Source organism: Martes martes (genome assembly GCF_963455335.1).
Source record: "Martes martes genome assembly, chromosome: 4".
NCBI lineage: Eukaryota > Metazoa > Chordata > Mammalia > Carnivora > Mustelidae > Martes > Martes martes.
This window is the reverse complement of record NC_137891.1, coordinates 72,494,682-73,038,909: the sequence shown is the minus strand read 5'-3', so window position 1 is coordinate 73,038,909 and position 544,228 is coordinate 72,494,682. Positions and strand designations below refer to the sequence as shown.

The 544,228-nt window shown below is 38.6% G+C and overlaps 1 protein-coding gene and 2 pseudogenes across 4 annotated transcripts; all 3 read right to left on the bottom strand.

Annotated features, from left to right (window-relative positions):
• Window positions 1–53,240: 53,240 nt before the first annotated feature.
• LOC308341995 (large ribosomal subunit protein eL42-like) lies at window positions 53,241–53,543 on the bottom strand (annotated as a pseudogene). Its single transcript has one exon. The product of its transcript is annotated as a large ribosomal subunit protein eL42-like (transcript).
• Window positions 53,544–117,138: 63,595 nt separating this feature from the next.
• TOX (thymocyte selection associated high mobility group box) lies at window positions 117,139–417,290 on the bottom strand. 2 transcript variants are annotated; one of them, XM_080801775.1, is made up of 9 exons: window positions 416,911–417,282; window positions 264,831–264,896; window positions 246,759–247,001; window positions 163,739–164,020; window positions 150,074–150,304; window positions 138,912–138,992; window positions 126,372–126,758; window positions 118,854–119,005; window positions 117,139–118,503 (listed from the first exon to the last, which is right to left on the bottom strand). In XM_080801775.1, exons 1-9 carry the CDS (start codon window positions 417,010–417,012, stop codon window positions 118,467–118,469), a joined length of 1,581 nt encoding a protein of 526 aa, XP_080657901.1. In that variant the 5' UTR covers window positions 417,013–417,282; the 3' UTR covers window positions 117,139–118,466. The 2 variants fall into 2 exon arrangements, with proteins under 2 accessions (XP_080657901.1, XP_080657902.1); XM_080801776.1 differs by lacking the exon at window positions 264,831–264,896 and having other exon boundaries at window positions 416,911–417,290.
• On the bottom strand, window positions 176,284–176,875 carry LOC308341863 (rRNA-processing protein FCF1 homolog; annotated as a pseudogene). Its single transcript has one exon. The product of its transcript is annotated as an rRNA-processing protein FCF1 homolog (transcript).
• Window positions 417,291–544,228: the final 126,938 nt, after the last annotated feature.

The following is a 544,228-nucleotide window of genomic DNA, read 5'->3' as shown; positions in this document are numbered from 1 at the left end:
CACACAGAGCATCTTCCCTGCATGAGTGAGTACTTTATCGATCTAGCAACTTTTTTTTACCAGGCACATTGCCCATTAGAGAGTAATGTGGATTAGATTAGAAGGCAAGCAGCAAATGATAAATGAAACAGTGACTTTAAGATGTATGTTATATCCTTCAGAATACAGAAATGTCAACCTCATTAGTAAATAAATAAAAAGTAGGGGCACCTGGGTGGCTCACTTGGTTAAGCGTTGACTTGGGATTTTGGCTCAGGTCATGACCTTTGGGTCCTGAGATGGAGCCCTGCGTTCAGCTCTGTGCTCAGTGCAGAGTCTGCTTGAGATTCTCTCTCTTCTCTTCCCATTGTCCTTCCCCCTTCTTACTCACACACTCTCTCTATAAATAAATAAATAAAATCTTTTTAAAAATTTTAGAAAAAGGACACCTGGGTGGCTCAGTTTGTTAAGTGCCTGTCTTTGGCTCAGGTCATGATCTCAGGGTCCTGGGACGGATTCCCACATCAGGCTCCCTGCTCAGCCGGGAGACTGCTTCTCCCACTCCCTGTGCCCCTTCTCTGGCTTGTGCTCTTTCTTACTCACTATCTCAAATAAATGAATAAAATCTTTAAAAATTTTTTTAAATTAATGAAAAGTAAAGCAAAATGAAATTCCATTTTCATATATCAAATTAGCAAATAATCGGTGCTTTAATGGTAGCATTGGGTACCTGTGAGAAGAGCATTGGGTACATTCTTAAACACGACTGTTAGTAAAATTCGGTACCTGTTTCAAGTGTGTGCTGGTACAGGTTCAGCAACTAGCAAGCTGGGAGAAAACAGACTGATCTGTAGTGCTTGCTGTTAGGGCCGATTTAATGTTAAAACCTGTTTAACTATTAGGGCCTGCTTAGCCAGAGCGACTCTATATTGCCTAGGTAGCCATATTGTTTACATCCACGGACTTCATTCCGGGAATAAATGCCCCAGTAGTTCCTGGTATCGGTTCTGGGTATTGATTCCGGGAGTAAACACCTTAACAATAGAAGCCACGTACCTTGGGTCTGCGGTTATGCCCTATAAAACCAGCCGGTGAGATCAGGACGGGGTCGCTCTCTTCGGAGGCAGCCCTGGCCTGTCAGTCTGACTTCTAATGCTTGGCATAGAATAAAGCTTTGCATAACTTTCACTTTGTCTCAGTCTCGTTCCTTTGATAGTGGACCCCAACACTTGCCAATAACCATGGTATAAGTACTCCTGGTCACGGCCAATTTCAAGCTACCAACATGACGTCACTAAAGACAGAGTTGGGAAGAGAGGGGCACAAGTGAGCTAGCTCCTCTGGAGGGCAATTGAATTAGGTGGCAAGACCCACTGAATCATGCCTAGGAATTTTTTCCTGAGAAACTTTCAGCTGCACAAACACACTTACCTCTTGATCCAAAGGTACTTGGGGTGTAAGAACTTGGGATTAACACAGCACAAAGGATTAAGAATTTGGGGAGAAAAAAGGGATGGGAGATGGGATCAGATTCAGAGTCAATGACATAAGAAGTTTGGGTTTCTCATTATAATAGAAGTGAAGAGATGAGAAATGGGAGGTATGGGTGGAAAAAGCATAGTCTTTTGTCCAGAATACATGGCTCATTGACTTCTGGCTAGTGCTCACTTCTGCGTCTCCCCAGGCTTCAGAAACCCAGGAGGGATGCCTGTCCTGGAAGCACGAGCATACTTACTAACACACCCAAGCATTCTCAAAGTTGCTTTGGCCTCTTTAACTTCCTTGTCCTCCAATTCGCATTCATGATTCAAGTCCAATTTCACTTCCTCCTTGAGCCGTCCTCCATCACCATTTTACCCAGCCACACCCCAACTCAAACAGAGGAGATACTGAATGCCCAGCATTCTCAGTGCTTCCTCTTCCTAGTCTAATTTTAGATCATTCTATAATGTAACTATTTGTTCACATGCCTGTTTACCTTACTCCAGTCACATCTCTTCAAGGACGAGATTATGTTATTCCTTTCTGATTCCTAGGGATTAGTAGAGTTCTGTCCTGTGCATATCTCATCAATGAAAGTTGATGAAAGAAGGAGAGATTCAGCTCCTGTAGTCTATTACCTGCTTTGTCTTGTCCTGTTTTCTCTTATTTACTGTACTTATCTCGTTCAAGTTTCAAAGTGCCCCTCACAATAGTATTCTGAATTCAGCTATCAAATCTATCTTATTTTGCTCGCTTGGCTTAGATTTGTGTGCTCTGTGTCTATGCAGTCTCTATCCTGGCAAATCCCAGAGTCCACACTTTGTGGCTCGTTCTTTCAGTGGAGTCTCTCTTTTCCATTATTCCAATCCCTTCAATTCCCTTTTCTATACAATTAAGTACAGAACCCCTTTGTGCTGTTGGTAAAAATGTAGTAACTGCTCCACTCTACATTTATTTCTTAATTTCTTCACTGGGCCTTAAGACCGACTTGAAAAGCTGACCGAAAACAGGCCCAGTTGTCCGTCTGAAAGAGACTCAAAATATCATTCTACACATGGACTTGACATTCAAGAGATTTTAGTTACAAAACAGACCAGATTTTTTTTTTCTTAAATCACTAAGGATTGTGTTACTGGCCACATTTAAAGCAATTGTTTATTTACAGGGTATTGACAAAAGACGGTTGCTGGCGGAGATGAAGATAAAAGGTGTCTTATCTGTCTCTAGACACATAAAGGATGTGGACCTTAGAACTTAAACCCTAAAATAATCATAGAACAAAACAAAACATACAAGTCTACTTCAAAACAGATTTATAAATAAGATATCCAGTGAAGACTATGCACGTATGGCACATTACCTTTAAAATGATATAAATTGCTTTTGAAAATAATGAAACCTCCTCAGATGCTACCAGTAATTGGGGAAGGCAAAATAATAGCTCCCCAAAGATGTCTACATATTAATTCTTCAAATCTGTGAATATTTACTTTCCATGGAAAAAGAGATTTTGAAGATGTGATTAAATTAAAGAGCAGAGAATGGCAACATTATCTTAGATATTCTGGATGTGCCCAATCTAATCACGTGAGTCCTTTCCTAGCTGTGTTCAGGGAGAGATGTGCCCATGGGGGAAAGAATTAGACAGATAGCAGTGTGAAAAGAACTCAAGCCACCCGGTTGGCTTTGGAGACAGAGGAGGGGGGCCATGAGCCAAGGAATGTAGGAGGTCCCTATAAATCAAAAAAGGCAAAGAGACAGATTTTCCCCTGGAGTCTCCAGAAAGAAACATCAACTTCCTGACACTTCGATTTTAGTTCAGTGAGACCCTACATAACAGTAAGATAAAAAATTGTGCTGATTTAAGCAACAGGTTCATGGTAATTTGATATAGCATCTATGGGAAAATAACATACGACTTTTTTGAAAAAGTAAGGTACTGTTTTCCAGGAAGAAAAAAAAAAAAAGAAAAACTGGTTAAGCATTGTATCTGATTTATATGGAAATGTGGAAAATAGCTTTAGAACATGAATTATCTTTTTTTTAAAGATTTTTTATTTATTTATTTGACAGAGTTTACAAGTAGGCAGAGAGGCAGGCAGAAAGGGAAGGGGAAAGCAGGCTCCCTGCTGAGCAGAGCCTGATGCGGGGCTCGATCCCAGGTGATCCCAGGACCCTGAGATCATGACCTGAGCCGAAGGCAGAAGCTTTAACCCACTGAGCCACCCAGGCGCCCCGAATTAGCTTTTTTTAAAAAAGATTTTATTTATTTATTTGAGAGAGAGAGAGAGAGAAAGAGCATGCATGAGAGAGAACATGAGCAGGGGGGCGGGGAAGAAGGCAAGGGAGAAGCAAGCTTCCCACTGAGCAGGAGCCCAATGTGGGACTTGATCTCGGGACCCTGGGATCATGACCTGAGCCAAAGGCAGCCACTTAACTGACTGAGCCACCCAGGTGCCTTAGAGCATGAATTACCTTTGATTATTCTTTTACTAGGTAGATCTAATGACTGCTTAAGACAAAATAGAAACAGATATATAATACACATTAAAATGTTTAAAGCATTATCTGTTAGTGAGATTATGGATATTTATTTATTTATCTACTTTCCCATTTCTTTATTTTCTTAATTTTTAAAAATACTTATTTATTTATGAGAGAGAGAGCAGGGGGAGGAAGGCAAGCAGACTCCCCACTGAGTAGGGAGCCCAACAAGGGACTCGATCCCAGGACCCTGAGATCATGACCTGAACGAAAATTAAGAGTTGGATGCTTAAATGACTGAGCCGCTCAGGTGCCCCTGCTAATTTTTTTTTAACTAGGCTTCTTGCCTAGTGTGGAACCCAACATGGAGCTTGAACTTAACAACCCTGAGATCAAAACATGAGCTGAGATCAAGAGTCAGATGCCAAAGCAACCGAGCCACCCAGGTGCCCTTTGTTTAATTTTTAATTTTTCCATGATAAATATACATCACTTTGTATATTAACAAAGTATCTGGCAAAAAATGGAAGTGGGCAGAAAAAGAAATGATTTGCCTACAGAAAGATCTGGTTCAAAGGTCATTCATACTCAAAATCATGACTCATGAGTAAGTTTTCCAGTCAGTAAGAAATTCTCTTTTTAAGTACTTTGCAAAAAAACCAAAATAATAATAATAAAATAAAAATAAATAAAAATTAAAATTAAAAAATAAGTACTTTGCAACACACACATCTTTGAAGCAAAAATTAGAATTTCTAAAAACCTTCAAATAAAACCATGAGCTTGATAGTTTCCTAATGTTCAAAAGAATGTTCTTGGTGAAATCAGTGAGGATATTAGCAAGTGTGACTTTTTTTGATATTGTAATAATGAAATGTGTCAGCATTTGGAAGTAACACAATCACATGTGTCAAAGATCCATTCAGAGTGGGAGAGAGAGTGGTGAATTTTCATAGAACGAGGGGAAGAAAAGCTCACTTTGTCTCACTTAGGTTTGGTTTCCACATTCAACCATTCTTTTAAAAGTTGCCAGTTGTTGAGTTCTAATGTAGTACCAAAGAAGAATATTCAGTTACACAAGAAACTCTTAAGTAGTCTTCCGTTTTCCAACTACACATCCCTGTGAGATCAGATTTTCTTCATCTACTTCAACCAAACAACATATCACATGCATTAAATGCACAAGCAGATTGTGGGAATCCAACTTTGCTCTATGAAGCTGGACATTAAAGGAATAGCCAAAATATAAAAAACCCCAATTCTTCTAATTAACTTTATTTAAAAAACATGTTTTTTGTGAATATACTATTTTTAGTCACCGGTAATAGGTTTGTCATTGTCATTTTAAGATGGTTTTTAAAACTCTTCACTCTTAATTTCTAATATGGTAGATATCAACAACTATAACCCACATAAACAAATGTTCTCAATAACTTTGAAAAGCGTAATGGATTGGTAGACCAAAAAGTTTGAAAACTACTAAAAAAACAAAACCGTCAGGAAGTTCTAGAACCTAGCAACTTCTGACAGAGAGACATCAAAAACTGTTAGCTAGAGATGTCTTGTTTGATACCCTTGTCATTTCAGGAAGGGTTAAAAACATCTCAGCTCTAAGGATGGTTCCAGTTAGCCACATGACTACTAAGATTTCTGGTTGGTATGATAAACTGAATTATAAATGAGTTACATTAATACAAAAGAGATTTTCTTATCCTGTAAGTAATAAAACATGAAAAGTATGAAAGACATTTTGGTCCTTCACTATCAGAGAAAACGAAACTTTATGAAAAAGAAAGGGGGGGGTGGATGAATGGAAATTGACGTAAGAAGGTAAGACTTTGGGAATCACTTAAGAGAAAAGAGTCACTAAGAAACTTGTGATAAACAGGATTATAGATTATAGAAAGAGTGGAATCTCTAACGGGGTTGAAGTCATCTTTGAAACAAGAGTCATCTGTCCATTTAAATAAAACCTCAAGTTTAAGAAACATTCTTTATTCCTGTAGTTTCTATAAAGTATATTGTCAGTGCAAATCAGCAGAGAAAACCTATTTCTGATCCATATAATTTCTCAGCTGCATGTCAGAGAGCAGCGGGGTCATGGTCATGGCCATCGTGACAAATCGCAGCTCTCGAACCGCAGTCTGCAATGTGGAGAGTTCACGTATGGAGAACTGGGAGTTTATTGCATGTAATTTAATGTTCCCTCTCCACCCAGCAGGGAAGACGTTTCCGGTATTTTCGGGAGTCAATGATCATGTTCCCCTGATTATGATTCTAGAGGTACAGTACTTTAATGCCAGTTAATTGAGCCAATGACTCCCTCAGCGCACAGGCTGCAGGAGCTACACGCTGGAGCTAAATGGGCTGTGACATCAGACTGGCCCAGAAGGGCTGTCAAAGTATTCCACGGCGACACACGGTTCTGCCGCAGCAATGACGGTTTGATGGGGATCCAGATGGATGATGATGGCTAGAATTTACTGCGGTTGCCTTACCACCGGCCATTTATTTTACTACTCATTCATTCACTTACGCCCTATCACGGCACATGTGGTGTCTCATAGGTTAGTAGTTTAGAAGAAATACAAAGCCTGCTTTTAAATTGGGTTAAGGGTCTATTTTCTCTTAGGGAAAGACTATGGATGAAAAATAATATGGTTTAGGGATGATCATATTGTAACAATTATTATGGTGTTGAGCTTAAATTAATTTTAGGATACAAACATAGAAGACCAGTGGTGGCTTTTTGGCAACCGGCATCCCCTGCCTCTTTCTCATAGACCACTATTCATTTCCTTTTGAGGTTTCCTTTAGAGGGGGGGCCCTGGGTCACTCAATTGGTTAAGTAGATAGACATCTTTGGCTCAGGTCCTGACCCCAGGGTCCAGGGATCAAGTTCTGCATCAGGCTACCAGCTCAGGGAGGAGCCTGATTCTCCCTCTCCCTCTGCCTGCTGCTCCCCTTACTTGTGCTCTCTCTCTGTCAAATAAATAAATACAATCTATAAAAAGAATTCCTTACGAGGATTATTTTATCTCTTGTTGAGTTTAATCTGGGGGCATTTTTCATTAGTCTAACGTTCTTTCCTCACCAAGCTAATGGCTGGACACATAACCTAAACTTGATGCACCTGCCGTGAAACTTAAACCCCCGAGTCGACTACAGACTGAAGATGATGAATTGATTGATTCCAGCGGCCCTAACTAGGAAAAGCTGGACTTGCTGCCACTTCATTCCTGCTGCTCTTGTTCACCAGTCCCTGGAGGCACCTGGGTTCTTGCCCATAAAACCCCTGCTCCAGCCTGCCCATTGATTCTCAGTACTCCTAATAACTTTCCAGATAATTTTCTTTTTTTGTTTATGGTAACCAAAGCCTACACATCCAGTTTTGGGCTTGCAACCAAAGAACCCCAATGTAAACAATTGTCCATACATGTGTTATTACGTTAAACCTGCGGTTCAAACCTGCGTGTGTAATTTCATGCTGGCTGAAGAGCATTAGGATTAATCATGTGTTAGAGAGTGTTGGCTGAAATACCCCAGACCTCTGTCAATTCCAACACCTTGAGTATCCATGAGCACAAAGGACCTAATTCAAGAATCACTATAGTTTACTCACTCTGCATCACACATTATCCTAAACCCTAAAGTCAGATATTGGAAATATGGAGATAAGAATAAAATGGTGGTTCATCTTCAAAGAACTTATAACCTAGTAAAGCGAACAGACACACATAATAAAACAGAACCAGGATTATAAGTGCTACAATAGAGGTACGAACAAAGGACTGCGGAGGTCCCAGAAGCAGCAGCAATTTCCTGCTGCTGACTAGTTCCAGAAGGGGTTATACCTCAAAATAAATTGGGTTTCTGGAGCTCAAGAAGGAGAGGGAGGTATCTCAGTCAAGGGGAACACAGAGGGAGATTAAAAATTCAAACCGTGGAAGATTGTGGCCTGTTTGGGCAACAACGAGAAGTTCAGAGTGGCTAGCAGGAGTATGGGAGGTGAAAGGGTCTGGAGCAGGATGTGAGAGGAGCTTGTGGGTGTCCATGCAGGAGTGATGATGAGTTTAGATTTTGAGCAATGGGCTGTGGAGAGCCTGGATGCAGCTTTGTATAGGAAAAGAGAGTCAAGAGAATGACCAATCCTGTATTTTACAAAAGTAACTCACGGGAAATGGAGACCAGCTAGAAAGGAGACAAAATCTCTACAGAATGTGCTGGAGTGGGTGGTGATACCACTAAATAAGATAAAAAACAGCATGATGTGCAAGTTTGGGGAAAGGAGATAACGATTCTGTTGAGGACAGGAAGGTATTGCTACCGCAGCAAACTTCTGAGCTACCCACAATGCAGGAGGAGGAAAGGAGCGAGTTAAGGTGACCTGATTCTCTTGGGTGGCAGCTAGGAAACATCTCTGTGATGGCTCCAGGGACTCTGGTTCCTCTCCACTGTGGTGTGTGGTCTGTGCCAGCGGGGCCACGTTTTCATTGCCAAGTCTAGGACATTACCCAGCATATAGTGGGCTCAAAGTCAGCATTTGCTAAACAAATGAGTTGGTCATGTCTTGAATACTTCCTTCTTTCCCTCTTTCTCTAGGCTGGCTGCAGATAATTCTAAGTCATGTTACCACAGAGGCCAGACTCTCTTTTTCTTCTGTTGGTATATTCCAGTTTCTAGAGTTAACTTTGAGCAGTTGAAAATGATGGAATTACCTGCATTTTGTTTCCATTATGGGTTTTTTTAAATTTATTTATCTGACAGACAGAGATCACAAGTAGGCAGAGAGGCAGGCAGAGAGAGAGGAGGAAGCAGGCTCCTGGCTGAGCAGAGAGCCCGTTGCGGGTCTCGATCCCAGGACCCTGAGATCATGACCTGAACTGAAGGCAGAGGCTTAACCCACTGAGCCATCCAGACACCCCTCCATTATGGTTTTTAACTGATACTCATTAACAGAGCCACTGGTGCAGAATGGGATTAACTGCTTGTTTGGACCCTACTGGGTTCCCAGTCCAACTGTGTGAGCTATTTGGGTTTTAAAAAGAATGTGGAGGACATGTTCTGCCTACAGACTGGATGGTGGGCTCTGAGAACCAGATTGAAACACTGTTCCATGGCAATTGTGTTTCCAGCAGCTTGTTATTTGTTTCTTCATTCATAAATACATTTTTTTCCTAAAAAATGGACAGATAGATATATATCTTCTGATGTTCAAGTTTACCACTGTGAAAATGAAACCATCAACAGAAAACGGGACCAGGAACATGTTTTCATCAACAGATTTCATCATCCAACAGATGCTAAAAGATGACATGCTTTGAATGATACAATTTCCAGAAGGCTTCATCATTAGTGACTACCAAGTCACACCATCTGTCTTGTTGGTGATATTTTATCCCTCTCTCCAGTCATCACAACTTCCTGTTCTTACAGTAAATGATATATGTGGATAAATATATATAATGAGGGCATCTCAAACATTGGAGGTTTGCAGGGATTATCTTTGATTAAATGGGGGGGGGGATATAGCTTGACATTTGTAGTTGAGAATATCGAAAGTCTGTATACACAGCACCAAGTCCAAAACAGTTACATTCACCTTAAATTCACTTATTGATTGACTCAGGTAGAGTTATTGAGTACCTATGTAGGAAAGGCCCTTCCCTGGACTCTGGGGAACAAGACGGATGAAGTTCCAATTTGCAGGGAGCCTACATTCTAGCAGGAGAGACAGAGATTAACCAACCAATTATGGAGTGAATTATTTCATTGCCATTGTGGTCACTGCTGAAAAGATTAAGTACTGAGCTCCTGTGAGATCATGTGGCCTGACTGAGATTGTGTGGGTGGCACACTGACATACAGGCGAAATGGCTGCAGGCATGATGGAAGCCTTTCTTCAGAAACTGCTGTTGGAGTCTCTATCCAAGAGATCCGTTGTCCAGTGTGGTGAGGAAAGTGTGTGGAGCCCAGACAGGAACCTGGCAAAACGAAGTGAAAGAAGCCAGAGTTGCAGGAGCCCAGACTCTGTGAGGTGCTTAGACGTGTGACGAAAGTTCCCAACAGCTTCCAATCTAGAATTCTGATCTCATCCCCAGTTGGGGTTTTACATACAATCATACTATTTGTGAAGGTTTAAATTGGTTTATTAAATAAACATTTAAAAACACACCGTGGTTTTTGATTCCTTTTTTTATCATTTGGAAGGGGTGGTCCTTTTCTGTCAGAGACATTGAAAAATCTACATGGCTCAGGCCGTTCTTACCTCAGAAAGGCTCTCCTGACAAAAGAAGGGAGTCAGGTCTCACAGGATCTAGTCAGCTTTGCAAAGGATTTGGGGGTCATATCTCCAAGGCAGTAAATGCCTGACAATGGCTTCCGCCCATATGTGAGAGAGTCTGTGCCCATGTTTTCACATTAATCATCTCTTTCCACTTTGTCACTGCCTGGTGAGGAAGGTATTTCTTGTTTTATTTCACGAATGGGGAAACTAAGGCTAAGAGGCTAAATAATTTCTCCAGGTCACATTGCTAGGAAATGGTGAAGCTGGCATCTTAATAGAGGCCTAACTCCTACACTTAGGCCCTCTCCACTGCTTCATAGCTAGTCCACTACACTGTGTAATTTTTATGATTTTTTTTGGTCTTTTTTTAAAAGTAGGCTCCATGAGGGGCTCAAACCCATGACCCTGAGATTGCAAACTGAGCTGAAATCAAGAGTTGGACACTTAATCAACTGAGCTACCCAGGTGCCCCTGCCCTGTGGTGTTTTAAGAAGGATGGGCAATGTGGGGAAGAAGGAGAGTGTCATGTACTGGATTGTGTCCCCCCTCAAATTCATGTGTTGAGATTCTAACCCTCAGTACTTCAGAATGTGACCATAGTTGGACATAGGGCCTGTCCAGAGGTAATTTAGTTAAAATGAGGTTATCGGGGTGGGCCCTAATCCAGCAGGATGGGTGTCCTTACAAGAAGAGGACATTTTGGGGGCGCCTGTGTGGCTCAGTGGGTTAAAGCCTCTGCCTTTGGCTCAGGTCATGATCTCAGGGTCCTGGGATCGAGCCCTGCATCGGGCTCTCTGCTCAGCGGGGAGCCTGCTTCCCTTCCTCTCTCTCTGCCTGCCTCTCTGCCTACTTGTGATCTCTGTCTGTCAAATAAATAAATAAAATCTTTAAAAAAAAAAAAGAAGAGGACATTTGGGCACAGGCATGTATGTGTGCAGATACAGGGAAAAATGGCCATCTACAAGCACAGGAGAGAGGACTTAGAAGAAACCATCTCTGTTGACACTTTGACCTTGAACTTATGGTCTCCAGAACTGTGAGAGGAGAAATTTCTGTTAGTTAAGCCTTCCAATCTCTGGTGCTTTGTTATGACAGCCGGAACGAGCCAATATAGGGAGTTTGTTACTATCTTCATGTTTCTTCGCTGTTTTGTTCTTTTTTCCCAGGTGCCCATGGTTGGGCTTGGCAGATTTCCTGAGGCAATATTCCGCTGGCTACAGACCATGCTTTGCACACCTGGTCTTCTCCCCATAATTAAAAATCATCACCATGTTAACCCTCAAAGCCTTACCTTCCCACCATATGATGATGTATAGTAAAAGATTATGGTTGTTTAAGCTAAATCCTGCTATCATCGATATTAGCCATCCAAGTCCAGGTGAAGCCTTAGCACCGTTCAACATGTAAGAATGCTAAAACATAACAAAGCTTGCAGATCTTAAGGTAAGATGCGAATCTTAAGAATTTTAGGTACTAGGGATTAATCAGAAGAGAGATGTCTGACGAAGGAAAACTTCTGGCATCTTTTGAAACATCCTCCAAAGCTCATGCATCAGGCTGGCTCCACTGAAAAGAATATTCTGGCAGATGGAGGAGTTGAGAAACCCTGTGTCAATTTACTCTCATTTGCAATCTCATGGCTTGTTTGGTTTCTCTAATTGAATCAATATTTTTTGTGTATTTTTTCCCTCTCTCTAAAAAAAAGAAACCCACAAAAATACAGTACCAACCTAATGTCTTCAGGCACTTGTATTCTGTCTTCTGAAGACTTTTTAGTGTTATAATCCCCTCAGCCACTTTGTAATCCTTTATTAAGTTTTAATGTGGTTTAAGCTCTCCATCTGTAGACAATATATTATTTCCCCCTCTTTGCCAGCGGGTCTAATACTTCCCAATGGTCTGTTTTAGAGCTCCTTCTGGTGGTTGAAAGCTATTATGACACATCCATCTGTGGCAGCTGCATCCGTTCAATCTCACCGTGATTGCTAAAACCTCATCATCAAAACAAAATCACAGAAGTCATATTTGCAATAGAAAGCGAAAGAATGATGTTCAGCTTTACAAATTAAGAATAAGCATTCAACTTGTGACCATCAGAAAAAGGACAGGAGAGTTTCTGGGAGGCAGGTTGCAAGCATTCTAACAAATGGCCATTCTTGCTCCTGTAACTAACGCGTTCTAAAGGAGGCATTTTGTATCCCTATTGTTTGCTGAATTTGGCTACATTTTTAGTATGGTGTGAAGGCGGAGAAAGGGCTTTAGTTTCCTGTTATGTTCATATTAACATGAACACTCATGTTAATTGCTCATACTAATGCCTTTTTCAGAACAGGTATATTACAATAGGGTAATATGATTATTAGCGTCTTTTAAGATTTTTTATTTTTCTTCATGAAATATTAGTAGAAAGAGCTCAGTAGCTCGTGTTCACAATTACTCATTTGCCTTGTGATCTACATGCCTGTGCCTTTCTTTTTATTTGTCTTTTATTCTGGCAAAAACACATAAAACTTAGCGTCTCGACCATTTTAAAGTGTGCTCTGTGCCTCTTTGACTTTTCCCATCTGTTCTATCATGCCCTTCTTTTTGTCGTTTCATACAAGTTATAAAGTAAAACTTAAGAAGTGATATTTAAATGAAATAAAACATATAAGGATTATAATGATAAATTGGCCTGTATTATGATGTAACCAGAAAACCATGTGAAAAACTAAAGAAAAAAAAAACAAAAAACGGAAAAAATAAGCCTAGGTGTGTATCACCACAAGTGTTTTCCTTTCCAAAGTCACAATATTGGGAAGTTAAACACTTGGAAAAGTTTTACCTAAAATTGTGACTTTTGGGGTGCCTGGTTAGCTCCGTCAGTTAAGCTTTGGACTCTTGATTTCAGTTCAGGTCATGATCTTAGGGTTGTGAGATCGAGCCCGGTATCGGGCTCCGCGCTGAGCATGGAGCCTGCTTAGGATTCTCTCTCTCCTTTTCCTTTTTCCTCTACCCGCTTCTCCCTCTTAAAAATAAAGTAAAATAGAATTGTGGTTTTTACTTTGGAGAGCATGTTATAATGTTAGTCATATTCTCATTGCTGAAAAATAATGTGTCTTTGGAAGTAGGTTTGACTTTTGGAGACTGACAGAGGAGAAATGGTTAATAAAAAAGACAATCATGCTGAGTAATGTATGCTTAGATCAAAAATAAAACCCAACTACTAATTAATGAGATGTCTTTTTCCCACATAACTTGTAAATGGATTTTTCAAGCCATTTCAAAAGAGGAAATTAAAAAATATCTAGGGAAATAACAGCATTTTTGGAATAAAGAGAAAAATGTGGGGAAGCTACTTAGAGGTTACAACACATTTTAACTTATATTTTCTCATTGGACCATAACAAACCAGAAAAAGTATGTGAAAGAGATATTAGTTATTATTATAATTATTATAATTAATTACCAACACACAGATGAGAAAACGGAGACCTGAGGAAGTAAAGTGTCTTATTAAAGTTGCTACATCTATTTACTGTGGGAGAGATAAATCTGAACCCAGGACACCAAACGTTAGGATCTTCTAGCTCTCCCCCGACCCTTCGGTGACTGGCCGTTCCAGGCATATTCTTTGGGATAGGGCTTATGTTATTTTTGCTTTATTTAAAAAAATCAGATACCCCTATCATAAACCTATAAATCTCATAACATTCAAAAAGTGTTGGATGGGAAGTGAGACTTTAAGAATATTTCTAATTGTTAATAGTTAAATGGTAACATGGTTTTTTTTCTTCTTGAAACAACAAACAGGTATGTGTTGATAATCAGAAAAAGGTATCATTTGTAAAATCAATTTTATTTTTTAAAGATTTTATTTACTTATTTGAGAGAGAGTGTGCACACAAGCAGGGGAGGGGCAGAGGGAGAAACAGACTCCTGGCTGAGTAGGGGACCTGATCTGGAGCTCGATCTCAGAACCCCAGGATCATGACCTGAGCTGAAGGCAGACGCCTAACTGAGTGAGCCACCCAGGTGCCCCTGTAAAATCAATTTCAAAAGAATTAATTGTTGAGTTCACAACTGTAGTTTCTTTCCTTTTTATTGAGATTTTATTTTATTTATTTATTTATTTATTTATTTTGAGAAGTTTAACGTTCACAGTGAAATTAAGGGGAAGGTATAGAGATTCCCACATAACCCCTACACCACATGCATAGCCTTCCCACTATCAACATTCTACCCGCCTTCAGCATGTTTGTCATAGTCGATGATCCTATATTGACACATCATAATCTCCTGAGGTCCATAGTTTACATTAGGGTCACTCTTGGTGTTGTATGTTCTATGGGTTTGGGCAAATGTATAATGACATGTATCCACCATTCTGGTGTCATACAGAGTTTTTTAATGACCCCCCCCCCCCCAATCTTCGGTTACTCTAACTATTCATCTCCCAATCCCCCTGGAGACCACTGATCTTTTTACTGTCTCCACAGTTTTTCCTTTTCCAGAATGTCATATCATTGGAATCCTACCATATGTATGTAGCATTTTCAAGTTGGCTTCTTTCACTTAGTGATATGTATTTAAGTTTCCTCCCTGTCTTTCGATGGTTTGGAAAGCTCACTTCTTTTCAGTGCTGCATAATATTCTATTGTCTGGGTACACCACAGTTTATTCATCCATTCATTTATGAAAGGACAGCTTGGGTTGCTTCCAAGTTTTGGCAAATATGAATACAGCTACTATAAACTTCAGTGTGTAGGTTTTTACGTTTCAGTTCCTTTGATTAAATACCAAGAAAAGTGATAGCTGAATCATATGGTAACAGCATGTTTAGTTTTATACAAAACACCCAAACTGTCTTCCAAAGTGGCCGTACCATTTTGTATTCCCACCAGCAATGGAAGAGAGTTCCTCCCCAGTGTTTGGTTTTTCATTGTTTTGGGTTTTACTAGGTGGCTAGTATTACCTCGTCATAGTTTTAATTCGCATGTCCCTGAATTTGTGGTTTCTTTAAAGACATTTTTAGCATATTAGAATTGAGACTTTGATTGAAGAACTATAAAGGAGTTCTTTTGTTTTGTTTTGTTTTTTAGCTGTGGTTAAGTTCTTGAAAATATATACAGGAAGAAATTATTCTAAATGCCTTACTAAATATTCTTACTAAAGAACATATATGGTAAGAATGGACTTTTTTTGATGAGTTTCGATCAGTTTTTAAAAAAACCTTTTGAAATATAATGAAAATTATGAACTCTTTCACCAGGAAAATGGATATGATCTCAAAATTCTGCCTGTAGTTTCAGAGAATTTGTCAGCTACCTAAATACCATTTATAGGTCATACATTACTTATTTTTTCCCTGAGACTTTTTTCCTACTATAGAAGTTTATTTTTTCATGTATTAAATTATAACAACATCTTAATTGGTGGAGTTAAGTTAATAAGACTTTTATATGAATAGAGAAAACACATTTGTATTAGAATAAAGAGAGATTATTTTTTATCATCTCTTTTAAGTAATTTCTTGAATGTGTTAGGATTTTTTTTAATTTTTTTTATTTTAATAAACATATAATGTATTTTTATCCCCAGGGGTAGAGGTCTGTGAATCGTCAGGTTTACACATTTCACAGCACTCATCATAGCCCATACCCTCCCCAATGTCCATTTCCCCACCACCCTCTCCCGTCCCCCCTCACCCCCCCACAATCCTCAGTCTGTTTCTTGAGATTGAGTCTTTTATGGTTTGTCTCCCTCCCAATCCCATCTTTTCATTTTTTCTTTTCCTACCTCCCCCCAACACCCCCCGCCTTGCATCTCCACTTCCTCATATCAAAGAGATCATATGATAGTTGTCTTTCTCCGATTGACTTATTTCGCTAAGCATGATACCCTCTAGTTCCATCCACGTCGTTGCAAATGGCAAGATTTCATGTCTTTTGATGGCTGCATAGTATTCCATTGTGTATATATACCACTTCTTCTTTACCCATTCATCTGTTGATGGACATCTAGGCTCTTTCCACAGTTTGGCTATTGCGGACATTGCTGCTATAAACATTCGGGTGCACGTGCCTCTTCGGAGCACCACGTTTGTATCTTTAGGATATATACCCAGGAGTGCAATTGCTGGGTCGTAGGGTAGCTCTATTTTCAGTTTTTTGAGGAACGTCCACACTGTTTTCCAGAGTGGTTGCACCAGCTTGCATTCCCACCAGCAGTGTAGGAGGGTTGCCCTCTCTCCGCATCCTCGCCAGCATCTGTCATTTCTTGACTTGTTAATTTTAGCCATTCTGACTGGTGTGAGGTGGTATCTCATGGTGGTTTTGATTTGTATTTCCCTGATGCCGAGCGATGTGGAGCATTTTTTCATGTGTCTGTTGGCCATCTGGATGTCTTCTTTGCAGAAATGTCTGTTCATGTCCTCTGCCCATTTCTTGACTGGATTATTTGTTCTTTGGGTATTGAGTTTGATAAGCTCTTTATAGATTTTGGATACTAGCCCTTTATCTGATATGTCGTTTGCAAATAACTTCTCCCATTCTGTCAGTTGTCTTTTGGTTTTGTTAACTGTTTCCTTTGCTGTGCAGAAGCTTTTGATCTTGATGAAATCCCAATAGTTCATTTTTGCCCTTGCTTCTGTTGCCTTTGGCGATGTTCCTAGGAAGAAGTTGCTGAGGTTGAGGTCAAAGAGGTTGCTGCCTGCATTCTCCTCAAGGACTTTGATAGATTCCTTTCGCACATTGAGGTCCTTCATCCATTTTGAGTCTATTTTCGTGTGTGGTGTAAGGAAATGATCCAATTTCATTTTTCTGCATGTGGCTGTCCAATTTTCCCAGCACCATTTGTTGAAGAGGCTGTCTTTTTTCCATTGGATATTCTTTCCTGCTTTGTCGAAGATTAGTTGACCATAGAGTTGAGGGTCTATTTCTGGGCTCTCTATTCTGTTCCATTGGTCTATATGTCTGTTTTTGTGCCAGTACCATACTGTCTTGATGATGACAGCTTTGTAATAGAGCTTGAAGTCTGGAATTGTGATGCCACCGACTTTGGCTTTCTTTTTCAATATTCCTTTGGCTATTCGAGGTCTTTTCTGGTTCCATATAAATTTTAGGATTATTTGTTCTATTTCTTTAAAAAAAATGGATGGGATTTTGATAGGGATTGCATTAAATGTGTAGATTCCTTTAGGTAGAATAGACATTTTCACAATATTTGTTCTTCCAATCCATGAGCATGGAATATTTTTCCATTTCTTTGTGTCTTCCTCAATTTCTTTCATGAGTACTTGATAGTTTTCTGAGTATAGATTCTTTGCCTCTTTGGTTAGATTTATTCCTAGGTATCTTATGGTTTTGGGTACGATTGTAAATGGGACTGACTCCTCAATTTCTCTTTCTTCTGTCTTGTTGTTAGTGTAAAGAAATGCGACTGATTTCTGTGCATTGACTTTATATTCTGACACTTTACTGAATTCCTGTATAAGTTCTAGCACTTTTGGAGTGGAGCCTTTTGGGTTTTCCACATATAGTATCATAGCATCTGCAAAGAGTGATAGTTTGACTTCTTCTTTGCCGATTTGGATGCCTTTAATTTCTTTTTGTTGTCTGATTGCTGAGGCTAGGACTTCTAGTACTATATTGAACAGCAGTGGTGATAACGGACATCCCTGCCGTGTTCCTGACCTTAGCGGAAAAGCTTTCAGTTTTTCTCCATTGAGAATGATATTTGCGGTGGGTTTTTCATAGATGGCTTTGATAATATTGAGGTATGTGCCTTCTATCCCTACACTTTGAAGAGTTTTCATCAGGAAGGGATGCTGCACTTTGTCAAATGCTTTTTCAGCATCTATTGAGAGTATCATATGGTTCTTACTCTTTCTTTTACTAGTGTATTGTATCACATTGATGGATTTGCGGATGTTGAACCAACCTTGCAGCCCTGGAATAAATCCCACTTGTTCGTGGTGAATAATCCTTTTAATGTACTGTTGGATCCTATTGGCCAGTATTTTGGTGAGAATTTTCGCATCTGTGTTCATCAAGGATATGGGTCTGTAATTCTCTTTTTTGGTGGGATCCTTGTCTGGTTTTGGGATCAAGGTGATGCTGGCCTCATAGAATGAGTTTGGAAGTTTTCCTTCCATTTCTATTTTTTGGAACAGTTTCAGGAGAATAGGAATTAATTCTTCTTTAAATGTTTGGTAGAATTCCCCTGGGAAGCCGTCTGGTCCTGGACTTTTGTTTGTTTGGAGATTTTTGATGACTGTTTCAATCTCCTTACTGGTTATGGGTCTGTTCAGGTTATCTATTTCTTCCTGGTTCAGTTGTGGTAGTTTATACGTCTCTAGAAATGTATCCATTTCTTCCAGATTGTCAAATTTGTTGCCATAGAGTTGCTCGTAGTATGTTTTTATAATTGTTTGCATTTCTTTGGTGTTGGTTGTGATCTCTCCTCTTTCATTCATGATTTTATTTATTTGCGTCCTTTCTCTTTTCTTTTTGATAAGTCTGGCCAGGGGCTTATCTATCTTATTAATTCTTTCAAAGAACCAGCTCCTAGTTTTGTTGATTTGTTCTATTGTTTTTTTAGTTTCTATTTCATTGATTTCTGCTCTGATCTTTATGATTTCTCTTCTCCTGCTGGGTTTAGGCTTTCTTTGTTGTTCTCTCTCCAGCTCCTTTAGGTGTAGGGTTAGGTTGTGTATTTGAGACCTTTCTTGTTTCTTGAGAAAGGCTTGCACCGCTATATATTTTCCTCTCAGGACTGCCTTTGTTGTGTCCCACAGATTTTGAACCGTTGTGTTTTCATTATCATTTGTTTCCATGAATTTTTTCAATTCTTCTTTAATTTCCTGGTTGACCCATTCATTTTTTAGAAGGATGCTGTTTAGTCTCCATGTATTTGCGTTCTTTCCAAATTTCCTCTTGTGATTGAGTTCTAGCTTCAGAGCATTGTGGTCTGAAAATATGCAGGGAATGATCTCAATCTTTTGGTACCGATTGAGACCTGATTTATGACCAGGATGTGGTCTATTCTGGAGAATGTTCCATGTGCACTAGAGAAGAATGTATATTCTGTTGCTTTGGGATGGAATGTTCTGAATAGATCTGTGATGTCCATCTGGTCCAGTGTGTCATTTAAGGCCTTTATTTCCTTGTTGATCTTTTGCTTAGATGATCTGTCCATTTCAGTGAGGGGAGTGTTAAAGTCCCCTGCTATTATTGTATTACTGTTGATGTATTTCTTTGATTTTGTTATTAATTGGTTTATATAGTTGGCTGCTCCCATGTTAGGGGCATAGATATTTAAGATTGTTAGATCTTCTCGTTGGACAGACCCTTTGAGTATGATATAGTGTCCTTCCTCATCTCTTATTATAGTCTTTGGCTTAAAATCTAATTGATCTGATATAAGGATTGTCACCCCAGCTTTCTTCTGATGTCCATTAGCATGGTACATTGTTTTCCACCCCCTCACTTTAAATCTGGAGGTATCTTCGGGTCTAAAATGAGTTTCTTGTAGGCAGCATATTGATGGGTTTTGTTTTTTTATCCATTCTGATACCCTGTGTCTTTTGATTGGGGCATTTAGCCCATTAACATTCAGGGTAACTATTGAGAGATATGAATTTAGTGCCATTGTATTGCCTGTAAGGTGACTGTTCCTGTATATTGTCTCTGTTTCTTTCTGATCTACTCCTTTTAGGGTCTCTCTTTGCTTAGAGGACCCCTTTCAATATTTCCTGTAGAGCTGGTTTGGTGTTTGCAAATTCTTTCAGCTTTTGTTTGTCCTGGAAGCTCTTTATCTCTCCTTCTATTTTCAATGATAGCCTAGCCGGATATAGTATTCTTGGCTGCATGTTTTTCTCGTTTAGTGCTCTGAATATATCATGCCAGTTCTTTCTGGCCTGCCAGGTCTCTGTGGATAGGTCCGCTGCCAATCTAATGTTTTTACCCTTGTATGTTACCGACTTCTTTTCCCGGGCTGCTTTCAGGATTTTCTCTTTGTCGCTAAGACTTGTAAATTTTACTATCAGGTGACGAGGTGTGGACCTATTTTTATTGATTTTGAGGGGCGTTCTTAGCATTTCCTGGATTTTGATGTTTGTTCCCTTTACCATATTAGGAAAATTCTCTCCAATAATTGTCTCCAATATACCTTCTGCTCCCCTCTCTCTTTCTTTTTCTTCTGGAATCCCAATTATTCTAATGTTGTCGTCTTATGGTGTCACTTATCTCTCAAATTCTCTCCTCGTGGTCCAGTATTTGTTTGTCTCTCTTTTGCTCAGCTTCTTTATTCTCTGTCATTTGGTCTTCTATGTCACTAATTCTTTCTTCTGCCTCATTTATCCTGGCAGTGAGAGCTTCCGTTTTTGATTGCACCTCATGAATAGCTTTTTTGATTTCAACTTGGTTAGATTTTAGTTCTTTTATTTCTCCAGAAAGGGCTTTTATCTCTCCGGAGAGGGTTTCTCTAATATCTTCTATGCCTTTTTCGAGCCCGGCTAGAACCTTGAGAATTGTCATTCTGAACTCTAGATCTGTCATGTTACCTATGTCCGTATTGATTAGGTCTCCAGCCTTCGGTAGGGCCTCTTGTTCTTTTTTTTGAGGTGAGTTTTTCTGCCTTGTCATTTTGTCCAGATAAGATTTGCTTTCTCCTGCTGTGGAATTCCGCTGTTCTTGGTGAGCGAAGTTGGTTTTGGATGGGTTTCTTGTTGATCTTCCGGGGGCGTGGCCTGTTGTAGTGATTCTCAAGTGTCTTTGCCGCAGGCGGAATTGCACCGCCCTTGCCAGGAGCCGGGCTAAGGAATCCGCTCGGGTTTGCTTTCGGGAGCTTTTGTTCCCTGAGCACTTTCCGTAGAGTTCCGGAGGACGGGAATGAAGATGGCGGCCTCCCAATCTCTAGGCCCGGAGGAGCCGGGAGCTTGGGGTTCCGCTCCTCAGTGCGCTCTCAGAGCAAAGCGCCCAACAGCCCCGCCTCCCTGGCTAGCGGTAGCGCCTCGAGGAAAGCAGTCAATTGCTGGAGCTGGAGAAAAGCCCCGGGTCACTTTCGTCTCCATGGCCTCCGGCCGCGCTCCGAGCCCACCCAGCCTGCGACCGGCACAAGGTAACCCCGGGCTGAGAGCTCACTCCTCGGCTTTGTCGCTGTAGCCGACTTCCCCGCTCTAATACCTGCGAGCTCTGCGGCACTCAGACACCCCCAGTCCTTCTGTGACCCCGCGGGACCTGGGGTTATGCTGACCCCACCTGGGTTTCCCCCCAGTTTAGCCTCTGGAGCGATGTCTCCCAGTGGAGCCGACTTTTAAAAGTCCCGATTTTGTGCTCCGTCGCTCCGCCGCTTGCCGGGTGCCGGCCCCTCCCCCCGGGGTCTATCTTCCCGTCGCTTTGGATTCACTTCTCCGCAGGTCCTACCTTTCAGAAAGTGATCGATTTTCTGTTTCTGGAATTGTTGCTCTTCTTCTCTTCGATTTCGCATTGGATTTGTAGGTGTTCACAATGGTTAGATAAGCTATCTAGCTGATCTCCTGCTACCCGATGTCCTCTCAGCCTGCTACTTCTCCGCCATCTTGACTCCTCCTCTCTGTGTTAGGATTTTTTTAAGAACCTTTATTCAGTCTATACACTAGATATTCCCCCTTGCCCCCTCCCTTCTCTTCATGTCTTTCCAGGAAGTGTTTAAGGCAGTTTATGGACATGCACCAAGTAAAATAAGGCAAATGTAAAGATGATTAAGGAGTAGATCTGGACAAAGAGGGACTCAAAAGAGGAAAAATGAATTGAAATAATGTTTGACACTGCTTTGAGAATTTACACGTAGACCACTTATTGGACTCTGAGACAGCACACAGTAGGAAATGTGTGTATTAACTGAGTCAGTGATCATAAAATAAGAGCCAGTGAATGCTTAGGAGAGGCACATTTATTTTTGGCACCAAGTCCAAAGAAAATGTTTTTCTGGGGGTTCTCATCAGGAGAGCAGGGGTAATGGGCTGAACAAGGTCTTTAAAAATATCCATATAGGGGCGCCTGGGTGGCTCAGTGGGTTAAGCCTCTGCCTTTGACTCAGGTCATGATCTCAGGGTCCTGGGATCAAGCTCCGCATCGGGCTCTCTGCTCAGCATGGAGCCTGCTTCCTCCTCTCTCTGCCTGCCTCTCTGCCTACTTGTAATCTCTGTCTGTGAAATAAATAAATAAAATCTTAAAAAAAAATCCATATAGTAAACGCATATTACTTACTCAGGGCTGTTTCTTATGGAGAAGAAGATCTTATTAGAGATTCATACTATAATGCTTAACCAGCTCAATAAAAGCAATGTTCTGGATGGGGAGCCTAAGCAATATGGCCCATGTAGCCAGCACTAGGATGCCCATAAGAATATGGATGGAGGAAGGGTTAGATTGACAATCTTCCACAAAGACAGCTTCCTTTAATAACTCCTGATAAATATTTTTATAAGATCTGTCAGAATAATACATGCATCTACTAAAGTATCAAATACTAGATAACAGCTTTGACATAAGCACCAATCTTCTAAAAAAAAAACAACTTCTCCCAGGCCTCCCTACATTCTAAACTCATTCCTCAGAAACAATTATTACAGTGTATCAAATTCTTCGAATGGTTACTTTCATAACACTAGGTAAAAAGATCTTTCTTGATTTATAAATTGTAGACAACGTCTAAGTTTTAATTTTAGATTTAATAAACTACACTACTCTTTGTTGATTGATAACATGAAGATGAATAAACCTCCACTAAAATGAATCAGGAGGTTCCACAGGGGGAACTTTCATGCCCTACCACTCATGGTCGATTGCAAATCCAACAGGAAGTGAGGGAATCTGCAGGTGGATACCACTTTACCACCCTGCCAGGAGAAAGAAAAACTTACCTCCTTCTCTCCCATCTTCCCGCCCCTGCTAACAGCCCAGCCAATGAGAGACAGTCACAACGCAGCCAATGAGAAGCAGCTACACTTCCGAGTACGTGTTGACTCCAATGGACTTTTTGTTTATAACAGCGCCTACCAAATCTCGCTTTTCTCTGAAGAGCGTTCCTCGCCTCTGTTCAGCTGATTTGCCTATGGTTTTTGCTGTAGCTTGCCTGCACTGGATTCTAAATCTCTGCTATTTCAGAATAAACCCATTTTTACTGGTAAAATAACTGGCAGTTTTATTTTTAAGGTTACTAATAACTATTTTCAGCTCTTCTAAAAGTGTATACTATTTCATATTCTATCATTATATAGTTCCCCTCTAAGATGGAAATACTGACATCTCTAAGTCTCCTCCCTTTTTATCTACCTTCTTTTATGAATTATACTTCTATGTTCACATTGTAAATATCAATGAAGGTTGCTATCATTGTATCATGCTCTGTAACCTTGCTCTGTTTTATCATATGCTGATTTAATTAAAAATAAACAGCTAACTTTATTATGGTTATTAAATTATTATTCACTTTTAGACCAACTGGTATGCTAGTATTATATTTCCTTCCTGATGGGTCACATCCATAAGCCAGAAGAAGGAAAATGTCCTTAACATCACAGTCCGCTGGAATTCATTCTTCAAAGCACTTAAAAATCATACATTTGAACTTGCTAAAATGGGCCATGATTTTCTCTTACAGCTTTTGGTTAGAGTTTCTAAAACCCTTTTATTCCTTTGTTCACAAAGTAGTGGTAGTGAATATCCTTATATTTTCATCTTCTTGCAGTTATGCTACCTGTTGTCTGGGGTCTTTTTGCTGGGGTCCCCTTTCTCCATGGGGAGTCCTCCCCATGCCCTTTGTCTTCTCCTCCCACCTGGTCCATGTGTTCTCCAGAGCTGCTGAACTGTGACACCTCTGGGTATGTCTTCACTGCTCAATATCTCAAGGTTTAACCAAACCCAATGTTTTTGTCTTTCTGGTATTTTCTTCAATCTTCAAGCAGCTTCCTATGAAAGAGCATTAAGGAGATAATTTAAGTTCTTGCATGTCTCAATATGTCTTTATCATGCCCTCATATGTGATTGGTAATTTGGTAGGGTTCAGAATTTTAGGTTAAGTCTTATTTTATGTCAAACGTTGAAGGCCTTGCTCCATGACTTTCTCACATCTGGTGTTCCAGATGAGACGTCTGACATCAGTCTGATTCTTGAGTTTGTGTAGGGAACCATTTATTGTTTTTGGCAGCTTTTAGGGTTTTCACCTTATCCCTGATGATCCAAATTTCACAAAAATATGAGGAGATATTCTCCCCACTCATTCCATGGCCCTGTTCGGTTGGTCTTGTTCAGACCCTGTCCTTCTGAACTCATTCAAATGTTGAGCAGAAAGAAATGATCCTTTATTTTTCTTGTATTTCCTCCCGTATTTTCTCATCTTTGCTCTACTTCCTGGTTTATTTACATAACTTTATCTTCCAACCTTTTCTGTTGGATTGATCCTTTGTGCCTCTTTTCTCTCATTCCCTAGTTTTCAGAAGATTTCTTTACCCATTTATTGTGTTCTACAAACTCTGCTTTTGGTGTTAACATTCAAGATTCTCTTTCCCAGAGGCTCTTTCTTTGTTTTATGATTATTCCCCTTCATGGCATGCTGTTCTTGTTGTTGTTGTAATATCAGTTCTTCCTGAATATGCTAAAAACATTTTTTACAAATCTGTTTTCTCTTTCTTCAAATTGACTTTTATGTTACAGGGTTTTCTCCTATTTCTAGTGATCCATGATTGACAGTTGTATTTAAGAGAAGGCTTACAGATCCACCAATACAGATCCACACTTGAGATCAGGTGTTTACTCTAGACAGCCACCCCCACACTAGAAATTTTAAAATTCTCCAAAAGCATTTTCTCCTCAGAATTAAATGCTAAATTTTCTGAGTACTTTGAGTTGTTAGACAGGCTGGGGCACAGAGGGTATATCCATTGTGTACAAAAACCTCTCATAAATTCCCTTTTTTGGTCCCACTTCTTACTCCTGACCTCTCTCAGATTTGATGCAGAGTCCAAAGAAACATCTATATTCCCAAGACGGATTGGTTCTCATTTCTCTGGCATCACCCTGGGGGCATATTCTTGATGGTTGGTCCCTCTGCCATGTTTCATCTCATAATACACTCTAACTGCTTTCCATGGCTGACCAATTCATTGAAACTTCTCATATGCTCTTGCTACTTCTCATGCCTGTTGATATTATAGAACTTTCTTTCTCTATAGTTCTCTAATTTTATTTCATTGGGTTCCAAAAGGAATAAAAAGGATTTTTTTCATAAGTGTTCAAGGGCAGTCAGTTTCAGATTATGCCCTGTTAGGGACTAAATCGTGTCCCCTCCAGAATTTATAGTGTCCCCTCCAGAATTTATAGGTTAAAACGCTAGTCCTCAGTGCTACTATATTTGGAGATACAGCTTTAGGAAAACAGTAATTAAGGTTTAACAAGATCATGAGGGTGGGACCCTAATCCTATTAGATTGATGTTCTTATAAAATGAAGAAGAGATTCCAGGAATGCTTGTGCACGGAGAAAAGACCATGTGAGTATACAGTGAGAAGTTGACTGCAAGCCAAGGAAAGAGGCCTTAGAAGAAATTAAACCTGACAACACCTTGATCTTGGGCTTCTTGCCTCCAGAATAGTGAGCAATACATTTCTGGATAAGCTGTCCAGCCTGTGGTATGTTGTGATGGCAGCCCAAACTGATTCATACACGCTCCAAGAAAAGTACCCACCGTACAGGGTCTGTATCACCAGGTATATGTTGGGCTTCCTATTTCAGCTGACATATTCCCATGAAAGTGAGGAGTCTAAGAAAGATGGATGCTTTGTGGAAGAAGAGGCCATTATATTTCTACAAGGTAGCAGACTGAGGAAATTCCTAAAGCTGACTTCAGATATTTCTTAGGAATAGTTTGGGCTGTATGTGAATGTGTTTGTGTGTATGTGAGTGTGCGCACGCATGTGCATATATGAATAGATGTACTATTCGTGGGAAGGCTTTTCTTAAGTTTTTATTTAAATTCAAGTTAGTTTACGTACAGTGTAATATTAGTTTCAGGTACACAAGACAGTATAGTACTCAGTACTTCCATACAAGACCCAGTGCTCAACAAAATAGGAGCACTCCTTAAATCCCATCACCTATTTCATCCATCTTCCCACCCACCTGCCTTCTGGTAACCATCGCTTTTTTCTCTAGAGTTAAAAGTCTGTTTCTTGGTTTGCTTCTTTCTCTTTTTCCCCGCCTTTGATCATTTGTATTGTTTCTTAAATTCCACGTACGAGTGAAATCACATGGTATTTGTCTTTCTCTGACTGACTTATTTCACTTAACATTATACTCTCTAGCTCCATCCATATCATTGCAAATGGCAGGATTTCATTCTTTTTTATGGCTGAGTAACATTCTATTCTCTCTCTCTCTCTCCCCTGATATATATATAGATATATAGATATAGATACAGATATATAGATATAGATATATATAGATATATATAGATATATAGATATAGATATATATGTGAGATGTGATATATATATAGATATATAGATATATATCTATATATCTATGGATATATGGATAAATGGATATATGGATATATGTGTATATATGTATATATGTATATATATGTATATATGTATATATATACATGGATATATGTATATATATAGATATATATAGATATAGATATAGATATCTATATCTATATCTATATCTATCACATCTCCTTTATCCATTCATCAACTGAGGGACACTTGGGCTGTTTCCATAATTTGGCTATTGTAGATAATGCTTCTATAAACATTGGGGTATGTTTGAATTAGTAGTTTTGTATTCTTTGAGTAAATACTTAGTAGTACCATTGCTAGATCATAGGATAGTTCTATTTTTAACATTTTGAGGAGCCTCCACACTGTTTCCCAGAGCGGCTTCCCCAGTTTGCAGTTAATGGGAACAATTTTCTAAGGATTATCTAAAGGCAAAACCCATAATTGGAGAAAAGTGAGCAATATAACCACATAAAAAGGTAAAATTTGGGGATGCCTCCGTGGCTCAATCAGTTAAGTTTCTGACTCTTGATTTGGACTCAGGTCATGACCTCGGGTTGTGAGCCTGGAGACTGCTTACGATTCTCTCTCTCCTGCTCCCTTTGCCCCTTCCCAACCCCAAAAAGATAAAAATTCCTTACAGTAAAAAAAGATCTGTCTTAAACAAGCTTAAGAGGTGAAAAGGTAGGGAAAAATATCTGAACAATATATTTAAGACACATGAGCTCAATGTTTTTAAAAATGAAAAAGGTAAATATAATAGAAAACTGGACCAGAGATAAGAACTAGCAACTCATGAACTGAAAAAACAAATGTCCAAAAATAGCCTTAAGAAGTTTATCTGGTTTAGTATACGTGTACCCCAAATAATACCACCTGGAATAGAACTGATTACAATGCTTCTTGTCTTGGATTTTTCTTCACTAGCTATTTGTATTTTTTTTAAATTAAATTTAATTTTTTCCAGGGTTCCAGAACTCATGGTTTATGCACCACATCATGCAATATGTGCCCTCCTTAGTACCCACCACCAGGCTCACCCATCCCCTACCCGCTTCCCCTCCCAAACCCTCAGTTTGTATTTCTAGAACAGCTACTGTCTGTGGTACACTTTCAGCTAAAAAAAGCTAGAAAAAGAATGGATCATATACTCAGACATGAACTTGGGCATATTATGCTGAGCTCTAAACCAGTGAATGCTATGCCAAATTAAATATAGTCTGCTAAATGTGATATTTATTGCTTCCCGATTTATTTTGTGTTTGAAAATAATTTTTACCTATAATGTCTAAAAAAGTGTTGAATTATGCAAAGAATCAAGATGGAGCATTCCTGAGTATTAAAATGCCAACTGCTTAGCAGTTGCTTAATGTATCTTTTAGGAAATATTTGAGGATATAGAGTGTGTAATAGTCAGCTTTTAGGATGGATGTATTTGTATACTGTAGCTGTTATATATATTTTAAAAAGTACCACAAACTTGGAGGCTTAAGACAACAGAAAGATATTTGTCTACCATACTGGAGGGCAGAAGTCTGAAATATACCACTAAGCCAAAATCAAGGTATTTGCAAGGCCATACTTACTTTGGAGGTGCTAGGGGAGAATCTGTTCCTTGCCTCTCCTAGTTTCTGGTGTTTTTCAGCATTCTTTGGCTTGTGGCCACATCTCCAAATCTCTCTCTGCTCCACATTTACATTATCTTCTCTGTGAGTCTCTGAAAAATCCTTCCATCACTCTTATAAGGACACTTGTGATGGCATTTAGTAATGCTGTTCACCTGGAATGTACAGAATTATTTCCTTATTTCAGGATCCTTGACTTATTCACATCTGCAAGGACTTTGCCATACAAAGTAACAATCACAGTTTCCAGGAATTAGGACTTGATAACTTTTGGTGGGGGTGGAGGTGGAAGGGAGGGAGAGGTGTAAGATTCTAACACCAATTACTGTGTGTGTGTGTGTGTGTGTGTGTGTGTGTGTGTGTGTGTGTGCGTGCCAGCCATAGCATTAAGCAATTCTTGAGCACCAGCTTAGGTGTCCTATAATTCAACTCAATTCAGACACTACCTACCTGGATATAGAGTCAGATCCCGTAGGTTAAGAGCTTAGTCTCACAAACTGTCCGTCCACACGTCCCACTTCAGATGTTAATTGCAAGACCAGTTTGATCCCTGTGTTTCTGACCAACGGGCTATGGATTAGAGGTTCCAACACGCACCTCCTTGGGTTCTGTTAATTTGTAGAGCAGCTCACAGAATTCAGAGAATCATTTTACTTGCTAGATTATAAGGGGTTACACTGGTGTATTATAAAAGGATATATTGTATCTCACAAAAAGCCAAATGGAAGATACGCGTAGGGCAAGGTATAGAGAAAGGGGCAGAGAGCTTGCATGCTTTCTGAGTGTGCCGCTCCCCCAAATCTCCATGCATTTATCAACCTAGAAGTTCTCCAAACCCTGCCCTTTTGGGTTTTTATGGAGGTTTCATTATGTAGGCATGCCTGATGAAATCATTGGCCATTAGTGATTGACCTCAATCTCCAGACCCTGTCCTTCTCACAGATGTGTTTGTGTGTTTTGGGGGGTAGGGGTGGGATTAGAAACTCCAACCCTCTAATCACATAGTTGGTTTCTCTGGTGACCAGTCGCCATTTTAGGTTACCTAGGGCTTTAGTTTACCTAGGGCTGTCACTTAAGAAATTTTAGGGGTTTTAGGAGCTGTGTGTCAGGAATGGGGAAAGGACCAAATATATATCCTTACTATAAATCACAATATCAAAGAGGTACATGATTATGCCTGCCACAATGCCCCAATAATCCTTACCTCCTAGCATTTCTCCTAATCTTTCTTGATTCTCTCCCATATTGAACTGGGGGGAGAGTTGATCTATGTGACCAATAGCATACAGCAGAAATGATGGTATGATGCTTTTTAGATAAGGTTATGAAAGATTGAGGCTTTCATTTTATGTGATCTCCCTTTCCCTCATTACTTATCATTTTGGAAGAATCCAGCCTCCATGTCTTTTTTTTTTTTTTTTAAGATTTTTTTTATTTATTTGAGAGAGAGAGACAGGGCATGAGAAAGGGGGAGGGACAAAGGGAAAGGAAGCAGACTCACCACTGAACAGGAATATTGATGTGGAACTTGACCCCAGGACCCTGGGATCATGACCTGAGCAGTCAGAGACTTAACTGACTGAGCCACCCAGACACCCCAGGTGCCATGTCTTGAAGACAATCAGACAGCCCTTGGAGAAGCCCAAGTGGTGAAAAAATAGGACTTCCAGCCAACAACTGGGGAGGAACAGCTAATAACTCTGAGTTAGCCTCCTTGGAAAAGGAGATTTCAGCCCCAGTTAGGGCTTCAGACTCCTGAGTCCCAAGCTGACAGCTTGACTGCAAGGTCATAAGAGACCCTGAGTCAGAACCACCCAGCAAAACTGCTTTTACACTCCTCATACTCAGAAACCATAAGATAATAAATGTTTTAAACTGCTAATTTCTAAAAAGGTTTTATTTATTTATTTTTTTGAGAGAGAGAGTGTGCGGGGGTTAGGGGAGGAGCAGAGGAGGAGGAAAAAGGAAGGGGAAAGAATCCCAAGCAGACTCCACCCTGAATGTGGAGTCTGTGAAGGGGCTTGTACCCATAACCTTGAGATCATGACCTGAGCCAAAATCCAGTGTGCCACTCAACCGAGCTACCCAAGCACCCCACTAATTGTTCTTTAAAGTTGGCTCCAGGGGCGCCTGGGTGGCTCAGTGGGTTAAGCCTCCGCCTTCAGCTCAGGTCATGATCTCAGGGTCCTGGGATCGAGCCTCACATCAGGCTCTCTTCTCAGCAGGGAGCCTGCTTCCCCCTCTCTCTCTGCCTGCCTCTCTGCCTACTTGTGATCTCTTTCTGTCAAATAAATAAATAAAATCTAAAAAAAAAAAAAAAGTTGGCTTCATACTCAATGTAGGGCTTGAACTCATAACCCAAAGATCAAGAGTCACGTGGTCTACCAACTGAGGCAGGCTGGTGTCCCTAAACCACTATATTTTGAGGGTAATTTGTCAAGCACTAGTAGATAACTAATACAGAAAGTGTAGATTAGTGTGCAGCCAGGGATTGGCAGAAATTCATTAATATTGTAAGAGTCCCCATAAATTTCTGAAGTCTATTTTATTGTCTGATTGTATAAGTTAGCTATAAGAGTTGTTGTAGAAAATTCATCATGATAATGTGATTTTAAACAACAAAAGAACAATTGCCAATATATAATGTTGGGGCTGTGCTATGATGACTCTATATTGTCCTGATTTCATTTGTACTCCTATTTTTCTGGAAGGCATTTCTTGAATGAGTATACATGTAACCTAAAAAATAAAAATACAGAGAAAAATGAGTTACCTTGTTTCATCTTTTTAATTTGCACAGATGAAGAAAATTAATAATCTTGATTGAATGAAATTTCTGGTGGGAGTACAAACCAATAAATTATTTCTCCTGGGCAATTGATAAAATGTATTGAGAACCTAAAAATATCCTTAATCAACAAATATACTTTTATGTATTTTCCTTAATAATCTTAATAATTAAGATTCAACTTATTTAATATAACATTGTTTGCATGCTTGAAATAATTAGTAATAAAAATAATCTAAATATCTAAGCAAAAGGGCTTACTTAAATACACTGTGATATATTTAATGCTGTAAGTTTCCCTCTAGGCATTGCTTTCATTGCATCCCCCAAATTTAGATATTTCATATTTTCATTTTCTTTAGTTCAAAATATTTTAACATTTCCCTTGAGAAAAAACTCCCTTTGAGTCATAGGTAATTTGAAGTGTGCTGTTTATGTGCGGATTTTTCTAGCTACCTTTCTGTTATTTATACCTAGCTTAATTCTATTATGGTCTAAGAATGTATTTGGTATGATTTTTAAAAAAGATTTTATTATTTAATTGAAAGAGAGAGAGAGAGAATGCACACAAGCAGGGAGTAGGGCAGAGGGAGAGGCAGGCTCCCTACTGAGCAGGAGCCGGATGCAGGACTCAATCCCAGGACCCTGGGATCATGACCTGAGCTGAAGGCAGATGTTTAACAACTGAACCACCCAGGTGTCCCTGGTATGATTTTTATATTTTAACTTTGTTGAGGTCTGTTTTGTGGCCAGAATGTGGTCCATGTTGTTGTATATCCCCTGTGAACTTGAGAAGAGTGTGTATTTTGTAGTTGCTAGATGTCAATCAAATGTCAAAGTAATTTGATTGATGGTGCTGTTCAGATCATCTATATCATTACTGATTTCTGCTTGCTTGATTTATTAATTACTAACAGAGGGGTGTTGAAGTTTCCAACTATAGCAGTGGTTTTATCTATTCCTTCTCCATTTTTAAAATTAGTTTTTGCCTTATATATTTCAATACTCTGTTGTTAGGTGTATACATGTTTAGGGTTATTATGTATTCTTGGATAATTATGTAACCTCTGTAGCATCATGTAATGGCTCTTGATATTCATGATTTTTTTTTGTTCTTAAGTTTTGTGTTTGTTCTTTGTTTCCCTTTTCTCTCTCTTTTTCTGCCTTCTCAAGTGTTAAATATTTTATGTTTCTTTCTTTACTTGTGTCTAAGTTCGTTCGTTCATTCCTTCCTTCCTTTCTTCTTCTTAAAAGTAATCTCTACATCCAACGTGAGGCTCAAACTTTCCACTCCAGCTTCCCACTTTATATCATTTTCTTCCTGTCTGAAGAATTTCTTTTAACATTTCTTTAAAGACAGGTCTTGGGCACCTGGGTGGCTCAATTGTTAACCATCTGCCTTTGGCTCAGGTCATGATCCCACGGTCCTGGGATCAAGTCCCGCATCAGGCTCCCTGCTTGGCAGGAAGCCTGCTTCTCCCTCTCCCATTCCCCCTACTTGTGTTCCCTCTCTCGCTGTGTCTCTCTCTAACAAATAAATAAGATCTTAAAAAAAATAAAGAAAAGAAAAAAAAAGAAAAAGACAGGTCTTGCTAGCCATGAATTTTTTCAGTTTTTTTCCTCTGGGAAAATCTTTATTTCTCTTTCTCTTCTGAGGGATAATTTCTCTAAATATGGAATTCTAGGTTGGCAGATTATTTTCTTTCAATATTTTACTCCACTTTCTGTTTGCATGGTGTCTGAGAAAAAGATGATTATCTTTCCTTCTCTATAGCCAAGCTGCTCCCCTCTCCCCAACAAGCTTCTTTTAAGATTTTCTCTATTTTTTTTTTAAGATTTCATTTATTTATTTGAGAAAGAGTGCATGTGAGACAGAGCAGGAGCAGGGGGGAGTGGAGAAAGAGAGGGAGAAGCAGAGTGGAGAGCCCAATGCAGGACTGCATCCCAGAACCCTGAAATCATGACCTGAGCTGAAGGCAGATGCTAAACCAACTGAGCCATCCAGGTACCCAAGATTTTCTCTATTTTTGATGTTTTGTAGTTTGACTATGATATTTAAACTGAGGTGATTTTGTTTTTGTTTTTTGTTTTAGTATGTATCCTGCTTTGTGTTATTTGGGCTTCCTGGATTTGTGGTTTAGTGTTGGTCAGTAATTTTAGAAACTTTCAGTCATTTTTTCTTTAATTTTTTCTTCTACTCCTTATTCTCTTTCTTCTAGTGAAATTTTCTACAGTTCTTGGATGCTCTGATCTGTTTTTTTTTTCTCGCTCTTTTTTCTTCTGAATTTCAGTTTGACAAAGTCCTAGTGACCTATTTTCAAACTCACTGATTCTCTCTTCAGCCTTGTATACTAATGAATTCATCAAAACCATGTTTCATTTTTATTTCAGTGTTTTTACTTCCTAACATTTCCTTTTGCTTCTTTCTTAGAATTTCCATGTCTCTGTTTACAGTACTCATCTGTTCTTGCATATTGTTCACTTTTTCCACCAGAAATCTTAGCATATTACCCTAGTTATTTAAATTTCCAGGTCTGATAATTCCAAAGTTTCTACCATATCTGAATCTGGTTCTGATACTTACCTTCTCTCTTCAGACTGTGTTTTTTTTTTTCCTTTTGCCTTTTAGCATGGCTTGTAATTTCTTATCAAAAGCAAGACATGATATACCAGATAGGAGGAATTGAGGTATATAGCCCTTTAGTGTGGGGATTTATGTTAATCTGGCTAGGGGTTGGACTGTGTTTTATGTCTGTTGTTGGTATACATACCAGAAAGTTCAAATTTCTCTAACATCTTAAATTTTATCTTCTTTCTTGACTTTGGGTTTCCCTATGCACTCCTCTTTGGAGACTCTGTGTCTTTCATCCCTTTTAGCTATAATGTACTGTAGTGTACTCAGGCTGTACATGTGTGTGTGTGGGGATGAGTAGCATTTAGTTTTAGAATAGGCCCATTTCTTAAGGCTTCACAAATGTTTCTCTCATATCTTTTGTCCCCTGCTTACTATTTCCTCTCCTGCCGCAGCATTCCCATCTATCTCTTTGAAGCCCTGCCTCCTGTTATCTTTCCCTTTAGGTGAACAGGAAGGCTAGAGGAAACTAGAGTTAGGGTATGCTTCTAAAAAAGGGAACTTTTTTTCAAGGAGAAGCAAGGTGTTGGCATTTCTCATTCTGCTCACAACTATTTGTTGTTGGGATAAGTCCTGAGTTAGTGTGATTGAGAGGTAGGAGCTCCCTTCTATTGTCTATCTTCCATCATGGAAGGTAGGCTTTACCTTGTGTACAGCAGACTTTGAAGTCTGGGACACCGATCATCTTTACCCCAGCTCATGAGATGGGGGTTACCTGTTGGGAAAGGAAAGCCAAAAGGATCTTTGTCAGCCGCCTGCCTCCCCCTGCCCCAGTGCTCAGCTTCTGTAGTGAATGTGTCTCTCAGAGAGAAGCTTGCCCTTATTTTTACCCTCAGCTCCAGGGCCCTGACTTAGAGCTTTTGTCTGGCATGGAGAGACAAGCTATAAAACAAATAGCTTCTAATCATTTCCCAAAGGAACTATCTCCTTTTGCAATAGATTATGGAAAAAGTCAAGTCTAGGGGTGACCTCAAAAATGGTGGAGGTTGTGATGAAAGACAATTGGAGGAGATTCAAGATACAAACTAAACTGTAGGCTGGCTAGTTTGAAGAAGAGAATTAGGGATTAAGTCAGCTGGCAGAAAACCTCTCATTATGGACTGAATGTTTGTGTTCTCCTAAAATTCATATATTGAAGCTCTAACCACCAGTATGAGGAGCTTAAGCTTTTGGGAAGTAATTAGGTTTAGATGAAGTCATGAGAGTGGAAAACCCCATGATGGGCTTAGTGCCCTTGTAAGAGGAAACACCAGAGTGCTTGCCTCCTCTTTCTCTCTCCACCATGTTAGGATATAGTAAGAAGGCAGCTATCTACAAGCCAGGAAGATGGTCCTAACCAGAAGGTGAATCTACCTATGTCTTGATCGTGGACTTTCCAGTCTCCAGAATGGTGAGAAATAAATGTCGGTTGTTTTAGCCAGCCAGTTTATGGCATTCTGTCATACAGCCTGAATCAACTAAGACTCCTCCTGAGGTCAGAGCAAATATCAAAAATAGAACTCAGAAACTGTTCTGAGAACCCATAATTTGATTGGATTTGTTTTCAAAACAGGTCATGACCCAGGGCATTGTTGAAAACAATTGGACAATCAGCTGATAATTGGTGGAGATTGTCATTTGGATGTGAAGAAAAGAAAAGGAAAAAAGTCGAACCACATACAACCACTGTCATCCCAGATGACTATGGATATATTCAAGTCTGTTCCTCCCTGAGGAGAAACAACAGAAACTTATACTGTGTGAGGGTGGAAAAGACTTCTCTAAAATCATCCAGACAGTCACTAAACAAATAAGCAAATAGCAACAACAAGTCTTATGGTGGGGGTGGCTAGTACCCGAAGTTACTATTTTATGTTATCTAAAATATCCAATTTGCAACAGAAAATTACGAAGTATTAAAAAAAACAGAAAAGCATGACCTATATACTGGGGGAAAAAACAGTGACGAAAATTTTCTGTGAGAGTAACTAGATGTTGGATTTAGCAGGAAAAGATTTCAAAATACCTTTATAAACATGTTCAAAGAATCAAAGGACATCATGACTGAAGAAGTAAAGGAAGATATGATGACACTATCACATCAAATAGAGAATAGCAATAACGAAATGGAAATTAAAAAAAGAGCCACATGAGAATTATGAAGCTGAAAAAGAAAATAACTGAAATAAAAAACTCACTAGAAGCCATATGCTTCAGCAATTGTGCTCCTTAGTATTTACCCAAATGAGTTGAAAACTTATATCCACACTGCACACAAACGTTTATAGCAGTTTTATCCATAAGTATTCATAATTCTGCTCCTCGTTCTAAACTTGGAAGCAACCAAGATATCCTTGAGTGAATGTTTGGGCAAACTATGATACCCTCATGTAATGGAATATTATTCAGCAATAAAAAGAAATGAGCTCTCAAGTCATATAAAGACATAGAAGACTATAAAGGCATATCGCTAAGTGAAAGAAGCCAATATGATATTCTGTATGATAGTCTACAAAAACAAAACTCTAGAGGTGGTGAAAGATGAGTGGTTGCTAAGACTTCAGCAGGAAGGGGCAAAGAGTTGGAGCAAGGAGATTTTTAGGATATTGATATTATTCTATATGATACTGTAATGGTGGCTACAGTATACATTTGTCAGAAACACAGAAGTGTACAGCACAAAGAATGAACTTTAATGTGCACTATGAACTTCAGTTAATAGTAATGTGTGAGTATTGACTCATCAGTTGCAACAATGTGCCACACTAATTCAACATGTTGTAGTAGAGAAGACTGCTGAGGGAGAAAGCACATTCGGGAACTCTCTGTACTTCCTATTCAATTTTCTGTAGACCTAAAAATATTCTTTTTAAAAAAAATATTATTTATTTATTTATTTGACAGACAGAGATCACAAATATGCAGAGAGGCAGGCAGAGAGAAAGGGGGAAGCTGACTTCCTGCTGAGCAGAGAGCCCAATGCAGGGCTCGATCCCAGGACCCCGGGATCATGACCTGAGCCAAAGGCAGAGGCTTTAAACCACTGAGCCACCCAGGTGTCCGCCTAAAAATATTCTTAAAATAAATCTATTAATTAAAAAGTATTCGTTAGAGGGCTCACCAGTATATTTGAAGTGGCAGAAGGAAGAATACCTGAACTTGAAGATAGACTATACAGATGGCTTAAGATGAATAACGGAAAGAATAAGGAATGAGCAAAAATGAAGAGACCCCAGAGAAATATGACACAATAAACAGCACTAATTCATACAAAATTGCAGAGGAGAGGAAGGAGATAAAGAAGCAGAAAAATGTTCAAAGAAATGGCTGAAGTTCCCAAATTTAATTAAAAATCAATAACGTCCACATGGAGGAAGCTAAAGAAACTCCAAGTAGGATAAATTGAAAGTGATCTATTAAGAGACACATTATAGTAAAAATCCTGAGAATCAAAGACATGGAAAAATCTGAAAATCAGCAAGAGAAAAACAACTCGTTATTTACAAGGGACCCCGATAAGATTAATAGTTGACTTCTCAGCAGAAACAATGGGATAATATATTAAAAGTGCTGAAAGGAATAACAATATCAACCATATTCAACAAAGCTATCTTCCAAATGTGAAATAAAGGTGAAGGTGAAATAAAGACTTTATAAGTAAACAAAACCTGAGAGATTTGTTGCTGATAGATTTGACTTATAAGGAATATTAGAAGTAGTTCTTCAAGCTGAAAGCAAGTGACTCCAGATGGTAATTTGAATCCTTCCCTCTTGCCCCCCAACTCAGTAGAGAACACTGGTAAAGATAATCATGTTATTATAGAAGATAGTACAAATGCGTATTTTCCTCCTCTTCCCTGTTAACTGACTTAAAAAGCAATTGCACAGGATAGTATGTATATAACATATTGCTGGGCCTAGAACATATAGAAATGCAACATATGTGTAGTATATTTGTCAAGAACAGCTGCAAAGCAGGTATGAGGGAGCAGAGTTGTGTTGGGCCAAGGAAATGACTACAGACAAAAAAGTAATTAACAACGTATTCTTGGATTGCAACGTTAATAAGTGTAACATTAAAACAGTAATACCATAAAAGAGTAGAAAGGTAATAGAGTAACATTTCTATATACTACTGGAATTAAGCTTATATAACTTTGAAACTGACTTTGATACAGTAAACTGTAATCTCTGGGACTACCACTGAAACCAATAAACAAATAAACAGACCAAAAACCTCTAAAAAATATAGTGAAAAAAATCAGCAATGATATTAAAGTGCTACATTTGAAATTTCCATTTACTGCAAAAGAAAGCAATAAAGGGTGTAATAGAGGGGTGCCTGGGTGGCTCAGTGGGTTAAAGCCTCTGCCTTCGGCTCAGGTCATGATCTTAGGGTCCTGGGATCGAACCCCACATCGGACTCTCTGCTCAGCAGGGAGACTGCTTCCTCTGTCTCTCTCTGCCTGCCTCTCTGCCTACTTGTGATCTTTGTCTGTCAAATAAATAAATAAAATCTTAAAAAATAAATAAATAAAGGGTGTATAGAGGAACCAAAAAAAAAAGAGCAAACACAAATATAACTGTATTAATATAGATTAAATGTGAAGGGAATAGATAATACAAAAAAAACCCAAAACAACCCAGTCCTTGTCAGACTGGATAAAAACATGATCCCAGTGTAAGTGGTCTGTAGGGGACCCATTTTAGATTCAAAGATGCAAATAGATCAAAAATAAAAGGATGGAAAAGTAATAAATCTAGAAGATGTAAGAATTATAAACTTACATTTCTTTAATAACAGGGCACCAAAATAGTAAAAACCAAGAGAAATAAAGGCAGATATAGCTAGCTTAAGAACAAGAGTCAGAGACATCAATACCCCCCTTTCAACAATGGTAAGAACAATTAGACTGAAAACCAAAAAAGAGACAACACTTGAACACATTATAAACCAACAATACCTAACAGACAACTGTAGAACCCGTATACCTAGCAATCATGAAATATACAGTCTTCTTAAATGCATGATATCATTAATCTTCAAAGAAATGCAAATCAAATATGAAAGATATACCAATTCATACCAACTAGGATATCTAGAATACAGAAGTGAGAAAGCAACAAGTGTTGGCAAGGGTGTAGAGGAATCGGAACCGTCATTCATTGTTGGTGGAAATGTAAAATGGTGCAGCCATATTGGAAAACAATCTGATGGTTCCTTAAATAATTAAATATAGAGTTATCATACGACTCTGAAATTCCAGTCCTAGGTATATGCTTAACAGAATTGAAAACATGTCCACGCTGAAACTTGTACGAGATTTATAGTAACATTATTTATAATAGTCCAAAGAGGAAACAATCCAAATGTTTGTCAACTGATGAATGGAAAAACAAAATATGATAGATTCATACAATAGAATATTACTGAGCCATAAAAGGGACTGAAGTACTGATAGATGCTACAATATAAACAAACAAAAACTGAAAGACGTTTCTAACAAAAGGTCACATAGTACATGATTCCATTCCTGTGAGATGTCTAGAACAGTGAATCTATAGAGACAACAAATAAATGAGTGGTTGTCTAGGGCTGCCGAGGGGTAAGACACAGAGAGGAGTCTAGGGAGCTGGGAGTGTGCTAGCTAAAGGTTATAGGGTTTCTCTTTTGAGTCATGAAAATGTTCTAAAATTGACTGTGGTGATAGTTGCACATATCTGTGAACATATTAAAAACTATTGAATTGTACACTTTATTTTTTTTTAAAGATTTTATTTATTTTAGACAGAGAGTGCGAATGGGGGAAGGGGCAGATGGAGAGGCAGGAGCAGAGAATCTCAGGCAGACTCCATGCCGAGTGGAGATTATGACCCGAGTGGAAAGCAGGAATGGGACACTTAACTGACTGAGCCATGTAGGTGCCTCTGAATTGTACAGTTTAGATAGATTATGTGGCATATGAATGAGATCTTAATAAAGCCATCTTGAAAAGAATAGATTTTGGAAAAAAATGAATAGACTTTGTAGATAATTATCTACTGACACTGGTTGATGTTTAAAGGCAGAATATAAAACAATATGCCCTGGCTCAGTCAATTAAGCATCTACCTTTGGCTTAGGTCATGATCTTGGGGTCCTGGGATCCAGTCCCAGGTCTGGCTCCCTGCTCAGCAGGGATCCTGCTCTTCCCTCTGCCTGCTGCTCCCCCTGCTTGTGCTCTCTCTGACAAATAAATAAATAAAATCTATTAAAAAATACTTTTATATGCATAGAAAAATATATGTAAGGGTAATTGTTAAAAATGGTTATCCTTGCTTCTGCGATTATGAATATTTTAATTTTGCTCTATCTATGGGTACTATCTACAGTGAATATGTCCATATACCTCTGTCTATCTATCAAGTTTATGATAGAAAAAATCCTTCAAAATTATTGGATGTCTGCTATAACACAATCAGAATTGCAGAGAATGTGGTGGCAGCATTTTATCTTGAAAATTTCTCAAAGAAATTTTAAGCAAACATCTACCCCTCATAAAGAAACACTCTCAGTAAAAGACTCATAGAATCTTTATCTTTGAACACTATCGCCTAGAGTACCCTTCAAGGTTAACAGGCTGGGTAATGTATATCCTGGTAAGTGGGTGGTAGTTTACTCAATAGGGCAGTAGGCTTCTAGCCCATTAAATGTGAAGCAGTATCTTTGAAAAGCACAACATTGACTTTGAAATAGATTATCTGAAGCCTTTCTTTTTAATAGAAGTAGTTTTTTTAAAAAGCCACTCCTTGATGGACAATAAGACCTTGCTATCTGTGTTTGGATACATCTTTTTTCTAATTGAGAGCGTTAGGTGGAAGAGCGGAGGGAAGAAATCATCTAGTTCATTAAAAAATATCACTAAATCTTTGAAGAATGTTGAGGGACGTCTGGGTGGCTTGGTTGGTTGAGTGGCTGACTCTTGATTTCAGCTCAAGTCATGATTTCAGGGTCTTGTGATTGAGCCCCATGTTGGGCTCTGCACTGATAAATGAGAAGATGAGAAATCACAATGGTCATGAAGCATGTGAAAATATTCTTAACCACATTGTTAGTCAGGGAAATGCCAGCTAAACCCAAAATGAAATAGCATTACTACACAGCAGAGTCTTTCAAATAAATAAAAAAAAGAGATCTAACAGTGACTTTGGTCATGATCTGAACCCCCAGGAGTTCTCATATTGCTACCGTAAATTTATACAACTGCTTTAGAAAACTTCCTGGCATAACCTAGTAAAATTGAAGACATGCATTCTCCAAGACAGAATGATTCTGCTCCTATGTTTATATCTTTCAGTTGTACCTTCAGAATTGTATGTAGATGTTCCAAAACAGATGAACACATTCACAGCAGCATTATTCATAAGATCCTTGAGGAAGTGCCAAGATATTCACCTACAGCAGGATGGATTAATAATTCATGCAATGCGAGATAATATAGCAACAAAAATGAACTCATTAAACACCCATAAAGTAGATGAATCTTCCGACTCTACATATGGTTAAGTGGAAAAAGCCAGTCACTTAAACACACACATGCATACCCCCACATACTTCGTGATTGCATTTAGGCAAAAGCAAAATATTTTATTTAGAGATACTTACTTTGAAGCTAAATTATAAACAAGAGGGAAGGGGCAACCAGGACCCCTCTGGGTCCTGAGAATGCTCTATTTTATATCTTAGGTATTGGTTACTTAACTATTTTATAATTGTTAAATTATACATTTATGCAAAAAAGAAAGAATGATAGTCATTCAGGCTTTCTTGGGCAAATCACAATTTCCTAGTGTCACAAAAATATTGATAAACGATGCAGTGAGCCTAAATACTTAATTTTTTACAATCACGCATATTTAGGCTTTTCTGAACTTTGATAGAGTCATATTTTTTCTCATAAGTGTTGCAGACAGAAAAGAGTCTTAACAAAATTTGTTGACAATGACAATCTGTTTTATCAAATTTTGCAGAAAATGTGGGCCAATTTCTTTTATTGTAACCATATGTAATGTGAAACTAAAAGTCAAGATTTTCCTTAATTTACTCCATTTTCAGTAAATGCCTTCAGGCATAAGAGGGGGCTGACGTGTCTACAAGTTAGACTGTAATAAAAAGCTTCAAAAATAACACTTCTTCTATTAGTCCACTTGATGGCACTACACTAACATCAAATGAAGGCCAATCTTCCACAGATGTTTGATGCATTAATGTGTTTTCATAATCTCAGACCTTGTGAATTCTAAAGGTCTTTTCTGGCTGAGAGTTTTGGATATATTCTGTAGGGGGAAAAAAAAAGGATTAAAAATTCCCAAAGAATTAAAGCTGGTTTTAAGAATTAAAGAAAGATATATTAAAACTCTCTGGGACAAATAGAACCTTTCATGCCCCTTTGCCTCTTGCTTCTTCCAAATTATGAACCCTAGGAAAATAACTTTGGCTCTAAGATTTCAGATGATCAGTCTTGATAGATATTTATAGATACACCCTGCAAGATTTTTAACTGAATTCTTTTGGGGCGAGAATGAAATGCAGAATATTTTGCCTGTGTGTCTTAGTCAGACCTAGCTGAACTGCTTAAAAAACAAACCTTTATTTCTCACAGTTGTGGAGGCTGGAAGTCTGAGATCAAGATGGTGGCAGATCCAATGTCTGGTTAGAATGTGTTTCCTGATTTGCGGATGGACGTCTTCGTCCTGTACCTTCACATGGCAGAGGGTCGAGAGAGGAAACGGGCTCTCCTGGCTTTTCTTTAAGGGCACTAATCTCATTCATGAGGACTCCACCCTCATGACTGTCAACGTCCCAGAGGCCCTACCTCTTCCTCTGACATCGGGGATTAGGATATCAACATATGAATTTGTTTTGTGGGGGAGGACACAAACATTCAGTCCATATTGCCATGTTTCACACACTGCAGGAAGGGGAAGAACCATCTGGCAACGAGGATACAGTCATATTCACTTGTGTTCTGTAATTTAAAGGAGTGCGGGATGATGCTTTCCTTCTTGGAAGAGAATCTTCCCGTAGATCTTAAAGCAGAGTAAGGCTTTCTTTGCTTTATTCCTTATCTGTAAGCAACGGGCAGTGATTCTTGGCTACAGAAGATAACTGGTACAGAGAAGAAATGCAAGAAGCTACCATTCTTTTGGGGTATATTTACTGAAAAGGAGTAAATTAGGCAGCCTTGACTTCTACTTCACATTACATATGGCTATAAAGAAAGAAATTGTCCTATGCATGCTCTGAGTGAAATAATTTTGCTTTAATTGTATCAGGATTTGGAATCACAAAACTATAGACAAACCAGTTGGTGTTACACGGAGTACCAGTAATGGTCATAAAAGAAAGCTACGAGGGTCTCTCTTCTTAGATTAACCTTAACAGGCTCTTTTCCTGATTTGCCATCAAGTAAGATATTTCATTTAAATTCTTAAAATAAATCCTGCAAGGGTTTCCCCTTCTGTGTGAGGATTTCAGGGTGGTTTCTGCCTATCAATGACCTCAGAAGGAGGGAAACTTTGTTTCCAAGGGGAGACAGAAAGCTTTCTGAGAGCAGACACTGTGCTTTATTTTCATCTCTGTTCCTCCCAGCAGAAAACCCAATGACTTAGAGAGATGGATATTCAATGACATGAGGATGATGAGTTGTCATTCTGCTCAATCTAAGACCCGATCTTCCAAAATTTTCTCCCTGTGAGGGTTTGGTTGTCTAGTATGTCCATACATAAATTCAGATCATCATGTCTTAAAGGTCAACAACTGGCTAGGAAATGAAATGCAATTCATACAGGGTTTTAAGTCTAAATTCTGTACTTTTAAAAATAATGCACCACACTGTGCTCTCCTTACCACTTCCTTCCTCTTGCTGCAAAGGAGCACAGCTTTGTCCATAATTCAGATAATGCTCATTTCCCTCAAGAACTGAAAGAGTTTAAGTGAGCACTCCTTCAGTATTATTTGACAATATGAAACAATTGGAGTTGCCTGTTATGTTTTAAAATGTTACCCATATGAAATAAAAAATAAATGTACTACAATAGAAGAAGTGGACACATGTTTTGGACTTTGAAAAAGAGAAAACATGAAAAAAATCCACATAGTAAAATCTGATCTTAAAAAAAAGCTAAAATAAAACAAAACAAAAAACCAAACACATAAAATCTGATCCTTTTTTATAATGTAGGTCTCATTTCGTCTTTATGTTCCTTGAATCATCAGCCATTTACCAAAATGCCAAAAGCAATATTATATATAGGAGGGATATTAATTTTAACCTTAATTCAGCCAGGATAAGCTATGTGAGCCAAATCTGTATTTCATGCAGTCCCCACACATTTTCTGAAATATTAGAACAATAGGAAAGCATCACAGTGTATTTCCTAAAATCGAACAAAATACAATTTAAAAGCTCTGAATCAAAAATCTCCCATCTTTAATGACAGTCTCTTCTAATACAGAAAAAAGTCTTCACAGGCAATGTCAAATACTGCAATCATGTTTTAATGACTATCTAAAATCTAAAATGATTTTATTATATAAGAAAAGAGAGGAATTGCTAAGATTTGATGGTTCACATGGGTCTTTCCTGACTGGGTCAAAAAATGTTTTCATATTTTGAATCTAAATATTGTTTCTTTTTCTCCACATTTTTTTTGGATACACAGAGGAAGAAAGGTACTCATTGATTGAATCTGTAATGAATATTTGAATTTCTGGATGAAAACTGAAACACAGAAGAAGCTCTAAACACTGGATTTAGTCAGACCAAAGTATCCTGATTTGGATGTGTGTCCTCAGTGCCTGGAACACAGTAGGTGTTCAATAAACATTTATTGAAAGAAGGGACCACTGAACACCGTGGATTCTACTTTCTCTTGAGTCCTTCCATTTGTCTCCATTTCAATGTCACTTTCTTGGTTCTGGTCCTCATCACCTCTGGTCTATTTACTCTATGAGCCTTCTAAATTGTCTCTCTGGTTACAGTCATGTTTTCTCTTATTCATTCTTTATACTATAACCTTGATTTTTTAAAAAAACTGAAACTAGATCATAATAACAGCTAACATTTATTAATCCTTAGCATCTACTTATCACTTTACATGCATCATGTGATGAAATTCTTGTAATAACAGTAATAATAGGACATTATTGTTCCTGATTCTAGAGATGAGTAAACTAAGGCACACAGAAGTGGGCTTGGTAGGTTAAAGTCAGCTTGGCTATTGGTATCTACATTTAAGTGATATTATACCACCTGGTGTGTTAGGATGACTAATGATCTCAGTTTTCCTGTAACTGTCTTAATTCAGCACTGAAAGTCTGGTGTCATAGGAAACCTCTCAATGAAGCTGAGATAGTTGGTCACCCTACATATATTGTAAGAAATTTATGATAATCAACTTTCCTCCCCCCCCAACTTTAGTGCTATTTTCTTTTACTTCACTATTACTGTACATTTTACTTTTCTGTATGTTACAAGCCCCATACTATATTGCTGATATTTTTGCTTAAATAGTCAATTATTCTTAAAAGAGATTTAAATAATGGAAAAATCTTATATATTTTCTATGCTCATCAATCCTTTGTGTAGATCCAGAGTTTCATCTGGTATTCTTTTTGTTCTGCCTAAAGGATTTCCTTTAATATTTTTTTATAGTGTGAGTCTGCTGGTAATGATTATTTCAGCTTCTGCATATTTGAAATGTCTTTATTTTTATTTCATTTTTGAAAGAAAGTGAAATTGAAAGAAATAAAATTACAGTTTTTCCTTTTAATATTTTAAAACCTTTGTTCTATAGAATTCTTGCTTGCATCATTTCCTCTTTTATCCAGTTTTATTGAGATAAAATTGACATATAACATTGTATTAGTGCAAACTGTAAAATATAATGATTTCATATATGTATAAATTGCAAAGTGATTACCATAGGAAGTTTAGTTAACACAAATCACTTCACATACCTACATTTATTATTTCTTTTGATGAGAACTTTTAAAATTCACTCTTAGAATCTTTCAGATATGCAATACTGTATTGTTAACTGTAGTCACCATTCTGCACATTATATCTACAGAAGTCACTTATCTAATAACTAGAAATGTGCACCGTTTGATAAACTTCAGCCATCCCTTACTCCCCTACTTCTGGCAAATATGACTTCATCTTTTTTATAAATGCTGTGAGATCCATACAGTATCTGTCTTACTTTGTCTGAGTTTTTCACTGAACATAATGCCTTTGTGGTCCATCAATGTTGATGTAAATGGCAGGATTTCCTCCTTTCTCATGACCAAATAATATTTCTTTCTTTCTTTCTTTCTTTCTTTCTTTCTTTCTTTCTTTCTTTCTTTCTTTCTTTTTTATTTATTGGACAGACAGAGATCACAAGTAGGCAGAGAGGCAGGGAGAGAAACAGGAGGAAGCAGGCTCAGAACAGAGAGCCCGATGTGGGGCTTGATCCCAGGACCCCGGGATCATGACCTGAGCTGAAGGCAGAGGCTTTAACCCACTGAGCCACCCAGGTGCCCCAACCAAATAATATTTCTTTATCCATTCATCTGTTGGACACTCAGGTTGTTTCCATGTCTTGGCTTTCATAAATAATGCTGCAATGAACACAGGGGTGCAGATATCTTTTTGAGATGGTGTTTTCATTTTCTTGAGATAAATACCCAGAAGTGGAATTATGGTAGAGTGGATCATATGGTAGTTTTATTTTTAATTTTTTGCAGAAAAAATCTATATGTTTTCCAACATACTTGTTGCACCAGTTTACACTCCAATTAGCAGTGCATAAGAGTTCCCTTTTCTCCATCCTCTCCCACACTTACTATTTCTTGTCGTTTCGATGATAACCATTATAATATGTGGAGGTGGTATATCTCACTGTGGTTTTGATTTGCATTTCTCTAATGATGTCGAGCACTTCTTTGTGTATCTGTTGGCCATTTGTGTATCTTTGGAAAATGTCTATTCATGTCTTCTGCTCATTTTTCTATTGTATTCTTTTATTTTTTAGATTGAGCTGTTTGAGTTCTTTATTGATTTTGGATGTTAACATTTTATCATACATACGATTTGCAAATATTTTCTCCTTTCCCACAGGTTGTCTTTTCACTTTGTTGCTGGTTTTCTTTGCTGTCCCAAAGCTTTTTAGTTTGATGTAGTCCCATTTGTTTATTTTTGCTTTTGTCAGCTTTGCTTTTAATATCAAGTCCAAAAAAATCATTTCCCTGACCAATGTGTAGGAGTTTACCCTGTTTTTTTCTACGAGTTCTATGGTTTCAGATCTCATGTTCAAGTCTTTAATCAATTTGAGTTGGTTTTATGTGTATGAGATAAGATAGAGGTTCAATTTCATAGTTTTGCACGTAGCTGTCCAGTTTTTCCAACACTGCTTATTGAAAAGACTCTCCTTCTTCCATTGTTTATTGGTTCTTTTGTTGTAAATTAATTGACCATGTATGCACGCGTTTATTTCTGGTCTTTTTATTCTATTCCATTGATCTCAGTGTCTGTTTTATGCCAGTACCAACTGTTTTCATTACTGTAGCTTTGTAATATAGGTTGAAGTTAGAGTGTGATGCCTCTAGCTTTGCTCTTTTTCTCAAGATTGCTTTGGTTATTTGGAGTCTCTTGGCTCTGTACACATTTTAGGTTGTTCTACTTCTGTGGGAAAAAAAGTCATTGGAATTTTAATAGGGATTGCATTGAATCTGCAAGTAATTTTTGATTAGATGGATGATACTGTAAATTTTTCTTTCTTGGGTATGGTTTTCTTCACTTCTTATAAATATTCTTGAAGTGTTTTTTGGTTTTTTCTGGATCACCATTAAGTTACTTGTGAACAGTTTGATCCTTTCAGATCTTGATTTTAATGCCTGTCAGGAAGGATTAGAGCTATGTTACGTCCAGGGATAATTTTCCCCCACTACTGAGGCAAGATTCTTCTGGGTATTCTACTCAAAGTCCCATGAATTATAAAGTTTTTCTGTCTGGCTGGTGGGAACAAGCACTATTTCTGGCACACTGTAAATGCTGGACACTATTACCTCTGATCCTTTGAATGGTTCTTTTTCCAGCCCCTGAAAGTTTCCCTTTTTTGCATGTCCTCATGAACTCAGCTGACTATTTAATGGGATTCTCTATGAATCTGTCTTTGTTAGCTTTCTCTTCTCCAGTATTGTTCTGTGAATGCTAACTGCCTAGGTCTCCCTAGACCTTCAGTTTCATCTCCTCAATCCAGCAAGTCCTCTGAGGTCTACCAGACCCCCAAGCAGCACTATTGCCTGGAAACTCTCTCAAGGCCCTATGCTGGAGCCATTGTAGGGCTGACCTCATTTTTTTGTTTTTCTCAAAATGCTAGTGTCTTATGAGCCATTATTTCACCTACATTTGTTTATTGACTGTTTCAGGTGGAGACTTAGCCTGGTTCCTGGTTCCTGCTCCTATATTTTGGCTATAAGTGTGAGTCCAACATGTGTTGAATAAATGATCATAAAATGTTTGTTCTACTTTCAGGTTGCCCCACATATTAGTACAGAAATTTAGTGTGACTTTTCACATGTTTCTGAACTTAATCCAGAATTGTTTTAACTTCGGCTACGAAACTTATGTTTTTGCTCATGTAGATGCGACATAAATAAAAGAACTAAAAATGAAATGATTAACTACAAAGATTTGCTATTTAACAGGATTGAGATACACAAAGTTGTGCTCCATTTGCTTATTTATGTCCATTTTACCAGTAGCTTTACTGGCATTTTGAAATAGCTAGATTTAATTGTGCAAAAACATTTTAGACCATCTGTCTAAGTGTGATCTAGTTAGATAATAAAATAATAACTCTTCTGAATGGCTAATATCCATTTACATAGATAGAATTTTATGACCTGCATAATTCAACTTATTTGAGTTCAACCAACATTCACTGGGTGCATTCTATGTGCTAGACACTGAGCCAACTCTAGAGACACAGATGAATAATAAATAGCCTCTGCCCTAGAGGAGCTTATAGGGAGGCAGAACTGATAAGTGAGTTGACAATGTGATAAGTGCTACAATTACACTAATTGTGAGTTGCCATGAGAACCCTGAGGTGAAGCAACTCACACAGCTCAAGAAGATGTAATGGTCGGTTGTGGTTGAGAAGGCAGAACTGATGCAATGGGTTACCTGCTCCTTTCTCTCTTCCTTGCTGGAAGAGTCCTGATTTAATGATGGTATTCACTCTCCCTCTCCCTTGCTGGACACAGAAAGTGAATGTTCACAAGTCTAATCCAATCATTGTCAAACATTGTACTTCTGTGCTTATGCTTACTACCTTTTAAAAAAAGATTTTACTATTTATTTGAGAGAGAGACAGAGAGAGCACAAACAAGGAAACAGACAAAGGGAGAGGGAGAAAGAGAAGCAGACTCCAAGCTGAGCACAGAGCCCTACTTTGCACTTGATCCCAGGACCTTGAGATCATGACCTGAGCCGAAGTCAGAAGCTTAACTGACTGAGCCACCTAGGTGTCCCTATGCTTACTTTCAGTATTGGTTTAGATGAGGGCCTGTGACATGACCCTGGAGATGGAGGTTTAAGGATTATTCTACAGATGTGACTCTAAATAGACTTTTCCCCTGATAGAAGGAGACATGCTAGGAGAAATTTCTTTCCTGTCTTTGATCACAACTGTGTGACAACACAATATCTGAGAGGTGACGTCTATGTTGTGATGAAGCAAGGACAGCCTGAGAATGTGAGCTCTAATAGGCTGAGACTAGAATAGCAGAGATAGGAAATTTGGGTCTTTGTTACAAATATACATATAACATAGTGTTGCTGAATAACAAACCTGGAATCTTCTATATCTATTATTTTTTCTTCTTGTTATATGAGATTATAAGTCCTTATTATTTAAGCCTCTTTCAGCTATTTCATAACATGGAATCAAAAGCATCCTAACTGATATAAAGAAGTGAAGCTTGAGTACTGTCTTTAAGGACGCTGAGAGTTAGCCGGAGCCAGGAGAGTGAGAGAAGCCCACCTAAAGCAGAGGGAAGGGCTTATGGAAAATCTTAGAAATACGAAGGAACATGGAATGCTTGGGAAAGCATAGGCAGTTCTGTATTAGATGGTTGTGCTAATTTAGATTTTTTCCTTTGGGTAGACTGTCTTTTGCACATAGTCAGCATCCAATTGCTATTTGTTGCCTGATTGCTTTTACAATTGTTTTAAATTACATGAAATTCAGCCAAGAATGCCTATTAATGCGCCAGGGATTTTTCAGGTACTTATGGTAGAATCTGACTCTTGTTTGTGGTGATACCCATCCTAACTCCCTTCTAGAATGCTAAAAACTAAAAACAACACTTTCCAGACTCTCTTGAGAAGGTTATGATTGATTTTCCATCAGCAACATAAAATGACTCAAGACTTTGACTTAGAAAGGCATCCTGATGGGAAAAGAAGCAGAATATGAGGTCTTGGTATTGCATGTGTGAATGTGGTTCAAGCGATGTGTGCAAAGATCTGGCTGCTCCAGTGTCTCCCAGATTGTGGGAGAGACAGCAGTCATCTTGGTGACTCACAACAACGGTGATGTAGTGGGAGTTATTCCCGGAAGCTCAGCTGGAATCTGTTTCTTCAGCCCTCTCCTAAATGTTGTGTCATGTATATCCTGTATTCAATTCTCTTTGTTTAAGCTAACTAAAGTGGGTTCCATGTCTGCATTTAGAAACCCTGGCTGACAGGAAATGTGAGACACAGCTCTGCAGCTCAAAGACCTTAGGGACTGGTGGAAATCATTTTGCTCTGGAATTACAAGATTACAATTTGTATTTCAATTAATACTTTCTATAGCAACTTTATTTTATTTTATTTATTTATTTATTTATTTATTTGACACAGAGAGAGATATCACAAGTAGGCAGAGAGGCAGGCAGAGAGAGGTAGGGGAAGCAGGCTCCCTGCTGAGCAGAGAGCCTGACGTGGGGCTCGATCCCAAGACCCTGAGATCATGACCTGAGCTGAAGGCAGAGGCTTAACCCTCTGAGCCACCCAGGCGCCCCTTTCTATAGCAATTTTAAAGGGCTTCTGAGATATTTATAGGGTTTTTATTATGTGTTCTGACAGATGAGGGAATTGAGGCACCTGGGAAGGTCAGTGAGACAGAAATAAAGTTAGTGATCATTGAGACTAGAATTCAGGTCTTATAACCCCTGGTCTAGTGCTTTTTCCTCTAAGTGGTCATTTGGAAAATGGGCTTTTCTACAAGGAACGCTACTGGAACTATGCTTTTGCATTACTAAAAAATTGTCATACCATTAGACTTTCTTAACGGAAATGCTGGCCCCACTGACACATGGGTGAAGAGCTCCGTGGCCCATTACTCGTCCTTTGAACCATCTCGTTTCACTTTAATAGCGTGTTTAATGGAAACCCATCAGCTAAATGAGAAGTATGTCAAGCATTACTATCACTTCCTCTACTACCTTCTTAGAGATCATTAGGTGGCTCCATAAGTGTAATGGAAACATTTATATTGACAAAAGAAAAATGAAAAGTTGCTCTGAAAGTTCAGACAAATCCTTAATGTATGTTTGATGAGGATATACAAAAGCTGTGGTAATAAAGTTTCTAATTGCACACTATCCTAATGCAAATTTTCAAGGAAAAAATGGCTTGATTTTTCATATTGTGTTTCGCTTCTTCAACAAAGAGGTATTAACTGTTTTTCCTACAATTGCTAGAGGTGCTAAAGATAGTTATAATAAAGGTTGACAATAGGAAAAAGATGTGAGCTACGTAAAAAGAGAATACACAGGCCTGTGCAGTCTGAATTGAGCAGCCCAATCTGGTGCTCTGCCAGCTAACCACACTTACCTATTTCGACAGTAGGAATTGCGGAGAAATGTGTTTTAGCTGTAAAGTAAACACTATGTACTTGACTGAGCCTTTTCTATTAATAGGCAGATTAGGAAGACTGACAATTGATTTTACCCTTCCCCACTACGCTATCAGCGTCTCCACTTTCTACCACTTCCCATTTCTTCTTCTTTCCCCTGCCCCTTTCCACATATGAGATTCATGCATGATGAATGAAGTACGACTCTTGCTCAGGGCAGATTACGAATACTGCTGACCCTCTGGTAGTCACATATACGTGAAAATATGAGAGGGTGCCTGGGTGGCTTAGTGGGTTAAGCATCTGCCTATGGTTCAGGCCATGATCCTAGGGTCCTGGGATCAAGCCCAGCATCGGGGATCCCTGTGGGGCATCTGCTTCTCCTTCTCTCCTCTGTCCCTCTCTTCTGCTCCTCCCCACTGCTCTTGCGCTCTCTCCCTTGAGAGCTCTCTCTCTCTCTCTCTCTCAAATAAATACATAAAATCTTTAAAACAATATGAGAAGTCAAGGCAATATCATATGTGTGCATAAATTAACCGCACGTCTCTGTGTCTTCTGACCTTCAATACGTGCAACATCTTAAGTGTGGTGGGTTGTGAAAGTAATAGCTATCATATATTGAGACTCACCATAGTTCAGATGTTGTATGTACTAAGTATGCATTTTCTCAATAGCTTCTGTGATAGTTACTATCATTATCACTATTATTTTACATCTAAAAAATCTATGGATTCTTGACTTTTGGTCCTAAAATTACACTGTTGTGGAGTCTCCATATCTGTGCTCTTGGTCACAAAACTGTACTTACTATGCTAAGCTTACTAGCAAACGGGCTCCAAATGAATTCAGTCAAGTTGCAGGATACAAAATCAACATTTCAAGAATCAGTTGTGTTTCTTTATACTAAGAAAAACTATCTGAAAGTGAAATACAGAAAGCAATCCCATTTACAATAGCATCAAAACAATAAAAAACTTAGGAAAAACTTTAACAAAGGAGGTGAAAGATCTGTACACTAAAAGACATCAATGAAAGAAATGGAAGGAGACACAAATAAATGGAAAGATATTCCCTGTTCTTGATTGGAACAGTTAATATTGTGAAAATGCTCATATTCTCCAAAGTGATTTACAGATCCAATGCAATCCCTATCAAAATTCCAATGGCATTTTTCATAGAAATGGGATAAACAATCTTAAAATTTGTATGGAACCATAAAAGACCACAAGTCACCAGAGCAATCTTCAGAAAAAGAACAAAGCCAGAGGTACCACACTTTCTGATTTCAAACTATATTACAAAGCTGTAGTAATCAAACAGTGTGGTACTATACGAAAAACAGGCACATAGAGTAGTGGAACACATTAGAAATCCCAGAAATAAACCTATGTATATATGGTCAACTAATTTTTTTTATTGATGGCACTAGTTTATTTCCCTCTTAGAAGACCAGTTGTAACCAAATGAAGTGATCATAACCTCAAGATTTTATTGTCTTCATAATATAACAAAATATGAAGCTTAGAACTAGATCACTTGGCCCTTTCTCTTCTTATCTCCTCCCAGTTCAAAACGCTTGTATCTCTTAATAGCCAGCATTCTCTTAGATCTGCCATTGGGCTCAACACATTCCAGCCTCAGCACAATCTCTGTAGTTTTAGCCTTTTTTCCAGAAAACTGGCTTAGTCTGCCTACCGTAGCCACTCTGCTTCCTGTCATAACGCTGCTTTCCCTGGGCATAAAGAGAATCTTTGCCTTTCTTATACTGTGTCACTTTGTGGGGCCATACTTCTTGCATAAAGTCCGGTGGGTTTTAGGAACATTCACCATGTTTGCAGGCAACAAAAGCGAAAATGAACAAACGGAGCTGCATCAAACCACAGAGCTTCTGCACAGCAAAGGAAACAATAAATGGAAAAGACAACGTACTGAATGGGGAAAAATATTTGCAAACCAAATGCTGATAAGGGGTTAATATCCAAAATACATAAAGAACTCATACAAACCTCAATAGCAAAAAGGCAAAATAATTCATTTTTAAAAACGAGTTAAAGATCTGAATAAAACGTTTTTTTCTATAGAAGACACACAAATGACCAAAGATATATGAAAAGATGCTGAAGGGGCGCCTGGGTGGCTCAGTGGGTTAAAGCCTCTGCCTTCAACTCAGGTCGTGATCCCAAGGTCCTGGAATCAAACCCCACATCAGGCTCTCTGCTCAGCAGGGAGCCTGCTTCTCCCTCTCTCTCTGCCTGCCTCTCTGCCTACTTGTGATCTCTGTCTGTCAAATAAATAAAATAAAATCTTTAAAATAAAAAAAGAAAAGGTGCTGAACACCACTAATGATCAGAGAAATATAAATCAAATCACATCACAATAAGCTATTGCCTCACACCATTGTCAAAAAGACAAAAGATAACAAGTATTGGCATGAATGTGGAGAAATTGTTGGTGGGAATGTAAATTGGTACAGCCATTATGGAAAACAGTATGGCAGGTTCTTAAAAAATTAAAATTGTAATTACCATATGATCCAAGAATCCCACTCCTGGGTATATATCTGAAGGAAATGAAATCAGTATCTTGATATATCTGTACCCTCATGCTCACTGCCACATTATTCACAATAGCCAAGAAATAGAAACAAACTAAATGCCCTTCGATGAAAGAATAAAGAAAATGTGAACACACACACACACACACACACACAGAGGAATATTATTTAGCTTTAAAAAAAGAAGGCAATCCTCCCATTTGCAACAACATGGATGGGACTTGAAAACTTTATGCTGAACTGAATAAGTAAGACAAAGAAAGACAAATACTTTATGGTATCACTTATATGTAGATTAGCAAAAAAGCCAGTCTCATAGAGACAGAGAATAGATTGGTGATTGCTAGAAGGTTGAGATATATGGGAAAATGTAGCTGAAAGGGTATAAACTTTCAATTATAAGAAGAATGGATTCTGAGAATCGAATGCACAGGATGGTGCCTATGATTAATGATACAGCATTATATACTGGAAAGTGGCTCAGAGCAGATCTTAAATGTCCTCACCACAAAAACAAACGAACAAAACAACAAAACTATGTGAGGTGATGGATGGGTTAATCATCTTTGTCTTGGTAATCATTCCACAATGTCTATGTATATCAAGTCATCATGTCATACAACTTTAAATATTCACAATTATATTTGTCAATTATTCCTCAATAAACTTGGGAACGAAAAAAAAAAATTCCAGCAAAAACAAATTGGCTCCAATGAACTCCTTATTAATCAATAACTGCTGTCTTTCCCGGGGAGGAGTAAGGGATACCAATGTGAACAGAATATTGTAAAACAAGCATTCATTTATTGGTTTCTCAAATATTATTTCCTGAATGCCTGTGTCATAGAGTCACAGAAGGACAGACATAGCTCCTGCAGGTAAGGAATTAGCCTTAGGAGATGGGTGTGTGACTCAATGGTTACAATGAGAATATTGCTGTGGGAGATGTGGGTTAGGTGTAATGGGAGATCAGAGGTGCTTGTAGGAGACAGGAAGGACCTCATAGAGATGGCCACGTCTGAGCAAGATTTGAAAGAAAAATAAAATGTTGTCAGTGGACATGACAAGAGAAAGCATGGCTTATGCTTGGGGAACAATTACTTTAGCATTGCGAGGAGTCAGGCAGTATTTGGGTAGGGATATGGGGTGAAACGAGGTTAGATAGGTATTTAAGGGCCATATCATACAAGGAATACAAAGGAATGTGCTTTTTTTTAAACACGTTTTTATTATGGTAACATACACATAATATAAGCTTTACCATTGTAACCATTTTTAAGCACATAATTCAGTGGTATTAAGGGTATTTATAATGATGTGCAACCATCACCACCATCCATCTCCAGAACTTTCATCTTGCAAAACTGAAACTCTATACCTATTGAACACTAATTCCCCATTTTCCCTTCCTTCATCCCCTGACAACCACCATTCTACTTTTAGTTTCTAAGGAGTTAGACTACTCTCAATACTTCATGTAAGTGGAATCATATTGCATTTGTCCCTTTTGTGACTGGCTTATTTCACTTAGCATGATGTCATCAACTTTCATCCATGTTGTAGCATGTATAAGAATTTCCTTCCTTTTTAAGGCTGAGTCATATTCCATTGTTCATATATAAAACATTTTGCTTATCCATTCATCCATCAATCAACAATTGGGCTGTTTCATATTCCACTGTGAATAATGCTGCTCTGAACATGGGTGTACAAATATCTCTTCAAGATCCTTCTTTCAATCCTCTTGGACATATAACCTGATGCCGAACTGCTGTATCATATGGTAATTCTCTTTGTAATATTTTTGAGGAACCGCCAAGCTGTTTTTCCCAGTGGTTGCACAAGGGTAAGTAGTATACATTTTCATCTCACCTGTGAAAGGGTCAAATAAAATACTGTGACTAGAATAGCATTCTGGTCATGTTTACACCTTGTCAGAGTCTGATGGTGGAAAATGCTGTAGAAGGAGATTAGAGACAGAGAGAGAAATGCTGGGTATATCTGAACTAGGGAGGAGCAGTAGGGAATGGGGAGCATCGGACTTTTTTGAGTGCTATTTAGGCTGTAAGTTCCAGGACTGAGTGTTTAATTGATGAGTAAAAGAGAGTGGGAGGAATCTGGAATGACTCCAGGGGTTCTAACTCTGACAAGTGGTTCAATGGTGTGTTGATGCCATCAACAAAGAGAGGCAAACCAGGGTGGGGAGAAGGTTTGGGGGCTGGTGAGCTCAGATTTTTAAATGTGTGTGAAGATCTAGATGGATATCCAGGAAGTAATACCTGGCCCACCATTAGGTAACCCTAATATATCATTCACTCACCATTTCTAGTGACCTCTTTATTTAAGCATATTCCAAATGAGACTGCTCTTCATTGGACTGTTAAACAGACTGTCTTGTTAACTGTTGTAAATATCACATCTAACAAACAATAGATGCTCAACAAGTATTTGTTGAATAAATACATGACCTTGAACATAAGAATGTGGTCTCAGGTGAATATGAAACTTTGAAAGTCAGCAAGTTCGTTGGCAAATGAAGCTTTTTGTATCAGTGAGGTTCACAGCAAGAAGCAAATGGGCTTCACTGATGATAATTTAATTGTTTACAAAGATGTAAGCATGGTTAGGGGAAGCCGAGCTGAACACAAGAGTAGAGGGAAGAAATAGTTTTACTAGAGCTAGAAGGGCTGGACTGTTGGAAGAGGGGTGGTTTGGCAAGAGATACAGTTATAAAGGTAATGACCCAGCCAGCCGTGGAGCGCAAGAAGGGAGAGAAATATCTTAGTCTCTCTTTTCTCTTGTCCTCTGACCTCTTGCTGATGCCATCTATTGGTGGAATCCATTGGAGGGAAAGGAAGTATCAGTGATAGAATCCATAGCAGTCCCTTTCTGTGAAGCATGCAATGTAGGAAGAAGTATGTCATAGTAGAGGCTACTTGTCCATGGTGACATTTTCCTTAGTACCCAGAGAAGATAATTGTTGGTTTCATTTCTGAACACTTATTTAGGATAATTAGCCGCGGATTTCCATAAGCATCCAGCTTCTGGAATACCCTTCCAGTGGTCTTCTTGGAGTGGTCTCCTTTTGAGCATGGAAAACATCCTTTCCTGTGGCATCATTGTTTTGTTCATGTCTTCAAATGTCTGACCTTGTCAGGTAGGTGTCAGGACAAGGACATCCCCTTAGATGTTTGACCCCCTGAGAGATAAGTACCACATTCATCCTTCCTGATGAATTTCTTTTTTAGAACCGATTGTCCCTTGGGGGGTCGATTCTGATTTCAAACTCTTCTCATGCTAGATACAACTTGGGCCAAATAGCCAAGGCTTCCCCAGCACCTGATGAGGGCAAGGCATAGGATCAGACCCAGTTCTGTTCACTAAATTTCTCCACTCAGGAATGTGAGGAAACCCATTTCTGGTACTTTTTCTGTCCCTTCATCTTTTCCAATTCTTTCTCCCTCTGGATGGTTAAGTAACAAGAATTTTAAATCAGGACATCAGAGCACATTCAATTTTTGGCTAATTACTGAGTTGATGTCAGTACTCAGATTGGCTTTTCATATCTCAGGGATAATAAATGTTTGTCACCACCTTCCTCTTACAACGGCAACTGAACAATCTCAGGAGAAAGCCTTCCCTTGTCATTGTGCTCCTTTCCCTTCCTAAATTGTTCACCGTTTCAGACATTTCCCTGAGAACAATAACAGAGCCGCTCTGTAATAAGGCAATTCTTAGGAGGGTTATTATACCAGATGAGACAGCCACCTCTCACTCTGTTTAATTTTGTAGTTATTCAACACTGAAGAGAAATTTCCTGATCCTCTTTCATATTGATTAAGCACAGCATAATTAAGGGAGAATAAAAGATAGCTGACTTATCCAATTTATACATTTAATTTTATCTAAACCACACATTCGCAATGGTAAGATAAAACAGAAGATGAAAGTGTGTGTGTGTGTGTGTGTGTGTGTGTGTAAAGTAAAACAACAACAAAAAAGAGTAATATTTTGGAGCACCAGGCCTGAGCCTTAACTCATTCTTTTCTCAAGAGCCCATCTAGCAAAGTAGGATAAGCAACAGAATTCAATCACATGGAGTGAATTTAGAGTGTACCTTCATACCCTCTTTCCATACTGGGTTTAGATACTGTTTGATTGACTGCCTGTCCCGTGGAAAGAAGATGCTATTAGATTTCACTCCTCTAAAGATATGTTCCTTCTTTATCACAAACTCCAAGGTTCACTTTTTACTATGACTTCTAGAGCAATGGTAGAATGTCACTTTCAACTCTGATGGCTTTTCTGCATGAGTATAATATGACAAAGAACACCAAACAGGGACGTCTGGGTGGCTCAGTTGGTTAAGCGGCTGCCTTTGGCTCAGGTCATGATCCCAGTGTCCTGGGATCGAGTCCCACATCGGGCTTCTTGCTCGGCGGGGAGCCTGCTTCTCCGTCTGCCTCTGCCTACCACTCTGTCTGCCTGTGCTCGCTCACTCTCTCTCTCTAACAAATAAATAAATTTTAAAAAAATTAAAAAAAAAAAAGAACACCAAACAGATTCACCCCGTGCCCTAAGTTGATCATGGACAGCACAATTATAGACCAGTGGGAGAAGAATTCATTGAGCTCTTGCCCAAAATTCCTTCTGGGCCAAGGAAAGAAGAGTTGCTGGTATGCTACCTTTAATTTCTTATTTATACTGGGCCTTTTCCAGATGGCCATGACTTTGCTCTGTTGGCCCAGCTGGCCTCAAGGACATTGTGAAGAGCAATAAACATTTTTTTGGGTGAGTTCTCTCATTCCTCTGCCACACGCCCAGTGGCGGCAGTAAATACATATGGGGGCATTTGACCTACCTTTAAAACTATTCAATCTTTCCATAATGAGAAATGATGGAAAAACAGGGAACAAGGCATTTTCTAAGTCTGTTTTATCAGCAAGCAACTAGTTCCATTGAGAAAAATCTTGAATCAGAAAAATTTTCTAGGAAATATGTTTAATTGATTTTCCTACTGAAAGTTGGAAATCTAGAGCAAAAGATAACTAGTATCAGTCAGAACCTTGGAGTTGATAAGCCACAACTCAGTAATGCTTCTGATTCACTCATGCGTTTTTCAGGATGAGAATTTGTACATCTACAAAGTTTTGGAGACCAACCATTTTCAGGGTAATTATAGCACAGTTTACATCAACACATAATTCACCAATTCCAATTGTCAAAATAATTGGGCCACAATATGGTCAGCCCGGATAATTTTAGCATCCATATCAAATTGACCTTTAACTAGCGATTTGAGGACTCTGTGATCAGCTTCTCTGGCAACAAGGAAAATACTACTGAACCGTGATGTATTTGGTCGAGCTTTATAAGCAGTGTGGCAAAGTGCTGTTAAAAATGCCTATTTGCAGAGATGCCTGGGTGGCTCAGTTGGTTAAGTGACTGCCTTTGGCTCAGGTCCTGATCCTGGGGTCCTGGGATCGAGTCCCTCACTGGATTCCCTGTTCATCCGGGAGTCTGGTTCTCCCTCTGCCCCGCCGCCCCCCCCACTTGTGCTCTCTCTCTCTCTCTCTCACAAAAACAAATAAATAAAGTCTTTAAAAAATGGCTCTTTGCAGAAAGGCACAAAAATGTTGGCAATTGTCCATATTAACCCTGCTCGAGTGCAGAGCATCACATAGTTTCCTTTAAACCATTACGACTGTGATCTCTTTTTTAATTAAAATAAAACCTTACTTGAAACATAGTCTCTTTAGCAGTTTCTCTTTGTTTTTCAGCCAATTAATTCAGGTTTTTAACACCTAAATTTCCCACAAACATTCTCAATTGAGTTTCGTTTTTATTCTGCTTTCACAAATTCAGATATAAAAGGCATGCGTATTATTAGTATCCTTTTCAAAAATTGTACTTTGGTTCATTTTGAATAGCTATATATTTTCCCCCAAGTTTGGGTGGAATCTTTCTGCATCTGGATTGGAGCATAGATCAAATAAAATCTGTGTGTAAAACAGAAAAAAATAAAATGAAATCAGTATGTGAACACACTGCCACAACTTGTCAAAAAATGTTGCTACCTCCATCACCATTGTCATACTCCTTACCATGAATTACAGGAGAGTAAAAAAATTCCTAAGTAAATTGAACTTATTTTTCACACATATAAGCATGCTTGCAACCTAGATTTTTGTATGCTTTTAAAAAAACTACTCTTATCAGAATGATTTCATATTGACGTTCTTCTTTTCTGCAAAATTACCTGTAGCTGATCTTACCAATGAGGCATGCACAAAGACCACGGCAATCCTTCTCATGTATCATATTGTTTGGTTATATTTTAATTGTGTTATCTATTTTTTGGAGGAGGAGGAGGAGGAGGAGGAGGGAGGGTATATGAAATTTTATTTTTAGATTGTAACATTTGTTCAGGGTTTTATTTTTCTATTTCTATTTCTATACTTTTCATACGAAGTATAACATTGTGAGAACCACATTTCCTGATTCTATTCCAGCCCTGATAATATTTCATCTAAGATATAGGACAGCTTTTTCTGTCTCTTGGGGACTATGGGAACCATGAATAATAAACTACTTAGTAGTTCCGGGAGGGTAAGTGCTTCTTTCTAGCTCTGCTGTACAGCGTAGGTTCTATCCCTTATGGAGAGGTGAAAAGGTAGAGAATGCAAAGTTTTATTTTTTAACTTTTTTTCTCATTTAAAAAAAATTACATTCAATTACTTAACACATACTGTATTATTAGTTTCAGAGGTAAGAATGAAAAGTTTTAAACCAGTGAAATGAAAAGTTTTAAACCAGTGAAATGGAAAATCCTCAGCATTCTCTTCTTGAGTATCCCACAAGTGCAACATCTGCCAGGAATTTAGCATCTGTCAGCATTTTGACAACCAAGAGCATATTTGAATACAAAACTTTGATATTCTAATATTCCTGTCATCAGATTCTCCACTCACCTCCTCCTAAAATTAGCAAACCATCCTCTGTGAAGGCCTCAACCCTGATGCTCATCTAGATAGATTTTCTATTTTCCATCACCATTGTTTTAATAAATGCACAAACCCGGGGGTGCCTGGGTGGCACAGTTGGTTAAGCATCTGTTTTGGTTTTAGCTCGGGTTATGATCTCAAGGTCATGAGATCCAGCCCCATGTTGGGCTCTGTTCTTAGTGTGGAGTCAGCTTGAGATTCTCTCTCTCACCTTCTGACCCTCCCGCTCATGCTCTCTCTCTCTAAAATAAATAAATAAAATCTTTAAAAAAAAAAAGGCACAAACCCATAATACAAAACCCCACAAATGCAGATAAAGAATGCAAGCTGTTTCTTAATGAGGTCAAATCATAGAATTTCCTGTTCATAATCAGAGATTGCCAGAGAGCCATGTGTTCGTGTAACCTCTGATCTGGGCCAACACAGGCAAGATGGGCTCTAAAGCTCTCACCTTCAGTTCTCACCTGCAAGGTAGCCTGGCCTTGGGAGTAGGAATAGTTCTAATGAGAATCGTCTCGAAGCAGGACATTACTTCTATTTTGAGTGGGTGCATTTTCCAAAATGTATAAATTGTCTTTTAATTGTAATTATGCAATCCTCAAGGCAACAAAAGTAAGGATGACTTCACTGGAGTTGATGGGCCTCCGTGCCCACAGGAGGATTTTCCATCTGGGACGCATGCGGGAATCAGAGCACTGCTGTGTTCTGAACTCAGAGCTCACATAGCAGCCTCTGGCAGCTTCTCTTGGGGCAGCCAAGTCAAAGAGCAAATGGTGAGGGGTGGGGCTGTTCCACGCTTGGTTAAGTCACCGATTTTTTTTTTACAGGACAAGCCAGGCCAACTTAGTCAAGCTATTTGAGTATATCAGCAGTGGTTTCCAGAAAGTATTGTTACCACAGATGTTACTGCAAGATAATCAAAAGAACACATCTAATTTGGGGATGTAGAGTACTTATTTCTGTTGCTGATTCTATCATTTGAAGCTTTCAAAGCTGAAGCCTTTCATGATTAAGCACATATTATTCTCCTGGAAGATATTTCTTTTTTGGCAGATAAGATAATGGAACAGATCCACTGTTTGTCAAGAGGAGTTACTATGTCATTAAAAAGCCTTTAACACAATGTTTTTCTCTTTTCCATGCTGGTTGAAAAGATTTGAATGCAAAAGCACAGATATAACAATAACAGTACAAAACCTAAATTGTCCATGGAAAAGCTTAAACCAACTTAAAATTTTCCATTTGCCAAATGCTCTTCAGGCAATTTAAATGTAATTCAAAACAGGCACTCAGTAGCCACAGATGTGTGGTGCCTCAAAATGTTCTTTGTCTTGGTTGCATACATCCAATTTCTTTCTAAAAATTGTCTCTATTCCAGCAGGAGAAAAAAAATACCCAAATTCAATTACAAAATTTATATGATTAAAATCTTTTTTTTTCCTTATGAGTCTTGAAAAAGTATTATCATTTACCTCAAAAAATCCCAAGTTATGCTGTTCTTTAAAACTTAAGAACAATGCCAGGAGGGCCTTTTGCAGTATAATATGAGTTTATTGAATATCTAGGGTTTGGAATTCAAGGGAATGATCCAAAACACCACTACCCCTGGGCATGGATAGAGAGGAGCTTCTATTTTTGCTCATTTGTACAATGAGGTCATCACCACATTTTGTGTCCTCTAGAGGAGGAAAAAAGGCACCCCAAATTTCTGTCAGAAGATGAATGAACACTGCTAGGTACCACCTCAGGGTGCCCGTTCCTTCAAACACTGCTGTGTTTGGATGAATTTACAGTTTAGAAGATACTTGAATAGAGGAAGTTATAAACGATTTCTGGAGACCTTTTGGAGGTGAATAAAGGTTCCTGATTGTCACTGACCAAAATAAGTTACTCTAAGACCCTCACCTGCCGTTTTTGATCTGGACCTAGCCAGACACTATACTTTCTAGAACTCATTAATGCAAGTTCTCCCTAGGAATGTATGTGCAGGCACTACATCACCCAGAGAATGGCCCAGAAAGGGAACACACTCTTTGGGGAGGTTTCTCTCGGCAGCTTCTGGGTCCTCTGGAGAACAAAGAGCTCCTGGATCTCCTGAGCCATCTCGTTCTACAGTCTTCCACCCAGACGGGGTGAGAGTGCTGCCTGAGATTCCAGACTCCCGTCCAGTCTGGCAGCATGGACATGTAACTGGTGTATGTATCTTCTCTAAGCCCCAGTTCCTCAGAAGTGGTAGAAGATCAATAGTCCTTGTCTCACAGGGCTGTGAGAATGACACAAGATTTTACACATAAATGCTCAGTGCCTGCCACACACTAAGTGCTCAGCGCAGCAGTCATGGTAACATCGTTGATTCCAAACTCTGGAAGGGAATGCCTGACATTTTGGGAGTTTGACTATGGAAAATGTTTAGCCAAACACCCATGGAAGGTACCAGCATACTGTCTCTTCTGTTTCAACTTGCATGCAAACACACTAGGATTCCGTCTGATTTGGCAAGGACAAGGCTGAAAAAAAATAATCAAGTTCACCCTATAGCTCCTACCTCTCTTTTAGAGTTTGTCTCATGTTGAGTAATGGAAAGTCATTTGATCAAGCAGTAAGTTTGCCATCCGTTCTCTTCCAATGGGACCTCTTTGTCATCTTTGTGTAAACACGCCAGTGACAGACCTGGAAAACAAGCAAAATGGTTTTGAGGATATATTATCTGTATAAGATGGCTGGTGGTAAATAAACCTGGATTCCATGGCTATGTGGGGCATGGGCCCTAGACTCCCTCATGGAAGCTACGTAACCCCGAGCATTAGAGGACAAACTTCATGCCTTCACGTGTTAGTGATGTGAACACATGCAGAGCTTAGGGATCATTCATGTTAAAGGAGTCAGAACATGCCCACTAAGGCAGGGAAAACCCCATAGAGCCCCATGAGGTTGGCAGGCCTCTTCCTGCTTTGCCTGTGCCTCATGATAACCTGCATCTTTGAAATTATTAGTACAGTTTGGTACTGAGTGAGATGTAGCAAGATGAGCTTTTCAATTCTGAAATTTCAATTCTGAAATCACTCAAGACACTATGAAGGAAGGACATTGCCGGGTATACAAAAATTCTCTCCTGCCCCCCTGTATATGTTGCAAAAAATGAGTAAACCAATGAGAGTAAATGGACAAATGAATGAATGGGGACCTATTTTTTCTACAATCATATGAAACTCACTCGAAGATGTTAAAAGAAATAAAACAGCGAAGACTGATTCTTTAATAGTGGATTTCCAGGCATCACCATTGGTTGACAAGGAGGTAAGAGGATCAGGGGTCTCTGGAGCTATTTGTCCACGAGCTGGTCTTGTATGGATTTGGTGTATGGCGGGGAGGGAAAGTTGGGTCATTAGTGTTTTTGTTTTAGTTTTTGTTTTTTTAAAGAATGTACCGAAAGGAAATTGTCTGAATTTAAGTTAAGGAATGATTTGGCTAATTATACTTTAGCTTGAGCCTGTAGGACTTTTGCTGATTGGCTTGACAACAAACAACCTTTAAAGGGACACAATGTAGAACAAAACAGCTTATTACAGTGGCTCACAAAGAGACCTCTTATGAGAAATTTTAGGACTTAGAAAAGCACGAATCAGCTAACATCTACAGAATATATTTTGGAATTACAAATTCCTGGCAGTGTACATAGTAAGCCAAATCTTTATACCAAGAGTCCTTTTTTTGCTTAGAGTGGATTCTGCATTCTATGCAAATCCAAGCAGATGTTAGTGACTGGGATCTTGTCCTAGTAATTGAAATAGACTCATCCTGGAGAAGAATTTTCAAAAGCCCTGTGTACTTTCTATCTGATAGAGTCAAGCGTACATGATGCTTTCAAGCTCTTAGGCTGCAAGAGAGGGACATGTCCACCACAGACCTCAGTAAGGGTTTATGAAAGGTTTATAATGTTATATTTGGCATTACAAGGAAACCAAAGCTAAATTGACAAAGTTCTTCATAAATCAGACGTAAGCAAAGCAACCGAAAACCCCCCAAAGAAGAAAACTCCATCCCTGTAGGTTATGTTCATGTCTGTTTTATTGACCTTTGTATTGTAGCCCAATTATCTGGCACAGTACTTGATTTATAGTTAGGACTCAATAAATGTTTCCTGAATGAATGTATGTAATGATCAACCTACTGACCTTTCCTCTGATGCCTTACACTTCGAAATGTTAATGTGACCATCAGAAACTTGCTGCGTCCAGTTATTCTTTCTGTCCTTGAGCCCTAGTATTTGAGAGCAAAAATGAGAAGACACATTTGTTCACTATTAGTGCTGTTTTTGCAAAAATTTTCACAAGGGCACACAGGATTCTGGGGTCTGCTGTGAGAGCTACAAGCTAGCTAACTTCAGAGTAAGATTTTTAAGGAAAGCAATCTTGTAATTATGTTAGCAAAGATTTGTAAATAGACAAAACCTAACCTGCCAAAGTATTTTTAAGAAAAGATTGTTGGTTTGTTTCATATTTAACAACTAATGTAAACAAAAAAATTCCTGCCTTTTGTCATGTTTCAGACATTCTGTCCTCTAGAAACAGCAACTTCTTTGGAAAACACATCTGGTTTCTGAGCCCAGCCCTGTCCATCAATAAAACAGATGGTTTTGAAAGAGAGACCAGAAGGCGGGAGTGGGGATTAAGCTACAGGCATTTTTCCAAGTAGAATTTCCTTCTTGGTAACTTGAAGGTTGAGATATTCCCTGAATATTGAAAAGTATTTCACAAGTCTGTATTGTGATGGCAAATATTAAAATTTAGAAATGGGAGTGATGGTAAGAACACAGATTGGTTGCCCACATTACATCCTTAAAGGCATAATTTAGATTGCTTAATTTGTGATGCTAGTGGTATGCTAGAAGACAAGAAAAAGTGTCATAAAAAATAGGGGTTAAAAAATTACACTTTGGTTTCTGCCTTTGGGTAAAAGGCTTAGTCTTCGTATCCTCACCTTTGAAGTAAAAGGTTAAGCAGGTGATTCCCAAGATTCTAATACTAGCCTTAGAATTCTGTGACTTATACACACTCTGTTGGAATTCTGAACTGCTACAACCTTTCTGAAGGACCATATATATCAAATATACCAAAAAACCCTAAAAAGGATAAGATATTTTGACTCTGCCATTCCACTTTCATAAACATATCCTAAGGAAATAAATGGACACTTGTGTAAATTTGTATTTAAAAGGCTGCTTATTATAGATTGTAAATTTGTATTTAAAAGGCTGCTTATTGTAGTTTTGAATAACACAGTTTTGAGCAACAAAAATGATCATCCATAAATGATTAATTTATAAATATATTTTGTATATCCATAAACTTGAAAAAACAAAAGATTTCCTATGCCAGTGTTGGCAACATTTCCTTCTTAGTAAATGACATGGCCAGAAAGAAAGAAAGAAAGAAAGGGAGGAAGGCTGAACTCTTGTGGACATTAAGTACTTGGGAAATGACATTCATGGTGAGCAGTCTATGACTAAAGCTTTGGCTCTGGTCTTTCGGAAGTTCTCCTTTAGCAAAGGAGCCTTCAAGGTGGGACATTGTTCTAGGTATTATATTTTGGGATTCTGTGTTGAGGGAGCAATATAGGGGAGGGACTATGGCCTCTGTCATGTAATTCACACCCTGGGCTGCCATTAGTGCTTGGGATTAGCTTGGGTAAAAATGGAGATTCAGACAGGCATGGTGTGGTTATCTAAAAAACTACGCATGAAGTCAGTTTCTGTCAATAGGCAACAACAAAGGAAATAGCTGTGTCCTCTCAGGTGGGCAGAGTATAGACGATGATGAGCAACCCAGTCAGGTATTCAGCGAAGAGATACATCTAGAGAGGTCTGTCAGTTTGGCAGCAGGGTTCCAGAATGTGTGGGATTCGGGAACAAGGAAGAAGTTGTCAGGGCAGAGAAGGAGCTTAGAGAAAGATGGGTCACTATATTATTATCTGAGATGGGGTAGAGAGGTGTGTATGGGAAATTGACTTTGGAAATCGAGTGTTAAAGCCACCTTTTCAGAACAAGTAAGGGCTAAGCAAGTGACAGCTGAGACTCAGTTCAGAAACATCATTGGCTGGATCCAAGCTCTCATTGGTTTAACCAGGAGGACATCTCTAAGCTGTGTCCCTGATAGAAGCTATTATGGATGGGGAATACTGATAGACTGGGGAAGTTGGGGGAGGATAATGAGAGAGGGATAATACCATGATTTTGTGGTACCACCTCTGTCATCTTTGCTGCTGCCATTATGGGGACCAGCCTGATGCTCTAGCTTTGCCTAAGTTCATTCCAGTGAGCCCCCAGCAGAACAAGTCCAAGGACATAAATGGAGCCAAGCAAAAGCTGGTGAGATAATGAATTTGATGGTCCATCTTTAAACACCACCATTTTTTTCAGTCCAATGATGTTTTTCATTTTCCAATTGCCTTTGGACTGTCATGTAGCAGCAATGTATCTTCATGAGTATTTCCCTAATAGACTTCCTTTTACAGTCTAATTATTTGTTTAATTCAACAGACATTTGGTGAATACCCACCATGTGCCATGGACTATACCATGCCCCAGAAAATAAATATGAGACTCACATAGTCCTTTTCTGTGAGGTGTTCTTTCTTTACTCCATGAATGACAGGTTGACTATAAGCTCTTAGAGGGCAGAGACCATCTTTTCTGCTGTCTTTCCTCAAAGTGTATTCTGGACAATCTATCGATTCTACTCTTTGCCTCATCTACCACTTTTTGTGTTTCCTGAGATAGGGTCTTAACAGACTTAAATATCTGGCCCAGCACTATAATAAATGTTAATAATTACATAGGACTTATGATATTCTGGACCCTTTCCCAAGATTTTATGTTATTAAATCACAACCCAACAAGACAGGTACTTTGATTATTCTTGAGTCACAGGGGGCTAAGCAATTTGTTCAAGGTCACAGTTACTAAGTAGGAGCAGTACCATTTCAGAGACCAAGCACTTCACAATTTGCTGTGTTCTATCAGTGGTGGGTAGAAGAAAGGTATAGTCTCTATCACAGGGAAATTTATAATCTGCTTGACAATGATGACGCTAAATTACTGAGACCTATAGTGGATGATAAGAGGTTTGAATGTATGCTGTAGGCTATACTGATGTAGAAGTTGAAAGGGGTGATTCAGTAGTAGGGAAAGGTTTATTGGACGGTGTCTTGGAAAGTGGATAGGATCTGGGGAGACAGAAGGGCAGAGAGCATGCTTGGTGGAATGGCAGGGAGTCATATGTGTGGGAACACAGCTTAGCACCCTCTCTAGACCAGAGCTCGGTACCAGGCATTGGGTCCTGAAGGAGGGTGCAGGGAAAGCTAGAATGTAGTTTCTCTTTTTTGCCCTTGAAGACAAAAATGTTTCAGACTGACATCTTTTATTCATGCGGTACTATTTCTGAAAAGCTAAAAGTAACCTTATCAATTTTAAGGGTCTTATCAATTTTAGAAAAGAAAATCGTTTTCTGCAGAAATTTCAAAAACTGGTAGGACTATTAAAATTTTTAAATATTTGGGTTTTCAAAAATGTAATTGCTGCCCATAGTAAGCTTAATATTTTTTTAAATCTCTCTTGATCTATACAAAATTATTCAACAGTCAGAACCAAAGTAACTACTATCACTGGAAGTATACTTACTTAAAACATTCCAAACTTGATCTCTCCTTTATTTTAAACATAAATAAGAGATACTTAGTTGTGTGAAAGGAAGATAAAATCTGTGTTGTGATGATGTCAGAGCATTTAATAAATCAATTTGATTCACTGAGGGGAAAATAGGCCAAAACTAGTGTTAGAGTATTAAAAAAAAAAGAAAGAAAGAAAGAAAGAAAGAAAGAAAAGGAACATTTTTAAAGTGGATCCCACATGCTAGGATTTCTATTAATTTTTCATGCACTCTCTACTTTAATATTCACAAAAATTCCATGAGAAAGATATTTGTATTCCTATTGTATAGATGAGAAAAGTGAGGTTTGGAAAGGTTATTTTCTCCAAATCACACATATGGTAAGGAGAAAACAGAGACTTGAATCCAGGCTTTCTGCTTCATTGCCCCCATGCTCTTAAGATCCACTTTTGGCATAGTCCCCAAATGCAGTCTGCTGTGACTCACGATGACAAGATGGCTGCCCTCCAGGTCAGTACTGAGATCCCCTTGGGTTCAGCCTCCCTCCAGGTCCTCCTTCTGCAGTGCAAATATGACTGTTTCAGGGCAGTAAGGGAAGGTTGTGGTGATGTGTGGATGAAATATCCAGCAGACTGGCTATAATTTTCAATAACCCCTTGTATCTTGGTATCATACTAAAATGTTTAACTGCTTATTGAAGTTTCAGATAGGAAACCCAGGTCTTTTCCTTCAGCAAGAGCTCTGCCTCCTTATGTGTTGGACCTTCTCATTGGATCTAAGTCAAGCTCGTTTCAAGAGGGGGCCTGCAGAAACAAACAGGATAAACTGAAAGAACACCTCTAATAAGATAGTTAGTTTCTATATGTAGTGAGAAATGGTTGGCTGTGCCCTGTGTCCACGACCCACCACAAGCTGTAGCAGGTTCCCATCATCAGAGATCTGTGAATTCAGAGCTCCTGGAAATTTTGGTGTGTTTCATATGGGCCAAATGTATTTTGAAATCTTGGAGGAAGAATCTGGGACATCTTGGACAATGAGAAATTAGAGATTGGTGGCAAAAGAAAAACATAAATTGGGATTAGTCACTAGGACTTCAAAATGGAAGGATCCCCCAGATGAACTTGAGACGGTGGTTCTTTCTAAAAGGAACTTCTACTTATAACAAGACATTTCAGCCCCCCAAACAAATAATCCAATTTAAAAAATGGGCAGAAGAAATGAATAGACACCTTTCCAAAGAAGACATCTGGATGACCAACAGACACATGAATGTATGCTCGACATCACTCATCATCAGGGAAATGCAAATCAAAATTACAATAAGATATTACCTCACACCAGCCAGAATGGAAAAAAAAAAAAAAAGAAAAAAAGAAAAAAGAAACAAGTGTTGGGGAAGATGTGGAGAAAAGGGAAGCCTCGTGCACTGTTGATGGGAAAGCAAACTGGTGCAGCCACGGTGGAAAACAGTATGGAGTTTCCTCAAAAACTTAAAAATAGAACCACCCTATGATCCAGCAATTGCTCTACAAAAATACAAAAACACTAATTCAAGGGGAAATATTCACCCCTATGTTTATAGCAGCATTATGGAAGAAGCCCCCAAGTGTCCATCAGTAGAGAAATGAATAAAGAACTTGTGATATATATACATATATATATATATGAAATAAAATATATAAAAATATATAAATATATATGATATATAATATATAAAATACATATAAAAATTAAAAATATATATATAAAATTGAATACTACTCAGCCATAAAAAAGAATGAAATCTTGACATTTGAAATGACATGGATGGATCTAGAGAGTATTATGCTGAGTGAAATAAGTCAGTCAGAGAAAGACAAATAACATATGATTTCATTCATATGTGGAATTTAAGAAATAAAACAAATGAGCAAAGGGAAAAAAGAGAGAGAGACAAACCAAGAAACAGATTCTTAACTCTAGAGAACAAACGAATGGTTATGAGAGGGGAGGTGAATTGGGGGATGGGGGAATTAGGTGATGGGGATGAAGGAGGGCACTTGTCATGATGAGCGCTGAGAAATGTGTGGAAGTGTTGAATTACTACATTGTACACCTGAAACTAATATAATACCATATGTTAACTGTATTGGAATAAAAATATAAACAAATAAAAATTTAAAAAGACATTTCAGGGGGAAATTATTTTTTTATTTATTAAAAATGTGTTTTAATGTACATGCACTTCCTTTCCCTTGGGTCTCTGAAGGCAATATGCCAGAGTTTAGATCCTGGTGTCTCTTTTCTGTTACAAGATAGAAATTTAAAAAGATCAGGCCGGTGGTAAATATTACCCCCTAATTACTTGTCCTAAGTATTGGTTTCTTTACTAGCAAAATGGAAACAATAGCGATACCTACCTCATATTTTTTTAGAATTAAATTTTAAAAATCCATATATAAAAGTTGCTTAGCACACTGCCTTATTGCTTAGCACATAGTAAAAAAATTCATAATAAATGAAGTCCTCATTAACAATATTATGTTGTGACCCTTAAAAAATGGGTATGTCTTGATCCCTTTAGTAAATGAGATCCAACCTCTAAACCTTGAGTAACTATACCCTGTGTCTCCCTTGCTGTTAAGATCCAGGCTTGGGAACTTTGTGGTTCAGGATCAAGGCTCATTGTCTATTGTGATTCTGGTAGGAGCTGACTCCTTTCACTGGGGCCCAAAGCATAGGAGTTAGCTGAATTTTATATGACAAGTCTGGGGCATTCTGTTTGGTATTCATATATGATGCTCTTAGGCTAGTTTCAAAATTTTTTATTTTGACTTTACTTTTCTCTTTTTAAATTACTTTATCCATGATTATATAACAGATTGAAACAATTTGGTTATCATAAAATCATCAGTGCTAAATAGCCTATCTTCTTCTGCACGATATGATTGCCCTTGGAGGACTGAACTGAACTTAAATTGGGGCTTACCTTTGCTTTTCCCATTCTGTGTCAATTTAATCATGAAAAACACCATAAAACCTCCCTTATCTCAGATACTAATTGTAAAGGTTTATTTTCTTTTAACCATGATCTAGGAGCATGTTTTTGCTACTTTATCATAGCTCTAATATTATAAGAAATGGAAAATTCATGCATGCAGATATTGTTTATGAATATGGGGCAGCTCTAGATGCATTTTTTATGAACATGGAACATTTGGCTTTGCATCTGGTAGTGCAGAGAAAAACATATCCAGCTCTGCACCCTAGGAGACATCAAGATTACTTTATTATTACAATGGTTTCAATAACTCTAGGCACTTTTCAGGCACCTGGATCTTCATAAATGGTTCAGACCTCACTGATGGCATTTTATTCATATGATGTTCAGGAGCTAGAGATCATTTGAGCTAGCTGGGTTTCTAAAAACATACGGGAAATAAATGCAAGGAAGGTCTTAGGAACCAAATTTGTACTTTATTTCACTGTTGGTACTCTTAAGCGGCGAGTCACATCTTGGGAGCTTGTTGGCCGCCATGAAACCGAAGACTTCTCCTTGGAACACATCACTGGTGCCCTTTGTGTTGGTCTCAAGTCACCTTCTTGATTTTCGGGGGGATAAATGTAACCCTTCTGTAGAACTTAATGCATAAATTGATTAATCCAAATGAGTCCTTCATGGTTTTTTAAGTAGCTCATAATTATATCTAACATTTATGCTTTCTAAGTGTCTCTTAGAAATCGCCTATCTGCTTTCAATCTTGGAAAGGCACTCTATTGTTTGAAAGGAATTGGATGGAAAAAGATGACTTGGCTTTTAGTACAAAAGCCATCAGAGAGCCTTTGGGCAGTTCATTTGTGCACTTGTATCTTTTGACACTCACTCAGTAGGTGAACTTACATGGAAGAGAGCCGTGTCTAATAGGACTGTCTGATTCTATTTATTTTTGTTATCATCTTGTAGGGCTGTTTTTGGCATGTGCTTATTTAAGTTGCCAGTTTCCAAAAAACTGGGCAATCTTGTGCAGGTCATTTCAAGTTTGCCTCGGACACTCAAACACTGACATTTTCTCCACACAAATTTGGGTTTTTGCCTTTGAGAACAACTAGAAAGTTAAGAAGAGGTGCCTCTCTTTTAGTAAGTAATTGAAATGTCTTAAGGTTTTGTTTAGTTTTAGTACTATGTATGCAATGTTCACTCATTTACCAAAAAGTGAGTTTTGCACATTTTAAATTAGGTCTTAATGTGTGTGTGTGTGTGTGTATGTGTGTGTGTGTGTGTGTTTTATATGAGCCAAATAATGGTGATTTTATATGTGTTTTTGACTGAAAAGTAGGAGGCAGATACTGTCTAATGATTCTAGACTCTGCTTTCTAGAGCCCCCAAAGAATACTCTTAAAACAGTTGTTTGGAAGATTTTGATCTTAAAACTTTATTGATAAAATATTTAATCACCAATCCAATATTTACCGATGATCCAATAGCTTCCAAGTTGGCTGAGAGATGCTGGAATGTCCTCCCCAGAATGTATAGGGCTGCATACTTTGGCCTCTTTTACGCTCTGACTGCCTTGTTGAGTTAGTGAATTTATATATGTGCCACTGTAATATTTGAGTTTTTGTGTTATAAATCACAGATAAGGGGCACCTGGGTGGTTCAGTCAGTTGAGTGTCCAACTCTTGATTTCAGCTCAGGTCATGATCTCAGGGTGGTGAGGTCAAGTCCCAAGTCAGGCTCTGGGCTCAGCGGGGAGTCTGCTGGAGATTCTCTCTCTCTCCCCAAGTCTGCCCCTCCCCAGCTCATGTTCTCTTTCTCTCTCTCTCTAAAATAAATAAATAAATCTTAGAAAAAAATCACAGACAAAAGTTAAAAAGATGGAGTGACCATAATGAGGTACCACCTCATACCCGTTAGGATGGCTGCTATCAAAAAAACAGAAAACTAAGCGATTGGCAAGGATGTGAATAAATTGGAACCTTTGTGCACTGTCAGTGGGTAAAATCACGCAGTTGCCGTGGAGAACAGTGTAGAGGTTCCTCAAATTTTTAAAGTAACATTACCTTATAATCCAGAAATCTTACTTCCTGGCATATATTTAAAAAGACTGAAAGAAGGGATTCAGAGATTTGTATGCCCATATTCATAGCAGAATTATTCATGATAGTCAAGAACTAAAAGAAGCCCAAGGGTCCATTTGTGGATTATTGAATACACAGAATGTGGTAGATACATAGGATGGAAGATTTTTTAGCCCTTAAAAGGAAGAAAATCCTGGGATGTCTGGGTAGCTCAGTCAGTTAAATGTCTGCCTTCAGTTCTGGTCCTGATTCCAGAGTCCTAGGATCAAGTCCCATGTCGGGCTCCCTTGCTCAACGGGGAGTCTGCTTCTGTCTCCTCCGCTTCTTCCCTCTCTCTCCTTCTTTCTCTCTCTCAAATAAATAAATAAATAAAATCTTTTTTAAAAAGGAAGGAAATTCTATTACAGGCCACAACCTGGATGAACCTGAAAGATAGTATGTTAAGTGAACTGAGTGAGTCACAAACAGAAAAATACCATACGATTCCCAGCTAGGTGGGGTACCCAGAAGAGTCAAATTCATAGAAACAGAAAGTAAAAGGGTGGTTATTAGGAGATAGGGGAAGAAGAGAATCGTGGGTTGTTTGATGGATATAGAATTTCAGTTTTCTAAGATAAAAAAAGTGCTGGAGAGTGGTTGTACAACGATGTGAATGTATGTAACACTACTGAACTGTACCATTAAAAATGGTTAAGATGATAAATGTGCCTTTTATTTGTGCCTTTTATCATAACTAAAAAAAAAAAAATCAAGGTAAAAGATAAATGCGAGGGGCGCCTGGGTGGCTCAGTGGGTTAAAGCCTCTGCCTTTGGCCCAGGTCGTGATCTCAGGGTCCTGGGATGAAGCCCCGCATCGGGCTCTCTGTTCAGCAGGGAGCCTGCTTCCTCCTCTCCCTCTCTGCCTGCCTCTCTGCCTACTTGTGATCTCTGTCTGTCAAATAAATAAATAAAATCTTTAAAAAAAAAAAAAGATAAATGTGAGTTTTGACCATTGTTTTCCTGTCTTCAGAGGATTACTTTTACTCACCTCGTTCTGGAGACGGTTGGTTTTAATGTATGTTGACAACCAGCACATGAGGAACACAGATCCACACCCCCAGCTCTCCCTTCAAGGAAGGACTTGGCCCAGTCGTAATAAGTGTGGGTCAGCGAAAGAGCCAACTGTCAGCTGCTAGAGGAGGTGACATCCTTCCTAGGTCAGCCTGCATCAGTGACAGCCTGATGAGGGGGATGAAGGCCTGGCCCTCTGAGCCTGACATGGGACCATCTCATGGTCAACCCTCGTTCTGCATTCTCCCATCAGGGTGGCGGGGGCTTTGTCAGGGCTTCACTGAGGTTCTACGTTCTCTGCCCAAACCTACTTCCACTTCCTTCCCTATACAGTTGTGGACTCCTAATAAAATTTTTGTGGCCAGTCTCCATCTTAGTATCTGATTCTGGAAAACAGAAATGGTGACATAGCTCAAGAAACTGTCAAAACAAATGTAACCAGGTTCTCTAATGTCCTAGCAAGAATGAACTCATTTTTAAGTTACTTAGTGAAACGATGAATGCCATTACATTGGAAAAATAAAACAAGTTAGAGTTCTGAATAAGAAGATTAAGGCCTTTTTGGATTAAGAAACACACACACATACACAAGAACCGAACTCACATTAAAAACGATTGGTATTAAGGAGGACACTTGTGGTGACGAGCACTGGGTGTTATTCGCAACTAATGAATCATTGAACACTACATCAAAAACTAATGATGGCTAATTTATGCTGGCTAATTTAACATAATAATAAAAAATAAAATAAAATAAAATCTTAAAAAATAAAAAAATACATATATCCTTCATTTTAAAAAAAATCATGCCACAGAATGAATAGAAACTTTTGCTGTAAAATTTGTAGTGTTTGTAATGCAGGTAAACTTATTTTATATAAGGGAGGTATGATTTGTATGTTTGTATCCTTCCCCCAGGAACATCCTCTCCTACTGTGAATGTAGACAGCAATCTAAAAGATCTTACAAGAAGAAAAACCATGCATAAATATCCTAAGACAATAGTTTAATCCATCATCAGACCAATTCTATAGTTATACGGAAATTGAGATAAAATGTGCTAATAGGCCAACATGGGAGTTTCCAGGTGACTGAATAGTTATCTTTTAAAGATAGATATTCTCTTTTGAGTAATTATAGTTGTGTCTCTGATTCTTCTGCCTCTCCCTGTGAAAGCTTTTGGAATCTTCAGATTTCCCTGAAAAATTCTGCACATCTGAGGAATCTTTCCAATCATCACAGTCTCTATCAATATGTTTTGTGCTTGTGTATTTTAAGGTTGTATTTCCACGCAAAAGAGAATTAAGGAAATTATAATACAATTTAATTCCTACCTTATTTTGGCTTTTACTGTATCTGGGTATTAGAGGATCTTTCACATGTAGAACACTCTTAAACATAAATATGTTTAAAACCTTCAAAACAGGCAGAAGTTAGTTGTTGGTGATTATGGAAGGAAGAAGACAAATGGAAATGTGAAATAATTTATAACACCAAATTAATGATATTTCCATCTGGCTTTTGAATGAGATAAAAATAAATTAAGTCTCCCAGGGTTTTCTAAACTTTGATGATTATAGTTAATATTTATTGAATACTTTCAATGTGACATGTGTGCTTTACTACGATTATCTCAGTATTTCTTCAAAACAACCTGCAAAGAAGGAATTATTAGAATACCCATTTTTACAATAAGGAAATACACAGTATAGGGGATTGAGACAAGTTATGTAAACTTAAGGGTGGAAGGAAGGAAGGAAGGGAGGAAGTGAAAGAAACAGGAGGGACCCCGAGTGGCTTGCTCCGAAATGAGAGCTCATAATGTCCCTGCCCATTCCATGTGGATGTAATCAGCCAGTTCACCAATTAACTGTTTAATTGATGGTTACATTGTAGGAACTGGTGGTTTAAATTTTTAAAAATTTTTTTTACTTTTTTAAGATTTTATTTATTTATTTGACAGAGAGAGAGATCACAAGTAGGCAGAGAGTCAGGCAGAGAGAGGAGGAAGCAGGTTCCCTGCTGAGCAGAGAGCCCAATGTGGGGCTCGATCCCAGGACCCTGAGATCAGGACCTGAGCTGAAGGCAGAGGCTTAACCCACTGAGCCAACCAGGCACCCCTGGAACTGGTGGTTTAATGAAATGTTCTGAATCACGAAATTGTGTTACTTAGGACTGACAGATGTTAGTCAGAAAATGACAAGACTCTTCAATCAAGTTTTAAGATTTTTTTCTATTAAAAATATATTTTGCAGCCTTATTTAAGGAAAAAAATATCCAGACAAGTCATAATGAATGAATAGTTCGTTGGATGACTCACCTAAAGGAGAGAAGGAGGGGGGCATCAAATACTCTATCTGATAATCTAATCTCATTTACTAGGGATATAATGGTTCTAATTTCCTGAACTTTGAAGTTTACCCAACACAAGTCTCATTGCCAGAAACATCATTGTGGCACACAGAAATGGCAGATGTGTACCATATGTCTTGTTTGTCCTCCCTGCTATGCCTGTAGCAGACAGTACTAATAGATCCCAGAACCCACAGAGCCCAGATGTGGTCAGGAATCAATTTCAGCAGGGTCCACATGCAGTCATTACCAGATGACTGGACTAAAACCTTTCAGTGGGAACAAAACATTTTTTAGTCTATAGCACATCAGAGGCTAGAGGGAAGAAATTCAGGTGCAGCTCTTTGAAACAATTATAATCAGTGATTTTTTTTTTCAACTCCCTGAACAGTCCCAGTCTCCTTCCAAATTTTCTAATCAGGGTTTGTAGCATTAAAGAAGAGAGGTTTTAGGACAAGAACTATTATTCTCCCCTCTTCTTTTGAGTCCTTATTAAGTAACTGAACAGTTAAAATGATAATACAACCTCACTTAGATTGATAAGAGTTTAATGGTCTTTGGGTGAATAAATGTGCAATATTAAAGAATCTTTATTTTCTCCATTTATGTTTTATAAACATTTATGTACCAGACATGTGTTAGATGATTTTAGAGTTACTCGCTCTTGAAAACATGCTAAGTGCAATGTTGGTTACTTCGTAGTGCTCCACAGGGTAAAGGGAATATTTATTTTAGGACAAACATTTTGGCAAACCTCGGATAACAACCCATTGGATGTCCCTTTGCTTATGAGTAGGAATGAACTGTGGCTTACAACTAAATAGAAATAAATGTTCTCAGCAGGGAAGAGTCATTACCAATTTAATGAACCAGAGTTCTGTTTATAGCTCTATGAAGGATCATAATGTGTAAATTTAAATAAAACACCATGGCTTTGGTTTTAAGTGCTAATATGTGAAATATTACTTTGTTCCTAATTTTAACAGTAAAATCTGTAAAAATGTGAACGTGTCTATCAACTTCATTGACAGGCAATACACAATGAAAGACCCCAATACAAATGCAAACAGGACTCTTAACAACATTGTAGGTTCTCAGGTCCACGTTGGTCAGTTATAGTCTGTCTATTACAGGGCTGGTGGCTTTCATCAGCAAATTATATTTAAATATATATTTATATGCACTTGAATAAGACATGTCTTTTCTTTAGGTTGTAATCCAAAGCAATGAAAATGTCCTTTTTATTTCATTGGACATATTTAATGTGGGGATAATAACTGGAAATATATTGAAAAGCCTCTTCTTGAAGTTCCTTCTCTAGGATTCTTTGGCTACATTAATCCTCTTTATTTATGTCCCTGGCATTTTCCATTGACTAAACTCCTGGCATGTGGGGACATGTTGACCTTGTTCACTGCTGTCTTCTGAGGGTCTGTTTCCATGCCTGGCCCATTCTTGGTGCTCAGGGAGTATTTGTTAATGAATGAATGGCTTTGTGAAAGGTATCACAATTCAACAAAACCTTGGGTTAGGACATCTTTTCCCATAATTAATAAGTTTAAATTCTTGAACAACTGGTTGGTTTAAGTTTTTTTTTCAATCAATAAATTCAGTTGTCTGATCTCTGAGGCAGATCTACTTTAGATAAACTGATATAGTCATTTTCATACTCGAATCCAAGAACTTCTGGGGATGGAAAAGATTTTCCAAGCGGTCCATAAACAAAAACATTTTAAAGGAATCAATATTTAGATCTTCAATTTCCACATATACTTTTTTCCTAAAATCAGTTTTTCTGAGAACACACATGCAAACCACCTTCACTACTGTTAACGTGTTCCTTCCATTTTATGAAAGAAAGGCACGTTTCTCACTCAGTATAGATCTTACTATGGTGTGTTGCCTGGAATAGAGAAATTCAAGTGACCATAAATCTTATCATCCAAACAAAGACATTCCTGTGAGTGAAAGTAGGCTCTATAAACAATTAACTTGGGACAATATAATATTGACAAAGGTGGGGTTTTTTTTTTAGTTGCGTAAATTTAATTTAATTTAATTTTTTAAAGATTTTATTTATTTGTTTGAGAGAGAGAGAGAGAGAAAGCATAAGAGGGGAGGTCAGAGGGAGAAGAAGACTTCCCAAGGAGCTGGGAGCCGGATGCGAGACTTGATCCCGGGATCATGACCTGAGCTGAAGGCAGCCACGCAACCAGATATCATTGTTGTAATTCCTCTCTCCCATTCCGCATATACTGGGTTTAAACAAAAAAAGAAGAAAGCATCTTTCAGTGAATGAGTAGCAGGTGAATTAATAATTGCTTGCTAAATGTTGGTAAAATTTTTAAGGTTCTTCCCAGATATCGATAAAGTGAAAGAATCTGCGAGCTAGTGTTTTCCAAAACTTGGGTAAAATAAAAAAAGAGGTGCATACAGAATCATCAGCTGATGGATCACAAGTGATATACAAAAATGCTTATAGCAGGATTATTCATTATAGCCCAAAGAGAAATTAACCCACATCTTCATCCGCAGTAGAATGGATAAGTAAATTATGATAGATAAAAAAGAACAATTTATGTCTTCATATAACAACATGACTGAGTTTCACAGACACAATTTAAGTGAGTACATACTCTATGATTTCATTTTTATGAATTTCATATGGAGTTAAAGGTTAAAATCATGCTGACTTTGAGTGGGCTGCATGAGAGCATAAGGGAGACCTCAAGAGAGGTGAAAATTTTCTCTATCTTGATCTGAGTAGTGTTTGCATGGGTCTATTTATATTTAAAATTTGCTTGAGGTGTACACTTGAGATTTGTAATCTTAGTGAAGTTATAGATTACTGAAAGAGAAAAAATGACTGATTTAATCAATAAAGGTCTGCTTATGTGCAATGCTAGATGCTGGTGATATAATAATGAACAAGATCTCAAGAAGCTTATAGATAAGATAACCACATCCTAGCTAAGCCGTTGCTTTGCCATTATTATTAACACCTACCAGCCTTCCCCCAAATATCCTGGTTTGGGTGATAAATTACACTATTGCCCTATGTTCCAGTGATCAGTCACTATGTAACAAATTACCCCCAAACCTTGGTGGCTTGAAAGAACAGTAATTTTAACACAGTGCACAATATCGTGGGTAAGGAATTCGAGGAGGCCTCTTCTGGAGCAATTCTTCTACCTCTTGAATGCAGTCAGCTGGTGGTACTCAACTCCCAGGTTCTTCTGGGGGGCTTACTCTCCTCATAGACTCTGGGACTTGGCTAAAGATAGCTGGAACACCCAGGTCTTCTGAGAGTGTTGACAGGAGCGCCCCCACGTGGCTTCCCCAGATGGTGGTCTCAGGATAGTCAAACCTCTAGTTTGGTGGCAGGCCATGGGAGACATGTGCCCTTTTATGACCTAGCCTTGGAATCACACAGTTTCTCTTCCAACTCACTCTGCTCAGGTTCAAGACAAGGGAATATAGACTCCTCTCCAGAGGGAGGAATATTAAAGAATTTGCAGCCATTTTTTCAAAAAACCCACAAGAACAGATCCAGAGATACTTTTGCCAATTCTACATTCTCAGTATCTTCTGCACCCTGCTCTTCCCCATCCTTGTGTGACTTTGTTAGCTTGGATTCTCACAATCGCACATCTGGATCATTAGATAATACTCTTAATTGATCTCTTGTTCCTAGTTTTAGTCCCTTCGTTTTATATTGCTGGTTGCTAACTAATGCCCTGCTCTGTATCTGTCAAGCTTTTGTTTAAAAAAAAAAAAAAAAGTAACAAAGCCCTCTTTATTTACTAAAATCTAAACTCCTTTGCCTGCCATTCAAAGCCCTTTATCACCTAAAGCTAACATAACTACCCAAGCTTATCTTCCATAGCCTCTTTTGTGTGCATTAATGTTCAGCCAAGTACCCTTACTTTGTTTCCTTTCTGGGACCCACTGTTCACAGCCTCAGTGAGTGAACTCAGAAATTTTTCTGTCTGAAATATATGTCCTCATTGCTCTTCCCTACCACTCTTAACCTTCACCCTGGCCCAAATCTAACTGTTCTGCAAGGTCTTCATGAAATGCTTTCTCCAGCATGTTTGTTCAACAACCATTGATGGCAGAGCCAATTGTCAGGCTCTGTGTTAGGCCCTGGAAACACACGGAGTAGGGGACAGGCAGACAAGATCCCCATCCCCGGAGAGCTTACAAGTATTTGGAAGTAATCTGTCCCTTGATGTCTCAAGAAAATCCATTGGTCTTTTTTTTTTTTTTTTTTAAGATTTTTTATTTATTCATCTGAGAGTGAGAGAATGAGCAGAAGGGAGAAGGAGAGGGAGACACAGACTCCCCACTGAGCAGGACCTCAACATGGGGCTTGATCCCAGACCTTGAGATCATGACCTACCAAAGGCAGATGCTTAACTGTCTGAGTCACCCAGGTGTTCCTCCATTGGTCCTTTTCTTATGCTGCTTTTAGAGTGTTAGTGGAGTAGCTAAACCACTATGATCCTGAAACTGTGACCTTGAGAAAGTTTCTGATCTACTTTGGGCTTCAGTTTTCTTTTCTGTGAAGTGGGGATAATGGTAGTTCTATCACATAGCTGCTGTAAAATTCAAACATGTTATTAAATACAAAACATTTAGAATAGAGTTTGATAAATTGTAGAACTTAAATAAGCTTTAGTAATTACTATCATTGTTATCACCACCATCATTCTTAGCCGAATGTGTTTTTCCTTCCTCCTCTGCCCCTCCATTAGATTATAAACGTGTTATTTATTATTATTATTATTATTATTATTATTGGAGCTGGGTAATAGACTTTATATATTTGTGGTGTTTTGGAAACACTGTGAGCTTTTAAGTCAGGCAGGGATGTTTGAGTCCAGCTCTGTATCTCATTAATTATTAGCCTTGGGCAGTTTCCTTTCTGTACAATATTTTTCCTTTAAATTCTGAATAATAACATCTAACAGAGTTGTCATAGCAATTTAATGAGGCAATATTTATGAATTGTCTAGCTTAATGTCTGATACATAGTATGTGCCCCCCCAAATGATGATGTTGATAATGATGGTGATGATAAGCATAATGATGGTGATAAAATTATAAGCCTGACAATTCCTAGAACCTCTCTCTCTCTCTCTCTTCTTTTTTTAGAGATTTCATTTATATATTTGAGAAAGACAGAGCATGAAAGCTGGGTGAGGGACAGGGAGAGAAACTGACTCCCCGCTGAGCAGGGAGCCAGATGTGGGCATCAATCTTGGGACTCTGGAATCATGACCTGAGCCACCCAAGCACCTCTAGAACCCTCTGTTCTTACTGTGGTACCTCATTTAGTAAATATCTTTTTGGACATTCTAAGGCCTTTATAAGTACCATTTGCTCTAATTAAGCTTATACAATGTTTAATTAATCTTCTTTTATCATTTACTGTAAATAGATATCTTTAAATTTCAGCCCATATAGATTTGCCTTGTCTTTTAAAATAATTACATAGCATTTTTATATATGTGTGTCATAATTTATTTAATCAGTTCCTTATAAATGAAAATTCAAGTATTTCCAATTTTCCCCATTATACACCACACTATAATCAAATGGAAATTATATAGACACATTTACCCCCTATCTTATTATTTCTTTAAGATAAATGATTTGAAGTAATATTGCTTGGATAAAAGAAATACGCTTATAGATTTTATGCATACTGATAGATTGCCCTCCTGGCTGGTTGCGCCTACCCTTACTCTTACCAATGGGCACCATTCCTATTGACACACCTTTGCCAACACTAAACTTCCATCAAGACTTCGCATCTTTCTCAAGATTTATTTTTTCATCTATCCTTTTAACGTATCAAAATATCCCTAGTAACACAGCTTTTAAAAAAAAATGTATGTGATTTTATTTCCTGAAGACTGATGGACTTCTTGAAGGAAAAAACCTTCATTCATTTTGGTAGTGTCCATTAGTCATCGGTCCATTCTATTGGAATCTAGAACAGGCAGTTCACTTTCCTTAGCAACTCTTCCTGCTTTAAAGCAGATCCAAACCTTAAACAAAGTTATCTGTTTACTTGTTAACAAGTGGTGAGAGACAGAGATGGTTTCAAGTAGCTAGAAATGAAAATTTACACTTACAATTTCCTTTCCTTTCAACTGTAACTTTTTTTTTTAATTTCCTGTTGGCATTTTCAGAGTTGTTAGGTCCGTAATCAAAGGAGCGAGACTGATACAAAGCGAAGGTCAAGCAAAGCTTTATTTCGTGCCAAGCATCGAGAATCAAACCGACTCTTACAGAGCTTTATTTCGTGCCAAGCATCGAGAATCAAACCGACTCTTACAGAGAGGGTGAGCCCTCCCTGCTTTACCGACTAACTTTTAAAGGGCACAGGCCATGTGGTTGGGCCTGGCCACACAGGTGGGCAATGAGATTGCAACACACAGGGAAAGCGGCACAGTCATGCTAGGTCACACACGGGTGGCCAATTGAATTACAATTTACCCTATAGTAGATATTTGAATTAGCCTATCACCTTGGTCAGAATTGGCACCCAAAATGCACCCAAAAGATGGGGCCCACACTCCTTGGTAGCTAGGGGGACAATATGTGTGCCCCACTGATTGATGTCTCCACCTGGCCTGACCTGCCCTGTATTTGGGCTTTGTTACCTGGGACTGGTTTCCCGGACTTGCTTTTAAGTAAGTCCCCCCAAAGCAAGTCCCCTGGGGAGGGGGGCAGGGTCAGTTTAAGTTTTACTGCATAAACAACAAAATCACTGTTTAACTGAATGGAATCGCTCTGGCTAAATAGGCCCTTACAAGAGTATGATAGATTTAGAGCAGCAAACGCTGCACCCACAGCTAAAAAGGATAGAGGTGGGATGCAGAGGGGAGTCTGAGAGGTTGCCAGCAAGCTGTCCCACTATACCTCTCCTTACTGTGCCTCACTGTCTCCCACAACTGGAGAAACCCTCTGCCCAGTCACCATTGCACAAAAGACTTTGGCAGGGGTGAGGGGTGGTTCCAAGTGAGAGAAGCTGGCTGGCCGTTACTGCTGGAAACGGGGTGGAGGCATACACATATTTTAGTATTTTAGGACATGCTGCCCTTCAAATGACAGAGGTATAGCCCATGATGTAGAAGACAGTATAAGAACTAGAAAGTTTGGGGGTGCCTGGGTGGCTCAGTGGGTTAAGCCTCTGCCTTCAGCTCGGGTCATGATCTCAGTGTCCTGGGATCAAGCCCCGCATTGGGCTTTCTGCTCAGTGGAGATCCTGCTTCCCCCTTCTTTGCCTGCCTCTCTGCCTACTTGTGATCTCTCTCTCTGGCAAAATAAATAAATAAAATCTTAAAAAAAAAAAAAGAGCTAGAAAGTTTCCATATGAAAAGTTAAAAACAAAAAACAAAAAACCTCACTGGATTCTAAAGCAATTGTATGCCACTTTAAATGAGTTCAGATCTCATTATCCCAAAGAATGGCATCTTAACTAATAATGATGGAGCTTAACATTTATATACAGTGCAGAGTTACAATCCGGAGGCCCTGAGCTACATTCAGCCTCCAGATACGATTTGTTTGGCTCATGCAGCATTGGCCAGATAAAAGTTTGTAAAAGTTTTTAGTGCTTACCCAGATTTAAAATCACAGAAAAGCTGGTAATTCACCAAATGACTTCTGCTTCTTCCTGGGCACACAGCTGGATTCATTTCTCAGGCTTCATTGCAGTAATGTAGGTCTATGTCACTGAGGTTTGTTTTTTTTTTTAATTTTTAATTTTTTGAAAATTTTATTTATTCATCTGACAAAGAAAGAGAGTACAAGTAAGGGGAATGGCAGGCAGAGGGAAAGGAGGAAGCGGGCTCCCCGTTGAGCAGACAGCCTGACATGGGGCTCTATCCTAGGACCCTGGGATCATGAACCTGAGCCAAAGGCCGATGCTTAACCGACTGAGCCACCATAGTACCCCATGTCATTGAGTTTTAGTCAGTGAGATGTGAATGAAAGTTATGGGCACCTTCTCTATGTCTGGCCCATAAAAACCAACCATGAATGAACAACTCTCCCAGCTCTCTATTCTTCCAATAACAATCTGGTTGTCTGTGTCCCTGAATGATGGTGTGGAGCAGAGTCTCCTTTCCCACCCTTCCCCCTCCCCACAACCCTGAGCCAATGTGGAACAAGATTCTGTGAGCAAGAAACAATCTCTGTTCTGTTTGATCCAGTCAGTGGGTATGTTGAGGTCCATCTGGTACCACAGTTAGTTGACTCCAATTAATGTGTTCTGTAATAAGGATCACAACATCTCTAGTGTGGCGTGACCTACTGCATATTAACTCTTACAATCCTAAAGTGTCACCCATTTCTGCAAGGCTTTCTTAGGTACCTACAATTTGCGAGTCTCTCTATGGTGTTCTATAGTTTATTGGGTATACCTACGTTCATCATCTCTTGAATCCTCCAACAACTGTTTGAGTTGTTGGCAAACTAGATAACATCATTCCTTCTTCAGTGAGATCAGTTTCATTTGAGTAAACAGCTGTTGAGTGCCTACCACAAACCAGGCACTGTGCTGGGCCCAGGGGATGCAAAGATGACATATGAAGCATCAAAAACTTAGAAAGATTTTACTTACATAATCATACACTTGCTGAGTTGCAAGCTACTGAAAGAAATGCTGGAGGTGATTATGGAACTGCCAAGAATAATCTTGATCTGGAATATTGCCAGAAAATAAGACATGGACAAAAGTTTGGATTTTTGAAAGGAAAATGAGGTGGCTTCTTGAAACTGCAAACCAGTGTATTTAATGTTTAATGTTGATACCATGAAAAACTCTAGAAATCATTATTATTTGAAGTTTCATGAGCATTTAGATAAGAGGGGTTTGTTCCCAGAAGTCAGAGTCAGTTCACGAAAAGAAGATCTTGCTGAACCTAATTTGTTCCCTTTCTGAATAGGGTTATTATTCTGTGAGCTGTAGAGACTGCTACAAAGGTGGCTGTCTTAGTTGGCTTGGGCTGTCATAACAAAATATCAGAGACAGGGAGGCATAAGCAACAGAAATTTATTTTCTCATAGTTCTGGAAGGTAGAGGTACAAGATCAAGGTATGAGTCAATTCGGTTCCTGGTCAGAACTCCCTTCCTGCCTTGCAGATGGCTGCCTCCTCACTGTATCCTCACCTGGCCTCTCTTTGGATTATGCATGTGGAGAGTGAGCCATTACTCTCTTCCTTTTCTTATAAGGCCACCATTACCACTGGGTTAGGAAATCATCCTTAGAAACTCATTTAATCTTAATTATCCCCTAAAAAGTCTATTCCCAAATACAATCACATTGGGCATTAGTGCTTCAACATATGATTTTAGGGAGTTCATAATACAGTCCATAGTAATGGTAAAATTGATTTTAACAAAATACCTGACAAAAATATCTTTATGTTATCACTATAGGCCAACAAAAGACATACCTTAGAAAATGGTAAATTTAGGTAAATCCAGTTTTTTTTTAATCAAAATATATGGATTAATAGATAATTATCAAACTCGAGAGAGGCCACTGGTTCTGGAGGTTAATTAACATCTGTGTCAAGAGCATAGTTATAAAAAGAATATGCCTGTTGAATACACAGCTCAATATTGGATGATAAAATCGAGATTCAAAATTATCTCAAGGGGCTGGATTTATAGGCTTAACCGATGAAACATCACCCAGCAGAATAAATGTACTGGACTTTAATGACGATAAATAAATTATGTAAGAAAGGATGAGGGTTTGAAAAAATTCTGGGAAAATAAGTCACTGCAACCTAGGTTGTTTTCCTCAAAGTCTAGTGTTCAGGTCAAGGTGACAGTCGTGGACACTGGGTGCTAATCAGACCACATTGGCCCAGTTTTGGGAACCATATTTTAGGAGAACAGCCACTGATAAACTACTGGAAAGGATCCAGGAGGATGACCAGAATGGCTTGGTAACTACTTCAACTCAACTACTACCAATCTATGTCATATTGACTCAGGGCCTGGGAACAGTAAACTCAGAGATATGAAGACCTGGGGAAGAGTAAGAACTGACTTTAACCATAAGGAAAGTTGTCATAAAATGTTTGTGTTTAGGTGGGGTCATTATATCACTTTTCATTTTCTTCTTTTTTTCTTTTTATTTAAAATATCCACCTTATTTAGACTGCTTATAGGCACTGCACCAGGCACTGTGTCAAACACCTCACAAATGTCACTTGTTTTATTCCTTAGAAAAATCTGGTGAGACAATAGTCTTTTCCCCGTATTATTGATGGGAAAACTGGGGGCCGGGCAGGTAAGTGGCTTTTCCAAGTTCACACAGCTAGTAGGGGAAAGGGCTAAGGTTTGAACCCAGCTCTATGAGATGTTAGAGGCTACAGTCTTGGCCATTACACTTTATTGCCCTCCCCACCCCCATTCTTTCCAAATGTTCTCTAGTAAACAAAAACACGGTATGTATATCTAAGGAAAACATCTTTTTAAAAGGAAACCAATGAGCATCAGGGCAAGGAGGCAGAGTGAGGACTATGGATGGAGTCTGAGGCAGTTAGATTTAGGTCAATACCTGGAAGAACCAGCTAACGGGAATACATTTTCATGGGTGGAATGGACTGGGTTGGCTTCATGGTTCGGGATGATGATCTGTCAAATTGATTGAGAAGAAAGAGAACATTCAATTATCTAGTCTCTGAAGATGTTCTATACTTTGTCTTAAGAGATCCATTCATTCCTTTACCCAGAACATAATCATTGAGAACCCACTATGTGTAAGACATTGATCTAGGCTCTAGGGACACAGGGAACAAGTTTTTGCTGTTGTGGAGTTTATAGGCTAATGTGGAGAGATATGCAAATGAAAATATATATCCAATAGACTAGGTGACGATAAGTACCATGAAAAAGGAGCAAGCAGGGTAAAGTGATGGAGAATGATGTTGGATAGAGGGAAGGCAGTATTTTATATTAACAGTTAGTAAGAACTCACAGATAATTCTCTTGAAATATAAGTCATACCAAGTTGTTTCTTGGTATGGCCCTCAGTGGCTTAAAATATCAAAATACCCCCAGTGGCTGTCCATTTCACTCAGAGTAAGACCCAAGTCCTTATAATCGCTACCATTTCCTACATAATTGGCTTCCACTCCCACTACCACCATGACCTCACCTACTGCTCCATCCAGATCTCCTTGGCCCAAGTCACAGTCTCCCTAGCAGCTCCTGCCACAGGGCCTTTGCATTTGCTCTTTTCACTGTCTGGAACCCTTTTATCCCAGGTACCTGTGTGGCTCAGTCTCACTTCTTTGGACTCTGCTCCAATGTCATCTTGTCAGAGAAGCCCTCACAGACAACACTAAATAAACCATAGCTCCTTCCTTCATTGCTTTCTTTCTCCTTACCCGAGGACCAATTACATACTTTGTGGACCTTATCATAAAATGAAAATGTGGGATCCCTGGGGAAAAATGTAATGTCGAAGTTACTATAGTAGGAAGCTTTTCCCTTTCTTTCATGACCTCTCTGTCAACCTGTCATGTTGTTTGTTTGCTATTTAATGTTATGCTCCCTAAATCATGGGGATGTTTGTAGAGTGAGAGCACATCCTCAGAAGCATAGTGGAATTGCCTGTCCACAGGTTGATGGGCCTGTAGCAAGGGAATGTATCTGGCTTGTCTTCCCAACCCCCATCCAGCACAGCATGGCAGCCTGGCAGCCAGTGGGAGGGGGAATCTGGTAGTCCGTGAGCTGCATGCGGGCATTGGAGTGGGTATTACAAGTTCAGTGCCATGATGCACTACATACCTGAGTCAGGGGCGGGAGAGAGGCTCACCCCCAATGAGTCACCCACACAGTGACCATGGCACTACAAATCCAGTGAGGGGGACAACCATTGCTATGCCCTGCCTTAAGATGTCACAGGGCATGCATGCCCAACTCTGACCTTTCCCATGTCTGTGTCCAGGTCCTCACTGGGGACCTTGCGGTGGTGGTGGTCATGGTGTCGGGGCATAGATGGAAAGGCCAGGTGGGGCCTGGAATGTCAGAGGTAGGGAGAGGCAACATAGAGCTTGTCTTGGAGAGGGCAAGAGGTAGGATCTGGCTGAAGCTTCAAACCCCCTCTGCGTGCTTCATTGTCCCATCAGACTCTGCTTGTAAAACCGAAAGTCAAAAATATGATTATTAAGAATTTCAAGCCGTGATCACAGGGCATTATAATCACCAATTGTGAGGCAATTACGAGCACTTGTCTAGCTTGCACAGGTTTGTAAGCCTAAGAAGCTGGCCTTTCCCAACTGTTATTCTGCCCAGCTTTGTCCCCACCATATGATGTATTTATTTGACTCTTTGCTTATTATCTGTCTTCCTTGCCAGAAGAAAGCTTCACGTTTCAGGCACTTTGTTTCCTTCCTTTGGTGTCTTCCAGTGCCTAAGGATAAACATGGTAGTCTTCGACATCCTGAGGGGGATGTTTTTAATTAAACCCAGAATCCAATATACAAAACTTGAGAAACACTGCTTTGTATCCAATGGAAGGGTGCATGCCTTCACAAAACAAGTCTTGGGATGTGGTTAGAATATCCATATGAGGGTAGGAAAGGTTCAAAGTCCGAGGAGGGCCAGAGGCAATTGTAGGGGGGATAATGTCCATACAACTCAGAAATTTTTAAGCAAAGTATATATGTTTCAGGGTCTTAAACTCCAGACTGCTAATAGCCTTAAAAGCTTGAGGCCACTGCCAGAGGCATCATCCTGGGTGAGTGACAACAGCTTGTCAAGCATGGTTTTTTCTCTTATCATCTTTTTCTAGGGCTTTACTTCAGAGTATAGCTTTGCACCCTGGGTCAGGAGCTCTTAGAATGTACAAGAGAAAATGAAATATTAATCCACCTACGGGTAACTTTTAATCAACCTCTGAGGAGGTGAGCTAATACAGAGGTCATTTTTCACTGAAATAGCCAAAGGTAGCTTTGTAGAGGACCTGAAGCAGGGCCAGAGTTGTAGAATTAATGCTGTGCCCCAGAAGGAAGAGAACAAAATGCTCAGTGACAGACAGGACAGTGGTCCCAACGCGAACAGACAGGAGACACCTATCCAAGTGTCCCTTGGGGCAGGAGAAGGGCAAGTGTCCCCACCGTATTATGTAGCCCATGATTTGTTGAGCAAATCCGACATTGCAGCAATGAAAATATTCAGAACCCTACTAAGCAGGTATGAAATGAAATTAGTTCCTAATATTGACTTTTAGTTGGTGTCTCAGTTTCTAAAAGTCCCCAGATTCAATGGAAGAATTAAAACAATATATTAAGATGGAGCAAAGACACATGACTTTTCCCACTTTCAATAATTTGCTCAAGTGTTAGAGTAAATTTTAAAATGGAAGGGAAAAAATCCCAGGCATCTTTCTCCTATAAAATCCTAGATGTTTCAGCTGTAAGAAGATCTATATATCTATCTTAAAGGTTCTCCAGTCTTTATATATATATATATATATATATAGAGAGAGAGAGAGAGAGAGAGAACCTATAATGCACCAGACATTATACCAAGTTTAAAAATAAAGGGAGTGACAGAGATTAGGAAAAGTACTAAAACCAACTAGGGAAATTTTATAGAAAACAAAGAGAAATTGTTCTTTACAACAGAATGTGAAACAAAATGTGAGTTTGACAATGTTTCAAAAAAAATTCAGAAAGGAGAAAGGGCTTTGGTAAACCCACATATCTGAAAAATTAATTTAGACATAAAATCAAATTTCCTACTTCAGTCTCATTGTAATCTTGTGGTTACTCCAGGGATATCTTAAAATTCCTCTGGATAATCACTCACAAAGCGTTCAATGTAATTGGTGGAGCATAAAAACCAGGTGAGAGACCAATGAGCCAAAAAATATATTGGTTCTATGGATTATCTTCTTTGTTTTCAGGAGGCCATGGGTTTGTGCTTTTAAGCAGTATATTAGTAGTAGTTCTCCAAAGAAACAGAAACAATAGGATGTATGTGGTGTCTATGTGTGTATATACCTCTCATAAGAATAAATAAATATGTCTTTATATATAACATATAAATGAGTCTCTATCAATTGATCTACTGTTTATCTACCTACCTTCTATCTGTCTATAGATATCTCTATTTATCTATCTAGATATCTCTAGCTCTATGTATCTATCTATTTATCTATGTATCTATCAAGATTTATTTCTAAGGAATCAGCTCATTTATTTTAAGGAATTGGCAAGTTCAAAATCCACAAGGATGGCCAGCAGGCTGGAGACCCAGAGAAAAGTTGATATTGCAGGTTAAGTCTGAAGGTAGTCTAGGGACAGAATTTCTCCTTCCTCAGAGGACCTCAGTCTTTTTCTCTTAAAGCCTTCAACTGATTGGATGAAGACAACACACATTATGAAGGGTAATCTGCTTTACTCAATGTGTACTGATTTAAATTTAATCACATCTAATATACAACCTCACACAATGTTCAGACTGGTTTTGACCAAACAATGGGGTACCACGGCGTAGCCAAGTTGACACTTGAAATTAATTGCCACAAGAAATGTACATTCCCTTTAAGCAAATCTGTTACTGAACCAGAGGGAAAAGGAGCTGGTGCTTTTAGGGTTCATCTCTGTAGCAATATAGCAAGCACCCTGCTATGGGAGAGAGTTAGTGGCTTTGAGGAGGATTTGGGCAGAGGGAACACCTAGGCTGCTTCCTCTCCTAAGCGTGGACACAGGTCTCATCTTTCTCTCTGTGTTGGGTACTGTTTGGGGGAGCAGAGAGATTAAAACCTGCCAAGAAGCAGCAGAGCATAGAAAGAGGACAGAAGTGGAGAGGAGAGCAGAGCATGTGAGGGAACACATTTCAATAAGTGTTTGATCCCCTCAGAAAAAAAAGGAAGAGACGCCCTGGAATTGTCCCAGCAATTGAGAAGTCCCTTCCTCATGCTTTTGTACTTCTGAATGTCTTGGGCCTGGAAACTTCTCCCTTCGGTGTGGGCCACCAGTCAATACCCTTGAGTTGAAGGGTTCTGTAACTGAAAGAACTTCTGGACCAGTGAGTTCAACTCTCTACCTAAGAGGGAAAGAAATGTGCTCCATGGTCCTAGTGGCCCAACACAGTGTTGGCTTGGAGTCTTGGCCTCCTCATTTCATGCCAATGCTCTGTCTGTGCTGTGGGGTGACTTCTACCCACATGGTAGAGCTAGAGAAGTGGATCTGTTCTGAGGTTAGGAAACTGGGCCTGTTCCTCCCTACACCCAACACCATAAGTTGCTAGGATATTAAGACTAGAAGATTTTTCATGTTCCCTTATTTCTGAGAACACAATTAGACCCATTGTTAGTCTATAAATTTAAATGGAATCTTCTAATTGTATTAATTTCTAACACTCATCATGGCTAATCAAAAGATAAAAATATTAAATAAATGGGTGCATTTCACATAAACACTTGCCTCTTCAAATTTCTATTGCCAATGGGTTATATACAGCACCCATGTCTATTGATGTCTGTTGTCTTAATACTTTGCAAAATAAATGTTATGTCACATGAGCACCCAGAGAAAGAAGAGGGTATCTATGTATCTATCTTTTTGCCAGGAAAGAAACCTTTCTGAGAAACCACTGCTGCCTCCAACAGATCTTCCTTGGTCAGGATTATATCACACGTTTCTTTTCTTTCTTTTTTTTTTTTTTTAAGATTTTTATTTATTTACTTGACAGAGAGAGATCACAGTAGACAGAGAGGCAGGCAGAGAGAGAGAGAGAGGGAAGCAGGCTCCCTGCTGAGCAGAGAGCCCGATGCAGGACTCGATCCCAGGACCCTGAGATCATGACCTGAGCCGAAGGCAGCGGCTTAACCCACTGAGCCACCCAGGCACCCCTATATCACATGTTTCTAAGCCAAACACCTGTAGTGGGAGGGGAGATGCATGGACACATGGAGGAGCAGTGGATTTCTCCTACTGGAGCTCTGATGGAGAGGAGGAAGCTGGGGTGGGGGGGATGCATGTTAGATAGGTGGCCAACAATGCTGCTATACCTTTGACTGGACAGTTTAAGAGAAGCAGACTTAGGATGTGAGTAGAAGGGAGTTCTTATAGGGAATTATTATTTTTTTTTCAAGGCTCTGTAGAGCATGAATTATGATAACAGGATTCAAGTATAATGCTTTGGGGCAAAGTTGAGGACACTGAGCATCCAGGAAGAGATTGGTCACTGGAAGTGAGCAGGCAGGGACCTCATTACTACACTAAATCAGCCCTGGTGAGAGCTATGTGGCCAGGGCCAGGCACAATTCATGGTGAGTTGAAGGAAAGATCAGTGATTTTCTTTAATCTTCAAGCTGTGGAGTTAAGGGGAAGCAATTGCTTTCAAATGTACGCGTACACACGTACACATACACACACAATAAAATATTAGAACTCTTGGTAAATTGTGTTCTTTCCATCAGGGGAAATAACTAAATTGTGAGATAATCCCTACCTTTTCAGATCCTTAAGTTTTCCCTTTTAAGGCCAAGACCTGAACACAATGCCAAACTAAACAAACTGCCAAAGATAAGGTTATGAATTGAGTGATGAGTGAATGTGATTCTTGCCTGCTCTAATCCCAAGAAGACAAACACAACAGCTGGTGAAAGATCAGGTATTAAAAAAAAGAAAAAATCAATCACTGAGAGAGTCAAGACTATCCTTCCAGGAGAAGAATTCCCACTTGCTCTGCCTCCCCGGTCTGGCATCTCCAAGGGGGAGCATAATGCTGGCTTTCCCTCCACCAGACTTAAGCTGTTTTCTCAACATTTGGACTCAAAACTCTGATAAAATCTCTCACACCTTATGAGGTGAGGCCACAACAGTGGGATTTACATTGTAAAATGAGTTATCATTCTAAGAGTTGTGCGATCACAGTGAATTGCCATCAATGGCCCCTTAAATAGAAACAGGAAACAGAGGTGATCTGTATTTAGTGTGTATATGAATTCTTTTAGGTCTACACTGATATTTTTGGTTCTGATGTACACAAGCTTTATTTAGTTATCTATTCATGGTTATTATGGTCTTGAAGTCTCTTTAAGCCTTTGATTTATTGGTTCCTCATAAATGACAAAAAGATAATTCTTTTGTTCAATCTAGAATATGTCTAAAATATAGGTATTCATTGGACCATGAAAGACTAAAAACATACCTCATGGCTGAAAAAATACCCTGGAAAGGGAGGACACATCAGAAAAGTAGAATTTTAGGGATGGTTACCTCAAGCTGAAGGTAATGCTGGTTACATCTGAGACTATGTTTTCAGACCATGGTCTCAATATACTAAGCAGAGAAAGGATTCAGGGGAGAGAAGGAAAGAAAGGAAGTAGAATCACTAAAATGCCAAATATTATAGGAATAAGAGAAAGAATAGGCACGCCGAGGGGATCTGGATAAAGCATGGTCCAGAATAAGAAGAGATAGTGCTTTGCAAAACAGGTGCTTAGAAAATTCTAGAAGGACTTGCAGTCGGCTGTGCTGAATTCTGTAGAACTGTGAGGAAGTTGAAAATCAGCATTTACTTAGCCATTGCTTTATGAGAGCATACTATTTGTGGGGCACAGAGCTAGATGCTAGGAATACAAAGAACCCACACAAAATATTTCACCTTCCCATAACTTACAATATGGTGTGAGAGACATGGAAAAATAGCTCAAATGCAGTGAGGTAAATAGCATATTAAAATCATGTGCTGTAGTAGAAGAGAAGGGGATCATGTGATTTTCATCTGCAGTTTAAAAGGAACATGAATGGTTAAGAAAGACCTCTTCAGTGACACAAAACGGTGGAGCAGAATGAAGGGATAGCTGGCATGAAGATCCTTTGTTTACTGCAAGGGTCTCGATGAGAAAGAATGACAACTAGAATTAGGCAGTGACAGTGGGAATGCAGCAAAAAGTTAGATCATAAAAGTAAAAAAGCTGCCTCTGGCAGCTGTTCTTGCCCAGAACGCTACTGGATCTCCCTCTCTCCAGGCACAGTACGACGCCATCACCTTGGCAGCATCTTGCCAAGGGCTACAGCTGGTTTTAGTGACCATTTCATTATAGGAGATGAAAGAGATAAAGAGGAAATGTGGATGGCGTCCATGTTTTGGTTTGGGATCAATGAGAAGAGAGTGAGGATGATTGGCGGCAGGTCATTAATTGAGTCGTGGGCTATGGGAAAACCAGTAGGTTTAGGAAGGACGGACATAATGCGTTCATTGTTGTATATTAATAAAAATATTACCATTGGATGTATTATTGATTGGGAAATCCACCAGTGATGAGAGAGAGAGAGAGAGAGAGAGATGGAGAGATGGAAAGAGTCTGAGAACAGCAGAGAAGCACCGAGAGAGGAAAACAAGAATGCATAGGGCACCCCAGGAGGGAATGGACAATCTTTTTCTAGTTTATTGTATACTTCTGGCCCTTAGTCTCTTCCTCATTGTATATGCATCTAGTAAATCTTGAACTAAGAAAGACGAAGGGTTAAACTCAATGAGGAAGTAGACTCAGTCCTTCCAGAAATACTTGCCAAAATTTTTATGCAACTTAAAAAAAAAAAATCCATGGAGTCACTATGGTATTATCTTTCAGGAGTGAGTCTAAGGAAATAAGATCACATAAATGGAATTTGGAGATTTAAAAGAATGAGCATCTGGCCCTTATTTTAGCCCTGCACTACTATTAAGAAACACAGTGAATAATTTTGTTGTTATTTCATAAGGGAAGGGTTGATAGATTCATGGTCTGACAGCCCACAGCAGGCCACTTGTGAATGACTTTGTTTTTGAATTGATATGTGCTCAGAATTTGGCTTTCATTTTAATGCAGAAATAACTCAATTCTCCCAGACTCAGTCAAACTTGTAATTGTTCCTGGAATTTAAAAAAACAACAACACACACACAACAACAACAACAAAAAACCTCTACAGGATTCTAGGATTGAAAAAAGAGAGAGAGAGAGAGAGAGAAACTCCATGAGGAGCAGATGTTCTAATGAAAGATTTTTGCGTCCTTACAAAACTACCACTTCTCTTCCATAGCAGGGGTTTAATCTGAGGGAGAGTATGAGTGCAGAAGGACTTGAAACTCAGGCCAAAAAACTCAGAAGTACTCATATCAAGTGAATTATATTTACATAATAGAAACCCTAGAGAAGGTAGGCATATAAAACCTCATCTGCTGTAGTGGAGTTCATAGACTTTTTTTTTTTTTTTAAGATTTTATTTATTTATTTGACAGACAGATCACAAGTAGGTAGAGAGGCAGGCAGAGAGAGAAAGGAGGAAGCAGGCTCCCTGCTGAACAGAGAGCCCGATGCGGGGCTCGATCCCAGGACCCTGAGATCATGACCTGAGCCGAAGGCAGCAGGCAGCGGCTTTAACCCACTGAGCCACCTAGGCGCCCCCATAGACTTTTTTTGATGGAAATTTCTTTCGAGTTCTCTATGGTGATTTTGCCTCCATTAATCTCAGCAGATATTTTCCTATTCAGACGTGGCTACTTGATTCTTCCACAAGAAAATAAATGAATGTAGCAAATATGTTTATTATGTGGGGTTAACCAAAGAGTTTCTGAGTAAGTATCTGAAATGAGGTACACAATGTGTAGGTGGTTGGGCCGGGACTTAAGAGGGCAAGACAAAGGTCATTTGGGTTCAACTAGAAGAAGACAACAGGAAGCGGGAGTTAAGAGCCTTTCTCCCTCCTCTGTCCCTAGGGAGTCAAGGTGCATCTCTTGGGCAAAGGATTCCTACTGAGTCTTCAGGATTACAGGACAAACTAGAGAGAAGCCTGCACTGTTACTTTTGTGTGTCTCCAGTTGGAATGTAAGCCCAGTGAGGGCCAGAATTATGCCTTCCATTTGAATCCCCGCTGGTCAGTATGACAAAGAAATGAAAGCAGAATAGCAAGGGAGAAGAAGTCTCTGGAAGGGGTGTCCATGCAAAATGAACACATTAAAAAAACTTTTTAAAGAGAAAGAAAAAGAATTTTATTCCAGTCCAAGTTAGGTCAGCTGTCCAGGAAACCCAACATTCACGAAGAAGAGAGTGCTCTAGGGAAGGGACTTTGGGGGCAGGGTTGTATATGATTTTTACACAGAGTTACAAACCATCTCGACAGAGGACATTCTAGAAAGTTACAGGCTTTGTGTTTTTAGTGTGCGCAAGGCTGTATGACTTTAATCTTATGGAAACCAGGGAGGTTTTTGTTTTGTTTTGTTTTTCATATCTTCATGTTTGGAATGCATCTTTTGGATTATTATTGTTATTTGAATGAAGCAAACATATGATGTGTTTTGGGTAGAAATAGAGCTCATGCTTTGAGGATTTGCTGAATCATTTTGACCTTGGTAAGCGTTAAAGTGTAGCTTCCTTGGGAGCCCGGGAGCAGGGCCCCCAGAGTCAAAAATTGACCATTTTCATTTATCAGGGGACAAATGGTTTACAGCTTTATTTTGCCTGCATTTGGGTAGAACATTTTGCTAGAATTGGGATGACTGAGTGACTGTACCTGTCAAGTGCTCATTCTATACTGGGGACCTGTAGATTCATCTGGGAAGAAACTCCCAGTGGGCAACAGGAACAAGAAAATAGACTAAGTTTTCTGGTCTCGAACTCCTCCTGCCTGATTCAAACTGCCATTAAAAAAAAAAAGAAAAGAAAATTCCAGGCAATTCTTTCAAATTCCAAAGTCCATCCTTCTGTGTTTGTCCTCCTTATCAAAGAAGCAAATCAGATTGGTTGAAAGTGGCAGGCCAGGAGTCAAATGACTAATCAGCGCTCTGGATTGGCTTCGTATTGGTTGTGGTGTTTCTTTGATGTTGAACATAAGGCAGGGCATGTGGTGAGTAGACAAACATTTCTGGGTGATAAGGACCTCACAGTTAAGCCCATGAGTGATCGGGAACAGATGTTTCCCTCCAGCAGCTGTTCTTGCCCAAAACGCTACCGGATCTCCCTCTCTCCAGGCACAGTATGCCATCACCTTGGCAGCACCTTGCCGTAAACGGTTATATGTGACCTACCTGCCCCCAAAGAAATCCCGTCTGGCACCTTCTAATCTTTCTTTTGGTGGCTTGGCCTGCTGCTGTGGTAGCCTTCTTTTCAAAACAAACCACCTCCTTGAACACCTGCCGAAAGCCTTAGAGAAAGATGCTGGCACAACCTTCTTCCTTCTTACTGACACTCTTACAGTCCTTTGCATTCCTGAGTCAGGCACACCACAGACTATTCCTTTGGCTCTTACCACTGTTCAAATCCCCACCTTTTTCTTTGCGTGGGAAATGGTTGAAGCCAGATTCCCTGCGAGCGGTAGACTGTAGATTACCAGGTTTGCCCCCGGGGGCCTGTTGCTTGGCCAGTCAAGGGATATGTTGGCCTTAGGTTGTCCAGGCACATTTTAGGAGATACGTATTTTGTGTGCTCCAATAGACCTGAATAGTACTTGAGCTTTTATCATGAGAACACAAAACTGCCTCCTGCTGGGATTTTCCTTATCCCACCTCTAACTTCCAGCCATACATTTTCGGCAGCTATGAGACAGTGCTGGTCTGCGGAACAACCAGAATCTTGTTGCATTCAACCTATTGAGAGCTGTATAGACAGATCCCCACTAGCTTCAGAAACCTATCATTTTCCCTGGTTTATGAAGGACAAAGAAAGGAAGAGAAGCTTCAGGTTTTCCCTGTTCCTGAAATGACACGCTCAAGTTCCCTAAGGAGTATAAGCTCTCATATTTTCCTCTCTGACTCCCTCCATGATGACAGGTTATGATTTAAGATGGGGCTTCTTCCCATATCCCGTCATTACCTACCACAGCTTCTGTGATGTGAATCGGAGTCCTGAGGTGCACAGCTCCCGTCTGGTGTAGTAAATTTACTGCTTATAAGGAAACTGTCTCTCCTTGTTCTCATTTCTTCTTTCCTCTCTCTTTCTATTTGTAAAGCTAAAATTGTGAGTGTATTGGGATCAAAATATCACCTTGACTCTAAGTCATATAATAAAAGAGAAATTAGAAGCTACTTGTAAGCTGCATAACTTATGTTGATCAGAGATTGTAAAAAACAGTCCTTTTCAGAATGTGGGATGAAGTTCTTCTAATGTAATAAGTCAACATGGTTGAAAGTCTGGCGGCTGAAGGAATTGCATCATACAAAGACTACCCTCCAAAACAGAGCTTCCATGCCTTTTAAATCCCTCTCCTATCACCTTTGTTTTCCTTGATGGCACCAACTTTTTTACTTACCTTTTCAAAGAGATTAGCACTGGTTATATTATGAAGCCACAGCCCATCTTTTACGAGCTACTATCTGGACCTCATGGCACAATGGATTGAGAAACTCTGGCTTGAATGCAAAGCCAATGTGAACCAATCTTTAGGCATTTCCTTTCTGGGCTTTGTAAAATGGTGTCTACCTGTCATATGCCTGAAAAAAAAAATCAGTTCTGTTTGTGATAAGATGCTTCCCAAGTCCACAGAGGGTCAGGAGAGTGACCAGGAGAAATTCACACGATTCCTTAAAAATTTGTGTTTCCTAATTCCCTCTAGCGTCCCCATTTTTGGTTTATCTTTGACACTAGGGTTCAAATGGATGGCTAACGGCAAGATGAAAGGGTTGTCCAAAACACTCTAGAGACTTTCAACCAGAACCCTGACAGTCCTTCGAAAGTAGGAGTAAAATCTGGACTATAATGCTAAAAAGACATCAGAAAATGAGCTGCCTTTACCTAGAAGTTGCTGGGAGATGGAGTAGTTGATCTGTTAGGTGACATCATGGTCAGGCACTGTGGTCTGGCCGTTTAGTGACCATAAGCATCTCGAAGTCACCAGTGACCCTTTCTCAGCTGTATGCACATAAGAATATTTTGATTTATGTTCATTGTCATGTTGCCCTTTTGTGCTGTTTGTCTTACAGTGAAATGAAATCATACATGGGAATGCTCTAAAAAAGTTTAAATTGTTACAGAAATAGAAAACTTCACTATAAACAAAGCCATTTTCCATTGGTTGGTGTTCTAGGAATTGTCCCATCCCAGACTGGAGGGGTACACTTGATTCCTGTTGCATTGACCTCTGGGCATGGAACACTCTCTCTGTCTCTGTTGGCTTGCCAGCCAGGCAGAACCCAATGATAGCTTTCTATTCCTAATGGGCATCCCAAGAATTTGCCTGATTTCTGATGATAGAAATCAGGATGTTTGAGGTTGTGTCCCCTTTACTCAGGGTGTGGAGGAAGCAAATTCCAGCAACCCTAGCTCTGGCTGAGGCTACGCAGGAGATTCCGCACCATTTTGTTGAATTCATGTCTCAAAAAGTATGTGTCCCTTTGACTGTCTTTCTGATAGTTTGGGACTCAAGATCCCCATCTGCAGTGTGAGAAAATTCAGGAAGCAGGATAGATGGAGCAAGAAGGCCAGACACAAAGTAGAGGCTTGCTGTGAGCGGCCATTTTGATTTCTCCACTCTGAGAACTTCAGATTTCTTGGGCACCTCGCTTCTAAGAGCCGTTCTTGAAAACTTCTTTAAATTATAAATTCCATCAGGTACATAAAAGCAATGGATTTGGGGAGGTGTTACTCCACGCAGGGGAGAGGCCTCCATTTTGCTTCTCTTAGAGGTTAATTTGTATTTATGCCACTAGTTTAATAAAAGATTAAGTACCATAGGAGCAAATTGCTTCAACTCCTAACCTACTCTTGGAGGCTAGCTAGAAATCGTGCGCAAGGCTAAAGAGCTAGTGAGAGGGTAAGGCGGTGTCCCCTGGAATGCATGCGTTTTGGAGGCTCATTGCTGAGTTCCACGGTCTGTGAGAGTATGGGGGAGGGTTTGACATCTGTCCACGAAAAGATCATGGGGTGGATGCTGCCGCCTCACCTGTTTAGCTCTTGTTCATAGTCCCTTTAGGTATTCAAGGTAGACCAGAATCCTGTGTAGCAAATCGGACGTAATAATTTCTGGTCCCTTGCATTCCATTCACCTAGCTTCAATTTCACTACTAATGTATTCTGGTTCATAATTTAAAAGGAAGGATTTATGTGCATATAGCAATTTCAAAAGTGGACTCAGGATCTATTATTCCTTCGTGTCTCTCTGCCCTTGAGCTCACAGGGCTTTGCAGATGATAAAAAAAACTCCGTCTTGAAGGGCACTTTTTGACTTGTCCGGGGGCCCACCTTTCTGACTGATCAGCTTTTGAGAATTCCCATTGTCAAACTGTAAAACTTTTGTCCCATCAGGAGCCTGAGGGAAAGCCCTCCGGCCAGATTCTTTACATGGATCTGTGAGGAAAGACGAAAGGTCAAGTATGAGAGGGATTTTCCTTCCCAACAGTACTCAGCCAAAGAAATGAGCCAGCAGGAAACTCTTCAGTGGAGAGGCGCATTGGGAATTAGATTCTAGGAATACAGAATTGTTCCTCTGATCTTTGCCTTATCAAAATACAACAGCATCTTCCTATTTGCCTGTCAGACCTCCATAGAGGGACCTTTCCTTCTTGGAACTACCTGCAGGTCAGTTAGGTTTCCCCAAATGAGCAAGTAGATGATAACTGGATAGGGTGTTCCCAGACATGATTAATGCCAGGTCAGATAATTGGATTGATAGGCTTTCGTTTTTTAAGAATATGGCTACACACACACACACACACACACACACATATAAATATATATAAAGTATGTATATAAAGTATTTTATATAAATAAAATATATAAAAAGTATCTTATATAAATATATAAAATTCATATTTTATATAAATTTATATGTGTGTGTGTGTGTGTGTGTGTGTGTGTAAACCCAGGTTTTAAAGATGTCTTCATTAGAAGAACAGCTACCCAACCCAGTGCTTATTGATAGGCTAAAGCCATTCAGATATAAGCCTTTACCTTGTGGGCTGGTCGTACTTGTGTCTTCTCCGGGTCTTGCCTGGCGGAAGGTTGGCGGCAATGTTTCCCTCTCACCAGCTCACTCCTGAGAACTTTGGAGGTCTCGGGGAATACCTTCAGCAGAGCTTCTTTTTATCTACTAGTTCTTTCTCTTTCCTTCAAGAAACCAAAAAGGGAAAGAGTGCCTAGTCTTAGGTTGGGTTTCCTAGGAAACAGCCCCCAGGAACAGAGCTCTGTGGCCAGAATATGGTTGGGGAGGGCTGGGCAGGGGGCAGTCAACACCTGCAGAGGATGAGGGAAGGAGGATGGGCAGAGGGAGGACTGAGGTCACCGAGAAGGCTCCCGCTGGTCCTCAGTGTGTGGGAGCCCTGGGGCTAGGATGTCCCTTCATCCTGGCTTGAGGCAACCACGTGTGCCAGCCACTGGATGCCTGTGGCCCCTGGAGAGGGGGCCTGAATGTGGGCAAGGCAGCTTTCTTGGCCTGAAAGCAATTCCCAAAGAGGAACTCGGCTGACAGTCCAGTAGTTAATACTCTCCACAGCTAGAGAATGAGTGCCTCCCTGGTGAGGGGAGAGATCTGGGTGGTATGCAGTGGCATCTCCGTGGTACATCTTTCCCATAGGACTGTTCCCTATTGACAAATTTGCTTAGTTCTGGGATTAGAGCTCCTTTGTATAGTGTATATATATATCATATATATATAATATACTTATATAGAGTGTACTATATAGTGTATATGTAAGAGGGGAAGTGCTTTGAAAATAAGCGTTTACAAATGTGTCTAAGTTAAAGATTTTTTTCCTTAATTTATTTGAGATAGAGAGAAAGAGAAAGTGAGAGAGTGTGCGTGCAGGAGAGCACAAGAAGGGGGAGCAGCAGGCAAAGGGAGAGGGAGAAGCAAACTTCCACCTGAGCAAGGAGCCTGGTGTGGGACTCGATCCCAGGACCCTGGGATCATGACCTGAGCCGAAGGCAGATGGTTAACCGACTAAGCCACCCAGGCACCCCAAAATGTGTCTGGTTTAAACTCTGCTACCAGGTCTGGGGGTGGCCTCAGGGACCACAGAACTCTCAGCCTCTGGCTGGCCAAGTGTTTGTAGCCATACCATGACAAAAAAAGCGTTTTCTATCTAAGAGTAGTTTGTGACCACTCTGTGGAGCTTGGCCAGGGAAATGTGTCCTTAGACCAGAGAAACACACTACTCACTGAGGAGTCTTGGCTCTGAGGCATTAGCCACGGAGGATTGCCAAGTTCTAGAGGGCTCTGGTGGTGTTCTGGGAGGTAAAAACTGAAGGTCTGCAAACTGCTCCAGCGTTGGCTATATCCTGCTATTGACTGACACGTTTCCAAATATAGTCCATGCGTGCCGCGCCCTCCGTCTGAGTAGAGCTGGCTATGGAGCCCTGAGACATGGGAATTCTTTCAACCCAATCTTCTGGACAGGGACAGAGAGGCTGTATGGGGTGCACTGACTGGCCCAAGCTGTGTGTGACTTAGAGGCAGGGTGCTCCTGCGTACCAGTGTTTTCACCACGCCCCCGCTGACTCCACTGGTCCGCCATATTGTTAGCACTACCTTCCTTTTGTTCACGCAAGTTTCTTCATTCAGATGGCAGGTCATCTGGCTTTTGAGTTCGCTCACTTGACAGCAAGTTTCATGGGCTTAGAAAGTTATAGCTTGTCAAATTCACGGGGCCCCGACAATCTGGAGCAGCCCCTTCCTCACTGAGCAGTGTCCTTGGCTCTGCCTGGGGACTTCTGCCTTCCTCCATAGCACAGAGCAGGAGCAACCAGCCACTATTCCATTTTTTCAGTAAGAATTTTTTTTCTCAAACACATAGGATCACAAAAATTGGACCCCAAAGGAGCAGTGATGTCAGGTGGAGAGATGTAACTTTTTACTAGGTTGAAGATGCCCTCTTGCATTCTTTTTTCAATTCAGGACCCTTGGGCCTGTGTTGATTTTTATAACTGAGCTAGACTATCTGGTGAGTGGATTAGTACTTTAGGTTCTGAAAGTTATCTTCAACCCTGTGCCCAAAGAGATATTTGGTATTTTCCCAGGAAATGGCACCACGAATACAGCTCCCAGTGAGAAGAACCTATATTAGTCCTCTGGTACAAGGCTGTTGCCGCTCTTGTGATGGTAGCTTAGGTGTGAGGCTGGCATTTGGAGAGTGTCTAAATAGTGAGAAATGCATTAGCATCAGAGGTGGCCTGCCCTGGGCTGCTCCGGGGAAAGATAGATCAGAACACTACAAGCCCGAGATAAACATCTCAAAAATTCCCCACCCTCACATAACCCTAAGTAGTATCAAACCTCTTTGGTTTGAAAGTTATAAAGCAATAATGGAGAAGGCCTTCAGAAAAAAAAAAATTCTGTAATATTAGTTTAATATGACTCACACTTTGAAATAACTAACTGATTGGCTCAACATCCAGAAATCTATTCATAGTAGGAATTTTGACACCTTCCCTTAGACATCATCTAAAAGACATTAGGCTTGTTTTAGCAGTAAGCATCGATTTCTGTTTTTATTAAAGATGGCATTCCCCCATCTCCCATTAATGGTATAAACAAAGATGCTTTCTGGTTAGAATTTAGTTTGGAATAATTTGAGCAGTTTTAAAGTGACATTAATTTCAAAAAATATTAAAATCATGGTTTTCAATAGTTCCTTCATTACATGGTTGACAGAGAAAAAGAGATTTATTTTTCTAAGTGATTTTTACCTACTGGAGTGAGAAAGGCAGAAAGAGAGAGAAATTGGTGTCTCTTTTATATGTGTTGAAACAGCAAAGTCTCTTTCGAGCATTTACTTTTTATTAACACCGCTAAATTGGAGAATTGGAAAGCTCCCAATTGAAAAACTAACTAATACACCAGAAGTAAAAGACACAAACCAAGAAGACCCTTCCCAAATGCAGGCCAGGAGCTCTTTTGGCTGAGGTTCAGAAATGAACAGAAACATCACTCTTCCATAAAAACAACTGATATCATTTGGGTTTCCAAGTAGCATTTCCCTGTACTGCTGTAGAAGATAGAATTGTCAATTAAATGGATGATTCACTTAAGAATCAAAAGCATTGGAAAATGCAAGAAAGAGAGAGAGAGAGAAACAGAGGAAGGAAAGAAGGAAGGAAGGAAGGAAGGAAGGAAGGAAGGAATGAATAGGGGAGGATGGGAAGGAAAACAGGATTAGAAGGAAGTAGAGAAAGAAAGAAAAAAGAATCAATTAACTGTTGTTATTCATCCACTGAATTACTCACTGGGTAGAGATTGGAGTCTCTGGTTAAGGTTGATGTAGATACAGAAGAGCATCTCTGGAAGATTTCTTATTGGAAATACTCAGGCCTATGACCGTGTGAAATATTTCAGTCAACACACAATTCAGTTGTTACCATATTTTGTGTTCAGTGATTCAATCAGGACTTTCTCCCCTGCTCCCCTCCCTCTGCTTCCTCCCCCACTATCCTTCCAGGCTTCCAGAAAATAGGAGAACTCTTCATTCTGATGTGGCCTTCGGTTGCATTCATGAGGCCGTTTTGAAGAGATACATTTTGATAAGGCTTAACATCAAACTGTAAAGCCTCTAGTTTCTAACAAATTACTAGAGAATGTGTCAGGTGGACCTTGTCACCTTATGCATGCACGTCATTTCATTCTGTCCCCATCCTGCTCTCTGGCCTTATCCTTGGCTTTGGGAAAGACTCAGAAGTAGGGAATGTCTAGAGGGCACCTTGGTTGCTATCAAAGATCTGTCTTTATACTCGTTTGTTTTGATAGGACAGCTTCAAATTATCTTTCCTAAAATGCTAGCTAGAGTCAGAGCACAACTTTTTTGGAGATAGAAAATAATAATCTGGGAAATTTCCTATCATTTTCCTCTTCAGCCACGATACATAAGAGAGAAAAGGGCAATATTGTAACAAAATACACCGAGAGAAAAAATGAAGCTCTGATTATTCAAGCCATATTTAGATGTTTGCCCAAAGATTTTGGGACTCTTTCTTTAATGTTAATGACATTACTGTCAACAGCACATGTCTATTTAGTCTGAAGCTTGGTTGTTTGGCAGACCTGATCAGACCTGCTCAACACCCCCTTTCCATGTCCTGTGGAAATCCAGAGCTCCTTCTAGAGCTCCTTCCACATTCCTAAGGATTCTTGGGTGGTGGGAGGGAAGGTGGGGGTGACACCTCATGGGTGCCTCAGAGTGCAGTGCTGCATTTGGGGAGAATTTTGGTTATCTTGTAACTTGATGCAAGTTGTCACTTTCCCATTGTGCTGATGCAGATGTGGGACCCAAGTCCTTCCTATGATAGTCACAGAAATCATGCTTATAAATTTCTGTGAATGTAGAAGATTTTTGTAAAATTGTGGGGGCCATTCATGGGGGTAGGGAATTGGAGGGGAGCAAAGTGTTTAATCTTGAAGTGCAGGGTATTTTAGACTTAATGTTTCTGGATTTAAATGTCCTTAAATTACTGAGTATTTGGGATTAAAATGGAGAAAATTCAAATTTTGCAATATTTAAAATATAAGGCAGAAGTAGCTAATAATATAGTGTTGTTTGTTAATAATAATTATTACATAAGAATATAATCTTGTTCCTTCCCCTCTGCCAGTAGACAGCTGCTCTCATTAACTGGTATTCTCATGCCTGGTTTTATATTTCTTTTACTTATATATGTGGCCATAATCAGTAGAAGTTACTGTATGACATGTTTTAAATTGTACATAATTGATACCGAACTGTATATGAAAATTTTTAACTTGCTTTTCTTTTATTCAACATTGATACATGTAGTTCCTGCTCGTTTTTTTTTTTTTTTAAGATTTTATTCATTTATTTGACAGATAGAGATCACAAGTAGACAGAGAGGCAGGCAGAGAGAGAGAGGAAGAGGAAGCAGGTTCCCTGCTGAGTAGAGAGCCCGATGCGGGGCTCGATCCCAGGACCCTGGGATCATGACCGGAGCCGAAGGCAGAGTCTTTAACCCACTGAGCCACCCAGGTGCCCCCCTGCTCATTCTTTAGTAGCTGTATAGCATTCCATTGTATGAATAGTCCACAATTTATCCATTGTCCTACTAGTAAACATTTAGCTTGTTTTCAGTTGTAGCTACCACACACGATGCCGTGTGAGAGTTTCCTTAGGGGACATAGGTAAAGCCACCACTGACCACTTCATCTCTCCCAGAGCCCTTAGGCTCTTGTTACCTGCTCCAATATTTCTTCCTTTTTAACTCCTCATCCTCACTCCTTTTTTTGGTAAAATATTCTCAGTCACTCAAAATTATCTGCATTCTGTTTTTGGTTGAGCAATTCAGCTCTTTTTAGCCTCTGCACCTAAACTCAGTTCCTGGTTCGTGGCATCCTGCTGGACAAACTTAACCAAACAAAGCCCTCTTTCAAGAGGACCCAGACTCTTTAGAAGGTGATCGTGATTGTAAAAGGAATCTGATTTCTTCATTGGTTTGGGGAAAAGACTACCATGGGATGGTGATTTTGCTCTATCTTGTGGTCTAGAGAATCATTGTGTGCTTGTGAGATTTTGTCTTTGAAGGCATGGCTCCTTTTCATCTTACCTCTTTGCTTTTTATTCTTCTTCCTTCCTACAGTGCTGAATGAGGCCATAAGACTGAGGATGAAGGCCTGCACGCAGGACGATGGGCGACATGGCCTTGTTGAGCACTGTACAGCCCAGGCTGAAGGGCACCTAGATTTCTTGTTGTGCAAGACTGTTTAAGAGATTTAATAAGTAGATACATATTAGTTGGTGTGTTTTCATTATTTCAGTCAGAAGCTCATTCTTTAAGTCAGAGTTAATCCTAGGCATTAGCAGCAGAGAATCTTCAAAGGTGATGGCAAAATTGACTTGACCTCCCCTTAAATGATTAGTTGTGGACACCTGCATCAAATCTTGAGAGAGCCATAAAAATACAGGTACAAGGGCACCACTCTGGACTAACTTAATCAGGTTATCTGGGAATGGCACCTTGGGATCTACTTTTAAGTTTTAAGGTTTAAGAAATATAGCTTTCATTTGTGATTCCTCTATATCACTTTTAGATTCATGCAAGTAGACATGTAGTCTACAACTATAGGCTTCCAGTGAAAGTTACATTGGGGGTGGATGGTTATGCTTATGACTGAATGGATTAGAGAAACAATTAAAGAGCTATTTGAAAACCTAGTGGTCAAAAAAACCAGGCTTGGATGCTGACATGCTCTGACTTGATCCTATAAAACATCCATACTTGGTCCCTTTAAAGTCTCTAAAGGAATGGGAGGGCTTGAGGGTTTCTGAATAACAGAAGGGGAAATATTGAGAGGAAGGAATATTTTCATATCCATGGCCATTGAGTCCACAGGCACATATGCTCCCTTTGAGGTAAACAGAAATATCCCCAAAGAGGTAATGAGGAAGGGTAGGAAGGGTATTTCCCCAAAGAGGAAATGGGGGAAAGGTAGGGAAATTAGAGTTGGAAACCAAGTTGGTTAGTTTACAGCAGCTATGTTATGAGAAATTTGTCTAGTTTTCACACCACTGTGTAATTCTAGTTATGAGTCATTAAATAGATCATTATATAAAATCTATATATACCAGAGCAGATAATTTTTATATATATAATCTATATATACTAGGCAAGATTATTATGTATATAATTCATATGCACTAGAGTAGATGATTTTATACACATAATCTATATACAGAATAGATTATATAAGTATAATCTGTATATACCAGAGTAGATTATTATATATATAAAACTATAATACTTTTAAGACAAGAATTTATACAAATTGCCTCCTTTTTTTTTTTTTAAGATTTTATTTATTTATTTGACAGGCAGAGATCACAAGTAGGCAGAGAGGCAGGCAGAGAGAGGAGGAAGCAGGCTCCCTGCTGAGCAGAGAGCCAAGTGTGGGGCTCAATCCCAGACCCTGGGATCATGACCTGAGCTGAAGGCAGAGGCTTAACCCACTGAGCCACCCAGGCACCCTTGCCTGCTATTATTTAAGGAGTAAAATGGCAGATGGATATATATTTATATATACTATGTCATATATCACACGTCATGCATTACATGTGACATTATGTATATATTTCCACCTGCCATTTTATTTTATCTTATTTTAAATATTTATTTATTAATTTATTTGAAAGAGAAAGAGAGGGAATGCAAGTGTGGTGGGAAGGGGCAGAGGGAGAGGGAGACAGACAATCTCAAACAGAGATTGGTCCTCGCTGGCCATGGAGCCCAACACGGGGCTCATTCTCAGGACTTGAGATCAGAACCTGAGCCAAAATCAAGAGTCACACGCTTAGCAGACTGAGCCACCCAGATGCTCTTCCACCGGTCATTTTAATCCTAAAGTAAAAGCAGACAATTTTTAAAAATCAAAAATTAATTTTATAATTTTATAAATTTTATAAAATAAATTTTATAAACTAAATTTATAAATTTATAAAATAAATTTTATAAAATTTTATAAATTTTTTATAAATTAAAATTTTTTTTTAAAAATTAAAAAAAAATTTTTAAATGCCTAAGCCCGGGTACGGAATATAGGTAACATCTATCAAGCAGTTTACATCTTTCTGCACAACAATCAAAAGTGGTTTAACTTTTGAACTTGTGTATTTGTAGTTCCTCTCAGAATATGTATTCTGAAGAGGGTTGTTTTTTTTTTTTTTCTTGGATGGTGTGTTGTCCAAATGAAAATATTCTCCCAAGTAATGCCATCGAGATACAACCAAGATAAAGAGCTGGCATCACTGTGTTCAGCAGGCATATACAGTACTTGTGCTCCAGTGGAAATGATTACAGGTAACCTCATGGAGAAAGGCAAACATTCAGAGGCTGTGAGACAAGATTAAATTTGTAAATGCACGTAGCACAACTTTTAAAATAGTAAATTGCCTCTTAGAGGACTCCTCAACTCTGTTCCAGTCCAAGAGTGTTAGGGGAGGGTGGGGAGGGGGACAGGAAAGTTGACGATCAAAGCCTGAGATGTCAGCCAAACTCCTTTACGTCTACAAAAAAGACAGGGAAACAAACCTTTGGGCAAAATGCTAAAAATACGCTCATTTTGGTGAAATGAAGCTGTTTGAATAAATGAAACTAATAGTTTTTATCTAAACCATCTGTGGTGTGAAATGGGAAGTCATATAGAGAAGTCCTCAGAGACTGATTGCTCTGCGTTGGAGAGAAGAGGGGGAGGAGAGAAAATGGAGTGGCTCTCCATTTATCTGAGAATTAACAAAGTGATCAGCAAAGCAACAATGGAGCCAACCACGCTGGCTACAGGCAATCTGGTTCCCCCAGCTGTCCATGTGCTGAAGGTGAATGTTCTGGAAACCCAAGGCGGGAATCGTTTTCAAGAAACTGATTGGTTATATAAAGTAGCAAATTCTTTTCCCTGTAAGAAGAGGGAAAAGAGAGAAAAGGAGAGAGGGGAGAGAGAAGAAACCCCAATCTAGAGCTACCCCAGGGGACTGTCACTTCTGTTATGTTGGTCTGTTGAAACCACACCTTGAAACCAGGTGTTAAAAGTGACCCAACTCAACAGCTAGAATGGTTTTGGAGATATGTGTATTTTGTAATACTACCCGGAAATTGCAGTTTCGTTTAGATACACCATTCTTTTTTCTTTTTGTATGAAACTCTAACCAAGACCAGATTTAGGTTTCTGTGGGTCTACCTTGATATAAACAAAACACAAACAAAACAAGATACAAAAATACTCCCTAGAATTGGTTATACTTTCTGGACAGATGAATTCTGACTGGTTTTCTCCAGGCTTGGGAAACTGGATAGAACTAGATCAAAGAAAGACCTGACAGTGAGTATTGGGACGTGCTACTTTCATAGGGTACAATTTCTGCCTGTTGGGGCCTCACATCAATAATGAGAAGTTTCTGGAAGGACTTTTTTTTAATCCATGGACCATGTGCCATGGAGATAGCTTCCTTTAACTCACTGTTCTCTTTGGTGCTTGTGTCATCGCAGTGAGTCCCGAGAACAGTTTATTCCTTCTCCTCTTCGACTCAGTTTAGTCCTGTGAATAATCAAAGAATTATAGGCTGGTGGAAGGCAACCAGACCTATAAAGCTCTGAAGAAAAAGTTTGCCAAGCGTTCTGCAAAACATGGTAAGAATCCACCGAAGGTGATTCCCTCCCTTCCTTCCTGCCACTCCACCCTGGCCTTTCTTGAATTTTATTAAAAATAATATTAGTTTTTTTGGAATATATAGATGATGCTGTATTCTCTGAATTTAACTGAATTAGCAACAGTCGTGCTTTGACCCGAGTGATGGAACGGCTCCTTTTGAGTAAGGTCTGTCTACCACCCAATCAAGTTGAGAGCGTGCAGATTCTGCACAATCCGACCTTTGGCCTGATTTCTCAGCGGGCAGCCTCCTCCAGCCATAGCTCTTGCCCTAGAAAATGGCCCCATGAGTCTAGGGCTATTTTAGGATTTAGAACACTCTGTGACTTATGGTCATAGATTGATTTTTAAGTAAATTCTCTACTCTGGATTCTCCTTTGTCTATAGCCTGGGCTACCAACGGGAGCAGGAGTGAAGGCTCTCAGCTGTGACCCCCACTCGTGGGGTTCAGCGGAGCTCACTGAAACACATATATTGCCTTTTGCTCTCAATAGCAAGTCACTGCATTTCTCTAATTGGTAATGCTGAATTAGTATTACACCTCATCTACATTTCACCCACCATCATGGTGTGTGGAAAGAATCAGGAAGAGAATTCTTGGTTGCCAGTGGGGGAATGGCCGGCCTACTGTCAGGGTTGAGCAGTAGGGTTTATTTGTGTACGCCTTTGAATTTCACGGGATGTGACCCCAATCCCAGTGCTAAGCATCAGCCTGCAGCCATAGCCTAAACTTCCAAACAATATTATTTGGAGATTAGACATGGACAGACACCTGCTTTCAATGGCCATCCAGAAAGCTTGGCCTCTCAGCCGGATCCCTCCCCTCCCCTCCTCACTACTGCACACAGAGTAACAAAATACCAAGAGTTGTGAGATGGCACTGTCCTGCATCTGCTCTGACAATTTATTCCAGCCTGATGTGACTCAAAGAGGTGGAGATTAATGCTGGAAAAAGCAGTGCTGTTGGAAGAGACTAATGTGACTTTCCCCGTAACACTGGGGCCTTTATAGCCGGATGTTTAACTCCATTGGAATGCCATTCTTTCCACTGCCTTTATGGTCGCACTTGGATTTGAAACTCCTACGTTTTACTCCAGTACCAAACTCGATCTGCCCTTTCTTTCACAGACTTCAAAACATCCAGACCTGCCTTATCATACAGGTTTCCCTTGAAGCAAAATACAAGGTGCATGTTTTACTGAGTGGCTTGTCCTCTTTCCGAGGGCTAGGGAGAAACCTCAGTCCCTGTGCACAAGACGAACGGCCGCTGCTGAATTTGCCCTCAGCATCCCACCATGGGCTCCCTTCCCGGTGCTACGGCCCACAGGGCAAGTGCTGGTCTGAGGACACAAAACATTAGTTCTGGAAATCTGATGGCTTCAAACCTTGGATCACCACTTTCTAACTGTCTTTAAAACCTTTGGCCTTGTAACAGTTGCAAGCTGTGGTTTTGTTGTCTGTGTGAGGTGACTAACAGCATTACCACTCTCTGTGTGGGGAATGTGTTCATCTAGCACCCAAACCACCTACTGACTTCCGGCACCTCTTATCAGCTAAGCCATGGGCCGCGAGCTGACATTTCAGCGTTAAGAAGCTCCCCACCCCCACCTCAAAAAAAAAAAAAAAAGTGACAGGAGGAGAAAAGGGCTAATTTGGCAATAGTTTGCTCTTGCTGTTTGGCCTGGAGAAAGACATTCAAAGTGGTAGAAGATTGTTTAGTAACAGCTGGCGAGCACTAGGGTGTGAGGCTGATTTTTCGATATGACAGGCACTTACAGGAATGCTGCCAGATACAGCTGTTTAAAAGCCTTAATAAACAGCAAGTCAATACTAATCTTTGCCAAATTAATCTTTTCCCTGACAGCCCATCAGAGCAATTACGCGTAGGCTTATTGTAAACACACAATTGTCAAACAGGGACGCCGCAGCCTTTAAAATACTGTAGTTGGGTTGGTAGTCTCCCTTTAGAAGGATTTGTTTTTTTCTTCTGTAGAATGGTAAGTCTTTCCATTTTGTCTTTTGGGCACTATTCCTTTTTTTCTGTTCTCAGGTCCGTGTGAATGAAATTTCGTTGTCAGATGTGTTTGCTAGCAAGCTGTTGATACAATGGGAAATCACGAGCGTCGCAGGGTTCGTGCTGGTGGGCTCCTTTAATGAGGCACAACTGTGACCAGGGCAGAAATGTAACATGACATTGTCTTCTGTGGTCTCCAGCTCCCAGAAAAGAACTTCGTCTTTACATCTTACCTCTGCGATGTGATCTGGTTCTGGGTACACACGACAAGACATTAACTAAGAAATGAGAAGGCAAAGCCTAACATCTCTGTATGCATATGGATTGCAAGGTATGTGCAGGTTGGTTCAGAGGGCTCCCTCCCGCCTGGCCTTCCTCCCTTGTGACTGGTGATGTCAGAAAGCCCTCCCTCCCCCACCTCTCCCCACCCTCCCAGCTCCAGCCCCTTGGCCTTTCTCCAAGCAATGGTCTTGTGTTACGATTTGGAAACTTTTCTGTTAGGGAAGGCTTTTCCATGATGGCACCTGGTTCCAAATCTCCTTTGGGGGATCTTAAAAGCTAGGACCATTTCTTCTTAGCCTGGCATAATTTAGGCTGAGTCCAGGAAGCATGATCTTTTATTTATTTCATCAAGTCATACTAGCACTTGGCAATCAGAAAAAAAAAAATCAGCATACTGTTCAACGATGTTTTAATTTAGCATTCCATACACTTGCCTCCTGAAATTTCTTTCCTGCACTCAACACTCCTACTTGTCTAGCACCTTTTTCCTCCTTTGCTTCTTGTTTTCTTGATGTGACTAGTGTGTATTCTATCTTTTACTTTTGCAACTAGAAACTCTTGTTCTGAAACATAGACCAAAAAAAAAAAAAAAAAAAAAAAGGCACAACTCATTTTGAAATTCTTTGTTATCTTTTGGTAAGCTTAGATTTCTTAGTAGAAATTTTTCATTCTTCATCACTCCTAATGCTTGTCTGCAGTATCTAATTCCTTTCTATATTCTATATTTAAAGAGTTTTTAAATCATCACATAAACATCACACAATTCCTGCTGAGGAGAACCCATAATGTTTCACTTATCTTTCTATATATCATTGCCTTTATTGTGCACTTACTATGTGCTATGACATTCTGGAAGTTAAGGAGTTATTCTATTTAAAGAAAACAAAGACAAATTTGTCCTGTGGGGTGACTGACTCATGAATTCACCCATCAGGCGACTCAGTGCAATAGCATTTGGGGGTTAAACTAATCATGTGAATTCTGTATCTTGCCTTGCCACTATTTCAGTGGCCAGTCATCAGCAAAAAAGTTGAATTTCTGTTTTTCTACTGTTACCTTAAAATGAGAGTTATGATTGAAATGTGAAAGTGAAACTCAAATCCCCTCTCAACAAATAAATATTAAGAGAAACATCTGTGTGTAACAAAAACATTAGGATGTTTATTTGGGATTAACTGGAATCTGATAATTTAAAGTATTCTTAATTTAATGTAGCTGTCTGTGACTGATTTGAAGTGAGGTACCTTGCAAACAAACAAAACTGATTACTTCTTTGAGTATTCTCCCCTAGGACTTTGTAAAGAACTTCTAATTCCATGTGAAATTGTATTTAATGTTATAGCCCAAATCCCATCATCTTTGGTTCCAAAACACATTGGGTGGAACCATACGAAATTGTCATTTTTTGTAGGCAAATGGGTCAAATATTGGCAATTTCCTATGACTTAATCAATTTGCCTTTCAAATGAGTAGGGCAACTCTTTAGCAAAGGGCAAGAAGAGGTCCATGTAAAAAGGAAACTGAATGTTGATGTGTTTATTTTCTTAATTTTGAATTTATGAATAAAAAAAAATCTTAGTGATGAATCCAAGTCAGGACACACTGTTCCATGGAGCCATGGCTGTCTACGGACCACTCTTGCCCCATTTCCGACAGGTTCTGTTCCTTTAAGGCAACAGGTGAAAAAAATCACAGGGACCAACTTTGGTTCTTAGCTACATTCAATAATTTGATTAACCAGAAGTCATTACTTGACCAATTTTTCTATTGTCCACTCATTCACATTTGAATGGGAATTGGGATTTTGAATTATTCTTTCTTGTGGATGTAACAGACACAACCCTCTTTGGACCACTGGGATACCTTTTTTTCTTTTCTAATTGATTATAAGCTTGACTTTGGTATATTGGTAAAGATACTAAATGTTCAGCATTATTGCTGAATTTTCTGGAATGACTTTTTCTGAGATCCGGGAATCCTGCGGAGTACCATAGTGGAGAACCCAGTGTCCACCATCACTGTTCCTTCCAGTTACAAGCTGCAAGCTGCTGTGCCCAGGCCAGATGCCGGCTTCCTCCGAGGGGGAGGTTTCTCAAGCAACAGCTTACAGTCCTAGAGCTCAGGTTGATGAGAGGGCATTCTTGGTGCTTCCAGAGAGAACATCTGTGGCTGTGGCAGGCATTAATCGCTACTGTTGCTAATCACTCCTGCCATGAAATTTCCTTGGGATTTGTCATCTGACTGGGTCTGTCCTTTAGACACTGATGGATATCCAAATAGAATACGGTCACGCATGGTAATAATTTTTATTTACGATGTATTTTCTTTTATTTACATTTTTTAACCCTTTTTTTGGTATTGAGTTGTAACACTCTCTCTACCCTGGTTGCACACCTGCTCTAGAAAAGCTGTAAACAACATTGTACTTCCATGTACAAACTGCCTGTCAAAGTCAAAGCTAGCTGTTCTCATCCTGGTAATTACCTCCTCGGTTTAGACTTAAAGCAAGTGAAAATTTTACTTTATCATAATACAATAAATAAAAGACATTAGGTAATTAGTAGTGCTGGTATATTTCTAAAATACTAAACAGACAAACAATAAACTGTGAACTTAATCACATGAGTTCTTATACAGTTTCAAGACAGGAAAATTAGAGCTCTCAGCTACAGTCATTTTAATAATCACATTGGATCTGCATTATTTATTAGTTATTACATGCTCAAGTGATTCAAGGTTGTACAATGCCTAAAATCATTCCAAAGCAAGCATACCTTTTGTCTTTTTAATTCTGACTGGATTACACAATGCATATATTTGTATTTAGTTAAATTGCTAAGTTTATTTCACACATCCCATGAAAGAGACATCACCCATCCTCTTGATTTCCAACCAGACTAGCTTTCTTTATGCAATCCCCTGTAGGGGAGTGATTTGCTAGCTCTTTTTGATATAAAAGCTATGCAAACCTTCAGCCAGATTCTCAATGCTTTTGATTCCGTAGCAAATCTCTAATACCCTCAGAATTCTCTTGGAAGACTTCGGAATTCTGGAAAGAGAAGTGGTTTGTAGAGGCACAAAAGACAGCAAGAATCTCCATTTCTATCAATAGCTTTCAAATTTGGAATGCTTTCCCCTTTTTTTTTTTTCTCTGTCTGGTTACTCACCTTTCATTTGGAGATATGTTCTTGAACAGTATGCCTTCCCGTCCTACCCACCCCTGGTTTAATTTCTAAATGTTTTCTGGATTTTGTGAGAAGCATGCAGCTTGAGGAATTTTAATTGATTCGACTTCAATGGTTTTTTTTTTTTTTCTTTTTCTTTTTCTTTTTTTTTTTGGAGGAAGGGAGTTTACAGGATTGACTAAAACCAGCTGAGAACCAAGAAGCAACCCTTTTCAGATAGAGAACCCATCTGTTTAGTCTTGGAGCTTGTGTGACTTTTCAGGGCAATTCTCTGTTATATTGTACGAAGAAAGAAAGTCCTTAAGTATCAGTTTTTTGTTTGCATCAACCAAAGAAATGTAGAAATAAAGGATTGGTTACTTTAATTTGCTGCTAAATGAAAAGTAGGTTTGGCTTTATTCATGTCACTGTAAAAACTAAATAATAAAGTATTCACACCAGGCGTGAATTTTTTTTTTTGCCAGCAAAAGTTTAAACATCAAAGAAACCTCTTTCAAATACTAACAAATTTACTTACAAACACCTATATTTATTATTTCATAAATAGGCGCAACAGTTTCCATAAAAAAAGATTAAATACAGACACAGTATGAAGAAACAATAATACAGAGCCATATGTAAAGGTTATAATTTAGCTGTTTCCAATCTGTTTCTGCATCTAATAAAATACCAGGTAAGCATTTGGCAGTTTTATACATAAAAGGACTTAAATGACATTTACTAACCATTACACAAAAAGTGATACAAAAAAGCAATTTTTCTGCAGTACAAAATAAATGTGTTTGCGCTTCCCTTAACACTAGTTTCTTTTTGTCTGGTGAATGAGACAAAGCCAATTTTGTTTTTAAATTAAAATCATTTGGGAATACGTTTTTTTTTCTTTCTCAAATATTTTGAAAATATAGAACTATTAGTCAGTTGTTTTAAAAATGAAGTAAAAATATGAATGTTTGCCAATTTAACCCCTATTGTGAAATCAATAAACTGGAATGAGCCAGTTTCAAATTACAATTTAGCTACAAAAACATTCACATTTTATACTCTAGGAGAGTGTGACATAGATGCTATTTACAAACTTGCTATGATTGCTACATCAAGCCATTTAAAAAGTCTTTAGTAGTTTCATATAAACACCCATTATGAAAACCAATGGAAAATCCAGGACTTTGATCCGAGACATCTACAGTCGCTAAGGCAGTTACTAAAGCGCAGCACTTCACAGCAAAAAACCAACATAAAATCTGAATGGTCCAAATTTCCTTCAGGGAAGAAGAAAAACAATGTCCATAAGGGATTAAAAAAATAATAAAGAAGCATGACTATTTCTTCCAGAGTGGGTGACCCACAAGCTCAAATGGTCCTAAGTGCTTAGCAACTTGTATTTTTCTAATAAAATGGAGAACTGCTTTGGCTATACAAAGCAATCCACGGTGAAAAGACTTCCCTGAATTCCTCAGTGGAAAGAAGAGGTGTTCAGACTTTCAGGTAAGGTACAGTGCTTTGTCCCTCTGCATGCCCCTGTGTTAAGAGAAAACAGACAAACAATGCCTTGTTACAAGACTGGTGCTACAGGTGACCCCGAGGGAGGCAGGTCTGTTTGTTCTAGCTCCAGGGATGGAGCGGTGCCCTGGGACAGAGCCCAGGTACAACGAACAGGGATCTAAAGGCATTTGTTTATTCTTGGAACGACTAGAACTGCTTAAAAATTTCTACATTGCTGTCTTCTGCTTTCATGAACATGGAACTGTTCCAGATGATCTTTCAGAAAGCAGGGAGAAAAGACGGGATCTCCTGCGCCTAAGGAGCAGGGCACGCCAAGCATGCTATGAGAGATGTCCACCAGCAGGTGGTGATGACCCGCCGCTTACCCACTACTACAGAAGTCGTTATTCCAGTCCACCGGCTGGGCGGGAGGGTTTCTGCACCCGGAACGTACATACTCCATTGCTTGGGTTACCACTTGTGCAGCTGTGGATGTAGGATTGATTATAGTCTGATAGTCGGGTTGAAGAGTAAATCCCTGAAAGGGAAAGCAAATCCACAAATAAGGATCAAAGTGCTTTTTTTAAGGAAGAAAAGCCCCTAAATATTTATCCATTGTTTGCAAACACACTTCTGCCTTCTCCGTTGTGTCTCTGCAAGGGCAAACGAATCCTGAGGGCCCAGAAAACTTAAAGGTAAAAGAGATGTGCGCAGGACCCTATTCTTTTACCTTTCTTGCATTGAACCACGTGTGAGAAAACCTTTATTTATATACTCTTGAGCAGATAAACTGAATTGAGAAACAACTTAAAATATGGAGAAACCGACTCAATCAGAACAAAGGGAAAAGGACCTAACCCCTCAGTTTATGTTTTCTATCAAACCTAAGGATACATTAATAGTTAATCCCCAGAATATGCAACAGAATCTTTTTTGAAGGATTCAGGCAGCAGGTGGCTGAGTGTTTTATTAGACTACACCTATTCACATATTGTTCTCAAAACCCGTTTTCTTCATTCAATCACAAAGGGACCATCTGCTTCTTCTTTCATTTGTACTTCTTTCTCAGCTAAAAAATTTCAACCAAAGCTTTTTAACAGTTGTGGGACTAATAGAAGGAAAGAGATTCAAAGCTACTTGCCACCGGAAAACACAGGGAAGGAAAAGTGTAAGACAGAACAAATATTTTTTAATTGAAAAGTCTATTAACTGGCAAATAACAATCAGACTTTAGGAAGATTCCTCTAATACACTGGTATGATGGAGTGTTGACTTTTAATCCTTGCAAAGCTATTAAAAATTCAAGGACAGACTCTCTGAAGTATATAGCTCTATCTGGTAAACAAAAAGCATTATACACTAAGATTTATTTTTAGCTTATCTGGTGAATTCAAGAGCAGCATAAGCAAGCTTTGCTGGAATTGACCAAAAAAGCAACTTAATTAATCTTGTGGCTGTCTCTTTCTGCTGTGGATTTCATACATGGTTTTTAACCATAGCAAAATCAAGAGACTTAAAAACGAACCATTCCCTATTTACTTGCGGGGAGCTTTGGAAGGCATAATATTGAGTTTTTACTGTTCTTGCTTCTGTTTTTGTTTTAGCTCAGCAGAATGATCAGAAGATTGATTTTTAGCTAAGGATATTTCCTCAGACTTTGATTCGTGTTTCAGGGTCCCTTGGGTAAACACTCAAAGGTACCTATTATCAAACGTCTTCAATTCTCCATTTTGGCTTTAAGATATTAATTTATTTTCCACTACAGTGATAAAGACTGCAAGCCAATGTCCACACTAACTCCCACCAAAACTATGGATGAAAGACAAACTTTTGAATGATTAGAAACACATCACTGGAAAGTAGAGAATTTAGCAGTCTGGCTATTTGACCTCACACAGACTAAAAGGATTAGAGTATTTCCTCATTTTACAACTGGCTTGTGGGAAATAAGCATGTTTGTGTAGATGACACCTGCAGCTCAAGCTATAAACATTTTCCAAGACAGCAAAGTGAAAAATAAGAGGGATAACTGGATGCTTGCTTCTCCCATCCTCTCCAGACTGATTGACCAGACCATGCTGTATCTCTGTCACACAGGGAGTCCCACTGCCTTTGATGAAATGTATTCATTCCATTATGGTCCTATAATATTGTCTTTTTTTTTTCTTAAGTAAGCTCCATACCCAGTGCCGAGCCCAACACAGGGCTCGAACTCATGACCCTGAGATCAAGACCCCAGCCGAGATCAAGAGTTGAATGTTCAACAGACTGAGCTCCCCTATCATACTGTCTTTATGGGCCTTTCATCCAGCTTGCTTGACGTCTTTCTTTGGTGCCTAGGGTGATACTGGGCAAAGAGCAGGACAAAACTCCTTAGAGAAAGGAGCTTTGTGTTGACTTCCATTTTTGCCCCTGTCATAAGGGGGACTGGAGACCAGAGAGTGTTTGCTTTGTTTACTGAATATTTTCAGTAGTACTACTTGTAGTACTACTCAGTAGTACACTAGTAGTAGCACTGCTGTACTACTGTAGTAGTGGCCTGTAGTAGTGGCTCAATAAATCATCTCTTCTGGTGAATAAAGTTTAACAGACTCCAGTTGGGAAGGCATGGGGGTGTGTAAATGTGTAAATGCCAGGGGCTTTCCTGTCATTTTAAGGTGAAGTTCTCCCTACTGGATTTTTGCACAATAGACAAAACATAACCTAAAAGTAAACAAGTGTCAAGAAAAAAATGTAGTTGGAAATATCTTGAGTTAGTTGAAGGCATGACCACATATAAGAGAGCAAAAAACAAATAAAAACAAACCAACTCCTTTCCACCCAAACCTACACAATCCACAACAGAAACCATCATGGCTTTTTCCCCATCCAATGCAATGGTTCCTTGTCAAGGTTGGGTGAGAGACTGTCAGGAGAACACTAATCTTTGAACTATGAGTTTAAGATTAAATGAGTAACTTCGGTGTAAAAAAACCAAAATGATATATCACCTACACAGTTCAAAGATTTAACGTTCAGCCAACCTCAATGCCTAATTTAAGATCGGTTAACAGTCAAACAACCAAGGACCGAGAAAAATACAAGCAAAGCCTGAAGTAAAATTGTTTAACTTGCTCTCCATTTGGAAAATGCATTACTCTTCTAACACTAGTAAAAGGTGTTGAGGTTGAACCTAGAGCTAAGGACGTTTAGATTATTGATATAGATATGAAACAACAATGGTGATATACATTTTTGGAACATGTTTGCTTAGCGGTCTAATTAAACCAGGCTGAATATTTTGCATTTTAATGCTCAAGAGAAAAATCACCAACTGTTTTGTAGCATGCCTGGAATTTTAAATTTCATTTTCTGGTGCCAGATTGAAATAAAAATAGAAAACGTGATAAAGATTGATTTGATGTCAGAAGGGACATTTGCTCTTTAATTAGATTTCTGTAGCCCTAGCATTTTTGTTGTGCCACATAGCAAGACCTAAAAAGCCTGTAGCACAACCAAACAGTGATCCTCATATCCACACTTTACTGGGAACTAATTTCATTTCCTGCCTGTCTGGAGAGGTATTTTCAACAGGCATCAATGTTTTTGTCTTCACAACTGATTTATTCATCAATCTCAATGTGATTTTTTTAAACCTTTAAATTACACCCAAATCCTAAAGCAGCTGTTTATTACACAAGGAAATTGAAAATCTGTCTGTGTGATATCATACAAAGATTTTTTTCTTAAGGTTATAAAGGAAGTTGACAGATATTAATGATTTTTTTTTCTCGTGACCTCATTCGACAATATAGCGAGCAGGAAAAAAAAAGGAAGAAAACTGGACTAAAAAAAAAAAAGCAGCTCCGTGTGTTTGGTGTATAAAATATTATTCTAGAAAAAAATGAAACTATTATTCTTGGTGGACTATACAATCGTTTTTGGAGGATATATTCATTTTTCAGGAGGATAAGAAAATAACTAACATAATACTGAAATATGAGATTATTTAAAGAATATGGTAGCCAATAACTTGCATTCATTTTCTCTCTTTTTCTTTTTTTTCGTGTTTGGGTATGTGAACACGGCCCCCACAACCAGGATGCAAACATCTTCAGGATAAAGGTGGTTTGGATGATCCATCAGACAGGTCGAATTTCACTCACAACCTGGTTCTACAACTACGGGCTGAAGACCAACTTTGAGAGCTTGAACTTTGGCCCTGACAGACTTGTGATTTTAATAAATTGAGTGACATCATGGCTGATGGATTTTTTGATCCTGATTTTAGGATTATCAACTTGTTGGGGGCTGCCAGTCCCCTTAACCTGACGATCCTATTCTAATGACCTCACTCCTCTAGTACGGTACATTAGGCTCTCCCCTAATGCACCGTATTCCCCACTGGTCTCCTTCCCAGGTCCCAGACCAGCTACGTTTCCCCCAAAATGGGTCCTTCTAGCCTGGAGCCTTTTTTCCCTGTTTCTGGCCTCTGCTGGTTTTCCCCACCTACTCTGCCCACCTCCTTTGAAAAAAAAAAAAAAAAAAAAAGAATTTCATTTCATTTATTTGAAAGAGAGAGGAAATGAGAGAGAAAGCAGGAGTGGGGAGAGGGAGAAGCAGACTCCCTGCTGAGCTGGGAGCCTGACGTGGGGCTCGATCCCAGCACCCTGGGATCACAACCTGAGCTGAAGGCAGACGCTTAACCCACTGAGCCACCCAGAGTCCCCCTCTCCCACCTTCTGATTCATACAGGCTGCTTCCTCTTCTCAGCCTTCACGTTTCTGTGCCAGCCCTTCACAGGCCCCTTCTTTATCCATTCCAGCTGAAGGCTCTGCTATTTCTCCACACGCTCTGCAATTTGAATTCCTGTTCATCTTTCCCCCCACAGGATCTTACTAATTAATCTGTTTATCTTATTACCACCACTACACCACCACTGCTCCTCAACTCTGATGACAGCTGCATGGGGACAGAGGCCTCATCACCTGTTCTCATTTATCATTCAACTTCCAGAGCCTAGACAGTGCCTGGCACACATTAGGGGTTTAATTAATCTTTTTTGAATAAATGCAATTAAAAAAATTCCGAAGAATTCAGATTCTACAAACTAACCTATAATTTCTTCTAGTATTTAAACACTTTTGTTACTCGTTTTTTTTTTTAATTGCTTGTTTGTTCATTTGCCCATTCAACAATTATTTTACTTCACCCACCATGATCCAGGCCTTGTTAAAAGTGATGTTAGTCACTGTAGTCTTTTAACTATTTACTCTCCATTTGGGGTTCATGCATTTTGTCTTCTATTATTAATGTAAATTGAAATCAGGTCCTACCATCTCAGTAAGAACACTTTTTGAAATACACTAATAGAACTGACTTAAAGATTGATGAATAACGTGTCCAGTGTAATCTGTTCTATTTTTTCCTATTCAGTTCCGATTCTCTATAGAAAGACAAGTCTCCTGAGTTTTCACATGTGGCCTTATGTAATTCTGAAATGTTTGAAAGCTACTCAGGATCACAGCTAGCTCATCCAAGGTGTTTGTATAAGTAGAAAAAGGAAACATTTCTGAGCAGATAAGTTAGAAAACAGTGTCCTCTCTAGACCGAGCTCTAGCCCTCAACTTGGTGGAGGGGACTGTGCCTTTTCTCTTCTCTTGCCTGGGAAGAAACAGACCCGAGCTAGAGCGTCGAGAGCAGAACACGGGCCCTCAGCGGGCAGCACCTTAGGCTGGAGGCAATCCAAGAAGGCAAGGCTGTGGTTCCTCAGACATTCATTCTTTACACAAACATTACTGCATCATTCTTATGCAAGGACACCCAAGAGTCCCTTTTATTTGAGTGCTGTCTGATAGAAAGAGCAGAAATTTGATCCTATGAATGTCACCTGCTAGTCACAGACACTGCTGTGGACCAGGCATGATTGTAGAAGTTGACTTTTCCCCAGTCTTCTTCCCTAGTGAATCAGCAGCTAGTCTGGGTAAGGGGGACATGAGGGCTTATCAAAATCTTTGGCTTAGGGACCAGGAAAGGTTTTAGCAAAGAGACTTAGGTCCATTTGTTCTCTCTAATCATTTTAATTTTAGAACTAGCTAAGATTTAAAGACTCTCCAAAATCTTGGGAGATACAGGTTTTCTAATACAAAACTGGTCTATAAGAATGATTAAGTGTGAGAGGCAGCAGGCCCAACATTTAAGAAGCCAGGCTCTGATTTCTGAACAGAACTGGGTTTTGAATTCCATCACCGACCTTATGGGCATACGACCTAACTCTGCCAAGCCCGAGTTTCTTTGCTTATAAAATGAAGATAATGCTAGTTCCTGCACTATAAATTTTCTGAAATGAAACAGAAGGTAAAGTAGTATATTAAGGTTTGCTATTGTCAGTCTACAATGATAATAATAAAAATAAGGGGCGCCTGAGTGGCTCAGTGGGTTAAAGCCTCTGCCTTCGGCTCAGGTCATGATCTCAGGGTCCTGGGATTGAGCCCCGTGTCGGGCTCTCTGCTCAGCAGGGAGCCTGCTTCCTCCTCTCTCTCTGCCTGCCTCTCTGCCTACTTGTGATCTCTGTCAAATGAATAAATAAAATCTTTTAAAAAAATAAATAAATGAATTTGGGGGGAACTTGGGTGGCTTAGTTGGTTGAGGAACAGACTCTTGACTGAGGCTCAGGTCATGATCTCATGGGTCTCGAGATCAAGGGCCACGTGGGGCTCCACCCTTAGCAGAGAGTCCTTGAAATCCTCCCTCTCGCTCTGCCTACCCCTCCCCCCGCCAAATCCCCGCTCATGTTCTCTCTCTCTCTCTCTCAAAATAAATAGATGAAATCTTGAAAAAAATAAATTCGAGGGTAATATATTTGAATCTTTTTCTGCATCCTCTCCAACCCACCCTGGTCCAACTACAGACTCGACTCCACAGAGGGCTAGATATGGGCTCAACAGGAAACCTGTGTTTGCATGTGTAATTACAGTTCTGGAACGAAAGAGTAATCGGATTGTAAAAGTGATAGATGAATTTGATACAATTTGTAGTTTTTAATCTTGATTTATGTTTTTAAAACAAGTTTTCAGGATGTTTGACGGCTTTACGTTTAGTTTCAGGTACACCATTTGCTCTTCATTTTACAATTTTAAAATAACACCAAATCCTAAAGAAAAGCTGGACTTCAAAGGAAAATTCAGCTAAGATTGCACACAAATTGTTTCAATAACTGGGAAAGAGGCTTCCAAACTTCCTGTGTTTTCTGATTTTTGCAGAAGCCATATATCCATTTTTAAACAAAACTCTGGTTAACATTTTCATTTCTTAGTCCTTTAAAGGCTGTACCAATTTGATAGCTCTGAATATCACAAAACAGTGGGTCAAGATTTCATTTTGTGGCATTTATTGGCCTCAACAGGCATACTAATCAAGGGTTTACAAACCATATACATATATATATGTATACATGTATATCCAAACCAAATATATATATATATATATATTTTCATGTAAAACCATCAGTCCCAAAGAGGTCTTTAGCAGGAGTTGTCATTTCATCATTACAAATGTACTTTACTCAAGGAGCAGAAAACAAGGAGGATGATTAGCGATATGATTTCTAGAAACGTGGCAAGAGGCCAGCAGGCGATTAGGAAAAGAAGCAGCGATCCATTGTCGTGATCCTATAATGCTGCCCAAACTCACCACCTGTAAATTATTATTTTTCAGAAAGCAGATGTTTGTTGACTATCTTCCATTTTCTGTCCATTAAATAGAACAGAACACACATGTGCCCCCGCCTTCTGCTAACGGCGAGAACCCCCTCCCCCTCCCTTCCGTCTCTCCCCCTCCCCCCTCTGTGCCCCCTCCCTCAGTTCCCCAACGCCCCCCTCCCGCCCCCGCACTTCTGAAGAAGAGTCCAGAGTGCGAGCACGTACCTGCTGCATGGGAGGTGAGTGTAAGGCAGACTGGACCTGCATGGGGAGCTGGTTCCCAAGGGGCTGCTGCATGGCGAGTGGTGGGTGCTGCTGCATGTTGAGATGCTGGTGAAGAGGTGGACTGATCTGGAGGGGAGGAGGGGGGGACACGGCCATGTTTGCTATAGAGACAGTCACTGGCATTTGGTTATTCGGCTTGGGGGCTATGCTCCTGGGGAGACTGGGATGCATGGCAGTTAGGTGAGGATTCATTCCTGGTTGTTGGTGGTAGTGGGAACTTAGGTACAGAGCCGAGTGGGCCTGGCTGGGCCCATGGAACACTGAAGGCTTTGAGTTGATCAGCTGAGGAGGTTGTGATGTCTTCACATCAACAGGTTCACTGTAGCTCTGTTGAGGAAACAAACAGGGGCAGAGTTCAGAGAGGGACACAGGGGTACTGGGTGAGCGCGGTCTGGAACTTCCGCGAGGATCAACGCCTGTTGCTCTGCTTGCCTCTGGTCTAAGAACCACTCCTTTGGTATTTGTAATGCGGCTTGTGGAAGACTGAGCTGAATCTGCCTCTTTCTGAATCTAAAACAATCTCCAGTGACATTTTCTTTGTCTTTGCCTCAATGCAAGCTCTAACCTAGGGACATTTCTCATTGTGCACACCAGGAACAAGATGGGCGGGGAGGTGGGTGTCCTCAGTGCCCTGATAGGAAAGACAAGTGGGGCTCACTTTGAAAGTAATTCAGTTCTGGAGTTCTTCTATTGATGGTATGTCTCATTTTTTTATGTTTCCTTTTTACAGTCTTAAGGAGCCTTGGCCTAGATATTTGCACAAAGAAAACAAAGCTGGTTGATGGAAATGAATATGAGAAAAGGAGTTCTAAAATACCTTTCTGAAGTTACATAAAACCACATTAATACAGCTTCTAAGTAGCCACAGAACTCATCTGAATTTTTTAAAGAAGTTGGTGATGAATTGTCCCCCATAATGAACTGGATAAAAATAATCTCTTAGAAACTTCTGACTCCAACATGAATTAATATAATTTTGCCCTAATTTTTTTATACCTTGCTAAGGCCATTTCTTAATAATCTTTTCATTGACTTAAAAACTAGACCTAGCAGTGGGGGCTGAAAAGAACCAAGAATTAACCCCGAAGCATTTCTTCCAGGGCAAGGACCTACGTCCTACTTTTGCTGAGAAGTGGAAGCTGATAAAACAAAAGGCGAGAAGTGAAACCAGGTGGGGGAAGAAACATGCTACCATATTCTTCTGGAGAAGAAAAGTTGCTTTGTCAAAACAGTGCCTTGAAGATGCAAATATCCTTATTCTGAAACCTTGATATCATGCTTGTTCCGTTTTTGAGTCAAATGAGCTCCTGTTACTATCAGTGTGGCAGGATCTTTCTGAAGCCCTCCCGTGACACAGAGCATCATCCATGGACCAGAACATTAGGGATACTGGTCGTCACGCAAGATGACCCGAAACACAACGTGCGAACTTCATTTCACAAGTCAGCAGATAACACAACTAGCAATGCAGTCGTTTTTCTCCATTAGGGTAGGAAAATGAAATGAAAACCACACTGAGGACCCGGGGGCGTCTACGTGCAGACTCAAGAAAGGTAGGTTGGGGTAAACGAACAACCAGCCCCACATTCTCTCTCCAGAGAAAGGACACAACTGACATCTGTAACAATACGCCAGACCATGGAAATCTGGGGGCCTGGGAGGCTCTGACTTCACCAGGTCGAGTATAAAGTAAGGTGTACCCTGAGAATTTGAGCCTCTTTGAAGAATCCTCTCCTTATAATATTTATCTCTGGGTCCATATTGATGGAGCCTTACGAAATAGGAACCGACATTCAGACTCCCTGTCTCCTATATGAATATTAATAATGTCAGAAATTGTTCACACATTTTCAGGGGATGGCCTTAAAAGAGAGAAACTTGGCTAAATGCAGATGTAAAAGGTGATTTCAACAACAACAAAAAGAAACTTAAGTAGATTTTTTTTTATTGTTGTTGTTTCTACTTAAAAATTCTTATTGTTGTGTGCAGAGTAGTGAACAATTCCAGGAAAAGGTCAAATAGGTTAATTCAGGCTGTGTAAACAGTGACTAGTTCTACATCAGAATAGCATATACTGCAATGATATGCCTCAAAAATCGTTCCCTACATGCCAAGAAGATTATGTGTTTATTGTGTGTCTGTGTCGTGAAGTCATCCGGGAAAGCAGTCTCATTGTGTTTTCCTCCCCCTCCTTAGCCTGCCGCAGAAGGGCTAATTTCGTACTTAATCGCATACGGCTTCAACTCCCTACAGGAACAGAACTATTACACATGATAGATATCTATAAAATTTAATACATGTGAGTGCATCTTTATTTCTTGCTTTATAGATGTTTTTAATTTAAACAGAAGAAGAATCACTCACATCGCTCATACTATCAGCGCTCTGAAACACATAGACGGGAAAATGTTTGCATTTTGATTTCTCTAGCTAATAATCACCTCGTCAAGAAGTAACATGGGATCTATAGCGTATAGACAGGTGACCTGAATGTGTGTTTGAACACAAACAAAATGCACATAGATGCATATGACATGTTGTTCAGACATAATCATACAATCGTCCCGGGAACTACAGCCATGTAATTAAATAAAGATATTTGTCCAATTGAACAACCTTGGAGAAATAGACTTTGGCTACATGTAGAATAGAAATGCCTAATTCTGGTGAGTCCAGATGCTTGGCCAGCAGCGGGATCAGCTCTGGGGGCCCACAGCCACCCCTGGCAAGCCATTCTAGAGGTGACACCCACTTTAGCTCCCGAACTGTATGGGGGAGGGGGAATTTGTGGAAAAAATACATGCCTTATAAAAAACAAGGTTCCTGGATGAAATGTGTAGGAAAACAAGCCAGTGCCTTCTGGGAGCCTTCAGTGTGTTGTGAATCTCCAGCTAAGAACCACAGAAACCTTCTCTCAATGGGTCATTTGGTGAGAATCGTCTTCAATGGAAAACATTGGTTCAGAAGAATTAATAAGTTACACAAACCTATTTAAATGGCAAATAGAACTACACTTCCATTTAAATAGTCATTTCTTGCCTGAAATAAGCTAATTTTTGCTGCCACAAAAGACATACTTAAATTACACAATCCAGGTGTAATATTACACTAATCTATAGTTCTGTGTTTCCTGGAAAACCATCTGCATAGTGAATTTCATATTTAAGGCTGAGGACAGTGACACAATTTCTTGAAAGAATTAGGAAGCTGGTGGCTTCCCAATTATATCCTAGAAGAGCTAAGGCATGTCCATGGTAATGGTTTTCTTCAATGGTGAATTCAAAATAAACAATGAACCAAATCCTCCTGAATTCCACCTTTTGATTAACAGCACGCCTTCCACCATATAGAGAAATGATAGAAAGATCATTTCAGAGAGGGAGATATAGAGACACAGGTACATAAAAATAGATTCCAACTGAATTTGAGATAACTTTTTGCCAACCTTGTGAAGACTGTTTTCTCATGGTAAATAGAAAAATATTTTGTCTATCCAGCCATTTGTTTATCATTTATATTCTCCACACTAAGGCATGTAAAGTTCGCTAATGCTAAACCTATTCTGAAATAGTACTAGATTTTAATCCCTAGAAAGACTATCGGCAAACAAATTAAATAAATCTCTGAAAATGAGTTAGATGACACTCTATACAATTTTTAATACAGAGGTAGGAAGACTTTGGGGGAAGTTACATGTTTTCCCTTTACTTTCTAGTAGTTGAATGTGACAAGATGGGTAACATGTCCAGTGTCTAGCCGTGCGCCTATACACGAAAGGGACGCTAATGGAGGTGCTCTCCCTGTAGTCTCTATGACAGTGTCTTGTGTCATCAAGGAAATGGTCTCTGTTATGGTAGGAAATTAAATCTGTGTCACACGCATCTGTCACGGTGACAGGACAAAGAGAACACAGACATGTTTGTCTGTTGAATGACTGAATGACTGTTCTTGAACAAGACTCCATGCTCTCACTGTTGCCCTGGCTGAGACTCCTGACAAGACATGCCATTCCTTTTCCCAAACGGTGACGAAAGAGCTGAAATCTTTGAAAACCCACAGAATATCAGACTGGTCTTTTTCATTCTCTTCTTTGCTGTCAGCATGAACCATACCTTTCCAGAAGTGATGAGAAATTATAACCCTCTGTCCTTTGGTTAGGTACCCTGCCCTTAACTCTCCACTGGATCTGGGGTGGATGGCGGGCCACAAGGAGGCTTACGGTGTTGCAACTGTATGTTGAGAATTTTTATCTTTATGTAAAGATCCACTCATTTAGATGGCAAAAAAACCTGCTTCTAGCTTCACTTCTAGTTAATTCTTAATCAGACTAATACAACAAACTGTCTATTAATTATAGAGCTATTTTATTGCTTTGAAAGATAGGTAGAATAAGTTCATTTTCCATAGCAAAGTGCCATGAATTCATAATCTGATTAAATGGGAACATGAAGAAATCATAAATTTAATCTGTTCTGTCACTTTCTTCTAATTAAACTTTGAAAGCAAGTCTACAATTTTGCAAATCAATTAGATTGTTTATGAAGATCTCTATACCTACCATTCATAAATTAAAACTGTTTTCTCATACAAACTAAATAATTTAAATTTGCTTCTATTTTGAAATACACTAACCACTTTTCTTTAGTAGTGTGTGCTTTGGGTAGGTCACCTGGCAAATATGATTTTACCACTGTATACACAACTGAAAATCTACCCATGAATCTGACATTTTCATGGAAGGAATGTGTTTTTGCTATTAGTGTCTGAATGAGTTCTATTTCCTATTTGCTTTTAGACCACTGACTCTGAAAGATGTTTTCCATCAACAAAATGAGAGTGTGTGTGTGTGTGTGTGTGTGTGTGTGTGAATAGACACCTTTTGGGTCTTCTCAATAGAATCTTCCACAAGAGACACCACTCTATAAACCTTAAGATACTTCTGATTAACCATGTTGTTGATAATCTGAGATAGTTTCAATCCATTTACTTTGTATAAAGCAGACAATAGTGCATAGTGTATAAATGCCCCCATTCTGGGATGATAAGTGCTATAAAAATGAGAAACTGACAAAGCAATTGTTATTTAAAATAGCAAAGTATAAACACAAGACATAAAACTCAGTGGAAGCAACAATATAAGAGTTGTTGAACCAAATCAGATTAATAGTCCATCTAATTTGATTCTTGTTTTCAGCACTGACCAATACTTGATGCACTGAAAATTAAACAAAATTTATGCACCTACTCAATTGTGCGTTGTTACTTCTGAAAGGGAAATTCTTCCTGGTCCTTGCAGGTGATTAACTTACACCCTGAAGCATGAGATTTTATTATCTTTAAATCACGATCTGGGCTTTCGGAGCTGCAAATTTTATGTAACAGTCATAAAATAATCCATCCCATTTTCAAATTCAGACCCAGTATTTGTCTCAATAGCTCTCCATGGCATGAATTCTATAAGTTATTTCAAACAAAAGAAATCATTCGAGTTTATTGTCCTTCCCTTGAACTAAATGTTGTGGTTCTTTACTATCAGTCATGGCAACAGAGAACCTTCCTGATGTGAATCAATATTGTCCTTTACTGTGCATTTTTATAAAAAGCTTCCATTGTCCCTGTACATTCTGACACCCTACCTCAAGGTAGAAATAGTCTCTTCTCCGATGTGTGCCCTTAAAGTCACGACTCCGATTACTGTTCTTTCATATACCAGAACGTATTCATTCAAATGTTATCTCTTTCCAGGTTGGCACTGTCTTATTTTTTTTTTTTTAAGATTTATTAATTTATTTTCAGAAGCGGGGGAGGGGCAGAAGGAGACTCTCTAGCAGACTCCCCGCCGAGTGAGGAGCCCAAATAGGGACTCAGTCCCAAGACCTGAGATCAGGACCTGAACCAAAGTCAAGAGCAGGATGTTTAACTGACTGAGCACCCAGGCGCCCTCCCTGCCCCCCTCCAAGATTGGCCCTCCTAAGAAGCTGTATGAATATTTCAATAATGCTGCTTTTACTTGGAATATTTGGGAATTTCTCTACTTGAATTCTCTTCAGAGCCTGGGTGACACTGTTTTACATATCCTCAGACAACTCTTTGTCTTTTGATGGTGAATTTGATTTTTGGAAACAGCTCATCGTCCCTGGAAGCCAGGTCTGTGGGTTAGATCTGGCTGAAGTTTGGGGAAAAGAGTGAGGTGTGAAAACAATGTAACAAGATTGATTTGCTAATGTGGCTCATAAACTTTTCATGACTGCAGTTCTAAAAGAGGAGTTTCAAAAATCTTTTGAATTCTGGGAGCAATAATAAAATAAGTTTGTAGCCTCCCAAAGTGACTACTTTGAATGCAACACTCATTTTGGGAATATAAATTCTGGTCTATGTGGTAAAATGAAACTAGTTTAAAGTTATACATTATTTTCAACATAATAATTTAGACCCAGGTCTAGGAATTCCTGAGTCTATGGAAAAGCTATATATCCTTAAGCTTTACTTAATGGCCTAACCCCAAATGACCTTAAATAGAGTGTTCAAGCCAGGGAGCTCTAGTCATAACAGTATATGTTCCTGGTCCTCGGACTCTCTTACTCTCCCATGACTAAAGGCTCATAAAGACCATTTCAATGAGGAAAGCTGTGTAGATGAGTCTTTTCTATATCTAGGTCATTTCTCATCTTTCTAAAAGGATGTATCCATGAAGCAAGTTTCTCTTCTTTTAATGTCGTTTTTAAAATTCCTTTATATCAAAGCAGCCTTGCAGACAATTTGAAAATATGAGCCAGTTAAATTTTCTATCACACACAAACTCTGCACACCTACCAACAACATGAAAAATAAAGCTGATGGGGGTGCCTGAGTGGCTCAGTGGGTTAAGCCTCTGCCTTCAGCTCAGGTCATGATCCCAGGGTCTTGGGATTGAGCCCCACATCCGGCTCTCTGCTCAGCAGGGAGCCTGCTTCCCCCTCTCTCTCTGCCTGCCTCTCTGTCTACTTGTGATCTCTCTCTCTCTGTCAAATAAACAAACAAACAAAAAAGTTAAAATAAAAATAAAGCTGATGATAATTATAGTAGTAATAATAATAATAATAGTAATAATAAGTAGCCGGTATTTATTAAGAGCTTCCTGTTTGGGGGATTCTGAATCATGGAGTTTATACAGAGTTTTTTATTCGATTCTCATGGAAACTCTGGGATGTGTGTCCTATTGTCTCCTCTGTTTTACAGATGAGAGAGTTGAGACGTCCAGCAGCTCAATAATTTGCATGAAGAAATGGAAGTTAGGAAGAGGGAAACCTGGAATTTGAACCCAGATCCACCTGCCCTCAGGGTCTGTGGACTTTGCCGTCCTCTGAGGACTCTTGGTGTGATGTTGGTAGCACTTTAGATGAGATCAGACGCGTTCTCACACAGGTGGGCCACAGATAATTGTTGGTGGCATTTTATTTTTTTAAAGATTTTTATTTATTTATTTAACAGATAGAGATCACAAGTAGGCAGAGAGAGAGAGAGAGAGAGAGGAAGCAGGCTCTCCACTGAGCAGAGAGTCTGATGCGGGGCTCGATCCCAGGACCCTGAGATCATGACCTGAGCTGAAGGCAGAGGCTTTAACCCACTGAGCCACCCAGGCACCCCTGTTGGTGGCATTTTAAATAGATTTTTCCTTGATGCCCTCTTCCTTAGAGATCTTCTTCAATCCTTACTTATAAACCTTTGCTTCCTGCTTTTAAATTTCTCTATGGAAAGAAGTTGTGTACTCAGCCAATTCAAGAGCTTAATAATGCCCTGCTCAGATCAAATTCCTCCCGTTTGAAACGGCGTCTTCTTCCGGTTCTAGAGTCAGAGAAAATGGAGCACAGGTAATCACAGTCCTGGGGCTAAGGCCTGTCATGGGCTTGAACATGCCTGAGTCTTTGTTTTTCAGGCTTAGTAATTTCAAATTCTCTCTTCTCAGCTACTACCTGACTGCCTTTTACCTCTGTTACTTTTAAGACTTTTTCTTCTGAAATGTCTTCAATTTCCCCCTTTAAATGATAGGGCCCAGATTTGAATAAATTATGCCGGGGTCTGACCTGCATCGTATTTGCAACCCTCTGTGCTCCTAGTCACAGGTCCTTCAATACCAATGTGTCTTCACAGCAGGGTGGCCTCTGCAGGCTGGGTCTGTCCCTGGCTCCCTGGGACCAGGTGACACACCAGCACAGCTGGAAAAGCATGTGTTTCCCAAACACTCCACAGGGTCCAGATTCCTCTGAGGGTCTCTGGCCAGCCCCTCGTAGTGGGAGGTTAGGGAGTGGGGGGCGGGGCGAGATTCGGAAACCTCTACACCTCCACTCTGCCCCCCACCCCCATTAAGTCAGGGCAGCTTGAGTTTAGCTGTCTAATACGTAAGAGGTGGCATGCAATTTATTGGGGGGAATAACTACATTTTTGTTGTAGTTCCAGAGGTATAAATATTTGACAATTACTCAACATAGAAAAAAAGCCTATAAGCTTTTGAACAAGACAGCAGAGTTTAGCCCTGTTTGCCACTGCCACCCTCTCACTTCTGTGGGCGAATCACTTAATCTCTCAGCTTAGAGACCATCTAGAAAATGGGCTAAATCTTATTTTGTAGGGTTGTTAATGATGAGCAGGGATGCATGGAAAACGCCGTGCACAGCTTCTGACGCCCAAGCGACTGGATAGCAAGATATCACTTGTATTTGTTATTACTGGGAAAAAGTATCTTGCTGAGAATCTGTCATGTTGCCATTTTGAAGTATGAAGGCTGGAATCCATTTATTTACTATGACTGAGTGTTTTTATTTTTGGTAGGCATCCATTTTATTCAGACCTGGAATCATGTTAATTCATATGCTGGATTTGATGGTAGAGAGTACCTTTAAGCGGGAACGTCACTAATTGAGAGGAGTGTTGCTAATCCTATGACTCGGCTTCGGAGGTGGAGCCGATGTTCACCGGCTGTTCCTATTTTTGATTAGGTTCCGTTCGAAGCGGCTAATTTTAGATTAGAGTCTTCAACGGCCCAGAATGGAAGCAACAAGAAGTTGCAGCCTTGACGTGGCTGCCAGTTAGTGAGGGGAAGAGCTATTGGTCTAGGGAAACAAAGCCCTATTTGGTGAAGTGAATGCATTGCAGAGAGAATAGTACCAAAATATTTAGCCCTGGAGGAATAAATAAAATTTGCCCATGGAAAGTTAGGAAAAGAGACACAGTGCTTTACTTAATGCAATATCTCATTGACAATAATGAAGTGAGAATGTCAATGCTTTACAAGACTTGTGGGTCAGGAGGTGTTTTAAGGAAGCAGGTCGAGCACACTGTTAACAGGACCCATGACAGCAAGGCCCAGCACAGGGATGGAGGATGCTGTAGGTCAACTCTGGGCTTGGGCACTTGTTACCTATATGGTATTTTTCCTCCTGAGAGGAATGTTTATAATCAAGCTTACTTTGTGGGATAAGGTGTGGGGATGGAGCGAACTCATTCACATAGAGTGTTTTTGTTTTTTTTTTTTTTAAATAAAGTGATCTTTTAAAAAGTATAAATCCGGGGCACCTGAGTGCCTCAGTCAGTTGAGCAACTGACTCTTGGTTTCCGTTCAGCCCATGGTCTCAGGGTTGTGAGATCGAGTCCCTCATCGGGCTCTGTGCTCAGCGTGGGGTCTGATTGTCCCTCTCTCTTCCCCTCTGCTCCTTCCCCTGCTCTCTCTCTCACAAATAAACAAAATAAAACAAAAATATAAATCCGAGTATCCATCCTCTACGAAACCCATTCAGTGGCTTCCCTCTGTACTAAAGTCCAGCTCCTTTCAATGTCCTGCAAGGTCTTGGTGATTGGAACCTGGCCATCTTCCCAGCTTCACCTCAAACCTGTTCCTTCTCCTCACTCAGCCAGCCACGTTGACCTCTGACTTCAGGGAGACATTTCTGTCTCCAGAGGCTTCTCACTTGCTGACTGTGGCCTGGTTGGCTCTTCCCTAGGCTCCCTCTGGGTCTTGTAAGCTCCTTGTCTTCCTTTGGCTCTCAGCCTTGAATGAAGTCACCTCTTCAAAGAGGACTCTTGCAGACCACCCTATCAGATCCGTCCTTTATTTCCTTTGGAATGCTTAGATTCTCAAAGCTCTTGGTCATTTATTAGTTTATGTTTTCACTCTTGGTCTCCCTGACAAAAGAGAAAGCTTCTTAAATTCCAGGGGGCATATCTCCTGTTCTCTAGGGAAGATATCTGCCTATTCTCCATGGCGTCCTCTGAGCCTGGCACAGTGCTCAGCACAACCCACATGCTCAGGGAAATTTGCCAAATGAATATATGAATGAGTGAATGGGGGGAAAACAGAGCTTGGCTGGTGCACTGTGGTTACCTAGAATTGTAACTATTATTATCATGTCGCATTTTAGGATTGTACCTTTAGATCTTTCAGAACAGGAAAATAATTTATAATACACAAAAAAACCTACAACATTGAAGAAGTGTATGTGTGAATATGAATGGCTATTATTTTCCTTGTCACTATTTAAAATGGAAAAGAAATGGATTTTTATGTAAGTGTCCGTGTACAATGGGAAGGTAGGTGGGTAAATGTTCTGTACGTGCCTGAAAGTTTATACTGCAAATATCCACTCGCGCAAAACATCACAGGGCCGCTTTTCTAACCTGGAGAGGGTATTGGTAATTTTCCTTCAATTTGTATACACACAATAGATAGTTGTACATAAATAGACATTCAACAGTTCCAGCAAAATTCCTACTGCCAAAGAGGAAAAAAAAAAAAAAAGCCAGAGTAAGCTTTAAAAAAAGTGCTTGGTTTTTTAAATGTAGAAATGGCAATTCGCAGCATTTATATAAATTGCCGTATACTGAGGGTTGCAACTCTGAGAATGAACAGTAGGAAAAGTTGCAGTGAAGAGCAAATCTGAGGACACTTGTTTTGAAAGTAAAGGCTTAGTCAGTATTATAACATTCTGGCAATCTGCATAACACTAACCACAGAGCTTTGTATTGGGATTGGACTTTAAGTATTGATTTTCTCCTATAGAAAAATAGAAGTTCTGACTAGACTTCTGTTTAAAATGCTCAAAAAGAAACTTACCTTAGATGAAACAAGAACTTATTTTTTTTCTACCTTGTTTTTTAAAAACTTTTTATTAACATATAATGTATTATTAGCCCCAGGCATACATGTCTGTGAATTGCCAGGTTTACACACTTCACAGCCCTCACCACAGAGAACTTATTTTTTTAAAAAATCTCCTTATATTTGGGGCATATTAATTTAAATGATATCAACTTGGCTATTTAGCCCAATGGCTGGATGGATCTAATCATTTGTAACTCTTTTTTGGTTTGTTTGTCTGTTTTGCTGTTGGATCTAATATTTTATACCTCATTTTTTGGTTAAAATTTCACACACATTCTGTGAATTCTGTAAATATACCGAAATGGGAGATGGTATCAGCAGAAAATAAAAATATTTTCCAAAGGAGTGAGATAAACCAGAAAGTGAGATCCTTAGTGAGATAGTACAGGAGAGCTGGAAATTCTAAGGTTAAACAATAAATAGTAAGTTTCCCCACCAAGTCTTACTTAGAAGTAGAACATAAAGTTTCATTAGACCAATAATGAAATGAGATTTCTCATGCATTTGTATTTTGTGTTCTTTTTTTTCTGCATCAATATATTCAGTGTATATTTTCCCTGACAGAAAACTTATTTATAGAATTACTTTAAGGTTGTAGGAAGGGGAATGGATATTTGTGGATGAAAGAAGAAACAGCTTTTGTGGGTGAATGGAATGAAGTCCAGAGCCCAAAGCCACTCACAGCCAGGAATAGTCCAATTTGGACTTGATAGGACATCCTGTCAAGTACTTACAGATTCAGCTCTGTCTCTCTGAGGTCACCTCTCTGAGCAATCTATAAAGGGAACTATATCTTTAATAATCTGAGACCAAAGAGAGTCAACTCTTGAGCATTTATCACAGAAAGAACTAGTGTTTAAGATATTCTGAAGCATAAGATATTTTTAAGTGGTGTTTTCACTTCAAATGAAATGCCGTGATTTTGGCGGGGGGGATGGGAGCAGGCTTACATCCTAAAACCGCCATAACGAGGCTTGAATTTCAGTCCGTTGGCTTCTCCTCAGCTAATGGCCAATGGGATGGGGTAGGGGGCAGGGGGCGATTTAAGGGGGGGTATGGAGAAATACAAGGTGGGCTCAGGATTAAGAATGTGCTGTACTAACCCACAAAACCAATCATCCACAGGTGGACGATGTTTCACAGAAGGCCCCAAAGGATGCCACTCTGGACCTCACGTATGAACCAATATTTCCACAGCATATAGCTTTGTTTAGGATTTACTTTTTTCTTTTTCAACAAAGAAGATAGTGCTAATGCTAAAATGATCTTTTATGCTTTTAAATGACCATCATAGGCTCCGATAAGATGCCCTCACTTCATCCTGGCACCGCACAGTTGCATGTTACCTTGGATACAAGGCTGGCTCTGTATGCTGCTAGTTGCTTCAGGTACTCCTTCTTTGCAGCCTCGGTTTTCTTTTTATAGACCTATAACAACAACAAAGAATCTTAGATTAGAAAGTGCATCTGCTTTTGTTTCCAGAGAAGTACAATGTACAGTGATAATTGTCCATGTGCATGCACACTCACACACACACACACACACACACACACACACACGAGCAATTATATCATATAATAATATATATCTCCCCAAAGATTATGTTTTCTTACGGAAACAGATTTCTAAGAGGTACGGCAATAGACTAGATAAGAAGATGATGAACAATAGTAAAATTTTCCATTTACATTAAGCATATGAAAGGATTTATCTGGGTTACTTTGAGAGTGGAGGTAGTTGGCTTAGAAAGATACTATTGAGGAAGGTTCCCAGGGAAACCACAAGCGGGTAAAGAAGCCATTCATATTTATATAATGGGCAGATAATCCTACAGTGCATTACAATCTTGGTATATATGGTCCATGCTAAATATAAAAACAAGGACAGAATTCAAAGATGACCAATTACGTGCGAAAAGTAAATCAAAGGGAACAGTTACAAAGTTTGCAGGTTCATCACTATTTTAACCTTTTGAGCCTTGAAGTTCCATTTTCAAAGGCTCAGGAATCGGCTATGGCGGTCAAAGACACATTTGGGGAGTGGAATGAGGATGCTGAGTGGCTGAGGACGGCATGCGTGCCATGCCGGGTAGCCTGCTCTGGTCATGCCCTTTCCAACGAAGACACTGAATGACATGGATCTGTGGACACCTCATTGTGAAGAGGTACAGATGTTCTGAAATGAATTTCATTTTACAGAAGCTTTTCATCTTTCAGAGGGAATCATCTTGAAAATAAAAGTAAAATCATCCTAAATGGAGCAAAAGTACTGAAAAATGACTTGCTGGTATGTTAAAGGTCACATTGCTAAGTTAAACAGAAAGGAGTCATTAGAGTCGAAAATGAAAGATTAGCAAAGTGAACACACATGGTTGTCGGCTGCCATTACGTTGATTCTTTCAAGGCTTTCGAGTCTGTTTTTGGCAATCTTTTGAAATCAGTCCTAAAGAGTAAAATATTTTTCACCATCTACTGTGTAAATGGAAATGTATTTTCATCAATAGACCTATTTTAAATTCCCCACATCTTGAATTTTATAGCAGGGAATGAGGCTTGGCTAATATTTTGTAACACTGAGCTCCAAAACAGACACAGATCAGTATTGAAAACTGGCTTTAGAATTAGTCAGAGTCGTTAAATATAAATGATGTCTAAAGACCAAATATCTGCCCAAGTCGGCAGCAGAGGTCAATTTATGGTTTCTAACGCCAAAGGTGGTTTGCTGAGCCTGGTCTCCAACTGCGAAATTCAAGATGCGAGAAATGTTATTTACTCATGAATATATTAATTAAAGCAGAACATTTCACTTAAGGTAAACAAATGACTAACCTTGTCAACAAAATTATAAAAGACCCTATGAAATGAATGTGCTAATTGTTTTCCTGTTGGGAGGTCCTCAGCCTAGACTTCTACGTTTTGGTAAAATAAAAGGCAATCACCATAATTGTCATAAGACAATTAAGAATTCATGCAAGATTATCATATAGCCATTGTCTTATCTTTACTAAATATAAAGCCAAAGAAACTTAAAAGAAATTTGTTAGTAAAAAGCCAGTAAATTCCTTGGTTCGAGTACAAGAGCATTCTGAACTCACTGAGCTAATCATTGGAAGTCAAATTCAGATTCTTTTTTCAGAAAACAAATAAATGCCAGCCTACAACAAATGCCTTTGAATAGTATGGTCTGTGTGTAGAGTATATGCTTTGGTTCAGCCACAGTTGGAAACGCAGAGCTCTCCTGCTTTTTATTGATTTTATCTTTTTTTTCCTTGAGAAACAGATTGTAGTTTACAGTTTCCCTTCAACCTCTTCTCCAAGACATGATTTGGAATTAATGATCTTAAGCTGACAATGTTTATATTTACTTTTAATACCTTAAAAACTGTCTTTGAGAGGGTCTTCTCCCCCCACACGCAGAGATGCTACTCAGGACTTGGCAGCAAATATTTGGTAAATATATCTTCAATGGTAATACCTATTTGTATACTCAGTTCTAACATGTTTTTATTAATACACTACTCCTTTAACTTCCAAAGGCAAATATAACAGTCTTTGGTCTATAGCATTGACTGAAGCATCATTTTCTAGGTAGCCGTAGATAAAATGGTGTTGTCAGATGGTCTGATTAGAGCATCTGCCATCTTTCTTGCCTTTGGTTTCCACTGGAACAGCAACAGTGTTACTACAGAGCTGTGCCTCTGCTGGGCTCCCAGGAGTTAACATCAGGCAAAGTGTTAACTTTCCTGAAATTTGTTGATTAACAACCACTGGAGAAAGGTGGCTAACTCAATATGTTTCGGGCTGGATATGTGCCCCCTGGTTTCACTCTGGGATCGATGTTGTTACAGGATACCTGACTAGCATTCAGAGTGTCCTGTTTTCTAGAAATGGCTCCCTATTGCCTATTGATGATTGGCTATGGGGGATCATCACAAAAGTGCCTACATACCACTTTAGAAAAGAGTAAACTCATCATGTCATATTACGTGGATTGATGGGTCCGCTCTTTCCTGCATAGCTGTAGATGTTCAGAAGGAGGAGTCGAAGGGTGGTCATTTCAGGAGGTATATTTCTGTAATTGCGGTTAACGGGGAGTAGCCCAGAGTGAAATTAAAATCTGAGGTGGTTTCCCTGATGGTAATTTAGAACCTTCACCTTTGAGAACTACCTAATGGCTCCAGTATTATACACCCTGGTATGTCTTTCTCATGCTACCGTCTAAAATTGTATGTGGATGCTTTCTGAATTCCGCAGTTGATGGCTATGTCCGAAGAGAGCACTCAAATGTATGAGAGAGTGATACAACCATGCAAGAATTCCACACTGAAGTGAAGTGCGAAACCCTGACTTTAGAACAGTTATTTAAAATTCATCAGCAAAGAGTTCCTCAAAAATGTTTCAAAGCCTCTATTCATGGATGGACAAAGTCTCTTACTTGCAGAAACCGAAGACGATGTGGACGGTGTTTGGCTAGGAACAATCTTGCAATGATCAAACCTTCTAACTGGGAAGGATGGGTCTGATTTATGTCAAAGTTAAGTTTGGGAAAGAAACGGTCTCTCTCTCTCTCAGGGAAAGACAAATATTTTAAAGATATGTGGTTCATACAGTAAATATTAGTACTTGGCTGAACTACAAAATGGCTTCCAAATGGTCTACAGCTGTTTGAAATAAAGTGCAAAGTTGGCCAGATGAGGATTTAAAAATCATAATACATCATTTATCATTTTCCCCAGCTCATCCAAACACTTTTGAATTCATCCTGTCTTAACTTAGTTATATGCTGCGGTTTGTTATTCTAAGAAAGCTACCATATCCTATCTAAGGACTGCATCTTATTGGTTAAACTAAAACATATATAATGACTAATCTAAAACATACCTAGATAGACATCAAATAGCAATTCTAGAGAATCCAAAGCCTGTTCATATAATCTAGTGATTCACTGAATCATTTTGGAAATGCACTAAATACCAGCACGGACACATGTTTTTGTAGGCTGTTAATCCCTAATTAAAATCAGCAGTTCAATATCAATGAATGTGATAAACTCAAATAGAAAAAAAATTCTAATCTGTCGGTTTCCTTTTCTACCCCAAACAAACAATCCATTTGACTTGTACAAAAAAGGAAAATCTTATAAATACCATTTAATTCCTTCTTCCTTCCTTCTTTTCTGCTCTGGCCCTTGGTTAATCTCTATAGTTGTAGTTTATTTCCACCAAGCCATTGCAGTAATAATAAGAAAAAAAATGTATAATTCTTCCAACTCTGTATTCTATTCAAACACTATAAAAAAACGTAAAAGGCATTTTTCCTTTTGGTTGACTTTCAAATGTAAGGTTTTATTTTTTGGTCCCCACTACAAGTTCATATTTATAGAAAATGCTTAGAAGTAGTTATGTATAAGAAATAATAATTTAATCACAATTCCCTGCTGTATCCTTTAGAAATTAACGTTTGCAGCTTCTTTCAATGCTGTTATTATTTAGGACAGCTAGAGCAAGTGCATCTGTATTTTATATAGAACTTAGTACTTAAATGTGGTTAAATTTCCATCATGTGTAACTTGCTCAGCGTTTTCTTAGGCATTCTGGAACTCAAAGACATTTATAAAGTGGTATTCAGAGGACTGAAAATATTTTACGATGGGACAAAAATCTTACTATCTATTCTTTTGCTGACCATCTGATCCCCCTAAATGATTGACACTGTAACGGAATGACCTGCTTATGGAAGGGTAGGCAAGCTCTTTGTCTGAAAACACGGCTACAAAATATGTGTTGAGGTCATACAACCACACTTAACAATATATTGAGTGCCTGCTGTGATGTGAGGAACTGAAGTTATAGAATCAAAAAAGGCGTTAAAAACATCCCTCTGTTGCGTGCATTTTTTTGCGTTTGTCTATGTCTATTATAGTCTTTAATTCTTTCAACAAGAAGGTTGCAGTGGTATCAGTACTCTCATTTTACAGATAAGAAAACACAGAATAGCATGGATACTCATTTTACCCAATATCCTGCAAAGAACATAACCTAACCATGCGGTGAACCAAATTGACCTGGTATCCTAGATCCACCCACTCGACTCGATGGCTCCTCCTAGCGGCGGGAGAACTCCCCTTGATGAGTCTCTCCGACACCCACCAGCACTGTCCACGGATGAAGTCCCAGCCAACAGAGCTGTGCTTGGTACGTAGTACGTGCCCAGGAAATACGTGCGATTGAGTGTGGAGTCTCCAGGGCTAGATTTCTCCTTCTGTGGGTATTAGGATGAGCGCGCAGGATAAAATTCTGAATTGCGTCTTCTACGTAAAATGCACACCAATGGAAATAAAGCAATCGATATACAGATATACAACCCACCCTCTTCAAATACTTCCACCAGTAATACATAAAGGACAACCGGCTTGAAGGAGTATCTTCTTCAAATTCTCTCTCCATCAGTGTCATGGAAACTCCAAGGAAATGTCTACTTCCACTGTATATGAGCATAGGCTATTTCTGCACGCGCCCCACCTGGGTTTACGCCTTCAGGCAGTAATCCCATCGTGCCCACAACTATGGACACATCTGTACTTGAATTTTAGAACTAAAAGAGGCTCACCCTTTTCTCTAAGAAAATTATTAAAATTAATTGCTCAGTTGCACAACTTTACGAATTCAACTTGTCTTATATCCTACAGTTTAAACATGAACAATTGTTTCACATTTTTTACTCCCGGTTGGGGTGGGAAAAAAAAAAAAAAGGGAATCACGCGTACTGTTTATAAGGAAACAGCTAAGATAAACACATGTGTGAATGTTACAGTGCAGCAGGGTTTCAGTTAACCTTGAGTATTGTTGACGTCAAATCCAAATTTGCTCGGAAGATAAGGGGGGAAAAACCGCGGCAGCACCTCTCCGGTGGGTGTTTGAGCACCAATGAGGAGTAAATGATTTGATTCTGTGGGCTCAGAGGATTTGTCAGCTGCCTCATAAGTATAATTCTGGCTCTTCATATCCCTGCTGCTTCTAATTTAGCAGGACAGGCTCATAATTGAAGCAAATTAACTATTTACACTTGCCACTTCTACCAAGGGAAGAGGACACAGCAGCAGGAAAGAATGAGTAGGAAATTACATTCTTGCCACTTGTGTCAGATCTGCCCTTATATAAACACATTAACAGTAATTTCATGAGGCGTCAAACATAGGAATAAATACTGAGGGATAAAATAATGAGGTGTTGCTATTGAGCTGAACTGCTATGGCTAATATCCTTGGATATGAATTATGCATCCTGAAAGAAGGCATATGTTACAGTATTCAAACAGTTTCCCTGCAAGTGAGATCTGCTCATTAGGCTCGATCTGGAGGTAAATCTACTCTCCTCTTCCATGCACGACAGGACCAACATTTACAAAAATATACTTCCCGGGCACCGTGGGCTGCGGTTTCTCCTGAATATACTCAAACCCCAAACAGGCCTTCCACTCCATTTTTAGCATAACAGCATGTTTATTTAGCTCTTTGGCTGAAGCTTTAAAGCCATTTAATGTAATGTAAACAAGAACATTTTGTTTGTAATTTGCTAAATGTATTACAGCCCGACTGTGTCTCCAATTAGGAACTTAAGGTTCATTTAGTAATTTACATCTGGTTCTGATTTAAGGTGACTTTCCTTTTCCACTTAAGAGCTGCCTTTCCGTGGCTAAAAAGGACCCAAGAACCCTTTTCTAGTTCCTTGGACCAATCCCTTCGGCTTCAAAGCTGGACGGACTCTTTAATTTAGTATGGCTAGATTTGTTCTCTATTGTCACTGTGGACCCAGATCTTATACTTCGGTGACCAGAATCAGAGAATTCAGAAATAACGGGGATAGACAAGAAATTTAGCTGAAACCTCATAAAAAAAGATGCTGAGGGTTGCTGAAACTCCAAACATGATATGAAGGGCGTGATATTGTTAAGTTATTATTTTCCACTCTCTGTAGGTTCCAGTCAGTGAAAGATAAGGAGCAAAGACCAACATCACAGCAATACTTATGTTTCATTTCCCTTTCTCCATCTGGTGCCCTCGGAATGACTTAGTATGCTTCTGCAATGGGCTCTCCATTGTCTTACGATTCATTAGCATTTAAAACCTCTGGTTGGAAATCCCAAACACAATCCTCCTTCCCTTCCAGATTCAGCACCATCTTCCAAAGTATTAAAATGGGGGTGGGGGGGTCTCTGATAGGCGAAGTTCGTTCAGCGGCTTTGGTAAGGAATGGCTTCTAAGGGAGGTTTTGTGTTCCTGGAGGATTTTTACCCCTTCGAAAGAAAAATCAGCCTCCTTCTGATTTTTCTTCTTTGAGAGATTCTTCACAGAAACCCAAGTACGTACAGTTGCTCCCTCACCATGGTTCCTGAAAATAAAGCTTTGCCCTTCTGCAGTGGCTTCTCATTCCCGCCTATCCTCCACAATGAGGAAGCATGTGACATAAACATACAGCAGCACTATTAGTTATGTGGCCTCTGGTTGTCAAGAAAACATTCAATTGTAATCTCACTAATGGCTGTTTTTCCCTAAATATTGTAATTTTCGGAGCCCCTAATAAATCATCGATAATTTCGTCCATTTCCCCCGGTTTGTGTTTATGTTTGTAGCTGTTCATAATTGGGGGTTATTATGACAACAGGATTTTTTGAACAATCGTGGCACGTGAAATCCTAGCTTCTGCCTGAGCCAGCTGCCTACACAATGCCCGTGACATCATGTGGGGCTCTTGTAACACGCTTAAATTTTGGAGTTTAATGGTCTGCCTCTAATCTGGAGCAACATTCGGTTAAAAATACATAGCAGGAGGTGTATTCCCAAATTTGAATATTAAAGGAGGGTAAAATACAATTAATTTAAGTTCCAAATAGAGATACTGTATTATGTTGGCACAACGAGTCAACATAAAGGGAAAGAACAGGTGGTAATACACCATCATAACACTTTGGAATATTTTGCTAAAATTCTTTTGATGCCCAAATGTGCATTCTAGGCGGGCATGTTCGCTTTGCTGGTGATTCTTGCAGACTGTGGGAGAAACACTGCCACGGAGCAGCAGAGCTGTGGCCCATCGGATGCAGTAAGCTCCCTTTTGTAAGCTCAGTGTCTGATTTCATTCATTTGATCCTCTCTCTGCTTGTTCTCAGGATGGGCTTGCATCCTCTGCGTGTAACGGACCATACTTGTTTGTGTACTCTTCGGCCTCACTGCCTTTAGTAAGCAAGATCATCTTGTAAGAGGGAACGATGAGCTAGGCTGAACCCCTGCTACATCAAAGAAGCATAAAATGGGGACAAGCCACTTTAGAGCAGCTCACCCTGCTCCCATAACCTCGCTTTGGTAATGGTGTTCCATTTTTTAAAATATCATTTTTTTAGTAAGAGAAAAAGATGGTTATGTTTATTAAGTATTTCCCCAAACAATCTTGGCATAACTTTTTAACACCTGGATTCTGATCATGAAACTGCTTTGTAATATCCAGTGAACTCTACAGGCCAACTGTTAACAGAATTTCATCCTTCGTTTGTAAAACAAATTCTTCCCCCAAACTCTGACTATTTCCGTTAAAGGAGAACCTAAAGGTAGACTCAATACGAGTTACTAAATTGGAAATAAAATGCACAAGAGAAAGAGAAAAACGTTTGTCATCAGGCCTATACCATTAGAAATCCTTAAATGTTACATCGTAACTATGATCCTCTCTGCATTAGAAAGGGTCGGGCCCACTTTGAAAGGCAGAATGGAGAATGGGAGTGATTTCCCTTTTTAACATGACAGTTGAGAATAGTGAATCTCATATTCTTTGGGTCTGTAAATCCGTGATATGGTCACGCAAAAAGAATGCAGAATATTATCTTAATGTTTGCTCTCTGCTGTAATAAAAATAAACGGCCTTATTATAATAGAATTAGTAGGAACAACCTGCCGCTTTATATTTGCTGCCTTGAGGAACTACCCGATTTTCATCATATGAATATTATTCTTTTCCACTGGAGACATGGGTGTAGATACTGACTTTTAACGTCAGTAACGTGAAGGACCGATCCTAGGCTAAGGAAGGCCTTTGTACACCTCCCCCTTTTAAACCACTGGTCTTAAAACCACACGAGTTCCTCTAGTGAATGTGGGAAATAATTAGGAAAAGGTATCTGGGGTCAGGGAGCTAGAGAAGAGGAGTCAGACGAATGATAGCACAGGCTACTGATGTTTTGTGGAAGAAAACTGTTGGAAAAGTAGAAGCTAAAAGAGCACGTTTGAGCCTTGGCACAACACGCCCAGCTTAGCTGCTGAGTCTTGGGTAGAGGGGAGGGCTGAGTCCTCAGAGGGGAAAAACGGATGTCCTCTGATGAATGGGATTTGTTGCGCGTAACCCCTAGGGAGAGAAATCACTTTCTGAACGCCTCCTCTGGGAAATTTCATCTCACCAAGCAAAAGAGTTTATAGTATTGAAGCCAGGTGCGTAACTAAGAATACACACAGGGATGATCAAAGTAGAGAGAGGGGTATGGCTGTGTCCTGGGGTGTGGCGTCAGGGGTGGAACTGAGAGGCATTACGGTTATGAAATCTAGAGCAGGGATAGGGCTGGGATTCCTGGTCCATATGCAGTTAGTTTCTCATTCAGCAATGCTCTGCTGAGTGGAAGAGTGAAGGCACTGTAGAATCCCACCGTGAATGTCCAGCATCAACTGGGAACCACATCTTACTTTTGCGAGTGTGACAGCAAATTGATCCGTGGTAGGATAGAAATCAGCTCTAAAATCCCAAAACAACTGTATTAGGTTTTCAATAGAATCACAAAACACAATGTCAACTACCCTGTTACTAGGGAGATGGATGTTTTCATTGAGTGCACAGAGAATGTTTCAGTGGTGTATTTTCTGTCCTGGAGGATGACTCTTGCAACATGGGGCTCCACATGGTAGCCCTGTGCCTTCCTAAGAAACCATCTCTGGGCTGGCACTCTTGAAAGGGACGTAAGAAAATGTGTAGAGATTTCAGACTGTCAAAGGTAGCTTTGGCTTACAGAGAAGCAGCCTTGGGGAGAACTGGAGTTGGGGGTTGGGTTCTATGTTCCTTGGCAACTGGTTCTACCATTTCCACCATAACTGGTCTTGCAGCATGCAAAGTTCCAGTCACAGTAATTCCGTGTAGCAGCCCAAGTAATCTTAGACAAACCATTCGACAGAGTGAGGGAGTCTGTTTTTGTTCTCTGCTAGATCTCCAGTGTCTACAACAGTGCCTGGGGTACATAGAAAATGCTCAACAAACACTTGTTGAATGACTACATGAATAAAGTTGACTATCTGGCTCTATTTCATAATCTACAAAATTTAGATGAAAGTATCCATGAGTATTCAGTAGACCAAATGAGAGAAATTATGGGAAAGTGTTCTTGAAAGAGGAAGAAACTGTATACATTTAGATGTTGATTGATATTCACGATATATAGGTACTTCTAGATATATATAGCTTTGAGATTTTCTGTTTCTTACCTACTTCCCTGGATCTGATGAGGAAAGGTAGAGGTCTCTATCAAGAATCAGCTTTGAGACTAATAGGTCATTACTACCATTTGGTATCCTGCAGTAATTACAGCTGTGTCTAGATAATCGTTTCAATGACTGTAACGTAACGATGATGCTTGTCTTTTTTTTTTTTTTTGGACAGTGAAATTCCAGATGGTGACAATGGCAATGTAGTCCCGGGTTTAGAAATATGAGATCAATATTTAGAAATATGGGATCAACAAAGAGGAATATGGGATCAATATTTAGAAATATGGGATCAACAAAGAGGTGGGCTGCATCTATATACTGAACTCTTGGCTCTCTCTCCATGATTCCCATCCACCTCAAGACCTTCTGGGCTCTTTCTGCCATGGTTGAGATGCAGGATGTTTCACGTGGCTCCCCTAAGCATGGTCCTCAAATATCATGGCAATCCACACCAGAAGGAAATAACCAGGCATCTGGTCCCATTTAACACAGCCTAGAAATATGGTATATGTGGGTTTGAATAACATACTCTGGTGGTCTTCAGGGAATGGCTAAGGGTAGAAACCCTTAAATCTGAGGTTCATTTCAGCAAAGAGGGTTTTGATGACCAAAGGGTAAATAGCAAGTGCTAAAGAGAGGTGTGGGCAGTTTTCAAAATACTTTCAGTATTCTTTTTTTCAGTTTTTACAATCACATTGGCAAGATTAAGGAATGATGTCATCCTGGCTGGGACATGTCAAAGCCCTTCCAAAAGTAACTACAGTATATAAACGTTGAAACAAAGGAAACCAACAGGCTATTTATGAAGGAGCAATAAAGGAGTATAAAATGATGTGAAAGTCCCCTGAAGTCTGGTTCTGATGGGCACATTCTCAGCCTTACTTCTGGCATCTGAAAAATTCACCCCAAGTCCTCCAAAGCCATTTTTCTAAGAGTGCATGCGCATTCTTAAAGCACGTGGGCTCCCACTCCACTATGCATTCTTTCTTACCTGTTTTTGCTCTTCTCCTAAGCCATCCCACATGGAAGCCACGATTTTAGAGACTTCACCAAAGGTAGCATTTGGATTTTGGCCCTTGATGGCAGCCTGAGTATCACGAAAGAATAACGCATAGGCAGACACAGGCTTCTGGGGCTCATTGGGGTCCTTCTTCTTCTTCTTTTTGGGGGTTTTTGGCTTTTTCCCCATGTCAGAGGCAGGTCGCTTCTCTCCACCATTGATCTGAAATAAACATCAAATCAGAATCATGGAGGAACTGAGAAAATCTGTCAATGTATCATACTGCTCTCCTTTGAGGCTTACACAGACATACTCGCTCACACTCATCACACGAACCCAGACATTCTGGGGGGAGGGGGGCACTTGGTTTTGTCGGTGCTGTTTTTCAGGCAAAACTAACTTCATATTTCCTGTACTTTTCATATTTATCCTTTTTTCAGCCTCATTTACATAACTTTAACATAGTGTTATTGGTTCTTTTTTTTTTTTTAAAGATTTTATTTATTTATTTGACAGACAGAAATCACAAGTAGGCAGAGAGGCAGGCAGAGAGAGAGGGAGAAGCAGGATCCCCGCTGAGCAGAGAGCCGGATGTGGGGCTCGATCCCAGGACCCTGGGATCATGACCTGAGCAGAAGGCAGAGGCTTTAACCCACTGAGCCACCCAGGTGCCCCAGTTCTTTTTATAATATAATTATATCACTAAATATTATCCCTTGTCTGTCAACTTTTCACTTTTCTCACAAGGGCTGCTGAATGACAAGAAGCATTCTAACTGACAACAGCAGATTCTCCCTTTTGTGTGAACAATCTAACTTGTTTTATTCTGGGGAGTTTATCATCTTCTTCCTAAGTATGATTTTCAAACCATGGTGGGTGACATGTCCAAAACCAAAGTTGAATGGCTTTTGCTGATGCATTTAAGGCCTAGAGAATGCTGTTGGGAAAATCTAGCAATGCTCATGGCTTAGGGACCAACATAATCTAGGGAGATCTGTGATGCCCAGTGGAACTTTCTGCCACAAGGGTAAAGTTCTATAATCTGCATTATTCTAAATGGTAGCCACTTGTCACGTGTAACTAACGAGCATTGGAAATGTGGCTAGAATAAATAAGGAGCAAAATTTAAAGTTTTATCTCATTATAACTGCTTGAAATTTAAATAGTTACAAGTGGCTAGCGACCCCCATATTGGAAAGTGCATCTCTGGAAATGAGGCTCCAGATTCTAGACACTTCTAGAAAAACTTTATACTCAATTTAAAAATTGACTCTATTTTCTCCATTGTCCTTGAGGACGGATATTTGGATGCTTTTAATGGCTATTCTGATGCAAGTGGGAAAAGACACACTGAATGAAGACATCTGCATTTGAATATTACCTTTGATATTAACTAATTAAATGTGATGTCACTTCACCTGTATAGAATGGGAGATTTGGGCTAGGATTTCTCTCTAGCTCTATAATTCTGTGACTCTACTTGAGTAGCAGATAGTGCTGAGTCTGTTGGGATCTTCTCTTCATGCTGCTCTGCATAAATGCGCATGTGTGTGATCTCCTGACATGATCACGTGAGGTACTACATCACTACATCTTCACTTTCTGCTGCTGTTGCTTTTTTGCTCTCTGCAAACATATGTACGAACAATAGGTATTTCATCGGGCAAACTGCTAGACACGGTAGTTTGTGTAAAGCAGCTGTTAGCAATGGATTACCAGTGGCTATGCCACCAGAGGATTTAGACTCATGCCCTCCTTTACTATCCTTTACCTCTGTCATCTTGGGCAAATGATATCATTTCTCTGGTCCTCCATTTTCTCTGCAAACCAGTTCAGCGCCATTTTGTGATTACTGAGATGGTATATATTTGTCGTTGTTTAAAACTTCAAAATGATATTCCAGTGTTAATTATGACATGGTGGAAACTTGAAAACATCCACTGAGTGAATGGAAAGAAATGACCTTAATATTAATTTGTGAAGTCGTGTAGTCATGGTTTAAAAAAAAAACAAAAACAAAACAAAACAAAAAAAAACGCTCCAAGAACCAAGGAGAGACAGAGGAAAAGCTACATGAATTCTTGGGCTTTGTTTTTAGTGAGAAAGATAATTAAAAGAATATCATTTTGAAATTGTCTACTCAAGGAGATTAAACACCCCCCATGGGGACAGGATGCTTTGAATCTGGCAAACTAAGGGAGATTAACATTAGAAGATAACTTTCTCAGGATGGATCTGAGGGGTGAGGGAAATCACTGGTCCCCATGTGAATCTGTGAGAAGTCTGGCATGTTGGGACTGAGTTGTTACTGGGTAAACTGGTGTTAGCGCTAAACTAAACATGTGGACATGTATGATCTAGAACTGAGGCTCTCAAATATGGCTGCCCGTTAGAATCACCTGGAAACTTCTAAACAATATCCAGATGCCCAGGCTTTACACTAATTAAGCATAATGCTATGAATAAGAGACCCTCGCCTCAGACACACCCTCAACTCTAGGGTACTTAAATACTGGTACTTAAATACTTGAGAGACAAAGCAAACAAAAAAGTGAATTTTCTCTTTGCCCCTATTGGCTACACTTAGCCATATCTTTCTTTCTTTCCTCTCTTCACAACTAAACTCCTTCAAGTTGCTGTCCATGATGACTGTAGGCAGTCTCTGCAACTCGCCTCAGGGTGCCTTCCCCATCACTTAGCTCTAATAAATCCCCAAGGGCCACTTTGCTAACCTCAATGGACTTTTCCATCTTCCCCTCACTTGATTTCTCTCTGTGAATGCTCTTTCTTCCAAGGGCACCCTGACATCACTGTCTCTGGCTATTACTACTACCTCGCTGGCCTCTCTGTTTCCAGAATCATCTCTTTGCTCATCTTCCTCCACGCAGCCATTCAGTTGTAACCTTCCTGATGTCTTTTGCTATAGACCATCTTCTCTTGTGAGTTTGTACTTAGGTGATCTCATAGGTACGCAGGGTTTCCATTATCGTTTGTGGGTGGATGACTGTCAAATTAATTTTCCCCCTGAACTTTGAATGCATTGAAACAACTGCTATTTGACAATTGTATTTGTGAGTCTTAGTAAAGCATCTCAAACTCAGTCAAGTTTGTGTGATTCACTTGTATCTCCTTGATAGCACATATCAGACTTGTAATTAATTATATAATAATTTATATGTTAGATCTTCTCCTGCCCCAGAGCATAAGCATTTTTAGGGCAGGCAGGTACCCATGTGATTTTGTTCACTAGCACTTCTCATGGTTCCTGACACCTGGTAAGTGCTTAACATTTGTTATAATAGTAGTAAAAATTATAATGTAAAATAATAATGTATCTTAAAGAATGAATGAATCAAAGCATAAATGGTTTCTGTAATAGGAAATTAAACCAAATTAATTTCCTTGAGAACTTTAAGACAATATGAAAATATGTGGTAAGACAGAAAACAGAAGATCTAAACATTTTTTTTGAAAGTATTTGACATGTTAACAGTAACGTCTCTGGGCTATAGACTGAGTCTTTATGATTTTCTTCTTTGCATTTTTTATAAGATTCAAGTTTTGTAAATATGACCATTCCTATATTCATAAGAATAAAATATTTATTAAAAAGAAAAATAGGAAAGAATCAACAAAGTCCACAATGAATAATATTAAAAACAGAGGGAATATGACATTAGAGGTCATATTGCATCAAGGATTGGAAATATTTGGAAATAGGGAACAAAATGTATGAAGATGAATGCTTCTCCATATAGAATACTACTTTGATATTTTATTTAATTTTTTTGATATTTTATTATTATTATTATTTTACCTGGATTTATTTTAAATTTCAATTAAGAAATTAGCCAGCTGACATATCCAAACCTCTACGATGGCAGATTACATCTTTTTGGAAAATAATCAACTGTCAATCACAGAAGTAAGTATCCCATGATGCAATATAAATGTACTTCTTAAAAGATTTCCCCAAATTTTGTAAATAATTTCCCATCTCTGCCTCCCAGAAATGTCTTTGGATCACTGATCTTCATGCTGCCTTCCTTTTTAAATTGTTGTGTGGACGGGAGGGTGCAAATTTTAGATCTGCTGAATGTGTGATGCTGTGTTGCAACAGAAAGGAGAACTGCCCTCTGGCATCTGATAACACGGCCCTACTCTCTACAGATGACCCAAGGAAGCAGGATGACCTGTGAGGCCCAGTAAGAAGTTCTATCGAGTGTATCAAAACCACAAATTATCGTGTTGAAGTAATGTATGACAACCCTCTTGGAAACTCCAAACAATTCTCAGCAACCAATCCATTTTGTTGTCTGGAAGCTTTCCCTCTTTCCTGGCCTGTCCTGTAGGGTTAGCCAGATGTAGTCTTGCTCAACCCCCGTGTTTTGTTTAGTAGAAGCAAGCAGTTCATGACTTCTTCCTCCCATTTTCAAGGCTCAGGAGATGCCATTTATGCATTATGAAGTGTAACTCGGGCCGGGCTTCGACTATCTACCCGGCAGAGTAGCTGAGAGGCCCAGTGCTGTGAAGGTGGAGAGTCATCCCCCCACCACGGCCAGTCTACTAGCCAGTCTTATAGCATTTCATCTGCTTTGTCTTCACTGTGCCTTAAAGCAAGAGTGTATCTCTACGCCTTCCTTTTTTAAAAAAATTTCTTATTTTTTAAAAAGATTTTATTTATTGGAGAGACAGAGCTAGAGAGTGCAAGTGGGAGAGAAGGAAAGGCTCTGCAGGGAACCTGACCTGGGGCTTGATCCCAGGACCCTGGCATCAGGACCTGAGCCGAAGTCAGATGCTTAACGGACTGAGCCACCCAGGTGCCCTGATATGCCTTCCTTTTAAATACTTATGCTAACCTCTGTTATCTGCCGCTCAAGGAGATACCCAAAACATTCATGTCTCAAGATTCACTGCCTTCCCCTCAGTAATTAAAGGAGGTCACTACAGCTATATTCTCGGATCATGCTATTCGGACCACTTACAGAACCGTCCCTATGGCACGGAACTATGATTTAAACTAACGCCCTTTCACCACAGCTGACAGAGAAGAAAGAGCAAAACCAAAAACAATGCATGAAAGATGTCTATTTTTTTAGGAAAATAAAATGTGCTTTGAAAGGAATCATTTATTATATTGCTCTATGTTCTTTGTTTAAAGACTCATTGGGTGTGCACATTGTCTTTGCTTTTAGGCTGCAATAGAGTGGAATGAAAATCCCCTATTGTGGTTTGTTATCTAATGCATCCGAGTCGCTGGGCAGTGGTATGTGAAGTTCAAGGGTGTCCACCACATGAACCTCCTAATGTGTGTGGGGTCTTATTTTTTATTTTGCATTTTTCTTGTGTTTCTGAGGGTACAGAAATGAGCTGTTATTTTATTTTGCTTTATTTTATAGGATTTTATTTATTTATTTATTTGACAGAGAAAGAGCACAAGTAGGCAGAGTGGCAGGTGGAGAAAGAGGGGGAAACAGGCTCCCTGCTAAGCAGGGACCCGGATGCGGGGCTCAATCCCAGGACCCCGGGATCATGACCTGAGCGGAAGGCAGACGCTTAACCAACAGAGCCACTCAGGCACCCCGAGCTGTTATTTTAGATTTTGTGTAATGAACTGGCGATTTGTAAGGCCTGTAGAGATAGTTTCATCTCACTTTTGAAAAACACGTGATCATTGCTCATATGCAAAGCTTCCTTGAAGAAAAAAATGTTGTTATAATTTGGACGCACTTACATGCCAGTAACAGATTGCATTTTGAAAGATATCTGGCTCTTCTGACCACTGGCTATATGGGATGGACACAATGATGGATATGATTGTGGTAGAAAAATTAGCTAAATGGATTTGTAATAGGTCCCTGAACCTTAATTTTGAGAATTGTCAAAATCCTGAATTCCTATGTAGATGGATGAAAGCTTATCATTCTACATCCTCACTTTCTAAGAGGCACTGACTTCTAGAGTCTAGAGCAGCGTTTTCTCATAGAATTTTCTGGAAAGATAGAAATATTCTCTGTGCTGTCTGAAAGGGGAGACACTAGCCACATGTGGCTATAGAGCCACACCTGATAAAGTGTATTTTTTATTTATTCAATTTTAGTTAGTTAAATTTAAATGTACACAGTCATGCATGCCCAGTTGCAACTCTATTGGACAGTACGTCACTGTGCACTGGGTGTTTCTTAGACTGCAAAATTTCTGAAGTCACCAGGGTTTTAAGCCTGGAGAGTTCAACTGGATCCCAACATCATAGTCTTTAGAATAGAGAAGAAACCATCTAACACCAAAATAGAAACTCCCCATGATGACGAACACCTTGAAAGTAAGGACTGGGTGCCATTCATCTTTCCTTTCTCCCAGCCTTGGGGTGGGGACTTGCAGGCAGCAGATCACCAAACATGTCCCCTGCTGTGTCCCACAGCACTGGGCAAAGTCGCAGAGTTCCGAGACAAAGGACTTTGACACACGTATATGAGTTGTATGACAATCCTAACACCTACGAACATGGCTAGGTTGAGGCCCTGCCTGCCATCCTGATCACCTACAGATTTATTTCACATTCAATTAAAACACTAATGAATAAATAAAGACACACACAAATGCATAAATAAATATTACTCTCCCATCAGCTTTACAAAGATGCATCGGCCTTGTGCAACTGACTTGGAGACATCGATTTATTTCTAAAATCCCTAGAGGTGTCCTTAGGCTTCTGGTAATCCACTCCTGTCATGTCATATTGCTTAATTATAGTGATGTATTTAACTTATTTATCACAAGAAAACAATAATTTTTCACTTTAAAAAAGCGTGCAGTAATGCTGTTGCTTGGATAATACTTCTTAAGAATACAGAGCACAGGAGTTAAGGCTCTCAAGGAAAGAGAATCACTGATATTGAAACGTCCCTGGAGAAGTTAGAAACGTCTATAAGCATATTTAAAATAAACTGCCGTGGTCCCAAAGCCTTTAATGGAACTGGGAGAGCTGTTTAATGCACACGACGCTGCAGTAATCGCTGTAGTTTAAAATAGATTTTAATCAAGCACCATCTGCATAATAGGCTGAACAAACAACACAGAACTCCACTTATAACTCTTATCATATAAAGTAAATATTATAAAATCTTCGCCATAGAAACAGGGCATATCATAGCACTTTTTGTGATGGTGCTGTTGCTGTAAGTGAAAAATTTTCACTCTACTTAAATACATTCTCTCTTTCCTTTCTACACTATGCCGTCTAAAATCCCCTTATGAGAATAAATTCAAATAAGCATGGAAAGTAAGTCATCTAGTTACTGTGAAATCAGCAAGGTTGTAATACTTCTTTCATTTTGCAATCAGGTTTATTATTATCATTAATAATAACAGTACATTCAGTGACTCAAAACATCAATTATAAAAAAAGTTTATGAAATGCATTACTTTTGAAATGATTCACAAGTGTGAATCTGTATCACAGTTTATAAAGCAAATTCATTTTTAAGGGTCCTTGATTCTGCCAAACATAGCTGAGTATTGTTCTAGGATGAGTTTAGCAAAGATACTCAGTGGCCTTATGTAAGGCTAAGATTTTTAGGCTACTGTCCAGAAAAATTACTTTAAAGTGAGGGACAGAGTTGATTATAATCACATATAACTCTCAGTTGTATTTATCAGTTTTTTTGAATACACTTGGTCTTTTCCAAATTTGCCTGAGTAGGGCAATATGTTCATTTCTTATTCTTCTGGATTGAGGGAATGCACAAGAAGACTGGCAAAGGGTCCTGTGGAATAAAATGCCAGGTGCTTATGTTTAACTTCATTTTATTTTATTCATGAATTAACGAAGTGTGCTCAATTATCTAGGGCATGAATTATCTAAGAACATATATACCTTGAAAATACTTTCTCCTAGTATAATTTAATTACTAGATGGATTTTAGGAACAACTATTTAGAATCAGGTACTAACTGGCTAATTGACTGAATTTTATGATTTTCCCCCACAACTAGTTCATTAGGCTCAGCCTTAACCAATGGGATAACTTATTTTTGATAAACGAAGAGTGTGTATTTTTCAATGGCTGGGGTCTAAGAAATTCTTTAAAAGTATCACACATATTCTATTATATCATGTGAAGTGTTGAACAATCGCATAATAAACACATCTCAGGGTGGAAAAATCCCAGACTTTGCAGTCCCAATTTGCTGTCCAATTGCTAGATAATGTGATTTGACATTTGCTTGATTTCACTTTGTGTTTGTAGAAACCTGTCTGCTTATCATTTTTAGTTTATTCAGGAATCTTGCCTTCAGAACAGTGGTAAATAAAAAACACTTTTTAAAAAGTTTATTTAATTGTTTCTCTAGTGACTTATCCTATTTGCTTTGAGAAAACAAAACAAAAACAGAAACAACACCTCTTTCTGTCCAGCACGGTGAAGAGCATGTGTTGATGAACTAGCAGATTAGTAAGAAACTCTTAAAAGCAAAAAGTAAGTGAAAGCAGGAACTCAAAGGAGTAAGCAGAGTACTGAAGGCAGCTTTCATCTTGAAGACAGTTGCTGAGCCTGGTAAAATTGAGTCAAAGGCACGGTAGATAGAAGACAAAGCTCATGGCTGACCAAAAGCGGAGTGCTTAACAGGAGGGTTCCTATCAAAGTCAGGACAGAAAAGAATTAGGTTCTCAGTGCCATGCTGGGATAGAACAACTTCCCCTGTAAGCACCCTCTCAGAACCTGCAAGAAAAATACTGAGTGCCGAGTGGAAATTATCTTTTGTGGTAATTCACCAACAGAAACCTGCATTTGTTAAGGATCGACACCCTGAAGACATAGTTCTTGGGTGACCTGAGAAACGTCAAGCCAGGAGGGATTCTAGATTGTAATGGTCCAAGATGCTTGGTAGAAGCAAATGCAAATCATCCTTAGAAGAATCTCTCCCTTGGACCACATCTGATAGAATCCTCATAAAGTTCTAATGAGCATCAGCTCTTATGCTAAAAGACAAAAATCAAAATGGAATATGGCATCAAAACCAAGCACCAGCCGCAACTACAGACGATAGAAACAGACCTTAAAAGACTTAATGTGTTGGAATTAGCAAACTGCCAAAGGAACAAAAAGATAAGATACATGGAGAAAGGACAAGCAACTCAAAAGGTAACCCAAATAGATTTGAGAAAGAGCCAAATAAAACTAGAAATATAAAATAATTGTAATGGAAACCTCATGAGATCAGCTTTAATTTCCGATCACATCTAGCTGAAAAGAGAATTATGAAGTGAAAAACTGACAAATAAGTCAATCAGAATATAATACAAAGGGGCAAGAAAATATGAAAGAAAGTCTGGCATGTGTCTTATCAGAATTACAGAGTGACAAGGGAGCAAACATGGGGTAGAGTCAATATCTGAAAAACAGGAATGGCTGAAAATTTCCTGCGACTGATATAGAATAGAAATCCTAAATTCACAATAAATTTAAAGACCCACACACATCACAAGGAAGTTGCAGGATACCAAGGCAAGAGAAGATCTTAAAACTATTCAGAGATTTAAGGCAGATTGCTTTCAAAGAAAAGACAGTGAGGCAGTAGAATTCCCAAAAGAAATACCGAAAATCAAGATGCCATAAAGTAATAGAATATCTTCACTAGGATACAAGAGAATCAGTATCGGTCTAAGATTCCATACACAGTGAGGGTACTTTTTAAGGCAATTATGTTCCCAATAAATCCTCGTGCAAGAAAAATTTAAAGGCAAAGGGGAAAAGGATGTCATATGGAAGAAAATACTAAATATTAAAAAAAATCTACCAGAAGAAAAGGTTGTAAAAAGAATCAAAACCATGTTTCATGGGGTTTATTACATTACATCATTTAATTAAATTATGATTAAAATGACAATAATAATTATTCCAGTACAAATTGGAAGGGAAGTGTTGGGAATTAAATAATGTAAGAAGAGTGAAGATATCGATCAGTGTTAGAATTTTACACATTTGTGCATCAGAGGTAGCTACTAAAATGAGGAGAATGGATAAAATTTCCAAGCTTACCATGGAAAATTATCAAATGAGAAAAACAAGAACAATCTTAAAGAAGGTAGAAAAAAGAGAAGGTAAAGAGAAAAAGAAACAGAGAACATGTGGGACGAATAAAAAGAAACAGACTTAAATGGAGAAATAAACCCAAATATTTTAGTAATTAGATGAATATAAATAAAGCCGGTTTCATTTAAAAGTAAAGATTGTGTGACTATATGCCATTTACAAGGGACCTATATAAAACTTAAGGATACTTGAAGCAGAAAAATTGAGAGTAAAAGGATGGAAAAAGATATGCTGTGATTCTTAGCCTGTAATTTCCCGAAAAAGAACGCTGTGCTAAAAATATACTTCTAATGCCAGATACTTTGAGTGTCTTACAGTGTCTGTTGTATTACAAGTCCTGGATTACAGGCTTAGAACCACAAGCTACCCAAGTTTATATTTCTTTGATGTTTTACTGTATGTCTAGTTTATGACTTTAGGCTGTCAACACAGCTCTGTAGCAATGAGAACCATGGAAAGCGTTTATAAGGTGATAATTTATTTTACTGATGTATTTACACTATTTCTCCCTGTCAAAACAAACTTACTTCTTTTAATTGTTCAATTAGATAAACTGGATTTAATATGTAATTGCTTACAAGAGCTCAAAGTGTGAAGAGGGAAGTTTTAAAAGCTTTTTTTTTTTTTCCTGGTATGAGACTAAATATTCTTTTTTGTTCTCTTGTTAGAAATGATTTAAGCGATCTTTTTGACTTAATGCTCTTTCACATTTAACTGGAGCTGTGGTAGTACAACATTCCACATAAATCTTGCTCACATATAAAGGGGAAAATTCCAGCTTAATCTTTTACTGTGATGAAGAATGCTTGGGCATTTTCATCAGGGTTTTTTTTTTTTTCCATTTAATAAATATAAGTTGAATAAACTGGTAATCCAGTTTTGGAGTGGAGAGAAGGTGAAGAACAGTGTGCAGAGCTGGAGTGCGAAGGTAGATTTTCTTGAGATGGAAAATACACTTACACTAAGTATGAACTTGAACTTGAGAATGTCTATATAGACAAAAAGCCATTTTAATGAGGGCATTCTTGAGAAATCCATCCCTTAGCCTTCACACATGGCCAATTCAAGAATATAACACTGCAGAATATAAGTTCTACTCTACAGTGCTTGCATAATCATTAATGATGAGCTATAAATTATTTTACGATGTGGATGTTGAGTGATTGGATAGGATACATAGCGGCAAAGTTTCACACCAGCCTGAACTTTCTAACATACAAATTCATGCTTCAGCAAAATTACAAGATATGGACCTTATGAGGCAAGAGGAAATGGCAGAATCTGTGAATGTTAATTATGTGAATTTCTGGTTTCTACTCAGTCTTCTCATCATATAAGTTGAAGAGTGTGGAAAATGCTATTCTAAGTAAGACAATCCTGCACAGAATTTACTGTCAGAAGATGTTAATTTTGCATTAATTTCCTGAAATGTCAGCAATGAATACTGATAAAGATATAATCCAGATGTACAAACTGATCTTTAATGTAGGCAGAACATGAATTTTTTCCCTTGCAGTAGAGTACATACGATTTATGTTTGGGAAATTAACCTGAGTTATCCATACATAACCCAATATCAAAATCACTGGCCACAAACAAATTCTTGGTGTTCACATTTAGGTTCTGGTACTCATCGACTGTTAGATTCCATTTAGAATAATACACATTTTCTTAAGAAGATTATCTTACCCTCTAAATGATCAGCTAAAGGTCGGGCTGTCACTAGCCCAATAAATTATATATATAATATCAATTATTCTCCTGCCTTTTTACCTTACTTCATGGGTCACTGACCAACAGGGAAGAGCTTACAAAGGCGGAGAGGACCAGCATGGTCAATGAGGTTGAGGAGCTCTTCTAAAAGGTAGCCAGGATTTGTTCTAATCAGGGGTGATTAAGATAGCAATAAAGAAATGACTGTCAGGAAGGAAGTTTATATTACTTATTATTATATATTACTTATATACCTAGAAATGGAAAGCACAGCCTAGCATTCAGGATGGCTTAGGAGGCAGACACAGAGAGAGGACAGAGCATGAAAGCAACCCCAGATCCTTTATTGGGTTTTTTGGTGGGAAGGAATGCGGGAGGTGGGGTAGGTATGCTGTATAAGGTAAGGATTGGTTATAGTTTGAACAATTTCAGTGGACCATGGGCTACAGAGGTGGTTCCCGGTTGTCTGGTACAGGGTCCTGGGGTGACTTAGGGCAGTGAGAAAATATTGGCTTGTTGTGAGTTTGATAAAGGAGATGACAGGGTCTGGACTGGTTGGTTTATCAAAAGTGAGATCACAGGGGAGTCATATTCTCTCCCTTGGAATTAGCTAGCGCTGGAAGGAGTAGTTTTTTGGGGATCAAGGTCCCAAATGCCAGAGCATTAAGAATACTGAAAATAATAAAATACAGTCAATGCAGCAGCCTTGTCTTTGTCATCAGGCTCAAGAAATCCGAGTCACTATTTATCTGTATCTTTAAAAAAAAAAAAAAAGTAGTGGTGCTATTGAAAAGTTAATCATATAGGTCAGATTCCCCCTGTGTTGCTTTTGGTAGCAGGTTGACAGAGTAATGTCCCCAAAACAAAATTCTTGCAAAAGTCAAAAGAAAACAAACGGCTGACACAAGTGACAGGTCATTAGTAAGATTAAAGGAACAAAGGGGAGGAATAGGAAATACTCAAGTAGCTATGAGTGTTTCTCATGGTAAATGGGCACAAGAGTCCTTTCTCACAGGGACAAATTTGGAAGATGCGTGACTGACAACCAAGGCAATGAAAAGATTATTTTAATGTTTTTGAGGGAAAATCCACTTGGCTTTTGTGCAGTCATTTAAAAAAACTGCCTGGGATATTGTAAAGAACTAAAATCTTCTGTAGCTAATTTTCCAATCTAAGGACACTTAAGGCCCATCTTCCCGTACAGGTAACTTAATGTGACACAGAGACAGACAGACAGCCATGTTGGCAAGGGGTCAACAAAAAGGAAGCAAGGAAAACACCCAGGCTTTTGCTTAAGGGAGGGAGTCATAGAATATCCCTCGTCCTTACCTTCTTCATGCTCAGTATGAAGTGGCTGGGTTGGATAATCTCAAAAGTTTCATCTGACCATCTCTCTCTCTCTCTCTCTCTCTCACACACACACACACACACACACAGAGCCACCACTGTATCCATGAGAGGTTGCCTTTTTAAAATAAAATTGTTAAATTGAAGTAGATTTTCTTTGAATGAGTGGTAAATAAAGCTTAATTTTGGATGTTGAGTCCTATGAGACTTATGCTCCCTACTCACTATGCAGACCGTACATTTTGTGGGTGACATCTACTTTCATGCTTAATACATCTATATTTAAAGGATTTACTAGGGATTTAAAAATGTAATTGGAAAAACAAGTGATTTAATCTATTCAGTTTGTAACCTCACGCTTCATTAAAAAAGTATGTCCCCCATCAATGTTTCTCATTGGATGCTATAAACTTGCACCTCTCGCTGATCAAGGAAGGTGTTAAAGAATACGCCTTTCAGACAACAAGCATTTCCTGTAGGTCCCCAAAATGACCTAATCATACCTTAGCAGTATCATCGCCTTCATCTTCATGCACTGAACTAGATGGGGAAGGAGTTGCGGACTTGCTTCCAGGTGGAGATGGCGAGTTGTGGGGGACACTGCTTCCTCCCATATTCAAGCCAAGCTGAGCACTTAGCTGTGACTGGTTGATGGTGGTCAGCTGGCCGTGCTGCATCATTCCTGGCTGCTGCCTGATGTCGGCAGGCTGGCCCCTTGGTCTCATGGCTGCCATCTGGGGATGGGAGCCATACTGAGTTCCTTCTGGATTCCGAATATCTTGCATCTACCAAAAACAAAGACGGGAATAGTTTTTCACAAACATATTTCTGGAGAAGAATTTCTTTTAATTCCTTAGACTTTGAAAATTCTGTAACATGTCCTGCTGAGCTATCCTGCTGAGCTATTCCACCTCAACTCCCAACCTCTCCCTAGAATAGAATAACCCTAATGGTATAGATCACTCTAAAGGCGCTGTTACTAAAAGAATAGAATAGTGAGAATTCATTCAACATCATATTTCATTACTCAATATCCGACTAATTCTATTTACAGTCTTTCTTTATGAATGGAACGTAAACATATATCATTATTCGATATTTATGGCATAAGTTTCAAAACACTGATGCTTATTAACAGTGTCAAAATTAAATAATTATTAGTGATTACAGCAGTATAGCAATTCACAAAACCTATTTCTTTCATACTGATCACTTAAGAAAGCTTTTGTGAGTTAAATGTATTATGATTCTTAGTTTAATTCTATGTAGGCTAGTATTGGCTAAAATGATCTACTGACTTCCAGACTCAGAATGCTACAGGCCAGTATTAACCAATTGATTAATTGACTATTGAAATGATTTGACTGCACCGTCAGATTTGAAAGTAAAGCTCCGAAGTTGCAAGGTCACCATATTAATCCATTATGCTATCTGGGTCACTGCTTTTTAGCCTTAATGAGACTCACTCTTGTAATTCAAGCAATGAATTTTGTCTCTGTAAGGATTAGAATTAAAAGCATTGGAGGATGAAGCTCTTAACGTATCTAGAGGTCAAATGTGTTGTATAAGAGGAGTATGGTGGATTTCACTTAATGTTTCTCTGGCATTTGCAAACTTAAACTAATGAGTATTTTGCAGTGCTTGTAGAAGTGGCTTAGTTCTTTCATTCTGAGGGGTCTTCAGGAGTTCATGCAGGTAGAGGATTATAGAACAAGAAAGAAAAAAGAAAAAAAAATTGGGAGGGCAGAAGAAGGGCAGTGAAGAGATGTATGGTTAGTTCTGTTCCAGAACTGACAAAATTTAATAATGTTATCTTTCTCTTTTTCAATGAAAAAAAATCCCACATGGTGTCAGAATGCCCCATAACTGCTTGTCTGCAAATGTTCCCACGACATAGAAATACCATAAAGGTCAATTAAGTTACTTAGTCATAGGCTCTTTTTTCTTTTGGTTATAAAATCATTTTCTACCAATGCTGCCTAATCATTTTACCAACCTAGATAGAGCTATCTGAAACTGAAGGTGGGATGGAAGAGATGTCTGCCTGTGTTCTCTGCCTGTGACCTCACTGTCTCCACCATGAAGTCTGATTAGTCAATATCATCCTTTAGACCTTTCTAGCTCTTGACTCCTCTTCATCCTCTGACTTTGTTCTATGCATCATCCTAGACTAACTCTTCTTGGTGAAGGCTTAGGCTAACCCCATGGTTTTGTCCCTGCTGCTGTCCTGATGCAAATCAACATTTTCCCCCATAATTCAAACTCTATATCCCCAATCCTCCAAAAGTAGTTCTCCTGTCTATGAAGTCCCTCATCAAGCCGTTATTACTATTCATTGATACACGGTAGCGCTGCAAGGGAGTTTAAGGTTCCCTTCTCAGTCTCTAGAAGAGGAACCCTAGGGGCAAGCACAAGCCTGTTGCTTGTCTGTTGGAGGAATATATAAATAATTATGAATGAATGAATGAATGAATAAAGCCCGGAAAGTTTAAATGACTTTCCCAAACCACAGAGTGGGAGTTGAAATCTACATTTCTCAATTCCACGCTTTGATGCTTCCTACTATATTAGCAGCTGATTTGACATTTTACACATCCTGTAGAGAGATTCGTAGTTAAAGATTATCAAAACCACCTTATCAAATGTTGTCCACCCAAACTGATTTTTAGGTAATCTGTTCATGTGATTTCCACTCACATTTACTAAAACAGTTTTTCCCCCCTTCTCAGGTGTTCATGTAATTCCTATAATGTGATCTTCCTTATGAAATAATACTAGCTCCAATAGATACCTGGAAAGTTGTGCGACAGAGGGTATCATAAAAATCAGGGCGAACTTTTCAAAGTGCACAGAAGATGCACTACTTTCTAATTTCCTGAAGTCTTGTTGTGTTTTTCCTTAGACTCTCAGCATGTGCAACAGCTCTCCTATCGTGGGCACAGAATCATGGGTGTTCGTAATGGGCACTGCACTTTATAGGGCCATTCCCTCTCACAACCTGGCACCAAACAGACCACTCAAGTACATGTTCAAACACATGTGTCTGTAGGAGGACACATTTTTATAACCCTGTCAATTTAAAATGTTTACTAGCAAAATCCTGCCTTAACTAAATGATCTTTCCAAAAGTTTTTAATTAATTGACAACTTTTATTTATTTCTTTATGGGGGGAGGGGCAGAAGGAGAAAGAGAAGCAGACTCCCTGCTGAGCAGGGAGCCCAACACAGGGCTCATCCCAGAACCCCTGGATCATGACCTCAGCTGAAGGCAGATGCTTAACTGACTGAGCCACCCAGGTGCCCCACTAATTGATAATTTTATTTCTCCTTCATATAAATCCTATTACAAAGCATAATAATTTACAACCTACCTGTTTAAAGCCCATTGCTTCTCACTCTTTCAGATATATTGTGGTTTTCACATGATTTTGCTGACAATGATTTTAAAATTGACTTACATACAGAATTTCCAGATGTATGACTACAACCAATGGTCTTCAAAGGTCTATAATATCATTTTATAGCACCCAGTTCCTCCACCATTTTGTTATCTTCCTACTTGTTCTTTTCATGTTAATTAGTGCTCTGAGTACTAAAATTTGTATTCTCACCTTTGTTTTACTGGTAGAAGAGAGTGGGCATCACCGAAGTGGTATAAAGAATCAGTTTGGGTAAGGACAATGAAGTACTCAACAGGGTACCTCTTTCTCAACAAACTGATCGTTAGTTCAAAAGTATCATATCACCATGATATTAGTCGAGGCAGACAGCAGTTTCAACACTCCATCAAAGAATAATTTTCCTGTGTGGAGGATGACAAGCCCAAATTGGAGAGCACAGTCATCGCTTCAACACTCGGATACACTTAGGAATGTCAGATACTAACACCCATCTCTAAATTAGGATTGCTTCCATTTTACTTTGCTTTCATAGAAAGCATAGTTCAGTATTAAGCACGGCCTAATGTGTAATGTGGGGAAAACTAAACAGGATGGAGTTTCATTACTGAAAAATAAGATTAATTAGTTAGCTCATGAAGGTAAGCAAATGTTTTGATAACCGGTTTCCTTCTAGAAAGATACTGACTGACTTCAGTCTTAATGCCAAATACAAAGCTTCAACTCCCAAAGTATTATTTCCTGTTAATTTCCAGAATTTTTAACTTATTGTGAATAATTCATTTAAGGCGTGCTTAATAACAACTGCTCTTCTCTTTGATTCTTCTCAAGTCCTTCGTTGACTTCTCTTCTTCCTACAAATTTCCACCCTTAAATTATTTCCTCACGCTTTGCTTGAGTCATCTTTCTTCTACCTCAAAGTTTCCTTTCTCAATCCTGTTTTGTCCAATTTCTGTTGATGACACCTTTATCCTCCCTGTCACCTCTACTCAAAATGTTCTAGTAATTTTTAATTCTTCCCTTTCCTACCAAACCCTTGTGAGTTCCACTGAATCTACTCTGAAAAAAACTCTTCCGTTGACCCTTATTTTCATTTCCACACTCATTCACGTATTTCAAGCCTTCATTACCTCTTCACATGCAATGGCTACTTAACTATAAAGAATCTCTTCACATTCACCCTCAAGAGTACTGCAGAATTAATCTTCATAAGCCACAGGCTCAAAACCTTCCCAGTGAAATCTCCCTACCAAATTAAATCCAAACGCTCCAGCACGCCATGAAAGTTTCCAGATAAGCCTTGTTCCCTAGGACCGTCCTTCATACCTTTATTGTTCAACCAAACCCAATTACTTGCTACTCTTTGCCTATGTCTCCTTCCTTTGAACGAGTGTCTTTGGCCATGTTGCTCTTTCAGCATTTGCTGTCAGAAAAATGTTAAGAGGAGTTAAAAAAAACAAACTTTGCTCAGTAATTTGTGGTTTGTTCGGTACTTTTATCTATTGAGACTTATTATTCCCCTTTGAGGCAGCCCTATAGAAATGGCTGTTTTGTACAAGTTTGTTGAGGATGGAAGAGCTTAACTGACCTCAGATCTCTCCACCAACAAAGATCAAAGTTAAAATGAAATATGCTCTACATATTTGTGCCCTTTCCACAATTCCATAATGCTATTACCATATTCATATATCTAAACCCTAAACATATTTTAAAGTCAAGTTCAAACGTTACATCATCTACAAAGCTTCCAGACTCTTCTTACTCTGAACTGCCCAAGCATTTTGTCTGTACTTAATTTATGGCCACCACTTGTAAATTTCTTAGTCTAATATGTCTGTACCTTCTAGACAGTAATCTTCATTAATATGACAAATGCATTTTTCAATCCCTCTTCAGATTTCTTTTAATTAAATAGGCATTCCAAGTATTCAAAAACATATTTACTGAGTCAGTATATAAGTAAAGAAATGAATACTACCAGTATAAACCCACTAACCAGTTTGATGAGTTTTCTTTTTTCCAGTGAAACTTCATCTAACATTAATCATAAGATGAAAAGAAAATTTGAATAATGTCTGTCTCCCTTGTGGCGGAAACCTCAGGCCGTACCCTCTGACACTCTATACTTTTGTCTTGAGGGACAGGCTTCCAGTATTTAGCTGTCTAGCCAAGAGGCTAGCCACCGTAGAGCGTTTCCTAGCTTCCTCTGCAGCTCCACACAGGCCACATGACCATGTTTTGGCTACTCAAATGTAAGTGAAAGTGTTGTGTGGTACTTCCAAAAAATCCCCTTAAAGGGAAAGGCTCACTGTCCATCGTTCTTTCCTGTTGGCAAATATGTGGGTGTGATCACTAGAGCTAGGGTGGGGGGGAAATGTCTTGAACCCAGAAGCATTACCTTTAGGACACTGAAGGCACAAGGAAAAAGGTGAGTGTATGATTATTATGAAGCTTCCAGACCCTGGGAATCTACTTATTGTGGGAGTGTTTAACATGAAAAGAAAGTGTCTATCTTTTTTAGAGTCACTGTCATTTTAAGTATTCTTTTATATGTAGTTAAACCCAATCTTTTTTTTTTTTTTAAAGATTTTATTTATTTATTTGAGAGAGAGAGAGTGAGAGCATGAGAGGGGAGAAGGTCAGAGGGAGAAGCAGACTCCCCATGGAGCTGGGAGCCCGATGTGGGACTCGATCCCAGGACTCCAGGATCATGATCTGAGCCAAAGGCAGTCACCTAACCAGCTGAGCCACCAAGACACCAAGACACCCCAGTTAAACCCAATCTTGACTGATATACCCTAATAGATTATAAAGTCAAAAAGGCCAGGATAGAATCTCTTTCTTTTGCCAGGGTAGCCCTAGTATCTAGCACCGATCATGGCATATCATCAGTACTTAACATAGATTTCTTGAGTTACTATGAAGAGATGTTTAGGCCAGGTACGATGAAGATTCAGGATGCTGGCTTCCTGTAAACAGGATTGTAAATCCTTGATCTTTTGGGTGCTACATTTGCCCGATTCTCGGAACTCAAGGGTCTCAAAGTTACTTTCAAATGTGTTTATTTCTTGTTTTGTTTATTTCAAACCCAAAGAACTTCATTTTTTTCTTGGCTAAAAGTCCTTGGTGTTGTTGGCTCTTACTTAATAAGCGTCATTTCACTGGAGAAACTGACTCCATCGACAACAGGTGCTAGATTTTGCTTTTTTTTAAAACATCAGATCTGTTTTCTGATACTGTTTAGTAATCATAGGAGCTAAAAAATGTCAATGAAAGTCATGGAGGAAGATTATGATGATGAAGTGAAGATTTCCATTGCATTCCTTCAAAACCTCTTTCCATTCATGGAAAGAACAAGCTCAGTTAAAATCAATTAAGAAACCAGGGCGCCTGGGTGGCTCAGTGGGTTAAAGCCTCTGCCTTTGGCTCAGGTCATGATCCCAGGGTCCTGGGATTGAGGCCCACATTGAGCCCCACATCGGGCTCTCTGCTCAGCGGGGAGCCTGCTTCCTCCTCTCTCTGCCTATTGCTCTGCCTACTTGTGATCTCCCTCTCTGTGTCAAATAAATAAATAAAATCTTAAAAAAAAATCAATTAAGAAACCAAAGCAGATATCATGTATTCTCCCTTGTGACCTGCCATGTAATCCATGGCTTGAGACCCATACCATGTTCCTTCCTCTCCTTGCCCAATCACCTACAGTGTTAAGAGTTCCAGGGTGAGAACAAAACTCGAGTGAGAATCCTCAAGTATACTATCTGATACATGTTCCAGCATGCATTTGCACTTTCTTCTTCTTGGCTTTTCTTTGAAAAGAAAAAAAAGAAAAAGAAAAATGAAAAAAAAAAGCCACCCAGGTAGCTCATTGTGGATTATTTTTAATAAATGAATAACATTTTGGCATAACTCAACTTCTGAAACCCCCCAAACGAAACACTGGCCACAACATCAGTTGTGTGAGTGACAAAATGGTGTTCAAATGGCACACTCAAACGGCACCAGAACAAATGAAGGCCCGTGTCTCGGTGTTTAAAACTGTGTGTTTCCCGATCCTTCCAAAGTCTGTTTTCCCCTTTCAAATGTCAGCGTCACTTCCCAGTCCAACACGCGAGCCTTGAAAGCTATCATTATCTCTGCCTCTAGCAGACAATCCATATCAAAACAGTTGTACACATAAAACCTTAACGACGTCTTGGCTCTCTCCGCTCTGATCCAGCTGTTTGAGTGAAGAGCAGTTGGTGAACAGAGCCTGGAACATGGGGAGCCCCGAGGCCTTATTTGCTAATGTAGCTTACCAGCTGCTGCTTTCTGTGGTCTTTGCTGGCGAGGCCTGGACGCGTGCCAGTTGCAGCAGGAACAAGAGAACGTGAGGAGTCTATGAAGCTCTTCCATTTACCCCTATCTGTCAGCATTTGACACCCTTCACTGCTGAGCACTTTCCCCGGGGGCTGCGAGGGGACCCTGCTGGCTTGGGCTGTGACAAGTGCTTACTCTTGGTCCCTTTTGTAGACACTATCAAACACATACTGTTTGTAGCATCTAAAGAGAGCCTGCTCTCGGTAACTGATCCAGCCTTACATGATTAATCAGGCCAGGAAAGAGACTAAGCAGTTCTCATTTTTCTTAGGAATAATGCACTCCAAGAGCCTACGAGAAGAATGTAAATGTTGATATTATTTAAGTCCCCAATTTGATTACATATTTTTGCCAGGGATTCAATTAATATGTAAATGTATACACCAGAACGAATGCGTGGGTAAATTTAATAATCAAATTTCATTTATTATTTTCCTAAGTGCATTTCCAAGAGAGAGCTAAATTATTTGTTGTCCAAACAAATTAAAGAAATCGTTTCTAGGTGATCTCCTCATGTGTTCTGTTAATTATTTAAAAACGTGTATTTTAAATAAACTTCAACATTTTTGCTATTAGACTTCTGACATTGAAGACTGATAATATCAAAAGAGGGGAAATCTGGAAAGTATATCTATGCAAAGCACATGCTACAGTTTCAAAGATTAGGAAAAAGTGAGGTTCAAAAGAAAGATTGGTTATTTTTATGAAAATGTATTTTTATCCTCAATAATGGGTCAAAATAACTTGACTGAACCTAGTTTCTTTCCAAAAAGCAACATGAATAAATAGGGCTCAGATTTCTTCACAATACACTAAAATGGGATATTTGTCATTTAGTTAGGATAAATAGTAATTATAAAACTATCACAGGAAAGCAAGAACTCTGGGGTACAATTCATTAGATATTTGCCAAATGGAAAGACATGGCACTCTCTAGAACCACCATTGTTGGGAAAGATTAAGACCACCTCAAAAAACAAATGCTTATCCCCGCAGGAGCTTCCATAATACCTCACCATCGTCCTCCCTCAAACTGGGGTCTCTCCCTCACTATGGCCCCTTCCATGAATGAAACCTTCATTACTGAAGGATTTGATGTGTTAGAGGAAAACATTATTGAAAGTTTTAAAAGTCATGGCCAAAAATTATATTGTTAATTTAACTAATTAAACTTTTGTATGCTTTCCCAGGTGATGAACCAAAGATCAGATGGTGAAGAGCAAGAAACCACCAAGGGAGGGAGGACACCCAACTTCTCAATGTCCTCAGTGTCTTTGCCAGGTTTCCGCCCTCCTCAACCAAACTTGATTTCTACTTCTGTCACATCCCCTAGATCTAAAAGGCATCTGAATTGCCCTCATGTGTGAGCATCTTGATTCATTTTTATAAACAACCAAACAAGCAATTTTACTCCATTTTTAAAGAATTTTGTTTTCTTCCTTTTTCTAGATGAGAGATGGTGTTTTGTAGTCAAGGAAACTCTGCTCATGACATCGTCAGACTGGTTTTTGAATCTAATGAGTTGTCTTGCTTTTAACTGACCTTCATTTTCTCTTCTTTTCTTTTTTTTTTAAGATTTTATTTATTTATTTGACAGACAGAGATCACAAGTAGGCAGAGAGACAGGCAGAGAGAGAGAGGAGGAAGCAGGCTCCCCGCGGAGCAGAGAGCCCAATACGGGGCTCAATCTCAGGACCCTGGGACCATGACCTGAGCCGAAGGCAGAGGCTTTAACACACTGAGCCACCCAGGTGCCCCTGACCCTCATCTTCTACCTCTGAATTAGGGATAACAATTTTTCAACAACAAATATTTATTGAGTGCCTACTTTGTGTCGGGTACTGCTATAGGTACCACATAAACAACAGTGAGCGAACACACTGAATGACATCTCTGTCCTTACACAGCTCACTTTCAAGGGCAAGAAGGGGATAAGACAATAGGATAAATATTAGATGTGGTTTGTTTGATAGTGATATGTTGTAGGGAGACAAAAATGAGAGAAAAGTACTGACCTTAAATGCTTGCCTAAGCATGGATGGATGAAGATAAAGACAATGAAGATATTCTGGCAAATGTAAGAGTAATTTTTGTGGTTTTTGGTCCCCTGGGTCACCTCTTGTGGAAGATGTGGATGTTTATCTTTTTTTTATCACCTGGAGTCACTTTCTTTGACTAGTTCTAGTTCTTGGTGAGCCACTGACAGAGCTGTGACCAAGCATTCTGGTAGCCTTATCCTTGCATCTGTGGAGATCTTTTCTGGGCGAAGCGGGGCAGCTTAAGTCATAGAGCACAGGGTTTCACTGTGAGAAAGTCAACAGCCCAGATAAAGGTTGAACTTATAATCCGGATGTTAATGGCTCTCTGGTCACAGCTCATAGGCTAACTGGTAGATACAAAGTTCAAAAAAATTTAAATACATAAAAAGGTATTCTAGGTCATTGTATACTGTTCTCTGCCATCAACTCTGTACACATAACCCCTCCTTTGGATCACAACAATGACCAGAAGGTTATGGGGTATAGCGACACACAGTTGGAAAGATGTTTTCCACCAAATTGAGGCATCCATGTCTGATTGCTTCAGGCCAACATGATTTGTCTCCTACTGCTACTGTTAAGTTATCAACGTCAGTATATCCAGGCTGACCTTGTGCTCCAGTGTGCCCTTGAGAGGACTCCTTTGCCTGGATCAAATAAAACAAACATGCAAATGTACAGCAAGCAAGCTTGACTCTTAACTGACAAAGAGCATCTCTTATAATTCCAATTAATGGCAGGATATAAAGGCAGACTAAAAGCTCTATCTTATCTGAAAGAGTTTGGGAGACCATCTGGTCAACCCTCTGATTCCAAAAATACCTGAATTAGCAGTTCCTACAAAATTGTACACCTCTATTAAGAGGAGTCTGTGAGTGGCTCTGGGTTTACCTATGATTAGTCAGTGAAGCCCTTGATTTGTAGAAATCGTGGCTTTGCATCTGCACTACAAAGTGTAGGCAGCGCTTTGTTCATGGGACTATAATCTTATATTAAAGTGTACTCAAACATGCTAATGTCTGCTCACATCTCTGCTTTGATGTGCCCAAAGAAGGGACTGAATAATGTGCCTTATTTTCAGAATACTTTCAAAGGATTGTGTGCATTGAAACAAAAAGCATGGGTTGGAAAGATAGGTGATAAGAAAATTGGGAAATTCTACAAGACATGCCCTATGGGAGTTGTGGTTTATCTATGAGAACTAGCTCTGGCTATTTATAGCATCACAAGTCAGCTGAAATGGTTCTTTATACTATATTTAAACCTGAAAATTTAACTGAATTTCATACTTTCCACTGCAATGTTAATGGGATGCTAGTAAAAATGGAGATGTCAAGTGGAATATTGACTTCTTAACATCAGTTCAGAAAGTGACATTTGAGTTCATTTAGAGGCTCTTAAATCATTAGATACACACGACATTCACTTAAAAGTACACCTCAAGAAGCAAAATTAAAACCTTGTATTCTTCTTGGGCCTGATAGCTTTCCTATGCAGAATATTTGTAAGTTCCCAAGTTACTGGGGACTTCAAGAAAAGTACAATTTTAAACTAGTATTTTATTATGGAAATCTTTCAATAATCCTTTTAATAATGTATTAGAAGACATTAAAATAGCATGAAACCAAGATAGGAAAAGGCTGGAAATCCTCTCCTATTGAGTTTAATATTAATAATTTGGTAAAATCAGTCTAGGAAAATTACAATGTCTTTCAGTTCCTTTAAAGTGTCTGACTCTGTAAGTGACCTTAAGCTCCTTTAAAACAATTAAAAAATTCAAATATTTGTCTGCCAAAATTTTATAGCATGTTAGATAATGGGATGAATATCGTTATATATAGTCTCTATACTTCTGGGTATACCTAATTTAGTTAATATTAACATTACTCATTTATGCTTTTACACACTTTGAGTTATATAAGGTCAAGGTCTCAAAACTAATCATAAAAACTAGTGACTGCTATTCATGCTAATATAATGACCCTTTCTCTAAAACAACTGCCAATAAATTTCATTATAAAAAGTTATTAAAAGGGTTAAAAACCTATTAAATGTCAAAGAATTTGCCTGACTCAAACTTCTAATAAAGAAAGAGAATAGGCTTTCTTTCTGAATTATTTAAATCTTTACTGACTGTGCACTGAACCATGAAATTAGAAAAGTGTTATTAGAAGTGTTCTCTGGTTTTTATAAAAGTTGGAGCCCAGAATGTATCAAGCCACAGTCTTTAACTAGACTAGTTAAAGCAGTAGGTTTTTAATCCCAAATACATGGCTTCTACTGATATAAAGGTCATAATTAAAACTCTATCCTGTAACTTAGTGATAATGAAATTATTATTGGAGAAGCAAACATGTTCATTTAGAACATATGAGCTACATGTTCTAATTTTAATTTGGACAAATATCTTCAATTTTTTTTGATCTTTCAATGTCCACTAACATAGACCCACTCAACTAATAATTAGGTTTTAATAGTGATAATTTTAAATCACTAATGCTAACATTTTGAATTATCTATCATTTACAGGTTTAACATCTATAAAATATATGTTTAAATTAGATAATTATGGTATGAAGAGTTAAAATGGATCATAATTCTGCATGATTATAACCCTGTGTGATGATGGCATAAATTTAGGTATCAATTATAAAAAATAGCAAATATACCTTTCACATTTTATATCTATTTCTCCAGGAAATTACATTTAGTGCAACTGATTTGAAATGGTCTATATCTGACAGGCAGGTAAGTATCCACACCGCCAATCAGTCTCAACTGCTCAGTGCTAGCCTTTAGTAATTGTGGGTTGTTGTTTTTGTTGTTTATGTGAGGAGTCAATGGATTTACAAAAAGATGCAACAAAATTTAAAATGATACAAAATATCAATTTCAAAACAACATCAAAAAGTGAGTGTATTGGGGTGCTGGGGTGGCTCAGTTGGTTAAGCATCTGCCTTTGGCTCAGATCATGATACCAGTGTCTTGGGATTGAGCCCCACAGTGGGATTCCTGATCATCGAGGAGCCTGCTTCTCCCTCTCACTCTGCTGCTCTCCCTGTTTGTGCTATCTGTCTCTCTCTCAAATAAATAAATAAAATATATTTTTTTAAAAAGTGAGTGTCTTTACCCACACTCAGCTCACAACAGAGCAAATGGGTAATTGGAATGATTCATGGTATAGCATACCGCTATATGAACTGACAAGAGAAAAAGGTTTTGGTAGAGGAAGGCAGAAGAACTCTCTTTTAAGAATTAGAACCTGGGGGCTCCATAATAATCTGGCATCTTCTCAGTGTTCTATATATGGTTAGAAATGGTGGGAACTCTGGGGATCTTCCCATTCTTTGTTTAAGGTCAACTGTGCCCACGAATGTAATACTTAATGCTGATTTACTCTCTGTACTAAGCAGTGGTCTGCATAGATTCCTTTGCGTGTGGATGGTAATTGTTCAAATCTTGGATCCTTGGCAATCCTTAGAGCCACTCAATCCTTTTGCCCTGATTTCTCAATTTCAGCCATTACAGTCAGTTACACAAGTTACACAAGATATACAAGATACTATTGGCATATGGGTAGTCCCTCATTGACTGTACTAAGTCAAGTTTGACTTTAATGGAAAAGTTGATAAACTTGGTATCAACCAGGATGTGGTAGGGTGCACCCAGCTACGTGTGATATTGGAAGAATAAGCAGGAAGGATATTGGGAGACTTCCTTTTCCTTGGGTGCTCTGGGATCTTGCTTTTCTTTCTTTTTGGGTTTCAATCTATCCTTCTCTATCCTTCTCTGTAAGCCTCTGATCTCGGAGACTAAGCATTCCCTTCATGGTCAAATACTTCCTCACTTTCTTTTACTTCCTCGTTCATGCTGCACTCTTCTTTCTGGTAATTGTAGTCTTAAGTTCTTTTATCAATAATATCTACGACTCACTGGTCCTCCTTGATACTCTAAGCACAGAGCCCTGATTAACCCTCCCAATTGCCAGATGAGACCATCACACCCATGAAGGAACCAAGGCTTGGTGAGGGGATCTTTCTGCTGTTCAGTAAGTGGACCAGCTAGAATTTGTCACAAGCTGCCTGATCTTCAAAGTCTGTATCATAACCATGGCACCTCTACTGTTGATCCAGTACGTGAACTGATATTTTTAATATAGTTGGAAGAGCTTGCTGGGGAACATGCAGCTAGAACCTAGAAAGACTGACTTTAAAGCACTGATGCTTTGGGTGAGAAATTCAGTTGGAAATGCGTTGCTGAACACTTGCTCTGTGCCTAGTACTATGATAGGTCACATGGGGAAATAATGGCAGATAAGACTGTACCTATGATTGAAGAGGTGACAGGGCAGGGAGACATACAGTAATACAAGTCAGGTGGGGAGTCATTGCCATAACCAAAAATGCACTGCTATATAGACTTGCAGAGCAGGAAGTGTGATTTCCGAGGGGACTGAAATGTGCAAATAATGTTGCCACAAGAAGTCCGTCTGCAATGACTGAAATTGCTGTGAGCATCGTGGAGAACTGAGGATGCTTTTTAAACAAAACAAGCAAGCAAAAGCAGACATAGACCAATAAAAACAGAGAACAAGCTGATGGTGGCCAGAGGTGGGGTGGATGGGCAAAATGGTGAACGGTGAAGGGAGTGCAAATACAGGCTTCCAGTTATGGAATGAGTAAGTAGGAGGGAGGTTGGGGGGTGAAAAGCACAGCACAGGGATACAGTCAATGGTACTATTTTGGCGTTGCGTGGGGACAGATGGCAGCTATGCCTGTGGTGAGCAAAGCATAACGTATAGACTTGTCCAATCACTCTATTGTACCCCTGAAGCTACAGTGACACTGTGTGTCAACTCTACTTCAATAAAAGAATGCTTCTTAAATAGGAGGGCATTTGAAAAGTGGAAATAAGTGGGAATCAAACTCGGAAGGCAATACGATGAGCACTAAGATACATCCTTTGACTGTTGGACGGTCAACTCTACTTGCTACGGTTTCACAGAAGTGATGATTTGTCTAAGAGACTGTGAAAAATTGAGCAAAAATAAAATCATCGTGTGGCTTTTCCACCTAAGTAAACCTTAACCATTCAGTACACAATCAAATCACATTTTTAAAAAAAACTGTGACTGAGAGTCATCTGATAGTCTGATTTCTGCTTGAGAATTAGCAATTTGAGTGTCCACTGTTTTCCCTGTTAAGTTTTAGGATTGCTAGAGACTTTGTAGTTTTAAGACTACCTGTCAAAATATTCTAAAGTATCAAGTTGTTCTGAGAGAAGCCCATAAAACACACTAACAGCTGATGCTACATTAGCAGAGAGACTATTTTATCAAACCCTAAATACGGGTTTACAGTTTCAAAAATAACTTGGGTTTTTATACTAGGTCCTGAAAAAAGAGTTATGGGCACACAAACATAGTCATTTGGATCAGGATCTCTGCAACATTCCTTTCATTAACTGCCAGTGTTGCCACATAAACTAAGCTTTCATAGAATAAGTGACTCAAACACTTTGATCAAAACTTTTCTTGATATTTGCCCCACTTGTCAATCAGTGCCATTCACCTGTTAGGGATGGACGTTATTCAGTAGGAAAAAGAAAAACAAAGGAGGTGAGAAGGTGCAAGGGTTTCTGTGGTCTAGGCTGGGCTCCTGGATTAATTATGTGAATGCTTCACGACTTGCTGAGACAAAAAGGAAAAGTACAAGGAGTATAAGACAGATGGACTGTGAGGAATGAGCGCTGAGTGGACATGATTTGCCTAAAAATATGTTGCCTTTCCCCCTCACGGTAAAAGACTAAATGGATGCTTGATGGGTTTATGAGGGCTGGTATCAGGAACTTTTAACAGAAAAGAAGATCTTTCTGCACGTTACATTCAATTTTTGATGAAGAGAACTTTTTCCACCAGCTTTATCATTAAGTGGTATCTCTCCTACTTGTTATCCCTGAAGAAGTGGATGGCTGGGACTCTGGGGAGCCATTGACCTTAAAGCACAGTAGGGGGCGCCTTCTAGGCCATGGTCTACAAAGGGTTCATCCACATGAGGGTGATGAATCCATGTTAGATTATAATAATTCTAATGTGGGCTCTGCCCTGACAGGAAGGCTATCTTAGAATAAGAATTCAATTAAGTTAGCAGTAGCTCTTAATATTCATGCCCATAATCTGGGTAACATAATTTCAGCAAAATGTCTAAAAATTCCCAGGAAAGCAGGTGTCCTTTTTAATTTAAATTTAATTTAGTGTCTTGGTAATTTTGTTTTGTTTTAATTCTTGCTGAGAACCATCTAGAATGCTTTTGCCCACTTTTCTGCCCTAGTTAAACACCTGGTTCTAAATGAAATGGAAAAAATATTCTTTCTATCATGAATCATGAAGGATTTCAAGAGCATGAACTTTTTTCTCAATAATCATTTTGCCATTTTTTGACTGCAGAATATGGACTTAGTGTTCTCTGATCTATGGACATACCCTTTCTAATGAATGCATTTATTTCTTTATTCCTTCCTCCCTCCTTCCCTCCCTCCCTCCCTTCCTTCCTTTCTTTCTTGTAAAGATTTATTTATTTGAGAGAAAGAAAGAGCATGAGCAGGAGAGGGGCCAAGGGAGAGAGAAAAACTGAAGCAGACTCCCTGCTGATCATGGAGCCTGAGGTGGGGCTCCATCTTCCAATCCTGAAATGACCTGAGCAGAAATCAAGAGTTGGAGGCTTAACTGACTATACCACCCAGGCACCCCTAGTGAATGCATTTCTGATCTTTTAAGATTTTTTATTTATTTCTTTGACAGAGACAGATCACAAGTAGGCAGAGAGGCAAGCAGAGAGAGGAGGAAGCAGGCTCCCCACTGAGCAGAGCCCGATGTGGGACTCGATCCCAGGACCCTGAGATCATGACCTGAGCCGAAGGCAGAGGCTTTAACCCACTGAGCCACCCAGGCGCCCGCATTTCTGATCTTTAAAGTGCTATGTGCAAAAACAAAAATAAAATAAAGTAAAGTAATAGTTAACTGAGAAGTTTGTTTGGTTGGAATCTTATTAATAAAGATTTTAAGGGCACCTGGGTGGCTCAGTGGGTTAAGCCTCTGCCTTCAGCTCAGGTCATGATCTCAGGGTCCTGGGATTGAGCCCCACATCAGGCTCTCTGCTCAGCAGGGAGACTGCTTCCCCCTCTCTCTCTCTGCCTGTCTCTCTGCCTACTTGTGATCTCTGTCTGCCAAATAAATAAATAAAATCTTTTTAAAAAAAGTTTTTAATCTGCTGGGGGATATTTTTTAAAATTAGAAGTGATATTCAATTTGTTACTTTATTTCCTAAATTTTAGTAATAGCATTGGCATATTTTAGCAAGAAAAAAGGACTACCATCACTTCATATAAAGCCTAGAAGTCTATTTTGAGGCTAAATCCAAATACTAACAGAGCTATTTAAACAATAAAATCCTGTATCCTAGAAGTTCTTACTGGCATATAGTTATATACAGTTTGCTGAATGAGAAGCTACACTAATTGACATACTCATCAAGCTTTGGTTCAAAAGGAAAGACCAACAGGAGCAAAGTTCTGGACTTGAAAAGGATGTATTTTTGTAGGACTGGCTTAATTGCTAAGCTGATGAATGTTCTGGTGGAACATTTCGGTGTCACCAGAATAAAAATTGTTTAGCACGAGAACTTATTGCAACAAAGTTACTAGTAAGAGCCCCTGTTGTATTAGAATTTGCTTTTTACACATTAGCTTTTATTCTTTCTGTTCTTTTCTGATGCAATGTCAGGGGAGAAGCTTAACTTAGGTGCATTTTTTTCCCCAAATAATACCCTGCATCCGGAAAAAGTGTTACTTGACAGAACGGCAGTTTTGCATATAATTAGGATCTTACTCACTGGTCAGTTATATATATTGATACTTGCAACTCTGCTGTCCTTTTTTCCCTGATAATAAAATAACCCAAATAGCAATGTCAAATCAAGGAGTTGTTAAGAATGCTACATACAGGTGCCACTGAAGGCAGGATATTTCTTGTAAGTTTATGAAAGATGTGCGTTGCTCATGGATAAAATGTAGTTTAATGATGTGGAAATAAGTTCATGGTTCTTCTATACTGTATTTACAATTTTGTGTCTAAAACATATTTAATATCTCTAGCATAATTATATGACCACAAGATGACAGCCCCAATAAATAGGAAAAATCTCAATTACATTGATCAACTAAAGGAAAAGAGAAAAACTCGCATCACTGAAGTTTAGAGCCTATTACAAGGAAGCAAGAAAGAATATCTACCCTGCAGTTTTTAAATTTAAGACCATCTGATCATTTTTCTGCATCTGCATTTATAGAAGCTAATAGAATTTTTCAGTTACAATTTATTTTCTAAAGAAAAAAGTGCTCTCGGAAAAGACAGAAGTCAGAACCTATTAAAAAAAGTGTATTATATTCTATTTCCCCTTTCACAGGCCAGGAGTATTTTAGTTGAAGACTATAAATACTTATATTTTACTGTTTTCCCTTTTAAACGAAACAGTTAGGGAAAAAGCTTTGGGGGGGCTTATGTTTCTTGCTTCCCCCGACCAGAACTTTCTTTGGATGTTCACTGCATGTGACGCAAAGGCAGGGACAGGCCTGGGTTTGGTGGGGTGGAGGGCAGAGGGAGCCATAGGGGAGGGGGTGGCAGGGACCAGAGGAACTAAAGGGAGAGGGGTCCAGGCTCTACCCTTCAGTGTCTCAAGGGAACCTCCTCAGTGAGATTTGCCCTGATAAGTCTGCAAGAGTAGATCCCTCCTTCCCAAGCCAGGCATCTTTTTCCAGCATGATCACCATTTATCATTATCTAGGGTGGGGCTATGCAAACTTTAACACAAACACAACGACCCCAGGGATCTTTTTAAAATGTGACTCTGATTCAGGAAGTCTTGGGAAGGGACTGGGATTCAGCATTTCTAACAGTTCCCAGGTGGTGCCAGTGTGTCCCACGCAGTGTGTTTCAGGATTATTTGACTTCCCTGAGCAGAATCCAAATTCTGAAGGCAGAGTACCTTGCCTGTGTTTTTTTACTGTTCTGTTCTCAGTGCCAAACTCAGACACACTAAAGAACCAGGCTCAGAGAGGAGAATTATGCCTTAGCAGTTGAATACAGAACCATCTGGTAGAGCTCCAAGCTCTCCCAGAGAGTTTGGCCTATTGTTTGTGGATTCTCTTGCTAGTTTTCATGCCAGGAGATTATGGTACAGAATTACCAGCTGACAATAGGACATGTTGGCCGGCTTTTATGTGGGTAGTCTGATGAGAAATTTATTTCTTGTAAGTACCAGGTGATTATTAATTAATAGTGGATCAAGAATGGAGAGGCCTTCATCTACCAAACATGACAGAACTTGCTGGGTAAGGTAAGAATGAAACCATGACTCTTGGTCGTCAAAAATTTTCAAATTCCAGAGTAAAATCCTTCTAAGATACTTAAAGATTAGTATTTAGAATTTCTTAACATATAAAAACTTAAGAAAGAACTCAATGAAAATAAAAGTACAACAATAAAATTTGTGAAATGCAGCAAAAAGCAGTGTGTAGATGGAAACTTATACCATTAAATGCGTTTTTTAAACAAGAAGAAAGATCTAAAATTAATAACCTAAGCATTTTATCTTGTGAACCAGAGAAGGAAAAGCAATTTGAGTCTAAACATAGGAGAAGAAAAGAAATAATAAAAATTAAAGGTGAAATCAATGAAATTGACAACAAAGAAACAATAGGAAAAAAATCAACAAAGCCAAAAGCTGGTTCTTTGAAAAATCAATAAAATTGATAAACCTCTGGACAGGCTAACTAACAAAAAAAACTGAGGATACTAATTACAGTATCAAATATGGAAAAGGAGTCATCCTTATTGATGCCAAACACATTAAAATGATAATAAGAGAATGATACGAAAAACTCTAGGGTCACAAATTTAACAATTTAGATGAAATAGAACAACTCCTTGAGATTCATAAACTACCAAAACTCATACAAAGAAAAATAGATAACCCAAATAATCCTATACCTATTAGATAAATTAACCAATAATCAACAATGTTCTGAAAAGAATCACCGGGTCCAGGTAGTTTCTAACACGCATTTGTGGAAGAAATCATAACAATTCTGCACAATAGCTCCAGAAACAGAGGAAACACTTCCTAACCTATGTTGTAAGACTCCACATTTCCTATGACTTCTATAGATTAACTCCAGACCAGTAACTCCAGACCAGTAACTCTCATAAAGATAAATACAAAAACTTCAATAAAACATTTATAAGTTAAATCTAATGATATAATTACATACCACAAACAAGTAGAATTTATTCTAAGTATGCAAAGCTATCTCAACATTAGAAATCTATCCATGTAATCCAACACCTTCCCAGGTTAAAAAAAAGGGGGGGTGGATAAAAATTGATGTTAAATGTACAAACTTCTATCAAGTAGTAAAGTAATTAAATGCTCAGTTTAATGAATATTGGCAATATTGTGCTATAATTATGTGATGTGATAAATATCACTACAATGGCAATTATATTGTAATATATAATGTATTAAAGTAACACATTTTGCCCCTTAAATTTACACTATGTTATATGTCAAATATATTCAGTGAAATAAACAGGCTAAAAAAGAAAAATCATATAATCATATCAATAGATGCGGAAAAGGCATGTGACAAAATCTAAACCCATTAATGATAAAAAAAACTTTTAGCAAATTAAGAATAAGAAGGAACTTAACTTCATTTTTAAAAATCTATGAACACCTTTCAGCTAACATCATATTCAATGGTGAAAAATTGGATATTTTCTCCTTATAATTGGAAACAAGGCAAAGATGTCCCTTTTCACCACTCTTATTTAATGTTATACTGAAAGTCCAACTAAACAATAGGACAATAAAAGGAAATAAAGGACTACACAGCTCAGAAAGAAAGAAAACCTTCTCAATTTGCAGGTGACATGATTGTCTATGAAGAAAATCCCACAGATTCAACAATAACAACAACAACAACAACAACAACAACAACAAGGCTCTTCAAAATAATAAGCTGGTAAAGTAAGTATGAAGGATTTGATGCTTTCCTATTTGATGCCCTGAAAAACTGGAATTTGAAACTTAGGAAAAGTTACTTATAATAGCATTCCAAGAATGAGATATTTAGGCATAAACGTAACAAAACATATACGGGATCTACATATAGAGAACTACGAACACTGAAGAAAAAAAATCAATGAGATCTAAATAAAAGGAGAGACATTCTGTGTTCAAGGATTGAAAGACTCAATATTGTTAAGATGTCAGTTCCTCTCAACTTGATCTATAGATCCAACATAATCCCAATCAAATCTCAGCATGCCATTTCATAGATTTAAGAACACTTCATACATATAAGAAGTTTACTTGGAAAACAAAGGACCTAGAAGAGCCAACAGAATACTGAAGAAGAACAAAGTTGGAGGACTCACGCTGCCTGATTTCAAGACTTATTATCGAGCTGCAGTAATGAAGATAGAATGGTATTGGCAAGACAATAGACACATGGATCAATGAACAGAATAGATAGCCCAGAATAGATCCATACAAATACAGTCACTGATCCTTGGCAAAAGAGCAAAGGCAATTCAATGGAGAAATAAAATCTTTTCAACAAATGATGCTGGAACTATTAGACATGTATGTGTAAAAGAAAAAAAGTGTATGAAATGTTTCATTCAGTACCAGGGGGAATGGAAAATGGTATAGCAACTTTGGAAGACATTTTGACAGTTTCTTACAAAATTAATATAGTCTTACCAAACAATTTAGTGATCACATTCCTAGGTAATTACCCATTGATATGAAAACTTATGTCCCCCCTCCAAGAACATGCACACAAATGTTTGTAGTGGATTTTTTCATAATCACCAAAAAAACCCTTCAGTAGGTGAATGTATAAATAAAATCTGGTATATCCATGCAATGGAATATTTTTCAGTGATAAAGAGAAATGAGCTTAAAGCCATGAAAACACATGAGTGAATCTTAAATGTATATTGCTAAGTGAAAGGAGCCAGAGTATTTTCAATTATATAACATTCTGGAAAAGGCAAAACTAGATTGATCATAAACATGATGGTCAAGTGTTCAGGAAGAAGAGGTGGTTAAATAGATAAAACAAAGGGTATTTTTTTTTAGGGCAGTGAAACTGTTCTGTATGATGTTGCAATGGTGGAGACAAGACATTATGCATGTGCCAAAACCTACAGAAATTAATAGCACACAAAGTAAATCTCATGTATGAAAATTAAAAAACATATTTAGGAGGTTGGGGAATCCCAGGATGGAATGAAGAATATGACAAAATAATCTTCATTTATTGCCAATATATGAAACAACCTCAATAAGGAGAAGGGTAAGAAGTTGCTGAGCTAAGTAACTTCGGACATGAGTAGTCTATCAGACAAAAGGCAAAAGAAACTGTGTTTGCACTGTATCCTAGTTGATAGAGCTGTTTCCCACAGGAGTATGGGTTACCAATTCTGATACCGGTATACATGCTACCTAGAATGGGAGAGTAAAGTAAATGGAGTGGTCAGTGGGGCCAGCCTTCTCACTATTGTTGTAGGTTACAGATAAGCGAGGGCAGAAGGCTCTGTGGCAATGGATTGGAGTTGAAGACACCAGTATGAAGTACTATTTAGTTTACTATAGACACAGATGGCTACATATACAAACCTTTATAGATATGTGTATAAATACAGGTTAATATTCATGCATAGAGTCCCCTGCTCTGTCAGCTGAGAGGTACTGGGAGCAGCGAAACCCCAGTAGCTGTGAGCATAGTGAGTGCCCATATCTGAGTTTCTGATATCATTCTCTAATAAAAGGAACCAGGGCTCTTTGGAAAAAGGTCTGGTTCTAGGACAGGACCAGAAAATATAGAAGATGAACCTGCAGTATTTTTGTAGTGACAGAAAATAAGAAAATGTCCAAAATAAAAAAACAAACAACATACACACAGATACACAGACACACACACAGTCATGGGTGTTTGTTAGAGAGATACAGAACCCAACTGAAATAGTTCCCAATAGCCACACTGGAACAATTTGAGATGATAGATAGATAGATAGATAGATAAACAGATAGTTAAAATAGTATTAGATTATAACCCAATGTGTAAAAATATATCCTCATGGATCCGTAATGAAAAAAGTAAATGAAGAGATAAATAAAAAAAAACAAATAAATGGAAGAGAATAGACAAGTCTCCAATGCAGAATAATTTCAAATGATTTATGTAGATACTCACCTTCAAGGCTGGGGATCATAACTCCTCACTCCCTAAATGTGGGTTGTACATAATGACTTTCTTGCAAAGAATGCAATATGGTAAGGGAGAATTTAAAAAATTGAAAAATTAAAATTAATTAATTAAAAATTAAAAAAACCCACAGTATCTCTATAGTGCAGAGACCTGACAAACACTACTTCAGCCCCATGATCAAGGTTACCATCAACCATGATAAGTGATATTGACAATATGAACCCTTGGCATGATCTGATGAGAATGGTAATTTATGGTTTTCCTTCTGGAACTGTATTATTCCAACGTAATTGTGAAAAAAACATCTGATGAATCCTGGTCAAGGGACATTCTACAAAATACCCGACGGGAGTTCCTAAAACTGTCAAAGTTGTCAAAAACAAGGAAAATCAGAGAAACTGCCATTGCCCAAGAGGAGCCTAAGGACAGATGATAATGAAATGTAATGTGTTATCCTGGATGGTATCCCGGGAGAGAAAGGAGACATTAGAGAAAAGCTGAGGATATCTAAATAAAGTATGGACTTTTTAGATAAGAATCATGTATCAGTATGTGTTCATCATCTGTGACAAGTGTACCACAGTCACATAAGATGTAAATAATAGGGGCAACTAGATCTGGGGCATGCAGGACCCTCTGTACTATCTTCACAATTATTTAGTAAATTTAAAACTTCTCTAAAATTTAAAAAAAAAATCATTTTTTTAAACTGGCCCGGTTTTACTGCTAGTAGCTGAGCTATACGCTAACCAAGAATCAAGTATATTAGTTCCCAAACCTGTTTATGCCATCACACTTATTAATGCAATTGCAACATTTATTCAAATAACATACAAACTGATTAAATCTGCATGCATGCAAAGAGAATTGTTTCTGTATAAATCAAATTTAATGCTCTGGAAAGACTGAATAAAGATATGCTATTTAAAAACTTGCTGCCTAATTATGACAGAATGATACTGTTAAAGATTATAAAAATATTGCAAGCATGTATAAAAAAAATCTTCCTTCAGGTTGTCTCATAAGAATCTTTAACTTCTTGCACATTTTAAAGAAACTGAAAGAGAAAATAGGAATAGACAGAATTTTATAGCTGTGGTTCATACTACAAATTGCACGCAGGGCTGCGATCATGGGCCCAAACACTGAGAGAACGTTGGTCCTTCCCCCAGATGACTGGATATTCTTTGCTCATCTGCTTTTTTGGCCAAGTAACTACTGTGTCCTGATCTTTCTACTACCTTCTCAAAATCTTAGTTGGATGTAGAAAGAAGTTCTCTACAGATTACGATCTCACATGCATGAATCACAGTGAGGCTGAAAATGTTCGCACTGGAATTTTGTCAACCTCCCCACCCACCAAGTGCTCACTATGCTGGCACTTGTTGGGATCGTTCAAAAATAAGGTGCTAAACTTCCACGAAACATCTGTGGAAGATACTAGTAAAATACTGCATACTAGTACAGATCTTCTTCGACTGACAATGGGGTTATATCCTAACAAAGTATAAGTCAAAAATGCATTTAACCCCCAACCTACCAAACATCACAGCCTAGCCTAGCCTACGTTAAAGGTGCTCCACACACTTACAGTAGCCCACAGTTGGGCAATACCTTACATAATTTATTGAATACTGCACTGCAAGTGAAAAACAGAATGGTTGTATGGGTGCAGAGTGGTTTTAAGTGGTTTTAAGTGGTTTTAAGTGTGTTGATGGTTGATGGTTGATTATCACGATTATCACGATCATGTGATAATCATGCCCCTGCCCAGCATCACGAGCAAGGATTGTACTATGTATCACTAGCCTGGCAAGTGATTCAAACTCAAAAGTCCAAATATAATTTCTACTGAGCATGTATTGCCTTTGTACTACCATGTAGTCAAAAAATCTTTTTTTTTTAAAGATTTTATTTATTGGAGAGAGAAAGAGAGTGAGAGAGAGCTCATGAGAGCAGGGTGAGGGGCAGAGGGAGAAGCAGACTCCCTGCTGAGCTGGGAGCCCAACTCGGGACTCAATCCCAGGACCTGGAATCATGACCTGAACAGAAGGCAGATGCTTAACCAACTGAGCCACCCAGGCGCCCTAACTGAAAAATGTTAAGTCATACCTTGGCAAGTTGGGAACTATGTGTATACTGGTAGACTATCTGACTATGTTTGTTCTTTGCTCTTTTCTTTGTTTTTAAGATTTTATTTATTTATTTTTTAATTTTTTAAAAAGATTTTATTTATTTATTTGACAGAGATCACAGGTAGGCAGAGAAGCAGGCAGAGAGAGAGGGGAAGCAGGCTCCCTGCTGAGCAGAGAGCCCGATGCAGGGCCCGATCCCAGGACCCTGGGATCACAACCCGAGCCGAAGGGAGAGGCCCAACTGAGCTGCCCTGAGCTGCCCAGGCGCCCCAAGATTTTATTTATTTTTGAGAGAGAACAATAGCAATAGAGAGCACAAGTTGGAGAGGAGCAGAGGGAGAGGGAGAAGCAGACTCGCTGCTAAACAGAGCACCCGATATGGGACTCGATTCCAGGACCCTGCAATCATGACTTGAGCTAAAGGCAGACACTTAACTGACTGAGCCATGCAGGCACCCCTGTTCTCTTTTGAGTGAGACTCTATTGAGCTCTCTAGCTGCTGAGAATTTCCATGAATATTGGCTATTTCTCCTCCACAGTCTGTTTAAGGGCAGAAACCAGAAATTTCTTGAGTGACTTGTCACTTTTGAAAAGAATACATAACATGAATGCCAGGAAGTTTTTCTCACCATGATAGATGAAGACCTATTGTTGGCCAAATGTTACAGGATGTGGGCCTTATCATCAACCACACTGAAGGCAAACAAACTTCAGACTTTTTTACCTGACTAGTGAGTCTACTGTGAGGGACTTCATCCATCTATGCCTGCCATACATTGCACACTTTTCTAAGTGCTGGAAGTGTATTAATGAGTATATCCATGTTTTTATTTTCCCTGGTTGATTTTTAAAACTTTGCTATTAAAACTTTCTTAAGGGATATTTTCCATTTCTACAGAAATACAGGAGTACCTTTTCAGAATGATGGAATTTTTATTTTGTTTTGGAGAAGGAAAAGTGTGAAGGGTGTTTTGAGTGTGTGTGGGTAGATGGCAGTAGGAATATACGTGTTCCCAAGAACATTTTGGCTTCCGAAAGACTTTGTGAGCACTGAAGTAATGCTGGTTTCTGGAATCACCTATCTGAGGCATTTCTGAGCCAAGATTCGAAAGCCAGAGCCAAGAATGAGAATCGTGTATGATTTATTGAGAGAAGAAAGTCTATTTGTATTAGACTCAATCTCCAAAGAGAAATGTCTAAAAATTGCAAAAAATATTGCAAAATGTTGAAGGCAAAATTAATTTTTATTTACAACATGGATATGATGCCATTAAGAATGTTTAAAGGCAGAAAAGAAAGTTGCAAAGGATACAAAAGTATGCAGCATGTCCAACACTGGAAGGTTGGACTCTGTTATCACCAAGAACTCTGTAGGTTGTATCATTATCTTTTCGATTCTGAATCTCCATTTAATCGTTCAAGAGGAGGATTCCTGAATTTCATTCATCCCAGCAGGAAGTGAGCACAAAGAAGACCTTTTGAATACAAATCACAGTTTATAGTCCCTTTCAATAGTACTTTTTAGTGTTTAGGACTAAGTGCAAGAACTTTCTGGTGGTGATTTCTTTTTTTTTTTTTTTTTTAAAGATTTTATTTATTTATTTGACTGAGAGAGATCACAGTAGACAGAGAGGCAGGCAGAGAGAGAGGGAGAGAGGGAAGCAGGCTCCCTGCTGAGCAGAGAGCCCGATGCGGGACTCAATCCCAGGACCCTGAGATCATGACCTGAGCCAAAGGCAGCGGCTTAACCCACTGAGCCACCCAGGCGCCCCTCTGGTGGTGATTTCTGTCACTGCTTCTGCATCACACACAGAGAGCCTACTAGGAGATATTTATGTATGTATGTATGTATGTATTTATTTAAAATAGAGATAGTATTTCCTAACATGGTGAGCAAGGATGCATGTTATAGATTCTGCGGAGTCAAAAATGCATCTTCCTTAGAAACTCTTCTGAAGTCACTTGAAGACATCGGGGGTGAAGATATTATGTAGATCGTCTACCAAGAGACTAATACACTAGCACAGAATAACTCAATATTCTGCACACTCTCTTTGCCATGAAGTTTCTCAAAGATGATGTTCAGAGGTCAGTGATTATTTTTTTTAGGGGCAATCTCCATGATAGTGTAGACTCAGAAAAGTGATTTTCTTTTAGAATGGCAAGACAAACAAAATTAGAGCACTAAAAAATTTAAAAGTCCACAATTTGGGGCACCTGGGTGGCTCAGTCGGTTAAATGTCCAACTCTTGATTTCAGCTCAGGTCATGATCCCAGGGTTGTGAGATCCAGTCCTGTGCTGGGCTCCCCAGTCAGCGTGGAGTCTGCCTGTGATTTCTCTCTCTCCCTCTGCACCTCCCCACTGTACTCTCTCTCTCAAATACATAAATAAATCTTAAAAAAAAAATAAAGTCCATAATTTATAATCTCACGGTTGTGCAGTAGAATAATTTGAACCCAAATTCTTCTGGTTAAGTATTTTTGATATTTTTGTGACATTTTTGGCAGTTGGTTTTGTATCTAAGGAGCAAAAAAGGTGAGAGCAGAGGGTATGGCTCATGCCCTGGTGATAATATGGGAAGGGTCAGAGGTAATGGAGGTTAGCCACAGTTAGCAAACACAAGTCATCTCTGAGCTTCAGTTTTTGTTCTTTAAAATATGGGGGCATGACTAGGTGACTCCTAAAGTTTTCCTCGTTGGGGACTGTAGTTCAACATATGGGTATGACATGAATTACAAAAGAATGAATGAACAGCTTTAAGTTAGCTTCATCAAAGTTGTCATTGGTGCTTAAAGACAGGCAGATCTAGCTCTCATGTTCTCCTAGATTATTTTTTTCCTTTGTATGCTTAACCCGAAATAGTTAATAAAGTTTCCAAGAATGCCTCACTTTTCTGTCAGGTCATAATACTTAATTAATAAACTAGTTAAAGAGATAGATATTTTATACCCTGAAACATCTCCACAAAATACACATGGTAATGTACAAGGTTTTTTTTATGTTTTGTTTTTTTTTTAAAGAAGAGATTCTGCTGCTGATGTGTTAAGGGGAAGCTAAGTACCCCCAAATGAAAATACAGATATTTATTTAACAATATATGATAGACATTGTGTGCGTGTGTGTGTACATATATATCAGTCTGAATTTCATCATGAAAGCAAAGTTGTTAAATAGACTAATATTGTGTATTGGTGAGCAGAACAGAAGATGTTATGACTTGAGGTGGCCTGTGCAAGTTCCCCAGACTCAGAGTACCTTCGGTGAAATGCATCTTTAAACAATCACTAATTTGCATTAGTATTTTCCTTTTTTCAAATGGGTGGGGGGTGGAAATGCAACAACTGTAAATACATGAAGCTCGCCCCATCATTCCTATCTCTGTTTGAATTACTTTAATCTGATTACTTTCCTCTTAGAGTTGATGGGATCAGTTTCACTGAGCAAATGGAATTTTGCTCAGGAGAGTAGGACAGGGGTCCTTTTCCGTGGGGCAAAAAAGATACAAACGCCCAGCCGTGTGTGGCTAGTGGGTAGCGCAAGGGCTCTAGGAGCAGAGAAGGACACTAGGAAGGCTGGAATAGAAACTCACGTTTGAGCATTTTCATCCCACAACAATTCATGCCCGACACTGCTGGGTGGAAGGAAATAGTTACAACTTGGCCTAGCCAGTTCTATTTTTCTCCTGGAAATGCAAATAAACATGAACAATATACTTTCAGACATGCAAGAGACTGTTCTGAATTCCAATTAGTAAAGTCTCTTCAGTATATTCCATTTTGAACTTTTGGGAAGAGGCACATTAATAATTTAGCTTTGAAGTGAACTAAAGCGAAATGATGTAGAATTAAAAGCATCACAAATGCTACTGAAATATTTATGGAGACTGTGTTTTGACTAAAGGATTGCATTTATAGAATGATTTATGCCCTAGTTTCTGCGATCTCAGTTGACAAAAGAAGTCAAAGCTGAAGCCGGATTTCACAACCGTGTTTCTCATTAGGAGAAGACTTCATGTGTCTTTTCATTAATTATTACAATGATGCGTGTGGATGGTCTATGGCAGCGTTATATACGATTTTCAAATAACTCCTCTGTAAACACGTAAAAGATCTTGACGGGTCTTTATACATTAAAAACAGCAATAGGGCAGAGGCATGGGCTGAATATAATAAAAGGCATCAAACAAGAGCAGAAAAGCACTAGTGTAGCTAGTTACCGTAGGGCTTGAGGGAATGTGTGGTCCATGACTGTCTCTAAACTTTATTAATTCTGCACTGGTAACCCCGGATTAGAGTAAATATATTCACTTTCCCAATCTGGGGAAACAGAGACTCAACGAGTCTTTTTAATAACTCCAACTTTGCCTGCTGTTTGCACACACGGTTAGTGGAATCACAGCACTGCACATAATCCAATAAAGCTTCCGCCACCAAAGATATATGTAATCAAGGATCTGAAGGAACATCCTCTAGGTTAGACTCCGTCTCTCTTAACTTGTACTTCACAAAACAAACAGTCTCTTCAGGCAGAAAGAGAACATATGTCTGTCATCCAAAGCAAATATGGAGTCGTGCTGTGTAGCAAAACGTGCGGGTCTATCAAACACTTCTTAATCCCCGTTAACAGCCTCTGTTTCATTGCAGAAGTTGATGAATATGTGGGGAGAGTCTACACGTTTGGGGAAAAAAAAAAAAAAAAGCAGCAAAATTCGCCCATTGATTATGCCTGCTCTGGATATTTTTTTTTGATTGCTCAGGGTCAGGAGGGTAGCAAAGGTCCTACCTTAGGTTATCCTGACTCTATTTCCAAAGCGGGGGGCGAGGGGGAGCACCGAGGGGTAGCATTTCAGAGAATCAGATGCTGACGTGTCAGGTAAGCAAAGTTGTCGGCAACCACAGTGCAGACAGACTCATTCTTATATTCTTAGATTTCAGAAGAATTCGGATCTGAAATTCACCCCTAGCAGGGCCATCAGCTTCCGGGGTTACACCATTACACCTCTTTTCTCCTCTTTTAGGAAGGGAACCAGGCAATGACTTAAAGTCAGGTGGTTCTTAGAGGACAAGAGAAAGTCGAGAATTTCCTTTGCCCTCCCTGGGTTCCTACTATCATCAGAAGAATGGGGAGAACTGCGTTGGCCAAGATCAAACATCATTCTTCAGAGAAGATACTCGAATATCCTTTCTTAAAATCCCAAGTACAATCTTTTGTAAGTCAAAGACAATTTTAGCGTTTTAGGTCCAGCATCTTTCTTCACAATCATGCTTATCATCAGTGGGTTTACCCATCTTTCTTTTAAAATTTGCTCTGAAAGAATACCTTAATCCTTAGATGGATATTGGGATAAACAGTGTCATTTGAAAATAGAGAAATCATCAGTCAAATTCTATTTCACAGCAGTGACACCACAGCAATGTGTTCTTGGCCTAACACAGTCAGCTTGATTTGTCTTTGATAAAAATTCCATTTTTCTGTCCGTTTTTGAGTCTTGGAACATTCCTGGTGCCCTTCTATAGCTTCCAGCTTTCAGGGCTGAAAGGGAAATAAGCCTTTATAAAGGCATTTGTTGAGAATATTATATTCTTTGCCAGTAGACAGATCTTCACATAAGAATTGTGTTTGGGTAAATGCAACAGAAGGAAAATGAATAAAATCTCATTTCCATTAAGAGCTACATTCATGTGCAAAGGCCTCCAATTAGAATTCTATAGAATCTATGATGCTTTGATATTTGGTACAGAAATCATACTAGACTATTGGCATGATATGTAAGAATTTCTGTGTTTCTATGGTAATTTATTTCAGATAGTTTTGCCATCATGGCTAAAATGAAATGTCAATTAGTGCATATAATTTAGAAATTGCACTCCAGTCTTTCAGAATTTTAAGTAAAAATCAGATGTTCTCCCAACAGAATAAAAATTAATTTTCTCCAAACTAGCATTACCACATTTCAAGGAAATCTTTCTAATTTTCACTTAAAGACTGAAAGGAATTACCTAATTTTGTGAACTGGGGGCTATGTGAAACAACTATTTTTAGTCATTATTATTATTACATCAAACAAATACACTTTACTATAAATGAAAAAAATATATGCCCCAAGAGAGATCAACCATGTAATCCAGCTGTCTAATAAATTCTTCATTGTGGCTGATTAGTCCTTCAGGAAATGCCACATTACGTTGCCTGCAAAGATGAAGGGACTGGCTTGTACCAAACAGAGCATTTTTTAAAGAACAAAATAAAACAAAAACACACTAAACCGTCAGCTTGTAGCTGACCAAATTACAAGACAAATTAGGCTTTATTGTATCAACTTTTTATGACAAATCTAAGGAGACATATCTCAGTCATTTGATTGTTAAGAATTAAAAAAATATTTTCTCTAGCACTACCCACACATAGTATGTCATCTAGGCACTGGGGCATCCTGCTTCTGACACTTCTCTCTTCTCTTTCAACTCTTTCTTGTAAGAAACAGCACTGAATAAATTTATGTTTTATCATATCCAGTGTCCTTTAAAACTGTTCAGATCTATCTTGGAACATTCAAAAAGAAAGTCTGGTCCTTCAGGAAATTCACTTCTGAAGAGAACGAGAGCAGCTTACGCAGCAACTGGTCTAGAATGAATTATTGTTGGGGCCCAGATGTGTGTAAAGGCAGGTACAGGCCGCCCTGAAGAGAGTACGGAAGACCGAAGTGTGCCAGTCGCCTCTGTCTGCCCAGAAGTCTGAGTCCTGGGGGAGCAGGGTCAATGATGGGGTTGCAAAGGAAGGAAAGGACAGAAAGGAAAAGCCACCGGCAGGTTACTTAACATCTCCAAGCTTGAATGCCTCAAATGTGAAATGGCGGATAAGAAAAGTCAACCTCACAGAGCTGTGGGATTTCAATAGTGTGTCAACAAAGGGAGACGACGATTATTACAACTACCAGTTGAAGAGACTTTTAATACACTGAAGACTTTATTTTTATATCTGGAGAGAATACTCACGAGAACAGACCCGAAGGGCGGCAGATGAATAAACTCTTAGGGGATTTTGGGTGGGTTATTATGATTATTTCTTTCTGGATGGGTTGTTAAATGACGGGAAATGCAGGCATTCTCTCTCTCTGCTAGAATAAGACTCTAAGAGCGAGACACGCCAAAGCAAAATGAGAGAAATAAGGTTGTGGGTGGGATGGTGCGAAAGCACATCACAAACCGTGAGGAGAAAGTGTACTTGCATGTACCTAAGATCGGCCTTAAATCTTATTACAAATAAAATTTCCATGTTATTCGTCTAAGTTATTTATGCTCTGATACAGCACCACTTGCCAAGAATATTGAATCCATTGGACCTATTGATAGAGGCTATCCTAAAATGTAACTACTCCACCAGCTACCCTCTAAAGGAAAGGCATTACCAACTGATGAATTTATTCAACAAACGGTTATTGTGGCCTTTTACACAGAAGGCGTTGTGTTAGAGCCTGGGGTAAGGGAGAGTTGAATTATAAGGCTGGAGAACACAGATCCCCAAACTTTAGGATGTCACCAACAACAAAGTGTCTTCAAAGTGATGGAAATCACCAAGATTTACTAACTTTTAATGCTTGATTAATGAGTACATTGCAAATACAATTACTCTCTTGCTATCACCCCTTCATAAAAGAAACAACGTGTTAACATCAATTAAACTGGAAGGACATCTCTGAATAATGAGCTTTCCTCTGAAGAGGATAAATTTTTCTTCATGAAAAACATCACAGGTTTTCTCTATGTTTGAGAGGAGCAGTAAGAACCTGAGGGCTCACGAGCACCCATCCTTGCATGGACCCCTGAGAACCACGGACTTGGAAGCTAAGAGTCCACAGACGAGTTCAAGAAAAGTGACAGGTAGGCTGATCCATGACATCAAGACCGGATAAGGGTCTGTGGTCAGTTATCAGCTTATTTGAGTATGCATCCTGTCTATCTTTAAACTGCTCTATAGGGTGGATAGGGAAGAATTGTGACTTTTCTTTCAGAGGTAGAAATCCATACTCAGAGAGGGGCAGTAATTGGCCTGAGGGACACATAACTGAGAAACTGTGCCCAAATTCAGCTGTACCACTCTGGTAGCCACTTCACAACACAGTACATGTCTAGTGGACCGTGACAGGAAGAGAAAACTACTTCTGTTCCTCAGCCTCTCACATTACCATTACCCACTGTCATTATGATGGCGTTACATACGGAATAAGAAGGTCTTAGCTCATGCCCCTTGTTTGAAATTTAATTTTCTAGACTTGCTACCCATTCCGCGCCTTGCTTCGCATTGCCTTCACCTTGTAGCTGCCATCACACTGGACAACAATAGGGAAATAAACAATTTCAAATGGTGTTTGAGAACTATCCCTTCATGGTCAAAATTGCCTTACTGGGACTCTAATTTCACAGTAGCTCTAGTTTACTCCAGAGAACTTGACAAGATGAGTCGCACCAAGGGTGGCCCCTGCTTTGCTCTGCAACATTCTAGGAGTTTGAGGGCATCTATCTCTGTGCAATCAAACCAATTTCACTAGAAACTGACCCATTTCCTCTAAGAACACTCAGCGAATGTCACTATACTTTTGAAAAAAAATTCGAAAGTCTGGGTCAAACTCAACACAAAAAGACCTTTTAAGAACAGACTGTGTGGTATTGGGATGGACTGCCATGCAAAGAAACCAGCTTCCTTCCCTGAAAATGTTAGTGTACAAGCTTGACAAATATGGGAAGGAGATATAGGACATATTGTTGCAACAGAGAGAAGGCTAATTGGACGATGTCCTCAACAGCTCCAAGATTCTTCAGTGTCCCATACAAGCTTTATTTACTGACAGGATCTAGAATTCATGATAGAAATATCCTAATTGGAGATTCTACTCTAAGTTTACAAAAATCCATTTCTGAATAAAGTCATCATAAAGGTAAACCCGACGATAAAGGTAAGATGTTTAAATGAGAGGCAAAGAAGCAGAACCTTAAAATCATATGCGGGAACCCACCTGGTCTGTTGTTCTATTTATTCTCTCTTCCCAGAAATCCTGTGCTGAGCCAGGTGCAGTGCTAGGCTCCAGGGTGATAACAACCACAGAGTTGGTCCCCATCTGAAGCCCCCATAGGCTGGCTGACACCAGATTCCAAGCTCCATGTCACCAGGAGGTTGTAAGCTCCTGACAGGAAGCCATGCCTTGAACTCTCTGGCCTCCGTTTTCTCACCAATAAAATAAAGTACTTCAGTGTTTCGTGTTTCCTTTCAGATCAAACAATCAAACAATTACAAAAATACTATCATATTCCACTCTATCCTCTCTGTGTGGCCAATTAAACCTTAAAAATTCTTACATTAAAAATAATTTATTTCGCTATTGTATTTTTTGTGTAACCAATGATTAAAATGTTTAGGAAGTTTTACTGTATGGAAACTTCATATTGCTTCTCTTCTTAAAACTATTCTTTATTAACTGTATAAATAATCACCCTGATTTCAAAAATTTCCCCAAACCTTTAATCCTATATGGAAATTAATCATTGTGACAACCTCTCATAGAATGAAAATTACCATTTAAAAACCCAATTTTAATCACTTATCAAAAAACACATTTGAAAACTTGAGTATCTGGTTAAGACAAAGTATGGAATGTGGGATTTCCATGAAAATTGCTCGTTTGCATGTTACTTTCTCAAAAACTTCCAGTGACTTTATGGAAACCATAATAATGAGAAACAGGCCATAAATTGAAACCTCAAAGAAGACATCTGATTGACTTAAAAAATAATTGGTATCTTTCCACTTAATCTACATTAATGTAAACAATAAATCTTCTCTTAAACAAAGATTGTGTGAATCTTCATTTATCTTTTATGACAAGGGAGCAAAGGTTGTAGTTTAATGAATGGAAAGAAGCAACAAGGTCAGTTTTAAAAGCCTCACAGGTCAAATGTCTGACATCACTGAACATTTAAAAAAAAAAAAAAGGCTCTAACATGGTAATTTCTATTTTAGTCAGACCACTGGGGTCCAGCTGAGGCTTCAAGCAGAAAGAAAGAAAACACCATAATTTAGTAACATAGAGACAAGCAATTGGAATGACAATGTCCTTTAAAGATGTATTCACCAGCATTTTAATGGGATTGAATTACATAAATTTTAACTTAATTTTGAAGCTTTAACCTAACAATCCCTGGCATTGATAAAGGGATTGGGAAAAAAACAGCATATACTTTTATTTTACATGTGCATCGATTTTCTCCCCAAATGGAAGACCTCTGTCATCTAAAAAGGTTATTCATGGATCCAAAGAGCTGATCAGGGTCATTAATAACAATAGTAAACTGATCATCATTCCAATGGGACCTGACAAGTTTCTTTTCAAAGTGGATACTAATGTATTGATGCCTGTGAAGTTCATTACAGCAGTAATAAATCATTAGTCTCTGCAAAATGATTTATAAGTGGGTTGAAATGCATTACAATAGACTGTCAAAGAGCTTGGTAGGCATTAGAAGGCTCTCTGGTGCTTCCATCGAAATCAGGACGGCTTAGAGTAATTAGACACCAACACCAACACCAACACCATAAAACCCACTCTTAACACTGGCTGTTTCATGTTTGTTTAAAAACCAACTTTTAATTCAGCAGAGCCTTAGTCCTGCCTTGAATTATGACTGTCTTACAAAGGCTTAAGGCTTAATTTTGTTTCTTCATTTATTCTACAAAGGTTCATTGTGACCCTTCCTAATTAAGTTTCTTGTAGCTTTACCAAATAATGCTTAGAGCATTTCTAGCTGCAACTACTCCCTTAAGATGATTTTCCTGCATACTAATATGCACAGTAAATACTTTCTCAAACATTTAACATTTATCAGCTAACATGGTAAGGAAGTAATTCAACGTTGAACATGGGCGGAAACGTTTATTTCCAGCCATGTGTAACCAGGTGTCTTTACTATTCCTATAATGATGTCAAAAGAGTTAGTTGTAATTACAGATACTCTTTGTCCTCCAGAAAAAGAGGAAGAAGAAACTCAAGTTAAAGCACTATTAATCTTTTTTCAGAAAATAAGACGAGCTTTCTGATAGGAAGGGTTACTTCAACGTGAGAAATGTGCTCTAGATGACGTCTATTTGTTTAGCTTGGGTGTAGACTTCATGAAATAATTTATTATAACTTCTATCGTTCCTGTGTTTATTGAGAAACTGCAAAATGAGTAATTGCATGCCCATGACTATCTATTTTCAATGAGTCCCTTACCAAGTCATTTTCTTTGATTACCCTAGTCTTGTTGGAAACTACCTGTTGCCACTTCCGGCTGCACAACTGATAGAAATGTGTTAATTTCCAAACAAACTCTATGAAATCCCATCTTTTGCCGGATTACCTATCTCTAGTCACAGTGGCTGTTGAACTTGTTCTCACCAAATGAAGCTGTTCAGATGGAATAACAATTTATTTGGGTATCCGAAGAGTTTTATTACATTCGTGAAAAAAAAAAATGCCAGCATGACAAACATGACCCCCAGATGATTTTTCAATTCAGGTTCACTTATCACCTGGCCTTGGCTGTTTCCATGACTTACTGTTGGAACTTGATGACACAGACTGCTCAAGCCCATGGTTATCGAGAGCCAGCCTGCCCTGGAGTCCTGGAGTACTGCAGGATAGGTTTGGTGTATTTGCTGCAGGGATTTTCTGAAGTTAATTCCTATAGTCAATCTCCAAAGCCTACAGTTTCGTGAGACTGTCTAATATAGACACTTCACAACTTGGCTGCCCTTCATTAATGCACGTATATCTTCAAACTTCAATCAAAGTGATTATCTAGCATAGGACAGTTGTAAAAATATGCATTTTTTAAAGGATATCAAATCATGACTTTATCTACAACATACTCTTGTGATGGTGATGTTAATATAACCGCACTAGGAAGTTTCAGTGTTTTCACGCTGGTACACGTCACCATTTATTGCTGATGACTGTCCCCAAATTCATTCAACCAGTTATTTGCTATCATCAAGGCTAAAGCAGAGCAACCTTCTTGCTTGGGAATGCTTCCATCTAGATATTCTCAAATGGACTCCAATAGCCTTCATGGAACCCGGGCTGGAATCTCAAGCCTGTCATCCATACACAGCTTATATTCTTAATGTTCTCACTCACAGAAGCACCAGGTATTAGGGAAAGCTATAGCAGACATGGGTGCCATTAGTTTAATTTAAAAACACAACTAATTCTAGTTATTTTATCCAACCATTTCCGAAATCTACTATATTCCGCTGTAAAGGACAGTACTTCAAAGTATTGACACCACAGCCACCATCAGGGGAAACGATGCCTTATTTGGTGAGATACGATCAGGGCTACACGCGGACTGTGCATATATGTGTCTGAAGTGGCTTTCTTTCTAAATGAAAAGTAGGAAGTCAAGATCAATGAGAAAGAGATCCCAGATTCCTCCTATGGCCAAATAAAGATCCACAAATTCAGCAGTTAAAAGTGATTACTTTTGAGGCTCAACTGACAGGACAATAAAAACATATTCTTCAGATGAATGTTAAGAGTAACAATTACATATGAAAAGTATTCATTTATTTATATTACACTGTATTTGAATCCCCCTATTGCTTGAAGTAGGTTTACAATAGATTTTCCAAGTATACCACAAAATCATCTGCTAGTGAGGACAGTTTTACCTAGTTTTCCCCCAATGTTTATGTCTTGAATACATCTTTTGTTTTGTCATATTGGTTGGGACTTTCAATGTGTTAAAAGTAGTTGTTATCGGGGGCGACCTTACTGTATTTTTTTAATATAATGGAACTGATTCTAGTGTTGCCCCTATTAATATAAACATGATTTTCTGCTGAGAAATACACATCCCATCCCATTAGGAATGTGTCCACTGAATCCTATTTTTATCAAGTTGTAAAAATCAAGAATGGGTGTTGAATTTTGTAAAATACTGCTATGGACTTATCATGTAATTTATGGGAAATCAATTCATTACCTAATATCGTGTCACTCTTGCATTCCTGGAATAAACCTCACTAGGTTATATATATTCATATTCCTGATTTCTGTTTAAAATTTTAGTTAGTCTTTTGTGTTGATATTCATTTGGGAGGTTGGTCCCTAGGTTTTTTTTTTTGTTTTTGTGTGTGTGTGTGTGTATGTGTATGTGTAATTTCTGTCAAATATTGGTACCAATATTGAAATCACTTCTTAACAAAAAAAGTTGCAATTGTCCTTTGTCCCCCCTAATGCTTTGGAACAGATTTTCATAGCTTTAAATACTTGTCGTCTAGACATGTTGCTATTTTTGTTGGGAAGGGCAGCAACTTTCTCATTTTCTTCTTTTTGATATCAATCTGTTTTGATTTTCTATCTTTTCTGTGATCAGTTTTTCATAATTTATATTTTTCCAGATTTTTTTTGAACTTACCAAGAAATGAACAAAGCAGTGTCTTACGATTTTCTCGGTCCTCTATAGGATTCTAGATTTATTATATACTTTGTGCTTTACTCTTTTCTTGAACCAATCTATTTTATTACCTTTTCAAAAGCCTGGATTTTTATTTTATTTCTCAGTTCTACTTTTTGTTTCCTAACTTGCTATTTTCTTCTTTTTATTAACACCTTTCATTTGCTTGCCATACATTTATTTTGCCTTTCCTTTTCTAACCTACCTGTACTTAAATCTAACTTATTTATTTCATTTTAATACATTTTATATACTTACTGACAGAAGTAAGTCTTATGGCTAAGAACTTTCCTGTGAACACAGCACTAGCTATATTTTGTAGGTTCTGATATTTTAATTTGTTTTAGAAAGTGTTCAATCAGATATAAAGTATGATAAAAGAAAAAATCCCATTACAGTCGTGGCATGAAATATACCTAGTAATAGTAATAAATTAAGTAAGAAATGTGCAAGATATATAAGAATAAAACCTTAAAACACTACTGAGGGTCACAAAAGAAGACTTGAAGAAATGGACATACATGCAATGTTTCTGAAGAAAACAACTCTATCATTTCTATAAGTTACTTTCTAAATATTGAGTGATACTAATAAAAGACTATTAGGAATTTTTTGTTTTATAGGGTTAGACAAGGTATCCAATAGTGCAAGTAGAAAAATTAACAGAAATAGCCAGGCAGAGCAATGAAGAAGGGTTAACAGTAATAGATACTAAAATATATTGAAAGACTAGAAAAATCACAATGGAATTTCAGTACAAGAAGCAAAAGACTATTTAATAGAAACACTGGAAATTGACTCAACTACCTACATGAATTTACTGAGTAACAGAAGGGGCATCTCAAGGCACTGAATTAAACATGTATCCTTCATTCCATACATGATACTGTGATAACTCATGAGCCAACTGAGGAAAACTAAATTGTATCCATACCTCCTAGCCCAAGTCAGGATAAATTCTAACCCACTACAACTGAAAAATGGAAATATAAATGGTATTTAATTATAGGAAAAAATATACTTAGATTTTTTTTCATTTATCAGATTGACCAAAATACAAAAATTTGACAAAGCCAGGGAAAGTAGACACTCCCATATCTAGATAATGACAGTGTAAATTGCTACAACACATAGCACAGTTTGGCATATTTATGAAAATTATACTTGCACGCCCATTTCCTATCCAGAAATTCCACTACACTTGCATTCGTACAAAGTATTTATGCAAGGCTCTTTACTGAAGTGCAGTTCGCAACTGCAAAAAAAATGAAACAAAATACCTTTCAAAGATTTGTTCATTGAATTATGAAGAATCTACCCTGTGGAACACTATGCCAAGTTACAAAAGAATGAGGAACTCATATGGAAAATCTCCAAGTGATAAGACAGCAGAGTCTTCTTTGGTAAAAAGAGAAGGAGGGAGAGGGAAGAAGAATCTGTACACTCTGGAGAAGGAGAACAGAAGAAACAAAGTCAGTGGTGACCTGTTTCAGTGGTAGGGCAGAAATGGGAAGCTGGGGGACAAGAAAGGGGATGCCTCCTGGTGTTAAATCATGGGACTCTATTACTAAGTCAAACAATTAGATTTAAAAGAAAGTTAACAGCAATAACAAGAAAGAGACAATTTATACTATGAGAAAAACTCTTCAGCAACAGAAAATCTCTTGTAGATATTTTGAAATAAGATTTTACTTTTTAAGAGGGAACTTATCTAATGGATCAGCCATGGATCAGAAGTGAATTGCTATATTCGAAAGAGCTGTCACAGCAGAATGTCAATGCCGGGATGTCTTATGTTCACTTTAATTAATATTGTTACACGTGTTTTTCAAAATCAACCAAAGGTACTTATTAGTTGCCAAAAGTTCAAAATTCAAACTATGACTAAAATGATCTCTTAACAACATGAAAAAAAACAAGGCTTCCAATTTAAAAAGCTTGGAGGCTATATATGTTATGACATATGACTCACACTTTCCCAGATGGATATGTATTATTCACCAAAGGTTGGGTGTGAAAATAGAAAAATATTTTTAAAAAATTATGTTAGTAGAAAGTCAGAGAAGTGAGGTATAATTATCTTGTACATTTTACAAAACATTTTATACCCATTTTATAATCATTTGGGGGGATTTTATTAAAAATAAGATATATTTGTTAATACACCAATTTGTTCAATACCTAAGAGAGTTATCATGTACAAAGATGTGGTTTACAAAGTTTTTTTTGTACACAATATAAAATCTGGCCAACACACTACACTGGGAAAAATTCAAAGAGGAATCTAGTCATATTCACAGAGCTCGCACATAATAGTAGAGGTCCTGAGACACAAATCAACAATTAAAGGCAGAATGTAGAAAGTAGAAAGCTATTGGAGGGATCCACTGCATTATGAGAATATAGAAGTAGGAAGGAGATAACATTCACTTGAGAGCATTTTGAACTGAATTTTGAAGGATGAATAGAATTTTAGAAAGCAGAGGTCAAGAGAGTTGAACATTCCAAGTAAAATTAATTTCAGGTGGGCAGAAAAGTAAGGGAGGCATTCAAAAAACAACAGTGTTTGACTTTTTGGATATATAGGGAACAAGCTGAAAAATAATAGGATGTGGGTAATAGTTGGTATAAGACCATAGGTAAGACGGGGACCCCATGGCGCATAACTGTAGGGAAGATAAGGCCACCATTCTGTAAGGAGTACATAACATAATGGCCGTTCTGCCCAAGGAGTATGTCTTTTATTTAATAGGTGGTGGGGATCCATCAAAGATTTCTGAGCATTGAAATGGCACTATAAAACCATGTTGTGAAAGAACTATTCTGTGAATTTGAACATAAAGAATGAAGGGAGAACTACCTTAGGACCTTAAGAACATTCCCTTGCAGGGAATAGTTCTAAGTCTTCTACATTGGGGTGTGCTGGTACTTGGAATGTGCAGGAAGTAATAACGTGAGAGACACTGCAGAGATAGAAATAGGCTTTGGAGACGTGTGAGTGGAAAACGATGATAGCAAGTTTTCCGATCTCGGTCACCAGGAGAACAGCGGTAGCTTGGGTAAAGCTAGGAGGAGGGGCTTGGTGTAGTGAGGAAATTGGTAAATTTGAGGTGCTAGCAGAAAACCCTGGAGGGGTGTTCACAAGGCATCTGAAGTCATGGAATTAGAGGTTGAAAATGAGAGGTGCGTGGGAGACACAGATGTGTCGGTCCCCTAAATAACATTGTGTGGAAACTGTGGGGCTGGTTGAGATCACAGGAATGCAGACAGAGAAGCAGAACCTTGGGGGGCGTTCACACTTCACACTGACTGGCAAGGGAGAAGGGACTGGCAACTCAGGGAGTCACAGAATCATATCCAAACAGGACAAGACCTAAGAGATCAATGTGTCTATTCTTTTGAACAAACCCTTCCTCTTTTCCCTTCCTTGCATTTTACAGGTGAGCAAACTGAGGTTATGACACGGGACACATGAGATCGAAGGTCTTTAGTGGTTCACAGAAGAAGTACAGGCCACCATTGAGATATAAGGTGGTAAAGACCGGTTGGAGCGATGGGGCAAATACTTGAGTAAACAGCAAGGGGGTTCCCACCCAAGCAGTCTGCTACCCTCACTCCTGATCACCCCACCCTGCTGCCCACTTTGGAAAGGAAGCAGTCATAACAGAGTCTCCTGGAGGTCAGGAAATACAGGAAAGAGGGAAGTTGAAAGGGTTTTTCCTAGACAGCTACAATTACTTTAGGCTCCACTGTTGAACTGAGAAGCTGGGAACTTAGAGAGACCCGAGGGCCTGACTTGAAATACAGGAGCAGTTTTCCTTTTTGCATGTGAGATCGCATGGTTCTGATCTGCTCTTTCCAACTTGGCCAAGGAAGGGTGTAGGCTCTGTGTTTCTGGCAAATAGCATTCCACAGAAAGTGATGGCTAGCTATCATTTTTATCCATACATGTGGTTCGCTCATGCTATCACCCAGTGTCTGCCACCTAAGACCCATTCCAAAGCACATCGTCACATCGTGCCATAGATAGAACCAGACAAGGAGACCGATATGGTGCAAGGAGGGAAAAAGAAGCACCATTCCTGGGTGGGTACCGTTTCGAGACCTTACTCATCAAGCTTTTCAGAAATGTCCACAATCTACTGTTGTTATAATGGCTTTACACCACTTTCTCCATATCAGGGATGCCCCTTGCTGAAGAAAGCCATTATGTGGTCCAACATTTTGGAGCTCAGTGCTTCTACAATGTATGGAACGCCTTAGTGCAAAGGAAGGTATCTATACAATGATGGATTCAGTTTCAGGATGTATAAAGCTTGAATGGTGCAGGTGTAAGGAGATGGGGTAGGGGTTAGCAAGAAGCATTCTTTTTCTTTGCTCTTACAGTGCAACTGCTTTTCCCCATTGCTTTGAGACTATTGCAATTTTCCAGGGGGTACTGAATGGTTAAAATGAACAAACATCAACTTGAATGGCTCTGATATTAGATTGAAATCCATTTGGATTATAGTTGCATGAAGGATGTTACCTATACTGTTTCTGAAACAGATTAAAAAAAAAAAAGGAATGCATGTGGCTTTGGGCTCCCTTAAAGGTGTCACATGGCCACAAAAACCATGCTTTGCAGGATTTAAAGTACTGAGTTCACGCAGAGATATGCAAAAGATGCTGATTAAATTGGATTCAGAAGGAGCCTGTGCATGTCAGTTCCTGTCTAAATGTATGGACTGTATTGTTCCCACGAGGTTGTCTTGGGAGAAGTACTGTATTGGAATCAGCTTCTCGTTGTTTTTAGCTTCACTTCTGCATTAATTCTGTATGACCTTAGGCAAGTCACCTCATCTCCTAGCCCCCTAATTTACTTAGCCATAAAATGGGGCTTCGTGTTGCTCAGGACAGTCGGAGCAATTGTGAGGACTAAAGATTACAATAGTAAAGATGTAATCAACAAGAATAGAAAATGTTACCAGACTAGGCAGTTACCTCGTCTTAAAGATAACTAGAAGCAGGTGAATTTGTTGGTCCAACACCATATGCTTCAGGTCAAATAAGAGTATAAGTGCAATAAATTGTCATTATATTACTCTACTATGTTTATTTTGCTCAGATTGCTACTTATCCCAGAAATCTAACTGCTTTGTGTCTATAGTAATTTGGTTAAGTTATAATTTTACATGGGAATCATGACTTATCCTTCAAATTGCCACCAGTTACGCGCGCGCGCGTGCACACACACACACACACACACACACACACACAGAGCTGTGAATGCTGGGAAAAACTGAGTTCTCAACAATTTCATTCTCATCTTGGCTGGCTAGAAAAATATGTTTCTTTTTTCCCCTCCAAAAGCATTATCTTTTTTTTTTTTTTTTAAGATTTTATTTATTTGGACACCTGGATGGCTCAGTCGTTAAGCGTCTGCCTTCGGCTCAGGTCATGATCCCAGGGTCCTGGGATCGAGGCCCATATCAGGTTCCCTGCTCGGTGGGGAGCCTGCTTCTCCCCCTTCCGCCCCCTACTTCTGTTCCCTCTCTCTTCGCAACTCTCTCTCTCAAATAAATAAATAAAATCTTTTTAAAAAAGATTTATTTGAGAGAGAGAGTATGAGTGGGGTGAAGCAGAGGGAGAGGGAGGGGGTGAAGCAGAGGGAGAGGGAGAGGGAGAAGCAGACTCCCCGCCGAGCAGAAAGTCCAACATGAGGCTTGAACCCAGAGCCCTGGGATCATGACCTGAGCCAAAGGCAGATGCTTAAATGACGGAGCCACCCGGGTACCCCAAGGCATTATCTATCTTGATCTATTTTCTCAAATTGGTGCTCATTCTCAATATTGCCTATTCACGGTTGCAGTAGGACCAAAGTAACATGGATCTATTTCCTAGAAATAGCCTTTTCAAAGTCTTCAAAACAGACAATATAATTTTAAAATCTACCACATAACTCTTTCTAGTGGGTGTTTATATAAATTCTTTCTTTAATTTGCCACACATCCAATGCAATTATTATCTTCATAAGACTAAGTCTGTTTTACTTGGCAGAAAGTAACAAAAGCTTTCAAACACTTTAAGAGACAACTGAACATTGGGCTCTATCTTAAAATTGTTTAAAGTGCAAATGTAAAAGTTATAGGGATTTATTGTTTTTTAAAAATTTTTTAAATTGTTTTTTTAGTATAGATGCATGGAGCAGAGATTCAAAATATGTCCTGCCTCTTAGTCAACAGGTAAAAATGAGAGCTCTCCCAGTTAGCAGATGGGAAAACATTCACTTTCCCTTTACAAACGAGACACAGTATTTTTATGTAAGATAAGAATAAAGATCACTTTTTAGCTGAATATAAATCATCTTTGTGAGAGTAAAATGGATTGCTCTGTTAGCTTTATTGAAAACTCAATTTGCCAGAATGCCTCCTTTGTTTTGAGTTGTGTTAAAAACCTTACTAAACAGCATTCATGCACTTTGAAATAGTAGTACGATGGTCGTAATTCAAAATTTCTTGCAGAGCTGAAGACTTTACTGTACTACAAGCCAATCCGCCACACTTGGATTCTGGGAAACTTCCTTGATTGCCAACCTTGCTACATAGTACCACAGGGATCTGAGCAGGCCAGTACTTTAGAAACATTGTGGCATTTGGTTCCCAAACTAGCTCTGTGAGGGAAGTTCTAGCATTTCCACTTTGCAGATTAGTAAATAAAGGGTCTGGGAAGCTAAATATCACCTAAGGGGAGTTAAGAAGTTGAGCTGAGCTTTAAACAGGTGCTCTGCTTCACATCTGGGGGTGTATCTCTTTTTATTGATATTAATTCAAAGAGTGAGAGAATGACCTAAAGTAACATCCGTTTTTATATAATGATGCATTCTTAAAAAGAATAAGCCCTTTTAGTTTATTTACTAATCATTTATCTTTCCGAATATGTGTATTATCCACAATTCTGGTTATTTCAGGGCTCTGACTACTTACAATCTTAATAGATTCTAGTTGGTCAATCTTCTTTCTATTTTTAAAATATGACTGGTCTTTGGAAACTTTTAAGAAAAGAACACTCGGAGAGTCTATCTCCATAAACAAAAAGATTATATAGCTCTTTATGTGTATGTTTATGTATGCATAATAAATATATAAGTATATAAATATTATATTAACTATTTTTGTGTAAATGTATTAAAAAGAATATAAAAATCAAACACACAAAAAGTTGTACAGCAGATTAGAGAAGAACATAGGAGAGGTAAAAGTCCTATAGTGCACTAGTGACTCAGTGAGTCCATTGTTAGTGCTCAGCTCGTATCAAGACTGGGTATGGGGTGCCTGAGTGGTTAAGTCAGTTAAGCATCTTCCTTCGGTTCAGGTTGTGACTTCGGGGTCCTGGGATCAAGCCCCACATCATGATCCCTGCTCAGTGGGGAAGACTGCTTCTCCCTCTCCCCTCCTCTTCTCGCCTCTGTTCATGCTCTGTCACTGTCTCTCTCAAATAAATAAATAAAATCTTAAAAGAAAAAAAAAAAAAAAAGACTGGGTATACAGCCTCACAGAAAGTGTTGTGTTCTTTGTGTGTCTAAACCAAAACCTGATTTGACTGCATTTTGCCTGACTTGAAAATGATGAGAAGCCACTTTCCACTGTGGGCCACAGTCACAGACTTGCATTTGGCAATCATCAGAGGTGGGAAGAGGTTACAGTTTCCCTTTTTCTTCATAACATGGCAACTTGTTATTGTTGGGACTATTCTGGAAAGACCACCGGAGAGGCAGATGGGATTTCAATTTTTGCTCTATTTAAGTCCTTTGGGCCTTAGTTTCTCTGTCTACAGAAATAAGGAGTATAGTACCTACCTCAAGACGGATGCTGTAAAGATTAAGTAATCCTAATGCATCTGTAACATCTTCCAGGGCAGAATCCGACCCATAGTAGGTGACTTGTAAAGAGTGATTTGTTGGGGCGCCTGGGTGGCTCAGTCGGTTAAGGACCTGCCTCCGGCTCAGGTCATGATCCCAAAATCCTGGGATCAAGCCCCACCTCAGGCTCCCTGCTCTGTGGGGAGCCTGCTTCCCTTCTCCCACTCCCCCTGCTTATGCTTCCTTTCTCACTCTCTCTCTGTCAAATAAATATATAAAATCTTAAAAAAAAAGAGTGGTTTGTTATACATCCTGATTATCCTCAAGAGGGATTTGAAGGAGCACTCAATAAATGTTAGACTTTCTAGTCCTTCTTTTTTATTCTTTTTTTTTGAGAGGGGACAATACTAGTGAGATTCTAAGAATTCTGAAATTTATGTAACTTTGATTTGTTACATTTCTTTGTTTGCTGTGCTTGGCTGTTTCAAATGTTGGGTAGAACCTGTCTGGCACAATACAAAAGGACCAGTCAGGCCACATGGCCTGCTCACAAAGAGGCTTGAGAGACACAGCCCTGGGTCCACAAAGCGACATGGCATGAGATGCCACACCCAGCCATGGGGTCGGTGGCTCTGTTGCTGAGCCTCTGGTAATGGTCATCCATTCCTTGAGCTGGTCCTCAGAATATCATCTTTTCCCAATATTTAAAAAAAAAATCCTTTTTAACCTTTGCTACTGCCATTTCAGTACTTCTGTTTGTATAATAGGCTGATCTTAGTACTATTACCCAACATGGACCACATGACAACTTGCATAAGAACAAGCAAGAAACCCATTATTTGCTTACTCACTCTTCTGCATCACACACAAAGAAATGCTGAGATTTATTACTGCAATTCACATTCCCGAATTACGAATGAGACTTGTATTGTCTCAAGTAGCAGAAAAGGAAATAAGATACTTGGTCTTTTATTTATCAGATTGTTATATTTCCCTTTCTACGCTAGAATTGAAATTTTGTAATTTTTATACCCTGGAGGTATTTATAAAACATATTCCTAATAATTGTTAGCAGCCTTCTCATATCACTGAGGGACTGAAAAATTAGGGCATTTATATCTGAGGTTATAAAGTACCTTTCTGGAGACAGAAAGTTCTAGAAGCAAAATTCAACTACTTGAAGTTGTCCCACTTTTCCTAGATTATAATCACCATTTTTACTAATTGTCGCTTATATCACACTCTGTAGACCTGTTTATTTTATTTTAAATTAATGTTCAACTTACTCTTACTTTTCTATCTGGATGGCAGAATTCAGGAATTAGGTAGAAGAATTCCTGGACACTACAGGATTAATTAACATGTCAGAAAAACAATACTCTGTGTGGACAGTGGCTTTAGGAAACATTCAAGAGGTCATCAGCTATATATCATAAATGCATGTCAACCGCAGGCATGATAAGAACCCATTGTATGGAAAAATTTATCGCTCGAAATCAAACTGTAACATCAACTAAAACTCAGTAATGTGTTCTCTGCTTCTTTTTGACCTTCTGTTGTTGCTTATTTGAAGATCCTGGCAACTGTCAGTGATGGAATATTCATGAGGCTATAGTCATTCCAAGACTAAAATGTTAGATTCTGCCACTTTTTCATAGATGGCTGTAGAAATGGGATTTCATTTAAATAGAAGTCTTTTTTTTTTTTTTTAACACATCCTACATACATGAGTCAGTAACAATTGTGGTTGAACCATGAATGTAATTTTCATGAATGATAAGTCCTGTTTGCCCTCTTACTCTGGATATTTCTACTTTTTTTTTTTTTTTTTAATTCTACGAGTGGCTTGGCAATCCATTAAAAGATTGGCTAGCTCCCTATTGCTTTTATGGAGAAAACATTTTTAAATTAAAGATTTTTGTGTTAAAATATTTATTTTGAATTTAATATTGATTTCCCACACTCACAAGATAAACTAATAGAGGGTCTTAAACTACAGCAGTATCATAGCATCTTAAGAATAAATTCGATGCAAACATAAAAATATTCTCAGTTACCTTTCTCCTTTAAAAATCCTTTAGCAAGTAAGCACATGGTAAACACATACAGAGTGTACCTCATAATTCTATGTAAATATCAGAAAGAGTTTCAATTTGGCTCTCTCAATAACTACATAGGATTATTATGAGTGCAAGAGTTTTATGTTCAAGTGGGATTCTGCTGTATTAAACTCATTGTTAGTCAAATCAGTCAAGCTCCCTCTGGAATTTTAATTTATACCTTTGCAGAATATTAGCAGTAATTAATATCTGATTTATTCATATGTTTGATTATTCATATACACCTTTAAAAAAAAAGGTTCTCACTTCCCAATGCTGCATTCTTTTATCTTCAGTTAGGTTGAAAAACATATATTTTAATCCCAGTAAGTTTTAATTAACTCTGGGAATGCAACCGTTAATTCATTAAAAATCAAAGCAAAATTTATTCCACAAAATTTCTGATTTTGGAAAGCAACTCATATATTACTTTTAAGCCTGAATTCTTTGTGATCTAGTGGCTGAGAATCATGCCAGAAATTTTCATTGGGTGCTAGCCATGGCCCAAGAGAAGGGTTTCTGGTACCGGACAATAAAGGTCTCTTCGTGCTCATGCCAGTGATGACAGAATCATGGGTGCTCACAACTTGGCCTGGGTCCGGGCTGTCCTTTACCCTCTCAGTCCAGCTTCTTCACACATGAAGTTTGACACCATAGTGTCACACTATGACACTATTATAGTGGACACACTATTACAGTGGACACCACAGGGGTGCAACCCGCCAACACACCCAGCTAGGTTCAGAGGTTTCCAACTCCATCCCTGTCTCTGTAGCTGTTTGACCTCGGGAGGTCAGTTGCATCTTTATGTTGCCCATTGATATTGAGATTCAGGTTCTATTATCATTTATTATTTATTACATGCTAGGTGCTTTCACAAAGTAATCTCTGAGGACGCAGTATCACTCTCGTTCAAGCAAATCAAGGCTCTGAAAAGTCCAGCATTGTGGCTAATTAGGGACATAGTCAGGGGGCAACCCTGACCTGAACATGGGTCTTGTCACTCCAGATCTGGTTTGCAGTCAACACTGCCTTTTCTAATATAGCTCCTGTCCTGCTTGTATCACAGGGGCTGTGGGAGAATCTAATGAGATCTTGTAAAGGAAAGTTCCTTGTGAGCGGTAAAGAGGTGTCAGGTACAGGCTAACACCATCACTTCTCACTTTTATTTTCCCACCTCCCACTAACTGGTTAACAAGAGTACAAGCTTCTCATTCTCAACCAGGGAAAACCAGCCCTCCCAGACAATCATTTTAGGAAAACCGGCAATGATCAATGTAGGTAGTAGGCACTCTCGTTTTTCCTTTTTTGGTCAGAATCTGGGCCTTAGACACCAGTCTTTTAAAAAGATATAAATTTTTTCTCTTCTGATAAGTGCTTTGATACTGTATCAAGCTGAATGGCACCTGAGTCTCACGCACAATTGTACAATTGTGGTAAGAGTGCCCAATGCATACTTCTCCATCTTGAAAATGAGAAAACCAGGTCAGTTATGGGATTCGCAAAGAGGAAATACTACTGTCCTAATTTCAGTGAAAAGAATAATAAAAGATCAGCTAAACACTCATACTGAAGTGAAGATCGCAGGCTATCGGTTGGAAAATTCTGGCTCGGGAGAGAACAGTCAGTGAGTATTATTGACTGAAATCACAAACTCCTTTGCTTATGGTGATTGGTTTCAACAAATGCATTTCCAATGCTCTTTTTGAGCCAGACTGCAAAGATTGTGCCAAGATGGTCATTTTAAAAGATGGTTCTTTTGTTGCTCTCTAACTGGGTAATTATTCTGTATAAAATTCTTTCCATTTACAGTGATCAATAACATTTCCATTTGACCCTCCCTCTTGTAACTATCTTGCTCTGGGCCAGGCTTGAATTGAATAGATACTTAAGGACAAAGAAGTATCTACTCTTCATCCAGTGGAATAAACATTGGCCCAACAAAACTCTTTTTCAACCAGAGATTACGTTATCATAAAAATGAATCATGTACTGAACAGTCAGAAGCAATATATTATATAAAAAGGCTATTAAAAATGTAATGCTTGGCATTTAGTGATATGATTTCCATGCATACATGAGTAGATGAATACATGATACTATATTTTGCTCAGTGAGATAAATACGGTATATGCAATATTGTAGACCTATACATAATGATCATAGAGAAATGTAGAAAAAGAGTAGCCAGAAGAAAATCAAAATGGAGTATATGAACTCTCATTTTAATAATTTTTGCTTTAAGCTGTCTATAACTGATTTCTCAATATTTGGTTGTTTATAGTTTCTATGAACCTAAGCAGAGGATCTGACTTACTTTAAGTTGAAAAAATGGTCACACAATATAACAATTTTAAATATATACTTTCAGAAGCTGCCGACTCCATTTATTCATGTCATCTGAGTGTATTTCTTGGGGCAAGAGATCTACAAGGCAAGACTACATAGACCATAATTTAATCATTACAAATAAGGAGAGCCAGCCATGACAGTGAAGTATATGTATTTCTCCAAGAGGACAGCACAGTCAGATGAAGATGTTCAAAACAGTAAAATGAGGCAAATTAAATCAAAGATCATGTATAATTGGGTAGAGTTTTGGGTAAATATTTAGACCTTTGTTGGAATAAATTTTACAAAGAAATAGCCAAGAGTAAGATTTAAAAAATCCATTCTTCTCTTGCATTTCACTGTCAACAGAATATTACTACAGTTCGTGAAACCCAGAAGAATGCACTATTTTAACCTTATACCTTTCACAGCATCAGTGGAATTCTGAGTTCTATCTAAGGCCATTCTTAATTAGAAACCAGTAATGGAATAGCTTATCAAATATTTTATTTCTCTCTTCAAAAATCCACATAGGATTGTTTGGTGACTTTGCTTTGAAGAAAGTGTCTTTTATTACTTATTTTAGTACAACACATTAAAATCAAATATCTCCTGTAGCAAAACGATTCAAGTCCCTGGAACTCAAATAATTTTCTAATAAAAAATGCATGAGACAAATAAATGCACTTTATGTTCCACAAGAAAAGGCAGTTTCAACAGGCTAATGCTCAGAGAAAATTCATTTTATCAACCAGCCATTTCATTCTTTGGTGCTGTTACAAGCTCCTTCCCGTTGCTAGGCAACCATAATTCATAGTACCTTTTAATGGATACTCTGCTACTGCTGAGAACATTAAGGTGAAGAGAATAAATGCCTTGGGTGAATCTTGAAATCTTTCATTATGCATGTCATTCTATTTCTGTAATGCTATAATGCTGAAATGTTTCTGTGGCAGGAAACTGAGTTGTAGTAATTGCATATTCCACTCATATATGTTTTGTAAGCAGAGCAGCACGTACTTGTCTAAAATGAGTTATTTCAAACATGATTGAAATTGGACTTTTCTACTTCTAAAGGTAGTAAATAAATCTAAAGGAAGAAAGAATAGGTTTAGAGTAAAATGTCTTGAAATTTCCAGGAAGAATGAAGAAATCTTACAGCACAAATCAAAAGTAATCAAGCCGGTTCAAGCTTGATCAGGACGGTTTATAAATATGTGGGACAAACAAGTTGCAATGTAAAAATACAATAGATAGAACACGCTGCAGGCTTTAAAGCAATCCAGGCCAACTTCATAAACCACTACACATACGCTAGCATTATTCATGTGACCCAGGTTGACTGAACTGGATTGGGAGTATACCATGGACGCTTTTCCCATCGTTGTCAAATGGAAAAGGTATTATACATTAATGTAGTTATAGTTATTGTACAGCACACTGGTTTCTAATCATTATTTTACATTTTTTCAATACTGGTGACTCACTTCTATATTTTTACAATAGACTCATCTTATTGCATTTTAAAAAACAGATATAGGGTCTAACCTCAGGGCACTCATCATGAGAATGAGTCTGCTTTTTTTCCTCTTTTTTCCTTCACATAAGGTATATATTCCTTTCGATGTAAAAATAATAGCTTTTTTTCAACAGATACCACTTCTAACTTTTCCTTACTGCTTTTACTTACTGGTCACCAGCAATATCTGGACCGAAAAAGAACGACCATTCCTCTATCTTCATGCATGAGTGAAAAATGAACAATTCAATCCATCATCTATACCTGGACCCAAACCAGTGGTTCTAACAAGGTGGTAGTTGCAGAGGTTTTCTCTAAGAGAGGCAGTTGGCCCACCCAGACCTACTGAGTCAGAATTTCTAGAAAATGGGTGTTTGGTGTGAGAAGCACCAAGTGTGGGACGAAGCCAGGCCAAGAAGACAATGTAAGTCTGGAGGCATCCCCAAATCTAGAAGCTGGGTATCACCTTAGGTTTCCTTTTGCATCAGGAAACTTGTCTGGAAAGAGAAGCTGGTTTATCATGTTATTTGGTCAAAAAAGGGAGATAAATATTTCTGTCTTCTGGTCACTTGGATTATTTGAATTCATTTTTCTCTCAATAGTTGCATGAATCACATCTACCCCTTCATGGCAAAATGTGGCTCTTTGTTTCTTCCTCATTCCATTGTGATGCCCCCAGACCATGCAGAATATAATTTGTTAGTGTTTGAAACCCCTTCCATCTTTTCATGAACTCTACTCAGCACGCTTTTGCTTAGAATAATGCCAGCTCTCCTAGTCCTTGGTGTCACCCCTGTGACAAAGCATTAAAATGACTTTGTACTACCCTCTGCTCTCCCCAACTGCATGGAAATGGAAGTAGCTGTCCTCAATTAAAAAAAAAAAATACTGTTTACTTTTTGAAAAAATACGTCTTTGAAATGAAGCTTAACCTTTCCTGGAAAGCACGGACTGAGCAAATAGGATTTATATCATCCATCCAGGCACTGATCACAGAAATTAAGAATTCCAGAATTAAGTCAGGATGAGACTAGAGACCCTGGAGGGAAGACACGATTTGGTAGGCGTCAGTGCTGTTGTGATGTAGTTTTAAACCAATGTGCCAAGATGGGTGTTAGGGGAGTTTACTATATTACAAATGTGTAGTGGACTCTTGTCTTAGATGGGGTGTTAAAATGGAGAGTCTTGATCATACGCCATCATGAAAGATCCCATGGTAAATGTACTTCTTGTGGAAGGAGGCGGGTTAGCGAAAAGCTCCTGGACAAATTCCAACTGCGTAATTACATCCTATCTAAATTCCCTGTGTAGTTTCAACTGGATAAGGTATTTTTCACTTCTAATCCAAAATTCAGATATAGCTTTTCTCCACACTGCTAAACAGCTGCTACATTTTTACCCCCAATGGTATTTAGAATTGGACTCAGATGGGTTTTCCCTCAATTCCAGGAATATTCATCTTTGCTTTCCAAGTTTAATAAGGGATCTGTTTGGATATTGGCTAATGTTTACATTACTAAAAGTCGCACTAAATTGGGGTACATGGTAAATACAGAATTTTTGAACAGGAAACGACCTCAAGGATCCCCTAGTCTTGCATCCTTCCTTCAGGAGAGAAAATTAAATCGCTAAGGAGTTAACAGACATCCAGGGCCTAATGTGCGGACTTGAGATATTTAATTAATGTGTGGCCCGAAGTCACACAAATGATATCAGATCCGTAACTCTTAACCCCGGACTCTTGCCCGATTTCCCAGGGCTCTTGTTCACTTTGTTGCTGTGTTTTCTATACATTTCTAATAAAAATGGATTTTCTTATTTCTGCTTAGAGAGTTTGGGTAAGCAAACAGTACAAAAAAGTACCATACAGGTAACACCAACACTTCATTTTAGCAATTAAGGAAGATTCTATATTTAGGAAACAGTTCTCAGGCCATGTTTTATAAAGGGATGTACAGTGTGTCCCAAAGAGAAAAACAACCAAATATACCAAATGGAATGACTTTGCCCAGAAAGATGCTAAGATTCTGGATTCTACGAAATTCTATACAATAGCAACTTACAAATTGCTTTTACTTTGTCAAATGTGGGAATTATTTTGGTAGGTGTACTTCCTATCTGTCCTGTTAGATTGTAAACACCATGACTGTAGGTTGTATTTATACATAGATACATGTACACATATTTTGTTTACTGATGTATGTACTGCTAAATCACACAGCCTGGTTCCAACTAGGGGGCATGATCAATATCTGGTATGAGATTATTTAGGGGTTTTCTGGCACTTTTACATTTATTTCATTCCATTTCCACAGCCTGGTGGGGATGGGAGAATGCTTTCTACCTATAGCTGAGCTCTGGCCATCCCTGGAAAACATTTGCTGGTGTTCTAGTGAAACTAAAGGACTGACTCTATGACCAGGTTTCCTGGCAGGCTCATAGAGAAAAGCACCACTGCAATGATCACTTTATCTGAAACTCTCAGGCAGTTGCAGCAGAGGCCCTACTACGGTAACGACCCTACCAGTTACCTTTTCTGTCCCCCAGCTGCATTGGCAAACCATGACTTACACTCCAAGTTTCCACAAGTTCATTAGGGTTTCAACATGCCTGCCACATTATAGGAGCTCAAGAAATTATTTACTGAGGTGTGAAGGAAAAGAAAATAACCAAATCTGAATGAACAGAGAGAGCCTCTTATAAGGGAGGAGAACAAGGCTCAGAGTTAGCCTCTGGTCCTGATTCTTGGTTTTCCATGAAGTAATGGTATAACCATGGAATACCCTTTCACCCCCCACCCCAGGACTGGGGCTTCCCCATCTGTACAATGAGGAATGAGTTGACTGGACAGCAACTTCACAGCTCGAAAAGAATGGACAGGTAGGACTTTCAGAACCTTCCTCCCCTGCTAAACGGTGCCTAGTGATAAGCAAGAAGCCAATCGAGTGGCTAGAAGCCAGGCAGCAGGTGAGAAATCAAATGTCTATATTGTCCCCCAAAGTAGATAATAGGTCATTGACTGATTTGAAATTATTCTATTTCACTCCTCCTGGGGAATAATTTATTAGTCAAATGACTACTTGTCTGAAAACTTTTCTCCTTGAAAGATCTCACTTGCATAGGCAATGTTTCCCATTTGAATCTTTTCTAAATTTGAAAGGTTTCCTAGAGATGGTTTACTCTTTTTGTTTTTTGGAAATGCAAAATCCCTCCAACACTTAGGCTATCAGGAAGTGACCATGGTCATTAACAGCAAACGCTGTCTTCTTGGCTGGGTAAGATGTCCAGGTGGGCATTTTGCAGTCCACATTAGGCTGAGAAGGTCTCCCATAGGCTTCGCTGAATTTGCTTCTTGTTCTCAAAGTCAACCCAAGTATTGCTCCTGCTTTGTATGAGGATGGATGTTCAGGGATTGCAAGGTGGAAGATCATGACGTGTCCCACAGCTTGCTTTATCCCCGTGGACTGTCAGAAGTCTGCAGTTACAATCTGGATTCCCCTTCCCATTATGTTCCATTATCCAATCATCCAATTTTGATCCTATGGCAATGTTTAGTCACATTTCTGAATGTTCTTTATGAAGGTCGGGCGATGTTTTTTCACAATCATGCCAAAGCCTCCGAGCAGGAAGAGTAAAGCCTCCCATAATTTTACCCCACCAGCACTGTGAGGCCATTTTCCTTTTAATTACTGTCAAATTCAATTTCACACCTTTCCATTCTTTGTTTAAGGATGTACTTTTCCAGGGAATATAAAATATTAACTGCTATTTACCCTTTGCAAAAGCTTCCTATTAATCTTTCCCTGAAACAAATTTAACTGTAAGTTCAATGTTAATTTGAAGTTGATGGGGATGACTTTTATGTAAACAGAGAAAATGAATTCCCTGACAAGTAAACATGCTTTTTCAAACCTTCTGTTTGGTCCACCACTTGTACCGTAAGGGGTCACAGCAATTCAAGAGGAACATGCAAAGCCAATACCTTCATTTGTGCAAGAAGGAAAAGAAAGTCGCTGCTCAGTATCATTTATCAAAGTATGAAGAAAAACATAAAAAATGGCAAGAGACCCATCGCGTGGAAGGTCACAGCCAATAACATTTCTGCAAATAGAAGAGGATGCTTAAGCATCAGATGTAAATTGCTGTTTGCCGAAGAATTTTAATGGAGTTCTACGTCACATTATAAAATGTTTAATTGTAACCCCATTTTAATAACACCATCTGATTAAATGAAAAGACGCCTTGCTGATCGCAATTACAATCTGTCAAACTGCATATTTATTTACAGTTTGGTTTTCTAAAACCATAAGATAAAAAAAGAAAACTCTATTCAGCTTGTCAGGAAACTATAATTATTGTGTATCCTTCTGTCAGTTTCTGCATAAAACTTTTGGTCCTAAAATGGATCTAATTATATCTACATCAACATTTTTATAAACGCTACATTTTTTTTTTCTCCATCTCAGTGAAATCTTTGTCGTTAACTAGGAAAAACACATTCTCTTTTTAAAAGGCATTAACCAGGCTTGTTTGCTTTCTTTCCTTCAAGATGTTATAAAATAAAACATCCCTTTCAAAATATAAAAATATTTGCTTATGTCCCTTTCTCTCCTGGCATGAGATTATGGAAAAAAAAAAAAAACACCCACAGTTTTTGGCTGTTCTGGCAACACTGTTTGTGATTGTCTTAGATATGAAATTCCTTCAGTCTGCAGCAATGAAAATCAGTCTTTTTCCATAATCATATTCCGACATTCAAGGCCTATAGATTCTTTACAGACACAAGTAGGAATAAGCGGCTGGAACCCATGAGGGAAGAGACTGGTTAACTGGGATGTCTTTCCTCTGATTTCTCCTCAAACCCCCTTGCATCTCAGACTGCCTCCCCCCACCTGTATCTCCCCTGCCCACCTGCTTCCCAGGAACTCAATGGCTTCATTCTTGCTGGGTTGTCCATTTTGCCATATACTCCATGGAAATGTCCCAAACACTGAATATGCATCGAATCACATGTATTTTACTTCCTGATCTCCTAGGGCCCCCTCAGGTGAAGGGCTTGCTAATTTGGTCTATATATTTATGCTGAGATGTTCGTGGGTGATAATGCTTAATATTCTACCCATTCTAGAATTCATAATTATGGGCTTCAACTAAAATCTCATGAAAGAGGCAGTGAATTCATTCAAGGAGGGTCGGGAATATGGTTTTTAGGCACCAAGACAGCACAGAGGATGGTTGAGGACAAGAGGCCAAACTGGACCCTCCTCCTATTCTACGCCCTAACCCAGCTTTGATGATGTTCTCGAAAAGACCACCGGGCTACTCCAGGATAGTATAATCAATAACGACTTGCTTTGCATGTGGACTTCTAGACCAAAAAAAAAAAAAAAAAAAAAAATTACTTTCACCTAACCAGGCTCCTCAAGGCACAGATGATTCCAGTTTATACAAAGCACTTTTTAAAATATATAAAGTTGAAAACTGCCTACAGTATTTTTCTCCTTTTTCATCATTTTGTCCTCCAGAGTTTCTCATTATAGTGGGATGGCACTGGATACCTTGCCTTTTTAATCACTTGCAGGTCTGGAGATTGTCAATTTTCAGGGAACACACAAAAACCGTAGCTCCCCGGTTTTCAACCATGGCGGTGCATTAAAATCACCTGGGGAGTTTTGAAACCTGCTCATCATGGCGCCCCACCCCATGCATTTTGCTTGCCGAGCACTCTGGCTTGACCGCATAGCTCTTCTTGCTCCTACAATGGTGGACTGTACATGAGCGGCACAGGCCTCGCCTCTCCAACTCCACTCCAAACATGCCGAATCAGAATCCACATTTGAACAAGCTCTTAATGATTCGCATACACGTTACAGTTTGAGAAGGACCGACCCCGTCTCTTAATCTCTTCTGGATCTCAAGTCTCCATGATGTCTATCAGGGAGCAGATCTTGTTTCTGGCAGGTACCATGCTAGGGGAGGTGAACCCAGCCTCAGAGACCATTTTAGCATCATGTTAAATCGCCTTCAGTGCCCCACACAGGCAGGCAATAAAACCCACATATGAATTAGGGCCCTTTCGGAGTCTCTGCAATGGTCTGGAAGTCCACATGCAGACCATATAAATGTAAAGATACCGCTGATGTATGTTTTCCGAGTCTAAGGAGATGCTCTTCAAATTCAGGAAACATATATTCATGTAACGGCAGTACCAAATGCTTTGGGGGTTGTGTGGTTTTCTCATCAATGAATCTTGAAAGGCCGACTATTTTAAGGTTGGAGGAACCTAATAAATTTTGGAAATTAAAATGTAAAATGTTTGGGAACTACTAGGGTTAACATTTCAAGGGGGACCTGTCAAAGAAGGGGTAGATCTGCTGGACCCCGTGTGAACAGAAATGATCATCGATTTCTATGTCCAACTGGCCCTTCCATGCAATGGATACTTTCTCACATCTATTAGATGGTCCACATTTTGCTGGAAGAGGTGACAATATGAATTAGACTACTTGGGAACTTATCTCTTAAGCCTGGAATACAATTCTGATATTACAAAGTCAGTTCATTGAAGAGCATGACTTGGTTGATCAAAACAGAGACCACAACACCTTTTAAAGGGCCTGTTTCCTTAGGAGCACAGCCCTGTGAATTCTTTCCCAGGCACAAAGAAATAGGCCTTGTAGCGACTTATTTGTATTCCTCTGCTTTAGTGGTATACGTCCCCTACCCGGAGCCCTAGCTCCAGTCTGAAGCTATTGTTGGTGTTTATCAAGGAGATCCAAAGAATCGTGGCGAAGAAACAGAATCATGGTCAAACGATGCCAGAGATCTGCAGACCCGCAGAGCATGCGTCTTGGACAACGGAAGATACGTCTTTTCCAAAAAATATTTCTATATTTAATTGCTTTGTAAAACACTTCCCTGTTCTCATTTTTTTTCTTCAGAGAAGCATTATTCCCTATAATGTATTTTGTAGTCTTTTTCCTTTTCACTGTCAAATTACACAACCTCTTGGATGTCTTCCAAATTCCCTTGGAAGTTTATTTCATGGTTAATACAGGATGGCCCATTTTAAGCAGTTCCCTTTGAAAGTGTTGAACAGGGACTGTTTTAAATGGGTCACTCTCAGTTTGGGACCAGGGTAGTTATTTATTTTACTATCTTGCTTGGACATGTAGCTGGAGGGATCATCAGCAATGTCCAGACACTTCCATGGCAGCACTTAAAGCAGAATGGGAATAGATAAAATCAGAAACCTCTAGTTCTACTCTAAATTTTATACTATTTCTCTTCCTTACTGTGGGTATATATGTATATACATATATATTGAGGATACGTGTCTCTCTTCTCACTAAATTTACTCTAGTTTAATAACTTAAGGACCAAATTCATAAAATGCATGATTATGTAAAGTATTACGCCACAGATAAGACTCCGTTGGAAGTAATGTATTGTTCGGCGCTTATTAAATGCTGTTGGGACCGAGCCTAAGATGGTCATTCCGAACTGGGGTGGAAGATGATCAAGACATCTTGGAGCAGAAAAAAAAAAAAAGGGGAGAATACATAATACCCAAGTTCAATTACTTTTCAGTTTAACTCCCTTGCTACCACTCTAGCTGAAGTCATAGGCTTGTGCTACAACGATAATGGAATTTTGGTGTTCCAGACAGCATCTTTGAAATGGACTTTGGCTTTGTTATAATTCCTTCTGGTTATAAAACTTTATCCTAACTGTATGTTTCCACAGATCCTATCATAACTTTTCTCAAGTTTAGTGAATTCCTACTTTGAAATCAAAGAAGTGTGATCTATTTTAGTTTTTTCCTTTTGTGGATTTAAATAAGGCTTCCAAATAGACTATGTTGCCCCTTCACAGGCCTAGGGGAGAGGGGAATCAGTTAATTTGACTAGTTTGTGTTTTACACTAAGACTAATTCAAATTCTGCAGATAATTCCTTGTGTATCTTTTTAAGGCAATGTTTCCCCCCTCCCCTGAAGCCCTCTTTTCCTAAGGGCAGGATGTCTAAATTTTCTTTTTATCCATCTAGGGAGAAAGAGCAGTCTTGCTTTCTTTCAAATTAAGTTACTCTAGAACAGTGGTTTTCAAACTTGAGTATGCAACAGACGGAGGAGGTCTTATTAAAAGACAGATAGATACTTGGGCCTAGTGGCCAAAGTTTCAGAAGGCATGGGGCCTATGGGGCCCAAGATTTTACCTTTTTAAAAATTTCCCAGGTGATGTGACACTGTGCATCTGTGAGCTACACCTTGAGACAGACCAGGGCTCAAGAATGAGCTTCCCTTTCTAGACCCACTAGAGCACATGATATGGGAACACATACCTTCTCTCTCTCTCTCTCTCTCTCTCTTTTATCACCATGGTTCTCTTCGTATCAAATAAACATACCCTGTTCTTTCTCTGCACGAGTGTGATGCTTGTGCCAAACTTGAGCCTTCCCAACGCACCTCAGTCATGCTTCAACATTATGGCAAAACTCCCTATCCACAGTTGAAACTCAAGTGACTCAGAAGAATGGCAGACCGTGTGATTCCAATCACATCTGCTTTGATTACAAATCCCCCATCTGTTCTCACGGACTGACAAATCAAGCCCAAATGCCTTGCTTCTCATTCAAGGGTCTCTATGAACCAGTCCCAGCCTAACATTCATACTTTCATCAATACCGACTCAACTGATGTTATCAAGATCTGCATCTTTGCCAGGGATTGCCCAAGATACTCCCACCTTAGGTGCTATTTTCCCCTTCACCCATTTTATGATACAGAAACATTGAATAGTTCTGTTTGTCTTTGCTTTCCTTCATATATGTCTTTGCTTGCATAGTTTCCTCTGCATTTCTTATAAATGTAGGAAACAATGCCTGTTTCAAATTACAGGCCTACATTACAGTGTTTGCATAGAGCCTAGCACGGAACCTTGTGTATAGTGTTCTCTTGATTAATGCTTGCTTTTAATTTTCTCCTCTCTTCTCCACACTCCTAGTGCTCTACTGACGGTGTCACAGTCAGGTCACCTTCTCACTATTGCTCTAGTTTGATTTATGTATGCGTTGCCTCTTTAGTATGTGTTTCATTGATTTCCCTATTTTTTTTTACAAGGGTAGCATTCTGCGTTGAAGTTAGTAGAAGCTTAATAAAAAACTGTTCACTGCTACCGTTATTATTACCAATACTTAAAATTATGAAGATGTTTTACAAAGATCTATTCAAAAGTGTGAACATATTTATTGTTGACTTTCTAGAGGCTTGCCAAAGAGGGATAATTCGGATTTAGTTAAGTATCACTGGGTTTGGCTCAAAGTTGGCTTTCGCTTGGCCATTTGTTGAGAAAAATATAAATCATGCCTTGGTTATTAGAATGACAAGAAATGGAGAAAGAGAGCTGAAAGTGTGCTTAGTGGGGTGGAGAGAATTATACATGACAGGCCATCCACCTGGCCTCATTCTGCAGTTGACTAAATCATAGAAACTGGCGTAAGTGGTGTTTGTCAAAATGGTTACCCAAGGAAAACGGTGAAGGTCATAATTCTAAGCACTGTGCTGTCAATATCAATGCCTCCTTTTTCCAGAAGCAATGAAGTCTGATGGGAAGAACCTGAAGACAGAGTCAGCAGAGGTTGGTCTAGTCCTACTTTTGGTAGCTGTATTAACATGGGCAATCCTGAAAAATATCTGAGAATTGACTATTGAGTTGTAACATGAAGGGTCTTGCCTAGTGATGCACAGAATTTCCAACTCAAATCTCCAACTCTATGATTGTTCCTGAAAGAACAACCCTGCAAATAGGTAGAATCCCCAGTTGCTTCTGCAGTATCTTGAGAGAGCCTGCACCAGTCTCGAACCCCTGACCCTTCCACATGTCCAAAAATTACCTAGTCACAGCGTTGTTCTCAGTCAGGAACATTTTCCCTGCAGAAGACATCTGGTGATGTCTTGGAGATTTTTTATTTACCACAACTAGAAGGTTTAGGGTTCTACTGGCATCTTGTGAGTAGAGGTCAGGGCGGCTAGTAACATTCTACAATGCAAAGGACAGTATCTCTCCTCCCCAACAAAGATTCCTTCAGCTTGAAATGTCAACAGCACCAAAGTGAAGAAGCTCTGATCTAGATAGTAAGTGAGATAATACCTTGTCTATGAGAAGTTAATTCCTTGGCATTTATAACAGTTCTGGGCAAGGAACAAGACCTCAATATATGCTTGTTAGAACTAAAAATACACATATATATTTTTAAAGTATTTGATATTCTCGACTCCTTAATCATCCTTTTGAGATAAGATTGTGAAGATCCCTCCAAAAATGCATCTATGACTCACGATGCGTGACTCATGGGCTGATTTATTACATTAAGTGTCCACTCATTTATCAGGACATCTCCAGCTTTGTGTGGCAACAAAGAGTCAAGAAAGAACATAAGAACCATGAAGTACCACTCTTTAAGGTCATGCCATGCAGAATGGTAAAAGAAATTCAGCCAGGGAGCTCATTTCCTACCATCTCTTTAAGATAGGCAAGCTATATTCAATTTCTAAATTGAATTAAGTGATATCAAATAGTTATTTTGGATATTTAACTACTAACCCATTGATACTAAGAATGAAATAAGAACCAAGTCATCAGAAAGTCCAGAAACAACTTCAAACAGGATATCCGTTTGATATTCCAACCTAGATAGGAATTGATAGTATCGAAATTTTATAAACAATTTTCTGTAAGACATAAACCCATATGGCAATTTTCTAAATTGTTACCTATGGTTGCAGAATGTTATAACCAAGAAGAAGATAAGAGTACATTTGGTGTTAAGCCCAGATAAGTGAAGTGACATGTCAGACTCTTTCAATTATACTCTCAGTATCTCTAATTACTCCAAAATGAGGGCTAATTTCACTCCACAATGAGCATTTCTTTCCTAACTGAATTCCTGCATGCAGAAATGGGAAAGAAAAGTTTCTAAACTCTCTTCTGACCTTCTCTACTCATTTTGTAACTACTTTATGCAAATTATTTGCCACTCTACCAGATTGTATTAAAACTTGTTTTTTGACATAGGGCTTGAACTCAAAACCCTGAGATCAAGGTGAGCTGAGATCAAGAGTCGGATGCCTAAATGACTGAGCCACCCAGGGGCCCCACTGCATCAAAACTTTTTAACCTGAAGCTTTTATAATTGTTTTAAAAAATTGGGTCATTTAAAGTATTTCCTAAATACCTCTAGGGCTATTTAAATCTCTGGAAGAAGATACATTTTTGGTTTTCAAAGTCATTTTACTAGATACACTTTTATTTTAATGTTTATAACTTCAAAAGTATGTTTTAAGTCCATTCAACCACAAGGATTTCATTATAATGATATTATGTTATCTACATATCCCTAGATTCAATCATTTTTTATGACTAATCAACTACCTTGGGGTAGGAGGAATAATTCTTTTTTTTTTTTTTAATGTTTTACTTATTTATTTTTGAGAGAGAGAGATCGTGAGTACAAGTAGGAGAAAGGGACAGAGAGAGAAGCAGACTTCCCGCTGAGCAGGGAGCCCAATGCCCAGCTTGATCCTGGAACTCCAGGATCATGACCTGAGCTGAAGGCAGATGCTTAACCAGCTGAGCCACCCAGGTGCATGCCCCCCCGGCCTTTTTTTTTTTTTAGAGATAGAGAGTGAGGGCTACCAGCGGGTAGGGGGAGAGGGAGAGGGAGAGAGAGGAAAAATCTTAAGCAGGCTCCATGCCCAGTGTGAAGCCCAACACAGGGTTCAATCTCATGACTCCGAGATCATGACCTGAGCCAAAAGCAAGAATTTGACGCTTAACTGACTAAGCCACCGAGGTACCCCAGGCAGATTAATTCTACGTCATTCTCTTCGTCTCTAATTTCTCCCATCCACTGGGCTAGAGCATGCTGGGGCCAATGCCATCTAAAGCATTTAAGCTGGGAACAATACATGTTCTTAGTTTAGGTTCCTCCTAAATGAAGGAGTTACATAAATGTAAATTAATAATAGGATAATTAATATAGCTTATACACCAATCTCCCTGGTGTCTCAATCATTTCTGCATGTTCTCCTAGGATTGTCCTCACTCAGGACTTTACTAATTTGAGGTTCCTAGGACTGAAGTTTGAGAGGAAGGGGCAAGAGAGGAAAGCAAAGATAAAACATAAAATATATTTTAATCATGATAAATTAGCACACTTACACAATCAGAGTGCATATGTGTGTGTTAATAAGCATGTGTGTGTCTGAGTATATATGCATATACATACATACCAAACTCTCCTACCTGCTTCTGTAGAATCCCTGTTATATTAAGATAGGAGTCTTCAATTTCTTAAGGACTTCTTTAACTGAAAACATATGCATTCACTTGACAACTACCAAGTGAGCCCCTCCCGTGACATCTCTTCTTAGATGAGTGGGATACGGAAGCTATGAGACAGGAAAGATCTCTATCTCACACAGTGTGAAAGGCAGTGGGAGGCAAATAATTAATGAGTTAAATAAGCTAGATAATTCAGACAGTAACAACACTACTATTTTATTCATTTCTTGCCATGTGCGCTTTACAGCCTTAACTCATTTGATAAAACCTGGTGAAGTGATGAGGAGTGAGCAGTGGGGGCAGTGCCACTTTTGACCAGTGTTCAGGGAAGTGACATTTGAGCTGAGAACTGAATGTGAGGACCCAAGGGAAGGGTGTTCCCAGTGATGTGAAGGTCACTGGGTGGGAGGTGGGTAACCGAAAACCAGTATGACTTAGCCCAGTTAGGGTCGGAATAGCATGAAACACAAGGTCAGCGATCTCGCAAGGGCCCTGAGGTCATGTGAAGAAATATAGAACTCATTTTCTCTTCTTCCCTGCATGCAGTGCAGAGTCACCGAAATGCGACTGATCAAATGCAGGCTAAAAAGACCAAACTGACCCTACGTTGTGTGCAGAATGTATTATGGAGGGATGAGAGTCCTGAGAGGAAGCCAGATACGATACCACGACTATAATCCAAATAGGAGACCACACTGTGGACCATGATGGGGAGCAGTGAAGACAGAAACTACATGGGCAGGATCGGAATATATTTTGGAGGCAATTCCAGTCAAGACTTGCTCATAATGGATGTGTGGACTGAGGGGAAAGATGAACCAGTGTAGAGTCCCAGGTTTTGGGGTCGAGCGTCCTGGTGTGGATGGTGATTCCGTTCACAAGAATACACACTCCATGAAACTCCTTCACTCCAGAAAAAACCTCCCCACCTCTTCCTGTCAATAATGAATCATTTCTTGTGATCTTGTTCAAACACGACCTCTCTTGGGTAGTTTGCCCTGGTTCTTCATGTCATTTTATGTCTATTATAGTAAATGCCATGCTTTCAAGTGTTGTGTGACTTTTTGAGTACATACCTCTTTTGTTTTACTAGACACTTGAGGGCAGGAACTATTTCCATATAATTGTTGTGTCCTCACCATTATCATGCTCTCACATACAGCTCCAGGAATCTAAATTCCAGTTTCCTCAGGGAGACCCTCGTTTAAGGCCTAATGATAATTAGTTAACGGCTTCACTTTCAGAACTGTATTGGTTTGAATGATAAATTATATAGTAATCCTACACAGAGTAGACAACAGATACTCTTTAATTATTCTAAGACTCAAGATCTATGTGTAGAAATGCACCACAGAGAGGAAAACCTGGGGTTCAGTTCTCATTCCGTGAAGCTCCAAGGTAAGAATGATCTGATAAAGAATACAACCAAAAAGCAAAGATACTTAGTACTGTGGAAATTTGAGCTTTGTCTACAAATAGGAAATGGAATGCAGAATGACAAGTTGCAGGTATTTGAAGACATTTGAACCTCAAACATCTCGTTATTTTAGGAAACTATGCATTTCTGGTATTGTTATTCTGTGATTTTTCCACTGACATATGAAGTTGCAAAACATGTAAGAAGGAGGGATTTCCAAATTATACACTATATGCTCGAGTTGTTCTCACCTCCGTATTTTTATACTATGCAGAAGTAGGAAGGGTCTGAAATGAAACTCCCCCGATAACTGTCAAGAGGATTACTACCTTCAACGCTCCTTCAACATTCCCAAGGTGGGACCCATGACCAGGTTTATTCCTTGTCAAAATATTTGTCATGGACATATCCCTCATCACTTTTTCATCTCAAATACTTTATGCCTGAGTGGCATCTTCTTCACAACTGGGACCAAGAAAGAGCCTGTTGGGCAAGATTCTTCTTTCCCAGGCAGAGTGTAGCCCTATATTCACAGATGTACTTATCCAGTAAACTGCAGTAAGGGGAACCCACTATTTTACGCATCTAAAATTGTCATAGAGGTGCCTGAGGAAACCGTTTCACGATCCACAATTCAGAGTAATACGCATTTGTCTTCCAATTGATATTTGCTATTTTCTCCTTAGTCACACATTTTTCTCAACATTTGGATAGATGGCGCAGGGAGATTTAATTCCTAATGTCTGCTTTTTCTCACCTCTGCAAGAAGCTGTGTATTGTAATCATTTCCTTTCTGTGTACTTCGCGTGTGTTTCTTTGGAACACTGCCACTTTTAAAAATTTTGTATCATAGGATCATTACAGAATGATGTGAGGACATATGGGGCATGGTAACGCCCTTCCCTTCCTTGCTGTGGAGCCCATTACTGGCAAGAAGCACCCTCCAGACTTCACTATGGTGGTCTCATTCACAGTCACCATCACGTCTCTTGGCCCAGTGTATGTCTTCCGCCCTTCACGCCAAAGCTCTCAATGGCAACTTAGACCAGAACTTAAGATGCGCCCAAACTCTACATTTAGAAATCATGTCTTTAAGCCTTGGAGAATTAGGAATTGTTTTAATTTAAAAACGCCAAAATTTTAAATGACTCCTGATAAGAAAATATTACTTTGCAAGTTGTATCAGTTACATAAGTATAAAAATGTCATTGTTTTATAAAACCTCGCAGGAGAATAAGGAAATTCCCGTATTACGGTGCCTCTGAGAGAAACAGGCACTTAACACCTGTTTATGACTCATTGTACATGAGAACCTATGACTGCCTTACTTGTACTGTCTTACCTAGTCCCATGGGAAGAAACACGACATATCAACCAGCACCTCCATTTCACAAAGGGGGAAAGAGCTGAAGTACCCCATGTCGGGTCCTGCAGCTAAGAAGCGTGCATCTTGGTAACCACTGCAGGATATTGGGAACTTTGAACTGAACGAGGTCATGTTTGCCCTCAGGCAGCCCTGATTTTAATATTCTTTCCAACATGCCAGTAAAATGTACCAACATTTTCACTTTATCTTTTCAATTACCGTGTGCTCTGAGAAACAGTATTTTGTTGTAACATGTTTAAAGGTATAAACATGGTATATATCCTAATCACCTAATCCCGGCATGCCATTTTAATTGTGCATTGACTATGCCAAATAGACAAAGATAATGTGTTCCTTTCCCATTGCTGTGAAGATGGGCTGTACTGTGCATAAAACACCTTGGTCCCTTTAACTACCCTAGTAGCTGGATCCGTCCTGGATTCAAGCCTGTTTGGGAGATCCTATGCAGGCAGGTGAATTAGCTCAGGTTATGAATCACCATGAACACCTCACTAAGTGCGGACACGTTCAAACCCTGCAGCTCCTCCTCTGAGACAACGAAGCATGGAGAGTGAAATGCATGCAGGGTAACTTCACAGCTGGTTTCTGGCCCCATGAGAGGATCTCCATAGCACTGCTCTCAGGGCCTGGGGCACTCCACAGGCTGGGTGAGGAGAAGGAGGCCGTTGGCGGGGAGAACTCTGAAATTTACACTCTGGCTCCAAACTCCTTCATGGGCCAGCACTGTCACTTGGGTATGTCCAGGAGGGCCCTGAGCTCATGGGGGGATCTGAGCACACTGCTCATTTGAGACTTAGCCTATCAAGAGGCTTCTCTAACTCTGGCTATAGTAATGTATCCTTATCGGACAAAAATGCAGAAAACTTGGTTGAAGTTTTTTCACAATTTGCTCTTTCTTTTGCTTTTATCAATCCTCTGTCATACAGAATATTCAATTTTTTTTGAAGAGACAAGTTGATATGAACACAGCAGAAAAAAAAGAGTCGGAATTTAACAAAGAGAAGGAACCATTTCTAGCTAATTTCAGATCCGCTATCTTTGGCAAGCTGCCCAGAATTTTTCCTCCTTTTATTTATAAAATAATTTAAATATCTTTGTACTTTTAGAAGTAAATTTTGTATACTAACGATGGAGAGGAATGAATATCTTGAGGTTGGCTGATAACGAATTTGTAGCAAATTGCAGATAACCCAGCTCCTGGTCACGAGGCAGAATTGCACGAATCTTAGTCTATTTGCATAACCTGCTGCAACCTGAGGAGGAAACACTGTTTTCCTTGCAGGAGGGTTTAGACTTTAAACTATTGGGTTTTTGTCAAAAAGCAAACATATTTCATTAGCCGAAATTCTACTTTATTCAACGTGAGGACTAGATGTCATCTAATGTACTTAGACTATCAGGTGCGAGCAATGTTCACTTTGTATCTCACTTAATCCCCACAACCATATGGTGATGTAAGTATTATTCTTGTCATCCCATTTTTTTCTTCTTTTACAGTGAAGGAAAGGGAGAGTCCAAGAGGTCAAGTGATTTGTTAAAGTCACCCAGCCAGAACACCAAGGCTATCCTTTTTCCATTGGACTATATGATTTCTCTTTTCCTCTACCCACTCTCTCAGATTATTATTATTTCAGCAATATAAAAATAGAGTGAGCTTATTTTGTGTTTTTTTTTTTTAAAGAAAAGGGCAGAATGGCGCATGTTATCTGGGCTGGCAAGGCTGGGGTCAACAGTGATGGCTCATCAGGGTTTATGAGAACACACTCCGTAGGTGGGAGAGGGGGGAAGGGGGAGGATAAAAGGCTAAATTAAGCTTTCAGTGTAAAGTTTCTGAGCCCCTGACTCACCATGCAGAGGTGAGAAATGCAGAGGTGACCATCCCTTAGCCTGCTCACCTTGCTACCTACCACCTGTGCACCTGTGGGACCTACATCTGTGTCCTCAGTCCTTCCCAGTTAAGATAAGGATCACATCACCCTTCCCTGGTGTGGTTGTGGGGATTATGGAGGAAACCTGGGGCCTGGCATTAGTTGGGGCTCAGTAAATGCTGGCTTAGTCGTTCTTAGAAAGTCACATAGAACATGGACGCCAGTAGCTAGAAGCGGAAACAAAGACAAGGTGAGGATCACCCAGACAAGAAGCTATGGGGCTTCAGAGGAGGAGGATCATGGAATTTAGTTGAGATGAGGCACCCTGTCTGCCTGATACGGCGCGAGGGCTTCAGATGCATAGATACAATCAGTCATCACCACAGATGAGAGTGAAGCAGAGACAGGTGAAGCAGAGAGAAGTGAAGTCACTTGCTCAGGTCACATGCAGCCAATGAGGGGCCCAGGCAGGGTCAAGTCCAGGCCGCCTCACCCCAGAACCCGCCAGTGGACCAAGCACTCATACCGCTTCCCAGGACTCCGAAGCCATACGTTGGGTTCTTCAGGCGACCAGCACACTCTCTGGACAATCTAAGGAGGAGACCACCATCGAGACTTTGATCTTCCCTGGTCTCCAATTCTCCATGTGTGTCATATAAGTGACCATCATCCTTCCAAGCGAACTATGAGCTCCTGGATTCCAAGTCACTACACATAACTCCTACAGAACCAAGGCACCGCGAAGACACTCCCCACAAGTGTGATGAGTGGGGGTTGAAATGCGACAGCAAAGGGCAGCTTTGGAAAATGCCGTGTCTGCTGTTTGCTGGGAAACGCAGGCTCGCTGCATGGGCTGCTCTCCTTAGAAATGGGGCTGCTGGGGCACCTGGGTGGCTCAGTGGGTTAAGCCTCTGCCTTCGGCTCAGGTCATGATCCCAGGGTCCTGGGATCGAGCCCTGCATTGGGCTCTCTGCTCAGCAGGGAGCCTGCTTCCCCCTCTCTCTGCCTGCCTCTCTGCCTACTTGTGATCTATCTCTCTCTCTCTCTCTCTCTCTCCCCCTCTCCATGTCAAATAAATAAATAAATCTTAAAAAAAAAAAAAAAAAAAAGAAATGGGGCTGCTTTGGGGAAAGCAGTAACAACCCACAAATAAGAACATATCCCAGGTAAGAGTTCTGTTAATGGAAGGTCCCACTTAGTATTTGCCCAGTGGGGGAATGGCCTTAGCAGGCCACCAATCCCCTCACAGTGGGTGAGAGGTCCCGATGCCCAAACACAATCAACACAAGAATGCGTAACTGTATAGATTTATGGAAGGAGCCAGAGGCATCCATATACACAGATGCAAATAGCACACTTTTACTCAGCGTATGAGCAATAGCTACATGGTTCGGCCGGACTCTGAATCTTCTTCTCTCGTTAATCGTTCAAGCACTATGAGGTAGGGGTAACCTCACAATGGGAAGAAAATGTTGCAACCTGTTAAGGGTTTTGTCTGTCTTTTCAGAGTCCTCCTAATTTAATGTTTTTAGCAATAATCTTTATGAATCTACTGTCTAAAGAAGCAAGGAAGGACTTATTTTTCATTCAGTGCATTTTCAAGTTTCCCAATGTATGAAGTATGGTCCTGTCTCCATTTGGTAAACCATTATTTATGTCTACTGGCTGGCAGAAAGCATGATTAAATATGCAGCGCATACGAACATATGAAAAGTTTTTTTTTTAATTTTTTAAAAAGATTTTATTCATTTATTTGACAGAGATCACAAGTAGACAGAGAGGCAGGCAGAGAGAGAGGAAGGGAAGCAGGCTCCCCGCTGAGCAGAGACCCCGATGCGGGGCTCGATCCCAGGACCCTGGGAACATGACCTGAGCCGAAGGCAGAGGCTTTAACCCACTGAGCCACCCAGGCGCCCCCATATGAAAAGTTTTAATAGTGTAATGTGTTTTGGGGGTTGAGCAGTTTTTTATTAAAGACAATCAAGACTTTGATTTAAAAAAGCAAGACGTAAATGCTAAAGGATAATACTTTTCAAATGTAACAAATTTTGACCAAGTTCCATGCCTATCAAAAACAGAACTGCTATCTTGAATTACAAAAAGCAGTTAAATCTTCCCTCTGTTAAATGGTACTTAGATTTCCCTGGGGGATTCGTATGTTCCATTAAATTCAAAGATGTTCAACTATCAATTTTGTTATTATATATTAATCAGAATGCTAAATATATTCATTAGGTGAAGGAAAAAAGAAGATATGTTCTCCGTGTGATTATGGCATTTGTAATATTTTAAATGGTCCAAAAAAGGAAAGTTGAATCTCAGATTTTAATGACTGTACCAAATGGTCAAAGATCCTGTAGCACCTCGTACCTTTTTCTCCAAGAGAGTGTGTCTTGCTTCTGGCAAAATATATAAATGGCTAATATAAAAAGAAAAATATTATGTTCCTATAGGTAATGCTTGTCTGTATTAGAGAACTCGGGACTTTCAAACTGGAAAAAAACTGAAACGGAAAAAAAACCAAAACCTGCTCTTAAAATGTTCCCGTATGCTCTAGATAAGAATAGTTAATGAATAATGAAGGAAGTGGTGTCTTGAAATGAGACTGGTTCATTGTTCTCCTGAAAAGCATTTTAGACTCATTCTCCTATGACTCTATGACTAAATGGGTTTATAATGCAACATTTTAATGTTAATAATCTACTTGCACAAATCAAGCAAATGGCAAGTCAAAGAATGAATCATTTTGTAATGATAATTAAAAAAAAAAACCCACTGGTCATATGGGCCAATCTTTAATAGACATTAATTGTTCATATTGCTTCTTTTGCCTCCAAGATTCTGGAGACTAGGCAGAAATATATTTCTTTAGAAGTCTTTGTAATTTTCCTGGTAACTTTTCTCCATAAAAATAGCCCTAGTCAGAAAATAAGAGTATTCACCTAAAAATGAAGATCAACTAACACTATCATTGATTGTCAAATATATCAATTTAATAGTGGTACAGGTTAGGAATAATTAGTAGTAAATTGATTCAAGTATTAAGCCTACAAGATTGGATGCAAATTTAGGGCTCAAATTCATTTAGTTATATTGGAAGTATTATAGTGGGCTAGGACATTTAGACCCCATGACATAGAGCATTAAACTTTAAAAAAAAAACTGAAATATTTGTATTAATTTAGAAGACTTAAACAATGGCTTAGAAGTATCAGCACTGAAAAAAAGAAGAAGAAGAAGAAGAAGAAGAAGAAGAAGAAGAAGAAGAAGAAGAAGAAGAAGAAGTGTCATCATAAAAAAGCAATAATGACCCTGCCCCTCTCTGGGGAAAATATGACCTGCTTCAGTGGGGACAAATGAGTTCATTCATTTGATCAGAAAGAGTTACTAAGGTCTTACTAAGTGCGGTGCACTACTTATAATACTGTTAGCAATAATTTCCACGTGAAAGAAGGAAACCAAGTAAGCTGGCAAGGTATCTAGGTCCTCTTATCTGCAGAGAGTTCCCAGGGTGGAGTGAGAGGGAACTAGAAGTCTTCCTCTCCACCGGGGAGAGCATGGCCCAAGCATTGCTGGGGAAAGGCAAGGGAAGGAAAGACAGAGCTAGAAGCTGAGTGGGACGTGCTCGGTTTAGGCCTTGGTTTATAGTGAGGACTTTATATGGGAAGCGTTATTGCTATGATTTCGGGTGCGGAACTGAGGGTGGAATGTTTGCTGTACCCAAAATGAGGAGGAGAACGCAACAGTGAGAAAAGAGAGGGACACAAACAGGAAGCACGTGCTAGGATGGAGCCCTCAGCTACATGGTTCATAAGGACAGACCCCTCCCGGACTGTGGATCCTCCCCACTCCTACCGGTCCTTCATCTGGGTTCTGTGCTGCTTTTCCCAAACTCTCCCTTCAACCCTTAAGGGAACATTTTATCAACAGTTTGGAGGGTATGGCCAGTGACCAAAACCTCATGCCAGGGTCCGGGGAGTCTTCCTCATGGCCCTGCTTAGAGTCTGTTTCTCTGAGGGCACTTCTATGAGTACATAACTAGTTTTTTTCTTCCCTCTGTTTGTGTGCTAAGGAATATTTAAATAATGGATACTGAGCCAGGAAAAAAAGAGGACTTGATGAGAAGCACCATCATGGCCTTTCCAGATGTTTGCTTTTAGGATGTGAAATGAGTTACGCAGAAACAAGATGGGGAATTGCTGGCTAGACCCCAGCGTAGCAAGGAACCCACCGTGGGAGTGATCGATGGGCCAAAAATTAAATATGTCAGCAATCACTGACGCTATTCAAGAGCCTATCCTAAAAACATCCACGTGGGGGCAGAGAATTATTTGAAAGATTCAGAAATTAATCTGTAATCTCAGGTCTTGTCTGGAGCTATGCTTCCCATTGTGGTCAGCATGCCTGAAGATTCCAAATTAAAAAAAAAAAAAGAAGAAGAAGAAGTTAATTCAATTTTAAAGTTGAAAAATATGACCTTTGAGGAAAGGTTGCAGGAATCGGGGTTGTTGGGGCTAGGTACAACTCACCTGCAAACCCAACTTCATAAATATCAACCACTTGAAATCAACTATGCTCCAAGCCTTCAGACGTCTGAAGCGAACAAAGTAGATGAAAAATTGTAGTAAGAGATTTTTGTTTAACTTTAATAAGGAACTTCCTGGAAGGAATCTAAATCTCTTACTGCAATTTGACTTACTGTTACAAGGTTAATTAAACACAAACAGGCTCCCAAGGAAAATTGTGGAATCTTGGCTCTTAGCTAGAAAACCACATATCTGAAATGGTTTAGGTTTACTTCTGCCTGGAATTAAGAGGCTGGATTGAATAACTCTCCGAGTTTGTATATTATATAACTGGTTTTATAGCTTTTTAACTTCTTCCGTGCATGAGTGAGGCACACATCCATATGAACTCTGGGGCTGAAGAAAAAGTACAACGAGCCCTATATACAGAGTCGATCTTGAGTTTCCTTACTTGCCAGAAGAGAGAAAAAGTGTTATTTTTAAATTGGCTCCTTTCCTGCACACTATTAAGGAGAACTCCAGTTTGGAATAATATTTTATTGTAGCACTAAAAGATAGGCCCAAATCATTAACATACTGAGTCCATTGAATCCCTTATCAATACCACATTCAAAGTAGTCTGTTTTGAGCAAAGAAAAGGCTGAAGTATACTTTAACAACTAACCACAAACAACACTTATTTTTGGCCTTATTAGGAATTTGACATTAAAAAAAAAAAACCCAAACCACACATTTTTATTATATATGGTCAAAAATAAGAACAAAACCAGCCCATTTCTTCACAACATTAAAGTGGCTGAATACGTTGTTCTCAGTGTTGCAATATTTAAAAAAGGATAATTTGTGAAAAAACAAAACAAAACCAGGCTGCAATTGCAAAACATTTCGTGAACTGTGGCATAATACTTAATAATTATTCTTCATCTTTTTTCTTCTGTCAAAATAGGCAAAATCATTTATTTCTATTGCTTTTTCCTCCCCTGTTTTAAAGAAAGAAACAAACCACCGTGACATCCATTCCATTTTAAACTAATGTTTCTATTATTTCATATCTAAATGGGGCTGACATCATCAGCTCCTTCATGTCCTGAAAGATATTTAGCTCTGGTCCACTGTTACATTCTTGATGCATTACATGAAATAAAATATCTCAAGATTTCAAAAATATTTATTTTAAAAACAGCAATCAAATTGCCTGTAATCACATTTTCTGCTTGGCTTTGAAAGCTACATTATTCAATATGCCAGTGGTCCTTTCCATAATGGCAACGTATTAGAAATTCATGCTGCTCAAATACGTCTCACTTCCTTGCTGTACCGCACCCCCTCTAGACCCAGAGGAGGACCCCTGCTTCGGTTCGTGTGTCCTGCCCAGAACCTTCCGAAGTGAATGCTTGTCAAAACAGTTGTACAGTGGCCTCCGAATGCAAAGTGTGGCATGCCTGAACGCCGAAAATGACAATAAATCTGAGTATAGACATGATGCTTGCTTTTGTCGCCTGGAAAAATAAGGCATTTGGGAAATCACCTCCTCCCCTGCCCCCCATTTCTTTGCCTTTTAACATCTTTTTCCATTTGCAACTCCAGAACTGGAAATTTGAAGCAGTCAAAGAAATTGAAATCTCCTTTGTTGCCTTTTTTTTTTTTATTGTCAATTTTCTATAATGTGTCATTAGGAACCACACTCCACAAAAAGCTCAGGTCTAAATGACTCCTTTCTGTGAGGCCATACTAAAACTTTGCATGGTTTTTCTTTGTATGAAAGAGCTTCTGTTGACTGCACAAAGAACAAGCAATGGCCACATATAGGCCAGGCAGTGAGGTTTGGATGACTTTATACAAGGTTGCATTTTCCCTTCCACCATCCATGATTAAACCTCACAGCGAATGTGCCAGAGTAGAGAGAAAAAGAAGAGGCTCTTGATTTCAGTTTTGTAGGAACCAAAGGATTTTTCTTAAACTGTGCATACTTAATACAGGTATTTTCTTATTCTACCTTTCTCCCAAAATGGTTCTGTAGTTTCTTTTTAACAACATGAAAACCCCAAGCAGCATCATTTCCTTCTTAATGTCAGGACAACATTTTCCACTTAAGGAAATGTTCTGTTCAATAGATTCCAAATATCTTAAAGACCAATGAGGCCCAGGGCTATGGCGGGGGTGTGGGGGTGGGGGGGACAGGTAAAACATTAGGAAAGCCAAAGTGACCATAGGAAAAATTACTAAGGGACCAAAGTGAAAAGTTGGGTGAGTTGTGAGTCTGGATCACAGTTGCGTGGTCAACAGAGTATGAATCATAGGAAAATGCTAGCCCTGGCCTGGGTCTCGGAGATCAACTAGTTCTGTGGTTTTCCATCTTCTCAGAGGACAGAAGGCCTTGTGCAGGGGAACTTTTATAGGAAATGTGAACAAGTGAGATGAATAACAACAACATCACTCTGGCTGATTCCCGCCTTCCTCTGGCTCCAACAAGCTTAATTTGGACCCCTCTGATCTAGCCCAACCCTGCTGGTTACAGATGGGGTGCAGTAAATTACCCATGCTTAATAAGCTTATCCAAGGCAGGCCCTGGCTTTCCAGACTCTTGTTCCAGTGCTCTTCGAACCAGATTCCACTCTCTGAGAAGCTCGGGCTCGTCAGTTACGCATTATCAAAATAACTCAAGGGAATTTGGAGAAAAATGGAACTCTTACAATCTTGGGTCATGAGTAGCTGTTTAACTTGGACCTAGAGAATCAGAACTAATTGGCACTTGTTCGACAGTATATACTAATAGAAATTCTACCCTGTTTTATAGACTGGGCTTAGAAAACAGGGACTTTAAGAAAATGGAACCTTTTTTTAAGTGCCAGGAATCAAACTTCTTGTGGGAGTCCCAACTGACTACTGACATATAAAATGGCACCAGCAGAATATATAAAAAGGAAATGCTGGAAATCTGGGGAGGAAGAAATTTCACCCTAAGTGTGCTTCACTCTTCATATAGGTGTTTTTTCTTTTCTTTTTTTTTTTTCTTTTTAAGATTTTATTTATTTATTTGACAGAGAGAGAGAGGTCACAAGTAGGCAAAGCAGCAGGCAGAGAGAGAGTGGGGAAGCAGGCTCCCTGCTGAGCAGAGAACCCGATATGGGGTTTGATCCCAGGACCCTGAGATCGTGACCTGAGCTGAAGGCAGAGGCTTAACTCACTGAGCCACCCAGGCACCCCTCCATATAGGTTTATGATAAATTTTAGAAAACAATCTAGATACTGTGCCCTGGCAACATTTTAATCAGAAAAGAAGTCCCACTGAATGTACCTAGTACCTACTGTGTGACGGGCACTACTTTACAGACACTAACTTCTCTAATGTTCACATTATAGGATTAAATATCTTATTATAACCCATTTTATAGCTAAGAAAACAGAGGCACAGGTAGGTTATATAAGTTGCTCACTGTCACACAGCTGGTAAGTGTCAGTGGCAGGACTGGAACTGAGGAGGTCTAGCCCCAAGATGTTGGTTTAAGTGATAATGGTATATAAGGATACTCAGTAAAAGGTAAAGCCTTTTTTGGTGAATAGGAGGCTTACTCTTGTCTTTTTTTTTTTTTTTTCTCTAAAGATGTGAAGAAGATTAAGGATCAAAGTATAAATAACTCTTTGGAAAAATCTCTCTCATGCATTTTTAACTCCTCCAAAAGAGTCAAGAAAAAGCTTGCTTTTTCTATTTCCTAAAAGACTGATTTATTTTATTTTATTTATTTTTAAAGGTTTTATTTATTTACTTGTTTGTTTTAGAGAGAGAGATTATTTCTTTTAGAGAGTTCAGGGGGCGAAGCAGAGAGAGAGGGATAAGCCGACTTTGTGCTGACCCAAACCCTGATGTGGGACTTGATTCCATGACCCTGAGATCATGACCTGGGCTGAAATCAAGAGTTGGACACCTAACTGACTAAGCCACCCAGGCATCCATATTTGTTTATCTGTTTGTTTTAGACAGAGAACGGGAGAGAAAGAACCTGAGTGTCTGGGGAGCTCCAGACGGAGAGGGAGAGAGAAAATCTCAAGCAGACTCCTCGCTGTGCCGTGAGCCAACTCAGCTGGACCTCACAACCCATGGGATCATGACCGGAGCCGAAACCAAGAATTAAATGCTTGACTGAGCAACCCAGGCACCCCACTTTTCCCATTTCTTTAACAAACTTACATAATGCTTCCTATGCCAACAACTGGTCTAAGCAATTCTTCAATATTCATTTAACCCCAGGAGGTAAGGAATATTTTTATCCTTGTTTTTCAGATAAGAAAGTTGGGGTATTTATGAGCTGAGCTACTGAGCAAGTCACTTAACCCCTCTGAAGCTCCGTTTTCCAATTGCGAAATTGAGATAATAATACTCATTCAGTCATTGATTTCTAATTACGAACTAACTTTTTTATGTCTAATACAATGGACATTTGTTGGAAATGCTTACAATCAGTAAATCTGTATCACTTATGTTGCCACTAGGGATAAGAACAAGCAGACACAAGAAAATTTATCATTAAGATGAAATATCAAAAATGATATCATATATAATAATTTATGTTATATAAAAATAACATATGTGACACAGTAATACATCTGCATTTAAACATGACAACCAGCTCTAAAATATATATAATACTTAAATGAGAATTAAAATATTTCCACTCCGTTGATGCATTCAAATTCTGAAATTCCGTCATATGAAGATACTAACACCAAGATGTGAGAACCACACTAACAGCAAAGGCTTAGGTTTAATAACATTGAAAAGCTTCTAGAAAATACAGTCGGAGATGGTTGATCCTATACATAAATCTGCCTCGGGTGGTTTATACTCATAGGGCATAAAAGTTGCAGCAAGTTTATTATTTAGAATCTACAAGTGTTAGCTCTTATTATTGTAAGTGACCTTGAAAGAAGGGTTTGGAAAGAGCACCGTAATTTCTAGGCGAGCAGCTCTTACATCTGGATTTCTGTAGTCATGACGTCCTTGTCTACATGAGCATTGGTGACCTACATAGTGCCCTCTTCACAAATATATTTCAACAATTGGCAAACTGACCAAGAGTTTGGTTGTTAAACTTTGTGATCACATTACGCACGAGCAAAGTTTTTAGGGAAGAGTTTTAGTCTGTTTTCACAAAGAAACATGAAGAACATATTCCATAGTCTTAAAGTTCCTTTCAAAGCAAGGAACCCCTGAGTGCTTTTGAAATGTAAAATATAGGGCTGTATGAAGGGTTGTTCATCTTCAGATCCATTTGTATTTGGGAATGATGTGAAAACAGCTCAGTAGCCCATCTTTCTGTTCTCGCTGTCACCGCCCTGTGTATCTCCTCAACACTTCTTGCCTGAGTTATGACAACTGGCTGCCCAAGCTTTCCACAACTCCAGTTTCTTACCACCACTACCCACCCAGGAAGAAGCCAGAAGGATTTCCTCTGACTGCTTTCATAATGCTTTTGCCTCGAGTGAAAACAGCCAATGGTTTCTTTGAATCCATCATATCAAGCCCATCGTCCTTTCATTAGTTTTTGAAGCCTTTGGTCAAATCTTCCAACTTAAAATAACCAACCTGCTTTGCAAATGCTCTCAGATATGGCTTTTCTTTCCCTCTCTGTTTGTCCAAATCAAAACCACCTTTCAGACTGCCTGCAGCCCTACATTTTCCACTAGGTTTTATAGACTACCTAAACCAGATTACTCTAAAGTCTTCCAACTAGGAATTCATACTGGGTTCATTGGCCAGTAAAACTGAATTAACATTTCTCCTGGCCTCTAATTGCTTCATATCTTACTCTGATTGCTTCATACCTATTTATGTTTTCTCCATAATTTGCAAGCTTCTGAAAGACAGTGACCATGTCTTATCAATCATGTGAGCACATTCAAACATTTAGATCACGGTAAGCATTTAAAATGTACACACTGATGAACGGCATTCTAGACACATGATACTTCAAAAGAGTCAAAGAGGCTCCTTGTTTCTCAAAGGAATTAGTAGACTCTTATGAAGTTGGCCCTGCCAACTTTATTAGATTTCTATCGCAACTTTATAGCATATCAAACTCTGGTTCCTGGACTCCAGCCAGAGATCCCAGCCTTGAAAGAGGATTCTTACAATAAATTTAATCTCTGAAACTACTTTCACCAAGACTACACTGGCTTAAAAAATGGGTTTCATATAGATTTAATGTTAGAATCAACATTAACTAGACCTATGCTGTCCAGTATAGGAGCCATTAGGAACACGTAGCTATCTTAAATGTAAAATAATTCAAATAGAATAAGATAAAAATTAGTTCTTCAGTCACTCCATCCATATTTAAAGTGCTCAATAGCCAATGAATACTGCTATCAGACAACATGACTAACAGAAAAGACATTATCCCAGAAAGTTCTACTGGACTGTGCCAAAGCCCATCAAAGCCTCACCCAGACTTGGATTATTTGTCAGAGTAGCTTTTTACATAACAGCATAAAATGGTAAGGCCAGTACTGGGAGTAGGCAAAGTGGATGTCCTCCTCAGAATATATTTTGGGAGGTATGGGAAAGACTCACCATCCTATGAAAAGTCCTGCTAGATGAGACTTGCCAAGAACCAGAATGGCATGGGGCGCCTGGGTGGCTCAGTGGGTTAAGCCTCTGCCTTTGACAGGGTCCTGGGATCAAGCTCCGCATCGGGCCCTCTGCTCAGCAGGGAGTCTGCTTCCTCCTCTCTCTCTGCCTGCCTATCTGCCTACTTGTAATCTTTCTCTCTCTCTCTGTCAAATAAATAAATAAAATCTTAAAAGAAAGAAAGAAAAAAAAAAAAAAGAACCAGAACAGCAAATTAGAGCTTCATCCCCTTAACATGGGCCAGGTGGGGCCCCTCTGCCTTGCACAGTGTTAAAAGTTTCAAAGGAAATATCATGTTGAACGGAAAATACCTAAAGTTCAGTTTTTGACATTGGGTTGGGTGGGGAAAGCATAAAGAGATCTGGATGAGGAGAAGGTTGGGATAGGGCAAGAGGAAAGCACAGTGGAAGAAGGACCTAGAAAATGGTGCATTTCACTGTAATTAGGTCGAGTTCTGAGCATGCCATTTAAGGATGGAGTGACCGCCATTTTGACAGCTCTGGGGAAATCCTTGATACGTGTATGTTGAAGTTGTACACAATGCATGTATGCACATATACACTGAAGAAGCCTCAGTTAACAAGCGAGTGGTATATCAAGATGGTCCCCAGAATGCTAAGAAGGCAAATTATATAAAGAAAAAAAGGGTTTGGAGACTTGAATTACGTAACGGAATATCTCATTATCCCTTCTACGGCCCTTCTCCATTCACACTGTGAGAAAGCTTAGAGGACCGACTTGATAGGGTATACACCGTATGCGTTCTTCTTCGCCTTCTTAGCACATAGGTGGTTCCTATGAAGGCATCACTTGGATGCCTCATTGACTCGAGAACTGGGTCTGAAGGCCAAGCCCCAAAGAGGAATGGACATGTGACTTTTCAAGGTGACTACTTTGAAGTACAGCATGATTCAGATTTACGAATTTAGCATCTTCATTTAAAAATCCACGTTCTGGGGCACCTGGGTGGCTCAGAGGGTTAAAGCCTCTGCCTTCGGCTCAGGTCATGATCCCAGGGTCCTGGGATTGAGCCCCGCATAGGGCTCTCTCCTTGGCGGGGAGCCTGCTTCCTCCTCTCTCTCTCTGCCTACTTGTGCTCTCTCTCTGTCGAATAAATAAATAAAATCTTTAAAAAATAAATAAATAAAATAAAAATCCATGTTCTATTTAAGGAAGCCATAGTTAATACTCTTAGGACCAATCTATACAGGTAGAATAAAAAATCGAGGCAATAATTTTCTCCCACCATGAGTGATGCGAATGAGTTCTCTCTTGACTGCTGAGCTAGCTGCCAATTCGTAAGAGAATCTGGATGCTATCATGGCATGAAGCTCTGGGCTTCATTCTTGAAAAATGACTTCAGGGTTTCTTTTGACACTCCCTCTCCCACCCCACGCCCTTTACATTCCTGATTAACAGGAAAACCTTTTTGTGAATTCACTCAAGTTAGAGATACATCCTCAAATGTTTTTGATTAGTGATAATGTAAATGCTGCCTATCAGAAACCATATAAGATGAGCAGTTAATCAATTTGTTCATTGTGAGCCCGACAGCACTGTTGAGTGACTTACCAAAATGACAATCGAGTTACGCGTACTGTTAAGTTATTGAACAACGGAAACAAAAGAGTGCTAATTAAAAGTCACTGAGATTATGCTGAGTGAAATAAGTCAAACAGAGAAAGTCAAGTATCATATGGTTTCACTTATTGGTGGAGCATAACAAATAATATAGAGGACAAGGGTAGATGGAGAGGAGAAGGGAGTTGAGGGAAATTGGAAGGGGAGGTGAACCATGAGAGACTATGGACTCTGAAAAACAACCTGAGGGTTTTGAAGGGGCGGGGTGGGAGGGTGGGGGAACCAGGTGGTGGGTATTAGGGAGGGCACAGATTGCATGGAGCACTGGGTGTGGTGAAAAAACAATGAATACTGTTACGCTGAAAATAAATAAAAAATTAAAAAAAAAAAAAAAAGTCACTGTTAACCTCAGGGAGAGTTTTATGACAAGGCAAATGTTCTGTCCTTGGCCATATACTGTGGAAACTATTTTTCACTACTTGAGATACAGGCAGAGAAATTACTAAGGTTTTAGATGACACACGAACCAGAAGGAAAGATTTCATTACAAGTCAGTGTTTCTCAAACACGGGATGCTTGTTAAAAACTGAGATCCCTGGACTTTGGGGTAGAGACTGGAAATTTCATTTTTGCTGGTTTTCCTGGACGATACACATTCCCACTAACTTTAAGAAGTACAGAACACTCGAAGGTTCAGGGGGACAATGGATCCAATAGACTGAAACACTTTAATGGAGATAAATTTTGATCACTAAAATTGTACTGCCAAAATAAAAATGAAGATGGTTTTCTTGCTTTCCTATCCTGTAAATCTGTGAAAAATGGGGGAGAAATCTAGTTGGACAGCGGTTCCTGTTCAGAAGATGTGAGGGTCTTTCTTGTAGTGAGAAATCTGGCAGTAAGTGAGAGGTGGCCCTTTTAAGATAACCTTTTATCTGAAATCTAGTTAGATATTTCAACTTTACGATAGGGCCTTCAGTGTCTAATAGTGTTTAGAACTTTGAGGAAGACGTAAGAGTGATCAAACAGGTAATTAATTGATTTTTGCCCTGAATTCAACAGAGGACCGAAAATTACTTCAGAAACTTATGGAGAACATTTTCCCTAGCTAAAAATGTATGCCCAGTTTCAGAATCCTATGTTACTACAATGTACAACTTCTCCCATGAAAGTCGACCTTACCCTCCTATGTTCCTCGCTCCCCACCACCCATCGGCAAGCAGATTCTTACCACAGAAATGGAGTTAGTAAGCAGGGCTCCGTCCTGTCCCAGCAAATTGGAGACGGTGATTTCAGGTAGGTCCATGTTTTGTGGATGAAATGGGAGCAGGCCATTATGGTTCATTGGGTGACACAGAGAGTGGTAACCAGGTTCGACGTCATTCACGTGTACCAGAGAGTGGTCGGGGAGGGAAGGGGGGGTGATTGGTGGAATGTTGAAGTCTTCACTTTCCAGGCTCGGGCCAGGGTAAGACTGAAAAGACAAGGGATATTGTTGCAAATTATCATCCCCCTTCTTCTTCGTCACTGTGAACAAACACACATGACCCGTTCAGATGTTATTACAAGCAGCCTTATAGATTTGGCAAAGACATTTCAAACACGCAGATTACCCTGCTCTCATTTCACTATTATGTATGGAAGAAAGCTGCCTCAAAGGCATATCCACTCCTTGTATAAAGAGAACTTCCATTAGGCAGTTTTGTTTTTCCATGAAACTGAACTCAAACAGATTTCAAAGGTCCCATTAAAATTTTCCGGAGTTTTAATCTAGCTGAATACCTTTTTCAAGGGAATTGTGGGGAAGGAGGCAATTTATAAAATTCTTTTTTTTTTTAAATTTTATTTATTTATTTGACAGACAGAGATCACAAGTAGGCAGAGAGGCAGGCAGAGAGGTGGGGGAAGCAGGCTCCCTGCTGAGCAGAGAGCCCGATGCGGGACTCGATCCCAGGACCCCGGGATCATGACCTGAGCCGAAGGCAGAGGCTTTAACCCACTGAGCCACCCAGGTGCCCCACAAAATTCATGTTTTTTTTTTTTTTTTTTAATATTTTATTTATTTGTCAGAGAGAGAGAGAGGGAGAGAGAGCAAGCGAGCACAGGCAGAGTGGCAGGCAGAGGCAGAGGGAGAAGCAGGCTCCCTGCTGAGCAAGGAGCCCGATGTGGGACTCGATCCCAGGACGCTGGGATCATGACCTGAGCCGAAGGCAGCCGCTTAACCAACTGAGCCACCCAGGCGTCCCGACAAAATTCATGTTTAATCAAACATGTTTCATAGGACTTCCTACTGCTCAGATCATGAGACATAATAAAATGAATTCCAGAAGTTCTGGGGACAATTGTTTTTGAGTTTTGAAAAAGACCATCATTAAAATAAATAACAACATATGTGGGGCTTTTCCTTTTGGAAAGTAGCTTTAGATAAAAGAGGAAGGGAGGGAGCAAAAAAGGAAGGAAAGATTATATGAGGACACTCCTGTTTAAAACGGAAAGTGGTAAACATTGAAAATTTGAGGAGGGACCGAATAATAAAATATTGTTCCCAATTAAGATCAAGGCATAGTGATACTTAGCAGTCCTTTATAGAGCAGGTGTTATAATAAATAGGAAATAATTTGGGTCCTGATCCCTCTTGCAAGCCTATCTTTCAAATTAAGCATGTCTTCCTAGTATTTGAGTTCCCAAGTAACGGGACTTGTCTAACAGCACAGAGCCGGCTGAAATGGGCAAGATTTGAAATGAGCAGGCAGAGGGTAGGAGCCAAAGAAAGTAGTGTAAGGTATTCATTGGGTGTTCAGCCAATAAGCTTCATGTTCCTGCATCCAAGCGCCTCGGGTTATTTTTTCCAGATGGCGTCTATTTGTCTAACAGAAAGAAAATCCTCAAGTTGCACTTGCTAAATGTTGTACAAGTTTTGATCTATTTGTTTAGGTGCTGTCAGAAGACATGATGAAATGAAGCGCTACTGGGAACATCTGGAATTCAGACCTGGTCACGTAGAGGCTCCTGTGGGTTAGCAACTGGGCGGGGTGGGGGTGGGGTGTAGGTGAAGGGAAAGATTTGATTCATCTCTGCAGATCACTGTCCTTGAATATCTAGAGTTCTGTTAACAAAATCACCGGCTCTAAAGTTCAATCATCAGGTACCAAATTTTCCTGTTTATCGTTTAGATCTCTTGTCTGAAAAATATAGTCATGGTTCGTGTCAAAATTCTAAGTTTGATGAAATTCTCGTTTGCTTGGTATATTTTAGACCTTGAGTCTACAGAGGTAAACAATCAGTTCCTGGTACAAGTATTGACCTAAGAAGCATGAAAGATTTGAAGTGGGAGGTGGGAGAGAGAGGAAACACATGTATTAATGCTGGTTTTGTAAAAAGTGCTGCATGAAGTCCTTTGAGTCATTTAATCCTTAACAATAATCCTGTGTGGGGCTATCATTATCCCGTTTTCCTGAAGAGAAAATCCAGACTCGGAATTTAAGTCACTTTGACTCCGCTGGTAAATAACCAGCTCAGTATATATTGAGGGATAGACACATGTTGTGATATCGAAACAGTTTAATTGCTACTATTTTATTAGGAAGAATGGTACAAAGTTGTCAATATCCAATGGTCTTGGACCAGCAAAACTTAAGAACTAACATTAGCTTTGGTCTCAACTCTTTCCTTATCCCAAGTTCCATCCCAATGCCTATCCCATTAAAATATTTACTCAGTATGAACACAAGAATGCATAATTTGTCTTTGTGTTGACATTTCAGAAGTGAAGTTATTGATACAACTCTTTTAAGAAGTTAATGGTGTCTGTTTGAAACTTCCCTAAATTAGGTACAGTTAATGCCAGGGATAAAGGAGAAAGATGTTTTTAATTTTATAAATGCTATTAAGCCTCTGGAAATACTCAGGGATATTCTATCCATGATTTACCATAAACTTTACATGCTAGCATTTCTTTGTAGTTAAATCTTAATTTGTGATGTTTTAAAGGAGGGTTTAATTGGTATCACTTTACACCGAGTGATAACAATTGCACTGCAATTTAATAAAGCTACATGGTTTATTTTCATGTAATTGCACATTAATGTTATTTAATCCATGCACTTATATACCTAAACCACAGATTCCACAACTTAACTGGTAATGGGTAGTTATGTGGATCAGGAATTTTAACAATTTTTAACAATCTTTATGTTAGAAGTCATGATATGGTTATTTGCCATGAGCCCATTACAGTGTAATGGATGCCATATAAAAGTATCATAATAATTGTATGAATGTCAAAATGTCACAAAACTCACAAAAACTCCAATGCCAGCCTAATTACTAATTATTTTTTAATGTGGAAGTGAATAAGCTAATTCCTCCATGTTGATTTCTATGACTTGACATCTCTATTTTAATTTTGAAAAACTTAGTAAGAATAAATTTGGCTTAACAATCGTAAGATACATATTATTAGAGAAAATCGCAGTTTGGGGAGGAAAGCATTACAATCGGATATGATCGAGCGTTTTCCTTATTCTCCAGGAGACTTTCCGGTTACAATCCGTATTCGGTGTCTGTTGAATGGATTAACAAATGAATCCCTGAATGAAGGCATAAATGAATGAATGAATGAATGCTAAGATGACTTTTTAAAGCTATGAAATCTGTGAAGATGGCATTGTTATTCCAAGGGCTTGAAGATACACTCTGTATTCCCAAGACTTCGCACTGGTCAGCTGACAACACAGTATATAACATTAATCTCTCTGCGTGTCAGGAAGCCAGACACATCCTGTTAGAGATATAAAGGCTTAAGCAGCCTGAGAAAGTCTGGTGCAGGGTAATTTGGTGTTCCTCTCTGGCTGCTGATCTGTCCCTCTGAAATGGCTTGCACTTACCATTCCACAGAGACACAGAGGTCCCAGAGGATTTGTAAGGGTGAGTTTGGGGCCCCTGGGTTCTCAGAAGTTGTTGGAACCTAGCCCCTCTGCAGGTTGAGCATCGGCTAAGGACCCAAGGAAGCCTCAGCTCCACATCGGGATCCCTTGGCAATGGCAGGTGTAATGTCCCGTGCCTGGTTGGCAGCAAGGGAGCATGGAGGGGATGAGAAAGTACGCCGAGCATAGGAATAGGGACCTTGGTGATGAGACCAGGGTGTGGGCAGTCAAAGAAGGCTTCTGTTAAGGCCATCCCTGGGCGACACGGTGGACCTATTATACTTGTCTACTGACTTAGGGTCCTTTTCTGACTTGGGCTTATTTTCTTCCCTTGAGCCTCAGGAAGGCCATGAATTTCAAGTATTTTTCATTCTCCAGCTGTCTTGGGACCAATGTCCTTTATAAGACCTTTGCATATCCCCTGAGATAGAGGACTATGCTTCCCCCACCCCCACCCCCAGCCTGAATTAGAGACCACTGATGTCCCAGGTCCTCTAAGAATCTATAGGGCTGGGTTGCAGAGTAGAATTCTGGAGAAGAATCGTTGTAGACTTGCAAGGTGGTCTCTTATTCCTTATCCCACTTTATAGTGCCTTTTACCCCTTCTGGTCTAGAGATAAGAACCTTATCAGCAGTCTGAGCCCTACAGCTTGCCTCCTCCTCGGGGAATGATAAAAGTCAATGGTGACCATCTACACAGAGAAAAAAGTGTTTAGGGATAGTGGCATGAAATTCAAGTCAATACTTTTAATTTTATCTTGGATCTTCATCTGTTAATGAAAGGCACATTGGACAGAAAGAAGCATCCAAAGTTATTTGCTCTATCCAGTAGCCAGTCTGCGTGATCTAAATGATTTAAAGAACTTGAAGTTTTATCATTGCTACTTAAGCAGACTCTCCCTGATCTTCAGGTACTCCCTCGTCCTAGATGCAGGAGAGTCTCATCATATTGCTGGTGCTGGGATAGGACAGCTCTGCTCTAGGGTGGGAGGCTCTGTACGTCCCAGTGTGACCAGGGAACAGAAGCCAAGAGTCATGGAATGTGGACTGGAGTGGGCTGTCCTGTCACAAGGCTTGGCTAATTCTGCAATACATATGAACTTTTCAAGGCCACCTGGGGACCGTTGGAAGCATTAAAGTAGTAATTTCAAAATATTATTATCCTCAAGAGAGTATTTTCATGATTCTATATAGTAAAGCCAGTGACTGTTTCAAGTCATTTTCTTAAAATCTCACCATTGGTATTTGCACATTTACTTATAAAGTGCTATGTCTTTCTGTAATGAGAAGGGGATGGATTTTTAGATGGGTTGAGAGTACTCATAATGATTCCTCCAGTGACTGATAAGAATGGCCAAGAGTGTGTTGGAAGGAATGGAGACTCTGGAGTCCAGTAGAAAGGAACTGAATCTAAGTGTGCCGAAACATTTAGTAGTACAGGTTCTGGGGCAAGTTTCTGATTCCTTGTGAGCCTCAGTTTCAGAATCTGCTTCATGGGGTTCTTTTGAGCATTAAAAGCAAAAAAAAAAAAAAAAAAAAAAAAAAAAGATCAGATAGAAAGTTCTTGATAAATGACAGCTTTAGCATAGCTCTGGTTATTATTAAATAGGTTTATACATGCCATGGATTGGGTCATGGCCAAGAAAACGAACAACTACAGACAGTGACGGAGGGGATTTAGACACCATTATAAAGGAATTTCAGTATATATGCCTTTGATCCAAACTCATACTGAAACAGAGTGCAGCCCCATTCATACATAATGTGTTCATTTAATTGCCCCCCATAAATAGCTAAGATCAAGTTTTGCCTTTATTTTAATGGAATGAAATAGCATTTTTGAAATGAAAGAATAAAATGATAATGGGCAACAGTGAACAGGCAAAGGCTACTGAAGAGCTCAGAGGATAATGGTGGAAATGTGCAGAGGGCCACAACCCTTGCTGGCAGGGAACCACACAGGTAGACCAGCAGCCCTGGGTGATGGGTTCCTGACAGTTCAGTTCCTACTGACCTAGAGAAATTGTCAATGAACTTGTGTCTAAATTCACCACGAAAGCCACACTTTCTAACACATTGCTGTGTGTTGTAGAAAGGCCGTCTTCCCTGGGAGACTCTTGGCAAGGAGGTGAAATTGCCCATCTGGTGGACTGTATTTGAGACTTGAATCAAGAGACTGGGTTATAAGAAAGCAAAAGAGGATCCTTTCAATCTCCTTTGATTTGATCTCTTTGGAAGCTTTTCCAGCCATTTGACTAAGGCCATTGTCCTTTCCCCACTGAACCCTCCCAGTACCCGCATTTGAGTGACAAAGGAAAGGAAACTTCTCACCTGGTTTCTGGAAGATCTCAATGCCTCTGTCTGTTTAATCATATACTCACATTCCTTTTTAATCATAGCGCTTAGCATAATCCATGACCTGGGTATCCTGTTTATATTATTTTCTCTTTCTGCAATCCATATTTCCTTTTGCTACAGCCTGTTCTTATTTTTTGTTCTTATTCAACTTTATTGTATTTGGAATTGGGATGTTAATTAGAATGAGTTTTCTCTTGACTACAGAGAATTCATGTTTTCATACTGTCTAGATAGAGTGTTAATACGCTGACCAGGAACAAATAATGGGAACTCTCTTCTGGACTTCGCCTATTCTTCTCTTTTTTAAGTCTAGTTTTTCCACCAGAGGGGCCTTGTTTTTGTGGGTTTCTGTCCACATATTGCAGTCATTATAAAAGGCACTCAATCTTTGGTGACAAGAAGTCCCATAACTCAGAAGAATTCAAAAGATATCATCTTGTACATATCTTTAAATTATGTGATGGCTTCATGCAATCATGCATACACTGAAAATATGGCTATAGTTATAGCATTGTAAAATATGTTTCTCATATAGTTCTTTATTCGAAAGATAAATAAATAACATTGCCATCCTATGTACATGGAATGCCTTAATTTTTAATCTGTAACACAATTCCTGAAATTTCAGGGTAGAAAAATACCAATGTTTAAATGTATTTCATCTTCTATTAAAAATTCATGTTGCTTGATTCAAATAACTAAATGGAAAGCAAAGCCAACTACAGAGTTCATTAGAAAAAATGATTAAAAAAAAAGAAAAATGATAAACTTCCTCTGTTTTCAGAAGTTAAGACATGGCATGTAATGGTGATTTCTCTCAAAAGAGTTTAAACAGCATCAACATTATCTCCAATTTCTTTTGAGAAGACCTTCAGAAGTAGGTATTTTTCAGATTCTTTTGTCTCTGCATGAACGAGGGTTGATAGCTTGAGACTATAATGTATTACTGTGCAAAGCTTCGGTCTGTTACATAAATCATCTTAACACTCAGCAAGAATTGTCCAACAGTGCCATTGATGTGCTCAAGCCAATGATCCTGCAAACAATTTTTTTGTCTTTCTTCACATGTTAGACAATAGCAATAAATCATCTTCATTTAAAAACACACAATGTACTAATTTTTCAAGCAACAGTTATCAAAATGCAATTTTTTTGGTAGAATGTACATTTATTTTATTTGTGCTCATTAATTTTTGTACCCTGTGTTAAGTAAAAGGCAATGAGTACCTCACCTACCATAGAAGCATTTGCTATGTACCTACTAAGTGTAAGCCATCCTGCAAAGTATGATTTGAGATGCAAAGAATTGTAAGATGTAGCTTGTTATAAAGGAAGTGAATTAGAGGATATATAAAAACTTGGGCTCCCAATAAAGTGCATGTTTGAAGTGTCAAGTGTAAACGGAAATGGAATTACTTGAAGCTGGGATGATGAAGGGATTGTTACAGGCAGATTTATCCCGATAACAGGGCCTGAATATTAGACACTTCTGCTGAAATGCAATACGTGATCGAGGGAGGAGGATCACAAAACCAGCAAATGAGCAAGCCTGGACAACGTACAAGGAGGTTCAACAGCAAGGTCAGGTCTTCTAAGAAAACGTCAAGGGCAAGAGTGGTCCCACTGACCAAAACAAACGTTGGGGTATTGAACCCAACTCAATTCCCAATGAGACTGGTTTTTACTGGACTGTGTTTATTTCATAATTGAAAACCCAGTGTGTAAAGCCTGAATGAAACCAGAAAACAGGGTTGACTTGAGGCCACCCTAGCGAATGTCTAACATTGACTCTTCTTAAGGCAAGGATTGGTTTATTTATTTATTTGAAAGACAAAGAGAGAGAGAGCGTGCACGTGCACATGTGCACACACACAAGGAGAGCAGGAGAGGGAGAGAGAGAATCTTAAGCAGCTCAGGATGAGGCTTGATCTCTCAACCTTCAGATCATGACCTTAGCTGAAATCGAGAGTCGGAGTCACCCAGGCATCCCTCCCAGCTGTATTTTTAGGGGACAGTTTAAAACCAGGCCCTGTGTGCTGTTGTCATATGGGCCTTCCCTTTGGCTAAACAAACAAACAAACGCAAACAAAAACACCCAAAACACAAAAAATAAACTTCTGGGAAATAAATAACGTACTTCCCCCACAAGCCACAACCCACACACGAATGATGAGGAAAAGCAGATTGAGAAGCAAGAGCTACTTCTGAAACCCTCGTGGGGTCCCAAAGATGTTCTTCCGGCAACAGGTATCATTCCATATTGAGTGTTAAAAGGGGTGATTAAAACATTTAAATTTCACTATTTAGCATACAATTTTATGTACAAATGCAGCTATATTTTTGTAGTTTTTCAGAGGTTTTCAATTCTCACACTGAGATTCAGTTCTACATGTTTCTGCTTTATTTTATAAAGAATCCAAAAAATGTATATGAAAAGAAATCACTCTTAGTCCACCCACTCAGAAAAAAACCCCACTATTAAAACATGTGTATCTTTCAAGATTCTTATAGTTCATAGTTGCTATTTTGTTTCAGGGTTTTGTTTTAAGTCAGATGATGGAGCTCATTTTGAAGATAGAAATGCTATATGTCGATCTCAGCAGATCACTTAGCAGGTATGAGTACCTACTCCCTCTAAGCCTCAGTTTCCAAATCTGTAAAATAGGGATACAATTGTATTCAATTCATTCAAGGTAATCAGGATTAGATGAGATAAATGAGGTAATATAAATAATTTGAATAAACACTGGCTCATACAAGCACTCAATGAACATTAGTGACATTATCATTTTTTACTATTGTCATTATTCCATCATGTAATTTAATCTGATCATTGAAAATGAATCATGATTAATTTTCCATGCCCATAAATATCATTTACATTATTGTTCAAATGGCTGTGCATTATATCCTGCTGTGCATGTTCTATAATTTATAACTCTTGGTGCCCTATTACTAAACATGTAGGGTGTTTCTGATTTTTCTGTTATGAACCTCATTGTGATGAATAACCTTATGCATTTTTTTCTTGGGGTAATGTTCTAGAATTCTGTATTTACGTTCAAATGGAATCACAGAATGCTCGCTCAAGAGAAGACCTTGAAGACTATGCCTCCACACTACAGATAAGGAAAATGAGGTCCAAAGAGGTTTAATGATATGCTTGTATTTCGAGAACTCGTTGGGCAGAGAGGACACCCACAGCATATAATTACAGATTTATTTTTTGTACATATAATAACTAATAAAATGCATTGGGTTTTAATATAACATCTTAAAACATTTATGGTCTTTAAGCTTCAATATATTTTCTTTTAGAAAAAAAAACAAAACCTGTGTTGAATTGATTGCTGCTTATGGTCAACTTCTCTTTGCTAAATCATATTCAGGCAGCCAGTATGGACTTGATCATTCAGCACTGGCTAGTTTTATATGTACATATTTTATATGTACACTTAAAAATACCTGTTGTAAGTGTTTATGACCATTCTTATCATTTTTGCCCATTGCATATAAATCAGTAAATGTTGGGAATGTAGACTCACATTCTTCATAAAGAAACCAGATCAGCAGAGGAGGAGAACTAAACAGATGGGCTATGCTCTTGGTTTGGTCCTCCCTCAATCAAGGAGGCCAGGAAAAGGAAAGAGGGGCTCCTGTTTCTACTCACCATACTCCCATAGGCAATTCCCACTTTTTTGACCTTTAACCGGGAAACAATTGCAAATGGATACTTGAATATTTGAGGAGCATCTCGCTTCCTAAGGTCTTTGCTAGGAAGAAAGCTTACACTGAAGGGGAGCAGAAGACAGGGACATGGAAGAAGAAAAAAAAAAAGTTGAACACTTGGAGGCCATTCCCTCTGTTTGAGGAAGGGTAAACCCCCGTCCTTCAGTTACACAGAAGCTGGATTCTGGGGAAGAGTCGCGGGAGGGATGTCCTATGGGAAGACCTCTTGTATTTTGTCTACCTTCTAGACGAGAGAAGGATAAGTATGAAGGGTAGGGAAAAGTGTACTAGACCCGGACAAGAAAAGTAGTGAGAATTCAGAGGAAAGACGACAACAGTAGCGGCAAAGAGTCGGGAAAAGCTAGAAAAGACCGGGAGGAAGGAATCATCACTCTGGGTAAATTAAGGAAGCAGGGACTGCATTGAACCCCTCACCTTTGTATAGCTTGTGTGTGTGCTGGAACAAGTATGAAATATGAAACCGAAATTGGAATATGAAATGGCTCCTTTTGTTGGTCAACAATGGTCAAATATTTGCAACTTCGTTTGATTCAACCTAACATTTTTTTAGAATATTCCCATGCACATCACAGTACTGAGCATTTCTCTCAGTCCTACCAAAGTGATTGAGGTTAGTCCGTCAACGTCTTGACCTTAAAGTGCTAAAATCAAATGAAGCCTAGCTGGGCAAGGATGGAATTTGACTTGGGCAGCACCCGGGCTCTGATATTTACTAGCTTTTTGCCGTTTGGCCAATCACTTTAGCTCTGTCATCCTCACAGAACTGTTGTTAAGGATTAAATGAGATAATATATGCAAAGCTTTTGCTTAGTCCCTTGCCAGACACAGGGAGCTGCCAACAAACAGCTTTTAATTACTATTGTGGATCTAATTCATTCATTATCTTGGGGAGAGGGGAGGGCTAATGTAAACTTCTAGCCAAGCAGAAGCTTCCTACTGACGCTTATCGTCGTCTGGACAAACAAGAAGTTCTAGGAAGTCAGTATAAGAAAATAACAGCTCAGGAGTCACATTGCAGACCAGGTTTCCCTGAAGACAACTTCTGTCTGGGGCTGCCAGCCCTGCCCCAGCCTTGCAGTCCTATTACCTGCCCCTGACCCCATTCCTCCAAGACCATTCTTTTTTTAGCCTTCAGAGAATAGCAACTCCGGGTGGGTTTAGCTCTTCCTGAAGGAAAGCCTTCTGAAAGGCAAGGAGACCCAGTTTTAGACAGGGAAGCCTTCATAATTGGTCTCCAATTATGACCCTCGCAGCCCTTGTGAGTTTCAGACCAGTCTATTCCATTCGAATGATGTGATAGTAGGACTAAGAAGTCATTTGTTTGACTTTGCTTGCAACAGGGAACATTGATCCCAATGTATCAATAAGCAGCAAGGAATGCATGAAGGATATTTTGCAAGACAGTCATCCACTAATTTCAAACCATCAGGGTTAGAGTCATCCATTTTTATATCTAACCTGTGAAATAACACAGAGCAGAGAAAAAAGAAAAAAAAAAACAGGAGAAAGAAAAAAAAACATGGATGGACATAAAGATTAAACTGAAACCTTGTGTTTCTGGGAAGTCTAGCTAAGTCTCTCCACAACCGAGGAACTGAAACTGCAAAGGGAAACTTGACACTTGTTTAAAGGTGTTTAGGTGGCAGGTGAGGATATGAAGAAGGAGGTCTCAGGAGAGATATGGGTGGGTGGAAAAAACCTCAGCTTTTCCAGGCCTCAGTGTCCTTGTGCTAAAAATGGGCAAAATCGTTTCTACTTGACATATTGGCATAATAAAATTTCAGTGTTTATTGAGAACAATCTGTACGTGTCTTGGAAATGGAGTTGGCATAGACAGATGACATCATTCAACATATCTCTATTCTTAACTTGAAATACCATACCTATTTTTTAGACATTCTTTAGTGACAGGTTTGCTATGGCAAATGCCAGACCAAAAAAAAAATCGAGCATGTTATATATTGCAAAAGTTAACAGGAAGGATCACTGAGCTTTTCATAATTGCTCATACACTGAAGAAAAAAATCTACAAAGTACCATTTCAAACAAGCCAATGGGCTGTTTCAAAATGGATCAAATGTCACTGTAGAACCTGGTTAGGTGGTATATCGGAGTCACAGCACCCCCCTCCCAGGGCCAAAATGTCTTGGTGTCACTCGACAGTTGCCCACTGAACAAACCACCCTCCAAATGAAGCTTGATGGTTTTGGAGAATCTGGTTTTTTTTGTTTTTGTTTTTGTTTTTGTTTAACCACTAATGCTATTCCACTCAGAACATTTTCATTGTTTTTATCACTGAAATGCATTTCCCTAATGCTTGAAAAAACATACTATTAGACAATTATCATAAAATTCTCAAGCACACTCAGCAACAAACATTCATTTTGTGAAATAAAAAATGAGTCTTATATTCACAAATCCCACAGCTTGGAAATGTATATGATACACAACATTTAACCTGTCAGCTGCCTCATTAGTGTCAATGAGTGGGAACTGGCAATCAGTAGATGGTGTGTTCCACACGTGTTTATGTTTTAAAATGTTCCCAAAATAGCTCTGCGGGAGAGGTTGATATAAAACACTTCTACTGGACAAATAAATTTCAGTTAAATCTTATGGTCTACTTAAAGTTTTTTTTTGAGGAATCTATGTTTCTCATGTAACTGATCCTTTATAGCTAACAGAGTTAAGAGCCCACTAATAATAATGACGATAATAACAATAATAATAATAAAGTCTGTGTGGATAAACGTCCTCTAAGTTTCAATCCCACCAATATGTAAAATGATCAAGAAAATATACAGAGAGACTGATGTGTGTTTGACTACCAAGAGCTCTAAGATATATATTTGTATGTCCCCTGTGTTCAGAATCCATACAGCTATTAAGACATTTTTATAAACTGTAAGAAATATGTGAGCTATTTCAAGATATAATTCTGAAAAACAGACTTCCATGTAAGAAGCCAATTTAGGAAGAAAACAACATAAACAATTGCAACTTGTGTGCTCAAGTGAAGCATCTTTTTAATTTTGAGTAATGAAGATGTCAAGCCAAATGCTAGAGTAGTTTAACTTAATTAGGTGGCCTATTTTTCCAGGCATCCTTTCATTTCCCATTGAAAACTCAGCTTGTATGCAAGGCAACAAGAGCAATTTTGTCTGTAATGAATACCTCCGGGACTGCGCAGAGTAATCATTTGAATGTTACGCTGAAGACTGGTTTGAGTAACTAGTTTGGGCTTGTTAAGATGCCAGACTTTGTTGGACTAACTAGATGACTCAAAGCATGGCGGCTTTGCCATTTTATTGGGTCAATGGTCAAAAAGTCAGGTTGACTTTTCTCCTGAAATTTCTGCCAAAAGGAACCAATCTAAAAGCAATTGGTCTAATTTATAGTTCAAATTTATGTCATAATCATGGAAATTTTATGGCCCATAGTCAAGAGATTTTTTTCCCCCCCAAAAAACGCTCTTTAAAATATTATGCTTTCTAGGCCCTTTTTTCATACCTCATTTACACTCTAACCTAGAGAATTTTCTCACTAGAAAAACATGTAATTAAAAATATATAACTTTTAATACACTTGCAGATCTCAAAACATTGTAATTCTAACAGTAGATTAAAGAAATTCATGTACAAAGAGGGACTTGGAGAGTCCTATTCGTTCCACTGCCACTGTATTGCTTATGACAAACAGCAGTACAACAATTCTTGTAGGAATGACTGCCTATTATGATCTAGTCTATTATCACATTAATTCTTTGAGTCTTGTATTTGACTCTCTGAGGAGACAGGAGGGCTGGTGCCTTTTGTTAATGTGCCGAGGTATGGGCACCCAGGTGGAGAGAAGCTACTGGAATGAGATGGGCTGGGCCAGGTTTGCTAAATGGCTGCAGCTCGGGACTGAAAATCATCGCAAGCAGAAGACCCAAAGAGTTAATATGATTTTCAAAAAATGTATGCAGAATATTTTAATCACTTTCTTGTCTCTCAACAAATAATATTGCGTACTTTTGATGCCAGACACTCAAAGCACAGGAGATCCAGGGAGAAACAAGGGCGAGTCCTGTCTTTGAGAGCTTACAATCAGGTGGGCAAGACAAGAAAAGGGGTACCAATTCTAGTATGCTATATGTCACAGAGGGGCAAATATGTACATCAGTAACTCCAGCTCCACCGGGAGAGGCCCGGGGTGTGTAAGGAGGGAAGAGACACGGATCATTTGGCATTTGGCAACAGGGCGAGGAGAAATGGAAAGGTGGAAGCGAGGTGAGATGAGAGAAATCGATGAGAGACTGTGAGCCTGGAGCTCAAGCAATAATCACATAGAAGGAAAGAGATTCAAAAGTCATGCCAAAAAGGAGAATTGACACTATCTAAATAATTACAACACTCGCTCAGGGCTGAGTGGTAAGGGACACTCTCAAAGTCCGTGTCTTGATGACTGGGTAGGTGGTGTCAAGCTTTATGATCTAATCGGGTTCAATCAGGTAACTTTCTTAAGAATTAAGCTTTTCCATGACCTGACACTAGAAAAATTTTCTGATTTCCCCCATTAGGAGATTATTTCTTGTACAAAAAAGGTCAGTCCTTCTCCAACTTTTTCACACACCACCCTGACTGAGGCATGCATGAGAATATTTCTGCATCTAGAGAAGAGGGGAATGTTGCCGGTGTGGGTGGAAAGCTCAGAATGAACAGGTAGCCATGGAAAATGATATTCTGGAAACTTCCACAGAAGAAGAAAGAATGAGAAAAAGTAATGGCACTTATTCAAAACTAAACATTAATAAATAACCTTGGTGCCATAGAAAGTTTCAACCAAGAGATTCGGACTCCTGTTTCCTTTGATGTATGTAATTCAAATGAACACTTGTGTCTTGAGTAGAATCGCATTTAAGGAACTGAAGGTACCATAATTCTAGGGGTTGGAGAAAGGGGCTAGAGTTTTTTTAGGGAAAGAGAAAGGCCTCATAGCAAGTGAATCTGAGTGGGGTCGGAAGATTCTAGGGAAGAGTCAGAGCTAAGCTGGGAAGCCCAATTCCCTCCTGCCTTGCTGTTGTATGTTCTGCCATATGGGTCACACAGACATGACAGGTTAAGAATAAGAAAGAAGTGAGTTTATGAAAGACTATTGGCTACTCTTCACATCTGGCTTTCCTTTCTTTAACATGCTCACATGTTCCCACAAACTATTTAGGACGGAATCTGCAAGCTCATGAAGTATCAAGCAAATGGGCCCGCTTAACCAGGGTCTGGGGACACACTAAAGAAACTTGCATCACATGCTTCAAATTCCATGCAGAGTTTAAAAAAAAAAAAAACGTTAAATGGTGTTTAAATTAAAGTACTGGTCGCGGCATCTGGGTAGCTCAGTCAGTTAAGCGTCCAAATCTTGATTTTGGCTCAGGTCCTGATCTCAGGGTTGTGAGACTGGGATCCAGTCTGGGTGTGGAGCCTGCCTAAGATTCGCTCTCTTCCTCTCCCTCTGCCCATCTCTACCCTCCCGAAGAGCTCACACTCTCTCTCAAAAATAAAATAAAATAAAAGTACTGAGCTAGCTAGACCTAGCTCTAGCACACTTAGAGCAAACTATTAGAGGAGAAAAGAGCCAATATTCCAAGAATGGAGGCAGGGAGAAGTGGAAATGTCATGGGTTTTTATTGCATATTTGTCAGGCCTATTATAAGGTAGTATATTCAATTTAAAAACTGCCTATCAGTTACAAAAGTATATGCAAAAAATTTTAAGGATCTGTATACACTAGCTTAAGAGGTATAGAATGCATGCAGTAGATAGTGCCAAAGAGCCCTTTGGGACTGTCTAAAAGAATATCATTAATTTTTACAGTGTACTTCCATTTCTGGAGCGATTCCAGCATTGGCTTTCTATAAAAATCATTTCAAGTTTAGAATTATGCTATTTGCTCGCAGCAACATCACAGGAGCAGTAGTGTACCATATGTTGCTACTTAGCAACTTAGTCTGTAAGTCCCAAAGCATGTACTGATTTGAAAATTGAACAGGAATTATAATTGTTGAGTGACGCTATGAGGCAAGTTGTCTTGGATTACTAAACTATGCAGATGTTTGATGTTATGTAGGAAAAGGAAGAAAACTATTTTTTTCCCTGTAAGATGACTAAAATCCTATTTATGGTTGCCGAAAGGGGTAAATTGATTAAAATTCCCTAAAAGAATAGCAGGTAATGAATTTTTGAACACACTTTATTACAGTAAACAAAAGGAACGTTAAGCGCAAAATTTAGCGAAGGCCATTCAACTTATGTAATTTGCAAAGTTTATTCCCCCTAGAGTACATATTATCTTGCATTAGTCTAATTTTTTAAAATAGCACATTCGAAAAATATTTTCATATGTGCTACGTTATTAAAAAATAGTCCGCTTCTGGCACACAAACCTGTCAGATCTTCACAAAACCCAAAAAGTATGTGGGGCTCTTTACTCTTTCATAAATCATCACTGGTATTTAAAACATCCTTAGTACTCCTGACTGACATATTAAAAGAAATAATGTTAGTTGTTTGATTTTGGTCGGGGCCTTCGCCGTATCCATTGTACTTGAATTTAAAAATCTAAGAAGCCAAGTTGTTATGATGTATACGCTTTGAATTTCCAATCCTTTATCCAAAAGTCTTTAAGACGGACATAATGATTCTCTGAAAGGGACCAGCTGCTTTATAACGGCAATCATTTATTGAGTTTGTGTTTCTACTGTTTCAAACAAATTCAATTAGCCCTTACACTTCAAAACCCTAAAGGCACCAAAGAGATGATACTAGGTTGCTTTAATCTAATAGTAATACTAAACTTGTCAGTACAGTTTGGGGATTGATGGTTAGAAGAAAATTAATAGTAACATTTTTCATTTTTTAATCAAACAGTCCTATTCACAACTACCTCTGGATCTCGGAGGCTACTTAGCCAAATGAATTCAGTGAAGTCAGAATTGTAAATGCAGGGCTCAGCCTTCCAAAGGTATTCTGAAAGTGATCAACTCAGTTGAATGGAAGGAAATGGAGTCCGGATCTTTGAGCTTAATGATGACCTTCTCGTCTGAACAATATCGTGTGGTTTGCAGAATGTCTGCCAGAGAAGGCGGTGATGGTAATGACTTCTAAATGCAAAGTTCATGGAGAGGCAGGCTTGCCTCTGTTTTGAGTTAAGCACGAGACATTTTGTTCTTAGAGAAATTTCAAAGCTTCACCGAGTGCACCCCTAACATGTACATTAGATTAATTCACTGACAACCACCATGAAGAAAAATAGAAGTTTTATTTTTGTTCTCTGTTCCCCCACCCATCCCAGTTACCATATCAAATCTCTCTGGGCGGTTATGCGGGCACCGAAAACTCCTGTCTTAGGGTTTATGCCATAGGTACTGATACATAAAATTTCCAACTGCCATGGTTTTGCTATTCCAGAAAAAAAAAAAAAAAAGTTCAAATCTACAAAATGCTCCTACGAACTCTCCCTTCGCTTTTACTTATCCATGTGTTTATTTTTCCTTACAATGTCCTTACATGTTATGGTATGCTGGCATCTTCGGGCACTTACAATTTTGCTTTCAATGCCCTCACCAGATTAAAGGGTCTGGTCTTAAGTATCTAAAAATAAATAGCCCAGAATGTACTTTTCTAAATGTAACCATTTACATTTTCATTGGACTTTTGTTGTCACTTCTCATGATTAAATACCTTGTCAACCATTCCCAGGGAAATGGATACAAATGTGCTCTCAAAAGGTTTCAGTCATCCCGCGCATTTTGGTTTGAAAGCTACCCACCCAGTGGCTTCTGAAGGCAGCCATATAGTGCTCACCGGCCACGTGATTTCGGTTATAAATGTAATATTGTATTGAAAACTGCCCCAATGGTTGATAATGAAAGCTATTTGTGACATGTGTAGCTTATAATGATTAACTCGTCTATAGTCAGAAGCACAAATAACCCGCACCTGTAAAGACTTTATTTCCTAAAGGTAAAACAACTGTTTAGGAAAGATCATGCTGGCAAAACAGCTGCTTGCCATTCTGGAGAGGAAACAGGGTAGTATCTTTCAACAAATGCCAACTCCGGTGTTTTATCAGCTCTATCTCATTAACTGGAAACAAGGCTTAAATGCTTTGTTTATAAATTATGATTATTCCTGATTGCGGCAGTTACTGATAGTGCTACTCATTTGCAATGCAACTCTTTGAATTTGTTTAATTACAATTTGAAACAAGGCAGAGAAGATTAATTAACCCACCTGGCTGGCTGGCACATAGTCCTGGCTCGGCTCTGTCATGCTCATATACATGTTCTCACCGTCAAACTGCGAATGAAATAATAGTAAACATTCAGCAATCTTGACTGTGTGCATGTTTGTTGTTGCTGTTTTCACCATCAAACTGGAAAACAGTAGCCATAAAAAAAAAAAAATACTGTGGTTGGGAATACGGAAAATCTGTCATAGCAAAGTGAGCCCCATCTTTTCTTTGATGTTTCTGTTGTCATCCTTCCTGACCCTGGATGTCAGTGATTTGGAGTAATTAGTGCTCTAGTAATTACAGCAAGCAAGCAAGAAATGAATGGTTTCCTTTCATCTGCAATCTGTTTTAAAACAAAAATGGCTCATTTTGCATACCATGTATACGGACTGCAGTTCAGTTGTAATGAAGTATTAAATGAATGGACTTTTACACTATACAAATACACGAAGGCACAGCTCAAAGCGTTCTGAGTTTAGCTCTCCAGAGTGAAAAAGTGCAGAGCTTTTAAAACAGGCTAAAACTGGCTTCATCGCAATAGCTTTCCAAAGAATGGTTATAACTTTACAATAACACTTGCAAAGAGCGTGTGGGGCTACAACCATGGCAAAGAATGATCATGACCATGAATGCCAGTAAAAATGTACAAGCTCCGCGATTCAACATTCCTCTCTCAAATTTTTCAGAGATACAGAATTCATGCAGGTATTACGGATGCACAGAAATTCATACACAAGTTTACGAGTTGGGAACAAGAAGGGAGTAGGAGACTCAGGGGTACAATGGCAGAACCGTTGGATAGCTCAAGCAACGGCCACGTTAACAACAACAATAACATACTTTTCATTATTTGGGTTTTCAAAAGCAGTAATCACTCCATTCAGACTTAATCCCCGGCTATCTTTAGTCATTTGATAAATGGGCAAAGGATTCTTTTTTTAGTTCGAAAAAGAATTTCCCCTAGGAAATAATCAAGTGGACTAATACAGTTCAGCATCAAAGAGCTGACTCTGAATATACTTCCATTGCCAGACAAATGTCAGACAGGGGAACTTGAAAATCTGAAAAATGACTTTTCAAGACAGAGCAGTGTTATTGATGGAGGTGCAAGTACACAGCAATATGGACATATTTTATATATCATCCAAAAAGAGAAAACGGTGTTATAGACATTGTATTCCATCACCCATGAGCTGCTAACGTAAGACGGTTGTACAAACACTGGGATACCCCCAAGCCTCTGAACGGGAGCCTGCAGCAGGTGGGTGCCCTGAAGACTCCCAGAAACAAGTAAAGACATTCCCAAGGACACTGAAGCACTCACAAGGTTAAGTTCAAGGAACTGAAGGGTTTCCTCACACATCATCTTGCAAATGTATTTCATGTTCTGCGAACAAACTTATCTAAACAGATACGAAATCACTTACTGAATGATGGGGTTGTTAGGACAAGTCAGAAATAGCACACTTAGAAAAGACCAGCTAGACATTTGGCTGCTTTGTCATCTGGCTCAGGAGTTGTGAGTCCAAGTGACTTACCCAAGGCTGCTTTTCCATCAGTCAGGTGAACGCCTTCAACCCAAAGATAGGCTAGCCCCCAGGTCAATCCACCCGTTACTGCTAAGAACTCACAACCTGACAAAAAGCATCATTCAGTATTCCTCCACCCCCACCCGCTGTTGGTTTGTTTGCAAATGTTTTTAATGTTAAGATGCCAAAGAACCATTTAAAATATGGACAATTTCTCTGACTATAACAAACTCGACTGAGCAGAAGTAGTGGAGTGGATCGAATACTCCACGGCCTGTGCATATTCTAGAAATGTGTTACTTTCTATTTCATCTTCTCGAACTCATTTTCTAAATCCGGCGTCGTTCTCAAGCCAACTAAGGCTTCGAAGTTTTGGTTTGAGTCTATCCAAAGTGTATGCTAATTGAGCATATCCGATGTTACTGCTCTTGATAAAGACTCTTTCCTCAAAAAGTACCAATGCTTAACTAACGTTGAGCCAAGGCTGAAGCAGCATTTTTACAATAAAAGGTATGTGACTACGGGAATAGCTAATTTTTGGAGTACGCTCCATGTCCCCATCACCTGCCTGTAGCTTTCCATGTATTAACGGATTCAATCTTCACAACAACCAGGAGTTGGGGATTATTAATACATCGGGATTATTACATACATTTTACCAAGGAAGACACAAAGGCACAGCGAATTTAAGCTAGATGCTCAAGCTTCAAGTGCTCTTACCAGGCAGGGCTGCCTGCCGTTTAAAGGCAGGCAGCCTGACCTTCCAGGACACGCACTTAACCACCAGAACATATAGATTCGGAATTATAACGATGAGTTAGCTATCAATTCTGGAAACCGTGTCGATAAACTATCAAAGCAGAGTGCTGGCGATATCTCGATCCCGAGATACCGTCCGGAATTTCTATGGCCTTGTGAGGCTTTCAAAAAACCAAGAGTCATAGTGAGCTGCCAATTTAGTAATCAGGCAGGTGGAATATCTCCGGATTATTTACAATTAAGCCTTAAAATATTGAGAGGAGGTAGAATGATGGTTTACTTTATGTCAACTGGATGGGGCCACAGGGTGCCAAGATAGTCAGCCAAATATCATTCTGGGTGTGTCTGTGAGGGTATTTTTGGATGAAATTAAAATTTGAATTGGTAGAATGAGTAAGGAAGACCACCCTCCCTAGTGGGGGTGGGCCTCATCTAATCAGTTGAAGGCCTACATGGCACAAAAGGGCTGACTCTCCTGAGAGTCAGAAGGAACTCCTCCTACCTGACTGACTGAACTGGAACAACAGTCTTTTCCTGTCATCAGACTTGACTTGAAACATCAGCTTTTCTTAGGCCTTAAGCCTGCCAGCTTTTGTACTAAAACTATAGCATGGGCTCCCCTTTCCAGCTTCTCCACTCATTTTGGACTTCCCAGTCTCCACAATCAAATGGGACAATTATAGTAAGTCACATGTCCCGTTGGTTCTGTTTCTCTGGTGCACCCTAACTAAGAAGCTCTGAAAGCTTATTTCTAAAGGACCTCCGATGTAAAAACACAAGAAGGGATGACATCTGTTTCATGATATGCCTGCTTTCTAAGGGAACAGAAGCCATGTTGCTTTTGCTGTGAGAGTCCCTGGACTCACTGTGTCTCAGTACAACCCACATACGTTCACAGCTCTTCATCCAGAATGCCTTTCTTCCCTTCCACTTGCTCTTACATGTCTCTTACACCCTTTGGTATTTTCTTATACCCCGTGGTTTCCCTTGGTCAGGGCCAGGCTGTTTCCAGCCTCTGGGCTCCCCCAGGGAGCCCTCGGGTTCCAGGTGGGTTTTGTTATTAGGAGCCTAACGGGACTGAGCTGGGAACTACCAGACACTCTGCACATCTTAGTTATCTTTACTGTCTCTATAGCTTAGGGTCAGCACATAGTTCACCCTCAGGAAATGTCTAGTTATGAAAGATTAAGTAATAATTGCTTGATTAAATAGATTGCTTTCCTAGAGAAGGTGATCACTTGAGAAGAGAAAGAAGATTCAACTTTTAGAGAATGGTTTGAAGGCTTTGGAAAGGGGTCAGCAGTGGATTAAAAGTGGTTACTCTACGAGCAGAAAGTCCTTAAAAGAATGTACAGAAGTAGCTAGGACACCATTACTTAAATGCTAGCTGTAGCTCTTCCTCACATTTTTATATAATTAAAAAACATATAGATTGGTGAAGAATCAAAAGACCTAGCTGTAAATGAGCACATGCCCTCTTTCTGAAGACTTTTGAGTTGCCAAACGAAAATACATATGTGTGTCAGAACTCCTTGTGGTTGGACCAACTCTTGGGCCATGATCCCAGACCCTCTCCCCCCAGACCCTACGCCCTCACCACACACACATCCCATCAGGTTAAGGTCATTGGCGTACTGTTCACAACTCTCCCCACCCACACTCCCTCCAGGAGCTGTTTCCAGGGATCCCAGCAGACCTTGTGTGGATGGACCCTTCTTAGACTATGTCCTGTGCAGTGGGCACATGTCATTTGAAGTGGAATTATAGTGCAGAGAGCTCTAGACTTTCGGTCTTGGAAAGATCCCTGAAGACCTCCGAGCTGAACCTTTCACTTTATGATTGGAGAAACAGACTTTTTATTGGCCACATGGTCCATCTGGGACTAGACTCAAGGTCTGGATTCCTAGTAGAAGGCACGCTGCTTTATACTCCATCAATCATAAAACCGGGGGATCAGACTCTATGACTCTTTGTATTTCTCGATGGCCTAGATGCATACTCCACAATCTCAAAGGGGCAGCATTTGCCTTATTACATTAATGGCCTGCCTTTGCTTTACCTGGGACCACATATTAGATGAACATTGTTAATCACTGTCACAATAAAATTGTTTTATTAAAAGTAGCTAATTACACTTCCTAATTCCTCATGTTTATCGCAGTTATTATTCTTAGAAATCAACCGAATTCAGGCATTATAACTTTTCAAAACTATATCTAGGCATACTAGGTCTTTTAATTTCCATGTATTCTCAATTTAAAACCTGAAGCAAAGTCTGAAAGAATAAAGAGGCTGGCTTATTCAAATCTAAGTGTAAATGGCATCAACTCAGGATTAGCCTTTCTGACCAAGTGCTTTTAGACTCTTTATTGTGTTTTTATTTCAAAGCACCAAGGGAGGCAATCACATAAAAAGTCATTTATAATCTTCTACTACAGTTTTTTGAAATTGTTTTTAGAGGATATTAACCGAACCCATAATCCCAAAGAGCTTTTCAAACTAGGTAGTTATTATATCTTCTATTTAAAAACTGAGAGCAGACATCCAACACTGTCTGAACCTAGTGAATGATGAGCAGAAATGGGCAGTATGAGGCTACCCAAACCACTAAAACCAGAAAAAATCAAAGGCAGAATGGGAACCATAAATCAATCATTGGCATTGGTACAGGAAATGGGATCTTTTTAGGGAAACCATTAGAGGAAAACCCAGAAAACTGTTCTTGGGTGGGTGTGGAGGATAACCTCACAGAACCCATGGAACAGTGTCGCACTGTACTGCCTATAAAAGGGAAAACCTTACATTTCTGGGTGTTTTCTGAAGGAATATTTGATACCTTGATTTTTTTTTAAAGAGCTAAAACTAGAAATGTTTATATCAGAGAGTTAATTTGACATTTCTGAAAAGATGCATTATAATAAATCATAAGTGAGGGTAATCGCCTCAAAATAAAGTATCTATTTTTGGGTTGCTTGGCTCAATATAAGATTATAAGTCATCTTCTCCCCCTCCTCCTTTTTAATACTGGAAGAAATAACTTAAGTTGGGAGCAGTGAAGTCAGACTTTTGTTGTTTCATTGAAGCAAAGCATTTTGAAAGCTGCTATGAGGGGTGATAACAGACAATAGCTCTCAGTGCTGTTCACATGCCCAGCAACAATGTAGCCAATAAAAACAGAGCAAGGCAAACTCCTACACTTACTACCCAGCCTCCCATTCTCAAGGTACAGGGTCCTGGGACACAGGAGAGGGAATCTGTGTTTATTTATCTTCCCGCTTCAAGGCTGACTGTGTTGATGCAAGATAGTCTAAAGTAACATGCCTCCACGCAGAGCCAGGCTGAATGCTACCGGTCCTGAGCACAAGGGCGGGAACAGTGTGGCTCGCACTCAAAGGAAAGAAGAAGGAGCCGAAAACAGGCTATCAACACCCCGAGCAAAGAAAGCAGTTCTCTGCTGGGGTTTTGAATGGATGCAGGTTACAACCAGAGAGCACACAGAGCTGAAACAGAAAAGAGAACCCCTTTCCCTCAGACTCCCATCACCTGAACTTGAGCGGTAAAAAAAACTCTGTGGTGATTGTGAAAGGCACAGGGAAGAAATAGGATCCCAGCACAGCCAGGCTGCTGGGAAGGTTTGGCCATTGGAGGGGAGAGAGAGAATAGTGGACCCACAACTCAAATAGTGTGCCCAGAACTTAGAATCTGGCCTTTTTTATTTTTTTTTTAACGAATTTGTATCTCATTTTTGTCCTCATGATAGATTTATTTGGCAGAAGACTTGTCTATCACCTTGCTTTGGTTAGCTACGGGAAATGAAATTTTCAATAATAATAATGCTGTGCATAAACCTGTAACTCAACCTCACACTTGTACCTTCTTTTAAGTATAGGCTCCATACTTAAGATCGTGGTGCCATGATGGTTCAAGCCGTTTTTTCTCACCTTTCAGACACTTTTGAATCACATCAAATGTTTTAAGGCAGTTAGTTTTTTCTAATCTTGTAATGTGGTGACTCTTATTACCCCATTTTACAGATGACAACACTGAGGCACAAACGAGGTAAGTCGCTTGTCTGCGACCTACATCCAATCACATGTGCCCCAGCCCAGGTCTTCTCAGCCTGCTTTGACTTTGCTTTCGGGACTGGATGATACGGTGCCCATCATGCCCTGGACCGACCGCTTCCGCTGCCACCAAAGCTAGTGACTGAGGAGCCCCAAACCTGACACCAGCTTCCATCAGGTGGCTCTGCACCTGGGCTGGAGACAAAGAAGTTCTGCTTTCCACCAGAGCCCATGCAGAATGGCTGAGCCACCTGTCCTGAGAGTGTGGAGGAAAGGGGACCCAGGAAAGGGGACCCAGGAGAGGGGACTGACCCAAACATTCCCTTGGAGCTCTTTAGAGAAGCCCCTCATGTCCGGAAACCAGGAGGGATTTTTTGCAAAGCTCGGATAGCTTGGAAATATGTGCCTCACCGTTTGCTTTCCCCATCTCCTCATTTCCCCCTCTCGCTTCCTTTCTGCCTCACCGGAGTTTCCCTGGGCTTGTCCTCCCAGCGTTAACATGTGATCTTTCACTACAGGCTCTGCTTTCTGGACAATGAGGACAGTGCCCAGTTGTACACAGTAAGTGATGGTGCTCTTAGGAGCACAGCTACACTAATCTGATCCCATCTTTATTCCACTTTCATTGTATTTTATTTAAGAATCATTAATTCTGGGGTACTTGGGTGGCTCAGTTGGTTAAGCGTCTGCCCTCGACTCAGGTCATGATTCCAGGGTCCTGGGATCGAGTCCCACAACAGGCTCTCTGCTCAGCCAGGAGTCTGCTTCTCCCTCTCCCCCTCCCCCTGCTCGTGCTTGCTCTCTCTCTTTCTCTCACACACAAAAATACATAAACAAAATCTTAAAAAAAAAAAAAAGAAGAATCATTAGTTCTATTTTCAATTCCTGGGCAAAGACAGAAACAAACTTATGAAATAGTAATAAATAGAAGAACAAAGATTTTCCTGTATCATGAAAACATCACTCCGTTTGAAAGAAAAAAAAAAAAAAGCAAGTTTCTAGAATCCTTCATTAACCCCAACCTTCCAATACAAAGCAATACATTTTCATTATGCATTATTTAAGAAAGCAAAGAATATATGTGATAAAAGCTTAACGATCAGTCCAACTCCATTCTGGTGAGTCTAATGGAAATAAGTTTAAACGACTGAAAACATGCATGGTTTTAACTAAAAGGCCTCCCTCCACAAAGTGTGTGATATTAGAAAATCAGGAGCAATGATTTCTGATTCCAGGTAGGAACACTGTTTTGGAAATGAATTCCCAAGTAATTTCTGAATCTCTATAAAGCATAAAGCTGTAAAACTCTACACTGTTCAGTTGAAACTAGTGTCGTTTCAAATGATCAGCTCAGAACATTCCTTTAACTTGTCATGTTTTAGACAAATTTTTCTGAATCCATGCAGTAAGGGAACAATTTGAGAAGTACATTCAAACTTGCTGGCAATCCTTACCTAAGCTCACTATTTCCACATGATATCAGTTCTCACCTCATTTACCACAGCTCCTAATCCTGCATAGATGTGGAATGAAAAGTATGAAAGTCATTACTTTTGGGGGGCTGGCTCTTTTATTGCTAGTCTTCCTTCTTAAGCACGGCGAGCATATTTAGTAACTGACATGCACAGAAAAAAAAAGTGAGAGTCTTTTTCTACACATGTCTGGTCTGGAAGAACATGCCCCTTTCTGGGAAAAACAAAAGAATGTTTCTCTCAAAACAAGAAGAATGTAAGAGACTAGCAGAAGTTCAGAGTATTAGTAAGGTTAGGAGACCTGCATGATGGATTTATAAAAAAGATTAACAGAAGTTATAGGCTGGTTAGGTGACAATTGAGTGGCTTACACAAACTTTTAAAAAAGATTTGAGGACAAACAATTATTGAATAATTTTGAAATTAAAAGTGGTAGTACCAAATAAAAATACAAATAGGAAGGTACAGATTTATTAAGATGGAGATTCTCACTTCCCTATTATTATTACTCAGAAAATAACATTGTGTCTAAATATAACAATGATGTTACAGGAATAGATTTATGGTAATTAAAATCTCCTAATGGTAGGACAGGTGTTGAAATATATTCTGGTATTTTCAGGGCAGACTTGACCAATTAGAAATACAAGATGTTTAGTTTATATACATTCTTTTCTTCTTTTCAAGATCGTATTTGACATTTTCTTTTTTTTCAAGAGACAGAGTTTCTGTTTTCCAAATAGAAACATAATGACATTTTAAGAAAATGTATTAAATCCTTCAGGTTATTGAGTCTGAGTTTGTCCACTGTGAAAGGAAACAAAGCTCTATATTTGGCATATATCTGTCATTTTGAGAAACCTAGGAAGTCACTCAATCCATTTTGTTATTATCAGAAGGAGTATATTCTCCTAAATTTTCTTTAACATCTTCAAATACTATTCAGTTATATCTATTTTTGCATAACCTCCTTTGATATTTAATCCGTGATCTCATGTGACTTTCCCTGCCGACTTATCCACATTTTTCTGAAGCTTATGGCATAATTTTCCCTGCATTAGCTTAAGGCTTTGTGAAGAAGACATCCCCCTTCCCAAGGCATATGCATTATATGCATCTATAGAGTTTCCATTCCAAAGTTTCTTTTACTGTCTACATGTTTATAGTAGTTCAAACTATTCCCCTTAGATTATCCTGCACTCTCATTTGACTTTCTTTTTTTTTCTTTTTTCTTTCTTTCTTTCTTCCTTTTTTTTTTTTTTTTTTTTTTTTTTTGGTAGCATTCTCCCCAGTCCTTCATCCTCCTTTGTCAGAAACATGTCAGAAATCTAAACCTTATTTATACTGCATAGTGAGAAGTGACTGGTCTCGTTTTATTTTATTTTCTGGAATGGCACCGTATGATGCTCTTTTGTTGAAAAATTGAGAGAAGAAACTATCATCACGTGGGAAGATCTGGGGTAAGCAGTCCAGCCTGATCTCACTGGCCCATTAAAATTCAATGGTACTGGGGCGCCTGGGTGGCTCAGTTGGTTAAGTGTCTGCCTTCAGCAATGGTCATGATCTCAGGATCCTGGGATGCAGGGATGGTGTCCAGTGTCAGGCTCCCTGCTCAGCAGGGAGCCTGCTTCTCCCTCTCTCTCTGCCCTTCCTCCCTATTCTTTCTCTTTCTCTCTCTCTCAAATAAATAAATAAATAAATAAATAAGATCTTAAAAAAAAAAAAACAAAAAAAAACAAAAAAAACAAAAACCACTTTCAAAATTCAATGGTACTGACACAGTCCCAGATAAAAATATGGTAGTTATTCATTCATTCATTGAACACATCTCATGTTGCACCTACTACATGTCAGTCCCCAGTCTCGGTGACAGCAGGTAACATGAATTTTCTGCTTCTTGTGTAACAAGTGCACACATGTATATTTACTGCTTTAATCCTTACAACAATCCTGTGAGGCAGGCTGTACTCATGTCCTTCATCAACAAGGACAGCGAGCCTTAAGGAATTGAGTAAGTTAAAGGGGTGGAGCAGAGTGTCTGTTCTAGTCTGTCTGATGGCAGAAAATCATCCTACAGGAGAAGTCAGCTCAAGGGAAACAAGAGCCTGGCCAAAGAAAAGGCTCAATCAACATGCAAGTTTTAGGAATCCCAACATAAATGTGGCATGAACGAATAGAATAACCAATTCCAGAACTATGAGGACAACAGACTTTATTCTGTTATTTCTGTGATGGTACCCACTGACCGATGATGGGCATTTCCTCAAGAACGCGCTTTACTCCAGAGTCAGTGCTAACTGAACCAGAGCTGTCAGCAGAGACGGGAGGCATGTTACAAAGACCACAGGGTCAAATGATCCAGGGTGGCGTTTCGGACCCCCTCTCTGCCACTTGGTGGCTGTGAACTTGGGAAGAAGTGGCTCCTGTGGGCGTTCATGGTCCTGTCGTGGGACTGTCATGAAGGCCAGGCTTCCCCAGGGAAGCACCCAGCACCATACACGTCTAACAGATACGCGAAGTGAGTCTCTTACCTTTCTCTCTACTGCGTGATACCCTACGTGATGCCAAGATCAGTGCATTATACTAGTTTTCCTTCTCCTCCTCCACGTCCTAAAATTCTTCACTACTCTCTCAGATTTTTAAGTGAATTTCCACTTCTTTAGTTTCAAACACATGAGGACAATGGCTCTACCACTTGTACATGGCTGATGTCCACCCGGAAAGACCCCGGGCTGGTGCCAGGCCAAGTGTTAAGCATTGTTAACCTCATTCCTAACTGCATCTTTGGTCACCCTGGAGAGTTCCTCATTGCGTAGTACTTCACACACGGCCCAAAAAATTTCTGCCTCTACTTCTTTCTATCACTGCCTCTGTTTGGAAAACCTTTCCACATCCCACTTCTGTTATTCCCTTTCCTGTTTTCCTGGCAGTAGTGAAGATGATCAGGAAGTTGCGCAACCAACCTGGAACATTCTGGGTGTGAAAGGAGGGACTGAACCATTCAGACTGAACAAAAGGCACAAACTTGGACTTTCCCAACCAAGGAGTCTCTTCCCGCCTTAAGGTAAGCCCGCCTTAAAACGGCCGATGATTTAGGGTTCCCTCCTCTGTGCCAACCCAAGTTCTCTACGGCATCTAGTGCTTTCCCGAAGCTTCTAAGTCATTGTACTGCCGTTGTTTCACGGCCTGTCTCCTACACTGGACTGTGAACGCTTTGGGGCAGAGGCCTTCCTACTGATTTTTCTATCCCCGGCACGGAGCATAGCCCAAGCCCGTTATTTCCAAAAGGACAGAGACGAATGATTAAATAAGTTCAGTGCAATATCGCGAGAACGAAAATCATCTCGGCTCTCTCGCCATTCTGTTGCGCAGCAGCGTTCATCCCGCGCGCTTTCGTTGCCGAATCACTTTCTAGCCACGAAACTAACCGCGCCCCCGGCGTCCCTGGGCAACACCTTCTGCAAATCAGATCCCACTCTAGCTTTCCCTTCGTTCCTGTCCTTCGGGGACCAAAACCTTTCTTCCCTCGCTCTCGTCGGAATCATTTCAAAAGTCCGCTTTGTGAGATCTTAGATAATCGCTAACATCTTCAAGGAGGCAAGACCAGCTCCAGTGGGCAAACTGTGCCCACGCGGCTCCAGCGCCCGCTAGTTTCTTTTTTTCAGGCTGACGTCAGGCTGCTGGTGAACAGTTTGCTCTCTGAATCTTCTCCAGATCTATACCGGCATGCGAATGCAAAGCGACCGGATTGGCAGACGGAATGCAAGGCATTCCTCCCCTTTCCCCATGTGGTCTGGGAGTAATCCAGGGCCTCTTGCTCCCTGGGAGGCTTGGCAGAATAGGACCGAATGTAGGAGCGGTTCCATCATGCAGTGGGTCTGCGATGACAAGACCCTGAGAGGAGTCCTCGTTCAGACACTTCTTAGCACACCGGTCTTGTATATGCTCTTCGTGCAATTATTTCAGATTCAGAATCTGATATGTTGATAATGACAGAGCACTAAACATATCAACAGTGTACTACATCCTGGAAACTGTGGTACTTCTGCCTTCGTGAGTTTATTGGACTGTTTCCGTGGTTTGTTGGAAAGATCGATAGGCAGAAAGCAGTGCAAAATCAGGCTTAATATGTCCTAAATTCACCTCCGAACAGGTCTTTAATAGAGAAACTGATAGGCAGACTGTATTTTGTAATCACGATCCTTGTACGTGCGCCGTCCTACCTTAAATATTAGATCAAAGCAATGGAGTAGACAAGAGAAAATAGTAGTGTAATCACCCAATAAATGAAAACTTTATAGAGCATCATGTGTGTATCTATGTGCCCATAAATATGTGGATACACGCATGTTCTTTACATATGTACATATTTATTACTGTGTGTGTGCAAAATATTTTTCTCCAGAAATGTTCTTTATTTGGCTTTCACTTATGTTATTTTAGATTATATAGAAGAGTGATATTAAAAACCACCACACACAATTTAAGGAGAAGTTTTCTGAAAATGCAAAGTACAACGGAATGCCTCTCTTAATTTGCAGAGAAACTATTACCCAGTCAGAATGAACTACATTATATCACATTCACTAAACTTGCTTCAGGTGAATTTATTGTCATAAAATGAAGATTTCAGACTGTTCTGGCATAAAAAAATGCAAAGTTATACTTAAATATATAGTTGTAAAATATAGAATGACATAGGTCTCCTAAAGCATTTTGTTTTTCATAGCTTATTAGCTTTAAGCATTAAATTACCCACAAGATAACAATCGCTCATTGTTATTTTATGGAGCTATATAATAATTTCTGCTCTGGTTCACCAGTTGCATAACTCAGCAAGATACTTAGGCTGTTTCAGTAATCAGTCAATGTTCCTTATAAGGCTCGCATCAAAGAAATTATGTAATCTCTACTGCCTGTAACCTATTATTTCACTTTCTGTAAGAAACTTTACATTATTAATACCTTTTGCACATTTCCTATTTGCTATGAAAAATTCTGGAATAAAACATTTTTATAACCATTAAGTAAATTAATATTAATGTTAGATTAAGTGGTCTCAGGACTTTTTTGTTTGAAATGCCTTCTAAATACTCTGAGGTAAATGTACATATTTTAAATATATCTAATGAGTCTTGTCACTAAGAAATTCTTCAATGTTACTTAAGACATTCAACTTGAAACAAATAATTTAAACATGTATTGAAGTCAGAAGAGAATGGAAACTAAACATTAGAGCAAGATCAAATTATCCAAGATGGATTTTTATTTTAAAAGCAGAACAATGTTGCCTTTTCTTCAGAGCTAACTTGGTCTTCAGAAAGTTATATTATAGTGTCCATTGCCCATTGTACATAATACAGGCAACAAAACTCTTTGGACACGTGACAGGAAAATATCTTGCATCTAATATGTAAAATCCATATTTTGAGATGCCCCCACTGCATCCCGTTTTCAGGCAATGAAACTACATTTGTAACAACACATTTGGACTAGCGGTTCCAAAAGCTAATGTAGTTTCTCAAAACACGTACATTCCTACCTTTATGTAGATCGTAAGCTGTGCTTTCAAAAACTGCATTTTTACACTGCTGAAAAGTAAAGGGCTTGTGGATATGCATTCTTCCTACATCTGCTATTTTCTCCACAACTTCTCTTTCTACTTCGTCCAATAGCAGTCACCGAAGACGCTTTCAGTCCAACATTCTTTAAGGTGTGAGGCTGATTTAATAGAATCTGTGATGCCAACCACACCAACCATATAGATGAAGCAATTCCATTATTTAGATGGGCATTAGCATTTCCTTGGATCTTTGTGGATTCGAGTTTTGTTTTGATATTTTTTTTTCTGATTGCCTGGCCCTAGCTTTGCTCATTCTATTTAATAATATCATGATAGATATACAAAGCAACCCACATTCTCTATGGAAGTGTTTCTCAGCTGGGGGTGATTTGCCTCACCCCCACACCTCCCCACGCCCCACCCCCCTGCTTTGGGTTAGGACTGAAGCAGTACTACCAGCATCTAGTGGGTGGAGCCAGAATGTCTCTGTACATCGTACAAAGCACAGAGTAGCCTCCTTACAAAAGAATTATCCAGCCCCAATATGAACAGTGTTGCTGCAGAGAAACCCTGGTGTTTGAAACGTGTCAAGTTTGATGTTTTGGTCATTTTCACAAGAAATTGTGAGATGAGAGACGAAATCAACGATGAAATGACTCACTTAAGTAATAAAGATAGCTCAAATCCTACATCAATTAAATCATCGACTTAAAAAAATTTACATATGGCCTAAATAGTTTTTTCAGTGCAATGAAATCACTGAACTCTTAGAGGTCTAACAGCCCTATTCCAGGTGCCTGGGCATGGTCTTCAAAACCAAGAATTAAAGAACATCGCCCCACGCTTACAATTCCACTAATTTGAAATAAACATACACTGTATTATATATACTTTGGAGTTACAGTTACTCTGGGTAACCACAGAAAAACAAAATTAATTCTTCAAACTACACATAAAAACTGCTACTTGTCATGGTTGAAACCTGAGAGCTCTAAGAAAAATTAGCAATTTGTTAATTGGAATTCTATTTATCCTTTCATGCACAAAACTAATTATTTGTTTGCAAGATGCTGTGTCTTCATTAAAACCATTAGTATTCTGAGTAGATGGCAGTATTAATTTTATAAATGAAATTGGAATTTTACCACTGTGTTTCATGCAGTTCTTAAGACAATGAGTATTTCCACATATCAGTCTGTCTAAAAAGGACCATTCTTTATAGAAACAAAAAGCCGATACATCTAATTCACAACGCCCACTATTTTTTGAAAAGTCTTTGATGTCAAGGAGGCCTGTATATTGTTCTTTGAGAGATAAATATGAATATGTAATATGATATGATATTGGGCTATGTACTATTAACCAAAACCTATCTCCAAAACCTATCTCCCCTCAAAATTTTAAACAAATTTTAAAAACAATATTTTAAACAAATATAAGTCAAATATAAAGCAAATATGAGTCATCTCTTCAATTTTTCTAAGAAAGGGGAGCCTGTGACCAAATAATCTTCTACAAGAGCAAGAGCAACTAATCTAAAATTAATTAATAAGTCTTCTGAGTTTGGAATGTATTCCCAGTTTTATAGGCAGCATGCTTATCACCCCAATAGTGCCTTTATTGGTTTAATAACATTGTGAATTTCATTCACTTAGAATGTGGTGGTTGGACATGAAGGGGAGTGTCTGAGGAATGGATGGGTCTGGTAAGGAAAGGCTATTTATTTATTTATGAAGCTTTTATTTATTTATTTGACAGAAAGAGACACAGTGAGAGAGGGAACACAAGCAGGGGGAGCAGGAGAGGGAGAAGCAGGACTCCCACAGGGCAGGGAGCCCTACATGGGGTTTTTCCCAGGACCCCTGGATCAGGACCTGAACTGAAGGCAGATGCTTAACGACTGAGCCACGTAGGCACCCCAGGCTATGGGATCTTCGATGGCCTCAGACATTCACAAAGTGGATACCTAGAAGTGGGAAAGTGGAGCCTAGGGCCACTACAATTCTAGTGGAATCGGAAGACACGGCAAATGAGAAGTGTTCAGAGAAAATGAAATCTACATAAGGCAGAACTCTCAGAAAAGTTAGCCTGGGTTCTCTTCCACACCTTGAAAATAGTAAACACCCGGGCTGCTGGAACCCACCTCTCAGACTGGTTGAGTAATGCTAATGAAGAAGGCAAGAAATCTGGTTGCTAGATACTCTGATAATCTTAGCAGAAGTACACTACCTGAGGTTTTTAAGCATTTAAATACTATTTGTCCCTAAATAAAAAAGCATGTATTAATAGACTTGTTTTTTCAAGGAGTTTTGTTTGTTTGTTTGTTTGTTTGTTTTTTTGTAAGCTTTAGTTTTTAGATCAGTTTTAAGTTTGTGGAAAAATCGAGTGCAAACCACAGAGTCCTCATATACTCCCCATCCCCACCAGTGCACAACCTCCCCCACCCCTGCTCCCTTCCCTCCCTCACCCCCACTATTGACATCCCACACTGCAAGGGTACATTTGTTACAATTGATGAACCTCCACTGACACATCATTATCACCCAAAGCCCATAGTGTACGTTAGGGCTCACTCTTGGTGCTGTATATTCCCATAGGTTCTGACAAATGCATAATGACACATATCCACCACTACAGTATATCATGTAAAAAAAGAGCTATACTGGTGGCATTTAAAGAAAAAATTTTTTTTTTTTTGTCTACACAGTTAGAGTTAAGAGGATTCTTTTCAGTCAGTGCTGCCTCTGTCTACCTCCCAAAAGCTCTGTTGCTAAAAATAAAACCTCTAGTCTAAGCTCCCACTTGCAGTCCTTACCACACTGAGTATTAATTGGATTTTTCTTAAATTAACATTTGGGAAGGGTTAATGGAAAATGACATGCCTATTTAATGCTCTGCTCATTTGACATGATATCTTTCCAGAAATATCTGTAAGTAGATACAGGCTTTTACATGGATTAAAATGTCAGTAGTTGATTTCATAAAGAGGCAATACCACAATTATATTTCTTGTGCTGTTCCATCCTCAAACTGAATTTCTGGGAACATTTCCAAGTATCCCCAACAGCCTTTCTAGGTTAGTGACCAGGAATGTTTGCAAGTGACTAAATTTATATCATTTGGGCAAAAACTTCCCTTTGTGTTTCAGGCTATGTTGATACAGAAGAAAATAGAGTAGAGAATTGGCAATTATCCTATTAATTTGATGAATGTGGACAGCTACACCAGATATTTTAAACCACCAAACAGGATTTTTTTTTCTGTCTCGATGATCTAATTTGTTAACCAGATAACTGCCAAGACTCCAACTTCATTCTGTTCCATATAAAATTATTCATAATTTTTCATATTTCTAGTATCAGCTACTTAAGGGAAATGAATGTAAATGTATGGATATTTTTGCATTAAGGCTGAATTTCTCACTCCATACTGATGATGTAAAAATGAAACAAAGAAAGAACATACTTATGGCAATTTTTGTCTGGCTTCTTAAATGGCCAGTATATATTAAAAAGCAATATGGCATGGGCTAAGATCAACAACTTTGGGGCTAATGTGCTTTGGGTCCAGTGCTGGCTCTGCCTCTTACTATACATGTGACCACTGCCTCCATTTTTCTATCTGTAAAATGGGGAAACAGGAGTGCCTATCTCATGGGTCATTGTGAGGATTAAATGAGCCAGTACATATAAACTGTTTAAAATAGAGCTCAGATCGTGGTAAGCACTGAATAATGTAACTATTATCCTTAAATTAAGTTCATCAGTAAGATTCATCAAACCTATGAAGGATCTTTTAGGGATGATAACAATGTCCTGAAAAGGGATTTTGTAGATGGTTGCACAACTCTGTAAATTTAATAAAAATCATTTAATTGTCCATTTAGCACAAGGGAATTTCATGGTAAGAAATGATGCCTCAGTAAAGCTGTTAAAAAATATCCAGCCTTATTAACTCTATAGCATTAGGCTCCTGAACTGTAAAGTCTGAGAGTAAGAACTGAGAAGCATGAGGGAAGGAAAGAGAAAGCCTGATGGAGTCAGAGCCTGTCCCTTCTTCTGTCCTATTGGATGAGTCGCTTCTTAGTAAGGGAGAAGAACATCTCATTTGCTGTCTCCTTTGAGCTGCTTCTTTGCCTGCCCTGCCAGAGCCCACGAATCGCTATTAATCATCTGCCCAACACTGGGAGGGGAATTTTGAAAAAGCCTAAAAATTACTCTTCTATTTGCAACATGTCTTGAGCCTACACCTAAACCTTCTGTTTCCTGCAGCCCTGTTTCTTAAAATTGAGTACAATTTAACAATAGTCTAGGTATGACTTTCTCACTCTCCTTACCTCATTGGTAATCTACATTTTTTTTTCATTGATTTTCTCGTTAATTCAGAATATATTATGCTACCACCCTTATGCTCCAGGCACATTTCTGGAAAGTAGTGGGGGGGGGGGGCAAGGCCAATATAATATGTTTCCTGCCCTCAAGGGTCTCATAGCTTCTGATGTGGCTCTGTCTGGATATGTTCCTTTTTAAGTCTACTCACTGCTCCTTAATTAAAAAAAAAAAAAGAGGCAACAAAACTTGAATTGTCTTTGAAGCTCATTTCCCCTTTCAGTGTAGAGTGCTTCCCACTCCCTCATCTCACAGTAGAGATTAATGCTGGTTCCCTCCACTGTCACTGGCAACTTCTCTTCCCGAGTCTGCATCGGCTGTTCATCCCACATTTTCTGGCCTAATCTTTTTCGTTTAGTTTCTAGGACACCTTCCTGCTTTCCTTCCTGTCCTAGTCATTACATTTCCCAGTTTCAATATCCCTGTTGTCGATCTTTTCAAAATAACCTTCACTTTTTTGTTGTTACCACAGTTTTAATTAATGACTAGACTTCAACTTCCTGTTAGGTGCTGGGAATAACATACACTTGTCAGCCTACAGAATGGACCTCCGTGGATATTGTTATAAAATTCCCTGTTCTCACTAGAACCTCCTCCCCTTCCACTTCTACCATTTTCAACTTCTGAGTCTTCTATCTTGTTCTTCTTATTACCTTTAATAACTCACTTCTTTCTAGTCTTTGTTCCATTGACTCCAGGAAGATGCAGATTGGGTTTCAAGGATGGTCCTTTTAAGGAAGCTCTTTCTATTGTCCTATTTCTTTTGGCATGTTTGTCTTTTTCCCCCTGTTCCTGTTTTATACTTCTCCAATCCTGGGGAAATCCAGCTATCCTGCTTTTTTAGTCCCTGCTTCAAAACAAACAGGATGTTACTAGATGTTATCAAGAAGTCGAACAATTGGATTCCACTGAGGAGTTGTGTCTCCCAGTCCTACTTAGCACCTACTTAGCTGCTAATTAGCTCAGCCTCTTTTTGGGCAGGGGAGAATCATGTTCAAAGTCACGAATTAAGAAATTACTCTCAGAACTATATTGGGTGGGTTGCAGTAAGAGAATCCAAGGTGATAGAAGACTGATTAGAAGACTATGGTGTGCCTCGGTGGCACAGTCAGCTAAGCATCCAACTCTTGGTTTCAGTTCAGGTCTGATCTCAGGGTCAGGAGATCCAGCCCCACATCAGGCTGAGCACAGAGCCTGCTTGAATTTCTCTCTCCCTGTTCTTCTGTCTGCCAACCCCCTAAAATAAATAAATAAATCTTAAAAAAAAAAAAAAAAAAAGACTATAGCAATAGTCTGGATAAGAGCAGACAGAGATTAGGATCGAATGGGTATTTCAGATCTAAAATCTGCAGGACTTGGTATCCAAAGGAGAGAGAAGTGCCCACGAGATATTTAAATTATGACATTCAGTGACTAAGGGGCATGAGGTTTCTTTGATAAAGATGGCCTGCAGGGAGTAAAAATGGAAAGGTGAAGGAAGGCAGAAGCTCTCACTGAGCTCCCATCCCATTTCCCCACCTTGCTTAGTCCCAGCTTTTTTCTGTTCCTCAGATACTCAATCCCTGATGACCTCGCCACAATGATGACTCTGACTCTCACTCTACTGAAAAATCTACTTGAAGAAGCTGCCTGATTCTCCTCCTCTCCGTCTCCACACTTTTGTCTGATCCAAATTCTTTCTTTTTCTCTCTGAGTTTCAGAGGTATGTTTTTCCTTTCTTCTCAGGGAGAGCCTTCCCCATGTACTCTCAACTATATCCTCCATTTGTAAATTGTCCAGTCGGTGAGTCTCATCTTTTAGCACCCCTCTGCCTACATGAGGGCCCACATTCTCTACACACACACACACACACACACCCAAACCCAAACAACCAACCAAGGATTCTTCCCTATGCTCCACTACTCCCTCAAGTAACTAATTTCTCTCTCTCCTTTCCATTAACACAAAACGTCTCAAAATAACCTAGTATGCTTGCCATGTGCCTTTTCTAACCACTTATTCCCTTGGTCTTCTGACCCCTAGAATTCTTGTGCTGGTGTCTTCACCCCTGACACTCTGTTTCTCATATCTTTCCCTCATTCAGAATTGGCAACTGGTCCACCACTCTAGGATAGTGTGGTCTTTGATTTTCACACTGATCTCCCCAAAAGCCTCTTCCTTGGCTTCACTCCACTTTCCTTACTCCCAAGTGCCACCAAGGGAATGGCTCCCTGAATCCTCTTCTCAATGAGCTCTCTATGACAGAGAATCAGTTGATTCTCATCTATCTTTTTAGCAATGACCTCTCTGCCTGTGTCGGTCTTTTCATTTGTACTCCCTGCCGGCCATCTTCCTCCAGGAAACCCATTGGAAGCCCACACTGATGGTCTTCAAGGCTCAACTCTTCTTCCTTCTAAAGCTGTTCCTCTATTTTTATTAATGTCACATCTCATGCTCCTTAGTCATGGAATCTCATCATTTAAATTGCTTGTGGATACTTCTCTCTCCCTTTCATACCAACTCCCACAGATCACAGATCTGAAATACCCATTTCCCCCACTTCAATCCTAATCCCTGCCCTGTCCCCTCGTGTCCAGACGGTTGCCATAAGCTTCTAACTTTTCTTTTATCATCCGGGTTTCTCTTCATGCAAACCATCCCATAGAATTCTGAGAATAATTTCTTAAAATGCAGCTTTAAACGTGGTTCTCTCCCCTGCTCAAAATATGCCCTGGCTTCCTACTGCCAATTGAATAAAATGAAGTCTTCTTATTCTGATATCCAAAGCTTTCTAACCATCTGCTCTCAGCTCAGCAAAGCTGGAACCGCTGCCAAACTGAGCTGCTCCATGGGCCCTCTGAGCTCACCGTTCCCCTCCCAGCTGCATTTATTCACACGGTTCTTCTCTTCGGAATATCATACTTGCTCATCAAATTGCCAGATTTGACCATCCTTCTCTTAGAGCCGTCCCTGATCCTCAAACCAGGGTGATATGTATCTTTCCTCTGAATCAGAAAACTCCCCATTAGTATTTTCTTTTACATCAGTATCAGTCTGATAGCAACATTTGTGCACATGTCCTACTTTATCCACTAGCTTGCGAGCTCTTTGGGAACAGAGGCTGAGGATCTGAGTCTAGTTCGGTGATTGTATATACACCGTCCCATAGAGTGTTAGTTCCTGAACATATCATGAAGAGAATTCCCTAAAGAACTTGTTAAAACACAGACTACTGCCCCCCACCCCGCCCCACTCCACCCCACCAAGCTTTTGAGTTATTAGGTCAGGAAAAGGAGAATTTGCATGTCTAACAGATTCTCAGGTGATGCTGATGCTGCCAGGCCCCAGGAACCACAATTTGAAAACCATTTGCACAGATGGCATGAACGCATCTAAGCTCAAATCTATTTTCTCCCTCTCCAACGCCACAAAACTTTGAATAAGTAGACAAACGTTCTGAGCCCCAAGTTCTTCAAGTGTAAAAGTGAAATCATGATACCACTAGTTCCACATACATGGATGATGGTTAAAATCAATACCAAAATATGTAGAACACCATATAAATAAATGTCAAATGGACAGAAACAGTTAAGCGATCCGCCTCGGAAAGCCAAGTTCATTTGGGTAATATTCTCCTCGGTGTCCCTTTCTTCTTTGTTCAGTGAATGCTTTTGAGCTTATTCTCCAGTGAAATAATCACTTCCCTTTTCTCCGGTAGAGATTTTGTAAAACGTGCTGAAAAAGCCCAATGCTACATTTGACATCAGATGCAGTAAATATAGTTCAAAAATTCTCCCCTTGGGTCTGCATGCAAGGTGCACATGGAAGCAATTTGGGCCATCAGTTGAAAAATTCCCTTGACTGAAAATGAATGACTTGGCTCCTATGTGTCTCTGAAATTCAGGGCTGGTATTAGGGCGAGGCTACTTTGCCTCAGGACAAAAACTTGAGGAAGTGCTAAATAACTGAGTAGTCAAGACAAATGGTATTTTAACACAATATTTTCTTTAAGTGGACATTAATGCAAAAAACCCATGGTGGTGGGGAACAGCTTCATGACATTGACTTTGGCAGTGATTTCTTGGGTATGACACCAAAAGCACAGGTGACCAAAAAACTCTCTAAATTGGACTCATTCAAAATCAGAAACTTCCACGCATTAGAGGACATAATCACCAGAGTAAAAGTCAGCCCATAGAATGAAAGAAAATATTTGTAAATCATATATCTAATAAGAGCTTAATATCTAGAATATATGAAGAACTCCGACAGCTCTAGAAGAAGAAGAAGAGGAGGAGGAGGAGGAGGAAGAAGAAGAAGAAAAGACAAGAAACAACCCTGTTAAAAATGGGCAAAGGACGTGAGTGAACATTTCTCCCACGACAGACAAATGACTAATAAGCACATGAAAAGATGCTCGACATCACTAATCACTAGAAAAATGTAAATCAAAACCACAAGGGGATAACACCTCACACCCATTAGGATGGCTATTATACCAGAGAAAAGAAAGGGAAGAAACAAGTGTTGACAAGAACGTGGAGCTACTAGAGCCCTTGTGCACTCTTGGTGAAAGTGTAAAATGGTGCAGCCGCCATGGAAAACAGTATGGAGGCTCCTTAAAAAAATGAAACATAGAATGAACACACGATCTAGCAATTCCACTTCTGGGTACATACCCAAAGAATTGAAAGCAGGGACTCAAATAGATATTCATACACCCATGTTAATAACAGCAATATTCATAACAGCCAAAAGGTCAAAGCATCCCAAATCTCATTAGCAGATGAATGAATCAACAAAATGTAGTAGATACAAACAATGGAATATTAATTAACCTTAAAAATAAAAGAAATTCTGGCACATGATACAATATGGATGAAGCCTGATCATTCTAACTGAAATATGCCCATCACGAGAAGACAAACACTGCAGGATTCCACTTATATGTGGTGTCTAAAGTAATCAAGCTCATAGAAACAGAAAGTAGAATGGTGGTTGCCAGGGGCCGGGGGGAGGTGGACATGAAAAGGAGGAGGACTGGGTTTCAGGTTAGGAAGATGAAAAATTTAGGAAGATGTAAGCTGGGCAACAATGTCAATCTACTTAACATTACTAAACTGTACATCTGAAAGCAATTTGGATGGTAAATTTCATGTTATGTGTATATTACCACAATTTAAAAAATAACTAAAAAACTAAAAAGTCCACAATGAACAAAGTATGACAATGCTTAATAAAGGAAGGATTAGTAGTTAAGAGATCAACAGACTATACAATCTCTTCTTGTTGTTTTCCACAAATTGGTGGAAATTCACTAGTGCCTTGTGAAATTCTCCACCCTTCTTGCTTTATCGGGAATATACTGGTTTCAAGTTTGCAAGGAGCACTCCCATTTTTAAAACTTCCATTTCTTGGGGAGCCTGGGTGGCTCAATCAGTTAGGTGTCCGACTCGATTTCTGCTCAGGTCATGATCTCGGGGTCATGGAATCAAGACTCTCTCTCCTTCTCTCTCTGCCCCTCCCCTGTTCCTGCCCTAAATAAATGAATAAACAAATAAATAAAATCTTTTTTAAAAAACAAAAACAAAACCACTTCCATTTCTTCTGCTTGTGAGTGTGGAGGGATCTGAGAGCTTAAAGATAATCTAGTTATAAATCTTATAGGGGACAAAAAGTTCCCAGTGTTGATCTATAATTTTAGTGCTCTGATGATGGTTCAAATCCCAATCTTTATAATAATCAACGGCATGGTCTAGTTCCAATGCACTTCAATCAACTCATTTAAAAATCCTCAGTATTCTTCTTAAACACAGTGTTTAAGTGTCATCACTTAAATTTACTGATGGCGAAACACAGGACAAGAAGAGAGGACACTTAAGGGAAGTGCTCAGTGTTCTATTAATCAGAGGGCGCACACTGTCAAAGTGAAGGAAATTCTTCATGGTTTCAGAGCTGGGCTCTCAACAGAGGAATCCAGTGAAAACTCACAGGATTTAAAACTTGAATACAGATTCCCAGGGCTCAATCTCAGTTACTGGAACACACTTCCACTGGTGGCAACGAAAACCACAGAAACGTGAGGGAGATTACAGTTTGGCATTTAGTTCATGCAGTTCAAAATAACTTTAAGCAATGAAAATTGTATAAGCCTCAAGAGTCAGAAAGCAATTTAATGAATAGTTTTTATACTTAAAAAAAAAAAAAAAGCTCAAAGAGCAATCTGAATTATGTATTCTATTCTATTTCTTACTGTTAAACATAGATATTGAAATGTATATCCAAAGCTTTATAGGAACACAAAGTAAAAGCAATGTCATGTATTTTTTTTTATTTTTTTTTTATTTTATTTATTTATTTGGTGCAGAGAGAGACAGAGACCACAAGTAGTCAGAGAGACAGGCAGAGAGAGGGGGGAAGCAGGCTCCCCGCCGAGCAGAGAGCCCGATGTGGGGCTCGATCCCAGGACCCCGAGATCATGACCTGAGCCGAAGGCAGAGGCTTTAACCCACTGAGCCACTCAGGCGCCCCAGCAATGTCATGTATTATGTTCCAGCAGGTAATTCAGTGTTTTAGGATGAGGCAAGAGATTTATCAAGCAGCCTCTAAGGGAGGCAGAGTTCAAGTCCGGGCTCATCAATAATACATAAATAAACTGAACAATTAGGTACAAAGCGACTATCTTGTCAGACGACTTATTAGCCGATAAATGATACACTCACTCGCAGCCTTGAGTACAGAAAGAAAAGATGTCTTAAGGCAGAAAAAGGGCTGAATAAATAAGAGAGAAGCAGTCAAGCACTACCTAACTTCCCGAGGCCTGCGGGCTTCTTTCCTTCCTCATCCTGCCGTGAAGAAAGGCCCTGATGTTAACACGGGAAGGTGAATGAAGCCCAAACAAGGAGCTTGCCCTCTGAATTCCATTGTCTCTGTAAGCAGCCTACCGCTTGGTATCGAGAGGCCTATGCATATTTTGGAGAAATGGTAGATGGGCTGAGAGTCCAGAAGAATTTTGCTTCTTGTAGGGCTTAGGTTCTGAAGGGAGTGCCTCCGGCAGAAATAAGGAATATTTAAATGACCTTAGAAAAACCCCAATGTTGCCCTCGAGGTTATGACACAGAGTGTGCAAGCAGGAAAGGACTCAGCCCCTTCACCAGTGTTCCCAGCACCCATGTCTTTTGAATGGGGGCCCTTGCAGGCACCTCAGGGTCACGGAGGAGGAGAGCCAATTGTCACACGCCACCGAGACGGGGAGGAAGTCCGTTCTTTCCTCACTGGCTCACCAGATTTTTTATACGTCAGACAGAAAAAATCAAATTGTTCTCCTCTGAGAGCTGAGGAGAGATCAACTCAATATTACAAAACTTTAGAAAATACAAACTCTTTTTAGCTAAGTCTAATGGATGATGTTATAAAGTGCCCTTCTCAGCATAAACCAATGCCTCCTGAGAGACCAAGTGGATACTGAGATGCTGGGTGTCCAGGAGGGAAGGGAATAGCCCTCTGTGCAATGATGTGACCAGTATCTGCACACACACACACACACACACACACACACACACATATATATGTATATATATATTCGCAGCTTTACACATTTTGCCTCCAGTGTTTTGTTCCCATTAACTATGAGCTAAATGTCTGCTTGAGTAATTGTTTCTCCTTTGGTGTTAACAAAAGAACATATGCTATTTCACTTGCATCTCATTAAGCTCTTCAAATATTAGAGTTGTAGGAGACTTGGTATTTCTACAGAAAAAATTTAAGTGTATTGCCATTAGCTATACTCGGCACTGTGTTCGTCTCTACGATCCATCCTCCCAGCCCTCCCTGTCCAGCCCCAGGGCATTCCATTCCAAGACCCCCAGGGGATGCTTGAAACCACAGATAGTGCCCAACCCTATATATATTGTGTTTTTCTTATACAGACACACTATGATGAAGTTTAATTTATAAATGAGAGAGACTAACAACAATAAGTAATAATAAACTAGAACAACTATAACGATATGCTGTAATGAAAATTATGTGAATGTGGTCCCCTTCTCTCTCTCGAAGTATCTTACTGTCCTGTACTTACCCTTCTTCTTGTGGTGATGATGGGAGATGACAGAATGCCCACACCCTGAGAGGAGGTGATGTGAGTGACACAGGCATTGTGATGTAGTGTTAGGCTAAATTCACCTTCTGACAATTGGACAGAAGGAGTAACTCTTGAAAGTGAAACTGTGGATAATGGTGACTGCTGTCATGTAAACTGTTTTCAAATGGAAAGTTCCCTGCCTGCTCATTCTTTTGAACTCAGGAGGTGCAAAGCATATCATGGCTGGTGGGCTCCTAACCAAAGCCCAGACTCAAGACACCATCCCCTTTGACTCTAGCCCAAGGAGACAGGTTTACCCAGAGGAGCTTGATCTACACCTCATGACAACCACAGTGGCTTGATCCAAAATTGTGCTCAGGCACAGGCTGGGCTGATCAGATTTGCTGCCGAGTCACCCAACGCCGAGTCACCCAATGCTGAGTCATAGCAATAGCAGAGCTCTATCCACAGGGCCCATGGTTCTAACTTAACCAGCCTTCACACCATTCTTACTGTTCTCCACTGTCCAAGCCCTTTCAGATACTACCTCTTTTAATTATTATCTCCATTCTTCAGGTGGGGAAACTGAGGCACAGAGCTGGAGAAAGAACCGGCCTATGATCACATAGCTAGCAAGTGAAAGGGCTGATAAACTCTGACAGGATTTGGGTCTAGACTCTATGCTTTAAACCTTGCTGTGGTGCTGGGCTTGGGGTCCTGCTGTCCTTCTGAAACTTGGCTTTTCAATTCCTGGATTCCATGAGATAGTCCAGTATCCTACTCAGTTTTCCTTTTTGCCTAAGCTACTCAGAATTGGTTTCTGTAACTTTGAAAGCAAAATAAGCCTAGAAAGAGGAGGAAGCACTCTTCTCTTTCTTCTTGAGATTTGCTCGACAAACCTCTTTTGGAGGATAACGAAGTCACTGTCAGTTTCCAGGGTCAATGCCACCATTCTGTGATGCAAAAGTACTGTGGAAGAGCAGAGATGGGTTGAAGGGCTGGGACAGGGGAGCTCTGCAAAAGCAGGGGGCGTGCACGCTCTGGTTGCCCATCAGCGAATCTACGCCTTTTCACAGTTCCCTTGTTGAGACCATCTCCGTACGGATCAACAGGTGTGCCTGTGATTGAGCACAGTGAGGCAGGTGCTTACCTGCCTGAGCACTCAGGCATCCTCCTGTCCTCTGCCCACACCCTTGGAAGTGTGGACCAAAGTTAAACTGAATGTGTCCTTCAACAATATCCATTAGAAAAGGCACTTCCTGTTTTTCCTTAGCTCCTCACAGACAGATCCTGTGCCAGAGGCTTTTGTTTTGTTTTCCTCTAACATTTACTGAGTGCTTGAAATTGAAATTGTTAAAATTGAACATTTTTCCAAGTGCTTCACCTGTATTAATTTTTCTAAGCTTCACAAGAATCATAGGAAATTTTGCATGAGGGAAACTGAGGCAGAAAGGAAGTGTGTGCAGTGAGGCTCTGGCTCGGGTGTGGGGACCCAGAGCTGACAGCATCGTCCTACCTGTTGGGTAAGAAGATGTTACTGTTCTGTCCTATACCATGATGGGTAAAGACAACCATGAAAACGTGCTGACAAACATAAGTTTTGATGCTGATAAAAATGGTTTGCAATCATGTGGTCCAAATTATACTATTTGATGAAGTTGAAGAGAATTGTTCATTTAGGATATGATTAACAAGAACATTAAGCATTGGCCTTCAAGCCAGAAAAGAGACTGCATCACATTCTTTAGGCTTTAGAGGAAGTCCAATTCTCCAAAGTGACAGGACTATTTAGGAAAACCCAACAATGCCCAAACAAACCCAAAACGTATATAGTAGATTCATTAAAATGAAAAAGTACAGTAAATGGGGGTGGGGTGGGGCAGATTGCTACTCAGGATTTTATCTTGATGGCTTCTAGGGACCTGGTCATTTTCTGTCCTCAACACACTTTCCAACCATCAGTGTCTAGTTAAAAAGCATATCTTTGGGTCAAAGGCACTAATTCTTGTACTGGCCTCATGCTCACCGTTCTAGAATAGCCAAATATCAGGAAAGCCAAGTGCTAACATGCAGGGCCCCTAGGTTGTCGCTGTCCAAAATAAATAAAAAATTAAAAAGGGATTTCTTCTCCTTCAAAAGTGTATCTCCTCCAAGAGGGTTTTTCTCTCTGCGATGGTAACATGAAACAGAAACGGGATTTGTGGCTTTAAATATTGTTCCAAAGACACCGGCTAGACTATCATCAGACCTGCTCTGAATGTCCTTGTTCTGTGAGTTTTATCTCCAGCAGTGAATTAATCTCCGAAAAGCTCCCGTAACATACTGATGTTCCCAACACACACACGTGGAGAAAGTGTATCTCGGGGCCGTAAGGAGGGTTAATGCTCTTTCAGACTGTAATCAATGGGAGCAGCATGATGCACAGAATCTCCCCGCGCTGTCAAGCAGCCCCGAGTATCAATGCGCGGATCTCAGCGTCGCCGGGATGGAGCCCTCGTTACACTAGTTGTACCTGGCAGGCCGTGCTGGGTCTGCGCGGAGATAAAATGAGAAGTCCCTGGGCAACCGCAGGCTATCTGCCTCCGCCGCACGTGCTCCTGGCTGTACCTTTGTAGTTTATGTAAAAATAGTTGTTTTCTGAAATGGAACCGAAGCAAGGCGAAGGGTGGTAGGCAGAGACTGCAACCGAGAAGGAAGTTAAAACAGAAGCCGGGGAAGAATTCCGATGGGTGAGTTGCTTCGGCATTGACTGACAGCCTGGAGGAGGCAGCCACATCAGTTTTTCCTTTTCTGTCTTGGACAGTCAGTGCACGCGAATGTTCTCTATAGGTAGGCTAGCTCAGTGTTTTCAAAACATGGAAACACCAGAATTTGGTGTAGCTATTTCTCTTCCTTCTACTGGCACAGGACGTCTGTCTTCTTCAGCAGGATACAAACGATTCCTCTTCAGATCATCCAGAATGAATTTTTGTTTAGAAAATCCCATTCACGTTTGAAGTGCCCGACATTATTTTTTGCTTTGGTAGTAAACTCCTTTCTCCTGGATAGTGTCATGGCCAGATTTAGACTCTGTCATCTTCGGAACTTAATGGAAGAATTTTTACCATTAGCCTTCTAGAAAGAATAGTGGTCACTTCCTCTCATGAAAGAAAACATTCACACCCCGATGGATCATACTTACCCATGTTACAAAGGACTCTTTGCTAAGCAAAACTATGTTTTTAGAATTTTGACTCCACTTTTTTTTTCAAAGCCAAGTAAATATATTTCTTGTCACTGTGAAACTGGCTCAACACTTTTCACGTCAATGCTCTGCTTTACTTACAAATTAACGTTTGAAGATGAAAGCAAGAGAAATGTAAAGAAATTGTCTTTCTCTATCTGCGACTGTGTTTATTCACTAACTTTATTTCTGCATATGTAGGATATTTTCCTTTCGTAAGACGCCAGCAACGGAAATCAGAATAGGCTCTCCTCAGACACCTCAGGAAAAAGGAAGTGAGAGAATAGGGCCAGCGGGAGAATACTCGAGCCTCGTCAGCAAAGGTGCTGTGGTCAGCAGGCTCAGTGTGACCCCTCTGTTCTGGAGGTGGTGGTCACCTGGGGGTGCAACCCCACTACAGAGAGCAGGGACTTAGCCAACAGCCTGGAACCTGGGTGAGGAAGAGTCACCTCTCTTGCCCTAGGGGTTGAAGGAACAATGAAAGACTTCTTACAAGGAAGGCTCAAGAATTTCTATATGTGAGAGGTCTAGGGTCATCGCCTTAAAGCTTTATAGCAAATATACTGTTTTAATTGATACCAATTTCATTCAGGGGAGAGAGGGGTGCATGGTCTAAGGATATTTATGACTTAGAGCATCTTCAAGAAGCCCACTGACTTGGATGAATATTAATGAAGTTCCACCAAGAATAGCAGAAGGAGGAACCTGTCAAGTAATTGCAGGTTTTTCCAAGGCCCAGGCTGGGAATCACTGGATTGGTTGGGAAAATCTCCCATCCGCAGGTGCCGGAACTCCAAAACTTTCCATGCAGAGATAATGAATGCAAGGAAGACAAGTTGTGGCCAGAGTTTCTTCCGAGAGGAAGTGAAAATACTAAGACCAAGATGGGGTTCTGGGGCTGACCGAGCATTTCATTTCAATCATGTCACTCAATATTCAAGCCTCTAGAGAGAGTTAAGGGCATGGAGGGACAGCTAGCCTGAATATTTTCCTTTAATTCTAAAATCACAGACCTTTATTCTTGAGCCATTAATCTTGTCCTTTCATATAATTTGCACCCTCAATGTACTTGCAGTAGTCCCTCTGGGAAATTCTAGAATCTTCTGTGGGAAATTCCAGAAGCTTCCATGATAAGCTAAGGGGAAAACCATCTTACCACATTTTAGTAAAGAGATCAGCATTCCCTACTTAGCTGAGTGAGCAGGTACCATGATAGTGTAATAACATATGGTCAAAGTATAGACCCTACAAATTGTTCTACCTAAGGAAAACATTTCCCAAAATAGAACAAACCTATTGTAGCCTAGATTCACAATATATTTTTTTAAGATTTTATTTATTTACTTGAGAGAGAGAGAGTGAGAGCACAAGCTGGGGGAGAGGGAGAAGCAGACTCCCCACTGAGCAGGGAGACCGATGCAGAGCTCGATCCCAGAACCCTGGGATGATGACCTGAGCCCAAGGCAGACACTTAAGTGACTGAGCTTACTGAGATCCACAATATTTTGTCACTATTTATCAAGGGTTTCTAGAGATTTGAGCCAAGTCTTGAATAGCCAGAAAGCAAGACAGTGGATAACAGGGAAATGGTATTCCTTCTTTTTCAGTCCTTCTGTGAGGATTCATGTGAACTTAGAATTTTTTTAGTAATGTAGTGACTTTAGTATAGAGAAATCTGCTTTTCTGGTGGAATCTAAATTGAGGTGTATGGCAGTGCCCGAGAGAAGAAGGACTCTAAGAAATAATTACTTCGTGTTGTGGTGTGTGCTCAGCTGAATCCATTCAAATCTGCATAATGAGGGAATGACTAGAACACATACACACACACACACACACATGCCCACCACACACATTTCCATTAAGAAAAAGCCCAGTAAACTCACAGATCTATATTTAGACTATAGCTTTCCAAAAAATCCAAGTTGTGTTGCTATTGTTATTGTTTTTAGGAAAATCAATCAATCAATCAATCCCCAGTTATCTTGGGAACTCTAAGTCCCTCCAGTAGAAAAGTCTTACTCTTTGGAAGGCTGAATTTTTTTTTTTTTTGGTCATGACTGCTTATTCTCTACCCTCTCTGTACACCCCAGGGATGTAGTTCTGTGGTAAGACTGGGTTACAAAGCCAACATGATGCATGGAAAAGCAAGGCCACCCAACTTAAAATATATACTCATACAAAAGTGCTAAAGGTCTCTTGGTCTTTCAGAGATGACCTGAACCAGCTGTTGGATTCTTCCCCCTGTTGATCAGGCTTTTAGCTCCATACAGATAACCAAACCCCTGAAGGGGAAGCCAACATGGCCGGCGGGGGCGGGGGGCGGGGGAGGGGGGGCTTGGGAGTGCAGCCCCCTGCCCTGAAGACTACAAGACTGACCGGTCCTTCTTACTTTCTGCTCACTGCAGTCAAGTCTTCTCATAGAGCATGCCTCTTCTGGGTCCGTCTTCCTTGTATGTGCTTTTTGAGCTTACATCTTTGTCTGTCATGTCAACAAATTATTTATACAACTGTCTGTCCTCCTAGATTACAAGTGAGCTCCTTGGTGGCACAGAGCACACCTTTATTTATACAGATTCAACTTAATAAACAAAGCTTATTTAAATCTTGAAATCTTTCATCACTAATACCATCACTGTCTATAACATCTGCCACTAACTTTATTTCAATTCGATACGATAATGGAGATACATCTCTAAGAGTATAGCATTTATTGCAAATCCCAATTTATCCCTTAATGTGATTTTCTTTGTACTTCATAAAATAAATACCAACAAGTAGCTCCTTCCTCATACAGAGGCTAGGGATTTATTCTCCAAAGACAAAATTTCTATTTCAATTTCCCGAAGACAAAATGACTTTTCTGAATTTCTGCTTCTGACTCCCAAATTTCTTCTTATTCCCCTCTTTAGAGCATGAACTGTCAATCCTCAAACTACAGTGCCCTAAAAATATTTAAAAAAAAAAAAAAGAGAATCACCTTATTTCATTTTAATGACACAATGAATATTACTTATTATTTCTATCAAGTTGAGGCAATACATAGCATATACAGATAGTTTATCAAGATCGCTCCAGTCTGCTGGATAACACGTATGACTGGAAAATGGATGATTTGAACAAGAAAGCTAGAAATACACTCAAAAAGGACTACCGCCAAAATAGAAAAGTAAGTGTGTTCTTTTTATGTTGTAAAAATACAGTGAACTGGAGGAAAGAGATTAGACCCATCCCTTCATATGCTGGTCGTCTTTTCCATCATGAAAAATACACTTGAGCATTTTGTACCTCAGTGATGTACTTGCTTGAATGAATCCTTACCAACAGGTAAAATATCATTTCGATTACTCTGTGCCATTTCAAAACCGAGGTGACTCACTCAGTAATGAGACAGAGTAAAAAGCAGTTGTTTTTAGTGGGTTTTTCCTGGGGCTCGAATCATTTTAATTTACTTGTCCCAGATGCCACGTTTCATCTAGTTGGTATTCTCTCCATTACTAGGCCTGTTCTCCCCTTACTCAATAAATATGGAAATCTATTCCTTGTCCAGTTTGAACATTGTAATTTTTATAGCAGTTTTACTCTTTCTGACAAGCATATTTCCACTCTCCTTTCAGTCCTGGAGAATGTGAAGAAATACCCTTTTCCGTGAAAATGCTTTGCATGTGTAAAACATATATTTCTGGGTTCAAATTTTCTGTGTGTGTTGTTTCATTAGTCTTTACAACAAAAGCCTCACAATGTTCTCCCAGGTTAGGAAGCTAAGCACGGATGGAGAGTGTGAGCATCTGGGGCAGGTCTGGCCGGGGCCAAGTCCAATGTCGAAGAGTCTTCCCTCCTAGGCCAAAGGGTCTCATTTCTGGGGAGCATCAGGCCCCCAGTGCAGAATCATCAAGGAATCATACACAACTGAGATTATAACCATCATGACTCTCTTTAAAGTCCTTTCTGGAAAGAGGTGGGTTATAACAAAGAAGCAAATAAGAAACCAAATAATTTAATAATGAAGGAAAAATGAATTAGGTCAATGCTCCTTTCCTATAACTTTAATTGACGTCTTTGTGTTCTTCAACACTAGATAGACTCCTCCTCCTATATCTTAATATTTTTTATTGTTTTTGTATCAAATGGTATAAGTGAGCTGTACTTGAGAAAAATATGACTTGGAAAGATATTTATTGCTATAGGCAAATCACAGCTATGTTTGACCCCATTAGAAAACTATTCTTTGTTTAATAAAAACAACAATAATGATGTCATACCAATTCCTTTTGAGAAGGCCATGATAGTCGAGTTTCAGTTGAGGTGTTGGGATTGGCTGGAATTAGATGATGGTTTAGCCAGTCGTGCAATCCTTATGCCTATCTATGCTCAGTTCTCTCCCCCCGCCCCCATTTCAGCCTCTGACATGGAGACCCGCCTCTGGAACTCTCTTTCAGACAAACACAGCTTTAGTGGTTGATTTTATACCGAAATATTTTTAGAAACACACCATGCTATGAAACACACATCTTCAACCAAGTAACCAGAACCAGACTGACTGACTCCTCTTTGTCAGCACACCCTGAAAGAGGCTTTATAAAAACACAAAGGTAAGACGATCTCCAATGCAAAACAAGCTGAAAGGAGACACGGCCTTGCCCTCACACGGTCACAGGCAGAAATCTGGAAGCTGCAGGAGTCCATGAAAAAAGGGTAGGTGCTCACAAGCAGATACGATGAAAACTGTACCAAGAGGGAATTTGGAGAGCTGCTTTGAAAGCTGTTGTTGAGATGAGAGCAGCTTAGAGATAAGGTAGAAACAAGCAAGACTGCACCCAGGCTGGAGACCAGTGGATTAAGACATGAACCAACACCTCCGTTGAACAGCCTTTGGACCCAAATTAAGTGCATCTGTGTCCGGGGACTAGCTCTTTGATGAGTCTTTTCCTTCTGAAGATTTCTGCTAAGCCCCAAGGCCTCAGAGTCAGAGATTCCTATCCCATCCAACTGGAACAATGACATTCATCAGCCTGCCAAGTGCTGAAGGACGTCAGGGTCAATGAGTTAGTCATTCCTCTGTTCCACTTAAGTATTGTGTTTGCACATCAGTGTTTGACTGAGCATGGACTGTCTTCAAAATAAAGGTTGCATGTCACAGGCAAAAGATCATAAAAGTCATATCTGACTGGTAAATTCTTACTTCTGATCCTGTATCAACTACACACTTTAGATACACATATTATTCAGAATAGTATTGTAAATTTGGAAATTGCTTAGTCTTAGGCCATTCATATTATAATAAGGGCTCAGACTACAATATCAGATGTAATATTTTGGTCATATTAATATCAGATAACCAGTGGTGAGGAGGACAAAATAATTAATTTAATATGAGGAAGAGGATTACTACCCTTGACTCAATAAAAATTTATGGTGAGATTTGAAAAATCTTCTAGTTATTAATTAGCAGCCTAAAAGACGTATCTGGTCCCCAAATAATAATTAGGAACATAAAATCAAAATTCTCTGCCTATGAAGATTCTGTTAACTGAATAAAGAATTCACAGACGTTTTCCATTTTGCATATGAAAGTGCAAAAGCTGAACTTGATTGCAAACAGTAGGGTGGTCTGAGTGTAAAAAATTAGGTGAGTGTCCTAAAACCCTGAATCCTTCCAACAAGGCACACTCCAAAATTGCCAGTTACTAATTCATTTTATTAATTCAGTTCAATCTGTTGCTTCCTAGAGCTACCAAATGTTTTCTTTGGCATCACGTTTATAATCAAAATGTTTGCTTTAAAATTAAAACATTTGTTTTGGTGACATGAATTTCCCAGAGCAGCTGAACCTTCCCAATGGCTGAAACAAAACTAAGTACAAACTGTTACAGAGAATTTCCCATTTCTGCAACTCTCAGTGGTGACCAGACCAGCATCAAGGGAGAACAAAATATTTTCGCTTTTGAGACCAGAGATGTAATTGACAATACAAGTGACCACTTTATTACAAATGAACTTGATGGGGGTGCCTGGATGACTCAGTCGTTCTTGATTTTGGCTCAGGTCATAATTTCAGGATCCAGAGATTAAGCCTAGTGTCGGATTCTGCACTGGTTGCGGAGCCTCTTTAAGATTCTCTCTCTTGGGACCCATGGGTGGCTCAGTGGGTTAAGCCTCTGCCTTCAGCTCAGGTCATGATCTCAGGGTCCTGGGATCGAGCCCCGCTTCGGGCTCTCTGCTCAGCAGGGAACCTGCTTCCCTTCCTCTCTCTCTCTGCCTGCCTCTCTGCCTACTTGTGATCTCTGTCAAATAAATAAAATCTTAAAAAAAAAAAAAAAAGATTCTCTCTCTTGGGACACCTGGGTGGCTCAGTGTCATGATCTCAGGGTCCTGGGATCGAGCCCCACATCGGGCTTTCTGCTCAGCAGGGAGCCTGCTTCCCCGGTCTCTCTCTCTCTCTGCCTGCCTCTCTGCCTACTTGTGATCTCTGTCTGTTAAATAAATAAATAAATAAAATCTAAAAAAAAAAATTCTTTCTCTTTCCTTGTCCCTCTGCCCATAGCTCCCTCTCTAATAAATAATAACAAAATAATAATAAAGAATTTTTAAAAATGAACTTGACAAAGAAATCCAAAGATGAAAGAAAGAGGAATTCTTTGATCTTTGAACCATCAGTAAATAATTTCAGGAAGAGATAAGAAATTAAAGCACCATGACCAGAGAGAGGAAATGAAGGCCCTGGATGGCATAGCATGTCAAAGAGAAGAAAGAAAAGAAACTAAGAGGTAAAGTCGTCAAAATTTCTGAAACACTGCAAAGCAAAAGTAGAAAGAGTTGTCAAGACTCCTGTGGGAATTCTGCAGGCCCTGAAGGGAAGGAAAAAAAGGTGCGGAATGTGGGGTCAGTGACCACCTAGGACATACTCTGATATCAATTATTAAATAAACACGTTGAGGTTAGATTACTTTGAGGTAAGAATGCTGGTAGAGAGGACACATCTGAACAGGATAGATTCCTAAGTCTTAGGAATTCTTAGATTCCTAAGTCTAAGACAGGTAGTCAGTCCGGTCTACCTGTGACAAAGCCAGACAGAGCAAATGACTAGGGGATGGCACCACAGACACAATGGCCTGGTGATAATAATTTTTTAGAAAGAGGTGTGGGGAGCTATTGAGTCAGAATCACGGTGACTCTGGGGGATTTCTAGAGAAAATCTGATTTATTAACTTGAATGAGGTTCTATCATGTCATGACAAGCAGAGCTAGTCAAGCCATTTTGTGTGATCAACAGAAGAACTTAGACAGGAGCCATGAGAGGGACTGGATTTGCTTTGAAATTCAAATTTAAAACTTAAAATATATGTACAAGTATATTTTCCTTTGGAATTCTGCAATCTCAGAAATCAAGATTGGATGAGCAAGGGAAATTAGAAATCTGAATATTTGTGTGTATATATATAATGTATATATATTATAGGTATTACAATTATATTATATATATACCAATTGTGTGTGTGTGTACCCATATAGGTTCTATACACACACACACACACACAAAACTTGGTATCCTTTTAAAATATGTCTTTATAGGGGGAAGAATTGGCTCTAAAAAGACCTACCATATACAGGGTAAAAGAGCAGGAAATCCTTTGGAGGAAATGAAAAAAATGGATGTGTATATTCAGTTCTTACAGATAATAGCTGAGGGGGTTATAAAATAAAGCTAAATCAAATTGATCGGCAGCAAGGGAGAAGTGATATTAAAGAGAAAGTGATAAGAAAGGAAAATCATGTCTATGGTGATACACTCTAGAAATAATAAAGTGATTATAGGGAAGACACTATGGGAATACCCACTATGCACAAAGGAGGTGCTAGAGGCTACATGAATATTATTTAAAGTTCATTGGGAAAAAATGAGCTGGATGCTATAGAAAAATGCAATTAGATATTGTACTATCCCTTGGATTTATAACCGATCCCACGTTTTTCATTATAAGTATCTTTTAGATCAACCCAAGAGCAGCAGAATTTCGTTCGTTCGTTTGTTTGTTTTTTGTTTAGACATACTCAGTTTGCTGGAAATCTTTTCATTCCACTCCTGGTTTGTAGATTTGATTCACATGATTTAGCATTGTTTCTTTGTAAGTAACTTGCTCTAGATCAGGACTGCCTTGACTCTTGTACAGCTGTTTACAGCAACTGAGAGTTTAAAAAGTCTATAATGTTTCACATTCATGGAGCGATATCACATTAGTAACCAGAAACACACACACACACTCATTACAGAGATCAAAACTCCACTACAAAGAAAATTTTCTTTTTGTCACATATCATGACTCTCCCGATAAAAAATTCAGGACACTGAGTCAAATGCTGAAATAATTCAAGAAATTACATTCAAACCATGCAATTCAGTTATGAAATTTGAAAGTGCTTTCTTCATTTGGGTGTGTCTTTCTATCTATCTTCCCACTAATCCCTCTGGAGTCTCTAAAATAGAGACTGTGGATTGGTAGTAAAATCATGAGGGCAAGCTTAGCACATTTGCTAGTTATTACAGTCTCGGCCACAATCTCCAGAACAGTCTCCAAGCAGAAGTGAGTTGGCCAAACATCTGCAGGAACTAAGATCACTCTTGATCTGCCTCAATTTATTCAACACCGCTGTGACATACAGGACTTTCCTGGGTTCCTTGTGTTTAGCCTGACTTTCAAGGTTACTGCCTTTCAGATGTATCCTATGATGGTCATACACCAAAGGAACAGCGAGAGCTGCCCGACAGTTAGGTTTCTGTCCTTTCTCATCTAATTCTATACTAATGGTTTTCTTGACTTAAGTAATGTTAAGTATTTGTGGTTCAATCTCCCTCACTTCTACCTAACACATACGTTCACTCCCACCCTAACAACCAGCAATCATGATGGAAAAGGGACTCCAGGCAACTCACGGCCATCAGTCTTCAGTTTTGATGACACTTGAATTGACAGGACTGAGAAACACTGAGAACGTGGAATTCCGGACCTTACTCAGTTATGTGAGCCTCCAAAGAGGCAAATCAGCCGCAGTTTTGAGTTTTAATGATAGACCTGAGTTTCAAGATAAAAAGGAGGACCTCTAGAGATAGGGATCTATTAATAGAACAAAACAAAACAAAGATTTAAAAAGTACTATTTTTTAATAAATTGGGTCTACTTATTTTGACATTTTTATCATTACTCGAAAAGTAAAGAATAGCTAGAAGGTCAACCAGAAAACAAAAATATATATGGGGCACTGTTCATTGCAAACACACACACATACACACACCCCTAATCAAAAGACACCAGGAAAATAAGTGATATAATACTCATAGTAGAATTATCGTGTCTTTTATTTTTTTAAGGTTTTATTTGTTTATTTGGCAGAGAGAGAGAGACACAGCAAAAGAAGGAACACAGTAGGGGTAGTGGGAGAGGGAGAAGCAGGCTCCCCACCGAGCAGAGAGCCCAACACGGGGCTAGAGCCCTACATGGGGCTCGATCCCAAGAATCATGACCTGAGCCAAAGGCAGACTCCCAATGACTGAGCCACCCAGGCACTCTTAGAACTATCATAGCTCATGAATAATTGGGATATGGAAACTTTTCTTTTGTCAATGACTACTCATCCATTGTCAAGAGCATCTTGACAACAATACAATTTACAAAACTGATATATTTTATTTAAAAACACAGGCACACTGAGGGACGCCTGGGTGGCCCAGATCATGATCTCAAAGTCCTGGGACCCAGCCCCAAGTTGGGCTCCCTGCTCAGTGGGGTGTCTGCTTCTCCCTCTCCCCCCGCCACTGCTCATGCTTTCTCTTGCTATCTCTCTCTCTCAAATAAATAAATAAAATCTTAAAAACAATAAAAATACAGGCACATAATAAAAGGAAACTCCAATATATTAAAATGTCTTCTAACCATTTAATATCCACATGATATTACCAGGTGAGTATTTTTGCTGGTTTGTTTTAGGAGTACAAAGACAGTAAATGGGCAAAAAGGTAAATATCTTAAATAGTCTGTCTTACAAGGAATAAATCAGTCATTAACATTAAGCAGTTTTGTGGCAGAATGAATATACTACAATCAAGTCAACTAAAGCCATTTCTTGATGTTCTTGAGCTATCGAAAATGGCCCAAATGAATAAAAAGGGATACACAGATGTCTAGAAATGCCAACCAGGAAAATTCCATTTCCTCACATTTAAGACAGTGTTTCATTGTGTTTTCAAACTTTTAACTTGAAAGGTTGGAGCTAATTACTAAATTTTTATAAAACTGACATTTGGTTTTATCTTCTCCCAAGAATAAAAGGCTTTGGCTCATTTTAAATAAACAAAAATCAAACCAACCTTCAAAATATTTTCATACATTTATACTTTTTCATAAAAATAATTACAGTTATTAGGTAATAGAAATTACTCTATTATTGCAATATTTAAAAAAAAATAACAACTTGTACGAGGACTGTTTCCAATGCCTTTTTTCCTATTAGGTTACTGTGTTTGTTTAGAAGTTACATTCATTTAAGTATTTTCTTTTCCAGATATAACTGAAGAAGATATTGTACTAGACTTGTTCTCTAGAAAGTTCCTTCTACCCTACTTTAGCCTCACCTGCGCTCAGCCTATTCCCAAAGATCTATTAAGAATGGGATTTTAATGAGTAACATAAGGAAGAGGAAGTTTGCAGTCTTTAGTGAAGTTCAGAACTCATGATGATTATGGAAAAGTACCACACAAGCTTTTTTTCAACAGTGAAAGGCAGAAAAGAGATAGAAAAAAAAAAAGAATGAATAAAATGTTCGGGTTTTCGGATGTTAAATGATTGAAACAGTTTCTATTTAAATGCAAATTTGACTTTTTAAAAGATGGGACTACCAGTAACTGCACCCTAAATGGTAAAATGAAAATCAATTTGAAATATGGGATGAATAAAGTATATGTGGACTTTCTGGGAATAATTTTTTATTATGAAAACCCTGATGCATTTTTCCATTGCTCAATCCATCTTCGACTTTGGACAGCTATGTCTGGGATGAAATGCAAACATTTTTTAATTTGTTTAAGCACAAACACGGTCAGCTTACTAGACGTTTCCTTGTTCATTCAAGTCAGAATTCACCAAATAATGATCAACAGTATGATGTATGTAAAATACAAGACCCAAAATAAGAGTTTAACTGCAGCATTATAATGACCAATAGTCGCTATATGTTTTTTATGATGTTGAGGAAATCACTTTTAAGAAATGGAAATCACTACATTCTATTGATTCAAGAACAGAATCTTCAGACATAAGTCAGCAGAGTTGACACTTCCAAATACATAAAATGTGACATCTGCTCTTACAAATGCACTATACAGGCTGTAAATCATCAAAGAGAAAAACAGTTCAATGTCATTTCAGCCACCGTAAGCTATGGTTTACAACTGAGAGATAAAAATAGTCACACTGTCTCTGTGACATCTAAACCACTTTTCTATTGCAGAAGCCCATGTTCTAATTTATCTTTGTGGTTGAATAACACACAATCAATTGTGAGCAACTAGTGTAGTTTGATTCCAGTCAACTGCAATTTTCAATAGCTTTATCTTTCCCCCCACGGAGGTGACTTTCAGTAATATCCACAACACACTATCTCAATTTTTTTGTGGTTCCTTAAGTATGCCTCGCTGTTAGCCATCATGGTAAGGGCTAACATATGGCACTATTCCATACATGAAACTTAGAGTCTAAGAGGAGACGTTAACACTTGGGTGACTTATAATAATTAAAGACCCGGTTTCCACTGAAAAAAAAGGAGCTCTTATAAGACTTAAAGTATGCCCTGGAAGCATATGATCTGTTTGAGATTTCCGGTCCCACCACTTTTTAACTATGAAAATTCTAGCAAATTATTTCACTGCTGTGGGAACTCATCCGAAAAACAGGGCAGGATAAAAATTCCTATCTGTCAGGGGCAGTTTTAAAGATTAAGTGAGATAACGTAAGTACTTTAATACAGTGTTTGACATATACTCTGGAGGACATAGTGAATAGTGACTATTATTGTTATTCATGTTGGGTTACTTTTTATTAACATAGTGGTATAATAAAATAGAACACCTTTTTGTGGCCATCGTAAATAGGGATGCTAAGGTTTGCTATTCAACCCCAAAAGAAATCGAACATAGTAGTTTGTACTTGGAACACGTGTGATTGTATTTTCATTTCATTTTGCAAATAATGTTAATATTTAAATATTCTTAGAAATTTTTTGTGTAATCTTAAAATACCACTATCGTAAGTGGATTTTAAAAATTCTACCATCAAAACGAGGGCAGCAAGTATTACAATGTAGATATCATTTGGTTTCAACGTATGGGATAGAGCTAAAAGAAAGGTGATACTTTCTATAAACTAATAACAATCGCTGGCAAATGGGCTCCTATTAATAAGGTTTTCATAATATTTTTTGCATTTGTTAAATAACATACTAACAACTTGAAAAAGTAAGAATTATCAAATAAAATATACCTAGTTTTCCAGAATTTGCTACATAAGCAGCCATTAATCACTGAATTTCTATCCTCTTTCTTTCTTTCTTTCTTTTTTTTTTTTTTTTTTTTGTTAATAATGAGAGTGAAACAATGAGGCAGGACCTGCTAATCGAGTTGGTTTCTGGAATGACAGACTTGTTCATTGACAGTCTTCTTGGAATTGAAACACAGTGTCTTTTATTTTTCTCCACGGTACTGCAGTGAAGCTCAAAGCCCAATCTCCTGGTACCCACCAGCCCCTTGGCTGATGTTGAAAGAGAACGGCTGTCCTTGGTGGATTTAAAGCTATTAGATTAGCAGTTCTGATGCATTTTCTCTCTGAAATCTTTTTATTAGTAAAGCAGCACACCCCAGGGTCTTTACTTGTCAGACCATTAGAGGCACAGCCTTTGGCTGCTCTCCATGCCTCAGTTTGCCAAATGTGTGTACACTTATTGTCTGGAGCATTCCCTGTCATATGCTCTTGCTTACGGAGACGTTTTGCACGGATTCCAGATCTTCTAATGTTCAGACAAGCACAGCAACACAATTCACTTTTGTCAGGAAACAAATGTGCTCTGAACATTCATGGTTTAGATTCGCTAGGTCCGTGCTGCTTTTATTTAGTGCAAGAAAGCACTTTTACGTAGAACTCCTAAGCCTCTGGTCTTTGCCCACACATGTGAGATTCTGGAGGAAGGACAAAAAGAATCGTTTTAGAAAAAGTGGAATGCTGTTTCACTAGTTCACTGCATCCTATCCCCGGCTTTTAAAGGGGTCCTGTGCCCTGATGTCTTCACCTCCCTCCTTAGAAAAGGAAGTGCTGTGCTACTGTAGTCGATGGTTTTTTTGTTGTTTTTTTTTTAAGACTTTATTTATTTATTTGACAGACAGAGATCACAAGTAGACAGAGAGGCAGGCAGAGAGGGGGGGGGGGGAAGACGGCTCCCTGCCAAGCAGAGAGCCCAATGTGGGGCTCAATCCCAAGACCCTGGGATCATGACCTGAGCTGAAGGAAGAGGCTTTAACCCACTGAGCCACCCAGGTGCCATTGTGGCTGATGTTTTTATTGGAAGATCTAAGGGGGATATAGGGAAGAAAACAACTTGTCATTAGGTGTATGCTTAGGTCTTTCTCATCAGAGTCTCCTAATACTATCCTCATTGTCAAGGACTGCTAGATTACAAGCTTATCAAGGACAGGTGTGAATGCTTTCCTATACTTCGTGTTTCTGCTAAAGGGTCTAATGTGTATTTCACCCTCCGGTAACATCCATTACATACTGACTTAATACCATATTGACTTAAAGCCAGCAACCTTCCTTTAAGCGTAATATTTAACTTTGGCCCTAGGTACACTACTGGCCCTGAATTCATGAGACACATTTGACACTTGAACAAGGATGAAGTTGGGGTACCAATTCCCTGCGCAGTCAAAAACCCACATATACATTTTTGACTCCTCCAAAATTTAATTACTAACAGCCTACTGTTGACTGAAAGGCTTATTTTTTTTTTAAGATTTATTTATTTAATTGAGAGAACACAAGAGAGAGGAAGAGCATGAGCTGGGGGAAGGGGCAGAGGGAGAGGGAGAAACAGGCTTCCCACTGAGCAGGGGCCCTGACATGGGACTCGATCCCAGAACCCTGAGATCATGACCTGAGCCCAAGGCAGAGGCTTAACTGACTGAGCCACCTCAGCACCCCACTTGGAAGCCTTACTGGTAACAATCTATTAACACATATGTTGTATGTCATATTATTCTATACTATATTCTTATAATAAAGCAAGCTAGAGAAAAGAAAATGTTATTAAGAAAATCATAAGGAACAGAAAAAAAGCACACTTGCAGTACCATTTATATATTATTTATAAAAACTGTGTATAAGTGGACCTGTACAGTTCAACCGTGTTGTTCAAGGCTCACCTGTACTAACTTTAAATAGCTGACTATAATAAGTTAACCCAAATTTGTTGTAAGTGAGATCCTTTTGTGCATAAAAGAACCAAACAATAACTGTTGGATAAAAGAAAACTCATTGAAATGAAGGGTTTTTTTTTTAAGATTTTTTATTTATTTGACAGACAGAGATCACAAGCAGGCAGAGGCAGGCAGAGAGAGAGGAGGAAGCAGGCTCCCTGCCGAGCAGAGAGCCCGATGTGGGGCTCGATCCCAGGACCCTGAGATCATGACCTGAGCTGAAGGCAGAGGCTTTAACCCGCTGAGCCACCCAGGTGCCCGAAATGAAGTTATTTTAATTATGTCTTCTAACTCTAAAGTTTTGGTTCCTCCAAGAAGATTCCTTTTTAACTCTAGAATGCATAAATTCATTCTTAACTTCCCTTAGGAGTAATGGCGACTACAGGCTTGGGCTTAGTACACACTTGGTGATAGACTGAATCCTGTTAAAATCAGGCAGCAAGCAAAGACGTGGATACAACTAGAGGGTTTTGTGCTAACCGAAATAAGTCAGTCAGAGAAAGACAATTATCATATGATCTGTGGAATTTAAGAAACAAAACAGGATCATAGTGGAAGAGAGGGAAAAATAAAACAAGACGAAATCAGAGGAGAAAAACCGTAAGAGACTCTTAACCATAGGAAACAAAGTGAGGGTTGTTGGAGGGGAAGGGGGATAAGAGGATGGGGTAACTGAATAATGGGCATTAAGGAGGGCATGGGATATAATGAGCACCGGGTGTTATATAAGACTGATGAATCACTGACCTCTCCCTCTGTAATTAATAATACATTATATGTTAACTGATTGAATTAAAATTTTAAAAATTAAAAAAAAAGAAAGAAATTGGGCAGCAAAATCCTGATATACAGAGGTTAAGAGAAGCTATAAAGAAGTCCCTTAGCCTTTCACCTGGGGCCCGACACTAGTGCATTCGCCAGTCCCTTTCATTCCCTCCATGCCCACAAAAGAAACCACTACTTCTCAGGTATTCTCAGAGCTCTCGGTAATCCCCACTGCTCTGTTGGAAAACAGGGAGTTGTAATTTGTTTTCAATTATGTAGCCTTTTTTTATTTTTATTATCATTATTATTATTATTATACTCTGTCATTTGACACAGGTCTATGAAATTCTTCTTTCTTGAAAAACTAACTTAACCTACTGGCAATATGTCTCAAATTGGTAGAGAGAAAAGAGACACAGCACTTAAAAATATAAGTGTGTAAACTTTTCAGTAGAAGGCAATACAGGTAAGCTTACGAAGCACATGCAGACTTTTGAAAGTTACTAGAGTTTAAGAATAGTACACCCAAAAGTGTAAACCAAGGCACTATGTTCAGAGAAAATCTGAAGGGATCTGAAAAGTTCAGTTGGGGATAAAGATGATGAACTAAATCTGAGCGAGGAGATCTGATTAATGTATCTTTTATTACCAAACCACAATTTCAGAAGGAAGGAAATCTATTGTTCAACCAACAAGGGAACCTCCTTCAATTCTTTCTGAAATACGGTGTTGGGGGGGGTGGTAATGTCAAAAAACAAACACCTAAATAAATAAAAGTTGTGTTGGTATTTTTTGGCAAATTTGATTAATCATTCTGTCCACGAAATTACATCACATGCTGACGTTATTAAAAAATTTTGTAAGTGACTAAAGTACATGGATGATAGCCATGCTGACGTGTAGGATAATCAATCTGGGGGACATCTGTGTAAGAAGCTAGAAGGTTCTCTGCTATGGAACTGATAACCTACTAAGGAAAAGATTTTTTTCTTAAGGAGACCTCAGTTGCTTTCAAAATTGAGCACGCACTTCCATCCACTGATCTACCACCTGTTTCATTGGCAGTAAATTTAAACCTGAACTCATGGTTTGTTCAAACTTTCAAGATAGAGAATGTATTCTACCTAATTGGGCTGTTTTGTTTTGTTGTTTTTGAAAAGCGTGAGATCAAGACCTGAGCCAAGATCAAGAGTCCGACGCTCAACCGTCTGAGCCACCCAGGTGCCCTCTACATAGGTCTGTTTTTTTTTTTTTTTAATTTTTTAGATTAAAATTATTTCTCGTTACTCCTATCAGTTTCTTCTGAAAATAAAAACAGCTTTAATTGGAGTGATTTCCATTTGCCTCAGGTCAATTGGTGAAAGACTGGATAAATCACCTGTGCATTTGTTTGCACGCGAGAACTATGTTATATCCAGATTTACAAGGAATCTTAATTATCCACATTTGGAGGCTAATGTTGTGGTAGAGTGAAATACTTTAAAGAAATTGTACAGGTTTAGGGGCGCCTGGGTGGCTCAGTGGGTTAAAGCCTCTGCCTTCGGCTCGGGTCATGATTCCAGGGTCCTGGGATCGAGCCCCGCATCGGGCTCTCTGCTCAGTGGGGAGCCTGCTTCCTCCTCTCTCTCTGCCTGCCTCTCTGCCTACTTGTGATCTCTGTCTCTGTCAAATAAATAAATAAAATCTTTAAAAAAAAAAAAAAAAAGAAATTGTACAGGTTTAAATTGCTGCCTGTGTGACAAGATTATTAATGGATAAATGGATAAATAAGAAACAGTGGGAGTCCCACTGAATGTACCTATCTTTTAATAAAGGAAAACAAAAACCAACAAAATAAAAAAACTCTGTGCTCACTGAAATCACTTCCTATCAGAGAGGTTGCAAAGACAAGCAGCTTTGTTCTTATCTGCCCGGACTGCCCAAAGGACGGGCAGTTCATGGGGCAGGCCACCTCTCCATTGCTACTTCTTCATCTGAAGGCGGATCCTTCTATACAGAAACTCGTTTCCCCCTAAGTGTTATTGCTCCAGAATTACATGAAATTTAATGGCCAGTCATAAGTCCTGCAGAGATCAATGGGAATGACACATTCCAGAAGTCTCTCAGTGTGCTGGCTCCCACAGTAGCAGCAAAAGTTCTCATGGTGGCTGTCTTGCGATATTTACCCCTGAAAAATTCATTGGCAAATCACACTGTCAGGCTCTAGAGATGGCCTCTAATATGGCCATCAGAAAGTTAATTTCTTTACAGAATTTGGCCCATTACAAATGTCTAGTTCACCTGGTTTTAGGCTGTAAATATTGCTGCTTCTTAGGGAGCATGAACGGAAGAGTGGGGCCAGGAAGACTTAGTAGAACTTACACGACAGGTCTTTCTTTTGGCTTGTGTTTAGCTTTTCTTTCCTCCCTCTCTCCAGCTCTTCTATCCTTTCTTCTTCCCTTGCCTCTCGTCCTTCCCTTCCTTTCCTCCCTGCCCCCCTTCCTCCATCCTCCTTTTATGCATTCTTTCCTGCCTTCTTTTTCTCCTTTTTCTCTGTTTTAATGAGAATAAGCCATTCCCATCTCCCATCTTGTACTCTGAGGGCTCTTCTCTCTTTTCCTTTCCACACCATTTCTCTACTCCACATTCTACCTTTTTCCTTCTCTTTACTTCTCCTTGAGGTAGAGGATTCTCTCTTAGATCCCTTCCTTTTCCACAACAAGCTCAGGGCACTGTTTCAGAGCAATCAAATAAAGTGAGTAAATCCCAGTTTTGCACCTTCTGCGGCTACCTAATCTCACCTGCCACACTGCCCCAGCAAAGGGAGATGTGAAACAAGCAAGAAATATGCAAATGAAAAATGTACTTAGAGATCTGACCAGCTGTAAGTAATTTGTAATACAGATCTGGAATAAACACAGAAGGAGACTAGGATGTCTTCCTTAAGTCTGGACGGTTTGTTTGAACTGGAAGATTGAGGGACAAGAGAGTTTCTGTCAGAATTACACTCTTGACTTTAAAAATGACCTTCCAAGTTAACGCTTAAGAAACAAAAATCTGGGTTCACTTTCTAGTTCTTCCACTTAAGTAGCTATGACATTTGGGGCTGGTGACTTAAAATCTGGAAGCCTGAGTTTTCTCATGAATAAAATAAGTATTTCGTACTTAATGAAAAGATTACTGCAAATATTAAATGAAACAGTGCAAATTAAATGCTTAGTAAGTTGCTTTACACTCGGAAAGCAGGTCACAAATATGTTAGCAATTACTGTGGCCATTATTATTACTATGTTTCAGAAAGACCACTGTGGCAGAATTTAGAAACCGTAAAAAGTACCGAAGTATGTCAGGCAGGAGTGTTGAGAAGATAATATTAAAACATTGCATTATAATTTAAGAATGAAGAGGCCAACCAAAATTGAAATGTAAAATCTGCAACGGGTTTATCTACAGCTACCTCTTCGCCTGCCATAATCATGCTGGATTCCACCACAGTGCAATGGGTTTTGATGGGATTGTGATCCCTGCTGTATCACCTGATAGCTGTATGAGATTATGAAAGCCATTTAACCTTTCTGAATCTCGGTCCTCACAGCCCTCTTCAACAAAACAGGGATAATAACACCTACCACATAGCGTTATTGTGAAGATCAACTATAATAATGTATTTGACTGCTTTATAATGAGCCAAGGGCTATTATCCCCATTCACTGCACGAAGGGAACACAAGTCTATTTCCTCTATAGTCACAACTCCTGTTAAAAACAAATCAGAGTTCAATGAAAAGACTGGCAGGGTTTTTGACAAAAGATCATTGTGCATGTCCCCTCTGATGGCCTCCCTGATTAAGTGCAAGGGGCCGGTAGGTATGTGTGTCCATTTGGATACTGCATAGCTGAATCACGGTCATAACCATCATGAGAGTAAATAAAGGGTGTTTCTTTCACAGTTGCTTTCCCAAATGACAAAAAAAAAAAAAAAAAAAAAAAAAAAAGCCAGTCCTCTGGGGGAAAGAAGTTTGCCCAGATAAAGGAAGAACTCATGGAAAAACCATGAAGCCAATTTCAGATATATTGTATTTTAGATCCCTTTTCACTTGACTCACGGAACATGTCAGGATTGACAATTACACATAATTTATCTAAAGAACATAAAGATACAGGTAGTGACTGGACATTATTTAACAAAAGCCAAGGTAACAAAGAGACCAAGGATTAGCCTGCCACCAATGTGATTTCAATCCATCAAAAACTCTTTCTCTTGAAGGAAAATCCTATTTATTTCTATTCTATCTTCTAAGCACAATGAGCAGCTTTACCGGGTAGAAGATTCCCTGTCCCCCCCCCCGCCCCCCACCCCCAGCAGCTCCACCCAAGAAAGTCGGCCGAAAACACCCTTGACTGACCAGCAGACACTACCCACCACCTCCGGCTCTCTGACTGAAAAGCTCTGGGAAGGGAGAAGGGAAGGATCTTTTTGTTTCAATAGAAGTATATAGTGGATGTCACATCGGCTTCAGATATACAACATACTGACTCCACAAGTCTGTACCACAAATGCACCTACCATCTGAGAAGGGGAGGATTTTTGTTTGTGTGTTCATTTCTACGACAGCCAAGCTCTCTGGACCTGGCAGTGTGGGTTAGCAAAACTCAGCAAATCCTCTCATGTCCTAAAATCTCCTAAGATCTGTATTTGTCCATCGTCTCTCTCTCTCTTTTTTTTTTTTTACAAACGAGGTTAACTTGGGCTGCAGGGAAAGGAACCCAGTCTTGAGTTGTCTAAAACTTCGATCAAGGTATTTAATATTTCTCTTCTTCCTATCAGTTTCTGAATTGGTTAAGACGAGAATAGTAATAGTAATGAGAATAACACCACCTGTCTTTTGGGTTTGCATGAATATTAAGTGAGATGATATATACAAGCTTCTATTCTGTTCCTTACACAATAGTAACCCCAACATTGGAGCTTTTCTCCTGCTACCTGTTGTGGGGTCGACATTACCTGCTTACATTACTTGCAAACCGCCATTGGACATGGGACCCTGATAAACCAGTCTGTACGGGAACCCTCCTCTGCACAAGGTGAGGGCACACGTGCTACAGGGAGAAATTCATTAAAGGTCAAGGTGAGGCTTCACACACTCACGGAAAGTGTAAGGAACTTAATTCCGAAGTGGCCTGATTGGACTTGTATGTTTAAATCATTCCTTGGTTGACAGAGACCACACTGGTGCCCTTGCTTCCTCCTCCTCTTTCTGGTCACCCTTACCTCCTCTCAGCAAATTTGATGGTGAAGTAAACCAGTAACCAATCTGAACTCAGATTACTGGCTGTTGGAGGAACTTTGATTATCAGTGTAGAACAAAGTCCAATCCCGTGTTTGGGGAGGGAATGGAGGAACTCGGGAATGAACGTTTGCTCATTAAGTACAAGGCACACCACGGATATTGGGAGGAGTAACTGGGCACGGGAGGCGCAAGGGAATGGGGTGTTAGGGGAACATAACGCAAGAAACTCTGCCTACCAACCCAACCCCGCAGGCTGACCCCAACACTGACCCTTTTGGCAAACACCTCACTTTTTCTTTGACTTCAGAAAAGATAGATAGAAAAGATAGATTCACAGGGAGTTCAGGGAGCTTACTGTCTCAACTTTACCTAGAAGGAAACGGAGACCCAGACTGTGAAGCGACTGGCCCATGTGTGCTCAGCTAGCTGGCAGAAACTGGCAGAAACCTTGCATTCCCAGGCAGTGTACCCTTGCTGCACTCACGTATGTTCCCGGGGGTTAAAAAATACCCTGAAATAAATGGATTCAGGAACAACTAGTAACAAATAAATTATGCTTGTGGTAATACCGTGAAATATAGTCCTTTGTGATATGCGGGCAATTCTATTCCCGTTGGTGCTTGAAGCCTACGACGATCAGGTCATGTTTACGTATCCCTCCGTGCAACTACAGGCAGAGCGGTAGGTTCTCAATTCTAGGATTTCCCGCAGGCCAACGGGTGAGATTGTTTTATTCCATAGAATAGACTTGTTATTGTATATCGGGATATTACACTCTGCTCCCAGGACCTTACTCCTTGCCTGGATTTTTGGAATCTGATAGACTCTTTTTTTTTTTTTTTTTAAATATTTTATTTATTTGAGAGAGAGCACAAGCAGGGGGAGGGGCAGAGGGAGAGAGACCTCAAGCAGACTCCCCGCTGAGCCAGGAGCCTGATGCTGGCAGATCTCAGGACCCGCAAATCATGACCAAAGGCAGGCGCTTAACCGGCTGAGATACCCAGGCGCCCCAAGAATGTAATAGGCTTTTAAACAACATCTTATTTTGGATTTCGTCACACAAGGTTACCATCAACTATATAATGTACTCTAGCACAATGTCCTAAGAATGAGGTTTCAGATTATGTTAAAGAAATCAGTCCATAATTTGAAACTCTGTAGGTTTTAAGTTCTCACTCTCAGTATTATATGAGGTATGAATATCCCTGTGCTGACCCTACTCTGCCCCCAATTTTCCCCATCTGAACTTTACTGTGACTAGTCATATTTTTATTTAACTCAGTTTAGTGAAGCAGACTGAGCAGGAAAAATGAAGTCATGTTGTTTCCCTCTGTTTATTTTGATTAGAAAATTAGGAAGCATTTATAAAATAACCATGTCTCTCTTTCGAGGCGTAAATATAACACAGGAAAACATGTTGCCAGATCCCGTAGGAATCTTTTTCTAAAATCCATTATCCCGAAGTGACTAGTACCATGGACTACAAGCTTTTATAGTTGGAGTGGGAGGGGGTAGGAGGGAGAGGAAGGAAACAGTGATTGTTTTAGAAATGAATGATGTTAAAAAGAAACTGTAATCATCAAGCGTATTTACAGAGTGTTATTTATTGTTAACGGATAGAACTATTATCAGTATCTTGAAAACAAGACTTTCTGTGTAATGGCGAAGTTGACAATGTGTTATTATTCTGTGGAGTACATGAGGAATTAATAAATGAGCTCAGAAATAAAACAATGATGGGAGTAGCTAAAGCTTTGCTTTGTTAAAGTTCCCTGTAAATGCAGATTCTATCCAAGGGTTAATATTGGCCTGCTCCCCCTTGAAATTAACAAATTCGCTTCATCTCTCATCACCCATCATTTGAAATTTTCCCGTCATCTATTTTCATACTAGTGTTGAGCTTTTTAATTTTCCCCTCGTCTTTGGAAGGGAGGAGGAATGAAAGCCTGTGTTGATATGTAGAATATACACAGTAGCTGGAATTGGAAACACTTCCTATCACCAGACAAAGCAATCCAAAATCAAGCCACTGTTACGTCAAAACTTGGGAGGAGTAGATAAGAAAAATATTGGGGGGGAGGGGAATGCTGATGACCTGCTCGAAGCTTAAATATCTTTGTTGCAAGGACAGTGACAAATAGAGAGCAGTTAAAAGTCATCTGGAGTACCCAAATTTCATTCCACTACTGTATTTATTTTTAGCATTTATTATTATTCATTGGATACTCGTAGAATAATGGTGGTGTGAATTATGCATAGCAGAATGGAATGGGGAACGGTATTTATAATTCTAAATTTACAAACACGAGAGAAATTAGTAATACTATAGTTATCAAAGGAAACAGGCCTAATTAAAGAAATAACTGCTACAAAACCATATGCAACTCAAACCAGAAAAAGACAATTCAGATTTAATGAATGCCTTTAATATTAATTACAGAATTCTTAACAATACATTGGGACAGCTCTCTTGGAGAATTCAGCTTACTGTTTAACAGTTTCTGACTAATTTTATTAACCTGTACATCTGAGAGGATCAACCCCCTCTGGGTTTAATTAGAAGAAAATTCAATTTAAATCTAAATGTCAACAGTGGTTACTAATTATGGCAAGGCCCTGGACGGGACAGCAAGTCTGTAATCAGGCAGTTCCCTGGTAACAATTAACACTTTCTTTCTGAGTTATGAGTGCGTTAGGATATTTTAAAATAAATACGATTCAGCATGGGACACTGCTAATATCCTGAGCCCCTACTGCTAGGTGCAGACATGCAGAAGAGGATGCCAAATTAAATTACAGAGATTTCTCAAACATATAGCTGAATAATAAGCAGCTAGGAAACTAGGTCAGGGTCGAAAAGCTAGAGCTGAGTGCCCCTCCCCCAACATGCAAAATAAATATACCCACTATCTCTGAATAGAAATCATTCTTTTGTTATGCCCTTTGTCAAGAATACATTATTGCAAAATGATATTTATTTCCACAATCTTCACAGCTGTGAGCACGACTGAATTAATCTTTCTAGAACTGATTTCATTTGCAATTTCATGATTATGATTATAAAATGTAAATTTATTACTTAAAAAAGAAATGATGATAAAAGACAGAGATAAAAAAAGACAGTTCTTTATCTATTGGTTTGCTTTGCTCGATACTAATGAAATAAATAGCTGACTAACCCTGAAATAAAAACAAACAGTATAAAAACGATTGCAAAAATCTGAAATGAAAGCTAGGAAGACAATAAAAAATCAACTCTTTTAACGTAACACATACAGTGATTATGTGGCTCAGAGAAGTATCAGGACATGCAAATTTTGTCATGGGGAGGCTAGCTTTATGGTTTAGTCATTTGCGATATTTCTATTGCTGCCATTCTTTAAATGTTAGCATTAAAGATAATACAGAAAATACTTGGGTACTACTAATCTTTTTTTTTTTTTTCAGCTTTCAGTTTTATGCTCTTAAAAGATAATCTCTAGCAGGCCATTCTCAGACTGTTTAATATTGATGACCCAAATAACAAATTAGTTTAAAGAAATCCATATTTATAAGTCTTCAGTGTCTCGTGGAATTCAGTCACTGCACTGGTCTCCTCTTCTTGAAATACAGTGCTTCTTCTAATTAATATGTAAGTGCCTACTGTGTGCCAAGAACTGTACTGGACACCAGCAAGTATTGGATACCACAAGTATCCGAAGATGGGATCGCGGAGTTCAATTATTGCTATTTAGAAATAATAAAGTCAGGGTTTTTTTCTTGGTAATACCCAGGGCAAAATAAACCACTTATTTTATGCAGGAACTTTATTTACAGAACTCACTCTTCCCCCAAAACGACAGCGTTCCATTTTTTTTTTAAGGTATCAATTTAATTTTTCCTGTTTAAAATGGCGACTCGCAGGCAAACACAATTAATATACCTTGTATTAAGTAGAACTCAAGTGTCAAATGTCTGTTTACAGAGAGACCACCGATGATAACTACGGCTCCACGAAGAAATGAATGTCAATAAACGGCTATAAGCACTTATGCTCATAATAGATGCAATAGTATCTTTAAATAAATATTAACATGTAGGACTGCTATTTATCATGTCAACTCAATCAACAGAGACCATATTTCTCCACCAGGAATGCATCGGCTAGCTTTCTGCATTGGCTCACAATCATAAAGCAAAATGCCAGCACTGTCACAAGACATTTATTGTATTCAATTGGATCTAAACTAGCTGCGGAGGAAAAGGCTATTTAAGCTTATGTGACAAAATAAGCTATGTATATATGAATAAATTATTTTTTACTGTATGATTCCTTTCCATGTGCTTTACCTGTCTGAGATTCTGAGTTTTCAATAAAATATTTCTACCTGCGACTTTTATAGCTTTGTCGAGAGGGAGTCTACCAGACCTTTTGGTTCATTCTCCCAATCCAAATATTATCTATCACCTCCTCTAGCATGAAGGTTAATAACTCTTGGCTGAAGATGTCTATATCACTTCTTTACAGTTCAGAGCCATGGACCTGTCTTCTTCCTCCCTGAAGAGTCCACGTTTCACCTCTGGGAGGCATGATACCTCCACCAGGCGGACACTGACAGGGCGTCTGGTGTTCACCAAGCAATTAGGAGCCTAGTGTGATTCCGTTCTGCAAGCAAACCCTTCATGGGCTGTAATAAACATATGCTGCTTGGCACTGTCATATTGCTTAGGAATTCCATGTTTAAATGAAATAGGGAGAAGCCATGCCTATGTAAATTCTGCCCTTTTGTCCCCTTTCCTCTTTCCTCTTTTCCCTCTCTCTAGTCCTTCTTTAAACAGCATTACGCACCAGAGAGATTTGCACTAACTCCTTCAGCATTCCTTGTATCTTTCAAAATGCTACACCTGAGGCCCTGTTTCACCCCCTGAAAGGAGAGAGCCTAACAAGTGTGGCTCGTTGGTTAATCGCGCAGCTTGGAGGTCTGCTTTCAACTGGTGGTTAATGATTTGTTTGTCCTTTGCTGAGGAGACCTTCAGAGTCTAATTTTCAGAGACATTCCATTGTTAGACACCTGTGAGGGGCTGGATCTCTCAGAAGAGAGAAAACATGTTATTTAAAACTAAGTAAAATGAATAAACAAGAACAATGACATCACATACATGAGAGACAATATAATAAGACACGTTTCTCACACCAGTTTTAAACTGTAATTTACCGGGTAATATTATTCTAAATAATATAATACAAACTCAGAACAGGTGTCTAGAGCTATTTTCCTATGCTTGTAAATGTTAACTCTTTCCTTCTGCTTAACTGAAACTTGAGCTAAGATCTTTTGATAACAAAACGGAAGTTCTGTAACCACAACTCAATAATAAGGTGAATGGAAAAACAGTTGGTTTCTGTCTCCCTCAACTGCTTACCTTGATGTGTTCAAGTCAAAAAGAGAAAGAGAGAGTGTATGTTCTCCATTATACCAACCACCACAATGGCAAACGATAAATACAAAACACTGTTTTGTACTCCCTGTTGGTATAAAGCCTCTACTTTAAAAAGCTTCTGAAAATTTTAATTTTATTTTAATTTAGGCCCATATGTTTCCAGCAAAGACTAAGGGGATCTGTAATGTCACATTGCTCAAAAATGTATTTTCAACCATTAAAATGGTAAAGTCTCAAGGAAATCAACTGTGTTATTTTGTATCGGATGTCATATTATGGTGGTTGCTTCTCAGGAAAGTGGAGTTGATGTTTCTGCGGACAAAGGCCCTCAGGGAGAAAGAAAACACCTTGTGACAGAAGTGGGTATGCAACGGGAACAGGGAAATTGGGAAGATTCCGGGGAACGGCTCCTCCATCTCTCCCTCCACCCCTGGCCCTGGCAGTTGAGTTTAAGGACCCAGAAGAGACCTCGTGTTTAATTTTAGGATCAGGAAGATTCTAGAATAGCATTTCCCAAAGTGGGTTCCACAATAGGAGGGTAGGTTATACTTACATGGGCTAAGTAAGTTGGGACATACCAGGTTAAGCAAAGGCCAATGAGTTTGCTTATGCCAAGATTTCCCAGGGTTCTGATTAATGCAAGAGAACTGACGTCCATATATTCCACATGCTTTTCTTACCTCTTCACTCTCTAACATGCCCCTGAATTCCTTCATTCCTGCTAAGGGACTCCAGAAGCTAGAGGGAATTGAGGTTCACTAGACCCTCCAGGGTGAGTGCAGCAACGGTAGACCAGAATGTTCTGGCTTTTCCCCCTTGATTTTAATAATATATTTGTTGTTAATGTCCTTCTTGGTGAAACAAAACAAAAGGAGACAAAACAAACCAATTGTTGGGTTGTCAACAATCCCACTATGATTCCTCAGGACTGAGAACAGATAATTATTTTTAAAAAGGTTGGGGGGACAATACAGATTATTCTGGTTGGCCTGTCTCATGTTGACTCTAAATGACTTAACTTGCCAAGACAGTTCTATAGGCTTCTGAGACCTCTGCCTGAATTGTTAAACCTTGTGGTCCAGGTAATCATTACTGTAACCTTGTTTTAACTTCTTAAGATGGGACCTTATATCGACCAATAATCCCTGCCTTCTAGAATTTTTTTTAGTTAAATCCTGATTAATTTTCTCACCAGGATAACATCCTAACATTTCTTCCATATTCAGAATTCATTAGTTTTCTTAAATACTGAAAATTTTAAACATGATAGTATGTTTCCTAAAATTGAGAGATAACTATGTAATCTACAAAAAAAGATATGCAATAGATAAATAACCACAACATTCTTCAGGGTGTCAGGTTTTAGACATGCATTGCTAAATAAGATGTGTGTCAGGCTTTAGCACTGAAGCCAAATTATTAGCAAACAGCTAAGCATGACCAAAAATATCTACAACCCTGATCTTATTGAAATAATTATAGAACCTTTAATGTCCCACCAGGCACAGAGAGAAAAAGAAACACAGCAGAGAAAGAGTAGCATAATGGAAACAGACAGAAGTAGGACAGTTGTTCTACTTTCTACACAGCAGACACAAACTACTGTCGAAAGTTGAAGAGAACAGGAAAATGATTGCTGAACCGAAAATAAAATTTTTAATTGGTGTCTCAATTGACAAAATATTAAGAAAACGTATTTAAGTAAAATAAAAAGAAATTGCAATTTAATTTGGTTACTCTTTTCACATAGATACATAGTTTAGATCAACCGATACAGACACAGGTATATATATGCGTACATGACATTTCTATTTGATGACATAACATGGGCTGTGGGTATGCACAATCTGTGTGTTTTTGCTTTGCAATCATTAGAGATTATTTTAGTCAATGGTCAGTATATTTAATGTCCTATAATTTGGCTATATAGTACGTATAATTTGATTTGCTATGCAAAATCTTCTCTCCATCAACTATGGTGCTGTCTCTATCTCTCTAGTGAATCATAATCCTTCCGCAAGTACTAAACAAAATGCACTTATAAAATAAGTGCGTACCACGTAATAGGTGCTCGGTTTGTAAAATGACTTAATGAATACATGAACGCATGCATATCTTGCCTATCAGTCATTTCTATGATGGTGTTCCTCCGTTGGGAAGAGAGAGTGAAGAGTTTTGTGGATGTGCTTCAAGGACGAAAGCTACTGCTTTGCATCATAAACTGCACTGGGCTTCCACTCAAAACCTCATTTACAGGATAAGACACACAGTTTTGTTTTTAATGGGAAAACCATTGGCCCATGGAGTCATTTAAGGACCTCCACAATTTAGCGCCACCTCGTTTTCCAATCTTTTTTCCTCATCTTTCACTTGGGACACACTGAACTATCTGTGGGTCCCTGATGGCTGGTGGCATTCCTTCCTGCAGAGAATGCTTTTCTTTAGCCTCTCTGCCTGTCTAAGGCTGACGTGCAGTGTTTAGGCCCAGCTTCCGGGGTCAGTGTTTCTCCATAGTGTCCGCACCGAGTTCACATGTACGATGTAGCAATACACGTTGAATGAATACAACAGAGTATTTAAGATACAGTTCCCATCAAAGCTCCCAAATGCCAAGAAATTATAAGAAAAATGATTAGCTAGTTATATCATCAGACATCTTAGGATTTCTTTTTAAGTTTTATCTCAAAAGTGTTGGGGTGCCTGGGTGGCTCAGTGGGTTAAACCTCTGCCTTCGGCTCGGGTCATGATCCCAGGGTCCTGAGATCGAGTCCCGTATCATGCTCCTTGCTCAGCAGGAAGTCTGCTTCTCCCTCTGCACCCCCACGCCCTCCCTTGCTGGTGCTCTGTCTCTCCCACTCCCTGTTGAATAAATAAATAAAATCTTTAAAAAAAAAAAAAGAATGAGAGAATGAGAGTGTTACCATACCTTCATAAAATAAGCATAGTGGTTTATGGTAAAACTATAAACTGATAATTATCAGCTTTATTATTATTAATATTAGCAATATTTTCCATAAATATATATCTGTAGGTTATAGTTTAGGTAATATTAATTAGTCCTATATACAAAGGAAGTTTCCCCTTTTATTAGAAGGGTAGAGTTACAAAGTTTAATTTCTCTAAACAAAAATAATAGCAGAAAATGTATCTAAAACTTTCTAACAAAGGGACAATTCATTCCAACCTTTTTTTCCCCGTTTACAAAAACATCCTCTGAAATAAAATTGCCCCTGTATGTACCAGTTCCTGATGGAGGAGGTGGTGGTTTGAGAGAGAAATGTAGTGTAAGATTTCTTGGTAGCTAATAAATACAAGGCTATTGTCCCTGAAAACACTGCCATCTGTTGTCAGAAAAGAAAGGTCACTTCTGAAATTTTGCCAGGCAATAGGTTTTCTACAGCCATAGGGGGGAAAAAAAATCAGAGACTGTTTCTTAAGTGAGCAGGTCATCCTACAGGGAAAAGTCTCTATGGGAACTGTAATTTGGAAGATGTCCAAAGTACAAAAATAGATTGGTTTTCTCAAATATTGAAATGGTTCTCTAAAACAAGTTGACTCTCACAGGCCGTTCTTACTAATTACTACATACTGCTCTCTATTATTTTGATTTCTTTCAAATATACAGAGAGCCAAAATTATGATTGAAATTCCAAGCATCACACCTGGGTTAAGAGTATCTTTTTCTTAACTTTTTTCAAAACTTTCCATTAAATTTTATTAGGTGGTAAATGCTACAATAATTCCCCGTGGGTCCTTAATAGGAGGGAAAGAAAAAAAAAATCACCAAAATTATCATCTAGTCAGTCTTTATGGAAGGGATTTGAAAAGTCTTATATGTATCATGTTGCTTTCTGTTACAAAATCATTTATATTTCTAAGAAGGGATTATTACAGAAGCCATTTATCACTTACCCCCTCTGAATTTTTGCCATTTTTCATGAGGAAATTTAAGTTGTGCCTGAGATTAAATGGAGAAGGTGTAGATGAACCATCATTTCATCGGTTGAGGTTTGCTAATTTCATTGGTATGTTCTCAGTCCTTAACTTATCAAGTTCATTTCAGTGGTCCGCTAGAATCTCACTAATGGAGGGGAAGGATCAGCATAGAACATCCAGCCAAGGTCTCTACACCACGTCCAACACTAGTCATTTACAGTCATTTCATCCATGCAACAACTCTATGTGAGGGTGGCTTTCTAGACCTCATTTACAGTTAAAAAAAAAAAAAAGAGAGAGAGAGAGAGAGAGAGGTTCCGTATCCTCCGTAATTTCACACAGCCAGTAACAGCCAAGGGAGGATTCAAACCCATGTGTAGCCACCTCTTCAAGCCTTGCCTCTTCCTTTGCCTCGACATAGGCTGTGTAGGGACGGCATTATACCTATTTCCGACTTGTATTTTAGCTTTTAGGGAGCATGGTGATCGAGACGCTTTTCCTTCAACTATTTCTGCTCCTTGAAGCACAGCAGCTGGTGCCCTCGTGGTAAGCGAGGTGTCACCTGAGCTGTCCAGGTGGAGGCAGTATCCACCAGCATGGGATTTAAAAATGAGGACAGACACTTTGCAAAGTAAAACCGAACAGGGGGGCTATCGGGGCTTGGTGTAAAAGGCTAGCAGATCCAAATACCACACACAATGGCCTTGGCTGTTGGCTCACTGTGCCTAGAGGGACATTATGACCTCGAGGCACTAGGCAAAGGCCAGCTTGTTGCACAGTTTGGCACTGAGACCTCGCCTACTCTAGTTGGAGGGGAAAGGTGAAAAGCATCCATGGAAAGCACACCCGCCATTCCCAAGTGGCTGAAAACCAGCCATCATTATGAACTCAAACTCCTTTCACTGACAGTTATGTTTAAATTATGAAAATCTCAGTGGTGTATGATTTCCACTACGCGCTGTTTGAAGTTCTATACTAATGATGTTCAGCAAACCTGCTTTGAGATCCCATCTTGCTGAGAAATGGGGGCCTTTGAGAAAACCTTTGAGCCCATAGCTTAGCTTACATGTATTTAATGCATTTATACCATTTTAAGAATAATTTACAAATCCGGTTTAGTACACAGTTAATGTCCTCCCAATGCCTATTACTGTGATAACCCACAATCTTAATAACAGTGTTGCACGGGTCCTTCAGACTCTCACGAGGTGAGAAACTACCTGCATAGATTGCTTTTATTAAAAACCATTGTAAAGGTGCTCTATGACTCTGGTTTTCAATATTTGAGAATCATGTAAGGAATAAAAAAAATACTTCTGTGTTTCATCTAGTCAATTCTTTCATTTTGCAGCTGGAGACACCCACCCAGGGAGGTTAAGGGATTCGTTCAAAGTCCACTTAGTAAAAAACTCATCCAGTGCAATGGTTCTTTCCACTGTATTCCCAAACAAAGTCCCTGTTATTTTCCCACAGTTGAGAAGTTTTGACTACCATAATGTGGTGTTAAGTCAGTTATATTTATTTTCTGGGCTTAGACATTATTGCCAAATACCAAACCAACTTATTAGCTTCTCTGAGTCTTGCTTTCCTCATTTATAAAATGGGAATAACAATATAGAATCAAAGACAGATTTTGTTCCTATTGTTGTTGCACCAAATAAAGATTTTTCTTTCCTTCCAATAAAGTGTCACATCCCAAAATGACCATAACCATTCTGTCGGTCACAAGAGCTTAAGCTTGGGGGGAAAAAAAAATGAAGTGTGTTTGAACTCATCACACTTCTGACTTTCAGCTATGTTACAAGGGAAATCGGGAGAGAATTTCAAGTAAAGCATATGAAAGAAAAGAGTTCATAGTTTTTACTTTAACCAAAACTGTATTTCATCATTAGAGGTAATGAAAAAAATAATGAAAGGGAAAAGAAAAAAGAACAGGAAAGGGAAAAGGAAAGCCAAGGGAAGGGAAGGAAAGAAAGAGAAAGGAATGGGAAGGGGAGGGGAGGGGAGGGGAGGGGAGGGGAGGGGAGGGGAGGGGAGGGGAGGGATGGAGGGGAAAGGAAGGGAAGGGAAGGGAAGGAAAAAGGAAAAAGAGAAGAGAAGAAAAAAACTGCCCAAATCCTTCTGGGAAAGCCTCTGAATCACTCGGTAGTGTGGTCTTTCTCCCTGTGGTTGAGTTTACCTTACATATCAGGTCTCTTCCAATGGACAGCAAATTTCAAAGGCAGGTCTCATACTTCCTAATCTTTGTAATTTCCTGATATTTAACAGGGTCTGACATATAAGAAGCATTTAGTAAGTACTGAGAGAGAAGTTGTCTGGACAGCTGTCTTACTTGTATACACCTCAGAAATAACCTATCTTTTAAAGCATTTTAAGCATTCTGGATATAAATATTTCTCACATGATACTATACAATTATCACTTTCTAAAAAGCCTCTCCAGCATAGTTTCGTTGGAATATCAATTGCTATAATCTGCCATAAAAGGATGATATTCTCAGGGGCTTACTAAGTATATTCTTGGGGTTGTATCAATGGCTACAGGCCTTTATGCTTTGAACGTTCTTAGAAGTGATTATGTTTAAAACAGTTTTTCAGGATCCCACATACCTATCAGGCTGTCACGTTTTTGTGGTCAGTTACAGGTCTGACACTAGTAACCAACAACCAACCCTCATCATACTTAGTTGCTTCTAAACACAGTGCTCTAGGAAACCTTATCATGAATGCAGCTAGACTGTGCATAGAACATGAGTTTCAGATATGGTGGATTATATCTCTTCTGGCTGCTACATTTTAATCTCTGTGTGTGTGGCTTTATTTCTTCCTCCAAAGGGGGGGGGGGACTGTCTAAGCTCTGAAAAGTGAGGGCATTATTATCCCATGCAATTTAGAGTGACAGCATGTCCAAAGATCCACTTTTTTTAAAAAGTAAATATATGAAAGTGCATAAAATTCTCCGATGAGTTAAATTTGACAAAGCTTTCAACTAATGAAACTATTAAAGGTAATATGAAAGTGTTTTTTAATATCAACTATTAGCAGAAAATGATAGTGCCATTGAAATGCCTTTATAGTTTAAAGTCTAGCATCTCATTCAGAAATTGCACAGAAACATGGATTGCATCTTCATCGCCTTTGATATAAAAATACACTCTCAGTGGGAAGAAGTTTAAGAAACATGATTTTCAGTGATATTTCTGAAAAAAATTAATAAATATATGATGGAGAAGAAAGGATACTTGACTTGGACTCAGAAGACCCAGGACGGAGCCCTGATGGTCCTTAGTGTTGCAGTTTGGGCAAGTCGCTCAGTATCCATCGTAAGATTTGCATTTTGGTGAGCTGACCTAAAAGTTCCCTCCCAGGATGAACCCACCTTATTTCCCTGAACCCATGTTATTTCTTAAGTGAGACTTCATTACAGTATGGGTGTGTGTGTGTGTTGGGTGTGGGGGTAATCGAAAGAAAGAAAGAGAGGAAGGAAGCAAGCAAGCAAGCAATGGTAAGCTTATACTGTCAGTAAATTCCCCAGTTATTTTTTTAACTTAATTCACGAATATTCATCAAGCACTGACTGTACACCAGTATGAGATTGAAGCCCGATCCCTGCTCCCTGGAGGCTCACAATTACCCAGTCTGGGAGGTAATACTCCTACACAAATAAGGCAGCAAAATCTGTATGTCTTAGCCAGGCTCACAAAGCCTTCACGATGCGATCTCAGCCTACCTTTCTAGCCTTTCTAGCCTCCTCTACAGCCGTTCTAACTCTGTAATTGTTGTTCTGAACTCGGTCACTCCTGTGGGGGACTATCCACTACGCTTCCCCACACCTCTGCTCCTGCGGTCCCCTGCCCTTTTCCCTACGACCCTCAATCTGCCTGGTGACCTCCTCCCTCAAGGCCCCACTCAGACATCCTCTCAGCACACCAGCTCTTTGCTCTGGCAGGACTTCATGCGCGCCCCTCCCACTTCATCCTCATCATCGTTACTGCGCATGTCTGTAGCAGCATCTGCGCTCATAGGACTACCTCCCCGAGGAAGAGGGCTCTTTAAGGACAGGGTCCTTCCCTTGCTCACATTTTATGTCTAGGACTAGTGGAGTTCTGGGAATGAGTAGGTACTCGGAAATGCTGACTGAATAGAATTGAACCGATAGTGACAGGCGTGCTGCATGAGTGGTACAGACGTTCAGGGCTGTCAGTATCAAGAGTGAATACAGTAAGACAAAAGATTACGCACAAGATCTTCACTCCTTCAAAGCTATCCGTGAGTTTGAGACTCGCCTCACATAATTTTATTTCCTCACTTATTCATTCTACCACAAGTCAATACTGAAATTGCACAACGTCTGCATATACTTCATATACATATATATACATTATATATATAAATATATGTATATAAAACATATATAAACATATATATGTATAAAGATGTGTGTATACACACACACACACACACACACACACACATATATATATATTATTTTAGGATAGTCCACAGTTCTATGCCTCTAATAGTTTACCTCAGAGTGGCTCTTTGTGTCTCAAGGGCAGGATTTTAGTGACCAGAAAAGTCATGAACCAACAGGAAAGACTGAGGCACGTGTAAGGAACGCAACAGAAAAAGGAATGTCATGAATGAGACTACCCATTTTTCCCCCCTAAAAGCAACAAAACAAGGATGGGGGTGGAGGTTCATCTGGTCCCCTTTTCCTGCCTACAGGTATGTGTACCACGCAGCATGCTATAGATTCCTTAAGTTCTTTTTTCGATCTGAGAAATGAGCTATTTTCCTTTTGCAATCTGGGTTTGGACAAGACAGTTTATAAGATCTGGGAATCCACTATTATTGTCAATCCTAGAAGCCTGTAACTCTTGGACACCAAGAAATGCAATTAACAGCACTAGCCATGTGAGTGACATTCGGGTACCATGTACTAGATAGGGTGATTCTATCATTTCACTTCTCCAAGTTTCAAGTTGCCAGAAAGAAATGTGTTTCACTTAAGTTCTGATATGTAACAAATGTTAGTCTTCTGTGTCTCTTGCTCCAAGAACACCCAATATTTGGATGCAAAAATCTACATGAGAACATGAAGCGAGTCGATACAGCTACAGAATTGCTATAAAAACACAACCCAACACACAAACAAATAAACAGAAAATGTCCCTGTGATTAGGCCAGAAGGCAAGAGGGAAGCATGGAAAAGGGGTTGGAAGGTGTGTGTGTCGGGGGTGGGTGGGGGGTGATTGCTGGAGGCTTCCATGATTACCATGATTCCACTGGCTAGTTCCGTGTTTGCACCTTTGCACATCTCCATTTGCGGTCTCACCATGAAAGCTACAACCTGTTAAAGAAATAGACGGGGTGCAATCTACAAAGGAAACACTTCTGGGTTTTGGTTCAATGTTAAAGTTGTGTCCAGGTTATGTACGCCTAGCCTCTGGGTCGTAACTGGCTAGTAAAACACTAGTTAACTGAGAAGGTCAAAATTTCATATATCATATCTAAAATCATTATGATATATATATAACATAAGTTATCCATCTATAATATGTCATATATGTACATATATAAATACATAAAATATATATTTATATAAATATATAAAATATGTATTAAACACATGTATAATATATTTACAATTATTATATTATATATTTATATGTGATATATAATACAAATATTATGAATATAAATATTATAAATATACAAATATATAAATAATATAATATATAAATATATAAATAAAAATAGATATAAAAAAATATAAAACATCTCTGGGACACAGATATATCTCTGGATCTAAGAGATGTTCGAATTACAGACCATGAAATCGTCTTTTAATTGGACTTCAAATAAAAAAATGGGATCTTGGAGATTTGCAGACGTTTTGCAGTTTATTGTCTTTGTTTCAGTGTTAGTCCCATGAACTGTGTCTTTATGTACGAACAAGTTTGTTTTAACTTTTCAGTGACTTAAAGATAATTCAAAATGAGGAAATGGGTTTCTTTTCCAAACCACCCTGTTTGACAGCACCAACTGGCTTGAGTTTAGGTACCTTTCTAAACCATTCTTGATTTGCCGCACAGATTTATATCTTTTCATGTTCCGTCTCATCATTAAGCCATTTATGAAGGAATTATTACCTTTGCTCAATCTGATATTTTATGGACTTCATTGAAATAGTCTCATCACTCACAATACACTCAGGAGATTGGTCCATTGCCCAGAAGCGCACAAAGGATATTTCTGGTGAACTCCCATTAGCCTCACAAGGAGTTACCCATATACATATGATCCTCATCAGATGGATACAGACGTCTATATATTTGAAAAGGGTAATAGACCCCTCCTTGAGTAACTCTGACCTACTGCTCTCTGTCACGTGCTTGTTAGCCAGTTAAATTTAGGGGGGCCTCATATTTCATGGCTATTCCAGGTGAATTATTAGGCTTCGACTCCCCATCATCAGGTCTTACAACTCTGTTCAAAGCAGAAACAGCTTTGCAATCTTTCGAAGCATGACTTCATTAATAGATGATATACTAAGCATTAGAATGAACTATGTGGATTTGTATCTATTACCACGAATTTGTACGAAATAGCAGTGGGCTCCCCCCTTCATAAGAAAGTCCCTTTAATATTGCTAATCAAAATATTTTTATTTCCATAATTAAAAGAACAGCTACACGTTTGGCCCACTTGTGCCTGACTTATCATCCTTCACTTAAGAAAACAAGGGTCCCCCCCCCTTTTAAAAGGAAATTTATAAATATGCTAGGCATGTATTTCCAACTCTTAATTTAAAACTGATGACTATAATAAGAACTACAAAAATGAAATGTTCTTTGTTCAGAGCCATAATTCAGAAAGATGGCTTATTTTACAAAGGCTTAGAAACTATATATTTTTCTATCTTCTTAGACATGGAAAATGGATTGTTTGCAAAAAAAATTCATGATATATGCTTCTGGCTATTTCAGCAAATGGATAGTATTGGGACATCTAATATATTATCTATAAATATAGGTTATATACAGGTATAGGTTATATATACATATACATATATGTGTGTATGTATGTATGGTATACGTATGATACTTTTCTAAATAATACCAGAGGTACAAACCCAGAAATGTGGATCAGTTTGTCTCCTTTATTTGGCTGTAACGGCAGTCAAGGCAAAAAGTTAGATCTTTTCAAAGAACTTTTGTTTTTCACCCTTGGGTTTTTAAACAATAGCAGATTTAAAAACTGCTTTTAATATCAACAAAGTCGGCTTGACCCTTCAGAATTATGTTAAAAAGAGAGTTTCTGATCTATCGAAGTTTGTAAAAAGACAACTTTAGAAACATTAGCCTGACCATAATGTGTTTTTAAATTGTTTTCCTCAATTGTTTTTGGCTTGATTAGCAAATAATATCTTCCCAAACTTTGAGGTTCACAACTCAGTAAAATTCTGAATTGAGCCTTTGGAAAATTTATTGGGTTGCTAACAGCATACAAATAGATAATTGCTTGTTTTGGGGCAGGAATGCTTTAGAACTCAAGTACTTTTTCCCCAAGGGAATCACACTGTCATTTGTTTTTATTTTCAAAATGAAAACAAATGGCACTATAATTCCTAAGGGCAAAAATGACTTCAGTCTGTTTCTTTTCCTCTCCGCTCTCCTCTATTCATTTCTAGTCCGATGGAATATACAGATAGTCCCCACCCTCCCACCCCCATGACTTCCACCGCCGCAAAATGTATTCACTCGCTGTACAGTAATTAACAGCTCTTGACTGGAAAACTGCCAGCATGTACAACGTGACACTCTTCCTTTGAACACTAACAAAGTGCATAAGTAATTTATGTTGGATTAAATATCCCTAACAGGGACCCTTAAGTAACCCAATCACTTTAAACAGGCTCCACATGCATGCTCCAGTGCAGGGAAAATGTCAGACAGTGATAACCCACTAATAGCACAATTCTAACTATATTCCAGCCATTAGCATTTTATGACATCAATCCTCATTAAACCTGGCAAGGAAAAAGATACTAATGTTTCCCAATTTTACAGCCAAGGTGGAAGAGAAATGGAGAAAATGTAGACAGGTGCTGTCTCCCAAAAAGGATTAACATTTTTTAAAATGTGGTAGCAATTTTCTGTTAGTACCTTTGTTTGCATTGAAAGAGAGACAACAAAGAGGTAATGGCTACAAGGACCTCGATGGAATTCAGCCAAGAGTGAAAGAAAAGACTGGTATTTCAGCCATTGTGCTCACTGCTAAAGCACTGTGCCAACTCATCTTCCAACCCATTATATGAAATTTAATTTAACCTGCTATGCAATTAATTCAGATGTTCAGCCTATTTTTCTCATGGCAGAATCCCTCACACAATGCCTTATTTAAATATTAATCAGTCCTCTTTCAATTAGGACTAATTTGCTTCACAGGGTTTCTCTCATCTTCTGATTGCAGGAAAATGGAGGTAACTTGCAACGTTTGAGGATAATTAACATGGTATTTTTATAATACTGATACATCAAATGGGACCTTAATGAACCCCGCTGATTCCATTTAGTAAAGCATGCCTCAAAGTTATAATCAAGAGGAAAGCCATTGCCATCTGTTTAAAATACTAAGGAGCACAATTTAAACACAAAATGCTTATTTCTCTAAACTGTCTATTGTAGAGGTCTGCAAAAGTCATTTTTCTATGCAAACTAATTGTACAGTATTTTAATTTGAACCTTTTATTGCACATATACAATACAGTGACATCTGAAGATGGAGGCGCCCCGTTTAATTAAATGTTGACAACCACAGAAATAAGTAATGTTTGTCAATGTTACTTTTCCAAAGCACGCTGCACAGTTGCCGTTAGAGCAATGGTTGTAAGTTTTCCGTTTCTAATGAATCTAATAATTCACAGCTTTTTGTTTAATATTTGAAGAACTTTTCTTAACAAAAGCCACCGAAGCTCTGGGAAATGGAAAAACAGCAGCATACGCTGTTGCTTTGCTGCTTCTAACGTCACAGAGTAAACAGCTTAACATTTACACATGGCCAGGTGTGCGCAGTGTTCCATCTGCTTCCAGGCAGGTTGAAGGTCAAAGTTTTAGGCTTTGAGCTGTTCTAGAGTTCCTTGGTTACATACAGGTTATGGAGGCTATTGGCTCCCGAGGTCATTATCAAAGCACTCAACATGTTCCACTGGTAATAAAACATGATTGATAACAGATTGCTTATTTACAGTGTTTACACTGTGGCCACAAGGATTTCCTCTGGTACCTTTTGAAAAGGTAGGCATTACCTGTGTAGGTTTTAAAGAGGAAGCGTGATCTCCCCTCATTTTCTTTATAAAGCAAGCCTCCTTGTTGGATCATTATGACAGAAGCAACTGAGACCAGAATTTCATTTGTAAAGACGAAACCAAACATCCGATGTGAAATACGGCATTTGGATTATCAATCAATCAATAAAAGTATCTACTGAGTGCCTAAGATGTGCTTACCAGAGGCAAAGAAGGAATGATTGGGGGTACAAGGAAGTACCCTTTTCTGTATGCTTATGGGCCAACCAAGAGTTCCAGTTAGACAGGAGAGGAAGAGCAAGAGAGGCCACAGTTGAGACAGAAAGAGAGAGAGAGAGAAAGATTAACTAGACAGGATCAGCTTGAGACATTATGGAAAACAGCTAGTTTTGATATTTCGTGAGTTTAAATTAACAGCAAGTGGAAATAGCTTATTTTTGTTGTTGTTACTCTGTTGAGTTTAAAAACTTCTAGGACAAGATCTAGGCCTTTCTCACCCCAGTGCCCACGGCAGTGCCATGCTTTACGTGCACTGGGCACAAGTCAACTGTTCATTGATTTGAGTGAGATTCATGGGCTTATTTGGCAAATACCTGCTGAGCACATACAATGTTCCAAGCACTGTTTAACCACTGGGTATAAATTAGTGAACAAAAAGATAAGGCATGTCTCTGTTCTCAAGGAGTTAAAGATCTAGGGGGAGGAGAGAGACATTTCAAAAGATAAACAAACCAATGGGATAACTTCCAAGCATACGAATCTATGAAGAACGCCAAGCGAGGTGTTAAGGATAGAGACTCAAGTGTGGGGACATTTTAGATTGGATGGTCAAGAGAGGCCACTCTCTGAGGAGGTGACATTTAGGTGAAGAACTGAATGACAATGAGCCAGCTTCAAGGAAAACCATGCCAGCCTGAGAGAGCAGGATGGTGGCAACCGTGAGGTCGGAATATGCTTGGCTCATGTGAGGAACATTAAAAATAAATAAAGACACCAGAGAAAAATACAAAATGAGGTTGGAGAGATGAACAAGGGCAGGGAAATGCATGGCCTTGCGTTTCATGAGATGAAATTGGATTTTCCCCGCTGAGGGTAGTGGGAAGGAACTGGAAGGTTGTATGCAAAACAGTGACATGCTCTGCTTTGTGTTTTCCCTCTCGTCTTCTAGGTGGACGAGGGATGGAGAGGAGTCCAAGGAAATGCAAAGGGACAAGTTAGGAAGTTTCTGCAGCAATCCAGGTGGGCTGCTCTCCTGGGAGGGCTGCGGGGAGTGGTTCTCAGAGCGGGAGGGAAAGAGATGCATATAGGGGTGAGGGGGAGAAAATGTGGGATCAGAGATGACTTCGAGGATGTTGCCTTAAGCAGTTCGACATCTCTTTCCGAGTTATTGGGGAAGGCAAAATTTAAGGGAAAAACCTAGAGTTCTCTCAGGGTCACTGTAATTTAATTTAATCTTCGGGGGGGTATGGTCACTTTAATTTTATAAGAGGAGCTGTAACATAGTAAAATCAAATCATTAAAATAAGATGGAAATCGCTTACTATTATTAGTAACTCTACGAATATTCTTTACAGCACTTGCACTGGGATGCCTCTGAACCTTTGCACATGCTCTTCTCGATGTCTCACCCTTTAGCTAATTTCTACACTTTCCTCAGTAATAACAAAAGCTAACCCTTACAATTGCTTTGTCAGTGCCACGTACTGTGCTAGGTGCTTAAATTATATTATTTCCTTTAAAAATACCCCAAACCCTGTAAGGTCAATGGTACTCCAATTTTCTATAGGAAACCAAGGCTAAGAGAAGTAAAGATGCAGTTAGGATGTCTGTTCCAAGAAGCGTGTCCTGATCACAAAGCGCAATGAGGCCCTTTCTCTCTGTGTGCTGGGCATGTCCCATTGCGAGTCCATAGAGGAACATGGCCTCCAAATTGTTGGACTTTTCCCCCTATGAGGTCCTTGAGTGCAGAGATCACATCTAGTAAAAACCAAAACAAACAAACAAAAAAACACTTCCTAAAAACAAACTCTTCACAGTGGTTACAAGGGGCTGGTAGAAGGGACAATGGGGAATCATTATTTAATGGGGACAGAGTTTCGTTTGGGATGCTGAAAATGTTCTCGAGAAGGATGGTGCTGAGGGCTGCCATGTCAATGTATTTAATGTCACTGAACCATACACTTAGAAATTGTCCAAGGGGTAATTTTTAAGTTGTGTGTCATTTTACCATGATTTAAAAAAGAAACTAGGCCCCATCGCCACTCCTTCAAGAAAGAAGGGACCTATTGGCATTTATCCCAGACATGAACATACACGTTTGCTGAGCCTTGAGTTAGAAGGAGTAGCTCCTGTAGAACGAGAGGGTCTCACAGAATCAGGGCAAGTCAGAATTATATGTCCAATCACTCCACCATGTCAGCAGAAGAAAATGATTAAAGGCAAAGCCAACACTAGGATGTACATAAAGATGGCACTCAAAGAGGACTGTCTAGCCTCTTGAAATATTCAGTCCAGAGAGTATATCTTCTGGTAGCAAGGAGAACAGGGTGGAAAGGTCCCACTGATGGCAGTTGGTTAGCACATCTCAAATTATTTCCATAGTCATTTCTTAATGGCTGTGCCCCTTCAGCTTGAAAATCCCTGGAATCCTCCAGGAGGCAGACTGAAAGCATATGTAGCCAAAACAAAACAAAACAAAACAAAAAACAAAAAAAAAAAAACAAAAAAAAACTCAAGTGCCCAAGATGTTGATTTGCACGTGTACCAGCTACAAAGGGAACTTACCACCGGCTGTTGGAACTGTTGTTCTAGTCTGACGAATAGAGGCCGGGTTCTGGGAAACACTTCCCGCAATGCCCAGGAGTTCTTCATGGTCTCCCTTCCAATTACTTATCCCTTACAGCTCTAGAGATTGTATCTCTCTCACAGTTTAAAGACAGAACGGCTGCCAACAGGCCAAAACGATCATTAATAAGTTAACTGTTACCAGATAAGATTGAAATCTATGCCAGTCCTATTTTAAAGTAATCTCTACTATAATTACTACACAAAGTGCTGCCAAGACGCAGACTCTGACGTGGGGGCAAAGCAACGTGTCGGTTCATCCACATACCGAGCAACAGGTGTGCCCAGCCTCCCCTATGTACCCTGCCCTGACCCCTACACTCACCCCCCCACTGCAAGCAACAAATAATGCTTGACATGTATTAAATATGAAACCGATGCTTTACAGAACTTCCTGCCTGCTTAAAAATGAAAGCAGAATGGCTTGGTTCTATTGGTTGGTGTGATGCTATCATCCAAGAAGATGGGCCCATTGTTGAGTGCAGAAAGTAGGGAAGCCCAACTAAAGAGGCCCCCTGCTCCACCCCCAACCTGAGCAAATTTAAAGATGGATTCCTAACCAGCCCACCTCCACTCCAGCAATCCACCATCATCGCATTTTTGCATTGGACTTTTAGAGCCAGAGAAGAAAACAGCCAACTGGAGACAGAAAAGCTGGTAAGAGTGAAAACAACAAATCCATGTTCGGTGCTGATTATGTGCCAAATAACCATCCCAAGTCTTCCAAATATGAACTTGCTTTATCTGCACAACTCTAGGAGGTAGGAACGGTTATTATCCCATTTTATAGACGGGCACGTGTAGACACGCAGAGGTGAAGAACCAGCTCGGAGTCTCACAATCAGTAAATAGTAGAGAAGAGGGTAGGGAGGAAGGGTGGGAGGGACAACAGTAGGAGGCAGGAGGAAGGGGACTGAGAGGAGGGACAACGGGGAAGCGTTTCAGCAGACAGAGGGAAAGGGCAGCATGCCCTCACTACTAACAGTGGCCTCCCATCACCTAAGCTTGTCGTCAGTATCATTTTCAAGGACCTTCCAGTATTCTTTCCTGGCCTGCTCTAGTACTGAATAATCACCTGCCGAACTGGATTTTAACTGAAAAAGTAATAAATGAGTATGTCAAACCTGCCAGATAATAGTAAAAGAAAACACAGTAAAAAACACATTGCTCCCACCCTGGACCTCCTGGACAGTTGACTACCATAGACATTTTTTTGTATGTCCTCTGGTTCACACTTCTGACCATTGATTACACATTCTCTACTTGTTGCTGCCTTAACCCACATCGTGTTCTCCTCTGTAGTACTAACAGGTTAGTTCTGTCCAGAAAAATATGAGCCCACATCCTTAATTTTATAAAACAGTGGATCTGATTGCTAAGCAACGTTAACTGTGTGCATGCTCAAAAATTAGAATCAATCACTTCGTAACAGTTATGATGACTCCAGTAAACCAGTAATTCCCAGATTATGTCTAATTTCCATTCCTACATTAGATATGCTTAAGAAAAAGAAGCAAATTCCATTGCTGACATATAATCTCTCAAGAGCCAATAAATGGCCCCTGTCTTCCAACATTTATTCACCTACTCTATAAATCATTTAATGAAAAACATGGTGTTCCAAGAGTGCTCGATCCTGAGTATAAGAAGCCTAAAATGGCATGACAGGAGACCTCTTTTCTGAGATCAGCCACATATAGCACGGTGTGAGTAACAAGTCAACATCATAATAATGATGGCCAAAAAAAAAAAAAAAAATGATGTAAGCAAGGGTGCTGAAGAGAGCCCACACTTACAGGCTTTGCTGTGTACCAGCAGGCAATACTATTCTTGTGGTTTATAAATATGAATTCACTTTAGTATCGTTAACAACCCCAGGAAACTATTACTTTTTATCCACAAGCAATGGCCCAGAGAGCTAAACACTGAGTAACACAACTTCCCTTGGTCCAAACTAGCCTCTCAGTCCAGGCACTAGTGGTAGTCTCTGCCCCAAATCATCATATGATATTGTGTCCACGGCAGTCCTGGTCAGAATATTCCAGAAAATCAGCAAATGGCATGCAAGTCAAACTTGGGTGGTGGGAGAAGGATCTTGGGAAAGCTTCCAGGAGGAAGTGGTCTTTGAATTGACTTTTTAAGTGTGGATAAGGCAACTGGAGGAAGGAGATGTGGTGTGGGAAAGGAACACAGAATCTAAAGGGATCTACTCCAGAAACAGCTGATCACTCTTAGAAACTACATCGTTTGCCTGATGCAAACTAAGACTGCACTTTAAGGAACAGAGAGAGAAGCTCAGAGTTGGGTCTGCCTCGCTGCACAGACTCTTACCCTGCTCAGCCCTGGAATACTTTGCTATCTCTACTCTACCTCATCCTGCAACTTACAGAAAATTGCCATTTGACTTAGTAATAGTTTCAGGACCACATTTGTCTCTATGGTAGGTACAAATTTTGGAAATCCATAAAACACCTTCTATCCAGATCCTCCACCAGCAGTTCATTTATGTGTAGTAGTGAGGCTCTTTCCTAAATTGTGAATGAAACGATTATACATCGATCAATGAAATGAAGTCACATTCAGATGTATTAGGTAATTTACCCTTCTCTTCTATGCTGGCTATCAGTGTTTATTATATTTATCCTATTTACAGGATGAAATTGCTTTATTCATTACTGCTCTTAAAATGGGTATAAATTGTTCTTCATAAATTTGGTGTGTCTGTGTACATGTGCGGGTGTTACCCTGAAGATGTTAATGTTATTTATCCTGATAAGGTCCAAGTTAAATGGACTGCTTTATTTTTTGCCTGACCATCTTTCTATCCTTTAAAACACGTAGACCCTTGGCGTGGTGTCCTTTCTGAGTCTTTTTGTGTTTCTCCTCTTTCTCAAAAACAATGGTCCTGCTATAATAATAGCTGGCAATCCCGTACATAGCCAAGGATCTATATCAAGAGCTGGGCAGGCTTTTTGAGTCATTTCCCACCTATGAGAACCAGCTTCCAGTGTGGCTTCATGATTACGGATAATCTTCGTGCTAAGAGTTAAGGAACGAGAAGCTGCGACATTTTCATATGAACAATATGCCTGCATCTTGGCCCTCTCCGATTATATTACTACATGCGTTTTCACACATTATTGGATGTTCACGTGTTCCCTTTTCTACTTTTCATGAATGTATAGTATTTTTCACTCGACTTTTTTTTTTTTAAGGTTTTATTGATTTATTTGAGAGAAAGAGAGCTCAAGCAGGGGGAGAGGCAGGCAGAGGGAGAAACAGACCTTTTACTGAGCTAGGATCCCGACACAGAACTGGATTCTAGGACTCCGGGGTCATGATCTGAGCCGAAGGCAGCCGCCTAACTGACTGAGCCACCCAGATGCCCCTTTTTCTGTCCTTTTTTAAAGGTCTCAGTCAAGTTCATCATAGACTCCAGCTGATCATCTACTGACTTGCAATTCCTTCCTACAAATCGTTACAGGTTATGTTATTAGACTCATAATTCTGTGCTTAAAACAATGAAAATAAAGTTTCTTCTCCCCCTTCATTGGCTCTAAGCATTTCTTCATGCTCTTTGTTAAAAAGTTCCTGTCAAATTGTTTTCTTCTCTGTTATCCTAATGTGCTACTTTTCCTTTCTTAAGATTCCGAAGACACATCTAATTTGTATGTTCGTCTATTCTGTCTTAATGTTGAAAAAGGATCTGACATAGTAATGTGACATGGGACAATCATGAAATATGAGGGCTTCTGGTAGGATTTAGAGAGCACCCTCTGATCTATGACTCTGCAATGTAAGACCTGTCCATGGAAGACTTTGCTTACACCAACGTGACCCTAATTAAATCCTGAATTAAGTATCCAATATGAATCGCCTGGAATTTTTTTCATGTATACCTGCTTTAAGCATATGCCAAAGCTATAATGGTGAATTCAGGCAATTTATTTTAACAAAAGCCTCTAAAATATTAAGTTTCATTCTGGCATAATGGTTAACATATTTTGCTCTAAAGAAAGGCAACTGTTTAAGTTCTCTACACAAATCTATGGTGGTGTGTTGTGGTGGAAAGTTTTAAACTTTCCTGCGAGCCAGATAAATGTCTGAGTAAGACCCAGAAGGTAGAGGATAGTTCCAGAATAACAACAAGGTCAGTTTTTTTCATGTGGTTTACAATCAAAAATGTGTTCTTTGAATGTGCTATCTCCTCCTTTTGGTAGGGCTGAGCTATCAACATTTTTCTCACATTCCATCTGAGATTTTTAGCCAATAGTATCATTTCTCAACAACAACAGTAGCTCTTGCAGAGAGAGAACACTACTTATTTTTCCTCACTTTGATAAGGCAGAAACCACCAGTGTCCTTAAAACTTGAGGTTATCATTGGCACCCATAATATTGCAGCAGAATTTTAAAGCCGGAAGAAACCTCTGATTTCATCAGATTCAGCCTCTGCCTCTTAGAACCTGCAGAACCAACCCCTCTCCCCACAATGCGAAGCTATTTGCTATCTGGCCAAACTCACTAATTAGCAGGGACCCTAGAGACGGGATTCTTGGCTCTTTTATGTGCTAATTCTCCCATACCACACGCTTCTCCCTTCATGGGCACCTTTGATTTGTTCTTTGTAAAAATGTTTACTCATTTTCCCTTGGGTTTGCTCCATTTTGAAGCCAATAGCAAGTTGCCTGGTAAAATGGCAACAAAGAGGGAAAGAAGCTTTTTGTTTTGTTTTGTTTTTTGTTTTTCTGAATCTCCATGTATTTCTCCACGATTGCCTTGAGATCTGGAGCAGTGTGGTGTGATGAAATCTCACTGGACTAGGGGTATGTGACTAATTCTTTGGCAGTTCCTAACCAGTGTCGGGCCTTAGGCAAAGGCACTGAGCTTCTCTAGGATTTTATTTTCTTCATTTATGAAATGACAGTTGGGCTAAATGACCTCTGACCTCCCTTCCCTGCTTTAGAATTAAAACAATATTCCCAAAATACACTGAAGTCACTCAAGAACTGTGCCATGGTAATCCTACATTATATCAATTCACATCAATCATTCATTAGTGGGACCTATCTAAAAAAGTATGAGCAAGCTTGATTAAGCAAAGAATGTCAAACTCAACCAACCTTAATCAAACGGATTTGATATGAATAGAAAGTGTATTGTTCACATCCCTGTTATGACTGAAAGCAACAATTATCAAATATTTTTCCAAACTGTCTTCTAACGAATCTAAAAGACTGCTGATATAGTCGAAAGAACTATTGTTACGCTTTTATTCTTTCTTTTTGTTTCTTACCACAGTTGCCTTGGATGGCTTACTATTCAGTCGTGCTCTATACTTCCCTATACAGTGAAGAATAAACATACAGCCGAGTGAGAAAAGATTTTAGGATTTTTGTTTATATCCTCATTATTTCCTTATGCACAATGCATTCCCTTGCTCATTTTCATTAATGCTCCCCTCCTTTCTTTATTACTTGTTCCTTCTCATTATCCTTCTAACAGGATAATGTCCTTCCTTTGTCCATTTTTCCTCATTTCTCTCTTATCATTACCCTAACTACCTCATTCTGGCAACCCACTAATTTTCCCTTTAGGCTAAAAATTAAAGAATCTGAAACATTTCTGTAAATTGCTGAAAAGTGGTTTTTTTCCCCCCTTCAGAAAAATATTCAGCAATAAGTCATAAAGCTTTTATGTATTGACCTTCTGGTTTCAGACAGAGGAGAACTAATTTAAATATACTACAATACAAAACTAAAACAGAAACTAATTTAAATACAGTTCAAATACCAAAAAAAAAAAAAATGTATTCTCAAACACAGGAGTTATTAAATTAACACTTTTTTCTGGTTTACTCACATAGTTTTGTACCCATTAAAGAAAAATGAAAAAACAAAAAAACTCCTAAAATTGTAATCATCTGATGTTCTTTAAGGTAGCAGAAATTTACATGGGGAAAATAATTTGGTCACAACTGGCCTCAGAGAAGCATCAGTTTCCTTCTATTTCAGAGAATTCAGAGGTCCTCTGCCATCTTGAGCCATGAACGGCACGGAAATTTTTGAGCTCTGTCAGACTAGATACAGTTGTAACCCCCGCTTGCCAATGATGGGCATTCCATCCAGCTCAGCAAACACTAATTGGAGGGCTAATATTCTGTGTGAGAGGCACTAATCATTAATTACATAAACAAACCATCTGAGTGTACAAATGTCAACAAGCCCCAAATCTGCTCATGGAGGGATCAACACCACACCCTGCCCAACTATGAAATGCCCTAAGACCCAGTTCTCTACCACCGATACGTCACAAGGGCCGGGTTAGCACAGTACAAAGGATTCCCTGGTTATAAAGTATAAAAGGAGTTTGGAAAGAGTTTGGAGCCCGGCTGCCACTGCCTTAGTTAAAGCTTTTGGTGCATCTGGATCTAGGGTATCTCTGGGTATCTAGGGTCTCCCTGATGCCTACCTCTCCCCTCTCTGGTCCACCCTCCCTGGCTCTTCTCTTACTGGCCCAAACCAAAGGTATGTGATCAGGCCCCACCCCTGCTTCGAAACTTCCACTGTCCCCTGGCAACCAGGTGGGATCAAAACAAACTCTAGCATCAGATGAAATTGGTCACAATCCTAAGCTCTCACCACTTGCTGGCAATGAGACCTTTGGCCATCGGTAGGGAGTGCCTCATAAGAGGGACACAGAGCATGCGCCTGTGTGTGTGTGCGTGTGTGTGTGCGTGTGTGTGTTTGTAAAATGTTTTAATTTGGCAACCAGTAGGTGTCAAGTATACAGTAAGTTTTCTCCCTTTTCTATTTGATTGCTGGTTGATTTCAAATTTCATAATATGGCGCACCCAGCCCCCACCATCTGAACCAAAGTGTACTTCTTTCCACTCCCGAACCTACAACCCCTATTTTAGCAACATCATTGTTCCCAAACTGACCAGGCACTTTCAGGAATATATGTTTTGTACCTACAATGCCCTTACCTTCTCTTCCCTTGAAAGTGTGTACTCATTATTTAATATCAGCCTCTTATGTCTAGTGAGTCACAGCTCCTTTTGCCTCCCTACCATATTCATTCATTCTTTCATTCATTCATTCACATAATTACTCACCGGATGCAATTCTACCCTGTGATCAGAAGAGTGGATGCTACAACCAGCCAGACTGAATTAAATCCCAGCTCAGCCACTCACTATGCAGACTCGAACAAGTTACCTAATTTTGGTGGCCCAGCCTCTTTAGCCATAAAACAGTCTTTAAAACCCTATTTTAGGAATATTTGACATGTTGTCAGAAAGCAAGAGTGGAAGGTAAGGGTCTTATGTTCTTGCCTTGGTTCTTCTTTTTATTACATGAGTGAATTTAGGCAAGTCAATGAAATCAACACTACCTGTTGACCTTACTGAGTAATCCATCATCACCTTGCATGTAAAATATGAGGGATTGAACTGAATAGTCTCTCTGAGGTCTCTTCTATGTTTACAATTCTAAAATTTTCCCTTAATCTGTTTATCTATAACCCTTCCAAGCTATTTATGTAAATGTTGCTTGCATTAATGTGCCCACAGAATTCTTTAACACATTGTCAGATCAGATGTTACCAAAAGAAAAATTCTCCCTCGTTTTCATTTCCACATAGCATGTGTCCTTCAGATGGGAGCACATGTCAAAGGGATTTCCAATAATATCCAAATCGTGTCCAAGTATTAAAGGACTCTGATGGCAAAGGTAAAGGGTTAGGAACCCAGCAAATCCAGGATTATAGGAATTTGGTATTTATGGGTGTTTTTTATATGTCAGGAAGCCCACAATATTACTGCCAAGGATCAGAAGTTGGTCAACCAAACATCATTTCTTATCATTCACACCTACATTAACATCCTTCAAAAATGAATATTTGATAGTATTTCAGAGCTTGGTGAATCAAAGAACTTTAGAGCCAGTTTTAAGATAAATATTCTCTGTTTATGGCAGATACTACCTTTAAATATTAATCCTTGATGTAACAAGGGAAGAGTAAAAACAGTACTTCCCTATAGGAGCTCACCACATTTTTATTACTATAGGAAGTATGGGGAGTCAAAAGTATCACGTAACAGTTACAAATAAATTCATCTTTATTGTTGTCAAGCCCATATACCTAGTTTTTATTATGTAGCTTTAGTACTTTTCATGTGCTTTGTAGATGTCCAGATCTAATCTTACAATAAAGTTACGATATGGCTAAAGCTAATAAATGAGATGTGTCTCTAAAGTAATATGACTGATTTTTAAGCAGGTACACCTGAACTTAACCTTACATATTAATGACTCCTTTTTAAAGTACTTCAGTTATCTTGATGATATTCTAATTGGATCCATCTTTATCTCAAAACTCCTGTTTTGGAATTATCTACCTTCTTCTGCGTGTGTGTGTGTGTGTGTGTGTGTGTGTGTGTGTTTTTGTTGTTGTTGTTGTTGGGAAAACTTTATTTTAGGGTGAATTAAGTTTGGGAAAACTACCAAAAATCAATCAGCTGTGTAGCAAAACATAAGGGTAGAGCCTAACTTTCTTTTAAAATCTTTCAACTTGGCTATATGTATGGATTTTCATAATGAACTGTAGGGGAAAAAAATAATCAGAGCTAGCCTTCATGAATAAAATGGGTAGTCTGTCGGGTGCCAGAATGCCCCTGTAAAATAATGTAAACAAAATAATTAAGCTAATTTTCATATCCGTGCTATATATAACATAGCTCATAAATTCTTCTTCCATACAAAGTTATAGAAGAGGCATTTCCAACATGTTTCAAACAATGACAGTACTTTCGGATTGATTGTGTAGTGTTAAAGGGGATATCACTTATTTGGATCTATTCATTCTTGCAACTTTATTCATTATAGAGTGCATGGAGTCAGCTTTATGACTTCCCTCCACCAGTCAGAAATGGTAGATTGATGTGTATTCCTGAAGTAGTTCTATCACCTCTCTACTAAAGTCAGCTTTTTGAAAAGACTATGTAGGCAAGAATGGAAATTTGATCAAACATGTGGAACTGATTGATGCTGGCATTCAGCCCTGAATTCATTTAAATTATGATACCAAATACAGTAGAAAGGGACCAAGACTTATGAATGGATACTTCCTCCCTTTCAGCAACAGTGAACCTCATGGGGTCCCCTAAACCCTAAGTCTTGCAACCACAAAATCTACTCTTCCTTTTTTCTGTTCCTTTTTCTCTTTTGGAACCCATCAATTCCCCCCCCTTCATAGCTGTGTCCCTGAGCCAGTTTTGGTGTAATTTTTTAAAACCACCAAATGGTTATGTTGGGAGGTTAGTACCTATTCCCTAACAAAACTCTACAATCGCTTCAAATTCAGAAAAACTATAGTGAGATCATTAAAAGCTTCAGAAGGAAAAGAAAAAATTATTCCAATTTCCCTTTCATGGAACTCATCAAAAAAAAAAAAAAAAAAGGTGGATGACAGCCACCAACACTGTGTGAAACAACAGCTCTGCCAAAACTGTGAATAATTAACAGATTTGAAAATATAAGTAGCTTAAGCCAATCACACATTTGGCAGAGGTGAAAGTTGACTGTGGTAACTCGCCACTACAAGTATACTCCTTCAAAAGCACGATTTCCCACCTGGCCCTTGCTGACTATAGCACCCACTCCCCGGCCACATTTCCCCGGGCTGCGACAGCGCATCGAAAACCCTGGGGGACATAACAAGATATTTATAACATGTCATCCTCAGGGTTTCAGAGAGTTTCCTTTTAAAGAGTTTTTTGATGATTTAAAATAAATTAGCTTATTTCTCCAGGTATATATCCTTTCACTTAGAATAGATGATGAAAAATATCTGTAGTTCTCTTTTTGTGACATTATAATAGAGTGCTTAAAATTCCACACGAGGACTCCTTTAAAACACAACACGCTTCCTCCTCACACGTGCATAAAGACTGGATAGAAGTTGGAGTGCGTGTTTTAAGAATGAGTGATGTCGCTCACTGCCATCTGTAGGGGAAAAATTTTTTTTATACTGACTCTTTATCAAACACAAAAAAGCATACAATGTAAAACTAACACGTGAAGAGTATATATCAATAATTGGCTAGTCACATGTTGTGTTGCTTTCAAAAATTCATCTTAACTTTAACTAATAGTTGTAGAATGGAATGGCTTAGAAACCTGGGTCATCAGTCTCTTTAACCCCATGCGTATATGATCCCTTAAGCAAAAATGGGACACATCTGGCTTTCGTGTACACAATGGAGTCCCCTCTGTATAGAATTTTTGTAAAATGATAAAATAATGGGACTTTTATTCGTTTCTGGCCTTCTGTGTGTGGGAAAATCAGGCTAATTTTTTTTTCATATCCAGATTCGTACTCTTTTCAATTATCTACATTCTTCTTTGCTCCTTTTACCAGATTCTTCTTAATTTTTACTTCCTTAATCACCTGCAGACATATCATTTTTTCTGTTATTATTTAAATGAGCTATATTTAGAAGCCAATGCTCCGTGTTTCTTCTAAAATATGAAAGAGAGTTTCACCTTTGATAGTACACATCTGTTCCTTTCTATGTTTATGCGATGGTGGTAATAAAAGATTTTTCAAAAATGCCTCAGAGCTCAAGATTTTATTTTTTAAATAATTCATAGGCAAGGCTTATAACTGGTGCAAAAATAATTCTGCTGCTCAAATGCAAAGGAATCATGTTTGATGTTTAATAGCCAGGATTCTATTTCCTACTCATGGTTGCTATTTGAATAATGACACAGTCTAGATGCATAGTAGTTAAGTCTGCAGAGTACAGCAAGGTCACTATGAATCGTAGAGAGCTTTTGGTTTTTCCAACAGTCGCTCAAGTTAAAATGAGTCCCGATCGGATTTTCCCATGGGAGGCAAGACACAATGAGCGCTCAAAAAAACATCCAAATCAGATAAGCAGAACTCTGGCATCTTCTGCTCCATTCTACCTCTCTCCTGGCTGGGAAAATAAAAACAAAAACAAAAACAAAAGCAGCCACCGAGCTCTTCTAACTTAGCAGAGGATTAACTCAGGATTTAGTAGAAGCTGACTTTTATAGGAGTCAAAAAAATATGTGCCAGCAGAGTACCTGCAGCTATCATGAAATGAGGCCAAAATATTTAAAGGGCTTCTTTTGGCCTTGACTCCAAAGAGATCTTACCAAAAAGTTAGAAGTAAAACAGGGCTATCGCTGTACTACCAACAACATCACTCAATGTATTCTGGGTGAAGTTGGTGCATCTCACCCTTGCTTAGAATTTCAACTTATGCCCAACAGCAATTGTCATTATCTGAGATGAAAGGCTTCTACATATGGTCTGTGAATACTGAGTCTTAGGAAAATAAAACAGTTAGAAAAACTTGCTACTGTAATGATGTTTATCCTCCATGTTGCGTGATTTCATTCAATCATCCAGTTGACAATAACAATGTCAACAATAATACCATAAATCTCATGTTCATGGAGACCTAGCCATATACCAGTCCATTTGACATTCACGATACGTACAATAGAAGAACTTCCAGCTATTCAACAAAGACTTGAAGGCAGTGTAGAAGCTTTTTATAAATTAAATATTAGATGAAGATTTTGAAAACACCTGCTATTCATTATTTATCTCAAGATGGCCAAATTCTCCCAGTGCCCGTGCTGCTTCAACACTTCCAATCCTGAGGGTTTTATTGGGCAAGCTGCGATTTCAGAAAACTAAATAATCATGTAGGTGTTAATGAAGCTCAAGATTGGCAAAGGTTCATAATTTACAAACAGGGAGCAATCGAGGCTCTGAAGGAGCAAACACCATCTTCTTGGTGGAAAATAATACTGAAACCCTCAGTGGAAGCAAACTGGGTCATCCTTCATACCTCAATGTCATGTTTTTAAAATTGTACGTGGCAGAGGATGTATTTTGTGGCTACTCACCGGTAAGAATTCCCTATGCCATAGCACAGGCCAGGCCAGAGGAGAAATGTACACATGGGGAAAAAAAGGGGGGGAAGGAAAGAGGTTCCAACAAAACCACCAAGCACTCACCGTGCAAATTAATTAAATGCAGTCTTTTAACAACAGGTTAGTTTAGATTGAAAAACTCCACAATTAACCTAGGACAAAACTGAGAACTGTACTGCAAACAAAACCCCTAGAGACAGTTCAGAGAATTTTAAAGAAAGAAGGGGTCTAAAAAAATACCATCTAAACTAATTTCAAAGCATCACAGGATATGACGATAAGCTGTTAATTCAATTACCAGAAAAGTAAGTATAGTAATTTAATGACAATGCTTTCTTCAGAATTCCCATCTTCGTATTATGAACAAAAAGAGCCTATTGTGTCTAATAGAGTTTTTGCTGTACGGTGTCTCATGGATTTTGCAAATACAGTCCCATTTGGAATGATACTCAGAAGACAAATGGAGTCAATAGTGTGTAATTATGAACTGTCATTAATTGTTATTATAGCAATGTAACTTCAGGGTAAAATCTGAAGTAAATCCTTACAGAAAATAATCACTGTTTTCTTAAGAGTAAATGAATTCTATTCCCTCCTGTCTACAAAGGTCAAGTGAACATTGTCCCAGAGGCTACAATCACAGATACTCACTCCCACCACACTCACGACAATTAACAAAGAGTTCTCAAAGTCAGCCTGCATTTCTGCAGTCTTCTTCTTCAGCCCCATGATCGTCTCTTTCCATGCTGGCAGATTACAGTTCTAACGGTAACTAGCAAACTGTTCTCGGCCGTTCTCAGCAGCCGTAACCCGGAAGCAGCTGGACTAACCCATCCGTTGGGCTCCCTTTAGCAATCACTCCCTGTCTGTACCTTCAGTTACTCTCCCAAGCCCACACCACAGTCAATTCCACGCAAGCTCATCATCTGAACACTGTAGATATATTCCTGTTTTACTAATGAAAGCACTGAGACACCAGGAGGTGGGGGAACTCACCCCCCAAAAATAGAACTTACAAATAGAAGAGCAAAATTTCTGATCTTCACGTTAATATGTCTTTGCTCAAAGAGAAGGCAAAGAAAGGAGCTTTCTTGGAACTGTCCTCATTTTTTATACTCTCATGAATGAATTGAGCCCAAAAAGGGGGGAAAAAATGGAACCTATTGCACACTTGCCCCTAGAGACATCATTTAAACATTTAAGTAGCATCTTCTATTAAAAAGAATTTGTTTTTAGATGATGTGACATGCTACTATTAATGTTTACATAAGTACGTGTGAGCAAAACAGAGACATTAATATATGGAATAGAGTCACTTCAAAGAAATAAAAACATTTTTTAAAATGTTTTACTTTGGGGCACCTGGGTGGCTCAGTGGGTTAAAGCCTCTGCCTTCAGATCCCGGGGTCCTGGGATCGAGCCCCGCATCGGGCTCTCTGCTCAGCAAGGAGACTGCCTCCCCCTCTCTCTCTGTCTGCGTCTCTGCCTACTTGTGATCTCTGTCTGTCAAATAAATAAAATCTTTAAAAAAAAGTAAAATGTTTTAATTTGTTCAAGGACATAAAATTAGTCATAAGTTCTTTTCAGCCAATTTGGAATCTATTCCATGCACTCATTTTCAATGAGTCATTAAGAAAATTAATTTATCTATTAATTATTACTTGATCAGGTAATAAGACAAAAAAAAAACCAACTGGTAATATGAGGACATACATGCTTTAATTATCTTAACTGTATTTAAATCCATATTGTAAGTCAGTTTGCTCTTTCAACTTAGGAACCATAGAACAGTTAATTAATCACTCAACTGCTAACAAATGTTACTCAGGCTTCACTTGGCAATTATATGGTCACTCAGAGAATCAAAGGCAATTAAGTAACTGATCAATGAGTTTCCCTTTTCAATGGGTAACAAAGACTTCCAAGTTTTATCTCTTGTTCTCCTAAATAAACTAGAGAAAATATACATTTTTATCAGCCTATTAGGCTGAAAAGACCTGAAACTTCACTATCTTTTTCAACTTTTTAATAGAGATTAAATCCAAGTGTTAATGATCATATCTACACTATAACAAAGTATTAAGCATTAGAAGCTCAATTTAGGAGGAAAAAAATCCTTCACTGAGTAAGATAACCAAAGCAGACCAACAGCTAAGCAATTATTCAGCCGACTGAAAACAGCAGTGTGGTGAAACTAATCTATAAATTATTTTAAATCCCTTGTAAAAAGATTTCAATGGGATTTCAAACAATGGTTTTCAAACACTCAGGTAGAAGAACATTTCTGCTGGCTACTGATACCTTTATGAACTCCTGAGTTAAACCACTTCTATGGATCACAGAGTGCTTTATAGTTTCCCAAAAGAAAGTGAATCTGTTTGAAATATGAGTATTTAGAAAGTTCTCCTCTCTTGTGGAACGTAGTCAAAGAAGCGAGCAGAGTGGAGTGGTAGGGGTTTCTATACTAAGCAGGCTTTGAAAATTAAAAGCCAAGAAGTATATGTTCTTGTATTATATAGTCACACTAATAAAAGCAATAAAACACAACCAGGGGATGCTTGACATGAACAGTTTCATAAGCCTGGTATTGATCCCCAAATTCTTTTCAAGTGAGGTGGCTTTGCAGGAACCCATCCCCTTGTGTATTTCCTACCACTGTGCTCCACTAAGCTTTGTGCTAAATACAGGAGAGCTTGGAATTTTGTGTTTTGTGACAATTTATTATAGCTTTTATCCAATTTTAAAGTCGATCTACAGTCAGAGTTAATGCAAGAGAGGGGCAGATGTAATAAAGCAAGAGCTCAGAGTTGACTGGGGCTTTGGACTTGGACTCACAATGTCAGGCTGGGTGTTAGTCTCTGTACCAGGCATGAACATCACATTCGTAAAAGTGTCTCATGCATGGCACAAAAAGACACAAATACCAGAAATTATACATCAGGAAGTGAAACACCTGTATATGTCATCGTCTCAACAGTTTATTTCCTTGACCCTATACTTAAGGAGCCATCAGATTACTGAATTAAGTAAAGTCAAATTTACATAATCTTTATGATTCTTAACACTAGTTTGATTTAACTCTCCTGTAGATTTTAAAGTACTAATATAAAGAGGAAAAGCCTATGCTCTCTCTTCATCCTACTACCTTGCATTAATTAAAAAAAAACTGAATATGTTCAAAACCTCTGTGTAACCGGCAAGAAGCTCAAGCTGACCTTCTTGATTTTGTATTTGCATCACCTAACATTGGAGGAGGGGAAGTATTTTTTATCTTTAATACCTCTGTTTTGACAGTTTGAATTGTTTTTGCTTTTGCCGTGAAATATCTGTGAGAACAAAACTGAAAGGGTTCAGTGGAATTCTGTGTGTTCTATTTTACAAAATTTCAGCGATATGGAAATCTTCACATTATTCCTGATAAATGTACTCAATCATTCTTTGCTTTAAAGATCAATCACTCATCATCAAATATTTATGGAAGCCTATTATATGAGAGACACCATACTAGAAACTGTTTATACAAAGATTAAGATGTATATGTGTGTGTATGTATGTATGTACATAGATATATACATATCTATATATACATACATTGTTATTGGTTTATGGCATAAAATTATCAGCAGAGTCAGGATAATTTTAGGTGACTTTTTAAGAATGAAAAAAATCATTGTTGATGGCATCGTATACCCTTAACATTCTACATCAACATGGCATTTATAATCTCAAAAAAAAAAAACCCAAAAACCCTTCATGTAGGGAGTGTTACACTAAAGACAATGAGACGGGGGTGGTTCCCTTTGCAAGGAAACAGATTTTCCACTGTCCAATAAGGATGGAGTTTCCTTTAATTGATGTGTGAGAGAAGAGTAGACGGGTTTAAGAAACTAGTGAGTAAGGGGGCGCCTGGGTGGCTCAGTGGGTTAAAGCCTCTGCCTTTGGCTCAGGTTGTGATCCCAGGGTCCTGGGATCGAGCCCCACATCGGGCTCTCTGCTCCGTGGAGAGCCTGCTTCCTCCTCTCTCTCCCTGCCTGCCTCTCTTGCCTACTTGTAATCTGTCAAATAAATAAATAAAATCTTAAAAAAAAAAAAAAAAGAAACTAGTGAGTAGGGAGCAAACAATCCACAAAAACTTTGGGGATTATGTGAGATATCTCAAATAGTTATAGAGGTTACAGTATATTGAGGATATGAATAGGACACATATCTTTAAAGCAAACATAATTTGCTCTTCCTTTACTACTAATTGCACCACTTTTTCTTTAAAATCACAGGTGTCTCTATGAGACCTCAGTCTTAGCAAACAAATCAGGAAAATCCACCCTGAATTTCAAAAACTTCTGTTAAGTATTATGGGCCTCCAGCAGATGCTTCAAAAAGTATCTGTGGGACATTGAATGTGGAGATCTCTCACTGAAGTCATAAAGTGATACGAGTGATGGAAGAAGTTGAATTGATATTTAAGCCCCAACATGACATACACCGACTTCAGGTCTGTCTGCATTGCAAAATTAAACAGAGAAGTTGGTCAGGTCTATTTAGCGCGTCAGTACCAGGAGCATATCTGAACAATCCCATATCCGTTTCATGACTAGCAGGTGTGTTAGCCAAAACCCGTTTTGCTAATTTGTCTTTCCTTTCGAATATTTACCTCATTAAGGGTTTATAGGTGAAGAAGAAATAAAACGAGGGGATAGTAATGTGACATAATATTAAACCTATAAAGAAAAGTATTTGGGTGAAAATCTGAATGCAAGATGAATCATCTCGAGATGCTTTTATGTCACAGACTTCAGTATAGATGAGAGGATGCTATATTTTAAATATGCAGTGGAAATACGTGGAAGTATCATTACAATATTATTTTGTAGGTACAAATGTTTTCTTGCAATTAAACTTATAATCATGCCAACAGTGGATCCTCACATGTCGACTTGCAATTTACTGGAGTCATTTTCTGATGAATATTTAGTGCATTTGCAAAGCATACAGTGAGATTCTAGACTATGGAATACATCATTTTAATAAAATCAAATTATGTGTGTGATGTAAAGATATATTACATTATTCCTGCTTATTTATTTTAAAGAAAAAATAAGCCTTTACCTTCTCTACTGAACTTTAAAGCAATAGCCAACCCTTAACATGGTATATATATAGTAACAGTAATTCAGAAATTTAATTTTCAGAATGAATTCAAGCATGGATTTTTGTTGACTCTTCTTAAAACAAAAATCCCAATTTCCACTTACCAGAAGCTTGTCAGGGGCTCTACCAGCAATGGTCTCATTTGGGTTGAATATGCATATATGCCATGATACTTCTACTGTAGGTAACATAGTCCTCCTGAATTTGAAACCCAGTTCTGCTGCTCACCAGCTGAGAGACACTGTGCAAGTTACTTGACATTTATGTTCCTCAGTTTATTCTGATTCTATGAGTATATTTTTCACAGTGTTGACACAACATGACTTCCTCAGAATATTCATAACACACCTCACAAAGTTGCTACATGGATTAAATGAGTTAATATTTGCAGAGTTCTTAGAAAAAGGCCTGTCATGCAGAAGTTCTAACATCAACTTTTTAAAAAATTAAAGACTTTATTTATTTGAGACAGAGAGAGTGTGCGTGCGCACGAGGTGGGGGAGGGGCAGAGGCAGAGGGAGGACCAGACCCCCTGCTAAGTGTGGAGCCCAACATGGGGCTCCATCCCTGACAGGACCCTGGGATCATGACCTGAGCTGAAGCCAGAGGCTTAACCAACTGAGCCACCCAGGAACCCCTAAAATAAAGTTTTTTTTTTTTTAAACTATCCTATCGATTATATAGGATCAAAATCTGAGCTTAGTGAAGTTAGAAATAGTTAGAAATCGTTCAAGACTTACATAGGTGTAAAAATTCTTTGAAATTCAAAACACAATGAAATGGATGCTGACTTACTTTCAGAGGATGCCTTTGACATTTCTTGGATGAAGAGATATCATCCACACTATCAACACAACCACTTTTTGGCTTCGTGATGACCATTTCATTCAACAGTTTTACCTAATGCTCAAACACGGGTTCTCACCAACCAAGCCATTCAGGATTCAAATAAAAACACCAGCATGCCCACTAACGCTGGCCCCTCCAAACTGCAGAAATCCCTTCTTTCTATCTCTTAAAATGTTATAATGAAAAAATGTTATCGTCCATAAAACAAAAAGGACTTCAAATCCCTCATGAAAAGATCAACGGCACACATGGCTTGCGTTTGGCCACATTCCGCAGCAATCCCCTTCTTGCTGCGCCGCCTCCCGTACCACAGCAGGTGTTTCTGGGAAATTTATTGTTCTGCCTCAACTAGAAAAAACATAAAACATAATCTTGACTGTTGTTTCATTCCTTTTATAAGACTAATAATTCAGTTGTCTTATATCCAGAAACGTGGTCTTTATAACATGTTCTGTTCTGTACTGACATTTTTATACCATTTTTCTTTAAGTGTCATATATTTCAAACAGCTTTAGGGGAAGAGTTATTGCTCAAAAGTCACTGCTTCCCTTATGGAATCCAGGAAATTTGGATCAATGTGTAAGTGCTATTGAGAACACATGGATACCGCTTATGGACTGGGGCCTTACCACTGACCGGGAGGTATTCAAATACCGAAATCTATTTCTATTTAAAAAGAAAATTAAAAGAGGATTCTTTATTTTAATGTCACTTGTCTTACCATGATAGTCATTCAAGAAGACGCAAGACCATTGCCTATTTTACAGAAGCTGAAGACTGTTTTCTCAGTTTTAAAGAAGTGTGTGTATATACATGAATATGTATGTATATTCCAAAAAATCATGCATCGTTTTACTGAACATTTTCCAACTTTGCATCTGGAGTCTCGGACTAATCTCAACCACTTGAACTAACTGGAAAGTTAATATCCTATTCAGTGTTCATGACTCAATGTGTGAAAATGATTGACCAAAATGATCTAACAAAACTCTCCAGCACTTTAAAGCTATGTAAGCATAATAGCAGTTTGTTTTAATTATTAATCTAATGCTTACATCATAACAGACATAAATAATTGAAGTTATAATTAACTCTATTATAAACAGCTCATGAATAGGCCTGAGTGCAGAAGTCATTAGAATATAGGAATTGTTCTGATCTCTGTGTGATCTCTCTTTCCTCTGGCAGGAAGAAAACAGAAGATGTTTTCAACCATGTGACAATTTTAAAGCCTTAGCCAATGTTCCCAAATGTCAGAGATCAGAAACTGTTTACCTTTATGCTGCCAAGCTATACTTACAGATGTGAGTTCACTGGAAATGGTGTCTATGATATGTATCAGGTAATTTAAAATTGTCAGGGCTCAGTAATTAAAAGGGAAGGAAGGTTTGGGGTTTATACTAAAACTTTGACAGAGACAAATACATTGTTAGAGAAATATGTTTAGCAATTTTTCCAGGAACAACAATACATAAAACAAAACAAAACGAAAAACCAACATCGTTCTGAGAATTATATTAAAGACTAGCCCGTTATAATTTTGAAAAAGGAAGTTTCCTCACCACAAACCAAATACATTCCTCTAAATGTACACTGTCTCATAAATTACAGATGTTCCCTACCATGTACTACCAGCCACCACAAACTCAGAGACAGTGAAGGAAGAAAAAAAGAGAAACTATTTGGTTTCACTGCAAGAGCTTACAGTTTTCCGGGACATTTCTCAGACTGCAGACAGGCCCACTGAGCTGATGTGATGACCAGTGTGCTGATTTACTTTGTATACTACTAGAGTTATTTCAACACCAGGCTTGCTGTGATCTCCAAGGGGGAGCTGTGCTCAAATCAGCTGCAAACAGGCGGCAGGGGACAAGCACAGTTGTAAACCAATAGGGGCCTTACCCTTGGATCAACAGTAGCATGCAGGCACCAGATGAGCTGATGACTCAGCCAGAGGCAGATCCAAGGAGGGCTTTCTCTACCGATTTCCCTCAACCATGCCATTTTCTCAGGCCTGAGCTTGTGAATGAAGAGCAAGGGTCCAAATAGGTCCTGCCCCTGTTTAACCTGTTCGCATTGGTCTACACAGGGTTCCAGGGAACAAGAAAGGCTGTGGCCAGGGCACCAGGCCTAGGAACTGAGGACTCCAGTGTAGCCAACACAGGCTCAAGGAAATTTGAGCCTCAATGAACCAACCCGAAGAAAAGGGCCACTTTTCTTTACCGATGCCACTACAGATGGGAAATTGAATACGTGATAAAGGGGTCATTTGCGAAGAATGTTAGATCCCTTCCTCACACCTTAGTCAAAAACGAATCATTAGAAGATCCAATATTTAAAGTAAAAAAAAAAGGGGGAGGTAATTTCAAAGTGAACTAGGCCTTTTGAAGTCTAACAAAAAACTCTCTCTAAAAGTCTAAATTGACCAAACCAACAACTGGGTCTCCGTTCCTAGTACTTGCTTCCTTTATCAGGACTAATCCAATCTCCAAGTTTTGTCTGTCTGTCTGTCCCAAACTGCAATTTTAACCAGAGTGCACAGAAAGACATCTCGGGATATGAGAAACAGTATCTTCCGGACACCATTCTGGAAAGACACTGGCAATAAATTAGAAAAGTTTTATTTTCTCTTTAGAAGTTCTAAAATAATTTTACTTAAAGTGCCTGCCAGGGGACAGAACAATAAAAGAACACTGTTTATAAATACTTCTTTTGCCAAAGAGATCAAAACATTGTGCTAAACACCCCATAAAAATTAGTAAGAATTAATAGTTCTTAGGGTTTTGACTGAAAGTTTTTCCAAACCATGAGTCCCAAGAATTGTACGGATACCACTACAATGCACTGATAAGATGGCCCCTTGGGAAAATGTTTGAGACTAAAATTGTTAGGTGTTCTTTACAATGTCTCTAGGGCTGCAGTTATAATCATCCTCAACCCCAACTTCTCATGTGGAAAAAAATAAAATAAAAAACGAACAAAAAAAAGATGTGCGAACATGGGTACTCTTTTCTGATTAAAGAACTAAATTTTATCTGATGGAAAGCCAAGAAAAAATGTTTGTTGCCCAATGTGTCATTCATTACGGGAAAGAAATGCACATCGATGTAGAAATTGCCACTCCATGTTTGATTAACTGGAAAGCTACATTCCGCCTGTTTAGGAAGTTTCTAATGAACCAGCTGTGCATAGTCTAGTCACATGTGAGGAAGAGCTAGGCAAAGGTAAAAGCAATGAGTCTTTGCAGCAAGTTAATTCTCTCCATTTTAACCAGCCAGCCACTTGGGAAGAGTTGATAAGGTCATGGTGTATGTCTACAAAAGCTTTATGCTAATTCTGAACAATCGCTAATATACAAAAAGCTAGTCCTAGTCTTTACTAATGCAAGAATTTTAATCTTATCCCTGGAAGAAAGCGTATGAATAATGTCCTTTGATTTATATTGGAAGGCATGAACTAGCAAATTTATATTTAAATAAAAATACCATTCAGAGAAAGTGTTTAAACACAAAATGAAAAGTATGTTATAAAACTTCCTATCGCTAGCTATCTACTTTTTTTACAAGATTTTATTTATTCATATGAGAGAGAGTGAGCAAGAGAAAGAGAGAGAGAGCATGAGTAGGGGCAGAGGGAGAGGGAGAAGCAGACTCCCTGCTGATCAGGGATCCTGACTCAGGGCTCGATCCCAGGACCCTGGGACTCTTAAGTGACTCTTAACCGACTGAGCCACCCAGGTGCCCCTCTATCTATGTTTTGTAAAAAAAGAAATTCATGTACAAATAGCTAGCATTTAATATTCCTGAGATGCTACTCTAAGCCACACACAAGTGTGAGTTACACACAATGAAAGGCCAAACTTCATCTGTTTGTCGTGAAAATTTAAAAAAGTTATTACGTGAAAATGTTTAGAACAATGTCTGGGACATCAGATACAGTCAATAAAAATTACCTCATATTATCTCACTTAATTCTCACAACAAACATTGGAGTCCTAGAGACAGTAAATAACAAGCCTAAAGCAACATCCTCTTAGTCCTAAGCCTGTGCTTCCAACCCTACTCTTCCTGAATATAAATCAGTACTATATTCTCTCTTCTCTTCCTTCCTTGCCCGTTCACTTTCAAAGCTATCTCTCTCTCTCTCTCTCCCTCCATGCAGACTACATATAACTTGTATTTGAATGACATATTTATATATTACATACATAAATGCTAGAAGAAAATGCATGTTGAGGAGTGGAATCACATATTTTTAGAGCTGTATTTTCCTTATTTTCTACAAGTTAAATGTATTCCTTTAATAATCAGGTACTTAGAAAAAGATGGTCAAAAAACTTGAACCATGAAAACTTTACGAAGTTTTGAGCGCCTCGTATTCTTTACCATCAAGGTCTGTGAAGATGCCTTTCTCTTAACAGTGATTTTTATGGTAATTTTTTTTTTTTTTTTAAGCGCTAACAGGCACCCTAGTCGGTACAGGACGTTCGAATTGCACTACTCCAAATGCTCCTGATTCCTGAAGGTTGGACAGCATAACAATTGTGTTTAATACTATTTGGAAACACCCAGAAGGTACCCTAGGATGTGGACCACGGTCAGGTCAGTCCCTGCTATGGGGTGGCATGAATCATACTCTATAGATGTGAGATGGGTATCTCAGTCCTGTTTTAACAGTCCTTGCTTTAGACAATGGTTTAAATATTATTCAGAGACTTGGGGAAAAAAAAAAAAAACAAGCAAACAAACAATGAAGTAAGCACCTAAGCATACATATCATCTCATTTTAGCTGAGACCTACCTACATCATTTGATAAGAAGGACCAGAATTCCCAGGAACCACGGAAAGTGGGATGGACTTGCTTCTAGAAGATAGAGCTGCTCACCACCCCTAGATCAATGATGGTGGCTTTCTGGGACAGCTGAGTTTGGGAAAGAAACTGGCTTTACCGGGGAGGAACTAAGTAAAATATTCAGGACTATGTTCTTAAAATGATACAGAAGTGGGAATAAAAATGGCGTACATAGATCACATTTTTTTTTTTTTAAAGATTTTATTTATTTATTTATTTGAGAGAGAGAGAGAGGAAGAGAGCACGAGTGGGGAGAGGGAGAAGCAGGCTGCCCACTGGGCGAGGAGCCGGACCTGGGGCTTGATCTCAGGACCCTGGGATTATGACCTGAACTGAAGGCAGACACTTAACTGACTGAGCCACCCAGGTGCCCCTACACAGGTCACTTTGTGTGGCCCAGAGTGAGGAAGTGGGACCTCGGTTTGGGGGGCAGGAGGCATCAAGTGCACAAGGAGGCTGAAGTCATACCTGGTCATGCAGAAGGGGAGCTGGACCCATGGAAGGAGGCACCTTGACAATATCCTTTCTCCCTTTTTCTTTTTGGAGATACTGAGTTTAGGAAGAAAGCCAGCCTCCTTCCCAAATCGTGTGACAGCCCCAGCTGCTGATGCACCAGCTATAAGCATCCCCAAATGCAAAAACATTGCCATTAATCCTTCAATCTCAAGTGTTCTGAGTCAGAAAGCCCACTTCTCAGTCTCCGAAGAGGGGCTGGCACTCTCCCTTGTGCCGCTCCCCACCTGTAACTCTTTCCCTAATACCCCGATCTAGAAAGAGTCTTTTATACTCAGAGTTGTTAGTTTGCAAAAAACAAAACACAGGCTGTTTTTAAAACGTCAGTTAAGGGGCGCCTGGGTGGCTCAGTGGGTTAAAGCCTCTGCCTTCGGCTCAGGTCATGATCCCGGGGTCCTGGGATCGAGCCCCACATCGGGCTCTCTGCTCGGCGGGGAGCCTGCTTCCTCCTCTCTCTCTGCCTGCCTCTCTGCCTACTTGTGATCTCTCTCTGTCAAATAAATAAATAAAATCCTTTAAAAAAAATAAAAATAAAAAAATAAAACATCAGTTAAAAAGGTCAGAGGTTCCCAGTACCGAAATTTAACAGAGAGCTCAGGGCATCAAGAAGGACACCCAGACACCCAGCTCAGGTCTTCAGTCTGGCTCAAGAAGCGCGCTTTGACCGCCAACTCCTGAGCAAGGCGAGGGGAAGGCTGGGCCTTTCTAGAACATGCCAGGCAAGAGGATTTGAATGCATTTTGGCCTGGTACCCGGGCTGTTTGCCTTTTAGTTTGTAGTGTGGAGGAGATAGTAGTAATTTAAATAGATAGGTAGGGTAGCCAGGGGACATAGAGACAGTTTGCTATAAGCAATTGTTTTCTAGAGTCTGAAAAGAAGAGAACTGCAAAAGCATGATACCATCTTATTCCTCTTTCCCTATGTCACCAAAATTAAAATAAAATCAAGTACGCTCACATACAGGTTCCCTTTGTAAAAGTCTGAGAAGGTGAAACAATCTTTGAGGGTCATCTGAGGAAGATCAGTTGAGCCCCCCAGAGCCCATTCCAGGTACGAAGTGAAAACAATTCATTTGGAAAAGTAAAAAGAAGTCTTGTGTTGTTTTATAAATAGTTTTATGAAGGAGTAATACCTAGTTAGTAAAGACACAGAGTGGAAAAGAAGAAATAGAAAAGAACTAGCAGTAAATATATTTCCATCAAACAAAGGAATACTGATATTTTTTCTGACATGTCCACCCAGTAGCCTACTGTCAAATTAGAGAGCAGGGGTTTATATTATCATTCAAGAAGGAATTCTGTATCAGGAGGCCCATATTTCAATGCAGAACGGATTATATTATTTGTCAAGGAAAACACATTACTCTTTGAAAAACAGAAAAGTTGACCTTGGCAAATAGTGAATTCATTTCCTTCTTGATTTCCCTTACATGCAGTGTGTGGGAGAGCGCAGAGTTAGGGCTGCTTCGTGGCATTATCTCAAAAGAACTCTCATTATTGTAGTCAGAAATGAGTAGGGAACATCTAGAAAACAGTTTACATTACAGAGTTGGGAAGTGATTGAATTTTTGTTTCCACCCTTTATGTTAGGTGGTTAAAAAAAAAAAAAAAGATCTTGGTAGTAAATAGGTACTGGCTTAGTATCTGTTTATCTTTTTCCCTTGATCAACCACAGTTATTTTTTCCATAATTAGAGATAAATAAAAGTAAGTATTCATTCTTTGATTAAACTCTAAAATTGTGTAACGATTTCCCGTCTTCTCGAGGTTTTATTACCTTCTCATTCAGCTTTGTTTCAAGGGGCAACACAACTCCTACAATAATTTATAAGAGTGTTGAGTTTTGTCAAGGCAAAGTTGTGTAACCTAGTGTATCTCTAGGTCTTTGCCTGTGGGTTAGTCAAACCCATCCCAATGGATTTTCTTAACCGACTCTTCCCTTCTTGGTTTTATCATTTTCAACAATAATAATAATAGCAAAGATTTGTTGAGGGCCGGTCACTTTTTTTGAAGCCATCTTTGCCTGTAACGCTATTAAGCTCTCTGAGCAACATCCTAAATTAGATACCACTGTGGTCCTTGCTATAAATGAGGAAGCCAGGACTATAGATACGGACTGTGACTTACCACCATCACGAGGCTCTTAAAGGCTGGATAAAGGATCAGCTGTTATTTCTGATGTAGGATGTTGACTGGTCCTTTATGAAGGCCAACTGTACCTTGTGGATCAGTCCCCTTCATGTTTTCTGTTTACGATGAGAGAGCAAACCATTCCCCACCAACCAGAGCTAGCTGGGGAACAGCTCTACCACGGGGGCAAAAAAATTAACTAAAAAACACAATGGAACTTTTCATGCTGAATGTCCTTCCCTTTTGTCACTCCCTACTCAAAATCTACCCGTAAGGCTCTGTCGTCTTCGATTTACTGAGAAATGAGTCAGCAAGGATTACAGGAGATTACGAAGCGATCGTACAGTAAAAATGACAGATTGCAAGACAATGCAAAAAATAGAAGATGAAAACAGATTTTCTTTCAATATTGCAAACCGAGTCTGCGTTGGAGTGTGTATGTGATCGAAATACGTCATAAATGACTGGATCATGGGGGTATGAATGGCCGGGCTCCGGCTTCTGAATAATCAACAACAAATGCAACCAGAGAAAAAGCAAAACAATATTATGATCCAATGGCTTAAAAAAATGTGATGCAAAGCAATGCTGTGAACCATCATCTCATCGTCTGAGAATAGAGATAGAGCCTCGTATCTCTAAAAGATAACGTGCACTGAAGGTTTAGTAATTACCTGGCATTTCCTCTCTTTGATGGTCTCTGTCTTCTGTAATTTCCTCTACCACAATTTTTAAATACATTTTCTAAATGTTTCTCTGGCAAAAATCCCCTCTCTTCCCCTTCCCCAGAGTCCCTCACTACTCGCAAAACTTCCACTTGGCCTTCAACACGCATAACTGATTTCCTAGTTAGTGGCCGAGGGATCTGGTAAGAGGACAGCCAAGTCCTGGAGTAAAACCTATATTGGTCAACTGCACCGTGTAACGCTTTCTTACATAAAGGGTTCTAGTTACCAGTAGACCCAGAATGTTGGAAACAAAGTCCCTTTGGACATCACATGCTGGAGGAAAGCAGAAAGCAGCCTTCTGCCCCAGGCAGGAGGTCCAGAAGGACAATGGCGGGGCAAATTAGCATCACTTCTCCAGCAACCTTCTCTGGCTCTTCTCTTGTTCAGACTTAAAGGTGGTTTTTAAAAATTTATTATTACTTTAAAAATTTTGTTAATTTATATTCACTCAGATTTTATGAACTCAAAATCTAGTTTAGAGGATGATTCACTTTTCCCAAACTGATCACAACTCGAAGAAGCATTTGGGGACCCAGTACAGCATTTTGGGGCCTCCACTGTGTGGGTCTCCAACCCCAGAAAAGGCCACCAAAGGGTGTTTAACACGACCAAAGGGTTTTGTGTTAAAAGCCAAACCTTAAAGTAAAGTAGAAAACTAGAAGGAGCTCAAAAAAACCCCAAAACAAACAAACAAAAAAACCAGAAATAATACCCATCACCCTCACAGCAATGCCTCCTGGAGCATTCATTTGCCTTCTCTCCCTCTTTTCCTTCCTCTCTCTCATTCTGTCTCTTTGTCTCTCACTTTGTCTGTCTCCGCTCACACCAGCACACATCCTTTCCATAAATATTTATTGACTACTCACCACTCACCAACCACCTTGCCAGCATTGAGGACTGGAGGAGGGATAGGACAAGTGTGTCCAGCTTTAAGAATTCAAGGCAAGTAGATAAGACTTACAAATTGACAAATAGCTACAAAGGGGGGTCCTAAGTACTGTCCTGCAGGTGGGGGGAGAGGGTAGTAGCAGGTGCGGGGAGAGGGTGGTAGCCAGGGAAAGGAAGGAGGTCTTAAGTCCCCAGAGGTTGGGGGAGCCTTCCGGCAGGTAAATTCTTAAAGGGGATTGAAAGACTGAATACAATCCTGCCAGGTAGACGGGTTGGGGTGGGGGTGGACATGTCCAAATAATTAGCTCTTAGAGCTCATATCAGCATAAGGGGAGCAGGGTGATTACTTAAGAAAACATAATAATTTCATAAATACTGAAAATTTGACTAGACAATGAAATATGCATTGAGTTCAGAGGCAGCATGGGAGTCAAGGAGGAGACAGCTTCTACTGAAAGCTTTTATACCAGCACGTGTTACCGGAATGGCTCTTTTGGATGGTGGTTACTACCTGGTCTAAGTAGACAGCTTAAAGGGATATTGCAAATAGGTCATCTTCTTCATGTAAAAACAAAGGAATTCAAGAGCAAGTGTTGTTGTTTTATGCTTGCTGCCCAGTGACAGAGGCTGAAACAATCATAGGATTCCTCAAACCTTTACTTTTTAGTGGTGAAGTTCAGTCCTTCTGTATGCCTTCTGGTTTCCTCAACCACATAGTCTATGACAGCTATTTGCAAGAGACAGAGGGTGTGTGTGTGTTTGTGTGTGTGTGTGTGTGTCTGTGTGTGTGTTTCTGTGTGTAGAGATGTGTGTGTGTGTGTGTGTGTGTGTGTGTGTGTGTGTGTGTTTGAGAGAGAGAGAGAAAGAGAGAAGAAAGAGACAAGAGAGTTAGAATTATTGAACCAAAGGGGGCATCTGGGTGGCTCAGTGGGTTGAAGTCTCTGCCTTCAGCTCAGGTAATGATCCCAGGGTCCTGGGATGGAGCCTCACATTGGGCTCTCTGCTCAGCTGGGAGCCTGCTTCCTCCTCTTCCTCCTCTCTCTCTCTCTCTGTGATCTCTGTCTATCAAATAAATAAATCTTTTAAAAAAAGTACTGAACAAAAGGAAATCTGATCTATCATCCAGCTTTAAGTCTATTGTGATACCAACTTTATTCCTGATAACACAGGTTAACTTCTCTAAATGATTTCATTTAACACCTTTAACAAGGAAATAAAACCATACGACTCCTTCAGAGTAGATGGGGAAAAAAGTTTTTGAGTTCATTCTATATTATTATTTTTGCCTGTTTTGAGCAAAGGTCAGTTTGTAAAAATTCTTCAGAAAAGCCATTTTGGAGGGCCTGAAAAGGAACATTTTTATTTTTAGTTCATATAAATGATACGGTGTTAGCTACTGAAAGCCTATACACCTCTCAATAAAACTACTCAAAAATTAAGATTTAAGAATGTGAGGATCTTCATCAAACATTGGGACTCTTAACACTACCTCTGATGTGGGCTAAAATGGGAGATTTGCTTGCTAATGGAATCTTGCAGGTAAATGAGGCAACGCTCAAACACTACAGGTCAAGCGCTGATAACTGCTTGTTTTTACATTTTTCATTTGGCAAAAAAAAATTTGCAAGTTTATTTTGTTCCAAAAGATTGAACATTAACCAGACTATTCTAGGTAATGGTGGGATTGCTTGATGAAGGACACGGAGTTTTACAGAGAGCACAGCTTTCAGACTTAATCTCAACTATAAAAGGGTAGTCCAGTTTCGTGCTTCTGAAAATGATGTTTGTAAATCACATGAATGGAAATGTCTACAGACATATTTAAGTAAAGAAAAACATGTTTAATTTTTTTTTTTTTTCTGGGATGATCTGTATACCTGAGCTATGCTCTCCATTCCTTGAGGGCCAATGTTGTACTAAAGAAAGAATAAAAGACTTTTGAAATGACATAGGTTTAAAGTCCTTTGACTAATTCCACTGGGATTATTCAAGTGCTTGGAAGGGGAGGGGTGAAAGCAAGGATGGAAAGGAGACAGATATTAGTGCCTGTTGTAATTACTATGTTCCCCATGGTCTGAAATGCTAAAAATGAATGTTTCCTCTATTAGGAGGATATAAACCTTTCTCACTGCAAAGCTATTAGCATATATAATGCACATGTCTGAAAATCATGGCTTCTCTGTCATTCTTTTCAGACCTTTAGGGACCTGGGTTATTGTATAGTCCTGAATTATAGCCAATACAAAATTTGTAGTCCTCTGGTTTTCCACATATTTTTTAAAAAAAAACCAGTTTAAGCAATTTTACTGATATTTAATGGTTCGGTCTTTTCCAACAAATTAAAATGTTTGCATTGTCTGGAAAAAAATTGCTATACAATTTACAAAAGAGAAGACACATGAATATACTTCACCAAGTGCCAGCATTTCTATCAAAGAGATGATTTAAAAATGCAATTCTAGAAATTTATTAATGTAATATTTCTTTAAAAATAAATAAACAAGCTTCTCAGAAGTAAAAATATATATAAACTCTTGATCTGCGTGCACCATTCTAGGGCATGTGAAGTCACAGGAAAATGAATGACATTAATTTGGACCTTTTGTGCAAATACATTTCCTCCTGTATTTGGGGGCAGAAATTGTACCTTAACAGACTCGACATTTTTTTTTCTCTGATTTCAGTTCTTTCACTGCAAAGGTAGAATAAAACAAGAAATCTTACTTCCCCTATTCAGTTTTATTTCAATCTACGTCAGTTTAGCATATTTTAGATAGTCTGTATAATTTTTTAAAATAAAAGGACTATTCTAATGTTAATTTGGATCAATCTTCCAAACATATGATTCTAGGTTTCCAAAAGGGGCCCTCTTGAGGGGGCTTTTTAAAAGTGAACAAAAAAAGCACCCTGAGGCTGCCCAATTCACATTTAACCTACTTACATGAAAAAGGAACTGCTTTGGTTAAGAATACACTTCCACAAGCTCAGGTTCAAGCGAAACACGCCAGCGTATTAGTGAGGAAATGAGACAGCAAATAGTAACTCCTTTCATACCAGCAAAAGAATACTGTATTTATTTAAAACAGTTGGCAGAAATTCTCATTTTAATTAAATTACATTTACTGAAATAACATTTTCATAATTAAAAAAAAATAACCCATTTCTCCCAAAGAGCTAGCAAAAAATAATCACAGGAACTTCAAATGGGCAAAGGAGTAAAGCGATGGTTAGAATAAATGTGACTAATTTGGATTACAACTGTGCGATAGTTTGCTGGTTTTCAGTGAGTAGGAAGCCATTATTATCCTCTGCTGTCCTGTAAAGTTAACACGAAGTAGCTCACAAGTTTTGTTATTAATGATCTTTTTAGAGGAAGTAAGTAACTTAGCACAAGTTTCATACCTTTTTATATTTTTATTACTTGCACATTGGAACCCTAGAACAGTAGTTTAGATCACAGTAAAGATACTATAATCTGACCTCTTCTTTTTCCAAATAAGGAAACTGAGTCCAGAAATGTTAACTGACTCCTTAACCACTCAACTGGTTAAAAAGACTGTCTGGAACTCAGAGGCTTTCCACTGAACAGCTTTGTCCCAGAGCCAAGCATTTATACCTTCCTAGTTGACAGAGGGGGAGTGGAATGACACGCCATCTATGTCGACTAAGAGAGAAACAGAATTCCATTCCAAGGTAAGGCTCGGTCTCTTTCACTCGTGGCTCTCTCCTTCAAAAAATTCACATGAGAACCAAAGTTCGCATTCCTCAGGGAACAAAAATTGTCAAATAATCAGGTTAAGTCTCACATAATGACAAAACCAATGAGTAGATAACATGTTTCCACCACTTACCAATGACAGCTTAAGTTAAGAGCAAAATTCTCCAGGAAACAAACAATTTTGATTGCTGAATTCTTCCAGATAGACCCAAGATGGTCCAAAGAGCCAAATGATCAACCTCAATTATGGAAGCCACACAGGGGGAAAGGAGGAACATTTAAACGAAGAGGGAAAGTAATACCAAAACCATGGGGAACACGAACCACCTTCATCCTTCTTGGACATTGCTGAATGCTGGTCTTGTGAAGAGTAAGAAGTATTATATGATTCTGCAGCGCCCAGTAAAGTTTCAACCAGTCAGAAGAGGACTTAGAATAGTTTCATACATGTGCTGCTGGATAATTTATGAGCAAATACGTTGAGGTTAAAACCTAGACAAGTAAGAAGTCTGTTATGTTTGTACAAAAGGAACCCCAATGAGCTTTCATTAGCATCCTTCTCTATTATTGGGTCACACCAGAGTACAAATGAGTTGTCTTTTGAGAACGGATTAATAACATATCATAGGCTTACAATCTTAACTAACTGTGGTACAAAAATCTAATAACAAATACAAGTTAAATCTCATAATACTAAGTATTTGTCACAATGAAAAAAGAAAATGAGCTCCTTTTCTTTACTAATTATGGATGGCCTGCCTTCCCCCCTGAAATTATTTGTCTCATAACCCTGATCAATAAGTCCCACCAACTCTTTGTATTGCAAAACTTCCCCCAAATTTTTTCAGCAATATTGATTACTTTTTCTGCTCTTTGTAATGCTGAATTGGATCATAGCATGAGGGCCATCTAAACTCAGAGGCCCCAGCTACTACTGTTAGGAAAAAAACAAACAAAAATTCTCCCTAAGAGTTTAATTTGCAAATTAATTTCCTTGTTCGCTTTCAGTTATTCTCAACTTACAAGTGTCCAGGTGAAACTCATTATGACCAAAGTCTCATTATGACTAAAATGCAACAAAAATAATGTTAATAAAAATAATGTATCACGTTCCATGGGATTGAACCCAAATTGGCTAACACACAAACTGCACTCCACAGATCACTAATGTGCCTGGAGATATTAACAGATATTGGGGTGAAGGAGGAGAGGGTCTCAAGAAATATTTAGTTAAATCAACTCAAATAAGTACCTTTTCTAAAGACCCTCTTAGTACCTCTTAATCGCACAGCAAACCCAAAAGAAAAGAGGATTGGTATGCTACCATTTTCTGAGTTTATTTAAGCATACAAAACCAAATTTCCAAAGATCCTTTCTCATTTGTGGAAAACACCAAAAAAAAAAAAAAAAAAAAAAAAGCTACCTTAGCTAATGTTCCAATTTCAAACTATAATAATAATAAACATAACACATTATGTCTAAACAAATTCCCTCCTTCCAAATGTATTGTGAGAAACTGACACTTACACTTTCCATAAGGTTCACTGGCCCAAAGTTACTCTTTGTAAATGGAGGAGATAGAAATTCACTCCAAAGATCAGGATCCTTCCATTACATAAAACAAAATTAACTCCTGCTGAAAACTCCATCCCTGATTATAATTATGGGCACAAATTTAAAAAATGAAGACTTTATTTTACTTACTTAATTTGCATTTCTTATACACTAAAGATTTTTTCCTACATCTTTCTCTGATGGAAAATGACATTTCTTTCCTTGACTTTGCAAGATAAAAAATTATATCTGTCATTTCATTTCTGGCTTGAAGAGGTCTAATTATAATAATAATTATTGTATACTAATATTATGGGTAAAATAAATAATCTAACTTTGTGAATTGGAAAAAAAATTCATGCATATCAGACCTTATAAATGGGGACAACAATGGCATGACTTTATAAACGCAAAGTTCTCTTAACCATGCCTGGCACATAAAATGTGTGTGTTTGATATTATTATTATTATTACCATACATTCATATAAGCCCTCATTCTTTCATACTTAGCATTCACACAGGTTTCCTGAAGGCTTCTGTATTTTATCAGCAACTGAATGAAACATATTCACCAACTCTGAATCGTGAAAATAATGATTTTTTTAAAGGTAGAAAAAAATAGATAGAAAAAGCATTTTTCCCAATGTCCAATATGAAATAACATTCTCTGGGGGTGACTGGATGGCTCAGTCTTTAAGCATTGGACTCTCGGTTTTTGCTCAGGTCATGATCTTGGGGTGGTGAGATCAAGTCCTGGCCCAGCTCCATGCTAAACACAGAGTCTGTTTGAGATTCTCTCTCTTTCTCCCCTCCTCTGCCCCTACCCCTGCTCATGTGCACATATGCACTCTCTCTCTCTAAAATAAATATATAAATCTTAAAAAAAAGAAAGAAAGAAAGGACATTCTCTTTGGCAGGTTATGGGGTATGGAATTGAATATAATAATTTAGTCCCAGTAGTCTTAGAGCCTCCAGAGAAAGGGTAGTAAAGGACGAGGAGGCAGAGAACGAAGAAGAAAACACGAAGAGGAAAGAGGAGGAGAGAAAAAAGAAGAAAAGGAGGATGACGAAGATAAGAAAGAGGAGAAGGAGTGAGGACAGAAGGAAAGAAGGAGGAAAGAAAAAAAGAAAGAAGAGGAAGGAAAAAAAGAAAAAGAATAAAGAGAAAGGCAACTTTTATTGTCTTACTCTTGTGAACCAGGCATTCTAAGAGCTTTACATATTTTTGTTCATTTAATCTTTACTACTTAGTGTGCTTGATAACATGATCTCCAGTTTAGAGATTAGGACACCGAGGCACAGACAGGTGAGGCTAAGTTGCCGGACCGTCATGATGTGAGTGTTGGAGTCCAGCCACACTCCCAGACAATCCGACCGTGGAGCCTATGTTCATAACCACTTCACCAAAGTGATAATGTTACCCACTGTCCTCAGGTTAAGATAAGGCATACAGAGGCGCTGGGCCCAGAGGAAGCACACAGGACCGAAGCTGGGTCTCCTGAAAGAAGTGATATGGAAAGAGTTTGCAGGAGTCAGCCAGGTGAAGCCAGAAGGGAGCATCTGAGCCTGGGAGAGTAGGCGGAGCCAATTCATGGTGGTTTGAAACAGCAAGTCAGTTGCAGAGGCGGGAAATAGTGCATGTGAGGGAATGCTGAGAGCAGACACCTGGGACAAAACCAGGAGTCCGGCTAGGAGGGTCTGTGTGCTGCACAAAGGAGTTGACAGCAAGAAGGATGGATCTTCAAGTGATTCAGTAAGAAGTGATGAGGGCTAACCCCAGGGTGAGGAAATTGCAAAGGATAGCGGTGAACAGGAACAAAAGATGGTGGTGAAAAGGAAAGGGATTTAGTTCAAGAACAGAGAGGTATTAGCAACCCATTAGCGTTAGAGGATGAAAAGAAGAAATAATCTAGAATCCCTCCCCGGGTACTGGCTTGGGTGACCACACAGTTGGTATAATTCTCCACATTAGAGATTATAGCAAAGAAACCAGCGGGACTGGGAGGAACTCTGTTTGATTTGAAACTCCTGATTTTGAAATGCAAGATATTTCTCTCTCTCTCTCTCTCTCTTTTTTTTGAGTGCGAGAGATCCAGAGCACAGGGGAGGGGGAAGGGGTAGAGGGAGAAGGAGAATCTTAAACAGGTTCCACGCCCAGGGCAGAGCCCAACTTGGTGCTCTGTATCACCACCCTGACCTGAGCCAAAATCAAGGGTTGGGTGCTTAACCAACTGAGCCACCCAGGTGCCCCAATTACGGATGCCTATACAGCAATTGAACATAGAGGTTTAGAAATAAGAAGAGAAATCAATTGAAGATAATAATTTTAGAGACCTCGATTTATGGGTAGTGGTTGAAGCCATTTGTTTGGGCCCGATCACCCTGGAAAACGATGTTTATAGAAAGGGGTTCAAAAATGAACCCTGGGGAATGCTAGCAATTATGTTCACAAGCTCAGCACAGTGCAACCGGACATCTTCAAAATAGAACACAATTTTCAGTGACTTAAAAAACACTAAAACGCATCAGCCTAAGAGGTCCACAGAAGAAGAACATAGGGAGGAAAAGTCAGAAAGGTACAAAAAAAAAAAATACATCGAGTCCAGTAGTATAAGGACAAATTTCACAAAGGGCTGTGGCCAGGAGATTTGGCAACACATGGAGATCACTGTTGACCTATAAAAATGGTAAAAGCCTAAGAAGGTATAGGGCAATGAAGAGTTAGAACAGGTGAAGACAGTGTGAAACATGAGTAGATTGACTTTTCTAAAAGCTTGGCTGTAAATGGAAGAAGACAAGATCAAAATCTCACAAGCAACTTGGGTTTTAAGCATTTGTATTTCAAGATGGATGAGGCATGAACATGTTCAGGACACAGGGAGCCTCAAGATGGAACCCATGGGAGAAAGATGGATGGAGAAAGAACATCAAGAAAGCATGAACAGTGGGTACACACAGGTTTAGACATTATGGCTACAAGGAAATATTTGTGCATTTAGTAACCTCTATTTTCTTCTGAAGAATGTTTCAAGGTCATCTTGTGAAAGGGTAAGATCAGTAGGATAGCAAGTTTGAAAAAGAGATAAAAGTGTGCAATTATCTTTGGCGGGGATCGGAGAAGTGACTGATGCTATCTTGTGAGTGTATCCTAAACAAAAGTAATTAAAAAAAAAAAACCCTGTAGGATGGAGAATATTAATCACAGATAAAGTTAGAGATATCTTCTAAAGTAAGAAAATGGTGTTTCCGATTTTTCAAATAGGGATTGCATCTACAGAAGACAGTGATCACTATCTATATTGTAAATTACAATTTGGTGGAAATCCTTCTTGCTTGTGGATGGCTTTGGAACGGAAGGAAAGTCTCAGAATGTCCCCACTCGATTTACACGTGTGTTGACACATTCAACATTCTCTGCACATTCAAAGCACCAGCCACCTGCTTAGGTCTGAGGAACTGGACAAGTTTACAAAGCTAAGCTTCATATGTCAGGCTCTCCATTCAGAGATTGGTATTAACCTCCAGAAAAGAAAATGTTCCTTCCTTAATTAACTGGTCAATCATCAAATGTTAATGACAGCTTGCCATAGCTATGTATTAATTTTAAGGAGTAGCACATTTGAAAGGAAAAGATACAAAGAATTTCTGGGAAAAGAATTGCAGAAAGATTAAAACGCACCAAATTTTTAGAATTATGAGACGGCCGAACTCATATACACCTTTTTTTGGTTACAGGGCTCCAAAGTGTTAAGTTATGGTTGGGTCTGAAAGGAAACCTGAATAATTGTCTGCACATTTCAGGCAGGTGAGTAGGTTTTGATCCCGGGTGGCTGTCAGGATTTATGGCATAGACATTCAGTTGGATATTAATCCAAATCCACTCATTGAGTCGCCCCAAATTTTGGCTCTGTAGTGCTGCGATCCAGCTACTTAGAGCTGTGGCCAAAGAAGTTAAACCTAGAGAAATCAGCAATTTAAAAGAAATTCCCAATTGTTCTAAATTTTCTGCTGCACTCTTTTTAAGTCTTCATGTTTTCCCTTTGGACAGAGTGTTGTAGAATATTCTTATAATCTTAACACTTCCCCAAAATAGGAATAAAAAGGAATAAATGTCAAGTTAAAGTTATATCTAGGAGATATCATTAAAGTTCCTTAAAGGCCTGCACTTCCTCTGATTTTCTTATATTCTCCCTCTTTTTCCCTCAACCTCCCTAAGGGACAGCAGATTATATAGAGTAGGTGTTCAAGTAAACATTGAATGGGTTGAAGTCCATTGTAGTTCAAGTATTGTAGTTCCTGTGTGTGTGTGTGTGTGTGTGTGTGTGTGTGTGTGTGTGTGTGTTTTAAATTCATGACTACACAAACAAATAGATCAACTTGCTAATCAAGAAGGAAAGAAGACTTATACCTTCCTAATCAATGTAAGAATACCAGTTTCAACTCTATCCTACCTTGATCATTCAAGGCATTCTGACATAGAGATAAAAAAAAAAAGAAAAGCAAAAAAGATATTTTTGAAATAGTATCCCTAAGTATATTGCCCTATAGGTAGAAACTGTGAATTCCGTTTTCTTTTCTTATCACTGGCATTTTGAATCAGTGACATCATCATATCCCAGTAATACAGGAAGGATTGCTACGCAAGAGCCAGAGCTAAGAAAACTGCTTTATATAGAGGACATTTTCTTCTCACTACTATTTTTTTTAGAAAAACAAATCATGCTAATATTTGGCAAGTTACATAGAAATGAATGAAAGAATTCGGTGTTTGGTATCTTGCTCTGAATACAGCCACAGAGCTGCATATCACAGAATATTAGAAACTATGGAGATCTTCGTAGACCATGAGACCATCTTTTCCAGCGATAATGTCTCCCACTGGGAAGCATGACTAAGCACGCATGTCACTTACTTGGTAGAATATTTCTAATTCTTCCATTATTAGTTACAGCTATTTCAAGTGACCCAGGTTTAATAATACAGCTAAATAGAGCAAAATCTATTATTTACAACATAGGAGTGGTGCTGGTTTCATTTTCGTTTCATACTTTCATTAAAATGTGGAAAATGTTTTTTCATTTTGCTTGGTATTATTTAAAATTGTGTGGAACTCAAATACATGTGTTTATCATCCTGGCTAAAAGTAATTAGTTGAATTTATGAATCCAAATATATGACAGGGCAACTACTTACAAATAAACTATTCTCCCACAGTTTGGCTATCTTCAGAGTGGTTAAAAAGTCTAAGGTTAAGTAGAAAGTTAAGGCACCACCCACACATGTTTTTTTTTAATGGATCTCTTATACCTACACAATGATAAAATGAATTGAATTTGTCAACTAAGCCTTCAAATAACCAACAAAAAGTCCATACAACAAATCCCCACCTGGAAACCTGCAAACTTAGCTATGCTTCTGCTTATCATCTCAGAAGACATTAGAAACATTTCCGTGTTGTATGAACTTTGTTAGATTCCACAACCATTGTAATCTCTGCATTTTATTAAATATCTTTTTGCTCTGCCCTAGCCACCATCAGGAAAACTTCAAAAAATTAATAAAAGCAGCAACAGCAACAACAAATATCCAAACTGTATTGAGCAAAACCACACTAAGGACATTGTTTGAAACCAAAGAGTTATTGGCATTGGTGAGGGAGTGGGAATCTTGGCTCTTGTATTCAGAGTCCAATTTATTTTGAGGTCAGCATGGATAGTAGAATATTTTTTAATTTCAGTTTTTCTATCACAGACATTCAAGTCCTCAAGACATTATCATTGGACGGTATCCCAGAAAATTAAACACAAATCCCTGAGCTACAGAACAATGTTCATGGCCTCCATAAATCTACTTAATAGAAATTGAGAGTCTTCTCTTGGACAGATTTGGAAGACCTGACTTAAACAATATTAAGTGTTTCCATCTAGAAGTGACATAACATAATACAAATATCCATTCACCCCTCTGCCCTTCAAAGGACCCCAAACAAACCTCTGGGTTGTGACTAGTCACTCCCTTCAAGACCCTCAACTAAATAACATGGGTCTGGTTTGGCTTACACATATTATTCTGCAAAGATAAAGCATTAATTTTCAAAGTTCGTACAACATTCTCCTATTTGCTTTTTTTTTTTTTTTTTTTTAAAGCTTGTATATCCAGATAAAAATGTTAATTCTCCACCTCAGTTCCCGGACAAGTCACTTCACCTTTCCATTCTTAATTCTTCCAACAATAAATCTGTCTGCAAACCTGGTGTATTTCAGCTCTCTGAACAAATATCTATCAAACTTCAGTTGAAGAGAGGGAAAGAACTGTGTGCTCTGGTAACATAGCTACCCAAGTGTTCATAGGATGAGTACCTAAGAAGTACATTGACAACTAACCAGGAAATGAACTTCCTACATTTGCATTTCTTAACAAAATGTTGAGTATTTGTAGAACAGAGAGAAAGCCACAGGTAAAGAGCTAAACATGTCCCTGGTAAGAAAACTCATCATTGATAGATCAAACAGTAAATAATCTATCTACCATGTGTCCCATAAGATGTCCAGGTAGCTCTAGATGAAAATATTGGGCCCCTAAAGCTGAACCTAACTGTTGAGACATTATTCACAAAAAATGAAGAAGTGAGAATGAAATAGAGTACAAAGTAGTATAATACTAAGTACTAAAATATAGTAGACTGTTGCTGAATGTTGTAGATAGAAACTGAAATCAGAGAAAAATCAAGGTGAAGTGAAATCAGGAAAAACTGAGAAGTAGGATTTGGGTCAGTCACAAGCATTCAAGGTGATAACGTCCAACACTTGGCAAGAGCATGGGACTCCAGGCCTTTGGAAAGGCTAGCATCATTGGGCAATGGCCAGCATCATGAGGCAGCCACATGCGGTTTAAGGTTTCATGCAAGAGAAGGCAAGCAGCCATTGGAGGAGGGAGAGAATTAAATTGTGACTAAGGAAGATCAGACCACTGCTTGGTCTGTCACACGTAAGCTGAACTGAAGTCAGGGACAGCAGATAAAGTCCCCCTTCGGTGAAGTAGCTGAGAATATAGCACGGTGACAGCAGAAATTCAATCAGAATCCAAGAAGACAAATGAACAAAATTTACTGGTAAAATATATTGAGGAAGGAAAGGATACTGTCAAAGAAGACTTCTGTGTTTTTAGCTTAAAGGACCAGAAGATCAAGACAATAATGGCAATAATGGTGAGATACAAACTGTTAATACGTTTGGCTTTGGATATGCTGACCCAAAAATATCTGTAAAGAGAAAACCGAAGAATCGCAGGGTTTGAAGTTTCGCTAGGTAAGTTTCTTAGGCAGCATCCCAGGGTCCTAGCTAAAACTAGGCCAATCCATGTGCCCACATGAGAACTAAGGGCCAAGATGGAAAGGCAGCAATGGAAAGGAGATAGAGCTCTCTCCTTGACCAAATGTCGGTCACGTTCCTCAGAGCCCACTTCTCAACTGCTCTTCAACCATGGGCTTCAGTGTCCGTCCTTGCAGTGTCCAGTTTTAGCAAGAATCTCACTAAGCTAATTTCTAGAGACTCCCCCCATCCATCTCTCACCAAATTCCCCATCTTTATCATCCCAAGCTTAATATCTGATCACCCTGGGCTGCCTACAACAAGAACCTTGTTGGGTCAGGTTAGCAAGAATTTCCCCTACTCTTTGTAATTACCCTTAGTAACTTCCAATCCACAGACCCTCATATGCCTCAAACTAGTTCCTTGACTATAAATGCTCACTATGCTCACGGTATTTAGAATTGGTCCTTTTCTCTCTTCTGTATTGCAATAGTCTTGACATCACTTGTCTCAACAGTCTGGAATAGTCTTCCTTACCATTTTGACAAATGTCAGGATAATGTTTTCTTTAATGAGGGTCAGGTCAGATGGTTTGCCCATCACTAAGGGGTCATGAAGGTTCTGTCAAGGAGAAGAGAGAGAGAGAAAAGGGAGAAGGCTCAGAAAACCAGGAGAGAGTAAGGGGCCATAAACCAAGTGAGAAGAATCTTTCAAGGAGAGGGATGTCCACTAGACGATACACATCCAAGAGAAGCCAACAATGACACAAATGACTTGGCTGAAAGAATTCAGCGTTTGCCTCTGAGAAAGCATACTAGCAAGAAGGTTGAAGTAAAAGTCATACTACAAAGGGTTGATAAGGAAAAGCTGTTCAAAAAGTCAACATTACAGCCATTTGGCAAAGCAAACCAAGATAACCTACATCCAGTGATAGAAGGAGCCCTTTACTACAGACAATCCCTGACTTGAGAATGGTTTAAGATTTTTTTGACTTGATGATGGTGCAAAACATTATGCACATGGTAGAAACCACACTTCAAATTTTGAATTTGGATCTTTTCCTGGACTCGCGGTATGGGGTACAATAGTTTCTCATGATGCTAGGCTGGGGTGGCAGGCCAAGCTCCCAGCCAACCTGGTGGTCAAGAGGGTCAACCACTGATACACTTAGAACCTTTCTGTTTCTCTCTTGTAGTGCAGTATCCTCTATATTACATGAGAGAGTCAACATTTTATTATGAAATAAACTTCATGTTAGATGATTTTGCCCAACTGTAGGCTAATGTAAGTCTTCCTGGCATGTCTAAGGCAGGCCAAGTTGAGCTATGTGTCCCATAGGGAAAGTGTATTCCACGTCGTTTTGACTTACACTTTCAACTTATGATGGGTTTTTTGGGAAGTAATCCCATCTCAAATGGAGGAACAATTGTACAGAGAAGTATCAGGGAGACAAGGAAGAGATTGTGGGAAGGTCTTCAAATGATTCTTAACTATGGCTTTGCCCATAGTGTTGAATATGAATTTTCATGCTGGTGAAATTAGAGACAAACCAAAGAGAACTACTTAATTTTTAAAAAAGGATTCTTAATAATGTCACATAGAGAGCTTTGATAACATGTTAAACTAAACATGTATGCTTTTGGCCTCCTCCTACTTGGAAATATCTATTCCCTGGAGGGATGAAAATATACAATGTGATTAATATAATGGTTATTCTTCCTGCTGGTAATTTTTCTATTAGTTAATAGTTAACTATTTACAAACTGTCACTCATGTAGATTTTAAGGGAAAACGGTTTCTCTTGTCAAAGATACTCTTTCCATTAGGTGTCATATGTCAGATCTTTTTAGGACCCAAAATGCCAGCCCATTTTATTATACTCTTCTTTATATGGCTTTCTCGTTGCCATATATATGGTCCCTTCAATTACTAAAATTCAGGGATGATACAGTCTAATAACAAAACAACAACTATGACATTATCAGTAGCAATACTAGAATATCCTTTGTAATGCACTCTATAAAGCAATTTCAGGGGTGCCTGGGTGACTCAGTTGGGCATCTGCCTTCAGCTCAGGTCGCCATCTTGGAGTCCAGGCATCGAGACCCGTTTATGGCACCCTGTTCAGCAGGGAGTTGGCTTCTTCCTCTGCCCACCCCACTGCCCCCCGCTCCTATCTCTTAAATAAATAAAATCTTTAAAGAAAAAAAAAAACAATTTCATATATATTACCTTATCATTTAAGCCTCGCAACAACCCAAAAGGCCAGTAGGATTTTTGTATTTTACCAAGCAGATCAAAGGCAGAGAGAGTGAGCCTGGGTCAGGTTACACAGCTCTTGTAGGACCTGTCTTTCAGGCCACTTTGTGTCCCATGATGTCAGAACCCCACTGCCTGCATGAGGCAGCACTAGTCTGGGATGAACATGTCTGAGGAACTCAACTGCAGTCACAGATGACACCTTTTGCTGAACTCGTGAATGCTTCCCTCTGGAATTTAAAGACCATAACCATGAGGTACCTGGGTGGCTCAGTGGGTTAAGCCTCTGCCTTCGGCTCAGGTTGTAATCTCAGGGTCCTGGGATCGAGTCCCACATCGGGCTCTGCTAAGCAGGGAGCCTGTTCCCCCTCTCTCTCTGCCTACTTGTGATCTCTCTCTCTGTCAAATAAATAAATAAAATCTTTAAAAAAAGAAAGAAAGATAGAAAGAAAGACAAGACCATAACCATGAGAGTAAGTGTTCTTTGTTTAACCAGTGAGCACAGTATTTTTCTGACGTGCTTGCAGATGCCCAAGGTCTGTGCTACGACTCTGACTCCCTCTTTCCCTTGTAAGCTTGTCCTGAAGTACTTTGCCTATTCTGGAGACGGATTTAAGTTTAAAGGGTCTTCTTCCGTTCTGCATCAGAACTCACTCCATTGCAGTGAGGTTCTGTACTTCTAAAATGGGACAGAGCCAAGAGAGGCAGGATGCCTGGTCCCCAAGAATGTGTGTCTCATTGCTCTGGCCCCTGCATCTCTGATGTCCTTCTTATTGAGCTTTCCTTGATCTACAGAAGCACAGACTTACATTATCCTGGCCCCGAGAATTGTTCTCGCACCAGTTCCCTCCTGGTGGTGGTCGGAAGGTTCCAGACGGCCTTGATGAAAGACTAAGACTTTTCCAGACCAAGAGCCTGAACAATTGATATTTTATTTACACAGCTGATGCTGAATGAAGTTCAATACTTATTGATCCTTGCTTGTTTGCTAAGGGCTACGATGTAGAAAATGTGCTATTAAAAAAGGAAAATTTATTTATTGGACTATAAAGAATAGAGGCAATTGAAAGCCCAGCAACCCTATATCTGGGACAATCATTTTAGCCTCTTAACTCCCAGTAAGACAAACGTTAAATGTAATTAAGTGGCAGCTTGTTGCAGTCTCGGTTGCACTCGGGAATGCATGCACTATTGCAGGGAGAAAATGAATCAACTGATGGGGGAAAATACGGAAAAAAGGGACACAGAGCAAAACGTATTATCCTCACCAACAACTACTTTATGAAAAATACGAGTGGGGTCGCCAAGAACCATAAAGCCTAGTTCTCATTGCACTGTATCCCCAGCTTGGGGATAGTAGAGTTTTGTGGGCTGGTCTGGGAAACTTGGGACAGAGCAGAGATGGCAAGCAAGTGGCCTGAGGAGCCAGATCTCTGTGGGTCTTTAGGAACCTCTGCCAATCACCAGCATCCTTCCCAGAGGCTGGGACAGCAGTGCCTGCCCCACTGGTTAGAATTCACCTGCAGGTTGGTGGAAATTATAAATCTTTACATGCTGGGTCTGACAGTGCATGTGAATGTTTTTGTTGTTGCTGTTTTCGTTTTTGTTTTGGGGGGTTTTTTTGTTTGTTTGTTTTTTTACCACGGGAGGAATTTGGTGCTAGTATAGCAAGGGGCTATTTAAGTAAATTCAGGATCACAGCACAGATGAGTTGAGAGACAGGTCTGGTTTCTACACAAGGTTCTCGCAACTCCCTAAGCCACACACACTCATTTGCTTAAGTTTTGTTTTTGTTTTTGTTTTTAATATTTCTGTTAAGGTGTTGAGAGACGACCCGCTATGGTGGTGGACGTTTCCCCTTTTGACTGTATGTTCAGAGCATCGTTCAGTCTCCCTGAAAAATTGCACTTGAAAAAATGTCTTTACATGATGTCTAAGTTAAGTAGAATAAAACACGTCTGAAGGCATTGCTCATGGAACTTGGGAATGCTGTAGCTTGTCAGGCAGGATGAAGCACTAGCTTCCCTCAGCATCATGTTCCAAGCAACGGTGAAGAAGTGGAGAAAACGGAGGCAAAAAAATAATAGGTAACCCCATCCCGTTTTAAAAAAGCCATAGATAACTGACAGAGTTATTTCAAACAAGTGAATCCCATATGACAGTATTTCCGTGGCTACTGTAATACTAGACCTTTACTAAAAACTGTGTATGTATTTCTTTCCACTTCCCCATTATTGCAATGGGTTGGTTAAATATTTATAAAGGGGAGAAGCGATAAAATCATTTTACCTTGAGCCTTATAATAAAAAAGATCTGTTCTAATTTGGTTCTCTGACCTGAACGTTCCCAGTCAACTAAGGCAGGGATTAGAATTCATTCTGACTACCTGAGGGCAGGTTTTTGAAACAGAACAGCATTTTAGCTGAGTTCTGATTTTCCCCTACTCTTGTTAATACCATTTGATGGCCCATATTAGTGATTTTAGGATAGTTGTTCAATTTTATTCCACAGAACTATGTATTTGTTTGTCCTCATTTTAATTTGGAAAAGGCTTATATTCTTTTTTTTTTTTTTTCAAGTTAGAAGAGAGCCACTAATGACTTAAAAGTCTGCTTTTAAAGAAAATCTTCCACAGAGACTTGGGGAATTGAAAACATCTCTTTCCAGTGGGTCTGCTTGGCCAAACTCTACCCACGAGGTCTTGAAGCCATGAGATGGGGAAGTGTCCTCATGTCAAACAGCACTGTGAAAGCTATTTGGGACCGACACTGGGGCTTTGCTTGCAAATAGTATGACTGCTGAGCTATAACTATCTTAGAATATGTCTGTGGAGGGGTGTTTGGGTGGCTCAGTCGGTTGAGTGTCCAACTCTTGATTTTGGCTCAGGTCATGATCTTAGGGTGGTGAGATGAAGCCCCATATTAAGCTCTGTGCTCAGCGGGGAGTCTGCTTGATATTCTCTCTCTTTCCCTCTCCCTTTGGCTTTGTCCTCTCCTCCCCCACCCAGCCACCACTTGTGGTCTCTTTCTTTTTCTGAAAAGAAAAAGGATATATTTATAGGTATGAATTTTATGAAATTAATTAATGCTCTGTAATTAGTATCTTGCACACCTCTACCCTTCCTACATACATTAAACACATATTTATTTAATGCCTTCTGGGTGTAGGCACAATGTTCATTGTGAAGGGAATAGGGAAATCAACAGGGTAACAGATTTTGCTGTTAAAGGAAAAAGAAGCTAAAATTTAGGAGACACCTGCCAGGGGCTATGTGCCCTAGGCTGCATCCTTGTTACAACTATAATCACCCTTAAAAATAATGCTGAGCAGTTGTATGACTTCCGCCAGCCAAGTGATAAAGTGGCTTGTTAAGATTTCTTTTCATATATCTTTAACTGTGTCTCTCCTTTCTTGTGAATGTGTGTGATTAAGCTATGTTCCCCATCCCTTCCCTTCCTTTATCCTGAAATTAGAGGGGGAAAGGACGTCACTTTATTCAATTTCATTTCTCCCTACCCTACCCCCTCTTTTTAAAAAAGAATTCGCAGTCAGTCAGAGATTTCCACCCAAGAGGCTATTTCTGGACTCACACTGCAGTAGCTGGGGGTGGGGGAGTTGGGGTAGGCAGAGAAAACCTGACTCCAAGTACAGGCGTTCCTTTGTACCTCAACGGACAATCAGCAGACTGACTCAGGAAAGGAATTCCAAGTATAGTTAGCTGTCTTAATAGGCTAAAATTAGAAGGGGGGTGGGGATAGGACAGAGGAGAGAAGGAGCAGAAAGAGAGAGAGAAAGGAGCAAGAAGAGTACAGAAACTTATCCGTAAATTCTTCATCTCGGTACCCGTGTTTATTATTATTATATTTATTAAGGTAAAATTTCAAATCAGTACTTAAATGCTAGCTGTCCTTATTTGCAACCTTCTGCAGTTCTGGATATCATAGGGGGAAGGAGACCTTAACAATCAAACAGTCCTCCTATCAATAATTCAAATAATATTTTGAGAGGCATTCTAATATATTTGGCTATTAGACAGGTTTACTGGAAAAATAAAATAAAAATGAGTGCTTGATCGTTTTCGGTTTTTAAGTCAACACTACAAGGAACATTTACAGAGATGAAATATATTCGCAATAAGAGTGCTTTGAAATAAATGCTATTAAGAAAGCTTAGGGAATGATTATATTTTATTTCAATAGAAAAAACAATTGAACTCTGGTCTTGTCTTCTGCTTCAACATCATGTCTCTCTGTCCCTCCTCTTCTTGTAATAAATATTCTCTTGCCAGCCCTGTTACTGACAATAATGTAGGTGAACTCTGCACCGTGTACATCTGTCATTATTAATGACCCTGGGAGAGAGAAACGATAACTTACTCTTTTAGGAATCAAGACGGCAAAAACGCTATAGAAATTTCCTTTCACGTTTTCTGCTGCAAGAATATTTGCATTGATCCTTTCTAAACTCAGAAACAAACCTCAATAGAACAGGAGTGGGGGGGGGAGAAAAACCCTCGCATTTTTAACCTCAACTGAAAAGTACTGTTACTACAGAAGACACTTGTTGCTCAATGAAGGATTTTATGACAGCAATACCATACATACTCAGTGTATATAATAAATATACTACAGTATACAATACATTTAACCCTTTTAAAGCTCAGGCCATAAAGAATTTTATGGTAGGAAACATCTTTTTTACTCACAGGCTTAAATAACTTTGAATAGGGGACACCTGGGTGGCTCAGTTGGTTAAGCGGCTGCCTTCGGCTCGGGTCATGATCCCAGCGTCCTGGGATCGAGTCCCACATCGGGCTCCTTGCTCTGCAGGGAGCCTGCTTCTCCCTCTGCCACTCTGTCTGCCTGTGCTCACTCACTCTCTCTCTCTGACAAATAAATAAATAAAATCTTTAAAAAAAAAAAAAAAATAACTTTGAATAGGACTAGTCTGCAAAATGTCCTTACTAAAATACTTATTCCATTCCCCAGGTTTATAAAAGCATATATTTATTTTAAATTGAGACTTTCACATATTTTATGCTTGAAAGAAGTCTTGAAATATTATGTTTTTGTGATCAAAATACAAACCAAATGTTATAGAGACAAAGAAAAAGAAACACGTATTTCTTTAAGAACAAAGGGCCCTTTAATCACGTCTTAGAAAAATGAGAAGATGAGTGTGTTAATACCGTGCTGGGAAATAGCCACAAAAAGTCTGTGGGAGCCACTTTCTAAAGGAGGAATAGGTAACATTCTCTAATAAGATTAAAATACATCAATTCACACGGACATTTTATTTCAGACGGATTTGTTGATAACAACGTTCTGTCTGTTCTCAATTTTAAGCGATCTATATTATTATCAGCTACTTCTTCTCAGCATTTGATGTTGATGAAATGTTGTCAGGGGGGTTATTTTGACTTACTGGAAATGGACTTTTCCAGAACATAAAGCTGAAAACTTCAATAGGTTGGGAGGGCTTGGTTAAAGCCAGTAATATGCTCTGCTAAGTCTCTCATGTCTTCCCACTGGCTTCTTGTGAGCTATTTTACTGACATGTGAAATTCTAGAAATGTCAACTGTTGTCAATGGTAAAATTTAGTGATGGTACATTGTTAGTAGTAGCTACACTTTCTCTTAGTAAGTGTACAGAAATATTCGAGAAAAAATTATTCTTCCAACAGATTCTTAGACCACGGTAAAATATCTACAAATTTTAAACATCTTCTATCCAAATCCCCAACTAAAATACAATTTTCCAAATGTAATACCTATTATCATTGTAATCAGCTATGCCATAATAGTAACTCCAGATTCTATGTCTGTTTAAATGTTTAAATAAATAAATCATACCAACCAGTAAAGGAAAAACCAAGCAAAGAAATACATAAAGTGGGCAGTCAGCGATGGCTCCTACACATCTGCCTGAAAATTTTCACAATCCTCCAGATACTACAGCATAGCACTGACCAAAACAGCTTTTGATCTGAGACACATTCTTCTGGCAAACTTTAAGGAAAGCAGTCCCCTAGCTGTTTACGCGCACAGTTCAATGAACAAATCAATCAATCAACATAATTAGTTCTATCCCAATTCTGTAATTCTTAGCTACCAGAACCAAAGTCTGAATTCAACTTCTAAATTAGTTTGTGCACATTCACGCTTAAGAAAAATGAAATCCATTAAACATGTTCGACTTTTTAAAATTATATGATACCCAATAACCAACCTGAAATTGTCATTTTCAATTTTGGTTTTGGCTTGTACGCCAATATATGGAAGAGAGCCAGCAGGGAAAGGGAAAATGGTCTCCTCCGTTTTACCAACTGGTCCTGGCATTTCTCTTATTGTGGAAAGGAAAGAGGGTATGAAGTTTGGAAGAAAGAGAATGGGAGAGCCTTTTCTTTCTTTACACACCTTCCTTTCTCTGAATTCCCCTTCACAAATTTTCCAGTTGAATCAAACTGTCCCACCAAAGCTCATAGAGAATAAAAACCTTGTTTGACTCTTGGAATGGGGGAATTGCAGGAAGCACATTCTCAAACTGCCCATTTCTGTCCCTGTTTTCAGCTGTCCGCACCTGTTCGTGCCCAGATGACAGCATCAGGCCAAAGAGGTTTGCTTCCATCTCTGTTACAGTTTTTGCTGAATAGACTCCCTCCAACAGCATTATAAAGGGGCCTGGGTCTTCCCTAGTCCCACTTAAATCTTAAGTCACTTAAACTAAAAAAGGGGTATCAATAAACAGTTCAGGGACATAAAATCATTCAATTCAATAAACTGCTCTGAATCAAATTAGTCTGAACACTTTATCCTTAAAACTGCAAAAACACTGTGATACTAAATATTCAATATTATCAGTCGGGCAAATTGGCCCAGGTCAAATGAGCAAATCTAAAAAATGAGATTGCTAAATTTCTCGGCTTGATAGCTTCATAATAAATAATGTGCTTCTATTCAATCTGTACATTAAGTCTTTTATGTGGCCTTAAGGCACTCTCTGATGGCTATGCCCATTACAATGTAGCCATAGAAACTGACACATTTATTTCTTGGATTAGTGTGCCATTGAAAATATTAATATGATGCAGTAAATGGGGATTTAATCTAATCTACTGATGGTAGGATGAAGTTAGTAAAAGGTTGAGTGCCCTTATGGAGAAAGAAAGATTACATCTGCAAAGGGAAGCTTGTTATTGGTCACAAAGATCAACTGAACAGCCTATGACATATTATGCGCTCCCTACATTTAAACAAACTTTGTAAAATTCAGCATCAAAGGGGTTCGGAGGACTAAAGAATGCTTTTTCATATATATCTTTACAGATTTTGATATCCGAGCCGAAACATCTTTTATCTGTAAGCATAAACAGAAGAACACAGCTCCCACGGCATACTTTGTGAAGCGTGGCGCCCAGGGTGCAAATGACATGCCCAAAACCGTTTTTGCAAAATTTGTTTTGGTCTGATTTGAAGGCATTTGTTCAGCCTTTTCAGCTTTGTCAAAGGTCCAAAAAAAAGAAAAAAAAATCAGAAGAACTTCATCCAAGAAAGCCAATTTCATTTCTGAGAAAAAGCAGCTAATCGATTTCACCGTTCATTTTGTTAATTTCTAACCTGAATTCAGGTATCGATAAACATACCTTTTGTTGTGGGACAGATCACATTTGACTCTGGTTTCTCCTAATAATTCACAGTACTCCAGGTCTGTCCCCCCTTTACTCGGCAGCAAACTACATAAATTTCAAAGATATATTCTGACAGATGAGGCATTGTTGAAAAGCAAAGTACAGCACTTTGTCCTTGAAATGTGAACATGGAATGCCATAAAGTATTCAAATAATAATTTACTCAATCTTTCAGGGTAATTAATTAAAATGCTTGAGATGTTGGAGAAAATCACCTTGAGCTTATAAAGCTAGAAAGCACCCCCCTCCTTTCCTCTCTGCATACAAGCTGCCCCAGCAGACCAACCACATGCTTTCCCAGTTATGGGGTTTGATTTCAGAAGATAATAAATAGCCAGGATCTAATTTTGCCATGTCACAACCGATTATGTTTCACAAGAAAAGGTGGAGTGCTCACCTACCAGATGAAGGTGAAACATAAAACCACTTTTATTTATGTCGTGTGTCCAAATTCAGCTCAACCTGGCCCTGGGTGCTGTGAATGTGTGGACTTTTGCTGTCATGAGAATTTATGTACCTCAAGAATGCATCAAATATAAACATAAATTTAATCAAAGGGATGGAAACCTTTATTACAAAAAAAAATAAAACACATTTTTGACATCTAATATAAATTATTTTAATGTGGTTTTTACTACTTTTCAGAAGGTCACAAAGAAAGAATAAGACATTTAACAGATACAGCCTATGGCTATATCTTAATTCGGGTGATGATTAGCAGTATAATTTAGATCCAGAGTTATTGGTAGAGGTGTTTTTTTTTTCTTTCAAGTTTCATTTCAGTTCACTATCTTAATCGATTGTACTAGATAGTTGTTAAAAGGTAGACTCATGCAGGCATAGGTAACAATGTGACGGAAAATGTATCATAAGAATGTACATTTCCACTGGAGATCTATCTCATCAGGCCTCAGTCTTTGAACCTTCAAGTGAAATGAGAGACTCCGGACATTGTCTGGATAAGTCAGGCCAAAAATATGTTTCCCGATCACGAGCGTAATTGCTCCAGTGTTACATTTTGGGTGCAGAATCAAAGACAAAGTTTGGACATCAGAGTTCCCATTTCTGTTCATGTCAGGAGGATAAAACAGAAGGCAGATAACAATAGATTAACAAGCCCAGGGTATTACTCAGCCGTTCCCCTCAGTTGGATGGGCTTTGGACAGAATTTTAATGACTAAAAAAATTGCATATGATGAATAAGGATGTCATTTTCAATTAACATGAACAAAGGATCATTCCCATATTTGGCAAATGAGGTAGCTTTGGTGTAGGAAAAGCTGGAGCATTCACAGACACTGCATCCCCGCTTGCAAATCAAAACAAACTGATGACATCTGGGTCCCCTTGCACAGTGACATGACTGCAGGTTTTAGCAGGTACTTATTAGCCACAAGTTATGAATCGCACTCATAGCCTCCTGCTAACTAAAAATAACACCGATTTTAGTATTATTAAATTAGTGAAATGGAATGCTTTCACAGAAATGGACTACAAAATATGTCCGCAGCCAAGTTTAAGATAAAATAAGTAGAGACCTAAAAAGGACTCTGATAGTGTTCCATGATAAACTGGAAATCCAGCTTCACATCTTTGAACTCACTTTGCACAAAAGCCTTTCAGAGAGTCTAGGGGTGACAGCAGTCATAGCATGTGTGCTCAGGACTGCACACCCCGATTAGGATGGCATGATACAGCCATTATCTTTCAATCACTCCTTGCTGTGGGTTTTCTCACTTGGGGATAATGTCCTGAGCTCAGTTGGTTGTGGAACCATCACAGAGACCTCTTTCGGCTCCTCAGTGATCTGCAGGGACATTCAGTTGGAGCTCCAGCTAGTCCCTCAAGGAGCTCCTATTCTGTTTCAAAGGAGTGCCTGGGGGAGGCCAGTGGGACTCAGTCCTTAAGCTTCTGTCTTCAGCTTAGGTCAAGATCCCAGCGTCCTGAGATCCAGCCTGCTCCCTGCTCAGCAGGAGCCCTGTTTCTCCCTCTCGCCCCGCCCCGCCCTGCTTGTGTTCCCTCTCTTGCTATCTGTCAAATAAATAAATAAAATCCTTTTAGATAGATAGATAGATAGATAGATAGATAGATAAAAGCAGTGCCTGTTGAAAGGGTTGCCTTGGTTTCAGGTTTCAGGGGCTACCGTGGGATTCCATTCACTCCAGGGTGGCATGCAAGAACCTCAGGGAAGCCAGACCAGCCCGAAAGAATTCAAAGCATTAACCACAAATTCTGTGGGCTAATATCACCACCCACTCTGGGAACGTGAGGTGTTGTGACCAGCATTCTCTTGTGATGGCCCATTCTCCAGAATGAAGTCCCCACCGCACTTAATTTGCTGGCCATCAATGCGGTCAGATGCCTTCAGAGCATTATGACCAAATACAAGATCATTTGTCTCCCCAACACTTTACCAGGTTACACAAAATTAAACAAATGACAATCTAGCAGGACTTCTACGAGGCTTATATAAGCTAACATGTAAGAAGTCTCAAAGAGGGGAATGTAGGTGATGATATTTTAATTTTTTTGACCTACCAAATCTTTGTTTTCAAAAAACACCTATTAAAAATTTCAAAGACACTTAATTCTCAGCAAGTGCTCTGGAAAATCCTGCTTTAGCTACGTCAAATAAAATGATTATCAGCATATTAATTGCTCTGTAAATGTTTTAAGGTTTTTCTAGAATGAAGAGCTCTTTGGTAGTACCCACCATGTGCTTCCAATGCAGGGAGGACCAACTATCACCTAATGTCAAGAGATGGAACCTCCTGTAGCCTTTGTGTATTTCTCATGAAATTTACAAAGAAAAGGCAGATCAGAGAATGCCAGTAACACCTGATACTGACAGAAGCATCTCCAAAGAAAGGAGGGGTCGCAGATGCTGGGGAGAGTTAAATACAACTTTTATCAGGTCATGAGCTTCCTGGAGAAGAAATTCAGGTACCCCCAAACCACTGATCTCAGCTGGGTCCTCAACGTTGCTCACAAATCCTTGTTCTTATCTTGGTTGGCTCCTCCCTCAGCTCACAGCATCTGTTCTGAACCTTCACTCATCTCTTCATGGCTGTTAACCAACCCCATCTCATCACTCGGATCATTAGATCCATCTTCTACTCCACCCAACAATCAGAAACATTAGTGGGAGCTTCCTCAAGTCTGAGACCCATAACATGAATCGACAACCTTCTGCATTTGTCCTTCCCTGCTTCCCTCCAGTTGCAAAGCACGGATGTCCTTCCTTCCACCCAAGACAGCCCGACTTCAGCCTCAGTGGGTCCTGGGCCTGTCTGCAACTGCTATTTTTCTGTCGGGGCGCCCCGCTCACTTCTCCAACAGCACTGTCCTCTCCTATATAAATATGGAACCTCCCCGAGTCTCCCCTACCCAAAAACAGCCACTCTGCCTCTGTTTCCCCCAGATAGTGCTCTCTCTCCCTCCCTGCTTAGGTAAATGTGTTGATGAGCCATCCACACTCCCAGCCTCCAGCTTCAGCTCCCTGGTCCATCACTGTCTGATTTCAACAAGCCTCAGCACTCCATTAAAACGACTTTCATCAAGTTGTCAGTGATGTCCATTCTACGGTTATTTTTCAGTTTTTATCTTATTATAGTTTTTACTACTGATGACACACTCCTTAGAGTTCCCCTTCTGTTTTCTTTTTTGAAAATCTCTCCCTCTGTTCACCACTTAAATCTTGGGTGCCCTATGGTTCCATTCTGGATGTATTACTCTTCACGAAGAATACACTCTTCTGGGATAATACAATTAAATCCAGATTTCAGTCCTAACTCAGTTTTGGGCTTAACTCCGTAAGCCCATTTCCTCATCTGTATAATGGGGTGAATAATCATACCTCTCTTCCAGGATGTTACAAGAATGACAGAAATCATGTAGAGTACTCAGCACGGGGCTTCACATATGCCTTGTAAATGATATCAATAAATACTGTTATCTGTTAGAAATGATTTTCTTTCTCAGTGACTGGCATCCAAGCACGCATCCACATCTGATTTTCCCTTCTATATACATCACAAATCTCTCCATCGATCACAGCCACAATAGATCAGTGCTGCCATGTCCTTCTCCCTTCTTCTTCATCTAGATCAATGGTTTTCAAAATTTGTTCCAAGAAGCCCCAGGATTTCTTCTTTTTCTACATCCTCTATTTATGAAATCTCAGTGTAAGATGTTTCTTTTTATTTTTTAAATTTTTTCATTTTTCAAAGATTCTATTTATTTGACAGAGAGACAGCAAGAGAGGGAACACAAACAGGGGGAGTGGGAGGGAGAGAGGCAGGCCTTCTGCCAAGCAGGGAGCCCAATGCGGGGCTCCATCCCAGGATCCTGGGACTGTGACCGGAGCTGAAGGCAGATACCCAATGACTGAGCCACCCAGGTGCCCCAAGTGTTTCTTTTTAAAGAATGTTTTTGCTGTTATAAAAACAGTAGGGAAACTAGCTGTTTGATAGATTCCTTAACTGGCATTCCCTCTTTCCTCTCTGTCTTTACAAATCCATTCTTATACTGAAGCCAGAGTAATCTCTTTAAAACCTCCATCTGATAGGTCACCCTCTCCATAAAACCTTTAAATGGATTTTTATAAATATCAGCAAATAAATGCCAAGTTCTTTAACATAAACCCTGAGGTCAAGTCTAACCCTGCTCCATATCCCTGGTTCTAACAAAACCAATCTGTAGGGAGCTCTCTGAAGGCTCAGGATGATTCAGACCCACACCTTGACTCATGCTGGTCTGTTCCTATGTCAGCTGGCTAATTCTTGCTGCTTCTTCAATTCCCATCATCTCCTCCAAAAAGTCTTCTTTGAAGTCCAGCTGGATTAAGGCCCCCTCTGTCTTGCCTTGTACATTGTTCTACTTTAGCTCCTTCCATGATATATTCTGATTACCCATTTATGTGTCTTTCTGCCTTGTTAGACTGTGAGTTTTGGTAACCTATTTACTTTGAACTCCCCATGCCCAGAACTAGTGACTAGTATTAAGTGTACTAGATACATTTGCTCTTTAAAATATTTTATTTATTTATTTCACAGACAGAGATCACAAGTCAGACAGAGATCACAAGTAGGCAGAGGCAGGCAGAGAGAGAGGGGGAAGCAGGCTCCCTGCCGAGGAGAGCCCGATGCGGGGCTCGATCCCAGGACCCTGGGATCACGACCCGAGCCTAAGGCAGAGGCTTTAACCCACTGAGCCACCCAGGCACCCCAATACATTTGCTCTTTGATGGAACCTGTGTGTTCTTGGAAAGCAACAAGGTATACTGGAAGGAACACTGGACAGGACTGGCAACAGGTGATGAGTTGGATACTAAAACCAATGAGTGAGCACTGCATCAAGAAAAGTAGAATCTGAGGCTGTGTCTAGGCAGGGCAAGAAGAGTCCGAAGACCTTTTAGTCCTTGCTTCACGGGTCAGGAAAGAGCCACAATAGACTTTCCGCAACTGAGACCTTCCCGTCCTACCTACATAGACTCTTGGGATGGCAGCCTTTCCCTGACTTCTGGTTTTATGACTTACTACACTGGAGCTTGATCTCTCCCAGTGTCTACTCTCCACCACAGTTCCTAAGAAATAATGTAGGTGAAAGCATTTACAGAACTACAGAGTCCTTGAATGATCTATTTCTTATTTTTATTTCAATTCCCAGTAGAAACAAGTAAAGATAGTAAGTGCTAGGCTAACATCCACTGAATGACTATTATGTACTTTGTTATATCTAGACATAGCCTAAATGCTGAGTACATTACTTCTATTTGAAATATTTCAGTTGCTTGAAATGCTTTTGTATCAACTCTTACAAGTATTGTTACTTAAATAAATGTTCCCTTAAAGCCTGGTAAAATAATTACATATTTACAGCTATCTCTACATACCTTCATAATGGGGGAATACCTGTGTAGAAAATGTACATGACGTCTTTTCCTTCTGCTGTAAGATATCAACTTTTCTGCTGAGTTTCACTTGCAGCTGGGACCTGTTGGCTTGAAAATATATCCTCGCTTCTGTATATATGGTCTTAATTAAAGGGCAGACTCACTTGGTAACTTGAGTGGCTTAGCTACAAATCTTAATTTTTTTCTCTCTAATAATTCAACATTTTTAAAGTAACTCACCAGGAATCAATTACAGTTGACCCTGGAACAACATGGGTTTGAACTGCACAGGTACACTTCGATGGAATTGTTTTTGAAAAATACAGCACAATACTATAAATATATTTTCTCTTCATGACAATTTTCATAGCAACATTTTCTTTTCTGACTTCCTTTATTGTGAGAGTACAGTGTATATGTATTATACATATACATATGTATATGTACATATATACATATAATATGGATATGTATATGTATACATATAACATACAAAGTACGTGTTAGCAGACTGTGTTACCAGCTAAGCTTTCAGTCCACAGGAGGCTCTAAGTAGTTAAGTTTTGGGGGAGTCCAAAGTTATACATGGGTTTTCAACTGCACAAGGGCCGGTGCCCCTAACCCCTGTGTGCTTTCAAAGGTCAACAGCATACACTTGATCAACCTTTATTGGTCTGTTGGTAAGCGCCCAAAACAAAGTTTTCTCTAGAAAGTATCACATCATTTGCATTTTATGTATTGGCTTGTCACATTAAACAAGATAAATAGCCACTTATACATCAAATATCAAGAGTGATGATAAGTTATTATTTACTAGAAATTATGACAAACAATATATAATACAACAGAGCATGATTCCAGTTTGGGCAAAAATTCTGTTTTACAGACCTCTAGTACTCAATATATATTAGATATATCACTAATAATGTAAATAATTATGCTTAACTAAAACTAGTAAAAACAATGAAAAGATACACACTAACCTGACAGCCAAGGTTATTTCTCAAAGGAGAATTGGAGGGAAAGTGGGAATGTTTCACCTTTAATTTTGTTTACCTCTGTACAATTTAAAATATAATAAATGCAACAATAGCTATTATAATTATTACATAATTACTGGGTTTGAAGGATTTAGAATGATGGGATGTTTAATTATTATGGTAAGTAAAAATAATAACTAGGTTTGAAAGACTTGGCAATTAAAAATTTTTTTAAAAGACAAATCAATAATTGGCATAGTCACAGAGTAGAAGGATTTCTGAAGCAGTGCAGAATTTGGAAGTAAATACACAGGCTGCACTTTTAACAGATTTGACATTTCTGAAGAATGAGCAGTATTCCTCAAAGTTATCTAAGTCCCCAAGGAGGGATACATTTTCAGGGACAACTCTATAAAGGAAACACATATTTTAACCACCTTTCATTCTGGTTTCTAAAGAAAGGACGCTCAAAGAGCCTTTCTGTCTTACTGATGTCATTATATTTGATAGTAGCACAAAAAGCCCATGGTACAGTGTATCCCAATATAATGGCACAAAGAAGACTAGATGATAATCTCTCTTCCTAATATTTGGGTACTATCATTCAAAATTTACTTACATTTGCATTTCCTTCACAACACCTTCAAAACTTACTTATATCATCAGGACACAAATATCTCATATAGCCCATAATGCTCGAAGCACCCAAGGGGAGGAAGGATATGTGATCATTTTGTATTTTCTATGGCTTTGTTAATTTTAATTAAATTAAGGAACTGAAGTCATTTTGGGACACATTTTGATACATTAGGCACAGGAAAATATTTGCTTTAAAAGTCTCTCTCTCTCTCTTTTGGCTCTCCATAGAAATTTCAGAGATATGTTCTGCCCACATTCCAATACATTAAAAAAATTACTCTTAAGATTCCTAATATTCACTTCCAGGAGCATCCCTGTGTTGTCAGTGTTGACTTTTTGTGCGTTTGTTTAGTTCTCTCGAGAGTACCCTGCAAGAAAAGCCAAATTAAAAACAACAAAAGTGAAGTAGATTCTGGCACGTTCTTTAAAAACAAGACTTCTACAACGTGAAAGAAATCCGCTTTCCTTGCGTATTCTCGGTGGGCCCATGATTTGAATATTCAGGCATGGAACGGGGTATCTCCTTGCTTCAAGAATTCAGCAGAACTTACAGATTGTGGAGTAGATATGTGGAGATGTGTTTATATCAGGTCACTCATTTAACACATCCCCATTCTGTCATTTACTAGTCGCATGATCTTAAATAACTCACTTAAATGCTCTGAGCCCCAGTTTCCTTTACTGTAAAATGGAGATCCAAATATCCCACTCCTTCTACCCGAAAGTATTGCTAATACATTTCAAATGTCTGCATAAGCGCCTCAAAAAACGATAAGGGGCAATACCAATTAAAGGATAATTGCTCGTTATCCAATTACTATTAAAGTATAAATGAATGGTAATGTCTCTTGCACACTCTTATTATCACCTGGTAACATGGACTAACATGGTTTTAAAAATGACTTTAATTAGTTTCATTTTCTAACACCCGTTAGCACCCCTAAATTAGCAGTCGGAAGGACTTTCATTTGCTCCCTAATATGCAAGGAATTCCTAGACCATCTTAACTTCTTTGCATTTTGTCCATTCTTTTTACTAACTTCAAACTCAAGGACTTAACAGAGAGGGCATCTCCCCTTTCATGGAGTGCATAACACTGAAACTGTGTTCAACGATATCCAGATTGCCCGGTAGTACCTCAGAGGTCTTTAAACTCCATGACATGCACACAAGCACACAACCACACACCACACACACACACACACACACATGCACCACAAATATGAATCCATATTTTAGTTGAAAGATTAAAAAACTCTACCCAGATCTACAACAAAGATAAATTGGCTCCTACTTCATAGGCAATGGTCCTAATATAATTTCCAGTAGTTTCAATTTTTTTATAAAGATTTTATTTATTTATTTGGCAGAGAGAGAGCGAGAGCGCAAGCACAAGCAGGGGGAGGGAGGGAGGGAGAAGCAGACAACCCACTGAGCAGGGAGCCCGAAGAGGGCCTCGATCCCAGGACCCTGGGATCATGATCTGAGCCGAAGGCACGTGATAAACCAACTGAGCCACCCAGGTGTCCCAGTAGTTTTAATTTTTTTTAAAGTAACCAGAGCTTGAACTCATGATCCCAAGATCAAAACTTGCATGCTCTACTGACTGAGCCAGCCAGATGTCCCTATAATTTCCAGTAATTTTAGAGAAAATAAAAATGTTGGTAGAGGCACAGAGTTCCATAGGAGGAGGCCTTCTGCCGACTCTTGTGGGGACCAATGCCAGAGCAAGTACAAGGCAAGCAAAGCCAAGAAGCAGGGCAAGTGTCTTGTTGGTTCCCTTGGCATTATCTCTTTCCCGAACAATCTCCCGTTCTCTCCATCCTGTGCCTAAAAGGTGTGTCTGGTGCATAAGTTGAGAGTCATCTTGGGTTCACACTTCTTTCTCTCACGTCTCTTGGAACCTAAAGCATCAGTTTATTAATGTGATCAATTCACCTAAGCAAGTGTATTAAAGGAGCAAGGTTAGAAGACAATCCCAGCTGAGACACAAGTTTTCCTGTGGTCCAACTGTAGCTGATGAGTCACATTCTGTTCTGGGACTGTGGTCGCAGGGCCATAGGTGGGAGATCACCTGAGGCTCAGGAGGCCTGCCGGACTGTGGTCCCTAAAATTACATCGTCTCTGGGTAGGTTCTGACCATCGGACCAAGACGATAATCTGAACAGGTGCGTGAGTTTGCTGGTCTGATCTCCCAACCATGCCACCGGCTTCACCTCTGGTTTGGAGGCCTCCAGGGAGGACTCCGGAGTGAGATTCAGAAGTTTTGGGGTTTCTGGCTTGTGGTTACTAACTTGTCCCAGGCAGGCAGCTCGGGTGGGGCTTTACGCAATTTCTGCCATTTAATCCACCCCATAAACCCCACAAAGGAAAGAGTTTTCTTCTTTCCTCTTTGCAGATGAGAAAACAGAGGGGCAGAGAAGACAAACTTGCCCAGAGTGTTCTCTGATGCTTTACAAAGCTCCTCTGGTAGGACCCGGTCTTCTCTGGCACCTTCTATACCACAGCTGCTGTAAAAATCCATCTAAGTAATTCAAATAACTCGAGTTAGCGTTCCATCTCTGCGAAGACCCCACAGAAGAGCTGGCATGGTTGGGACACAAAAGCTCCAGTGCTTTCTTAGGGAATTGAAAATGAACGAATTAAAAAGTTTTAAAGGGACATCTGGTTGGCTCAGCCCCTTAAGTGTCTGACGTTGGCTCAGGTCATGATCCCAGAGTCCTGGGATCAAGTCCCACATTGGGCTCCCTGCTCCATGGGGAGCCTGCTTCTCTGTTTCCCTCTTCCCCTCCCCTGCTTATGCTGCTCTCTCTCTCTCTCTCTCTCTCTCATAAATAAATAAAAAATCTTAAAAAGAAAAAAGTTTTAGAATACACCAACACTACGTTTTATGAACAACTGATTTTACCCATTCGCTTCCACAGGTCTTATAGACGTAAACATTATATTCTGTACTACTTTAACTAGTGGTGGTCAGACCAGCCTGGCAAAGCACACTGAAGGAATTTTCAGTTCCTTCATGGTGGTCCTCTAAAAGAGGGGGAAGCTACTGGACTATCCCAAAATGTAACCTCATGTACCTCTGAGAGACCACCCCCAGACAGGTTCAACAGCACAGGAGGACCTAAGAAACAGCAGGACAGCTGTGGGCAATTCTTTTTTCAATTTCTGAAGCTTTGTTAGGAAGACATGGACCTATTAATTCCTCCGAGTACAGTGTCAGAAATTCTAGAATATTTGCTTGTACAGGTGAACCAAAACAGTTAAGAAGGACTGACTGAAAATTGAACACTAATAATTTATTTTCTCTTTCATGCTATTCTCTCTAATTTTTTTTTTCAAGAATAAACTCTTTTTTCTTTCTTTCTTTTTTTTTTTCTAAACCAAAAACTTTTTGAAGTTGGGAACTCAGCCGCCTTGAGCCCTACTGATATTATATTTGTGAGAGAATAGGGTGAGAGCAGGCCCATTTTGAAAGCCTGGACTCTCCTCACTTAAAATAAGGCCTTTCAAGTTGCCTAAAATCACAATGCTACAATTTGTTACAGCAATGCAAGAACTCTAGTAAAGGTGATAATAAACTTCCGAGTGGGGGCGGGAAACTGTTTTAGTTCATCAGGACACCTAGATTTGGATGTTTGGCTCACTCCTTCAGGCTGAGCTAAATCCCTGTGTTCTGCCCTGGGATCTCCATGGCCCATCCACCCACAGTATCCTCCTTGACTCCTGATTCCCAAACTTCTTTCCTAACATATAAATGTCCTACTAGAACAATGAAACATTGGAGAAGCATTTTATCATTTGCCACTTTCATAAACTCAAGCTGCCATTTAGTCAAAATGGCTTGGGGTAGACCTCCATTTTAAAAACGTGACGTTTTCTGTCAGGATGGGAAGGTGGAACTGGGTACAGCCTTGTTCAATGTCTGCTCTAACTTTTGCTCCTTGGAGACCTACTCAGATGTGCTTTTTAGTCACGAAACTCATCGAGGGATGAGTCCTAGTGGTATGTAATAAATGACAACACCCTTAGGGGTTTTTTTTTGTTGTTGTTGTTGTTGTTGTTTTCTTTTAAAGATCTTATTTATTTATTTGACAGAGGTCACAAGTAGGCAGAGAGGCAGGCAGAGAGAGAGAAGAGGAAGCAAGCTCCCCGCCGAGCAGAGAGCCCAACTCGGGGCTCCATCCCACGACCCTGGGATCATGACCTTAGCTGCAGGCAGAGGCTTTAACCCACTGAGCCACCCAGGTGCCCCAACACCCTTAGGTCTTTAACTTTGCTGTCTGTAATAGAACTCTCTGATTACTTTTATTCTCAAGACCTCTTGATATTACAGAATTTACTATTTAGCAAATCAGTGGATATGCCTGATTCTTTGGGCAGGAAAGATTCTTAGAGGTGATCGACCCCCTTGTCTTATTAGAGAATAGATGAGAAGTAACTCATCCCAGGTCATGTGGTTAGTTCTATAATTAGCACTAGAGTATGGGATTCCCTCTCCTCCTCCTTCTATCACACAAAGCTTTACAAATAGGACCATCTAATGGATTGATTTCAATGTCATTACTAATCATCAGAAATATGCAAAAGGTTTACTTGGAACATAGACACCAAATGACAATTATGTTGTTTCGAAAAAGTATATTGATAAATTTATGCATTGAATACAATCGAAGTATGCAATCAGTTATCTGAATTATTTCTGAACATTTGACATAGACTTACACGAATACACATACCCATAAGGTATCAGCATTGGGCTCAAATCTGTCTAATTTTTCAAAGGGCAGAGCAATCATTCTACACTGGCACTTCACAGCAAGATACACATAAGATGATTCTATTTTAACAATTTACTATAACATGTATTTTTAAATGTCATAACTTTATAAGAGATGGCCTAATATGTAGTTGTCCTAATGTGGGTACAGTTTGGGGATAAAATGAAGTGGTAAATAAAATTTCATGAAAGAGGATAATAGGACCTTATACTGTGGGACTCTCTGAGTCAACCAAATCTCTATTTAGAAGACTTTCAAAAACCCTAAGAACTGGCTTTTAAAGAAAGAAGAATATTTCTCTTTGTAATGTAACAGAAAGGTTCTTGATTTTGCTATTAAATGTAAATATATTCCATATTTGAATATATGGCATTCCAGTTTCCACTTAAAGACATGGAGTGGAGTGGAGTCTCCCCCCACCCTCCTTCATAAAATGCAATTATGGAGAAAAGAGCTTTTGAGTGAATTATTTAAGTAGAAAATCTTAAACAACCTCTTTCAGGGAAAAGGAGTTCTAACCCCGGGTGACATAATGCTTAGGTCGCTACAGACACACACACTATTAATATTGTGTTGTTTTCATTTTTCTCCCCTTCGACCAAGATCAGAGATAAATACCCAACATCCTAAAACACACAGGCCTAATTCTGCAGGCGGTTATAATAAAGTCCTTGGAATTATTACAAATGCTTAAACATTAAAAATTCATCAGCAAGGAGAGAGAGGTGCTTTCTATTTGTGGTGCTCTGAATTTAAACACAACCCGCTAAGAATGGCTGATTGTCCCGAGGAAGCGTTGCTGACAGCCATCAGCAGGTCTGTGCAAATGGGGTATGGAAAAGGTAATAAGAGCTTCAGGAGTATATTTCAACCCATATAATAAAGTAATTGTGAAAGTGTAATTGCAGTCTGGTTCCATACCATATTAGGGTAAGGAATGAGATGGTAAGAAAATATGAGATTCACAGAATTATTTTGTAAGCAATTTCTGCCATGACGGTCTTCCAGAATAGGCAGTATTTGTCAGAAAAAAAGAACTTGAAAACACACAGTGGTGTTTACCTTTGGAAAGCCACTGTGATAAACCTGAACAAAATAAGCACTGATTATTTTAACATGTAAAAATATCCTGAACTTACAAATAACTTCAATATAAAAGTGGTACTGAATGATGCTAAGCAGCTGACTGCAGCCCATGAGACCATTTTTAACAAGGATTGAGCATAAACCCCATTCTTTTTCTGAATGATACCCAGGGTTCAAATTTCTGAAGACTGAAATATTTGCACGATTAGAATTTCAATTTTAAAAAATTCATTCCTTTGGCTACTTCATAAACAATCACTATTGGCTTAAGTTACCCAGTTCCTGTATCCCATAGCCATCAGTTGCTGTCATAGCAAGGGACGGGGCAAGGAATGCTGGTTCTATTCTCAGCCATATCATCTAGACTAAGAGAGAGAGAGAGAGAAAGAGAGAGAGGGAGGGAGGGAGGGAGAAAGAGAAGAAGAAGGAAGGAAGGAAGGGACGGAGGGAAGGAGAGAGGGAGGGGGTAGCAGAAAGAAAGAAAGCGGGAGAGGGAGGGAGGAAGAAAGGAATGAGAGGTGAATGGAGAGGTGAATCGATGAACGAACACAGGGGTGTTCAGAGCTTAATACTGATAGTTTTTAGGTCAAATATTAAAGTCCACTGAATTCTCGTTCACCCGTCTTCCACAAATAGAATTATTTCTATCACATCGAAGATTATTATCTCTGTAAGTGAACACATTTTTTTTTTTGCTTTTTCTATCTCTACCACTTAGCACAGTTCCTGATGAATAATAACCACTCAGAAAATATTTAATGAACAAATTAACCAATATTCACAAATGTCACGTTGCTGGGAGCTGGGTCTATAAGGACCCTGGGCCATGGGCTCCAAACCCCACAAAGAAATAGTCTATGGAGGGGCACCTGGGTGGCTCAGTGGGTTAAAGCCTCTGCTTTCAGCTCAGGTCATGATCTCAGGGTCCTGGGATTGAGCCCTACATTGGGTTTTCTGCTCAGCGGGGAGCCTGCTTCCCCCCCCCCCCGTCTGCCTCTGCCTACTCCCTGTCAAATAAATAAATAAAATCTTAAAAAAAAAAGAGAAAGAAAGAAATAGGCTATGGAATCAAATATAAGGAATCTACTTATCTTTTTCATTATTTTTCTGTTGTTGTTCCACTTTTATGGGACCTTATAAATAAAGGTATGAAAGCTACAGACATACACAGTGTTCATTGCCCTGGCCTGCCATTTCAGATGAAACATCAAAAGATGTTCAGTATAGGAAAAGCTTCTTGATTTGGAGAAAGGAAGAATCTAAAAGCCTTCATCAGCCTAAATGGAGTTTCTAGAAGAAAAGGCATATTTTTGTCCTCAGAGGGAATATCCATTATTTACATATGCCTGACTGTTTACAGAGAACTCATATCAAAAACAGGTTAAGCCTTAAATGAATTAAGGGGAAAAAAACCAAGCCAGCCAACCCTGATTTGTCAGGTGCTATGGATGGATATTAGGTAGATCGGCATTTGTTTAGGAAATCTTGGATATGCACACCTAAAATCTATCCATTCCATCCTGCATAATTAGAACTACTGTTTTTTTTTTTTGTTTTTTTTTTTTTCAAGACAGTTCAGTTCACTGAAGTGTGTGTTAATGATGATAGAGAGGATAGGAGAAAGATGGCCACCCCGAAACAGAAGCCCATTGTGGGCAGGTAAGGATATAAGTAAGAGAGCACAGGTAAGATGTCATCTAAGAAACAAGCTTAGAGGAATCTGGAAAATAATGTCAATCATCTTACAAATTATGTCTCCCTGTGGGGGAAGAAAGGGAGGAAAGGAGCGAGGGAGGGAGAGTGAAGGACAGAGAGAGGAAGGGGGGCATCTAAGCCTCAGCCTCTTGTTACATTACGGGTCTTGTTCTGACCTATATATACCTGCCCTTACCCCCCATCTCCAATTGTCACCAAAATCATTCAGTCTTTGCCAACTTTTCCTTTTCTTGGATTTTTTTCAAATTCTTCTCAGGTTAGGTGGTATACTGATGCCTAACAATGCAATCCCGGTCTTGACTACCTTCTTTCCTCACTAAGCATTATCAAGTTTGGCCATAACTACAGGATTTCTCTCTTCCACTCACACATGGGACATCTGGCCTCCCTCCTCTTCACCATTCCCTCCCTTTACTGGGAAAGTCACTATGTCCTCTGCACCAGTAACAATTGAGCCCTCGCTAAATACGCTCCCATTTAGGCTAAAGTCAAATACTTTGTTAATTAGAGCATTAGTGAGAGTCAAGAAAAGAGTAAGCGTGGACAAAACGTTCCATTCTCTGTGGGAGAGATGACCAGACAAGATAGACTTCTACAAGGCTTCCAAACTATTTCTTAACACTAAGGCCAAAGACCATTACACTCTTTCACGCTTCTCAAACTCTTCCCCTAGGAGCAGAGTAATATGCTAAGTAGAACCACAGAATACCAGGGACTATCTTCCTGGAACAGAGTTGACTCGATGGTAAGTGATTTATAGTATCATATTCACATTAAAACGACATGGAGATGTTATGGTAAATGATATAAAATCCAAGTATTTCTCAAAGATGGAACATCAGTCTTCTAAGACCTATGTAGATTGCAGATGCATTTCTGATTTGTCCTGTCCTCCTTATCCCTTAGGCTGTAAATTCATCAGGGGACTTCCACAGAAAACTTCGAGAACTTTGCTCTGTGGCTACCTGAAGATCGCGAGGTACCTTTGAAACTGGTGACAGACGTTTCTGAATATGTTTGGATGCTTGAAGATACTCCCCAAATTTACAGATAATTATATGCATATTTATCACTGATTGAGAAATTTCAGGAAAGCGATCGCTAACATCTTTGGAAGTAAGCTCAGCAGGTATACGTCAAAGACTACACACACACAGCATTAGTATTCATTGCTAATGATTTGGCTGATTAATTAATGAAAGAATTGGCCAGGAGACTGCAACACTCTAGTGTTCCTTCAAGAAGTTAAGAGTTTAAGAGAATTCAACCTTTTAGCTGAAGTGGAAAACCCCTAAAAGCTTATCATTCATCTCCGATTTGAAGTCACCAAAAACAGATCAATACCTGATCATTCACTATATCATGTAATTTCCCCAGACAGTCAGTCAGTCTTCTCTGGGGCATTCTTCTTAGGGCAGAACATTAGCCCACTGACAACAGTGATTTGAATTCCCCAACCCATCTCTCTAATGACAACAGTTACTTTCCTGTAACACAGGCCTGTTTTCATTCTCCTCGTTCCAGAGTTGTTCCTGGTTCTTTCCAGATTCTTATTCCTGTGGGCCTCCTCCTCCTCCATCATGCCCAATTTCTCGCTACAGAAGACTCGGTCTCAACCCAGGTGCCACAACCCATCACCTTCAGATGGCCACCATGCGTCAGCTCCACGCATTTCCTCATTTTATATCTTATGCACCCTTTTATTAGAGGAAAGCTTTCTACCCATGGAGAAGTGGTGTTCACACATCTCTCAGGTAATCCGAACTCTTGGCACGCAGGGTGTTTCTGGTTTTGTTCAATGAGAGAGCAAGGGCCAAATTTAATGTTTAATTATAGTAATAATACCAAAGCTAAGAAGTATGCTTGTGTCTCCATTTCTGGGGCTGTAATGTTCTGTGTTGCTATTCATAGCCTTATTGTCGGCCTTGCTTCTTAATTTTAAGTTGCCTCAAGTCATTTCGAAAAGAGGTAGGAATATAAAAATTAATTCAAAAATAGGAGTAACTTTCCAGTTCTTCAGATCAACTGAAATGCCATCTCCTCCAGGAAGCCGCTTGGATTCCCCCGACCTCAATCCATTACTTTGCTCTCTGTACCCCCAGAACTCTGAGCACCGACCTCTTACCACATCAGTTTATACCTCAGCTCTGCTCTGGTCTGGTCCTTTGTATTCCTTTCTTCTTGATTGGCCTCCCGGAGGCAGGAGCCCACAGCTTCCTCATCTCACGCCTAAAACAAAGCCTGAAACTGCACACAGGTGCTGTCCAATGAATGCCTTATTAACAAAGCCCCACGCTTCTTCAGAAGTGCATTCTAAATAAAAAGTCGACTTCGTAGACTAAAATATTCTCATCTCATCCCTGTGCAAATATTTGTATGGGGACGGCATTAGAGGCACCTGAAAATAAGAAGTTATAATGGAAACAGTGACACAGCCTTAAGTGAGGCAACCGAAATAGGAACTACTTTAATACTTTTACTGAAATGGTCTCTGCTTGATAAAGTTCATTACCAGAATATCATCTTTAAAAGTGAAATGCATTCAGCTGAGCACTTTTTTTCATTTTGTAAATAGATTTTTTCCTTGCCTGAGCTCTCCATATAAAGTACAAAATAGTCTTCCATAACATTAGAAAAATGTCACCCATACATAGAGCTAGATTTTTAAAATAAAATAGATTTTTTTCTTCTTCGGCGTTTTAAAGGTACAGCATCGCCGTCGTGTAGCAATCACCCTGCACTGCATGTCATAAGAAGGGCTGAATCACCAGGCTGCAATTTGATATGTTCTAAAATGTGTTGAGATAACATATTAGAGCCCAGAAAAAAGTTAAGTCCCATGGGATCTCCTAAGGCTATAAAAGTCACCATCTTTTCAACATTCCCCTACTTACTCTTACGGTTCTCTTTAAAATGACCCCGGCACTAATCTTTTTCTCACCTATTCAAAATGACATGGAAAAGTAGCTATGCGGTAAATTTACAGGCCACGTGCCAAATTTTCACATCACGCCAATGAAAAATTATATAAGCATATTCATCACACATTTTAGTTTCGTCGCGTTTTTACAGTAAGAAGTTCTTGAGCGGGCCTGGGGGGGGGTGGGCGGTCAGTGTAGCCAAAGTTTCTTTACGAAGCAAGTTTTTACCTCACTTTGAAAATCTCATGTGTGTTGGGGTGAGACATCTCAATAAAGATAAATGGTACATCACTGCCCTGTATCTGGGCAAAGCAGTGACGGCAGAAATGAAACTTTGACCTTTATGTTTTCGGCAGAGGAGAGCTTTTTCTAAGAAACGAACATTCATATATTTATTAATGTCGTTTTACCATAAGCACTGCATTCTTGCTATTTTTAACCAAAATTCAGATGCAACTTTATGAATCTTTCCCCCTCTCAGAAATATATCCATTCTTCTCCACCCACCCAACCCCAGACCTTTCCTAAAGATTGCAAGTTATATAGAAAGGCAATTGACCTCAGTAACTTTTTCCGCTGGCTTACATTTTTTCTTTCTTTTCGAAGTACTCTTTAGGGAAAAAAAGAAAAAAAAAAAAAAGAAAGACAAACACACTTCATATAACAAGTGCCATAAGAAAAATATGTTCTGGCAGACTTTTCCCAATTTGTAACTCAAAAGAATTTACATCATCCAAGTGTAAGGGCAAAGAGTAAAAGAAAGAAATCTCAAAATGGATTTTTGTTCCACTTTCAGACTCCGAGGCTAAGGGAACACAAGTGTTTCACTTTAGAAATGAATAACGGATGACTTCAGTACACATACACCTTTCTCTTTTTGGAAAAATTGCACATAAAAGAGCATTTTTTGGCACGGCTGACCTGCAGAGATATGGAGCTAAGCAGAGTCATGAATTCGCTCACTCTGATATGCACACATGATACGCAATTAAAATCTCCATTCACATTCCTGCCGGGTTGTCAATCATGAGGAAAGCCTTTTTGACAACATTCAGTGAAGCGTACCGACTAACCGCTCAACAGGAACTTAAACAGTAACAGCTTTTGTTACTAGCAAGAACGAATTTTTTTTACCAAGATTGGGTTCAGTTTCTAAGAAATCATTATGCTCTGAATTTTAGGGCCTTTCATTAAAAATGAAAATGTGTCAAAAAGATTTTGTCCGGCAAGCTATGTGATGTAATATCTAGAAAATATGAGATATACATAAAAAAAAAATCCAGCCTTTTCAACTGGCAGAATCTTTCTTAACTTTTCCCATGTAGAACAATGAACAATGATCTTATAAAGCAGTGTACTGGGGGGGAAAAAGTGATGTTTCTAATTCACTCTGAAGTTTTTCACCAGAATTTTACAACTTTTCAAATAGATCGGGACGCTAATCTCCCTTGAAAAGTGACTGACCGGTTTATAAACCAATGGGAAAGTGACTTTTTTTTTTAATCATAAGAGGAATATTTAGCATGTCAGAAATACTGCATGCATCAAACCTTTCAATTTATGGTGCTCTATAGAAAATATTATGCACATAAATTCTTTCCAGATGAACCCAGAAGGTGCGTTGCTCGTAACTTACTTTCTGTTGAACATCTAATCAAAGACTGTGCCCTTCATAATAGCACATTAGTGTGCCTGAAAGTCATAAATCCCTAAAAACAGGGCCCACTAAAATTGAATAGAGGCTACTTATTAATCTGCTGCTGTGTCTGTTTTGAGCAACTAACCTTGGATTACAAATTTGAAACAAGTTAATACTATCAGATATTGAAATATTTGTCTTCTTCCTTATCGCGCCCTGTAACGGAGAGAGCAGATGCATTCTGACCATTAGCAGTCATGACAAATTGCCTCGCTAATGAACGTCACACACTGAAAGTGCCATAACTGATTAAACTATAATTTCCCACTACAAGAGAGAGAGTTGGTGACTCCAACAGTGGGCAGCTCTGATATTCTGCCAACAGGCCCCCAGGGCACAGTGTGATATTTAGAACAACACTCTAAATTCCATATGAACAAATTCTAAAAGCCTATGTGTCTACAACAGGTTTTTAAAGAACATTCGATAAAACAGCTTAGGTCGTAGCTGATGAGCCATGAAAAATGGATGTGTTTTAACTATTTGGTATCCTCGCGAGTATGTATGAAAGAATATTCCCCCGTGTGGTTCTTTCTCTCTCTCTCTCTTTCTCCCTCTCTCCTTCCCTTTCCCCACCCCCAAAACATTGGGTGTGCTTTGCATTTCACATAAAATCTTTCTTTTGTCAGTTCCTTTGTTGGTGCAAAATTGGCAGCAGTTCAAATTCAAAGTACTCCTATTCATTTACTGACCAATGTCATTCTAGTTCACATCAGCCAGCGAGCTAAGCTCTAAAAAACATAAAAGACTTGCTTCGCCACTGACGAATAATGTGTACATTTTTACAGAGCTTAAACCTTAATGCTTTCCCTGAAACTAACAATACAGTATATCTTATCATTCCTTTTTCACAAGCAGGCAGCTGCTGAAACGCTTGCCACTTCAAAATATCAATTGCTTGCCAGAGTTTTCCTCAACACACCCTGTCAAACTCATGTATATTGTGCAATGAAAATGGTGCAGGCTGAAAGCTAGAAATTGTGTCAAATTCTGCTGTAAGGGTATGATGTGCAAAGAACAATGTATGACAACCGTAGAGACTACAAACAATGGCACTGGAGCCAGGGACTTCATAGATCACAACTGTGCCTGTACATATTTTATTGTAGGCATTATATATTTAAAGCATGACAAATGTACCATTGTACGTTATGTGCTGCAGAAACCCTGGCTCCTCCCCCTGGTTTGCCTTTTGCATTTCTCTTGATGATGGAAACATAGTTGAGTTTCATGTCTTTTTCTTCTCTTAAAACACTGAAGGTTCCCGAATCATAAAGGAAGGAGACACACACAAGCACGCACGCACGCACGCACGCACACACGCATATGCACGCACACACACGCAAGGTTATCAAAATGAGTAAGAGAAAACAGAGACAATAATACAAGATGGGAAAATGAGATCTTGTTCACTTAACATTTTGGCTTCTCTGAGGACACAAAAGCAAGGATTATCTTAAACACTAACCAAGGGTATCAAGAGAACTACACTATCACTGTGCCTATAAATTGTTGTCTACCTAATTTTAATGCAGATAAGTGCTAGCTTATTGATTTACACGATTTTCTAGCAAAATGGAAATCCCACGTGAATGTGTTCTTTGTGTGCAGAAAATATGGTTTAAGAAGCTTTTACTATTATTGCTTTCCTATGCCAAAAGAACAATTAAGCAAATAATACTTCACTACAGTATCGGGTTTATAAACTAACACCGATTCCCGTCTGTTTCGATTATAAATATCCCTCCCCATTTCCCGACTGGCTCTGTGGACTTCAAATGCTTCTGGTTATTGAAAAGTTGTTTTCCTTCCAAAATGTCTCCTTAAATAACACCCACAATCTGAAAACGTTCTCACTTTGGAGCACACCTACTTCATTATAAAGGGGCTCCTGACTGAAACAACCCTACACTAATTCAGTCCTTTACTGTGGAAATGGGAAACATGTTTATGGGAGAAAATTAGTGTGAATATATATTCATCTCTGTGACCCAGCTCAGGTTACAAAACCCTTATCACACAAGTAGCCTGGAGTGGAATTAACGGGACTCGGAGGCTAAGGAAAATGAACAGATACGCTTTTAAGGTGTTAATAAATATTTTGGAGAGAGAATAGGCGGTTTAGGTGCTTAGGGGGGCTGACCTTTGGTGTGTTGATTAGTGGGACAATGATGCATTATTAACACAGAGCAGCTGTACCTGAACCGCAGCCATGAATATAATAGCCTTTTATAGCCATCAGGGGAGTGAGGTAGGAGGCCTTTATTAACCACTAGACATGATTAGCACATTATGTGAACTTCAGTAGGCAAATTATCTCTTATTGAAATATAATGTTGGTTATAACTAATTGTAAACATGATTTTAAAAACTTCCCAGTGAACAACTCAACGTTTTACTACCGTTCCCTTCATTACTGCCTGGTAAGTGATGAAAACATGTTCTATACCCATGGGGGCTGACTCTCCAAAGGCCGACATGGGCAGTCACTGAAGGCTGACTTTACAACTATTTGGCACTGCAAGTTCAGGGATATTAGCATACATGCAAACTTTCTCTCTCTAATTAAGTAAAACTGCTCATGAACTAGAAAAGCTGCTTTGGGATTTTTCTTCCTCTTTATTTCTTTAAGCAGTTCTTAAAAGATTAGTTTTGCAGTAAATTTTTGAGAGTTACCTTGAAAAGTAACAGCATAATTTATTTCAAAAAGCTTAATTTTGGGAGAGAAAAGATTATCCCATTAGCCTTAGTAACTGAACATAGCGCGGAGAGTCCATTATGAACAGTCTTTTATGCCCTGGCAGAAAGTCATTAACATAAAATAAATCATTAGCTTTGATATTAAGCTTCTACTATCTGCAGGTTTCTATGATTAATGTTCATGACTGCATCTGCCAAATGATAAAATATACTTTTTGTTGAAAGGTTATCCTGACTCTTTATTATTAACATTTCTCTTTATACAATTGTTGCTGGCATTTTGGGCTGAGGCCTGTTGGCCTAGAAAGGGAGAACTGGTTTTCACAATGTATGAAGACGCCAATGAACATTACACTTCACCCCACCATTTTTTTTAATTAACCATTTAATTGAGTTAAAAGACTTCAGAAAATCGGGTGGTGCACAGATACGCTTTCAATGTAATTGGACTATCTTTAGACCAGTCGATCCATTCGGTAATTAATCTCGCACACTGCATATTTGCAGCTCTGACCCATCCATCAGAGGAAGGTACAGAGCGGCAAGCTGGCTTCCCTGAAGTCAAGAGCTGAAAGAGGGCAGTCCCTCTGCAGCAGTTAGACTCAACTTCTAGCTCACCTTCCTAGCTGCAAACAGGTACCAACTCCCACCAGAAGCATCTCTGACGGGTACAGCAGTGGAGAAGAAGGAAGGCCCTGGGGGGAGGGGCTTATCCATATAGGAAAAGGGGAGGAGACTACAGACCTACCCACACATGCCCTACTTGTCCCAATTCACCTGTGACCCTCTACAAAAGGTTCTCCTTTTCACTCCCATGCTGGAAGAATCACTGGTCTACAACTTCGGAAAATACATTGGTGTCACTAGAGGAGCAGAAATATAAGAAGTGGGCCGGGAATATGGTATTTTTCTAAGGTCTACCACTGTTTGAATTCTTGAACATCCTTCACCACAGGATTTCAAAATAATCTGCCTCTGTTGACTCCTTAATTCTCGTAAGACTTCCTTGATACAAATATAAATTATTTTCTCTAGTGGATACTTGGCAGACTGGGACACAGGTGGATTAAAGGTTTTTAATGTCAGAACTTTCACCAGACATAACGAAGTCAGGCTTCTAAAGGGAGTAGAAAACAGAGGGGGAGGGACCATGTCCTTTCCATGGTTATATTTATTTTGCCTAGGGAGTAAGTCAACATAGGTTTAAGGGCCCTCAGTTTTTATCTCAAATCTTGAACAAAAAGCAGTCTTTTCTTCAGAGAGCCTATGGCTTTTCTCAGAAAGCTCTAGTCCTTTAATCTTATCAGGTTATATTATGCCCAATTAAAGCCCTAGCATTGGAAAGCATCTTCTCCTGTGAAATATGGCTATGTTTCTTAAAATGGAATGGTAATGAGACATTCCTACGAGCCATTGTGATTTCCCTTGTTGTTCTTGTACACATTGATAGATTCTGCCATTTATGATAAATTCTCATGCATGTATCACCAGAAATATATCCAGGACATGAGGAACATAAACACACACACACACACACACACACACACACATGCACGCACCCCAATTTCTCTGACAAGGTAACCCCCAGAAAGATGTTCCCAGACATCAAAGAAAAGCTATTTTCTGTAGAAGCTGCCATTTTCACCCGTGTGGATCAGATACCTATAACTTGCAGGTCTTCATTGTAACTCAAAATAACTTTTTTTATTTTCTTGGCCACTAACAAAGCTTCGTATCAACCAACCATAGCCTTAGTTTAATTAGGAGTCCTTTCAAGATAGCTTCATAAAAGCACATAACTCAGTAATGAAAACCAATAAATACTTGGCTAAACCAGAAGCATTTAAAAGTCCAAAGTGAAAAATGGACAAACAGAAAAGCATTAATAGTAACATTGGTTGCACGACCTTTGGTATTATAAATGTGTATAAATGATGATTTTTCATGAGTAAAATGGAAATCTGAAGATAGCATTTAAAAGTTAGCTTTGACATTATTCATCAGGTAATGCAAACTTGCCATAGACCAAACTACAGAGGTCTGGAAAAATACTGGTATCTCCTGTCATGAAAGAGCAGGGTATTTCTTTCTGGCATTATCTTCCTTCTGGTCTTTTCTGCTGCACCATCAACATCCAAGCACAGAGCAATATAATGTTCCCATTTTCAAAATGAATGCTATAGGGAGAAACATGTTATAACCAGGAAAAGCTCATTCAGGTTAACGTGAATTCCATGTCTCAAAGTATTATGGAAGAACTGCTATAATTAACAGTCTGTTGGCACTTCCATTATAAACCACATTTCTAAGCAGTTTATAACTCAACTGTTTTTAATGAGAAATTGCTCTTCAGGATGAAACTTGGCATGCATGGTGTAAAACAAAAAATTCTCAAATTCATTAGGGCAGATGTAAGCTCTATCGTCTTGGCACTCCAGCTTCCTAACGGACAGTCCATTTAACGCTATTCAGTATTGACTGCGGGTCCCGTCAACCACTGGAGACCACAGGCTCTCATTGGAGACTCTGAGAGGTGCAAAGATCAATTGAAAAATATATCAATAACACCAGAATGGAAGTAAAGGAAAGGCAAGAAAGTTTCTTTAGAATTGGTAAAAGTAAACACTCTCATATTTGAATTTTGCTTAAATTTAATTGAGAACAACAAGGTGGCATTCAAGCTTATAGATGTTTCCCACGGAAGCTTCTTGCAGGTAAGAACTACAGTTGGGGCCAGAGTATTTATTAATTATGGTTCACTACAATCTTGTTTTCTTTTAAGGTGTACATTTTAGATTCTTGGATTTGGTTGTGTACAATGTAAGTTTTATCTTAAACAATTGATACCATTTAAAAAATGTAATTATTAACAGCATTCCTTCAAGGCATGATTGCTAAATTTCATGTTTATTAAGACACAAGATAAATATTCTGTGCTAAGACTTCCCAGGGACCTGGAGATTCCTGTTCAGAGAGCTGAAATGTAGGATAAGTTATAAGTTATAAGTTATATAAGTTATATAAGTTATAAGTTGATTAGTTAAATAAGTTCTGCATATCCAACTCTTCCCATTTTAGTTGTCCATGCATATTCTGATGAAAACACTTAAGTCTGTTAACTCATTTACTTTCTGTAAGCGTTAACTCCCCTAACTTACTGCAGGCCAACTCAAGATTTGGAGACCACAGTCCCACTTTTATACTATTTTACAATCTAAATAAAGACTTCTCACTGAAAGGGATGCTCCAGAAGCTGTTTCCAAGTTCTAAATACACTGAGCTTAAAATGTGGGGGAAAAGGTGGAAACTAGTAGACCTTAGAAATGACCGACATAGTTATTTTCCCTCACAGCAAAGTATCTATGGTTTCTTGGTCTATTATTGCATGACCTTATGTCACTCACACAGATGGGGAAATGGAGAAAAAGAGAAGAGCCTAATTCAGGATTTTAAAAAGTGGGTATGAGCTGAAGACTGGCAGATTCCAATTTCCTTAACCATAAAATAAGGTCAGGTACTGGAGGAAGAATGGATAGGTCAACATGATGATGGTAACAATGATGACAAGCAGGAAAGGAGCATGCTCTCCAAGATAACCACAACGCTGAATCACATTCCTGAGGAGAGCGAAGAGAGTTCACATTAGAAGGTACAGACCTCCCAGGTTTGATTTAAGATTAGGGAGGAGCTAAGCCAGGGTGCCAAGCTCTTCCTGGACTGGAGGTATTTGGGAAGGGTGGGGGTGGGGGGTGGGGAGAAAGGAGGCATACTGACAGACCTGATACTGAGGGCAGTCTTCGAATCAGGGCAGGAAGGATTACCAGCAGTTGAGAAATATCCCCAGGGTATTTTCAACTTTCTAGTATCCTAGCAAAATGTTGGAAAATACTAGAATAAATCATCTTTTGTAGCTAAGTATGATTTTCCTCCAATTCTCTACATTATCCCTCCCTTGACTTGAGCTCATTGCAAAAAAGTATGGCCAGAAAAAATAGTTCCACATACTGAAACCAGTATTTGAGGCCCAGTTTTGTTCCCAAGGAAGTCACTGTTAAACTTGGAACTTTCCCTTTTTCTTTCAGGTTCAAGTGCCTTACTTTTTTCCTGTTCTTACATCCCTTGCAATCACATCATTTAAAAAAGATCTACAACAGCAGTTTATTAAGATAATATTTAAATATCAGTTTAGTTTTCCTAAGCAAAATACTAAAACATTCCTTAATATCATCATTCAGTAACTTTAAAAAATATATGATAAACTGTGAGAATATTAAGCCACATAAGCTATGTTAAAAATAGCATTTGATCTCTCCAAAACCCATACTACAATTTTCGCATAGACATTTAAAATTGGAATTTGTGACAGTGAAATGTCCCACAAAGTCAAGATAGCTACATTTGAGGTTTTTGTGTGATATCTGATTTGGTGGCCAAAACCGTATGATTGCTTGTTTTCTGTTCTTTCTTACCTATAAAAATTTTATTTAAAGCACATTTTAAGGACCTCAGAACTTAAGAAAGATCCAGCCAGTAAAACTCCCAAGGGAGTTTTAATCAGACTAATGATGTCCCAAGTATCAACTATGAATTTACTGAAGTCCTAGAAGTTATGTATGTGGATAGAGAACTAATCAGGCATGATGCTCTAAATTGCTTCCAACCCTCCCCTTCCTCATCCTCCTTCTTCTCCCATCCTCCTCTTTTTTCTTACATTTATTAATTAAAGTAGAAATGACTCCACCTTAATGTGCTTGTATATCCTTGTATAATGTGCTTGTATATTTTAGATGCAATGAGTTTTGTCACCTTAAAGTACAAAACATAATGCACTAAGTAAATAGGAAAATAAGCTCAAAGGAGTTGTAGCAGAAACAATAATGAATCTTTTTTTTCTCAAAAGTTATGGAGTGTTTAATGTTAGCCCTGACATTTCAACACTGAGTTCATCACAAATAGGTCCTTCTTCCTATGTTTATATGAAAAGATTATACACTGTCCTTCCTCATTTCAATGACAAAAGCCCAACATCCCAAACGGCCATTATTCTTTAGTCTGTGTATAACTAGTATTGAGCATGGGTTTGTGTCTTGGACTTGCCTGTGTCTAAACCAACCAAAGAAAGCTTCAGGACCTGATTCCACAACAGCAACCACTGAGAACAGTAAAGACCATTATTTCCTCTCCCACTGATGGCAGAGGTCAGCATCCCTGTGATTAGCCATGTCATAACATCATTGTATTACTGCTCCTTATGTGGGCAGATACTGAGCAATAACTGAACACATCACCTCATTGTAAAAATGAAAAAGTGCCACTTCTTTGTCCCAATTTAGCATAAAATCAGTGAAAACAATCTTTACAAATGACACTGCATTAAGAAACTGAAAGGAACTGTTCTTACTCTGTGGGTATAGATTTGCACTGATGCTCTGACACCTTCAACTAGAACAAAAAATAGAACTATATTTTACTACTGCACTCCAGTTGTGAGCTCCTTTAATGCAATTTCAATTAAGGGCTACAGTGTTACTTAAAATAGTCTTAATTAGATGAAACTGACTATGGTACCATCTCTCAATGTCTGAAATATAATCACGCTTTAAGTTCCAAGAGGTGAACACTGTTACTCTCAGCCTGCATGTTTCTGTCCAGTCTGAAAGCTACGCTGCTGTTTCAAAGGCTGACCTATATACAGCAACATGCCATCCGTTCTGGCTGTTTGTATAAGAGATGCCTCGCACCCTTGCCATAACCAACATCGTCCGCATTGTTCTCACTTTTCTCCCTCAATGGGCTCTGTGAAAATGGAGGCCAGTTTGCATAGTGATGTGTTCATAACGTAATGTGCTCTTACAATAGACCAATAGTAGATTAAACGGTTTCCAAAAAAAAAAAAAAAAAAAAAAAAAAAACCTCCTCTGGAGTTTATCGACTGAAAAATGTAAGTAGCATTTTTGGCAATCTATAGAGCAACAGCCGGAAAGTGTCAGCGGGGTAACACAACCTCCTTTTAGTTTAGAAAAGCTTGAGGAAGAAGATATTCATTTTGTGGATTAGGGTCTCTTCTAACATTGAAAAAAAGATCAGTGGGAAAACTATAGGTACAACAGCACGACTCTGAAGCACGTAAAGATCCTGGTTCCACTGGGACTTAGCACACCAACTTTAACTACAAAAGTGTTGACAGATTTAAAATAAAGATAATTATTAATTTATGGTCTTATCAACCTATTAAAAACAAATAACCTGACAAAGTGACTGTTTCTTGTAATAAACCACATATTCATTACACCTCTGAAAGACACAAGGTTTACTTTACTGTCTTGGCTCTTTCAGGGAAGTCTGATCCAACTTGTTTTCACTAAATGTAGATGTAGATTTCTTATTTCACCTCTTCCAAACTTCTGCCCATCTTCCACATCCCTGCAAATCCACTTGAGTCATTGCAAACATGAATGCTAGTTGACTACATTCTAAGCAACTAAAACAGTGAAGCTGGATAGAAATTGTGTACCAGAGCTGATCATGATGGAGTAGAAAAAACAAATCTAGGTTTTCTGGGGCCTACCAAACCTACTCAGTATGTTTAATATAATCGGGGATCAGTGACAAATATATTTGATAGACTGTTATCCAGAGAAAGGCAGGGGAAGGCGTTCTTCCAGAAGCATTTCCATGAAGTCTTCCTACTATTAGAAGTATATCATGACTTTGCATCTTTAAAAATCCATTATTCCCTGGATAAGTTAAATAGAAGACTTGCAACTAGTCTATAGAAAGGATGGCTAATTTGCATTTAAAAAGAACAGTTTGCTTCTCGTGGGGGGGGGGACTTGAAAGGAACTTCAATGAGCTAGTAAAGAAATTCTGAAGACTTTCTAAATTAATTTATTCAATTCACAGCACAACCCACGAAAATTATTTAAAGCACTTAATTGGAAAATGATTTAATATATTGAAGTAATTCTTGATTTTCCAAAGCATTTAACTTTTAAATTAAATATGACCCTACTATCACAAGAATGACAAGTGAAATGTGTATCCAAGTCATTACTTTCTTTTTGGAGCCTAAAATCACCGATCAATCTAATCAGATTTGTCCAGTTTCACTGCCAAAACAGTTCTTTTTGGTACTGGTTACCACCCTGGAAGATGTGTTTACTAACCATGATAGGTCTGCTACTTTATTATTTTTGTTAGTACTAGTGCTATGAGCAAAATAGAATGTTACATACACAAAATACTTGCTTATAAAGGCAAAACAGATTTAAGAATAAAAGAACTATGCTACTAACCAATAATGAAACTTCATTACACAAACTTCTCTTGCCAAAGTTACCCGAGCTTTCCAACCTGTTCGTACCTAAAGAGCTCCTCGTATAAGCCTTTCTGCCTCGCGCAAGACTATTTCCTCCGTTTCAAACTTGCCTATCCATGATAGGCATACTGCATAGCCCTTTTACCGAGCCTTACACTGTACCCAGCAACAAGGAGCTTCTGCACAGGGTGATATCTGTGGTTCACTTAACTCACAGTTGTGTGTGTATGTGTGTGTGTGTGTGTGTGTGTGTGTGTCCCGACTGACCAAGACTCTGGAGCTGCGAGGCGGTGGCGTGGTGGGGAGCCCGGGGGGCTGAGGATGCAGCGCGCTAAATACCTCTGTATCACGTAAAAAAGCTGTTTGATGATGCCTCGCCAGCAGGCAAATATTAAGGGTCCCAACGATTCATCCAGTGGAATTCACGGAGGGACCGACAAGGAACTGCTTGCAGGGAATACAGGACCAAGCAGGTTGAGCGGTAGCTGGGCGTCTAAACCACTCGCCCGGTGTCTCAGAGAACTCATTCCTCCCCTCCGACGTTCACCCGGCTGGACCGCTTCCACACGTCCAATAAGCCCGGGGCGAGGACAGCCGTGGTCCTGCGGCTGCTCTCGGAGGCCGGTCCCCCCGCGTCCTCCCTCCCGGGGCAGAGAGTTGGAGAAGCACCGAAAGAAACCCCCTCCCTTCGCACCCCCTGACTATTCTATCTACGGGACGAGCAGGGCTTTGCAGTAGCCCCGGCCGCCTCCCCCACCTCCACCCCCACGCCCTCCCCGGGCCACCCGCCTGGTCAGCCGCGCCCGGGTACCCCGCGGCCTTGGCACCTGGGGTCACCGGGCTGTGGGTACAGCCCAGCCTGGGACCCTTCTCCAAGCGCCCTGAGGAGTGCTGGAGCTTCAGACGTAAACTCGACGCACTCGCCCGGCTTCTAACAAACTTGCAATTACCGCGCCCCCCGCCCCCCGCAAGCGGGAGCTGTCCCCCAAACCCGGCGACCCCGCTGCACCTCGGCCCGCAAACCGGTGTCCGAACGCCGGGCTCGGGCGCCCGAAAGGATTTGCGAAAACAAAAGACTTGTGGAGCAATTTTCCCGGCGGGGGGCGGAGGCGTCTCCCAGGTCCCTGCACCCCGACTCCCGGCTGCTCCCCTGGCAACTAATCCCGGTCCGGGAAGCGGTGCCACGAGTCCCCGCAGCCCATGAGAGGGCGGGAAGCAGAAGGGGAAACTAGAAAATAAACTGACTTCTCTTACTCTCTGCCTGCGTTCCCGGACCCCAGACACACCCCCAAAGTATTCCGTGGTTTTCTCTTAATTTTTTTTAAACGCCCCCCGGCAAACCTAGGCAGGGAGCCTTAGTCGCGAACAGCAGGAAGGAAAGAATCCGAGCAAATCGTGTCACTTTCCGCACAATCGCGGTGTTTGGCAAACCCCCGGAGCTGCTGCACAGTATTTACTACCCAAGCGCACGCAGGGCTGTAGCGGGCTGCGAGCCGAGCGCGCCCGGGACCGGCCTCCGCCGACCGACCCCGGTAGCCGAGCCGGCCCGCCGCCGCCGCCGCCCCCCTCCCGGGATCAAGCAGCAAGAACACGGTGGAAACAAAAGCAGAGCGTTCACCTTGTTGCAATAGTAGGGGTCCAGGCAGGGAGAAGGTCCCAGACAGGGAGCGTCGGGCGCAGCGGCGGGCTGGGCTGGAGGTGGATAAAATCTTACGTCCATTTCACTCTCACATCAAGCAACTCCTTTTCTTTTCCTTTTTTTTTTTTTTTTTAAAGTGTTCAGCAAAACAAGCTTAGACGGAACAGAGAGAGGTGTCTGGACTCAGGAGTAAAAGAAACACCTTCCTTCCCTCACATCCGTTTGTGGTTTGTTTAAGAAGAGGAGAAAAAAAAAAAAAAGAAAGAAAAAAAAAGAGGGGGGAAAAGCGCTCAACTCTCCCCCAAGCCGCGGCGCGCACCCGTCGGCGCCGAGCGCGCAGCCTGTTCCGCCGCCGCCTCCCGGCCCCGCCGCCGCCGCCGCCGCCGCCGCTGCCGCCGGGCAGGTAACTTCATGCGCTCATTGTCCCCCCGCCCGCCCCCCCATCCCCGCCTCCCGCGCCCCTCGCCGCCCGGCACACGCGCTCGCGCTCGGGCTCTAGGTCCTGGGCGTTTTATTGGAGTCTCTGAGTTGCTTTGCTTTTAGTTTATTTTCTCCACCTTGGAGGCCTGGGATGGGGGGAGGAATGAAGAGGGGGACAGGGCGAGAGTTGCGGGGGGGGAGTGAACGCCCCGGGCCGGGCGGGGTAGGGTGCGCGGCAGGACGCGGGGCTGCTCGCGACCCAATAGCTGCAGCTCGGGGCTGGGGGCCGAGGCCCGGAGGAGGGAGGAGCGGAGAAAAAGGAGGAAAGGGCGGCCGGGACCGGGCCGGGGCGGCGGGACCCCGCGGAGCCTCCGCTGTGCCGGAGCCGCGCTCCTCCCGGCCAGCGAGTCGTACACAAAGGGGCTACCGAGCCCCAGCCACCGGCGGCCCCCGGGCACGGCAGGGAGCGCGCAGCAAGGGGGCGCTGTGGCGCGCCCCGCCCCCGGGTCCGCCCCGGCCCCACCCCGCTCCCACCGTTCCCTCCGCGGCTGTCCCCACCTCTTTCTCTGCGTCCGCCACCTCCCCTTTCGTGGCTCTCCCCACTCCCATCTCTGCGTCCCCACCCCTACTCCCAGCCCCTGGTGGAGGTGACTATTACATGCTGCGCCGGACCTAAGGACCGGGAACCCTCAGGGAGCGCGAATCAACTGTGCGCTGTAGTGGGCTACTGGGCTAGGGACCCGAAAGGACTGCAGGGTGTGGATGGGCTTAAAAGTCTACCCCCTTCTGTCCCTCGCTTCCTCCTCCAGCCCTCACCTCCCAATGATCTGTGACCCACTGGAGGGTTTGCAAAGCTAAGGCAGCCCTAGAGACTCCAAAAAGACCACAGGAGTAAATCAAAGTGTAAATAGGGAAACGATTATCAACACACAAGATCAGGCTAGAGGGAAAACACGTGGGCTTGCTAGTTGCCCCTGATGGGATTCTTGTCTTTTTGTAATTGGAAGCCCATTGATGCTCTGGGAGAGGCGCGGAAGACCTGGAATTAGCCTCCCCATTTCTCTGGTCCGTAAGTGGGAGGAGGAAGTCTCCAATCATGTTTTCCCGCCTGACCTCTAAAACACAGAAACTTGCAACTTCGTTTTGTTCCGGATGGCTGGGGGGGGGGGGGGAATCCACGAAATTTGGCTGGAGTCCAACAGATTTATCCCTGAGACTCTGTCCTTGATGGGAAGTCCAGGCAGTAGCGGGTGATATTTACCTTCCCGGGAGGAAGTAGCCACACACAGTAGGGCTCAAGACCCTGCAAAGGAGCCTGGAAGTACTTTTCATTTCTACTTGATTCTGTGCTAAGGCTACTAATAACATTCTGCCACCCCACACAACTGTACAGTGCATGTTGACTGCCAACTGCACTGTACAACTTTCTCACAGCTATGTCGTTTCCCCTGCAACTGAGAGCACCTGTCAGGTACAATCAGAGAGATCTGGAAGAAAATCTATGAAGAAGTATAAGAAATGATAACATCATTGAGTGTCTACACATGGCTTTTTAGGAACCTTTTACTTAGCATTGCTTTGTACTCCTTGCATCCTTTTTCTCTTAAACCATTGTTTTCTTTCTTCCCTTCATCATTTCTAGAAGTAGCAAAAATCTAACACTTTCCCCATCTCAAGATTGACATGGTGGAAATTGTGTAGGGAGAGAGAGGGCAGTGAGAAAACAGAATTCCTTTCCACTGCATTCTGAAGAATATCCATATTTACAGGTCCTTCAAGGCATAAAATAAAATAAAAAATAGACATTTTTTTCCTCTTAATAAATTTCTTTATAATAAAATTCAAATGTTTTGTGTTTTGATTGTCAGTGTTCAAAATTCAGTTGTAGATGCTAAAATATGCTTAGATGTATTTCCAAAGTAAAAAAAAAAAAATTTTTGATTTTAACTTAAATATTCCCAAACTTAAATTTCTATCATTAATTCACCATTTATTATCAACGTATTATATCAATTATGAAAACTTTCTTAGAATCTGTAATTGATGTCTGTTTGATGACCCTGTGAACATCAGGAAGATGAAAAGTTTCATTATCAACATTTTGACATCTAGGAAAGACAATGATGTCTATACTTTGTTCTCTAGACCTACTACTTTTCTCTGTCTTGAGAAGAAACCTAAATGCATGGGAACTATGTATCCCTCTACTTAATTTGTACCTGGTTTCTTTCACGTGCAATCAGTAGAGTCAAAATGGTATGTTTGTGTGTGGCATGGTATGAGGGGTGGGAATGTGAGCTTTTGATGAGAAAAGCTCTTGACTCCAATCACTCATACATGGAGAGTAGACCAGGAAGTTCAACTTCATGATGGGGGTGGAGGACTTGCTGGGAATGAAAATGGAGTTGATGATCCATCATGCCTATGTGATGAAGTCCCCATAAAAATTGCCAAAGTTCAGGACTCAGAGAACTTTCTGGTTGGTGACCATGTGGAGGTCATGCAGAGTGGTTATCTTGGAGAGAGCATGGAAATTCCATGTCTTTTCCCACATACCTTACTCAATGTATCTGGATGTTCATATGTATCCTTTTTCATGTCCTTTTATAATAAATATGTAAACAGTAAGTAAACTGTTTTTCCTGAGCCTTGCGAGACACTCTGCTAAAGTCATCAAACCCGAGGAGGGTGTCATAGGAAATTCTGTTTGATAGCTGATCAATCAGAAGCAGAGTTAATACCCTGGGCTTGCAATTGACATCTCAAGTGGTTTTCTTGTTCTTGGGGCAGTGCAGGGAGTCTTGTGGGGCTGAGCCCTTAGCCTATGGGATCTGATGCTATCTCCAGGGAGATACTGTCAGAATTGAATCAGATTGTAAGACACCCAGCTGGTGTGACAGAATTGCTTGAGTTTTTCCCAGCTCAGGGGGGAATGGGAGCTGTTGGTTTGAAAAAACAGCTCTTAACCCCAGTCACTGCTACATGTAGAGTAGATTGTGAAGATTATCTCAGTGTGATCTGAAAAAAATATTCTCTTTATAATGCTCCACCCAAGGCCCATCATATATGGAAGGAGAGTTCTCCCAGGAAAAACATGGAGGAAGTTGAATAGATAAACCACTGAGTAAATCTTATTAATTTGGGAGATAAAAATAGTAGAGAGGCATTACATTATTTTTCAATTTCCAGGGCATTCAACTTTATATCATGGCTAATTTTACTAATCTATTTGTTTATCCATTTGCTCGGATATTATTCAACAAAGCCATATAAGCAGAGTCAAGCTCTATGCTATGTATTGTGTGTAGGTTGACATACAAGAACAAATTTCTTAAAATAGTTTCTGTTTTAGATGTGTTCTAGTCTTCTAGAGCAGTATTTCTAACTTTGGTCAGTGGAGTCACCCCACACCCTTTGAAAAATAATCATGGCTGGGCTTCTCCACCATAGATTCTGTTTCAATCCATTTAGGTTAAGGACTGGGCATAGGAGTTTGTAAAAGCTTTCCAGGGGCTTTCAACTTTCAGGAAAGATTGAGAACCAGTGGTCTAGGAGGAAAGATAACATGGGCACAAAGGGAATGTTCAAAGCACAAAATTTTCACGTGAGTAAATTTCCTGGCTGGACTGTTATTTTGTGTTGGTTCTCACAAAGGGACATAGCAGGTCATGCCTCGAGGTCCCCATCATCTACACTGCCCTTACAGAGACTGAGTGTGGCAATGGACTCAGTTATTCTAACGAAACCGGAATGAATTGCTGTAGAGACCCTAATTAAAATTTGGTCATCTGAACTAGGAGCTCTCATTACCAAAAAATGTGGGTCTGTGAACAAAACTTCTCCTTAACTAGTATTGATGTAATAAAGTTGATAGCTACCTTTCTGAAATGCCTACTATGTCCTGGACCTAGTCATAATTTCTTAACGTTGCATCTCACTTTCTTATTTGGTTTTACAAGTTTTATTGGGAACCTTAACCACTAATTACAAACCACACTTAGCATCTTATTTTGTTCCCTCCACATCTTCATTTTGATGATAGTTTCATCATTGTCGTGTTTTCAAATTTGCACTTGTTCCATTGACCGCATTTTATGTTTACTGATTCTTTGTACTATGGACATAAGTCCTAAATTTGTAGTAATGTCTCCAAACTACACACAGAATGTTTTGCATCAGGGAAAATATCCTCTACACAGTCAATCCTATCCATGATTTATGAGAGTCTTATAAAAATCATTCAACAACAACAACAACAAAATGGCACTTTTTGAGGGGTACTTTTGGTTAGCCCTTGGAGTTCATTTTCTTTAAGGGTAATAGCCCTCTCTATGTTGAAGGTGGGGATGAGAGATCTTATAGAGGGATTTATTTTGAAATGCCAACTATTGAAACTAAAATCAAAGCATGCTGTATTTTATAACAAAATTAGTATCAGTCCTTCACTGGCCTCCTCTTATTTAAGGGTGTGCTTTCCAGCAATAGGTGATAGCTCAGTCTCTCTTGTAGAAGAAAACCTCATTCTTTTAAAATACCATTCATTTGAACCCCTGATATGGACCAGTTGTATTATAAGCCATCTTGTTATGCATGTGTTTACAGGTTTACGTTTCTAACAAGATTATGGCTGAATTAGGTATGTTGGTATTTTTTTTCCTTACAACTTACCAACGCTGAATCCTACCCCATTTCAAGGTTCTAGAAACATCATCAATGGTTTTGATAGGAAACATTTACATTTTCTCAATTTACCAGTTAGAATTTACTGTTGTCCAGAGGTTTGTTTGTTTTTTTTTTTTTAAATAGTTTTCTAAAGTAATTTAAATGTAAAGTAGAATGATATGCAATCCATAATATAATGCAGTGGGAGAACAGAGAATACTGAAGTTTATTTCCTGGGGAGACTAGTGAGAAATGACTAGATTGTAAGTCTTTCAACCAGAAAATAAAGGATTTCAGAATGATGAGGAAAGTTTGAAGGAAATGATATAGGGTCCACAGATACCTCACATGGTACTAAATGACTCATAAAATGCAGTATTTTTTACATAATATGGGAAGGGTGCCAGTGCCTGCACATCTTACACTGAGTGTGGGACAGTACTGGGATCTCTAACAATATAAAACATTTGTGGCATAATAGCTGTAATAGGACTCTTCAACTATTTTACACAGCAATAATCCAGTCCTCTCTCATCAGGATAAACTATGAGGATGAATCCTTTCAAAATCAGAATTAGTTCCTTGGAAAAGAGTGAGGCCACAATTACCCGTTAAGTAGGAGCAGCTGCAACATGGGATCGGCCTGGAGCGTGGCAGTGAAGTGTTTCTCCCATGCAATTAAATGGATTTTTTTTAATGCAAACTAATATTCTATAAAAAGTCACTTGGAAGGAGAATAGGTGTGGAATTGCTGAGATGAAAGGTACAGCCCTTTTGCTTTACCTGAGTTAATAGTCCTGCTTCCCCAAATGCTATTTTGGTGAAAATGGACAATCAAGGCTCATCCTTTCCCATGAAGTGGGACCCAAAAGGGACCCAGAGTAATACAAAGGAAAGATAATCCTGGCTTACTTGTACACTCTGTGTCTTATTTTGAACTGTGTCCATAGCTATGTTTTGTTATTGTTGGTTTTCAAAGAGACATGACGAGTCCACAGGAACACTTCAATTTAAAGCGGGAAGGTCTCACTTGTGTAGAAACATATCAATATGACCCACAGCAGTTAGGCCAGCCAGTACCTCGTCCAGAGTGAGACAAAAAGGGATGAGAACTTAGTTTTTTTTTTTACCACAGAGATGATTAAAGGATTGGGAAAATAAGACCTTTAAGAAAGTTAAAGGACCTGACAGGAGGGGGCAGACTCAGAGTGGGGGCAATATAATATCTTTGAATCGTGTATCTCAGGAGTTCTTTCAGAAACAAGAGAACGCCTTCACTGAAGAAGCAATGTAAGAAATTGGTTGTAATACTAGAGCCTTGGAGAATTTAATCACACGGGGGAAGTATTCTCCTCAGGGATCTTGAATGTATTGCCGAAGGAGAGAGTGAGCTCTCCATCGGACTGGACATAACATCTCTGCCCCCAGTAAAAGTCATGTCACATCCCCTGAGCACCAAGGGACACTCCTCTTCTTGAAATACACCTTCCTTCTATATGATCAAGGGGGCAGAGGGTTCAGCCTTAGCTCTAATTATCTAAAGGGTTTCTGTGCTCACACATTTTGGATAGCGTAAAATGAAGTTCATCCAGACAGGGAACCAAGACATCTCTTGTAGTTCTTTAGAGTCGGAAAATGCTTTTTTTAACATTAGATTTGTCCTTGAATATTTTCAAGAACTTTGGTAACAAAGAAAAACAGCAAACACCTGATTTTTGCCAGTGAAATTTAAGACATGTAGTAAAACGAAGAATTAAAAATCTTTAAATTAAATTTTGAAACTTGGAGTTAGCTTGGAGTTAAACTATTGAATACTTTTTTAGAATGCTACTTGCGTAAAAGGATACTCTCACATGATAAGGGTGGCCTTATAGGACAACCTCAGAGCCAAAGACGAAAGAAAAGGAATCTTCCCTGCTTTATAACAGTGTGTTTTAATGTGTAGCCTTCAATTCTCTAATTCAAAAATCATACATTTTGAAGACAGCAAGAGACTCTTGAGCTCCCACTCAGGCTGATGGTTGCTACTGACTCCCCACTCATCCCATGAAATCTTCCAGGGCTGATTAGGTAAGTGATTTTGTACCCTTGCCCTGCCCAGTTTCCACGTGCAGTTCCTGATCTCTGCCCTGATTAGGTACTCACTGTTTCCTTCCACTACAAATCCACTTACGCTTGACCTTCACGTAATGCAATTACCCGACTATCCATGGATTGCTTTAATGTTTCCATTTTGTTCCTAATGGTGCTCCAATATGTCTGTCTGTATTAATGGTTTGATGCTGATGAGAAGCTCCTCGAGGGAAGAGATGGAATCTCTCTGAATAGGACTGATGGCCCCAAATATCATCAATTCCTCAAACGGTGCTCTTTGCAAGAAGACAACTTAACTTGGCATATTTTCCCTTGGTCTTAGAAGGAGTTGATTTAGGAAGCTCCTGAAAAAAATTCAAAATTTCATAATATGTAAACATTTCCACTTCACTGTGACAGGTTGGGATGAGTTACAATAATACTGCATTCTCTACGGGGAGCCTCAGCTCTATTATTATGGCCTAATACCATTTTTAGTTAAGGCCACCATTATTAAGAGCCCTCTACATGTTAGGTGTCTTACATAACAATATATGTTGGTGGTTGTTTCTCCTCCCCCCCAACCCTTGGCTGCTTTACTCATGTATGTTTTCTGTGTGACTTCTATAAGCATTTATAACCTGTAGAATAGAAATTTACCAAAGAATGAATGGAGAGAATAGCATTTAATCAGAGGAAAGAGTATTAACAAAGTCAGAGAGGCCTTTAAAGACAAAGAAGCTAGGGAACAACCAGAACAAGCGACTGGGTATTTGATACAGTTTTTCAGGTGCCAGGATGGGGGTGGGGAATGGATGGAGGGACAATGAGGAGACCCAGAGAACGAGTTTCGATCACCGAAACTGTCTGAGAGCTGAAATTTTATCTTAAAGAGACTGAGGAGTCTTGAAGGGCTTCAATATAAGACTTGACCTTGATGCCTTTGTATTATTATATTTTATGGACCATGAGACTTGCATGTACGATTTCCATTACAGTAAGGTTTTCATAAGTAATCACAGGAGCTTGTTACTGAAGGAGAAACCAGTTCTTCCTTTTTCTGAGTAACTAATCTGCCATTTTAGTAGCTATAATGTATAAATGTATATAGGAAAATCTTAAACTGTACAATGTGATCCTCTGTGATCTACCTCCCTCTCCAGCCTCGTGTTTTCTCAACCTCAGAATATCTCACCTCTCAGTCCCAACCTCTGAACCTTAAATCAGAGCAAATACCAAACTGCTTGGGCAAGACCACAGCCCCTCAATCTCAGCAGAATCGAGAAGCAAAATCAAAAAGCAACATGTCATCTAAAGTGACAAGAGGCTTTTCAGAGAACATACTGATTCTACTCACTGAATACACGTATGTTTTGTTACAGAAATAGAATTGTGTTTGACTATGGGATCATTTCCTGCATCAAGGCGGGGTTTACTACACTATATAAAAGTATAAGTATATGGATGATATATATCAGTCTGTAAGTAATACACTACACACTACATAAGCTTTCAAAAATTATGAAGTTCAAAACACATTAAAAAAAAACACATTTGGCCTGTAGGGTCTCAGATAATGGATTATGGACCTGCCTTCCTAGTAAGTTAAACTCACCAGATTTCTTTTGAAGTAATCCGGCAAAGGACAATTTATCAACAATAAAAATCCACTAATTTGAAATGTATAATTTGATCAGTTTTGAGAAATTTGTGAACCAGTACTGCAATCATGTATAGAACATCTCCGTCTGTTCAGAAAGTTTCCTTGGAACTCTTTCTAGTCAATTCTTTCCCCAACTCCCAGACCCCAGAAACCCTTGACCTGATCTTTGTTACTTTGGTTTTTTTTTTCCAAAATGTCATACAAATGGAATCTTTTACTATGTGGTCTTTTATATCTGATTTCTTTCTTTTAGCTTAATGTGTTTGAAATTAATCCACATTGTTTTGTCTATTAGTATTTTATTCCTTTTTATTGGTAAGTAATATTCCATTGTGAATGAACACAGTTTTGTTTACCCACATGATGGGCATGAGGGTTCCTTCCAGTTTTAACTACAGTGAATAGAGCTGCCACAAAAATCCAAGCACAAGTACTTATATAGACATATGTTTTCATTTTCTTTGGGTAGATATCTAGGAATGTGAAAGTTAGATTGCATAGCAAATGAATATTGCAATTATTAAGAAACTGCCAAACTGATTTCAGAAGTGACTGTACCCTCTTTCATTCCTACCAGTAATCTATAAGAAGTTTGTTTGCCCCAAATCCTTGTCAACACTTGGCATTGTCAATCTTTTTAAGGTTAGTCATTTCAGTGGATTTATAATTACACATATATTTTTTAAGTTTATATTTTGCTAATGACTAATGATCTTTTCATACATTTGTCACTAGTATATCTTCTTTGATGGAGAGCCTACTAAAAGCTTTTGCCTTTATAAGATCAGGTTGTTTGCCCACTTATTGCTGAGAATATTCTGGATTTAAGTCCTTTATCAGAGTTTATAAAAAAAGTAGTAAGTAACTTTAGAAAGGTTGCAGAAAACCAGGTCAGTAGGAAAGAAATTCTATTTCTTTATGCAAGCAACAAACAACTGAACATTTTTTAAAAAAAGATTTAAGTTATTATTTGAGAGAGAGATAGAGAGAGAGAGCATGAATGGGGGAGAGGCAAAATGAGGGGGACAGCAGACTCCCTGCTGAGTGGGGAGTCCGACTTGGGACTCAATCCCAGGACCCTGAGATCATGACCAGGGCCAAAGTCAGAAACTTAACTGACTGAGCCACCCAGGTGCCCCAACAGTTGGACATTTAAAAAAAATTTTTATAATAACATCAAATATATGAAATTCTTAGGCATTCCTACCACAAAATATATAAAACCTGTGCACTAAAAATTGCAAAAACAGTGCTGAGTGAGATTAAAGCAGACCTAAAGAAATGGAGAGCTATACCATGTTCATAGTATGAAGGCCTTAATATAATTAAGATACCATTAATCTTAATATAATTAAGATACCATTCTGCTCTATAGCTTCTATGAATCTGTAGATTCAATGAAATTCCAATAAAACCTTTAGGCTTTTTTTTTTTCCATTGAAAATAAGAGGCTCACTTTAACATTTTTATGGAAATGCGAAGGACCAAAACAATTTTGGAAAAGAATAAACTTGGGAAAAAATCGTACCATCTGATTTTAAGACTTACAATAAAGCTACAATAATGAAGATCACATGATATTGACATAAAGATAGGCATATAAATTAATTGAACAAAAGAGAAGTCTGGAAATAGACCCATAAATACATAGTTAATTGATTTTCAACAAGTGACATGGTAATTCAATGGCAAAATGTTTTTCAACAAATTCTGCTGGAACAATTAGACACCCTAGTGCAAAAATAAACTCTTCCTTCACATCATATACAAGAGTCAACTCTAAACAGAGCATAAACCTAAATTTAAGAGCTAAAACCATAGGGATAATACAAGAAAATATAGGATCAAATCATGACTTGGATTACACAAAACTTCTTTAGGACACAAAACGCAATTCGATAAACTGAATTTTAGAAAAATTAAAACCTTGCTTTTCAGAACTCATTGTTAATGAAATGAAAATGTATTCCACATACTCGGAGAAAATGACAAATGACTTGTAACCCTTATGTTTTTAATATTCCTCTGCCTTTGTTCCCACTCTTTCCTCTACCCAGATCCCCTTCCTCTGGGTATCTGCACGCAGAGGTTCTATTTCTCTTTCAGATTCAGATCAGACATCAGATCATTATTCTCTTCAGGACAAGCATTGCAGACTCTCCAACTGGCACATTCCAGGCTGGTCATAACATCTATCACACTCTACCTTCCCGGTCAATTTACATGTCTGCTTTCTGTAATAAATAATTAGCTCCTTGAGGTCAAAGACAATATTTGTTATGCTTTGTTGGGTTCTTGGCCACCTTTTCCATGCCCTGAACCCCTTTTCCCGAACAAAACAACTTTTGACATTGGCCCCCGCTCCAGATACGGCTCCATCACCTCCCAACCTATTGTTATTAAACTTCTTAAAATGATTCCCGAACTCTTCTTCTTAACCCTCCCATTTATTCTTCAACCCACAGCAATCTGGATTTCTGCTTCTGAAATATTTTCTATTGAAACTATTCTAAGACTCTCATTGAATGTATTCCAGTGTGTTTAACTGGGAACAATTTATTTCTCACATTTCTTGACTTTCTTGGGGCTTTATAAATTGGTTCCTTGTTAGACTGTGAAGCTTTAAGTGAAGGGATCCTGTCTAATATTTGTCATTGTAGATACACACTGGGGAGCATCTACATGAAGAAAACAAACAGGTAGAGCAGCATGACAAGAAACAGAGAGATAAGAGAAATCAAGAGAACATGGAGTCCTAGATTCCAAAGAGGAATGTTCCAGGAGGGACTGGTAGACATTCATCTGTTTTCTCACTCACTCAGTCATCCACACAACAAACACCACTTGAGTGCTCACTCATTGCCAGACACAATGCTGGGTTCCGGGTTCACAAAAGCTTTTCTATACCCTCTCCTGGATGATTATCTCCTTCCATAGCTCCAACTACAACTTATTCTTTAATCCCTGTCAAATCAATGTCCCTTTTCTATTTTCTGACTCCCAGGTGCCTATTTCCAACCATCTATCCGTTATATCTGGTTGTATTTCTTCAGTCACTGGGACTCATAATATATGTAAATACATAACATACACAAATCTCAGGTCACCTGGGTGGCTGGGTTGGTTAAGTGTCTGCCTTCAGGTCACATCATGATCCCAGGGTCCTGGGATTGAGCCTTGAGTCTGAGTCAGGCTCTCTGCTCACCGACTCCCTCTGCCTCTGCCCCCCACTCATGCTCTCTCTTGCTATCCCTCTCTCACTCTCTGTCAAATAAGTAAATAAATAAAATCTTAAATACACACATAAATCTTGATAAATGCAATACCCATATAGAGCGTTTTCTCCTAGAATGTGTATCTCCTTTAATAGTTACATTCAGTCCCGTAGTTAACTATAGGTCTCATCTTTGTCATTTCTCATCTGGACTACTGCTCTTACTGAGCCTCTTACCAATTCTCCTTACCTACAATTCAACATCTACACACCCGCCTATCAACCTAGCAGTCGCTTGGAGCACACCATTGCCCCACTTGAACACCTCCAACAGCTTTTCTGATACCCAAACATATCAAACCATTTGCTCTCCAGCAATTAGCTACTTGTGCTTGTCTTAAGTTCAAGCATTTGCATCTACTGTTCCCTCAGTCTAGAGAGAACATACTCACTAGCACATACACACATGATAGCTCCTATTACCTTCAAGACATAAATCAAGTCAAGCTGTGCTAAGCCCTCCTCCCCCACCACAGGCACACTGTAGAGTCTTTCATTACTGTGTTGAATGATTTGTTTATAGGCTCTTCTTCTCCCATTCTGGATTATATCTCAATCTCCCCTGTACTTCTAACATCTGCTTTAAAGACAAGCATGAAAAGCTCGTTTTGAAAGGGCAAGTTTTTGTTTTTTTTGTTTTCTGATTTTGATTTGACCAGTTTCTATTAGGTGTTATTTGGGAATAGTGTCATATATTTTATGGTGAATACAGTAGTTTAAAAAAAGATTTAGCCACTTCCTTAAGCAGTGGTTTATCTCTCCCTCAGAGAAAACCAGAATGAGTTTTTAAATAAAATGATTGAAAAGGTACACTGAATCTTCAATTTAATTATTCCAATTCCTACAAAAAAGGTCTTTCAGAGAGGCTGCCTCTTGGTAAAATGTGATAAAGTTCCAACACATTCTTAAAAATTGTAAATTAATTTATAAATTTCCATTCAAAGTTTAATCTGCTATTTTCACAGAAGAAAAGTCATAATGTTGCTTCCTATTGATTTAGTATCTTTGCATCTAGAGTTTAAGCCAGTATTTCATCTCTTTCTAGAAGCTTCAAGAGGCACTTGGTGCATATCAGTGAATGCTGCCCATTTTTATTGCTTTTGGAGTTCAGTAAAGATTCCACACCCAGGATTCCAGATTCTTAATATATTAAATTCTAGACTTAATTCTCTCAGTGTTTGTGTGTCTACCAGAGCAGATCACTTCGTATTCTTTTAGCATAACCTGTCTTTTTCTAGCTCCTACGTGTGTGTTCCTAGGCAAGTCCCAGCCCTGCCTTCCACTTCCTCCTGCCATCATCACTACCCTCCTGAAACGCCTCCTGGTCCTTCCTACCCCATCTGGGCTTTCCCCATTCTCCTTCCCTGAACAATTATTGGTGATTCTTTCATTCTCTCATAGGACTTCTTACATTTCATTTTATGTTACAGTTTATGTGAGTGTGTGTGTTCGTGTGTGTGTTCATGTGTAGGACCCTGTTATTCTCTCTTCTCCATAAGTTGTTGGGGCAGTCCTCCGTGTTCTGTTCATCTCTGAGGCTCTGCAATGCCAAGCACAATTTCTGAAACATAAAAAGTATTCGGTAATTATTTGTTTAGTTGAATGGAGTTCAAATAATTTCTCTTAAATGTGTGTTGACAAAATAATTCTAACATGTTCATAATCACAGCAAGCGGTGGGGCCAGGATTTGAACACAGCAGTTTACTGCACTTTAAATCCAAGGACTTTGTTGCCTCTCCAATAAACAGAATATGCATTGCAAGGTTGTTGGTCCAACTGTATAGTTTAGCTCTAATCACTAAAACCTAAAAATTGTCCTAATAAGACCAAATGTTTTCTCCTTAACGGTGTATGAAAAAAAAAGAAAAAGAAAAAGATTTTATTCTTTTTGTGACGTTAGTTTCAAAGAGTGGGAACATATACCTTTTAAAGAGCATTCCTTTAATAAATTATGATCTCATCATCTGTTGTCTATCTGAATTTTTTTTTCAGGATCTATAAGATACGGATGTAGAGACATAGAGATGTAATGACATTTACTGTATACTATGGGATAGAGCATCCCCGATTTGAAGACCTAGACTGCTGAGCAGTCATCAATGGCTCCAAGGTGGCAAAGGTGGGTTTAAAGCCAAGGGTGTGGGGTTTGTAATAGACCTGGCTTAGACCTCAGTGGTTTATTCTGGATCTTTGGGCTTCGAGAAGTTGGAAGAAGTAAGGGAACTGCAAAACATCTTTTTCATCTCAGGATTGGGACTTGAAAATCCAAAAATGGAGTCTAAAAACTAACACCAACTTAATCTGTCCCCACATAAAGAAACTGCTTATTCTAACTGCTTATAAGCACTGTTATATTCAATTTTAGAATCCAAGGAAGAACTGGCTGAAGCGATGAGGAGGCATTGAATGTCCTTCTGAATTTGGAGATACATTTGAATTCTTTTTCTTTCATGGCTGGGCTTTTTCTGGGGAACAGGTGTGGCAGAAATTCTCCTTCCATGACGTCCTTTAACAACTGTGTCAAAATTCTCCTGATCTGCCTGCAACTCTTCCTTCTTTGCAGTTGAGTTGACTTGTCCCAAAAAGTCACTTAAAAGTGAGTTTCAAGGCCATGGGCAGTTCCCCACCGTCTTCTTGGCTGAGACCTCCCTTTCATGCAGCAGCCCCTCTGTTGAAAATATCTCAAGTAGGTATTCTACTTTATAGGTGGTGTAAAATTTCCTTTCTAAAACATTTTCTAAAATATTTCGAGAATGTGAGGTTCTGGCAGGATACGGAGACTACAAATCAGATTAAATAATTCCCATTGCCAAGTGATCAGACAGAAAAAGAACTGTACAGAAAGGAAAACTCTCAACCTCGTTGGCCACTGCCTTCTTGGCTGCCTTCTGAGAGGTCCAGTTCCAATGGGCATGAAGTGCTAGCTCCCTCGCTGTTTGGAGGAATGTTGGCCTCCTGCTCCAGCCCAGGAAAGAGCACACCAAGAAAACTTCAACAAGTAAATTTGCACTTATATTTGGTCTATGGGCACCAAATAATGTGTTGTTCTAAGGTTTCATTTATCTGGATAATTAAATAAGCCTGGAAGAAGATATAAAAGAAAATTTCTTTTTTACTCCCTCTTTTTTTAGATGGCACTGTTTGGCTTTGCTGTCCTTACCTTGAAACTACCCCAATGCAAGCAACAGTTTCTGCCAGGGAGTAGAAAAAATTGCTTCTATATTCTTGGCTAGTGTGTGCTTTCTGGTGGGGGAGACCACAGTGTGGGGATTATAAACCCTTGTTCTGGGATCATCCATCTTGGGTCTTGTACATACAAGTTGTGCTATCTGCTGGACTTTGGGGAGTGGATTCATCTTTTTTTAAAGATTATTTATTTATTTATTTATTTGACAGACAGAGATCACAAGTAGGCAGAGCAGCAGGCAGAGAGAGAGGAGGAAGTAGGCTTCCTGCCCAACAGAGAGCCCGATGCAGGGCTCCGTCCCAGGACCCCGGGATCATGACCCAAGCCTAAGGCAGAGGCCCCAACTCACTGAGCCACCCAGGCGCCCCTGGATTGATCTTTTGATGCTCAATTTCCCTATCTGTACAACAAGGATGCTAGTAAGAAGACAAAATATGCTTTCTGGTAGGCAGATTGACAAAGACTGTAAGATAATAATTCTGCTATGTATCGAGCCCTTCATGTAGGTACAGGTTTCAATTCCTTATATGTATTATCCCACTCAATTTCTTGCACCATGAGGGGTGGCTCTATTTTTTTTTTTTTTTTTTTTTTTTTTTTTTTTTTTTTTAGAGAGAGAGATCACAAGTAGGCAGAGAGGCAGGCAGAGAGAGAGGGGGAAGCAGGCTCCCTGCTGAGCAGAGAACCCGTTGCGGGGCTCAATCCCAGGACCCTGAGATCATGACCCCAGCCGAAGGCAGAGGCTTAACCCACTGAGCCACCCAGGTGCCCCGGGTGGCTCTATTATTAATCCCAATTCATCAGAGGGGAACGTGGGACACAGAGAGGTAAAGTCACTACATAGGGAAGTCCCAGAGTACGAAAGTGCTAGCCAGGATTCCAGCTCAGGCACGGTGCCTCTGCACATGCTCCCTCCTTTATTATGCGAATTGCTTTCTCATAGGCATGGCCAAACACGACTCATGGTACCTTCAGAGCACACGGCCATGTGTGCACTTAATACACCGAGTAGTCCTGAGCTGTACCAACAAGGCCCAAGAAGTTGTTCAGAACTGGAGACGCCCCAGTTCATCCCCTGCCTCGGGAGGCGGTGGAGCCCAAACACCAGCCCTGACGTCATTTCCGCCCCCGCCCCCTCCGCCACCTTGCTGAGCATGCTCTGCTCTGAGCTTTCCCTAGAAGCCGGAAGGGAAGGTCCATTCTCTTCCCCGCGCTTTTTCTTGCTTACTATTTCCACACCTCACCCCTACCTAGCTACTCTGAAGCATCAACACCCAAACAAATAAAGGAATTTTCAGACTCAGTAGGCGGAAGGCTTTAATAAACAGGTCTCAGGTACTATTTAGACCTGCTTTTTGGCTCACCTCACGATTCAAGATGCTCCATGAATGCTCTCTTGGTGAAGTCTTTCTTCACCTTCTTGCCCTGGCTTGCACGCTTGTTCTTTCATGATGTCTTCCATATGCTGCCATGTATTCTGCATATTTATGTATCTGTCTCAACTAACCGAGAGACTACAATCCCCCTGAGGACAGAGATTCTGACTTGCTTATCACGCTGCATCCTGCAACAACTAGCATAGTGTCTAACGAATAGAGGCTCATGAAGAAATACAAAGATGGAAAGCCTCTATAAATCAAAGCATTCCCATAAACCAAGTCCAAATACCAATGGCAGATCGAGAGAACAATCGTTGCAATTTATGCAACGAAGTGTTGCTATCCATAACGTACAGGTATCTTCGCATTAGAAATAAATGGAACAAAATGATTTTTAAAAATAGATAAATGGCACAAATAGTGAACTTACAGAAGGAAACATGCAAATAAGCAAATAGTAATGTGAAAAAAATTCTAATTCTCACTAGAAACTGAGAAAATGTAAGTGAAAATCACTGCTTTAAAATATATATATATAGGCAAAAACTTAAAAAGATTTATTTGCAGCCCCCCCAAAAAAAAGAAAAAAGAAAAAGTGGGGTGGGGGAGGTTTATGTACAATGGGGAATGTGAAGGAGTTTGAAAGCATATAATTTATGTGCAATTATGTCAAGTGTATTTGTCTCCTAGGGCTGCCATAACAAAGTATCACAGCCTGGATGGCTTAAACAGCGGAAGTTTATTGTCTCCCAATTCCAGAGACTAAAAATCTGAAATCAAGGTGTCAGCAGGATTGGCTTCTTCTGTGGCCTCCCTCCTTGACTTATAAGTGCCTCCTTCTTCCTGTGTCTGCGCTGGCTTCCCTCTATGCATGTCTTTGTCCTAATTTCCTCTTCTTTGTAAGGGAACCAATCATATTGCATTAGGGCCCACCCTAATGACCTCTTTTTACCTTAATTACCCCTTTAAGGACTCTATCTCAAAAATAGTCACATTTATAGACTGCTTAAGGATTTTAACATATGAATTTGGGGGGACACAATTCAGTCCCTAACATGCAGACATATAACAGATATAGACAGATAGATGCTTGATAAATAGATGTGTGTTTCAGAACAAACTAGGATAAATTCTAAAATGTTAACGATGTCTACCTCTAGGGTCAGGATGGGATGGATAAGGAGCATTTGTTTCATTTTACGATTTTAAAAGGTCTGGCATTGTGCAAGATTTTTTCCTTTTTGAGTTTTTCAGGATTTTTGAATAATAATAATGAAATAATAGAAATACCACATACAGAAAATATATCATGAAACACAAACTGACCAGATGTCCATCAGTTCTGTTCTTAGTCCTAAGCATATAAGAAAACTACATTTCCCAGCTTCCCTTGTACTTAGATTGAGGCTATGTGACAGAGTTTTGGCCAATGAAATAGCAGTGGAAGAAAATAAGACACTCCAAGCCTTGGCCTTAAAATATTTCCCATTATCTCCTTATCCCAGCACTCTCTCTTTTTGGCATCTTGTTGAATGCAGAGGATCTGGTGAAGGAATTCAAAGGCCACTCTCTGAGGTAGCTGAGGCACATGGTAGAAGGAAGGAGCTGGGGTTCCTTAGTAGCCCTGTGGTAGAGAGCTATTCAAGATGACTGCCTGACCCATATCTGACTTTCTTTGTGTTAAGTGGCTATAACTTTGGGGTTCTTTGTTTCAACAACTGTCTTTAATTACTTTGACAAAATATTACTAGAACTAGCTCATTTCTATAAAATAAATTTACTCCAGTAAAATGATAGAATAGCCATCCTTTGAACTAGAAATCACCCTTCTAGGAAACAAACTTTTGTAACTAAAATCCTGAGTATACAAAGATGTGCTTGTAGAGATAGGCTTGCGATAGGACAAAAAGTTGAGTATATTTTCAGCCATAGGAAATGCTTAAATAATGATGTACTGAATTATTAAGCCTTGTGGGGACATTAAAGGGATGATCTAGCTATGTATATTGACCTGGAAGATGGTTATCAATAAAGTTATGTACATAACAGATTTGGAGGTAAATATAGCATGATTTGTTATTATTAAAATTACATTGTAGGATGTGATAATTAAGGAAAAAATGGAAGGAATAATGTATGCAACTTTATTGTAGACAATTGTTATCTTTTCAGTAGTTGGATTTCAAAAATAGCTCCAATTCTTCTCTTTTCTTTTATCCGTACCCTCTGAAACACAACTTTGCAGATTTTCCCATCAGGAGGTGCAGTCCATTTCCTTATTCTTTAAGTCCAGATTAATACAGGAATTTGCTTTGGACACTAGAAAATGGAAAAGACTACAGTATGCTGGTTTGGGAGGCCTTGCACACATCCTTTTTTTTTTTAAATGTTAGCTGTGCTTCCACTATAAGAGCAAGCTCAGGCTAGCATGCTGGAGAGACCAGCCAAGATCAGCAAATCTGACTACAGATGGACACTCAAACGCAGCTGAGAACAGAGCTTTGCCTGGCCACCCCGTAGATTCTTCCCTCTTTCTCTCTTTCTCTCCCTCCCTTCCTCCCTCCCTTTCTTCTGTCTTTTCTTTCTTTCTCTCTCTCTCTTTTTTTGAAGATTTATTTATTTATTTGTGAGAGAGAACACAAGTGGGGGTGGGGTGGGGGCTGTGAGGGACAGAGAGAGAGAATCTTAAGCAGCCAGCCTCCAAACCTAGCCCAGAGCCTGACATAGGGCTTGATATCATGACCCTGAGATCATGACCTGAGCTGAAATCAGGATTCAGATACTTATCCAACTGAGCTCTGCAGGTGCCCCTCTCTCTTACTTTCAGTAAAGATATAGTTTTCTTTAAAATTGACATAAATGATGTACTCAATTGCCCATCACATCCACCAGGATTAGGCCTGTAGCAATGGAGATTAGGCACTTCTTAGTTCTGGCAACGCTGAATGCAAATAGACCCTTCATGAAGCCAGTACACCCAGAAAACAGTGCCGAAGTTTTCATAATAAAACAAAAATTATTCTCTCAGTAAAAGAGCTGCTTGATACACAGTCTACATTTTTCTTGCATTAGATTTTACCTAGTGCATTATTTCAAATGGAAATATATATACTTCTCTTTTGTCCTCTGTTGCAAATGAGATGTGTGTACATGTTTTTATTCTTGCCTGAGGCATCCATGGCCAACTGACCCTCTGTTTCTGGATATCAAGGGAATGAAGAGATGTAAAGCTTTTTATCTGCCATTTAAAGAAACATCCTGGTGGGGATATCACAAAATGTCATTGAGATGGCCATATTTTCACAAGTGGCCTTCACTAAGAAGAGAAATTGTTATAGATAATAATGTAACAAAAAGACAAATGACTGTTCCAAGAGATGTTTCATATGGAAAGAATATTTTCAGAAGGAAAGAGTTAATTTCCAAAGACTGTGATTTATAAAACTAAGAGAAAAGCTGATGATTTTACTATCATTGCATTAAATTGTAATAGTTTGTTAAATAATATCTCAGAATTCCTTTAGGTGACAATTAGCAGATCCCTTTCCAGAGATAATGGAGATAAGCAGTGGGTTTAAGCAAGATATTGGTACAGAAAATAGACATGTGGAATGGTTTCAAAATACCCCTGGGGTGGAAGAACAATATTAGCTTCAAAATAGCCAAATTAAAAATCATTTAAAGTCAGATTTCAATATGGTATTTTTCTTTTCAATAGAAAGCATGAAATTATATTAAACCTCATTTTGATTATTCAAAACAGTGAAAGAAGGATCTTTGCTTTTGTACAGCAGTGGGTTTGTTGAGCAGAAGCCTTCATTTGCCGCTACATTTCCTTGCATCATTACATAATTGTTCCCTTGTATGCCAGTTATTCCATGGGTATTGAAGTATGCTGGGTTGCTGAGCTAATCTTTAGTTATAACACAGCGTTATGCTTAGAGGAAGATGCACAAATATTTTGAGTGAAGAACAAAGCTTCAAAAGGGATAATTAAAATCACCTGATACTCTTACAAGGGAATTGGTTAAACATATAGTGCATTCAGTTAATGTCTAATCTCACGAGTAATCAGGAAATGCACATTAAATCACCGAAGAGACAGCACTTTTCACCTATCACACACTGCACTGAATTGTAAATTGCTACAACCTTTCTAGAAAGCAATTTGGCAAAATCCATCAAGAGGCCTAAAAGAGTTCATACCCTTTGTCAGGATAATAACCCATCCAAGAATCTATTCTAAGGAAATAATCAAAGATACAAAGATTTTTATACAAGGATATGAGTTGCTTCACTGTTTATAGCTGTAAAAATATTAAGATTTCTGAAATCTTAATGTCTGAAAGTAGAAATTAGCTAAATTATCTACATTTCTATGATTAAATGCTCTGGAGTCAATATAATCACATGCTTGGAGAACACATAAAGACATGCAGAAACGTTCAAGTTTTATATTGTGTGTGTGCGTGCGTGTGTGTGAGAAAGAGAGGTAGTTGGAGGGAGGAAGGAAGTAGGGAAGAAAGAGAGAGAGTAATGTTTAGAAAAGTTCCCATATAGTAAAAAAAAAAGTGCATCTGTATAATATACATGAGCAAAAATATATTTTTAAGGTGTTAGTTTTTAAAAAAGATTTATTTATTGATTTATATTAGGAGAAAGGGTGGGAGAATGGGTAGAGGGAAAAGGAGAGAGAATCCGAGCAGACTCCTCAGACAGTGTGATCCCAAAACTCCCCACAGAGTGTGAGCCCATGACCCATGAGATCATGACCTGAGCTGAAACCAAGAGTCCAATGCTTAACTGACTGAACCACCCAGGCACCCCATGAACAAAAATATTTTTAATGCATGTGGGACAAGAATTACAGTTTGCTATATTGGGATTAAAATTTAAAAATGATAAAATTACAGAAAAAATTTCATTTTGCTGAAAGGATAAGAAAGGGAGAAAAAATGTAGTAAGTAAGCACAAGCATTAGTGTTTCACTTGGGAGTAGCTTTGAATGGATTTGATAAGTTCTGTGTGTAGAGGGTAGGAAATAAACCACAAGACTAAATAGGGCTAAAAGTCAAATTGGAGAAATTCACCTACAAAGAAGAATGGCTAAAGGGCTCTCCTGCCCCCCAGCCCCATCATAGATAGCAAAAACACTCCCTAGAGAGATGGTGGGTGTGTGTCTCTTATCTTTGACTCTGGGTAAAGAAGAAAAAGAATGAGAAAACAAACAAACAAACCAAAAAACTTTTTAGACAGAGCGTGTAAACTGTGCTTTACACTTACTAGGGGTTGAGGCCTAATTTTGCATTATAAGATGGGTATCCAAACTCTCAAGATAGAAACTTAGTTGAAGTGTAATATGTTGGTCATGACCTCAGAGCTCTGTTTTATTTGCCTTCTCTTCATTCTATCGGTGAGGTAGGGTTTCCTGCCCTAGGAATATGAGGATGGCCCAACACAAGGTACTCAACACGGGACAGAGAAGAGGGACAGCAATTTATTAATCATATATACTCATGGCCTGGGGGAAGAGGACAGTCATACAGGGTCATATTGTTACACTTGCAAATAGAATGAAAAGCAAGGGCTGTGAGAATCAGTGTCTTTAGTATTAAGAGGCCAGGATGACTCCTGATTCCTGTGGGAGGAAGTGATTGGCTTGTTTGCATAATTATGTAGCCTGGCAGGAAACTAAAACTTACTATTTAGCGATAAGCAGACACTGCATGGTTTCCATGATAAAGGTTGTTTGGCTAGAGGACCTTATCCAAAGGAGTAGAGCAGGGAAGGAGAGTTGTGTGTAGGCCATTTGAGGACCTCCAGTTTTCAGATAACAAGACAGCATATCATACTGAATCTTAATCTCAGGCCTTAACCAAACCCAGAGGAAGCAAAAGCAAATCCTCTCTGGAGAAATACAGTTAACCAATCACAGGGAATTCCCACAGGTGACATTCTAGGAAGTACCTCTGGATATAGGAGAAACCAAGCTATCTGAGTGAAAATCATACTAAACAAAAAACTATAGGATCAGATATCTAATCACCAGATGCTAGAATTATCTGATAAAAAAATAAAGCAATATGTTTAACATGTCTTTTAAAAAAGGAAGTTTTAAAGTATGACTGAAAAAAGAGACTACCAAAATCCTAGAGATTAGATAAATACAATAATAGAAATTAGAAACTGAAAGAACTGATCAAAGAGTAAATTAGAAATAGTTGTGGAAAGAATTAGCAAACTGGAAAAACTATTTGAAAAATAAGACATTAAGAGACTTGTATGATAGAATGAAACACTCCAATAAAGTCTAGTCAATGTCGCAAGATATAACAGAAAGAATGAGGAAGCAGGAATATTTAAATGTATAAATGTTGAAAGATAATGAACCTTAGAATCAGGAAGTTCAATGAGTCACAAGCAAGAAAAAAAAAAAAAAAGATTAAAACAAACAAAGAAGGAGAAAGTGTTCAACACAAGCCAGACAGAGTTCTAAACAATTTATATGTATGAACTGTTTATCTTCACAACATGTGAGTCAATTGATACACAGAGAACTTAAATAATATGCCCAAATTTCATCACTGGGACATTATAGGAACAACTTGGGTCCTGAGTTCATGTTCTTAGCCACTATATGATACTCCCTTTTAAAGAGATGCCCAAGCAAGTACATCATAGTGACATGACAAAACACCAAAGGCAATATCTTAAAAACAGTCAGAGGGAAAAGCCAAGTCACTTACAAAGGAAAGTCAATTAAACAGATAATTGGGTTCCTTCTCAACTCAAAAGACATAGAGTAGCTTACTGGATAAAAAACAAGTTCCATCTACATAGTGCCTATAAGAGACACACTTTAGATGTTAAGTTGCACATATACTAAAAGTGAAATGATGGAAAAAGACACCTATGCACATGGAAACCAAAAGAAAGCTGGAGTAGCTATCCCAGATCAGACAAAATAGATTTGAAAAAAAAAAACAACAAGACTGTAATAAGGAACAAAGAAGAGTATTAAATAATGATAAGAGAGTCAATCCAATAAAAGGATGTGATATCTGTAAATGCTTATGTACCCAACAAAAGAGGACCCAAATAAATAAATAAAGCAAATAATAATAAATCTAAAGGGAGAAATTAACAGCAATATAATAGTAGCAGATGACTATCATTCCCGACTTACATCAATAGAGAGAGCATCTAGATAAAAAAATCAATATGAAAACACTGGACTTAAGTGACACACTAGAACAGATGGACTTAAATACATATAGAACATTTTGTCCAAAAAGAGTAGAATACACATTCTTTATATGTACATGGAATTTTCTCCAGGACAGATAATGTTAGTTCACAAAACAAGTCTCAAAAATTTAAGAAGATTGAAATCATATCAAGAATCTTTTCCAACCAAAAGGCTATGAGGCTAGAAGGAAGAAAACTAGAAAATTCACAAGTATGTGGAGATTAAATAACTTATTACTGAAGAAGTAAAAAAATAAATTAAAAAACACCTTGAGGCAAATGAAAATGAAAATGTGCCATACCAAAATTTATGAGATACAGCAAAACAGTTATCAGAAGGATATTTGTAGCAATAAATGCCTACCTCAAAAAATAAACAAACAAAAAAACACCCAAACAAACAAGCAAAGATCAAGAGCAATTTCAAAAATAAAACCTAACTTTACACCTCAATGAACTGGAATAAGAAAAATAAAGCCAAAATTTAGTATAAGAAAGTAAATAACAAAGATTAGGTCAGAAATAAGTGAAATAGAGATTAAACAGACAATAGAAAAGATCAATGAAACAAATAGTTCATTCTTTGAAGAGACAAACAAAATTGACAAAACTTTAGTTATACTTACCAAGAAAAAAGAGAGAGGACCCAAATAAATAAAATCAGAAATGAAAGAGATGTAATAACTGATACCTCAGAAATATAAGGGACCATAAGAGACTACTATAAACAATTTTATGCCAACAAATTGGACAACCCAGAAGAAATGAATATGAAACACACGATCTTCCAAAACTGAATTACAATGAAATAGAACATAGAAACAGACCAACTACTAGCAAGAAGATTTAGCCAGTAATCAAAAACCTTCCAACAAACAATAGTTCAGAACCAGATGGGTTCATTGTTTCATTTGTATGAACCACAAAAGACCCAGATAGCCAAAGCAATCCTGAGAAAGAACAAAGCTGGAGGCATCACATGCTTTGATATCAAACTGTATTACAAAGTTATAGTCATCAAGACAGTGTAATATTTGCAGAAAAACAGATACACAGATCAATAGAATAGAATGGAGACCCCAGAAGTAACTCACACATATATGGTCAACTAATTCCTGACAAAAGAGCCAAGAATAGGGAAAGGACAGTCTCTCCAATAAATGATGTTGGGAACATTGGACAGCTACATGCAAAATAATGAAACTGGCTCACCATTTTACACTGTACACAAAAATTAACTCAAAATAAAGACTTAAACATAAGACCTAACACCATAAAACTAGACAAAAATACAGAAGATAGGCTCCTTGACATCGGTCTTGGCAATGATTTTTTCAAAATTTGAAATCCAAAGTAAAAAATAACAAAATTAAAAAAAAAAAAACCAAGTGAAATTACATCAAACTAAAAAGTTCTGCACTGCAAATGAGACCATCAGCAAAATAAAAAAACATCTTACCAAATGGGAGAAAATAATTGTAAATCATATATCTCATGAAGATCTAATATCCAAAATATACAAAGAACTCATATAATTCAATAGCAAAAACAAAACCAACCAACCAACCAAACAGTCCAATTAAAAAATGTGCAGAAGTTCTGAGTAGACCTTTTGCAGAGAAGACATTGAGATGGCCAACAGATACATGAAAAGATTCTCAGCATCATTAATTATCAGTGAAAAGCAAATCAAAACCACAATAAGATATAATCTTATACCTGTTAAAATGGTTGTTATTAAAAAGACAAGAAATAAGTGTTAGTGAGGATGTGGAGGAAAGGGAACTCTCATGCACTGTTGGTGGGAATGTAAATTGGTGCAACCAATTTACAACTATGGAAAACAGTATGGTAGGCCCTCAAAAAATTAAAAATAGAACTATCATATGATCCAGCAATGCTACTTATGGGTATTTGTATGAAGAAAATGAAAACATTAACTCAAAAAGATATATATTCATCCTTGTGTTCATAGCAGCCTTATTTACAACAGCCAAGACAAGGGTACAATGTAAGTGTCCACTGATGGATAAATTTATACACACACACATACACACACACACATACACATATATACGTACATATATATGGAGCTACATATATACCCACATGAACATATACATATATAATATATATAGCAGAATGTTACTCAGCCATAAGTAAGAATGAGATCTTGCCATTTGCAACAACATGGTGGACCTTGAGGGCATTATGCTAAGTGCTGCTAAGTCAGACAGAGAAAGAAAAATACTGTATGATCTCTCTTATATGTGAAATTTAAACAACAACAACAACAACAACAACCCAGACTCATAGGTACAGAGAACAGAGACGTGGTAGCCAGATGTGGAGGATAGAGGGGTGGGAATAATGAATGAGCAGGGGGTTTTTCTTTTAGCTTAAATAGATTGAATACAAAATTTTAAAAACTTAATTATTTAAAATTCTTAGTTCTCAGCTTGTTTTCTGAAAATTCTACAAACATTTTACGATCTGGCACTTAGTGTTGCACTGAGAAATATAAGGATCATTTTGTTCCCCCTTTTAACTTTTTTCCCCATGATTACTAGGTGATTTTTTTTAATTGTTGGAATTAAAAATAAGTAACCTGGATGAGACCAAAGGATAAGGACTTGAGATAAAATTTGCTTAAAGATGTGCCACTGTATTTGCATATTCTTGCTGGAGTATTTTCTTCAATTATATCTCTGATTGTAGCTTCTTTATCTACTGTCATAGTTTGTTATTTTGTTATTTGAATTTTTGTAATGTAATTGTATCTATTTTATGTTCTCACTTTCACTTTCCTTATAATTACTTCATCTTGATCTTTTCTTCCCTAGATTCTTAAAGAGATTCAAAAGTATATCTTCCATGCTAGTGATTTTCTGCAGTGCTAATTTTACTGTCTAGTACCCAACTGGATATCTTTATTCTGTTCTTACAATTTATTTTTCTCATAGTCCTTTCATTTCATTTGGCTGTACTTTCATTCAGTGTAGTCTGGGGTAGATTTTTGCTTCATTTCAGAGGGGCTGTTGCTTCTGCATCATATTGAGCAGGTCATACTTTTTCTAAATTATTCTTCTGACTTCTTTATTTCTTTTTAATTTATGTCTTCTGACTTCCTTAGTAAATGTTCATAGAAGTCTATTTTCTTTGCCTATTCTCATTGTAATTTAAATATGATCCTTGTTTCTCACCTGTTCATTCCTGAAGAAAAAAAAGTATCTTCTGGTTCTCCTCTTTTAATGAATTATCAACAGAGAATTCAAATTTTTGGCTTACTTCACTGCCACAGGGATATTGAATTCTCTTCTCTTTTTGAAAAGATTTTATTTCTTTGAGAGAGAGAGACTGAGATAGTGAGAGACAGCACTATCAGGGAGGAGAGGGAGAAGGAGGCTCCCTGATGAACAGAGAGCCCAATGCAGGACTTGATCCCAAGACTCTGGGGTCCTGACCTGAGCTGAAGGTAGATACTTAATGGCTTGAGCCACCCAGGCGCCCCATTGACTTCTATTCTTAATTGTCTAGCTAAAGGGGATTTTACACACCCACTACTACCTTTACTACTATAACATACTTCTATTACTACTTGTATTTCTTCCTCTAATGCTCAGACCATTATTTAATAAGCTCATAATACACCAATCGTATACACCTCATGCTTATATTGTTTATTTAAATTCTCAAACATATGTTGCTGGTAAAAGTATTTTTCTGTAGTATTGACAATAAAATTGAGACATAATGGCAGGTTACTACTGAATTATTTTTTTTTCCCTTTTATTTCCATGTTGCCTTTTTCCAACCACCAATTCTAATTGATCGGGTTTGTTGAATCATATGGATACATTGTCAAGACTAAAGTAGGCGAGACCGAAATTCCCTGGTATGGTTTTAATGACCAAAACTAATTGAAGATAATTATGTTGGAGACAAAAAAAAAAATCAGGGTAAAAAGGTTCTTTTGAGGGAAAAGTAAGATATGGGATGTGTAGATTTTTTCAGGAACTAGAGAAAGATTTTCCTGGCATGGGGAATAAAAAAAGGGTAAGGAAAAAGGAAAAGAAGGGACGTAGAGGAGCATGTTTCCTTGATTAGCATCTTGTAAACTTGGCAAGATCCCAGGGAGGAAATGGCTAAGTGAAATGTTCATGCAGATGGGCCACAGATGGCTCCACAGGGTTTCCTTCATCATCTTCCTGTGCCGATACAGAAGATCAATTCCTGGGTCTTTAGGCATGGAATGACATCAGGAGAATGCCACCAGACCTAATGCTGTCATGCGGATAGGAAGCAGGGACTTAACCACAGTGCCCTAGGATAGAAGCAGTGATGGACACTCAGCATATCGGATGTTCTGAAGACTACTTCCTCCTCCTTCATAATGCCATCATGATACTTATGAACTTACCCCAACCTGGGTATTCATTTGGATAATATGAATAGCTCCTAGACTAATTCTCAGAGCTATCCTACAGAGAAAATTTATATATATATATACACATATATATATACACACATACACACACACACTCTATTTTATATATATATTATATATATACTATATATAGTATATATATACACTATATATAAACCTTATGTTTATAATATATATAAACCTTATATATACACTATATATAAACCTTATGTTCATAATATATATAAACCTTATATATACACTATATATAAACCTTATATATATTATATAAACTACATACCTTAAGTACACTATATCTAAAGCTTATATATATACTACATATATACTAGTATATATATACTATATATAATCTTATACACATATAAATTTACATATAGTATATTTCATGTATATATAGTTATTTTATTTTATATAGTATATATAGAATATTTTATATAGTATATATATAAGATTCGTATATAGTATGTATAATATGTACACTACATACATAAGTATGTATCCTATATTCAATTGCATGTTTGTATCATAATCTGTTTATTCATTCATCCATTGATGGACATTTGGGCCGCTTGCACCCTTCAGTTATTATGAATAGTGCTGCTATGAACATGAGTGTACGAGAGCTAGTTTGAGTCTCTGCTTTCAGTTCTTTTGGAGGTATATGCATATATACATATATGGCTGGGAGAAGAATTCTAATATTTATTTATTTGACAGAGGGGGAGAGAGAGAGTTAGAGAGAGAGAACACAAGCAGGGGGGGCAACATAGGGAGAGAGAGAAACAGGCTCTCCACTGATCAGGGATCCCAGTGCGGAACCCTGGGATCGTGACGTGAGCCCAAGGCAGATGCTCAACTGACTGAGCCACCCAGGAGCTCCTCCAAGTTTAACTTTTGAGGAACCACAAAACTGTTTTCCACAGTGACTGCAATATTTTACATTACTACCAGCAATGCATAAGGATATCAGTTTTTCCACATCCTTGCCAACACTTATTTTTCATTAAGAAATTTGTAAGACACCCTAGCGGGTGTGAAGTGGTACCTCACTGTGGTTTTGATTTGCATTTTCCTAGTGACTAATGATGTCGAGTATCTTTTTGTGTGCTTCTTGGCCATTTGTGTGTCTTCTTTGGAGAAACATCCATTCAAGTCTTTTGCCATTTTATAATTAAGTTGTTTGTCTTTTTGTTGTTGAGTTGTAGGAGTTCTTTATATATTCTGGTTACTAGAAGCTTATCAGATATGATTCATAAATTTCTTCTCCCATTCTGTAACTTGACTTTAACTTTCTTGGCAATGTCTTTGACTAATGAAGTTTTAAATTCTGATGAAGTCAAATGTATTTTTTGTTGTTGTTGTTGTTGTTCTCATGCTTCTGGCATCATATTCAGCCTGTCTCATTTTTAAACTTTAGCAATGGTGCCATGACTCTGTCTTTTTAATTTAAATACTCTCACAGTATTTCCTCTTTGGGCTAAGTGATCTGTACTTCATGTTAAAAATGATGGAGCTTCTGATTCTCTTTGATGGAAACAGTCACTTACTTTTGGTGGCAAACCTGAAAACAGGTATCCTGCTGTCTAACGACTCCTCCTAGCCAGCACATGTCCTCCAAAATAGCAAATTAGAAATTACTATTTTCTGACTTCATTGTCACTATCACATAGGTTTTGCTCTGAAGATAGATATGATATACTATGGGATATCAAACAGGAAATGTTAATTCTGCCTAGGAAAATGAAGACTTCCATAGAGCATAATACTTGAATTAAATTTTTAAGGACTAATGTCTGGCAATGTAGACTAAGTTTGGAAGGAGAGGTAAAGAGTATCTTCATCTTTTGATGACTTTGTCCAAGCAATGCAAGTCTTTCCTCCTCCATGCGTGTGATTCTTTCCAACTTGTTCTTTCCTGGAATGATATAAGAATCACATTTATGAGTGAGAAAGGGCAATCCAAGGGACCAGGCTCAGGAAAAGAAATGTACAGTAGCAGTCACATTCATTTCACTCATTTAATAACTATGTCCTGAGTACCTACCATCTCAGATACCACCCAATGTGCTGGTAGGATGCTACAGTGAACAAGACAGACAAGGTCTCTTCTGTTATGGAGCTCGCATCTAGTCTGGAAGACATACAGTAATGAAGTAACAATGACATACAGTAATTTCAGATAATAAGTAAATAACAGAACTTTAAAATGTGACATAAAATGGGCACACTTTACTATCTATCTATCTTTAGTTTTCGGAATTCCTTCTTATTTTTATTTATGTTTAGATAAATCTATTTTTAATTAAAGTAGAGTTAACACACACAGTTACATTAATTTCAGGTGCCACAACATAGTGATTAGACAACTCTATACTTTTGCTGTGCTCACCGCAAGTGTAATTACCATCTGTCACCCAACAACACTATTACAATACCACTGACTATATTCCCCACGCTGTAGCTTTCATCCACCTGACTTAGTCATTCCCTAAGTGTGAAAGCCTGTACCTTCCACTCCTTTTCACCCATTTCACACATTTTAATAATGTGATCAAGGAAACCCTCTGTAAAGAGGGGATATTTGAGCTGAGATTTGGATAACAAAAAGGACCAGCTCTGTGGGGATCTGAGAGCAGGGGGTCAAAGCCAAAGCCATGATTTGGGAGAGAGCTGGGAAAGTGTGCTTTTGTTGACTGGGCTGGCAGAATATTGGAGAGCTGGTTGGTGAGGTGGGCAGGGCTGGAATTCCTAGAACTCCTTGGTTGCGTGGCCCTGCTCCACTAGCTGTTGCTGGAAGGGAAGCAGGTGCCTGCAGATGCTCAGAGGAGTCTAATTGGGGTCAGGTAGGAGTGAAAGACCCTTGTGAACTTTATCACCTAGTATACAATATGATTTTCTCTAGTGGACTCTAGAATACATACATCAGGAGGGTAGGCTTTGCTTCATTCATAGCTGTATGCCCAGTACCCAGGACAGTGCCTGACATACTAATCCTTTGACAAACAAATATACATCAAATTAACAAATAAAAGAATAATAGTATCGGGGATCCCTGATTTTTCTTATTACTAATGTGCACTGGGGATATAAGAGTCACTAACATTTTTGAAATGGAGGTTTTTCTTTAATTTAGCTACATGGTTCCAGATTGCCAATTTGTGTCTACCACACAGACAAATGTTTCTTTCTATCCAGGCAATTCTTATCAGTGTGAGTTGAACACAAAGCCTCATTGTTGAGATCTTTTTCAAGAAAAAGTTCTTGAAATTTCTTTTTTTTCCTGAAAACCAGAATTCTGTCAATTTCAAGACTTTTCTTTGTGAACATGTATCAAAATCTAAGTTTCGTTTTGGTATGACTATTAATTAAAACTTCCATCTGAGGAAGTTTAATTTTTTTCTTCTGTTAAGCATGACTGAATTAGGAAATCTAAGGAAAGCACTTAAAACATAATAAGAATGTCACTTGGTAGTTTATTAAGCTTTTGGCACTGATATGCAGCCTAAAGAAGTCATTCTCTGTCTTAATAGATGAAAAGGCAGAAAGTGACAGGATTTATGAGCATGAAAAAATCTGTGTCATGCTTTGGGGAAGACCAGTTACTTCATCCAATATAGTATCTAGTACTTTTAGGAGATAGGATATGATACTGTAGCTATAAATACTCAGCCCTCTGTTATCTCCCCCCGCTCTATCCACCCCCTCCCCTGAAGGAAGATAATCTTCACTCTTGACCTAAGAGCTACATGTCTGAACCATTAAAAAACATTTACATTGGACCAGATTATACTTGTAGGTTTTTAGCACTTCCCAGATCACTTACAAAATCATATGCCATCAAAAACAAAAATATTCTGTTGATTACTGTCATGAACATGTTTAGAGTATTCTTTTTGGCATAACTAATATTAACTGTGAGTATGCTTGGAAAACTATATAATTTTGATACTTTACAAGTAATTCCTGGTTATTCTTTTTATTTTATGCAGGTGGTCATGTCATACAGATGAACTTGAGCTGAATCTTAATTGAGAGTGGTAATGGTAAAACCAAAATGATTTTTTTTAAATATGAAAAACACTTTAATGTTTGTGATGCCAGTCTTACTATGTAAAGTGCTCTCTGAGAATTGAGATGGAAACTAAAGAATCCAATTGAGAGGAAGGAGAGGTTTGGAAAAACGTATACATTTAGTAAAAATAAGAATTTTCAGCTTAAATTGAGTGCTGAAGTTGGTATCGAAATGTTTACAAGCATTTCAGAACTTTCTCTTTTGGAATAATAAATGTGGTGCCCATTACATTATTTCTATTTTGATGCCGTATCAATACTAATCATGATGAAGTGGAGAGAATACATAATAATTGTAGAAGGAAAACAGGAAAGACTTACTACATTGTTAGGAAGTCTGCATTGAGGAAAAAAAAAACAGTAGAATTCCTTATTCTAAATTTTAATCTTGGGGTAAAAGTTTTTATCTATCAAAATACATTTGAATCTGCCCAATTCTCTCTACTTCCACAGCTAAAAACCGTGCCCACACTCCTACCACCTCTGTGACCATAACCTCTTAACCCATCTGTCCCTCTACTCTTGTCTCTTTTCCATCCATTCTCCAAAAGCAACCATACTGATATTTTTATTTTAAATCTATTTTAGAGATTTATTTATTTATTTGAGAGAGAGAGAGAGAGAGAGAGAGACTGAGAGAAGGAGGAGGAGCTGAGGGAGAGGGAGAGAAAGAATCTCCAGCAGACTCCCTGCTGAGTGCAGAGCCCAACTCAGGGCTTGATCCCAGGACCCTGAGATCATGACCTGAGCCGAAATCAAGAGCTGACTGAGCCACCCAGGCACCCCATATACTGATCTTTTAAAAATGCAGTTTGGAACAAATCACTTTCCTGCTTAAAACTCCCCTAAAGTCCCCTTCACAACCAATACAAACTCAAAACCCTGTCCCTGGCCTAGAAGGTCTCCTCTAATCTGACCTCTGGTGACCTTTTTTACTCTCTGTCAGTGTCTTTCTTGCTCAACAGATGACAGTTACAGTTACCTTCTTCTAATCCTGAAACATACCAAATTCTTCAATGCCTCAGGGCCTTTGCACAGGCTGCCATCTCTGCACTGAAGGCTCTCCTTTCACCCAGAGCATTTCAGGATGGTCTCTTTTTCTCCATTTTGTTCTCAGTTTAAACAACATTGCAGAGAATTCCCCTGGCCTCTCCATCTCAAAATCACTATCTGGTCACTTTTTTTGCATCACCCTGAGATATTTTTATCATAGCCGTATTGCTATCCGATTTATTTCTTGCTTCTTAAACCTGTTTACTGTTTATTACATATATTAGAGAATGAACTGCATAAGCATAGGAGTGTAGCATTCTCTTCTTCACCTCTTAAAGGCTGCAAGATCTGTAGTAATAGTCCCTATTTAATCCCCAATACTAGGGATTTATGTCTTCTCTACATTTAGTCTTGCCAGTCTTGCTAGAGACTTTGCTTTTTATGAACATTGTTTTTTTTTTTATCTTTTTTTTGGGTTGAACCAGCTTTTTGTTTCATTGATTTTCTCTATTATGTTCCTATTTCCAATGTCATTGGTTTCTGCTCTTATCTATCTTTTTTCCTCCTACTTCCTTTGGGTTTGTTTTGCTCTCCTTTTTCTAGTTTGTCAGTAGGAAATTAGGTTATTGATGAGATTCTTCCTCTTTTTTTCATGTAAATATCTACTGCTATAACTTTGCCTCAGTCCGGTTCAAGTTGCATCCCATAAAATTTGATAATTTTTTCATTTTCATTCTATTTTGTGTATTTTAAATTTCATTTGAGACATCTTCTTTAACTATGGACTATTTGGCAGTGTGCCTTTAATTTCCCTGTGTTTAGAAATTTTCCTCTTGTTTTTCCTAGTTATTGATTTCCATATTTATTCTACAATGATAGAGAACATACTCTGTATGATTTTGATTTATTTAAATTTGAGGTTCATTTTATGGCCCAGGATATGTTTTATCTTGGTAGATGTTCCATGGACTCTTGAAAAAAAAATATATATATTCTGCTGTCATTTAGTGAAGTCTTCTGTATATTTCAGTTGGATGTTGTTGGCTGATTGCATTGTTCAGATATCCTATATCTTTGTTGATTTTCTGTCTAGGAGTTTTACCAGTAGCTGAAAGTAGCATGGGAAATTCCAAGTATAATTGTGGATTTGTCTATTTCTCCTTTCATCTGTGTTTTTGCTTCGCATATTTTGAGGGTCTTGTTGTTGGGCATGTACACATTGAAGATCATTATGTTCTCCTGGTGGATTGTCCTTTTTTTATCATTGTAGAATGTTCCTCTGCATTCTCTTCATTCTGAAATTGACTTTGTTAGATATTAATGTTGCCACTCCTGGTTTTTTGAGTGTCAGCTTTATTAAGATATAATTCACATGCCACAAAATGCACTCACTTAAAGTGTACAATTTAATAGTATTTTTCTAATTTAAATTCAAGTTAGCTAATGTATTGTATATGTAGTTGCAGGGGTAGAATTTAGTAATTCATCAATTGCATAAAACACTCAGGGCTCATTAAATCAAATGCCCTCCTTAATGTCCATCACTCAGTTATCCCTCTGTGTCCCCACCCCTCCAGCAACCCTCAGTTTGTTTCCTAGAGTTCAGCATCATTTTTGATTTGCCCCCTCTCTTTTTTCACCTCATTTTATTTTTCCTTCCCTTCCCCTATGTTTGTCTGTTTTGTTTCTTAAATTTCACATATGAGTGAAATCATATGTTATTTGTCTTTCTCTGACTGACTTATTTTGCTTAGCATAATACACTCTAGTTCCATCCATGTCATTGTAAATGGCAGGATTTCATTCTTTTTGATGACTGAGTAATATTCTACCACATGCACACGTGTGCTTGCATGCACAATGCCACATCTTCTTTATCCATTCATCTGTCAATGGGCATCTGGGCTCTTTCTATATTTAGAAAATATATTTTTATTTATATTTCTATATTTAGAAAATATATTTTTAGAAATATATATTTAGAAAATATATTTTCTATATTTTGGCTATTGTGGACATTGCTGCTATAAACATTGGGGTGCGTATACTCACAGTATTGTGCAAGCATCATCATGATCAATTCTAGAACATTCTCACTGCTTCAAAAAGAAACTCCACACCCTTTAACCATCACCCCACAATCCTTTGATTCCCCCCATCCTCTACTCCAGTCATAACCAACCACTAATTTACTTTCTGTCTATATACATTTGCCTTCTGCACATTTCATGTAAATGCAGTAATTTAGCATATGGTCTTTTGTGATGAATTTCTTTCACTTAGCTTAATGTTTTCAAAGTTCATTCATGTTACAGCACATTATTAGTATTTCATTCAGTTTATGGCTGGATAATATTACATGGTATGAGTATATTATATTGGGTTTAATGTTCACCAGTTGATGGACATTTGAATTGTTTCTATCCTTGGCTATCATGAACGTTCACACATAAGTTTTTGTGTGAACAAATGTTCTAATTTCTGTTGAGTATATATCTAGGAGTAGAATTGCTGTCTCAAAGGGTAATATTATGTTCCACACTTTTCAGGAACTATCAGAAGTTTTTCCAAAATGACTATAACATTTTGCATCACAACAGCAGTATATGAGTGTTCTGTTCTGATTTCTCTATTTCCTTACCAATGCTGGCCATTGTCTCTGACATTTTGATTCTAGCCATCCTACTGAGGGTGAAGTAATATCTCACTTTGACTTTGATTTGCATTTCCCTGATGACTAATGATTTTGGACATCTTTTTATGTGTTAATTGGCCATTTGTGTATCTTTAGAGAAATGTTTTCTTAATCGTCTCCGTGTTTTTGTATTTGGTTGTTTGTCTCTTTATCATTGAGTTGTAAGAGTTCTTTATATAATCTAGGTGCAAGTCCCTTATTGATATATAATTTGTAAATATATTCTGTTTAGTGGCTTATCTTTTCAGTTTTTTGATAGTGTCTGTTGAAGTGTAATGTTTTTTATTTTGATGAAATCCAATTTATCTATTTTTTTCCTTTGTTGCTTATTTTTTAGTGCTGGGATAACTGGATAGTCATACGCAAAAAAATGAATTTGGACATTCTACTTCATACTATACCCCAAATTTAACTCAGACAGATCAAAGACCTAATATAAGAGCTAAAACTAGGAAAGTCTTAGAAGAAAACATGGGCTAAATATTTGTGACCATGGATTTGGCTTGCCTCTTTCTTATTGCCTTTTAGAGTTTCCCTATGTTTGTCTCTTGCACCATTTCAAAGATTTTTACTTGTGTTTAGCAGGGACAAACAGGGAAAGATAGGTCAATGGCATCTTACTCAGATTGAAAGTTTTACCTATAAGTACTTTTAAAATGATCTAATGTGGTACACTGAGTCTTTAGGGTTACCTAAGCCTAGGTCATTTCCATGGTCTCTGTCTTAGCAGCATTCTTTAGGATTTGACCCACCTGATTTATTTTCTGCTTCCTGGACTTTTAATGGTTATTAATGGGGGTTGTGATGAGTTGTCAGGGAGTCTCTCACCTCTATATTCCATTCGAGTTAAATTCCTTTTACAAACAGAAGTTTCATCAATCATAGATTTGTCAGGAAAGTGGGAAGGGGAAAGCAGTGATGTTGGTTCTAGAGTGAGGGTTTACTAACTGTTGTAGCTCTTCTCAGGTATCTCCACTCCCATTGCTAGGATCCCATACTGCTAGTTGGTGTATTGATTTCCAGACAGAGGGTTAGACAGAGGATTCATCATCTGAAATTTTGTCACACTATGATTTCTTTATTTGCAATTCAGAAGTCTTATAATGCTGGTAAGTACTTTTTGAATGTGTATTTGACTGAAAAGGATGAGCTAGGGATGTTCTACATATAAAGACATTATCTTATTTCATGTATTCTGCAGATAAATGCTATTTTCAAAGTAGACATTTTGTGTTATATTGGTCTTATGCTTTGTTTTGAAGTGATGTCCCAGTGGAAGATAAAACATTTACTTCTGGAATCGTAGACAAACACTTTTGTAATAATAGCCTGAACATATCTCTCAGGATCTCTATTCCCCTATACACATCATACTTTCAGAAACTTTGCGTTTCCCACACTTTTCTTTGGCCTGAATCTTTTTCACATCGTATTCTATTTCCCTGAAATATCCCTGACACGTTGTTATTCAATCTCCAAAAGAGATATATCTAACGTTGCATTTATTTTGTTTAATTTCATTGCTAACCAAAACATGGCTATCACAATTTAGAACATTTTCAATGGAACTTATTTCATGGATGACTTCTAGGATTGAAATTTTTAATTTAGTCAACAATGACATATTATGCCATGGTATACAGTCATCTTTGGGCAGTGGTTGCCACAGACTATCAAACATGATCTGTCTTGTAGTATATAAGCCAAATGAAGAAATTCAGGTCTAACAATTCATATGAAGGTATAACATTGTTTATGTTTTCTGACGGACTGGATAGATGCTAACCAAACCCATTACTTCTTTTTGAGCACACATTTTAAATGCATTTCCTAGTGTCCTAGCACTTAGGAAGGACCACGTGAATAGTTCCAACCAATGGAGTTTAAGCAGTAGTGTTATGTGTCACTTCTAGATTGAGGCACATGAAAGAAATTATGCTTTCTCCATATACCATATTCTCTCCCTTCATCTCCACCTTTGCCACATTCCAGCTGACTAGTAAGAGGCCAACCTTTAATGATGTGAAGATGGCGAAGATACAACATAAAAGTAACAAGAGCAAATTGGACAACCTGTTCCCCATCCTTCATGGAACCACACTGAAATATGCTGAGGTTGTTATTTTTAGCTGTTGGAAGACCATGAGTAATACATGTTTTATTATTTATCCAAGTTCCCTCATGATTACTATCTCTCTGGGCATACAATTTATGGCTTTGAAAAATGATGAATGGCCAGAAATTCTTTCATGCTTTTTATGAACTCTATATGAATAAATCCATAAATATTTATTAATTCTTAATTCTCTGTGGGATTACCAAATGCCAAGTAGGAGGGATACACTCATTCTCTAAGGAGTTCTTGCCTTCTAAATAATAGAGAAAATGTCATAAAAATCTACTTATGTTCATTAACTTTTACCCACCCTTCTGTGAAGATGCCAAAAGATGTCTGGCAATCAATGTCAAATGACAGCTTGAATCTTTTAAGAAAGTCTTGTGCAAAAGACCCCATTTCCTTTTGCCAACTCAAGGACACATTTCTAGCAATACTCTCTCTTCTGCATCATCAATATTTTTGTACTCTGATGGATCTTTCTATCACTATACCAACAAGCTGTTATTTTTCTCATGGTACATAAAAATTCCCTTGACACAGCATTTGCGTAATTTATATCCCTATTTCTCAGCTCCTTTTTGAAAGAGAAGTTCTCAAAGCATTTCTTATATTTGATTTCCTTCAATTTTTGTGTTTTCATTTTCACTTAAGCTTCCTCCAGTCAGTTTTACTCCCACCACCTCACTTAGCCACTCCTGTCAAGATCACCAAAGACCTCCATATTGTTAGATTTAATCGTCAGTTGATTTCATGCACCTCATTGAAACACTTCTTTTACATGGCTTCGAGGACATTGCTCTCTTTAGGTTTTCCTCTTCTGTCACTGGCTGTGACTTCTCAGTCTCTTTGTTGGTTGTCCTCATCCTTTCCACAATGTCTTGATATTATAATGCCTTAATTTTAGTTATTTATCTTCTTCTCTTCTCCATTTATACTCACATATTTGGTGATCTCATCTTTAAAACCACCTAAATGGTGATGATTTCCAAACTGATGTCTCCAGCTCAGAACTTTTTCTTGGAATTCCAGATTTATATATTTTACTCTTTATGAGTATCTCCACTTGGGTGAATAATAGATAAGACATCTCTAACTCATTATATCCACCCCTGAGCTTCTGATAGTTTCCTTCATTCTCTCTACTAACAATCTTTCTCATCTCATTTGAAGGCAACCCTAAAATTCCAACTTTTCAGGAAAAAGAACTTGGAGTTATTCTTTTTAAAGATTTTATTTATTTATTTGACAGAAAGATCACAAGTAGGCAGAGAGGCAGGCAGAGAGAGAGGGGGAGGTAGGCTCCCTTCTGAGCAGAGATCCCTATGTGGGGCTCGATTCCAGACCCTCAGATCATGACCTGAGCCAAAGGCACAGGCTTAACCCTCTGAGCTACCCAGGTGCCCCTCTTGGAGTTATTCTTGAAACATCTCTTTCTCTCACAACCCACAACCAAGTCTTCAGGAAATCTCCTTGGGTTCTATCTTCAAAATATCAAGAGTCCAAAACGTTTTACAACCTCCACTGTTATTGTGCTTCTTAGCTGGGCTCCTTGCTTCTTCCTGTGCCTCAGTCTATTCTCAACAATGGGCGGATTAATTCCTATAAAATGTGAACTAATCATGTTAGGTATCTCCTAGAGTCCTGTAAGTAGGTGCCCATTTTATTAACATCGAAGCCAAAGTCTTTACAGTGGCTCATAAGATCTTATATTTCCAAGTCTCCGATTAACCTGTGTGGCCTTATTTCCTACTTTTCTCCCTGGTGTTCACTCTGTTCTATCCATTTTGCCTTTCTTGCTTCTCCTTGTACATGCCATGACATTCTTATAGCCCAAGCATGTCTATTACCTCTGATAAGAACACTCATCTCTCAGTTATCAAACTCCTTTAACTTCAAATTTTAAATCAAATGTCTGCTTTCCAAAGAAGCTTATGTTGGCCCCCTGATTTAAAATCGAATTCAAGACCGCAGGACAATGCCTGGCATACAATACATGCTCAATATATACTTAATAATTGAATGAATAAATAAATCTTCCATCTAAGAAAGTAAAACCATCATTAAAGATAACTGTAATGATAATTTCTAATTGCTGTGAATTAGTGACTTTGATCTTGCTTATGTGGAAAAAAAACCCCATTATTTAACAAATCATGGAAAGATTCACAAAAACATCGAAATCTGTAGACTAAAAATAAAAGTGTAAACAACAAGCATTATTTTTCCAATCTGCATCAGAGGAAATTTACCAATAACAGAAGGTCTTTGATGCTGAGGCATAAATGGAAGCCAACAATCCAGCCTAATTAGATTTTGCAATTCAGAATGTGAACAAATCAAGCCTTTGTGACTATTTTCAATGGTTATTAAAATACATTATTCATATTAATATCATAAATCATTCTTGGAATATATTCTTGATTTGCTTTATTAGCCCTATAGTTGCATAAATGTAACTATTGATTGCTTTTAAATTATTATCTTAAAGTTGCTTAAACTTGTAAGCTAATGTTTCTCAAGATGTGTTCCAAGAAATGTTCAACAGACATTTCATGAAAATGTGGGGTCCTAGCTCAGGAACGTTTGGAAGACATCACATTAAACAGGTTTCATTTTTACAGGACTTGCACTGTGGATGTGTTTCCAAACTTGATGGGCAGCATTTCATTTCCCAAATTTATTTGGTCACAGAACATTTTAATCAAGGACCATCTTAGGTTTTGGAAAATGATGCTACGCACAAGACAAATGTGGTCAATATCATCTTTGCAATCACATTTGTGACTGTGTCATTCATTTCTTCACAAACGCTTCTTGGGGATAGTACTTTTTAGAATATCAGCTTTATGAGTAGAAAAGTTTACAGGTGTCTGGACGGAAGACATATAAAAGACATAGAAAGATAATGTAGAAGACCTGGTGTGTCAGGATAGTCGAAACCTGAAGGGAAATGGTAAGTAGAGAAAGAACAGAGGCTGAAGAAATAATGGAGAGAGGGTTTAGGGGGAAAAAGCTATAATTAATGGTTTTAATTCTTGATTTGCTGCCAGAATCCAAACTCGGGGCAAAATACAAAACCCCATGGAGGCCTCTGAGCTTGTACTGAAAGTGGAAAACATTGGAGCCCCTGCCCTACTCTCTAATCCATTTCTTCTTACAGATGTATTAAAATGATCAACAGGAAGCAAAATGTACATTTCTTACAATATGGTTGAGGTGTTTTTTTTTTTCTTCCCCTAACAAAAGAGCAAATAGCCTCAGGGAATCAGATTCTTGTGACATTTGTTACTCTTTACCATTCAAATACAATGTGTTCAGTTGCAGATTCTAAAGGACATCTGATTAGCAACACATATGTGACATCATTGAAAAAGCATAATTTATGTGTCAGGAAATACTGCTTGAAGACAGTAACAAGAGAAGAGGAAGGTGTGTTATTTGGGGAAAGATGTCAATAAATCTCAATGAGTTATTAGTTGCATTGATTGGTAAAAAAACCATAAAGACAAATTTTTACCAATTTTATTTTGGCTCAATATTGAGCAATTTTATCTTTGGGCTACAGAAGTGCACCATTGTTAAATACCTCTTAGTGGTTGAAAATAATCATTTGTCTTTGACTATATTGTTAAATGGTCCATAAATAATTATATACATTTGATATTTAATTTGTTCAAGTAATTCACCCTGGGTTTTTTTTTTTTTTTTTTAAAGATCTTATTTATTTATTTGACAGACAGAGATCACAAGTAGGCAGAGAGGCAGGCAGAGAGAGAGGAGGAAGCAGGCTCCCTGCTGAGCAGAGAGCCGATGCAGGGCTCCATCCCAGGACCCTGGGATCATGACCTGAGCTGAAGGCAGAGGCTTTAACCCACTGAGCCACCCAGGCACCCCTAATTCACCCCGTTTTTTAAGATGATCAATTCCCAGCAAGTTTGTTCAACATTTATGGCAAGAGTATATCTAAGAGCAAGGCACATCATTTGAATCAGTTATCCTCTGACCAATTATTTCTTTTGTCATATATGGTCTACTGGTTAATTTATATAGTTTGTCAGACTACTTAGTTTTGGTGTCTACTATTATATTAATATCTTCAGCACCTTCAGGTAGATGTCGCTGAGAGTTATAGCCAATTGGTGCCTTTTCCTCACGGAGCGCTAGTCCTGACAGTAACTTCTGCAGCGTCAGAACCTGCAATGGAAGGGAGCATTTTTCCAGCCCAGTGGCTTCTGCTGGGTTGTAAACAGTCGGCTTGCTTTTAAGGGAGGGAGCATAGCCTATAACGACGACAGCTAGTCCCAGCTTAGTTCATTGCTTCTGCCACCTGCCTTCTGGCTTAATGTTGGAAGCAAGAAGCATGCAATTAAGTATGAGGAAATGAAAATAAATGACACTGTTCATTGCACATTACAAAGTGCCTGGCAGAAAGAATACTGTTTGTGGAGACCCAGTGGCCCTGTGGAAAATGTGCCTCTCTGCCTGAGAAAATGCTGGGAACGAAGACAGTGACCCCGGTTTTCTTCGTTACCTATTGTTGCAGTAAACCAAATTAATTGCAGGTGCAACTCTATAAATGCCCAGGACATTCACTGTTTAATGATTTGTAGAGAGTCAATAATTAAATTTAAGGACCAGGGAATATAGTCACAGTGACACGTTTCAGCTGATTTTTGTAAGGTCAATTTTATAAAAAAATAATGACTTTAAATAATTGTTTCCTTTTTGAACGACCAATCACTTGGAAATTGTTTTGTAAAATAACAAATATTGAAGGCTGATTTATTTTGAGACTCGTTCTTTATAAAACGTTTAAGTAAGCTGTATTGGGTTCATTCATTAAAGGAATGTGCGGTTCATTCATGGTAAGTGGACATCAAAGAAGAGGCTCGGGCAGGGTGGAGACTCCATTGTATTCTACACATGAACAGCCCTACCTCTTTTCCAAGGAAGAGTCCAGAGCAGAAAGTATTTTGTTCTTGCACTTAAAGGTTGAGAGAGCGCAACAGAACTGGCGGAGAATCTCAGAAGCCTTCAGTTGCATACTAAGATTTAATCTAGTTAATAAAGGCATCTTTTGGATGTGTATATCATTTCAAGAAGAGAATAGCATTACAAATCATTCTCCCGTACAGATTTAGTACATGCTGCAGAGCCGCTGCAGAACAATTTATTATATCTGATGTTTTTAAAATATCAACAGCGTTGGGAATTTGTAGGTTATTTAAGAAACTGTGGGATGGTTCTCATAATGAACCCATCATCCCTGCCTGGAGGAAGCACAGTTTACAAGGGGGAGCAGGTAGGTCTTTTCATTTTGCAGAAATGTGCCCCAGGCAGGCAGAGGAATAAGAGGCTCTGGCCAGCACCCCAAGGACGATCTGCCTGGGAAATGAGCTCTCTGAACTGAACGTGATACAAGACTAAGGACTCTGTAGTCAACAAATACTTGAAGTTTAAAACATTTATTGTAACTCAGATAGCTGGTGTCAATTTTGGTAATGTCAGAAGTAACTTAATACTTCAAGGTTCTTTGTTTTTTTTGTTGTTGTTGTTCAGTTTTGTTTTTAGTGGTTTATAGTTTATTAGTCCCAGTAACTTTCCTATAAAGACAAAAGCAGACTGAATATTTTTTAAACTGTTTACTTGAATTCAAAATTTGGTGTCAAATTGCTGAGCAAGTGAAGAACAGAAGTGGAAGAATCGATGTGGTGGATGTCGTGAGGGCCTGGGACGCGCTGCCCCGATGCTTCGTCAGTGAAGAAAGTAATCCCTGGTCAGCCGAAGAAGCTGCCAGAAGATGGCTCTCACCATGGCCCCTCTTTGTGATTGCGTTAGCTCAAGACAGATGCCCGACCGAAGAACGAATCTCCTCCCAGGGACTGAACAGTGTGGCTGTATAAGAGCCTGGCCTCCTAGCCCCAACTCAAAACCAGGATCTGGAAGGAACACAATCAGAAAATGGGTGACAAGGACATCTGGGCAAGGTATGTGGATAGATCTCTCCAAACGGTGGCAGGATGTGAAGATAGTTCTGCCCCGAATAAATGTTCACCATCAGTGAGCTCAGCAGAAGTGGGTCATATGACTCATTTTGTTGATATCAGTCACCTTCCCCAGCTACTCCTGTCATTGCCTGACGGGCTCATGAATAATGTGATCATGGTAGCAGGGATGGAGATGCACATGGGCACAGCAATGTACATATCCATTCACCAAGGCTAACCTGGCTATAGCCGCTGGTGAGTTCCCAGTCTGCCAGCAGAAGAAACCAACACAGAATGTCCAATATGGCACCATTACCCAGGGTACTCAGCCAGCTACTTGAAGGCAGGATGATTACATTGGACTGCTTCATCGTGGAAGGGACAACGTTTTGTTCTTGTTGGAATAGATTTTTACCCTCAATATGGATTTACTTTCTCAGCCTGCACTGCTTCTCCAAAACCACCATTTGTGAACTTATAGAATGTCTTATTTACCCTCATAGTATTCAAACATTATTGCTTACCATCATGGAACATATTCATTACAAAGGTAGTGTGGCAATGGACCCCTGCTCAAGGACTTTGCTGGTCTTACCATGCTTCGCACCATCTTAAAGCAGTTTCCTTGATAAAATGGTGGAGTACCATTTTGGAGACTCAATTATGCCATCAAGTAGTTGGCAGTGCCTTATGGGGTGGGGCAATGTCCTCTAGAAGGTGGTTTATGGTCTAAATCAATATTCTATATATGATACTTTTTCTCCTACAGCTAGGATTCACACACCCAGGAATCAAGGTGGGAGGGGTAATGGAAATGGCTTCCCTCATTATAACCCAATGGTACTCACTAGTAGAAGTTTTGCTTTCCATCCCTGCTCATCTGGAGGTCTTAGTTTCAAAAGAAGGAATGCTTCCACAGAAGATCCAACAACAGTTTTACTGAAACCAATATTGCCATCTGTTTTAGGATTGTGAATTCCAATTTATTTTCTTTCCTGGATAAAAAATTGTTTTCCATCTCTATGACCTCTAACCACCGTGTTTGTTATCGGTAACTCTGTATACAAATATAATACAGAGAGTGAGAGAGCAAGAGAGAGAAAGCAAGAGTGAGCATGGTCCTTATTAGCCAATTTTTAAGAGAATGAGTGCCATTATTTGTATAATTCATTGCACAGCAACATGGCAGGAAAAGCTCAGACTTTGAGCCAGATGGGCAGCTGTGTTCAAATCCCAGTTCCTCAATTTACTAAATTACTTAATTTTTTTCTGAGATTTAGTTTTCTCGTCTGTCAAACAGGGATGATGATACCTGCTATCCATTTATGTTGTGAGTGTGAAATAATTTAAAAAGGCAAAGCATGTCACAGACTCAGCATAGTGCCTGTTGGTCATCAGGAGAGACAGTCCTGGCTTTATGCCTGTTGTCTTGGAATAATTTTCATAACTAATCATTTAGTACTTATAGCTCTATTAGTGATTGTAGTAATTGCTAATAGCATTTCTTTTCCATATCAGAAGTTAGGATGATAAATTGTATGTCACTCTAATTATGATCGAATGTTTGTTTGCATTCACCACCTTCTTATTGTTTATGGTTGAGAAGATTGCCCTGAAGTAGAATTTAGATGTAGTGCTACCTCTGTCTGATGAATCCAGGTGTTAGGTGGTAGTGACAGCTCCTAATTTTATGGTGAATAAAAAAGAGCATAGGTGTTGAGATTTGTCTGGTAACGAAAGTGCAAACTGATAATCCTGTTTTAGGAGTTGGCTTTACTCAAGGGGGAGATAAAATAGATAGACAACTTGTGTCCCAACAGAGTTCTCAAGAAAGTTATTAGAAATCTTAAGATTTAAGTGGGGCACCTGGGTGGCTCAATCAGTTAAGCATCTGCCTTCAGCTCCGGTCATGATCTCAGGGCCCTGGAATTGAACCTCACGTGGGGGTCTGCCTGCTCAGTGGGGGGTCCACTTCTCCCTCTTTTCCTCCCTTTGCCCCTCCCCGCCCCATGTGTGTCAGCGTGCTCGCTCGTGCTCTCTCTCTTTCAAATAAATAAATAAAATATTTTAAAAAAAGAAATCTTAAAATAAGTAAAAATGTAATCCATTATAGTGTGAAAGGTCTAAAAATATTCAAGAGAATCACTGGGGTCTCGCTTTTACCTGGAATCTTTTGTGCATCATTGCACACAGAAAATTCTAGGAGGTAGGGCCTTCAGTGGTTTTCTCACTGTGCCCACCAGAGGTGGAAAGTTGGCTCCTGGCCTTCTTCATAGTCTGAGGACATGAGTCTTATCCTTTCTTTGCTAGACAATTTAGAGAAGAATGATCTGTCAGAGTATTTATAGAAGCCATTAGCATGATGAGTGAAGTCTACGGATAACTTACGGCTCTTTAAAAATATGGCTTTAAGAAGAGAAAGAGAAACTCACAGGGTGTCTTTTCCAAATAGCAGATTGCTATATTTGGGTGGTCTGAGGATTAGGACAAATGTCAAGGACCGCACACCACATGAAAGCGGCTCATTATAGCTGCGCACACAGAATGCCATGTTTAAGGTTGAATGCCTGATTTTGTTGCAAACACTAATTTTCAGATTATACAACTTGAAATTTTTAATTAGCCATGAATCCTTCTACAGACAACTTTCCTACATCTCTTTATAATACTGTAAAAATAAGTCAAATTCTGCTTCAATGACCCAAGAGCTCAAAATAAGTGTTTCTGTGTGATATTGATTGTTTCCTCCTCAAATGTTAATTTTGAAAATTCATGTTTCAGAAGAATTAATGGTCCAATCTTGTGGTCATTTTGCCTTTCTAAATGTCATTAAATTTAATGAATTCTGAAAATGAAAGGAATAAAGCTGGTCTTTTCAATTTGACTGAAATTTTACTGTTCGGTAAGATAAGGTCCAGTAAATCATTTAAATCTGTTCGTGATGTACACCTTTTAAATGGCTGCTGGATTCATACACAACACCTTTCTTGTTGGGAACATGTTGTGGACCGTGTGAGGGACAAAGTAATAAAGATTTATTTAATGTACAGGACTACTTAGACTCAATATGCCTCATATTTAGAGAATGTGAAAATTCAGTGAATTGCCAAAAACACAATCCTTGGAAATGGAGGCGTTCCACAAAAGATTATATTCTTAGAAATGATGCCAAAAGAGATTTTAGTGTGTGTGTACATGAAGTATATAAAAAATATATGTGTATAAAAAATGAAATGTATATAGTATATATAATGTATATATCATATATGTAACATGTATATTATATATATGATTACAGCATTCTAAAGGACAGATATAATATCATTCCAGAAAATAAATGCAGTTTCAGATGGACTATTAACTCTCCTTCTTTGTTTAACTTTTGCATTTCTTTCCTCTATTGAGTAGGTAATATCAGATCATTTTCTATTATACTCTGTGTGTGTGTTTTCCCTCTGACTCCAGATTTGCCCAAATCCATGTTTTGGAGAATCCTTGTGGGATACTATGCTTTCCTTCCAATTTCCCTAATTCAGATATTCTTATGATTTTCATTCATGAAGCCACAAGTTTGATTCTTTAATCTTTTCCTCTGCAGGCTGTTCTAAACCTACACCACCTAAAAAGAAATACACTTCTACAGCACCGTGGTTCATTTGTTAGAATCTGCACTTTGTCTATGGGGACACTGAGGTACAGAGAAATCAAATGTCTTGTCCAGGGTCACACCCAAAGCCATAGAACCCAGAGCAGGAGCACTGTTTCAGTGCTCGGTTTATGAAGAGGTTGCTTCCTAACCATGCTTCTTGTGTTGGATCATCTCCAGTATCATTTTATAGTTATTGTATTTGTTAAGCATTCTTTCTGAGAAATATACTTGGTTTTAGCCAAGTTTCAATACATTTCCTTTGATCTCACAATCCATGGGTTGATTTTCTTTAAGACATCAATTTCTCTCTTCCTTTCTACTTTTTCATCTATCTAGTTGTCCTGGACATTTTAGAGGGCTCCTTTATACCTTCTTCTACTCAGTGGAAATGCCGTGGTTGAGATAAGAATTGAGAGCTAGCACTTCAGTAACAAGCAAATTGACTGTCATATTTTCCAATTTTGTTTTGTGGGATGTGAAACTTATCATCTAAACTTTCTGCACCTAAGTATCCTAATCTGTAAAGTAAACTGTTTTGCCAACTGTCTTCAGAAGTTCCATGTGAAAAATAACATGCAAGGTAAATTTAAGAACACTCAGTATTAAGAAAAAGTCACAAGAAAACCAAGCTACCAATAACTGGAGGAAAAGACTGCTTTTTAATAGATAGCTAAACCATAGGCCACCAACCCCTAATGCATCCTAACATGGAAAGCTCAGATGCGTGGGAATCCACCAGTCGTGCTATAAATTCTTTCTAGCTATTAGTTTAAACTGTATTTTCACCAGGCTTTTTAAAAAACATTTTTTTAAGTTGGTCAATTTGATTTGGATTTTTCTCAAGTGGAGATTCCAATAAGTAATGGGGTCTCTATTGTGGTCTGAGTGTGGACTGGCTTCAGGGCTCTGGGAAAATTAGTTAACTTTCCTAAGCTTTTATTTTTAGATAAGGATAATAACCATTCCTTTTTGTGATGATAAGATGAGATAATACATTTGCACGGTGCTTGGCATTGTGCCTTGATATTGGTGGCATTTAATAAATGGAAATTATCATTACTTTCCTTGTTTTATTCTGCATAAAGACAGTATTTTCATAGTTTTATTTTATGATTCAATTGTTTGACCAACTTCTTACATGTGTATCTAACCCTGGCAGATGCACAGGAAATTTTTTTGAATTGCCAATGTACTTATTTAATAGAAATGTTTTCACATTTTCTTGATAATATCAATCCTGTCTCTCACTTGAACTCGTCGTGACTCTAAGCTGGGTCTAGTAAGGAACTAAGTTTCTGGATTTCTCCACCTAGCACATTGATTTTGTTGTTAGCTATGTTTTGGTTATGGTGTATCTTGTCTGCTGGTGATCGGATTCTTTTTTTTTTTTTTTTTTTTTTTTTTTTTTTTTTTTTAAATATTTTATTTATTGGACAGACGGAGATCACAAGTAGGCAGAGAGGCAGGCAGAGAGAGAGGAAGGGAAGCAGGCTCCCTGCTGAGCAGAGAGCCCGATTTGGGGCTCGATCTCAGGACCCTGAGATCATGACCTGAGCCGAAGGCAGAGGCTTTAACCTACTGAGCCACCCAGGTGCCCCTGGTGATCGGATTCTTAAAACTCATGTGTTTTCAGAAGCACTTTCTGTGTTAATGTAGTCAGACTTCAGCAGTTCATTTCCATTGTTAACTAAAGAAGTCAATTGCTTATGTGTGTGTGTGGGGGGGATATGTAAAGCTTAAATGTTGACCTAGTATTTTAATATTTCTATATAAATGTTAGGATTAACTCTTACAGCAGAAAGATGAACTACAAGAACTTGTTGTCTTTTAAGTTCTTTGCTGAAAAAGTTCCTTGTTGGCTTTTGAAGGAGAGACATTAAACTTCTGAATAAGTAAGTTTAAAAACTGTTTTATGAGATAATTACCATTTCACATCATAAAATAAACCCAACTATTTCTATTTGAATTTGCTACATTGGTCCAGTATAATAATGACAACAATGATTAAAACAAAAACAAAAACAGAAACAAAACATTGGGGCAAGGGGCACCTGGGTGGCTCAGTTGGTTGAGCATCTGCCTTCAGCTCAGGTCATAGTGTCGGGGTCCTGGGATAGGCCCCTGTGTTGGGCTGCCTGCTCAGCTGGGAGTCTGCTTCTCCCTCTGCCTCTCTCCCTGCTCGTGCTCTTTCTCTCTCTCCCTCAAATAAATAAATAAAATCTTAAAACAAAACAAAACAAACCATTGGGACTGGAGTAGGTGGAGAGAATCTGCATGCTACTACAGTCTGGGGCTGAAGTTCTAATCTTGGTTCTATCTACAAATAGACAGGTAACACTGGTCAAGGAAATTAACCTCACAAGACCTCATTTTATCATCTGCAAAATAAGTAGATTAGGTGTTCTCCAGATTCCTTCCAGCAATATAGTTCTATGATGTTATTAGATATTTTGGTGATCTGGGTTTTAGTCTTGACCTACTTACACGAACTCAGAAACTGAGATAATGTTGGTTTTGTTTAACCATACTTTTTTATGAGTTTAAAATGGCAGTTCTAGGATATGAGGCAGAGTAGTGTGATAAAAGACTAGTGCGTGATTTTTTTTCTACACACTTTTATTATTAAGAATGAAACCCATAATTAGTCACACTATAAATACCACCAAACCAAGCAACCATTTTTAATTAAAGTCCACAATCTTTTAATATAATAAATAAACTCAAAAAGCTAATGAAGCACTAGTCTGGGAAAGCAAATAAATCTGATGAGAATGTAATCTTTAAATTTTTACAAGAAACCAAATCAAATCAAACAAAACCCCCAAAACAAAACAAATTTAAAAAACCCAATTCAAATAAGAAGATAGTGGATAAAGACTATGTAGGGCTGATGGGAACAAAGAGAACAGATCATTACAGTTCTGTACTTGCAGAAATTTCTTCCTCACCAGCAGAATTTCGTTTGAGATTACTTCAGCCATAGAAATACGATTTGATATTTATGTTTTTCAGTTCATGTCCCTACCCTGAGATTTCTCTGAAAGAGACCTGCTGTGTACCACAAAGCCTCAAGATTGCACAGTAGAGCATCTTTTATCTAGCATCTTCATTAAGCCCTAGGGAAATTTTCCAAGTCCTTGCTGAACTCATTGACATATAGAATCTTTCTTGCCTAGAATTCCTAATTGGAAATACAGAGTTAGGATCAACCTGTATTGTGCTGGGTTCTAAGATCAAAGCAATGTACTTTCTGTATGTAAGCTATGGTGAGTCATAATCTGTGCTCTCTTCACAAAGAGTGAATTTTGTAACAGTCTTGACTGCTCAAGAAAATAAGAATAGTCCAAGATATTATACTTTCCATAAATTAAAAAAAAAAAAAGCCTCACTGAAATTTTCTCCACGGATACACATTGTATACAATGGTATGTTTTGATTAAAGTATAAGTAATCCAGTCTCAAAAATCTCAATGAAAATATCACAGCACTTATAAAGTCATTTAAATGTATGAAGTTAGAATCACAGGCTAAAGAATTCACTTTATCAGTCATTCAATACATATTTATGCAAGCACAAAAGTGTTCTAAAGAATGATAAAGATAGGATTCCTGAACTCAAGAAGCTTCCATTCTAGTGAGAATCAGTCAAGTACATACCAATTTTACAGTGAAGTCAGCCTTATTAGAACAGATGTTTGATGGGCTAACAGATGGGCTAACAGTTATTAATATAAGAAGAGTGCCAGCTTTTCTCTACCTGTGCTTACTAAAGAGGACACTGGCTTGGTCCCCTCCAGTCTCTTTCTCCTCTCTACGGGAGAATTGGCTTGCCAAATGAGCTCTTGGGTTTTTGGGATGGAACACTAAGAGGAAAGGAGCAGGGAAGGAGAACAAGAAAAATGTTGATAGGGACAAAGATTAGAAGATTTATCTTAGGAGGAAGAATTTTGTGGAAAATCGCTATGGTTTATGAGGGTAATACATTAGGGATAGGAAGCATGGGGATTTTTATAGCTGTTGTTGGGGGGCTAAGAGTCACCTCAAGGTATCTGAGAAAACAAAAGTGTTGCTGTATCTTGAAATTATTTTTGGCTACATGGGTTCTTTTAACCATTGTATTGCTTTGGAACCGAATCAGGCAGATCATAATTAATTCTTTAGAGCATTTATTGGAAGATATACAGTAAGCACCATGGAATACAACTGAAGTAAAAGAAAGCATCCTATCTCATAGTGCTTGAGGGACTAGGAACTCTCTAGAAGCGGAAATATGTCAGCTGAGCCCCAGGGGATAAGTATAAGCCCATCAAGCAGAGTGGATGTGTTGAGGGTGGCAACGGGGATTCTGGAATATAAGAGTGATCAAAAGGAGGGAAAGAATGCAAAAAAGGCCAGAAACAGAGAGAAAAATAATGTAAAAGGAAAGAAGAGTTATTACATTCATGGACTTTAAGGATTTCCAGGTTATATATATTTGTCAGATGAATTTTTTTTTTTTTTAAAGATTTTATTTATTTATTTGACAGATAGAGATAGCAAGTAGGCAGAGAGGCAGGCAGGGAGAGAAGGAAGCAGGCTCCCTGCTGAGCAGAGAGCCCGATGTGGGGCTTGATCCCAGGACCCTGGGATCATGACCTGAGCTGAAGGCAGAGGCTTTAACCCACTGAGCCACCCAGGAGCCCCCTGTCAGATGAATATCTAAAAGGATATCTAAGCATCAAGGAGCATGTGTGTAGTTTAATAAACATTCCCAAAACACTTCCCAAGAAGTTTGCAACAACTCATGCTGTCCCTGAGCAAAATGCTGGGGAGGATTCCAAATGGTCTGACTGGGGTGAGGCTGGCATTGTGAAACCATCACTGTGACAGATGGTATATAAGAGACCCACGCATCAGTGAGGCCAGAGGACACAGTGCCCTTCTTGTTCGTTGTGTATCTTTAGTTCAAGGAGAGTCCCAGGACACCTTGTGTATGTTTTCATACATGGTACTGAGTGAACCGATAAAGTGCTGTGGGTGGGTAGGCAGAGAAAGCAGAAAGTGGTACTGGAAACAGAAAATTTTTGAACATTTTTGAATGTGTTTACAAGATGATATTCATAGAACTCTATGACCAAGTGGTTGAAGGACAGAGAAGGTGAAGAACAGAGAAAAATTTGAACACTGTCCTTATGAATTAAGTATTTGTTTAACTCTTTTATTAAATTATAATCTATAATCTATAGGAAAGTGCATAGATAAGTGTTCATCAAGATTTTCCCAAACTGAACATATCCTTATAACAAGCATTCAGATAAAAAATGCATGACTTCTCACCAACTGACCTCTGAAGTAGAGATTAGTTATATAAGTGGAATCCATTATATACATGGAACTTTTTAGGGGGAGCCATTACATTCATTGACTCTAATCATTGAACACCATTGAGTCTTACTGTTGAAAGTCTTGCGTGTGATGGGAATGCACTAGAATGCATTTACAGGGGTACTCTTCCAGCCAGTTGATTAATTTCAAATACTACTGTTAGCAGCTGTTTAGTATGTCTGCTATGAATTTCTATTAGTTGTCTCTTGGTGAACAAATGCACATATTTCTCTTGGGCATAAACCTTGAAAGGTATTCAGGTTTAGTAGATACTGACAAAGAGTTGTCCAAAGACGTTGTACCAATTTACTCTTCACTCAGAGTATAAGAGAGTTCCCAATTTACCCATACCCTCATCAACACTTGGTATTATCTGTCTTTCTTCACTCAGACATTTTTTTATAGGTCTACAGTACTACTTTAGTTTGTTATTTTTTTAGTTTGGTGTTCATATATTTATTTGCCATTTAAATATCTTCTTTTTTCATTTTTATACAAACTTTTACCCATTTTCTACAATATGTCTTTTTCATATTGATTTCTGAGAATTAAAAGATACATTCTAGATAGATATCACTTTGTTAATAGATGTATTGTGAATATAGTCTCTCACTATACCAAATGCCTTTTCAGACTTTTAAAAAAAAATCTTAATTTTAATATGGTCTAATTTAGTACTTTTTTTTTTTTTTTTTTTTAAGAGAGAAACTGAGAGGGAGAGAGAGAGAGAGCATGCAAAAGCAGGGAGGCACAGAAGGAGAGGAAGAGAGAGAATCTGGAACAGACTGTGCTGAGTGTGGAGCCTGACATGGGGCTTGATTTCATGACCCTGAGATCATGACCTGAGCCGAAATCAAGAGTTGGATATTTAACCAACTGAGCCACCTAGACACCCCTTTTTTTGTTATCATTTTAAACATTTTTAAGTATACACTTTAGTGTACATTTACATTATTACATAGTATATTCACATTATTGTGAAAAAGAACTCCAGAACTTTCTTATCTTGCAAATCTGAGACTCTATACTCATTAAACAACAAATACTCTTTCCCTCCTCCTCCCTGCCCTTCCCCTCCCCGCCGGCCCCTGTAATCACCATTCCACTTTCTCTTTCTGAGCAGGGAGCCTGATGCAGGACTTGATCCTGGGACTCCAGGATCATGACCTGAGCGGAAGGCAGTCGCCTAACCAACTGAGCCACCCAGGCACCCTGCTTTTTTTTATGACTGGTTTACTTCACTTATAATTTGCTTTTTTTTGGTGACGGTTTATTTCACTTATAATTTCCTCAAGGATGATCTATGTTGTAACATGTGACAAGATTTTCTTCCTTTTTAAGGCTGAATAATACTCCATTGTGTGTATGTACTACTTTTATTTATCCATGTATTTGTCTACATCTGGGTTTTTCCCACCCGTTGGCTATTTTGAATAGTGCTGCTATGAACATGTGTTAGAAATATCTCTTTGAGAATCTGCTTTCAATTCTTTTGGATATATACCCAGAAGTGGGATTGTTGGACCATATGATAGTTCTATTTTTAACTGTTTGAGGAAATTTTATACTGTTTTCCATAGGATTGCACCATTTTTACAATCTCACCAACAGAGACAAGGGTTCCAATTTTTCCATATTCTTTCTAACACTTGTTATTTTCAGCTTTTTGTTTTGTTTCACCTCTTTTTATAGTAGCCATTTTACTTGATGTGAGGTGTTATCTCATTGTGGTTTTGATTAACATTTTTCTGATGCTTCATGACATGAACATATTTTCATATGCTTGTTGGTCTTTTTATTTATTTATTTTTTGCCTTTCCATGTCTTAAAAATTATTTTTGATTACTCCAAGACTACAAAGATTTTCTATTAAATTTCCTTCTAATAACTACTTTTATCTTTTTATATGTAGGAATATATATATATTATAGCCTTTTTCTACTTTGTATCCACAAACTTTACTAAATTTATTTACTAACTTTATTTTATTTTATTTTTTATTTTTATATTTTTAAAGTTTTATTTATTTAACAGAGAGAGACACAGTGAGAGAGGGGGCAGAAGCAGGGGGAACAGCAGAGGGAGAAGCAGTCTTCTTGCCGAGCAGGGATCCTGATAGAGGACTCGATCCCAGGACCCTGGGATTATGACCTGAGCCGAAGGCAGATGCTTAATGTCTGAGCCACCCAGGTGACCCTACTTAATAATTTTAACAGCATGTCTGTAGATGCATATGGATTTTCTACATATACAGCCATTTGTCTTAAATGATAACTATTCCCTTGTGCCATTATTTATGTATTTATTTATGCCTCATTATATTAAGGTATCTGGTCAATTGTTGAATAGAGTTGGTCAGAGTGGTGGCCATTGTCTCTTTCCCAATCTTAAAGAAAGTTTTCAAGATTACACTACTGAATATATTGTTTGGTGCAAGGGTTTTTGTTTGTTGGTTTTTGGATAATTTTTGCCAGATTAGAGTTCCTTCTCTTTCTAGTTTGCTAAGGATATTTAAAATGAATGAGTGTTGAATTTACTCAAATGGCTTTCTACGACTAAGCATATAACCATATAATGTTTTCAGTTGTACTTCCCATTTTAAAATAATATTTCAATCAGCTATTAACTCTACATCTACATATAGTTTAAGTAAAGATCAGGCATAACCAGTCAAATGGGAGAAGAATCTATTTTGTAGTCAAGAGAAGTTGTATGCCTTTTTTTCAAGAATAGTTTTAGTTCTGATTCTTTGGTTCAGTTACATATATTTTGGCCTGGGTAATATGTTAAGAACTCTATTCTAACCAGTTACATAGAATTGATTGTATTTACACCCTGTGTTGCACTGAAAACACTGTGTATCTCTTGAACTTTAGCTTTACCTTCAATAACACTTCTGTGTGCTCCATCTCTAGGACCTGACTTCTACTCCAGCTACTAAAGTATCTGTATATTTTTGTGTATCTCTAGGACTGGCCCTTGATATTCAATCCCAACCTTGCTATGGCCCTGATTTCCTGCTTTGTTTTTGTAACTTCTCGTTGAGATCTGAAGCCTGCCTTTGTCCTACAGTTCTACATTGGTAGGGTCTCCCAACACAATTATATCATCATCCTTCAGACTGGTAGTATTATCATAAAAAGCTAACCTCCACCCCTTATAGATCAGACCCTTGAAATATAAATATGTGCCTGATAACAGCTAGACTCCTTTAGCCACTGCGATTTTGTTACTGGCTATATTTTTGGGGAGCCTGCTGAACAGCTGACTTACTCATCCTAGACTTGGATGCTTCTTTCCTCTGTTTGCTTTTCCCTCTCTCTCCACTCCAGAATGATTTGTGGTCTAACATATTTTTTAGATAAATTTAAATATTTGAAAAGCAATCGTCAAGTGAGGATTCACAGGACCACTGAACATCTAATTCCAGAGAACCACGGAGGGGGTGGGGGGGAAGGAAGGCTCCCTCCACTTTCCAAAGTCATAGCAAGTGCAGTTCAGTGTGACCGATAGAAGAATGTTTTTATATATGGAAACATTCAGTCCTTTTATAAAGAAATACATGGTCTGCAATTTTTGCTCTCTAATCTCTGTAATGGACCACAATGAAACTTTATGAACAGACTGAGAAAGAAGCTGCTGGGTCATGCCTCGTCCTGGAAAGGTCCTTCATCGTAACGTTTTCAATTTATTTTAGGGACACTCAGACAACCATGATTTCTTGGAAGGAGGTTCAAAAGAGGTCTGATAGTCAATTTCTGGAGCCCCTTTCATTGGTCTGTTCTATAACAAATAAGACTAATTGATTTCTCTTCTGTCGAGGCACACTTATATCTCTTCTCAAGCTTTCCATTCCCGTAACACAAAGAAGTTGACTAGGATTTGGAAGACTCATCCATAGGGGCGTTAGGATTAGGTACTTAGCAACTACAGGTCTCCCCAGTTTACAAAGAGTATCAGTTGTAAAAGTTGTAAAAATATGCAGGTTTTTAAAAATGCCCTAAATATCCTTCTATTTCAAATATAACTGTGCCATAATTATTAAATTACCTGTCTTTCAAAGATTTTACAAAGCTGAATATGGGCTTATCCATCTAAGAATCTATTTGACTCAACGCAATTATAGCCTCTTTTAAAACCATTGAAATTGAGATACATAAGCAAATGTTGTAAGTATGGAGAAGACTACTGCTTTCGATTTTACTGTAATCACTTACATGACTACCGCAGTGTAATATTGCAAATTAATTTTCTTTAAAGTTTTCATACCTTTCCTTAGAGGTGCTAACATTTTATATGTAGAAAACTTTTTCTATAAATAATTCTGATATACTTACTACCTAAACAAGAGAAGAGAATTGCTTTCCTAATAGGATATGTTTCTGGTAATGGGGTAGGTATCTTAAAAAAGCTAAATAAATAACAGGTAACACCTTATATTTACCTTGCTGTAGGTGAATAAATAAAGTGACAGAGAAATAAATTATTTTTCCTGCTAGCTAAGCACAGAGTCAACCTTTCTTAATAAGGTGATGAAGCAACAGAGCAATACTTTATTTGTTTTTCACCTTTAGTATGGGAGAATCACATCTCAAGAGAAGTAAGCTTTCAACTCTGGAATTGCAGAATACATGATATCACTGGCTATGTTTCAATTCATATATTCACTCCACAGTTATTTTTTTAGTTTCTGGTTAAATATTCTTTGTCTTAAAAATGCATTAGGATCAAATTATAAGGCTTTATGACTAAATTGTAAGAATCGAAGTTCGTTTAAAACCATAGCACATGGACATTAGACATATCTGTGCAAGGTAGAATGTTTTATTTATTTTTTATCATTACAATTCAGTGCTATTAAATACATTTATATTGTTGTGCAACCATCACCACAATCCAATCCATGCCTCTATTCATTGTAGCATTATTCACAATAACCAAGATATGGAAGCAATATAAGTGTCCACCAATAAATGAATGGATAAAGAAATTGTGGGATATACACACATACACACACACACACACACACACATATAATATATATTATATATATTACATATAATGAATTATCCATTTCTTTATGCATTCATTCATTGATGGACAGTTATATTGCTATTGTTATTTTGTATGATATCTATTATATATAATGCACTATATATATATACATATATATATATAATGGACTACTATTTAGCTATATAAAAGTGAAATTTTGTCATTTGTGACAACTTGGATGAACATCAAGGCATTATGCTAAGTGAAATAAGTCAGGCAGAGAAGGACAAATATTTTTGATCTCTCTTATACATTGAACCTAAATATCATCAACACCAAACCACCAAACTCATAGATGCAAAGAGGATTTCGGTGGTTGCCAGAGGTGGGGGGAATGGGGTGAGAGAAACTGGTGAAAGGAGTCAAAAGATAAAAAAAGAAAAACAACAGGCAAATACTCTAGAGAGCTATTAAATGTTAGCTCACCTGCATTAAGACCATATATGCTATAGTAAATATTAAAGAAGAAAGATTATTTCATCTCTCTCTTTTTTTTAAAGATTTTATTTATTTGACAGACAGAGATCACAAGTAGGCAGAGAGGCAGACAGAGAGAGGAGGAAGCAGGCCCCCCGCTGAGCAGAGAGCCAGATGCGGGGCTCCATCCCAGGACCCTGGGATCATGACCTGAGCTGAAGGCAGAGGCTTTAACCCACTGAGCCACCCAGGTGCCCCTATTTCATATCTTTTGTATGCCACTGAATATAACAAGACATACACAGGGTGCCTGGGTGGCTCAGTCGTTAAGCCTCTCTCTTCAGCTCAGGTCATGACCCCAGGGTCCTGGGATGGAGCCCCGCATCGGGCTCCGCACTTGGTGGAAAGCTTGCTTCTCCCTCTCCCCCTCCCCCTGCTTGTGTTCCCTCTCTCATTGTCTCTCGCTCCTCTGTCAATTAAATAAATAATAAAAAAACAAAATCTAAACAAAACAAAACAAAAACAAGGTTAATTCATAAACTTTTAATTATGGTGATGCCTAGAGAAAGGGAAAAATTTTAAAGATTTTAGTTCTGACATGAATCATATAATTCCATCATAATTTACAAAAATAAAAATTTCTAAGTATTCTTCAAGAGGTTCTGCTGTTCATTGGTTCTTTCTCTGTTATTAACATTTCCTGCATCCAGGAAGGCATAGTACCATCATCCATAGTACCTCTGCAAACTCAAGTACTGAAGCAGTGGGCGATGCTCTGACTTGGAAATAGAGAAGATTTTCAGGAATGTAGTAATTTGGCTTTGTGGAAAACAGGAAAATGACTCAATAAAACCATCTGGTCACTAAGGTCAATGGTATGTTCTTAGTTACTTGAATGCTTGAGCAGTTCACTCGAGTTTACTCAAGGGGCTTGTGGTTTATCATGGTTTGTGATTACATTTTTAAAAGTAATAAATTAGCTTATATAATACATCTCATTCAATACATTCGTTTATCTCAATCAGTTGTAGACATTGGTAATGTTCCCCTATTTAAAAAGTTTTACCTGAAGGGGCGCCTGGGTGGTTCAATCAGTTAAGTGTCTGCCTTCAGTTGGGGTCATGATCCCTGGATCCTGGAATTGGACCCCACATGGGGCTCCTTGCTCAACGGGGAGCCTGCTTCTCCCTCTCCTTCTGCTCCCTTTGGTTGTGTGCTCTTTCTTTCTCCGTTGAATTAAAAAAAAAAAAAGTTTTACTTGGTCATAGGTAAAATAATGTGGAAATAAATCATTCCACAATCTTTATTACAAATAATATAGGACTAGGTCACAAATAGTGCAGGTAGGATACCTATCAGTTTGCATTGATAATGCTGACCATAAGATTTAATTGAGAATTTTTAAAAAAGATTTTATTTACTTATTTGATGGAGATCACAAGTAGGCAGAGCTGCAGGCAGAGAGAGAGGGGGAAGCAGGCTCTCCGCTGAGCAGAGATCCGGATGTGGGGCTTGATCCCAGGACCCTGAGGTCATGTCCTGAGCCGAAAGCAGAGGCTTTAACCCACTGAGCCACCCAGGTGTCCTTAATTGGGAATTTATCTTTGTATTGTAATTTAAAGTTAACAGTTATTTCCTTTGATCCTATTAGCATTTATGCCTTTTTTGGCATAATAAATATTTCTGGCATAAAATATATTAAGAAATTTCCAAATTAAACATCACAAAATTATCACTCTAGAATACTCCAGTTAGTTATTTAAATATAGAACCTTAACATTGGGCATGTTATTTAATATCAAAACTGAGAAGAGCAAATTAGTTCTATTTTGAGCAATAAAGGAGTTGATGGATAGTGGTGGCGTGTCTGGGTAGAAAAGGGTCATGGAGCTGGGTCTGGTCTCAGCAAAGAAATCCCTTGATCTGTTATCAGTGCCTGCCACGGGTGCTAAGGAGGGAGGCCAGCAGGAGGGTATTGTGTTTAATATCCCTAATCTAATCCAGAACTTCACTTTGAAGATAAGGAATGTGATGCCCACAAAAACCATGTTTCTTACCATGATAGTTATTACTTTCCAGATTCAGCATCTAAGGGACATATAAAGCCATTTACAATTTTTTTGATGTTTTTTTCTTTGAGATAATTTCTTGCTTCTTACAGTCCCTGTTAATAATGCAGTACTGTCAACATTTTGTTTTCCTTTCTGGCATTATCATCAAGGAACTAAATTTAATTCATCTTTTCATCCCAAATTTATTCTGCATCATACCTTTACATTGAAATATTTTTTTCCTTAGACACTTCTGTTTGCAGTTAGACATTTATGTCTCTAATGGTCTCCTCTGATCAATTCTTTCTTTCTTTTTTTAAAAAATATTTATTTATTTATTTGTTTGTTTATTTATTTATTTATTTATTTGACAGAGATCACAAGTAGGCAGAGAGGCAGGCAGAGAGAGAGAGGGGGGAAGCAGGCTCCCTGCCAAGCAGAGAGCCTGATGTGGGGCTTGATCCCAGGATGCTGGGATCATGACCTGAGCTGAAGGAAGAGGCTTAACCCACTGAGCCACCTAGGCGCCCCCGATCAATTATTTCTTTTCTGTTTTCAGTTTTGGTCCCAATCAAGGACACTGACATATAACACTGTGAGTTTAAAGTGTACACTATGTTGATTTAATACACATATATTATGATATTATTGAGAGCATAACTTAACGAGCACCTCCATCACATCACATTTTACCATTTCTTTTTTGTGGTCAGGGCATCTAAGATCTCTCTTAGCAACTTTCATGTATGTAATGCAGTGTTGTTGACTATAATCAGCATGCTGTACATTGGGTCCCCAGAATTTATTCATCTTATACCTGAAAGTTCAAGCCATTTGACCAACATCTCCCCCTATCCCCCACACGCTTCTGTCCCTGGTAACTGCCATTCTACTTTCTGTTCCAAAGAGTTTGTTTTTTTTTTTAGATTTCATATACAAGAAAGATCATACAGTATTTGTCTTTCTCTGACTGACTTATTTCACTTAGCATAATGCCTTCAAGTTTTAAGCATGTTGTTGCAAATGACAAAATTTCATTCTTTTTAAAGACTGAATAATATCACATTGTGTATACATGACCACATCTTTTGTATCCACTCATCTGTTGATGGAAACTTAGGTTGTTTCCATGTCTTGAGTATTGTGAATAATGCTGCAATGAACATAATAGAGAGGATATATCTCGGAGACCCTGTTTTCATTTTCTCTGGTTATCTACCCAAAGGTGGAATTTCTGGGTCATAAGGCAGTATTTCTTTTTAATTTTTTGAGGATCCTCCATACTGTTTTCCACAATGAGTGTACCAGTTTATATTCCACCAATAGTTCCCTTTTCTCCACATCTTTACCAACACATGCTATTTCTTGTTTTTTAGATGACAAACCTTTCTAACAGATGTAAGGTGACATCTCATTGTGGTTTTGATTCGCACTTCCCTGACCCTGAAAATTAGTGATATCAAGCACCTTTTCTTATGTCTGTTGGGCATCTGAACGCCTTCTTTGGCAAAATGTCTATATAGTTCCTCTGTCCATTTTTTAAATGGGATTTTTTTTGTTTACTATTAAGTTGAGTAAGTTCTTTACATATGTTGGATATTTACCTCTTATCAGATATGTGATATATAAATACTTTCTTGCATTCTGTAGGTTCTCTTAACACCTTTTGTTGCTTGTGCTTTCAGTGACACATCCAAAAAATCAATGCCAAGATCAACGTTAAGAAGATTTTTCCCTATGTTTACTTTCAGGAATTTTACAGTTTCAGACTTACACTTAAGTCTTTAATTCATTTTAGGTTCATTTTTGTGAGTAGTGTAAGATAAGAATCCAATTTCATTCTTCTGTATTAAAATTCTTCAGTTTTTCTAACACCGTTTATTGAGGAGACTTTCCTTTTGCCACTGAGTATTATTGGCTCTCCTGTATATGCAAGGATTTATTTCTTGGCTCTCTATCTTGTTCCATTGGTCTATGTGTTTAATGTTATGCTAGTACCATATTGTTTTGATTACTACAGTTTTGTAGTATAGTTTGAAAACAGGAAGTATGATGCTTCCAGGTTTGCTCTTCTGGAAGAGTAAAAATGGCCAAGGATTGATGTCAGTGCAGTATGAACGAATTTTGTTTTTGCCTTAGGCTATACATTTTACTGTAATTGGTGTTATAAAATCATGGTTTTAAATGCTTAATTGAGCTACTAGTTTCTGCCTTATCCTATAGATTTCTTTTTCTCTGAAGCTAAGCTTCTGCCAGTCTGCCCTGTTTTACCTCCTAATTTGCTTTCATGATTTGAACTAGAATCCTCCATAGATACAATCTATCAAAATAGCTGGGTTTATGGGCCACCTGGGTGGCTCATTCCATTAAGCAACTGCCTTAGGCTCAGATCATGATCCCAGGGTCCTGGGATCTAGCCCTGAGTCAGGCTCCCTGCTCAGCAGGGTATCTGCTTCTTTCTCTGCCTGCTATTCCTCCTGCTTGTGTTCTCTCACTCTCCGTCAAATAAACAAAATCTTTTTTTTTTAAATAGCTGGGTGTAATGTTTGAGAAAAATTTTCAATTATTGTTGAGATGATATGAAACATAATAAAATGTAAAATTTTAAAAAGGATTGTTTTGGCTGTTCAGGGTCTTTTGTGGTTCTATACAAATTTTAGGATTTTTTTTAACCTGTGAAAAATGCCATTGAAGTTTTAATAACAATTGTATTGAAGCTATAGAAGGCTTTGGATAGTTTTTAACAATGTTAATTCTTCTGATGCATGAACGTGGGATATTTTTCCATTTGTTTATATCTTTTTCAATTCCTTATTTTTAATTTTTTGACAAATAGTCATACTTTTTTCCCACAGTACCTGCTTTGTTTCATATTCCCACAAGCAATGTACAAGTGTTCTGATTTTTCCATAGCTTCCCTGATTTCTTTTTTAATTTTTTTATTTATTGTTTGTTTGTTTGTTTTATTTTTGTAGTAGCCTCCTAGCCAGTGTAATGTAACATCTGATTGTGGCTTTGATTTGCATTTCCTGAAAAATGAGTGATGTTGCATATCTTTTTATGTACTAGCCATCTGTGTATCTTCTTTGGAGAGATGTCTGTTCAAGTTCTTTGATGTTTCTAACTTGGATTATTTGTTTTACTATTGTTGTTGAACTATAGGAGTTCTTTATCTATTCTGGATAGGTATATGATTTGCAATTTGGATAGGTATATATTTGCCTCTATTCCATGTGTTGCCATTTCACTCTGTCAATAATGTCCTTGGATGCACAAAACTTTTTTTTTTTAAGATTTTGTTTATTTATTTGACAGAGATCACAAGTAGACAGAGAGACAGACAGAGAGACAGGCAGAGAGAGGAGGAAGCAGGATCCCTGCTGAGCAGAGAGTTTGATGCGGTTTTCCATCCCAGGACCCTGGGATCATGACCTGAGCCGAAGGCAGAAGCTTTAACCCACTAAGCCACCCAGGCACCCCAAGATGCACAAAATTTTTAAATTTTGATGAAGTCCAGTGCAACAATTTTTTTTCTTTTGTTGCCTGGGCTTTTGGTATTATAGCCAAGAAAGTCAATCCAATATCCAAATCCAATATCATGAAGCTTTCATCCTATGTTTTCTTTTAAGATTTTAATAGTTTTAGCTTATACATTTTAGCTTGCACATATCTGATCAATTTTGTTTATTTTTTGTACATGATGTAAGGTAAGCATGCATATTTATTCTTTTGCATGTGGATATCCAGATTCTCCACCATCATTTGTAAGGGTTTATTTCTGGGTTTTCTATTCTATTTTATTGGTCTATATGCATCTGTCTTTATGCCAGTACGACATTGTTTTGATTAATATAACTATATAGTAGGTTTTGAAATAATTGAGTCTGGCAACTTTGTCTTTTTTTTTACAAGACTGTTTTGACTATTTGGTATATCTTGAGATTCCTTAAGAATTTTTGGTCTATTTTTCTATTTCTACTAAAACAGAATGAGAATTTGATAGGAATTACATTAAATCTCTAGATCACTTTGAGTCGTATTGACATCATAATATTGTCTGCCAATCCATGAACATGGGATGTCTTTCTACCTACCTATGTTTTCTTTACTTTGTTTCAACAGTTTATTTTTTATTTATTTTTTATTTTTTAGTTTTCAGAGTACAGATCTTTCACCTCCTTGTTAAATTCATTCCTGAATATTTTATTCTTTTAGATGTTGTTGTAAATGTCATTGTTTTCTTAATTTCCTGTTCAGATTGTTTGTTGTTAATGCATGGAAACATAGTAGGTTTATGTGTTACTTTCATATCCTGCAACTTTAATGTGTTTTATTTTAATTAACCTTTTTAATTTGAGATAGTTGTAGATTCACATACCGTTGTAAGAAATAAAAAAAAAAGAAAGAGAGATCGATTTCATTTACCTTTTACTTAATTTTCCTCGATGATACCATCTTACAAAACTTGAGTACAGTGTAAACAGAGAGTTGACATTGTTGAAATTCACTTAATTTATTCATGTTTCACTTCCTTTGTATGTACATGTGTGTGTTTGATTCAATACAGTTTGATCATATATGTATGTTCATGGATCCACCACCATAGTAAAGATACAGAACAGTTCACTTCCAATAAGTTTTCCTCTAGTGTTCTCTTATAACCATGCCTCTTGCTTCCTCTCTTCCTAACTCTTGGAAACCATTAATGTGCTTTTCATCCATTCAATTTTGTTATTTCAAAAATATTGTATCATTGAATCATACAATGTGTAATTTGGGGGGATGAGCTTTATTTTACTCAGCACAAATCTCTGGATATTCATCCAAGTTTTTACATACATCAATAGTTCATTCCTTCTCATTGCAGACTAATGTTCCATGATATGGAGGTACTAGTTTGTTTAAATATCCAGCCACTGAAAGACATTTGGGTTATTTGCAGCTTGAGCTGTTATAAACGAATTCTTTATGAAAAATTGTGTATAAGTTTTTGTGTGAACATAACTTTTCATTTTTCTGGAATAAATTAGCAAGAGTGAATTTGGTGGGTTATAAGGCAGGTGCATGTTTAGATTTATAATAAACTGTCAAACTTTTTCCAGAATGATTTGTACCATTTTACATTCTCATCAGCAATGTATGAATGATTTAGTTTCATTGCATGCTGTGACATTTTGTGTTGTCTTTATATTTTACTCTGGCCATTCTAATAAATGTGTAGTGATAGTTCACTGTAATTTTATTTTGCATTTTCCTAAGGCTAATAAAGTTAAAAATTTTCATGTGCTTATTTGCAGTTGTATATTCTCTTTGGAGTAATGTCTATTCACACCTTTGGCTCATTTTGATTTATATTCTTTTTAAAAAACTGTTGAATTTTAGAAGTTTTTTTACATATTCTAAATTTTTGTCTTTATTAGATATGTGGTTTGTAAATGTTTCTTCCCAGTCTTAAACTTGTTTTTTTTTTCTTTTGTTTTTGTTTTGTTTTATTCTTTACAAAGTCTTTCATAGAGTAAGGTCTATTTGTTTGTTTGATGAGTTCCAACTAATTATGACATCTCAAACTTAGAATTGGGCTTAGCACATAGTATCAAATGCTTCTTAGCTTAAAAAAAAAAAGAAATGAAGTAGTAAGTCAAAGAAGAACTAGTAAATTTACTTCTTTTGAATTTTTTTTAAATTTTAATTCAATTTAGGTAACATACACTGTATTTTTAGTTTCAGGGGTAGAACTTAGTGATTCATCAGTTGCATGTAATACCTGGTGTTCAGTGAAGGAGGGCACTTGATGTAATGAGTAAATTTAGTTCTAATTTATGCTCATGGTTTCTACTGCTGATGTCTGTATTATTGTTAGATTTGAAAATAGCAGCATCTCATTCTCCTTAAATATTGTTTACATTGTACAATGTGTTATAGGAGCACATAGGAAAAACATTTACTGTGTTTTATGGGTCCCAGACTAAAGAATAAAAAGGAGTTAGCAAAAAGTGCAGAATGTGAGGGAATAGAAATGAACAGGAGGAGAATAGGATAAAATGCTGTGACATAGCATTTTTCAAAATGAAGCCTGTAGATTCCAGAGAAGTTTAAGTCATCATTAGTCTTTTACACTTTGTTAAAATTTGCACTGATGGTATCTACAGTAATGGTTGGTTTAGAAGCAAAATGGTTAAAATTGCTAGAACTTCAGTGTGAATCAAGGCAGCGACACCAAACTGTACTAGAAGTTATTATATTCATCACCATGCACTTGCAAAAGACAGGATATCCTTATATAGAAAGATACTCTTTTCAATAATGTTACTAGAATAATTAGATAATCATATGCAAAAAATGAATGCCCACCCAAACTTTACACAAAAATTAACTCAAAATGGATCATAAATGTAAATGTAAAACATACAACTGTAAAACTCTTACATGAAAATATAGGAGAAAATCTTCACTATTGAAGCTAGACAAGTTGTTCTTGAGCATAACATCAAAAGCCCAACCCACAAAAGAAAAAAAGGATAATTGGACTTCATCAAAATTAAAAAAACTTTTACTTTGTGAAAGATACTGTTAAAAGAATGAAATGGCAAAATACTGACTGGAGAAAATACTTGAAAAATCATATATTTGACAAAGTACTTGTGTCTAGAATGTATAAGGATCTCTAAAAATTCAACAGTAGAAAATCACACAACCCAATTTAAAAATGGGCAAAAGACTTCAACACTTCATCAGAGGATATGAGAAGATTAAGTAAAGACATGAAGAGATGTTCAAAATTATTTGCCACTAGAGAAAAGCAAGTTAATACCAGGGTAAGATACTCCTACACATCCATTAGCATGGCTAAAATAAAAAATACTGACAATATCAAGGGCTGGCTAGGATGTAGGGTGATTAGAACTTTCATATATTGCTGGTAAGAATGCAAAAATGAGATAGACACTTCGGAAAACAGTTTGGCAGTTTCTTATAGAGGAAAACATAAACTTACCATACGACTCAGCAATCTCAGTCCTAAGTATTTGCCCCAAAGAAATGAAAACTCATGTTCACGCAGAAGTCTTTCTATGAATATTTATAGCTGCTGTATTCAGACTTACTCTTACTGGAAAGGATCTACATGTTCTTCCATGGGTAAATGGTTGAACAAAATATGCTTCATTCATAGAAACGGAAACTACTTAGCAGTGAAAAAGAACAAACTGTTGACACAGACAATTGGATGAATCTCAAAAGGTGGTATATACCAGGTAAAAGGAACTAGTCTCAAGAGATCACATGCTCATGTATTTCATTTATCAAAATGATTACATGATAATCACAAAGAAGAGATCAGTGGTTTGCAAAGACTGGGGGTGAGGACAGGTTGTGATTATAAAGGGGTAGCACTAAGAAATGTTGCAGGATAAGAGAACTATTCTGTATCCTAATTGCCTTTTTAAGAGATTTTATTTATTTATTTGTTATTGTTATTATTTGTTAGAGAAGGAGAGAGAGTGAGCAAGTTTATTAGCAGGGGGAGGAGCAGAGGCAGCAGGATTTCCATGGAGCAAGGAACCTGATGAGGGACTTGATCCCAGGACCCTGAGATCATGCCCTGAGCCAAAGGCAGATGCTTAATCAACTGAGTCACCTAGGTGACCCCTGCATCCTAATTTTGGTACTGGTTATATCAATCTGTACTCACAGGACTGTACACCAAAAGATAAATTCAATTCTACCACTAATTAATTTAAAATTTCTTAATACTAAAATAAAAAGACATATTCAAAAGAAAAAAAAAAGAATGTCCATCCTTAAACAGTAAAAGTAATTACTTTTTCGAAACCTCAATGCTTGAATACATACCTTTTTTATATTCTAAGTGGTGAAATGGTAAGTATAAAGAAAGCATTTGCTCTGCATACAGACATATTATGGTTGCCTTCAAAGAAAAACATCTTTGTGATTGTTTTTGTTGCAAGCAGAACTAACCACTTTTTGCACAGAACACCAATTTTTAGTTGATATAAGGACTTGCAAACTATTTTTTCAGCCTTGGGTATTTGGCAGGCATTTTCTTGGAAATGATCAATGTGACAACAGAGTGCCTTTGCATGTTAATTAAAAGAAGTCCTGAGGGGCACCTGGGTGGCTCAGTGGGTTGAGGCCTCTGCCTTCAGCTCAGGTCATGATCTCAGGGTCCTGGGATCGAGCCCCGCATGGGGCTCTCTTCTCAGCAGGGAGCCTGCTTCCCTCTCTCTCTGTGCCTGCCTCTCTGCCTACTTGTGATCTGTCTGTCAAATAAATAAACAAAATCTTTAAAAAAAAAAAAAAAAAAGAAGTCCTATGTTCTCCTTCATTCTCCAGCCTAATTTTTATTTTCCCCATGTTCTCCTAGACATCTTCTCTCATGTTGAGTTGAAGGTACTAAATTTGTAGCTTTGATAAACCTCTGTTTAGGTCCAGCCAGCAATAGTAAAAAAAATTAAAAACAGCTATTAGAGATTTTCATAATAGCTTCCAACATCATATTCAGAGGGACATAGGGGAATTCAACAATTTGTGTGAAGGTTGGAGGGAAGTAACAGAAAATATCTATTTAGTATGCATCTTTGTTCTCCGGCTACCCTGTAAATACCCATAGCTTAGTGATTAGTAAACATTATTTTAATTGCCTATTTACTTGTTGCCTTTGAGCACTAAACAGCACTCTTGGAAGGCAGGGATTATGTCTTATTAACCATGACATTTCCTAAAATTAGCATTGGGCTTGGTAAAGAGTGGGACATTTGACAGTTCTTTGATAAAATGACAGAATGAAGACTGAGAGAAAGACTAGTAAATTTACTTCTAATTTATGTGGATATCTTGATCATTTTAGATTTGAAAATAACGTATCATAATTTTCTGATCATCTCAGAATTGTTACATTTCTGCCAATGTTGATGCTAAATAAATTCGCTATAATTCAGCATGGTATTTGGAGGGGGGTAAAATGTGGCCCATAATACATATTTTGTAAGGATGTGGTAAGATAGTACATATGTACATATGAAGAATTTAGCCTATACCCTATACATGATGATTGTTCTTTTTATTACAACTTCCAGAGAGACTACAATAAAGAGAAAACTTGGCTCTCTCTGTTTCTACAGATACCTGCCTTAGATTTAAATTTTTACTTGGTGGGGCACCTGGGTGGCTCAGTCGTTAGGCGTCTGCCTTCAGCTCAGGTCATGATCTCGGGATCCTGGGATCGAACCCCATATTGGACTCCCTGCTCAGCAGGAAGCCTGTTTCTCCCTCTCCCACTTCCCCAGCTTGTGTTCCCTCTCTCCCTGTGTCTTTCTCTGTCAAATAAATAAATAAAATCTTAAAAAAAAAAAAAAAAAGAAATTTTTGGCACCTGGGTGGCTCAGTGGGTTAAGCTTCTGTCTTTGGCTCAGGTCATGATCTCAGGGTCCTGGGATCAAGCCCCGCCTAGGACTCTCTGCTCAGCGGGGAGCCTGCTTCCCCCTCTCTCTCTGCCTGCTGCTCTGCCTACTTGTGATCTCTGTCTTTCAAATAAGTAAATAAAATCTTAAAAAAAAAAAAAAAGGAAATTTTTACTTGGAGCCTATAAATAAATAATTTAAGGAAAATAAAATCACATTAGCCCTAACTTCTTTGAAACACCAGTCCTAATTGTGGCATTCCTTCATCAGAGCAGTAACAGTGAAAATGTTCATACTCCAGAAAGCCATGCAGAGAGGATTGTGGGTAGAGTTTTGGGAATAAGAATCTTATCTTTATCACCCTATCTTGTTGTTTTCTCATTTGCTAAGTACAAGAAGCATGATTAGGGGCTGCAGATAGGTCCCAGCCCACTCCACACCCAGAAACTTGGTGTATCAGATATTATTGATAGAATGTAACACAAGGGCATGGACTTGTACCTGTCTTGTTCATCCTTCTATCCCCACAGCTTACCTCCCAGTGGAGTCCCATTCGTATTTTTCCAATGAATAATTGCATCACTGTTATTTACATTTAAAATTTTAATGAGCTCTCCTGCATGAGTGCTTATAGGTTTTTATTTCCGAAAACAATGTTCTACAACAAATAATTAAAAAATAAAAAAGAAAGTGGGGGCTGGTTGTGCTGGGAGAGAGAGAGCTGCATAGTTTATGTAACCAATAGAGACAGCTTTAGAAGGCACTTTAACACATCTGTTGTAGAAGCTGTGTTACTATTATAAAAGTTTGGCTAAATGGCAGTGGCTGCCAGGATTTGGGAGGAGGGAAGGATGAATAGGCAGAGCACAGTGGAGTTTTAGGGTGCAGAGACTACTCTATATGATAATACGATGATGCATACGGGCCATTACACATTTGTCAAAACCCATAGTATATACAGCACCAAGAGTGAACTCTGATGTAAACTCTGGACTTTGGGTGCCAATGATATGTTAGTGCAGGTTCATCAATTGTCTCAAATAGGCCAGTCTGGGGCAGGATGTCGCTAGCTGGGGAGATGGTGTGTGTGGTGGTTGGACGTATACGGGAAATCTTTGTATCTTCCGCTCAATTTCTTTGTGAACTTAAAACTGCTCTAAAAAATAAAGTCTATTAAAAACAAAGTTAAGCTGTAATGCCTGGTAAATCTTCCACGAAACATTATAAAATAAAACCACTTCCCCCGGAAAATTAATAAATGAGGTCTCTTTTGCTTTCCACCTTTGGTATCATGGCTTAATCATGTCAGCTACAATGGAAAAATCTGTTACTTTTATTTTCCCAGAAATTATAAGTTTCATTTTATAATAAATGCATAATGTGCTGTATAAAACTGTAAAACCCTTTGGCTGCATAAATCCAGCTGCATAAATAATAAAATAATTAGTTTGTTCCATAAGGAATAATTTGGTCTAGATTGTCCAAGTTGCCACACCAGATTTTCTAATAAATGTAGAAATTTTTAAAATGATAATGTGCTTCATTTGTGAGGTGGCTTGCCATTTGCAGAGTATTTACCTATACCTACATTTCCATTTGTCCCTCCCAACCCTGGGAAGTCACTGGGGAAAATTTCAAACTCCCATCTGAAAATTTTTTATCAAATATAAGTATTTATATTAATTAAAAGAATGTTAATTTAAAATTGTATTCTTGCACAAATATAAAATGAAAACAACATAGAATTTTAAAAAGAAAATAATCTCCTTTGACTTATTCTAGTAAAAGAATTGTAATTTTTAAAATTTCACTTTTTAGGGCACTTGGGTGGCTCAGTAGGTTAAGCATTTGCCTTCGGCTCACGTCGTAACCCCAGGGTCCTGGGATGGAGTCATGTGTTGGGCTCCCTGCTCAGCAGGGAGCCTGCTTGTCCCTTTCCCTCTGCCCCTCCCCACTGCTTGTGCTCTCTCACTGGCACGCACTCTTTCTCTCTCAAATAGGGAAATAAATAAGATCTTTTAAAAAAATAAAATAAAATTTTACCTTTTAGATTGCTTATAACTAAGGAATAATTATTACTGGGTCAGAGGTGGTATTCTGAGATATTATTTATTTTTAGAAGTATAGAAAATTACCAAAGCCAGGTACTAGAAGTAAAAAGTGTTACTAGTAAATTCCAGAAAAGGTGTAGTGGTCCAAAAGACCTTGTTTAGTATTAGAGCACCAGAATGGACTGGCAGAACTGACATATATATATATGTGTGTGTGTGTGTGTGTGTGTGTGTGTGTGTGTGTATGTGTGTGTGTATATATATATATGTATATGTCTATATATGTATGTGTGTTTGTGTGTCTGTGTCTATATATATATTTATAGACACACACACACGGACATGTGTATATGTATATATCCATGTATATATGCATATATGAGTATATGTATATATGCATTCTGTGTCTATGTGTGTATATATTTTTATATATATGTGCATATACATATACGTATATATACATATATATATTTTTTTAATGCAAGAATGATGGGAGCTAGGAACACAGTTGTTAAAGTAACCAGGTAGAGTTAAAGTCTTTTGAAATGTTGATCTTCAGATGCCACACATGATGGCTTTGGAGAGAGCGCCCTTCTCCCTGATAATCCTCCCTGCTACAAACTTCTACCTTACCCAAGAAGCAAAAAGGAAAGAAAAGAATAGCTTGTGTCCCATTAGTTCTGTCTTAGAGACAGTCAGGGGAGGTGTCTGAGAGGAGCTGGTATTGCCGTCCAAGGATGAGCTCATGAAAAATGGGTTTGGAGGTGAGGTTTTAAGAAAGCTTCTGAGGCCAGCAGTTCTTTCTTCCACTGATTTTGCTGGGAGTCACTGTAAGTTCTGAAGCGCAGGGTTGCAAATCCACACCCTCTCTCCTGTTCTGTCAGCATGGCTGTCTGTGAGGAAACTTGGAACAGCAAATGTTGGCAACTGGTGTGGGAGAAACTAAAGAAGTCTGTTTGTGAGATGGGTCTTCTTGTCCCTTACAAGTTGCCAGGACAGTTAGGTCCACTCAGAATGCCCAAGGTAGAACAAAGACTCAATTGAGTGCATGATTGTTTCTATAACCATAGAGTAAAAGTCATTTTTTGTTGCTCTTATTTTGCCTCATCTTAGATGATAACTAGATTTAAACTAGTGAGTAATTATTTATAATTCTTACTTCACATGATTGCATTATTTTCTAGAAGGTGTGTATTTTGGTATTTCTGGACATTTAGAAGGTATCTGACTCAATTTAAAAATTTGTAGTATACGTATTTTCATCGTGTTCTGCTTGAATGTCTCAATATCCCAAAGCTTCCCAAGATCAACATACAAGATTCTAGATCACGAGCTTCTCTTTTTCTCTTTTTCAATCTTTAAGCCAGAAACTGGAGTCATCTTTGTTATGTCTTAGTCTCTCAGTATCTTCTCAATGTCTAACCCATTACCAAGTCTTGCAGGTGCCACCTGTTAAATATCTATTTATCCACATCTCCATCACCACTGCCACTTTGCTAATCCTGAATCTAACCCCAAATTTCCTGAAAATTCTAATGATCTCTAATTAGCCTCTGCATGGGCCACTTCTGCTCCTCCAGCCAAATCTTGCTTTCCACACTGCAGTACGTGATATTTTCAAACATTCTGACTACATTTCCCCATTGCTCTGAGGCTAAAGAATAGAGTCCTTGCCATGGCGCCAAGGCCATGAATGATCTAGCCTGAACTTTCTCTTTTCCTCCACTTTCCCTGGCTCTCCCTTGCCACCTGTGCTCCCATCCTGCCAGCCTTCTTTCTATTCTTCACAGGTTCCACATTCCTTCCAGCCGTATCTCCACAGTCTGGAATGTTCTTCTTCCCACACTCATCTCCTCCCACAGGACACTGCCCAGGATTCCTTCCTGCATTACACACCACACCTCAAGTGTCATTCCCTCAGGAAAAATTCTCTTGACCCAACAATCTAGTTCAAGTTCCCCTGCAACATGGTCTGAGTGGACACCATCTCTTTCTTCATAGTGCTTAACTCATGCAGACTCTCAACAAATAGATGCTAAGTTGTAGGAAACCTGAGGTTATATCTGGTTTTGCTTACCATTGTGTTTCCAGACACAATCACATCACCTGAAACTCAATCACTCTTTCTTTCTTTTTTTTTAATGTTCAATTAGCCAACATGTAGTACATCATTAGTTTTTGATGTAGTGTTCAATGACTCATTAGTTGCATATAACACCCAGTGCTCATCACCACACATGCCTTCCTTAATAGCCATCATCGGTTACTCTACCCACCCCCCCACATCCCTTCACAATCACTGTTTTTTCTTAAATAAATAAATGAACTGCATTTCCAGAATTCAAGTGGGATTATGTTCTCCTTATGTTGAAATCCTTTACATAATCTTTCCTTGTGTTCAAGATAATGTTCAAACCCCTTCACATAGCATGTAATTCACAGTAGGCCCTGCTTCCTTGTCAGTCCCCAATCTCATCTCAGTTGGGTTGCACTATACTGGAATTTATTTATTTATTTATTTATTTTTAAAAGATTTTATTTACTTATTTGACAGACAAAGATCACAAGTAGGCAGAGAGGCAGGCAGAGAGAGAGAAGGGAAAGCAGGTTCCCTGCTCAGCAGAGAGCCTGATGTGGGGCTTGACCCCAGAACCCTGGGATCATGACTGGAGCCGAAGGCAGAGGCTTTAGCCCACTGAGCCACCCAGGTGTCCCTATACCGATATTTATTAAGTGCACCTAGTACGTGCCAGATAATGCTGTGTGCATAGGTCTGAATGATGAGCAAGATAAAATATTATGAATACACTCATAGACACTGTAGTCCAGGATGGGCAGTAAATGAGCAATGGCAACTTTGATTTACCAAATACGTTATCAGTTGAAAAAACACTCCCTTCTTCACATGTAACTTTCCAGCCACCATAGCAAGTCATTTTGTTTGCTAAACACTCCATAGTCACTTGTCCTTTTTCCTTTGCATACAATGTTCCCTTGTATTTCTTATTTTGCGCACTTGTGTTTCCTGTATTGACATTTCCCCACTCTCCACCCAACTTTGCCTGGCTTGCTCTGTCTTACTAAAATTCAAATCGTTCCAATGTTGCCCCTTCTTATGAGCTCCAATAGAACATTGTATATTTCCACCAGCTTCACATAGCTCTGCAAATGTCTCTTACTTGACAGTGCGCTCCAGGAGGGCAAGCTTACATCTGGCTTGGTCAAACATGCAGTAGCTGCTCACTAAATAGATCTTGATTGAGTGAAAGAATGAGAGTCAAGTAAACAGATGGTAAAAGTGTCTTAGGGGTTCAGAGTACAAGGATGTTACTATGTTACGTATGAGGAATAATTTATGTAGCAGCTAAGATGCCTCATTTAACCAGGAGAAAGTTTCATTTGAGCTATAGTTTTAGCAAAAGCACACATAGAATCATCAATATACGGTTTTTCACGTTCAGGCAAGAAGCTGAATTGTGAATGGGCAGGAAGATTTCAGCTGTCAGCAAGGACCCTACTCTAAGCATAAATCCTTTCTTGTACATTCCTACCCTTCCAGGCTGGGTATTAGAAAGAGTTAGGGATTCTTGAGCAAAAGTTACTTACAAATTTTCTGGTGTTCCTACCCCTGATCCGATAGGACCACATCATATCCTATTAGAAGCAGGGAAGTTAGCAAGCAAAGTTTTCCTGGATGTGCTGATGGAGACCATTGTTGTAATCATCGAGTCCTGCCAAATGGCCATGGAAACAGTTTGTCCTCCTAGAGTCCAAGTTGGGCTGGGAAACCTGAATATGATTCCTAACATCTAAAATATTGAGATATTAAAAATAATGTGTTTGTGGCAGAGGAAATAATGTGACATATGCCCTGTAGGTGATTGCAAATAGCCACTCATCAAGGAGAATGGAATAGTGCTTGGAGATTCCTATAGACTTGGGTTCCTATATTTTGGAAACTTGGATTTTTTTTAAAAAAAAATTTTACTTTTATTTATTTATTTGACAGAGAAAGAGAGAGATCAGAAGTAGGCAGAGAGAGAGGGGGGAATCAGGCCCCCCGCCTAGCAGGTAGCCCCACACGGGACTCCATCCTGGGACCCAGAGATCACGACCTGAGTCGAAGACAGAGGCTCAACCTTCTGAGCCACCCAGGCACCCCAGAAACTTGGCTATTCTTATGTGTCCCCCCCCTAATTATTTTCACTTTGTTCTCTCTTAGGACTTAATAAATTCTCTTTGAAAATGTCAGCTGGGACACCTGGGTGGCACTTAAGTATTTACCTTCGGCTCAGGTCATGATTCCGGAGCCCTGGGATCAAGCCGCATATCTGGCTCCTTGCACAGCTAAGGTCGACTTCTCTCTCTGTGGCCCCCTCTGCTTGTGTGCTCGCTCTGTCTGTGTCTCTCTGTGTCAAGTAACTAAATAAAGTCTTTTTTTTTTTTTTTTTTAAAGAAAGAAAATGTCAGTTGGTCCCAAACATGCAATGAGGAACCAAGGAAAAGTGCGTGCTTTGTGGAATTAGAAGATAAAGTGAGGTACATTGAAATTTTGAAGAGTTTATTTCAACAAACATTGATTGGAATCTGAAGGTAACACCAAACAGGAAGTGGTTTGACACCTTCAGCCAACAGAGTTTGGGAATGATTTTTATGGAGCCAACAGGAGTTGAGGAAAGGCAGAAGCAAAACAAGGAAATGATTTCATTGGCTAAAACTTAAGCAGCCTTATTAGGGAAAGACTAGTTGGCGCTTGTGATTGGTTGTTTTTAGGTTTCTTTTCTCATCTTTGAAGCATTTAGAGGAACTGATCCTGCCTTAGGTTTCTGTTTGCTTTTGTAGTCCGCCAAGGCATTAGAACCACGTTCGTCTATTGGCCTCCTTGTTCAATTATGTGAATAGTGTCCTCTTTGGCTGGTTTGTCTTCACATGTGTTACCAGGTACGGTCATAACATTAAAAGGGGTGTTATTTCCTGGAGGGTCAAGACCAGGTGGGCAGCAAGAATTAAAGTGAGGGAGGCTGACACAGAGGGATAGTTAAGAGAAGAGTGACTCCACTTCTACCGCCGTAGTTTACCCAATCATAGATCCTTCTGCCTCTATCTAATGACAAATTCAATTTTCCAATTCTGATTTGACAGCACAATTGATAAAGACCACAGACCTCAGAGTTTAATGCTTTATTTTCTTTAGTACAAAGAATGGTCCCAAGATAGTGATGATGATGATGATTTTTTTAAAAAATTTTTTTATTTATTGGACAGAGAGAGATCACAAGTAGGCAGAGAGGCAGGCAGAGAGAGAGAGGGAAGCAGGCTCCCTGCTGAGCAAAGAGCCCGATGTGGGGCTCAATCCCAGGACCCTGGGATCATGACCTGAGCCGAAGGCAGAGGCTTTAACCCACTGAGCCACCCAGGCGCCCCTGATGATGATGATTTTTTAAAAATTATTGATATTTTCGTTACAGCTTCCATGTCCTACTAAGACAAACCACATGGAATTGTTGCTGTTTATTTTATACTTCTGGTATTTTGAAGAGAATTTTTAAACCGTTGAGAGAGTTTTGTGTGCCATTAATCAAAACAAAAAAGCAAGCAAACAAATAACAAACAAAAAACAAAAAAGGTAGGGGGGAGGGAGACAAGGAAAAAAAAAAGTACCTTTCTCCGAAATGAAATGTATCAATTGTTAGCCAAGAGAAATGTGAAATGGCCTTCACCTTTGGGTTATCGCTTTGCATTTAAATGCTCATAACTGTTTTAGAAAGCTCGACGCCCACACCACAGGAACTTGCTCCTCTTTAATTTTCTCTAATTTATGTAGTGAATAACCAAATACTCATAATGCAATTAGAAGATAATCAGGCTTGTAATTATGTTAATTGCTGGAGACTTGCATCAATCCTCCAGCAAAGTGATAGGATTTCAGGGGAACTATTAACATAGCAAGAGAGTGAGGGGGAGACTGGGATGGGTGACTCCAGAAATTGATGAACAGCTATGGTTTGTATCACTGAATAACACTGAGGACAAATAGAGCCATACAGGAAAGGGGCCTTTAGGGGGGTACTTAGAAAATGGTTTTAGGTTCCAACAAATCAACCTCTTTTGTTGTTTTCTTTCCCACAAATAATCACACTGTTCATCTGTTTTATCATAAGAAGCCTAATTTAAAGAACAGACGAATAGGTGAAAGAGAGAACGACTTTTGCCTGTTAGCACTGTCTTCCACATTACTCAAAACCTAACAGCACGAAACAAGATATGGTTATTGCCTGTATTCCTACACTGGAAGTGCCCTTTGCTCATATAACGACGACCAGTGGTCAAGCTATAACTCTGTTGTAATCTGTCCTTAGATGGCTACTCACCCATTAAATCTTTGTGGCCAGAACATTGAGTTTATTTCCAAATACAATAAATTCCAATGTGAATTAAAATTTTCCTATTTCCTTTAGAGTCAGCTGGAGCTAAGGCAGACATCCTGGAGCCTCCTTTGGACAAGACTTTCTTGCCTCCCTTATTAGTACAGATGATCTGAAAAGCTTACTCTCTCCTTTCTTTCACCCATGTGTGCTGGTTGTGGTAGGGTGGGTAAAAAAGGTGTGTGGTGTGGTTTAATGACTACTCAAAAACAGGTTTATGCCACCACATTTCCGCCACCTCATGAAGTTAAAATTAAAATTACCTCACAAAGAGATGTTGGGAAAAGGGAAACCTTGTGCACTGTTAGGGGGGATGTAAAGCAATATAGAGTTTCCTTGAAAAATTAAAAGTAGAGCTACCCATGATCCAGCAATTCCACGTTTGGATATATATTGGAAAGAGATAAAATCACTGTTTTGAAGAGGTATCTGTCCTTCGGTGTTCATTGTGTTATTTTTACAGCAACCAAGATGTGGAGACAACCTAAGCTACCCCTAATGGATTGATGGATAAAGAAAAGGTGGAACATATATACAGTGGAATATTATTCAGCCATGAAAAAGAAGGAAAGTCTATTGCTTGTGACAATATGGGTGGACCTTGAGGGCATGACGCTGAGTGAAATAAGTCAGACAAAAAAAGACAAATACTGCATGATAGTATTTAAATGTGGAATCTAAAAAACCTGAACTCATAAAAATGGAGAAGAGATTGGTGTTTACCAGACAGGGCAGGGAGAAGGGTAAAGGGTGAAAAGGATCAAAAGGTACAAACTTCCAATTGTAAAATTAATCAGTTCTGGGATGTAGCATACAGCATGGTGATTATAGTTAATAATACTGTATTATATATTTGAAAGTTGTTAAGAAAGAGTAGATCTTAAAATTTCTCATCACAAAAAAATTGTAACTTATGTGAGGTGATGGATACTAGCTAAACTTACTGTGGTAATCATTTTGCATTATGTAGGTATCTCAAATCATGATATTGTTCACCTTAAACTGATACAATATTAAAACTACATCCATTATATCTTAATAAAATTGGGAACAAATTAAGAAGGAAAAAAATACCATAGGTCATTTTTTAGAATAAAGAGGCTGATCAAAACTGATGCTAAATTATATTGAGATACCATTGCCCCCTGGTCAAAAAGGGAAAAAATTACCTCAGAAATGTTTTGTTTATTATCTGAGAGTAAAGGACCAAAAGATCTTCTGAGTAGTATTTAGCGGAATGCCACCTGTCAATTATGATTAAGATTAACTGAAAAGCTTTTTGATTTTCAAATGTACACAAGCTAAAATGACCCTCTACAACAAAAGTAGGTCAGAAAAACCCAATCTCTATCATTGCTACTCAGTGTTAATACACATAATAGGTCATTCCGATCGTAACTTATATTTGATATCCTTAATATCAAAATAATGTGGCAAATTTAGGTTTGTAGTTCACCATATGCTTACTGCTTCAGGGCCATTTGGGAAGCATATTACAACTATATAGGGCATAATTAAACTTTAAGAATGCTATAAGTTGAATTAAATAAGGTACATTACATAATATTCACCAATTTTCTGCCACATTTTTTATTAATTGTTAACCATTAAAGGCAAACACAGGTTCTAAGCATTTATAAAAATTTGAGTCATTAAAATGATCCGCCGTATTAGATTTTACTGGCTGCTAGGAAGCCAGAAAGGAAAATATATGCTAAACCCAAAATTATTTTAAAGAAGGTCCTTCCTCAGAAGGTTATCGGTTCAACAGACAATGTATTTGGAAGTAACAGGATCAGGCCATCATCAAAAGAGTAGTCGTTGGTTACAAATACTTTAAGAATAAATAAGGGACTTGAAAAAAGGCCAAATTTTGTGAAATGGAGTGATAGGAAAATATATTACTCATAGAAACTAGAAACTTTTCTTATAACTTATTTATGGTTGGCAAATTGTCCAAAACCCTAATTAGACAAGCTGATGTTCTTGGAAGAGATCTCAGACTAGCTCATTACATTAACTCCATAAATTTGTTCTTTCAGAAATCCCCAAGTAGGCAACTAATCATACAGAGAGTTTCTTGCTTTTTCTCAGTCTTTAATTTCAACTTTTATCATTGGCTAGAGTTTTATTTTTACTAAGCACAGAAGTAATTGACCCAGAAAAATTTATTTAGCTTATAAACCATCACTTTAAATTAGATGCAGGTTTAGAGATAATTTGGTTAACATTCTACTATGATTTCTCATTAATATAAAAATGTGTGATTCATCACCAGCCTCTTTAGTTTATATAATGAGAATAAAATTTATGATAGCATGGCATTTATGTAAAGAAGGAAAGGATGCTCATCCTGAAAACTGCACTCTTTAAGAGTGAATTATACTCTTTAAGATTTAAGATAACCATTTGTTTCTTTTTAGTCCCCTCTCAAGGTCATGGAACAGTGAAGTGTCAATAGCAGAAGACTAATCACTGTGATTGTGGTCAAACTCATGAGGAATAGGGGGCTTACATTCTAACTACATGTAGGTAAATATACTATATACTCTTTATAAATAACTCTTCTGCACAAGGTAGATGGGGTGTAGTCACTTCTATATTAAAATATCACATTTTAGATGAATTTGTTTTTATAAAATGTTATAAAAAGAAATTAAAAAATACATTTTGCTTTCATATTCTTTCCTTTCTCTTACCAATGTGCTTTTTTATATGCTCTGGTTTATCCTATAATTAACAAATTTAGGTCTGTGCAGATTTTCCCCAAATTGCATGCAGGTTTCTATTAACTCTGTAGCAAGATTTTAGCTTATCCTACTTCATGCTGATTTATTTCCTTACTTGTTAAAATACTTCAAATGAGTGATTAATGCAACGGAGAGTAGCTAAAACCTGTATTTAAAGTTTAAAAGATTATTGGGTCCAGACATCCTGAGAGTATTAAAAAATTGAAGCAAAGTGGCTAGACATGAAGTCTGAAATTACTTAAGAACTAGTATTTGTCAAAATCAAGCTTATGGCTCTGGACAGGGACATTCAAAGCGTGTTTTAACAGTAAATATTTCAGCTGTATAACCTGAAATCCTCTGTGAAAACTTTAGAAAGAATTGCCTTAAGCTATGACTGAATTATTTAGGGCTTGTTGTTTTTGAAGTTTAATTTGTATCCCTAAATGATATTAATAGTCAAAAAGAGATTCAAAGTTGAAAATGGATATATGCCATTTCTGTGATAAAAACAAAAACAAAATCTGGTACCATGTATGTGTACTAAAAATGAAAATTCACCTTATTTGGTTTATATTGAAAAAATGAAAAAAACAAGAGGGAAAAAAAAAAGGACCCCCCCCCTTTTTTTTAACAAGTTCAATATTTTGTAATAATTTTTTTCTGGTGAAGAGATGGCTGAAGGGGTGCTTGAATGGCTTAGTTGTTTAAGCCTGATCACAGTCTCAGCATCATGGGGTCGCGCTTAGCATCGTGGGTTCATGCTCAGCAGGGAGTCTGCTTGAGATTCTCTTTCTCTCTCTCTGCCTCTCCCCACTCCTCCTCCCCTACTCTCTCTCTAAAATAAATAAACAAATAAAATCTTAAAAAAACCAAAAGAAAGAAATGGCTCAAAGTTTGTTTAAAGGATTTGGACTGTTGAGGAAGAGGGTGGCTGGTCATTCTCTCTACTGGAGTTCGAAGAAGAGTTAAATATGTGGTTTCCATTCATGGAGAAGAAACTATTTTCAAGAAGAGGATGTACAAATAGTAAAACAAACTTTTGAGAAGATTTAGATAACGCTGTTGTTTCTGTGTGTGTGTGTTTGTGTAGAATCTTAAGAGTAGTGTAAGCATACAAGTACAAAGGTTTGACTTGAAAGAAATCTTTATAAATTTGACCTAAAGGACATGTTGGTTTAGAAACAAATAACCTTTTAGTGGTTGTATGGTCATGGAAGTGAATATATTGAAAAATGAGATAGAAAATTAGATTTAAAAATACACACACTAATGTAACTTCATTAAACTCACAGTCAATGTTATTGGGAAGGTTATAAATCTTGACTGAAGGCATATTATTACAAAAAGGGCATGTAAGCCTAAAAAAACGCATAAAACTCTGTATTTAAACCAAAGATATACCTTAAGGTAAAAACAGATCTTAGGCACCAACAGTGCATGTAAAGGCTTATCTAAATAAACCAAATATGGTATTTTATTTTGCAAGAAGTTCAGAATATGCCATTGCACAAATACTGTTTATAAGTGTGGAAAGGTGTACCCTTTTCAACAATTTGTAGTATAAAATGAAACAGTAATTCTAATTACCACAGGTTTGTTAGTTACATTAAAATAAAATGATTGGGTTACTAAAATGTGTCTTTATAGGAGTGACAATGAAGGTGTGCTTATGAGTTATAAGACTCTGAGTTATTTATGAGTTATTTGAAGTCAAATTGGCAAATGATACCTATAGAGAAATCTGCAGCAAATGGGAAATTAAGAAAGTAATTGAATCATCGAATTATGATGACACCTTAGGGGAGTATGAATTGCCAAACAAGCTTGGTCTACTTGACAGGTTCCCTTAAAGGGACTGAAGAGAAAACCCTCCTTATGGTTATTCAAATGAATACTTTAATTATTGTTTTTGTTACAGCATCCTACTATTACTGGTATGGAATGAGGAATCCATAAAGCATTTTGATTAAGCGCACTAAAATTGTGTTTCTCCAGTTAATATATGAACTGAATTAGAATTTATTGAAGATAAAAATGTCACTTCAGATATGTAATAACTCCTGCAGTCTCAAATGAATGGTAATATCTCAAATGGATGATAAAAGATTAAGTCCATTTTACATAATAACTCATGTAATTTAGAAAGCAATTGGCTGGGTGGAAAAGGGCTCTGTTTTTAATACTTCTGATTTTCCTACAAATGGAACAGAATTGTGGTGCAAATACAATCCTAAATAGTAAATAACTCTCGTGCTCTTCAAATCTAGATTTTACTTTCCAATGACTCATGATTTGTAAAAGTACCCCTCAAATTTTCATCTTTACAACTGCTAGTAAACCAAATCACCCTACTCTGATAACCTCTAGTGTTTGTTTCTTCTCTGATTTTTTAAAGATTGTATTTATTTATCCAACAGATAGAGATCATAAGTAGGCAGAGAGGCAGGCAGAGAGAGAGGGGGAAGCAGGCTCCCCACTGAGCAGAGAGCCCGATGTGGGGCTCAATCCCAGGACCCTGAGATCATCACCCTGAGCTGAAGGCAGAGGCTTAACCCCCTGAGCCACCCAGGCGCCCCTGATTTCTTAAATATTCCTAAACAAGTTAATCTTAACCATAGTCTAACTGTAGATTTATGGCAGGGTTTCCATGTTCTCAATCTCACTTAATATAAATACGGTACAAATAATCTTAAAAAAAAAGGACTTTGAATTTTGCACAAGTTTAGATTTACAGAAAAATTTAAGAGATAGTGAAGAGTTTCCATAGAACTTCACTCAGCTTTCCTCTTTATTAATAGTTTGTATTAATCTTGCACATTTATTACTGTTGAGGAACCAATATTGTAACATTATTATTAACTAAATTTCACCATTTATTCAGATTTCTTTAGTCTGTCCTTAATTTTTTTTTTTTTTTTTTAATGGTTCAGTATCCATCCAGGATCCCACACTCCATTTAACCATCATTTTTCTTTAGGCTCTTTCTGGCAATGAGAGTTTCCCATTTACCTTATTTTTGATGCCCTTGACAGTTTTGACAGTTTTGACCTTGACAGTTTTGACTGGTCAGGTTTTGTGGGATGTGCTTCTATAGGAATTTGTCTGATGTTTTTCTCATGAATCATCTCCTTTTGCTCTTCCTTCTCATTTACCTCAGATTTCCCCTCACTGCATCCACAAGTCTTTGCTGTGCACCTGTGTAAGCTCTTCAGAAAGATTTCATCACTGGGGAGTTTTCGATGAGTCTTCTATGAGTGCAAAGAGATGGTTTCTCTTCCTTGGGAGTGGACAGCTCTTGGGTGACAAGCTCCTTCTAAAATTGAGAATAGCCAGGAGTCTGTTCACCTTGATCATTGAATTCTGCTGCCTTTATTGTAGATTCAACTGCCCCAGCTTCTGTTGGAAGCTGTTTTTATTTTGGGGGGTGGGGCGGAATTCAGACTTCTCTATTTGAGGGAAAGAGAGAGCATGATCAGGAAGGGCAGAAGGAAATGGTAAGAGAATCTTAAGCAGACACTGCATTGAGCACAGAGCCTGACATGGGGCTCGATCTCAGGACCCAGAGATCATGACCTGAGCCAAAACCAGGAGTAGGACACTTAACAGATTGTGCCACCCAGGTGTCCCTGGAAGCTCTTTTAAGACAAAGGAGTTTAAAGTTGTACAAATCAGAGTTATTTGAAGTCATAAAATAAAAATTGAATAATATTTTAATTTATTTCATCACATGCTCAGAAGTAGTTCTAGTAGATGGCAAAATTTACATCTGCACTTTCTATATTTACAAAAATCCATTTCTGATCAATGTTATTGTTTTCTCTTTCATAGAATGTAAAGCTTTCCTCATAGTTATGTGTCATATGAAATGAAATCCTTTAAAAGGTTAACAATCTGGTAAATAGTATTGAATAAATGTTTTCTAAGTAATAACTGATTGAATAAATAATGAATAGCACACTTCTTTTCATCCATGTGACCTTTGGCAAATTTTATTCATAGATCATTTGATATTTACTATGTGAAAGATATTGTGCTAGGTGTTCTGGTGAAGCAAAGATGAAAACAAAAAACAGAAAACAAAAAGAAAACTGAAGCCATATGTAGCTCCCTCTGCTATTTCTGGGTCTTCTCCTGATCTGCCCTCTGTGCCTCTAGGGAATCCTTCACTCTAAGACTATGGGCTTGGTGATTATCATGCTTTTCTACTATTATTATTATTTTTTTTTTGATGGACTCTCTTTAACAATTGAAGTTTTTTTTTTTGTTTTTGTTTTTGTTTTTTTTTTTTAAGATTCCTTCCTTCCTTCCATTTTTTCTTTCTTTGAGATCAAGGAGAGGGAAAGCGAGAAAGTCAAGCAGACTCCGTGCTGAGCGTTGACCCCAACATGGGGCTCCATCTTATGATCCTGAGATCATGACCTGAGCCAAATCCAAGAGTTAAACACTTGACTGATTGAGCCACCCAGGCACCCCCATGTTTTTCCATAATTAATCTTGCCAAAGATATTTAATAACCTTTCTGAGCCTCAGTCTCATTTTATGTAAAATAGAAATGGTGCTATCTATACCATAGTTTATTGTGAGAATTTTGAGGCAAAATATGTGCAGGGGCAAATCCAGAACTCTGCCCTTGGCGTAAGCTTACCAATATCAAATCTCCCTGTTCCCCTTCCCTCCATTCTTTTCTGAAGCCATCTCTAATACCATATGTGTTTTGTTATCTCTTTCCCTGTCACATTGCAGTCTCACTTTAAACCTTGTATGCATTTAATACACACATTATTCTTTTATCCTCTGCCCCCAAATCTTTGCTACCAGTTCCCTCATCCTTTCTCCTGATGGTATCAGCCTGTGTTTGCATTTCCGGCTTTTTTGTTTGTTTGGGGAAGAAGGGAAAGTTAAACCAGGCAAGGTTCTATTTGTCAAAAGGAGTATAAGGAGGGCAACAGATTTTAAGGTATAAAGAGAGAAAGTTAATTTTTTCTGAAAGTTTTTATTTAAAAGTTTAGGACAGGAGTAGTGTCAACTCCCCCCACTTCAAAGATCTTTCTTTCATTATGAAATGTGTAGGAAAAGAGTAAAATAATGTCATTTAAAAGTACAAAATAATCCATTTATTTTATTGTAAGATGTATAAAAATAGAAAAAGCAAAGAAAATATATATGATTTGTTTAATGAATAATTATGAAGTGACTACTATTAACACCACTCATGTCCAGACAACTTTGACTGCCTCCTAGGAATCCCCTGCTCCCCTCCCCAAGTGTAAGTCCTTCTCTTCCTCCAGAGTTCCACTGTTTTTCTTTGCATTATAGTTTTCTTGCTTTTAAAATTTACAACAATTTAAAATGGTTTAGTTTTGACTGTTTTAGAACCATTTATATGAATGGTACCATAATATGTATTCATTTGTTTCTTGTTTCCTTCATTCAACATTATGCTTGTGAGATGTATCTATTCTGTCCAACACAGTTGTAGTTCATTCATTTGCATTGAGGCATAATGTTCCTTTATTGAATGTACCACAGTCTACTAATAAAGTCTACCTTTGGTGGCTAATTGGGTTATTTGTTGTATTTATTATAGCAATGTTACCAAGACAATTTTTGTACCTATCTCCTGGCACATATGAGTCTTTGTTCCTTTAGGTTCTCTGCTTAGGTGCAGAATTCACAGAACATAGAGAATATAAATCTTCAACTCTGTTGGATAATGCTGAATTCCTCTGAGGTGGTTATGCTGATGTACACATGTATTATCAGTGTACCCATGTAATATTTGCCGTGTTCAGACTTTGATTTTAATTTTCTCTACCTAATTACTAATAAAGTTGAAGACATTATGTCTATTGACTGTTTGCATATCATCTTTTATGAAGTGCTTATTCAAGTCTTTTGGCTCTTTTCTTTTTTTTTTTTCTTTTGTTTATGCATAAAAGTTATTTTGGTACTTAGTATTTTATTGAAACTAGTGTAAAAATGAGAGACACTAAAGTAATATCTTTAAAAAAATTCACTTAAACATTTACTAATTTTTTACCCTGTACTTTTTCTTGTATTTCAATCTTTTCATATAGTATCACCCTCTCTGCCTGTAGTACATCCTTTAGGAATTTCCTTACTGAGTATTTTATATATATATATTTAAAAACCATTTTCCTTGAGGCCTAGAAATCTTTCATTCCATGAAAGATTTGGTTCCACTAAGTGGTGATTTTTATTAATATTCTTTGAAATATCAACATCAGTTTGCTTTTCACTACTTTCAGTGATACTAAAAAGCATTTTCTGTCTGTTTAAAATATGTTGCATAATATTTTGATAATTTCACTGTTATGCATCTAAAATAAAAAAATATTGTTAGGGTTTGTTTAGAAGAATCTGTGGATTGGTGCTTTCCATCAATTGTGGAAAAATCTCATCCCATACCTCCTAAAATATGATCTAACTCTTCTCGCTCCCCTTCCCTCACCTTCATCCCTTAATTTCCCTTTCCTTCCTTCTCTTCCCTTCCTTCTCTCTCTCTCTCTGTCTTCTCTTTGTGGAGGTACAATTAAAATATGTTAAATGAAAGATATTCCATGTTCATGATGGAAAGATTCAATACTGTTAAAATGTCAGTTCTTAGATTCAAAGCAATCTCAATTAAAATCACAACAAATTATTTTTCAACTATTGACAAATGACAACAGATGACTGCTACAGAATAAAGAGCCCAGAAAAAGACCCACAGTAATATAGTTAATTAATCTTTGTCCAAGGAGCAGAAACATTTTCATGGAGGAAGGATTATTCAAAAGAAAACAAAAACAAATGATTTTGTAAAAAGGAAAATTATAAAACTTCAGAAAAAAAGAAATAGGAGAAAATCTAGGTAATCTTTGATTTAGTGATGAGTCTTAGATATAGCACCAAAAGAATAATCTATAATCTATAAAAAATAATCTATAAAAAATCTATAAAAATTAAATTGGTAAGTTGATTTTTATTAAAATTAAAAATTTCTGCTCAAAGACATGATTAAAAGAATCCAGAGATAAGTCACAAAGTAAAAAGAAATATTTACAAAACAAATATCTGATAAAGGACTGATGTGTTTATTGTACCAATCATATGCAAAGAACTCTTAATACTCACTAAGAAAAAAAAAGAAACCAGTTAAAAATGGATAAAAGATCTGAAAAGTCACGTCACCATAGAAGATATACAGATTGCAGCTAAGTGTCTGAAAAGATGCTCAACATCATTGTCATTAGGAAATTGCAAATTAAAATAAAAATGAATTATTAAATGGCTATTAAAATGGCTAAAATTCAAAACACAGAAGAAAACAAAAGAGAAGAGAAATTGGACAATACCAATTGTTAGTGAGGATGCAAAACAACAGAACTCTCATTTATTGCTTCTGGGAATGCAAAATAGGATAGCCACTTCGGAGGACAGCTGAGTAGTTATTACAAAGCTAAACACAGGCTGATCACATGGTCCAGCAATTGTACTTCTAGTTATTTACCTAACTGATTTGAAAACTTATGTCCACACAAAAAATCTGTATGTGAATATTTATAACAATTTTAATCAGAATCTCCAAAAACCAAGTTGTCCTCAAGTGGGTGAATGGTTAAACACCCTTTGGTCCATCCAAACAATGAAATATTATTAGATAATTGAAAAAATGAGGTCCTGAGCCACAAAAAGACAAAAGTGAATCTTAAATGCATATTGCCTAATGAAAGAGTCAGTCTGAAAGGCTATACACAGTGTGATTATAATTTTAGGACATTTGGGAAAAGATGAAACTATGGGAATCATAAAAAGAACAGTGGTTGTCAAGATTTGAGAGGAGATGGGGAGAATAAGTGAATCATAAGGGATATTTTAGGATGAGAAAATTGCTTTGTAGGATACTGTAATGTTGGATACATGACACTATGCATTTGTTAAAATCCATAGAACTTTACAGTACAAAGAGTGAACTTTAATGCACACAAACTGAAAAAATATTGAGGAAGTTGGGGGACCACAGGATAAGGTACAGAATGTGACAAAAAGAAAACAATCTAAGTATATAAAAATGTATAAAATAAACCACTGAAGGCTGATGGGGAAAGGTATGAACCTAAGTAACTTTGGTATTTATGTGGTGTTTGCTGTTTATGCTGGACAGCATCCTAGGGCAACGTGATCCAGTTCATAGCTAGAGCGAACCTGGATCCCTCAAGTTATGTGAACCTAGGTTGCAAATCCACCCACAGCTTCTCAAATTATTGTCTCTCTTTTTCACCCTGTTTTGGTTAATACCAAGAAAATCTTCCTTGTAAGCATTTAGCACTTTTTAAAAATCTCGCATAATGTAAAGAAGTTCTCCCCATTAAACTCCTTATTTTGGTGGCCACTGAGCTTTATGTTTTATCTGTCTTACTCGATGAGGTTGCCAAGCTTAAGCCTAAATTTTCAGGGATCAGCAAATTCTTTAGAACAAAAGTGGCCTCCAGTACTTTGGTCACATTTCCCTCCCTTTTCTGTTTCCATTTTCCAGCTAGTACTTTATTCTTTTGACACTTCTTTTATGTTTTTGAGAAGATACTTTTGATATTTATCCTGCACTTCAGTTCTCAGAGAGAGTTATTGCTTGAATAACCTGGCCCTCAGTCATGGAAATCAAGCCTTTATTTAGTTCTTTATATTAAAAAAATATTCATTTAATAAATACTTAAGTGTTTTTGTTTGTTTGTTTCTGACACTGTTTTAGATGCTGGAGAGACAGGAGTGGACAAGACAGTATTCTCTGTTATCAAGTAAGTTGTATTTGATAACAAAGATCAAAACTTTGAAGAGTAAAGAAAGTAATAAGAAAATTTCAGATGTTCATACTAAATGATTTAAATCTTAGGAAATTAGAAATGAAGGTCATTTTATGAATGACTATGACTAGATGTGGTACTGGGGAGCCAGTACTCTTGGGATAGTTTAGAATGAGCTCCAATGGGAGTTACTCAATATGAATGACAGGATTTCAGAGAGATAACATGGAGCCAGTGGAATTTAAGTAGTATGAGTTAAAAATAGATCCAATTAGATGAAGTGATAATTTTCCTACTAGTGTTTTGTTGCGTAGGAGCAAGAAGTAAGATAAAGAGAAACTTACACTGTTTTATATAATGGATGACACGTGCATTTCTCACACCAAAACATATTTTGAGTGTAAATCTAACTACTAAAACATTTTTTACAATGACATGCATAAATATCATTTAAATTGTAGTCTACCAAACCATACCAAATTTTTATTAATTACTTTAGTTATTAACCCAGGTTGTCCTGGTTCCTGATAATCTGTGAGTTTAAATGAAGATACAATAATACTCATTAATTTTATTAATCTTTTCGAAGACCAACTTTTGGCTTTGTTCATTTTTCATATTGGTGTATATTCTTTCTACTACACTGATTTTTTCTATTGTTTTTATTACTTTCTTATTTCTATTTTATTCTTCCTTTTTTCTTTTATTAAAATGGAATCTTAGATTTTTTTATTTCTAAATCTATTATTTGAAGATTACAAATTTTAGCTTAAGAATTCTAGCTGAGTTCCACAAGTGTCTACAAGCAATATTTTCATTATCACTCAGTTAAAAATATTTCTAATTTTCTTCTGATTCCTCTTTGACTTGTGTGCTTAGAAATTCACTGCTTAATTGCAAACAGTTGGTGAATTTCTAGTTATATTCTCTCATTAATTTCTAGTTTAATTCCTCTAATGGCAGTTTGTATATTCTGAATGAAATCAATCTTTCCAAGTTCTTACGGCTTCTATGTTGCAGCATATGGTTAATTTGGAAAATATTCCATATGTAGATAAAAAATATATATCTTGTGGTTGGTGAAAGCAATGTTTTATGTGTTTCAATTAAATTTGTTAATTAAGTTTTCTGTCCATTTATATCTCTTTATCTTCTTTCTCTATAAGATACTGAGAATGTTTTATTTACACTATGACTGTGAATCTGTATACTGTTTTTCAATTTATCAATTTTGTTGCATATATTTCCTTTATTAATTTTTTATTAATTCTTTATTAATTTTGTATTGTATAACTTTCTAGGAGGATTGATGCTTTTATTATTAGGAAATATTCCTTTTTATCTCTAGAAATGTTTTTTTGTGTTAAAACTTTCTTTAATATTAGCATAAAAATAGTAGATTTCTCTTGTATTTAAACTGTCTGTCATAAGCAGCATTTGTTTTTATTCTAATTAAACGTATTTAATTTCTTTTCATTTAAAAATGAATCATTTTCCTTGCTTTTGTATAGTTTTTCTTCTTAGCAAAAATTTCTCTTATATTTTATCTGAAAACATTTTTATTTCCATATTTTTATTGAGAACTCAGCACCTGGTCTTACTGTTTCCTCTTTAGAAGTATTTTACCTTTTTTCTCTTGCTGCTTTTAAGATATCTCTTTCTTTGTATCTATCTGTCATTCTGTCTGTGTCTCTGCCTACCCCCAACCCCATCTCTCAATAGTCATATTATATGATATGTTAAGTGGAATTTTTTGTACTTGTACTAAAACTTAGAGGTTCTTGAATCTTGATTCAAGATCTCCTTCAACAATTCAGAATTTTTATTTTTGCCATTATCTTTCTAATCTGCTATTAAATCCATTTCAGATATTGTACATTTAAATTTTTTAATCTCCATTTGTTTCTCTTTCATTTCAGTTTTCTGTTGAAATTCTTCTCTTTAATTTTTTCATATTTTCTATTCCTTAATAAGTTAGACATGGTTATTTTACTGTTCTTTCTGCCAACTTCAAGATCTAGATCACCTGTAAGCCTGTTTCTATTGTCTTTTTTCTTTCCTGTTGGTTTTGTTTGGCTTTGTCTTTCAGAGCATAAAATTACAAAGGATCCTGATAATATGGCACATCTTTTTCTTTGCTTGATTATTTTCTTAATCCAGTTAGGGCTGTGAGTCAGGCCAGGATTGAAGTTTTGATAATGCTGAGATTAATTCCAGTTCTTCCAATGATTCTAGGGTGCATCTCCCAAGTCTTTCAACTGGGTGAGTAACGTGGTCGGTAAGTCTTTCTTCCTGGTTGGTCTTGAATTTGACTCCTGGGCTTACTTAGCTGCTTCCTACTTGTACTTTTCTTCATAATTCTACAAATGCCTTGAGGGCATAAATGGCTTTTGATGGCTCTCAGATCTCCAGCCTGTCTTTCTAGCCTCATAAAACTGCCAAAAGCACAGATATTTCTCTTTTCCTCAGAGTCTGACTCCTGCTGGGACAAATCCCAAATTAGCCTCTCCTCCTGCACACAGAGTCAGCAACGGTCTCCAGAAAAAAAGGAGCTGCAGGTCATCAGTTTTAGTTCTTGAATTTGCAAATCCTCCTGGTCTGGATAGGTCTCTGACATTTTTAAACATACTAATTTATAGTTTGCTCTGTTTTTTTTTCTTCAATATTTTTGGTAGAAAGGTTGATACATCACAAGTGACTCAAGTCTATCCAGAAGCTCATAATAACATTTGGAGAGGAATTTATTAAGGTTAGCAAATTTGCACCTGCTTAACAGGACCTTTGGATTGGAGCTTATCAGAGTCTGTGTTAGAATCTTTCTGGGAAGGCACTGGGGAACAGTATATCTGAAAAAGCTTCCTGGGTGATCCCGAGACTCATCTCTCTTCCATCTCCTCTTCATCTAGTTGAGACTTTTGCCTGTTGGTTACTTGCCACTTTTTTCCTCCCGTTTCAAACTCTTATAGATAAATGATTACCTTGAACTTCTTTCCCTCACTCCCTGCGTCTTCTCTTGGGATGTAAAGGGTAGCATCACAATGACCGAAAATGATTAAGTTGAGTCTCCAGGTTGTTCTTAGTGTTTCAAGTTCTGTGTTGAAACAGTATTCACAGTGACTACTCTGGAATTGATATTTTTATAAATATTATGGCAAAGTCTGGACTGCAGGTAACTTCATCATTACTAGTGCAAAAATTTGCTTATTATCATCATCAAAATTATTATTATTATCATCATCACTGTATCATCAAAAAATCAGTATTACCTTGTATTGAGAATGATATTAAATTATGGCTCCAGGTTTATAACTTTTAATCATTTATTTGAAATCAAAGTTTTAAATTTACCATTTTGACAGATTCTTACCATAACAAATAATTCTAGTTATTTTCTGGCTACTTCCACTGTGCCTTTTATTTTCTCCCTCCCATGCCTTACACATTGTTAATTATTTCTGGCAAATTCCAGACAATGTATCATAAATGATTTCACACTTTTTCTCTCAGCTACTGTTTTTCATCCCTCAATTGGTGTGGTGATGTCATTAGTGAGATCTCTCCATTATCTAGATGAAAAGGTTTCACCATTGCCTCAACCTTCTTCTATTGTTCTTGCTTCCTGTTAATGATCCTTCCCATTACCTCCATCAATGTTTTAATAGTTTGATTATCTCTAAAAAGGTTTTGTAAATAAAGGCAAGATTGCTTAGAAATAATCAAAGAGCCTTACCTTTATTTACAAAATACCACAAATACTATTTGTTTGTTTCTGCTGACAGCCCTTTCTATAACTTTAGAAATGAATCCATATGGAGGTAGTTTGAGAACCAGTCTTGAAGAGAACACAGTTCCTACTTCTCATCCCCTTCCCTTCTATCATCATTCATTCTCCTTCTGCCCAATTCTTCCTCAAGAATGTAATAATACATTTGAAATTCTAGTTACATGGTGGCTCAGAGAAACTCCTGGAATAGAATATGAATGTACAAATCAGGGTGCCCAATTCCTAAAGACAGGTCAACGGTGTTGACTACCTCTAAATGTTCTCTGAAGGTAGAGGAGTTAGGGTTCACAAGCTTAAGTTGGGCAGGTTGGTTGGGTGGTGACACAATGTGAGATCACTTTTCAAGATCTAGGAATGTGCCCTGGTTCCTGTTTAGGAGAGCTCAAAGAAGCAGGCCATAGGGGTAAAGAAGGAGGATTGTGGGGTATGTCTAGGTAATGTAATGCTAAATCAGATCATTTGTTCAATGAATCAGTAGTAGAAATTGATGTCCCAAGAATTTGCAAGATACTTGGAATCTAAACATAAAAAGACACAGCCATTGTCTTGTGAATACACACACACACACACACACACACACACACATATATATATATATATATATATATTTTTTTTTTACTCTCCAGTTTACACATCTAGGGAAATAGGTAATTGATTTCAAAGGTGTTAATGATGAAATTTTGAAGACCATTACCAGATTTTCCTTTAGCTTTTGCCATGTACATCTTCTAACATAATTATTACAAAGAAAAGTGAAAACACATGGATTCAATATATACCTATATGGATGTCTTTAGTTTCCATATACATGTATCTAATACTGACTCAGAATTTCCTACCCAAATCTTTCCATTTCAAGTTTCCTATATCTAATTAGATAGTGCACTTGTCCACTTATCTGCTCAAGCAAAACCCTGGGGAGTTATCTCCTCTTCTGTTTTTTCACTCATGCATCTCACCTCTAGCACATTATCCAGTACCTTGTCTCTGTAACATGTGTCAGGTATCCGTCTCTTTTCTATATCTCTACTGTTAACTACCTTCAAAGCTTCACAAAGATCTACCAGTTCCATCCAATAAACTTCCTTACATTTCTAGGTTTTTGTTCAATCTAAGGTCTAATAAGAAGCCAAAGTGATCTTTTAGAAATGTACATCAGGTTGTATCACTCCCCTGGTTTGCACTGAATTTAGGAAAAGAAATCTAAAGTTTTTATTACTGCCTTTAATTTTACGTGAGCTAGTTAGTCTTTGTCACTCTCTGTGACAGGGCTCTGTTCCTGGATTTGGCCACATCCATTCCCAATATGGAGCAGCTATGCTTGCATTTTCTTCTGAAATTTTCTCATGTCTAATTTCTGCATCTAATTCAGATATTTATTAGATTAATTATCTGCCTACTAAGTCTAAAATGTCTTTCTAGTCACTCTCTATAATATTACCATCTTTTATTATTGTCATATTACTTATTAAAATATAAATTATCTATTTTGTTTATTTGCTTAGTTGCTCATAAAACTCCATGAGAAGGAACATCTTGTTTATTGTTGATTGGTGCTGTCTCCAGCACCTTGAAGAGTGCCTGGCACACAAGAGAGGCTCAATAAATAATTTTTATATGAATAAAATGAATAGATAATCAGTATACTTACATGAAAGGTCCTGATATACATTGGAGGCACTGTATTAAAATGTGTCAATATTGATAATAACAGGTCCCAAAGAATATGGAGGAAAGAGTGGAAAAGGTGTTTTCAATGTAGACTGAGATTATTCAGGCAGGATTTGAGAAGAAAACAGTTTTAAGAGTTAAGTTTTAAAAAATTTGCTGTATAGAGACTGTTTATTCTAAAAAAAAAAAAAAGAAGATAGCTTCTAAAAATTCCCACTTCCAAATTCAGTGCTATTATTATTAGCAGTAAAATGGTAGAAGGTGGAGAAGCAGGTGGTTTTAATACTATCTGTAATAAATCTCAACTATTAACCATTTGATGAAATAGAGGATCTATGTGGTATTGACTGCTCTTACCGATAATAGATTTCATTTTTAATCTTCTCAGAAAATGTAGTCAGCTCTGTCCTTGCTCTTAAGGGTCATTCAAAAGGCTAGATTATGAAGGTACAACTCTTGCTCTGAACAACAACAATTGGGTGAGTCCTGATTCACTGTTGTCAGGGCAAGCAATCTCCTTGTTGCCATTACTTTTCCCATATGCAGTTGACGAAAGGTGAAAAGAAACAAACATATTTCTGCTAGAGCACAAAGTTCCAACCTTTTCACTAAGCTTTTCCCTTAATGGTCTGAATCATAAGGTCTGTTCAAGTTCTCTTGATCATTTTTTTCCCATAGGTGATAGATGAGAGGAAGGCAGAGTCTCTAGAAGATCAAAATTCAAGAGTAAATAACCTTAACGAAAAGAGCAGCAGACTGAGAAAATGAGTTAAACTAGTATTTGAAGTCCTACAACATGTCCAGCTCTGGGGTATAAAACAGACTATGGCATCCTACTTTTCCACAAGAAGTATACTTTTATCTTGGCATGAGAAATGTACACTCCTGAAAAATGAGCAAATAACCGGGTATCAAATAGATAACATACCACAAATAATTATTAATTATTTTGTACCTTTCCTGTTAAGCCATTCTATAGTCTCATTTAGAATCTCCTAGTTCTTCCTACCATACCATTCTGAAAATAGAAAGCTTCCCATCTTTTTTTTCCTTTTCCAAAGTCAACCTTTTCCACAAAACAAGCAAGGTTACCCTAAGGGATACCTTTCCTTTTGTAAGATTAAAGTCTCAGCTAGGATGGGATAAGACAGTGTGATGATTTCACTTTTCTGTTATCCATATTTTATCTTCACCCTTTGCTTTCAGCAAGATCAAAAATACATTTTTTTTAGCAGTGATATTTCATTACCTCTTCATTAGGCTTTGACTTAATTCTCAAAATTGAAATATTTCAATAGAAAGTCAAATTTGTATTATGAAAACATTAAAAATGTCAAACTGTTTTCTTCTAAATTTAATAAATTATTACCTTCTATTAAATAGAAAAGAAAGGTAAGTCACTAAAATATAATAGCATTTCCTATTGTTCAGCATCATATATATCTATAAGATTATCATAAACTAAATTATTATAAAAGATCACATTTTCCTCATTAGAATACTATTAGATCAGAAGCTCTATTCCTGATGTAGAGAATTAATACCAAAATCATCAGTGATACTCAGATTTTGTGTGTGTATGCTAAATTCTGTGGGAATCATGTTATAATAAACATATAATACTACTATATGAACCAAAAGCAAACATTAGCATAAAATGTCACTATAATATTTCTGTAATATTATTTTTAAAATAATACTGTATCCTTAATATTTTTAGAAACAATATTTCTATTTTTCCTTTTATATCCTGTCACTCATTGATCTGTTTAGTCATCTGCTAGAATACATAAATTATCATGCAACAGAGTAAGAAAAATAGATGGGGAAAACTATTAGTAAGTATTCATTAAATGCATTCATATATACATATTATCATGTATGTTTTTAAATGGGAATAGGTTACCAGCATTACATTTTGGCAGAGAAACACTTCAGTCTAAGTCACAAAATACCATAGTACAAAGAAAACAAAATGTGAAATCCACTTATTATAATGTAATTACTAAAATTCTTATGATATAAAGTGCAAAATTACAGTCTAATTTCTGCAAAGTGGACATAAATATACTTCAAATATTTATTGTTTAATGTGTTCCTATGAATGTTTAAAATGCATATATAAAGCAATGATAATATAATAGTAATAATGAATATTGATTAATTTATATGTATCTCTCTCTATATATAGATAGATATAGATATACCTAGTGAATACTAAGTCAACTGCCTAAGTGAATTTATATGTCTCTCTCTCTCTCTATATATATATAGATATAGATATAGATATAGATATAGATATATCTAGTGAATATGAAGTCCATTGCCTAAAATTTAATATTTTCACCTTCTTTTTGATGAGTCATTCCTTTTTGCACACTACTCTAAAGGTTTTTCACCATAATATTCTCAGATTCTAAGAATAGAACAACATAGAGATTTTGCCTGCTATTGTGAGTAACTAGAAAACTGGATAAAATGTATGTAACCACAGGTTTTGTACATTGGATAAGAGACAACACAGCACTGTGATCTTTGAGAGGAAGGAACAAGTGGAACAGGTTTTAGGATTGTTCTAACTTTTCTCAGAAGCACATGTCTGTTCATGGTGTAGGGAGAGGGATCCCAAGTAGAAGAGAGAGAGAGTTTAGAAAAGCTGAAGATGTTGGAAGTTGTGGGGCAGAGTTCCAAAGGGATGGACAGTACAAAGAAAAATAACCTTTGAAAAACTATATGAGAGTCCCCTGGAGTCTTTGTTTAATTCTAAAACGTGTGCATATGGGATGAAAGTACCTGAAGCTAGGTGAAGATATACCAAAGAGTTCTATACTGAATCATTCTCAAAGCTTACAGAGCAGAGAGAGATATTTAAGGTTTGATCAGCTAGAGTGAAGCATTCTTTCTGATCATCAAGGGAATTCAGTAGAGATCCCCAAAAGTTCTCACCTTAGAAGTAGTGCTGAACAATAATTAGGAGAAAGGCTATTCTAGATCCATCCTAATAAAGCTTAAATGCATCTTCATGAGAAACAGGCTTATTACAAACAAGAAAGCCTGCCAGAACAAAGCCTAACACCCTTTCAAAGAAGGATAACAAAATCCAGACCTCAACTATGTAATAATACTCAGCATCCAATCAGAAGTTATCAGAAATGACAAAAAATAAGAAGTACAATCTCTGACTGAGAGAAATTATCAGCAGAGAAATAGGCCCTCAAATGACATTGATGTTAGAATAGGGGGAATAAAAGACTGTATTCTCTATGTGAGCAGGGATTTAAAGGAAAATATAAACATAGTGAGGTGAGAAATGAAAGACATTTAAAGGAAAACTATATATAGAACTAGAGATTTAAAAAAACTATATCTAGAATGAAAAATATACTGGGTGAGATTTAAAGCAGATTAGACACTCCAAAAGAAATAAATGCACTTAAAGACATAGTAATAGAATGAAAAGGAAGCATGGAAGAAAAAGAAAACTTAATAAAATGGCCAGATCTTCAGTGAACTACAGGATAACAACTGGTCTAACACAGGCACTATATGATTGCCCAAAGGATGAAAGGGTTGAAAGAAAAAATTTGAACAAATAATAGTCAATGACATCCCAATTTTCACACCAAGCACATCACTATGAATTATTGCACACAAGTGATAAAGACAAAGACTTAAAGGCTTCCAGAAAGAAAAAAAAAATCATAATTTTTTAACTTTTTAATTTTATTTATTTATTTTTCAGAAAGCATGTACAAGCAGGGGGAGTGGCAGACAGAGGGAGAAGCAGGCTCCCCACTGAGCAAGGAGCCCAGTGCAGACTTGATCCAGGGGCTCTGGGATCATGACCTGAGCCCAAAGCAGATGCTTAACTGACTGAGCCACCCAGGTAGCCCAAGAAAAAAACATTATCTATAAAGCATGACAGCAGACTTCTTCTCAGAGACTATGCAAGCCAGAAGACATTCACTCAACACCTTCAAAGTGTTGTACCAACAAAAACCAACTTGTCCATGAAGAATCTTGTATGCAGTCAACATTTGCTCCCAAATATGAAGGCAAGGTAATGACTTTTTGTAGATAAACAGAAGTGAGCAAATTCATCACTGTCAGACCTGACCTGTGAGATATGTTAATTGAAGATCATCAAGCTGAAGTTATCAGATAAATATAAACATCTACACAAAGGAATCAAGACCATCAGAAATTATAATTATGCGGGTGAACATAAAATACTTTTTTCTGTTTTTAGTTTTTTAAAAAAATATGTAATGATCATTTAAACCAAAAATAACAGTGCATTATGCAAGTTATAAAACATATAGAAGCAAAATGTGTGACCAAAAAGGCACAAAGAAAATGGGGGAATAAATGGAAGTACACTGTTTTAAGATTTTTATAATTATGATATATATAATATTTTTTGAGGCAAACTGAAATATGTTGAAGACATATGTTGTAAATCCTAGATCCAGTACTTGAGAAACAAACAAAACAAGATATAGATAATAAGCCAATAATGAAGATAAAATAAAATACAAATAGACAATCCAGAAGAAGATAGAGAAAGATAAAAAAGAGAACAAGGAACAAGGGTGACAAACAGGAGACAAAGAGCAAAAGATTTAAAACCATATGTACTGACAATTAAATTAAATTCTAGTTAAACAAGAGATTGTCAGGCTGGATGGAAAAATCATGACCCAACCATATGTTGTCTAAAATAAATCCATCTTAAATGTAAAGAAACAGTAGGTTAAAAGTAAAAGGGAATAAACTGTATCATGACAAACTTTTTATAAGAAAACTGGAGAAGCCATAATATCAAACATACTTGAGAACAAAGAATATTATTAGAACTAGAAGTACATTTCAAAGTGGAAAAGGGGTGAATTCATCAATAAAACATAATATTAAAGGCATATATACCTAATAACAGAGTTCCAAAATGCCTGAGCAAAATTTGACTATTGTTGAGGAGACATTGTTGCATCTACAATTGCAATTTTTTCACTAGTCTCTCAGTAATTGATAGAACAGACAGAACATCAGTAAGGATGTAGAAGATGGTAACAACAGTTTTAAGGAACTTGACCTGGTGGATATCTATAAAATGCTTCCAACAACCACAGAGAATGTATACATGAAACACTCACAGATAGACCATGTGCTGAGTTATAAAACTAATCTAAATACATTTTTTTAAAGATTTTATTTATTTGACAGACAGAGATCACAAGCAGGCAGAGAGGCAGGCAGAGAGAGAGAGGAGGAAGCAAGCTCCCCACTGAGCAGAGAGCCCGATGAGGGGCTCGATCCCAGAACCCTGGGATCATGACCCAAGCTGAAGGCAGAGGCTTTAACCCACTGAGCCATCCAGGCACCCCTAATCTAAATACATTTAAAAATATTGAAATAACAAAAATATGTTTTGTAGCCACAATGGAATTAAAACGGAAATCAGTAATACATCTATCTGCTAAATCCCCACCTATTTGCAAATTGAACGACATGGCTCTAAACCCATGGGTCAGAGAAGGAATTACAGGGGAATTCAGAAAATACTTTGACTAAGTAAAAAAGAAACTACCAAACATTCCAATCTATAGAATGCTGCTAAAGCAATGTTTAGCATGAATTTCATAGCTTCAAAGGCTGGTATTGGGAAAGAAGGAGATCTATAAGTATAGACATCCGTCCAACAAGTCTAAAAAAAGACCACATTAAACCAAAATAAGTAGAAGGAAGGGACTAATAAAGGTAAGAGCAGAAATCAGTGAAATAAAAAATAGAAACACAATTAAAAAAGTCAGAGTCCAAAGGTGGTTTTTCTATATAGATCAAGAGAGCAGTACCAAATCAGAATTTTACTGAAATTTGATAATAATCTAATAATCTAAATTAACTGCAGAGGGAAAAGAAAAAGGTGACCCAGCTTTGGAGAGATGGATATTTTTTTTACTTATCCAACGTACCATACTACCTCAGGTCTTCTTGAAACTTTGTTGGAATACTATTAAGAATAACCTGAATCTCAGTCAAGTACATACCACCTCCAGGTAATTTTCACGATCTTTTTGAAAAAGAATTTAAAGTATCACTCACAAGATTGCAAATAAAGACATAAAAACCTTGATATAATTGAAATACTGCCTTTGTCTTAGTAATGATAGACATTGTACTGTATTATTTATTTATTTATTTATTTTAAAGAGAATTTTTAAAAAGATTTTATTTTATTTATTTGAGAAAGAGAGTATGTGCAACCGCAAGCAGGGGTAGAGGGAGAGGGGAAGCAGACGCTCTGCTGAGCACAGAGTCTGCTGTAGGGCTTGATGTCCTGATCTGAGATTGTGACCTGAGCTAAAACCAAGAGTTGGATACTTAATTGACTGAGCTACCCAGGTGCCCCCTAATCTGTAATATTTAAAAGTTTGTCTAGATGATTTATATACTTCTGCCTAACTCTATATTTTGATGACTTTATACATTTTTGAATTACCCAATAATTTGATAACTGCAGTAATGATTTGGGTATTTAGAGAATATATGTAAGATAAGCCTAATTAATAAGTCTAGTAGCAAAAGGCAAAATGATTATCTGTGGTTCTAACCTGATTATTTCAACCTCTTCAGTTCCAAGTGGGGTTAGGTTTGTATTGAGTTCCTAGAGAAATCGAATGCCAAATTTTCTAGATAAAATATTTCCATTCCTGCCTCTAATTTCTTCTACACTATCTTACTTCCTCCTTCATGCAATGTTTAATAATTTATACATCTTTGGGTTTTTTGGCTTTCATATAATGAAGTGAAATGAAAGTATTTGCATTTGGTTCCCTTTCTTTACCTGAGACTATGGCATCAGGATTTCTATGTTGACTCCCATTTACCTCTTGCTCTCCCCACTCTTGCTTTCTTTTGCATGAGGAATAAAAATGAAAGTATAAATAGGAGGACCAGTGATAAATCATGTCTGAAAATTGCATTTTGGACCAGCCATCCATTTGTCCTTTGTTTCCAGCGACTTTTTAAAAATGTCTTACAAACAAATGCCCTTCGATATCTTTACCTTTTTCTTTTTCTTCTTCTTCTCCTCCCCCACCCCCCCGCCCTTATGATATCATCTGTGGCTTCACAGCTTGGAAAGATATCAGTTTTGTATATTTGGAAAATATTTAGAGTTATTCTTGTCCATTAAGAAACATTCCCTAACAGTTGATAGAGTTTGCAAAATTTTCTCATTTTCAAACACATAAACAGTGGTCACTTTAGTAAAGTATTTATAAGTAGACTAAGCACTAATTGATAAATGTTACTAATAAATATAGAGAAGATACCAAAACTAGAGATATAATTTAAAACTATACTCTTTGGGATAAAAATTGGTACAATCACAGAATTAATGACAGACAAAACTAGCTATAAATAAAAATTTTTGTGTATTCTTATTTTTTAAAAATCATACTTTTAACCATTGAAATATATTTCAGAAATGGGCTAATTTCCTCTTATAAATTTTTTTCTTTAAGAATTTCTTGGGGCGCCTGGGTGGCTCAGTGGGTTAAAGCCTCTGCCTTCAGCTCAGGTCATGATCCCAGGGCCCTGGGATAGAGCCCTGCATTGGGCTCTCTGCTTGGCGGGGATCCTGCTTCCTCCTCTCTCTCTATGCCTGCCTCTCTGCCTACTTGTGATCTCTGTCTGTCAAATAAATAAATAACATCTTTAAAAAAAAAAGAATTTCTTAAATATTATTTTCTATGTGCTCTTCCTTATGAACTTTAAAATGTTCTCCTTTGTTTTAATAAGAATCCTTCTTTTGTGCAAATCTTAATTAACTTTATAATTTGCTTTACGAACAGTCATCAAATACTATTAGCTCCCCATTCAGCAGGAATTACATATGGTAAATGTATTGTAAATTGTTTTATTATGACACCTGTATGTCTAAAAATTACTCCTAAAATATTTTTAAAATAATTTTTTATTACCGTGAGTTAGATCTTTTGGGTACCAATATGTATTTCAGCCTAGTATATAGAAGTTGAAGAATATATTGACTTTTGTATAATTACCTGGGGCACAGCTCTATTACAATGGTATTATAACTCAATGCACAGGAACTAACCAGGAATCCACATTTTAATCTAGTATTTTGTTTTTCTTTTTTTTTTTTTTTAATTATATATTTGTTTATTTGACAGAGAAATCACAAGTAGGCAGAAGTAGGCAGAGAGCCAGGCAGAGAAAAAGGGAGAAGCAGGCCCTCCGCTGAGCAGAGAGCCTAATGTGGGGCTTGATCCCAGGACCCTGGAATCATGACCTGAGCCGAAGGCAGAGGCTTAACCCACTGAGCCACCCAGGCATCCCTAGTATTTTGTTTTTTAAAGGACTTCTTATACCTCCTGTTGATATACATTAATGCTATATGCTAAAGAATCTAATACTGATTCTTCTTTTCCAAAGCTAAGAATTCTAATTTTTCATGATGTATAGGATTGTGAAAAGTGGGCACCCTTTTAGTTGCTGCTTTTGAATGTAATGAAAATCTTTATTGTTTTTAATGCTAAGCTTTTGGTTTAAATAGATTTTCTTTATTAAGAAAAAAAGTCTATTCTCATTACAATTTTTAAAATTTACTTATTTATTTATAGTTTTTTTAAACAGAGCTTAATATGGCTTTATTTATACATTACATGGAAAAGAAGCCTTATACCAAAAGTTTTATACAGTAAAAAAAAAAAAAAATCCTTGGCTAGGCAAAGCATTTATGTGTATGCATACACACACACACACACACACACACAGCATTTTAATCATTGAAATTATACATATGTACATGTACACTGTTTAAATTATTTAAAATTTACCAAGATGAGAGGCAATTAGAAAAGCAAATAAAAATGGATGAAAACGAACTAATCACTGCTTAAAATGCTGCAAAATTATTTTGAAAAATCTAGAAAGAAAGTTGTTCCTTTGAAATATCAAAACTAAGGTTTCAATGCCGTATTGTTGCTTTTATGTTAATAAGTTCTAATCTGTTTAAAAATAAATATCTTGACCAATAACAGGTGAGCAAATCAGACTGATGACTGAAACAAGCTGAGCATGTTGACCTGAGATTCAGGAATCAGTGAGTAATAACAAAGTATTTATTTTTTTAATGACACTGGCTTGGCATGAAGTAATAAAATATTTAGTATGTTCTCAATTGAGAATGATTTTGGAAAGAAATTGTTGGCAAATTAGTGGGAACACTTCTAAAGAGGAGGATGCATAATTCATTCAAAATTAACTGAATAAAAATGCTTTAAAAATCTTAAAGCTTGGAATAATAGAGCGTTTTAAATGTTTTCTTTTCATGGATGTTAATCTTTTTTTAAAAGATTTTATTTTTATTTATTTGAGAGAGAATGAGAGAGAGCATGAGAAGGGAGAAGGTCAGAGAGAGAAGCAGACGCCCTATGGAGCTGGGAGCCCAATGTGGGGCTTGATCCCAGGACTCTGGGATCATGACCTGAGCTGAAGGCAGTCGCTTAACCAACTGAGCCATCCAGGCACCCTTTAATCTTTTTTCTTAATGGAGAAAGGAATATTCTTCACACATCCCACTGAGAAGGGCCAATCACTATTAATATTTTCTTGCATATTTTCCCTGATCTCTTTCCTTCCAATGTAATACAATAACATTAAATATTTTTTACAAAGATGTAATGAATGTCATAGGTACAATGTGGTCTGTTTTCATGAGTATCTTTCCATAGCAATGGGTAAATTTCTCCAAGGTCATTATTAATGATTATCTGAAATCCACTCATAGATCTTGGATTCCATTGTACTATCATTTACTTATTGATTCTCCTATAATTGGACTTTTTAATTGTTTCTAACTTTTAATAATTTTTTTTAAATTTTTTATTTATTTTCAGCATAACAGTATTCATTGTTTTTTCACCACACCCAGTGCTCCATGCAATCTTTGCCCTCCTTAATACCCACCACCTTGTTCCCCCAATCTCCCACCCCCCGCCCCTTCAAAACCCTCAGGTTGTTTTTCAGAGTCCATAGTCTCTCATGGTTCACCTCCCCTTCCAATTTCCCTCAACTCCCTTCTCCTCTCCATCTACCCTTGTCCTCTATATTATTTGTTATGCTCCACGAATAAGTGAAACCATATGGTACTTGACTCTCTCTGTTTGACTTATTTCACTCAGCATAATCTCTTCCAGTCCTGTCCATGTTGCTACAAAAGTTGGGTATTTGTCCTTTCTGATGGAGGCATAATACTCCATAGTGTATATGGACCACATCTTCCTTATCCATTCATCCGTTGAAGGGCATCTTGGTTCTTTCCACAGTTTGGCGACCGTGGCCATTGCTGCTATAAACATTGGGGTACAGATGGCCCTTCTTTTCACTACATCTGTATCTTTGGAGTAAATACCCAGTAGTGCAATTGCAGGGTCATAGGGAAGCTCTATTTTTAATTTCCTGAGGAATCTCCACACTGTTCTCCAAAGTGGCTGCACCAGTTTGCATTCCCACCAACAGTGTAAGAGGGTTCCCCTTTCTCCATATCCTCTCCAACACACGTTGTTTCCTGTCTTGCTAATTTTGGTCATTCTAACTGGTGTAAGGTGGTATCTCAATGTGGTTTTGATTTGAATCTCCCTGATGGCTAGTGATGATGAACATTTTTTCATGTCTCTGGTAGCCATTTGTATGTCTTCATTGGAGAAGTGTCTGTTCATATCTTCTGCCCATTTTTTAATATGATTGTCTGTTTTGTGTGTGTTGAGTTTGAGGAGTTCTTTATAAATCCTGGATATCAACCTTTTGTCTGTACTGTCATTTGCAAATATCTTCTCCCATTCCATGGGTTGCCTCTTTGTTTTGTTGACTGTTTCTTTTGCTGTGCAGAAGCTTTTGATCTTGATGAAGTCCCAAAAGTTCATTTTCGCTTTTGTTTCCTTCACCTTTGTAGACATATCTTGAAAGAAGTTGCTGTCGCTGATATCAAAGAGGTTACTGCCTATGTTCTCCTCGAGGATTCTGATGGATTCCTGTCTTACATTGAGGTCTTTTATCCATTTCGAGTTTATCTTTGTGTATGGTGTAAGAGAATGGTTGAGTTTCATTCTTCTACATAGAGCTGTCCAGTTTTCCCAGCACCATTTATTGAAGAGACTGTCTTTTTTCCACTGGACATTTTTTCCTGTTTTGTCGAAGATTATTTGACCATAGAGTTGAGGGTCTGTATCTGGGCTCTCTACTCTGTTCCACTGGTCCATGTGTCTGTTTTTATGCCAGTACCATGCTATCTTGGTGATCACAGCTTTGTAGTAAAGCTTGAAATCAGGTAACGTGATGCCGCCAGTTTTATTTTTGTTTTTCAACATTTCCTTAGCAATTCGGGGTCTCTTCTGATTCCGTACAAATTTTAGGATTATTTGCTCCAGCTCTTTGAAAAATACTGGTGGAATTTTGATCGGAATGGCTATAAGCAGCATGAAACAAAAATGATTTTTTAAAAAATTGTTGACAAGAATGAAATGCATTTTGAATTGAAAAAACAAGAAACAAAATTAAAACCTCCCATTTAAAAAAGGAAAGATAAAGACTCATAATTTGCAAAAATTTCCCCAGTGCACCAGTTACCAATTTTAACTTCTAGAAATACTCATTTCCAAACAACTAATTATTGTAACCACAAAGATTTGAACAAATTGCCTTTGACTTTTTAAACTTTAAATGTTTGTCCCTGTATTTCTCAGTGTGATATCTTTATCAATTTTAATAAAAATTACCTAGATTAGCTCAGTTTGATACCTTTATCAAGCTTAAAATTTATATCATATTTTCTTCATTGACTAAATTAAGTGGCTTCCCACTATTTTTCTATGTTCTGAAATAAACTAACATGGAAATAATTTATTCTGTGATATTTCAAATAATTAATTAGTAAATCTAACACTATTAGTGTGTTTTGGAGAGAGTAGTTTTTAATAAATGTTTCACAATTTATCCTATATTTATGGGCCTCTATATTTAACCTGTGCCAACTCATATTTTATAATATATTATACAATTTCAACCATCTGCTTGAGTAATTAATGTTATATATGACTAGTATATTATAATACTTTAAGAAAGTTTATTTTCTTCTCCATTCTTATTCTAATTTTGTTTTGTTTCTTTCATTCTTAAATTTGAAGGGAGTTTTAGATTTTGTATTATTGGGTTACTAACAAATTTAGCATTTGAGTTTGTTATCCAACTCATATTTTTCTATTGTTTAAATCACTTTATCTTCATATAAACATCTGTATTTTCAGAAACAATGGTGCCCACCCACTATAGTTTGTTGGAAATTTTTATGATCCTTAGTGATTAACCCAAATTTCTCTTCAAGGCTCTGCCATACATACACATACTGACATACAAAACCCATACATACACACATACTGACATACAAAAACCCATAGGTAACATAGCTAGGAAGACCTTTCTTTAAAAAATTACTAGACTCATATCATACTATGTAGAAAGATATCTTAAAAAATATCTTCTGCCTAAATTTCATATGATCAGATTGGCAGTATTTTCATCTATGTTAATTTCTAAATATTCTATAAAAGTGATCTTCCTTTTTTCTTTGAACAATTGCTATTGTGGAAAGCGTGTCTTTATGAGCTTTGTATTTTATGACATGTTAAGTATCCTATTTTAAAGTGTTGTAGCTTGAGACAATAATCCATACCATTTCTGTATTTTAAATGTATTTCTTTTTCTTTTTCTTTTTTTTTTTTTTGGCATAGTACACTGCCATTGTTTATGTACTATCTGTAAATGCTTCACAATTAGAATAGTGGGGGAGGGAGACAGCTTATGATTTTTAAGTACCTATTATATAAAAATGCTTTCAATATTTATCTTATTTAATCCCCATAACAACCCAGTGAGGTAAGAATTATTATCTATAGTTTTGTCCAGTGGAAAAATAGATTTAAAGCTAAGTGACTTGCCCATCACATCTTTAGTATGTGGTAGAGCTAGGACTCAGAACTGGGTGTGTGTGATGCCCTTTGTAGAAGATTAGTGTCTTTCAGGGAGATGTAATTTCTATTAGGGGTGTACAGAGTTTGATATATATCTAATTGTTGTACATTTACTGTATTATTCATTTCTTTGCCATCCTTATTCAATTTTTAATGGGGATTTACCCGGGATAATTGGATGCCTTAATTTAATAGTGGATTTTTAGAAATGTGTGTTCCCCAGGCAATCAATCTCATCTGTACTGTGGCTTCAACAGCCATACTCCTGCCTGTCAGCTTCTAGATTCTTTTTTGAGCTTCAGACTTGAGCTTGGCAAATGTTTTTTAAAACTCAGATTAAATATTTTACCATATTGGATTGATTATTGAGGATCATTAGTAAACATTTACTCAAGAACATTTGGAAAACAATGAGGAATATGAAAAGTATAATAAAATCCATCTCTACTTCCACAGGCTGAGAGAACCACTAATGTTTTATAAATCTTTTTGTGCAGTCCACGTTGCCTTTTATAGCCATGCATATATATTTTATTGACTAATGGGAATCAAATCAGTTGTTCTGATCTCTCAATTTCTTTTTACTTAAGATAATGTGAATATTTTCATGTTATTAAATATTCTTCAGGAATGTGATTTTTTTTTTGTTAGCCCATTGTATTGTGTTGTGTGAATATACTATGTGTAATAAATCCATATTGCTGGGCATTTAGGACTACAATTATAGATAATTCTTGTGTAAATCAAGATATGGATATTGGCAGATATTTTGAATTGCACATAGTTACATAACACATGAACTTACTTTTGATAAAATGTCATCAGGCAGGGTGGCCTTGGAACAGAGCAGCCAAGAACCAGAGTTGGTAAAATGCGCATCGTACTTTCCACAATATCAGTTTCTCCTAATGGTCCACTCCGTCTCAGGCTGGATTTCATCATGAGCTCTCTCTCCAGTGATCTCCCCAAAACTTGCTCTCCACAGAACTTGCATTCTTTAATCAGTCTTTCCATCAGGGGGCCCAATGCAACCAATATTTTTCTGTGCTAATGACAACCGACACAAGAACTAAGGTGACCCCCTCTAGGTAATAATCTTCTAAGGACTGGTGAATGTAGAAACCACATTTCCAGTAGAATTAAGTGCCATGGTATAAATCTTGATGAGACTATTCATTACCAATGCTGTTTCTGTTCTTGGCATTCCCTGAATTTCTTCTTACACTTTCTCAAATCTGTTATCTATACATTTTTGCCTTCCTGTAAGTGGTTTGTGAAATAAAGAGAACATTTACTCCCCATTTGACTATTTTATAATAGCTTCTAAATAGGGAAGTTCGGAGAAAATGTTCACATATAATGTGAAGCTATTGAATTTTTTCATAAAAGGCGAGAAAAAGCAAAAAAAAAAAATCTCATTTCACCTAATGCATTTCACAGATTGCCATAAACTAAGACTCTTTATCATTGGAAAGAAAATGCTGTTTTTCCTCAATAGGAAACAAACATATTTGCATCATAACAGAATGGGGAAGCTGTAAATAGAAGGGTAAATTTTGGTTGTTGCTATGCAGACTGAGCTAACTGTCATAACCCTCAGAGACATTTGGAGAATATTTTCACACAAAAGGTGAGAATCAAATCATTTGTTCATTAGAATCTAGGATCTACTTCCCATACATAAATAAGCACTTAAAAAAATACCAAAAATCTCAATCTCTTCTGTCCCCCTTCCAGCAACCGTCCAGGGAACTTCATCATCTATCTTGATGACCCTTTTAAAACTTTGTTTTCCCATTTTGTTTCCAGGAAGTGCTATATGCACCTGGTGTTAGTCCGCACTGGCCATGCCATTGATCTCTATCTCTTTGACTTGCTCCAACTCGCATTCTCCTAGAGAAGCCATTCTTTTCTATCCACTCTGTTATCCAATCTTGATTTAGTTCCTCTGCATTTTCCATGTCCATTGTCACTTTCCCGGTTATGATGGCCTCCCTTTCCAGCCTGCACTTATAGAGTGCTTTATCTCTTTGACTTCCTGTCAGTCTTGCCTGCTGTTAAATTCATTAATGTAATTTCAATTAATCCCTAGATTCTAATGTCTCTTGCTGCTTTTATTACCCCTGAACTGTCAAGAACTGATAGAGTTATGTTGTTGAGCAAATCCATTACACACCCACACTATTTAGCTTCATTGGGGTTCTCACTACTAGTAAGAATCAGAAAATCATATGGGTAATTTCTTGGGGATACTTATCCTCAGTGTCTGCAGCAATTCTTTTTTTTTTTTTTTTTAAGGATTTTATTAATGTATTTGAGAAAGACAGAAAGCAAGACACAGTGTGAGGGGGGTGGCCCAGAGGAAGAGGGAGAAGCAGACTCCCTACTGATCAGGGAGCCCAATGTAGGGCTCGATCCCAGGACCATGATCCAAGCCAAACACAGATGCTTAACCGACAGAGCCGCCCAGGCGCGGCAAATGCTGCAATTCTTTTGTGTTCTTTTCAAGTTACAATCATGACTCCCAGTTCCTCAGTACTGGACAGATACCTTCTAAACCACTCAGGATGAAGGGGTCGTTCAGTGTGGGTGCAGCCACTCCACCATCTTCACAGTATTACTCCCACCTGCTTCTTTTTGTCCTACATTCGAGAAAGCATTGCTTATTGTCATTTTTAAACTTCAGTAAATCACAGAGCCATCTGAGGTGCTTAGAAATGCAAGTTTCCTCCGTTTACTTTGAGGATAATGATGATAATGATTAAGCGGGCCTGCAGCAGGATTCAAAATGTATGAGCACACCAAGGGATTCTTCTGCAGGAGACTCACAGACACTCTGAAAACACTGTCAGGGTCAAGCTCACTTTCTATTGGCCTCTGAATCTCTTCCCTCCCACTAGGACTGCTGGTAAAAGACAGGTGATCCTGTGAAGTTTAAATGTCAGATAAAGGACAAAGAACTTTTTAGCCCAAGTATGTCTCAGATCTCACAAGAGATTAAAAAAATGATTTGTTGTTTATCTGAAACTCAAATTTAACTGGACATCCTATAATTTTATTTGCTAAGTCTGGAACCCTATTCCCGCAGTACTTAGGGCTTTGTGTCACCTTCCTTCCTTCGTCTCTGATGGTTTTTTAGTAAACAGCAAAGCACAGATGCTTAACACTCGGCTCCCCTCTATGCTTGGGACCACACATACCTCTGACTTTGTTTCCCACCAGCATTTCTCTTTATATTTCCCAGGCATTATCTAACTATGATGACTCATCATTGCATTTATTTCTGCTGTGCCTTTCAAGCAGATCAACCTACTTTCCTATACTCCAGATTTCTGCTTAATAAAATTCTGTTTCTCCTTTAATGCTCGACTCAGTTGTGTCTCCACAAGACCCTGTGTATATCTCCATGGTTGTAACAGCTTCCCTCTCATAATAATGTGTTGATAAGTGGGATTTCCCCATTAATCTTCAAGTTGGGGGCTGGGACTATAGCCCCTTGCACCTAATAGGGCCAAGTTCGCAGTAGGTACCCAGTGTTTCCGAAAGACTCTATAAATGTCATCCTGCCTTCTACACTAAGTAAGCCTCCTCTGTTCTCATCTGGCCATTGCTGCCTTCCTGGCCTTGGGAGAGAAGGCTTTGTGTATTTATTTTACTCACCATTTCTCAATCCTGACTCCATCATGAAAAACCTCAAGGTTCATTGAGTCCTGCATCTACCTCCTCATGTATGTCACTGTCTTAAAACACAAAGGTCATTTGCAACAGAACGTCCTAAACAGTTGCTATGCTATGTGGTGTGCCACAAGTGGGTATATGGATATACTGAGAAATGGATTTCCATCAGCTTGGGCCAGTTATTCCCAGGCACCAGCAGCCCAATTTCCCCAGGGTGTGCTGTGATGGGGTAAAGATTCCGAATCACTGCTTTGTTGGTAACAATTGAAGAAATGAGTAGATTATTGCTGTTTACTAAAATTTAATCTTGGGTGAGTTGCTTAACTTCTTAATGAGTTTGCAGGATTGTGTCAAGGTTGAGCTGATATTATTCATGAGAACACTTAGCTTTTTATTTCATTACTGCAGTGGTGATGATCATGCAAGGACCTGTGGTAATAATTATGGGTGACACAGAAGTTAGATATTCTGTCCTTAAAGAGATGTCAGTGTGGTTGGGGAGACAAAGACACAGGCAGAAAATAACTTCCAAGGCAGTCTGTGACTTCCGTGGCACTTCCAAGTGCCAAATGCATGTTCCAAAAACAAAGTGCTAGAGGGGTCAGGAGTCAAGTGGAAGGGAGGGCTGTTCCAGAAGGTAAATAGTGGGTCTTCAAAGATGGCTCGGAGACCTTTGGGTAACAAGGACCTGGCTGACATTCATTATCCAAAGGAGTTATTTCATTACAAGAAGGAAACTAAGATACAAGCCATTTTGTATTTTCCAGGCTAGAATCGTCGGCAAGTAGCAAATTTCAAATGTAATTTACTTGAAGAGTCTGACACATAACTTGAAAATATTTTATGTGACACATCCCGTTTCTCCCCACCCCTTTTAGTTACATAATCGAAAAATAAGAAAGACATCTATTTAATTTCCTTTTTCTTTGTTTATGTTGGGCGGGTCTATGCTGTTTGTGTTGTCTGTGTTTACTGTGGTCTCTTTTTTCTCTACTTGCTCCTTCCCTGCCAACACCCCCCACCACCTCTGTTTATGATTAGGACTTTACATAAGGGAGGGAGATGACTAGAAATCAGGATTCTCAGTGCAGGGCCAGGTTGCTCCTCTGTGATCTCAGCCAGTTGCAGTTTTTGATCAGCTGTAACAAAGAAAATGATGAAAAGGGAAAAGTGAGAAGGATGAGAGTTGTCTGCAAAACCATCTCCAGCTCCTGACTCCATGACCTCCAGCCCATGGATTCTTTTCTCTGACCACTTAGTCGGGATTTAAAACTACAAAAAGTGAGCTAAAGAACTGGAAAGTAGTACCTGCCTTTTAAAAATTTCCTAAATTGGTCTCATCAGCAGAAGCTTTAATGTAATGCTGGGAATACATTTCCTTTTAAGAAACATTTGCTCTACTGGCTGCTTTGACTTGTGGTTTATCTTAAAATGAGTCAACCTCACTGATATCTTAAAAAACACTTCAGTGTTACAGAATTAGCTCTCAACCCCAACCTGAGTACACAACATTAGCTTCCTGTAAATTGCTATATAAGCTCAAAACCATTTAGGACAGGGAGCACTTGATTCTTTCCAGGCACAATCAATGGAATACCATCTTTCCTCCATGAGGGAGGTACGATCGAGATTTTGTTCTCCCTACATGATGCATTAGTACATATTACTGTACTAATACAGGTATTGCACTAATGAAAATTATATTTTAATGCTAAGGACTTTTTTGTACTTATTAAGAAGACCAATGTCATTATTAGGCAATTGACTTAGATGGAAAATTTTTACTGTAGTCCCTAACAGATAGATCAAGGAGAGCTGAGGTTCTGGGAGAGTGGATCAGAGGTTTCTATGAAATTGCTTAGAAGAAAAAAAGTTGCCTTAATTTCTCCCTGAAACTTCCCTTGGCGATCTCTCATTTATTTTCAACAGTGTCATGATGTCAGACTCTAGTGTTATTTTTTTCAGCCCTGAGTCCCATTGCCCAAGAGTACCAGCCCCTAGATGGGGTAGGATTTTGTTGAGCGACTATGAGCTGCACTCGGGGATCGTGTTTGGCGTTCCTTTTTATATCTCCACCAAAATTTACTCATCCTTTATCTAAGTCCTATTTGTCTTTCACTCTGCTAATTAATAATGAGTTAATTAAACAGATAAACCCATTGAGATAATGTGAATCAAATAATAGACCTTTTGAAATGACATTAATGATAGGAATTTCAGACAATGTGCAAGTCTATAGGGAAAATATTTTCATTAATAACAGTTTATGTGAATTGATTAGATCATCCTTTTGGCATTTCACAAATGACACAGTGTAGGCAGCATCTTCCATGGAAGCTGAGATGTGAAGAAGTTGTGAACATGACTCAGAGCAATTCTAGAAGGAACAGCATGATCATACATAGGCTATTTTGGTTAATGTATAACAGTGAATATACATTCACAGATTCTTAAATATTAATGACAATAGTAAATGTGACAATCAATTGTGGTAAGCACAACTATTTTGGCTTACCCAAAATATACAGGCTGTGGATTTTTGAGGTCAAACAGAAAAAGAAGAAAGGTATATCATCTTTGTTGGTTTTCTTATTATTGGTCAAACAATAAGAGAGTTTATAGCTTTCAGTAGTCTATGCTGGATGGGAGCAAAAACATGAAAAAATGCAGAAAAATAAAGTTAAGAGTAATTCAACAATTTACTTAAGAATGTGACATTTTTAGTCTACCACTTCCAATTATTCTTATAAGAACTATAACTTAATAGCAGTGCATATTGCTTTGTTTCTTTTCCTTCCTCATTAAATTCTGGTGATGTTTCATATGAATACTATAATTAATTATCACAAGTTTCCTTTTGGAGGAAGTTACAACTCTACCTAAAAATTGGATCGTCTGCTCATAGTATGTCATGATGAAGGCTGTCTATGGGCCTATCTTTGCACACTTCACTCCATACCTTGGTATTCTCACTCTGTTCACCTTTGTCTTTGCCTTAAAGTGTGTACAAAAGCTAGATCTTGCCATATCAGAACAGAACACAAGTGTGTCAGATTATAAGGGATGTGAAATGAGATCAACATGTGTACCTTTCTGCCTTTGATTATCACATTCTGAAACAAAGATGTACAATTCATGCTTATTTATTTTACATGCATGGATTCATATGCATATACCAATATACACCCTCACTTGTAAGGTTGATTTATCCATAACAGAAAATGTCACAATAGCTTCTATTGAAATTCTCACAAATACATTATTTATTTTTTTAATCCACAAATACATCATACATAAATGCAACCAATTGAGAGGGATATAAAGACTACACACACACACATACACACACACACACACACACACACACACAATATCTTCAATTAATAATAATTTACTTACCAGAATTTAGAACCTAAAGTATTTTAAAAATCATACTAAATTCCCTTTAAGGGATAGTGAATCCCTCATGGACACAAAATAATCTGGGCATTCCTCAGAATTCCCATTGCAATCGTAATTTTATTCAACTGATTTGTTATATGTCTACCTCTGAACCACTATCTATAGCCAGAGGTGTGGGCTTTGCTGGTTGGGTTAGCTTAATGCATATGCTAAATCCTGGGGGTAAAGACAGATTTTTAGAAACACTATTTATTTAAATGGAAACTAACAATTGTTGAAAAGAAGGAATGAATGCTGGGGAGGCAACCAACGGGTTAGAGGCATAACAAGTCTGATGTAGGATTATCCCGGAGTGCAGTGGAATTTTTGTGGTCGTACTGAGGCCAACCCATGTACAACAGCCTGTGTGTTCAGAGGAGCAGCTGTACACTGGAAGGTGCATTGATGGGGTAGAGGCGAGTAGACCAACAGGGAATGTCTGCCCAAGGTAAGGCTGGCTTTGAAAGGCATGCGGATATTGTGGTAGCCTTCCAAATTGAGCTGAGCTGAGCACCCTTGATAACGTGGAGTGGAGCAACAGCAAACCAGCCTCAGTTGTTTTGGCAAAGGAGCAAACGAGTTGAAAGACTTTCAATAGTCAAGTATTGGCACTTCCAAACCGGTCCCACCCAGCACCCTGCCAGAAAGAACAGAGGTGCTTTAAAAAGATGACGGGGCACCCTCCTCCACCCACCAGCTTCTGCACGCTTTGGAACGAATTATTCAGATGTCGTTGTGTGATATCTTTTACACAGGAGGGAGAATTTAAAAAGAAGGACTTCCAAGTGTAGACCAGGAGACCGATGTGGTCTTTTAACAGTTCACATTCAGACCCTTCATCTCACCCACATTTTGGCAATGACTCAAAAGAGTTGTGTTTTTGCTTCCAGACTCCTCCACCTTTAAACCAGAGTTCATAATTGACATTAGTGTTCTCTTCCTGAGTACAGATCCAAGATCTCTATATTATTATTCCCTGCTTTAAAGCATTCCTGGTTGCCTGTGTGTTCCTAAAATATAATCCAAGTTGCTAATATGGCCATCCTGACCCATCAGAGCCTCGTTGCAGTATTCCTTTTTAGGTTCCTCTCCAGCTATAAATTCTTCCCATTCCGCCTTCTTGCTTATTCTTTCTTTGCTCAGACCAAACAGGAGTGCCCCTACTCCCAAAAACCACCTGCGCTTTTTCTGTGCCTTTGCTCCTACAATTTCCTTTGTCAAGAATGCCCTCCCTTTTTTTGTATCTATGAAATACTAGTTATCACTCAAGAGCCCGCTTTAAAATCACCTCTTCTGTCAAGTCCTCCTAGATCCTTGAAGAACAAAGTAATTATTTCCTACAACAGGCACCCATAATAATTAGCTAATTGTTTTTTACTTATTAGTTTTATTTTTTATAGCTGAAAAACATCTTATTATATATATAACCACAGTTTTTCTATCCATTCATCCTTTGATAAACCTTTAGGTTCCTTCTGTGTTTTGGATATTGTAAATAAGGCTGCAATGAACATGGGGATGCAGATATCTACCTGCCCAAGTTAGTGGGGTTTTTGCCTTTCATTTTCTTCAGATAAATACCCCAGAGTGGGATGCAGGATCACATCAATGTTCTATTTTTAATTTTTTAAGAAATCTCTCTACTGTTTTTCATAGTGGCTGTACCAGTTTACCACAACAGTGTACAAAGGTTCTCTTTTTCCAACATCCTTTCCAACACTTGTTATTTCTTATTTTTTTGATAATTGCCATCCTAATGGGTATGAGGTGATATCTTATTATAGTTTTGATTTGCATTTCCCTAATGATTAGTGATGACGAACATGTACCTGAATGCCATCTGTGTCTTCTTTGGAAATATGTCTATTCAGATCCTCTGCCCACTTTTAATCAGATTGTTTTTAGCCATTGAGTATATGAGGTTTTAATTTATTTTGGGTATTAGCCCCTTATTAGATATATGATTTGAAAATATTTTTCTACTTTTTGTGGGTTGCCTTTTCATCTTGTGGATGGCTTCTTTCACTGGGCAGAAGCTTTTTAGTATGATATAGTCCAGTTCATTTATTTTTGCTTTTGTTGCTGTTGTTTTTGGTGTCAGATTCAAAATATCATCACCAAGATCTCTATCAGGGAACTTACTGCCTATTTTCCTCCAATCTTTCCTCAAGTCTTTAGTCCATTTTGAGTTAATTTTTGTATGGGGTGAAATAATGGTTGAGTTTTATCCTTTTGCATGTGGTTGTCCAATTTTCCCAACACCGTTTATTGGAGAGACTGTCCTTTCCCCATTGTATAAACTTGGGTCTTTTATTACAAATTAATTGGCCATATATGTGTGGGTTTATTTCTGGGATCTCTATTCTGTTCCACTGATCTATATGTCTATTTTTATGTCAGTGTCATAATGTTTTAATTACTGTAGTTTTGTAATACAATTTGAAATCAGGGAGCGTGATTCTTCTGGCTTTGTCTTTTCTCAAGATTGCTTTGGTTGTTTGGGATCTTTTGTGTTCATACTAATTTCAGAATTATTAGTTCTATTTCTTTGAAAAATGCCCTTGTAATTTTGATAGGGATTGCACTGAATATGAAGATTGCTTTGAGTAGTATGGACATTTTAACAATATTGATTCTTCCAATCCATGAGCATGGAATATCTTTCCATTTATCTGTGTCTTCTTAAATTTCTTTCATGTATGTCTTGCAGTTTTCAGTGTACAGGTCTTTCACCTTCTTGGTTAAAGTTATTCCGAAGGACTTATTCTTTCTGATGCAATTGTAAATGAGATTGTTTTATTTCCCAGCTTCTTAACACATAAAAAAGAAGCAAATAATTTAATATTAAAACCATTCTATTCCAAAATAATTATAAGCAGTTGGAATCATCATAACATATAGATACTAAGAAGAAAGGCTTCCCAGATGTTGAAAGTGCTTCTTGGGTGGCATCCACACCTCTGATGATAGCCCAGGGCACCGTGTGGCTAAGTCAAGACACCAGAATTTTGATGCATGTTGTAGATACTCTATACCTTGTCTCTTGTTGCTGTGTCCTGGAATCTTTTTTTTTTTTTAATGGTTGTATCCCAGCAGTCCTCTGTCTTGCTAATAGTGATTATCTCTATGTAATGGAGAAAGGGAGGAGAAACTACCGACTTATTTTTCATTTTGCAATGCATTATTTTTTGGCTATTAAACCAACATACACTCATTATAGGGATTTGGAAAATCTAGACAAAAACAAATAATGAGAAAAAAAAGCCTCCTTTAATTCTATCACCTGAAGGCAACCTTTCATTTATTTTCAATTATTTTTCTCCAATTCACTTCCAGCTACTAACCTATTTCTCCGCTTCTTTACAGAAAATGTCCTCAAAAGAGTTGTCTTTTCTATCTGTGAATCCTTTTTTCCCCTTTTCTCCTGAGCTCAGTCCAATCATGATTACACTATACCCTAAACTATTGGCTCTCAGGTCACGAATGTACTCCTTAGTTCTAAATCCAGTGACCAGTCGTCAGGCAGGTTTTGACACATTTGTTAATTATTTTCTTCTTGAAACTATTTTCATTTGTTCCCCAAACACTCTTCTGGTCTCCTCCCATCCTTTTAGCCACTTCTTCACAGTTTCTTCAGTCTGTATTTGTTTCTTTAACTTTCCTGCCTCTACACATTGGGGCAGCTCAGGGTTCACTGTCACTCCCTTATGTGACCCCGTCTAGCCTCACAGCCTGAAATATCAAATTCATATCTTTAGCCAGGACTGCTGCTCTGGACATTATAATCATGCTCCCCTTTGACTATCTTGATAGGGATGTAAGCTTGAGCTACACAAAACTTTTCATTACCCTGCCATCATACTCTTTCCATAAGGTTTCTCATTTTGATAAATGGTAATCCATTCTTCAACATCATACAGATGAAAAATCTTGGAGTCAGCCTTGAATCCTCTCTTTCTTCTCTCATACCTTCATAAAATCAATCGACAGATCTCATTGCCCTTAGTTTCATAATATATTTCTGAATTCAACTATTCTCATGCCTTCCTCCTTTACCAGCCCGAGCTGGTCTGAGCTACTATACTGTCACTGGGTTATTGCAACAGCTTGCTCGATGGTCTTTGAGCCTTGCCTCCTTCAGTCTAATTAATCCAGCAAAAATCTAAGTTCTCATATCATTCCTTGTTCATAACTTTTCAATGTGTTCCCCACTCATATCTTTAGCTTTATGTGATCTGGCACATAGTTAAGTCTGCAATCTCATTTCCGTTCATTCTTCCTCTGCTTATTACACTCCAATCATAATGGCCTCCCTTTTGTTACTTGTGCATATAACATGTTCTTGTCTCAGGCCATTTGCTCCTTTTGTTCCCTTTGCCTAGAACTCCCTTTCCCCAAACACTCTCCCAACTCATTTGCTCTCTTGCTTCTTTTATACTTCTGTTCAGAGGAATTTTTTGTTAGTGACATTTTTTTCCAACTGTTTTATGTAAATTAGAAGATATTTTCTTCTGGCTTATTTAAGTTCTTTCAACTGCTATGGGAATTTTAGAATCAGCTTGTCAATTTTTACAAAAAAGTCCTGCTGGGATTTTGATTAGGATTGCCTTGAAACTAGAGATCAATTTGGGAATAAGTGACACCTTAAAAACATTGGTTTTTCTGACACTGACAACAGAATATCTCCACTTATTTAGGTACTCTTCAATGTCTCACCAATGTTTTGTAGTTTTTATCATACAGGTCTTACACATCTTTTGTCAGATTTACCGCTAAGTTATTTCATATTTTGATATTATTTTAAATAGTAGTGTTTGGTTGCATGAAACTATCAGTCAATGCTAAAAATGCATTTGAGAAAATCCAATAACCATTCTTCATAAAAGGTCTCGGTATGCAGGAATAGGAAGGCCATCTCACCTAATGAATGGCATCTATGAAAACCCTGAGTGTGCTGAATGGCAGAAGACTGAATGATTTCTCCCTGAGATCAGAAACAAGATTATTCAACATTTTAAGAGAGGTTCTAGCGAATACAGGGAGGCAAAAACAAAACAAAACAAAACAAAAAACAAAAACAAAACAAAACAAAAAAATCCCACAAAGGCTTCCAGATGGGGAAGTGAAAAACTGTATCTATTCATAGAAGTGAAGTGAAAAAAGGGAAGTGAAAAACTGTATCTATTCATAGAAGATATATATAGGTACATACGTAAAAAATGGAATCCAATATTCTGTACAAAAAAAATTACCAAAAACTAATAAGAGATTAACAAAGTTCAAAAATACAAGATCAGAATACAAAAAAAAAAAAATCATATTTTTAACAAAGGATGTTTAAGACCTGTACATTAAAAACTATAAAACATTGGTGAGAAATTCTTAGATCCAATGCAATCACCATCAATAAATACTGGGCAATTAAAATTTTTAAAATAATACTTTTTAATGACACACAAAAATATGACACAGTGATAAATTCCTTCATGCTGGGATTATACATTATCTTTCAACGTATTTTTCAGAACCATATCACTAATATTTTGTTTAGAATTTTTGTATCCATTTTATGAGGGATATTGGCCTACAGTCTTCTTCTTTTTGATTTTTAAAGCATTTTTTGGCTGGTTTTGGGTAAAACTGGTATCATAGAATAAACTAAGAATTATTCCCTCCTCTTTAATTTTCTGGAAGAATTTGTGTAAAATTGTATTATTTCTTCCTTAAAGGTTTAGTAGGATTCACCAGTGAAACTATTTTGACCCAGACTTTTCTTTGTGGGATGGTTTTTAAATACAAACTAAATTCATTCAGTAGAAGTAGATCTATTCAGGTTATCTGTTTCTTCTTGAGTAAGCGTTGGTGGTTTGTATCTTTCAAAGAATTTGTCCATTTCATCTAAGTTGTTAAATTAGTTAGCATAAAGTTATTCATAGTAGTCCCTTATTATGCTTTTAATATCCATAAAATCTGGATACTGATGATACTTTTTCCATTGCTGCTAGTGGCAATTTTTTTCTTTCCTTTTTACCTTCTGATTCATCTGGATAAGGTGTCACTTTGATTAATCATCTCACAAAACAAGCTTTTGTTTCCATTGACTTTCTCTAGAGTTTTTCTGATTTTTATTGCACTGATTTTTTTAATCTTACTATTTCCTTTCTTCCTACTTACCTTAATTTGCTTTTCTTTTTCAAATTTCTTAAGTCTTTCTCTTTATCGCTGGTTTTGAGGAATTTGATTATGAGCTGACTTGGTGTTGTTTTCTTCATGTTTCTTGTGCTTGGATCCATTGATTTTCTAATATCTGCAGTTTTATAGTTGCCATTAAATTCAGAAAATTTCCAACTATAATTTTTTTAAGGAATTTGTCTGTAGATTATTTTCTCTCTTCTTTATTAGAACTCTAATTACAAATGTATTATGCCACCTGTAGTGGTCCCCCAGCTCATTAAATTCTTTTTTTAAAATCTCTGCATTTCATTTTATATTGCTTATGCAACTCTTTTGTTGCTTTTAATTATTTAATTTTCTCCTCATTATATGTAATATTTTCTTGCTTCTCTGTGCGCATGGTAACTTTTGTCTGGATGCCAGGCATTGTGAATTTTACCTTTCTTGAATAGTGAAAATTTTAGACCTTTTATAAATATTCATATGCTTATTTCTCAGTCAATATTACTTAGAAGTAGTTTGACCCTTTCAGACCCTGAAGATTAGGTGGGTCCAGTGAGGTGCTTAGACTAGATCCAATTAATTTCCATTCCTGATGCAACAATGTCATGTGTACGTTACCCAATGCTCCAGAAATAAAGAGTTTTTGTAAGAGTTTTGTAGGTACAGACATTACTCTCTGTGCTGGTGATAGCTGCTGGGTACTGTTTCCTCTCATTTTTTTCAGGTGGTTCTTTCTCTAGTCTCAGGTAGTTTGACCACATACTTGCCCTGATCAGTCATCAAGGAGGACCACTAATCATTAGTTAAGAGGAATCTCTGGATTTTTCTATCTGCAACATCTTTCTTCTCCTGTACTTTGTCCTGATAAATCTAACTTGATCCTTCTGGACTTCGACTCTGGCTCAACTCAGGAAGTCGACTGGATTTCACCTGGGTTATACTTCCCTGTACTATTGTCTGGAAACTCTTTCAAGGGAGTAAGCTATGGACAATCATGTGGCTCAGGTTGTTTATTTCCCATCTCTCAGGGATTGTTTTCCTCTGTTGCCCGATACTCTGTGTTTTAAAAAGCATTCATATATCTTGTCCAGTTGTTTGGTTGTTTCAGTTGGGACTACATATCTAGCTCCTCTTACTACATCTAGGTTGGGAACGCGAGTTTTTGTTTGTTGTTAAATAGAAACTTTGATTAGATTTATTTCATTAGGGTCAGAAAATATGGCAATATGAGTTCTGGTTTTTATGTTTACGGAGAATTTCTTCTTGCACTACCTAGTATGTGGTAAATTGAGGGGTGAATTTTCATAGTTATTTCAAAGAAATCATATTACTCATTTGTAGGATATTAGCTTCCTTATATAAAGATAGCTTAGCTATTTTATGAAAATCAGGAAAAACACATGTTCACAAAAACCAAACAGAACAAAAATAAAATGAGAAGTAAAATTTATTTTCCATTATTTTAATGTATGACCATGCCCTTTCCCAATGTTAAGTATTAATACTTTCTTGTGTGACTTCTATATATTTACTAGAAAGTGTTGGTATAGCTTTTTCTCTTACTTTATTATATTTGTTTACCTAGTTTTCTTATTAGAATAACATATAAATAGGTCTCTTTTGTGATTAAATGCGGGTGTACAGACAATTCTATATACAATATTAATGTTTATTAAATTCTTGTAATTTATTATCAAATTGATTTTTTTCTCATTTTTTCATGATGTTTAAATAGATCTGCGTTCTCAGTTTGTGTTTTAAAATTAAATATAATAATAATATTTTGGAAATAGACTCTACGGACATAGGTTTTGGTTTTATCCAGCTTTTATAAGCTCTGTGTTTATGTACAAGTCAGTTAGTTTTTTTGAGTCTTAGTTTTCCCATCTGTCATTAAACAGTATTGAATTAGGTAAAATCTAATATTAATTCCAACAATGGAATTTGATGTACATAGTTATGTCTCTTCTTTAGGCCATTAGGAATGCACAGAAGAGTTTTGTTGAAAGGCTAGCCTATCATTGGCAGGTAATAGTCAGAGGACATTTGTCTGGCCCTCGTATTCACCAGGCTCTTAAGTTTAGATATTTGACATTAAACACACTACTGTAGAGAAATTCTAACAGAAATGAAAGAGAATGCTAATCATAGAGCTTGATGCTTCTATCCCCTTACTAGACCACACTCTTTGTAAGTTATAATATATTTTTAATACATTTTATGACTGTCTTGTGAAAAGCACATTTATATTTCATTACATTTTTATGTTAAAATATTGACTTGTTAAATGCAACATTTAAATTATACTACAACTTTTGTTGTGTTTGTTTGGAGATTATTTAATTTTTAATAAATTGTGAACATAAAAATCTCAGTAGTCTGATCCTCTCTTGACTGGAGAGCTGTATTTGGAATATGTGTGTCAGAGTATTAAAGCCAATATGTAATACCTTAACTAAAGAGATTAGATTGGCCTTCACAATCCTACTAGCCAAGGCCATGTTTTGAATTTGTCTTCCTTCTACTTATATGCACATGTACATATGGTAGACCTGAGATAATGAGATTCTTTTCAACTAAAGCTGCCTCTGGTTAGACACATGTACAAACACCTCCATATAATTTGCCTTCCTTAGTGGCGTTTACACAGGAGATGTGTTTTGATTTGCTTTTGTGTAGCAAATACTATGTTATCTGGGCCAAAAACATTTCACCGCCAGAATTAGAGACTATAAGCACAGCTGATTTTTCAGTGTATTTTGGGCAGCTGCAGCCTTCTGATGACTATCCACCAGGCATTTCATCTCTTCATTGCCCAATTGAGTCACTTTCTATCTTAAGTCTGACTTTATATATAAGAAGTATCATCCCTTTCCTACTGATGAAATAAATACAAAACAAAACAAAACAAAACAAAATAGAAGATGTGCCTAGTGAAAAAGATTTACATTTAAGAAATCCATAAGTAACTTTGAAATTAAGCCATTACATTGCCCATATATTTTTGGGCCAGAAGTTCTTCTTTTTAAATTCCATCAGAAATTTCCATTTATTTCTGAAGATATGTGTATGGTTAGATATTTTTCTGTCATCAAAAAAAAAAAAGAGGTTTGGGATAAAGGCATGTTTGGATTAGGACATAATGATGGGAATTAATACTTGGTTGGAATTTGCACTAGGGAAAAATTGGATCTGAGATGAAAAGTGATAAACTCTGGCTAAGTTTAGGGATGTCCATCAAGATGTTCTTTCAGATGTTTTGTAGATTATTCTGTTTGTTAGGCTGTATATTTGTTAATTTGAAAAAATTGACTCATTTTATACTTTCAGTAGTCCTGTGATAGTAGTATTAATCCCAAAAAAGCAGGGCCTAAAGGACAACTCACAGAGCTGGAAAGGGTAAAGGCCTGGATTTAACCAGGTCTTGCCTGAGGCAAAAAGGGCCTGTGCTTTCTACTCAAAGACACCGAGCCCTCTGACTTAGTTGCCTTAAACTGAGTCATTCTTCCCAACCATACCTAGAAGTTAGTGATTACAGCCTTTTGCTTAATCTCAAAAAACCAATGCTGTTCTGTGGATTCAGTGTTACCTGTCCCCTCAAAGGGCCACATGTCACCATTCGAGGCTGCTTGCTGGTCCTCCCTGGGAAAAGACACAGGGTAAAGCATGCTGTCTTCCTCCTCCCACGCCCAGTTCAGAGCTACCTTTTTAGTTCAAGGAGCTAATTTGGCACTGTATGAAATGCTACCGGGTCATGTCACCCAGGTGAATTCTGTTTCCTCTTTCCCCACACCACACCATCCCAGGCCTGCTGAGGGCAATGCCTGAACTTTGTAGTTCCAGAATGTTTTGAGGAACTAGTATGGTGTAGAACAACAGTGGGTCTTGTGGTCAAAGAATTGTGGAAACAGTTGGTCAGATGAAGTTTAACGAGGTAGAGTAAAGAGTCTTTAATGTGCTAATCTGCTTTATTAGTTTCCAAAGAAGAAAGAAAGTAGCAGGATGCCCCGGACGCATTTGACCATGTCTAGCTCCTTCTTTTTATAGAACCGTCAAGGAGAATAGGATCCTCTGTAAGACACTGAACACCGTTGATTTAAACTCACAGTGGTGAGAATTTCCTGTGCTCTTGAGAGGTGAGTAGGGGACACGTTGGAGGAAAGTTCCCCCTTTCTAAGATTTGAGTTGATATCGCCTCAGTAGTGTCTGTTTATAAGGCTGCTCCTATTTTTGGTCTTTTTCAGGGGCAACCTCACAGAGAAAAAGGAAACATCCCTGAGGACTACAGTAGTGCCCCTGGCTGAAAGGGGGACTAGAAATCTAAGACCAAGAACCTGAAGCAAAGGAGAGCGGCTAAGCCCATGACAGTCAAAGCACAGGTGTGCGTATCTGTAATCATTGATTACAGCAGGCCAGTGGTTCTTGTCTTCTGGAAAGGCTTCATGGAAAAGGTGAGTCCTGTGCTCAGTTTTAGAGGACGGGAGTCTTTGGCAGCAGTGTGCTAAGAAGTCCTGCGGGCAAGGCAGGGAACGTGATGGTGGAAACAGTGAGTCACATCCTGGAGAGAGTAAACAATTGATTTCTGCTTCCTCTATGTCCAGACAAGTCTAATCGAGTTTGGTCGCCTTTAAAGGAGATGTGAAGAAGGGGTGAGGGAAAGGAAGATACCAATTACCTTCTAAACCTTTCCCTTGTACTCATTTGGTACTACATATTCATACAGATTTACTCCTAATAGACACGTACATTCATGCTTTAAAAAATATTGCTGGTCAATAATACATTATATGTTAATAAAAATAATTAATAAAAAAAGGGAAAAGATATTGCTGGTTGAACAACCACATTGAATTAATGAGTATTTTTTTAATGAAGCCTTGGACTCCTGGAAGTTCAAAAGAAGGACAAATGATGTCCAGAAGCAGTAGCCCAATCCGCCGAGTCTTAGACGCAGCTGGATGGAAAACGCCCCTCACCTCTGCGCAAGCAGCTTTTCTGGTACCTAAAGAGCCAGGCGAAGGGACGAAGAAAGAAGCGGTTCTCTCCCTGTCACCCTTTCCACGCCCTGCTGCCCCATCCTTCCTGCTCACACCCTCTCCTTCTGATTCCTTCTCCTCAGGCTGCTGGTACCAGTCTGCCACAACGCAGATGCAAATTTTCTGCCGGGCATACAGACTGGCCTTTTAAAAATGTAAATGTGATCATATCATCCCTCTTGCTCAAAACTCTTTGGTAGCTTCCTACTGCTTATAGAATATGGGTGCGTTAAGTCTCACCGCAGACGCCGAGCCTAGTGCACGGCCCC

What these genes read in the sequence shown, in the direction of transcription:
- TOX (XM_080801775.1), bottom strand. Translation starts at nt 417,012, where the DNA reads ATGGACGTAAGATTTTATCCACCTCCAGCCCAGCCCGCCGCTGCGCCC. An exon ending in GAGCCAGCCTTGTATCCAAG is followed by an intron (nt 126,759 to 138,911) that starts GTAACATGCAAC and finishes TTTCCTCAACAG; the next exon opens with AGCTACAGTGAACCTGTTGA. An exon ending in AACGACTTCTGTAGTAGTGG is followed by an intron (nt 118,504 to 118,853) that starts GTAAGCGGCGGG and finishes CTCTTAACACAG; the next exon opens with GGGCATGCAGAGGGACAAAG.